General features: G+C 20.2%; 106 protein-coding genes across 106 annotated transcripts; 58 read left to right on the top strand and 48 right to left on the bottom strand.

The window, feature by feature from the left end:
- Nucleotides 1-2,693: 2,693 nt before the first annotated feature.
- SRAE_X000131400 (Protein ultraspiracle) lies at nt 2,694-4,553 on the bottom strand (the record flags this gene model as incomplete). The annotated part of the gene is made up of 4 exons (XM_024647552.1): nt 2,694-3,454; nt 3,500-3,624; nt 3,672-4,302; nt 4,352-4,553. The coding sequence occupies 4 exons, from the start codon at nt 4,551-4,553 to the stop codon at nt 2,694-2,696; spliced, it is 1,719 nt and encodes a 572-aa protein (XP_024498778.1).
- Nucleotides 4,554-5,847: 1,294 nt separating this feature from the next.
- Nucleotides 5,848-6,816, top strand: SRAE_X000131300 (Collagen alpha-5(IV) chain; the record flags this gene model as incomplete). The annotated part of the gene is made up of 2 exons (XM_024647541.1): nt 5,848-6,009; nt 6,055-6,816. 2 exons carry the CDS (start codon nt 5,848-5,850, stop codon nt 6,814-6,816), a joined length of 924 nt encoding a protein of 307 aa, XP_024498777.1.
- An 850-nt stretch (nt 6,817-7,666) lies between these two features.
- SRAE_X000131200 (Hypothetical protein) lies at nt 7,667-8,007 on the bottom strand (the record flags this gene model as incomplete). Its single annotated transcript, XM_024647530.1, has 2 exons — nt 7,667-7,921; nt 7,972-8,007. 2 exons carry the CDS (start codon nt 8,005-8,007, stop codon nt 7,667-7,669), a joined length of 291 nt encoding a protein of 96 aa, XP_024498776.1.
- Nucleotides 8,008-10,098: 2,091 nt separating this feature from the next.
- Nucleotides 10,099-11,128, top strand: SRAE_X000131100 (Collagen alpha-5(IV) chain; the record flags this gene model as incomplete). The annotated part of the gene is made up of 2 exons (XM_024647519.1): nt 10,099-10,260; nt 10,316-11,128. The coding sequence occupies 2 exons, from the start codon at nt 10,099-10,101 to the stop codon at nt 11,126-11,128; spliced, it is 975 nt and encodes a 324-aa protein (XP_024498775.1).
- Nucleotides 11,129-17,779: 6,651 nt separating this feature from the next.
- On the top strand, nt 17,780-34,227 carry SRAE_X000131000 (Nuclear hormone receptor HR78; the record flags this gene model as incomplete). Its single annotated transcript, XM_024647508.1, has 6 exons — nt 17,780-17,785; nt 27,251-27,922; nt 28,351-28,569; nt 32,180-32,606; nt 32,668-32,948; nt 32,995-34,227. The coding sequence occupies 6 exons, from the start codon at nt 17,780-17,782 to the stop codon at nt 34,225-34,227; spliced, it is 2,838 nt and encodes a 945-aa protein (XP_024498774.1).
- Nucleotides 34,228-35,456: 1,229 nt separating this feature from the next.
- SRAE_X000130900 (MD-2-related lipid-recognition domain-containing protein) lies at nt 35,457-36,043 on the bottom strand (the record flags this gene model as incomplete). The annotated part of the gene is made up of 2 exons (XM_024647497.1): nt 35,457-35,741; nt 35,789-36,043. The coding sequence occupies 2 exons, from the start codon at nt 36,041-36,043 to the stop codon at nt 35,457-35,459; spliced, it is 540 nt and encodes a 179-aa protein (XP_024498773.1).
- A 419-nt stretch (nt 36,044-36,462) lies between these two features.
- SRAE_X000130800 (LP14331p) lies at nt 36,463-40,717 on the bottom strand (the record flags this gene model as incomplete). The annotated part of the gene is made up of 4 exons (XM_024647486.1): nt 36,463-36,666; nt 36,710-38,017; nt 38,055-38,197; nt 38,248-40,717. 4 exons carry the CDS (start codon nt 40,715-40,717, stop codon nt 36,463-36,465), a joined length of 4,125 nt encoding a protein of 1,374 aa, XP_024498772.1.
- A 2,663-nt stretch (nt 40,718-43,380) lies between these two features.
- SRAE_X000130700 (Transposase, ISXO2-like domain-containing protein) lies at nt 43,381-44,109 on the bottom strand (the record flags this gene model as incomplete). Its single annotated transcript, XM_024647475.1, has 1 exon — nt 43,381-44,109. The coding sequence occupies one exon, from the start codon at nt 44,107-44,109 to the stop codon at nt 43,381-43,383; it is 729 nt and encodes a 242-aa protein (XP_024498771.1).
- Nucleotides 44,110-50,018: 5,909 nt separating this feature from the next.
- SRAE_X000130600 (Hypothetical protein) lies at nt 50,019-50,320 on the top strand (the record flags this gene model as incomplete). The annotated part of the gene is made up of 2 exons (XM_024647463.1): nt 50,019-50,090; nt 50,135-50,320. The coding sequence occupies 2 exons, from the start codon at nt 50,019-50,021 to the stop codon at nt 50,318-50,320; spliced, it is 258 nt and encodes an 85-aa protein (XP_024498770.1).
- A 3,209-nt stretch (nt 50,321-53,529) lies between these two features.
- On the bottom strand, nt 53,530-54,678 carry SRAE_X000130500 (Frag1/DRAM/Sfk1 family-containing protein; the record flags this gene model as incomplete). The annotated part of the gene is made up of 5 exons (XM_024647452.1): nt 53,530-53,684; nt 53,730-53,945; nt 54,014-54,164; nt 54,218-54,323; nt 54,431-54,678. 5 exons carry the CDS (start codon nt 54,676-54,678, stop codon nt 53,530-53,532), a joined length of 876 nt encoding a protein of 291 aa, XP_024498769.1.
- A 2,052-nt stretch (nt 54,679-56,730) lies between these two features.
- Nucleotides 56,731-58,891, bottom strand: SRAE_X000130400 (Kinesin-like protein KIFC3; the record flags this gene model as incomplete). Its single annotated transcript, XM_024647441.1, has 4 exons — nt 56,731-56,978; nt 57,037-57,715; nt 57,771-58,121; nt 58,238-58,891. The coding sequence occupies 4 exons, from the start codon at nt 58,889-58,891 to the stop codon at nt 56,731-56,733; spliced, it is 1,932 nt and encodes a 643-aa protein (XP_024498768.1).
- Nucleotides 58,892-65,901: 7,010 nt separating this feature from the next.
- SRAE_X000130300 (Ras-related protein Rab-7a) lies at nt 65,902-66,609 on the top strand (the record flags this gene model as incomplete). The annotated part of the gene is made up of 2 exons (XM_024647430.1): nt 65,902-66,087; nt 66,163-66,609. 2 exons carry the CDS (start codon nt 65,902-65,904, stop codon nt 66,607-66,609), a joined length of 633 nt encoding a protein of 210 aa, XP_024498767.1.
- An 11,421-nt stretch (nt 66,610-78,030) lies between these two features.
- Nucleotides 78,031-79,854, top strand: SRAE_X000130200 (Hypothetical protein; the record flags this gene model as incomplete). Its single annotated transcript, XM_024647419.1, has 4 exons — nt 78,031-78,158; nt 78,220-78,392; nt 78,456-78,650; nt 78,722-79,854. 4 exons carry the CDS (start codon nt 78,031-78,033, stop codon nt 79,852-79,854), a joined length of 1,629 nt encoding a protein of 542 aa, XP_024498766.1.
- A 4,036-nt stretch (nt 79,855-83,890) lies between these two features.
- Nucleotides 83,891-114,089, bottom strand: SRAE_X000130100 (C2 domain and PDZ domain-containing protein; the record flags this gene model as incomplete). The annotated part of the gene is made up of 9 exons (XM_024647408.1): nt 83,891-83,901; nt 83,950-84,275; nt 84,325-91,232; nt 91,644-91,951; nt 92,139-104,150; nt 104,214-113,402; nt 113,449-113,610; nt 113,663-114,015; nt 114,061-114,089. 9 exons carry the CDS (start codon nt 114,087-114,089, stop codon nt 83,891-83,893), a joined length of 29,298 nt encoding a protein of 9,765 aa, XP_024498765.1.
- Nucleotides 114,090-118,285: 4,196 nt separating this feature from the next.
- Nucleotides 118,286-118,489, top strand: SRAE_X000130000 (Hypothetical protein; the record flags this gene model as incomplete). Its single annotated transcript, XM_024647397.1, has 1 exon — nt 118,286-118,489. One exon carries the CDS (start codon nt 118,286-118,288, stop codon nt 118,487-118,489), a length of 204 nt encoding a protein of 67 aa, XP_024498764.1.
- Nucleotides 118,490-118,879: 390 nt separating this feature from the next.
- SRAE_X000129900 (Hypothetical protein) lies at nt 118,880-119,242 on the bottom strand (the record flags this gene model as incomplete). Its single annotated transcript, XM_024647386.1, has 2 exons — nt 118,880-119,156; nt 119,208-119,242. The coding sequence occupies 2 exons, from the start codon at nt 119,240-119,242 to the stop codon at nt 118,880-118,882; spliced, it is 312 nt and encodes a 103-aa protein (XP_024498763.1).
- A 482-nt stretch (nt 119,243-119,724) lies between these two features.
- On the bottom strand, nt 119,725-122,725 carry SRAE_X000129800 (Hypothetical protein; the record flags this gene model as incomplete). The annotated part of the gene is made up of 3 exons (XM_024647375.1): nt 119,725-120,071; nt 120,119-122,499; nt 122,556-122,725. 3 exons carry the CDS (start codon nt 122,723-122,725, stop codon nt 119,725-119,727), a joined length of 2,898 nt encoding a protein of 965 aa, XP_024498762.1.
- A 1,127-nt stretch (nt 122,726-123,852) lies between these two features.
- On the top strand, nt 123,853-124,432 carry SRAE_X000129700 (Gamma-glutamylcyclotransferase; the record flags this gene model as incomplete). The annotated part of the gene is made up of 2 exons (XM_024647364.1): nt 123,853-123,945; nt 123,992-124,432. 2 exons carry the CDS (start codon nt 123,853-123,855, stop codon nt 124,430-124,432), a joined length of 534 nt encoding a protein of 177 aa, XP_024498761.1.
- Nucleotides 124,433-124,652: 220 nt separating this feature from the next.
- On the bottom strand, nt 124,653-125,915 carry SRAE_X000129600 (Calsequestrin family and Thioredoxin-like fold domain-containing protein; the record flags this gene model as incomplete). Its single annotated transcript, XM_024647351.1, has 1 exon — nt 124,653-125,915. One exon carries the CDS (start codon nt 125,913-125,915, stop codon nt 124,653-124,655), a length of 1,263 nt encoding a protein of 420 aa, XP_024498760.1.
- Nucleotides 125,916-127,422: 1,507 nt separating this feature from the next.
- On the bottom strand, nt 127,423-128,745 carry SRAE_X000129500 (Initiation factor eIF-4 gamma, MA3 domain and MIF4-like, type 1/2/3 domain and Armadillo-type fold domain-containing protein; the record flags this gene model as incomplete). Its single annotated transcript, XM_024647340.1, has 2 exons — nt 127,423-128,513; nt 128,577-128,745. The coding sequence occupies 2 exons, from the start codon at nt 128,743-128,745 to the stop codon at nt 127,423-127,425; spliced, it is 1,260 nt and encodes a 419-aa protein (XP_024498759.1).
- Nucleotides 128,746-130,779: 2,034 nt separating this feature from the next.
- Nucleotides 130,780-132,340, top strand: SRAE_X000129400 (Serine/threonine-protein kinase tricorner; the record flags this gene model as incomplete). Its single annotated transcript, XM_024647329.1, has 2 exons — nt 130,780-130,987; nt 131,073-132,340. The coding sequence occupies 2 exons, from the start codon at nt 130,780-130,782 to the stop codon at nt 132,338-132,340; spliced, it is 1,476 nt and encodes a 491-aa protein (XP_024498758.1).
- Nucleotides 132,341-132,547: 207 nt separating this feature from the next.
- On the bottom strand, nt 132,548-134,508 carry SRAE_X000129300 (Astacin-like metalloendopeptidase; the record flags this gene model as incomplete). The annotated part of the gene is made up of 2 exons (XM_024647318.1): nt 132,548-134,401; nt 134,452-134,508. The coding sequence occupies 2 exons, from the start codon at nt 134,506-134,508 to the stop codon at nt 132,548-132,550; spliced, it is 1,911 nt and encodes a 636-aa protein (XP_024498757.1).
- A 1,516-nt stretch (nt 134,509-136,024) lies between these two features.
- SRAE_X000129200 (TPM domain-containing protein) lies at nt 136,025-137,951 on the top strand (the record flags this gene model as incomplete). The annotated part of the gene is made up of 2 exons (XM_024647307.1): nt 136,025-136,232; nt 136,312-137,951. 2 exons carry the CDS (start codon nt 136,025-136,027, stop codon nt 137,949-137,951), a joined length of 1,848 nt encoding a protein of 615 aa, XP_024498756.1.
- Nucleotides 137,952-141,169: 3,218 nt separating this feature from the next.
- Nucleotides 141,170-143,092, top strand: SRAE_X000129100 (Dual specificity phosphatase, catalytic domain and Protein-tyrosine/Dual specificity phosphatase domain and Protein-tyrosine phosphatase, catalytic domain and Dual specificity phosphatase, subgroup, catalytic domain-containing protein; the record flags this gene model as incomplete). Its single annotated transcript, XM_024647296.1, has 3 exons — nt 141,170-141,286; nt 141,359-141,636; nt 141,697-143,092. 3 exons carry the CDS (start codon nt 141,170-141,172, stop codon nt 143,090-143,092), a joined length of 1,791 nt encoding a protein of 596 aa, XP_024498755.1.
- Nucleotides 143,093-143,725: 633 nt separating this feature from the next.
- Nucleotides 143,726-144,808, bottom strand: SRAE_X000129000 (DnaJ homolog subfamily B member 11; the record flags this gene model as incomplete). The annotated part of the gene is made up of 1 exon (XM_024647285.1): nt 143,726-144,808. One exon carries the CDS (start codon nt 144,806-144,808, stop codon nt 143,726-143,728), a length of 1,083 nt encoding a protein of 360 aa, XP_024498754.1.
- Nucleotides 144,809-150,299: 5,491 nt separating this feature from the next.
- Nucleotides 150,300-157,040, bottom strand: SRAE_X000128900 (Small GTPase superfamily and Zinc finger,RING-type domain and Small GTPase superfamily, Rab type and Moulting cycle MLT-10-like protein family and Zinc finger, RING/FYVE/PHD-type domain and Zinc finger, C3HC4 RING-type domain and Small GTPase superfamily, Ras type and P-loop containing nucleoside triphosphate hydrolase domain-containing protein; the record flags this gene model as incomplete). The annotated part of the gene is made up of 5 exons (XM_024647274.1): nt 150,300-152,495; nt 152,559-152,644; nt 155,718-155,871; nt 155,973-156,863; nt 156,918-157,040. The coding sequence occupies 5 exons, from the start codon at nt 157,038-157,040 to the stop codon at nt 150,300-150,302; spliced, it is 3,450 nt and encodes a 1,149-aa protein (XP_024498753.1).
- Nucleotides 157,041-161,743: 4,703 nt separating this feature from the next.
- On the top strand, nt 161,744-163,567 carry SRAE_X000128800 (Sialin; the record flags this gene model as incomplete). The annotated part of the gene is made up of 3 exons (XM_024647263.1): nt 161,744-161,831; nt 161,900-162,729; nt 162,782-163,567. 3 exons carry the CDS (start codon nt 161,744-161,746, stop codon nt 163,565-163,567), a joined length of 1,704 nt encoding a protein of 567 aa, XP_024498752.1.
- An 844-nt stretch (nt 163,568-164,411) lies between these two features.
- Nucleotides 164,412-164,841, top strand: SRAE_X000128700 (Saposin B domain and Saposin-like domain-containing protein; the record flags this gene model as incomplete). Its single annotated transcript, XM_024647252.1, has 2 exons — nt 164,412-164,552; nt 164,659-164,841. 2 exons carry the CDS (start codon nt 164,412-164,414, stop codon nt 164,839-164,841), a joined length of 324 nt encoding a protein of 107 aa, XP_024498751.1.
- Nucleotides 164,842-169,298: 4,457 nt separating this feature from the next.
- Nucleotides 169,299-183,899, top strand: SRAE_X000128600 (Hypothetical protein; the record flags this gene model as incomplete). The annotated part of the gene is made up of 9 exons (XM_024647240.1): nt 169,299-169,410; nt 171,449-171,799; nt 171,845-171,877; nt 171,931-171,978; nt 173,239-173,610; nt 173,697-182,702; nt 182,816-183,115; nt 183,194-183,741; nt 183,789-183,899. The coding sequence occupies 9 exons, from the start codon at nt 169,299-169,301 to the stop codon at nt 183,897-183,899; spliced, it is 10,881 nt and encodes a 3,626-aa protein (XP_024498750.1).
- A 655-nt stretch (nt 183,900-184,554) lies between these two features.
- On the bottom strand, nt 184,555-185,247 carry SRAE_X000128500 (Hypothetical protein; the record flags this gene model as incomplete). Its single annotated transcript, XM_024647229.1, has 1 exon — nt 184,555-185,247. The coding sequence occupies one exon, from the start codon at nt 185,245-185,247 to the stop codon at nt 184,555-184,557; it is 693 nt and encodes a 230-aa protein (XP_024498749.1).
- A 1,047-nt stretch (nt 185,248-186,294) lies between these two features.
- On the top strand, nt 186,295-187,792 carry SRAE_X000128400 (Protein of unknown function DUF858,methyltransferase-like family-containing protein; the record flags this gene model as incomplete). The annotated part of the gene is made up of 2 exons (XM_024647218.1): nt 186,295-186,542; nt 186,583-187,792. The coding sequence occupies 2 exons, from the start codon at nt 186,295-186,297 to the stop codon at nt 187,790-187,792; spliced, it is 1,458 nt and encodes a 485-aa protein (XP_024498748.1).
- A 2,631-nt stretch (nt 187,793-190,423) lies between these two features.
- SRAE_X000128300 (BCL7-like) lies at nt 190,424-190,906 on the top strand (the record flags this gene model as incomplete). Its single annotated transcript, XM_024647207.1, has 1 exon — nt 190,424-190,906. The coding sequence occupies one exon, from the start codon at nt 190,424-190,426 to the stop codon at nt 190,904-190,906; it is 483 nt and encodes a 160-aa protein (XP_024498747.1).
- A 279-nt stretch (nt 190,907-191,185) lies between these two features.
- On the bottom strand, nt 191,186-196,759 carry SRAE_X000128200 (Proteasome-associated protein ECM29 homolog; the record flags this gene model as incomplete). Its single annotated transcript, XM_024647196.1, has 3 exons — nt 191,186-196,531; nt 196,576-196,700; nt 196,744-196,759. 3 exons carry the CDS (start codon nt 196,757-196,759, stop codon nt 191,186-191,188), a joined length of 5,487 nt encoding a protein of 1,828 aa, XP_024498746.1.
- Nucleotides 196,760-199,147: 2,388 nt separating this feature from the next.
- SRAE_X000128100 (Hypothetical protein) lies at nt 199,148-199,464 on the top strand (the record flags this gene model as incomplete). The annotated part of the gene is made up of 3 exons (XM_024647185.1): nt 199,148-199,174; nt 199,219-199,291; nt 199,334-199,464. 3 exons carry the CDS (start codon nt 199,148-199,150, stop codon nt 199,462-199,464), a joined length of 231 nt encoding a protein of 76 aa, XP_024498745.1.
- Nucleotides 199,465-201,214: 1,750 nt separating this feature from the next.
- On the top strand, nt 201,215-203,028 carry SRAE_X000128000 (Otopetrin family-containing protein; the record flags this gene model as incomplete). Its single annotated transcript, XM_024647174.1, has 3 exons — nt 201,215-201,276; nt 201,330-201,522; nt 201,577-203,028. The coding sequence occupies 3 exons, from the start codon at nt 201,215-201,217 to the stop codon at nt 203,026-203,028; spliced, it is 1,707 nt and encodes a 568-aa protein (XP_024498744.1).
- Nucleotides 203,029-208,480: 5,452 nt separating this feature from the next.
- Nucleotides 208,481-210,225, top strand: SRAE_X000127900 (MAP kinase-activated protein kinase 5; the record flags this gene model as incomplete). The annotated part of the gene is made up of 2 exons (XM_024647163.1): nt 208,481-208,520; nt 208,568-210,225. The coding sequence occupies 2 exons, from the start codon at nt 208,481-208,483 to the stop codon at nt 210,223-210,225; spliced, it is 1,698 nt and encodes a 565-aa protein (XP_024498743.1).
- A 2,256-nt stretch (nt 210,226-212,481) lies between these two features.
- On the bottom strand, nt 212,482-215,527 carry SRAE_X000127800 (Serine/threonine-protein kinase minibrain; the record flags this gene model as incomplete). Its single annotated transcript, XM_024647152.1, has 3 exons — nt 212,482-212,856; nt 213,118-214,923; nt 214,970-215,527. 3 exons carry the CDS (start codon nt 215,525-215,527, stop codon nt 212,482-212,484), a joined length of 2,739 nt encoding a protein of 912 aa, XP_024498742.1.
- Nucleotides 215,528-221,249: 5,722 nt separating this feature from the next.
- SRAE_X000127700 (Hypothetical protein) lies at nt 221,250-224,672 on the top strand (the record flags this gene model as incomplete). Its single annotated transcript, XM_024647141.1, has 4 exons — nt 221,250-221,405; nt 221,447-223,607; nt 224,073-224,459; nt 224,503-224,672. 4 exons carry the CDS (start codon nt 221,250-221,252, stop codon nt 224,670-224,672), a joined length of 2,874 nt encoding a protein of 957 aa, XP_024498741.1.
- A 1,233-nt stretch (nt 224,673-225,905) lies between these two features.
- SRAE_X000127600 (Serine/threonine-protein phosphatase 2A 55 kDa regulatory subunit B delta) lies at nt 225,906-227,497 on the bottom strand (the record flags this gene model as incomplete). The annotated part of the gene is made up of 4 exons (XM_024647129.1): nt 225,906-226,337; nt 226,376-226,500; nt 226,590-227,214; nt 227,297-227,497. 4 exons carry the CDS (start codon nt 227,495-227,497, stop codon nt 225,906-225,908), a joined length of 1,383 nt encoding a protein of 460 aa, XP_024498740.1.
- Nucleotides 227,498-236,874: 9,377 nt separating this feature from the next.
- On the top strand, nt 236,875-239,047 carry SRAE_X000127500 (Zinc finger, LIM-type domain and Villin headpiece domain-containing protein; the record flags this gene model as incomplete). Its single annotated transcript, XM_024647118.1, has 3 exons — nt 236,875-236,878; nt 236,926-237,021; nt 237,249-239,047. 3 exons carry the CDS (start codon nt 236,875-236,877, stop codon nt 239,045-239,047), a joined length of 1,899 nt encoding a protein of 632 aa, XP_024498739.1.
- Nucleotides 239,048-240,068: 1,021 nt separating this feature from the next.
- Nucleotides 240,069-241,336, bottom strand: SRAE_X000127400 (Malate/L-lactate dehydrogenase family-containing protein; the record flags this gene model as incomplete). Its single annotated transcript, XM_024647107.1, has 3 exons — nt 240,069-241,009; nt 241,065-241,191; nt 241,244-241,336. The coding sequence occupies 3 exons, from the start codon at nt 241,334-241,336 to the stop codon at nt 240,069-240,071; spliced, it is 1,161 nt and encodes a 386-aa protein (XP_024498738.1).
- Nucleotides 241,337-243,253: 1,917 nt separating this feature from the next.
- Nucleotides 243,254-243,716, top strand: SRAE_X000127300 (Hypothetical protein; the record flags this gene model as incomplete). The annotated part of the gene is made up of 2 exons (XM_024647096.1): nt 243,254-243,322; nt 243,372-243,716. The coding sequence occupies 2 exons, from the start codon at nt 243,254-243,256 to the stop codon at nt 243,714-243,716; spliced, it is 414 nt and encodes a 137-aa protein (XP_024498737.1).
- Nucleotides 243,717-251,443: 7,727 nt separating this feature from the next.
- Nucleotides 251,444-252,701, top strand: SRAE_X000127200 (Transcription factor, fork head domain and Winged helix-turn-helix DNA-binding domain-containing protein; the record flags this gene model as incomplete). The annotated part of the gene is made up of 3 exons (XM_024647085.1): nt 251,444-251,772; nt 251,847-252,622; nt 252,688-252,701. 3 exons carry the CDS (start codon nt 251,444-251,446, stop codon nt 252,699-252,701), a joined length of 1,119 nt encoding a protein of 372 aa, XP_024498736.1.
- Nucleotides 252,702-256,503: 3,802 nt separating this feature from the next.
- Nucleotides 256,504-258,298, top strand: SRAE_X000127100 (Hypothetical protein; the record flags this gene model as incomplete). The annotated part of the gene is made up of 4 exons (XM_024647074.1): nt 256,504-256,670; nt 256,725-256,912; nt 256,952-258,094; nt 258,144-258,298. The coding sequence occupies 4 exons, from the start codon at nt 256,504-256,506 to the stop codon at nt 258,296-258,298; spliced, it is 1,653 nt and encodes a 550-aa protein (XP_024498735.1).
- Nucleotides 258,299-258,514: 216 nt separating this feature from the next.
- SRAE_X000127000 (Immunoglobulin subtype domain and Immunoglobulin-like domain and Immunoglobulin-like fold domain-containing protein) lies at nt 258,515-261,646 on the bottom strand (the record flags this gene model as incomplete). Its single annotated transcript, XM_024647063.1, has 2 exons — nt 258,515-261,112; nt 261,170-261,646. The coding sequence occupies 2 exons, from the start codon at nt 261,644-261,646 to the stop codon at nt 258,515-258,517; spliced, it is 3,075 nt and encodes a 1,024-aa protein (XP_024498734.1).
- Nucleotides 261,647-262,764: 1,118 nt separating this feature from the next.
- On the bottom strand, nt 262,765-269,886 carry SRAE_X000126900 (Phosphatidylinositol phosphatase PTPRQ; the record flags this gene model as incomplete). Its single annotated transcript, XM_024647052.1, has 5 exons — nt 262,765-264,644; nt 265,396-267,432; nt 267,567-267,922; nt 268,053-268,408; nt 269,869-269,886. 5 exons carry the CDS (start codon nt 269,884-269,886, stop codon nt 262,765-262,767), a joined length of 4,647 nt encoding a protein of 1,548 aa, XP_024498733.1.
- A 4,900-nt stretch (nt 269,887-274,786) lies between these two features.
- On the bottom strand, nt 274,787-276,626 carry SRAE_X000126800 (Sodium/sulphate symporter family-containing protein; the record flags this gene model as incomplete). Its single annotated transcript, XM_024647041.1, has 4 exons — nt 274,787-275,741; nt 275,807-276,010; nt 276,059-276,447; nt 276,546-276,626. 4 exons carry the CDS (start codon nt 276,624-276,626, stop codon nt 274,787-274,789), a joined length of 1,629 nt encoding a protein of 542 aa, XP_024498732.1.
- Nucleotides 276,627-279,812: 3,186 nt separating this feature from the next.
- On the top strand, nt 279,813-281,778 carry SRAE_X000126700 (Chitin-binding, type 1 domain and Glycoside hydrolase, family 18, catalytic domain and Chitinase II domain and Glycoside hydrolase, catalytic domain and Glycoside hydrolase, superfamily domain-containing protein; the record flags this gene model as incomplete). The annotated part of the gene is made up of 2 exons (XM_024647030.1): nt 279,813-281,311; nt 281,355-281,778. 2 exons carry the CDS (start codon nt 279,813-279,815, stop codon nt 281,776-281,778), a joined length of 1,923 nt encoding a protein of 640 aa, XP_024498731.1.
- Nucleotides 281,779-289,522: 7,744 nt separating this feature from the next.
- Nucleotides 289,523-290,361, bottom strand: SRAE_X000126600 (Toll-interacting protein; the record flags this gene model as incomplete). Its single annotated transcript, XM_024647018.1, has 2 exons — nt 289,523-290,230; nt 290,275-290,361. The coding sequence occupies 2 exons, from the start codon at nt 290,359-290,361 to the stop codon at nt 289,523-289,525; spliced, it is 795 nt and encodes a 264-aa protein (XP_024498730.1).
- A 194-nt stretch (nt 290,362-290,555) lies between these two features.
- SRAE_X000126500 (Transmembrane protein 17) lies at nt 290,556-291,192 on the bottom strand (the record flags this gene model as incomplete). Its single annotated transcript, XM_024647007.1, has 4 exons — nt 290,556-290,798; nt 290,839-290,952; nt 290,995-291,092; nt 291,135-291,192. 4 exons carry the CDS (start codon nt 291,190-291,192, stop codon nt 290,556-290,558), a joined length of 513 nt encoding a protein of 170 aa, XP_024498729.1.
- A 2,023-nt stretch (nt 291,193-293,215) lies between these two features.
- On the bottom strand, nt 293,216-296,054 carry SRAE_X000126400 (Protein hu-li tai shao; the record flags this gene model as incomplete). The annotated part of the gene is made up of 4 exons (XM_024646996.1): nt 293,216-293,299; nt 293,354-293,388; nt 293,856-295,836; nt 295,884-296,054. The coding sequence occupies 4 exons, from the start codon at nt 296,052-296,054 to the stop codon at nt 293,216-293,218; spliced, it is 2,271 nt and encodes a 756-aa protein (XP_024498728.1).
- An 8,394-nt stretch (nt 296,055-304,448) lies between these two features.
- On the top strand, nt 304,449-310,168 carry SRAE_X000126300 (von Willebrand factor, type A domain and Cache domain and VWA N-terminal domain-containing protein; the record flags this gene model as incomplete). Its single annotated transcript, XM_024646985.1, has 8 exons — nt 304,449-304,543; nt 304,594-305,566; nt 305,866-306,006; nt 306,240-306,869; nt 307,195-308,473; nt 308,551-308,713; nt 308,854-309,244; nt 310,061-310,168. 8 exons carry the CDS (start codon nt 304,449-304,451, stop codon nt 310,166-310,168), a joined length of 3,780 nt encoding a protein of 1,259 aa, XP_024498727.1.
- Nucleotides 310,169-313,728: 3,560 nt separating this feature from the next.
- On the top strand, nt 313,729-314,401 carry SRAE_X000126200 (Hypothetical protein; the record flags this gene model as incomplete). The annotated part of the gene is made up of 5 exons (XM_024646974.1): nt 313,729-313,771; nt 313,827-313,934; nt 314,071-314,159; nt 314,218-314,291; nt 314,347-314,401. 5 exons carry the CDS (start codon nt 313,729-313,731, stop codon nt 314,399-314,401), a joined length of 369 nt encoding a protein of 122 aa, XP_024498726.1.
- A 1,036-nt stretch (nt 314,402-315,437) lies between these two features.
- On the bottom strand, nt 315,438-316,009 carry SRAE_X000126100 (Zinc finger, LIM-type domain-containing protein; the record flags this gene model as incomplete). Its single annotated transcript, XM_024646963.1, has 2 exons — nt 315,438-315,514; nt 315,559-316,009. The coding sequence occupies 2 exons, from the start codon at nt 316,007-316,009 to the stop codon at nt 315,438-315,440; spliced, it is 528 nt and encodes a 175-aa protein (XP_024498725.1).
- Nucleotides 316,010-322,693: 6,684 nt separating this feature from the next.
- SRAE_X000126000 (5-hydroxytryptamine receptor 1) lies at nt 322,694-325,819 on the top strand (the record flags this gene model as incomplete). Its single annotated transcript, XM_024646952.1, has 5 exons — nt 322,694-323,263; nt 324,119-324,424; nt 324,471-324,673; nt 324,730-324,867; nt 325,675-325,819. 5 exons carry the CDS (start codon nt 322,694-322,696, stop codon nt 325,817-325,819), a joined length of 1,362 nt encoding a protein of 453 aa, XP_024498724.1.
- Nucleotides 325,820-326,137: 318 nt separating this feature from the next.
- On the bottom strand, nt 326,138-327,893 carry SRAE_X000125900 (Male sterility, NAD-binding domain and NAD(P)-binding domain and Fatty acyl-CoA reductase family-containing protein; the record flags this gene model as incomplete). Its single annotated transcript, XM_024646941.1, has 4 exons — nt 326,138-326,276; nt 326,328-326,521; nt 326,561-327,049; nt 327,114-327,893. The coding sequence occupies 4 exons, from the start codon at nt 327,891-327,893 to the stop codon at nt 326,138-326,140; spliced, it is 1,602 nt and encodes a 533-aa protein (XP_024498723.1).
- A 1,138-nt stretch (nt 327,894-329,031) lies between these two features.
- Nucleotides 329,032-329,891, top strand: SRAE_X000125800 (Collagen triple helix repeat-containing protein; the record flags this gene model as incomplete). The annotated part of the gene is made up of 2 exons (XM_024646930.1): nt 329,032-329,186; nt 329,228-329,891. 2 exons carry the CDS (start codon nt 329,032-329,034, stop codon nt 329,889-329,891), a joined length of 819 nt encoding a protein of 272 aa, XP_024498722.1.
- Nucleotides 329,892-329,929: 38 nt separating this feature from the next.
- On the bottom strand, nt 329,930-336,298 carry SRAE_X000125700 (EPS15 homology (EH) domain and SH3 domain and Protein kinase-like domain and EF-hand domain pair-containing protein; the record flags this gene model as incomplete). The annotated part of the gene is made up of 6 exons (XM_024646919.1): nt 329,930-330,986; nt 331,041-331,256; nt 331,337-331,371; nt 333,119-333,366; nt 333,418-336,100; nt 336,152-336,298. 6 exons carry the CDS (start codon nt 336,296-336,298, stop codon nt 329,930-329,932), a joined length of 4,386 nt encoding a protein of 1,461 aa, XP_024498721.1.
- A 6,908-nt stretch (nt 336,299-343,206) lies between these two features.
- SRAE_X000125600 (C-terminal-binding protein) lies at nt 343,207-348,900 on the top strand (the record flags this gene model as incomplete). The annotated part of the gene is made up of 5 exons (XM_024646907.1): nt 343,207-343,365; nt 343,420-343,491; nt 343,768-344,098; nt 346,654-346,845; nt 346,889-348,900. The coding sequence occupies 5 exons, from the start codon at nt 343,207-343,209 to the stop codon at nt 348,898-348,900; spliced, it is 2,766 nt and encodes a 921-aa protein (XP_024498720.1).
- A 479-nt stretch (nt 348,901-349,379) lies between these two features.
- SRAE_X000125500 (Tyrosine-protein kinase Abl) lies at nt 349,380-352,417 on the bottom strand (the record flags this gene model as incomplete). Its single annotated transcript, XM_024646896.1, has 2 exons — nt 349,380-351,855; nt 351,897-352,417. The coding sequence occupies 2 exons, from the start codon at nt 352,415-352,417 to the stop codon at nt 349,380-349,382; spliced, it is 2,997 nt and encodes a 998-aa protein (XP_024498719.1).
- A 740-nt stretch (nt 352,418-353,157) lies between these two features.
- On the bottom strand, nt 353,158-353,931 carry SRAE_X000125400 (Hypothetical protein; the record flags this gene model as incomplete). Its single annotated transcript, XM_024646885.1, has 3 exons — nt 353,158-353,490; nt 353,534-353,659; nt 353,755-353,931. 3 exons carry the CDS (start codon nt 353,929-353,931, stop codon nt 353,158-353,160), a joined length of 636 nt encoding a protein of 211 aa, XP_024498718.1.
- Nucleotides 353,932-358,372: 4,441 nt separating this feature from the next.
- Nucleotides 358,373-359,875, bottom strand: SRAE_X000125300 (Hypothetical protein; the record flags this gene model as incomplete). The annotated part of the gene is made up of 2 exons (XM_024646874.1): nt 358,373-358,734; nt 359,818-359,875. The coding sequence occupies 2 exons, from the start codon at nt 359,873-359,875 to the stop codon at nt 358,373-358,375; spliced, it is 420 nt and encodes a 139-aa protein (XP_024498717.1).
- An 864-nt stretch (nt 359,876-360,739) lies between these two features.
- Nucleotides 360,740-361,059, bottom strand: SRAE_X000125200 (Hypothetical protein; the record flags this gene model as incomplete). The annotated part of the gene is made up of 2 exons (XM_024646863.1): nt 360,740-360,984; nt 361,047-361,059. 2 exons carry the CDS (start codon nt 361,057-361,059, stop codon nt 360,740-360,742), a joined length of 258 nt encoding a protein of 85 aa, XP_024498716.1.
- Nucleotides 361,060-361,083: 24 nt separating this feature from the next.
- On the bottom strand, nt 361,084-362,079 carry SRAE_X000125150 (Hypothetical protein; the record flags this gene model as incomplete). The annotated part of the gene is made up of 1 exon (XM_024646852.1): nt 361,084-362,079. The coding sequence occupies one exon, from the start codon at nt 362,077-362,079 to the stop codon at nt 361,084-361,086; it is 996 nt and encodes a 331-aa protein (XP_024498715.1).
- Nucleotides 362,080-364,834: 2,755 nt separating this feature from the next.
- On the top strand, nt 364,835-365,930 carry SRAE_X000125100 (Lipase, class 3 family-containing protein; the record flags this gene model as incomplete). The annotated part of the gene is made up of 2 exons (XM_024646841.1): nt 364,835-365,068; nt 365,121-365,930. 2 exons carry the CDS (start codon nt 364,835-364,837, stop codon nt 365,928-365,930), a joined length of 1,044 nt encoding a protein of 347 aa, XP_024498714.1.
- A 3,073-nt stretch (nt 365,931-369,003) lies between these two features.
- SRAE_X000125000 (Hypothetical protein) lies at nt 369,004-370,689 on the top strand (the record flags this gene model as incomplete). The annotated part of the gene is made up of 1 exon (XM_024646830.1): nt 369,004-370,689. One exon carries the CDS (start codon nt 369,004-369,006, stop codon nt 370,687-370,689), a length of 1,686 nt encoding a protein of 561 aa, XP_024498713.1.
- Nucleotides 370,690-374,434: 3,745 nt separating this feature from the next.
- On the bottom strand, nt 374,435-374,716 carry SRAE_X000124900 (Hypothetical protein; the record flags this gene model as incomplete). The annotated part of the gene is made up of 1 exon (XM_024646819.1): nt 374,435-374,716. The coding sequence occupies one exon, from the start codon at nt 374,714-374,716 to the stop codon at nt 374,435-374,437; it is 282 nt and encodes a 93-aa protein (XP_024498712.1).
- Nucleotides 374,717-381,537: 6,821 nt separating this feature from the next.
- SRAE_X000124800 (Hypothetical protein) lies at nt 381,538-381,819 on the bottom strand (the record flags this gene model as incomplete). Its single annotated transcript, XM_024646808.1, has 1 exon — nt 381,538-381,819. The coding sequence occupies one exon, from the start codon at nt 381,817-381,819 to the stop codon at nt 381,538-381,540; it is 282 nt and encodes a 93-aa protein (XP_024498711.1).
- Nucleotides 381,820-391,537: 9,718 nt separating this feature from the next.
- SRAE_X000124700 (D-2-hydroxyglutarate dehydrogenase,mitochondrial) lies at nt 391,538-393,955 on the top strand (the record flags this gene model as incomplete). Its single annotated transcript, XM_024646796.1, has 4 exons — nt 391,538-391,697; nt 392,572-392,769; nt 392,818-393,718; nt 393,766-393,955. 4 exons carry the CDS (start codon nt 391,538-391,540, stop codon nt 393,953-393,955), a joined length of 1,449 nt encoding a protein of 482 aa, XP_024498710.1.
- Nucleotides 393,956-394,922: 967 nt separating this feature from the next.
- On the top strand, nt 394,923-396,882 carry SRAE_X000124600 (Ricin B lectin domain and Glycosyltransferase 2-like domain-containing protein; the record flags this gene model as incomplete). The annotated part of the gene is made up of 3 exons (XM_024646785.1): nt 394,923-395,115; nt 395,168-395,657; nt 395,712-396,882. 3 exons carry the CDS (start codon nt 394,923-394,925, stop codon nt 396,880-396,882), a joined length of 1,854 nt encoding a protein of 617 aa, XP_024498709.1.
- A 3,034-nt stretch (nt 396,883-399,916) lies between these two features.
- Nucleotides 399,917-404,033, top strand: SRAE_X000124500 (RNA recognition motif domain and F-box domain and Glycosyl transferase, family 43 and Nucleotide-binding, alpha-beta plait domain-containing protein; the record flags this gene model as incomplete). The annotated part of the gene is made up of 6 exons (XM_024646774.1): nt 399,917-399,948; nt 400,103-400,219; nt 400,273-400,769; nt 400,863-401,082; nt 401,655-401,742; nt 401,781-404,033. 6 exons carry the CDS (start codon nt 399,917-399,919, stop codon nt 404,031-404,033), a joined length of 3,207 nt encoding a protein of 1,068 aa, XP_024498708.1.
- Nucleotides 404,034-407,933: 3,900 nt separating this feature from the next.
- Nucleotides 407,934-408,926, top strand: SRAE_X000124400 (Hypothetical protein; the record flags this gene model as incomplete). Its single annotated transcript, XM_024646763.1, has 1 exon — nt 407,934-408,926. One exon carries the CDS (start codon nt 407,934-407,936, stop codon nt 408,924-408,926), a length of 993 nt encoding a protein of 330 aa, XP_024498707.1.
- Nucleotides 408,927-411,174: 2,248 nt separating this feature from the next.
- Nucleotides 411,175-412,483, bottom strand: SRAE_X000124300 (GPCR, family 2, secretin-like-containing protein; the record flags this gene model as incomplete). The annotated part of the gene is made up of 5 exons (XM_024646752.1): nt 411,175-411,383; nt 411,432-411,666; nt 411,715-412,161; nt 412,217-412,293; nt 412,336-412,483. The coding sequence occupies 5 exons, from the start codon at nt 412,481-412,483 to the stop codon at nt 411,175-411,177; spliced, it is 1,116 nt and encodes a 371-aa protein (XP_024498706.1).
- An 11,021-nt stretch (nt 412,484-423,504) lies between these two features.
- Nucleotides 423,505-425,606, top strand: SRAE_X000124200 (Zinc finger, C2H2 domain and Zinc finger C2H2-type/integrase DNA-binding domain and Zinc finger,C2H2-like domain-containing protein; the record flags this gene model as incomplete). Its single annotated transcript, XM_024646741.1, has 3 exons — nt 423,505-423,544; nt 424,040-425,250; nt 425,310-425,606. 3 exons carry the CDS (start codon nt 423,505-423,507, stop codon nt 425,604-425,606), a joined length of 1,548 nt encoding a protein of 515 aa, XP_024498705.1.
- Nucleotides 425,607-427,463: 1,857 nt separating this feature from the next.
- On the bottom strand, nt 427,464-430,368 carry SRAE_X000124100 (Zinc finger protein 596; the record flags this gene model as incomplete). The annotated part of the gene is made up of 3 exons (XM_024646730.1): nt 427,464-428,709; nt 428,764-429,675; nt 429,725-430,368. 3 exons carry the CDS (start codon nt 430,366-430,368, stop codon nt 427,464-427,466), a joined length of 2,802 nt encoding a protein of 933 aa, XP_024498704.1.
- Nucleotides 430,369-436,839: 6,471 nt separating this feature from the next.
- SRAE_X000124000 (Hypothetical protein) lies at nt 436,840-437,178 on the bottom strand (the record flags this gene model as incomplete). The annotated part of the gene is made up of 2 exons (XM_024646719.1): nt 436,840-437,048; nt 437,100-437,178. 2 exons carry the CDS (start codon nt 437,176-437,178, stop codon nt 436,840-436,842), a joined length of 288 nt encoding a protein of 95 aa, XP_024498703.1.
- Nucleotides 437,179-438,801: 1,623 nt separating this feature from the next.
- Nucleotides 438,802-439,914, bottom strand: SRAE_X000123900 (WD40 repeat and WD40/YVTN repeat-like-containing domain and WD40-repeat-containing domain-containing protein; the record flags this gene model as incomplete). The annotated part of the gene is made up of 1 exon (XM_024646708.1): nt 438,802-439,914. The coding sequence occupies one exon, from the start codon at nt 439,912-439,914 to the stop codon at nt 438,802-438,804; it is 1,113 nt and encodes a 370-aa protein (XP_024498702.1).
- Nucleotides 439,915-439,960: 46 nt separating this feature from the next.
- On the bottom strand, nt 439,961-440,731 carry SRAE_X000123800 (WD40/YVTN repeat-like-containing domain and WD40-repeat-containing domain-containing protein; the record flags this gene model as incomplete). Its single annotated transcript, XM_024646697.1, has 4 exons — nt 439,961-439,978; nt 440,029-440,106; nt 440,165-440,351; nt 440,391-440,731. The coding sequence occupies 4 exons, from the start codon at nt 440,729-440,731 to the stop codon at nt 439,961-439,963; spliced, it is 624 nt and encodes a 207-aa protein (XP_024498701.1).
- An 844-nt stretch (nt 440,732-441,575) lies between these two features.
- On the top strand, nt 441,576-442,646 carry SRAE_X000123700 (Hypothetical protein; the record flags this gene model as incomplete). Its single annotated transcript, XM_024646685.1, has 2 exons — nt 441,576-441,743; nt 441,783-442,646. The coding sequence occupies 2 exons, from the start codon at nt 441,576-441,578 to the stop codon at nt 442,644-442,646; spliced, it is 1,032 nt and encodes a 343-aa protein (XP_024498700.1).
- A 689-nt stretch (nt 442,647-443,335) lies between these two features.
- SRAE_X000123600 (Hypothetical protein) lies at nt 443,336-444,049 on the top strand (the record flags this gene model as incomplete). The annotated part of the gene is made up of 2 exons (XM_024646674.1): nt 443,336-443,381; nt 443,436-444,049. 2 exons carry the CDS (start codon nt 443,336-443,338, stop codon nt 444,047-444,049), a joined length of 660 nt encoding a protein of 219 aa, XP_024498699.1.
- Nucleotides 444,050-444,636: 587 nt separating this feature from the next.
- Nucleotides 444,637-445,635, top strand: SRAE_X000123500 (Domain of unknown function DUF19 domain-containing protein; the record flags this gene model as incomplete). Its single annotated transcript, XM_024646663.1, has 5 exons — nt 444,637-444,667; nt 444,722-444,821; nt 444,872-445,249; nt 445,301-445,455; nt 445,502-445,635. The coding sequence occupies 5 exons, from the start codon at nt 444,637-444,639 to the stop codon at nt 445,633-445,635; spliced, it is 798 nt and encodes a 265-aa protein (XP_024498698.1).
- Nucleotides 445,636-446,352: 717 nt separating this feature from the next.
- On the top strand, nt 446,353-447,279 carry SRAE_X000123400 (Hypothetical protein; the record flags this gene model as incomplete). Its single annotated transcript, XM_024646652.1, has 3 exons — nt 446,353-446,389; nt 446,439-447,086; nt 447,128-447,279. The coding sequence occupies 3 exons, from the start codon at nt 446,353-446,355 to the stop codon at nt 447,277-447,279; spliced, it is 837 nt and encodes a 278-aa protein (XP_024498697.1).
- A 662-nt stretch (nt 447,280-447,941) lies between these two features.
- On the top strand, nt 447,942-449,068 carry SRAE_X000123300 (Zona pellucida domain-containing protein; the record flags this gene model as incomplete). Its single annotated transcript, XM_024646641.1, has 2 exons — nt 447,942-448,829; nt 448,877-449,068. The coding sequence occupies 2 exons, from the start codon at nt 447,942-447,944 to the stop codon at nt 449,066-449,068; spliced, it is 1,080 nt and encodes a 359-aa protein (XP_024498696.1).
- Nucleotides 449,069-449,442: 374 nt separating this feature from the next.
- On the bottom strand, nt 449,443-455,849 carry SRAE_X000123200 (Hypothetical protein; the record flags this gene model as incomplete). The annotated part of the gene is made up of 6 exons (XM_024646630.1): nt 449,443-450,073; nt 450,131-450,454; nt 450,495-451,950; nt 451,999-452,901; nt 452,944-453,101; nt 453,154-455,849. 6 exons carry the CDS (start codon nt 455,847-455,849, stop codon nt 449,443-449,445), a joined length of 6,168 nt encoding a protein of 2,055 aa, XP_024498695.1.
- A 589-nt stretch (nt 455,850-456,438) lies between these two features.
- On the bottom strand, nt 456,439-463,213 carry SRAE_X000123100 (PLAT/LH2 domain and DENN domain and RUN domain and Triose-phosphate transporter domain and dDENN domain and uDENN domain and Lipase/lipooxygenase, PLAT/LH2 domain-containing protein; the record flags this gene model as incomplete). The annotated part of the gene is made up of 12 exons (XM_024646619.1): nt 456,439-456,627; nt 456,687-457,176; nt 457,235-457,526; nt 457,822-458,163; nt 458,218-459,227; nt 459,291-459,534; nt 459,816-460,214; nt 460,342-460,377; nt 460,488-461,117; nt 461,177-461,339; nt 461,378-462,928; nt 462,998-463,213. The coding sequence occupies 12 exons, from the start codon at nt 463,211-463,213 to the stop codon at nt 456,439-456,441; spliced, it is 5,562 nt and encodes a 1,853-aa protein (XP_024498694.1).
- Nucleotides 463,214-465,050: 1,837 nt separating this feature from the next.
- On the top strand, nt 465,051-465,833 carry SRAE_X000123000 (Hypothetical protein; the record flags this gene model as incomplete). The annotated part of the gene is made up of 2 exons (XM_024646608.1): nt 465,051-465,500; nt 465,567-465,833. The coding sequence occupies 2 exons, from the start codon at nt 465,051-465,053 to the stop codon at nt 465,831-465,833; spliced, it is 717 nt and encodes a 238-aa protein (XP_024498693.1).
- A 793-nt stretch (nt 465,834-466,626) lies between these two features.
- On the top strand, nt 466,627-471,727 carry SRAE_X000122900 (TATA-binding protein-associated factor 172; the record flags this gene model as incomplete). Its single annotated transcript, XM_024646597.1, has 2 exons — nt 466,627-466,964; nt 467,026-471,727. 2 exons carry the CDS (start codon nt 466,627-466,629, stop codon nt 471,725-471,727), a joined length of 5,040 nt encoding a protein of 1,679 aa, XP_024498692.1.
- Nucleotides 471,728-473,077: 1,350 nt separating this feature from the next.
- SRAE_X000122800 (Innexin family-containing protein) lies at nt 473,078-475,869 on the top strand (the record flags this gene model as incomplete). The annotated part of the gene is made up of 6 exons (XM_024646586.1): nt 473,078-473,450; nt 473,493-474,272; nt 474,324-474,386; nt 474,640-474,969; nt 475,017-475,600; nt 475,657-475,869. The coding sequence occupies 6 exons, from the start codon at nt 473,078-473,080 to the stop codon at nt 475,867-475,869; spliced, it is 2,343 nt and encodes a 780-aa protein (XP_024498691.1).
- Nucleotides 475,870-476,365: 496 nt separating this feature from the next.
- SRAE_X000122700 (Transforming growth factor-beta, C-terminal domain-containing protein) lies at nt 476,366-476,843 on the bottom strand (the record flags this gene model as incomplete). Its single annotated transcript, XM_024646574.1, has 3 exons — nt 476,366-476,533; nt 476,584-476,763; nt 476,814-476,843. 3 exons carry the CDS (start codon nt 476,841-476,843, stop codon nt 476,366-476,368), a joined length of 378 nt encoding a protein of 125 aa, XP_024498690.1.
- Nucleotides 476,844-477,723: 880 nt separating this feature from the next.
- On the bottom strand, nt 477,724-479,033 carry SRAE_X000122600 (NUCB1; the record flags this gene model as incomplete). Its single annotated transcript, XM_024646563.1, has 3 exons — nt 477,724-478,075; nt 478,124-478,833; nt 478,887-479,033. 3 exons carry the CDS (start codon nt 479,031-479,033, stop codon nt 477,724-477,726), a joined length of 1,209 nt encoding a protein of 402 aa, XP_024498689.1.
- Nucleotides 479,034-480,011: 978 nt separating this feature from the next.
- On the bottom strand, nt 480,012-482,049 carry SRAE_X000122500 (Protein of unknown function DUF229 family and Alkaline phosphatase-like, alpha/beta/alpha domain and Alkaline-phosphatase-like, core domain-containing protein; the record flags this gene model as incomplete). The annotated part of the gene is made up of 3 exons (XM_024646552.1): nt 480,012-480,500; nt 480,545-481,547; nt 481,598-482,049. 3 exons carry the CDS (start codon nt 482,047-482,049, stop codon nt 480,012-480,014), a joined length of 1,944 nt encoding a protein of 647 aa, XP_024498688.1.
- A 2,380-nt stretch (nt 482,050-484,429) lies between these two features.
- Nucleotides 484,430-485,074, top strand: SRAE_X000122400 (Hypothetical protein; the record flags this gene model as incomplete). The annotated part of the gene is made up of 2 exons (XM_024646541.1): nt 484,430-484,526; nt 484,569-485,074. The coding sequence occupies 2 exons, from the start codon at nt 484,430-484,432 to the stop codon at nt 485,072-485,074; spliced, it is 603 nt and encodes a 200-aa protein (XP_024498687.1).
- Nucleotides 485,075-490,213: 5,139 nt separating this feature from the next.
- On the top strand, nt 490,214-491,712 carry SRAE_X000122300 (Tubulin-specific chaperone cofactor E-like protein; the record flags this gene model as incomplete). The annotated part of the gene is made up of 3 exons (XM_024646530.1): nt 490,214-490,366; nt 490,417-491,595; nt 491,659-491,712. 3 exons carry the CDS (start codon nt 490,214-490,216, stop codon nt 491,710-491,712), a joined length of 1,386 nt encoding a protein of 461 aa, XP_024498686.1.
- A 2,176-nt stretch (nt 491,713-493,888) lies between these two features.
- Nucleotides 493,889-495,639, top strand: SRAE_X000122200 (DENN domain and dDENN domain and uDENN domain-containing protein; the record flags this gene model as incomplete). Its single annotated transcript, XM_024646519.1, has 2 exons — nt 493,889-494,190; nt 494,247-495,639. 2 exons carry the CDS (start codon nt 493,889-493,891, stop codon nt 495,637-495,639), a joined length of 1,695 nt encoding a protein of 564 aa, XP_024498685.1.
- Nucleotides 495,640-496,470: 831 nt separating this feature from the next.
- Nucleotides 496,471-497,073, top strand: SRAE_X000122100 (Hypothetical protein; the record flags this gene model as incomplete). Its single annotated transcript, XM_024646508.1, has 1 exon — nt 496,471-497,073. One exon carries the CDS (start codon nt 496,471-496,473, stop codon nt 497,071-497,073), a length of 603 nt encoding a protein of 200 aa, XP_024498684.1.
- Nucleotides 497,074-497,967: 894 nt separating this feature from the next.
- On the top strand, nt 497,968-499,227 carry SRAE_X000122000 (ATP-grasp fold domain and ATP-grasp fold,RimK-type domain-containing protein; the record flags this gene model as incomplete). The annotated part of the gene is made up of 3 exons (XM_024646497.1): nt 497,968-497,988; nt 498,035-498,304; nt 498,352-499,227. 3 exons carry the CDS (start codon nt 497,968-497,970, stop codon nt 499,225-499,227), a joined length of 1,167 nt encoding a protein of 388 aa, XP_024498683.1.
- Nucleotides 499,228-502,867: 3,640 nt separating this feature from the next.
- Nucleotides 502,868-504,293, top strand: SRAE_X000121900 (Hypothetical protein; the record flags this gene model as incomplete). Its single annotated transcript, XM_024646486.1, has 4 exons — nt 502,868-502,920; nt 502,967-503,180; nt 503,219-503,566; nt 503,619-504,293. The coding sequence occupies 4 exons, from the start codon at nt 502,868-502,870 to the stop codon at nt 504,291-504,293; spliced, it is 1,290 nt and encodes a 429-aa protein (XP_024498682.1).
- Nucleotides 504,294-505,339: 1,046 nt separating this feature from the next.
- Nucleotides 505,340-506,852, top strand: SRAE_X000121800 (Hypothetical protein; the record flags this gene model as incomplete). The annotated part of the gene is made up of 5 exons (XM_024646475.1): nt 505,340-505,366; nt 505,893-505,903; nt 506,037-506,196; nt 506,268-506,391; nt 506,440-506,852. 5 exons carry the CDS (start codon nt 505,340-505,342, stop codon nt 506,850-506,852), a joined length of 735 nt encoding a protein of 244 aa, XP_024498681.1.
- Nucleotides 506,853-509,074: 2,222 nt separating this feature from the next.
- SRAE_X000121700 (Hypothetical protein) lies at nt 509,075-509,552 on the top strand (the record flags this gene model as incomplete). Its single annotated transcript, XM_024646463.1, has 3 exons — nt 509,075-509,197; nt 509,256-509,442; nt 509,500-509,552. 3 exons carry the CDS (start codon nt 509,075-509,077, stop codon nt 509,550-509,552), a joined length of 363 nt encoding a protein of 120 aa, XP_024498680.1.
- A 1,002-nt stretch (nt 509,553-510,554) lies between these two features.
- SRAE_X000121600 (Hypothetical protein) lies at nt 510,555-512,650 on the top strand (the record flags this gene model as incomplete). The annotated part of the gene is made up of 5 exons (XM_024646452.1): nt 510,555-510,674; nt 510,711-511,023; nt 511,076-511,509; nt 511,559-511,665; nt 511,711-512,650. The coding sequence occupies 5 exons, from the start codon at nt 510,555-510,557 to the stop codon at nt 512,648-512,650; spliced, it is 1,914 nt and encodes a 637-aa protein (XP_024498679.1).
- Nucleotides 512,651-515,791: 3,141 nt separating this feature from the next.
- Nucleotides 515,792-516,881, top strand: SRAE_X000121500 (Epidermal growth factor-like domain-containing protein; the record flags this gene model as incomplete). Its single annotated transcript, XM_024646441.1, has 6 exons — nt 515,792-515,852; nt 515,905-516,029; nt 516,084-516,177; nt 516,215-516,331; nt 516,382-516,588; nt 516,637-516,881. The coding sequence occupies 6 exons, from the start codon at nt 515,792-515,794 to the stop codon at nt 516,879-516,881; spliced, it is 849 nt and encodes a 282-aa protein (XP_024498678.1).
- A 204-nt stretch (nt 516,882-517,085) lies between these two features.
- On the bottom strand, nt 517,086-517,904 carry SRAE_X000121400 (Lipase, class 3 family-containing protein; the record flags this gene model as incomplete). Its single annotated transcript, XM_024646430.1, has 2 exons — nt 517,086-517,796; nt 517,836-517,904. 2 exons carry the CDS (start codon nt 517,902-517,904, stop codon nt 517,086-517,088), a joined length of 780 nt encoding a protein of 259 aa, XP_024498677.1.
- Nucleotides 517,905-525,267: 7,363 nt separating this feature from the next.
- Nucleotides 525,268-531,484, top strand: SRAE_X000121300 (von Willebrand factor, type A domain-containing protein; the record flags this gene model as incomplete). The annotated part of the gene is made up of 2 exons (XM_024646419.1): nt 525,268-525,609; nt 525,653-531,484. 2 exons carry the CDS (start codon nt 525,268-525,270, stop codon nt 531,482-531,484), a joined length of 6,174 nt encoding a protein of 2,057 aa, XP_024498676.1.
- Nucleotides 531,485-536,839: 5,355 nt separating this feature from the next.
- SRAE_X000121200 (Muscle-specific homeobox protein tinman) lies at nt 536,840-537,560 on the bottom strand (the record flags this gene model as incomplete). The annotated part of the gene is made up of 2 exons (XM_024646408.1): nt 536,840-537,228; nt 537,329-537,560. 2 exons carry the CDS (start codon nt 537,558-537,560, stop codon nt 536,840-536,842), a joined length of 621 nt encoding a protein of 206 aa, XP_024498675.1.
- A 1,942-nt stretch (nt 537,561-539,502) lies between these two features.
- SRAE_X000121100 (Delta-1-pyrroline-5-carboxylate synthase) lies at nt 539,503-541,897 on the top strand (the record flags this gene model as incomplete). Its single annotated transcript, XM_024646397.1, has 2 exons — nt 539,503-541,591; nt 541,638-541,897. The coding sequence occupies 2 exons, from the start codon at nt 539,503-539,505 to the stop codon at nt 541,895-541,897; spliced, it is 2,349 nt and encodes a 782-aa protein (XP_024498674.1).
- Nucleotides 541,898-542,934: 1,037 nt separating this feature from the next.
- Nucleotides 542,935-544,482, top strand: SRAE_X000121000 (V-type proton ATPase subunit B, kidney; the record flags this gene model as incomplete). The annotated part of the gene is made up of 2 exons (XM_024646386.1): nt 542,935-543,022; nt 543,080-544,482. The coding sequence occupies 2 exons, from the start codon at nt 542,935-542,937 to the stop codon at nt 544,480-544,482; spliced, it is 1,491 nt and encodes a 496-aa protein (XP_024498673.1).
- Between the last annotated feature and the right edge of the window lie 2,772 nt (nt 544,483-547,254).

Genomic DNA, 547,254 nt, shown 5'->3' with positions numbered 1-547,254 from the left:
AATAATTAAGTAAAGGTAGACTTGTCTTACTTAAGATATAAATTTTTCTTCTATTTTAACAAAAAAAATATTATTTTTATAAAAAGTAATTTAAACGCTAATTTGATTATGTACTTTTAATAAGAAAACAATTTCTAAATATGCATTTTATGAAATTAATAAAATATAGAAAATTGAATTTTTCTGTAAAATAATTTTGTTCTCACGTAAGTAATAAAAAAAAAGAAGTCTATATTTAATGTGAAATTACTCTGGTGTATCAAATTTTGCATCATTATTATTAAAAGTTTAATATGTATCATTTCAAGTGTACATATGTTACATTTTTTTTAAAATAGAATTATAAAAAAATATTTTAAGAAAAATGAATTTTAAAATATATTTTTTAGTTTCTTTTTTAATGATATTATGATATTATTTTTTTTTATAAAGTAATGAATAAATTTTTAAACATAATAATTTAATAAAGTTTGAACTATTTACTTTTTTATGTTATATTAAAAATTTTTTGCAAAAATAATTATTGAACAATTTATATTTTTATATTAGCTTTATTGTTATTTTGAAAAATAGATGTTTAAAAGTGTTTTATGATATAAAATTGAAATAAAATTTTTTTCATTTTTAGCAATAACTTTAAAGCAAAAATATATATTTTTATATAATATATTATAACATTAAAAATGTCAATATTATTTATTCTTTAGAAAGCATAGTAACCTTTTTTTACAATTATAAATAAAATTAATAATTGAATAATGATTTTCTACTTTTTAATTTATGACAATAAATTTGAAAAATTTTCTTCATAATAATAAGTAATTATCAAAAAAAATAAAATATGGAAACGTATCAGATAATTTTATTCTTGCAAAATATGCTAATAATATTATAATAATATGTTTTATAACTATAAATTTACTTTCTAAAATTATATCATTCTATAATGAATAATTTATATCATTTATTATTTTACTTTAAATTAATTTTTTATGGTATTAAAAAATTATAATTTATGATATAAAAAGATATTAAAATATATAATAAAATATGTAATTAATTTTTTTTTAAAAGTGTATAATTATTTGAAATTATTATTATCAAATTATAATTGGTATTTTTTTTTTAAATTTTTTAAAAAAACCAAAAAATTGTGTCATTTGTTTTATCAGTTGTATATTGATCATTTTTTATACAAAAACCTTAAAAAATGTTTTTTTTTATGATATTTAGTTATTTAAAATAAGTTTTGCAAGTAAACAGTTTGAAATAGGTTAATTATCAAAATAATATTTTTAAATTATTAATTGAGACAAAGATTTGATAAAATAACACAATGAGTCTTAAATTTTAGTTAACATAAAAAAACTTTTTAACTAATATATGGATAAAACATTAAGCTTACATATTTGTTAATTTTTAGAAGCTAAATTTTTATTGTTTACTTAAAAATTCTTAAAAAACACATTATTCATACATTATCTTTTTTAACAATAAAATGTTATTTAACAAATTTTTTAATTGTATGAAAAAGTAATCTTTTACTTGGATAAACAAAATATTATCAAAGAATGTTTATTGGTACAAAAAATTATATTGATTAAATATTTATTATATTTTAAGATTATATTTTTATAGATTTTATATTAACTCTTAATTACCATTTTTAAATAAGTTTTTTTTTCAATTTTAAAATAAAATTTATATTGAAAATTCTTTAAAATATAGTTGTAAACAAATTTAATTATATTACATCTTAAATGATTAAGATGTTAAAATAACAATTGAAAAAATTTATAAATATTTACTTAACGTTTATAAATAAGATAAAATAGGTTTTAAAAAATTTTTTTTATTCGGAAAAAAAATGATTGATTGATAATTACATAATAGACATATATTTTGACATATATTAATTTTAATATAATCCTAATATATCATTATTAAATTGGTTAAATTATAATATGCCAACTATATTTTTTTTAAATTGTTGGTTAAGTAATATAATTAATAATAAATGATTTATTACATTATTTTGATTTTATTAAAGTTCAAATTAAAAAAGAATCAAAAACCAATTATTATCCTGTTGAAACATATTAAAATATTTTTACAAAAAAGTTGAAATAATTCATTTATCTTATTAAAATTGAAGAGTCTATTAAAAATAAATATAAATAGAAAGAAGAAAAGAAAGAAAAATTTGAGGTTATTTTAATTTAATAGTGTCTATAAATATAATGTAACTTAATTGAATTTTTTTTACAAATATGTTTTATTTTGACATAAAATTTATTATTAATACTTTAAAATATTATCTTAAAATTTAGAAAATGTTTTTAATATTGATTTTTTTTAATAAATATTATTTATTATAATTATGTTTTGCTTGACAGTACGGAAAATTTTACTTGACAAAATGTTACATTACTAATTTTAAAATTAACTTTTTTTATAGTATTTCTTACTTAACTTTATATTCCTAATTTTTAAATTGGCAACAATAATTTTATTTTTACTTATAAATTTACTTGTTTCAAAAGTATTTATAATTGATTAAAGTTTTTTTTATTACATAAAAAATGTATTTTTTAAAAAAATGAATACAAATCCCTTAAAAGAAAAAAGTTAACAAACAAAAAAAAAACTATTCCATTACTATATTTGTTAAAAAATTAAAAATTTTATAAAAACTATTTTTTATTTACATTGTAATCTGGAAAAAATTTAGATACAATATCTCTATCAAAAGCTGGTGTACTCATACTAATATCTGCCCAACCAATATTATTTGAAGGATTTATAAGTGATTGATTAAATTCATTACAATTTGGAATACGTAACATTTCTTCTATTGATTTTGTTAGTGTTAATGGAAATTTATATATTTTTTTTTCCTCATTTTTATTATCTCTTCTTATAATATTTTCATTTTTTTCCATATTATATGGAGTTGAAAAAATTGTTGTTGGAATATCTAAAAATGTTGGTCTTTGTAAATTTATACTAGTATCAATTTGTGTATTGCTTATATTTATCTCTTTTTTTTTGTTAACGTTAATATAATTGTTAGTAGAATTTAATTTTTGCGAAGAATGATTATAATTGATGTCACAATCATTTGATTGTCCTATATTTGATGGTTCATCATCTGTTGGTGTATCAAAAAATAGAAAATTATTTTTATCTTCCATAATAATATCTTTAAAAACATCATAATATTGAATATTATAATAATTTAAAAATTGAGCATTCATTTGCAATTCTAGTTCTTTACGTAAACGTTTTGCATAAGCAATTATAGGTGCAATATAAAAAATAAGAGATAAAATGTTTGTTTTTTTAGTAATTTCAAAATTTTGAGTATTCATAAGATATTCATTTAATTCTTTAAATAACAATAAACGTAAATTTGAAATTGTTTTTGAGGCTAATGGTCTGATACCTATAATATCTAAAAAAATAACAATAAACAAATAATAAAAAAAATATTTATTACCTGGATCCATTAATGTTATAGATATAATAAAAAAGGCAATCTTTTCATCAGTAAAACATGATGGAAAATGCTTCATTAACGGATGAATTGATTCATTTTTTAAACAATCACACAAAGAAGTATCACTAAAGTTAAATAAATTTAAATGATTTTAAAAAAAAGTTTTACTTACTATTTTAAAAATTTAGATAATTCATTTTCATTTTGTTTTTTATTTAATAAAACTAATAATATTAAAATTCTTGGAAAACAAGTTTGTATAATAGCAATTTTATCTTCCATTGTAATTGATGATTCATAATCAGTTTTTGAACTTAAATTTACCAAATTATTTACTATATCAACAGTAAAAATAATTTTCCATAATGATAATACATCTGAAGAGAGGTTTTTTGTATCAAGGATTGAATAACTACTATAATTAAAAACTTCTTCTACTTTATCATTATTCACCTCATCATCTTTAATTTTAATTGTTAATAAACGATAACTTATTAAACCTTTTAATGATAAATCATTAAATTGTTGAATGGAATAATTATTGTGTAAATTTTTAAGTGACATTTTTATTAAAATTTCACATTCATTAATTGCTTCTTTTTGAATTGTATTTTCAGATAAACATGAACACTGTAGACATGAATTTGAATTATAATTTTTATTATTTAAACCATTTAATAAATTAATATGTTTTGCTTTATTTTCAAATAGTACCTGATCTTTATTTGGACGAACAGATTTAGGATCCATTCCAACAAAAAGACATTTTTTAAAACGACAATATTTACAACTATTTCTTACATCTATTAAAAAATAATATAATAAAAAATTAAATTATTTAATAAAACATACATTTATCAACATTACAATTCTTATTATATCTACAAACATATTTATTTCTACCATCTTTAACAGCTCTTCTAAAAAACCCTTTACAACCAAAACAAGCTAAAACACCATAATGAATTTTGGCTGGTGAATCACCACAAACAGCACAAGTTCTTTTTATTTTAATATTATTTCCATAATCATTATAAATATAATCGTTACTCATAGTAAGTAATAATAAAATATTTTAACTATAAATATAAAATTTTTACAATTTAATAAAAACTTTTAAAATTAAAAATGTGTTTTAGAAATTGTATAATTAATGAAAAAATTAAAACTTTTCTTTTCTATTTATCATTAAAGAAAGTTCAATCTTAGATCAAAAAATAAAATTTTTTTTTTAATTTCTTAGTAGCTTAAAAATTTTATACTGTTTAAACTATCCAAAATGTCTACCAATAAAGACTATTTACACTATACTAGTGGTTGAATTTTTATCAGTTATGTAAATAATGTCTTTTTTGTTTTTCATGGTTTTAATAAAAATTAATTTTTTAGTCCGATTTTGACGTAATATATATTTATATATATATGTTTTACCACATTTTTTATCTTTTAGATAGAAAGTTGCTAAAAAAAACTTTTTATTTTGATGTTTTAACATTTTATTATAAACTATTTTTAAATCTTGAATATTGTTGACTTTTATATATGAAAAAATACAAGTTTAGGTATAATTTTTTTTTATAAAAAAAAAAGAAAAATATATATATATAATTTTTAGAGTAAAAGTTAAATATTTAAGCTATTTAAGATATTTCAAATAAAACAATTTTAAATTGATCCTATTTTTATTACTTAAAATTATTAAAGTGTCACATATTATAAAGTCAACTTAATTTATGATTTCATTTACTAGAAAATTCCATTTTATAATCTTATTGTAATATTAAAAAAATATATATTTTACTCTATTTATATACTCAACACCCTGCGGCAGATTCAAAATAAAACCATAATATGAGGTTCTTTTCTTTCTCTCTGATTATTATGATGATTTTAACCACATTTAGTGAAAGATAAGATGATTAAATTGCCAGTTGAAGGATTTCTTTATAAAGGTATAAAAATATTTTTAAATAATTCTTAAATGATTCAACAGAAAATTGTTAAATAATCCACACATGCATTAAAAGAAAAAAAAAAAAATTTATCTATATCTTCAACCGGTTACACGGTAAGGTATTTGAAATTTTAAAAAGAAAAATAATATTATTATGATTATTGTAATGGATGGAACTATTTAGAAAAATTACTATATAAAGACTGAAAATATTTTGACTTTATATCATTTTGTTGAAAATATATATATTTAAATTTTGTCTTCTATCATATATAATATCATAAATTTTAGTTCCAAACATATTTTAAATATATAATTACTTTTTTAATATAAGTTATTTATTTTGAAAAATATTAATACTTATTGTGTGACTACTCTATCAAAAATTTATACCATGGATTTGGAATGTAGGATTAAAGCTTATCGTTTTGTAGCTTATTCTGCTGTAACATTTTCTGTCGTTGCTGTATTATCTGTTTGTATTACATTACCATTGGTTTATAATTATGTATATCATGTTAAAAAACAAATGAATGATGAGATACTTTTTTGCAAGGTATAAAAAATATGTATTATATTTTAATATAATAAATTTTTTTAGGGTTCAGCAAAAGATATTTGGGATGAAGTAAATCAATTGAAAGCTTTACCTGTTTTATCTAACAATCGTACATCAAGACAATCAGGATATTCAGATGCTGGAGTTCATGGTGGAACAAAAATTTCTTCAAATGTTGGAGGTCAATGTGATGGATGTTGTTTACCTGGACCGCCAGGACCACCAGGAACACCAGGAAAACCAGGAAAACCGGGAAAACCAGGAGCACCAGGTATGCCTGGAAATCCAGGAAAACCACCACTTCAACCATGTGAACCAGTTACACCACCACCATGTAAACCTTGTCCTCAAGGACCACCAGGACCTCCAGGCCAACCAGGTCCACCAGGTGAACCTGGAACATCAGGTCAACCAGGAAATCCAGGTACAGATGCACCACCAGGAGAACCAGGTCCAAAAGGACCACCTGGACCTCCTGGTGAACCGGGAACACCAGGAATTCCAGGAGAACCAGGAACTCCAGCACCAAATGAACCACTTATTCCAGGAGAACCAGGTCCACCAGGTGAATTAGGATCTCAAGGACCTCAAGGTCCTCCAGGACCACCAGGAGCACCAGGATCAGCAGGACAACCTGGGCCAAAGGGACCACCAGGTCCAGATGGTTTACCAGGACAAGATGGTCAACCTGGTAATCCAGGACAACCTGGACCACCAGGTCCTCCAGGTGAAAGAGGAATTTGTCCAAAATATTGTGCTATTGATGGAGGTGTATTCTTTGAAGATGGCACACGACGTCGCTAAAAAATTAATCGTCTTAATGGTTACCAATAATATTCATTATTTGAAAACGATATTATAATATATTAAATATTAAATATTTTTTTTCGTCCTCTTTTTTAAATTTATTATTTATATATATATATTTTTTTTTTTTAAAATGTTTCAAATATATGATGATTAAAATAAATTACCTTTATTAACCTACATTACAATCCAATTAATTCATATTTAAATATTTATTTATATATATAATTAAAATTTATAGATATATTAAATTGGACATATATAACTTTATTTATATGTAATATTAATGATATTTATTAGTAATATATATATAAAATTCAATCAAAATTAAGGTTAACATATGGGGGCAAAACTTTTATTTATAATATAGAAAAAAAAAAAAACATTATAAAAAAAGATAGAAAATTATATAATATATTTTATTTAAAAAAAATAAATGTTGACAGCAAAATAACACTATATTGGGATGTTGATAATGTTTTTTTTTCTGCATTTAAGAAAAATTAAAATAAAATGTATGGAAAAAAAAAAGAATAAAATGGAAACTAGAGATTATAAAACTAGCTCTAGAAATTTTTTTATAAATTTTTTTTCTACTTTGTACTGTAAAGCTAGATAATGATATTTTTTCTTTATAAAACATAAAAATATAAAACTAAAACTTAATATTAAAAAAGTTTTATCTCAACTTAAAAAATAGTTTTATAATAGGTTTTTGATAGATAGAAAAGAAGAAAAAAAAAAAATTTTTTTTTTCATTGTTATATGGAAATGTTGCGAAATATAGGACAATTTAGTACATAAATGTGATAGAAATTAAGATATATCAAAGCTTTACATATAATGATTAAAAGTAATAGAAAGTAATTGAAAGGTTAGTTATGAAACATGCAATTGAAACAATGATTATAGAAGGTAGTATAACACCAACTCCTTTAGTAGTTGTTGAAATTTGTTGTGTTGTAGCTGATGGAACAACTACTTTGGTAGTTAATGATCCAGAGCCACCTGCATTTGTACTACTGTTTTGATTATTATTATTTCCTCCATTATTTGGCATATTTGTAGTAGAAATAACACTAGTACGGGTAGTTGTTGATGTCTAAAATATATATATATATATTTATAATTAAAAAAATTTAGTTAACATACAGTCTGTGATGTTCCATAAGTAATAATCATTGACATAATAAAAAGTGAGAAAGTTACAGCCGAAATTTTATAGTTCATTTTTATGTATGCCTAAGTAAAATATGTCTGAATATACTAAAAGAAAACAATTTTATTAATTAAAATTATATTTTTTTTTATCTTTATACACATACAATTTCCACTATAAATAAAATGTTTTGAAAAAAAAAATTGTCTATGAAATACTGTTAAAAATGATATATAATACAATGAAAAATCAAAATTGGTATAGAATATTTCTGGAAAAAAAAACAATTTGATTAATAATACGATCAAAATAATACTATGTATATATTTAAAAATAAAAAATGATATATTGTTTAATAGAAGAAAGATTTATATATAAAATTTTTTTAAATAATAAACTTTATAAGCTATAACTTATCTACTATTTATCTCTATTTAATGAAAGTAATAATTATTAATATAATGAAAAATATCCATTAACTAAATTAAAACAAAATATGTTGCAAAAAAATACAAAAAAAATATATTTTAAGTATAAAAAAAAAAAAAACTTTTATTATTATTTATTATCTAATAAAATAAAACTATTAAAATGTTATGTTTTATTAAATATGATATTACTTTTTTTAATTATAACCAAATACATGGTATGCACTTTAATCTTTAAACTACAGGTAATATTTTGTCTAAAGCATATCAACTTATAGATATAACTCCAAGGCAACATATCTTTTAATATATAAAATATATTTTTTTATCGAATAATAATTTTACATTAACATTATGACATATTATTTGAATCTCAAAAGTTTTCTCTTATCATATACCTTCTTGTATAATAATAATTTTCACTCAAAAATGTGTGTATTTTTATCATATTTATGAAAGGTGATTATACATGCCTGTAATTTTTTTTTCATTTAATATAAAAATTTTAAAGTTACCAAGGCAACTTAAATTATATATATGTTGTAAAGTGTTTAGATATATTAATAAAGACTATAACCAACTTTTTTTTTTTACATATATGTTTATTTAATTTATATATTTATCAAGAAATTATTATTCAATGTGTTTGTTATTAATAAGGTACTTAATTTTATTTAAAAAGGTGAGAACTATTATCAGATGGTAAAAAATATATATTATAATTAATATCATAAAAAAAATTTTTTTTCAATAAGAAATTTTAATTAAACCAAATGAATTTATGAAAATTAATATAATATAATAAAATATTACATTTATCTTATTATAAAGTCTTATGACATTTAAATATTTTTAATATAATGATCTTTTTTAATTAAATGTTTAAAAAATAATAATAATGAATTTACTTATGAATTAAATAAATATATTAATGATGATAAAAAAAAAAATTTATTAAAGTTTAATATTCTTTTGTAAAGTACATACTTTTCATTGAAATATTCAAAATTTTTTCAAAATAAGAATTAATATTATATTTAATACTTTTAAATTTATCTCCCCATATTTATATTATTTTTTTCTCTTGATAATCAAAAAAAAATATTATACACAATTTTACGTCAAATGATTTAGTTAATCATTATTTTTCCATGCCTTTCTCCAATAAATAATATAATTATTATAGGGTAAAAACAATGGGATAATATATTACCAGAATAAATATTCAAAAGTAATGTTTGTTTCTTGGAGAGAGGACAAGATTACAGTAAAAACGGAATCTTGTTCGAATTAGAGAGATTTTTTCTAGATATACAAAAAAAAAATATATATGTGTATATATAATTATCATTAAAGAAAAATACATAACATCCTTATTGATAAATTAAATAAAAATTTAGAATAATAGTAAGAGAGATAAAAAGAAAAAAAATTAATAATGTTTCTCCAGATATAAGTTTTATCAAAAATACTTATTTTTTTTTCATTTTATCAACACTATATCTTATTACTGCTGTAGGGAGAACATAATGTTATGACATAGAGAAGAACAATAACTAGTTCAAACGACCCGGTTTTTTACGCCAAAAACAACAAAAATGGTTAGCTGTATAAAATGGTATATAAGGGTATCAAATATCTATCAAATCATCAAACACACTTTCATTCCTGGTGTTTTTTATATTTATTGTCATGGAATCTGAAAGTCGTATTAAAGCATACAGATTTGTTGCTTATACTGCTGTAACATTCTCATTTTTGGCAGTATTATTAGTATGTGTTACTCTTCCTATGGTTTACAATTTTGTAAGTCATGTCAAGAAACAAATGAATACAGAAATGACTTTCTGTAAGGTTAGTTTATATAATTAAATTTTAATATATATGTATATATATATTTCTTATTTAGGGATCAGCAAGAGACATTTGGTCTGAAGTTAATCAACTAAGAACATTTGCAATTGATCCTAAAAACAGAACTGCACGTAATGCTGAATATGATGGTGGAGATGGTGGTAGTCGTTATGATGCTGGAAAAGGTTCTCAATCATCAGCTCCTGCTCAAACAGTTATCTCATCTGCTTCATCATCAATAGATAATTCAGCTTGTGATGGTTGTTGTCTTCCAGGGCCTCCTGGACCAACAGGAGCACCAGGAAAAGCTGGAAAACCAGGTAAACCAGGAGCACCAGGATTACCAGGAAATTCTGGATTACCACCTGTTCAACCTTGTGAACCAGCAACACCACCACCATGCCATCCATGCCCACCAGGACCACCAGGACCACCAGGTCCACCAGGATTTCCAGGTGAGCCTGGAACACCAGGATTACCAGGAAAACCAGGTGAAGATGGAACACCAGGAGAAAATGGTCCAAGAGGACCTCCAGGACCAGTAGGAGAAGCAGGTCAACCAGGACCAAGCGGACCACCAGGAAATCCAGCTGCAAATGAACCACCAGTTATTGGTGAACAAGGACCACCAGGAGAACCAGGAAATCCAGGACCTCCAGGACCAACAGGACCACTAGGAAGTGATGGCTCAGATGGTCCACCAGGACCTAAAGGACCAACAGGACCAGAAGGAGATATCGGAGCACCAGGACCACAAGGACCTCCAGGAGAAGCAGGAGAAGTAGGAGTACCAGGAGAAAAAGGTATCTGTCCAAAATATTGTGCAATCGATGGAGGAATCTTTTTCGAAGATGGAACCAGACGTTAAGTACTATCTTTAAAAAAGAAGTACATATTGGAATAATCTATTGGTTAACTTTATTTACTTTCAATTTTCAATTGTATGCAAACTTTAATTTAAAACGTTAATTATTATATTATGAACTCGTTTGTTCGCAAATAGAGACTGAAACTCTAATTTTACATCTTTCTCTGTATCACATTCCATATCTTCTCATGGAATTTTTCTTATTAAAAAAAAAATATAATATTCGGTAGGGAAAAGGGTTATGTTTTTCTATTAAACATTATTTTCTTCAGAATTTCAAATATCTTTCTTTTTCCTCTTTTCTTTTACCTATCTTTTTTTTCCATATAATTTTTATAATTAAGAGAAAATATTCTTGATAAGGTTATGAAAATTGTCTATGTAACAAGACAAGAAAAAAAAATAATAATTAATTTACAAAATTATTATCTTTTACAATTTATGAATTATTTAATGATAAAGATAAGTAATTTAAATTACTTTGGTCATAAATAGTAATGTCTTATCATAATTTTTCTTTTTATAATTATGAAAATTTTTGGTATTATTGATAAATATAAAATGATTGAGTAATAGTATTTAGAAGTGTAGAAAAGTATAACAGTATAATAGACGTCAAATAAAAAAATATAATAAAAATAAAATGTTTGGGAATAATATTTGCAAATTAGTAATATACATTTTTCTCAATTTAATTAAAATATATACAAAAAAAATAACAAACAAATATATTATAACATACGTTATCAACAAAAAAAAAGGTGTCATTAGATAGAAACATCATATATCACTCATTCCCATCTTAGGATAAGTTTCCCTTGTGTCAGGAATTTGAAATAATTTTAATAGCTTTAGAATTTATATATAAAGTTCGAGACATATGTTAATTAGAAATTTATATTTCATGACAAAAAAAAAGGAAAACCTTTCTATATTTTATATATCTTTTTTATATTTTAAACAATTATTATATACATCAAAGTTGAGAAGTTAATTTTTTTTAACCATATGCCTTATTTATAATAATATTTTTAAACTTATAGATATATATTTATTTAATTTTTAATTTATCATATTTAAAATGAAAACTTTTAAATATATTTTCTTTATTTCTAATTACATTTTTTTCATATTAAATTTTATAACATTTATTACACAGATACACTATTTTTAACTTTTCTTTAAACATTTTTCTTACATTCTCATGATTAAACTTTTTATTATTATTTTTGATTATTATGAAAATTATTTCTCAAAATAATCTTTTAAATACAAATATTTATCTATAAAATAAAATATATAATATAATATTTTTGATAAAAAATTTTTTATATAAATTTTAATTAGTATGTTATTACATTAAATGTTATATTATCTTACATAATATTACAATTATTTATTAAAATTTTGTCTTTTATTTTGTGATCTCTTAAAAATCGTATCAATTACACATTTAATAATGTAATAATTATATGTTTGATATATAAAATATTAAAAATAAAAAGTTACCACCTCTTTTACTGATAACAATAATTTCGATGACCGTCAGCTGCTGGTGTAATCAAAGAAGAAAAGGAATAATAATAGGGATAAAGAAAAATTTTTATATATATTTATACGAAATATTAAGAAATTTTTGGCGGTGTATTATACAGATATTTTAAATAATATTAATTAACAACCTTAGGCGTTAATAATTTTCAAATAAAGTGCAACTATACTGGAACAATATGAGGAATTTATAAATCATTTAAAAGATTGCAAAAATTTTCATGGGTTATTATTTACCTGAAGTAATATTGTCTTTTTTAAAATTATTAACAAACAATAATGTGAAATATGTCATATATATATATATATATCTTTATCCAGACAGTAGTCTTTTTAATAAAATTCAATTAATTGAACAACTGACGTGATGTCACATTAAATTTTTACAACCGAACTTATTACGTATATAAAGATTTAATATAATACAATCCATCTATTAATATGAAAACAAATATACTAGGTCCAGAATAAATTGTTATTAGCAAAGGTAATAATAATAAAAATTTTAAAACAAAATTGAATAATATGATAGTAAAAATAAAAATATATAAATATCAATTTTCAAGAAATAAATTTTTCATAATTATTTAACATAACATACATTTATACTAACTTTATTTAATGCCATTTTCTTATTAATATTTCAATTAATTATATTCTTTCCTTTCATTAATAAGTTTACGAAAATATCATATATTTACCTTCTAATTATAAAAATCTTTTTTATTATGGTAAATTATAAAAAATTTTACCTAATATATATATATGTACATTTTATATATATTTTAATATTAAAATTATATATTATATGAATAATTTTTATCAAAAAATTATATTTAATCAAATACGAATTTTCTTTACTTTTCATATATCATAAAAATTAAAAATGACCATCACAAATTACTGATAAGGTAATTATACTTTATGTATTTAGCTTTTTATATATTTTTATAAAGATCCGGGTCACTTTTTGATACTCTATATTTTTATCATTAATTTTTACTTTTTATTTTATATAATATTATATTATTGAAATATTTATTTATATCCTCAAAACTATCTTTTTTTTCTTATCATCATTTACATAAAAATACATTTACTAATTTTATTCATTTATCTACAAAATTATCATTATATTTTCTTTCTATTTTTATCATTACATAATGGTCAAATAATTTACTTTACTATAAGAATAATTATTTTTGTCTATTAAATTTTGATTTAAAAAAACCTGCTGTAAATTTTAATTTAATTATATATTTTAATTTATTATTATAATGATATAATTACCTCATTGTCATATCCCTATAAAAGTGAGTTTAGGTGGGTGACATCACTAAAACAATTCCGCAACTATTCTTTTTGTAATATTTCTTTATTATTGAGATCTTTTTTCCTATTGAATCACACATTAATATATTCTATAGAAAAGCTGAAGTTGAAGAAACCTGTTTTCTGACCGGGTGGTAGCTCTATTAGTCTCCCCTATGACAAACCCAGTCAATGGGTGATTAATCTGGTTTTTGTTACATCCCTAACAGACCATACTAAAAAACTAGTTTTTTTCCTTTTTTTCCATCTCCCATTATTAATATATTATGTATTGTAAAAAGAGAAGATAATGCTTAGAAAAAAAAAGTTGTTAAAATAATTTAATTGTAGTAGCCAGGTTAATATACTTAAATTATATTTTATAATATAAAATAAAAAAATTAACAAATTGTATTACAACAGTTATTAAATTTTAAACTTTTATAAAAAAAAAAATGTTCATATAATTTAATAACAAATTTTACTAATAGTTTCTACAATAATTTTAATTGCCATCCATAACTAACATTCCATATTTTTTTTTAACCAATCAACATAAATATTAATACAAAAATAATCCTCTAAAATATATAAAAGTAGATATAGTTTTAGAGAGATTTAGGTTTTGATAAAGTTGTACTTTGTAAGGATGCATCATCCGATAGACGCAATTAACTACATTGTATCCTTTTTCACTTTCATTCTTTTGAACTGGAAAAAAGAATGTTGATGTATAAGGAGATTTTGATCAACAACCATTACTATAACTAAATCTTGGGATAAACTTTTATCACCAATAAAATTCAAAAGAATGGTGATGTCACTAAAATCCACAAATATTATGTACTATTATTAAAAAAAAAACCCACTATTACTATCTTTTTTATAGATATAAATATCATGAAACACTTAGAATGAAAAGTAAATGCATTATTTATTAAGTATAAAGTCGTCAAACTATTATAATTTTTTTTTTTTATTAATTCTTCTAAATAGTTTTTTATTCATGAGGAAATATAGTTTGAAAATAAACTAAATATTATTTTAGTACAAATGTTTTTAACTTTTTTTTACGTTAATATATTATAAAAAAAGGAGAAAATTAAAATTATATATTTTTTTTCATTAATTTATGACCATTTAAATCTTGCAACTTTTTATATTATGACATCAAAAATCACAAAGTTATACTTTTGTTTATTCTTTTATTATAATCAGATAATAATAATTTATGATAAAAAAAATAAATTTGTATGTAATTTTAATTAATTTTGTTAAAAAAAATAACTAAATGATAATATTGTGTTTTATAAGTTTTTTTTTTATGTTAAAGTTTAAGTTTGAAAAAAAAAGGTTGAAGCTTAAAAGTTTATTTGTCAAAGTGTATAAAAATAGTTGTAACTTTTTATTAGACTAGCTTTATGAAACATCAAAAACGTACAAGTGATTTTTAGAGTAGAAGCAACAAAAAGTTAGAAAGAGCATCAACTTTGTATTTGACCAATAAGACTGGTTTCTTGTAAAAATTTTGCTTCATGAATAATAATAATGATAAATATACTATTAAAATATACAAACATACATACATTCGAAAGAGCATAAAAATATTAAAAGTTACCTTTTAACAAATATCAAATAATAATTTTTCTTTGAAACTTATTTGCTTATTGGTCATTTTTATAAATATTTATCAATTGTATATCATTCATTATATTTATACAAATAATTTTTAAAATCATTCTTTTAATCAGACATATCTTTTTATATTTCCATTTTTAGAAAGGTGATAGATATATCATTTTTATTATGCTTCACTTTTTATTTATATATTTATATATTTTTTTATATGTTTATAATATTTATGCGCATGTTATGATTATATATATATTTTAACAATCTTGCTGGATTACGAATATAATATATAAATATATATATATATATTATTTACAGTGTATCTTTTTATCTTGTAATTATACAATAAAAAAAAGATAACAAGATAGAGCCTCTGGCAAACAAGAAGTTTTATAAATGAAGATGCGCTTTCCCGTGTCCTTGACTATTTGCTGATCCGGGAAATTATGTTCACTTGTTGTCCAGTTTTTTTATCCTCTACACCCATTACTACCAATAGCCTGATAATCTGGTAACTAAACATAGTTACGTTTAGCCTATTTTATCTATCAACAACAGGTTTCATTAGGTTTTCTATTTTAACACTTTCTCTGTAATGCTTATTGTTCATATACCAAAAGGAGAACGGATATTACGGGATTTTTGTCGGTTAAAATAATTATACTATCCAGAACTATCATTTTATACTTTTAATAAATAATCTAAATTTTTGTTTAAAAGTAAAATTAATTTTTATCTTTTTTTTTTTCTCTTTCAAATAATTTATTATTATTATTATATTTATTAATATTTTTTTATATTTATTATTACATTATATATATTAATAAAGATAAATGTAATAAATTATAATAAATATTAGTAAAAAAAAAGAACTTTTTTGCATTTATATAAAAAAGATTTAGGATCAAAAGGTGTATAATTTATTTATTTTTATAGTATTTTATAGTTATATTGTATCTAAACACAATTTTTATTTAATTCCATGACTTTTATATTCAAACATATATATATATATATATATATATTAAATTTTGCATCATTTTTTAAACTGGTCAACCAGCTTAACTATCATAATTCAAAAGGACTGTCTCGTCTTGTTTCTTCTTCTACTTATATTTTTCAACCCAACACATCCCTCATATTTCTAAAAATAACAACTTGATATTGTGTAATGTTAATAGAAAAGGGACAGACAAAAGATTTTTGATATATATATTTTTATTATTACAAAAATTTTTACTTTTACTTCTTTTTACAATTACCACACCTTTATGTATATATATATATATAAATATAAATATATCTTCTCGTCATCTTCAGTAAGAGCAATCTTTTTATAACAAAAAAATTTCTACTGTCCATTTTTATTTTTTTTTTATATTATATTCTTTTATTGGTAATATTATCTTAGGTCATATAAACATTTATATTTATTTAAATCTTTTTAATTTTTTTTTTATTCTTGAAATATACAATAAACTAAAACTAGCTTTACCTAAATGTATGAGCTTTCACTTTTCTAAAATTTCATGATTTTTATTAATATGTCACAGTTTGGAACATTTTATTATATATCAACTTTCATCCATCATTCTTATATGTTGCTATTATTTAATATATAAATTCCATTTCAATCATACGTTTACTATTTATATATATATACATATTTAGGATAAACATATTTGTAACTAAGGTATAATGATCACAATCATCATCATTATTCTCCTTGGCGATATCTTTCTTTAATCACCCCCTCCAGTCCTTATCTTCATCTCCCGCGTAAAAGGAAAAAGATAAGGAGCAGTTTCATTTTCAAAATTGTTGCAAATTTTATAATTTATTTAATTTTATATTTAAAAAGGAAAATTAAAATGTTTTAAACATCCTAGAAATACCGTTATTATACTTATACTAAATTTTTTTTTTACATTTGTCATATGTTTTCTAATTATTGTAATATTAATAATTTTTTATTTATATTATTTAGATTAATTTATCAAAAAAAGATACTGGGATTATTAAAAAAAAATTTTTAAAAATATAAATAAATTTAAATATTATTATAATTTCATTATTTTATTTTATTATTAAAATTAAAATTACTAGCAAAATATTCCTGTAACAATTATAATCTTTTAAAATCAAATAATTAAAAAAATGTTGGTAAGTTTAAAGATTAAAAAATTAAAAAAATTACCTTGATTTTTATATATAAATTATTTTTTTTTAAATCTTTAGTAATTAACATCTGGTGTCATTCATGATTTTTATTTATTAATTAAAAAATTTTATTGTTATCTTTAGAAAAAATCTTTTTTTTATCATTATTTTATCTCGTTTTTTTTTTTTAAATCAAAAACATGACATTATAATTTTTTTGTACTTTCACTGGTCAGTTGAATAAATAAATATTATATATTTATTTTATGACAGAAATTATTTTGTAAAATATTTATATAATGCAGTAATTATTGATAAAAATTCTAAAAGACTTTTACTAAAAATAACTTTATCATGAGAATACAATTTTTTTCTGTTAAAATTTTTATATTATTATATATTATATAATAGTAAGGTAATGTTTATTTTATAAAAGTTTTGTTTAATTATCATTTTCATTTTACATGAATAATAATGTCTTAAAGTAATAATATTTAAATATAACAGAAAAAAAATTTTTCATCAAACCATATGTATATATATATATTTATTTACATTTATATGTATATAAATATAATCATTTTGAACTGGACTTATAAAAATGATACATAAAAATTTTAATCATCTTAACTATGCTCCTGGAACTTTTTGTATTACCATTTTTGATATTTTTATATGATTATGTGATTTAATTCATATTATTATGAAACAATATTTGTTTGCTTTAATCACTTTTACTTTTTATTATTCATATATGTATATCTCAATATCACTAAAAGATAAGCACTTTTACAATATTATAATCTATTATTAATAAAAATATTATTATATATTCTTAAAAATGATATCTTTTTTATGATAGATAAACATATCTTTACATACATATAAATAGAGTACTAATAAGTATTATTTTATTATTAATAAAAATAAATAAAATATTCTTGTACTTTTTTGTAATTTTATATAATTTTTATTTATTTTTATTACTTTTTTACACCTAATAATTATATATAATAGTTTTCATAGTTAATGTAAGTATATATTTAATTAATTTTTTTAATTTAGTAAAAATTTTCAATTTATAATTTCTATTTTTATAAGAAATATTTTTAAATATATATATATATATATACATATATTTTTTTTTATCAAAATAATTTTAATATTTATATAACAATAATATGTTTCGAAAGGGTTTTTAAAATAAAAGTTCTTCAGAAATAGTATAATTTATAAAAATATAATGTTGTGAATGTCTAGGAGATATTTATATAATAATTAAATTTTAATATTTACCATCATCTTTATTCTTTTTTAATAATACAATAGACAAAAAAAAATTTTTTTTTCTATTGTTCTTTAAAACCACTTTAAATTTTATTGTATTGACTCCTGGAACGATGTAATAGCTTTCAACCTTTTACACCTACCAATATAACATATATAAATTCTAGTTTTATGATGTTATTTTAAACATAATAATCATGGATATATTTATTATTGTATAGTATAGTACAGCATAGATAAAAGATAGTAGATCCTTTATAAAAATTAAAAATTGTAAATAAAAGATATGTTCATTTATAGTAAAATAAATTTATAATGGGATGATTGAAGCAAGTCTTTCGAATATAAAAATATATCTTTGTATATAACAAATAAATGCATTTATATTTATTATACGTTCTTTCATTTTTTTTTTTGCCGTTTATATAACTTTAATTGTTTTCAATTTTTAACCAACTAGTTATATAAGCGAGATACAATTTAATAAACATAATATCTTTTTTCCCTTAAACATATGAAATACCTTTTTTTTTTATCAATGTTTTAATTCTACTAAAATAAATTTTTTTTTTATTATTATTATTGTTATTATATATATTATATATTTAATTAATTTAACAATTTTAATATTTCTATCTATTTTTTTAAAATGATTTTTTTTTTCTAATAAAATAGTTAAGTACATTTAGATTTGTTTATTCTCTTCATATTAGATATCATCTATATCTTTATATTTTATATATTTACATTTAAAAATACCTTGATTTTTAATTTATTTTTTATAATCTTGAAATATTTTAAACTTTATATATGTTATTAATATTGGTAAAAAGATTCATTTTCAAAAATTTTAAAACAAAATTTGTCTTATATATTAAAAACTTATTGTAATTTATATTTTTATTGTGAATCAACAATTTTTATAAAATTAAACTTTTCATAGTAAAAATTTTTATTGTATAATTTTTTTCATTAAAATGTTATTGTTCGTGTAAATGCTTAAAAATACAAATTTCTATTGATATTTTTACTTTTTAGAATAAAAACGAATTGTTCAATTATAGGTTGAATAATTTGTAATAAATTTTTAAAAAATTATTTTATATAAATATTTTATTATAAAAAAAAATTTAAATTACAATATCATTGGAAAGGTTATTTTTGAATGAAACTTTACTATTCATTCTTATTATTAATATATATATATATTTTTTTTATCATTTTCTTACTTTTCTTTTGATCTTTTTCTTTTACTATTATAAATGTTTAAATTTTAATCTTTTAAAAATGTTATTTAAATTTGTCTTCTACTATACACCTTCTTTTATTATTATAAATTATTAACTTTAATAATTTTTAAAATAAAAAGAAATAACTTTAAAGTATTAGAATATAAAATTTATATAAAATAATTTTTCTTATCACTTTATTAATATTTTTCTACTATTAAACATTTCAAATGACCATTACAATTATATAATATATATTTTATTATATTTGATTATTACGCTAAAATATAAAAGTATACTTTTAAAATAAATATATAATTTTATTTACAATTATCCTACAAATTAATATCACTCTTTTTTATTTTAAAAACTTAGTAAACAATAAAAATATATTTTTAGATCATAATTTTATAAAAATTCTTGTCTATGGTTATTGAGATATATTCCCTCTTTTTTAAAAATTTTATTGAAACTTTATATATAAATTTATCCTTTATTTTCTTTTTATTTTGTAGTAGCTAGTTATTGGTTATACAGGTGATTATGATTAAGGTATATTATGTCTATCTGAGTTCTCTCATAATATTTATTATAGATGGAAGACTAGAAGAATTAAAAAGTTGTTCAGATATGAAAAGGTTTTTATGAAAAACTTTTTGGAATCATAATGAAAAGTAGTAAATAACTGTTATATCTCTTTTTCTTTATATATATATATATATATATATATATATCTGTAAATTATTTTTGCTCTTAATGTACAATTAACTGGAGGGTAATAATAATATAATAGATCATTGAATAGTGACCAATGCAATTTAAAAAAAAAAAAAAAGTCAAGTATATGTACTCTTGAAGATCATTCTTTATTCTTTTATTGGGATACTATTTTTCTATATTTTTTAATTTCTTTTAACAAATAAAAATATATTTGTAGTTAAAAATAACTTTCTTTTAAGAAAAAAAAAAGTAATAAATAGTAACCATCTGTATCAAATGTAATCATACAAAAGGTACTTGTTTGATTTTTATCATATAATATATTACAAACTGGAAAGCACCTGAAAATGATAATTAATACAAATATATTGAAGTAGATTACTAATAATAGTGGACATTACTTATTTTTTTAAAAACATTCAACATCAACTTTTACTTTTTATTTATCTTTACTCGTAATTCATTCATATTTTGTTTTTCATGTATAATTTTTTTTTTTTGCAACAACATTTTTATTTTTATAATAAAAAATTATTTAAATTTGATATTCTTTATCAACATTACTAATTTTTTTATTATTTATTTATGTTTTATAGTTGTATGTAAAATTTCAAATTAATTATGACATAATGTTTAATTTTCAAATTTAATATACAATATCTTGTTTTGTAATAATAAATTTCCACATTTTGATTATCAGACGTTATCTTTATCTTCTTTAATATAACTTATGTACATCTTTATTATGGATGAAATCCTTTAAAAAGATAAAGGCATTCAATATGAATTATTATACATATATATTATATATATACATTTAAATGGATGATATTAAAATAATTTTAATTCAGTTCACTTTTGTCTTTAAAATGTTATTATTACTACTTTTATCATTATCACAGTATTCTTATAGTTTATTTTTCTTGTGCAATATAAAATTACATCAAAATCATGATAAAAGAATACATTTTTATCTTTACCTGTAAGAACTATTATTTTAATCTTTTTATTATAATTTTATATAATATTACATTTATATATATATCCAGTTGCGGTCATTCTCCTCTATTTATCTACATATATGTTATAAAATTTACTTGTAAGGTATTTTAAATAGTTAAAATATACATTCTTTTATTAAAAAATAAAAATCATAACTAAAATAATATTTTTTATTTAAATTTACCAAATCATCTTTAATGCCTTTTATCTTTTTAACGATCCAAATTATCTTTTAACCAATACTTATTATATATTTTTTTATTAAAAAAATTAATTAATATTTCTAAAACATTTTTATTTCTTTTTTTTTATATGATTATTCTTTTTTATTAAATAGTTAAAAAATTATCATATTATATACTTCTTTATTTTAAAGTTATTTAAAATAGTCCATTAAGTAGTTTAATTTTGTATCTTTTAACAATTAACTTTTCTTTTAAAATTCTTTTCCTCAATATAATGAATATTTTTTTTTCTTAAGATATTTATTTTGAAGTTAAAATATATATTATATATCTTATCAAACATTTAAAATATACTTTATTGTTTATACTTTAATTTATTTTACAATGATTATTATCTATACTTAATTGTCTTCTATTCTTTTTGTTATTTAACAACAACTTTTGCTTTAATACACTAGCATTTTCTAATGCATGTAAGAAATCCTCATTATCTTACGGCTAATTAGTTGTTGGTATTGGCGAAACATATTAACATTCTACATGCATCTTGTAACAAAAACACATCCTATGAATGACTCTTTAAAGATAAAGAAAAAAGATTACGGATGAATAAGTATTTTAATGTACCCGATTATCTTTATGTGTCTTTGACTTTTGTCAGTTTTGTTTTAATCGTATTCTAAATCGCTTCATTAACACCTTCTCTGTGGTACATGCCTTTATTATGATAATATGATAATAAGGGAAATATATAGAAAACATTTTATTTATATAATTATCTTATCATTATCCATTCTTTCTTCATCGTCAAATTCAATTTTTTTTTTCTAGTACTGTAGGAAATTTGGTAATTTTATATATGTGATTCATCAAAATATATATTTTTATTACATTACATCTTAAATTATATATATATTATATACCATGTATATCAACTATCATTTTTTACTCTTTTTAGATATAAGTAATATATAATATATATCATTATTGTTTAGTTATATAATTAAATTTAATCATGCTTTGTTTCCACCTTATATTTGAGTGGTGTTATCTTTTATATTACAAAATTTTTTTTTATTTCTAACTATATTTTTAAATAAAACTTGGTCATCTTTTTTTTTTCATAAATCTTTTATATTTATTAATATTAAAATAATTTTTACTGTACTAAAAGATAATAAAATTATTTACATAATATTATTTTATGATAAAAATTTTTATCATATTAAATATACAAATATCTTATATATATAATATAATTAATAAAATAACAAAAGATTTTTATAGATCATAATTAAAAAATTAAAAAATTTTTTCAAAGAAATTAATTTTACTTATTGTTAAATAATTTTTTTATAATAAGATGATATAAAAAATTAAAAAAAGAATTATAAATATAAAAGTTTAATAAATTTTTATTTTTTATCTATCTTTTTTAATGTATCATAATTTTTCAATCATACAGTATAAAGTTTTAATTTATAAAGCTGGTTTCTGAAAAAAAATTTTTTTTTTTCATTAATATTTGAAAATATATAATATTTATGTATTCAATTCTTTTTTCAAAAATCATTTTACATAACATTTTCTTTTAATTTTAACATTTTAATATTTAGAGGAATATAAAACTCTCTCTCTCTTTTCTATTAATTCAGCGTAACAAATCACATTCTCTAAAATATTATTATTATTATTATTATCCTTGGTCATCTTTTTTCTTTTCATAGAGGGATAACATCATAAATAATATTAATATATATAGCGTAATATAATTTATTAATACTCTTAACGTTCATATAAATATTAATAATCCTTGTTGTAGCTGAAGGTTTATCATAATTTTGAAACACATAGGTCATTTTAAAAATTTACCTTCTCTTTTTCTTTTAAATTGTTAAAATATCATTAAAAAGAGTATCATTTTATATCACTATATTTAGTATGATATATATAAATGTAATATAAAAATATAATAGGTTTCACTTTCATTTTCCTATTATCTACCTTTTTATAGTAATATTTTTTTTTTTTAAATAAATTTTAAATTATAGTCAAAGTTCACTTTTTTTTAAAAGAATTATATTTAGAGGTGTGTATGTACATTATTTTGAAACATGTTTTGGATATGGTCATTATTAAAGTACTACAATAAAAATAGCGATATCTTTTATAGAAATATAATATGATGATACATAAATAATCGCCATTGCCAATTTTATTTCATTTTCATACACAATCAAATCCACTTTTTCTTTCTAAAATTTTTTAAATTAAAATATTATCACAAAATCTAGTTTCTTCTACATTTTTATAATTGATGGTTCATCTTGTAGTCCAGTATTTTTATTTTATTAATATAGGTATATTTTGTCAAAGGCCACCATCTCTTACTCTTAATATATACCTAAATTTTTAAAAAGAAATTTTACCCTTTATACTTGTTTCATTAATAAAATTTTCTTTACATTTCTTTTGATGATCGTATTTAACGATATCCAGTAGTTATATGGTAGTCTCATTGTATGTATATCTATTATTATTATATATATTTATATATTTTTTTTTATTTCATCAACACTTTAACTTTATTGTTAAATATTATAATATTAGGAAAAAATTTTCTTTCATTATTTTAACATTCATATTGGTCATTTATTTATAAAAAATTAAAAAATTAACATTTAAAAAGTTTTTCCTATTTATTTTTAATGAAAAAAATTCTATTACCTAAGTATGAGTAATAAATTTTTTTTTTTTAAATTAAAATTTTTCAATACATGATATATTATTTATTTAACATACATGGCATATAAGGAATAAAAAAAAATTATTTTCTAATATTTTTATTATTAATTTTCCAAACAACATTTCCAAATAATATTATAATATATTTTTTTTTTACTAAGATCATCCTAATTTAACAAGAAATTGTACATATTAGGAAATGACTAAAATGACACATTTTCACAAGCTTCCTTTTAAAAAATTTATGTAAAAAATATTTTTACAATTTATTATGTACTATTTGAATGATTTTTATGGAACGTTATTTTCAACTATAATGAATCATTTTACCGAAACAATGAATAGTCTAAACTTTGTAAAAAAAAATTATTTCTATTATTATTGTAAAATAAGAAGTATAAAAGGAGGTTGTTTTTAGTTTAAAAAGATGAAATTTTCTCTTTAATAAACAATTTTTTTTTAATTATCTATGTTTTATAATTTTCTCTTTTAAATTATTAATATAATGCATATTAAAATAATTACTATTTTAAATTATTATATATTATTGTAATTTTTATCATAAATTATATTTTTTACAAAATTTATTAACTTTTGTTCACAAAATCTTATTTTAATTATTTCTAAAAATTTTTATTATATAATTTTCTAACATCTGCTATAAAATGAATAATCAAATATTATTAATTACAATTATTTTTCCTTTTATCAACGAATAACTTTTTTTAAATTAAAACTAATTATACAACCACCTGTTTCGAAAAAAAAAACATTATTTTGAAATTTAATATTTATTATAATATTCACTTATATTATTTTGTTTGGATGTAGTATTTTTTTTTTCTTGATTAATTTTTGCTAATTATTAAGAATTATTGTATTACTTTTTTTTTCATATTCTCTTTGTTAAATTTTATTAAATTATTTTGTTATGAAATTTAACTAACATTAAAATTATATTTTGTGTATCTTTTTAAAATATCTTTAAAATATTATATTTTGAATAAAGATAAATGACCAATAGACAGATATATTATTTTAAATTACTCAAAATTAAGTTCCTTCATATGTTTCACCTTTCATTTAAATTAATATATTTTTATATTATTTGCTTTATCATCTTTAATCATTCCATCAAATATTTCTTTGGAATGTATATAATATTTTTAAAATTGAAAGTGAATATATTTTTATAAATCATTCTTTACATTTGCCCACTGGTCATCGTAATATTATATATATATATATATATATATATATATATATATACATAATAATATATATAAATGCAATATAAAATATATATATATATAAAGATACCAGATATACATATCAACATATGATGTAATAAAAGAGAACAAAACTCAGGTTAAAAAGATATATTATATAATTATGTATCAAAAGCTAAAAGTAACATTTTATAATTATATTTTGTGTGGGTAATAATATTTAGAATGACATTATAATATGAAAAATAGTCTTAATATTTTATATAATATAATATATTAATATCAAGAAGGATTTCTTGAATAGCCACTACAATGTCTATCATCAACTTATCTCTGATCCTTTTTGTTATCAAAAGAAAATGTTACTTTATTTCTTTTCCTGGTTTTATTTAAATATTACATTCTATTATTATTATTATTATATTTTTGTTTGTTATCCTATAAAAATTTTTTTTATTTTTTATTTTATTTTTTTAAATATTTTTATAAACGAATACTGAAAAGTAGTAAATTATATTAAAATATTATAGTTAAAAAATATATCAATATGTGTCCTCTAATTTTTCATAAACATTTCATATATTTTTTTGCTCAATACTTCCAACATTCTTGTTTTCTTTTTTTTTATTATAATAAATACAAGTCAAGGGTTAAATAATTACAAAGTTTTAGAAGTATTATATTATTTGAATAAACTTTATCATACAGATATTTTTTTTGTAATTGTCTTATAACATCTTTTTCTTTACTTTATATTTATTCTTTTATGCCTTATTTCATTTATTAGATATTTTATGTTATCTAATATTAAAATAATTGTTTTAATAAAGATGTAATACAAATTTTTTCCGTATTTATAAGTATAATTTTTTATTTTTTTTTGACAGATAATCGTAAAAAAAGATGTTATTTATGTAACATTATTTTATTGTCTTTTACTCATATATAAAAATCATATGTCACCAGATAAAAATTACCCTCTTCTTAAATGGCATTTTTTTTTTCGCTACCATCAAAGAAATAAATTTTTAACATTCTTTAATTTTTTTTACTATTTAACCTATATTTTAGGCACTTGTAAATGCCGAAAGTCAACATAATCAAACAATACAAGATATTATCCATAATCAACATTCACCAACATCATCTATTCTGACTGCAACATCAACTTCTTCTGAAGATTCTATTTCACCAATAAATACTACTGATAAGAAGTTACTTCCGTCATCAACACCAAATATAAATTCATTTGGAATTCAAAAAAATTCTATCAATCAATTTTCATCACTTTCTGATACTATATCTTTAAGTCAATCAGCATTCAAAACATTTAAACAGTCAACAACATCTACTTCTACATCTTCTACTACTGGATCAGGTATAGGAATAACATCTTCTAATTCCAATATTAATTTAAATCAACATCATCTTCCAAACGCTACATTGTCGCAAATAAATCCTTTAAACTTGTCTACCCTTGATAGTAGACTTTTATCAATTTTAAGTGAAGAACATCAAAAACAAAGTAGCATTGGAATTTTTTCAACAAACCTTCAAAGTGCTTTTAAAACAACTACTCATCAACCACGAATTGGTTCATTTGGTATTAATCAACTGGATAAAACTAATTCATTCATTTCAACAGCACCACCAACACCATCAACTAATCTGGATCCATCTACTTTAATGGCTGCTCAGTTAGGACTTCTTAATAGCCCTAATGCATTACTTACTATGATGCAGGTAAGATAAACATTTCATCTTTTTAAATTTCAATTTTTTTTCCTTTCTCATTTTTTTTTTATAATTATATTAGACTATCATTTACAAAATTTTTAACTACATCTAATATATTAGTTTTATTTTATATAGAATTTTAATGGAATTTGTACTTAAAGAGTAATGGGAAATTTATATATATATATATATAAATTATAAATTTACAAATCAGGGTCAAATAAAATATAATGTCCTTTTTTTGACATTTAGTACTTTCCTATTACTCATACTATTATTTTTTAAGTTTCATTTTTCACAGACAGTCTAAATTTTATTATATATTTTTATATAAATAATATTCCTTTTGATAGATATATATTAACATTAATATACATATAATAATTCATTTATTATTACTATTTTTTTTATTAACATTATAATTTCTATTTTAGGCTGCAGCAGCACAAAATCTTTACATACACCAAAAACAAAGTGAAATGAACGGTGGATCAGGAACTGGTAATGGACAAATATCGGCTACATCACTTTTAACATCAGGTGGTGGAATAGTTAGGTCAAATCCAGGAAATTTATTGGGACAACCACAAAATACTATTCTTCAACAAGCAAATATATTAAAATCAATGTACCCATCTTTATATGGTTCACAGGTAAGATATTAAATTAAAATATTAATCAAAACAAACTTGTAATATAATATATAATAGTTTATAATTAACTATTTTATATACATTTTATATATATTTTATTTAACACTACAAATTTTTCATATATTTAATATTTATCACTATTTATTAAACCTTTTATATAATGTAAAAATCTAAATAATTTAACCTTTAAGTTTTTTTTATTTTTTTTAAGTAAAAGAATTTTTATTTTTTACAAATTAACTTACTGTTATTTATCATCATCATTTCACTTTCCTATAATTTATTTGATAAGTGCTTTTTCTTTTATATTACTTTTTTTTTATATTTTTTTTTCTGGTATCTGAACACACAAATGTTTGTCTCTTTGTAATTGATAATACTATTTATCATCAATTTTAAGTTAAAAGAGAAATTTAACAAAAAAAAATTGTGTTATATAAATAAAATCATTAAATATTGTCATTGTTTCTTTTAAAAATGATATTTTAAAAATATATATTTAGTTACTATTAAAAATACCTATAGTAATATTTATTTTTTTTTAATTGAATAGTTTTTAAGACGAAAGGAATCTTATAATAAAAATGCAACTGTTGTAATAAAGACAATATATTATTTAATGTTATCTTTTTTTTTATTTTATAAAAAAAAAAATAATTAAGTAAAGTATTATACCTTTAAAAGTTATTTTTTTTAATAAATTAATACAATTTTAAATATTTAATTAAAATTATATTTATTATAAAAAAAATTTAATTAGAAAAACTATTTAATAAGTTTGTTTCAAATATTTTACAATTTTATTAATGATAATTTGATATATTTTATTAAAACCAAGAATATATTTACAATAAGATTATTTAATTTCAATAAGAAATAATAAAAAGTATTTTTTTTTTACCATAAATTGTTTTTAAAATATATATAATAAACGTATATTAGTTTGATAAAGTATGATATCAACGTACATATTATGGATTATATTCTTTATTCTTAAAATAGTTACACCATTAAACTTTTATTTTAAAAAAGAAAATACTTTTATGTTGTGATAACCTCGACGAACATCTACAAATATAAATATATAACAAATATATTTATTCATATATATAATATCTTTCTTTAGATAGATATATTATAAAGCATATTATTTAAGTTTTACTTTCATATATCCATAATTTTATATAAAATAAATCTTCTTTTTATTTATAATATTTTCTAATATAATATGTTTTTATATTATTTATAGTTTTATCATTTATAAAATTATCAATAAAATAAAATGAAAGTTCATTTTTGTTATTAAAATTTATAGAAATATATATATTATTGTTAAATGAAGGTTATATAATATACTTTCAATCACCATCAAACTATTCTATCCTTGTATATTTATTATTGTTTGAAGGTAATTTATAATATATAATATTATTTGATACCATATTAAAAATATACATTCACAATTATATATTCTGATATTTGAGAATGAAATAGTTTATTTTATATTTTTTTAATAAATATATCAAATTTGATATAAATAGGGACTGAAATGGTAATATACCATAAAAAAATTACACTTTTTTTTGTATTTTATAATATTTCATTTTTGATATGACAATATTCTTAATATATCTTTAAATAAAGATATATACTATATATAAAATGTTATTAAATTGAAAAAAAAAATTAATCATAAATTTATTAGAGAGAATTAAAAGAGATTTTCATTTTCACTTATAATAATTATAAGATTTATTAAAGATATTTATTATTAATATATAATTTTTGTAAATCTTGAAGGTGTGATATACACATAAATATAAATATATTTATATATTTATGTGAGTCATGTTATTATGATTAAAGTATATAATAAATAATATTTCGTAATGGTTCTTATAATTAAAATTTCTACCTATATTTTATATATTTATAATTATCATTATAATATTTTATTTATTTAAATATATTTTTTTCATCTGTATATCTGAAATATTAAAAGATTTTTAATTATTAATTTTAATTAACAACAAATATTAATTTGTTATATTTATATATATATTAGATATTATCATGTTAATTATCATTGAGAAGAAAATTATTTATTATATTTTTTATTATATTATAATAATATATAAGCATTTTTACTTTTATTTTATTAGATTACACTATTAAATATATTATAAAAATCTATTATATTATATCAATTAAATTTTAATAACTTTTGCCAATATTTCTTTTGTTTTACCAACTATATATATATATAACTATTTGAAATAATCCATGTAAATTGTTAATTTATTATTATATAGTATAAAAATAAAATGAACTAATTATGATATTATTACATTATTATTTTTATCTTTTTTATTTACATTATATAATTTTAAATGATTAAAGAAAAGTTTAAAATATATATTAGGTAATTTTTATTTAGTAAAATATATTATAATATTAAAAATTTCATTTACATTATATATATATATTTTTTTTTAATTTACTATAACATAAAATGACAATAAATTGTATCTTTTCTTAATATTTATAATTCTAAGTCAAAGTCATCTATTTTTTACTTAATTTTATATTTTTCTTTTTCTTCATTGATACAAAAGTTGACGTAAAGGAAACAAAATTATATTTAAATATTTTATTATCATAATGCTATTTTTTTTTAGTACATTTCTTCTAAGGTAATTTTTTTTTATAAAGTACATTAATACTATTATATTTTATTTTGTTTTAAAATCCCATTTAACAATAAGGTGCTTGATCTTGATATGACCTGAAAAAGTAGGGTAGTCGGGTCAGAGGGCAGCAAATAAATTTATTTATATATATTTGTATATTTATAATATATATTTACTTAATGTTACAAAATTAAATTGTAACATTTTTGTAAAAAAGAAAAATAATATTTTTATGTTTATAAATATGTAAATTTGTATACTAATATTAATTTTATATTTGTTATTATATCATTTTTAATAGATAAAATAAAACAATATTTTTAAAATTCTTACAAATTTTACTTTATAAATAAAAAAAATTACCTATAATTATATTGTATAAATAATAATAAAATTTCACTTTTTGATTATATAATTTTTTATTTTGACATGTAAAGAAGGACAAGGTATACAACTCTTTCATTTTGTTTCATTTAATGTGTTTTTTTTTCTTTTTTGCATATATTTCTTGAGTATAATAAATAATTAACTTGACTTACATGTTGAAATTTATATGTATTTGCCCTTTTATATCACTTTAATAGGCTTTTCATTTAGTAATGTTTATGCCTATGATATTTTTTAATATTAAAATAGTGAACATTTAAGTATATGAAAGGATTTTCTTTTCAACATTAGATTAATGTTTTTAGTTCTTTTTTTTTTCTTATTTAATAATTCATTATTTATATTTTTACAAAAACATTATTTTTTTTCATATATTCTATATTTTAAAATATTTGATAATTGTAAAGTCAAAAAAAAATTTTTTTTTATTATTATAAAAATAAATTAATAGTACTTCTTTTTCATATATATATATATATCTTTTAAAAAAAATTTTTATTTAACATTTTATTAATAATTATTTATATTTTTAGTCATTTTTATTGAATGATCATTTGGAGAGTACCACTGGAGGAGGATCAAGTATACAAAGTAATTCTACTATATCATCACATCATTCGAATCCTTGTAACGTATTTAATAATTCATCATTAAATACATCAACCATCTCTTGTAATACTCCTAGAAATATAACTATATCTAATACTCAATCAACTGGTGGATCAATGCCTAGGGACATGTGTATAGAACCGTGTGTTGTCTGTGGTGACAAAGCCTCTGGGCGTCATTATGGGGCAGTATCATGTGAAGGTTGCAAAGGATTTTTCAAACGCAGTATTAGAAAACAAATAGGTTATGTTTGTCGAGGAAATAAAGATTGTCCGGTTACTAAATTTCATAGAAATAGATGTCAATTTTGTAGATTAAAAAAATGTCTTGCAATGGGAATGAGATCTGAATGTAAGTTAAGAGGTATTTTTAATATGATATACTAATAAAAATGTATTTTTTTTTTATTTAGCTGTTCAAGCAGAAAGGAGACCAATGAATATTAGCAATACAAATAATAATAATAATAATAATAATGGAAACGCAAATAATGCTATTCCTAATAATACTATAAATGTTCAAAATTTTAATGGATTACAAGGAAGTAATCAAAATGGAAGGTTAAATGTTTTATCTGAAAATTTAACATTATCAAATAATAATACTTCAAATAATGGTGTTAGTAATATTCTTCAAACATCAAATCAAAGAACATCATTAGGAAATGGTACTTTAGCATCTAATTTACTAGGAGTAAGTAAATAGTAATATTTTTAATTTTATTTAATTTTTTTTTTAGTTTAATCCAAAACCATCTAATCTATCATATATGCAAGGATTATTAGCTATAGCAAAAAGTGAAAATTCTATAACATCATGTAAAGAAAGTAATGGTAATAGAAAAGATTCTGGAACTTATGATTCATCATCTAGTAGTGGTATCTCATGTAATAGTCCCGATGAAAGTAAATTACAAATTAAACGTGAATCTATTGATGAAGATGAATCTGGTTTAGATATGACATCAGTTGGTTTAACTGCTTCTGCTTCACCATTATCATCTAATGGTGGTGGATGTTCTTTATCAGATGATGGATCTCTTATAATTGGTAATGTTATTGATTCTGAATCAGCTAAATTTGAACTTCTCATTGGTCAACCTATACCACAAGATCTCAACATTCAATTTTTCTGTGAAGCTGCATCAAGATTACTTTTTATGTCTATACATTGGCTCAAAAATATTAAAGTATTTAGTCAAAAAGATATTTATGTTGAGAATACTATGAAAATAAAATGGTGTGACATATTTGTTTTAGGTTTAATGCAATGTAATCAAGATTTTAATTTATCAGTAATGTTAACAGCTATGGGAAATCATCTTAGTACATGTGTTAAATTTGGTCAATTAAAACCAGAAAAATATGATGAAGTTTCTGAACAAATATCAAAACTTTTAACAATGATAAAAAGATTTGATGAATTAAAACTTTCTGGTATTGAATTTGCTTACCTTAAGACAATATCATTTACAGCTCAAGATTTACCAGAAGTAATAACATCTCATGTCTCAAGGCAAATTAATTCAGCAGCTTGTACAGAATTATATGAATACTTAAATAATAATCTTAATTCATCTTCTTCATCTGTAAATGGAACAATTGATGATTCTCATTCTGAGACTGATTGTGCTTCATCAAGTCCTGGTACAACATCTACTTCAATTACAAGTCATTCACAAGGATCTTGTAATATAATTGACAGATATAGCAAAATAATGATGCTTTTAAGTAGCTTAAGATGGCTTAAACAAAATGTACTTGTAGAATTATTTTTCAGTGGTTTAATTGGTAACTCATCCATTGAAACAGTTATTCCATATATCTTATCAATGGATTGGAACGGTATTATGGATAATCAAACATTAGATAATGGTATGTCTTCATCGCCATCCGAGAAAGTTGAATGCGATAATTCTAATAGTATAATTAATAACAACAATAATACAATTACTCAATTTGTTAAGACATAAAAAAAAAATAATTTAAATGTAGAAATACTTTTAATACGCAACAATATTGATGATATTATTGTTATTGAAATCAAAAATTTATTAATTACATTTTTTAACTACAACTTTATTAACATCCACAAACACATTCATAGATGATCTTTTATTATGAAGCTTTTTAATGTTTTTTTTTATAATTCTTAATTATTATATATATATATATATATATATATATATGCATATTGTTGCATCTTCCTACATTTTATTATTCTAAATTTTTTTTTGAATTTTTACAACGATAGATAAGATACAAAAATAGATTTTTTTAGTATATATACAATCATTATATAATTTAGTGCAATAGTTATAGGTAAATGATCATTCTACTTTTATTGTAACCAAATTTAAAACATTTTTTTTTATATAAAAATATATTTTATCTAGTTAATTTACTAGAAATGTATTTAAAAAAAAATGTAACAATCTTTATTGTCGCATTGATTTTTAATTTTTTTTTTTAATTTCTTTACTAAAATCATATATTATTAAATATGGTCTTTTTTAATTTTATAACAAAATATTTAATTTTGTTTTTATAATATTAGTAATTAATTTAATATATATATATATCCATACTACATTTTTATACACAAATATATATTTTTTTTACATAGTTTTTTATAAAAAATTTTTATATGTTATTATTATACATAAAAATATTTCATGAATGAAAGACTATCAATTTTATTTCCAATAAATATAATATAAAAGAAATTATCAAATTTATAGATATTATAACAATTAGTAAAATATTTAAAAAAAAAATTGCTACAAAATCTTTCATTCTTTTTACAATTTTTTTCTTTCTCTTTCTTGGTATTTTTTTTCTAATTTTATTATTATGTTAATTTTTATCACTCATATATATATATTGTAATGATTTTAAATTCTTCCTAATATGATAAATAAAAAAATTTATATAAATAACGTTTTTAATTTTTTAAAACATTTTTTTTTACTTAATATATAAAAGTACATTTTTGTTGAAAAATGTTGGACTGATAAGATAATAAATTTTACTAAAAGAATTTATTTTTTCAGCAAATGAAAATTATATATTATAGTATTTTAAAATCATTTTATGTATTATCAAAAATTTTATATTCAGTTAATGATATTGAAAAAATTTTTATTTATATTTGTTTATGAAAAAATATGAATACATTTAATTGCATTTAATATTAATACATTTATTGGTTGGTATATGTACGAGCTTGAACCATTGTGCATGATGTTTTTCCTGTAGATTTATCTGTTAATTTGTACATAAGCTGATATGGTGCATCATTTTTTAATAAAGAGATAATTGAATCATATCCAGAGAAATCCATTACAATTTTAAGATTTTGATTTTTTCCAGGATTAATTGGACATGGTATTCCATTTTTACAAGCATCTTGATTAGCTAAAAGTCCAAATGTAGGGACTTCATGCCATGAACATCCTTGCCATCCTCCCCATTGATATAAAGCAATCTAAAAGAATTTTAAATAATATATTTAAATAATTACATAAAACTAACATCAAGTCTAATTTCTGAAATTTTACCAGCATTATTATCAATATTGGCATTAATATAAAGTGGTTTCTTTAATTTAACTGGATATTCAGTTTTTCCACTAGCATCAACAGCTTGAAGAGTATGAAAAACAATATTTCCATCATCGGGACAGTTATACCAATGAAGTTGAGTATCAGTACCATTGGGCCATTGATCACATCCCATAGAAACTGCAACAAGTGCTAAGAAAGTAGCGATAATAAACTTTGTTGACATTATTTTTAAAAAATGGTATTAAAAAGGTAACTATTTAAAAATTTAGCATGATCATTATATAATTATACGAGACGGATCTTATAATTTTTATGTTAAATGATAAGGCAAAATTGATAAATACTTAATAAGTTATTGTTGAAAAATTTATTTTATGATAAAATAACGAAATGCAATGTAAATACACGTGGGAATAACTATTTATTATAAATGATAAAATGATAATTAAAAATCCGGCTTCTTTCACAATTTTTATCATACTTTTAAAAAAAAAAAGAAAATTATTTTCATAAAATGTTTTATTGAAAAAAGGAAAAGAAATAAATTTATCATTTATTTAATTACTTCTAATAAAACATTACTTTTAACATTTTTATCATTTTATGATCATGATAAAATAAAGTCATTTAAAAATTAATATTTTAAGTTTTTCCCAAATCTTGTTTTTGAATTAACTCAGCATATAATCCATTCATTGCAATTAATTGTTTATGATTTCCCATTTCTTTTATCTCACCATTATCCATACATATAATAAGATCACAATTTTGAATGGATGATATCCTATGAGCAACATGTATTGTTGTCCTTCCTCCACTAGCTTTTTCTAATGCTATTTGTACACTCTAATTTAAATATATATAAATTATAAATATTTATATAACATACCTTTTCTGAAGCTGAATCTAAAGCACTTGTTGCTTCATCTAACAATAATATTTTTGGATTTCTTATTAATGCTCTTGCTATTGCTATTCTTTGAGCTTGTCCTCCACTAAGACAAGATCCTTTTTCACCAACTTCTTGTTCATAACCATTTGGTAAGCTTTCAATAAATGTAGAAGCATTTGCCATTATAGCAGCATTTTTAACATCATCAATCGTGTAATCTTTATGATCAAGACCATATAAAATGTTTTCTCTTATTGTACCAGAAAATAATTTTGGCATCTGACCAACTAATCCCATTTGACTACGTAAATGAATTAAATTTAATTTTGTTGTATCATTTTTATCAATTGATATTATACCTGTACAAGGATCATAAAAACGTTCTATCAAACTAATTATAGTACTTTTTCCTGATCCTGAACAACCAACTAATGCTACTGATTGTCCTTTTTTAATAGATAAATTAAAATTTTTTAAAACAAGATAATTTTTTCTTTGTGGATAAGCAAAATAAACATCATTTATATTAATATCACCTTCAATGATATTTTTTTTACCTTCATTAGGATTTCCTGTTTTTGGTACAGCATTAATTAATTCCATCATTAATGATGCAGAAAGACGTGATTTAACAATTTCAGGGAATAATTCACTTGCTGATATAATTCCAGTACTTCCAAAATATAATAATTGTATAACTTGAAAAATAGAACTTTTTTGTGAAATATTGTATAAAACAAATATTAAACCAACAGAATAACATACTGCTTGAGTTAATTGTTGCATACCATGAGTACTAGCATAATTAATAGCTAGAAGAGGAGCTTTTTTTAATTCCATAGTTTGTTGAATTTTTGAATATTTTATATAACTTTCACATATAATATCTTCAGCTGTTAAAAGCTGAATTGTTTTTATTTTTTCTAATGATTCAACAGCAAGTTTTCCAGCTTCGTCTTTTTCAATCATTAAATGATTATGTTTATGTACTAAACGAGCAAGATATACTTGTAAAATACCTTGAATGCTAAACATAAATGCTCCACAAATACCAAGTTTCCAATCTATTAATACTGCAAATACAATTGAAGAAATTAATGATAAAATTCCACGAACAACTTTAGAAAATCTACTATCCATAGCAGCTTTAACATTAGGAGCATCTGTTGCAAGTCTTGTTATTAATTTACCTGGTGTATTTCTTGGATTATCAAAAAATGAACTATCTTGATATAAAATATTTGTAAAACTTTTAATTCTCATTTCTTTTGTGATATTTTCTCCAACTTTTGCAAATAAATAACTCTAAAATTTTTATATTAAATAAAAAAAATTAACATACCGCTAAACATGATAGTGATGATTCATATATTGCATATATTATATTGGCAAAACATAAATAAGTTGCATCAGTTACATGATCTCTATTTCCATCTTCATAAATAGAAAATGATAAACCATATAATAAACCAACAAATGGTGAAGCTAAAAAAAAATAATTGCTTTTAAAGTTATATAAGAATTTTTAAACATACTTGAAGAAAGAAGAGCTGAAATACCAGTAGCTATACCAAATGTTATCCATTGACTTCTTCCTATTTTAAGTACATCTAATAATGAAACCTGAATTGTTCCTCTACTTTTTATTTCTTCTTCTAATCTTTCCCCTTCTGCATCAATATCAGTATTTATTTTTTTAAATTCACGGTTATATTTTTGACGGATACTATTTTTAAATGTTTCATCAATATTATTATTATCTCCTTTATCAACAATTGTTTTTCTTTTAGATTTTCTATTTTTAATTGTTTTTTTATTTAAAAAACTATTTAACTCTTCATTATTATCAATAAATGGATTTAACGACTTTTTTATTGGTTCATTTTGATTTAAATTTATTGTTTCATTATTTTCTACATCATCAATATCGTTATCATCATTATAATCTTCTATTAATTGAGAATTAACATAATTTGTATAGGTACCATTTAATTCTAACAATTCATTATGTGTACCGGTTTCTAATACTTCACCCTTATCTAAAACATAAATTCTATCAGCTTTTCTTATTGTAGCTAATCTATGAGCAATAATTAACGTTGAGCGTCCTTTTGATGCTTTATTTAGTGCATCCTGAACTATTGATTCACTTTTACTATCTAATGCACTTGTTGCTTCATCAAGAATTAAAATTTTTGGATTTCTTGCTATTGCTCTAGCTATACATATACGTTGACATTGTCCACCTGATAATTGTACACCACCATCACCTATATAAGTATCGTATCCATTAGCTAATTTCATAATAAATTCATGTGCATTTGCAATTTTACATGCTTCAACCATTTGATCATGTGTTAATGTTGAATTACCAATTTTTAAATTTTCTTTAATTGTTCTATTTAAAATTACAGGAATTTGTTGTACAATACCAATACATGTTCTAAGCCATTTAATATTAAGTTGTTTTATATCAACATCATCTATTGTTACAATACCATCATTATAATCATATAATCTTGTTAATATTGATGCTATTGTACTTTTACCTGATCCAGAATGTCCTACTAATGCAACTGTTTCACCAGGATTTATTTTTATTGAAAGATTTTTTAATGTTTTAATATTTTCTGATGTTGGATAAGAAAAAGTAACATTTTTAAATTCAATTTTTCCTTTAACATCATAAAGTGTTTTTCCTACACTGCTACTACTATCAATATCTGGTTTTCTATCAATTGTTTTATAAATTGTTGCTGCAGCAACACGTGCTGTTAATATAACCATCATATGAGGTGATGCCAATCCTAAATGATATGCTCCTGATAGTAAACATAAAATAACAATAAAAATTTCACCTGGAGTATTAATGTATCCATATTTATATAAAAATGATCCATAAAAAATACTTGCACCAACAAAAGTTAAAATAATAAGATTTACTGTAGAAAATAATATACTATTTACAAGACCTTTTTTTATTCCTTTTTTTTTACCCTCATCTAATAATTTTTCATATTTTTTAACTTCTTCTTTTTGTCCATTTAAAGATGCAACTGTTGTTACATTACCAATTGCTTCTAATGCAATTTTACCAGCAGAAGAATAAATATTCATTTCTTCTTTTGTATAATACATCATTAATTTTCCTGTTAATCCAAAAAAAAATGCAACAGTTGGTGATAAAATACATAAAGGTAATGTCATCCTCCAACTTGTATAAAAAGCAACACATAATCCAGCAATAAATTGACATGAATTTCTTAATAATAATCCAAATTTATCTCCAATACCCTCACATATTCTTTCAATATTATCATTTAATTTGGTATTTAATGTACCACTATGATTTTTTTCAAACCATGCTGCATCTTGTTTAATAATTGAATTAAGAAAAGCACATCTAAGTTTACGAACAATCTTAACACATGCAATATTAAAAACTAAAAATTGTAAAAAAGCCATTGTTGATAACAATATTCCAGTGATAATAAAAAATATAATGCATTTTATACATTCCTTGATAAAAGTTTCACTATGAATATCATCTATTAATAGTGTATTAGCTAATTTTCCAGTTAAAATTGAAAAAATAGGTTGAAATATTCCACATATAAATGATAAAATACATCCAATAATAACTAATACTATATCTGAATAACTACCAAATTTAAAAAGTTTTAAAGTAGGTACTGGTTTTTCTTTAAATTTTAATGGTTGTTGATTACTACGACAAAATATAAAATCAAAAAATTTTTCTAAACAATTTTTCTCATACTCTATTTCTGCACTATCAGATGATGATTCATTCAAAACATTATCATTCTTTTTTTCATTTTCATTATCTTCATAAAAAAATTCTTTATCATTATTTTTTAAAATTTTTTGTAAATCACCAATTTTAATAGTTTCTTTTAAAGATTCTTCAACATTATTCATAATATCATCTGAATATTGTTTACCCAGAGTTTCAGACAACTTACTATTATTTTCGTTTTTTGCCATTATTTCGTTTTTTGAGATTAATACAGTAACTAATTCTTTTTGATTTCTATCTCAAATATTTTCAATTTAATCTAACAAAATATAATTTAAAAAATAAATAATGTATTGTTTTTAATAAAAAAAGAAATGACTTTTTATTATACGAAAAAATAATATGTAATTTTATTTAATTTATATAATTTACAATAAGTATCAATAAATAATGTTATATATAATAAATGGTCTGATATATTTATTACATTATTATAAGCTTCGTGTATTTAATTAGATTATATTTGATTTATTTATGAAAGCCTATTATTAACATAAACTTCCATTTTGAAATTGTAAAATGAAATAGGAATAGATGTTATATAAGTTTTATTTTATCAAGTGCATCAAAAGTTATAAAATATAAATTAATCATTTTTTTATTTCATTATTTTTTTTTTTGTTATCATTAAAAAAAATTTTTAACTTTTTTAATAATTAATTTAAGTTTAAATATTTTTTTTTTGACTGTTGGAAGATTTAGATTAAATTGAATAAAATAGTGGTAACAAATTGTACCAATCTTGATTTTTTTTGTTTTATAAGTATCATAAAATTATATAATTTGATGCAAATCTTTCTAATTTTTTTGAAAATATGAAATAATTTGTATAAAATAGTACTGAAATTGTTCAAAATATTCAAACAAAACATAATTTTGACTCAAGAGTTTTATAAACATACTTTTTTAATCGTTTTAATTTACGAATTTTAAACTATTTGTAACTTAATTTTTAAATGATAGTTTAAATTAATCTTTAAGATTAAATTTTATGGTAACAAAACAAAGAATGAAATTTAATCATTTATAAATATTCATTGTATAATTTTATTTATTAAAGTAATTTTAATATCAAAATAAAGAATTTAAATTATTTTTTTTTATAATTGAATCTGGTGTTTTTGTTTGAAACAATTTTTTTAATATGTATTTATAATAATTTTAATATTTTTTCAGAATTCAATTCAATTAATTTCATTCATTATATTAAAACCTCTTTGACACCAAATGATTGAACAGATATTGTAAAATTAGTAAATCAATTTAAATTTTAGATAACTTTTTTTTAATTCTATTTTTTCTTAAGTCATAAGTTAATAATATTGAAAAAAGATGTTTTAAAAATATATACTATGCTTTTTTCCCAAAAGATTAAAGTTTTTATTTTTTATTATTATTGCATAATTAGTTAATAATTTACGACATTGACATTATAAAAATTTTTTTTTCAATTATTTTATTTCATAGTACAATTATAAAATCATTAGTTCCAATTAGCAAATACAATATAATTAAACTCTTATAAAAATATAATTAACAATAATTATCAACAATCTATTTAAAAAACATCTTATTGCATTAAAAAATTTTTAAAACAACAAATATTTCAAAATTAAGTTTTTTTATATAAATTTCTACTGGGAGATTTTGTTTCTTTAGTATTTAAAACTTCCAAAAGATTAAAATTTATAATACTTTTTAGTACTAATATCAAATAAAAGTGCATTTTTTGAAAAGTAAATTATTTCAATATAAATTATTTTTATTATTAAAGCATTGTAAATTATCAAAGTTATTTTTTAGTGATGAACGAAGGTAAAACAATATTTTTGTTCCAAAAAAAATTAATCATTTTATCTATTAAAAAATTAATAGTTTGTTAAATATTTTTTTATTTATTTTTGTATTTTAAGTTGGCCTTTTTTAACGTTATAAATTAATTTATAAATATTTTAATTATATTTTCAAAATAAAATTTTATTTAACATTATTCATTTATTTAATATTGTTGCTTTTTCTACTACAATTGAAAAATTTTTCAATAGATTATCAATTTTTTTTTATATTTAGTCAAAAATATTAAAATTATGATTTTTTATTTAAATAATGTTTTATTAAAAATAATACATGAATATAGTGTAAATTTTTTTATGCAAATTTATCTCACACCAAATCTGTTCAACATTAATAATTTTTGTCAATAAAAATTGAGTTTTAATAATTAATTTAAATATTTTAAAATAAATTTTGTTTAATTAAACCAATAATTTTTTAAAATAACAAGAATAAGTATAAAAAGAGAAAATAGTTTAGATTTAGGAAAATTAAATATATACTGGAGAAATGATATTAAGCATAATACAGTTAATTACAAAATTGTAGTAGTATTAATTTAAAACAAAGTTTACCATATATATATTTTTCTAGGTTGAAATTTAGAATCGGCTCCCTTGATTTTATTGATTAAAAACTACGTTAAAATTATTTTTTTTATCAGATTGATATATTTATCATTTCTTTATACTTCTTGATAAAAAAATTAAAAAAAAATTTTTTTTTCAAGTTATTTCTTTTTACTTAAAATAAAAGTTTGTATTTTTTTGATTTAAACGACAAAATAAAAATAAACAAAAATTTTTTTAAATTTTATTAAATTAAATAAATAAAAAATTAATAAAATTATTAATAAATTAGTAAATTATTTATTAATATAAACGACTTCTCGTAAAACATCAAGAAAGCCAGTCCATAAATTATTTTTATTTGTCCGGCGCCAGGCAAATTCCCACAGACGCTCCTCCATGTCTTTTTTTGTCCGTGACCGTGCCGGAATCATTATTTTGAAGCCGTTCTACGTTCCTTCTATGGTATTCGTATGAATACCAGTTTCTGAATCCTTAAAACTTACACTATGGTTTACCGTATAGTACTTGAACCCCAATTTTTCCTTAATTCCTTCGTAACCTCGCCAACGATCAGTGTGAATGATGGAGCCAGGTTTGATGTGCTTCTTTATGACGTCAAGAAGCGTTTCACTATCCCGTTTTTCAAGAGAAACAGCGAAAACGCTTCTTTCCTCCGTTTTTTCCACACCACCTACAACCCAGACTTCATTTACAAGGTGCCTCTTATTGTACTTCCGTTTATCCATCTTGGTTTCGCTTAGTTCCACAACGATGTCTTCTCCACCGATAACACATTCTTCGGTTTCTAAGGCATCTACCACATGTAGACGAAAATAGCCCAAAAATGAGCAAACAGTCGCACTACTGACTTCACACTGACCTTTAATGGAGTTTACTGGATTTTTCCACAACCATAAGTAAGCCATGTGAAGAATCTTGCGAAGTGGAAAGCACTGGCCAGCGAAAAATGTTTTATTCTTAGCACTTATGCTCTTTCCGCAACTTTTTTTCGTGCATCTGAAGAGAAGTTTCGCTTTTCGAAAAGTAGTTAAGCTTTTACATGCAGAACAATCCATTTCCTTTTTAATTTTTTTCTCGTCTTGGAGAAACTTGAGAGCTGCCTTTTCGTCGAAGAAAATGTTTTTTAAAGAATCCTTTGATGGTATTGAAGCCATTTTAGAAGTGTTTTGAGTAAATAAGTGTGTTAAAGTTGTTAACAATTTAAATTTATAATCAAATATCAAATTCCAAATCATTTTACCTTTTTTTGGATTACTTTTTAAAAAAATACTTTTTTTGATGAAAATGCGTTGTTTTTTTTTGATGTTTTTACAAAAAGATTAAAAACGTTTCATTTATGTGATAAAAAATCTTTTTCTTCCCTTTTTCTTTTTTTTTTCCTATTTTTTTCTTATAATTTTTTTTTTCTGAATCGCCGTGTTTTTTATGCTAGAAAAATTCAAAAAAATTCAAAAAAAAGTTATTTGAGGGGAAACGAAGTTTAGAAGAAATTCAAATATATTCGATCATTAATAAAAAACTTTATAAAAATTTGTTTTTTTTGTTTCAAAATTTAAAAAAATAACATTTAGCATATAATAAGATGATTTTTTGATTATAGTCTTGGTTTTTGGTTAGAAATATTTAACAGTTTTCAAATATAATAAACTCCTTTTTTTATAAATTGAATTTAGATTAACTCTTAACTTATACAAATTAAAAAAGCACTCTAAAATTCGTACTTGAGTAAATTTCCAAAATATAAATAAAACTTAGTCATTATTAATACTATTATTTCTACAATATATAAAATAGAACTAATATATCTGCTTGTATATGAATCATATACTTAATACAATTAAATTTCTAAAATAATAATAACTTAAATAACAAAAGATTCTCTATACATACATAAAAATTACCAAATTTAGAAGCTAAAATTTTATACAAAATTTTTGCTTTATAAATTATCAAAATTATTACAAAATCAAAAGTATTGCATATTATAAGGTGAAATATTATATTAACTAACTGATATGATTCATGCTTCCTAATTAATGAAGTATGAAAAGGGAAAGACAATATTGTTTCAGAGAAAAAATGAGAGATGTAAGCAAATATTGAAATATTTTGCTTTGATTTTAAAAATGGAATTATGAAAAAGCAGAATATGCTTAGAATTGTTTCTAAACATATCATAAGAATATAATAAACGATTTTCATATAAACAAAATACGATGATTTCTTTTTTCTTTGTTTCTTATTAATAATTCCTTCGCTCTTTCCTTTAATTCAAAAAGTCTTGATGTTGTTACTGCAGTTTCTATTGACTCCGCAATTCGTTGATGTAAAGAAAAGAGGAAATCTATTTTGATCAACATTTGACCACTTTTTCATAATGTGAAACAGAGTTTCCTATAGTGTCTCGTTCCAGAACGTCACCTATTAAAATTCCTTCTGGAACATCACAGATTATTTTTTTTTCTTGGCAAATTCTTTGAAATGAGAAGACATAAAGGCATTTTTTTTTAATCTTTTAACCTCTCAAAATTCGCTTTCAACTAATTCAACGGGATATCTAGACAAAGCAAGATATATTCCGTTGTAGCTATGTAGTTTTCTTTGATTGTCACTGCATGTTTTGCTGCCTAATATAGCATAAGAGCTTTCTTTTGTAATAATTGACCTAAAAAAATGAATTTTAGGAATTGTTGTTGGTGTTTTGTTTTTGTAGCGTAAGCTATGTCGATGACTAGTTCAAATGTTCTTAATCATTCTATTTGATCCGCTAGAGTGTCTTCAGCAAATGGTTTCATAATCTCTAGTAAAGAGGTTATATTTCTTATAGTTTTTTGATTTGTTGTCATATTCCATTCGTGTTTTAAATGTGTGTCGTTGTGTACGTCTTCATTTCCAATACCTTCATTGGATATGAAGAGGATATGGGTACTATTCTGTTATACCCCCTCCCCCCAAATTAAAATGATAGAAAGTACTTGATAATTAATAAAATTTTTTCAAATAAAATCTTAATTACATAAAAGAAATAGAATGGACTTAAATAAAGCACAAATTATAAATAAACTTTTTTCTAAATATTAACTAATAATAATGGAAAACATGATGGAATTTGATATTTGAGTCATTTTTTTTTTCGTTTCATGATAAAAATTAACAACAATTTTTTAATTTTATGATAAAAATTAATGATGAATTTAATTTTTTTTTAAATTTTTTTTATTCTTCTTGTAGAAAAGAAGATGGAGAATCTGATAGGCTTGTTTTTTTCTCAAAAAAAAATAATTTTAAGGCAAGTTTTTATCATTTTAAATTGGGAGTTGGGTATAACAGAATAGTACCGATATTTATTTACTATTCTTTGTTCAATTTTATATATGATCGAATAATTTTAAAATTGATTGTTTTGAAATATTAATAATTAATAAACTAAGTAATCCATCAATTTGAGAGTTTATTTTCTACAATAGACAAATTTTTTCTTTAAAATAGACAATTTTGTTTTTACATTTTTTAATTGCTAGTGTTTAACATCAGACTCTGTCTTAATGACACTAACAAATTACTGATAACAATAATAACAGTAGTAAAGATAATTATTATAAAAAAGATTATCAATTTTTTTATCTAATAAAAAATGAATAAAAATAAAAATAATTAATAATAATTTTATTTTAAGTGTATAAAAACTAAAGAAAAAAAGAAAAAATTATAAAATATTAGTATTTGTAAAATTAACGCTTTATATATAAATTTTAACTATACAATCGTAGTAAACAAAGATTTATGTTTTTCAAATGGAAGTGCGCAAAGTGCTTGTTTTTTATAATATTGAATAATTCTTGAAAAATTTTTTAAATAATTTTTTTATTTTCTGAGGATTTTGGATGGGGTCATCCGAGTTATTTCTGACGTCAAAAAAATTGTCCAAAGTTGGAATGAACTAGAATATCATTTTCACTCCATTTTTAAAATTTTCTACATATAAAAAAACTTTAGTTTTTTGTTTTTTTTTTTGAATAATTAATTTAAAAAAATCACAGCATCATAAATTGCTTTATATTATGTATTTTTTTAATTTATTTGAAACATATTTTAATATTTACAATAATAAAAAAAATTGTACTGAAGCTAAAATATGAAAATTTAAAAAATTAATTGATAAATTTTATTTCAAAAAACATAAAAATGTGTTTTATTTGTGTGATAAAGAATTAAAACTTTGTTAATGAGTTAACCTAAAATTAACCACATGAATATATTTAATACAATATAATAATAATGTCATGAAGATAATCTTTCATATATTCACTCTATTATTACATATTAAATCATACTCTTTATAAGTTACACCAATTAACCAGAAGCAGATATAAATAAATTTTAATTTTAGCAATGGATTTATTATCTGTTTTTTCTTATATTTAAAAATCTTTTTAGTCAATGTTTCAGTTGGTAATTTATTTTTATAAAAGTAATTCAAAATAAGTGATAATTGATTAAAAACTAATTTATGTAATTGAGATTATTTATAATGTTTTAAAAATTTTATTATTTCAAAGTTAATGTTATTAATATAGTGTAAAAATACAATTAATGTAGTTTTGTTTAAAAACTTTTGTTTTTAGTTTATTTTAAATCTAATTGACCAATATGTTTGGCAAATAAGTGTAAATTAATCTTTAAAGAGCTTATAATTTTTAACATATTTTTAGCATATTTAAATAAATGTTTACTAGTTTTATGTAATCAACAGTTATGGAATAAAATAACATCAATTTTAAGGATATTTATAACTTTTAGAATACATTTTATTGTATTTTATAAAACCGTGTAGAAATTAAAATGTAATTTCTGGTTGTTATTAGATATAAATTAAGTCTTTAGATTTAGTTAAAGAATATTATTGGATGTCAATATTGGATTTAAAAAGAAAAATATAGTTAAGATGATAAAGTTTATTTGTTTATATAAAAATGATTTCAACTAAAAAATAATGATATTAACTTTAATTGAAATAACATAAATATATTAAAAATTTTCATGTATAAAATAGTGTTGGAATAAAAAGTAATTATAATAAAAAATAATTATGATTTGAACTGAAATGAAATGAAAAAAAAAATAATAGCAACTTTTTTTAATTGTATTATCATTTTTTAAATAAAAGAATATAAATAAAGATAATGTATTAGCATTTTTTTTTTATAATTTATGTATATGATGTACTTTTTTATTTTAGGTAAATCAACTTTTTTTAAAAAAATAAATATGTTTTTAAATCAAACTTACTGATTCCAATGTGCTTTTTATTTATATTGGAAGAATATTATACAAAATACAGAGATTAAATTTGGATGAATATTAAAAGATACAAATAAATTAATATCGGGCAGAGATGTCAGATACTAGAAAGCATATATGAAGAAGAGATGGCTTTTCGATCAGACACTCGTTTTATTTTATATTTTACAAATACTAATAAAAACTCTTTTATATATAATATTAATATTATTATTAACAAAGAAACATTTTGATGATTTTAAAAAACTCCTATTCGGGATTACAGAATGTATATAGTTTTATCTTAATATATTCAATTTTAAATGATTAAATAGTATTTTAAATAATTATTTATGTTTTTCTAAGCATTGAATGTAAGACTAACTATACATTATGGCTTCAAATAAGTATAAAAATTTTACAGTAAGTATTTTTATTTTAGCTAGCAAAATAATCTTTAAAATAAAAAAATAGTTATCCTGTAAAAATAATTTTTAGCCAATTTAATAAATATTTAACTTAAAATTTAATTATTTTTTTTATCAAGATTTTAAAACATTTTTTAATGTTACAAAATAAATTTCAATATAATTTTTATTTATTTAATGTTTTAAAGTAAATTGGATATATAACCTTTACTTGTATTAAATACAATTTAACAAAATGATATTGAAGTAAATATACTATTGTTTGAAATTATAGTTAAAATAAAATGATCTAATAATATTTTAATAAAAAAAATAAAAAAAATTGATAATATGAAAAAAAATAAAAAAAATTTTTGCTTTTTATCTAAATCAACATGTCGATCAAGGGAGAAACCATATCTCTTATCATATATCAATTTTTAAGAAATAAAGGATAAAAATTGGCATTACTAGACATGAGACACACTTACTCCTTACTTCTCTCGTGTTTATAAACATTGTTATTTAAATATCATATTGTAAAAGAAATTTGTACTCTACTATAAACATATTACTTTAATTATAATATTATTGAATGAGACTCTAACAAGCAAATATATGATTTTAGTAGTTTCTAATTAATTTTACAAAATTATGTGATATATCAATAGAATTATATTTGAAATCATAAAAATTAAAAAAAAAATTTTTTAACGTTATAAACCAATTTTTTTTATATATTTTTTTCATATTACTGTTTTATTACTTTGAAGGTGTAATAAATTCTCATAATATTATTGATATATTGTTTTATTTAATATTCAAATGTATTCTTAACTAATATATACGTTTAAATAATGTTGTTTTTTATTTATGAAGTTTAAATTAATTTATTTTGTATTACAAATAATTTCTTCTATATTAAATATTTTATTAAAGTAATTTAAATATCTACATTATTCCTTAAAACTTTTTTTTTATTTTTATATAAAATTATTTAGAAAAAAAAGTTATACATGTTTTTATTTTTATCAAAGTTTAAAAAATTATTTAGTTAATATAATTAAAATTTAGTGTTTTCAAAAAAGAATAGTACTTTTATGACAAATACATAAATACTTTAAAAATATTTATATTAATAGCTTATTAATTATGTTACTTTAAATTTTTTTCTAAGAATTTTTTTCTAATGATAATTTTTACAAGTTTTATTTTATAAAACAACTTTATAGTTAAATAAAGAAAGATAACTTATTTTTATTATGATTTATTGTAACATTATATGTATATATTTATTTTGTTGTTTTTTTTTTATAAATTTTTATAGTGATTTTGATATAAATATTTTATAATTTTATATTATTAATTTATATAAAATGGAGGAAACTTTTTTATCTGCTATAGTAAAATTGATTTTTTCTGTTATAATGTTAATATATACTTCTCAAGTAAGTTTTGATAATTTATCAAATATTAAATTATTTTTTTTTAGGAATGTTTAAATTTTATACAATTAACATATAATACTGGTGTTAGAGTAGATAGTAATGAAGCTATAAGAATGCTATTAATTGTTTTTGTAATGCATTATACCTGTTACAATTCATCATATCTTATTCATGATGTCATTTTAAAAATGTCAAAAGAACAAATTTTAAGAGAATTACGTTTAGCTTAATGTAATATTTTATGATTAAAAAATATTGAAACAAGAATAAATGGAAGAAACATTTATTATCATTATTTTTTAATTTAATTACCAATATTATAGTACTTGATTTTATAATTTATACATGACAATGGCAAACAAAAAAGAAAAATTATTATTTTCATACAAAAATACAATTTTTCTTATTTACTTTTTTAATTATAAAGTTTTTTTCACAAATAATAAGCGTACTTATTATATCACATAAGCTAATTTTTTTTTCCTTTTCAATACAATGTAAACTTTTTAATTTTATTCCATAAATTTAAAAAGAAAATAAAAATGATGTTTGTAAAATAAAATTAACAAAAATATCACTATATGGCAATTAAGAATCTTTCTTTTTAGCTCTGATTAAAAAGACTAGATTTTTATGTAATTGTCAAATTTTAAAAGTACGAAAATTTTATTATTATTTTACTAATGAATTTTTAAATTCAAATATTTTATATTTTCTAAATATAGTTAACTTATTAATATCTTGTTTTAAAGTACATTTTCAAGTTATAATACTATGAATCTTGTTCCTTTATTAAATTTTGTCTACGATATTATATAAATTAGTAAAAATAATAAATTGACAGTTTAATTTTAATAAATTATACATTTACTTGAAATAAAATTTAAAATTAGTTTAATTTATATGATATTAAAAATTCATATTTACGATATGATAATTATTAAAACAAAAATATATTATAAATTTATAATTGAAAATTCTGATAAAATAATATTGTTTTTTCATAAAAAAAAAACAATTTTAACAAAAACAAATACACAATCATATTTTTTTTTTTGTTGTATAATTATTATCATAAAGATGTTTTATGTAAATTAAAATTTAAGAGATCAAAAAACAAAACAAATAATTCAACAATTTTATTAATATTTTATGTCTATAATATAAAACTATAATTTGAAAAAAATATTTTAAGTTGTCAATATTCGATGTTCTTTAATACTTATCAAATTGCCTAATAAAAGTACACATTTAATAGTAATTTTTAATGATAACATTATAATATAAATGATAAAATCACTGAAATATTAAATAGACTTAATTTTTATTGCCTTTATATTGTTAATGTGATATTTAATTAAATTTAACAAATTATATATTTATTAAATTATTCTTATCTTTTTAAAATATCTAATAATAATAATTGTATCATTTATAAAAAGTTTAAAATTACTCTTTAAAACTTTTTCTAGATCATTATAATTATCAAAAAGAAGGTTATATTACTATTGTTATTTATATATATATATATATATTTATTAGAAGGGTTTTCTTCTTTTCTTACTAATAATTTACTCTTTTATTCTTATTAATTATAAAAATAAATGATGTCTTGTCTCTTTATATATTTGTATTTCTATTATATATATACTCATATCTCCAAAATGCCTACATTTGATATATAGTTTATATAGTAATATCACACTAATATTTAAACTAAAGAATTTGTCTCTTTTCTTCATTTTATTTTAACTATATCTATCTATATTATTATAAGGATTGCCACAATTACAATATATATTATTATAAAAATTATTTATTTTACATAAATATATTTATATATCATATTAATTAGAAATATTTTTATTTTTTAAATTTATTATAATTAAAAATAATAATAATAATAATATTACTATATATGATTTAATAAGTTTGAAATAATCATTATTGTTAAATTTCATGATTCGGTAGGAACTGAATAGAAAATGTTTCACCGAAGTCATGAAGTTTCAATAATTTTGATTAAACTTCATCTTAACAAAAATCATTATATTACAAATATTTTTTATTTCAAAATAAATTGTTATATTTTAAGAAATTTTTAATAGTAAATTTTTTTATTTTCTTATGGAAATATACTAGAAATGATAGAATTTTAACAAATTTATAAATTAATTATACAATTGTACTTTCTTTTTATTATTAAAATAATTATATTTAATTTCCCTCTGAAATTAGCCCTTTATTGTCTTGTATTTTTTTTTCCATTGTCTTATTTAAATAATATTTAAAAATCTTATCTAAATTTTAACCGTTTATGAGTGCCTCTTTTATTATAAAATATCTTTTTTAACCATAAAAAAATATATTATATCTTAGACATTCAATATATATTTTATGATTGTAATGACAGTATAAAAAAAAATTTAATGTCAATATTAGAATTCCATTAGTAAAAAGATACATTAATTTAAATATTTTTATTAAAGTTTCTATTCAAAGTAGGATTAGAATATATATATATAATAAATAATTTTACAATATTTTATTTTTTTTAATAATTTATATATATATTATTAATATATATTAAAAAAAATTTTTTTTTAATTCCTTTTACAATTTTTATTTTCCCATAGAAGAGGTTTTATTTAATGTAACATAGATATATTTTATTTAATGTTAAATACATAACAATTATGTTTTTTTTTTCTTATTATATTTGTGTGTTTGTACATATAATCAGCTACACTTTTTGTTATTAAAGCTTATCATTGTATAGATAAGAGAAAATAGATTGATAGAGTTCACATACACATTAATGTTATATAATAAAAATTTTCTAAGCAATAAAAGTTAACTGTTAAGAAAGAGGCGTTCCATATAAAGGTGCAGGGATATATTTATCAGATGAATTATCATAAAACAATCATTCTTCTTCAATATTTCATTATTTAGTTCACTAACGCAACATCTTCTTTTATAATTGATTAGAGCATCATCTTCTTTATTATCGAGTCAAGTAATCTTGGTTAAAAATATCAAATCTCTTTAACCGGATATATTTGACTACAGATAGTAAAGATTTTGTTTTGGTAAATTTGTTTTGATCTCTTTTTTTTTATTAATAATTTTAATTGTTATTAATTAACATTAAAAATTTTTTTTGTTGATAATTAATATTATAAAATTTTATTAATCAATTTACTTTAAATAAATTTTGTTGACAAATCAAAGAATATTAATGTAAGTAAAATTAATTAAATAAAACATTAATTTATTTTTAAAAAACCCGTAAACTTGCCATAATCCAAATTGGGTTTATATGACTTAAAAAAATTAATATTTGCTTCTTTTTTTTTTAAAAAATTGATGAGTTATAAAAAAATAATATGTATAAATTGTATATATGATTCTCTCTTATTGATATGTTTAAAAAAATTTACACTGCGCACATTTTATTTTTTGACTTTCCTGAAACTGATGGTACGACAGCAATATCAAGATTCATTTTGTCTGCATCAATATAACTAAGAAGGTAGAACAAACTGTTTATTCCAACTGTCGTGTATTCTGTTATAGCAAAAGTAACATAAGCTAAAAATATGGAATATATATTTTTTATTTTAATGCTTAACACACCTAAATCTTTACATGATTTTAAATAATAAATATAACTGGCAGAAGCTGTTAAAGAGATAGGACATCCGACAATATATATAAATGTTCTTATTTTAAATAATGTGTAATACTTTGAGACTGTTTCATTTATCCCAGATTGATATTGTAAGATTATACTAAATAACATATTAAAATTGAATGAAGCAAGCCAAAATCCAAAAAATGTTGCATGTATAACTAAAAAAAAAAATAAATAATAAAAGTACATTTTACTTATAATATCATTTAAAATGTATGTCACTTACGAAAATTATATTCAATATCAAAGATTGACACACCAACTAAAGCCCATATCTCAAGATGCATTAAAAAACGATGAATTGACAAAAGAATATGAAAATAATAGTTATCGGAATTTGAAGCATTTGGTCCACGTAAGAAAAATTTAATACATAACTAAAAATATATTAATAATAATATAATTGTATCATTGAAAAAAAAAAACCTACATCAACATAAATAATTCTTGGAGGAACATGTAGCATTAAAACTGATAACCAAAAAAATTTTTGCGGTTTCCAAACACCTATTGAATAACTTACAGGTGGAATGTATCTATAAAATTATATTTATATATATAAAAACATTAAAATTGACTTAGAATAAAAACAATTTTTGAATTATATTAATATATGATATTATTATCATTATTTTTAACTTACGACATAGTACCATTACAATGATCTGAAGCAAAGTTTACAATTTTATTAAACTGGAAAAGATATGTATAAGCAATACATGCATAACATCCAATACCAGGAAAAAGGGTTGCTGCAAGTATTACAAATTTAGAATTAAAATAAACCATCCAATCATTTGATGTAAATGGTGATGATATTTTTAATGTAGGTATAAAATATCTTGAGGTAAGAGATAAAGTGTTTGATATTGGTAAATTTTCATTACTCATTCTAAAAAAATTAAAAAAATTTGTAGTTTGGTAATTAACTATCTGGAAAATAATAATTGTTGATCAAACTGTTAACGTAAAATATATAAGATAATTATTTCTTACATTAATATAAGAGAGTTTGGAAAGTTTTTATTCTTATAATTATAAATGATGTACAGAAAATTACAATAAATATGTTTAAAAAAAAAAGTATTTTCAAGAAATTATATAAAATATATGTAATAAAAGATATTACGTAAAAATCATGGTCATGAATTGTAGAAAAAAAAATATAAAATAATAATTAATATAATTAGTAGGAAGTGTTAAACAATTACTTTTTTTTCATTTATACTTTTTACAGCTAACAATATATTTTTAAACAAAGCTTGTTTCACAAAAGTAGAAAACGAAAATAACAAAACATATATCTTGTTATAATTGTGGTAAACATAAAGATACTTTTTATTTGATTTTGTTTTCGTATTAAAATATTTAACAAGTTGAAATAATATGGAAAATTCTAAAAATTATTACTTAAATATAACTAATTTATTTAAAAGACATTTTATATATTTTTATCGTAATAAAGTATTAATTAATAGGCCTGTTTCTGGAGGTAAAATTATTTAAAAGAACAAAAGCTATCTGAGTATCCCATATTTATATTATTTTCTTGTTATGTTACTATATTAATATTTTAGCCATTCAAATGTATATATATATATATATAACTGTTTGATAATATATTTAAATATTATCTTAAAATCAAGTTTAAAGAAACTTGGTTTTTATTAATATGTTATTAAAAATGTTAAAGAAAATGAAACTAATACATTAGAAAAAGTTTTAAAAATAGGATATTAAAGCTAAATTTTTATAAATTAAAATAAATTAATAAACAAAAATTATTAATATATAATAATAATAATAATAATAAAATTTATATTATAAATGTTTTAATTTAGTAAATAATTCGAAAAATATTCTTTTTATTATCTAAAAATTTGGTGTATCAAAAATTTTACAATAACATTATATTATTAATAAATTATTTTTTTTTATTGGGTTATCATACGATAAAAAGTGAAATTATAACAGTAAAGTTTTATTTATTTGTTTATTTTTTTTTGTAAAAAAAAGCACCACTAAATATGTATATTTTTATCTATATTTTTTGTAATCTATTTAAAAAAAAGACAAAGTAGTATAAAAAACATTAGTATAATGAAAATTTAATTAAAAAAATGTTAGAGAATTAATCTAAATAAATGTATTCATCCAAAAAAAAAAGATAAAAACCAATTTATATATTAATATAATTATCTGTTTGCCAATACACTAGGATAAATATATTAGCAATTTCTAAACACGTTTTTAAAATATTAGTGTGTATTTTTAAAAAAATAAGACTTTTTTTTACACTAATAAAAGAGCAAAATAATTTTTATTATTTTTTTTTTGCTAGTTATAGTGACTGATCAAATAATCAAATGAACAAGGTAATATATATATATTATCTTATGATCATGATCATTTAAATGGAAAAAAATTTAATTTTTACACTTTGGTAATAAAACTTTTATAATATAATTAAAATATAATTTTATTTTTAAGTAAGTAAAATTTTTTTTAAAATAAATTGATACAACTTTTTTCAGTTTGGACAATTAAACATATTGATACATTATTACTTAAATTAAGTTAAAATTAAAAGTATTTGAAAAATTACTATTTCACTTATTTTTATATCTTTTATATATATTTAATTTAGTTGTACTATGCTTCTGAAACTAAATTTTACAAAAACGTCGTGTTGAATTGTCAAATTATTCACTAGTAAATTTATGATAAAATAAATTAAAGTGATCAATTATTACTTATAATTTAAAAGTGCATTAAAATTGTTTTATTTCATTATAAATATATTAAAAATAGAATTTATAAAATTTATTTTAAAAATTAAAAGAAAAAATAGAAGATTACTTTCACATTTATATATGAATAATTTTATACTTTCATTTTGTATATATTTTAAAAATTTATATACACCAAGATAAAAAAAAAAGATTAGGATGAATCTGTTTTAAAAGAAATGTCTGATTCTATTGTAACATCACTTATAGATTTTCTGTACTTCTTCCTTTCGGCATTTTCAATTAATGAAAGGGTTGAGGTATTTGTTCTACTTTTACTACTTGATCCTTTAATAGATACTTTACTGATTTTATCTGCAAACGTTAAACTACTAATTGCTTCCGATAAATATTTCTTATTCTTTGTAATCTGTACAATCATTAATGTTTTAGAATCACCTTCTGAAAAAATAAAAATTTAAAAACAATTTAACTATATGTTGTATAAAAAAAAACATACGTAAAGAATCTTCTAATAATCTTGTTAATAAACAATTTCTATATGGTACATGTGAAGCTTTGGCACGTAAAGCTAAAACAACATTTCCCAATTCAGATAATGATTTATTTATACATTGTGTTTCTTTTAATTGTTGTCCTACAACTTGAGACTTTGATACACGTTCAGAACCTGCTAAATCAATTAAATTTAACTTTCCTTTACATTCAACATTAGTTATTTTATTTTTAGTTATAACATTAACTAATGTTATTGAATGGGACCTAGAAGATGTTTCATTAGCTGCTGTTGATGCAACACATCTATTTTTTCTTCCCAATTTTATTAAATCCTCAACATTATTAACATTTGTAACTTCTTGTTCACTTAAACCTCTTATTTCTTGTTTACCATTTTCACCTAGTTTTAACATTAAATTATCACCTCCAGGAGAAAAAAGATCTCTTATTTTTTCATTATAAATTTCAATCATTGAAACTGTTATTTTACTTTCTAAAATTTCTTTTTGATCATCTAAAATTTTAAATAATTCAGATATTGCTCTTTTAACAATTCCTGGATTAGAATCAGGACCATCCATTGTATATGTTTTTCCACTTCCAGTATGTCCATAAGCAAAAATACATACATTTTTACCATCAATACAGCTTGTCACAACTGGACTAATTTCATTATATATCTGCAAAAAAAAAATTATTTTATATATGTATCTTTTTCAAAAAAAAAAGACTTACATTTTCTTGATCATCAATTTCTTTAAAAACTTTATCAACACTATATTTTTTATTTGAACCATTGTCATTTGTTATAGTAAGTTGATCAACATCATAAGGATCAGTTGTGATAAGATTTTTATCATACTCTTCACCAGTATTAAATGGTCTTATTCTACAAAAAACTCTAATATTTCCTTTTAATTTAACAATTTCATCATGTAATTTCTTCCTGCGCTCAATCTCTTTTTTGTAATTCTTTGATAGATTATTTAAAGTTGTCATAAAAAGTTCAATTATTTTATTGGTCTCTTGTCTCATTAAATTGTTTGTCTCTCTTAATAACTGGTTTTTTGCCTTTTCAAATTCATCCTAAATAAATATAAATAAATAAAATAAACTGATTAATTTGTTTTTTTTTTAAAAAAGTTTTACGTAAAAACTTGATGAATAAAATATTTTTTTTAATATTATAGAAAACAACATACTTTTTCATTTTTAAAATTTGTTATTTTTGATAATATATCTTTTTTATATATAGATAAATCAAATGGTAATTTGTTTTTTTCTTTAATATTTTTATACTCTCTATCATCTTGAACTTCTTTATCAACCATAATTGGTATTTGCGCAAATGTCATATTATTTGTAAGTTTTAATCTATCAAGTTCCTTCTCTGCTTTTTGTAAATTTTTTTTTAATTCCAAATTTTCATCACTTAATTTGGCAAAATCTAAAGATAAATATGAAATACCTTTAAGAACTTTTTGTTCACCATATTCTCCATGTTGTGAATCACCACCTAAAACTTGGTAACTTTTATCATATGTAATTGAATGTTTATTAAGAAATTTTTTAAGTGAAGCAATTTCTGTTTCTTGTTCATCTATTATATATTCAAGATTTTTAATAAGATTATTCTTTTCTTCAATATTTTCTAAAATAAAACGATATTTTTGACATAATCCATCAACATGACAACATTCTGTTGATATTGGTTGTGAAGAACTACTACAACCACTATCAGAAGATAATTCATGAATAGATGTATTAGAGGATGATAATGAATAAGCACTTAAATTTTGTAAACAATCTTTATCAGCTGATGGAGAATGTAACAATGTTGATGTTTTATATACCATTCTACAAAAAAAAAAGATAATGATAAAATATAATAATTTAATTCTAAAAAAAAAAAATGTTTAGTTCCATAATTGAAAAAAAATAATATAAACAGATATAAAAATCATATTAAAGAAACTATACTTTAGCATATATACATATGGTACATTATAATTTTATTATATAAAGAAACACTGGTACTTTCCAATGTATTCTTTTTTCTATATGTAAATATTTATTTTAACAGTTAAATATAAAAGATTATATTTCAAATAAAATACATATATCTTAAGATAGTAAAGAATAAATTTGTATGATTCAAATGTGTTCCTTCAATATATATTTATATTTTAAGAATGGTACCATTTTTATAATCATAAACCATGAAATAAAAAGAAAAAGAAAAAAAAAGGAAAAAAAACGATAATAGCTTAGTAATGAGTAAAATAAACAATTTATAAAAAAATAATAGATAAACTTTGTCACCTATAACAAATAAAATAATTTAAGAACAAAAAACTATTATTAAATAAATTAATAATTATTTTTTATGTTAATGATAATAAAAAAAATTACTTAATAAGATTTCATTTTTAAAATGTAACATAAATATTTATAACGTTCCTCATTTTATATTTATATTAATTTTAGAGAAAAAAAATTTCTCTTACAAAAATTGATAAAATTTAAGTATAAAATACATGAAAACAGCACTAAATAAAAAGTTGTTTTAATATACTTAATCATTACTATATACAAAAACTTTTTTTATGTATTTAAATTCAAAATCAAGCAATTAAAAAGTAGATAAATAAATTTAAAAAAAAAAAATGGAATATGAATATACATACAGTAAAGAAAAACTTTTTAAGGGCAAAGGTATTAATTGACACCGGTATGTATATTTTTCTAAATAAAATATATTAAAATTTTCTAGTTTTATTTAATCATTTAGTCAATTATATTGTTTTTCTTTAAATAAAGTAAAATATTTTGAATATGATATATATATATTCATATTTTATACAATAATATTGCAAAAATATTACAATAAAGATGATATATTTATAAAAAATGATATAAAAAAAATAGATAATTGTAGGCAAAATAGCTACATTAAAGATTTAAATTATTTGTGATATGTTAGAGATAATTATTGGTATATGATAATATGGTAAATATATAAAAAAAAAGTTTTGATTTTTTATTATATGAAATAAGTAAAACTATGTAGTGATAAGAATATTTATATAAAAACATTCCAATAATAAAATATATTAGAAATTTGTTTTTCGTATTATCAAAATAAATAAAGAAAATTTAGTTGTGAATTGAACAATAGATTTTAATAAAAATTTATCAATCTTATATAATATATGTATATATAATTAAAATACATTTGAAATAAGATTACAACTAAGAATGTTGTAAAAGTTGTTAATAAAAAAAAAACTATTTTTAATATTCATACTATTGTAGACAATTTTCTGTTCATTTTTTTTTTTGGTTTATCTTTTTTATAAATACAGGTATAGTTAATAAAAATATATATAATAATTAGAAAAATTAAAAAGAGAGAAGATTAAAATAAATAAGAATAAGCGAGATATTATTGTATAATATTATATATGAAAGTTAAAGTAACTACCTAAAAGTTATCAATCAACTATATTACTACCTACTTATCATTTTAAAAGTAAAGTTAAAAGATTATTACTTTATAATGATGTTTTACCCTTTTTAACAGAGAAAAATTTTTTGAAACATGATATATAAAACATTACTTATATCATTATTATAAATAAAAGATTTTTAAAATCTTTTCACGTCACATAATAATTATAAATAATAAAATGTTCTAATCATTCTTTGGGTTATAAAATATCAACCTTGAGATGATTGTAAAACAATATGAAGTATTTATATTGATAAATAATATATATTTACTTCAAACTATTTGATATATTTACATATTTACAAAGATTTGACAGTTTTTTTTTTTCTTTATTATAAAATAGTTATTTTGTTTAAATTTAAAAAAAATTTTTTTTTAAAGTTAAACATTTAAATCTCATATTACTGTGATAACAAATAGTAAATATTTAAGGATACTTTTGTATAATCTTTTTGACATATGATTCTTTTTTTTTATATTTTAAATATATTTAAACAAAATGTTACAATAAATTTTATCAAATGGCAAAAAAAAAAGATAGAAAGTTATTTGATCTTAAGAAAAAAGTATAAACAAGTTATAAAAGAAATTTTTAATATAAGTTTAGTATGATATATTTTATTAAGAATATAAAGATTTTTTAAAATAGAAAATAAAAATTTAGATATAAATAAGGATATTCTAATTTGAAATGATATAAATTTTTATGTACAAATATGTCAAAAAGAGTCATTATACAATTTAACAAAATATATATTATATTCATATTAATATTTAATTACAAAAGCAAATGAAAATAGTATAATTCACTTTTAATGATAAAAAGAGGTTAATGTTAAAATTTTATATTTCTAGTAAAGGATAAATATTTTTATATTAGAGGAAAATTTTATTTGATAACATGTATTATCATTTAATTTAAAAATGTAATAATAAAAATATGATAATAATATTTAATAATAACAAGAACTGTTTTTGTTTATCAATAAAACTATAATATTATAAAAGTATGTATACAAATTAATTCTATTCATCTAAATTACTACAATTTTTTTTGTTGTAAATTTATTATTAAAAAGTATGAATACATATAATATAAATCACACAAAAATAGTTAGAGGACACAATCGTTGTAGATAGTTATAGTAATTGTAATTTCTACGACATAATCTCTTGTAAATCAGCATGGTAATTTTAAAAATAATAATATTATTAAAATTATATTGAAATATAAAATATATTAATTCTCTAAGTAATAAAAGGATATTTAAAAAAGACCATTTATTCATTATTGTAAAATAATATTATATATAAAAATTTATGTATTTCTACTATATATATAAATATATTTGAAAAAATGTATTATAAAAATTTTCTTTATTTATAAAAAAAAGACACAAGATACATTAATATTGTAAAATGTGAAAGATAATTAATTTAGCTCTATGATTGGTCTTATTTATTTTAATTTTTATAAATAGATCCTTTTCAAATAATTTAAGATATATTAATTATATATATTTTATTATATAGTTTAGGATATATTATTAAGTATTAATAATTTTAACAAATAGATTGTCAAATTTATGGGTTAAGAAAATTATAAAATCTATTTTATAAATTTTTATTATTAAAAAAATGATAGGATTTTTATAGAAAGATTGTTTCTTTTTAATTACCTTTCGAATAAATCTATAATTTTGTAGAATAAGATAAAATTTAATAAATATTAACTTAAATAAATAAATATATATATATATATATATATGTTTATCAAAATATACATATTATAATGATGAGTCATAATGATATGATGTTTAATTAATCTTAAAAATAAAAGAGTAATTATATTAAAAAGTAATTTGTACTAAATAATCTATAAATACTTAAAAATAAGAGGAATTTAAATGTTTAACATTGAGAAATGGAACATTAAAACATTTAACTAAATATTACTACACTTTTATTAAAAGGTTTTTTGTTAAAGAAGTACCAAAAACTTTTTATTAAAATTTATTTGATTGAAAAAAGACAAATAGGAAGAAAAACTTTTTTTTTACAAAAATTTTAAATAGAAATCCTCAAAATATATTTGTTTAATAAAATATAAAACTACTTATCATTATTACAATAAAAATTCATGCTTTTGACAGTTAATTTTATTCTTTTTTTTTGTATTGATAAGATGATTATTTTTTTGCTATTATAACAAAACAAGTTAAAGAATATTATTTATTCATTTATAAAAAAGAAAGCTTATGGATGTACTGAAATTTTTAATACTATTACAAAAAATATTAAATGTTAAAAAATAATGTTTTTAAATTTATTACAAATTTTTAAAATAGTTGTTAATATATATAATAAAACAATGTAACTTTATATTATATTTAACTTATGTGTTGTTCTAAATACAAAGTTTAATCAGATACATATATTACAATAATATTAAAACAACATAATAATAAAAGTAAAATTAAAAATAAATAAAATTAAAAAAATATTATTATAAATAAAGTAATCATTATATTAAAAATTTTACGAATTTTCAATAAATAATATTATATATGATTCTTTATATATTATTTTTATAATATTTTATAACTTAATAAAATTAACTTATTATTACATCTATCTCAGGAGATGTTAAAGTGATTAAAAATTTTTATGATAAATGCTACTTTTTAATAATAATTATATTTAATTAACTAATATAATTTATCATTTACAATGCATGGATCAAGTTTATATTTAATTTGTTCTTTCTTTTTAACATTCTTATAATATTTTTATTTTTAAATTTTATGTCTGAGAAACATAATACTTTTATTTTAAAAATTTTAAATTATACCACATTTTTGGGACAATTAAAAATCATTTGCATTTTTTTAAAACTTTTTTTATTTATAATTAAATTACTTATTGATAAATTGTGGTAAAATAATACATTTTATATAAAATACCAAGTTTTTTTTTTAATGTCACTAAAATTATCTCACTCTATCTTAAAATAAAATTTTTTTATTTTTTAATTGTTTAGAAAAATAATAAAAAAAAAATTATAATTTAAAGTGTACTTCATCATAAATAATTTTATTGTGTAACATAGTTAAAAAAAATTAATTTTTGAAAAATATTTTCTTTACTACATAAATTCTTTCATCCATATAAAGTTGAAAGGTAATTTAAAGAAATTATATTAAAAACATTTGCTGAAAATGTTTTATTTATTGTGTGTATATGGAAAACTTTTATTTGAATATTTGCATTTTTAATTTTTCACATACCCACATTATTATTTTTAAGTAATTTAATTTATAATATATTTAATTTTTTTTATTTGAAGTTTAAAAATTACGATGATTTAATCAACAATCTTTATAACTTTATACATAATTACGTGTATTTTTTTTTATAAAAATAAAAATGTTACTATTGATTAATATATATAATCATAATTTGTTATAAATAATTAATTTTTGAATTAAAAAATTTTTAAAAACTATAAAGTAGTACAATATATAAAATGAAAAAACAAAAAAATTATTAAAAATTATTTTAGAAAATAAAAAAAGTACTTTTAAACGTTTAAAAAGCACTTTCTAGAAATATCAGCTTAATTTCTTTTTCATACTCATGTTTGAAATACTTTTTTTTTTCTTTTAAAAAGAATTACATAAAAAAGCTTGTTTTTTTAAAATAAAATTTTAAAATTTTATATTTTTGGATGAAAATAAATAAAACAATTATTATTAAAGTAAAAAGAGAAATAACGGAAAATACAACAATATAAATTATGATAAAGAAGACTAACAGACAGTTATGAAATGGCATTGTATATTTGATTGTTACTGTCATACAACTATCTACATGTTTTTTTTTTAATTTGTTTATAACAATTTATAAAATATATGTAGATAATTAATTATATTATATATTAATGTTTAAAACATGAATAATAACTTGTAATGTCTTATATTTAAAGAAAAAAAAATTTATTTAAAGGTAAATGCACCAAGTTATTACTCTCCATTTAAACAAATATTTATTTATTTAAAATTCGTGAACTTGTTTTAATTTATCAAATATGTGTTTTTTAAACTTATACATATATATGTATTTTTTTTTATCTCTTTTTATATTCTCTTTCAACATCTATATACTCTCTTTTTAGTATAAATATATTGGAAGAAATAAAATTTTACTAGTAGATATAGTTTTATTTTTATCTGTTTTTATTGAAATTAAAAAGATATTATTACACAATTAAAAATAGTAATAGTTAAATAAAATACTTAAATTTGTTTTTTTTATGTTATTTTAAATTTTTAAACTATTTTTAAGATTTATGTATTAATTTCTTAATTTTGCAATTCTTATTTAAATTTTCTTAATAATAAATTTTTTTTTATAAATAATTATTATTATTTTAATGATACTTATTATTTTGATTTAACATTTTCAAAAAAAAAATATTTGTTTACAAATATATTTAACATCTGCTTTCATTAAATTAAACTATCAGATATGGTATATTGATAAATATTCCCCACAAGTGAAGTCTTAAAAGTGTTAGAAAAGAAAAAAAAAAGTCAAATGATATTTTCAATAAAAATATCACTTGATATATTCTGTTTTATTTCACATGTCATTTTTATAAAATTATTGAATTTCTTTCATCTTATGATCATATGTTAAAAAGTATATTATTTTTCTTTTTAAGTAACATTTTTCCAATACTTTCTTCATAGTTTGTCTTATAACGGTATAATGTGTCATCACGTGAAGCTAAAACATGTGCATGTTAAATAGTCTCATTCTACAAACGTTTAATCAAAATTTTAAAAATATTTTATATTGAGATAAGCGATACACTTTATTATTTCTTACCTTTCTATTTAATTATAATATTTTTAATAATGAAATTACATATATATGTATACATATATTAAGAAAAGTTTTAATTATGTATAAAATATTGTAGTGATATATCTATTTAATTTTTATTATAAACACATTTGTCCACATGTACACATTTATCATTCCTGTACTATAGACTTTAATATCATTCGTTTTTTTTTTTTGTATGATGTTATCTTCTATCTAAATTACTTTATATATAGTTTTCTTATTCAATAAATATTTTATTGTATAATTTGTATTTCATTCCAATAATACCGATAAGTTTATAAACTTTTCTATTAAATATATGTATTTATTTTCATTTTAACTTATTTTATTTATAGTTTTTCGTAATTATTTGTATATTTATATATATATATATATATTTCGTTTTACTTTTAGTTTATAATTCAAACAACTTTATATTGTACAAAATTGTTTAAAAATTAAACGATGTCTGTTGGTGATCGTAGAAAAAGTTTATTAAAAATTGTCATTCTTGGCAATTCTGGTGTTGGTAAAACTTCTTTAATGAATCAATATGTAAAACAAAAATTTACCAATCAGTATAAAGCTACTATTGGAGCTGATTTCTTAACTAAAGACATCAGAATTGATGATAGACTTGTGACAATGCAGGTATGTATTTTTAATTTATTATTTAATATATAATATAATAACAACAAAAATTATTTACTTTTTATAAAATTTAAGATTTGGGATACAGCTGGTCAGGAAAGATTTCAATCACTAGGAGTTGCTTTTTATCGTGGAGCTGATTGTTGTGTTCTTGTCTATGATGTAACTGATACTGCCTCATTTAGACAACTTGATTCATGGAGAGATGAATTTTTAATTCAAGCAAATCCTAGAAATCCTGAAAGTTTTCCTTTTGTTTTAATTGGAAATAAAATTGATCTTCCAAATCATGCAGTAACAGAACAACGTGCTAGAAAATGGTGTGAATCAAAGAATGGAATACCATATTATCAGGTATCTGTTAAAGAAGGAACAAATATTGACGAGGCATTTAATGAAATTGTAAGAAACGCTCTCCAACGTGAAAATACAGATGTACATGATTTTCCAGAGTATGATGATCAAATTCGCCTTAGTGATAGAAGCAACAACAAAAATAATGGAGGAAGTTGCAACTGCTAAATGAACCATTTTTTACGTGTTACTTAAGTAAAAATCATATAAATTTTTATAAAAAAAAAAATTTAATCTTATGACATGTCATTTGATTGCAACTATATTATAACTCAAACATTTATTTTTTAATTGGTACCATTGATTTATAATATGGAGAAAAAAAAATACAATTATATAATTTAGAATGCAACATCCATTTATATAACTTAATCAATTTTATTATGATATTTTTATTCATCAACTCTAAAAAACTGTTTACCTATCATTTACTTGATATTCTTTATTGAAAAGAAAGTCGGAAAGCATATTCTTTTACTAATACAAGCATTCAGGATGTTTGGTATAAATATAAATTAATGCATGCCTTGTCTTTATAAGTATGTAATAAATTAATTATTTTTATAATATATTTTTTTTTACCTTGTCATTAATTATTATTTTCCAGCATCTAAAATCTTGTATTTTTTTTTTATTTTTAAAATAAAAAAAGATTAATACATATACATTAACATATATATTATTGATAATTATAATAATATAAATTTAAAAAAACTGAATAATGTTTAAAATAATAAAAATATTTATTTATCATTTGAGGTATCATAAATTAGAATTATTTTGAAAAATAAAAAACAAATATGCATGTATAAACATAATTTATCTTTAACTTTATCCCATAAACAACGTATGACAAGATAATGAGAATTCCATGTTTATTATTACTGATGTTTTTTAATTTTTGATATTTGATACTTTAAATTTAAAAAGTATACTATTTAATATTAAGTGATAAATAAATTTTTTTTTAAAAATTCATACATTAAAATAAATAAAAACAACGAACTTTAAGTCATTGTTATAATCTTTTTTTTTTCAATCCCTTGTTTTAATAAAAATGTATGTAAAAGCATGATTTTTATATTTTTAAAATATATTAAAGTTTATATTTTATATACCTATCTTCATCTTTTATTACTTTTGATTTTATCAATATTAAAAAGCAATATGCTAAATAATATATGTGCACTTTTCGTTATCTTTTAATACACATTATGCAATAGAAATATATATATATATATATATAACATAATAAACCTTTTTAATATTGTCTAGAAAAATCTTTAAAAGTTTATCAAGATTTGTATATATATATATAAATTACTTTATTAAAATTAGATATATTAATAAAAGTTGAAAAATTTATTTTAACAATTTGTTACTTTTTGAAATGTAAAGTGCATTGCAAGTTTAGTTATTAGAAAAAGTAATGGCATTAATAAAAATGATCAGTAAACTTTTGATAAATATTTTTAATTTAAAGGGGAAAAAGTTTATTATTGTTAAGATATAATATGTTATTATGAAGAATATTTTATATATTGTTTTTCATTTTTACATTTCGTAAATTAAAATGATAGATGAATATTAATCAAATTGCAATAAGATTTGTTATCAAAAATTAAAAAAGATTATAGTTTAAGTATTTTAAATTATATGAAATCTTCATGATCTTAAATAAGGATAATAACAATTTTTTTTATTAAATATTATAATATTTATAAATATGATTCATCTTCTTTTTGTTTTGTTTTGGTTAATATAATATTTTTATTTTAAATTGTAGTACTTTATATATATTTAAGAAAAAAATTATTTTGATAAAAAGTTTCAAATAATGATTATTTAATATCTTAAATTGAAATTTTAATTTTCAAATGTTCATTTATTATTTAATATTTTAATATTCTTTGTCAACATTTATTACATGTTATTATTTAAAGAAAAATTTATATATATATATATATTCATTCATAAACTTATTACTTAAAAATGAAACAATGACAAAAATGTAACATTTTTAATATGATGCATTTAACAAAATCAGCTGTTAATAACAGTTCCAATTGTATAAAAGCTTTTTCTTTTTACAATTTAACTATTATTTATCTTTAAATAATCTTCTTTCTTTTTCTATTATTTCTTTCTTAAAATCAAAAGAAGTAGAAAAGTGCATTGGTTGTAATATTATACGAAAAAGTCTGAAAATTTTTACGATACCAAACAATGAATTATTTGAATTTTACTATAAATTTATCTATCCATTTATTTTCATTTATTTGATTTATTTTTCTTTTTAAAATATATAAAATAAGCATAAAAATTTAGCATTATACACACATATATTTAAATATACATATATATGTCCCAAATATAGTTAATTTAAAATGTTAAATAAGACAAAACAACTAAAAAAGAATTTTAGAAAATTTTTTATCTTTTAAAATTTAAATATTACTATTTTTAAATCTCATAAGTCCTAGAAATTTTAAAAATAAAATATCATGTAATAGGAAAAGAGTAATAGTTAAAATTTTAAAGATATAAAGAATATTTAAATACCCTTAAAAATATTAGTCATATTTAAGTAACGCTAATTTTTTATTTTATATTTGTAAATAATGAAATAAAATAAATAAAAAAAAAAATACTTTTTTTTTATAAAACTTTATTTTAAAAAAAAAGATGATTAATTGGATTAGAGAACATTTTATTAAATATATTTATAGACGTATTTTAAATAAATTAAATTTAAAAAAAAATAAAAATTATTTTTTTACATTATTGTTAAAAATATATTATAAAATATATTTTTTTTTATTATGTATTTATACTATTATTAAATAGTAAAAGTTATGATGTAATTTTACTTAAATGAACAATAAAATTTTAAAAATCCCTTTTAAAATAAAGTTCATTTTGTTAAAATATCATATACAATTTTTCAGATTTCATGTTCCTTGTTAAATGGGTCTTTTTTCAAAAATTCTCATTAACAGTTTGTTATGTCATATGAGTTTGTGTGTAAAATATATATATATATATATATAATATACATATTGAAATAATGACAAAGTTTAAAATATTATATAATAAAGAGTAGTGGTATGGGGTACTCACTTTGCCGGCCATTACAATGTTTCAAAAATTCAAAAATTTAAAATATAGAGTTTGGTGTTTTATTATGTTATGTGTATGTTGTAGTTTAAATTTATATTGCTTTTTCTCGTTTGTTTCAAATTACATAATACTAGAAGATAAAAGAAAAGAACTGAATGAGGAGATGTATTATGTAATATATTTTAAAAATAGTTGATGAATGTATATTATTTGTATGTATGTATATATATATATAAAATATATATATATTTGTGTCCCAAAAGAGCCCTGATAAAAAGATATGGACCGTGCGAGAGTTGATTGCCGTCCCTTGGTTCGCCGTCCCCAAAAGAATGAATAATAAGAAAAAGGAAATTTCAATAGAGTCATCTGTTGGCATAAACAAAATGTTGCATCATAATGTTTTTATATTATTTATTTTTCTTAAAATATACATTATTTTTGAAAAATTTTATTCAAAATATTGTAATAAGATTCTTAAGTAAAGAAATACAATATTCTTACAATATGACATATATCATTCTAACTTTTTAAATGTTTAAACATTAACTTTTTCATATCGTTCGTAATATATATAAAATATTGTAATATTAAAAAAAAATTTTTTTTTACTTTTTTTTTTAAATATTAAAATTTAAATTTAAACCTTTACTTTTATAACAACTAATAAATATTTTCATAATAAACATAATTCCTTTTAATAATGTATGTATATAACAAAATTTACTTTAACTTTTTGTCCTTCAAAAGTTTTTCTGAATTATACATAATATTTTTATCAAACCTTTTTACACTTTATCATTGTTTATTCATTTATTATGTTTGTATAAAATCAAAAACCCATATCGTTATTCTTTCAATATTTGTACGAAAAAAATTGATTATACTGTAAAAATGAATAATTTTTTTTTTCCTTCCGTCATATGAATGAAAATTAAACCGCCCGGTTATAAGAACTTTTTTTGTTCTTTGTAAAGCAGCTGTTATAAAAATACATATTAAACAATTTATTCTATTTTTATAATGTATATTGTTCTTTTTTTTTTCTATGATATAAAATATTAATATTATAAAATAGATTTAAAAAAAATATTAGTTTTTATATATAATAAATTATTTATATATGTATATAAAGATAAATGACATTTATAATTATTATTTAAATTTTTATAAAAATATGATAAAATAATATAAAATTTTGTAAAAAAATTATAAATTTTAACGTTAATATTTTATGTCGTATATTATTTTATATATTTTTCAACAATTTTGATCCTCTCAATGATCACCGAACATTTGGATGTATTGAAATTTTTATGTACGTATGCATTTCTCAACGAATGGTGGTCATATTGCGTAGTGAACCAACTATTATGTATAAAATTTTATTACTTATCGCATATTCCTGAGTTCTATAAAATATAAAAAGAATACTGGGACAGCGCTCTAGAAGCTAGTTACTTAGTACTGACTTATATTTTTAAGTTAAAAATAAAATAAAAGCAGAAGTTCTTTTAGATGCTTCTCTATTCTTTTCTTTTATAATATTACGTTTGTATGTCTTATAAATATTAATTGTACTTACACATACATATACCCATTAAATTTTCCTTGATAATATAGCACGCAGTTGGTGGTATAAATTTAAATTTTATATATTTTTACATATCAAAACATGATAAGAATCTAAATTTCTTAAAATTTTTTATAATAATATAATTTAATAATATAACTATATATATATATATTTATATTTTTATCCATATATATATAATAAAAAAAATTTTTTTTTTCTTTACATACATGTATATTATATAATAATATATTAGTGATGTTATACTATTATAATTGAATTTGGACAACATTCACATATAACTTTTTAGTTGATCATGATTTGTAGAAGGCGCTTACGTCCCACACTCCATTCGTTAACGTTGTGTTCAATCATTTTGTTGTTCTTCCTTTATATTTAAAATTTTTATTCTCGACTACCAACCTTTTTTCTTATCCTGACATAATATATACATATTATATAAATATATATATATATACTTTAGTAAATTTTATCAAAAATAAATAACATATGAGATGATTTTACTACAATTTATTCATAAATATATTAATATTACTTATTTATAAGTTATTTTTCCATAATTAATTATATAAATAATAATTTTACATTATAATATTTTAAAAATTAAAAATATATTATAATTATATTTTAAATAGCTTTTACCATTACATATATATTATATTTCATTTAAACAAAAGAACATTATTTTAGATATATTTATTAATTATTTAAGGATATATATTATATTTATGTGTTCTATATGTAAATATTAGCCTTTATTATATAAAACAACTTTATAACATTTTAGACACACAAAAATTCTATTTTATTTTTAATTAATATATATTTATAAATATATTATCCAATAATAGCTTATAAATTTTGTAATAAAAATAAATATTATTAATGATAAATTTTAGAGGATTATATATATATAATATCCATCAAAAGACTCTAAATATTTATATCCTTTAAAATTTTTCATATTTATATACCTGTTATGTTCTTCTTCTTTTTTAATTTTCACATTTTACAAATATTAAATATCTTATAATATAAATAAGAAATCCAAAAAAAAAAAGATTCATTTAAAAGCTTATTGAGAATATACATTTTTAATTAAAATAATGTTACTTTAAAATATCAATAAAGAATTGTTGTAAAAAATAATGCTTTATTGTATAATAAATTTGATCTATTAAAAAAAAGAAGAAATTTGAGGAATATTGTATTGTGAAGTATACATACAAATAATAATATTATCAAATATAATCTTTTATTTATTATGTATTCTTATTATATTTTCAAACAGAAATATTGTATTTTAGCAGTTTAACGTATTCATAATTAATATAAATAATTACTAGACACTCAAATAATCTTTTTCTTTCATTTTAAACGTTTTGAGACAATACATTTTTAATAATATGTTAATGTGTTATGATATCATTTTATGGTATATATCATTTGACTCATTTCTTCTTTTTAATTGATAAACCTATTAATTTAAGTCATTATATATATATTATTTTTTTTTTGTTTCTTTATAAAAAAAAAAAATTTTTTTTTTATAATATAATTTATTTTATATCAAAATAAAAATCCTGTTTTTCGGTTAATTGTTAAACTATTAATATTTATTGTAATTAAAAAATTTATTTTTACATTGTGACACTAAGTTTAATTTTTAAAATTTTTATTGTACTATTTGAATATGACACTTTTGAGTAATCACATGTAACAATTGTAAGAAAAAATACTTTTTATTTTTAAGGTTCATATCTCAAACAAAAATTTTTATATATAAATAAAAGGATGGAGTCTTTTTTCATTGAAGGTTAAACCTATAAAAATGTCATTTATTTGTTACTCTTTTTATAAAAATTTCCTAATTAACTTTGTTTAACTAAAATTTATTTCTTTATTTTGTGAACTTAGTTCAAAGATTTATTTGCACTTTTATATTTTTAAAATTATTTAACGTATATATAAATAATCTTTTTTGTCTAAAAATATGTTACATTTATAAAGTAGTATATTTATAAGACATTATAAATGACACTTGCTATAATATTTATAAAAAGAAACAAAAAGTATATAATAAATATAGATTATTTAAATATTTTCTAATAATTATATTTAAATCCATATATAATAATTATGAATAAAAAAATTGATGGTTTTAAGTTAATATAATAATAGTATCCTTAAAATATTAAATCCCTATGTCTTAGTTTTTAGTGATATTCTTTTATAAATATTTTTGTTACATTTTTATCATAATCTTATTTAATACATCAAACATTCGTTTTAAATATTACATTTATTTTAAAACTTTTTATTTCTTTTTGTTAAAATATAATAACACCATTCTTATTAAAAATATTACCGCGTTAAAATTTAAATATTTTTACTATATATATTTTATATATTTGAAGATAAGAAATAACTGCTCATTTTAATTATATATATATATATAAAAATATTCATATAAACTTTTTTCTTCCTTACTTTTACTGGAACGACCTTGGTACATGATGTTGAATTTTACTATATTTTAAGTGAACTGGATTGAAATCCGCAGCCATCTGATTGATATATATATTTATACTTTATATAGAGGAGCATATGTAGATATTGCTCATAAAGTAAAAGCAACTCAGGTGGTAATATTTATTATTATACAAGGGGTATATTTATTAATAGTTTGGGGGTAAAAATAAATCAGATGTTTAAATGCATAGAAAATTTGAATTAAAATTTGTATGTGTATTAAAAATGAAAGGAATCATGTTCGTAGGGTTAACTAGAATATATCTATATATCTTTACAATCATGAAAGAAACCTATTGTAAAACCAGTTTTTGAGCTTTATATTTTTACTTGTTAATAAGTTGCTTTGTTAATAAAATACATATAGCTGATTTTAAAATATGTTCATGATTTATTAATATATAATATTTTAAAATAATACATAAATATTTAAAAATAATTATCAATAAAATAATTTATAAAAATTATTTATAATATATTAACAATATATTATCTTTAATATTTAGTCATTTTTTTTTAAAATACTAATAAAATTAATAATAATTTTAATCATAATATATAATTATATTTTGTTATATAATATTTTCAAAATTTTACAAATCCTTATCAGTAATTATTGTTAAAATTTAAATATTATAATTTTGAATGTCTATACTTTTACAATTCTCGTATCAAAATATATATATATATTTTAACCATCCAATAATGAGCTTTAAAATTTTAAAAAGAAAAATAATATTTGTAACAAAAATTATCCATTATTACTATTTTTCTTTAAAATCACTTTTAATTTTTAATGTCTTTTTAAAATTTACTTCTATTATTATTAATATTACAAGACATAATTATATATATTTTAACATTTCTTTAAATCTTTTTGTATATTTAATCTTATATATTATATAAAGTATCTTTATTTTTTTTACTGTACATCTTCATATAAATCTTTTACAATTTAAAAATATATATATATATATATATATATATTAAATAGTTTAATTATTTCCTTAATTTGTTTTTATATCTATATTTATTTACATTCATTTTTTTTAAAGCATTTTAAAAACAATATATCTATAACGTGATATTAGATTTTTTTTTAGTAAAATATTTAATCAACAATAATATATTTATTTTTTTTTAATTTTAGCTATTCTGTAAAAATTTTGGACCCAGCTTTTGCTGCTGCTGGATACTCACAACAATAAACTGTTGGCGCACATGAAGGAGGATACAAAAGCACATCTAAAACTATCGTTTGAGAGAAATGTGGCTTCAGCCATTTCTCAACCAACTTCAGTTACTAGTGCATGTAATGATTGCAAGGAACTCAGAAGGTTTGTTTACATACAGAAATTAAAAAAAAAATTAATAATTAGAAAACTTAATATTAAATATGAGATTAAATTTAACAAAGTCTATTTCAACAAACTTTCCTTTTTTTTTCTAGCTCTAATGATGTCATAATATATTTTGTGGATATATTATAGGTACTTTAAAAAATTAAACAATGTTTTAAGCGCATTTTTTAATTCTTCTTTATGTACTTTTATTATCAAATGTACTAATAAGGAGAGATAAAACAAAAATAAAATTAGTTTTTTTAATAATATTTTTACATATATTTTTTTTTATCTTTTTCTACACTTTTCATAGGATAATTATTTTGTCTTTTCTTTTTATCCTGTTCGTTTATCTCTTCTTTTCAGGCTAATATCTTACTTCGTCTCTCATTAGTATAATTTCAATCACTGTCATAGTATATTGCAATTTTTTAGTATAATATTTTCTAGGTTTCCCATTCATTTATATAAGGACAAGTTAACTAAAAATTTATTTTTGCAAAATATATAACTATCTATCTTCTTTTATTAAAAATATTCACAAAAATTATACTTTGAATGATAAATATTTAATGTTTTACTCATTCATACATCAATGAAACATTCTTTTTTATAATAAAATAATTTTGACCGTTCACATAAAAATTAGTTTCTATAACTTTTAGTATGATTTTTAAAGAGGATAAAATATTGCTTATCTTTTAAAATATAATTTTAAAAATAAAAATAAATATTTTTTAACATATATAAATTAATAATAAGGCAAAGAATTTTTATTATAGATTAATATTTTTTAAGAATTTAATATCTTCATATAACTACCCTTCCTGTTTGATATGGGTTTATATTACCTTATAATGTACCATTTTTTCTTTATCATAACCAATTTTCGTTTTATTATTTTTTTTTTATTTCTTTTATAAGGAACATTGTTCTTAATAATAACAAAAAATTAAATGTTCTGCTTAGGTTTTTCAAATAATTGATAACAATTATTATGATATTTAAATATATATAACATTTTTTTACTTTTTTTTCTATTAAAATATAAATATTTTATTCATTACTTTTCTTTTACAAATGACAACCTTTTTCTTATACATAGTCAAGACTTGTTAATTTAGGCTTTGGAACATAAGTTTTACTTATTTATCATATTCTTATCAAATTTTGCTCTTTTTTTTTATTGTAACAGTATTATAATCAGTCACAAAAAGAGAATGATATATTTGATAGATAATGGTGCCATCACTTTCTTTTTCTTGAATAAAATTTGAACATTATATTTTAGTTTTTTTTTTTTATAAATAGAGTACTTTAAAAAAATGTTTTTTGGTTTATTTCTTAGAATCAAACAAACAGCTAAGTCATTTTCAAATCAACATAAGGTTTAATTACATTTGAAACACGCATTTTTAGAACATCACAGTCATTTTCATTCAAAAAAAGATAATTTATTTGTTAACTATATATAAAATTAAAAATAGTTTTTCCCTTAAAATTATTTAAAAATGTTGTTCTTATTTAACATCTATCCATTTAAGGATATATATATATATATATATTTTTACTATATATATTTATTTATAATAATATATATATATATATATATATATATATATTATACATAGTTAAAAGTACATGAACATTTTTTAAATTATTTTATTTTTGACTAATTAGATAAAATAAGGTTTATCATTAATTTATAGAAAATTGTATATATGTTGCATAATTGTATATATATTTATTAGTCGAAAAAGAAAGAACGCTTAAAAGCTTCATTCTTTTTATTTTGCACTTTTAAAGAACAAAGAACGGTGTATGTTCTTTTTTTTAACAAATTTTTTACCATTATATATTAAAGTTCTCATAGGCTCATCTTTAATTACGCCTTCTTTTGCTATATGTTCTATTATATAGCGAACTTTAATAAAATAAGAACATTTTTTATTTAGTCAAACACATGACGCATTTAAAAATGGGTTTTATTTGTAGTTCTTTGTCGTCGTTCTTCATAAAATATATAAAAATATTGGATTTTTCTCATTTTCCAAGTACATATATTGTTATTATTTATTTGCTCTTTAATGTAACACAAATAATATTAAAACTGCAAATTTTAACTGAAAAATGGTACTTTTTTCATTTTATATTAGCTAACATTTTCTACATTTTTCCATGTTCCATTATCAATTTCCGTTAAATATATACATAAATATACATATTATACATATATATATTTAACATATAAATGTCTAGAAATATTTGCCTTTCAAGTAGTAATTATTTCTGCCCCTAATTTATGAGAAATAACTCTTGATGATAGCGGCAAGAGACATGTTTAGTCAAGATATTTTTTTGAACACCAAAAAAAAGTACTGCATGACAATTTCTATGTGTTGCACTTATTCAACATACAACTCCTCCTATTTTCTACTGACAATCTCTAAAAATTTTTAGATGATAGCGATAGACTGATTTTTTTACGCTTATGTGTGCTTTATAGCAGTTATTTTTGAGAAAAATTTTAATATAATATTGTTAAAATATATTAACTTGTCCTTTATAAATATATATATTTATACATTTAATACTTATTGTCGTGCCATCTAATATTATTTATTTTAAATAATATATATATATATATATACATATATATGTAATATTTTAAATTACTCAATTTCATTATACAATTTTTTTAAGAACACATACCCAGACAACTAAAAAGGAGTAACTTTTCTTTTAAAATAAATTTTTCATATCTTTAAACACACAAAAAGACACGCCCAAATATAATTAGACTTTCAAAAAATCATAAAAGATAAATTTTTTCAATTGCTTGTGGATTAATATCGTAAAGGTGCAAAATAAGCTTCTGTGCTATATAAACACCATCTTACAACATTTTTTAACTAATTGTTTTTTTCACTTTATCTTATATATACATATATATATATAATCTATCAAAACAAAAAAAAATTTATATATATAATTAATAAAATGGATTATTCATTAAATGACATACCTTCTACTAAAAGGAGAAGAAACTTTATCTCTAATGTGAATAATGATGTAAAGAGTAATGTTGAAACAAATTTAGATAGTGAACAACTACAAAAATTAATGAAGTAAATATAACTTTTTTTTTTTTTTTATTTTTTATATTTTATTAATAATTTTATTTTTTAGAGAGGTTCAAGAGTTAAAGACAATTGTACAATCACTTTTTGAATATAAAAAGAAACCTGATACCGAAAGTATACTTTCATCTCTTGGTATTTCAACTGAATCAAGGAAACGTACAGCGAACCAATCTTCATTTCATCCTGAATGTCCTCCACCTATTGCTCCTGTGCAAAATCGTCTGTTTATCTATAAATATTTATTTATAATATATATTTTATAATTTTTTTTTGTACTTTTAGATATTTCATCATCTTTATTACAATTCCCGTGGTCACTGTTACAAGGAACAATACCATGTGCTAGTCCAAATAATATAAATCTAGCCATGATTGATTCATTAACATTTGATGGAACAACATCATCAAATATTCCGGGAGCAAGATGGAATTCACCAAGTTTATTAGAGTCTGTTCGTAAATTAGAATCAAATTCAAGTAAGTTAATTTATAAATTAATTTTATTAATAAAAAAAATAATAATATTATTTATTATTATTATTTTATAGTAAATTCAGGAGACAATACAATGCCAGACTCTTTAAGCTATGATGGTACTGACATTACATCACCAACATCATCAACAAATACACATCAAATGCTTTTGATGATGAATAGAAATAATATTCAGAATCAAAATCTTTTAAATAGTATGTCAGTATCACAAGCTACAAGTGATCTTGCCAAGGTGGGAACAAGTGGGTCATTACAGCAACTGGTCCAGCAAATACAACAACATCAGGCTGTCGCTGCAGCAGCGGCAGCCGTTACAGCAGCAACACAATCACAGACATCACCAACATCTCAAGTGCAAACTGCTACACAACATCTCTCATCAATTGCTCCTGTCGTAACAGCAGCTTTATCAAATCCAAGTTTATTTTTTCCTTTATCAGTACAAAGTAACAATAATAATCATCTTATACAAAATAATGGACGATTATTAACAGCAACACCACATCAAAATAATTCATGTGGATCAAATTCATCATCATCTATATCATCAATTTCCTCAAATAATACAACACCTATTGTAGTACCTGAAAAGAAAAAACAAGTATCTGATGATTTTGTTAAAATTATTCGTCAAAATGATTTGTCTGAGGATCGTATAAGTAGAATAGAAATTCCAGTTAAAGAGGCACTTCTTGTTGACTCATCTTTTCGACCTTCTAGTGAACAACAAATAATACAAATTGTTTTAAAAAATAAAAAAGTTGAGGAACTTGAAATATCAGAAGTTATGACACAACTTTGCAAGAAACTTGCCGAAAAAAGAGTATTTGGTTCTAAATTAATGGCACAAACAACAGTAGCCGGACCAAATCATTCAACTTATAATAATTTACCAATAGAAGGAATTATTTACATACAGCATGTATGTCGCAAAGTTCTTGGAGCAAAAGTAAGGAGTGAAGATGAATTTTGGGATGTCTTTCGTGATGCTATGAGAAAATTGGCAGCGCGTTGCCGTCGTGTACGACATGCCCGAAAAACTAAATCAGTTTTAGAAAATAGCATTTCAATGAAAAAAGAAGCATCATCAGATTCTTCTGGTGACTCTGTCTCAGATAATCATCTCAATAGTTCCGGTGATAGCTCATCTACTTTATTATTACCGACATTAACACAAATATGCTAGACATCCTATCAATAATACTTTGTGAAAAAAAAAAAAATATAATACAATAGATAATGATGAAAGATAGACAGTTGAAAAAGAAAAATAGAAAGAGAGAGAGATGTTGATTAAAGTAGTTAAAATATAGAGATGTTGTTATACAAGAAAAAAAAACTTTACAATTTTACGATGCAAAAAAAAGCCAATTACTTATATATATATTTGCGAATAGTACTCAAAACTAAAATTTTTTCTAAAAATGCAACACCAAAATATATCAAAGTTTCTATTTAAAGGAACATACTATATATTTCTTGTACATTGTTGTTACCTTATTTTTTTTTTTAAAATATTACTTTACTCAAAAGTTTTGGTTGATAAGAAGCACCATCCGACAAAAAATACATATTTGGAATCGAAATAATTTTATCGGTTAGTCAATGGAATATAATGAAAAAGGAAGTTATTTTTTCAATATTAAATATTTTGAATAACATTAAACAATAAAAAGAACAAAAAAAAAGAATAGGAAATAAAAAAAAGAAATTAGAAAATAATATTTCAAAAGAAAGAAAAAATTGTCTATATGTAATAGGACAATTAAAATAATGAAGTTATTCATATGATAAACTTCAACTTTTCATTTTATAAAATATGTATAATAGGATAGAATTGCTTCTTTATCATCCAGCTTTTTGATTAATCTCAGGGCTGTGTGAATTTTTTAAAATCACATATACATTAACATGTCAATTCTTTCTATTTTAACCAAAATTTAAACTCAGGAACTTAGTCTTTTTTTTTTTAATGTATTTTATAAAAATCCTAAAAATTTTAACTACCTATATAATTAGAAAATCCCCTTATAGTTAAATATTTATTAAACATATATAATTTTTTTTTGTACCAAATACTCAATTCAGGAAGAGAAAGTTAGTTTTTTTTTTAGCAAAAAAAAAATAACTCGCTCAATACATTATCCATCTCAATTTATTAACTCAGGAACTCTTTTGTCTCAATTTTTGTAATCAGGATTTTTTTTTAATTATTATAATTTTATGTAAATTTAATTTTTTTTATAATTTTATATCTTTTTTTTTTATTATAATTATACCTTTTATCATACAAATATTTGCCAGCCACACCTCAGGGATATTAAAAGATAAAATATTTTTATTCTAATATACCTAAAAATTACCACAACCTAACAATTTGATCAACAAAAAAATGACTCAGGGAACAATAGTTAGAAAGAAATTTATATAACATATGTAATATCTATTCACATTTAGTTTTAGTTTTGTTTAACATAAAAAAAAAATTTAATTAATTTTTTTTGTATCATATAAAATTTATAAAATTAGTCATTTTAATCATTATGTATCTTGATCTTTTTTTATTTAATATTTACTATCATTTGTATTAAAAAAAAATAATCTTTAATATGCACTTTTTCTTTTTAATTTTTTTAATCTATATAATATTTACTCAGTAATAATATTCAATCTACTTTTTGTCTACAAAAACAATTAATATGTCTTGGGCACAGACAATATTTAAATAATATAATATGTGTATTTTTAATGTAATAGTAAAATGTCTCCTCATATTTAATGGTTTTAGATATCATTAAGATAACCTTTTAATAGGAAATGAGTTTATAAGAAAAATAAAAAATTTTTATAAGTATATATTTCTAATATTACAAATTTTCAAATGTATATTTATATGAAATTGGAGATAATATGGAAAAATTTACTTTTTATTTGGAAGAAAAGATAACAAAATACACATATATTTATTGGTGTACCAAATATTTTAATATTGTTTACATTTTAACTGTGCATGTGTATATATTTTATACTTTATTATTTACATTTTTTTGAATAAAATAAAATTTATTGTAGTATAAACTCTTTAAACTTTATATATATTATATTTTGTCTACACGCTTTTAAAATAAAAATTGTTAAAATATAAAGCATTACATTTATTTTGTCTTCCTCTGTTTTTAAAATTGTCTACAATTTTTCTTTTTTTTTTTTTTATATTCCAGTCTCTCTCTCTCTTACTCTTTCGTTCTTTACTTTTTCTTTCATGTTTTTAAAAGAAATTTATATCTGTATTTGTTTATGTCTATATAGTAAAGTTAAAAAGAGAAAAAAGAAGAATGAAATTAAAATAAATATGTCAAAGAAGAAAACGTTCTTTCTTCATCACTTTAATTATAAAAATGAACAAACATTTAATACCTAATTTTCATGGTAAAATTAATTTAACAATTTATTATGTTATCTTATCATATAATAATGAATGACAAAAAAGTACTTTCTTTTTTTATCTTATTTTCTTTTATTAAAGAAGATATATAATTTCTCAAGGACAAAATAAAAATTTTTAATTAGGTAACATTTATATAAAAAAAAAATAAAAAGATGAAGAACATTTAAAAATTTATGTTACATATATATACAAAACATTAATACTATAATTAATTATATTTTACCATATATAGTATTTCATTTATTTTTTTTTAATATGTATATATTTATTATATTATGAGATACCAGTAATGAGAGAAGTTCATATTTATAAATATATATATATATATATATATATATATATAAATATAATTAAGTGCAAATTAATTGAAGAATGACATATTAAAATGAGAAGAGTAATTTTTGGAGAGGAATAAAAATCGCATATTATAATATATTAACATAAAATGATAAAAAGATTAAATTAGTTCAGTGGTGAATGAATATTATATGTTAAATAAACACTAAAAAATTTTTTTTAAAAGAAAAGATCTTTGATAATTGTGTTTTGTTTAAAGGGAACATAAATCTTTGATGCTAATAATATAAATGAGATACAATTATATGTTAAAAAATTATTTAAATATTTATGAACATATTATTTTAAACTTTGATTTAAATTTACACTTTCTAAACAAAGCTTTTTTTTTACTTTTATTACATTACTTATTTATAGTTTATGTTTTAATAAATTAAAAATGAACAAAATATTTAAAGAAAAAATTTGTTCTGAGCAACATTTTTATTATATAAATAAATAATGTATACCTTTTTTTTATGATTATTAACCATTCCACTTACTCTAACGATTAAAGTCTAGTCATCATTGAGTTATCTTATTATAAACTAAAAGAATAATTTTCTTCATTTTTTTTTATGTTGTAAACAAAATATATGAAACATTGTATATATTATAATACTTTAATAAATATTTTGTATAAAATAAAACTTTATTGATACCAATCATGGATGTTATACAAAAAAATGTGCACTTCATAACTAAATCTTTTTTTCTTTTTTTTTTAATAAATATGAAATGAAATTAGATAGATAAAAGTTTTAACTTTTTTTTAATTATAATGCATATTAGATGCCTTTTAATATGTAGCAAAATGAAAGAAATATGTGCAAAGGTTTGTGTTAAATTCAGGGAACATCTAAAAAATTTTTTTTTTCTAGTTAACTATTATATATAATTTAAATAAAATGATCATAAATTAATCATTGTTACAATTGTTATTTATTATATAAGTAAAAAAAACATGATTCTAAAAAATGAATGTAAAAGATGGATATAATGATAAAAAAAGAAATAAAATTTAAGTTTACATTTATTATAATTTTTTGAAAAAAAAAATATAAATAATTAAAGCATAGAAAATATTCAAATTATATATATTTGTTTTAAAACTTGTAAAAAATATTTTGCATTTTAAAATTATTTTAATATATTTATATATATATATATATATGTGAGCTTGTTATTGAATATATAATAAAAAGATAATTCATTTAAAAAATAATTTCAAGTGAAGTTACATTTGAAAATTATTACTTTTCTTATTATAATAATAAAAATTGAATAAAATTTTTTTGATAATTGAAAAAAAAAACCATAATATTTCTTTTGAATTTTTAAAATGTATTAAACGAAGATTATCATTAAACAATTGATAATATGATAAAGATGTATATTTTTGTTCTTATCTTAACAATCCTTCCCCCCTTTTGTTGAACTAACAAATTGCTGAATAATTAATATCCAAGTAATTTGGGTTAAAATGATATGTATTACCTTTTATGAAAGAAGGTTTGCTAAGATTTTTTGAAAATGATGAATTGTAGGATGAAGTAGAAGTATTATTTAAAATTGATTCTGATTCTCCTCTAGTTGAGTGTAATGGATACCAACGTGGACGATTATCAAATATCTGTGAATCAGATAATGATATTATTACTTGTCCTAAAGACAAACTATCGCTATATTTATCATAATCCCAAACAGTAAATTCTAACCATTGTGAGGGTAATCTTTCATATGAAACATGATATTCAACCATCTGATTCCATACAGGATCTGATGTATTAGGAATATATTTTGTTCTACGTTTACTAGATACTCTAAAATAATAAAATATAAATTAACAATTTAAATAATAATCAGACATACTTTCTATTTGGTAATAAATAAATTTTGACAAATGGGTTTGGTAAAACGATAGAATCATATGTACTTTTCATTTTCAAATTTCTAGCAGCAATAACTGTAACAAAAAGTAAATTTTGTGATAAATCATAAGCTAATGCTATTTGTAGATAACCATTTGAATTATTTATTGATTTTGGTAATCGTTTAGGGCTATAATTATAATCATTATTTTTTCCACAATCATTTGTATTATAATTAGTATTTGTAAGTTCATGTCTATGTGCAGGTATTGGTGGAGCTTCTTTTATTCTTCCATCTGAAATACCATCAGGTGTAGAATCTTCGTAATAAACTTGTCTATTTATACTACGTGTAGATGATTTTTTTAATGTACTTTTTAATGGTTTTTTATAAATACCATTGTTATCTCCTGGGACATCATCATACATTCTATCATTATTTGTAGAAGATAAAATTCCTCCTGAATTATCATTTTTTTTACCTGGTTTTATAGCAATTTCAATTTCACCTTTACTACTATTTAATATTCTTTCAACTTCTTCATAACTTTTACCTGAAAGACTTATATCATTAATAGCTAATACTTGATCACCTTCTTGAATTTCACCTAATGTTTCATAACAATGATTTTTATTAATAGCTGTTATAAATGCACCTAAATCACCATCATCTAATTTTTTACCACCTGTTATTCTAATTCCAGTATCATTAAAAAAATTACTATTTTTATATTTTCTTGTTAATAAAATTCTTTTTATTGATGATTCACGTAATCTTCTTTTTATTGGTAAATCTTCTGGCATTGATATATTAAATAATGATAAATCTTTCTTTGAATTATTATATGGTGAATAATATTGTTCTTTTCTATCCATAAAATTTTTATAATTTCTATATAAATGATTATTATCATTATTTTGTAAATCAAAAATTGATGTTTTTTTCAAAACAGATGGTAATGGTCTAAACAATGATTTCTGATGATACATATTAGAATAATCATTTCTATTCAAATGTTCTCCTTCAATATTATTATAATTATTTAATAAATTTTTTCTATAATTATCTTGTTTAATAGTTGCATAAACTTTTGATAATGGATCTTCTTTTAAATGTGCATTTATTTCATCTGTTAAAGATGTATGATTATTATAAGGTGAAAATTTATTAATATTATATTGATAATCATTCAATTGATTTTTTCGAATATCAGAATATTGGTTTTGTTGTTGTAAATTATTATTATTACGAAAACCATTACCATATTCTCCAACACGAGTAAATGGCCTTGCACCATAATTAGCTTCTTTTCTACTATATACTTGACTTGGAAGTGTAGCACTTCTATAATAATTTTGAAATGAATCCATTGGGATATTTGTTTTCATATTACTCATATTATTATCAAAATACGGTATTAATGTGTTTTGATGATATTGATATTGGTTATCATAAACAAGATCTGTTTCAGGTATTTGTCCTTGACGTGATGATATAATATCATTTATTAAATTATTATCAACATCGTTACCTCCAGACATATAATGTTTATTTAGATAATTAGCATATTCTGTGAGCATATCATTTTGCATTTCTTCTTGTTTGTGTTGTAATAAATTATTAATGTGATTTGAATGTCTGTAAATATTACTATTATAGGGATCTAATAATCCATTATAAGAACGTGATAAATTTTTATCTAATAAATTTTTTCTTATTTCATATCCTTGTTGTTGATCATAAATATTTCCATAAATATTATCTTCTCTCATTTGGTATGGATTATTTAAATCATAAACACTTTTACTTAAATATGGTCTATTAATATTATCACGAGTAGATAATTGATTAGATAATGATTGTTGATATCCTAAAATATTTGATTCTACATTTCTTTGATTATCATATGATCTTGAAAGTCCATAATTTCTTGGTAATGATGAATGATAATTTAAATTATTATCAAAATATTTATAACGATTGGTATCTCTTGATAAATTTTGTTCTCTATAACGTCTTCCTAAAGTTGAATATGGATTTTTAATAGCATCTTGTAAAATACAATCATTAATATCATATATATTTGACTGTTCAGATAACATAGGCATTGAACTATAATGTGGAACAGTTGAGGAATAATCTGTTTCATATAATTGGTCTTGAGACTTATTTAAAATTAATTGTTGAAGGGGTCTATTTAAACCAAAATTGTTTCCTGTATTTATAGTTTCTTTTATTCTTCTTAAAGTATTTAATTTTTCTTTCCTTTTAGCAATTTCATTCATTGCATCCATTCTTTTATATTCTAAATCTTCTTCTCCTCCAAGTGTATTTAAAGCTTCTAAACTTGAATAAAATTGTTGTGAATCTATATTTTCACCTTTATTAGTATAACATTTTGGTGAATAAAAACTTCCTTCTAAATTATTTAAATGTGTCATTGATACATATTGCATATTTTGATTATAATTTTTTATAGTATCATTATTTATATCTTTAGAAATATTAGACCTTCTTAAAAATCCTGTTATAGGATTATAAATATTATATGAATTATATAAATTATTGTCATATTCTGACAAATTTGGAATAGAATTAAATATCTTTTGATCTTCTTTTTGTTTATTTTTTAATAATAATAAACTAACATCTGTCTGGCATTCAACATTGCTATTCTTATTATCAAATATTTGAGATGACTGGTTCTTTTTACCTGTAGTATTTACTAAATATGATTCATTATCTTTTATGTTGTCTTTTTCTTTTTTATTATCTAATATTTTATTAGTATTAGTTTGATATATAGGTAAAGTAAGAGTATCTAAAATATTTGTTTGTGTTTCAGCTTCAAAATAAATTTTTTTATCAGTTGTTTTATATATAGGAATTGATGATGGATCACATTGACAAGCAACAGATTTTAATGAAGAAACATTTATATTATCTAATGATAATTGTGGTTTATTTGAATTTGATATAGATGTTGATTTTTCATGATTTTGTGATAAATGATATAATGGTAAATTTTTAGAAGTTACTACAGGATAATTATATAATTTTTTCATTTTCATATCAAATTGATCAAAAGAATTTTTTAAATTTTCAAATGTATCAATACTATCAATTAAATCTTTTGTCTTTGTAATTCGTGCATTTTTGGTTATCTCTTCTGGTAAATCAGATTTAATTGTATCAGGAATAAGATTTAATTCTGGTGGTCTTATTTCAGTTACAATTCCTGTAGTATACATTTTATTAATTTTATAATTTCTTTGATTAGCTTCAATTTCTGTTTTATCATTTAACAATAAACGTTTAGCTAATTTTTCTTTTAATTCATTTTTAAATGCTACACGTGCCATTATATCACACATCTTTTGTTGTTTCTCTATTGGTTGTGTTAAAATAGATTGTTGAATCTTACCTTTTAATAAAGAAATATTTGATGGTATTGTTCCTGATGTTTTTATAAAATTATCATAATTATTATCAGATTGTCCTAATACTTGTGAATGTAAATTTGATGGTATAAAAAACATTTGTTGTTGTGGTAAAGAATTTGGTTTTCTAAATGAAGCTCCAGGATGAATAGATGGTTCATTAGTAAAAGCAATTTTACTGGCATTATTTAAACCAACTTTAGTTGAAAGTGTAAAATTATCTTGAGTTATTTTTGTCATTGAATCATTAATATCATTTGATAATTTAAATGTTCCTGATAATGTTTTTCTTTTTTCATCATCATTAGATATAGTTAAAGATGTTTGATTCCCAGGATTAAGAGAAAATTTAGTTAAATCATCATATGACAATGTAAAATCTTTTGGTAGTTCATTAGAAGAAGGTGTACCAAGAAGATTAGCAAGTGAATAAGAATAATATAATGATTGCGTAGAAAAACGTTGTTGAGGAATTGATTGATGCTGTATAGGAAGTGATGGTAACTTTCTTCTTCCAGTTTCAAATGTTACAATATTTTGACTAATTGTTTCATCATCATTTTTAATTGTATTAATCTGAGATTTTTCAATCATTTCATTTATTCTACTATTATTTATTGAATCTTCAGATGTTAATATCATTGCTGGAGAACGTTTTAATTTAGCAAAAGAATTATCATTGGTATTTGCAATTGATGCTTCAATAATATCTTTTTCTGTAGCATTATCTAATAATTTAGGAAACAAATTAGGATAATCATGTGATTGAATTATATCATTTGATTTACCATAATTCTCTTTGTATTTTTTATCATCAGATATTTTATATTTAAAACGACTATTATCGTATATAGATGCTCCATCTGTTATATCATTATTTAATCTTTTATCAGAATTTACATTATTTCCTTGTTGTAATAATTGATTAAGTTGCTTTTTGACAGTTTCCATATCTTTATTTGTTTTTGATTCAAGGCGTTCTTCTAATTCCTTTAAACGTCTGTTAGTTTGTTCAGTATATTCTGAAATACTTGAAATTGCTGATTGTTGTCCCGATGTAGATTGAGTAGATTGTCTTTTTATTAAATTGTTAGATAAATCTGACGATTGTTTATTATTACTTTTATCTTCTTTTAATGTTACAATATTATTTATTTTTCCATTATCAATAATTTCTTTATTTTCATTATAATTTTTTATTTGTCCTGAGTATATTTGATGATCATTATATGTTTTTTTATTAATTTGATTATTATTTTTTGCCAACTGATATTTATCTATTTCATTTAAAGATATAATTAAAGGTTTTCTTTCAATTTTGTGAGCAATATACTTTTCTTCAGTATTATTAGAAGAATCTTCTTCAATATTTTCTGGAATTGTATAAACAGGCCCTGGACGTAATACTTGAGAAGATGTTGAATTAATTTTATTTTTAGCATCTTCTTGATCTGATCTATTTTTCAATGATTTTACAATAACAGTAGATGACTCACCACTATTTGAAATGTCATCTTCGTATGCTGTTGAAGCATCATTTGCTGTAAAATCATTAAATTTAGAATTATCTATAAATGGATTAATACGATTATTTGATTGATTTTTATCTAAATTATCTTGTGATTGTTTTCCTTTTTCAATATCTTTTCTTTTTTCGTTATTTTGTTCATTTTCCGATTTCCATTGAACATCAAATTCATCGTTTGCAGCCTCACCAAATGATTGTATTTGCTGGATAATTTCCCTTTCTAATGCTAATTTTTTTTCATTATCTATTGTATCATCATAATTAATTGTTGGTGCCATTGTTGGTACTTCAATAACATGATCTGGATAATCGTCTTCATCAGAACTAGGACTTGTATCACCTTCAGATGAGTCTTCATATCTATTAACATGTTGGTCATCTTTATGAGAAGTGACTAGTATAACTGGAGTTTCATTTATTGAATGTCTATTTAATGATGTATTTTTTTTATTAGAATCTGAATGATGTTGTCCATATCCTGATGATGATACATTTTGTAAATTCGTAATAACCATTTCTTGTGATAATGGATCGTCCATTTCAACCTCATATCCTTCATCAGAATTTCCCATCATATTTAAAGCAGATATTCTGTTAGTTGTATCAGATACCATTGGTTGACAACTGCTATCTTCCATTAACCAATCATCATGTTTTTCCACTAAATTAACTGATGTTGAGACACCACCATTATCATTACAACCATCTTCTGAATCATTCTCATCTGTAAAAACCGTTGTCCACATTCTTGGTTTTTTCATTGTATAAACATTTTCAAGTTCAATATTATCAAGATCTTCTGTATCGTCATACGATGAATATAACATTTCTCCTGATAACTCAACACCATCTACTTTTCCAACATTACTATCATTTTCATTTGGTGATAAAATAAGATTTACCGAATTTCCTTTAGTTGATGATATATTATTATAAATATCTTTTTCAAGATTTTCATATTGTTTAATTTCTGAATCTTCATAGTACTCATATTGTGGTGAAACATTAGAAATAGCATCATTATCATAAATATAATTTGATGATACGTTATCAATTGTTAATGGGTATTGTTGAAGTGTGCCAGAATGTTTTATATCATTATTACCGTAATTATCAACAATATTATTATTTTTTATTTTATCGTCAGTTGAAGAAGTATTATTACTTCTATCTAAATATGTTTCATTGTCATTAAATTTTTCATTATTTTTATTATTATATTCTTTTTTGAAATTTAAATTATTAGGTGTCTCAAATGTATTTGAATACGATGAATCATTTACATTTTTGCCAACATTATAAGATATTTTATTATCATAATTTTCACTGTCTTCATTAGGAATATTTGTTATCAAGGATGCCTGTGAATATTCTTTTTCCTTTACCTCATTATACTTTGGTATGTCACTTTTTGTTTCTATTACATTTGGAGAATAATCTTTAAAGTGCATTTCATTTTTATTTAATTGATTGTCTCTAGAATAATTAATTGGATGACTATCTTTAATTTCTGATAATGAAGGCTTTTTCTCTTCATTAAAAATCCTTTCATTAGTAATATCATTTTTAATATTTTGATGAGTTATATTAACTTCTTGTTGTTGGTGTTGTTGTTGTTGTGCTTTTTCAATACATTCATTTTGTTTTATTGTTGGTTGGACATTATAATCTGCATTATTAATATTTTCAGCTTCTATTAATATAGCTAAAATCTTACGTCTTTCTTCATCTGATAACTCCTCTAAACCTGGAGGCAATTCAATAGGATTTGGGATGTTTGTTGGTATTGCACTTGAAATATAATTTGTCGACATACTTCCTTCTTTTGATTGATGTTGAATATTACCACCTTCAGATACATTAAAAGCACTTTGGGTTCTTTTATTTGAAGATGGAGATAAAGAATAAGAAAGATCTTTTGAGGATTGTTGTTGTGTATTCTAAAATATAATAAAATTGTTAATTAAAAAATAAATTAGATTACTTAAAAATAAATAAAAAGATTGGATAATTTAAACAAAAAAATTATCAAACATAAGTAATTATAAAGATGTAAATGTAGAATAAATCTAATTTTAAAGAAATAAAATTGTTTATCTATTAAGTTAGAAAAGAAATTTTTAAAAATTTAAAATATGCTTTAAATTATTTTTATAAACTTTTAACTTTTATTTTTTTTTATATTAAAATATACTAATATATATATATATATATATATAAATAGGAATAAACTAATAGAGAGTAACATTATAATATTAAAATATGAATAATTACAAAATGTAAATATTATTATAAAGTTTTAAGAAAAAAGAAATATGTATAAGATAAAGAAATAAAATATAGTAACAAACCTGTCCTAAAGAAGTAATATTATCCATACTGGTAGCTTGAGCAACTGCATTATTAGCAACTGCCGTAATTTGCTCTCCTGCTTTTTGGGCACTACTTATAGCGGCATTTGCTAGTTTTCCTAAACTTCCAAATCGTGAGAAACCACTATTTGATGACTTAAACATTTTAAAGTTTGCTTTTGAAAATAATGTTTTATCTACTATTTTTTGTGGTGATGATACTTCTCTTCCAAAATTTTCCGATCCAATATACCCGATTATATTATCATTACTAAATTTGGTATTTGTTAAATTATTTTCGTAAACTTCTAAAAAGCATAATATTTTAAAATAAAAAAAAAATATTTCATAAATAGCATGCAATGCATATATAATCGAAATTAAAAAAATATTAACATGATTTTTAAATCTTGTTTTTGTGATAAAAATAAATAAATAAATAAAATAATAAATAAATATTATAGAAAAAAAATTTATAGAAATAAAAAAACATACCATTTGTGATATTTGATACCTGGTTTTGAGAATTTAATGGAATTCCAATTGAAGAATTAAAGAATTCCTTATCTTGTAAAATAGATGTTAAAGAAGAAGGTGTTGTATTAAAAATATTAGTAGAATTATTTTCTTCAAAGGTAGTAGAAGATAAATTTTTACTTTCAATATTATTATTATGAATTTTGTTATTTATTAATTGAGGAAAAGAAAAGGAAGGAAGAAATGTTTGGTCAATGTTGCTGTTTTCCACAACAACGTTTTTGTCTTTGATGATATTACTATTTTCCTTATTTATCCTACTGTTCTCGTTGGTTAAATGATAATGTTTGTCCAAAAGAGAAATATTGTTGGGTGCAGAAGTTATTGGCAAAATATTATGTTTATATGTGCTTTCATTTGAATGATAAATATAGTCAGAACCAATAGAGGATGCCTGGTTACATGATGAGGAGGTCTGTCTTATTTGTTCTCTTACTTTATTCTCTTCTCCTGTACTATAAAAAGTGCTGATACTATTGCTTTTGCCAGAAATAAGAGATAAATTTTCACAATTTAACTGATGTAAGAGGTTACTACCATTAAAGTCTAAGTGTTGACTGAACAAAGAATGACTCTCGGCATCTACTCTTTTTTCTATTTGTTCATGTGTCTTTAATATATCTTGCTTACTAGACTTATCCTCATTTACCGATGTTAAGAATAAATTTGTAGATGCTTTGGTTCTTTCATTTCCATAAATATTATCATTTGAACTATCGATTTTAATTATATTTTCAATTTTTTTTCTTAATATTGGTGTTTTACAAAAATCTATATATTTTTTATCGTCATGGGACTCTTTTGAATAAATAATTTTAGTACCATTGTTTTCATTCCATTTTTCATATTGGTTGCCTTCTTCTTCCTCAATATCACAAATAGTTTTTGTTTCTTCATTTAATAAAATATTTTTTGGTTGATACTTCTCTTCAACATTCAAAATTTTATTAATATATTCTGGTTCATTAAATTGTTGAATCTGAGCAAAAATTTGTTCTGTCTCTTGAGTGTTTTTATAATATTCTTTTGTATCATTTGATATTAAATTTAATGGTAGTGAATAACGTATATGTAAAGCATAAGATAAATCTATATCCTCATCAGATTCAATCAATGATAAACATTCTAAACTTTTTGAACGTTTTAATTTTTGAATTTTTAATCTATCTTTAGATTGTTTAAATGGTTCATTAATTTCAATTTTATCATCAAAATTTTTATTGTATTTAATTGAATCATCTGAATAATCACTAAAGTTACCAGTATCAGTACTTGTATATTTTGATGAACATGATTTTTCTTTATTTTCGTTGTATAAATTAGAATCTTTTTTATTACTTATGCTACTACTAACACTTTCTAAAGTAGTTGATGAGTCTGTACTTTTATATGGTTGGAATTTTTTTGGCTCAATAAAATCAGATGGTAAAGAAATATTATATAAATTAGAAGAAGATATTTGAGTTGATGTTATATTATTTAAAAATTCATCTTCAGCTGTCATTATTTTATTACATTGAGTTAAATTTCTATCTGTACTTATCAATTTTTTATCTATCATTTCGTGAATATCATTATTTATATAATTACTAATTAATTCATTTTTTGACATATTTTCTTTTTTATATTTGCTATTTTTAGAGTTAGACAAAATTTCAAATTCTATACCCTTATTCTTTGATAAATGTGAATATGAAGCTAATTCATCCATTTCTATCATTTTTTGTATTTTATTTATATGTTCAATTTCTTCATTAGTTAGCTGGGAAACTTTTGATAAAATAGGTTTTTCTGGTGATTCATGATTTTTTAATGTTAAAATTGTTTTTTGTTCTTCTTGATCAATCATTGTTTCCACTTTTCGTATATGTTCTATTTCATCTTTTGTTAATTCATTATTGTCAGACTTTAATAGTGATGATTTTTCATGCAATTTTATATGAGTATTGGATGCATCAGTATCAGCCATATTTTGAATCATTTTTATGTGTTCTATTTCCTCATTTGTTAATGATAGTTCTTTTTTTATTGTAGTAATAGGTGTATTCTCTTGTATAAATGGAGTTTGGGTGTATGAAATTGAATTTTCTTGCTCTGCTAATTCTTGAATTTTTTTTATATAATTAATTTCTTCATCAGTTAATTGATATTCTTTTGTTGAAATTTTATCACATTTATTAGTATCATATAATTTGTCATTTAATAACATTTCATCTGAACTATCAGTTTTATCAACACTATTAATATAAGATTCGTTTCTATCTTCAGAATCGCTACTATATTCATCTGTCTCCATGTTGTAGAAAGTTTTAGTAATATTTTGTTTAGAATTAAGATTATTCATGTCAAACTCTGCTTCTTTAATAGCCATTTCATTAATTTTTCTTATGTGTTCTAATTCTTCTTCTGTCAATTCCTCGTTAAATCTATTTGGTTGATTTTCTTCTGACTTAACTCTTCCATAGAATACATCCATTGCAGTATCTTCTTCCGCCATTTGGTTGATTTTGGCAATGTGATTTAATTCTTCTTGCGTTAATTCGGAAGAATTGTCAAAACTACTTATTGTTGTTGACTTTAATCCATTGTGCATCTGAACTTTAACAGCAGAATGTTTCTTTTCTTCTATTTTCAAATTATTTGTAAAAGAAACATGTTCAGGTTCAACATTTAAATCCAAATTATTTTTAAAAATATCATTTTCAAATGTTTTTATAGTAAATTTATTGATAGCATCATCCATTTCTGCTAGTTTTGCAATTTTTTCTATGTGTTTAATTTCTTCAGATGTCAAAATATTATCATCAGTGTTGTAATTATCAAGATTACTATTATTTTCATTTTCAAATAGTGGTTTATTAAAATGTTTGGAATGAAATTCTGCTTCAATCAATGAAGCTTTTCTTAATACATTTTTGACATGTTTTTGTTCCTCCATGTTCAAATTTTCTATATTCAAATTTTCATACTGAACTGATGTTTTTGGAGATTTGGTGTGAAAACTATTTGCATTTTTAATAACAGAAGAAATATGATTAATTTCATCATCTGTTAGTCCTTTTAAGGCATTATCAGGAAGATAAATTGGTGGTTCTACAGTTAAAGAAGAATAACTTGCTTTTCTAAAAAGATTTAATATATCAGAATTTTTTCTTAATAAAGGCTTTTCATGTTTAATTAAATTTTTTGATAAATCAGAAGAAAATTTTCTTGAAAAGTTGGGTAGTTCAGGTTGTGATATGGGAAGATTTTGATTCTTTTTATTATTATATAAATAAGATTTTGTTGTATTTAAAAATCCTTTAATATTGATAGAGAATGGAGATGATTTAATATTTGTTTTTTTTGTGTCTGAATGTTTAGTCTCCAATACTTTAAAGTTTTGTAATAAATTTTCTTCCTCACTATTTTCCAATGATTCAACAAAATCTTCATGTTCAAATGGTACATTACGATTTTCAAAATACCTAACACGTGGATTATTTTGATTTTTAAGATAACAAATTAAATCTGCTCCTGCTTTTTCAGCAATTTCTCCACTTAATTTTAATGCATAAAAATTTAATCTCACCAAAAAATTAATATTTGTAAGATCAGCTGTTTCAACATTATAGCTTCTATGTTCGCATTTTTCAAAACTATTTATATTTTTCAAAAAAGCAATATTTTCTTTAAAATGTTGTCGTCTATTTCTATTCATTTTTCCACGACGATGGCATGCAAAATCAATTGATGAACTACGTTGTTTTAAAAAGTGATTATTAAAATTATCATTATTTAATATATTATTTTTAATATACTCACGATGAGTAAATATTCTTGACTCTAATGATTTTGGAATACCATTTTTATATTGTGCTTGCTTAACATAAAAAGATAAATTTTCATAATTTTGTTCTTTTTGAAGTAAAGATGAATCAAGTGAAGTTTGTGCACCATAATATTCTTGATTTGTATAATTTTTATTATTTGATGGATAAAAATTAACATTATCATTACTAGAAGAATTTGAAATTTCTTCATATATTGTATTATTGAAGACATCTGAAAATATGTTTCCTTCTGATTTTAATCTCATTTGAATAGATTTTTGAGTTGGTATTTTAGCAATATTCAAATTTTGTGATATTTTGCTTGCAAAATTATCAAAATGGTCAGCTGTTTTGGGAAATAAAGGAAAATTCTGTTTTGCAATAGAATTCTTTTCGTCCTTTTGTTCTAAATTACTTTCATGTTCACTGGATAATAAATTGTCAGTTTCAAAAAATTCATGATTTTGGGAAACATTGTTGTCACAAATTGTAGAAAGCATACTGTTTTCCGAAAATTCAACATCATCAAGGTTTCTTAAATTTTTTAAATTAGACAATTTTTCTTCTGTTGATTGATACACTTCTTTTTTATTGTCAAAATTGGTAAATGTTTCATCAATTGAAATTTCGTCAATTGGAAATTCTTTTTTAGTATAACATGAATGATCAATTGGATATGAATAATCAAAAGAAGAGTCAAATGAAGATTTAATATCATCTGCTTTAGAAGTTTCTGTTGAATTGGAATCTTCAAATGAAATATAATCTTTTAATGTATCATGTTTATGAGCTAAAAATGAATTTGGTAAATTCAAACCTTTTTCTGATTCTTCAGCCATTTTTTTTATATTTTCAATATGTGCTAATTCTTCTTCCGTTAATTCATATTCTTCTTGTTTGTTTTCTAAATTGGTAACAGTTTCATCAATTGAAATTTCTTCAATTGGAGATTCTTTTTTATTATAAGATGGAACATCAACTGTATGTGAATTATCAAAGGAAGAGTCAAATGAAGATTTTATATCATCAGCTCCAGAAGTTTCTGATGAATTAGAAATTTCAGATAAAATATTATCATTTGATGAATCTTGTTTCTGTGTTAAGAATGAATTAGGTAAATTTAAACCTAATTCCGATTCTTCAGCCATTTTCTTTATATATTCAATATGTGCTAATTCTTCTTCTGTTAATTCATATTCTTCTTGTTTATTTTCTAAATTGGCAACAGTTTCATCAATTAAAATTTCTTCAATTGGAGATTCTTTTTTAGTAAAACATGGAATATCATTTGGATGTGAATTATCAAAGGAAGAGTCAAATGAAGATTTTATATCATCTGCACCAGAAGTTTCTGATGAATTAAAACTTTCGGATGAAACATTATCATTTAATGAATCTTGTTTCTGTGTTAAGAATGAATTAGTTAAATTCAAACCTTTTTCTGATTCTTCAGCCATTTTTTTTATATTTTCAATATGTGCTAATTCTTCTTCCGTTAATTCATATTCTTCTTGTTTATTTTCTAAATTGGCAACAGTTTCATCAATTAAAATTTCTTCAATTGGAGATTCTTTTTTAATTAAACATGGAATATCAATTGGATGTGAATTATCAAAAGATGAGTCAAATGAAGATTTTATATCATCTGCACCAGAAGTTTCTGATGAATTAAAACTTTCAGATGAAATATTATCTTTTAATGAATCTTGTTTATGGAATAAAAATGAATTAGGTAAATTTAAACCTAATTCCGATTCTTCAGCCATTTTCTTTATATTTTCAATATGTGCTAATTTTTCTTCCGTTAATTCATATTCTTCTTGTTTATTTTCTAAATTGGTGACAGTTTCGTCAATTGAAATTTCTTCAATTGGAGATTCTTTTTTATTATAAGATGGAACATCAACTGTATGTGAATTATCAAAGGAAGAGTCAAATGAAGATTTTATATCATCAGCTCCAGAAGTTTCTGATGAATTAGAAATTTCAGAAAAAATATTATCATTTGATGAATCTTGTTTCTGTGTTAAGAATGAATTAAGTAAATTTAAACCTAATTCCGATTCTTCAGCCATTTTCTTTATATATTCAATATGTGCTAATTCTTCTTCTGTTAATTCATATTCTTCTTGTTTATTTTCTAAATTGGCAACTGTTTCATCAATTAAAATTTCTTCAATTGGAGATTCTTTTTTAGTAATACATGGAATATCATTTGGATGTGTATTATCAAAGGAAGAGTCAAATGAAGATTTTATATCATCTGCACCAGAAGTTTCTGATGAATTAAAACTTTCAGATGAAACATTATCATTTAATGAATCTTGTTTCTGTGTTAAGAATGAATTAGGTAAATTCAAACCTTTTTCTGATTCTTCAGCCATTTTCTTTATATATTCAATATGTGCTAATTCTTCTTCTGTTAATTCATATTCTTCTTGTTTATTTTCTAAATTGGCAACTGTTTTATCAATTAAAATTTCTTCAATTGGAGATTCTTTTTTAGTAATACATGGAATATCAATTGGATGTGAATGATCAAAAGATGAATCAAATGAAGATTTTATATCATCAGCTCCAGAAGTTTCTGTTGAATTAGAATTTTCAGATAAAACATTATCTTTTAATGTATCTTGTTTCTGTGTTAAAATAGAATTAGGTAAATTTTCACCTAATTCTGATTCTTCAGCCATTTTCTTTATATATTCTATATGTGCTAATTCTTCTTCTGTTAATTCATATTCTTCTTGTTTGTTTCCTAAATTGGTAACAGTTTCGTCAATTGAAATTTCTTCAATTGGGGAATCTTTTTTAGTATAGCATGGAATATCATTTGGATGTGAATTATCAAAAGAAGAGTCAAATGAAGATTTAATATCATCTGCTCCAGAAGTTTCTGATGAATTGGAATCTTCAAATGAAATATTATCTTTTAATGTATCTTGTTTATGAGCTAAAAATGAATTAGGTAAATTTAAACCTAATTCAGATTCTTCAGCCATTTTCTTTATATATTCTATATGTGCTAATTCTTCTTCCGTTAATTTATATTCTTCTTGTTTGTTTCCTAAATTGGTGACAGTTTCGTCAATTGAAATTTTTTCAATTGGAGATTCTTTTTTAGTATAATATGGAGTATCAATTGTATGTGAATTATCAAAAGATGAATCAAATGAAGATTTTATATCATCAGCTCCAGAAGTTTCTGTTGAATTAGAATTTTCAGATAAAACATTATCTTTTAATGTATCTTGTTTCTGTGTTAAAATAGAATTAGGTAAATTTTCACCTAATTCTGATTCTTCAGCCATTTTCTTTATATATTCTATATGTGCTAATTCTTCTTCCGTTAATTCATATTCTTCTTGTTTGTTTCCTAAATTGGTAACAGTTTCGTCAATTGAAATTTCTTCAATTGGGGAATCTTTTTTAGTATAGCATGAAATATCAATTGGATGTGAATGATCAAAAGATGAGTCAAATGAAGATTTTATATCATTTGCACCAGAAGTTTCTGATGAATTGGAATCGTAATTATCAGATACATTTTTACTTGAAAAACTTTCATGTTTTTTATGTATGGATATTTTATTTAAATTAATTTCTTTTTCATCTTCTTTTGATATTAAACTATTTTTTTTGGTATGTGTTAATTCAAAAAATGTTTCTTGTTCATCATTATTTTGTTCTTCAAATGAACTACAAAGAAGTGGTGAATCTTTTTTGTAGTATGACATAAAAGGAGTTTTTTCAGAAAAGTCAAATGAATAATCAAATGAAGAGTTAACATTTTCAGATTCTAATAGCATAGATATTTCATTTTCGTAAATGTCTGAATTTCTTTCTTCTGTTTGATTATCATTTTGCTGTTTTTCACAATGCAATTGAACATTATCATTTGAGCAAATATGATCAATTTCTTTTTTTGCTGATTCAAAATTATCTATTTTTTTATGCTTGTTTTCGATAGTAGTTTTTACATCAACTGATGAAGTGTTTGTTTGATGTAATGTATTTTTTGAAAAAGTACATGTTTCGAGTGTATATATTTGATCAAAAGAAGTTTCAAACAAAGATTTACATTTTTCACTTTTAAATGTTTCTAAGTATTGGTCATTTATATGTTTGAAACTATTTCCACTATTAAAAATATCTTGTTTTTGTTCAACAAAAGATTCAGGCAATTTAACATCTAATTTCTTTTTTTTTTCCACTTTATTGAAATTCTCTAAGCAATTTAATCTCATTTCATTTGATTGATTTTGTTCTTTTTTTCTTTCAAAATTATCAATTGTTTCTAAACTTGAATGATCCTTAGTAAAAACACTTTTTTTCTGTAACAAAGAATTTTCAACCAAATTTAACTGATCAAATAATAACTTAGAATTACTAGTATTTGAAGTTTCTAGTATATTAATATCAGAGTATTCAAATTTTTCTTTTTCATTTAGAATATCGTGTTCAACGGTTATAAATGGTCTAGATAACCCAACTTTATCTTCATAATCCTCTGATAATTTGTCTTCTTCATGCTTGTTTTCTAAATTGGTAACTGTTTCATCAATAGTAACTTCTTCAATAAGTGATTCTTTTTTAGTACAACATGGAATATCAATAGCGTGTGAACTATCAAAAGATTTTTCAAATAATAATTTTAAATCATCAGTAACAGAAGTTACTGTTGAATAAGAATAATCAGATGAAATATATTCATTTAATGTATCTTGTTTATGAGATGAAAATGAATTAGGTAAATTTACATCTTTTTCTGATTCTTCAGCCATTTTTTTTATATTTTCAATATGTGCTAATTTTTCTTCCGTTAATTCATATTCTTCTTGTTTGTTACCTAAATTGGTAACAGATTCATCAATTGAAATTTCTTCAATTGGAGATTCTTTTTTATTATAAGATGGAATATCAACTGGATGTGAATGATCAAAAGATGAGTCAAATGAAGATTTAATATCATCTGCTACAGAAGTTTCTGATGAATTAAAACTTTCAGATGAAACATTATCATTTAATGAATCTTGTTTCTGTGTTAAGAATGAATTAGGTAAATTCAAACCTTTTTCTGATTCTTCAGCCATTTTTTTTATATTTTCAATATGTGCTAATTCTTCTTCCGTTAATTCATATTCTTCTTGTTTATTTTCTAAATTGGCAACAGTTTCATCAATTAAAATTTCTTCAATTGGAGATTCTTTTTTAATTAAACATGGAATATCAATTGGATGTGAATTATCAAAGGAAGAGTCAAATGAAGATTTTATATCATCTGCACCAGAAGTTTCTGATGAATTGGATCTTTCAAATGAAATATTATCATTTAATGTATCTTGTTTCTGTGTTAAGAATGAATTAGGTAAATTTAAACCGAATTCTGATTCTTCAGCCATTTTTTTTATATATTCAATATGTGCTAATTCTTCTTCTGTTAATTCATATTCTTCTTGTTTATTTTCTAAATTGGCAACTGTTTCATCAATTAAAATTTCTTCAATTGGAGATTCTTTTTTAGTATAGCATGAAATATCAATTGGATGTGAATTATCATAAGATGAATTAAATGAAGATTTTATATCATCTGCACCAGAAGTTTCTGATGAATTAGAATTTTCAGATGAAACATTATCTTTTGATGTATCTTGTTTATTAGCTAAAAATGAATTAGGTAAATTCAAACCTAATTCCGATTCTTCAGCCATTTTCTTTATATATTCAATATGTGCTAATTCTTTTTCCGTTAATTCATATTCTTCTTGTTTCTTTTCTAAATTGGTAACAGTTTCGTCAATTGAAATTTCTTCAATTGGAGATTCTTTTTTATTATAAGATGGAACATCAACTGTATGTGAATGATCAAAAGATGAGTCAAATGAAGATTTTATATCATCTGCACCAGACGTTTCTGATGAATTGGATCTTTCAAATGAAATATTATCATTTGATGAATCTTGTTTCTGTGTTAAGAATGAATTAGGTAAATTTAAACCTAATTCCGATTCTTCAGCCATTTTCTTTATATATTTAATATGTGCTAATTCTTCTTGTTTATTTTCTAAATTGGCAACAGTTTCATCAATTAAAATTTCTTCAATTGAAGATTCTTTTTTAGTAAAACATGGAATATCAATTGGATGTGAATTATCAAAGGAAGAGTCAAATGAAGATTTTATATCATTAGCTCCAGAAGTTTCTGATGAATTAGAATTTTCAAATGAAACATTATCATTTAATGAATTTTGTTTCTGTGTTAAAATAGAATTAGGTAAATTTACATCTTTTTCTGATTCTTCAGCCATTTTCTTTACATATTCTATATGTGCTAATTCTTCTTCCGTTAATTCATATTCTTCTTGTTTGTTTCCTAAATTGGCAACAGATTCATCAAATGAAATTTCTTCAATTGGGGAATCTTTTTTAGTATAGCATGAAATATCAATTGGATGTGAATTATCAAAAGATGAATTAAATGAAGATTTTATATCATCTGCACCAGAAGTTTCTGATGAATTAGAATTTTCAGATGAAACATTATCTTTTGATGTATCTTGTTTATTAGCTAAAAATGAATTAGGTAAATTCAAACCTAATTCCGATTCTTCAGACATTTTCTTTATATATTCAATATGTTCTAATTCTTCTTCCGTTAATTCATATTCTTTCTGTTTGTTTCCTAGATTGGCAACAATATCGTCAACTGAAATTTCTTCAACTGGAGATTCTTTTTTAGTATAACATGGAATATCAATTGAATGTGAATTATCAAAGGAAGAGTCAAATGAAGATTTTATATCATCAGCTCCAGAAGTTTCTGATGAATTAGAATTTTCAAATGAAACATTATCATTTATTGTATCTTGTTTATGAGCTAAAAATGAATTAGGTAAATTCAAACCTAATTCCGATTCTTCAGCCATTTTTTTTATATATTCAATATGTGCTAATTCTTCTTCCGTTAATTTATATTCTTCTTGTTTGTTTCCTAAATTGGTGACAGTTGCGTCAATTGAAATTTTTTCAATTGGAGATTCTTTTTTAGTATAATATGGAGTATCAATTGTATGTGAATTATCAAAAGATGAGTCAAATGAAGATTTTATATCATCTGCACCAGAAGTTTCTGATGAATTAGAATTTTCAGATGAAATATTATCATTTATTGTATCTTGTTTATGAGCTAAAAATGAATTAGGTAAATTCAAACCTAATTCCGATTCTTCAGCCATTTTTTTTATATATTCAATATGTTCTAATTCTTCTTCCGTTAATTCATATTCTTCTTGTTTGTTTCCTAAATTGGTAACTGTTTCAATTATTGAAGGTTCTTTAAATTTTAAAGACATCTTCTTATTATGGCAGATTTCTGTTTGATAAGATTGATCTATAATTGTATCAAATATAGACTTTGTGTTATCACTATTAGAAGATTTTGTAAAAATATTTTTAGAATGTTCTGAAATACTTGTGCCACCTGATTTTACTAAATCTACAATGCTGTTGTTTATCTTGAATTTCTTTGTTATTTCTTTTATATTTTCTGTAGGTATATAGTCTTTTTTAATCTTTTTTTGTTTTTCTAAACTATTTTGAACATTATTATTATATATAGTTATAAAATCTTCTGCTTTATTATTTACATAATAAATATAACTAGCTTCATCTTTTACAATATCTTTTTTTAAAGAAATATAAATTGTTTTTGGAATTTCAAATATCGTATGCTCAACAACTGGTAATAAATAATTGCTAAAAACTATTATGTCATTTTCTATTAATCTTTGTTTATTATTATAAAACAAATTAATAGTTCTTTCTTCAGTGCAGTTTTGTGGTTCATAAGAAGAAGATACGACATATATTTTTTCTTTTTCTGTAGTTTCAATACAATTCACACTTTTTATTTTATTTATATTTTTTTCTTTTTGGCTATATTTTTTGTCATAATATGAATATAAATCGTTTTTGTAGTCGAAACCTTCAAAAAGTTTGTTATATTCAATATCAAAATTTTCTGATATTTCTTTAGCTATTGTCATATTCGATTTATTTATTTCATTTGCTTCTACCTCTTTTTTCGATTGAATGTTAAGCGATATTTTTTCTGTATAATCATTATTTGTAACAAGTACACATGGATTAGATTGTTCATCTATTAATTTAATGTTTTTAATATTTTTATATTCTTCATCAATAAGAGCATCTTCGTACGAACTTGTTTCAGATATTAGTGGAAAATCATAACTGTCTTGTGTCATAAATATTTTTGTTTTATCATATAAAGATACACTTTTACAATATATTAAATTTTTGTTAGTTTTTGATGGTAATAACTCTTTTTCACCAACCAATTTATTAGCTACACAAAAAGATTCTTTTGTTGGCATTTCACAACCAATCTCATTTTTAGCAGAATCATCAATGTATTCATGAATTACATTGTTAGAAAATCTGTTTTTAGTGTAATTGTTAGTAAAATAAACGTTTTTGTGTTTTTCACTCATTTCCTCTATTTGTTTATCAAAAATATTTGTAGAACATGTAGGTTCATCGTTAAAATTATCTTTGATTTCTTGATTATTATCAAAATTTAACGAAATTTCCAAATGATTAAATTGATTTAATTCATTATTAATATTAGAAATTGTATTAATGATATTTGATGAGTTTAATTGTTTACATTGATTGTTTTCAAATGTAAAATCAGCATTTAAATTGACAGTTTCTTGAATAGGAGTACAACTTTGATCATCTTGAATTAGATTAAAATCTTGAGTCAGATTTTTTAAACAATCAACTTTGGTAAGGCCTTCTTTTGCAGAATGAAAATTACAGTTTTCACCGCTAACTAGAACTTCTTCTGATAATATATCTTTAACTTGTGAACTCTTAACATAATAAGATGGTTTATCAATTGAAAAAGACTGATCAAAAGAAGAACCAAAAGATGATTTTATATCATCAGCTCCAGAAGTTTCCGATGAATTAAAACTTTTAGATAAACTATTTTCTTTAAATGTTTCTTGTTTATAGGCTAAAATTGAATTAAAGTTAAATTCTGATTCTTCAGCCATTTTTTTTATATTTTCAATATGTGCTAATTCTTCTTCCGTTAATTCATATTTTTCTTGTTTCTTTCCTAAATTGGTAACAGTTTCATCAATTGAAATTTCTTCAATTGGTGATTCTTTTTTAACATCACATGAAATATCAATTGGATATGAATTATCAAAAGATGAATCAATTGAGGATTTTTTATCATCAGCTCCAGAAGTTTCTGATGAAATAGTATATTCAGATGAAACATTATCTTTTAATGTATTTTGCTTATAAGCTAAAGATGAATTAGGTATATTAACACCTAATTCTGATTCTTCCTGTTTGTTTTCTAAATTAGTAACTGTTTGATCCAAAGATGAGTCAATAGATGATTTTATATCATCAGCTCCAAAAGTTTCTGTTGAGTTGGAATATTCAGATAGAACATTATCATTTAATGTATCTTTTTTCTGTGTTAAAAATAAATTAGGTAAATTCAAACCTTTTTCTGATTCTTCAGCCATTTTCTTTATATATTCTATATGTGCTAATTCTTCTTCTGTTAATTCATATTCTTCTTGTTTGTTTTCTAAATTGGCAACAGTTTCATCAATTAAAATTTCTTCAATTGGAGATTCTTTTTTAGTAAAACATGGAATATCATTTGGATGTGAATTATCAAAGGAAGAGTCAAATGAAGATTTTATATCATCTGCACCAGAAGTTTCTGATGAATTAAAACTTTCAGATGAAACATTATCATTTAATGAATCTTGTTTCTGTGTTAAGAATGAATTAGGTAAATTCAAACCTTTTTCTGATTCTTCAGCCATTTTTTTTATATTTTCAATATGTGCTAATTCTTCTTCCGTTAATTCATATTCTTCTTGTTTATTTTCTAAATTGGCAACAGTTTCATCAATTAAAATTTCTTCAATTGGAGATTCTTTTTTAATTAAACATGGAATATCAATTGGATGTGAATTATCAAAAGATGAATTAAATGAAGATTTTATATCATCTGCACCAGAAGTTTCTGATGAATTAAAACTTTCAGATGAAATATTATCTTTTAATGAATCTTGTTTATGGGATAAAAATGAATTAGGTAAATTAAAACCTAATTCCGATTCTTCAGCCATTTTCTTTATATATTCAATATGTGCTAACTCTTTTTCCGTTAATTCATATTCTTCTTGTTTCTTTTCTAAATTGGTGACAGTTTCGTCAATTGAAATTTCTTCAATTGGAGATTCTTTTTTAGTAAAACATGGAATATCATTTGGATGTGAATTATCAAAGGAAGAGTCAAATGAAGATTTTATATCATCTGCACCAGAAGTTTCTGATGAATTAAAACTTTCAGATGAAACATTATCATTTGATGAATCTTGTTTCTGTGTTAAGAATGAATTAGGTAAATTCAAACCTTTTTCTGATTCTTCAGCCATTTTTTTTATATTTTCAATATGTGCTAATTCTTCTTCTGTTAATTCATATTCTTCTTGTTTATTTTCTAAATTGGCAACTGTTTCATCATTTAAAATTTCTTCAATTGGAGATTCTTTTTTAGTAATACATGGAATATCAATTGGATGTGAATGATCAAAAGATGAATCAAATGAAAATTTAATATCATCAGCTCCAGAAGTTTCTGATGAATTAGAATTTTCAGATAAAACATTATCTTTTAATGTATCTTGTTTCTGTGTTAAAATAGAATTAGGTAAATTTTCACCTAATTCTGATTCTTTAGCCATTTTCTTTATATATTCTATATGTGCTAATTCTTCTTCCGTTAATTTATATTCTTCTTGTTTGTTTCCTAAATTGGTGACAGTTTCGTCAATTGAAATTTCTTCAATTGGAGATTCTTTTTTATTATAAGATGGAACATCAACTGTATGTGAATGATCAAAAGATGAGTCAAATGAAGATTTAATATCATCTGCTCCAGAAGTTTCTGATGAATTGGAATCTTCAGATGAAATATTATCATTTAATGTTTCTTGTTTATGAGATAAAAATAAATTAGGTAAATTTACATCTTTTTCTGATTCTTCAGCCATTTTTTTATTATTTTCAATATGTGCTAATTCTTCTTCCGTTAATTCATATTCTTCTTGTTTGTTTTCTAAATTGGTAACAGTTTCATCAATTGAAATTTCTTCAATTGGAGATTCTTTTTTATTATAAGATGGAACATCAACTGTATGTGAATGATCAAAAGATGAGACAAATGAAGATTTTATATCATCTGCACCAGAAGTTTCTGATGAATTAAAACTTTCAGATGAAATATTATCATTTAATGTATCTTGTTTATGAGATAAAAATGAATTAGGTAAATTTAAACCTAATTCCGATTCTTCAGCCATTTTCTTTATATATTCAATATGTGCTAATTCTTCTTCCGTTAATTCATATTCTTTTTGTTTATTTTCTAAATTGGCAACTGCTTCATCAATTAAAATTTCTTCAATTGGTGATTCTTTTTTAGTATAATATGGAGCATCAATTGTATGTGAATTATCAAAAGATGAGTCAAATGAAGATTTTATATCATCTGCACCAGAAGTTTCTGATGAATTTAAACTTTCAGATGAAATATTTTCATTTAATGTTTCTTGTTCATGAGATAAAAATGAATTAGGTAAATTCACATCTTTTTCTGATTCTCCAGCCATTTTCTTTATATTTTCAATATGTGCTAATTCTTCTTCCGTTAATTCATATTCTTCTTGTTTATTTTCTAAATTGGCAACAGTTTCATCATTTGAAATTTCTTCAATTGGAGATTCTTTTTTAGTATAACATGGAATATCATTTGGATGTGAATGATCAAAAGATGAGTCAAATGAAGATTTTATATCATCTGCACCAGAAGTTTCCGATGAATTAGATTTTTCGGATGAAATATTATCATTTAATGTATCTTGTTTATGAGATAAAAATGAATTAGGTAAATTTACATCTTTTTCTGATTCTTCAGCCATTTTTTTATTATTTTCAATATGTGCTAATTCTTCTTCCGTTAATTCATATTCTTCTTGTTTGTTTTCTAAATTGGCAACAGATTCATCAATTGAAATTTTTTCAATTGGAGATTCTTTTTTATTATAAGATGAAACATCAACTGTATGTGAATGATCAAAAGATGAGTCAAATGAAGATTTTATATCATCTGCACCAGAAGTTTCTGATGAATTAGAATATTCAGATGAAATATTTTCATTTAATGTATCTTGTTTCAGTGTTGAGAATGAATTAGGTAAATTTAAATCTTTTTCTGATTCTTCAGCCATTTTCTTTATATATTCAATATGTGCTAATTCTTCTTCCGTTAATTCATATTCTTGTTGTTTGTTACCTAAATTAGTAACAGTTTTATCAATTGAAATTTCTTCAATTGGAGATTCTTTTTTATTATAACATGGAATGTCAATTGGGTACGAATGATCAAAAGATGAATCAATTGAAAATTTTATATCATCAGCTCCCGAAGTTTCTGATGAATTAGAACTTTCAGATTTTTCTTTTATTTTTAAATTAACTTGTTTTTGATCGTAAAATAGTGTATCTAAAGCAACATTTGTTTCGAATTCACTTCTTTCTTTTTCTATATTTTCAATACTATCTAATTTATTTAAAATTTTCTTTTCTCCTTGGATATTTTGATTATTTACACTATTTTTTTTAACAAAATGTTTACTATTGTTTTTTATATTTTGAATTTTTTCTTGTATTCTTAAAGTACATATTTCATGAACGGTTTGTTGAATCTGATATTCTTCAGAATTTTTTTCCAAAATTTTTAAATATGAAATATTTTCTTCAACTAAATTAATATTATTTTTAGAATTCTGATTTGGAGTTATTCTATCAATTTTATCTTCATCATTTTTTGATAAAAATTGTTCGTTATTACTTATGTCATCTATTGGATTTATTTGGTTATAAGAAACATTAAATAATGAATCTGTGCTTTTGTCAGTTGATATTATATTATTGTCATTATTTGAATTATTTAAAAAGTTTGAATTTAAAAATGTTGTGCAATTATTTTTATCATATTTTTCAGTATCCTTTTTGTTATTTGGTTTAATTTTATACATTTTTTTTACATAATGAATATGATCTAGTTCTTCTTTTGTTAATACGTTTTCTTCTTTCTTTGGAAGTTTAACAAGGTTTGTATTTTTTTGCACATCAACAGAACATCTTTTTTGGTTATTTGTATTATATTCATATTTACCATAATCATTCAATGTAACGTTATCTTTTTTGTTGTCAACTAATTTAACTATACTTCCCAATGATTGTTGATTAAAATATTTAGAAGAAACAACTTCATCAGTTGGTGTTTCTTGCTTGCATGTAGTAAAGTATTTAAATATTGCTTTATCATATGCCCTTTCCCTTGCAACTTTTTCAATGTACTCATAATCTTGTAGTTGTGGATTATTTAACATGAAACTAGTATCATATAAATCTATTTTATTTTGATCATCTTTTATTTCGTCTATCAGTTCTTCAATCTTCTGATTATCAATTGAATTACTTTTATTCCTACCATTTATTGCATCATCAATACTATTTATGCTTTCGACTTCTGATACATTTTTTACGAATATCTTTGATATATTACAAGTTTTATTACTTATATCAGGATAATTTGTTATGTTATCTTTAATGTAATTATTTGATACTGTATTTTTATTGTCTTTTCTATCGATGTCATTTTCTGTTAACTGATTAAACAATATTTTTTCAACATTTGTTGTTAAATTTATATTAAATTTATTTTTTCGATAATTTTCAGATACAATTGAATCCATTATATTATTTAAAGGATTTTGCATGTCCAATTGTGATTTTAATAAATATGATTGATTATATATTTCGGATGTTGCTGAAGAAGTTGTAAATTGTTCATTATCTAGTAATGCGTCATTAACTATTGAATTGTTTGATAACTTATTGTTAATTTTAAACAGAGTCATTTCCTCAGTAGTATTAGGTTCAATATTTGTAAAATCAATTGATTTTTTATTTAAAAAATCATTTTTTATTTGAATATTATCTATTGTTTCTTCTACCGAAATTTTTTTATCTGCAAATGATTCAAATGATGATGTTGCAATATCGTCAGCTCCTGATGTTGATGTAGAAGATTTTCTTGTGTCAGCTCTAACAATATAACTTTGGAATCTTTTCACCTCTTCGTAGTCATCAGATAAATTTGATAATGATTTATCATCATAATTATCCTTTTCTTCTATATCACTATTTTCTGTTAATTCAGATTTGTCTTCCTTTTTTTCTTCGTTACTTTTATTATCTATGTTATATTCACTTGATACACTTTCTGCATCTGCGCCAGATGTTGTTGTTGATGATTCTATAATAGAAGATTCTTCATCATCTGAGTACAAACTTTTTGTTTCATCAGATATTTGATCTTCCGAAGCCATTTCATTTACAATTGAAAGTCTTTTTACTTTATCATATTTGTATTGATCAATTGAAATATTTAAACTTCCAAAAGCTTTATCAAGTTTTTTATGAAAATTTAATAACTCATTTTTACATGAATTTATATTATTAACTTCTGGATTTTCAAATTTATCTCCTTCTTTGTTTTTTTCACTATTAATATTATCGAAAGATTTCTTCGTTGTTTCAAACATATGTTTATTTTTCATTTCATCATTATCAATTGTTTTTTTTAAGTCAACAGATAATATTTTAAAATAATCTGATAATTTTTTTACAATTTTCTTATTAGCTAATTTAGTATCATCATCAATTTTAATATCATTAAATTTAGTTTCAATAGAATTGTCATCATCTTCTTTATAATTTAATTGATTATCATTGTCAAATAACATATTCTTAATAGTGCTTTTATTAATATTACTTTCAAGTTTATCAAATAAACTTAAATGATAATCTTTCATTTCTTTCATTGATTTTTGTACATTTTTGGTATTTTCACTAGTTAAAACATAATTTATTAATATATCATTGCTATCTTCACTTTTTTCTTCTTGATTAATACAATTAATTTTAGAATTTGTTAAGTCAGTTGTTTTTTCTGTATTTAAACTATCATTTAAATCATTAGATGTTTGATTTGGTAAATTTGATTCAATAGTACTTCTATCATAAGAAAGAACACTTGTATAACTGCTATAACTTCTGTCTAAATAACATAGTTCTCCAAAACCATCAGCACCAGATGTCTCTCCAGATGAAATACTTATTTTATTATTAAACTTTCCTTTAATTGAATTTAACGAATTAATGGATACATCATTTAAATTATATAAACTTTGAGTAATTTTTGAATTATGGTAAAAATTAAAATTATTTATATTTTGTTTCTTATTATTTCTACTAAAATTCTTTATTATACCAATATCGTCTATAAAATTTAAATCATAAGGCTCTGAGAAGGATAAAAATTTGATTGATGCGTCTCTATTTATTATATGTTGCGAAAATGAATTTAAAGAAATACCATTATTAAAACTAAATGGCTTCTTATTACCCGAAAAAAAACTAGTAGATTCTTCATTTTTAATATTTAAAATCTTTTCTTCATTTTCAGTTTTAGAAAAATTTTTCCTAATTGTACATGTTAATATAGGATCATTATAGATTTCATAATTACTAACATCATAATAATCTTCTTCTGAAGTATCCATAGATTTTTCAATTGTTTCTACATTTGATGTGAATGAAAATTCATTTAAAGAAAGAGAAGTTTTATTAGTAAATGATCTTTTACATATATCTTCTCCCTCATTTTTATTTTCCTCAATATTATAATTTATTTTTTCATCATTAAAACTACTTTTTTCACTATTTTGTTTAGTTGAACTATCATATTTTGTTGATTCATTTTCTGTTGAAGAATTAAATTTTTCTTCAAAACTATCTATTATCAATTTTTCTTCATATAAATAATCTTTACTGTCAAGACTTCTTGAATATAATGATGGTTTATTTTTAAATTGACTTAATGCAGCAAAGTAAGCTGGAATTTTATTATCTTTATTAAGAAATATTGGTAAATCTTTATTAAGATAAGGTATTGTTGTTGTCTCATTATTTATCTCTTTTTTATCACATTCAATTTTATCTAAATCAGGAGACTCAATAACATAGAGATCAGAAAGATTTTGATGTGACAATGAACAATTATTTTCTTCGCAACAAGTATGTGAGTAGCAATCAGAATATTCTTCAGATTTTTCTTCAATTATTGTGTCAAATTTTTGCAATTGACTTACAAAGGGTGACGATTTATTATAGAATGATTCATAGTAACTTAAATATGAAGAATCTTCTATCTTTTGTATTTCTTTATCTTCTCTTTCATCTAAATATATATTTAATTCTTCTTTTATATCAGAAATGTCATAAACTTTTACTTCGATAGAATCTGATAATGATGATAATGATGATGAAATGTTATCCAATTCAATATTATCATTTTCAAATTCATTCATTTTTATTTCTGAATTTATTTCTTTTATATCTTCACTTTTATTTACTAGAATTTTATTATTTATTGAATATTCTAAGCTTTTTATATTATTTTCATTTGTATATTTATCAATTATATAAGATTGATATAAATCTTCTTTTGATCCATCATTTGTTATCTCAACATTCGCATGTTTTATTTTATTAGTATTATCTGTCTTATCAATATATTCAAAATAATTTGTTAAATTTTCTTCAAATATTTTTTCTTTTGACACTTTCTTTATCATATTTTCATCTGATAAAGAAGTAATATTATTACTAGAATAAAAGGTTAAAACTTCATTATCTTTTTTAAATTTTTTGTTTCCAATTTCCATTACATTTATTACACTTGATAATATATTGTTTACTAAAGTTGTGCAAAATTTATCAATGTTATCATTAGTAATAGAATTTAATTCTAAACAATTTATACTCTCATATTTATATTTTTTCTTTAAGTTTAATTTATTATTTTGCACTTCTTTAAAAATCTCCTGACAAATATTGTTAACAAAATTGATAGAAAAAATATCTATTGGTGAAGGATAAATATATGATAAATTGTTTGTTAAATTTTTTGATTTACTTGATGTTGTTAAAATATTAATATCTTTTTCACCATTACTACTATTTTTGTGAGGATTAATATTTTCATATATTTCATTTGTAAAATTGGGATCATTATAGATTTTTTCATGAGATTTTTCACATGTTATTTCTTTTTTATCATTTTGTGTTTCTAAATTTTGTATCCAGTTATATATTGTTGATGTTACTGAAGCAATTTCTTTATAAATACTTTCATTATTTTCTTTTTTATCTGTATCTTAAAAAAGATATTTTAATTATGAAGGTAAGTTAAAAAAAAATACCTGAGGCATTAAAATAAATTCCTTTACTACTAGTTGTTTCTGAAATACTATCATTTAATCCTATATCCTCATTAGAATCAAGATAATCATTTGAAAGTGTATTTAAATGATCAGTAGAATTATTTAAAGACGAATAAGCTGTTCCCAAGCTTATACTTATAGCTTAAAGTGAATTAAATAAATAAAAATTTAATAAAAAATTATAATATCTTACCATCTGGAATATCTTCCATTTCAAGAAAATCATTTTTATTATCATTTGAAATACCTTCATTTTCTATAACATCATTATCATGTAATTTAATAGAACCTTTTCTAAGAAGTTCGGGTGTAATAACTATTCTAGCATCTTTAGCACTTTTTTGTGCTTTTTCAAGAACTAATTTTATATGTTCTTGTTGTTCAGGATCTAAATTTCCAACACATGTTTGAAAATTTTCTGATGTTAACCAAGAACTTGCTGACAAGTCATTTGGAAATGAAGAGCTATATTGAGTATTATTCTGAGATGAATTTTTTTTTTCATTATTTTTGCTATCATTCATTTCACTAACTTTTTTAGAGTAGCTAAAAAAAATTTATTTTTTTATTATTTTTTAAAAAAAGACTTACTTTAAATATGATGAAAACCATGAAGACATTTTTAAAAGTTATTAATATACAAAAATAATAGATTTTTAAAATTATATAAACATCTAAAGAAAAAAATAATTTTTTTTATTTATTAATTTGTAAAAGTAGATTGTATTAAAATATATTAAATAAATATTTATATACATATAAGATTAAGTTATTTTAATAATGTATAAACATTTGATATAAAATAATAAATTAACAATAAAAAAGATATGTGGACAAAAAAATTTAATATTTTATATTGTTTCAGGAAAAAAAAAATCTTATTTTATTTACTATTAGCTATTAGTGGTTTTGAAATAAAACAGTCTACCAAAGGCAAAAGTGTGCATCTGATAACTAAATGCCATTTGGTTGTTATGAATGTTATATGTGTATGTATGTATATAAAATAAACTATGCATTTACTAAATATCCCATATATAGAATATATACTAGAGAAGATAGAAATTTTAACAGTAGATGTAAAAATAATTTAGAAATTCTTAATATATAGCAGAGAAATATGTGCCATATCATCCAGTATCTCTACTTTTTTATCATAAAAGAATTACATTAATGTAATATGGCTAATCCTTCTATCTTTCTACCAAATAATGGATATATTAAAAATATAATTTCTATCTTTTTTCTTTATTCAAAAATAATTATTAAGTTATTTTTAAGAAATATTTAATAAAAAATTAATAAAAGAATATTTTATGTTTTAAAAAAATTTTATTTAATTATTCTTAGATTAATATATATATATATATAATATAAATTACTTTTTTTGTATGAAAATAAAACTTTAATTCAAAATATATGTTTATAAATAATAATAAGTTACATTATTCATCAAAATATTTATTTTTAAAATTTATACTTTCTCAAAAAAAAATTATATATTTTAAAATAAAAATACTAAAATAATAACATATTACTTTTTGTTTTATTTTTTAAAAAATTTCCATGTCTCTCTCATTATATATATCATCAATTTTTTTTTGTTTAATTTATCATTCAGTTTTATTTCAATTTAATGGTTTAATTAAAATTTAAAATTGATATCTAAAAGTTCTATCATTTAAAAAAATGTCCTTTTATGTGAATATTTTTATTTAAAATAAAAACTTTTAATGAAAATAATTATATTTATACAAAAAGATTTTAATAATAAAAATAAGTAAAATAATAAAATTTACATATATATATAAAAAATAAAATATCTGAAAGTTCATAAAAACATAATCTATAAAAATATTTGTTAAGACTCGTTTTTCTTAAATAGATAACTATAAGTAATATTACTTTTAACTCTCAAATATTTCTCAAGTATGATGATTTAAGAAATAAAAAAAAAAACAACATTATATTTTTATTATATAAAGTTTGTAATAAATATATATATGAAAATGGCAAAATCTTTCAAAATATAAAGAAAAAAAAACATTTATATTGACAGTAGGGAAAAAATAATATATCAAGGTTAAAAAATAAAAACAATTAGAAACTTTCTTAACAACTAAGTTTTTATTTACAACAAAATATATCTTAAAACTCATTTATCATTAAAAAGTATAATTTAAAAAAATATATAAATATGACCATATGTAGAAAAATAGCATATAATTTGAAAAAAAAAATATATATATATTATGAACAATTAAATAAAAAATCTTAGAAAAATAAAATAAAAAAAAATTTAAAATAGCATTTAAGATAAAAGTAACTTTTGTTATTATTATTACTATATTGAGATCTTTACAAGACCAATCACATGTTTTAGACAAAAAAAGAAAGACTCTGTCATTTGTTTTTTCTTTTTTAAAATGGCAAAAAAAAAATATAAGAAGATAGGGAAATGTAATAACTTAGCAAAAATAGTTCATATAAAATTTACCATTTCCAACAAAGTATATAAAGATTATGAAATATAATATATTTATATTTTAAAAGTTTAAACAAGAGAAAATGTGTTTGAACAAATAAATGATATCATTGTTTAACATCTTAATTGAAGAACAAAATAAAAATTATAGTTTTCTTTATTCTTTCATAGTAATAGTTTTTTTTTACATTATATTTTAAACCTTTCTTAAATAAAATTGTAATAAGGTAAAAAAAAATAATTTTAAATATACATTTTTTTAAGAAAACGAAAATATAAAGAGAAAAAAAAAGTTATTCTACTTTTTTTTTTAATAAAGTTTAAAAAAAATATTTTACATCTGGAAAAAGTTTTTGTTTATGTCATCAAAACACTATATACTTCATAATTATTGGAAACATTTTTAATAAAAAATTTAGATGATTAAATTTTTTCTTTTTTATTTAAGATATATTATTAATTATTAAATGATTTGCATTAATTATACATAAATTATATATTTTAAAAGATATCCAAAATAACTTTTATGTATGTAAAAATATTCTCTTTTTTGATTCTTTTCCTTCCTTTATATAAGATAATTTTTTTTTATTCCTAAAATTTTATTTTACTTTTATCTTTCTACTATATTATATCTGAATTGTGAAATTGTAAATGGAAAAGATAAATTTTTTTATTAAAAATAAGAAAACTATTAAAGAAAAATATAAAAAAAAATTATTAATAACAATACATAAATAATAATGTGTTATTTATTTGTTTGTTTAATTAAAAACTGTATATATATTCAATAAGCAATAACAGGTGAAATATAATGAAAAGAAAAAAAAATACTATTTTAAAAAAAAAATCATATATCATATGACAAAGTTTATTTGCACCTTAAATAAGCTTTAAAAAATATTTTTTTTAATTGGAACATATTCAGATTTTTCAAAGAAAAATCATGTTTAATAGATACACTATAAAAAAATTGTCTAATGTTCTATGATAATAATAAGTTGTCAATTATACGCATTATCAGTTGATGAATTATCAATGATTATGAAGAATTAAAAAATTTGTGAATAAGTAAAAAAAAATAAATATTTTAACATATGATTACAAATTTTAATTTACACGTCTTATCACATGTTTATAATAAATTTCTTATAAATATAAAGGCACTAACACAAAAAATTTAGATATGTTAAATCATTATGCAAAATATAACTTTTTTAAATTTTGTAAAACTATATCTTTTTCAAGTAATATAAATTTAAAAAACAATTGTTTCTAATTTTTAATTAATCTTTTCCCTTTTAATCTTTATGTATAAAACATTATATTACTTAATAAAACAATTAAAATATATTTTTAACGCAATAATTGTTATTTAACTCATTTCTTTACATTATGTTTATTATAAAAACAAACCTATTCTTTAATACTAACTTGTGTGTTAAAAACGTTGATTTGAAAAACAGTTAACTTACTTAATCTTAATTATTTATTATATAAATATATATTTTTTCTATTCAATTATAAACCATATTTTTTTTTAATGAAAAGTTTGAAAAAAAATGCTAGTTATCTTTTGTAATGTTTATTTTACAAAAAAAAATTAACTCTTACATAAAAAATAATTATTTTTTTTTAAATTAATTTATTTATATAATAAAAAAAATTCTCTGATTTTTTAATTTATAAAAAAAAATTTAAACCTGATATCTGTTTTAGCAAATCAAAAATTTATAATGAATGTTTGTAAAAAAAGGTACTAAAAAGTAAAGGCGTTATTTAACTGTAATAAGTTATCTTTCACTTTGTAAATAATTTTTCTTTCCTCGTATATAATTTATATTTTTATTTCACTCTTATCAAATATGTTTTAGTTGATCTGTGAAGCTTATAGGAAGTAAATTTTTATATATTATGTTCGTGCCATTAATCTTACTTTCTAACCAGGTTGAACATGTTGTGTTGTGATATCAGTATATTTAAAAATGATTTTGACGTGAAGTATTATATATATAAATATATATTCTGATAAAATGCCAATATATATAATATCGTTTGAAATATCTAGTATATTGGTAAATTTTTATCATTCATACTTTTTATTTTTAATAGAAAAGAAAGTATGAGCTTTCAACCATTTTTTAATAGTGTAATGATTATTTGAAATAAAAATATGTAATTTTACTAAAGTTTCATAGTTTAAGAGATATCAAATTATAAATTTTCACATTTAAATGTCTACACATAATCATTTCAAATCTTTTAAATTTATTTCTTTGTAATATATATATTTTTTTTTTAAAATATAAATTAAATTTTTAGATTAAAAAAATGGATGTTAAAAGAAATTCAGTTTCTGGACCTTCTAGACGTAGAGCATCGTTAGTTGAAGTTGCTGAAAAACATTTTGATACAAATACACTCATACTTATTGTCAATGTTCTTATTTTGGTTGTTGCTATGAGTCTTTTATACATGATCGCAACTTCTGCTGCTACTGTTGGAAAAAACTTTTTTGATAAGGATGAAAATTGAATATATATATATATATATTTTATAGCTTCTACTTTCTATAATTTTTTTTTTTTAATATCTTTATTTTAACGATAACAAAGTAATAAGAGAACGATAGTAACCTACAAATTTTTTATGCAAATCGTCATTTTTTTAAATATTTTATTTGATTTAAAATAAATCGAAATTGTCAGCAAATTTTTTTATTTTTTATTTATTTATTTTTTTATTTAAAAAAAAATATGACATAATAATGTTAAATAATAATTTTTCTTACGTAATACAAATGTTATAATTTATCTAATATGATTTTCAAATGTGAAAAAAAAATACTTAGTCAGCATTTTTGATATGTATTTATACTTTGACGTCATCACCAATTAGTTAATCACATATAATTCTTATCATAGTTTATACTGTATAAACTGTAAATTGTACTGAATCTTTCTTCTCAGAAATATCACTTTTTTTTTTCAAAAGTTTTGGTAAAACAAAATCTGTTGACATTGTAATATAATCTGATTCTTCATAAGGTGAAAATTTTACACAGTTTGATTGAGAGGATAATGTTGAAAATTGATTGTCATTTACTTTACCACGTTTATTGGCATTATCATTAATACTATCTATCATAAATATATCTTTTGAGTGTCCTAATGAAATTGTTTTAAAGTAATCATTTCTTTTACTAAATAAATATATTTGATATGTTAAAACTTATTAAATATAATAAACTTACCATGGTTTATTTAGATTTTTTGTTAATTTTGACATCTTATAACATGGTATTGTAATAAGTTTAATTGAAAATTTTAAACAATACCATAATAATATTAAAATATTTATAATTAAAATTGATAATAATATTAATATACCAATAATAATTATAACTATAAAACTTCCAACAAATGTGTCAATAACGTCATCAATTGTTAGTAGTATATTATTCATCTTAATATTTGTTTTTAGAAAATTAAAAAAAAAATGACTAAATTAGAAAGAATTTAAAAATATCGTTCTAATTTATGTTATTATATATTTATAATTGATCTTTTATCAGAACGTTTTTAAATCAAACAATACGTTTGCCTTGAAGAAATAATTTTTTGTAATCAAAATAATGATAGACTATGTTATATAATATTTATTTAAATTTATTTGTCGGAATAGTTTTTAAAATGATTATAATATAAAATATAAGTATAATCTATTCATTCGGTTATATGAAAAAGAATTCATTAATTTTAAACTTTTTTTTAAAACTTCCATGCGGGCCTCTTTTCATTTTTATTATCTTGATTACTTAAAGGTATCGTATCTTTCTTAACTCTAAATGAGCTTGTCTTATTAGGGGATAGCTTTTTTCTGTCATCGGTAGATGATTGAGTATCTGTTATATTAACAGAATTTGTTGACAATTTAAGATTTTTAATATTAGCTGGAGATTTACTTCTAACATCTGTTGATTTATCATTTCCTGGTTGGAGAGTTTTTTTTTCTTTCTTTTCTTTTGAAATTTTTTTCTCCGATGTTGATAACGTATCAGAACCATCAGATGAAGAACTACTTTTCCTTTCTTCTTTAACACAACTTTTTTGTGCACCTAAATATAAAAGTGTAAATAAAAAAAAAATCAATATGTTTTCTTACTATTTTTTAATAATTCTAACAACCTTTCAATTTCTTTGTCTTTCTCTTCAATAGTTGTTTTCATTATAGTAATTGTTTCACTTTCGTTATCAATTTCAGGACTATTTACTTTAACAAATTTAACAATCGAACTTTCACTTTTAGCATGTGATAATTCAGCTATATTACCAGCTAAAATATCATTTAATTGTTTTGAGTCAATTTTTATTCCTGTTGACGATGAAACTTGTATCCTTCTTGATTTTTCAAATTGAAGAGCACTTTCTATTTTTTTAACCTGCTCTTTAAGATTTTCTATTTCATTAAGTGCACAAGTTAAATCGTCATTTAAATGTTCTCTTTCGTTTTCATTTTTTAATAATTTTTCTTCCAATTTACTTATTTTTTCATCTTTTTCGTCATTAACCTTTTCATTGTCATTCTTTTCTTCATTTTCTATATGACAAATATCATACTGAACTTCTTGATCATGTTGTTCTGTATTTATTTTTTTTGGTTGTTTTATAATTTCTTTTTCTAATTTTTCAACTTTATTTACAAGCGTTTCGAGTCGTAAAAATAAAATATTAAAATTGTCATTATCACGTTCTTCATCATCACCAACATTAAAATCATCTGTTAATCGTAACATTGATGCTACAGCACATTCATATTTTATAAATTTATCACAATTGTTACATTCTTTTCCTTCAATTTGATCCTCCAAATTCATTATTTTTTCTCTTAATTTTCTATTTTCTAACATCATTGTTTCTAACTCAGCAACCATTTTTTGTTCCTTCTCAAGGCATTCATCATCACAATCATCCATCTTGTCACGTAAATTACTATATTGTTCCTCCAACTTATTTAATTTCATTGAAAATTCTTTTTTCATCAAAAATTCACGTTCTTGTGATGCCTCTTTTTCTTTTATTAATTCTTTTTCATAATTTTCTTTACATGCTTCTTTTTCTTTTGTTACAGATTCTAAAACAGCTTCCATTGCTTGTAATTGAGATTTTTGCATTTCAGCTTGACTTTCACTTTGACTTAAAAGATTGTTTCTTTCAATTTCAAGAAAATTATTTTTATCTTTCAAATTTTTTATTTCTTCATCTTGAACTTTTATTTTAGATTCAAGTTCATATTTTTCATTTTTTAAAAAGTTACAAATTTTTTGATTTTCATTTATTTCATTTTCTAACTTTTGTAAATGATTTTTTGTTAATGTTCCTAATTGATCTCTCTCTTTACAATTATTTATAAATGATAATTCCATTTGTTTAGCTTGTTCAACTTTAAATTTTAATTCCTCTATTAATTCATCTTTTTTTTTAATGCTACTAATTAATTCATCAATTTTTTTTATTGATATATTAAGTTTTTCTTTAATTTCTTTTGATTTTATTTCACCTTCTTTTATTCTATCTTGATATTCTTCTTGTCTAGCCAATAATTCTTCTTTTAATGCTTCTTCATGATCTCTTAAAGCTTCAAGCTCTCTTTTATATAACATTTTTGCAGCTGTTAATTCTGTTTCATACAATGTTTGTGCTCTTCTTAATTTTATTTCAAAGGTATTACCAAGACATTCTTTTTCTCTTTTAAGACATTTTCTTTCTTCTTCAAGTCTTTGAATTTCAATTATATATTTTTGTTCTAAATTTATTAATTGTGAATTTGAAAAACGTTGCTCTAATAATTGAATCTCTTTTTGATGTTCTTTTCTTAATTTTTCTAATGCACATTCTTTTTCTCTTTCAAATTTTTCTTGCAATGCTTGAAAATTTTTCATTCTTGTTTCAAAATCTTTTTTTGCAGATAGAACCTCTTCACTAAGTGCTATAATTTTTCTAGAATATTCTGCATCAAGTTTTCTTTCTCTTTCAGCTACCCTTTCTTGGTATTCACTAAAACTACCAATAACACTAAATTTTTGTCGTTCATATTCAACTAATGTCTCTTCTAAACTATCTATCTTTCGTTGTAATTCCGACTCTCTACCTTTAACAAGCCTACTATCAAAGCTTTTTTCATTGCCACCAGTACAAGCAGCAACTTTTAGTATAGAATACAATTGCGAACTCTCATTGCATAAATTGTTTGCCTCCGTTTTAACAGAATAAGATGTATTAAGCATTGGTGTTTTATCAATACTTCCTGGAGATGAGATTGCTGTAGTATTAGATAATGGTGATATCGCAGAATGTGGTGAAACCGGTTGTGGTATTTTCTTACTTAATATTTGAGGTTTTTGTGTTGATGATGATTGTGTTTTTATGACTGATCCTTTTTGTATAAATGATAAATTTAAATTATTATTTTGAGGTGGTGCAGGCCAAGCAGTAATTTCAGGTCGTGAATCTAAACGCGGAAGTATTGGTGATGGATCAACAATTCTAAAAATTATTTTAAATATTTTAATGTAAAATAAACAAGTCTTTTTTTTTCTTACGCTGTTTTATTTGATCGTGGTGATTTACTACTTTTTCGTAATTTATAATGATTATCTGTTAAATTACCATCATAACCATGATGTTGTAATGGGCTTATTGTTCGGAGAGATGTATGACTTAATGAAACATTTAAATGACAGTCTTCTTCATTTTCTGGTTCACTATACATATCGCTTCTATATTAAATCATTAATAAATAAAATAAAAATGTTTAATAAATTATAAAAATATAAAAAAAAAAAATTTTTATTAAAAATGTAGACTTAATATATATATAGATAAAATCGTTATATCAAAATATAATAAACCTTTTAAACTGATTCATTGATTTTAAATCATCAATATCCTTATTATTTCTCCATTAAGCAGCTGATCAAATCTTTTCAATTACATTCTGGCAGTGTGCAAAATTTGTTGTCTTTTCATCATTTAACTTATCCATTTATCTTATAGTAAAAATAATCAACTGTTAAAAGATAATATATATCTCACATTTCTATCTCTTGGCTATTATTAGTATTGTCAAGGTATAATTTTAAAGTATTAGTATATTACAGAAACTCTTCTTTTATTTTTTTTAAAAACCTAATAATTTTAATTTATTTTAATAGCATTATTCTCATACATTATATAATGAAAGTAAACATTTATTTATCTTTACAATTTTTATAAAACAATAAGAAACAAAATTTAATGTTATTATTTTTATTCATTCATTCATTCAAAAATAAAAAAAAAAATTAAATTAAATAACTAATAGTTAGATATATCTTATTTTGTTATTTACGTTAATATTATAGATATATATATATATATTTATGATAAGTCTTATAAATACAATAATATTAATGTATATATATATTTTATTATATAAAATATTTATTATAAGCTAACATTAATATTATAATTTTTATTTAATCAATGATAATGATATATCAAATAAAAATGTATTATATTTTTTTTATAACCTTTTAAAAGTACATTTGATATATAAATTAAAATTTCATCACATTTATAATTTTATATATATATATATAAATGAACGGCAACAATATATCAAATACATTTTATAAATATTGTATGAATATTTTATTTATATAAATATAAAAGAGAACGATACACACTTAAAAATACCTTCATTTTATTCAAGTGCATAAGAATGGACAAAGATAAAAAAATGTCATACAATGAAGGCCGCGACTGTATTTACATTTAAATGGAAAAGTCTCTTTTAATTTTATATTATTCTTTTGCATTTTTCTTTTGACTTGTGTCTTTAAATTTATTTTATTTAAAATGACTGGTACTGAAGATAAGGCTGTAAATGGAGATATCTTTTATTATTTTGCATATGGTTCAAATATGCTTGATGAACGTATGAAACTTATGGTATATTTAATATAATATTATTATTAATTTAATATTATTTTTATAGAATAAGACAGCAAAATATTTTGGTAATGGTGAAGTTTTAGGATACAAGTTGGCATTTTATGATCATAGTGATACATGGCACGGTGCTACTGCTTCAATTGAAGAAAATCCTGATTCAATTATTTATGGATGCATTTATAGTGTTTCCAGAGAAGAAGAAGCAATTTTAGATCAACAAGAAAAAGGTTATCATCGTATAACTATTCCTGTTAGAAATATCAAGACAAAACAAGTTCTTTATTGCCGTTCCTATCAAATTTCTAATCCAAATAAAAAAGAAAATCTTCCAAGTTCAGCATATAAAATTGTCTTTACTACTGGAGCTATTATGCACAAATTACCAGAAAAATATTTAGAATATCTTTTAGATATCAAGGATAATGGTGAATTGGACAAAATTAATGTTCCACTCAAATGTTTAATCGATATACAACTTCCATAATTTTTTTTTTCTAGTATTTTGTGTCGTTAATTAGCGTATGCTCTTGTTATATTGCTTTTTTTTTATTATATGAAATAAGATTATTACTAAAGTAAAATTTTATTGCGTATTATATATTTTGAAATAAGAAAATGAAGAACACTTAGAGAATTATATATGTTGAATAAAAAAAAAGTATATGATTTAATTGCAAATGAGATAGATACTACTACTCATCACATTACAACTCCTTCTTAGATCTTTTTTTTGTTGGAGGTGGTGGTGGTGGTTCATCATCATCATCATCATCATCGTCATCATCATCATCATCTAATGTTATACTACCATCCATAATTTGATCAATCCATGTTTGAAGAGCTTCAAGATTACTGTCTTGATGTTTCTTTGGATCATCTAAATTAAGTTGACTCATATCAAACCAGATACCTTCTTTTTCTGACACATCAACAAGACCAATTTGTGGTCCTTCTTCAATATCAATACCAAACATTTCTTCCCAAACATCAACCATTAATGGAAACTCATCTGGATCAACTAAAACAATTTCTAATGTACCAGAATGTTCACGATTCTCTTCAGCAAGTTTTTTAAGTAATTTAAACATTGCTCGTCCTTCTCTTGTTTCTTCATCACAAAATACCATAACTAATTTTTCATCCTCTTCTGGATCTTTCCAAACATTAAAGTAATTTTGAAGTGTAAGTTTTTGCATAACAGGTTCTTTATTTTTTTCAACCCATTCTTCAAATTCTTCTTCAGTATCAGTAGTTTGTGGTGCATATATAGGTTCATCCTCAAATGGACGATACATTTGTACCTCAGCTATGCGTTTTAATCCTAATTTACGAGCCCATTTACTAGTTACGACAGCAAAAAATTCAATTTCTCCCATAAAATCTTCAGCAGCTTCTTCAAATTCTCTTAAAGCAGCAGATCCTGGTTCAAAATATCCAATAACACGTACAACTTCATCATCTAAACTTTCAAATTCTTCTAAATCATGATTATCATTTATAATTGTTACTGGATCATCTGGAATATCCATTAACCATGAAACAAATGTTTCAGGATCACGTACACCATTATATTCAATTTTATATCCATCTTTATAAACATGAATGGTATCTTCACCTTTATCAACTTCTTCTTGTTTTCTTAATTTAATTTCTTTAGTTGTATTTACTGTATAAAAATTATAACCACGTTTAGTCATAATTTGAGCAGATAATTGTAAGAAACATTCAAATTGATCAAATTCATTATCATCTTCTTCAATATCATTAAAAAAGACAACAGATTTTGCATCATCAACAAACACAGTTTTGTTAAAAGTTTTTTCTATCAATACTTCTGTGCGATCAAAACCATCATATTCGAGATCAGGATAACCTAAGAACATACAGGATAAATCACTTTTTTGTTTGGTAGCGCCAAAAACGGCGCCAATTATTAGAAGGGTAATTAATACCAATCGAGGAAGCATTTTTCAACCTAAAAAAAAAAAAAAATAATAATGATAATATATATAATATTTTATTTATAAAAATATAATACAAATTAAAAATAGATGAAGTTTAAATAGAGGAACATTTCTTTGATTGACATAAAGTGTACGTATTGTCTGGCAACTCTTTTATTAATGTTTAAATGAAATAGCATTATATATTTGAAATATATCAAATATATTATTATTATCTCACACATCCTCCGCAGTTTTAAGAGACATTATTATTTTTCCTCATTTTCATAAGTATAGCGGTATATAAAATATACATGTTTAAAAGAATCTATAATATTAAATTTTTCTGGTGATTAGAGTAAAATCAATCTGGTGGCATAAATTCTGGAAATATAAAGTATTCAAAATCTTTTATAACTCTCTATATACAAAGAAAAGTAACTTTAATCATTACTACTTTAAAGACAAAAGGGTATAGCTAATAATATATTATATGTTATGTTAGTATTATTATTATAAGATAATTTTTTTTACAAGATATTCTAAATAAAATAAATGTTATAGGTGGGGTCTTTTTAGAAAAAGATAATAATGTTTAAAAGATGTATATTTTAAAAATTTATACATTCAAGTACCATAGTGTTGCCTTTCTTGAATACATATTAGAATGACTAAATTTTTACTAATATATAATAAATTAAATTAATAGTAAATAAAAAAAATTTTAAATTATACGGATAAATTGACTTTTAATTATAACATCTTAAAATATCAATCTTTGTTAGATTAAATTAAAAATTTAATTCAAATAACTGGCCACATTTGACGTTATATCAAATGATTTATTCCTCAAGTGTCGTTTTCTTATGAAAGTGCTATTAACTTTTCTACTGTTGATTAAATATATGAAATTATTTTGTGTGTCCTTTACTTTTTGACATTATATAATGACAAAATAATAATTTTCTATAAGAATATCTTATTTTTAATAACTAGCTTTTATTTATTTTTTGTTTTTGCAAAATTTCAAATCAAAACAAATGTCAGCACAAAATAAGAATAAAATTTCTAATATTTCATCACTTTAATAAATAGATAATAATATAAAAAATTTTTTATTCTTAAAAAATGATAAAAAAAAAGATCACAAGTTGCCAATATAAAATATGTTAATCATAAATTTTAGATGATTACAAAAATATAAATTTACTTTTTAAAAAAAAAGATAACAAATGTTTGAACGGATTTAAAATCAACTATAATTGTATTAAAAAAAATTAACAATAATATAAAAAAAGGGCAAGTCTATAAATGGAATCAAATTTAAGTTTCATTTATATGTTGAACAAGATAAAAAAAAAATCACTTTAAAATTGATCCAATTGATTACCTTGTTATAATATCATTTAATAAATAGCCATAAAATAATTTATATAAAACTATAATTCATGTCTTTTTCATTACAAAAATTAAAAGTTATTGATAAAATGAAATACCGTTCAAGATATGACAACTTGACTGTTCTAGAAAATTATTTACAATTTTTAATACAATCTTCTTCAATTTTAGAATTTTGGCGTAAAATATCTACAAAACCACCAACTTCATTTTTGCTAATTTTGATTATTTTATTATCTATGTCATTGAAGAAACGTCTTATTCCTATACCAATGTAGTATTGAGTTATTTCTTTGTTATCAAACATTGTTGTAATTAAATTACCAAGTAAACATGTTGTCGTCTTGTCATTTTCGTTGGCACTTAACAAAGCAGCTTGATAGACAATTTCATGTTTATACATTGGTGCATTCAAAGCAAGAAGCTTTTTACGACACTCATCAATTGTATTACCAGAAACAAAATCTTTAAGAATTTTACAAATATCTTCAGTTAAACTATCAATAGGTCTAAGACCTCCATCACATGGTAAAACTTTGCATATCATTTCAGGTTCTTCTGTTATTTCAATTGCTTTAACAGTACAATTTTCAGCATCATCAATCATACTAACTTTAGCTCTAATAGTTGTAAGGAATGACTTTTCAAAAAGACCATCTAAAACAAATTGAGCTAATAATGCAGCAAATACTTCAATTGCTTTTGGACAATCTAACATCCATTCTTTGATATTAAGAAGAACATCTTCGATAACACGAATAAGAACTTCAAGTCGTTCATTATGTTGAGATTGATCATTTTCTAATAAAGCAATTAAAAGTGATGAAACGGCACTATATAAACCATGATCACCAGATTCAAGTGGATGAATTACAATTTTGTTAAAGACAAAAAATATGTCTTGTTCATTAGTTAAGTATGAACTTAATTCTCCAACAGCAGGTTCTAATTCTAATGAAGTAAAGTAATCTGCTATAGCAGCAGTAATACAATGATTTTGACTATCTTTTCTATAATATTCATAATCATCATTACCATCAGAAAAATCATCTTCTGATGTCTCATTGTCAAAATCATCAGAACAATAAGAATCATACTCATCAGAAAAACTCTTACTCTTCTTAATAGAGCATCCACTTATACCACGAGCGCGTGCTTTTTTTTCAGCCTTAGAAGAACTTTTAGATAATTTAGGTTTAACCGGAGACTTGGTATTTGTTAGTTCTAAAATAAATAAATTAAAAAAAAATATATATATATATATAAATAATATAGTAGTTTTCTTACTTTCAGAAGAACGAACAGAATTATTGCGACTACGCTTACCGCCACCATTTGTTGTTTGTTCAATATCAAAAGTATACTCAAGGTTATTTTCTTTGGCAAATTGTAATTCTGCCAAAACTTCAGGATCGTCGAAACGTTCAGAATTGCAACGAGATCTTGAGTAATTCATCTTTACTTTTTAATATATTTTTTTTACTTTGATAAGCTAAAAATAAAATGTATATATAATATAAAATTTAAATATAAAAAAAAAATTATCATAATCGTTTGTTAATACTACTTATTTTAAATGTAAAACTATTACTAAATTTTTCTTTTTAATATTAATTTTATTAATAAAATGTAAAACATACAACTTTTAATATAAATATAATATGAGAAACTACAAAAAAAAATCATTCTATTTTTTTTTATTAAAAATTAATCATTTATGTAATGATGATGACATTTCATTGACAAAAAAATATATAAAAGTTTTGTAGACGTATTTAAAAAAGCCAATTGAGTGAGTTGGACTTCTTTGTTACAAATAGAGAGAGTGAAGAGAATACAGTTAATACGTCATGTGATAAAAATCGCGGATATAATCTCGCTTTAAAATAATCTTTGAACAGTAATTTGTTTTTACATTTTAAATGGTCAGTTATACTAAATCATCGATAATATTGCTTATTTATAATATATATATATATATATATAAATATATATATCAATTAATAATAATAATTAAGTTTCTTATTATGTATCACTATCTTTAAATGTCATCAATTTAAAGATAGGAATATTTAAATTGAAATATATTTTAATATGTCTCATTTGATAACAAAATAATATTTAAATAAAACAAGGCATGTATAAAATGTTTAAAATCAGACAATTAAAAGATACATTTTTAACATCATTTTATAATTTTTTATATATTAACAAATCGGCAAAAAGGAAGAAGCTGAAAACTTTAAACAATATATATAATATAAAAGAATTAAACATATATTTAATTTGTAAAACCTGACTTATAAAAATATTATTTATATTTTTATGTTTTCAAATGTTGATGTTTAATAAAAAATAAAATAATATAAATATACATATACATATGAATGCATGCTTCTCAATATGTTAAAATATTTCTTTAATATTTTTATAATAATAATATTTTTTATATAACCTTATTTTAACTTATATTATTTTAAATATCAAATTAAGTAACAATTAAATTTAATAATAAAAAAAAAGTTTTATTTTAATGTATATAAAATAAATGCCACTTTACAAAACTATAAAAAAAATTGAATAAGACTGTTAAATTATAGTAATAAGTTAAAATTCTACATTAACTTTTAAATTATCAAATTACTTTTTTTTTTAAATAAAAACAACATATGGGTGAAACACTGCAACTGACTCATAAGTCGCGTGATAATATGTATATGAATAGAGATACTAAAAAACAGATACTTTGCCCCACATTTAATACTACTACAAACATTCACGTAAAAATGGTAAATTTAAATGTTGAAAGGTTACAGATATATAAAAATTTATTGCATATATGAAAGGTTTAAAATTTTATTACTTTTTAAAAAAATTAAATAAAAAAACTTATAATATCAATATAATAAAAATAATAATTTAAAGCTTATCAATTAAAATTTTTGTATTTGTGAAAAAAAAGAACTAACATTAATAAAAAACTTTTTTATATTAATAATAAAATAATATAACATAGAATTTTAATATTTCATTTAAATCTAAACAATTCTTTCATTTCGATATTTAAAATTATATAAAACTCTCATTAATCATAGGATATCTAAACATTTTAGTCTTTGTTATTGGATAACAAAAAAAATAACATATATAAAAATAAATTAATATGTCTTTTTTTCTATAAATTTTTTTTTTATTATAGAAAATTTTGAATAGTAATTTTTTATATATAGATGCATTGAATTGATAGTCTTGTCACGATAAAATTATAAAATATTTTTAATCCATTTTGGAGTATAGTTTCTTTGGTATCAAACTATCTTGTTTATGTTAGATTTAATAAAATGGACACATCAATAGTAGGATTTATTATTACGTATAGAAATTTTTATCTAAATATTTCATCGTTTTTGTTTAATATTCTTTTTTTTTTAAAATTATACTTTATATTTTATTTCACTTTAGAATAACTCCCATTTTGTACTTTTGTATTATGGCTGGTAATAGATCTAATAATGATAACGGAATAACCAAAGAAAGTGAAGTTTTTATTGATGATACAGTTACAATTAGCCAATATACACAGGATAAAGCTAATAGATCACGCCTTGCTGTAGAAAGTTTTTATGCTCAGGCTCTCCTTCAATGCGCTGAAAGAGAGAATAGAAAAATTGAGAATGAACAAAAAATGATAAAAATGGGTATGTTATTTTTTTTTAAATAAATTATGTACTTTTGTCCATTAATGTCTATTTTATAATTATAAATATAAATTTTTTTTTATAGGATTATCAGAAGAAGAAAAAGAGATACGTCGCAGAAATCAAGCTGATAAGGAAAGTAATTTTTTAAGATTACGTAGAACAAGATTAACTGTTAGTGATTTTCAAAGTCTTAAAGTAATTGGACGTGGTGCATTTGGAGAAGTACGATTGGTACAAAAAATTGATACAGGACATATTTATGCAATGAAAATACTTAAAAAATTAGATATGCTTGAAAAAGAACAAACAGCTCATGTAAGAGCTGAAAGAGATATCTTATCAATGGCTGATTGTGAATGGGTCGTAACAATGTATTATTCATTTCAAGATCGTATTAATTTATATTTAGTAATGGAATTTTTGCCTGGTGGTGATATGATGACATTACTTATTAAAAGGGAAATATTAAGTGAAGAGGAGACAAGATTTTATATAGCAGAAACATCATTAGCAATACAAGCTATACATAATATGAATTTTATACATAGAGATGTTAAACCAGATAATTTACTTTTAGATGCTCGTGGTCATATAAAATTATCTGATTTTGGTTTATGTACAGGTCTTAAAAATATTCATCGTACAGAACATTATAAAAATTGGCCATCACGATTGCCTAAAGATTTTGTCTCAAAACCATTTGAATCAAAAAGAAAAGCAGAAACATGGAAAAAAAATAGGAGAGCATATGCTTATTCAACTGTTGGTACACCTGATTATATAGCTCCAGAAGTTTTCTCTTCAACAGGATATACAAAAACATGTGATTGGTGGTCTTTAGGTGTTATTATGTATGAAATGTTAATTGGATATCCACCATTTTGTTCAGAAACTCCTCAAGAAACTTATAGAAAAGTTGTTAATTTTCAACAAGCATTAACATTTCCACCAGAAATACCTATATCATCACATGCTAGAACAACAATAAAAAAATTATTGTGTGAATGTTCACGTAGACTTGGTAGTGAAAGAGGTATTGATGACATAAAAACACTTCCATTTTTCAATGGAATTGATTGGGAACATATTCGTAATACTCCTGCTCCTATAAGAGTAGAAGTTCGTGGTATAGCTGATACATCAAATTTTGATGACTTTCCTGATGTTGATATATCATTTCCTGAATGTCAAGAAGAGAGTGATATTCAAGCTTTGGCTCCACCTGATAAAGGTGAATTTTTACACTATACTTTTCAAAGATTTCAAAATTTAACATATAAAAACAATGAAACAGATATTAGACCAACTGTTGAAGATGTATTGTCATCATCACATAATGGTAATAAATAATATTAATAAAAAATAATCTATTTATCTCCTTTATTTTATTTGATTTTCTCTATTTACATTTTTTTTTGTTATATATACAAAAAATATTTTATTACAAATATTAATTTAAAAAAAAAAGTGAAAATACAAAACAATTTGCAAAATTTTTTTTTTTTTTTGATTAAATAAATGATATTATAATATGTTAGAATAATTAAGATTTGTGATTTATTTTACTGGTCTTCCTGATCCAAAAATAACTTTATCTGAGTGATAATTAAATCCAGGATAATATGGATATATTGGTTGATTAATATTTTCATTATCACTTTGTGGAATTTCAATTGAACCATATGTACTATCAGTAGTTTTTGCTTTACAAGAATATGGTGGAACAAATTTAAATGGATCACAACACCAATTACCAACACATGGCATAGTATTACAAAATTGACGTTGTACAGCTTGCCCATATCCTTGAATACGGAAACGAATACCACAACCACCACATTGAGATGAACAACTTGACCAATATCCCCATGGACCTGATGGTATTTGAGAAGTTTCTATTGTCTTTCTTGTTGTTGTAGATGTAGGTGTAGGTTTTGTAGTAGTGGTAGTTGTTGATTCTGTTCTAGTTGATTCATCAATAGAATTTGTTGTTGTTGTTGTAGTTTGAGTTGACGTAGATATGATTTCATCAGGTGGATCATGTCTATATTCTAGTGTAAATGATGTTGATGAACCACCTTTATATATAACCATGGCAAAAGAACTTTCACTTGTAAATTCTAATTTACTAGAATATTTACAAATTCTTGCACCAGTTTGACCAATATCTTGTTTATATTTAATTTCAACATAGTTATCTTGGCATGTTGTAGCTTGTGTAAAACGTGATTCAGCCAACGTCATATATACTTTATATTTAGAATTTGGTGCTTTAATTAAAAAGTAACATGTTTGACTTCCAGATTTTGTTAATGTTTTAAGAACATTTGTTGTTTGTAAAATACCTTCACCACAAGATGCATTTTTTATGTCAACTTCTGTACAAAGTTTACCACTTAGACCTGGTGGGCATCTACATTTACTACAATCTTTTGGATCAGTATATCCTTTGTTTTCACATGGTAATTGAACAGGGCATGTTGAATTGCAATAAGCAAAATTAATTTTTTTAATATCATAAAAAGATAAACCCATTCTTTGTCCAATTGTTGTTTGATAATTTTCATCAATTGTTTCAACAGTTATTCCACGATTTGAAGAAAATGAATATGCATCATAATGCATAGCTGATCCAAGATCATAGCCAACGCCAAAATCAATCATTGTTGCACGAGATTGTTTTGTAAATTGTGAAAGATATGAAAATTGAATATTATTTGTATCAATTGTAACATAATTATCTCTATCGAAACGAGCTTGTTCATGAAAAAGTCCAAGTGAATGACCAATTTCATGAGTAACAGTTCCTAATGATGTACAACCATATCCAATTGAAATTTGTTGTGGTCCACCACTATATTTTCCAATATTAGAATAACATCCATTACCAAGAATAAATTCTAAACCGTTTCCTCTTGGCAAAGAATAAGATTGTTTAAATGTAATACATGTATTATCTTCCCATGATTTTATTCCAGCTAAAACAGCAGCAGAGTCAATACCAGTTCCTGTATTAATATAAAATGGAATTGGAAAATTTGTCCATCTTGTTGTAAGAGAACTACTAAGTGTTCTTTTTTTTCTTTCTGTATTATCATTATCATTATTAGTATTGTTTTTATCATTTTCTTTTATATTTTCTTTAACAACTTCTAATATGACATCAAATTGTTCATTAGTTAAAATAATATCTCCTTCATACAAAAAAGGATTTTCATAAGGTTTTCTATCTTTTTCAGCTTCTTCAGGCTCAATACTATCTTCTTCATAAGAAATATCATCATTTGCTTCAAATTTTCCAAAATAACGTATTTGAAGACGTCTTAATTCATCCATTTTTTTTAAATGAGTTTCTAAAGAATCTTCTGTAAAAGTAGATTTTCCATTTAAAAATTTATCTCGATGAAATTTCTTTAAATATTTAAAAATTAATAAAAATTTTTATTAAATATAAAACTTACAAATTCATATAAATAAAAAAGTGAAATTAAAATCAAAACAGACAGGAATTTTTGCATATTTCTTTAACTTAATTTATTTTTTGAAATTAAACTTTATTTATACTGTTAATCTTGACCTCTCCTTTTTATATATAACCTTTTATTATGGCATTTTACATAATTTTTACCATCAATTAGATTTTTGTCTATTTGAAAAAAGTTTTATTATTATTACTTTACTAGTGTTGTCGGAATTTGATTGGCATATTACATAGTTTTGATCTTAAGATAAATGGTAATTAAAGAATTGAAGGTCAAGTTTATTGTTTTAATCATGATCAAAATATACTTTTATAGTTTAATTTGTTAATGTTAAAATGATAAATACTTTTGATTTACTGAATAAGCAACAAAGACATTATCTTTTTATACAACAAAAATTTTTATTCATATATCCTCTTCAAAATAAAGTGTTAAAAGAGTAATTCTTTAAAAGTTTTAAATAACAAAATTTAAGTTGATTTGTTGTATTGACAAATATTTTAAAAGTAGATAGTTTAAAAACGGTTTAATATTATAAAAGATATTCTAGGTATATATAAAACTGTTTAAATATAAGAAAAAAAAATTTCAAGATTTTTTGACAATTCAATGTCATTGATTTAAAAAAAAAAAAGAATAACTAAAATTAAAATTTTTGTCATTTGAATAAAAAGATTAAAATGATTAAGAAAAATATAAATTAAAATTACATAGGACCATTAATCATTCATCATTGTTCATAAAATTTTAGATTTTATTAAATTGGTTTTTTTTTTAATAATATAATATAACAAAGACAATTTTAAAATTATAACATATAGTAATTACCATTCCATGCTGTTAATTTGTATAAAAAAAATTAATTGTATCTGATTTCATTTTCTATAAAATTAAAAAGTAAAAATGCCGAATATCATAAATCTTTTCTTTTTATAAAAAAAATTTGAAAATATTTTACTGTTTAAGAAATATATTGAAAAAAAAAATAATATCTATATTTAAATTTGTTTTATTTTTAAACACATCATTTAGATCCTCTTGAATTTTATATTGTTATAAACAACGATGATTCTCTTGAAAATAAAGAGATAACTCTTATTGCGCGAATATCTAACTTGTAAGAAATTATAATTTATCTTTTAAAATTGACCGTCTCCTCAAAATATTATCTTTGAAGCTTGATATGACAGAGTACTGTTTAATATTTTTACATCAACATTTTAAGAATTACCGCGACTGGTAATAAAGCTTATTCCCACTAAATAAAATATCCCACTCTTATTTAAATTAAAATCTTACAAATATATATCTTTTCAAGTGATTCTTTAATTATTATAATGAAGAAAACTTTATTAAAAGTAGGTAGCCAAAATTAAGTTTATTACTAAAATTATTTAACATACCTCATTAGATAATTAATTTTATAATTATTTATCATTAATTACTTATACTAAAAATTTTTATTTATTTATTTTGACATTACATTATAATCAACCTTTTTTTACCATAAATTTTTTTTGATTATATGTAAGGTATTAAAAATTGTGATACTATGTTATCACTTATAAGTCTTATTTTGGCTTCTGGTAGTATCTTAAAAGGGGAAACAGAAGAATGGACTGCCGCAACATATCCAAATCCAAGTATTAATGCAGCTTTATGTAATACTTGGCAAAATGCAACATTATGTGATCCTGATCATATATTATCAGAACATTGGAGATCTGTTATCATTGAAAATATTGAAAGACAAAAAGGAAGTAAGTTTTTATTAGATATTTTTTTTTATAATTATTGTTATCTATTATTAAATATATATATTTTTTTTTATTTCTTAAGAAATATTATCATTAGACAAAATTTATACTGACTCAACTCCAAAAGAATGTTATACAAATAGTACTGTAGAAATATATGTAATATTAGCAAGAAAAATTAAAACAGCAAGTAATGAGTCAACAACAAATGATGAATTGGTAAAATTTGGTGATGATATTGTATCAAAGTATGGATTAAATGACAAAAAATGTAATAATTATGTAATGCTACTAGGTGTTGAAGCAGCTAAAATAGCATATGTTAGAGCTGGTACTTCATTAAAGTTGCCAAAAAATTTTTTTCATACTGTTTTTAATAGGACAACAAATTTATTTAGAGAAAAAAATTATATGGAAGGATTAAATAAAATTATTGATGAAATGGGTGATGAAATGGTTAATTTATTCAATGAAATTAAACAAACAACAAAAAGTTTTAATAATGAATCAATAGAAACAACTATCTTAGATACATTACCCAAAGACACCATTATTAATGCTACCTATTCTACATCCATTGATAATGAATATTCAAAAACCAATATACCAAAGTCTTTGAAATATAATATGTCTTTAAGGAAAAATTTTGAAAATGAAAATGAAATTTCATCTTATAATGGCATTAATACATACGAAGAAAATTTAATGAACGCTTTCTTTATAATTCTTATAATTTTATTTTTTATATTACTTATTTCTATTGTAGTATTGTTATTTTCACAATATTACAAAAAACATAATGATTCTGGATTAACAGATATTGTTATAGGACAATCCAAAAATACTGTTATTTCTCCACCAATTATAAATGAAGCAAAATTTAAAGATAGACATAATGATATTGAACCTGATCCAGAATTTTTAAATATGTTAAAAAGGCGTGAAAGTTCACGTTTTTCTGAAGTTATAATTCATGATTTATTAAATCAAACTAATTTAAATGAATGTAATATTGATAATGGTGTATTAAGAAGTGATAATGATATAATAACATCTACTGTCAATTCTATTACCAATACTATTCAACCAATGTTAAGTAATGAAGCTATGAAAACAGACCATTTTAATATTGAAGAGATTAAAAAAGAATTAACTGATAGTAAGCATAATTTAGATATTATTGAAGAAGTTGATGAACCATCTACATTATCATTAGATAATACAAAAAAAATAGAAAATGAAAATTTTGAAAATAAAAATATTCTTGACCAGTCATCTAATTTTGTGGAAAATGACGTAATAAATACCGATGAAAAAATAAAAATAGACACTTTAGACAATTATAATGAGGAAAGATGTGATTTATTAGTTCAAAAGAATGATGACCTAATTAAAAAAGAAAAATTAAATACTGTTTGTGATGATACTAATGATGATGACAAAAATAATATTTCTAATGGCAAAATAACTAATACAACAAATGACAATAATAAAGCAAATGGAAAAGAGGATATTGTTGAAGATATTAATATTAATAACGTTGAATCATCTAATATCAATAAAAATAATGGTAGTGATAATTTACACTTAAAAACTCATATAGATAAGAATAACAACACACAAGATGATGCAAAAAACACTTTAATACCCATAACTGCAATAAACTTAATTCCGGATGATGGAAGTATAAATATTAATGAAAATTTTCCACAAATAGAATAATACTTTAACATTATTATTTACTTTTTTTTATTTATAATTAAATATATTATATAATTCATATTTATTTATTATGTATATTTTCGATCTCTCTTATAAAAAAAGTTAGTAAATATTTTTAATTTTAATTGTTATTTCAAAGTTAAATTATTTTGTCCATTACTTTGTAATTATTTTTTTTTTTTTATAAAAAATATAATAATAAAAAAATAAAATTACTTTTTTTTAAAAAAAAATTGCTTGAATAAATTTATATAATGTTGACTTAAAAATGTAATCTCTTATTAGTTAAGTAATCATAAATATATGCATATATATATTTTTAATCTACTATTTAATTTATCATATTAAACGTTTTTTTTTTTATTTTGTAGGTATTGATAAATTTAAAATGCTTCTTAATAAATTTTTTTATACATTCCCTTGATAACTGTCATCAAAATAAAGTATTAGATGGGGATATATTTATTAGTTTGTATAACATATGACTATGCTTGGTTTTTAATGAAATGTAAATAAAATAGTTTGTATCATCAAAACTGATTATTGTCTGTTATGTAAACTAACAAACACATTAGAAGCCCCATTCGTGTACAAAAATGATTTGTCAAAAAAAGGTGAACTTAGTATAATGAGTCATTTTCTACTATGATTATATATATAAATTTTTTTTTTCATTATATATTTAGAAAAGTTAAGAAAAATTACAATTAACAATAGATTGACAAATTTTTGATTCATTATAAATTTTAATATATTTATACTTTTATATTTACTATTTAAAAATTTTTTAACTATTTTTTAATTTTAACATTAAAGATTTTTGATCAGTAAAAATTAAAATATTTTCAATCTATTTCTTATACATAATCTTCTTTATATTATATTTTAAAATTAAAAATTTATAATCTTAAATGTACAAAGATATTAGTATATAATAACATTAAGATTTTTGTTATACATTATATATTATTTTAAACTTATAATGAATATTTATATTTCTATTTCATATTTAATATTATTAAAAAAAAATTTAATATTTTAAGGTTCTTTTTTATATATAAATATTTCTATAATTATTATAATATAAAAATTTTAATAAAACTGTTAAAAATATTATTTTATAAAAAGTTATAAATAATCTAATTTTTAAAAAATTATTATTATTTAAGAAGTATCTCATTATATAGTAATATATCAATTTTACTATTAACTATCTTTTTTTTTATAAACAAAATTATTCTTTAAAATATTAATAAATGTTTCATTGAATTTATTCACCATATGTATGAGTAATAAGTTACCAGGTATATAAAATGAGCACAAATTACACATAGATGTTTAATTGAATAAAATTATATTTTATTTTTTAGTTAAAATTTTTATCGTATACATGTATATATATATATATATATATAATAATGATTTGGTCATTTAAAAATGAATGACTCATAGGGAGTGTTTAAATTGTATTATAAATATATTTAACAAAAAAATCACACGATTACTTATATATATAAATATATATACATATTTTTTTTTAACAGTCTACTAAAAAAGTGAAAGAAAATATTTTATTAATCATATTTTGAGTAATTAACAATTATATACTTAAAAATTTATATATATATATATTTAAGTTAAATCTTTTAGATATTTGCTAAATTTTATTTAAAATAATCATATTAATCATTAATTCATTGTCTACTATATTGATGGAAAGTATTAAAAAATAATTATATGATTATAAAATATAATAATGTTTAAATAGAGAAAAGTGATAAACTATAATTTATTATTAAATTGTTAAATGTAATTAAAAAAATTATCTATGACTAATGTTTTTATTTTAAAAAATTTCCACTAATATAAAAATATAATTTTGTTTATATTAAAATAAACTTATTTTATTATATATTCATATGTTTTTCATATTTTATTAACAGAAGTTTTCATTATATATCTTTTAGCATTCATATAGTTAAAATTTTTTATTAAAAAATAATAAACTATATAAATTTTTTATATTTATATTTTTCTAACATTACTTTTGTTTTTGTTTACTCTTTTATATTCTTATTATTATTTTTTTTTACTAATTTTAAAATTTAAAAATATTAAAATATCATATGAAATTGTTATTGCGTAATTAGTTCATTTTATATCAGCTGTTAAGAAAGTTATATATATATATATATATTTGTATTAAGACTTTGTTTTTTTTAATAAAAAAAAATGATGTAATATATATTCTTTTTAAGTTTTTTTATCACTTAAATATAATTCATTGTGCCTGAAAAGATGTAAAATGATATCATAGTTTCTTGAAATAACCATTCTTAAATGCTTTATATAAAATTCTACTTTTAAAGATTATTAATACTATTACTATATATCTTAAGTTTCTTCTTAAATATATGAATAAATTATTTCTTTAAATTTATAAATATGTATGTATATTCTTTTTTAGTATGTAAATTTTTTATTACTATTGACATACCATTAAAAATGTATATAGACAAATTTTTAGCATATCTTTGTGGAATAACCAAAAATGTTAACACTATAAGTAAAAATAAAGCTTTTTTAAAATGTAGTAATATCTTAAAAAAAAATTTTTTTATAATATTACGTAGTTATATTCAATATACTACTATGAACATGACAAAAATCTTTTAGCAAAAATTGTGTAATTTCTAATTTTTCTTATCATAAAACTTGATTCAAAAATAATATATAGCTTTTATTTTAATAATAATACATATTTCTATATATTTTATTTCGATTTTTTTATTATTCTTTCTCTATATTATATATATATATATATTATAAAATTTTATTGATAACATCATGGAACATGTGCAAAAGTCAATAGACGTTTTATAACAAATAATCATTATCACTGAATTTATATTTATATATATTTATATATATATATATATATATATATATATATATATAAATTCACTGCGCGTACACACACATTGTCAAATTATATTATTGATTTTTGTAGTAATAAATAGAAAGGATTTATTACTTTTAATAAAACTCATCTATTACTTTAAATTCTTATTCCTTGTATTGACAATATAACATGTTTAATATAATCAAATACGTTTTTAAAAATTGTTATCATTAAGATAAAGAAGACATTCCAACAATAAATATACAATCATATAAATATATCTATAATTATTTTTATTACAGATACTTTTGCATAAATGACAAGTGAAAGACAAACAGAAATATATGGTTCCAAAGAAAAAGGTCCAACAAAAATACTTAATTTCCTATATTTAGGAAGCCAAGCGGATGCTTTAAATAATGATATTTTAAAAGTAAGTAACGTTTTTTTTTCATTTCAATGCATTATCATTCTATACAATTGGTTAATTTTTTTTTTTTTTAAGAAATATGATATAAAAGCAATCCTTAATATTACTATTCCATGTATTCGCCCCGACAAAGAGTTAATAAAAGATTCCAATTTTCTTAATATTGAATTGAAAGATAATTTTACTGAAAAAATATTACCACATTTTGAAAGGGCATTTGAATTTATTGATAAACAAAAAGATCTCAAAAATAATGTTTTGATACATTGTTTAGCAGGTATATCAAGATCGGCAACATTTTGTATTGCCTATCTTATGAAACATTTAGCAATTGACCATAGCTGTGCCTATAGGTAAAATATTTTTTTAAAAAAAAAAAATTAATTATTAAAAAAAAAATATTCTTTTTATAGTTATGTTAAAAGTCTCCGTTCATCAATCTCACCAAATTTTAATTTTCTTGGACAATTATTTGAATATGAGACAAATTTAAAAAAAGTTATGTTATTGAAACATGAAATACCAAAAATAGATATTATTAATTACTCTTCCTCATCAAAATGCGCAAATGAATGTAAAAATACTTTTATTACATTAGATAATTTTAATATAAAAGAGATACAAAGTAATACAATTATTAATGATACTACTAAATTACAATTTTTCAAAAATAAAAATGGTAAAAGACATTTACAACAGGGAACAACAACAAATTCTATATCACAAGTACTTAGGCCATCGATATTATTATTTGATAAAAATTCATCAACTCTTAAAAATGAATTACATCATGCATCCTCATCTACAACAATATTAGGGACAGATAAATTTTCACCATCAACAGAATTTGCTAATATATCTTTAAGAACTTTTAAATTGGAACCACTACCTAAGATTCCTCTTACATTTAAGGAGGAAGATGAAGAAGAGAAGGAAGTTGATAGTAAATTAAAAAAATTTACCCAAGATTCATCTTCATCTCCTATATTAGCATGTGAAAATCCTACATTTAAATTTACCACAAATTGTATCGCTTTTCATGAAACTTTTAATGAAAGTAAAAGAAAAAATTATGGAAAGAATGGGCAAAAGTTTTCTATTGATGAATTTTTAAAAAAAAGTAATAAACGTCTACGAAGACGTCTTCCTATAAATGATTCATCAAAGATATCTTCAAATAATGAATTGCCATGTAAAAAACTTTCTCTTGACCATTCTTCTTCAACAAAATCATTTAAAAGTTCGACTTATTTTAGTAATAAATTTAATCATGATAATATAATGGAAGATGATGGAAAAAAGGATAAATATGAAAATAGAAAAAATTATATAAATTTACCTAATAAAATTAATAGTACACAAATAAAACAAAAAATCCCTGGCGATGTTGAAGTAAAAGTATTAATAAAAAGCAAATCATCAGCAAATGTCGACAAAGATGGAGAGAAAGTTAATTGTCATGTGTTAAGAAAAAGTTTAACATTAATATTTAATACAGATAAACGGGAAACTTTTTCAATGGATCAAAACATTAACAATAACAATATAAATATAAATAATAATTATGATAAAACACCGCAAACCCCAACATCACGACCAATGTATCTTTCGATTAGTCAATCTCATCACCTTCATCACCAACAATTATCACCAACTTTACAACAACAAACAACGACATCTTCAAATAAATCTACAACCACTTCAAATACTATTACATCTGAACTTCAAACATCAAATCATATAAACGGGCGTGATCCTGATAAAGATTCTATTGGATCTAATAGTAGCCATGAAATAACAGTAAATTAAATATATATATATAAATATATATTTTTAATTCTTTAAAACAATAAACTAAATCTATTTAATTTTTACTTATCTTTATTTTATTTATAAAGATAATTTAACTATTTAAAAAAATATTTTTTAGTTATTTAAATTTCAATTTTTTATGAAATTTTAAATAAAATTTTTTCAAACATTTTATCATACTGTTGTTGTTATATAAATTTAAAAAAAAAAAACAATCAAAAATATATGTGAATAATTTATTAATTTTTTAATGGAAAAAAAAATAAAATACACACTCCCAGTTGGCAAGACAATATTTCAACAATAATAATAAAAAAAAAGTTATTGCGAAAAATGAGTAAAGATAGTGTCAATAATAATTGGATTGGTGAGGATTTTAAAGCAGTATGACATTTAATTTATTTGAGATAAAAAATTTTTAGTGTCATAAATATTTTCTTAAAATAAGTAGGAAATTTTTGTTCTTAATAAACAACTATATTTTAAATAATATTAATTATTTAAAACTTTCTAATTTCTTTTTTATTATTTGTCTTGAGTATTTATAAAATTCAATTATTAAAAGATTATCTTCATGTTACTGGCATTAATAGAAAAATATAGTAAATGAATTCTAATAATTTTTTACTTTTAATATCCTTGCAACCCGTTATATTCTTTAGCTACAAAAGATTGTTGCTTTAGGATTTCTGAAATTTGCTTTTTCTCCTCTTCTGATAAAGCTCCTTTTGGGAAGTCAACGTCAAATGTTATGTATAAAATTCCATATTTAGTATGATCTGTTGGATCTGGCATACCTTCATCCTTCTTACGAATACGTGCTCCTGGCCATGTTATTTTTTCTCTTGATATAGTTATTTTGTGACCATCCATATGTTTAATATCAAAAGTAAAACCAACTAAAGCTTGTTCTAATGATATCGTTACATTTGTATACAAATCCATTCCTTTTCTCTCAAATATGGGATGTTTTTCTATCTTTACTTTAAATGTTAAATCACCAGCCTCTCCTTCAATATGTGGTTCACCATCACCAGAATGTAATATTTCTGTTCCTTCTTCAACACCTCTTTCAATTTCAATATTATAATCAACATCTTCTTGTATTAATTTAACATTAGGACATTGATCACAAACTTTTACTTGATACATTTGAAATCTTCCACCACCCATATTTTGTGTTTTCATTTCATATCTACAATTACATTGTCTATGACCTGATGTCTCTTTGTATAATGATTTAACTCTCTTAATATTTAAAATGGCACCATTATAAACTTCATCTAATGTAACCCATAAATCAACATTAACATCAGCACCCTTATTTACTGTTTCCTCTTGTTCATTACCACCAAAAAAGTCACCAAAGAAACTTGAAAATGGATCATGTCCTCCACCACCTTGTTGTTGTCTATTAAGACCTTCTTCACCACTTCTATCATAAATTTTTCTTAATTTTGGATCAGATAAAACTTCATAAGCAGCACCTAAATCTTGAAACTTTTCATTAGAACTTTCATCACCTTGATTCCTATCTGGATGGAGTTCCTTAGCCAATTTTCTATATGCTTTTTTTATTTGATTTTGATTAGCATTTTTGGGTACACCAAGTATTTTGTAAAAATCTCTACCACTTTCAATTAATGTAAATAATATAAAAAGTAAAAGGATTATAAATATACAAATGTTTGACAATTTTGGTAAACCAAACATTTTTTTTTCTTCCTACAAATATAAAATAAAAATGAGTAAATGATAAAAATTTTTATTTAATAAAAGACAAATTTATATTAAACATAACTAAATATATATAATATTTTTAATAACAAAAATGAAATAAAATTTTTTTTAATTTTTAACATATAAATGTCTATATATATAATACATTAATCAAAAAGCATCTAAGAACACGTATACAAGGATGATATTACCACAATTATTTAAATTTTTCGTTTCAAGAGATGATTATACATTTTAAAAATTTCTTTTTTATAATATTCCTTTTTATAATATTTTATTATTAAGATTGTTTAACTTAAAAAGTATCATAAAAAATATTGTATAAAACATTAATTATATATAAAAAAAAAATAACTTTTTAATAATCATATAAACATTTAAAAATATATGTGACATAATCTTTAATAAAATATGATATTATTTATAAAGATTACACTATTAAAGGTAAAATATAGATAATTATTTACAATCTCAACTTTAAATAAACATAAAGTTATATTAATCAACTTTTATCATTATTTAAAAATTTATTTAATTAAAACATTTTTTTATTAAAAATATTTACTTGTACTACAAAAGTTGTATTAATCTTTAAATTAGCTGTTATCACTTAATACATGTTAAAATAATTGAAAATGTTATGTTGATGTATTAATCTTATAGTTCTTAATAAGGCCTCATAAATATAGATATAAAACACAAAGTCATAATGAATTATTAAAATTTGCATTAAAAAAATATTCTCCTAAGAAAAATAAAATTTTAATATTTTTTATTTGACATCAATATTCTTTTTAATATATCATAACAATTTGTGCTATAATGTTATTCCATAAACAAGTTTAAACAAGAGAAATATAATTGTAAACTAATAATCTGTATAATGTAGAAATTTTTTCAAAATAAAATAATAGTCAAAGTGATGATTTTTATGCTTAAAATTAATAAAAAAAATTTTTAAATAAATGCTAATAAATTTTTTAATATTCTTTGATTTCACAGAAATAAAATCATCTATAGAAATTTAATAAAAAAAATACTTTAAAGCTAAAATTTTATCTTCAATACTTTTATACAGTAGCTATATAAATAAAAGTTATCAAGTTAAAAGGTTAAATAAAAGTAAATAAATATAGTTTAGAAATCATTAAAAAACATTAAATATTATAAAAATAAAATAAATAAAATCAGGAAATAAATAACATTGTTTTGTTTAATATTTTTAGCAAAATATATACTGAGATATTTGAATTGATCTCAATATATTTTATATATTTGATTAAATTATTCCATCTTTAGAAGCTTTTTTTAGAACTATTTATTGATATATAGGTTTGTGTTTTATATATCGCAAAAACAATATTTAAATTATTTTTTTAAAAATATGCAAAATTTAAATTCTCATATTATTACAAATCATGTCATTATATTAAAAGCTAGTGGACAAAAATAATTAAGTATGTACTATTAAGTTTAAAATATAAATAATGATCCATAATATGATTTGGGTGTTGTTAATTTATAAAATAATTTTTTTCATAAGACATCTGACTTTCTACTGATACATAGTAATTGAAGAAAATTATAATTACATAATTTAAAATTAGTAAGAAAAATCCGTATTTATTAATTATATGACCGATATTTTATATTAAAAACTATAAAGAAATAATTTTTAATGTATAAATCTAAAATATTTGAAAATAAAATAACTTAATTTTATTAAAATATAAAGATATTTGTTAAATAGTTTTTGTATGTAATATATTTAACATATCAATTAAAAGAATCTATATGTGTAATTATTTTAACAATAGATAATAATTAGCGAAAATGAAAAAATTTTGCGATTTATACTTTTCTAATTTACTATATGAAAAGTGTATATATGATATAGTTATTATGACGAATAAAAAAATTGGTTCTATAAAGGTTACAAAATTTTAATAAATCAAAAAAAAAATTTATCTAATTTCTTTTTTTTATCTCTCTTTTTATTAACCATAAGTTTTAAATTTTCACAAATAGTGAAGATTCTTGGTATTTTTATAAAAATGAATTTTTTTTAATCAAAGAATCAAGAAAAAATGACTAAAAAAATATTTATTAAAAATTTTTAAAAGCATAAAATAATTCATTATAGACATAATTATGTTTAGCATTAATAACAGAAAAATCAGAGAAATAGAAACAATAAGATTAATAAAATATTTTATTCATTAAATTACACATTACAACATAAAATATAGAAAATCGACTGTGTTGGTGAAGTTTCATTATCTGTAATCTTTTTTATTGAAAATCAATCTATTAACCTTATTTCTTAACAAAATTTTTAAAAACTTAAATATATTTTTAATACTATTTTTTCATTAAGCTAAAAAATAACTTACGCATAGGTTATTATGTCTACAATAACATTAATTATTAACAATAGAAGTATAATTTTGTTATCCATAGAAGAAGTTTCTTCATGTGGCATCGGATATTCTTCTGATAAATGATTCATTTTAAAAAAAATAAAAGAATAATATAAAATTAGATAAAAAAAAACTCATATTTATAGAAATGTATACAATGATATTTTACATATATCAATATAATAAAATAATTTTCAATATATATTTATACAATATACAAAAAATGTATAATATAATTTTTTTTTTATATGGATACGTTCATATATAGTATAAAAACCTCAAGTTTAGTTACAATGATCAGTCTTGATCATAGTTGAATAATTAAAAGGTACCAATTATTGTATCTCTTTCCATATTTATGTTTCCTGAATAACAGTATTTAAAAAAGAAATAATATTTGCATAATAGTTTTTGTATATAATAAGGATAACTCTCTAATTTCATGAATACATATTTTAAATTGTCTAATTTATAGATGATAACTGTTAAATCAGAAAATAAATAGTAACAAGTATTTAGCAATTAAATTTTTAAAATAGCTTTGTATGATTAAGATTTTAAAAAATTAAACATATAATACAATTAAAAAAAAATGAAACTTCACATTATCAATTTCCTATTTCATACTATTTTTTTTGTTTAAAAATAAGTCTTTATTTCTTATACAATGATTATATGTTCGTTTTTTTTTATGGGCAACATTGTTTTTAAACAGTTATATAAGTAATAAAATTAATAGAAAAATGATAAAAGATAAATTGTTAAAATAGTATTTTTTTACAAATAAGAACATAATGACATTTAACATAAAGAAATGAAAGTCAAGAAAATAAGTCAAAAAGTTTATAAAAATATTCATTTCTACAATTATTAAATGGAAAAAAATTTATATAAATATGTATTTTCGTATTTATTTTTTTTTCACAAGTTGAATGTAAAAAATAAAATAAAACAACATAAAATTTTTTTATATTGAAAATCTATTAATTTGATTGTTTTGTAGAAATTTAAAACTTTTTAACATTTAACATTATATCAATACAACTTTTTTTTGTTGTTAAAGAAAAAATTAAATAAAAAAATGTAATAAAATCTAATCAAAATAGCATAAAAGATGATTATTATTTAAAAGCATAAAAGACGAGTGTTATCAATTCATAAAAAAAAAATTATTTTAAAAGATATAAAACATCTTATTAATACATATGAATTCTAAAATGTTAGAAATAACAAAGTGTAAATTTAACTTCAAATGTTACAATTTTCGCAATAATCAAACTTCAAACATTAGTTTTTAAATTTTTAGAAAAGAAAATTTTGTAATATTTGCAAAGTTTCCGCTAGTTTTTTTAATATTATGATATTTATTAGAAAGCTTTTTTTTTAATTACTATAATTGTTTAAAATTTTTTTTTTGCAAATTAAATACGATAGTTTTTAAATCTTTTAAAAAATTCTTATTCCTATCTTTATATGTTTTAAAAAAAATGTCAAAAATAATTTGCAAGCAAAAGAAATAACCTTGTTGATAACATTTAAAATTACACAATTTAATTTAAATTTAATATATTTTAAAGACAATTAAATTCAAAGAAAAAAAATAACTTTTTTTGTTTTATTATTTTATTGTTGATTCTGATAATCTTGTGTTATTTTTTATTTATTACTTTATTAAATTTATTATTTAAGATTATTAATTTTTACAACTTTAAATATGATTTTTTAAGCTTAAACAATAATTTATAGCAATGATACATTAATAAACTTATATTATGCTTTAATGTTTTTTCTATTTTTTAGTGAAATTTACATGTTAATTGTTTCAATTTTAAGTAATATTATATTAGCAAACATTTTTTATCATTAACAATTAGAAAAATTTGTAATATATTATATAATTTGATTAACATAAAGTTTTATTATCAAATTTTGAAATTTTTCATTTAAAATTATTAAAAAAACAAAACTTTTAAATCACCAATAGAAATATTTGAATCTAATAAATCATTTTAAGAAAGCAAAATGATACAAAACTATTATATATTACTAAAAATTGGAATAAAAATTAATGTTGCGTGATTCTTTTAAGAGATTTATATTTTTTCAGTTATAAAAATTAAATGATTTTAAATATTAGAACAAAAGATAATCTTTCTAAAAATAAAAATGAGCTTTTTAGCTTTATGTTTATATATTAAACATAGTTAATTAAATTATTCAATATATTTATATTTTTAAATATCAAGGAATATGGTATATTTATTAAAGTAAAATATTTTTTTAATAGTATATAAAAAAGTTTTAAATGTATAAACAACTAGTACTATTATGTACTTTTTTTTATAGTATTTTTAAATAATTTTAAACATATTAAAATATATAAAAACTATTAAATCATGTTAAACAAATACTGTAATATAACATTAATAACATTGTAATAGAGGATATTAATATGAATAAAATATTTTATTATTTTTAGAGCTATGTCTATATAAGATAAAATATAATAACAATAATTATAACAATTAATTACCTTTTAAAATTATTAAACTCCTAGTTTCCAAAACTAGTCCAAAAATAAGCTTACAATTTAAACTTCTAAAAATAATTAAGACAATTAATTTCACAAAAATACAATACATTAAGAAAAATATCATGATACATAAAATTAACAATGACAAAATTCTTCAAAATACTCATCTTTATATACTTTTAGAAGTATTTTGTTTCTTAGTATTGTAATTCCAAGATTCTTTCTCATCACAAAAACAATATAATCATCAAACATCATTAAAATACAAAAAATTACATTAGTATATTTCTCAACTAAAGGTAATCTTTAAAAAAACAAAATTAAAAATATAAATAATATTTATAACTAAATAAATTTTTAATTTTATTTAATATTTGTTTATATTATAAATTTTTTTTTGTAATTTAAAATTATTGTTTAAATAATATTTTAAAAATAGTTTTTATTTTAAAATCTTACAATGTGAGATCTATACATTTAATTATAAATGTTGGAAACTGAAAAAATTAATTTAATCACCAACATGAATTGTATGGGGAATTTGAAGATGTGTAAATGGATATGTGTGAATATGAACAGGATGAAATTCAGAATGATGTTCATGACCTTCTTTATGCTTCGAATTATGTTCACCACCAATTTCACCTTCAGAAGACTCTCCTGATTCTGTTATTTCTTGTCCACCGAGTAAATGTGGTGATAGTACCTCAACAACTAAACTTTCTCGAGAGTATATATTTGGTGATAGAATGTTTGGTGATAATACAAGAACTGCTAAACCTTCTTGTGATAAAACACGTGGTGAAACAAGTGTTGGTGATAAAACAACTATTTTAAGATACTCGGGTGATAAAACTTTTGGATCAATTATATGTGGTGATAGGACTTCAACAAGAAATATTTCAGGTGATAATACCCATGCTGTAAGTATCCTAGGAGAAATAATTTCCAATCTAAAAGCACCAGGTTGGAGTATTCTAGCTACTAAAATATTCGGAGTTAAGATTGTTGCAATAAAAGCACGTGGAGATAAGGTGGTTGCAACAATTATTTCTGGTGACAAAAACTCATTAATAAATGCATGTGGTGAAAGTGTTTGAATTTCAAGGATAACAGGTTCACCTATACGATTAAAAAAGGCAAATGGTTGAAGTGTATTAAAAATTTCATGATCCTCTGCGTCCTCAGCAGCAGGATCTTCATTTTGTTCTTCTACATTTTTTTTTGCTTTTTTTTTTAAATTACGTTTTTTATTTTTAATTATTCCTCTTTTTTTTCTAAACCATGGTCTTTTATGTTTATTAATTCTAATAATTTCATTATATTTATCAATATATTCATCTTTTTTTTCCTCATCTTTTTTTATCATAGCTAATTGTCTTATATCATTTTCTATTCTTTCTTCAAGTTCTAATCTTGTTATATTTTTTAATTCATCAATAGAAAAATTTAATTTATCATTTTTTGAATTATTATACATCATTTTTAATTGATCTTCATACAAAAATGTGTAACCATTTTTTTCAATTTCTTCTAATTGTTTGTCATCATACATTTCTAATATCTTATTATATTGATTTTCTATTTTTTCAAATTCATGAAAAGCAGGATATATTTTTGTTTCCATTTCATCAATAATTGGACCTAGAAAATTCATAGCATTATCTAATACTTTTTTTGCACCTGTAATATCAAAAATAAAATTTAACCAATTGTTTTCTTCTTCACTATTATAAAGTATATTTTTAAGAAGTTTTGGTAAAGATAAAAAACCATCATCGTTATGAAAACTAAATAAAGTTGGTGAAAATAATTTTCGTTTTTTGTTACAATTACTTTGAGAACAAGATGGAAAAATATTAAATAAATTTGGTGAAAAAAAAGAAATTTTATAATTTTTTAAAATCACATCTTCAAGAGTTGAAGTTAATTTTTCTAATATTGTAAAAATATTATTTTCATTTGTAGGAGAATAGTAGTCTGTAGAACGATAAATAAGAGGATTATTAAATTGTGACAATGTATCTTCATTATGTTTATTAACATTATCAACATATTTTTTAATTTGTTGTGACATCCACTGATAACGTTCTAATCTCTTTAAATTTTTTAAATTTAAAGGTAATTTATTAATTTTTTGATTTTCTTCCTCTAATTTTCTTTGTTCTATAATTTTTTTTATATTTATTTCAGCATCAAATAAATTTGAATTGTCAATACCTCTTTTTCGTCTAATACGATGCTTTCTAAAAAAATTAAGATTAACATTTTGGTAATTTTTATTTTCTTCTTTTTTTTCTGTTGATTTTTTATGTATAAATTTTCTTTTTCTTTTAATTACATGAAATTTTTTTTTACTGATTGATTTTTTATATGATTTTGGTACTTGATCTTTTTTAGTAATTAAAACGTTCACATTTTTTGAATCAAACAATGTTTCAATATTTGATAAAGTTAAATTAATTGATGATGTATTGTATTTCATTTTTAAAGATGATATTTTTTTTTCATCTTTTTTTCTTATTAATGGTTTTTCCATATAATATTTTAAATCAAATATACCTTCTTTTATTAATTTTCTTCTTATATCATATAAAGGAATAATACATTTTGCTAATATATTTAATTTTTTGGCATTTTTAATACATATTTTATAATCTAATTTATTATTTATTGGAAGTTCTTTTAGTAATTGATTTGCTCGCGACTAAAAAAATATAGTTTTATTATAATCTTTTTATTTTTAACAATATAAAAAATATTAAATTACCTTAATTAATATACTAATAGCTGCTTTATGATACAATGAATTGGTCGTTTTTGTATTAAATTTATAGTAAGCTTTATTTTCTTCTGCTATATTTTTATCTTGATGAAAAAAATTGTCTTTGTTATCAGATAAATATGAAAATGATTTATATAAACTAATTAAAATAATAAATATGGTAATTAATTTATTCTTAAACATACTAAAATTTAATTAATCAAAATTTATAGTAAAATAGAAGAAAATAATATTTAAAACAATTTATTTGTTATTTATATATATAATTAATATATTACTATTTTGTTTTTATTTTTTTGTATGTCATAAATAAAAAAATTTTAATATTTAGAACAATAAAAATAAAGTTTACAAGAAAAGTATAATAACAAAAATAGATGATTTTTTTTATCAATTTTGAACGATTACATCACTTTTAATTTTGTTTATTATATAAATATTTATGAATGTTAGTATAAAAATTGACATATATACATGATATTATTTTATACTATTTTATTTTTTTATTTTTATTATATATATATATATTCTTCTCCACTAATTGTATACAAACACTTTTACTTATTTTGTTAATATGAAATTTTTTATATATAAAAATAAAAATATTTTTAAATTAGTATTTATAAATATGAATTATTTGAATTACTCTTTTAATTAAATTTCTAATATCTGTTTCTTGTTATATCGCTTACTTTTTTTTGTATTTTCAAGTACCATTTTAACTGTATGATTTATGAAAAATGAATATATATATCTATATATCTATATCTATATATATATATATATTACTTATTAGCCACTTAAAATACCACTTGATTAAAAAGGTAATTATAATTTATAGATGGTATTTTGATTAAGTGGTACTTAGGTAGATATAAATGTGTAAATTAGTGGCAAATTCATATTGTTTAACATATTATCCATATTAATATTTCTGGCCAAAAGACTTTTTAAAATTATTAAATATGATGACAAAAGACAAAACACCTGACGACTGTCGACTTGTCTGTCAGGAGCTGTTGGAGATCACACATCTGCATTTACTATTTTTACCATCATATTTTCTATTGTCTACCTTATCCACTACTTGAACTTTCAATTTTGGTATCCTGCCGTCACAAAAAATAAGTTAATTAAAAAATTAATAATACTCATTAGGTTAATTCACCAGAGGTACTTATTAAATTGTCTTTATCTGAAACTGTAATCTTGACAATAAACATGTAATATTGCGTGAATGATGATAAATATAGATGTTTTCATACTTAAAATGATTGATTTAACTTTATTAATTAATATAGGTCTATATTTATTTCTTATCTCATCAAGGTAAAGGTAACTCATACTTACAACAGCTGCTTAAAATATATTTCCAGGTTTTTTTAATGAATTATATATTTATATAATGTAATAAGCACATCAAATAATCTAAATAACTTTTACAAAAGGTAAAATAAAATCCTTTTCACCTGTCATAACAATAAAATACCGATTCATATTACAATTTATCTTACCTTTTTTTTTTTTGATTGTTATTTTTTTGATTTAAGAAGATTATTAAGCTTTTAATCTTCATATGTATATATATTATAAAATAACATAACATAAGAAAAATAATTATAAAAAGAAATGTTACAAGTGGTTTAAAGATAATTTATCTTTGTATTTATTTTTACCTAATAAAATTAATTTTTGGTAAACATCTGACAGAGATAATTAATTGATATGTTTTTAAATATCTGTTAAACTAACTTTTAAAACAACTTTTATAAACGGTTTCATCAAAAAGATTGGATATTATTTATTTCATTTCTTTACCAATTAGATGTTGTTGTAAAAGTTGTCAAATTTTGGCACTTGTCTAAATGGTGTGTTTTTATGGAAAACGGAAATGCTTAAAAGTGTAAAGTAAGTGTAACCAGATGTGGCGGCATAATATATAAATATATCTTCTTTCCGACAAAACAATTCTTATATGATGACATAAACTGTTATTCATTTAAGAAAGTTCTATATTAATGAATAACTGTTAATTCTTTAATCAAACAATTACAATTTAAACAAATTTTGATTATCTAAGGACAATATTTATATATTATTTTAAAAGAATTTTTTAAAAAAAAATCAATATTTAAATAAATAATTATAATTATTTTAAATAAAATTAATTAATATTTTTAACAATAAAATAATTATATTACCTTACATCATATTCAATCATAAAAATCGGATTATATTAGTTTTAATAGAATGTTTATAAGGTAAAATTATATCAATTAAATGTATGATTTTTTAATTTATCTTTAATCTTCTAATTATATACACATATTATATCATATATAAATATAAATAGTTGTTAAATATAATTTTAATAGATTTAACATTTACTATGTTAAGACATTTAAATTAATAACAAATTAATTTTATTATAATAAAATTTCTCACAACAGAATGTTTTTATTAAAGATAATCTCTTGTAACAATTAAAGTACTTTTCAATTATTATACAATTTTCTTTTTAAAAAGTTATTTTACCTTACATTGTTTTAACAGGAAACATCAAAAAACTTTAACACATTACTTTTATAATTCTTACAAGGTAGGTAAATATAAATAACTATGTAATTCATGTAAGTCAAGTATTAATGACACAATCAACTCTTCTCTTTTTTTTTTTCTTTTATCAAATATATTATATATGTATATATAAACATCCATTAAAATAACTACTATACATTATATCTTCAACAACTGCTAAACATTAATTAAAGAACATTTAAATTTGATTTACTGCAACTTTTTTTTTTTTACTATAATTAAACACATAAAATAACCAAATTAATTTTTTTTTCTTTATTTAAATAAACAAAAAAAAAGACAAAAATTAGAATAATTGAAATATTACTACAATTACATTAGAAAAAAAAGAAGATACTAAAGCACTGGGTTCAAAATTTAGGGATAAATTATAATATAAATAAAAAAATATATTTACATATATAAAATTACGACAGCCATCTTTTTCAATTCATCCCATAAATTTTATCCTGTTATACAAAAATTAATTGATCTTATTTATTTTCAAAAATCAAAAATTTAGTATTTATTTTTTTAATTTTTGTTTATCAATAGTCTTTATCAAACCTTCAAATGCTTCATTGACACCTTTATTGTATCTTCCACTTATTTCATAAAATTGACATTTTAATTCTTTTGATCTTCTAAAACCTTCATTGTATGAAATTTTTCTCCTACTTCCAATAACATCAGATTTAAGTCCTATTAAACATAAAGGAATCTATAATAAAAAAAAGATTTAAAGTTATTATAAACAATTTTTTTATCATTAACAAAAAAAAATATATAAATATATAAAAAATAGTAAAAAAAAAAACTTACATTATCATAATTTGTCTCTTGAAGCATATAATAAAAATGTGTTACCTCAACAAGTGAAAATCTATCAGTAACACTATAAACAAGTGCAATACCATCAATTTTATTTAAATCCATATCAAAATTATTACATTCATCTAATTGAAGCATATACATATTTTTTAATACATCATTTTCTTTTTTATCTTTTTTATTTTTATAATTTAATTCTTTTGTTTTTATATATGATGATAAAGTATAATCAACATCATCTTCATTTCCAAAAAATGCATCATTAAGAAGTTGAGTTTTTATTAATGTTGATTTTCCTACTTTTTCTCCACCAACAATTAATATTTTACATTCTTTTATACGGTATGATTCAGGTAAGTTAAATTTATCTTTACTTGAATTTTTTGTAATTCTACAATATTTGTAATAGTCATCTTCACTATGTCCATATCCACTAGAAGATGAAGATGGTGTTGGACTTATTGATTTATAAATATTTTCATCTCCATATTCTAATGATTTATTTTTCATAATATTTTTAAATTGTTTATTAATATTTTTAAGTATTTCTATTTCATTAATAAGTGTTGTTAATGCTAAATTTTTATATGGTGGTATAAGTGATGGTTTAACACCACATGTAGGACATGGTGGACTTGTAAAATCATTTTTTGTTATTCTTGTTACCATATTATTTTGTATCTTATCATCTATATTATTTTCATTAATAGTTATTCCAACTGATTTTAATGTATTAACTTTACTATATGTTCCAAGACCCATTCTTATTTTAGGTCTATGTTGCGATTCTATTGGCATTGTTATAATAGAATTTTTTAAAGTATATAAAAGTTGTTTACAACAACCATCACATAATGAATGACCACATGGAAGTGTTACAGGCTAAAAAATAAAATAAAATAAGTTTATTAAAAATTAATATAAAAAAAAAATTACCTCTTTATAAGTTTTACTACAAACTTTACATATACTTCCATTTATATTATAATTATTTGTTGAATGATTTATTGTAGAATATAAATTCATAGATGTTTTGCTACTTCGTACAGAATATGACATTATAAACTTTATTTATTTATTTTTTTTTATTAATAATTTAAAAAAAAATTATTATTAATTATTCTATAATTAGAATTAAAAACAGTATATTTTAAATAATGATTATAATTTTAACATTTATAGATATATATATAAGTATTGAGGAGTGATCAAAATAGAAAAAAGTAGGAGGAGTTAAATAAAAAGGCATATATTTAAGTTTTAATATAGTATTGTATATTAACAACCTTTATAATGAATTATTGAAGAAATCAAATGTTTTGTATATATTTATGTCTTTTTATTGACAGTATATAAATGATGAATTGCCGTTTAGATTATTCTTATCAGACATACATACCTTAAGGTATACAATTATGTTATAAAGGGTCATTCAGGAAGAGTAAGTGGCATTTGTAATCCCTTTAGCATGTATCATTTATATTAGGCTAAAAAGGATAGTAGCATTTGACAGAATTGTGATGATATACCTTGTAAAAGGAAATTTTTTAATAAATATACCCTTAAAAATTTAAGTATTTTGACAGTCTTTTGTTAAAAGCAAAATTTATTATTAATCTTTTTTAATTGTATAATAATTCTTGAATGAATATATAGTAATAAAAATTAATAGTAATAATTTTAATTCATTAAAAATATTATCAATGAATTATTAAATAATATCTTTTTTTTTTAATAAAAGAATAATTATAATAAATATATTACAAAATATAAATAGAAAAATTAAGTTATTTCATTTAAATAGAAAAGAAAAAAAAAAGACTTTTATTTAAAAATTTTTACCTTTTAAATAAAATATTATTAAAAAATATACCTCAATATATTACGATAAAAGAAATATATTTTCATTGTTTCCTTTTAATTTACAGACAGAAATAATTATATATAGTGTTTTATTTAAAATAAAATATTACAGTTTGGCCAAAAAGTGACACAATTCTTTAATGACACAGGGCAAAATGTAATCATTTTTATTTATATATATACATATATATCATTTTACATAAACAAAACTTTGAAAATTTGATTAAATAATGGTTAATTTTTAAAAAGACTAATGTTATAAAGACAATAATTATTTTCTTTTTTTTTTTCGTTAAATTTAAAATTAAAATAAGTAAAAAAATTTATATTAAAAGTGACAGATAGTTAGATAAGTAAATTAAAATTTATTTATCTATTTTATAATTTAAAAGTTTTGATAATATAAATCACTATTGACAAAAACAGTATATCTTTATAATTTTATTATATGATGATATATCTGATTTAATAATAATAATGTACTCTCTTTTTTTTTTTTATTGTCGGTAATTTGATTAACACAATCAAGAATTTTAAATGATTGTCCTTATATAAATATTAATATGAGGTATAATGATATTAACAACAGGTGAAAGGTATTTTATTACTTTTCTATATTTCTAGATATATATATATCTTACCGCTATTTATGATATGTAAACAAATTTTTTTTACAAATAACATCTGTTACACCTTTAGATAATCATATTTAATAAAAATTAAAATATGATTATTTAACAAGTATATATATTAAGATTTAATCATAAGATATATTAAGTGAATAAGGACAATTATATAATTATTAAAAGATGATTGCTAAGGTGTAATAACCAACCATGAAGATAAAATAATATAAACATTAATAAAATTAGCAAATAGATTTAAAAAAAAAGTATATTTATAAATTCATTAAATATGTGAGAATAATGAACAGTTAACGAGTAGAAATTTTAACACATTTATTATGTTTTAATTGAGATTTAAAATTAGATAAGGTAAAAATTTTATTGTTTTTTCCTTGTTAATTCTATCAATTGACGCCATAATGAATCATGTTAATTTTTCGAGGTGACAATTGGTATTACTTTTTATTTACCTTCATTATTTTATTTATATGTAGTTTAAGGTAAATTAAGCAATTATAAATTTATTTTTAAATACATTTTTATTACCTCAATTTAAATTTAAATAGTTTCAAATAAAATTATTTCTGTTTTATTTAAAATTTTTTATTTTTTAATAAGAAAAGTGTTTTTTTTTTCTTTTGTTTTTAAAAGTGAAAAAAGATAAATATCAGATATCAGTAGTTGTGAAATAGGGTACTTGACCCATTCTGGTTTAATATGAAATTTATATAAATGAACAGATATATAAATCATTACAAGTGTCTCATCTTAAACGTTGTTTTTTTTTTTAAAAAGTCTGTTATGCAATATTTTTATTATTTATAAACTATGTAAAATAAGTTGGAATTTGATATTATTAATATTGTATTAATATCAATTTTATCCTGTTAATAAGGCCATCCAAATTAAAGAACCATATTTAAAAGTTTAAGTAAAATAAATTGAAGTAAAACAAAATATATATAGTCTTTAATTATAAACAATAAACATTAAAAAAATTTTTATAGTAGGTATTAAGTAATAAAATTAAACATAATACAAGGTCAGGTATATGATAATAAAATTTAATTTAAGGTGTTAAAAAGTTTTTGACTTATTATATTTTTTAAACTAATTATAAATAGATAATGAAAGAATCACCACATGCTGAGAATTGTTTGTAAGCTAACACCTAATTCAGTAGACAAAAAATAACTGTAGGCATGTTAACATATATTCAATCATTTTATTGTTTATATCTTTCGTCGGTAAACAAAAACAATTCTAATCCGATTAAATGTAGGTACAATTTTTTGATTAGAACAAAAAAAATAAATAAAAAATAAATAAATGATGTATTAAAATGTCCTAATTCTTCATTTAATTATTTTACCTTTTTAAATTGATTGTCTTTGTTTGGTAAAAATTATCTTTGATGGATAATTAAGAAACAGTTATATAAAAAAGAAGGTAACCTTAATGGATTTATAAAAATTATATTGTAAAGTTTAAAATTTTATAAAAAAAAAAATTACTTTTAAAAGTTATATAATTAAGTAAATTTGACCTTACAATTGATTTTAAAATAAAAATGATTTAATAAATTGAGGCAATTCAATTTATTACTTCATTAATTTCTTTTTACATACTAATGTTACATAAGAAAATTATATATATTGAAAGAAATAAGATAAATATAAATGCTTGATGTGTGAAAAAGAATGAAACATTTTTTTTTAATTTTTTAAATCAAATATACTTTAGTTACTTTTATTTTTTTTTTTTATACAATACCGGAAATGTTAAATGTAATAAGATATATGATTAATTTATTATGTAATAAAGTGATAGTTTGTATAATAGTAGTAAAAGCAAAAATAAATGGATACTACATTTCTTGATTGTGGTGTTTATTATTTAAATATTAAGATAAAAAGAAAATATAAATTAATGACAATTTAGAAAAATATTATAGCAATACAATGTTAATCAATGTGTATAATTAAATATATTTTTAATTTTTAACAAGCATAATATATATATACTTTTTTTTTGAATAAAGTATAAAAAGGTAAAAAAAATAACCATATAATAATTATATTATTTATAAGCATATTAAATATCACCGTCATTATTATTATTATCAATGAAATAAGTTCAAAAAGTAATTGATTAAAAATATTACATTTATTTAGTAATATCCTTTTGTTAACTATATATATATAATTATCGTTTGTTCTAATAATCCTTGATATCAACTAAAGAAGAAGATTAAATTTTAATACAATCTTTGAAAGTGTAATTTTCTTATCAATAATATAAACTGATCATTGTTTTACACAAATTAAATCTTTTAAAAGTATTTTTATGTATATATGTAAAAATATTTCTTCAAAATTTAGGTGTAGGAAAAAGATTTATTTATTTTTATACATATTACTTGAGAATTGAAATTATTATTTTACGAGTTTAAAAGAAAAATGTGGGAAAATTATAATATTCAATTACAATTTTTAATTTTACTACTTTTTATCAAAAAAAAAAATAAAAATATTTTCTATTAAAAATACAGAAATTTATTTTACATTCATTTAGTATATTGTCAATATATCTACATCTACAATTGAGTAATAATAATCTCATTTTTATTTGTCATCCTCTTTTTTTTTTAATATTAATATATCAATTGTAAAGTGTGAAAAACTAACTTATACTATTATTGTTTATTGTCTATAATAATATTATTTTTATTCACATATTTAAATTAACAGTATTACCAATGATCTTTTATAAGATTTTGTTTTATTTTTTTTTTATTATATATAATTCATTTAATCAAAGAAAAATAGCATTATATTGTAAAAGTTATTGTTTTTATTTGATTATACTACATCAAAATATTTTCAAAATTATGTTATTTTGTCTTTTATATTTAATTTTTTTTTTGTCTCATTCATATTTCTTCTAATTTATTGTCCATTTTTCTCTAATGTATAAATTTTCTTTTTTCATTCCGTTTAAACATACCTCTTTTTATAAATTTTTTCAATAATTAGATATTATAAACGTTTATTATGTCTATACATTTAATATAAACAAAAGAGAAATATTTCTTCAAATTTTGTAGTATGTTATATTTGAGTAAAACATTTTTTTTTTTAAATCATCTTAATACTTATACATTTTTATGTTTTATTATTTTATAAGTTTAAAAAAATATATTTATTTAATCAGAACGATTTAGTTTATAAGTTTAAGGTTTTATAAAATATATGTTTAAATCATTAATATAACATGAAAGAAGTTAAGAATAATCATTTAGATCATCATTTAACATCATTAATAATGGAAGAACAAGAAACTAAATCTATTAATAGAATGTGTGAGTTTTTTTTTTAATAAAATTAAATGATTAACAAAATAAATTTGCATAATATATTTTTTTTTTAGCTTTTTTTAATTTATTATCAAGACGTTTTCATGTTATGATATTTATAATGCTTGGATATTCCATAATGGTGTTTGCTAAAATAAATTTAAGTATAACTATGACATGTATGGTTAATAGTACAAGTGTTATCTTAAAATCACTTGGTAATAATAGTATTGATAGTGAATTAACAAATATTCCCACTCAATGTTTAACTAGGGACCATTTATTGGTGAATAATACTATTACTCATACAGATACATCAATAAATTTATCAAAAATTGTAAATGATTATGGAGGAACACTTGAATGGAATACATATATACAAAGTATTATTATATCTGGTACTTTTTGGGGTGCATTACTTACTGTACTTCCATCAGGATTTTTAGTTGAACATTTTTCACCAAAAATAATATTTCTTCTTGCTGGTTTAACTTATGCCGCAACATCTGCCATATTTCCATTTTTGGCAGAAAATTTTACCTATCAATATGCATTTTTTGATCGTTTATTTATGGGTCTTGGTGAAGGTTTTCTTCTACCTGCAGCAAATACATTAATATCAAGATGGATACCAAAAGTTGAACGAGGAACAGCAGCAACAATGTTAACAGCAGGTAATCAAATAGCTGGAGCTGCAGGTAATCCTATATCAGGATTTTTATGTTCTAGTTCATTTGGATGGCAAGCTGTTTTTTATTTATGTTCTATTATTCTAACATTATGGGCTATATTATTTGGTTTAGCTATTCAATCACGTCCCTGTAAAGATAAATGGATGACAGAAAAAGAAAGAAAATGGCTTGAAAAAGAATTAAATCATCAGGGTGCTTTTAAAAGAAAATTAGTAAATTTATATTTTAATATAATATTTTATTACTTTTAATATATTTATTTAGGCATTGTCAAAAATTCCATTTATGTCAATATTTACATCATTACCTTTTTTAGCAGTTATTTTAAATCAATTTGCAGCAAATGTTGTTATAATTATTATACAATTTTATATACCAACATTTTTTAAAGAAGCATTATATTTAAAAGTTAGTGATAATGGAATTATTAGTGCTAGTCCACATATAATACAATTTTTTGCAAAATTTGCCTGGTCAACATTGTTAGAAAAATTGCAAAAAAATAATAAAATTACTTCAACAACAGCATCAAAAATGTCACAATTATTTTCTGGTATATTTGTTTTTATAAGTTTTATATCAATACCATTAACACTTGATTGCACCAAACCATTTATAACAATTATTTTATTTATTTTTGCGGCTAGTGGTTTTGGTTTTTCTGTATGTGGATATTATACAAGTCTTCTTAACTTAGCACCACATTACACAGGTGTCCTAACATCTATATCAATGGTTGTCGCATTTTTAGGAAGATTATGTGGACCTAAATTAGTATCATATTTTAGAGTCAATGGTATTGTAGAAGAATGGAATTCTATTTTTTATACATCATCAATATTATATCTTATAACATCAATCTTTTTTTTTATTTTTGGGTCTTCTGAAGCTCAGTATTGGGGTGAAATTTGTGAAGAAAATAGTATGGTAGAACAAAACAAAATATTTACAAATATCTTAAATGAAGAAATTGATACTTGTGAAGATATTGAAGAAATTGGAATTATTAATAAATCAACATTAGATATATCATCACTTAACAATATTTAAAAAAAAAAAAAACTTATTTATTTTTTAAAATTGTTAATTTAAAAAATGAATAACAATACTTTATTAACACATTTTATTGATACTCAAAAATAAAAAATAAATTAGTGCAGAAAGATTAACTTTTGATATAAAATAATTATTATCTTTTTAAAATCATACGATTTTATTATTTTAGTAATTAATAACACAAATTTTTTTAATATATTTTAAATTATAATTGTAATATTTTACTGTTTAAATATAAAATTTAATAAAAAAAAAATATAAAAATTTTATTATACTTTTAAAAATAAAAATGTTACCTTTAATTTTAAAAAAATCAAGATTAATGAGATAATTTTTAATTATTTTATGACCTGATCATTCATATTAGCATATGGTTTTTGTTATCTTATCAATAATAATTGTAATGTCAAAGATGTATGCTATAATTTTTTTTTGTATACATTAATAATGTGAGTAAACCTTTTCTTTTCAAAACAAAATTTTAATTATAACTTTATTTCTTTATCTTTAAAAGGACTTTTTTTATTATTGTTACCAATTATTTATAAAATTGTCATGAGTATTTGATAATATGCATTTTCTTTAAATAAAACATAAAGTACCGACTTATAATGATAAAAAAAATCATATTTCTTATCCATCCTTATCAATGGTAGTTGTTTTATGATATGGTGAAAATTGTATAAATATAGCAGATTGAAAATACAAAAGAAAATAAACATTTTTCATTATTTCCTACTAATTTTTTTACATATTTAATCTTTTCCTATCAAAAAGTTAAAAATTTAAAAATTGTATAATGATAAAAAAAAATCAATATATTATATTCTTATTTTATATGATTCTTTTTCCATGTATATTAAAAGTTTCTCATGCTAAAAACGATGATGGTGGTTCAATTGAGTCAATACAATCATTTGCCTGTGATGTTTGCACTTATTCTGTTATGTTGTGTGAGAAAAATTACAATGAATCTTACGTAAGTATATTTGAAAAATTTCTTAAAATTATTTTTTTTTTTAAATCAACCATAAAAATAAAATTTTTTATAAAAATAGTGTTTTCTTTTTTTTTTGAATTTTTAGACATCAATAAATTATCAAATGTTACAATATTGTCAAAATCTTGGAAGATATGCATCTAATTGTAAAGAAATATCTCGAAAATATTTACTTAAAATTTATTCTGCTGTACATAATCCAAGTATAAATAATGGACAAATTTGTCTTTTAGACGATCTTTGTTCGGACGATTATGAATTCAACTGATATCATAATTACTAAAAGTCGCGAAAATTTTTAACAAAAAGTACATTCTTTTATATATATACATATATTGTCTAATTTTTATTTTATCATCTTCTGTGCAAAATTAGTAAATTTATAGCATTAATGATGAGTAATTGTTTTAATAATTAATATTATATTTATAAATAAAAAAAAAAGTTTATAAAATTTTATAAAAAGCAAATAATGTTTCACCTAAAACTGTAAATTTTTAGATAATCTTGATTTTTTTTTGTTGATAAAATTAAAAATGATTTGAAAGATTACAATCATTCTATTAAATATTTTATTTTATTTTTTTTTCATTTTTAATATAATAAAGTTCTTCATTCTATATTTATACTTTTATAAATTTAAAAATAAATAATCAAAGTTTAAAATTTATGTTTTACTATCATTAAGATGATTAATTTTGTTTTTTATATTATTTGTACAAATTAAGACAAAAAAATACAAAATGTCATGGACAAAGATTAAAAAAAATGTTTATTTATTATAATTTTTTTTTTGGTATTTGATTATTTTACTAATGATTTATAAACTTTATAAAAATAAATAACTTTTAAAACAAAAAAGCATGAATAAATTTTTAATTGACATCCGTTTCATTTTTTTTTCTTATCATTTGTTAAAAGAAATTATATGTCTATAATAAACTACCATTATCACATATTATAAAACTTATTATTAAATACATGATATTAAATTAATGTTTTTCATCCGAATTTGATAAATTGTTCTTTTTTTTCATTTAAACATTAAAAACTTAAAAAAGGAAATGATTTTAAATTTAATATTACTAGAATAAATATGATATTGTAACGCATACATATAATCTTATTAATAAAAAATTTACAAATTTATTTTTAAAGAAAATTTTATTATACCACATTTTAAAGTTAAAACATATTAAAAGGTAACAAGAAATAAACTAGTTAGTTTTAAAAGATAATAATTATTATACACTATATTAATTTCATTTAACATTTTTACAGGATACTTATATAACAAAAAGACTTTATTGTAAAAAGAATAATAATGATGGACCGTTCATAATTAATTTTACTTTTTATTCTTAACTAATAATTTGCAAATTTTTTGTCTATGTCACTCTCTTTTACTCTTTAATAAGTGATTTCTTTTATTAAAACATCTTTTACATAAATTATATTCTATAAATTGATATTAAATGAATGATAATAATAATAAGGAGGAAAAAAAATAATATGATTTTGAATTTTAATAATATAATTAGTTATTATCAAAATTATAAGATATAATGACCTATAAAGATTTATTAAATCAGGCATACAAATATTATCATATAATTTTTATGATGAAAATTTTTTATAATATAAAAAAGAAATTAATTAATTTTGACACTTTATAATGTAAAAAAAAAAGACAATGTCAAAAATATATATAAAAATTATATAATAACGCTTTAATGTTAAACTTTTTGATATAATCTATCTTAATTTTGAAGGATTTTATTAAAATTGGTATTAAATAAATTTGGGGTACGTGATATATATTATTCATAATTTTTAAATATCATTGAAATTTTTAAAATTAAATTAATTTATTAGTAATCTAATTAAAGTTTTATCAATAATAAATCTTTTAAATAACTGAAACTCTGACTTATCTCTGTAATGAATAACTAAGAAAAATATAAATAAAAAAAATTTTATATAAATAAAATACTATTTAACGATGATATATTAAAAAAATTATTAAAAAAATTGGTATATCCTCAGTTTTGTTTCATTATTAGCAAAAACAAGTTTTTTTTTTAATTAATGAATGATGCATATAAATTTATTTATAAGATTGATATAAATACATACATATATATAACCAATTTACCGTATATATAAGTAATTTCTTTTAATTGTTAAAAAAAAGAGATGACTAATGAATATTGCTTAATTTTTCTTTTCTAAAAATTTTTATCACTTAATAAATATTATTTTCTTTTTTACCAGTAACAGTATACAAAATATCATTTTTTTTATTAATATCAAAATTTACACCACTCTTCTATTATAAATCATTCTTTTTCATGAGGTCGTTCATAGCTTGCGGGAATTTTTGTATCATATTATATTTAACTTTTACTTTTTTTTTGGTTATTATATTAAAATAATTTACTTTTACTTATAGTAATATATAGATAACTTTTAATTTACACTTAAAAATTTATTTATTTTTGTATCATTTAATATATGAATATATGAATATTTATTTAAAACTTTTAAATATTAACAAAAAAATAAAAAAAAATCAACTTTGTCTTTAAGTGTGTCTTAAAATAGTGTATAAATATATATCTACAGATCAAAAATATCAAATTAAAAAGTAAAACATAAGAAAAACAAAAAAAAGATTGTCTATTAATTAACCATTAACATGATAGTGTATCATCAAAACATTTGAAAACAATACAACTTGTACAAAGTTATAGAAATACCTCAAAAAAAAAAATAACATAAAAAATCATTTTTACAAAAATGATTAATTATTTTTACTCATTTATTTTTATTTAAACATTATTACTATATCTAAATATATATTTATCTTAAAAAAACATCAAAACTATTGTCAATTTTATGAGGTATATATAGTTTTTTTTTTTTGTTTTGTTTTTATAAATTTACAAACAATATATATATATATATTGATGAATAAAAAAGTAGTCGCCTAATTGTTCATCTCCTTAGACATCCTTAAATTTTTTTTTTTTTATATTTTATTTAATAGGTACCATTACCGGTAAATCTCCTGCTTTTTTTTACGGATTGTTAAGCTTTTAATTCAAGGATCTCATTAAGAGGAGACAAAATGATTTGAATGTATAGTTAAAGTTGCCGTTCAAAATTTACAAAATCAAAATAATTTTACACTATAATTTATTTTATATATTAAATCACAATAAATATATTGTCATCGAGCTTTTACTTATAGTATTTATGATAATAAAAAAAAATATATCAAATCAACATTTAAGTGTGCCCTTGGTTTTGTATTGAGTTATCAAATAAAACTTCTCATTTTTTTGGATAAAATTATTATAATATTTTATTGTTAATAAATTTTTAAGCATCTTTTAGAAATGTAACAGTCATTTAGATATTTTATATTCTTATATTATACATATATAAATCCAATAATTTATAAATAGTATACATAATCATAAAATCATCTTTATATTATATGTTTTTATTTAATTTATATTGACTTTTTATTAATTTATATGTTCATATTATTTTATATATATTACATTCCTTAAAAATGTAGTTGGTATGTAAAAATTTTTAAGCTATTATAAAGATTGAACATATATTTAATTAGAAATAAGGAAGATCATTCTTAATGTGATCCTTTATGTTAGTTTATATACATACATATATATTTATATATATTTCCGGTATCTTAAATTCAATGCCATTTAAATGTTATTATTTAATAAGATAAAACACGCTTTTAAAATTTCTTTTATTAAGATAAAATTTTCTTAGATATAAATCACCAATATGTTTTGTTGATACTTTATTAAACATTTAATACCTTTTATAATATTGCTCAAAATAACATTTTAATTAAATTTATCAAAACAATTCATTTTATTTTTTTTTTATTTACATATATTATGTTTTAAAAATGATATTGTAAAAAAAAAAGTTATTTTTTTTATATATATACATATAAATATATATATTTTTCTGACATAAAATTATCTTATATATTATAATGTTTTCAATATTACAATAAAAGGTTACAAAATAGAAAATTTTATTGCTAACGAATCATTAATGTGCGCGTACGCTTTTGTTTCACCATACCATTACACCAAAGGCGTGGTTCCTTATTTTTTTTTTCTAATATTTTTACTTTTACGTACTACAAAATAAAGAAAAGAATGTTTCACTCCTAATTGTCCTCGACAAAATTTTTGAAGAGAGTAGTAGGCTTTACTTAAAATTTATTCATGAACCAATATCACTCTCATCTTCTTCATGTAATATTCGTTAAATCAAAAAAGTAAAGGGTGTGGTATTAATATGATTATGAAGTTGTTAAATTATTGTATATTGCTTAGAACTAGATGTTTGTTAAAATCTTTAATCTTATTTGGAAGTTTCTATAATTTATAACATTATTGTCTTTATAATATATATCACCTTTTTAATATTATTATTTATTATATTAATAATATAATATATATATATAATATAATTTTTTTTTAATCTTATTTTTTTAGTTTCATCAATTTTTATTCTACCTTTTACAAACGTGTACCGTTCTAAAGAGAGAAAAAAATAATTTAACATATTTAATAATTATAAATATAAACTATTAAAAAAAAAAAAAAGTTATTCAACAAAATTTTTAAAAGATAATTTTTTTTTATAATCATCTATACAAATTATTTAAAAATGGTGCCTGATTGGCAACCTAGAAATATTATATTGGCTTTATTAAGTATTATTTCATTCCTAAATTTTACCATACCAGCTCCATTATCGGGAAATGCTCCACAACAAATTGGTAAGTATTATAAATTAATAAAAAATATAATTTATATGATTGATTTATTCAAATAATGTTTTTATTATGAAAAAATAATATTCAAAATATTTCAACCATTACTTATAGTTAGGTAAACTAACAAATAGACATCCAATTAAGATAACTATAAATTATTTATAGTTAGTAAGAATTTAACAAAAGTGATAGGGCTCTTTTTAACTTTTTGTAATAAAGAAATATTAAAACACGTTTAGATTAAATGCTTTAATTGTTTACTTAGCACCATATTTGTATGATAACTACTACTATTTAATATATAAAATTATGAAACTTTTCTTCAACAGGTTCTTTTCTTAAGACAATAACTTTTTTATTGTTAAACATTATCCAAAATTTAAAGATATATTTAAATTAAACATTCATTTTGATTAAATTTTATTAATTGACCATAAAATATGAATAAAAATTAAATTTACTTTTTCAATAAAAAGATATATAATATTTGAATTGAAAAATAATCTTTTAATTTATAAAATATTAAAAAAAAATTTAATATATAATTTGATTTTTAAAGATAAATTATAATATGTTGCAATTAAAAATGAAAATTATTTAATAATTAAAATTTTCTTAATTAATCTTTTATAACATAATGCCACTTAAAAAAGTGTTACATTAAAATGATATATTATAAAGGCATTTTTACATAAATTTTTTGATAATAAAAACATTATAAATTTATTAAAAATTTTTTCTATCAATGTAATGTATAACAATAATATTGTTATAATTTGATTTATAGTATTATTAAATAAATATCTTTTAATTTATTAGTTATAAATTTATTATTTATCTTGGAATAGATAACAAATATAATATGTTTCAAAAGAATAAAAATAGATATCCCTTTATTCATATATAGGTATCATAAAATGAAGAATGTATTAAATTCTTCAATGAAAGGTAAACTACAAAAAAAGACTCGTTAACCTTGTATAGATATCAACAAATTAAAAATATGATAATATTTCTTATTAAATTTTTTTTTTTTTAATTTAACTTTTTAGTTATAAAACTATCTAGCATACTTAAATATATTTTTTATTTATTTATTTATCTTAGGCACTTCCACATAATTAGATAGATATTACTTGTTATATATATATATATAATTAAAATTTAGTTTCTTTCTTCCTTATTATAAATGTTGAAATAAAAATTTAAATTTTTAATCAGGTTTAATTATGTGTAGTAAAGTGATTTCATCAAATAATTGTAAAATTTAATGAGCGATCACTATTATGATGTTTGAATAAATTTATACTAGGTGACGGTGATTCCTTTATTTATTATTATAATATAATATACATATAAAATAATAGGTATAAGAAAGTAAAACCACAACTTAAGATGGTATTTTTTTAAATTTTACGGCTAATATCACAACTTTGTTACATATATTACACCTTTTAATAATAACCTTGATATCAAATAATAAATTTCTTTTTTTACTTTCTATTTATTTAAAGAATGCCGTCAATTTACAATATTTTTATATTAAAATAAAGTCAAAAGAGAACATTATTTTTAAATATAATGATTACTAGAAAAAAAAAAAGATCAAAGTAAGAAAAATTATAGAGCCTTGATATGTAATGAAAAAAAAAAGTTTTTAATTAGACACTTTTTTTTAACATACATTAATGTATAAATAGATACTTAAATTTTTTTTTATTAAAAAAAAAGCCATACAATACATTTTTTTACTAGTTACAACATTACTCATCATATAATAATACTTTTTTTATTTTTATTTTTTTACAAAAGAAATAGTAAATTTGCAAAAAGTTTTTTTTTTTTTTGTCAATTACCATTATCTTTTTGAAATATTTTTATGATAAGTTATGATTACCTTTATACAAATATCAGTGTATTATCAAAAGTCATTAAAATATGTAGATATTGAAAAAAAATTTAAAAATATATATATATTAAATAAATATAACAAGATAATAAAAAAAAAAGATATTTAATGGCTCATTATTTTTTTTTTTAGCTCAATGTCCAGGAAATGAAATTTACGGTTATGTGAATGGTACACAAATAGGAAAAAGACAAGACTATATCCATCTAGAAATGGAAGATCTAGATTTAGAAGAATGTATTAAACAGTGTTATGGAAATCATTTTTGCTATTCAATTTACTATGATGAAACATTAAAAAATCGTTGTGTCTTTTATTATTTTGCAGGATACAATTGTACCGGTAGACCATTAATTCTATCTTCAAATCTTAAATATGAGGGTAAACCAATAACATTCGATTGTATCAGATGCCCGGGAAAAGGTGATATTATATCAACAACTGAAATATCAACAGTTGGGAACATAAATGTTAATAGTATAGGTAAAATTAATTCGGTAGATGATAATAAAATCAAATCTATTAAAGGGGCTAATATTAATCAACAAATATCAAATACTGGTATGTTTTTATATTTTTATTTTATTATAAAATTAATAAATAAATATTTTTAGGTGATTCATCTTCTAATGATATGATTAATCAAATCCCAAATAGTTCAGGTAGGTTTTTTTTGTTTTTATAATTTATAACAAGTATCAAAAATTAATATACTTTTTTTTTATATTATAAATCAAATTTGATTATATTAATATAATGAAAGAGAAAATATGTAAGAAAAGTAAATATAACAATGTATTGAGTATGATAATTTAGAACTACTTATAATTTTTAACATGATAAACCAATCAACCTTGTATACTTACTTAAAATTAAACAATAATATATTATATTATTATTATTATTATTATGTCTAACATCTATACATTATACATAATAATAGAAGTATACTAAAGATAAAAAATTGATATCTCTTTTTCCGGTTAAATTTTATACAAAGTGTATATTAATTATCAACCCGCGTCACTCTTCTTTATTCAAAACAACTTTTTTTACTAGATATAACATGAATTTTAAGAGCGTAACAGAAAAATAAAAATATGATAATTTTACATATCTTTCAAAAACACCAATTAATAAAAGAAGTAATTTTAAATTTATATTAATTACAATAATTTTTATTATTTTAAAATTTTACATTCCATCAATTGGAAAGATAATAATTTAATTATATTACTTTATGAAGTAATATATTTATTTACATAACATATGCTTTTTAAAATTTTGTAAACAAATTTTTAGTATCAAAAAAGTACAATATTTTATAATTGTAGTAACTTAATCAAATGTCATATAAGAGTGAATTAATCACAAATATCACTTAAAAATAATACTATTTTGTTGTATTTGTATTCAAAAAAAAATTGCAAATAAAAATATGTAATTGTAGCTTTGTGTAATGTTAAGAAAATCATAACTGTATGACCTTCGAATTTTTCTGTAACATTATAGAAAAAAAAATTAGAAAAATTACTCATAGGTATTTAGATCATTTCAATTATAAAATGACGAAGATTTTTTTTTTTTAAATAAGTTTTTATATTTTAAAATAAATGTATTAAAAATAAAATGAGGAATTTTTTAAACGATTTATCCTTGGTGTTCCAATAATTGGCAAATTTTTAAATGTTTTTTTGAATACCATTTTAAAATTATAAAAATAGTAATAAAACTTTTATTAAAATTCTAACATAATAACAAATAAATAATAACTATAAAAAAAAACACACTTCTAACTGTTAAAAATTATAGGGGTTTACAATAACTAATATTAGTATAATGTATATATAATATTATGAATAATAATAAGTTACTTACACCAATAAAAAAATATATATTTATATATTTTTTAACTCTTTTAGATAATTCATCTTGCATTCTTGAATTTATTCCTAATTTTGAGGATGTTGGAGATGAGATTGGTGAACTTTTTACTAATGTTATCAATGATATAAAGGATGAAAGAGAATGCGCAAAATTATGCCATAAATCTAATTGTGATTATGCTGTATATAAACCTTTAACAAAAACGTGTTCCTTTATCTCAGATTATTTTGGATTTATTAAAAATTGTTCAAGCAGGCCCTTACAAAATTTTATTATTGGTGTTATGGAATCTAAAATTATTGAAACTATCCAAATTGAGTGTATAAGATGTAGACAAAATCATATTGAAGATGTTAAAAATATCTTTAATAACCAGATTAAACATTCTAGTCACAATAATAATGAGGGTAAATACATTTTTTTGTTTAAAAATAAAATTGGGGATTAAAGTTTATTTTTTAATTTAAAATATTTATCTTTTTTTTATTTATAGGTGAATGGCATTCTATGACTGTTGATCCAGGTGATGCTGTTACATGGCCAACTAATTTACAATTATCAGGACATTGTATTGTTGTATTCCAAATTGATGAATCACAAGAAACATTAAAAAATATAGAATTTTCAAATACAACAGAGCTTCAAACTGTTGAACAATGTGCTGCTTATTGCTATAAATCATCATGTAGTAATGCTGTTTTTGAATTTTTAGAACATGGAAAAGGACTATGCAAAATTAGTACTAAAACAGCTGATACATGTAGCGGAAATCTTCAACATCATTATAGATTTTATACAACTAAATCTGTTTTAATTCAATGTATAAGATGTTTAGCAAAAAAACCAACAACTCATTCTCCACATGCATTAATGCCAGGAAGTATTGAGATAACAACAACATCTATTCCAGAGTTAAAAACATCTAGTTTATCACCAGAACAACAATATGAATCTAATGAAGGTGGAGGAACAGAAACAAAAACGATTACATCTTCAGATGGCATTGTTGATAAAGGTGGTGAAGTTGATGATGATATTATAATGGAAAGTTCTCATAAAAAAACAGCAGGTCCTCCATCATCAGCTCCAGTTGATGAAATTGAAATAAAATCTGGCGCTACTTTATCAACAAACAATGGTAATACTGATGAAAAAGAATCAGTACCCTTATCAACAACAGAAATATCAATGACAGATTCTTCCAATAGTAAAGAAAAAATAACGATTGAAAGTGTTACAACAACGACTTTATTACCCTTAACAACAATAGAAACATTAGTTGAAAATAAAACAATATCTCAACAAACAAAAGAAAAAGAAGATGCTTATCTCCGAAGTTGTATCGTAACATTCCAAGTAAAACCATTTTCACTAATTGATGAACCAAGGGAAGATGAACCATTAATGGAATTTGAATTTATAACAGATTCTGTAACTATTTGTGCATCAAAATGTTACAATAATGGTTGTACAGGTGCTATATATAATTCAGAAACAAAAAAATGTGTGTTACAATTAGGAAAAGTACTTAAATGTATTGGAGGTGATACATATAATAATTATTTTCCTGAAAAAAATGAAAAAATTAGAATATTTTGCCTATCTTGTACACCAAGTAATTTAAAAGGTATTGAAGGTCAAATTAAAAGTAATAAAAATGCTGAAGAATCAATAGCTGTTACAAGTACTACTGAATTAAATAAAGAAATTTTAGAAGTTGAAGATAATCATAGTGTAACATCAAGTCCATCTATCAAACCTGGGTCAGTATTTGATAAAATGACAACAAAACCAAATGAAGAAAATAAAAAAACATCAATAATTGTTAACAAAAAAGATAAAGAAGAAGATCAATCATCAAAATCACATACGGTTGACCAGTCAATTGAGACAACTACATTATCCATAAAAAATCACACATCAAATGAAACGTTAGAAAATAAAGAAATGGCTACTAGTTTACCAAAAAGTATAAATGAAAACGAGTCAACAACATCTATTCCTTTAGAAGAAAAAAAAGAAAATATTGAGACAAGTACAAAAATTTCCGATTTAGAAGAAAAAGAGGAAGATACCATGACAACAGCTTCATCAAAAAGTTTGGAAAATAATGAACAAACTACTATCTCTTCAGATATAAATAAAAAATCTGAAACTTCTAATATTGATTCTGATGTTGAAGGTAGTGGAATTTCAAGTACTTTATCAGAAAATGAAGACAAACAAACTACACTTATTTCTCAAAATAGAGAAAACAATAATGCTAGAACTGATGCTCCAGAAGTTACAAAAGAAGAAAGAAAAACCACAGTAAGTCTAGAAAAAGAAGAAACACAAACAAGTGATATTGAAGAAATTAAAGAAACAACAATAATGCCGATTACCGAAAATGATAAATCAACTGTATCTTCTAAAGTTAATGAAAATGAAGATTTAACTACATCTACTTTTGTTACAAAAGAAGGAGTAGAAACAACTATCGTTCCAGAAAGTGAAAATAGTAAAAAAATAACAACTATAACCAATAAAGATGGAGAAGACAATGAAGCTAAGATTTCTTCAACAAAAATAAACAATGAAGAAGTAGAAACAACTACTTCCCAGGAAATTGAAAGTTCAAAAACAACTAATATCAAAGATATAGAAGAAATTAACATTACACAAACCACTTTTGTAGATTCTCAAGATAAAATGAAAACCACGTCTGTCCCTGAAACTGATATATCAACAGTATCTTCTAAAAATGGAATTAATGTAGAAGAGACAAACGTTACAACACCTGTTTCTGAAGGTTCCCAAAGTAAAATAGACACTACTATGACATCAATTGTAGATTCTAAAGAAGATGAAAATGACAGGGTAACAACGTCTGTCCAAGGAAGTGTTAACGAAAACATAGACACAACTACAATTCCACAATCTCAAAAGGAAGACAATGAAATAAAGACTACCCATTTGGAAAATATGGAGAATTTTAAAACAACAACAATTGCTCAAGAATTACCAACAAAATCTTCAAATGTTGAAAATACTTTTGAGACTACCACTATAAATCCAGAACTTGGTTTAGAAATAAGTAAAGACAATAAGTCTAGTGAATTAAAAAAACCATCAGAATCAGAGTCTGTCTTATCTACAACAATAAGTTCAGAAAACATCGAGCAGACACCTGAGATAACAACTATTTTACCAGAGAGTGAGACGGAATCTAGTATTAACAAAAATAAGGAAGAAACTGCTACAACATTATTAATACCTGTTGATTTTGAAACTACAACTGACAAAGGATTGGATAATAACAAAAATAATGAAGAAGCATCAACATTAAAACCTATTTTCAAAGATAAATCTGAAACAGATGAACCACTAGAAGGAAGTGGAATAGATGAGATTGAAGGTAAAGCTTCTACTATAATAAATATTACTGATGAACCAACCGAAAAAGAAATTTCTACGACTGAGGGAACAAAAACTACAATTATACCTATCATTGATAGTGAACAAAATACAGAGAACCTCTTCCCAGAAGAAAAAAAATTAACTACTGGAAATCCAATTGATATTGCATCTACAACAATCTCCACAATAGCTAAAGAATCACCATCTTCAAATGCAGAAGACAAATTTGAAAGGACTACAATTTCTTCAGAAACAGAAAAAACTGAATTAGAAACTGTTCAATTAACAGAGCAAAATACTACATCAACGATAGAATCAGATAAATTTGAAACAACAACATTTTCTTTACCAGAAATGGGATTAGAAATATCCAGAAGTAAAGGATTACAAACAACAATTGAAAAAAATATAAATAAAACCGATGACAAGATTGATAATGATTTCACTACAAAATTACCTGATGAATTACATTTGAATCCTAAAGATGAAATAAATGTGAAAGAATTTGAAAGAGAAGATGAGTCATCAACAACATTAGTAGCAAAAGTTGAAGAAAACAATAAGAAATTATCTGTAGAAGGACTAGATACTACAACAGCTATTATTGAATTCGAGAAAGGGGATGAAGATAAACCAATAAACTCGGAAGATAAAAATAGTGAGTTAGAAACTACAATTGTTTTTAATTCTGACAAACAAAGTATTTTAACTACTACTCTTCCGGAGGAATTAGCAAAAAAAGAAGAAGTTCAAATTAATAATGAACAAACAAACAAATCTTCAACCAAAGTTAGTGAAGAAAATCTCAACAATGAAAGCAAAACAACCGTTATCTCAGATACTGAAGAAATGACAACAACTATAATTATACAAACAGAATCAAAAAAAAAAGAAAATGATGTCACTAGTATTGCTCCAAATGTTTCAGAAGATAATGGAAAAACAACAGTTAGATTTACTGATGAAGAAAAGATAATAACAACTACAACAACATCTATTGAAAAAGAAACAACTGATGTTACCACTGTTGCTTCAAAATCTAATGAAGCAAGTAAATCAGGAATAAATCGTGAAGACGATGATTTAGTTGAAAAAATAAATTCCGAATCAGAAACAACTATTGAAGCGGTTGATTTTGAAAACAAACAAACAACGATGACTCTTCCACATACAGTAAATGAATTTTCTACAAGTAATCCAGAAATCAAGGAATCAAAAGGTGAAACTGAAAATAATAAAGAATTCGATACATTAACAACGGTCTCTCCAGAAAATGAAAAAGACTTAACAAAAAACCCATCGGAAGTGACAATTCAGACCGAAAAATCAAAAACAAAAAATATTCCTGAGAGTGAACACACTGTAGAAGAAGGATCAGGAGAGGGCGAGGAAGAAGAAAGTGGCGAACCGACAAGTATTACTGGTGAAATTGATAATGAAAATGATAAAACAACAACTGTATCTGCTATTGGTGAAGAAAAACTCACAGAAACATCAAAAGCTTTGATAGAAAATGAGACTATCGAACCATCGACTATCTCTTTAGGCAATGAATTTATCGCAACAACTCCAAACGATTTGAATGAATTTAAAACTGATATTGACACGACAACACCTAATTCTTTAAACAAAACTGAAAAAAAAGAGGAAGAAATTACTACAACATTAAACACAAATGAAAAGAATGGTGAATCAAAATCTTCTACTATACTTACAACTGTTGACTTTGAAAGTTCTGGAAAACCTTTACAAGGAAATGCTTTTGGCGAAAAAGGAATGGTACTTCAAACAACTATTTCTCCAGAAAAAGAAGAAGGATCTACTGACAAACAAACAACATTTTTACCAGAGAATAAAGTAATTTCAGGTGAAAATCATGCAACACATTTTCCAGAAAATGAAGAAGGATCTACTGATATACAAACAACATCTCTACCAGTGAATAAAATAATTTCAGGTGATAATCATGCAACACATTTCCCAGAAGATGAAGAAGAATCTACAGACACTCAAACAACATTTTCATCAGAACATAAAGTAAATATTGGTGAATCTCAAACAACACCTTTACCAGAAAGTGAAGAAGGATCAACAGAAAGTCAAACACAACCTACAAAAGAACATAAAAATGATTCGGACATTAATAAAGAAGTAATTGTAAATGAAAAAGAAAAAGAGTCTATGGAAAATCAATCAACATCTATACCTGAACTCAAAGAAGATTTTGATATAACCAAAACAACACAATCACAAGAAAAAGAAACTGTTGACAAAGAAAAATTAACAGAAGGTAATGATAAAGAAGAATTTGAATCAAGTGGAAAGGAATTGGTTGATAATCAAGAATTTTCTTCAAATAATACAAACGGTCTTCCAGAAATGGGCTTAGAAATTTCACGATTTAGAGGGCTATCGGGAAGTCTACCAAACAAAACAGAAGAAACAAATGTTTTTCCTAAAACAAGTCATAATGAAGATGAAAATTTCTCCGTTACTATTTCAACTGAAATAAATAAAGGAGATGAATCAACGTCACCTATTGATTTAGATAAAAAGTTAGAATCAACAACAATTCAATCAATAAAGATTGATTCAACTGACAACTTTGAAAGTAGCGGTATCAATGATTCAACCGAGCCCACAGTTATCAGTTCTAAAACGACGACAACAAATGTAGAAACAACTGGAAAAGAATCTGAAGAAGGAAATAATACAACTAAAGAAATATCATTAGATTCTATTACAACTGTTCTTCCAGAAGCTGAAAGTAGTGGAATAGAAGAAGAAAGCAAAACTATTGTAACTGAAATACCGACTATAAAAAGTGAAGTTGAATTGAAGAATGCTGAAGAATTGTTTCCCGATGACGAGCAAATAGAACGTATACGTACTCAATCTTCTACTACTAAATCAATTTCTGAAACAGTTATAACAACAACAGAACCTTCTGGTTCTGCTTTTGTTACTGAAAACAGTGAACAATCAGAAGAAAAAGAGACTCCAATAAAAACTACTGTAAAATATAATTTTAGTACTGACTTGAGTACAGTTGAAACAACATTTGATGATACAAAAAGTAAAGTAATTTCAACACAAGTTTCTGAAGTAATAATTACAACAACAGCTATACCAATTGATGAACAATTATTTACAATTCAACCTTTTAAAGGTTTGGATAACCAATTACCAAAGAAAAATCAAACCGCTAATAATTTAACAATAATTCCAGTTGATACTAAAGAAAATGAGCAAAATAATCAATTTACAACAGAATCAACTTTTAAAACAGATAATCAAGAATTATCAAAAGAAAAAAATATTATTCAAACAACTATAATACCAGAAATAAAAGCAGATAATAATAATGAGGAAGTAGAAGTGTCTACCATGCCTTCAGGTGAAGGAAGTGGTGAAGAAATAGCAACCACTTTAATTAATGATTCAAATCTAAGCGGAGTTTCCCAAACAACAGTGCCAACAACAAAAACTAATGAAGATAGTTTAACAATAGTTTCTTCTACTGAAAAAGAAAAACAAAGTAGCGATGTAAACAGTTTTAAAACAACTGAAACATTAATAGATGACAACGATAACATTAAAACAACAGTTAGTGTAAATAAAGATAAAAATGATAATGAAGAACATATAGAAACTACTATTCCAACGATTCATGAAGAAAAATCTAATGAGGCTACCACAAAAACAGATAAAGAAACTATTATTGATAGTGAACAAGAAGATTCAAATGTTACTGTAGAACCTTTGTTAAAATCAACTGACTTTGATTTAGGTAAAAAAATTTCTACGACAACAGAAGAAAAGGTTCATTCAACTAAAGTTCCATCTGTATCAAATGAAGAAACGACAAACTTCGAAGGTTCAGGTGAAGAAGTAGAAACTACAACACAAGAAAATCAAAAAAGTGATAAGTTTGTTACAAAACAAAAAATAGAAGATGAATCATTATTCACAACTATTTTACCAATAACTAAAATAGCTATAATTAAGGATGAAGATAAAACGACAATTTTAACACCATTGAAAAGTGGTGTAGAAGGAGAACAAAACGACAAATCAGATAAGGAAATTTTTGTTAAAAATGATAATGCAACAACATTGAACAAATCTTCATCTAAAAATGAGGATGAAAAAGTAATTATCACAGCTTCCACTGTCAAAACAATATTAAATGAAACTAATTCAAGCAATGAAGATACAAATGATGAAAATAAAAAACCTGAAATTCAAGAATCATTCAAACAAGATAATAGTCAAACAACAGAAGGTTCTTTACAGACAACACAGAAACCAACCACAGTAGAAATTAAAAAAGAACATACGACTACAAAAGAAATAGAATCAGAAGGACCAGCCTTTGTAACTGAATCACCTGAAATTTCAGAAACAAAAGAAGATCATTTTTCAGTAACAATACTATCACCTACTGAAGATATAAATAAATCTAAACCAACCGAAATGGAAACATTTGACAAAACTACAGAATCATTGTCAACATCAACAGGTACAGTTGATATTGAAAAAGTAACTTCGGAACAAATAGATGACAAAGTCGAAGAGTTGATACCGCAAGAAAAGAAAAAAGAAGATGAGCTTGATGCAAGCAAAATTGATTTTGGACCAACAACAACATTAAAAATGGGTAAAATCGATGGAGAAATAACAACTATTGAACCAGCACAAGTTTCAGATAACGATAAAGAATTACAATCAACTACTTCTACTATTATAACAGAAGATGATGGTTCAATTATAGATACATCAATACTAAAAACAGGCACTATTGATACATCTAATCCAAAAGAAACCGATGTTACATTAATATCTGGAGATTCAATTGCTACAACATTAAATGTAAAAAATGAAGAAGATTCTGAAGTTACTACAGTTAAAACAAATTTAAATGACAAAATCGAAACAATAATTACTAATATACCATTTACTACAGAATCTATTGATTTAACTAAAACAACAATTGAAAGTGATGAAATCCAAAGTAGTAAAAACGATATTAATAAAAATGAAATGTCTACAATTTCTCAAGAAGCTTTTGTTACAGATAAAACAGAAATTTCAACACATAAAGTTAAAACAGACAGTGAAATTAATGTTGAAACAACAACATTTTATGATGACACAGCTAAAAAGATATCTATAAAACCGAATAGCAATATTGATATTTCATCTTCCAATACAGAAACAACAGTTTTACCAGAATCTGAAGGAATAACGCTTCAATCTAATGAAAATATTAAACATTCTTCACAAGAAACAACTACTTCTACAATTATTGAAACAACAAATAATGAAGAAAAAGACAAAAATGAACAACCAGTAGCAATAACAATGTCTGTTGAAAATTTAACAACTCAACAACCTTCAGAAAGTGAAGATAGAAAATCTGAGTTCACTAAAGTTAATGAAGAAACAACAGTTCATACTGATAATGAAGAAATTAATAGTACAATTTCTCCTGAAGAAAAAACAAATATAGATAATATTGAAAATGAATCTAAAGTAAAAACCGATGAAACTACACCAACTTTAGATGAAATTCAAACTACAATAATCCCAGAAACAAAAATATCAAGTGATCTAATTACAACTCAATCAACAGAAGAGTCAACTGAAAGACCTATTAAAGCAGAAACAATAGATTTTGTTAGTGTAACAACAACAGTTTCATCTCATCAAAATGAATCAACATCTAGTGATTTAACTACAACGGAAGCAACATCTGCTGAAACAAAATTAGTGGGAACTGCTGAATCAATTGATGCTGTATCTATTGATAAACACATAAATTTACCAAAAACAGTTGGAAAAGTTGACTCTAAGCTTTCAAGTAATGAAAAACCATCAAAAGATAGTGATTCTGAAGAAAAATTATCAGATAAAGATGATTATGAAGATAAAATATTAACAGAAAATAATGATTCAGAGTCTCAAAATAAAGTATATACAACTACAGAACCACCTGTTGAAGCAGTTGCTGATTTAGTACATACATTAACAAGAACAAATGATCTTGATTTATTATTAAGGGGTGCCACAAAACAATTGGTAGATATTCGAAAAAATGGTAAGTCTTAAAATTTATTTTTATGTATACAAATTTATAATAAAGTAACATATTTAACTAAAAAAAAAATAAGTCATTTTGCTTTTAAACTAACTTTTTTTTCTAACATTTAGCTAAATGTGGAGTTAATACTCTTCGTTTTGCTGCTCGTCCAATGAAAGACTTCAGTCAAGAATATGAAGTTATTGAGTCAGTAACATCATTGTATGCATGTCTTGAAACATGTTATATAACAGGGTGTAAAAAAGCTGCTTTTGTTCCATATCCACAACCAAAATGTTTAATGCATTATGAGCTTGGATCAAAATTAACTAATTCATGTACTACATCCTCGGTTTATCAATTAACAACTCATTGGCATTTTTCTAATCCAAGTGAAGTTATTGAGATATTATGTCTTGTCTGTGATAACGGTATGTTATGTAACTAAAATTGAGATTGCTTTTTTGATTTTTTTTTATGTTTATTTTAAATTAACTTTTTCTGTTTAGATAATGAAAATTCAAATGAAAAATTACAAATAGAGAATGTTTTTAATATTCTTATTGATGATAAACGCAAAGGAATGGAACAACAAGCATTTATTACAGAAATATGTAATGGTGCAGGAAGATTAGAATTCCAAGTTAAACCTGTATCAAAATTCCCAAGACTTAATATTACTCATGATGTACCAGCAAATTCACCAGCTGAATGTGCTATGAAATGTAAAGAAAATAATCATTGCGATTTGGCTGGTTTTGTTCCATCACCACATGCAAAATCATCTGGACTTTGCCTTTTGACATCAGATACACATTATTGTGATCATGATGATGAAACATATAAACATGTTCCACAACATCAATCAGAAGTACCATTCCTTCTTCATTGTATCAGATGTTCAAAATGTAGGTATAATATGAATCCTGTTATTCCAGGAATAACAGAAGTTATACCATTTGAAACAACAAAAACAGTTAACAATATTGAGGAATGTGCTTTACAATGTAGCAATTCTAAATGTACAGTAGCTCAATTTAATCCAAAATCATCAACAGTAAGTTTAATTTAATTTATTTAATATAATATCAAATATAATTATAGTGTTCAACAACTATAAATCCATCTTTCAAAAATACTTGTCCAACAGAGAAAGCACTTCAAGTTGATGGAAGTCTTCAAATTCGTCTTCATTGTGTCAGTTGTACTAACTAAAAAGGCAAATAAAAAGACAATAATTATGAAACAACGACAAAAAAAATGAAATAATCTCTTACTTTACGTGAATTTGATCTTTATTTTATAATTTCAAAAGATGAGAAAAATATTATATATTTTTAATGAGCGCAACTATTTTAAATAGTAACATTATAATTTTAAATTTTAAAAAATACTTTTTACAAATCAACCTTTATAAACAAAGAAAAAAAAAACTACTGTTTTTTTTTAATATTGGTTTGATTATAAAATAATTTCATTTATATGGTAATATTTTAATTGAATATATATATATAAAAATTTTTTGTTAAGAATGATAAATATTTCTTTTAATTATCAAAATTTTTTTATCATATTATTTTGTACTTATCAAAAAAGAATATATATATCAAAAGAAAATATACATTACATTTTGAATTGATGTAAAAAGTCAATTAAAGAGCGACAACGAAAACTATTTTTGATATGTTGTGCCATCTCTTCCTCTTTTTTTCTATCAATATTTTATTTTTAATTTTTTGTACAATTTAGTATCATCATTTTACTTAAAAATCTAATTTTTTTTTTATTATTGTTTAAATAATGTTTTGATGCAATAAAATAATTAAATGTTTTATTTAAAAAAGTGTTATATAAAAAAAATTCCTTAAAATCAATTCTTTTTTTTCTTAATTTTAATTTCATTATCATTTTTTGTTGATTTCTTTCTAAAAATTGGTACTTCCCATGTTTTTGGAGGATAAATATAATAAAGTGTAAAATATAATCCAATAGTTGCTAATCCAACAATTTGTGTATACATTTTATAATAATTGCCTGTCATAAATGAATGAATAAAGAATTGTGAAAGTATAAAAGCAAATGCACATGTTTGTTGAAATGGTATATATTCAGTTGTTTTAATCTTAAAAACATTATACACATCAGCAATTGCTGGAACAAATCTTAATGAATTTGAAAATGAAGCCATTCTACCGATAAATACAGTTCCTTCTTCGAATATCAATGAATCGGTATAATGTAAAACAAGATATGTACAAATTAACATTACAATATTTTTTCCAATAAATGTTACCTTATTTGATGAATAAAATAAATAAATTAAAGTATATATTCCATTTAAAATTAACATAATAACTAAAAATGTATTTTGATTATCAATTTGACTCATTAATCCATATTTTAACCAAACAGCATTAATATATGTTGACGTAATATAACCAATTGAAGGAAATCCATCTGAAGATTTTTTTTTATACCATTCTTTTATAGTTATTAATGGTAAAAAACAAAGAGAAATACCTAATAAACCAACATAAATACCAAATATATCAGTAAGATTCATAATATTTTATTTTAATAAAAGATAAATATCTTTTAAAAAAATATTTCTTAATAATAATTTAACAAGAAATATATTTTATTAATAAACTTCTAAATATATATTTAAAAAATGATAAGATAAGGAGAATTATTAATAAAATTGTTCTAAGATTACAATTTGATCATATTTTGTCAATATTGTAGCATAAAATGTCACAAAAATTAAGATTATATTAAATATTTCAAAATAATTTTCTTTGTTTAATAATATGATAATTATATTTTAAAAGATATTTTTTAAATATTAGTATACATCTAGTTCAAAAAAATCTTAAAATTATAAAATAGTTTTTAATAAAAAAAACTTTTTGTATAAACAAAACTGCAAATAATAACATTTTTTTAAACAAAATATAATTTTTTTAATATACATATTAATTCATTTTGATTTATATATATGTATAATACAATAAATCACTTAATTTTTCCATCAAAATATTATTTATACAAAATTAATATTGTTATATAAAACTTTTTTCATGAGAAATAAATTATTTTGATAAACATAATAAATTTCTATATCATTTTTTATGATATCAATCATATTAATATATTAACAATATTTCTCAACATTTTTCAATATTTGTTTAAATTTAATTTTCCTCAATTTTTTAATGTTTATTTTTAAAATAATTTTTTTCGACGTATATTTTTTTAAGTTAAAAAGTTAAAAAAATTATATTAAAAGACTTTGTAATTTTAAATACATTTATAAAATAGTTATGACACTAAAAAAAATAAATTATTTTAATTTTATATCTGGAAAAAAAAAATTTTCCTGTTAAATTATTTTAAATTATTATATGATGACTAATATGCTTATATATTAATTAGTTCATATTTAGAATTTTCTAATCAATGTAAATTGAATATATTTAACATTTTTAGTTTTCTGTTTTATTTAAAAATTATAATTTTAAATATATTTAGTTAATTTAAATAAATTTTTTTTTTTTGATATTTCTTTTTATTAAAACATTTATGTTATTCAAATATATCTAATAATACTATGATAAAAAATGAAAATAAAATTGATATTACTGTACCTGTTAGATCAATTATTGATGATAAAAATATACATTTAAATGAACTTTTTTTAAATATTAAAAAAACCACAAATAATAATACTTTAAAAGAAAAAGTAAACTATGAAAAAGATATTGAAAAAATTCGAATAAAATCAAATAATGATAGCTTTTCTTTTATACCAATTCAATTGAAAAATAAGACTATATTAAATATTAATACTGAATTAAAGTAAGTAAAAATTATGGTTTTTACATATTTAAAATTTTAGTTATCTTTTGTTAAAATCAAATAATTTACAAAAAAAAGAAAATCATCACGAATATTTGAAACACTTTCAAGTTCACGATGATAATGAAAAAATTGACATTATTAATCATGATCAAGATTATTTTTCTTATGACACTGAATCTTTTCATGTTATATTTACTAACAGATTTTTTACATATTTAAATGATAATGATGTTATTAATTTCTTTTCCTCTTGCTTAACTTGGATAAAAGAAGATGGTTTTTTAATCATTAATGAACCATGTATACCACTGATTTCAGAAATTACATCTGTTGAAAATTATTTACTTCCTCAAAAATACTCAAGAAGTGCTTTAAATTATATAAATACTATTGAATCTATAAGAATAATTGATAAATTTGGAAATGTTTGGAAATTTTATATAGATGTTTTAACTTCTAATCAAACATACATTAATTATGAAAAAGAGTGGAGATATCTTATGTTAAGGGCAAAAAAGTGTAGAACAAATTTAAATAATATAGAAGTATCAAAGATTAATTCTGTAAAACATTTATTAGAAAAACTTACTATACATGTTCCTTTGCCAAATTATTGTTATCAATATGCCTGTAAATCATTTGCTGACAATATTTTTTTAAATGAAATTGAAAATTATAATAATATATTTAAAAATCAAAAAAATTCAGAAGAATTAAAATTTGCATACTTTATTTTTCAAAATCCAAAGACTGTTTGGTATAATAGAATATGTCCATTTAGAATTTCAGCAAAAAATGATACTGTAATCTGGTGTAGTGAATCATCATCTGATTTTTATGAATATTCAATTAATAAAGCTAATTATTTCAAGAATAAAAAAATGTTATTTACATATAACAATTCTCATCCAATTGATGCACTAAATGCTCCATCTCAAACAAATTTTGTTTTAAAAGTTTTTATGAGCATTGACATTTTAAATAATTACACTTTAGGATTTAATCATTTTATTAATACACATTATTTTCATACTTCCCGAATTATTCTCCTTGAGTCATATAAAACAAAAGAAGAAAAAAATGAAAAGATAAAAAAAGTATGGGAATTTGTAAAAAAATATAAAATAAAAAATGTAACTAAAATGGTACATAATGAAGTAAAAGATACTTCTTTACCAGACTTATGGAAAACAAAAATTTATTTATTAAAATGGATGATTATTATTATGGATTCTCAAGATTTTTAATAATATAAATTACATTATATTTGAAAACCAGTACATATTTATTCAAACTACAATTTTTTTTTATTAATTTTAAATAATTGATAATTAACAGTTTTTTTATAGATAAAATTATAATTGATAACAAGTTTATTAGATTGAATTTTTATTACAACAATTATAATTTTAAAAATAACTATTTTAATGTTTTTAAATGTTATACTACAAAACAATTTAATTTTTTTTGAATTAGATAAATATATACAAATAAAAACTTTTTTTCATCTCTATATCAAAAATGTATCTTCCATTAAAATTAAATATAGCATAATTTTTATCACATATACCATCTTTAATAATTCCATATTAGAATTTTTAACCTACAACATTTTTTTAAAATACTTTTAATTTTTACACTTTATTATCAAAAATATAGTAGTAAATTATTACAAAACTACAATTTACATTAAAGATAATATAATCTCAAATTTGTAAGAAAACTGAATAATCTAGTATGTCTTTATTTCTTTTTTCTTATCACTACAAAGTTTGAATTTATTTTTATCAAATAAAATGTATATATCATGATCATTTTTTTTAATCATTTTGACTTTATTTTTAATTTTATTCTTATTTTAACTAATCGAGAATATAATTAACTCTTTCGCAAAAAAAAGTTTTATCTTTATGTTCATTCAAACAAAAATAAAATAAAATTTCTTTTTAATTGATAAAAATTACTAATAAACGTTATTACATAAAAAAAATACAAAAAAAAATAACACAAACTTATAAATAAAAAATAAATAAATTTTAACGAAAACAATTTAAATAACAATAATCGAAATAAAGCATGCAAATATTATTAAACTTTTTTTGAATTGAAACAAAGTAATTATTATTTTAAGCTATTTATTATAATTATATTTTAATTATATTTGAAAAAATACAACAAATAAACGATAAATTATAACTACTATTTCTATTGATAAAATATATGTTGGAGTATAATTAAAGTTCTTCTTATAATTTAATTAATTGTACTAATAGTATAAAACATCAAAATAAAAATATTAAATAAAAATTACTCTTAAAAGAAATATATTTTTAAATTAATATATGTTGAATTTAAATATCAACAATACAAAGTTTTTTATATTCTAATAATTTATTTGTCTTGTCAATAGTAAGTCTCCAATCTATTAACTGTTGCAAATATTTAAATATTTTTTAATTACAATAATATGTGTTTCTAAAAAATGACAAAATAATTCTAAAAAAAATATAAAAAAAGATTTTTAAAAAAGAAAAATATTTGTTGAAACAATAAGTTAATGCTATTAGATACAGATAAATTTAAATACATGAATATCTTACTTGTTTAAGTTCTTTTTTAAGTGTTATTTGATTCAAACAATTTATTAATCTATTAGCATTAAAATGAAATAAAATTAATGATATGAAATGTTGATAGAGTCTATTTGAAGATTTATACTAAGAAAAACATTTATTTATTCTTTTCTTCTGATGTCAAAGAAATTTTTATTCTTTTTTTTTACAAGACAATTGTAAATTACAAAAATATTTTTTTGTTATATTTACTTATTCAGAAATGAGAAAAAATTTTCAGATCAATAATTACAAGGATATTAGATAAACTAAGGCATTTTAAATTGAATGGTTTGTTGTTATGACGACTTTTTAATTTGGTTTAAACTTAAACAAATTTTTAGTTCTTAAATATTAAATTAATATGTTTACGATTATAGAAAAAAAAAATATTTTAAATTACTTTTTAAATTTGTTTCTAATTTTTTTATACTTTTTTGGTAAATTTTTTAAATTACAAAAATGGGTATACAAATAAATTGTTTACTTTAATAAATATTTTATCAAAAAATAAGACAAAATAAATTTATATTAGTTCATATGTTCGAAACGAATTATTTTTTATATAAATTAAAAAATTTAATTTTGTTATTACTTTTTAAAATTATGTAAAATCATTTTTTATTAACAATAAAATATCTTATGATTTATTTAATAATATTTTTTTATAACTTAGTTTTAAAAAGTAATAAAATCATGTAGATAAATAAAATTATGTTTAAAAACCAATTTTTAAAGCATTCTAACTATAGTTGTAGAATTACAATTTTATGTTTTTCATTTTATAAAATTGCTTCTCTACAATATTAGTTTTCATTATCCTCTATTTAAAAATATAAATACATTTTTTTTAGTTTAAAATAATAATATATGTTTTTAATAAAAAAAAAAATTTAAATTAGTTATTGATAAATTGTTTTATATAATGTAAATGGAAACTAAATCTACTCTTTAAAAGAATGTGGAATGGAGTTTTTAAAAGTTAATAGATACTTTTAAAACGAAATTAAAGGAAAACCTTTACAAACATAAATAAATGGCATTTTTATTATATCATACAATTTTTATTTTAACATTATAAATAGTACTTATCATTAATTTATTCTTACACTATGCAATCATTTTTTCTTTTGCACTTTCATTTTCTCTAACGAGATGTTATATCTTACTCTTAATAATATGCACATATTTCTATTATTTATTTTTTTTTTTTATATAATCTGATTAATATACATTTTAAATATTTATACATTCTAGTTATAAAAAATGTTCAGTCGTAATCAAAGAGCTGAAACAAGAAATAGGGCAAAAGATGAATTAAAAAAAGTAATAAGTGCTATTGATAAAGTAAGGAAATGGGAAAAGAAATGGATAAATTATAAAGATTCATCTATATCTGTATATAAATGGGTTCCAGTATCTGGACCATCATCCTTTTCAACAGTTAAAAGTATTATAAAAACATCAACACATGATACAGAAGATAGTAATGCCTTACCATCAGTAGAAAATTCTATGAATGGTACAAATAGTAAAACATTTCAAACTATAAATGAAGATTCTAATACAGGATTTTTAGAATCTAATTATGATAGTGATTCTAATCAGACATTTGATCGTGTTAATTATAGAAATATTTCAAATGGTCAAATGACAGGAAATACAGATTTTTCATCATTAAGAGCAGAAGAAAAAGGTATAGAAGAAGATTCTGGTGAGCCACCAGTTAAAAAAGAAAAACATGAATAAACAATTAAATTATTATTTATTATTAAATAATTAAAAATATCTGTCTTAATGGATCATATAATTTAACATTTAATTCAAACTTGTTTTTTGAAATCACTTTTGTAACTTTTTTAACTATGATTTTTTTTTAATTTACAATGATAATAACTTTTAAGAAATAACATTGTGAAGTAATTTCTTATAATAAAATCTAACTTTAATTTTTTGTATAATTTAAAGTAGAAGTAATGAAATGTTTTACAAATTAAATATTATATTGATAAAATGACTAGAAACATATTATATTAATACCATAGCGTTATTTGGTACACTTGTCCAATTATCAATATTTTTCAATGTTCTTTCTACTTTTTGTCCAGTAAATTCTTTTGTCATTTTTTTGTTCATTAACATATTATCTTTCCATAATTTAACATTATCATTATTTTTATCTATGTAAAGCATATTACCATCAAATAAAGCACACATGGACCGACGTAAATCTGATGAGAAAGATTCTGTTATATTACCTCCATTATCTTCATCAGACAATTTAGATATTGTAATAAAAAGTTTTGTTACATCTAAAGCACCAGAATATCTAACATTTCTATGTAACAGGAAATAACATAAATTATTTAAAGCACTTTGTTTAATTTTTACATATATAGTGGAACTTTGAAGAGTATTGGTAAAAATTAACATACCTTTTAATAGAATATCTCCAGAAACTACACAAAGACCATGAGATAAACCAACAAACAATTGAGTTGTAAATTGAATATCTTCATCATATTTTTTTCTTTTGTCTTCTACTGTTTCATCATCACTTGTTTCTTTATTTTGTGAAGTAAAAAGTTCATTAAAATAATTAACTAATTTTTCTGCATAATCCTCACGATCTAATTTTTCAACATATATTCCACATAATTCAATAGCCTTAGCTTTATAAAGTTTATTTTTCTTATTACATTCTTTCCAAATTAATTCAAATTGTTGTGTTATTTTCTCTTCATTCCAATATCTTTTTAAATCTTCACCTTTATTTTGAATAATTCCAATTAATGGTTTAAACATTTTTATTTTTCCATCCCATATACGTCCAGCAAAAAGTAATGTTATTGTTTCAAATAATTCTCCAGCTGCTGAAATATCTAATTTATCTTGTATAACATCAACAACTTTAGCTAGCATTTCTGCAGCACATGCTTTAACACTCCAAACAGAACTATTTTTTAATGTTTCTAGTGCTACTGTAAGAATATCCTTAAAATATGCTTTACAAGCTAAATCAGTTGTTGCAACTAATTCTTCCCATACTGATAACCAAAATTCTTTAATTGTCTTTCCTTCTAAATCTTCTTTAGGATAATCTTTACATATAATTAAAAATACATATGGAACAATATTTGGTAAATGAGGTTTTAATTCTTCACAACTATGTTCATTAATATTTTTTAATAATTGTCCAACACTTTTTAATTTACTTTCATCATGATCTTCTGTTTCACCATGACGTTTCAAAGGATTTATTATATAATTATTAATCATTTTTAAACATTGAGAATCAGATGAATACTTTAAAATATATGAAATAGCTTGTCCAAATTCATTTCTTATTGTAGGATTTCTATCATTTAATCCAGATATAGCAAGAGAATTAACTAATTTATCAGTCATATTTATATTTTTTGTAAAACATATTGGTCTTCTAATGGATAAATTAATTATAACATTGCAAGCAGCACTTCTTGTTACAAAACCAATAGAATTTTTCATTCTATCCATTAATAATGGATAAATATCAATTATAATATTTTCATCAATCATTGGTATACAATCATGTAATGCTGACATCATTGGTGAAGTTCTAGCTGTACTAGCTCTAACATTATCTAAAATTTCTAATTCATCAGCATTACTTCTTGTTGCTATATAATTTATTACAGATGGTTCTGTTTCACTCATAGCATCAAGTAAACATGACATAACTATAGGAAGATATGGTATAATTTTATCTTTAATTTCTTTAGTCATTTCCATTACCATAGATAATGAAAATCCACGATTTGCTTTAACATTTGATTGCATACCTTTATCAATAAGAACTGGTAAAACTTTTGAAATAATTTTTTCACCTCCTTTTTTAGTACATGTTTTAATAACAGCTCTTTTATATTGTTTTAAACATCTTTCAGCAGAAATTCTAACAGATTCTTTGATATCATCTTGAACTCTTAATAATATATAAAGTATTTCACCAAATTCTTCATACATTTTAGGAGTACAATGTGATGACAATAAATCACCAAGTGCAAAACATGAAGCTTCTCTCATTCTCCATTCTTTATCTGTTAATGTTGGAACTATTTCTTTAAGAATATTGTAAGCATATTTATCAATAACACCTTGTTGATTAGAAGTTAAACTTATCCAAATAGATTTCATAGATAATTGAACTTTTGGATCTGGATCATATGTGTATCGATAAAGTTTTGGAATTAAACCACCTAATGCATTTAATGCATTATCACCTAATTGATCTAAAATAGCTGAAACACCAAATGCAGCACCTTTTCTAGAATTCCAAAGAGCGTTGTGTGAAGCTAGTGCCATAAATTTATATACTAAATCAGGTTGATTCATATCAGTAGCTAATGAACAAATTTCTTTGTAAGTTGTTAAATTACTACCATCTGGAGTTTTTCCTAATGCATTATTTTCAAATATTGGTTCATCATCTTCTATTTTAATTATTGAAGTTTTTCCAGAAGCTAAAGATTCAGTTAATTCACTAAGTAATTTATCTTTTTGCTCTTTATCAGCAATTCCAAAAATATGACTAAGACCTTTAGAACAAATATCTTGAACTAAATCATTATTCTCATTTAAACCATTGATAAAAGTTTGTTGAATTACTGATAAATATTTTTTCAATTCATTTTTAATATCATTTTGACGATTTTTTGCATTATCATCAGTAATTAGTTGTGAAAATATTACTAACCATATGTAAGATGAGCTACGCATATGACGATTTTTATCACCTCCAGCCAAAACAATAACTTCCTTAAAAAATCTTTTAACTAAACGACGCTTAGTTTCTTCAATATTTGGATTAATTTCATTAAATTTTCTTTTACAATCAAAAATATTAGAACGTGATGGTGCAACATCTCCGAAAATCCAATCAAATAATGAATCTCCAACAGAAAATTGTAATTCTGGTTGCGCTGCAACTTTTCCAATTTCTCTTAAACCATCAAAGCAATCGTCTACTATTTTTATTGGCATATCTGAAGTTGATAGATAACCTAAACAACGAGCTACAGCAGCTTTAGAAGTATATGTTATTGTATCTTTCATTGATATTGAAATTGGAGTTAACAATTTAACAAATTCAGCATACAATTCTTCATATTCTTTTAATGTTTCAATAAATATTTTTTTTTGAACAAGTGGATAGTATCTTAAAAGGTCAGATAGAGCGCAAAAACAAGATTCTAGTTGAATTGATGGAGATACTAAACATGATCTAAGTATTTTAATAAAGTAGTTTAATGTTAAACAATACTCATCTTTTCCTAATGAAAAAGTTAAATGTATTAAAATCCAATTGTGTCCTTCAGAAGGTGAATTACCATTCTTTAATTCATTAAGTGTACTTTGATAAACCTTCTTTTTTTCATTAATTGGTAATAAATATGTGTAAATATAGGAACAAATATTATTAAAACTATGTTTATTTGTTGTCAAAGCATTATTTCTTAATAATGTTTGACAATTTTTTATATATTTTTCATCTAAATTCTCTACTTTTACAAATCCTAAAATCATACCAAGAATTGTAAGAAGACGAAGATCTTTAAAGTTTTCTCTATTAATTGCATGAAATCCAATTTTCCACAACTTCGTAAAACAATCTTTATCATTAAGTTTTAATTGATTTTTTTCTAAAAACATTTTTACAGGTAAAATAACTGAATCTAACTTCTCATCTGGTTCAGAATTTTTTAAAAATAATGTACTATGATTTGGATCATTAGTCTCAGATAGAACAATTAAACCTAATATGTAATTAATAGTCATTAAATATGTTTCTGGTGATATCTCTTTTTTCAAATGTTCCTGTTGATTGGTAATTGTTTTAGTTTCAAAATTTTCGATTTTATTGTAAAAGAATTCGATTGACTCAATGATATCAGGAATAACATTAGTATTATCTAAAGACATAGCTAAAAGTCTCTGACATTCATGTTTAATCTCCAATCTGTCACTTCCAAATGCCTTAATTAATTTCCATCTAAGATTGACTTTTGGAAATTTAAGAAGAACTTTGAAAAATTTAATAGAAGTTAAAACACATATTGGATTTTTGTGAGTTAAATATTCACCAACAATAGCTTCAATAAGATTAATATTTACGTCAGTTGAGTTATCTTTAATAACTTCAAGCCAAGAAAGAAGGCAATCAGATATTGCTGATTCAACATCAGATGGGGCAGTTGATAATGCATCAAAAGTATCTTGAATAAATGGGATATCATTTGCGACTAAAGTTGGAACTCTTTTTCCTATGATACCCATACATTGATAAGCAATTGCGACAACATTTGAATAGTAACATTCAGTTATTAATTTCTTAAGTTTTAATAAAAATATTTTTCCAAAGTTTGGAATAAAAGCATCTGGAGCACTTTCAATAATATTTTTCAAAAATTGTATAGAAAGAAATTGTAATTTTTGAGGGATGTCGGTATTTTCTTTAAAAAGGCTTTCAAAAGCTACAGAAACATTTGTTGGGAAACTAATTGCAGCTAATGATGAGCGTAATAAGTTTGTCAATATAATTACCTTCATTTCATATGTTGCACCACCAATACGTTTCTCTACTGGTGTTTTGGAGTTCATATCACCAAGATAAAGTAAAAATAGTTTTGAAATACATTCTTTATCCTCTATACAACTTTTAACATCTAAAGTTTTAAATGCTAAGTCTGCTATACTTGATACTACATCTGATTGATAAGCTTTTCCCATTATTAATAAATGAAATATTTCTTTCTCCTCAAATACATGATAAGATAATGTTTTAACAATTCCAACTTTAATGTTTAAATTTCCAACACCAGTATTTTTGATAAAAGTAGCTAATTTTACATACATAGAGTTTGTTGAACCTGATGGTGGATATATCTGTTCTCCTTCTTCTATTAAATGAATTCTTCTATTACCTGTGTCCTCTGATTCGTTTGGAAAAGCAAGACAATGTTGAAAAAAAGTTAAAAGTTCATTCTTCAAAATTGGATCATTTTCTATAAAATCTTTTACTGTTTTTGGGTATTCAGTTCGTTTTACTTGTGTTGCAATGGTATGAAATAGTTTTATTGAAAAAAATAACAATTCGTCACAACATTTTCTATTTGATTGATGAGATAATATAGCATTAAAAAGGTATGGAAATATATTGATAGCTTCGGATACATCATTAACTGACTTTATTGTGGTACGTAAGAAGAATAATGACAAATTGACAATGTATGGATTTTTTTGATCTTTTAACAATTCAAATAATTTCACAATAGGAAGCTTTATATCGCCTTCATAACTAATTCTTTTTTTAAGATGTGTTATCAATTCAGAAGCCTAAAAATATATGTAAATAAAGTTTTATAATAGTTTTTACTTACACTTTTGATGATAGTAGTATCAGTTGTGTCAAAAAATCTCAATATTTCAACAAGATTATCGAATACAAACTTCTCCAACCGATCCTTTTCTTCTATTGAAGCAAGGCGGAAAAAATAATTGTCAACTTAAAAAAATAGGAATATTAATAAATTTTATGAACAACTTACGTTTTTGGGCAGTCATTTTTAAAGCAAATGTTGCAACTGGTACAATTGGTAAAGACAAAATATGTGTCTGGTCACTTCTAATTATTTTGCTTTTTCTTATATGGAAAATACAAATTTTTTTGGAACAGATAATATTTGCAAGTATTTTGCATATTAACGTGTTCTGATAGAGTGCATATTTTAAATATATAATTTATAATCTGTCTTTAGAAAATATTCAAATTTCTTTTCATGTAAATTAAATTTCTGAATATTTTGTACAAAATAATATACAAATTTTACAAATGATGGTTTCAAGAAATTTATTTGAATATACTACTTTTTTTTACCTTTTCATGATTCAATTTGCAAAATTATTATTATCAAACATGATTTTTAAACCTTGTAATTTTTTAATATTACATTAGAAGAAATAGTAATTTAAATATTTTGAAACTTTGGTTAAAAATGATATAGAATAATCATATAATTAATATTTATTAACAAATATAAAAAATTCAACAATTAAATCAAATAATTATTTTTTCGCATGTAGTTTTTTGTATTTAATGAGTTCAAAATATTTAGATTACCCACAAAATTAGATAAAAAAAAGACAAGATAAAAAGAAAATTTAATTTTTTTATAACTTTTTATTTTCTATTTAACATTAATAAAGTATTTTAATTATAAATTGCTATGTTTTTGTACTAATTTTTATTAATAAATACTCTGACAATATGATAGTTTTTAAAATTATAAATAATATTTTACATGGTGTGTTTACTAATTATTATTACCACTAAAAATTAAAGTTTTTTTTAATAGCTTCATTTTCATTTTTTGTAAAGATTCTTTCAAAATATTTGGATAGTTTTTGAAATCATTTTCATTAAAACAAATTTAAATTTTTTTTTTACAAAGAATTTATAAAATATATGTTAACGGAATTTGAAAAAAAATAGAATTACGTAAACTATTTAAATTTTTTTTAGAAATTTTTACTTTTTAATTAATAGTTGAATCATATAAGTTTTTAATATAGTGTTCTTAACAATATTTTTTCAAAAATTACTAAACATAAAATTTTTATTTAAGAAAAAAAATCTACTGATACAAACTATCAAAATTTAATAAAATTAATATTTTATAAGTCAAAAAAAATTTTCTAAATTTTTTGTTTCTAGTATTTTAAAACTTCATAAAATGTCTTTTTAAATATAATTTTAAAAAAATTTTTATGAACGTATTTGTTTAATTGACATAGAAAAAAAGTAATACAAGTTAAAAACATAATATTATATCTATTAGTTTTTAAAATTTTTATTTTTCTGATATATAAATAATTACTACACAAATGGATATATTTTTAGAGTTGAATGAGATGAAATAAACTAAGATAAAATTATTTAACTATATTAACATGTTATACCATTTAAATAAATATTTTTTAACTTTTAAACATTTTAAATAATATATTATTTATTTTTATTAAAAAAACCACCAAAGATAATATACTATTTTAACAATAAATATAATAATAAAAAAGCACAAATTTAAGTAAACTTTCTTTTCGAATATACATAAAAAATTTTAATTTTAAAATTGCGGGTTGTTAATATCTAGTTAAATATAACTTTTATAATGTATGTGTTATAGAGTAGGGAAAAAGAAAAAAAATTTTATAATATAATATTTATTAATGCAATTCCAAATTAATTCATTTTATTTTCAATTATAATTTACATATTGTATTTTATTTTTAATAATTTTAAATAACATTTATTAAATTTATAAAATGTACAAAAATTCTTATATAAATTATGATAATTTACTTTGAAAAACAAAATAACTGTCTATCATTTTAAATTTTTTTTGTAAAACAATTAAACTTTTCTCTAAATTTACTAAGTGTTTTATTAATTTTTGTTAAATCAACTTTTATAATAATAAAAAATGAAAAACAAATTTAAAAGTATAAATAATAAAAAGTATTAAATTAAAAATTTTTAAGTTTATAAAATTTGTGTACTTTTTAAAAAATAAATATAAATTAATATTTAATATCAATTACTTTTATTAATTTGCAATTATTATTTTTTACAATACTTTTTTCACATAAATTTTTATATATTGAATTAAACTATATATTAACTATATTTAACAAATGAATTTTATCAAATATCATTTTTTTGTTTTTATTTTTATTTTAACATTTTTATGTAGTAATGGTTACAAATTTAGTTGTGAGTTCCGTTTTTTGAGAAAACCTAGATGTTATCTTTTAATTTCTGTAACTGAAGTTTCCTATCAAAGTTTATTTTTACCTGCTGTTCCAAGAAACATATATTCTTACATAAAAAGAAAGGCTAAAGAAGAAATGTTTAACACAATAGGTTTCTTAACAACCTGCAATAAAGTACTAATGCGTAATTTATGTAGTAGAGATCTGGTAAGATAAAAATGTTGAAAAATATTTTATCTAATATTTCCTAGTATTTATTCGCAAAACGTTTCAATTTTGCATGTGGAAAACTATATGGTGTTTTTCTTCTTCAAAATAAAAATGGTAATTATTATATTTAAAATTTTTTTAAAAACATTCTTTTAGTAGTAAGCAATTTTAACAGAAGAAATGATGCATTGTGTACTGGAGGAAAAGTTAGAAGAATAGCTGATTTATATAAAGAAAATAAAAATAAAAAAACTGTTAATGTTAAAAAATTAGCTACATCTGAATAAGTTAAAATATAAAATTTGATAACATTTTCTATTATTATCATACAAATTTAATTAGATTAAAGTAATACTTTCTATTAATTTAATTAAATTGTGAAAAAAATATAATAGATATTAAAAGATTTATAAAGATAATTCAAATTTAATCAATACAATTTGTTTTAATTTTTTATTGGTTTTCAACTTAAATTTTATTCTAATAGTGATATTAAAAGTGAAAATTATACACAAAAAAAAAACTAAATAATTAAATATTTTTTGATCGTTTAATATATGAAAAAAAATATTTTATTAATAATTTATATTTTGTATAAAGATTTTTAATTATTTTTAAATATTTTTAAAGAAAAAATTTTTAAAAATTATATAAAGATGATCAATAATTAAATTTTAAACACCAACTTTTCTTAAATAATTATTTTAAAAAAATTGTTTATTTTATAATTTTTATTTATATATTTTTTTTTAATTATATTAAGTTTATTTATAAAATAAAAAGTTTAGACTTTTTTAAAGTGTTAAAGTCCCGATTTTAACAGATTATACGATTTAAAAATTTATAAAAATAAATAAAAATTATTCTTTAACTTTTAACATATATTTATATAAAAAAAAACTTTGTCTATATAGTGTATCCAATTTATTAAAGAAAAAAAAAATCTTGTTTAATTCAATTAAAAATTGCCCTTTTCTCTTCTTAATATGTGAAAATTTTAAATATTGTTTAAAAAAGATATAAAGAAACTAATCTCCTACAATCGTGAAAGAAAATTATGTCTGTAAATATAAAACTATTATCTTGAGTTTTTTCTTAGTAAAAAGGTTATCGTGATTTAAAAATGTTTACAGATTAAAAAATAATATTGACCACTAGAAATATATACTAAAACATAAATATAATTCTTTTGAATTTTATACTCTTTGAAGTTACTAACAATATTATGTTCTTAGTATATTATGTCAAAATTAAAAAGTTAACTTTATGTATAGCATGATTTAAATTGCTTAAATATTTGTCTATAAAGAGTTTTTAAAAGTTTTTTTTTTACTTTGAATATAGTTATTTTTAATGAAGATAAAGTCAATATTTTTTTAAATGACATAAAATTTATTAATCTACATATATATATGTATATAATATTTATTTATTAAAAATGAGTCATATAAAATTTAAGGAAAGTTAAACTATTAAAGAATAATATAAATTATATTCTGATAATCAACATTTGAGATCATTGGACATAATATGTAAACAATTCTTTCTAATGGTAGGCGGAATTAGGTGAAGTAATTCCAATTAAAAGAAATTCACTCAACCGGATAAGCTATAAAACTTTGAATCCTTTCATAGTAGAACTTTCTTAATTTATTTTATATAATAAACTTTGCACCATTTTATAAAAGCTCTTTTTAAACTTAAGTAAAGATCATATATACGAAACATTTTTATACTTATAAAAACTATATAAACTATTTTTAATGAAAGTAATAAAAAATTAAATAATTTTTTAATTAATTTTATATTATACAAAAAAAAGTATAAACATTAATGAATTCAAAAAAATATTTTAAAATATTTTTTATTTACTTAGTCATTTTTTTTATTTAATTATAAACACTTAAAGATAAATATAAAGGTAATATATTTCTTATAAAAATAATATTCTTCAAATTTTTGTTGATTCTTGAAGATCATAGTATAAATAAATTTAACACTATAATCTTATTATTTACTATATTATTTATTATAAAAATGAACGAGGAAGATTCTAGTGATATTATGATGAATGCATGGATTTATAATAATAAAGCAAAGTAAGTTAATTAATTTTTTTAATTATTATTTTTAATATTAATTATATTTTTAGAAATATGCTAATAACTTCTTTCTCAGCATTTTATGCGTTTATAGTTATTCTTTTTGCACTTGTTTTAGAATTAGCACAAATATATGATGTTGAAAATGATGATAAAAAATATAAAGAAGATAATTATAATCATACAATACATAATAATTATTCAGATACTACAGAAGGTCAATTTAATAATTATAAAAATATTGTAAGTTTTGATTATTAAATTTTTATTATATTATAAAATACTTTTTTTTTAAAGCTTTTTGGTATTTATATGTATGGTGGATCACTAGCAATTTTTATTTTTTTTTATATATATTTGTTATTTAAAAAGAAACCAAGTATGAAAAAATGTCTTAATTCTGTGTCATCAGAAGTTTCTATTGAAAGTGTTATTACAGATTCAGGAAGTTTAACATTACCATTTAGAAATGTTACTCATGATCGTCCCTCATCAGGGAGTTTATTTGAAAGATTAGGAATGGTTATATTTGGTATTATTGGTGTTGTTTATTATGCTTTTCCATTATTTATTTATGTTGGAGACCATGAATATAAAGTACTAAAACTTGTCCAAGATATTTTATCAATAATATTCTTTTTTATTCAAATGCATTTCTTATTTTGTAATTCAAGTCTTAATATTAATTCATATCATTGTTTGGCAAAATTTGGATATATGCATTTAATATCAACAAATATCTGGACATGGATAAGATATATATTAATTGAAGAAACACATATGAAACATGAAATAAAAGATATAATTTTAGCTGATGAAGAATTATTAAATATGTATCATAATACAACATCATTATTTCCTTATTCACAAAAAGGAAATCATACTTGTAGTGGAGCAAGTTGTGTTATGGAACATTTTGGTGCAATTATGTATACTTGTATTGTTGAATATTCATTAATATGTGCTGGTATAACATTTAGTTTATGGAGAAATATGAGTGTATGTAAAAATAAAGATTTAACATATGTTAGTAGAAAGAAACATATTAGAATTGACTGTTCAAATACAACAACAGGATTATTTAGTGGTCTTGCTTTCCTTACAACAACTTTAACATGTACAGCTTTATTTTATAGTTTTCAAATGGTACATGAAGGACAAAAAGCTATTGTTTTATTTAATACAACTGATTTGTTACAATATTCAATAACAATATTTGTTTGTTGTTTTGCAGCATGGAAAATGAGATTTTTTCAATATAATGATATAAAAAATGTTTCATTAAGAAATCAACAATATCTTGATAGTTTATTATTACTTCTTGGTGTTATGGGTGAATTATTATATTCTATAACAGGCGTTGTTGGATTATTAGGAGCAAAAGAATTTAATAGTTTTAATATTCTTTTAATAATTACACACCTTGTAAGATTATGTCAAGTTGCAACACAAAGTTGTTTAATATATATAGCAATGCATTTAAAAGCATGTACTGAAGGATTAATTAATGATAAAAAAAAACCTGGAAAAGAAATAATAACATTTTTAATAATTTGTAATATGTCAATGTTTATAATGAATATGCTTGAAACTGGGCATGTTGGTGCATCAGAAGAAATTATTAATTTTTATGGAAAATATTCATGGATTGTTCTTGTTAGAAGTTTTTCACCATTAACTATATTTTATAGATTTCATTCTGCTGTTTGTTTTGTTGAAATATGGAAGAATGTTTATTCAAATAAATGATTTTAATGATGAAAAATTCTTAATAATATTATAGCCGGTTTAAGAGTACTTATTTATGTATTTACTAGAAATATTGTTAGATAATGATATCCTAGTTTTCATCAATAGAACTCATTTTTATGTTCACAAACAAATAATTTTTTTTAATATAAAGTTTATTGTAATAAATTTATACAATATTTAAATGAACTAATTTTTAATCATCTTAAAAGGAGAATATATAATACAACAATTTTTAATATATTAAATTTAATTATTTTTAAATATAAAAACAATTAAGTGACATATATTTTAATACAACTTTTCATTTAATTTTCGTATATATAAAAATAAGTTATATTTTAATTTTTACTAGATTTATATAAAATTATTAAAAATCTAGTTTCAATAATATTTTTCAAAAATGTTTTGTAGACAAATTTATTTTATTCTTAATCATATTCTAAAAAATATATAAGAAATAAAAAGGAAGACAAAAGATTATAATATAAATTTTATAATAGCTAAAAAACAGAATGCTAGTTTATTTCTATTTTATTAAATATTCTTATCTGTAAATAATATACTTAAGTAATCATAGTCCAATTTAAGTCTACATTAAATTTTAAGATAACTAGTTATTTATTTTTATCAAGTTACTAGATTTTAGATTATACTTTTATTTTTTTTCCAATTCATCTTAAAATTTAAAAATTAAGTTTTTAATTTCCTTACTATTGCTAAAAAATAAAAAAAATATCATTTTACCTTTTAAATTTATATTTTTTAATCCAAAATAAATCTAAATAAAATGTTAAAAGATAAATATAATTTCTTTTTTTTTTTCTCTTTACTAAATGTATTTTCCTAATTTTTAAAAGTTTTATTTTAACAATTTTTAAAGAAACATTAGACATTACACATATTGACTAGTACTAAGATAACATGATTAATGTACTTTTTTTCACAAATAAAATTTGTAGTTTGTTTTAGTCTGAAATTATATTCTTGTAAAAATATCACTTTTTTAATAATTTATGTTTTAATTTTTGTTATTTGATGGTATAAAATATATCATAATGAGAAAAATTTTTGTGTAAATAATAGAGAAGATGAAAGTAAATTTGTTTAAACATTATGGTTATGATTAAGTTACTAGATAATTAATTATTTATTCTACAAATGAAAATTTTATATAGCTTAATTAAACATTTTTTTTTTTATTTATATTTAGTTTTGAAAATATAAATAAAAAAAAAAGAATTATACTATAAAAATAAACTAAAATTGACGTCATTTTTTAATATTCTTTTTGTGTTAATAAAAAATCCTTTAATAGCTTATCAATATATGAGAATATATTCATTTGTTAATGTTATTTCATTTACTTCTTTATCATTCTTCTTTATAACATTTTAAAAGTGACGTCAAATAAAACTCCTATTCTTATTATAAATACATAGACTTTAAAATAAACTACATCAACTATTATTGATTAACATGGTGAAGAAAACTCTCAAATAATATATTTGTTATTTTATTTTTTTTATTTCTATAACATATAATAGATTTTATGTTATTAAAAATTTTAATTTTAAATTAATATAATATTCCTTAATTTATATTTTCTTATCACTTAAAATGATAAATATTGTAAAATCTTGAAAAGAAAATTCGTATATACTTTCAAACTTCAATGATCTATCTCTCAAAACAAATGTCATCATTTTTAATATAACATCATTGATCTTATTATATTTATATTTTTTATTATTTGATATTTTCCTTTTATATTTTAAAATTGTTTAAATATATACATATATAAATAGTATTTGAAACCATCTATTAATCATTTTATATTATTATATAAATAATATTTGTTGGCAAAACTTTTAGCAAATCATAAGACTTACATTAATTATTTATATTGATTATGATAATATTTTTATCTCATCATAAAATGTTTACTAATTTTATTTTTTCTACAATATAAAGTTATATTACAAAGGCTTTTCTCATAATTATATATATATATATATATTTTTTTTGTGAGGTATCTAAAAATTTCCTTAACATTTTATGACATTTATTTAAAATATATGTTTTATACATAAATTATTATACATCCTATTTTAGTCATAAAATTATGACATACAGAGCTTATCTAATATTTTGTTATGAAAATAGGAATATATATATATATATATATATATATTAGTTATATTTGTTTTTTAATATATAAGTTGTTTAAGTTCTTATTTCTAATCAAACACCTTCGTTTTTTATTAATCATTAAATTATACACATAACATTAGATATGATATAGTTATATAATATATATAAATAAATTAAAAAAGAATTTTTTTTTTCTTTATTGAATTTTATGTTATTAATAAATTTCTAACAATTAATCAATAATATTTAATTGTAAATAATATATAATTATTATTACTAAAAATATACTATTCATATAAAATTTTACGATGTTGATCAGTAATATAATATACTATTAATACATCAATTAATCAAATAATAATGAAAATATTTATGAAATATTGAGTGGATTTATTTTCATGCAACACGTATTTCAAAGCAATAAATATATATAATATGTTTTTAAAACTTTATATGTCATATTTATTTGTAGAAGAAAGAAATTTTAATCTAATAATATTTCACTATTGTTGTTAGATGCAATATTATTATGTAAAAAAAAAATTTATTTATCTTAAAAATATACATAATATAAAATTATATATACTGTAAATTTGTATATTAATAGATATGAAAGTTGTCAATTAATTAATTGCTATTTTAAGAAATAGTAAATATAAAAATTTATATTTTATTTTATAAATATTTTTATACTTCTATCATTCAAAATATAATTACTTTTTTGTATAGTATAAAATTATTATAATTATGATTTTTTTTTAATTTATATAAAATAGTTTTAGTAGCAAATTTTCATCTTTTAAATTTCTCTTTTTATTTAATAAAAATGTATATCTTTTGTGTAAATCTATTTTACTATATTTGGCGTATCAAAGGTATATATAATTATTTGTTTCTATTATAATTTATCATGGTTTTTATTACATTTTATTTGTATAAATGTTTATATTTATTTGATCAATAACCAATAATATATACATTTTACACAAAATTGTTTTGTTTGATATAAGTTTTCTTTTTTTGATAAAATGTTATAATTTTATATTAAAAGATTAAATGACAACAGGTGAATAATTAATATTTTATTTAATTTATATCTATTCTTTTTAAAATATTTTTGAGTTTATAATATATTTATTCAATGTTTAAATTTGTGTTAAAACTTTAATTTAATCTGAATTGAAAGTTATAATATTGTTTAAATTCAAGATTTATATAAATGTTTATTAAATATCATTTAACATTTTTAGATAGATTATAAAATATATTTTTATAAAGGTTTACCTTATCATAGCTTTTAATCTTTTATCAATAAAAATATTATTATAAGCAATCGTGTAAATAGCAAATATTATTTTTTTTTCTAGTTATTCTATAACCTTTGTTTTTGACCTTCTTTTTCAATAAAATAAAAAATCTTTCTGGATAATTCTTTATGCTTATATATCTCAATATTATAATAAATAAAGCAACGCAATAAAATTTTCTTCTTATCATATGGCCATTTTGTTTACTACTACATTTTAAACGAATATAACTAGTTATTATTCTTTCTTCCCTCTTATGTCATTTACGTCTCGTGCTTTTCTATAGAATTAAAGCTCTTATACTTCTTTTTATATAAACATATCTATAAACTTTTAAATATTTACTGTTTTATTATTTAATTTAATTAACCTTTTATTTATTTTTAAATTATATATTATATAATGAAAAAAAAAATGTTTTTTAATTAAATTAATAATGACATTTTTTAAAAAATAATAGAAATACATAAAAAATAAAATAAAAATTAATTTTATTAAAAGATCATATAATTATTTCTTTTAACATTATTTACTTGTCTGTCAACGACTATCTTTATCAATTACTAAAATTATAGTATTATATAAAAATTGTAAATAAAAGTTAACCTTTTAGTAATAAAATAAAATTTACCACCAATTATTATTTATTGTACCCTTTAAATGTTTTTAAAGATAAAAATGCGCTTTTTCAATGAAAAGAAAACTTATGATTGTATCTTAATATAAAAAGTAATGTGAAAATTTTAAATCAACATCACATGGTTAAGTGCTATATGATTGTGTCTGAAATATAAAATATGAGTTTATAAATATCCAAACATGTTAAATTATTCTTTATTTTTTAAAGTCACATGTTACATAAAAATGGGTGTATATTATTTATTTGATAAATTTAATTTTTATTAAATATTTAAATTTTTCCCATAATATGTTTTAATAATTACATGATACTATTATTTTTATTGTGTATAAAAACGTATACAAAAATTTTTTATTAATAATATAATGTTAAAAATTAATTTATATTGATAGGAATAAATAAGTGTTTCATAGGTATACATTAATAGAAGGCACTTATATGATTTTAAATTTTATTTCTTTTGTATTATTTCTTTTAAACACACACATATATATATGTCTAGATGGCTAACACTTAACCTTTTTAATCATATCGACTATGTTGTTTTCTCTTAAAGTCCAAATGTTTTTCCTAAATACACGTAACTCTCTTTACCATATACAGCATTTTTATTTATTTATACCAAAGTATATTAATTATAGTGTATATATAATTTAACCTATATACGTATATATATAGTTTTAATAAGTTTTATATTAAACTATATTTTTATAATAGCTTTATTATATGTATATATATATTATTTAAATTATTTTTGTTATACTTAATTTTTATATCATTATTAATTGTATGATTAATTTAATAATAATACGTGCAATTTTAGATATTGCGTTAAATTTAACTAAGGTGTTGTAAGGAAGTTTGTGCTGAAGTCAAGAGTTTTGATCTCTTGCTTTTAACATCGGTTTATTTGGAAACCTGCACTCCAACAGTATCCAGCAACGTCGGCAATCATTTTTCTTTTACTTCAAAATTACACCTTTAATTGGTTTCCCCATTTTCACAGACGCTTCTGAATTTCAAGAAGTGTTTGGCGAAGAGGGCCATTTGGCATCAGAACATTAACATCTTGTACTCAAAACTACAACTACGTAGTTTTGATTATTTGCCATTACCAATATTGTAAAAATTGATATATCAAAATTTTATCAAATATAAAAAAAAAAAACTGATTTTATTGGGTAATCCAAGATATACCTTTAACAAAATTGTCCAAATTCCTTTTTACAAAAGCATACACTTTATCAAAGCTTTTTATAGAATATTCTTTCCTCTTTTAATACTACTTATTATTAATTGATTTGACGAAATTGATTTTCTAATAATAATAATTCATTAATTAAATATTAGAATGTTTTATTTTGACGAAGATAATAGCCGTCAAATTTATGGTAAATTTAAATATTTAAAATAATTTAAATAATAAATATTATTAAAGGTTTATCACCATATGGTGAAATAAATATAAAAAAGAAAACAAATGTTTTAGAAAATTCAAATTTAATAAAAGGAAATAATCAACCATCTTCATTTATTGAAAAACTTTGTCAAAATTTATATTGTGATGATGATGAAATAGTATTTCCAAATGAATTTTATGAAAATTATGAATTTTGTAGTGGTAGAAATTTAGGAAGAGGAGCTTATGGCACTGTTGAAACAGTTATATCATACCATGATGGTAAAGAGTACGCCGTTAAATTAATTGATAAAATTACTCAATCACATACAAGATCACGTGTCATTAATGAAGTTAAACTTTTTTGTCTCTCAAAGAATGAACCTAATATAGTGCAATTAGTTGATGTCTTTGAAGATTGTGATTATTATTATCTTGTTTTTGAAAAAATGAATGGCGGACCTCTTTTAGACCATATTACAGACAAAAATTGTTTTACTGAACAAGAAGCTAGTATGGTTACTAGTAAAATTGCTAAAGGTATCAAATTTCTCCATGATCAAGGTGTTGCTCATCGTGACATAAAACCAGAAAATATACTTTGTTCATCTATTGATGGTTTAGAATGTGTCAAATTATGTGATTTAGATTTGGCAACTAAATTATCACCCATCAAAAGAAGTCCATCTGTTGATTCCCTGAGTGATGGTGATTTTGAATCCCCTGTTGGAAGTGCAGAATTCATGGCTCCCGAAGTTGTTGAGAGATTTATGGATGAAACATTAAAATATGATAAAAAAGCCGATACATGGTCATTAGGTGTTCTTATTTACATAATGTTGTGTGGATATCCACCATTTTATGGACAATGTGACAGTGAAGATTGTGGGTGGACAAAAGGAGAAATTTGTGATGAATGTCAAGATAGTTTATTTGAAAATATTAAACGTGGTTATTTTGATTTTCCCGATGATGATTGGAGAAATATATCAGATGAGGCAAAAGATTTAATTTGTCATCTTTTGGTACGTAATGCTCGTTATCGTTATTCAATAGATGATGTTTTAAATCATCCATGGATTACTAAACAATCACCAAATATACCATTAGTTACACCAAGCAATCTTGAAAGAATCGAAAGTGCTCGTGATATCAATCAAATTAATCAAAATTTTAATGCTATTAAACACATTAATTCAGATCTCGATGGGACAAATTATGTGAATAGTCAAGTTAAATTAAATTTGAATATTAGCAAAAATCTTATACCATTACAAAATGGTTTTTATAATACAATTCCAAAAAGAGGGCACGCTTTGTCGGAAGACTTTTTTAAAAATATGGAAAATTTTGAAAACAATGATGAAATTATACCAAAATCTCTGTTAACTGTAAATTGCCGTGATAACAATTGCATATATCAGACAATAAAAGAACCACATGAAATTTCACCAGCTGGTACTGTTGACTCAGGGGTAAGCGATATGTCCTTACCAAAAAGACGCCATCGTCTTTATTCAAATTCTTTTTCACCAACAAAAACTAAGAAATTTGATCCAATATATTATAAAAATTTCTGGATAACATTACCGAAATCTAAAAAAAATGAAAACTGTGATGAATCATTGACTATTATTCAATGCACTACCAATATGTCACATTTAAATTTATGCTCTCAAAAAGTTAATGAAAATTGAAAAGACATATTATATTTTATAATATGATAGCAAAAAAAAAAAAAAAAAAGTGAAATAAAAAATATACATATACCGGCGGACGGGCATTTATTTAGTTTATACTACTTGTATTTAGCTTTGTTAGCCTTAAGCTTTTGCGCAATTTACCATCTATTGAAGGTTACGTGACAATCTATATAATTCCATAGAACGGTTAAATTTTTGATGAAATCAAATGATTATGATTTTTTTTTTTATCAATATTAGTTATTCCCTTTAATGGTACAATTATTTATAGAATAGTTATTTAAATTATTAGTATTATTTTATGTATATTATATAATTATATATTAGTTTGTTTTTATTACAAGTAACCGTAGTGCCTAGTTATAATCCAATTAAGAATATTTTAAATTTTATCCCTTTTTTCTATTCTTTAGATCTTTTTCTTATCATTTATATCATCTTTGGTTACCTATTCAATTTTTTTAGTCCAAATACATAAAACATTCTTTAATATGTTATAATATTACTCAATAATTTTATAATATAATAAAAAAAAAAAAAGGTATTTTTATAAAAGTTGTCTATCTATAAATATTTTTTTAAGATAGATAACTTCGCAACTTTTATTGTTCAATGTTTTTTTTTACAATACTAAGTCTTAATATATGTTTTTAATTTTATTTGCATTGTAAAAAAATACTTTTAAAAATGTCTATTGTTTTTATGTATTTTCATTATTACATTTGATTTCCTTAAAAAGAGATTGTATTTGATGAATAAAATACAATTGGACAATGATAATTAGAATATTTTAAGATATATATTGTCCTTTTTTTTAAATAGTAAAAGTTATTGTATGAGTTGTTTACGACATTGTAAAATGACAAATATTTTATTATAACATTGTTTGTAACAAAAGAAATTTTATAAAATAAACATTTGCCAACTCATCTATATACTTTTATTATTCTTTAGAAATGGTCATTGAACGTCAAAAGAATATTTGTCTTGTGACATAAAACAAAATATTACATAAATAAACATATTTTATATAATTTCAATATATTTAAAATATGTAATTTAAAAAAAAAATAAAATTTCAAAGCTGTCTTTTAAAAATAGGGACTAGAAATTTTCATTAAAAGAAGAAATTAATTATAAAATATTAACTTTAATCTTTAAACATAACAAAAAAAAAAAGATAATTTTTTTTAATTTACATACTTATAATATTTTGAATTATTAAAAACACAACATATATTTAAAAAAAATGTCAGCTGACTAAATGATTATATTATTCTTGAATGAATAATATAAAATTTAACAATAACCTTTTTAAACACATTTAAAATACTGAATCAATTTTTAAAAAAATCATAAATGCAGAATTTTTTTTAATATTAAAATGTTAATATGACAAATATACAAAAAAATAATTTTATTTTTACTAATTAAATATTTTATTATAAAGATGGACAAAAATAGTGATAACAATCACATTATTCATTTGTATATAAATAAAAGTTTATCAGCATAAAGATGAAACAAATTATAACATGGTAAGAAAATAACTATTTTAAAAAACAAAAAAAAAATTAAGAGAAATTTATGTCCAAGTTATAATGCTAAAAGATATATATGATGTCGTATGATTTTTTTTTCCTTTTTTGAAAAACCGCAACAATAATGGTTTCTTTACAGTTAAAGCTGTAAAAAAATTTTTTAATTATTTTTTTTTTTTTGTAATAAAAAATATCCTGTATAATATATCCATCTTTAAGTTCATAGTTTATAAAACAGGCTTACTTAAATTAGATATTTTGTAATATTTTTCTTTTAAACAAAATTGTTTTATTAGAAGTAAAATTACTATAAATAGTTAATTTTGTTTTCTTTTGAAACGCTTCTACCAATTTCTTTTTTTTTTGTCCTAGAAGTCTTGAAATGCTTTTTTTCAATTCAAAAATTTATTTTGCATTTTTTTATGTTGATGCCTGAAATTGGCAAATTATTAAAAATTAAAAAATAAAATTATGTATTTTTATCAAACAAATATTAACATGCGTAATTTTTGAAGGTCAATGATAATATTAATTTAATTTTGTATTTATTTAAACATTATCATTAAAAAAAAAAAGATAAGTAATAACAAATTTACAAATAAACATACAAAATTTTCAAACCACAAAAAATTGGTTTTGAGTATATCAAGACAAAGTGTAGCACCATTCTTTTTATAGATACAAATCAAATATGTCAAAAAAAAAATCGTTATTTGTCTCTAAAATTACATTTATATTGGAAAGAGTTAGCTTTATTGAAATTATCATTATTCAATTCTTCTCTCTCATTACTAATTGACAATTTATTTTCATAGATATTTTGAAAATGTTCATTAATAGATAACTTATCCATATTATATGTACCATATAAATCATTTTCTAAATTATTAGAAACATCTTTTTTTAAAATTGGATTGTTATTTTTTGAACTACTAAAAGGCATCTCATCTTGGGTGAATGAAAAGTTATTTTGGGAATCATTTAAAGTTGTAAATTGAGTAATATTTGCATTCGCATGCTTTGTATATGAATTAACAAAATTATTCGAATTGTCAAAATTTTTAAATTCTTGTGATCCTAATACCTAAAAATTTGTTAAGTGTAATTATTAATAATAATATTATTAAAAGCAACAAAAAAATACTCACAATGTAACAGAGAATCATTATTATTAAAGTAAGCATTTCATAATTTTTTTTTAGTAAAATAAGGTAAAATAGTAAAGACAATTACATAAAAATTACATTACATGCTAAACTAAAAAAAAATAATGTTAAATTTAAAATAACGTAGAAAAATACTATTATTTTAATTTATTATAATAATTTTTATAAAAATTTCTTACCTGATTTGATTGTTGTTGATCATGAACTGTAGTAGGTGATGAATTTTGATAAATTGAATTATTATGCTGATCTTGTTGTTTAAATTGTTGACCTTGCGACGCACCTAATGAATTTGATGAAGGATTATTTGATTGAGAAGTATATGATTGTTGTGTTGAACCTTGATTAGAGGAATAAGAATCTTCTGATTTTCTTAAAAATGGATGTCGTACAGCATAATAAGGACTAATTCTAACATTAGGATCAAATTGTAACATTTTTGAGACCAGATCACAAAATTTTTTATAATCATCTATTGTATGACCAGGTTCACCGAGTCTTCTACCATATGGTCCACCAATATTAATACCCAAAATATCTGCTAATTTTCGAGATCCAGGTGGTTTATATACTCTACTTTTTGATAATTTTCTTTTATAATTACCATGTTCATCTTTTTCAAAATAACGTTTTGTTTTAGGTGCAATATCTAACATTTCTTTTGGTGGCATACCAATTACTTCAACAATTTTCATAACTTGATCATACTCAGAATGTCCAGGAAATAGAGGCTCCCCTGTATGCATTTCAACTAATATACACCCAAGTGACCACATATCTATTTGTGTTCCGTATGAAATACCCAATAAAATTTCTGGAGACCTATAAAATCTACTTTGAATATATTGATAAATTCTTCCATCAGTTGTACAAGAACTTCCAAAATCAATAATTTTAATTGTTGAACGTTTTGGATTACAAAGTAATATATTTTCTGGTTTCAAATCACAATGAATAATATTTAATTCTGGTGATGATAAAAATAATAAAGTACTTGCAAGTTGATGTCCAAATTTTCTAGTTAAATTTAATGATACTCCTCTAAAAGCAGTATTACGAAGAAGATCATATAAGTTATATGATAATAATTCAAAAACAAGACAAAGATGATTTCGCCACATAAAATGATTCTTCAATTTTACGACATAATATTTACCATTTGAATTATGAGAATTCATTAATTCAAGTAATTTTATTTCTATCCATGCTTGATCTAAAAATGGTTTTTTATTTTTAATTATTTTAATGGCAACATCTTCATTTGCTATCATATCAAATGCTCTAGCTACTTGACCAAATGATCCTTTTCCAATATGATTATCTATTCTATAACGATAATTAAAAACTTCTCCAATTTTTATTATATAATCATGATTCTCATCATCATAACCACATAACATATTATCTATTTCTTTACTTTTATCTGAATGTCCATTTCTTGTTACTGAATGAGATGATGTATGTTTACTAGTTGTTCTATTTTTATATTCTTTATTTGTTGTATTTTTATTGTCATTTGTGACTGTTGAGGCTAATGAAACATGATTTGATTGTGGAATTTGATTTTGTTGTTCCAATGGTCTTGGATTATTTAAGGCAACTTTTTGGGACTGATTTAAAAGATTATTAGCATTTGGTATAGCCATTTGACTATTGTTACTATTTAGCCCGTTATTTGTAGAAATATTTGTCTTATTAGCTACAGTTGTTGTTGTTGATATAATAGATGGAGCCACCACCCATCCTTGTTGTGTATTTGGATTTTGATTTGATATATTACTTAACATATCATATGATGATTCTGTTGTTTGACGTAAAATTGGATGATGAGAAACATTTGTTGATTTATTATCATTTGATATAATAGTTTGGTCAATATTTTTAACACCTAGTGATGGTATTGATTGAATTCCACTATTTCCTTGAGATTTATTAGTTGTTTGTTGTTTTTCTTGTTTTCTTTTATTTCTTTTAGCATAGTATGTCTATAAAAAAAAAATTAAAATAATAAATAAATATAAAAAAATTTACTTCATTAATATTTTTATATGTTCTAATAAGATCAATGGTTAATTTTTGCAATGGTGAATCTTTAGGATCTCTATATATTGATTTATAAAAATTCCCTTCATTTTTATTTGTTTTTGGAAGTGAACCTTGACCAGTTAATTGATTGTTGTTTTCAAATGATTGTTCATAAATAGAATTATCATTAAATCCTTTTTTTTGTATGGATGCATGTACATTATTTGTAAAAAAAAGATTATTTTGTGGTTGTTGTTGTTGTTGTGTTGTTGCTGTTGTAGACATCCAATTATTTCCTAATGAAGTACTATTAAAATTACTTTCACCCAAATCATTTTTTGAATTTATTGTTTTTATTTGTGATGATTGATTTAACTGATTAGTCATTGGATTTGGACGGTAAATTTTATTATTAAATGTGCCTTCAGAATTGGTATTTGATGTTATCTGTGGTACATCAACTGCCATAAAAGGATCCATAGTGTTTTGAAGATTTGAATTAGTATTATCAGATGGTGTATTTTGACTTATATGGTAGACATTTGAATGACTATTACTTATCATAGCAATCAATTTACCTTAAAGAAAAAGATTATATTATTAAATCAATAAATATATAAAGAAATTTTAATAGTTTTAAAGTAAAATAAAACGAATATATAAATATATATTTACATTTTAAATATGTTAACTATTAAATAAAAGTAGATTAAATAATTATATGATTACTAAACAAATTTTTCAAATATTATCTTTATTACAAAATGAAAAAATATTTATTTTATTAAAATTAAACTATTTTGCTTATAAAAGTATGGTGTTTTGTCAAAAAAATTTTTTATTTAACTATATACCTTGTAAATGTTATATAATTCAATTTGAAACATTATTTATATACGATCATAACATTAAAAGTAGAAAAATCAATTAAAATTAATTTGTATAAGTTTTTAGTAAATATATAATAACTAGAATAAGTTTAAGAAATCATTTAAAACCTAATAAACGTTATACCTGATTGTAAATAAGCAATAAAAACATATGTTGAAGGATAGAAGAATTTTTAATATATATTTTTAAAGATAATAATACTTTTAAAGTTTTAAATAATTTTTTTTTTTATATATTATATAATATATAATCATTTTTTTAAAATAAAATTTTGATATTACAAATAATAGTATTTAAAAAAAAAAGTAAACATGTTAAAAATATAACAATAAATATAAGTAAAAAAAAAATAACACGTTAAAAATTAAAGTCTAAATTTTTTAAAATAAAATAATAATTAATATTATAAACAAGTTATTGTATAATGTATACATAATAAATATATACAAACTAATTAGTATAACATTTTTGTAAAAATAGTTTATAAAAGCAAAAGCGGGATAACTTATATGACCTGACAAATAACATTTAATATGTCATATTTATTAAATTTTAAATAAGTTATCAATAATAATATTTAATTAAATATATTTACATAATACATTATTACATTTTTTTTTAAAAACTATTTAAAAAGTATAGAAAAAAAAATAGGTTTGTCGTTTAAAAAAAAATTAATACATGAAAAACAAAACTCCATTAACGTCTATCTTTTTACCAAATATAAAAATCGTTAGATAAATTTAATAACAACAATATAAGAATTTTTTTTTTTAACTTTTTGTTATTATATTAGTTATATAAATAAAAAAAATAACTATTTTTTAATATTTAATAAATATTATTGTTAGAAAGTAAAGTTTATATGATCTTCTGATATAATAAATTAATACCTATATATAAAATATATATTATAAACAATTAGAGAATGTAAAGTATAAAAAAAAAAAAAAAATCTTGATATACTAAATTGTATATTTAACATAGCATTACAAGAAATATGTCTATCGAAAAAGGGATAAAAGGAAGTTAGAGTCATTTTTCAAAGTAAGCATTTACGAGACTGCATATTATTATTTACACATACATACACAGATAAAAATTGTTACTCCTCCTAAATTAATGCTTTATAGTTACATAGCTATATATATTCCATATATAAGAGTTACTATGTTGAAAACATTATCATTTAACGTCATTTTTTTTTTATTGTTATATTATATATTTAATAGATATTAAATTATCTAAAAGGTATTTTTTAATGGTATTTAGAATTAAATAAATAATCTAAATTTATAAGATATCTATCTTTATGTGAGGTCATTTGGTCTTTCATTATATATATATATATATATATTATATATATATGTATAAAAAGTTGTCTTGTATAAATGTTTGCCTATACAGCACCAATATATATATATATATATATATCTAGCTTCTTTTATTGATAAAAGATCAAGATTTTTAAAAGTTGGTTAGAGAAATAGTGTCATTTTAATGGACGTATGTAGAGTAATTCTACTAGCTCTTATATAAAAATATTCCTTGTTATAGGTGATACAAAAAGTTGAGATGATGATAGTAATGATGCGCTCAACAACAATGCATTATAAATATAATTTTTAATTATTCTTCTGATGGTAATATATACACACATACCATTCGAAATGAAACATTTAAAACAAAAGTAAATATTTAAAATTATATTTTGACACATCATATAATAAAGCTTCAATGTTCATAATAATAATTATTATTAAAAATACTAATATTAAATAATAAAATTTTAAAATTATAAAAAAAAAAGTTTTAAAATATTTTGTTACTTAATTAATCATTTGTTTAAACTATTCAAATAAATATTATCATTTTTTTATTATTATTAGAGGTTACAATAGATGTAAGTAAAAAAAAAAATAAAACTATTGTAATAATTTATATTTTTAAAAAATTAAAAAAAAGGAAGTAAACAATATCTAAAATAATTTTTTTTTAATTATAATAATCGTCCTACCCAAATATAATTATACCAATCATATTTAATAAAATGGACTAATATTTATTATAAAAAAGCTAATGTGCTTATAAATTTTTATATTTGATTAATAAAATCATATCATATTTATTTTAAAACTATATAAAAAAAATACTTGAAACGTTATATTATAAAATTATGAATTTTTTTTAATAGAAAAAAAAAATTGATTTTACGTCAGTTTACATTTAAAATTTAAAAAGTTATACTCTTTAAATTAAAGAAAAAAAGTGTTGTTACAATATAATATATTTATAAAATGATTAATAAAACTATTAATCGTTATGTTATAAATAAAAATGTTAGACAATTGATTTAATATTACCCGTAAATAATGAATTTTGTAATACAATAAATGGGAATTGTGAAGATAATATTAAAACATGAACGTAAACGTATATATATTATTAATAGAAAAAAAAATATATATATATATATTTATATATATAATATCATTAGTTTTATATTGATATATAATATTTATGTTAAAAAAGGACAATATTAAAATTACTATAATTGATAAATAAATATTATAAGATTTTATATATTATTAAACTTTAAAAAGATATAATATTATAAAAGATAGTTAAAAAAAAAGTGTAATTATATTTTGTAATATTAATAAAATGGCATGTTCTTATTACTTGGTAACAAAAAGAAGTTATTTTAAGAGTAATATAAAGACTTTAAATATATTTAGATTTTAAGAAGTGTGGTAAAATAATTAGAAAAGAGATATATCTCTTTATAATATTGAACGTCAGTAATTTAAAATTTTAAAACGTTTTTATTTACAAATATATATGTGTAGGTACATAATATTATTTGTTATTATAAAAATATACTTTTAACATCTTACAGAATAAATTCTATGATGTAACAATATTAAAAATACATTAAAAATAAACTCATTCTAAGTTATATATATATATATATATTATTTAATAATAAATATTTAAAATTTTTAAAGAATATAAAAGAAAAAAAATTATATAAAATTAAAAATAAGATTATTACATTATACTAAAATCAATTAAAGAACATTGTGATATATATCATAAGACTGTTTAAATTATATTTCAAGTGACCTTAAATATGATATTAGCATTCGTTTCTCCTACAAGCTCATTTATTTTTATAAAAAAAAATTTTTAAGAGGAAATTAAAATTCTTTTTTATACAGTTTTTCATATTTTAATATTTTTTTTATTAAAGATATTAAAGTATAAGAATATATTTAAAGTAACAACTGTTTTATATACTTTAAAACTTTTTTTTTTTAAATTTTAAAATAAATGTCTATAGGTATAATATAAAGTATTAATAAAATAAAAGTATTATTTTTATTTAAGAGATATTTATAAAGACAAAAAAGAATAAATTTATGTGATAAAAAATAATCTAACAAATTCTTATATATTTATTAAGTAATTAAATATAAAAGATAATTTATAATAAAACTTTTTTTTTTTTGTCATTTATTAAGAAAATAATAAATAAATAATAATGTAGCAATTTATTTTTAAATTATTTAAAAATATAATAATAAAAATATAAAACGATAAATAATGTTTTAAAAAGAAAGAAAAAAACTTAAATTCGATGAAAATATAAATTTAGATTTATTAAATAGCTTTATCCACCAAATCATTTCTATATATTTAATCTTTTAGTAATATATGTATACTAATAAGCTGTACGGTGATTATACTTTTCCTCTAGATAAAATTACGCATAGCGACATATACAAATTATTATAATAGGCGATTTAATCAGCATTAAGCGATTATCATTAATATACCCATTTCATTAAAATTGATATATATATATTTATTCGTATATGTAATTTTTGATTCTAGGTAACAGAACACTAAATTATATAGCAAAGATAATTTTAGTTAATGGATCTTGTTAACAGCAACTAGTAGCTGTTCAAATGTTGTAAGTTAAATGACAATATATTTTAAATAAATAGTTCGTCGGCCATAGTTTCAAATCAAAATTATTTTTTTAAATAATAATAAACAAAAAGTAAAAACAAATGACATATCTAGTGATATAATAATTTTGGTATATATATACCGATGATTATTATCCACACATATGATAGTTAAAAAAAGGTACTTCAAGTGTATCTTATTATAATGATAATAAGCAACAATTGTAGAGTACATATAATCATTGATATTTTGGTGAAATGTCTTTTGAATAAATAAGATTATTATTTAAGTGTCATTGTATATTTATAACTATATATAAATATATATTAAAAAAATATATATATAATTTTTATACATTTTAAATAAAATAAAAAAATAAATACAATTTCGATAAATATATTTAAAAGAATTTTTTTTTTTTGATTATATAACAATTGATATTTTTAATTCATTACATTTCAGTAAATTTTGTGTTGAAATTTATGCAAATATTTTGAAATAATATTATTATTTATTTGAAAAATAATCTTTGTTTTATTATCATTAAATAAATATTTAAAAGTATTTTTTCTTAATTATATTTTTTAAACCTGATCATGAAAAGTATATGTATACAAAAAAAAAACAATAAAAAGAAAAAAAAAACTTATTAATTTTTAATTTAGTAAGATAAAGTTTATTTAATTTTATAAAATAATTTATATATATTATTTATTATAAAAGTTATTTTCAATAGTTAACTTAGTAAAAATTGATAAAAGATATTTCATTTAATATAAATATGGAAAAAAAAGAGAACAAATATTATTTATACATTTATTTTATATACATAGACATGTTTATTTGTATGTAAAAGTTTTATACAGCATATAGAAGCACTTTCAAATTCATTTCCAATAAGGTTATCAGAGAAAAATATACTAATGTCAAGGTATATGCAAATAAATTTTAAGTGTCCTAGAAGTTTACAAATGTATGTGATAATTTAATATTTTTAAAATAAAATTAGGTAAAAGAAATATAGATATATATATAAGATTTTTTACATATTACATTATACAATAATAAATCTTATCTAACAGTCACTTTTTATTTGGAATTAGAGCAAATTTACTTTATTCAATGTAAAGAAATATCTTGTACTAGATAAATTGTGCGATATTTACTATCTTAAAAAAGAAAAAATATAGTAAGGTTAATTAATTTATGGTATCTTTAAATAATATATTTATAATTTTGGGTTATTTTCATTAGATTTTTCAAATGAATATATAGAAAAATTTTTAGATTAGTTAAATTTAATATTATTTAAACTTTATTAATTTCTATTAATATTTTGCATTTGTAATTTTTAGAGATCATAATCATGATTAAATTTCAATATTATTTGTTTATATTATTACAATTACCCTTAGCTATGACAGTTGTTCTTGTTTCTACACCATTTGACAACTTTAGAATTGAATGCCCTCAAAGGCATGGTGTACAAAGATTAAATATACGAATGGCTGAGTCGCAAGGATACAAAAGAACAGATGCTGTCTTTTCTATTAGTTGTGGAAATATTCAGGATGTAATTTTTATTTTTAATATATTAATACTAAATATTTTAAGTTATCACCATGGGATACAATTCCTGATAGTATAGCAGATATGGAATATGAAGATTGTCATTATACTGAAAGTTTTGATCCTATTTTAGAAAAAAATAAAAATGTTACATGTGGAACACGAAAATATTTATCTGGTATTACACGTATTTCAGGAACAAAAACAAGTTTAATGTGTTGTAAACTTAGAACAAGAGATGTATCCAAATGTATTGAAAAACAATTTGAAAAACCATTAGATAATGTTGGATTTGTTGAAATTCAACATGAAGGAATGCTTATTAATGGTATTAATATAATGGACAATTCATATTCAATTAAATTTTGTAACTTTATGCCAAGAGCTGTTGGTTTTATTTATGATGAAGTTGCTACATTAACACCACGACCTACAACAACAATACCAACTTCAACAACTGAAATGGTAACTCAAACTATTTCACCTATAGAAAATCATTCTCAATCAATGTTTCCTAGATTAATTTCTAGTAATGAATTAAAATCAATTACAAATCAAAATGTTGATTTTACATTAAGAAATAATTTTCAATATTTACCAAATATTAAAGAACAAATCATAAAATCAGATGAAAATAATAGTAGAGATATGATAAAACAAGAATTTGTTCCAATGATGATTGATTTTGAGGAAGGAAACAATAATCAAGCAGCAAAAAATGAATTAAATTTTAATGATGATAACAGTAAATTAATTAATTTTATAAATAGTAGTAATTCAAACAATTACAATGATGAACATATAGAAAAAAATTTGAATATACCGTCAGAATCAATAAATTCAAAATTATCTAAAGTTGAAGAATTTCAAGATTACAATCAAAAGGAGGAATTAATAAATGATGGAAGACAAACCGAAATAACTACATCAGAATTAAAGAAAGAAAATTCAATTGGTAATATAACTACAATTGAAACTAATAGTAATGAAAATATATTACCCCAAATTGAACCAATAAATAATTTACCAACAATTAACTCATCTTCAAAATTATCATATAATACACAATATAGACATATTCAAACCAATCCAATTATCATTGAGGAAGAAATAATTAGTAACCATTCTAGTCAATTGAAAGCATTAAAATCATCAGAAAAGAAAGAATTACATTCAAATAGTTATGAAAATAATATCAATATACTAAATTCTCTTAAAAGTGCAGAAGAACTTCCTCGTCCAAGCCCTTTCCCAACAATTTCTATGAGTACATTTCAATCATTATCATCAACAAATACACCTTCAAATGAAAAAATTGATATTGCTAAAGCAACAGTTGCTAAACTTCATTATTCATTAAAATATAATAAGAAATATAATCATAGTAGAAGTGCTTTTGGAAGTAAAATTTTTAAAGCATCAGAAGATAATGAAGTAAAACAAGAAAATGAGACAACTACAAATCAACTTTTGTTAACTACTACAACAAAATACAGTACAACGCCATACATCCCAAGAATGAGCAGAAAACTTAAAAATAAATTTGCACAAAATAATGTTGAAACTTTTACTAAAGATCCAATAACATATGAAACAACTACACAAAAATCATCAACAACAAATAATTTTAAAAATATAGAAATATCTTCTATGGAAATTAAACCTAAATATACAAATAAAGAATTAAATGAAATGGAAAAAAATACCAATATTATGATAAGTAAAGTTGATGAATTTGCTCAAATTCCATTTGATGAAACATTTGTTCCAAAAGATTCTTATTCTAATTCAGAAAAGAAGTATGAAAGTATTAGAGAACCAATACAAGAAGCAATTAATGAACAATATCATTTTAATGGATATCCATCAAACGATTTCAGTACAAAAGTTACACATTATCAACCTCCTGTTAACCATAAAAGACTTAATAAACCTCAACCTTCATCAACATATTATGGTAAAAATATTGGTGAAGATGACTTAGAAGAATCAAATAACTATAATAAAGGACCAACGGTAGATGAAGATACAGATAATTCTCCATTTGATGAACCAATAGATGTATCATTACTTCAATCTCAACAAGAGATGAAATCATCAAATTTAAAACATACTGAAGAATTGGAACCACCTAAAGGGATAGATAGAGATATTATACCACAAAATTATTTAACTTCTCATGACATAAGACGAGCTCCACAAAAAAGTAAGTTAGTAGATTCTTTTACTTTAATATAACCTATTAGTGTTTATATTTTTTCACATTACACTGATTATATATGTATACACTATTTATAATTTCTAACAATAACTGTAATTTATAATAATGTGTTACATATTTTAATAGATGTCACTTGAAATCATTTTTATCTAATAATAATCACATATTTCTTATGTATGATTGAAGAAGAAAATGTATATATCTGAATATCGCAAAAGACCAAAATTGATATTTGATAATACTATTTTTTTTTTAATATTAAATTTTATATTACACATATTTATATACATAAATTATGCACAATTTTATCTTTTTATTATTCATTTATTTTAATGAAATATTAATGTATTTGTTTATTAATAACTTTTACATTGAAATAAAATTTTTCACTTTCACTTTTTACTAAAAAGAATATTATTGAATATTTTATGAATTTTATATTTTTTTTAGCCCATATAGATAATCTTTATCATCCAAATGTATTAGAAAGAATTAGAAATATTCCATCAACATTACCACCTTTGACAATTTTTAAACATGAACATAAAGAAACTCTTATGCCATTACAACCGTTAACAGTTATTAAAGAAGACATTGATACAACAAAAAGAAATTATAACAATGATGATAGTCTAACAACAACAATAGCAAATAGTGAATATTTACTTAAGGAGAATAATTCAAATAATGAAAAAATAGAAAATAATTTAAATACCTTATCAAAAATTGAAGAAACAAAAACATCATTATTAACAACAACAGAAATTACAACAACATATAATGCTAGTGTCTTTTATAAAGTACCTAGAATAAAAATTCCAAGAAAAAAAGAAAGATGTAAGTATTTTTGAAGTTTTATTAAATTAATATTATTTTTTAGATTTAACTTTTTGTACAAAAGAAGAAGCAATAAGAGATGAAAATAATCTTGTTATAGCATGTGGTGGTGATTATGATATATGGATACCACCACGTTGTCCACAAGGTTCTAGTTGTTTTTTGACTAGTGATTCTACTTATAGAATTTGTTGTCCAGTATCCTCAGGATAATTATAACTATTTGTTGCAAAAAGAAACAAGAAAAAAAAAAAGTTTACCTTTTTTTTTGTAAATAACTTAATAATATTTATAATTTAATAATTTTATTTACAATATTTTTTGAGTAAATATATTTTAAATACATTAATAAAAAAAACATTTTAATAATAAAACTACTTTTGATCACTGGTATTGTATTTCAAAATTGTTAATATTCATAACAATAACAAAAAGTATTATGACATATATATTAATCATTTAAAAATAACAAATGAATAATAAAAAGAAATATTACTATCAAAATTTATAAATATTATTCTTTTAACGGTAACTATAGTGAAATATTATTAGATAAAAAAAATAATAAAAAGAAGATATTTATTTAAGTTTTGAATTTTGTAAGTTTATTGTAAATTCAAATGATTTGTGATAACTTCCAAAAAAATTTTTACAGCTTTTCACAACAGTAAAAAAAGATTGGTTAATGTTAGTATACATATATATAAATATAAATATATATATATTAATTTGTTGATATCTAACAGCTGTGTTTGATACCGGCAATGAAAAAAAAATTTGACAAAATGTATGGTGTTTTTAAAGTTATATAAATCATTTTGATAATGTCTAAAAAATGATTATTTAAAATAGGAAAGATAATTACAAAAACATTCTTTAATCTTCATAATTTAAGATAGTGACAGTTGATGGAGTAAAATTAAAAATTTTGATACGATCTAGTGGTTAAATTGATTTTTAAGAGAAAAAGGTATTAAATTTAAAAAAAAAATATTGTCTTCTCCATTATTTTTTTGTTTGTTCAATAAAATTTCTTTTAAATATAGAAAGTATATGAAAATACCGGCAATTTGGTTAATATAATTAAAAAAACACATTTTATATATATATATAATATTGTCCCTTAAATTTTATATTCATCTTTGCCATACAATAAAAATATAAGTTTTTCATTTTAATGGATTATAAATAATTTGTTAATTATTGACTTTAGATAATGATTAAAATATGTTTATTGTATTTGATTAATATTAGATTCTTTTTTCAAACTGTATCACTTAACAGTGTTCATTTAAATTTATATATATATATATAAAAGTGTTAGTTATTATAGTACACCAAATTGATATCATAACTTTAGTTGGAAATACATATTAAAAAATATTAGAGTTATAATTGATAACTTTACTATTATTTTTTTTTTGTTTGTTTGTTTATTTAATTATATTATCTTGAGAATATTCCTTGCATGCCTTGGAAAATATATAAATTATTGGCAGCCGCCATTGCTATAATATTTTCATTAACATGCCAATCTAAGTGTAAAATTTTTTTGTTAAAATTAATACTATTTGCTTCTGCATCAGACAAGTAACGGAATATACCACCATTTGATATATGACGCGATGTCATTGATAGTCTTGGTCTATCTGAAGTATTGGCAACAGCATATGTACATTCCAGTCCACTAGTACGAAGGAATGTTCTAAAAACATTACCATAAGAACCAGTAATAATATGATTATCACATCCACTCCAAGCAACTTCAAATTTATCAAAAATATGGTCATTTTCATATAAATTACACAACTTAGAACGTAAATGATCATGGATATGATAAGTCTCAACTGGTCTTCTTTCCATTCTAATGTCCCATATCTTAAAAAATTAATAAAAATAAATAAATTAATAAATACCTTTGTCGTTAAATAGTCACGAGTCATAAGAAATTGTCCATTGTGAGAAAATTTTGCGTCAGATATAGATGAAATTATTTCAGAAAAAAATGATTTTCCTTGATGTCCTTCTGGTTCCTCAAAGACTAAAAATAAATAATAATAATAATAATAATAATAATAAATTTATTATAATAATATTAAAAAAAAAGAAAGATAAATTATTAAAACTTACTTTTAGCATGCCCATCACATAATGCTCTATCTCTCATATCACATAAACGTATAGTACCTTTAGATGATGTATAAGCAAATTCACTATCATTTTTTGGATGAAATTCAGCAACTGTAATAACTTCTGTCAATTCTTCCATATTAGTTGGTTTCAAGTCAACAATATTAAATGTTTCTTTAGTGAATTCATGATGCCAATGATTAATCCTTAAATCATCAGCACTTATAAAAGATATTTGATCTGCACTAACACTTATAGAATTGATATGGTATGTATGAGAATTTGCATAAACTCTTCTGGGACTTGCTTCAATAACAAGTTCCATTTGTTCTAATTTTGGAACCATCAAACCATTGCGTAAGTAATCTTTATTTCCATTAAATGGTGAAATATTCCAATTTACATCTTTAACTCTTTTTTCCCGTTCCGAAAGTTTCCATAATTTGATTGTTTTATCATTGGTTGCTAATAAAAAATTAGCAGCATTCCGACGTTTCATCCATTTTATTTGATTAATTTTTTCTTCAATTTCTAATGATTTTAAATAGTCAAATTCTGGTTCGTGTGATTGAAATGTTGAATATACATTATATTCACTACTTCTTATACCTTTTACGTACATATTCTAAAAATATTAATTTTAAAATTATAATTTTAAAAAATATTTAAATTAATCATTAATTAATGTTTTTTTTTAAATTACATACCCTTTGACCACGTTGAAAAACAACTAATCGTCCCCCTTTGTCACCCGTAGCTAATAATTCACCATCCTCAGAAAATTGCACTGCAGATATTATATCAGCTTCTGGGGACTCAGTTTCATTTGATGTACCTTTAATTTGAGAAAATGTCCAATGTATTTCATTATCATCCATAGGAATGCCAATATCATCGTAATTGGCCATTATAAAATACCTTATTTAAGTGGTTAACTTTTTCTATAAAATAATTAATTTATACTTAAAGTTTACCAATTATAATAAATTTTTAATAGATCAAGATAAAAAATAATAATAATAATAATAAAAGTAAAATACTAGTTTTTGATAATTTCTTTTTTCCCTTTTTTTTTTTTTTTAAAAAAGATTTATATTTATTTTTATATATAAATATGTCTATTTTACCATAAGCAATAGTAGTGTATTTTACAAGGCATCTTTTAACGAGGTCATATTTTTAAAAAAATTCAACACATAGGACGCGCAAAAAGTGTTCAAATCGATTAACAAATGTATAAAGTAGAAGCTTGCGAATGTATTTTAAAGAGTCTAAAATAACAAGCCAATTAAAAATGCTAACACAAAATACATTATACCCATGTCTATTTTATAAGTATAGGATAAGAAAAAATTTGAATAAACTTAATTCAACATTTTATAATTTTATAGTAAAATAATATTTAAAACATCAAATTTTTTAATAGGCTTTTTGATGATTGAGTAAACTCTCTCAATAGATCAATATATATATAAATTACATTTTAAGGTACAGTCTAACAAACGTTATTCCCTCTATTATATAAGTTAAATTTCTATTTATATATTTAATAAACTATTTTAAATACTTTTGATTAAATTATATTATTTTGTTGTAAGAATAAAATTAAAAAAAAAAAATTATATATATATGTATATACGTATATATATATAGTACTTTTCTTTTCATATAACATAATTTATTATAAAAAGATAAAGCAATCATAAAATTGATAGAAGATGAAAAATAATTAATATAAACTATTAAAAGTTATTAAAAATTTTGCCATTATATAAGATGTAGAATGTTATAATATATATTAAATATATACGATTGTACAGAGATTTAGCTCAGAGGTCGCTACATATAGTATACAAACTGTTTGAATGAACACGATAGTGAAAGAAATGACATATCAACTATATATTTCAAGCTCATGTCGACATCATGCTGGCATGCTTGTTCTCATTTTATATGAAGTTGACATTGTAACGAGGTAAAAAGGAACATAAATGTAGCATCAAAATGAACAGCTGTAAACTTAGAAGTTAGAATAACAATACACAAATTGTCTTTTTATATTAAAATTATTAAATTTTTGGTTATTCAAATGAAAATAATACTCATAAAGTGTTAATAAACATTAAAAAAAATGTGTTAAAGTTTTTAAATAGTATATAAAATGAATAAATTAAATTTTCTTCTTTATAGTAAGAAAAAAAGAAGAAGTTAATTAAATAATTCGACTTTATTAATAATAAAAAAATATTTACATACATTAACTGTTAACATAAAATCAATTAATCTCTAGTAATGTCATTGTAATAAAAAATATCAAAAAGAAAAAAAATAAAATTTTTAACTTTATTTTAATGTTGAAATTTTATGTTTTTATTTTACTAAAAACATACATAACCATATAAAGATTATTTTAAGATAAAAATAAAGAAATATAATAAATAGCTATAACTAAAAAATTTTTGTCTTAAAATGATTCTAATAATAAGAAATACATTATCACACTGACTGTAAAAGTTAAAAATGACAAGTAGTTATAAATACTTGAAAGGCATTGAAAAATTTATATTATATTTAAAAATAAATTTTGCAACATTCATTTATATGTTTTAAAATATATTTAAAATACAATAAATCTATAAGAAATAATTAATTAAAGTATAGAAAAATAATACATGTGTTGTGAAAATATGTTGATCTATTGATGCAATCATTAAATATACCAATAATATATATTGATAATTAAATATATAAAAAAAAATCTACTGTTATTATTATTTTCGTTATAAGAAAATTGGTTCTTTTTTTTATACAAATGTGTCATTTTTAAAATATTCTATAAGGTTGATAACAATAACAAAAAAAAAAATGAACAACATTAACAAAAGCATCAAACAACGTGTATCAAAATCAATATGATTTTATAATATAAATAGTCTTTTTTTTTAAAATATATATTTATAATAATATAATATTTAACATTATACAAAAAAAAAATTGATAACATAAAGATTTTCAAAAGAAAATACATATATTTTAATGCCATTGAAAAAATTATTACATAATATTGTCATCATAAAATAGTTTTAACCTTTTTCATCTCATGTTTTTGTATCAAATAACGAAAAACATTTATTATAACAATTTTCTAACAACTTTTTTTTTTTTTGCTATAGTTGATGTTGTCCAAATGTACATATACATATATTACATGGACACTAGAAATTTAATAAATATAATAAAAATAAACTTTGAACTAAAAGTATTTTAATTTTACACAATAAAAAAAGATAAAAATTAAAAATAAATTACTAAAAAATGTTATATAAAGTGTCATTTAGCATCTTTGTTATAAAGTGTTAAAATTATTGTTATAAAAAGGAAATTAAAATAATAAGAAATAAGATAGATAGAAGAGACAGCAATATAATTAATGGAACGGATAGAAAACTGTATTATTACTTATATTGTCATTATTTTGTTTACATTATAAAGATAATATATTTAATTTATTTTGGTGATTCACATTTAATTTCTCTAATTAATATTAATAGATGTCTTGTTGTAACTGAATCAACGGAATAAAAAAAAAAGAAAAGAAAGGTAGTGTGAAAATAAATAAAATATTTGTAATAAATGATATTTCTATTTTTGATAAAAGGTACAAAATGAGTAATAAATATAATAATTAAAATATATAACCTATTTTTTAAAAAAATAAATTTCTAAGTATATATAAAACATTATTAATAAAACTTTTGCATGAAATTGTTTAATGATATAGATGAGCGAAACAAGAAAAAACATATGATTCCAAAATATTTATACATAAGATACTTATATTTGGACAATAAGTTACTATTTTTTTTTTCTTGTTGAAACATTTACATTATAGATATATCATTATTATAGTATAAAAATATAACAAATAAAATTACATGAAAATGTTTAAAATATATTTAAAAAGATATAAAAAAATTAAAATAAGGAAATAATATTTCTTTAAAAATTACTTATTTTTTTGTTTTAAAACATGTATGCATAAAATAAATGGTATATTGAAATTAAAAAATATTTAATTTATACCAAATATAATAATATATATTATTGGTAAAAATAATCTATATAAATAAAAAAGTAAAAAATTAATAATTTATTTTTTTAAAACGTATAATATTTTTTTTTTAAAGCTAATGAATAATATTTATTTTAATGAATTATTTTTGTCGTTCTATTGTTTTAAAAGAAGAAAAAAAAATTAATATATAAAATATTTCTAATTATAAATGTTGATTTTAAAATAAGATTATTTTTTTTTTTACATTTTATAATAATAATGTCTATATAAATTTATGTTATATATCTTAATTTATTGATATGAAAATTTTTTTTTTCTTGTCTAACCAAAAGATTATATTATAAACTATTTAATTAAATTTTTTTTAGTAAATAATATGTAACAAGATAACTTATGAGATTTATTATATCTGAATATTAAGTAATAACATTAAATTTAATATAATTTTTGCTTGTTTATAAAAAATAAAGCAAAAATTAAGTAAAAAAAAAAATTTAGAAATATAGAATGTAGAAATATAAAATTATATAAATCTTAAATATATTATGTAATAGTAAATATAAGAAAAATTTTAATAGAAGAAAGATTGATATTACCTACAATAATGGTATGTAAAAATGTAGAGATATAGAGACCTGATAAAAGTTTATAATAATTTCTTAAATACAAAATTATGTGTAGCTATGTCTATTAATTTTTTCTTTACATATAATATTTAAAAAAAAATGATTTTTAAAAGTATACCTATTTTTAAAATATTGCAATACATAAATGACACATAACTTTTCCACCATATATATATATATGTTAAATATTTTGTAAACAAATTGTATGTTGAAAATATAAATGCAACATTTTTTTTTTTTTAAATTTAATGGATATTTTAAAAGTTATATTACTTGGTACATAAATTTAAATATTTTTTGTTAAATAAATAGGATATTATAATTTTTTTTTCCAACTATATTTTGAAATTAGATAGAAAAAGAAAAAAAAATTGCATGAAAATTGTAAAAAATTTATATTTTAATTAAAAATGTTTCAATATTATAACTAAAAATATATATAGATTATTAATAAATAAATTATATTTTTATCCCCATCTACATTAAAAATTTTTTAACAATTAATTTTTTTTCTCTATAAAAGTAGATAATTACATTCTCGGATTAAAAATCTGTTTATAAATTTATATATGCATGTAAGGTTATCATATTTTAGCTTTAAAAATTAATTATAGTAGAGATGATATATAATAAAATGTATAATTAAATGACGTAACTTGAAGACACATAATTTTATCATTTAATGAAATTTATTTATTAATTAATTTTAACATTTATATGACAAAAAAAATATTATAATAAAATCTTTTTAATACATTTAATTTGAAATTTGTAAAAAAGATTATATTAGTTAAAAACAATATTGAACTAAATAGAATTAAAGGAAATAAAATAAGTAAATTTAAAAAAAAAAAATATATATATATATATATGAATAATAATATTTATAAATTGTTGAATTTATATTGTTTACATTCATATTTTTTCCTACGTAAAGAAAATTCGTTTTTAAATGTAATTATTTAAAAAAAAGTGCATCTAACAAAACTTTATAAAAATTAATTTTTTTTCCTATAAAATATGCGATATTTAGTAATAACATACCTTAATTATGTTATGTATAATAATATAATAAATTTATAAATGTAAAATAAATAAAATATAAAAATAAATATAAAAAAAGACATTTTTTTTTTAAATAAAGCCTTACAAAATAACTAAAATTATAAGCTGTTTTTAATTGCTAACATCGTATATACTATTTAAAAAAAATATAAATTTTTTTTATTTATACATCTGTTAACAATAAATTTTTTTACACATTAACTATCATTTCTTTTTTTTTATTGTAATTTTATTTGTAATATCATTATAAATCTACTTATAATTTCCATTCTTGTTAAGGAAAAAATAATTTGTATTAAAAAAAAAAAAATTTTTTTTTTTGTTGATAGAATTGAACTGAGTAGTCAATAAATAATATACCATTTCTATTCTATGATTCCAATATAATTTTGTCCATAAAAATTATTGTATATTTTATAAAGCTTTATTTAATGTGTAAATATATAATTAACATACAACTATATATTTATATGTATATAATATTAAATACTTAATTTTTTGTTTTATTTAATCAGTCCAATATATAAAACAACAAGTTTTTAAAATTACTCAAGGTTGAGGATTTTTATAATAGTACTTTTCTATTAAATAAAGCTAGTTTATATTATTTTAAAATTAAAAAATAGTAAACTACTCAACTTATTATTAATATTTGTGTTTAATGGTAATTTAATCATTAAAAAGAGAGATAAAAAATAAAAAAAAAAAAAATTTTTTTTAATGTAATTAAAATAGACATTTTAACATTAATATATATATATTTTATTAAATTAATAGTTTATTTACCACGTTATAAATAAATAATTTTCATTAGTATAGTAAAAATTTCTAAGTTAAATAATTATTTTTTTTATCACACATATTTTGTTATTTTATGTGCGTAAGTATAAAAATGCAATTAACCATTAAATTATAAGTAACATTCATCATCTTTAAATAGCATTTTTCAATATTAAAATAGTATTTAAAAAAATTTTTATTATATTTTAAATTTATCAAATAGTATTCCAATTACATATATATATATACACATATACATTTAGATATATTTTATCAATATAATTCTAGTTTTTAAATAAATAATTTACAATCACCTAAACATTAAATGTACTTTTAAAATAAAAATATATATTTTTTCTTTATACTTTTATAGGAATGCTTTCAAATTTTATCTTATCTTCAATAATTAATGTAAAAATACAAACTTATATATATTTATATACATATGATAATAATTTGTAATATAAAAATTTTTATATCTGGTTTTATCAATTATATATACAACATTATACTCTTGATCGAACAAAGTAAAAATTTTCTTATTTACATATCTTTCTTTTTAATTTTTGCAACAAAAATATAAATTGATTTTTAAGCGTTTTCAACGTTTACCTTGCAGTAATGTAGATTGCCCCATTCATTGTAATACAGAAAAATTTTTATAATGTGGTTAAAAGTATATTATGAATAGAATAAATTATATGTTATAAGCCTAACACATCTTTTCTATACTTTATAAAATTTTATCAACGATAAAACATATTTTTATCAATTCCCTAAATATTTATTAAAATTATCATTGCCTCTCATTTTTCCCTGCGCTTTATCATAACAAACAATTGAAAATATAATTTTTTTTTTTATCAATTGATAATATTCAGTTTTTTCTCCTCAAATTTCAATTGTAATTTGAATTTAATTTAAATAATATATTAACTTTTTGAAACTATATATTTTATCAATAGTTTTTTTTTTCTCTTTAATCTTCTTTAATTTCTTTTTGTTTAATATTATTTTTACTATTTTCTACAAAATGAATATATATTTTGTATATTTAAAATTATATTAAATGTTAAAGAAAGCAAAACATTATAAATAGCATAAAAATTGCCAAAAGCATTAAATAAATTTCAATTATCTTATTACTAAATTATTTTATCCAGCTGCGCACATATTATATAAAATTTAATTGTTCCAAAATATATTATTTCTTTTGAACTTAATAAATAAAAACTATATATCTATAAATTTTTTTTTTCCTTCAAATATGTTACTATCAGTTTAAATTGTTTAGTCTTATATTTTATACAAATTTTTATTATTATAAAAGCAATGTTACTATAATACTAATAGAGGAAAAGAGTTAAATCAGATAAATTGTTAAGATAATAGGGACATATATACATGCCACCATCTAACAATTCATTTTTCATTATTATATTCTATCTTTTTTGAAAACTTTCTATTTTCAATTCTTAAAGATATATATATATATATATGTGTATAAGAATAGAAGAACCCCTTCTGGCTAATGTTACACTTGACCAGTACTCATCTTAATATATTTAAAAGTGTCTTTAAACTACTAAAAGTAATATTGAAATAACTAATCGTACAAACTCTAAAATATTTCCCTCTCTATTGCCATTCATTCTAACATTATCCTTTCTATGCCATTGCACTGGATTGTATATAACTTACTGTTTGAAGCAGGGAGTGATGTGTTTGTTCCAATATATGTATAGATATAAATATGTATATGCAAGTTTTACGCGAAAAATAGATATGTATTGTGTGCCAAGACAAGAAACAGTGCTACACGTTCTCCCTCTAAAATACAGATAGATATGAGAAGGCTTTAGTAGTGTTTATAAGAAAATGACAACATCAATTTTACTTTACCATTTAATCTTTTTATAATACTTATTTATATTTTCATTATTTATTTTATTTTCTTAATTTATTTATTAACCAAAAATTATTTTTTTTTTTTTTAAATATAATAATAATAATATATAAAATTAAAAAGCTATTTAATAATTAAATAAAAATTTCTTATTTTTAATGTATAGTTAAACAAAAATTTTATTTATATTATTTAAATATTTATAAACAGTTTTTCTTTGAAGACGCAATATTTGCTTGTGTACTTATTTAAGCTTTTTCAACATACTTGTACTTATGTATCATATAACAATTTTATGTAAAAGTTTGATCATATAGACTGTTTAAATAGATGGCGTCGGCCACTTTTTAATGTCTATATTGATTGTTAGAATCCTCTAAAATCTAATGAAATATTGTATCTTAAAAGCTATATGCCAATATATATATTTTTTTAAAAATTTTTATAAATATAAATATAATAAATAAAATAAAAACCATACATTTTATTTTATCATTATCATTTAATGTGTTAAAAATTTTTTTTTTTATTAAAATAATTATTTTATACTTTTATTTATTATTTTAAATATTTATATATATATATATATATATATATATATTTTAAAAAATTATTTTTTAAAATGTATTGGATAGAGAAAACAAAAAAAAATTTATTGATATTTATAAGACAAATGTTATTTTAATAATACTACTCTATTTTATTGCTTTTTAAAGAAAAGGACAAAAAATAAGAAAAGAAGATTATAAGTGATAAAATTTAAAAATTCTTTTTATATTATTTTATTTTTTCCATAGTATAAATTTATTTTGGATAATCAGATGACGATAATAATTTTTTTTTAAGAATTATAATGATAAATATTTATGTTTAAAGTTAAGTGATGTTAATTTGATTGTATAATTGTTGAAACATAATTTAAATATGCAGATAAATGTGTATATATTTTAACACTAGGTATTTCATATTTGTCGATTATATTTTAATATATGTAGAAACTCTAATAAATATTTTTATAATCTTAAGAATTTTGTCTTCAAATTTTTGTTTCAAAAATCATTTTCTATTATATTGATTTTTTTTATAATTTAAATAATAATAATTTTAATATTTTCAAAAAATTATAATATAAAATTAATAATTTCTCATGAATAAAAATTACTTGTATATATATACATTGACCGAATTAACAATTAAATATTACTCTTTTCTTCGTAATCCTTTAATTTAAACATTATCGTTACAATCTTTACATATAAATATAATGTAAAGTCATATAAATACTATGAACCTATACACAATAAAATCCATTCAATTTTAATGTAGTATATATTAAACTGATCAATTTTATGATTTTTATTACAATAAAAATTTAGCAATGTATATTTTATTTTTCTATTCATAGATATACTTCTACCAATAAATATTATATTAGTTATTTATGCAATTTTATATATCTATTATCTTTTAATCTTTTTTTTTAATGTTTCACGTTAACATAATAAAAATTTATTTTCTTTATTATAAAAAAAAATCATTTTTAGGTTTCCAATATTTTTCTTTTGATAGAAAAAGAAAAAGAGAAAAAAAAGAATTACATTTGAGTTTATATTTTTATTTATAAGCTAGTTTTCATTTTCATTTTCATTTTCATTGTCATTTTAATTTTATAAATAATTATGTATATATACATAAAAAAAACTAAAAAAAAATTTTTTTTATATATTATATTATCTTGAAACTCTTTTATAACATTTTGTTAATTAACTTTTTATTTTCAGTGTCCTAATTTAGATTTAATTTCGAAATAATAATACTTCTAATAAAATCATCATGGGTAAGAATTTTATATTAAATTGAATTTTATTAATTTTTTTAAATTAGGAAAAAGATGTCAAATTTGTGACAAAAAATGTTCTGGGGATATTTTAAAAGCTGATGGTGATAAATATTTTCATATTGCTTGTTTTTCATGTAAAAGTAAGTTAATATCTTAATTTTTTTTTTTACTTTTCATTTAATATTAATATATTTATAAATAAATATAAAATATTTTATGTTGTATAAAATTATGTATAAAATTACACACATAAAAAGTGTTTGTTTAAAATAATTATGAAAGAAAAAGAATAAAATTATAACATTAAAAATTCTAAAAGAAATTTTTAAAATATAATATTATTTAACTTATCATATTATATTTTTAGATTGTAATAGACCATTAACTGATACTGGATTTTATACTACAAATGATGGAAAATATCTTTGTCCAGATGATTTTAGGGCTCTTGCAACAGGACATCATAGTAAAAATGAAAAATCACAGATGATTATTGATACAACATTAATTAATACTAAAAATAAAAATGGAACTACACCATCAATTCAATCTCCTATACCATCTCCAATTCCAAATGCTACATGTGCGGCTTGTTCAGAATCCCTAGCTACGGGTCAAGTATTGTTAGCTTTAGAAAAACAATGGCACGTTTGGTGTTTTAAATGTACTGAATGTGATGCTGTATTACAAGGTGAATATATGGCTTATGAAGGAAAACCATTATGTATAAGAGATTATCATAAAGTTCATGGTGTAAAATGTTATGAATGTGAAAAATTTATTGCTGGACGTGTTTTACAAGCAGGAGGTTACAAATTCCATCCAACATGCGCAAAATGTACAAGATGTGATAGACATTTTGGTGAGGGTGAAGAAATGTATATGCAAGGTAATGAAATTTGGCATCCAGCATGTGAAATTTCCCAAAAAACAGAAAATTTAGCTTTAGTTACTGCTGGATCAAAAACAAGTTCTATTAGTAAAAGTACAAAAGGTCCTAAATATCAGAGTACATTAAGTCAACATTTAATTTATATGTATTCATTACCGGATGCCGAAGATTCAGCATATCTTAAACAACCAATTTCACCTCATCCGCCTAAACCACCACAATTTCATACACCTATTGCTCCAATCAAAATACGTAAATCAAGATATTCTATGCTTAAAACTGGTATGCAAAGACTTACCGAAGATTTAGAAAGAAATATACCAAGAGCAAAATCACCACATATGGATAATGAAGAACCAATTGAAATGTCACATTTTCCTGCTGGACATGCACCAGAACCAGGTGCACCACCACCAATAGAAAGAGAAGATTTTCCAGCTCCACCATATCCATATGCTGTGGAAGAACTTAAACGTCGTTTATCATCATCATCTATAGAAAACGATGATGAAGATGATGATTTTGTTGATAATGACAGAATAGATGAAGAAAAATTAAAAAGTGCTGTTGAACAGTTAGATAAATTTGAAAAAGATTCTGGAATAGCATATGTTATTAAACAGAATCTTCAAGAAAGTAAAAATAAACAAAGATTACCATTACATTGGGATCCAAGAAACGCTTCAAGAACACCATCAGCTAAAAAAATGCCACATTTAAAGTTTCGTTATGATACACCAATTAATGCATCACCATCGAGGCATTTAAATAGACCAAAACCATGGGTATTTTGGAAAGAAGGTGGTGTAACAGAAAAACATACATTAAATACATTACCAAATTTTCATGTACCAAATTGTGAAACAATGAGTAAAGCTGCAACACTTCCTGATGGATACGGATATGATGGTTATGGAATGTCAATGGACCATCTTGATACAACAATATCATCACATTTTTCAGAACACTCACTAAATAGTGTTACATTATCATCTCACGGATATCCTACAAAAGGTACAATGATGAATGGTGGTGATATTCGTACAAATTTACGTTCATCATTACCAGATATGTCAAAACCCGTTAAAAACTATAAATTATCAGAGCTTCAAACGACAAATAAAGAGTTACCTGAAAATGTTGACAGAATGCATTTAGAAAGACATTTGTGTAGAGAAGAATTTGAAGATACTTTTGGAATGACACCTATTGAATTTTATAAATTACCAGAATGGAAAAGAATTAATTTAAAAAGGAAAGTTAAACTTTTTTAAATTTTACTTTTGTTTTTCTATCAATCTTTCATACAATGATTACAATAAAAAAAAAACGAAAACTATTCCAAGGACAAACAATTTCAAAACCTTATAAAATAAACAAATTTAAATAAGTAATTATCATTATTTGATCAAAAAAAAATGAATGAAAAAATTATATAAATTAAATTAATATTTACCAATATATTTAAATAATGATGTTATTTTTTAAAGTACTAACACTGCTTCTGCTATCCTTATTTTGCTTTCAAAAAAAAAACAAATGATCAAGAAAAAGAAATTTTCAAAGAAAAAAAAAAACCAAATATAAACTAACCATTCAAAAAAATACGAGAAATATTTCGTTTTTTTTTAATAGCTATAATTATATATTTACTAAACTAAACCTATTATAATATATTATACAAATCCTGAAGCATTGCATGATAAAAATAATGGTTTTGTTAAATAGTCACAAATATAAACAAAGAAGATGATAAAAATTTGAATGGTGCTTGCTTTGCTGATGATACTATAACTATATTCAAATATATAATATCAATTAAACTTTGTTAAAAGTTTCAATATAAATATAACTTTTATTTTTGATAAAGGCCTTTTAAAATGTATGATGACGTGACTACTTTTTATGTATTTTTATAATATTTAAAATGCGTCAGAAAAACATTATACTACCAAATTTTGTTCTTCTGTCACAGCAATGCTCCATTCCTTATTGCTTGATAATTTAATTTCTTTTTCCTATACTAGAATAAATACTTTTTTTTAATAAATTAATTTCTTTTGTTTTTAAATTTAGAATGTAAATAGTATAATCAACAAAATTAATATTTTGATGACAACTTGTCATAAAATATAACTCCTAATAATGATATGTCTTACCATCATCACGATAATATTATATCTTTTGTCGTGTTGGGGTAAATTTTATCATTTTGTAGTAATTTTTTTATATTTAATTATAATGTTTAGAGTATTTATTTATCCTTTTATTACTAAATAAAGTGATTTAATAATCCTAGTTTAAAATATCTGAAACTTTTCCAAGTAATGTCATTGACTTTACATTGTATTTTTCTGATAATTGTTTCATATTTTCTATTTGATTTGGATGATATGGAATACCACCTAGTTTATCGACAAATTTCTCATGAAATCTTTCTTGGTCACCAGCTATCTGAATTGCTGGACCATCTTCTTTAGCTTTTGGTAATGTTCTTATTGTATCAATAAAATCTTGAACTCTGGTATTAAAATCTGGAGTAAAACATTGTGGGTTTATGGCAATAAAACATTGTCCAAGATCAGCTTCAGCAGTTGTAGACATCCATCTTCTAACATTTGGACCCCAATGTCCACCTGAAAGAATACCACAAAATAATTCAACCATAGCACCTAGTCCACTTCCTTTGTAACCACCTGATTCTTCTGTGCCACCAAGTGGTAATAAACCACCACCATCTAAAATTTTTGAAGGATCTGTTGTGACATTTCCTGTTTTATCAGCACCCCAAGAATTTGGAACCTCAATACCTTTCCTTTTTGCATATTCAACTTTTCCAATTGCAACTGTTGTTGTAGCCATATCTAAAACAAAATTGTCATTGTCATTACCACTAGCAGCAACAGAAATTGGATTACTTCCTAAAGCTGGTTTACCACCTCGTGTTGGAAACATTAATGGTGAAGAATTTGTCATTGATATTCCAATTAAACCTTCTTCAAGACATCTTAAAGTATAATATCCAGCAATTCCATAATGATTTGATCCTTTAACACAAACCCATCCAACACCAAATGATTTAGCTTTTTCAATAGCTAATTTAATGGAATAATCACCTACAACTGGTCCTAAAAGATTATTTCCATCAACCCATCCTGTTGCTCCAAAATTATTAAGAAGTATTGGATTTCCAGTTCCTTTACAAACTCCTGACTTTATGTCCTTCATATACATTTCTAAAAGAAAATTGAACATTTAAAAAAATTAATTAGATGTTTTATTTTGACATACCAAGACGATTAAACCCATGACTATAATGACCTCGGTTATCACCTTTCAACAAAACATCAGCCAATAATTTAGAATGTTCTTCATCTGTTCCAACTTTTATCATACAATCAACAATAAATCTATAAGCCTAAAAAAATATATATTAAAAAAAACATTTAATAAATATAATATAATTTTACATCTTTTTTATCAACAACAATATAATCCTTAAATTCATTCTTTTTAGAATTCATTGATTCTTCAAGTGTTACTTCTTTTAAAGTTTTTGCCATATTGATATATCAAAAAAAAATTCTTAAAATAAGTAAAATAAATTATTGTAAAAAAAATTAAAATTAAAAAAAGTTTTTAAAGACAAAATAAAATATTATTATATATTAATAAATTTATAATATATTCTTTTGAAAAATATTTTAATTTATAACTTGTGTTAATGTAATAAATTAAATATTAAATATTCAAAAAAGGAATGATATTTTAGTAATTTAAAAATTAAAATTTACATTTTTAAAATACTTAAAATCAAACTGATAATTAAGATTATTTTAATATTTTATCAAAAAATGAATTTGTTAAAAAGGTAAAAATAATCTTTTAAAAAAGACAAAATTATATAATTATACACTAATTAAATTGTTAAAAAATGTCATTAAAATTAAGTTTTAATATGATACATTTTATAAAACATATAATTTAATTACTTTTTGAATGTCCTTGTATAAATTGCTTATTTTAAAGTTATTACAAAATTTGATTAAAGAAAATAAATATATTTTAAGCATATAAATTCTTATACTCATAAAAAGTTGTCAACATTAATTTAAAAATGTATATATAATTGTTCTGTTATTTAAAAATGATTTTAATTAATAGTTGATAAGTTTTGATAATACAAAAAAGAGTTTATCACTAACAACTATTTTTGGATTGATAATAAATTTTGATCATACTACCTTTTTAAGCTTATAAACAAAAATATTTCATTAATTGGAATGTATCTTTTATACTATTACACACACTAAATTATTTTTATTAAAAATAATAACATTACACATTAGAAAAAAAAAATATTTTTTTGTTAATTTATTTTTTTAAATACAAATAAAAATAATTTGTATCAACACTTATTTTTAATAACTAATTATGAAAAAAAAAATTAATTTAGAACTAATATCATAATTGTTTTATCTTTTATATAAAATATAATTATTTTTTGATTAAATTAAATTTATTTACATGTATTTTGAATCAAGGTTTTTGATTAATAAATAAATTACCTTTATTAACATAATTTTAATATTGTGTTAAACAAAGAAAATTCATTTAAATATTTTTTTTTAAAAGTCAAAGATTTAAAAAATATATTATTTGAAGATATTTTTATTTTTTTTTGGTAACAATAAACTAATAATTCAATTTTATACTACAAAATAATAAAAAAAAAATATTTTTTAATTTAGTGTAGTATTAATAATATTTAGTTTGTAACATAAACCTTTTTTATAAAACTAAAAAAAGTATTTAATGACAAAGTTTTATTTTTATTTACTTTAAATTTAAATATAATAAAAGATGACAAAATGTGTTATCAAAATAGATAATTTGGTAGTATTTTAGTCTATCGCACTCTTCCATTCTTATCTTATTATACTGACACCTTTAAGTTTGTTTTGTCATTTTATAAATACTTTAACTTTAATATATACTTTAGATCATCCTCAATTGTTAATCTCATAAGAATGAGTAAAAATATTCTTTTTACTACTATTATTGTTGAGTACAAAATATTTAAGAAAATTTGTTAATTTGAGAACTATTTCAACATTTTATAACAATTGATTATAATTATATATTTATATACCTTTATTTTCACAATTAACTTATAATAGTAAAACCATTCTACTTGAGGGGTTTAAAAATACAGTTTTTTGAAGTCACGAAGGTTGTTTATTGATAAATATTTTTTCTCCATTACATCTAAAAACTTGATCATTCTTTTGGATATTTTTATCACAAAGAATTTTAATCTTTTCTATTTTAACTAAAATTTTAAACCACCACATTTTAAATTTTATATTTCTGTCTATTTTAAAAAAAAAAATTCTATAACAAAAATATATAAATATATTTTTTTTACCTATATAATATAAAATTTTAAAAAACTAAAAAGAAAAATTTTACTTTTTATAATGAAATTTATACTTATAAAAAGTGTATTAATATTAATATTCTTTATTCAATTAGTCCACACATTTCCGGTAAATAAATATTTAATTAATTAAATAATAAAATTTTTTTATTTTTTAGCCTGTATCACCAGAAGAAGAAAGTAATTGGAGATTAATTGATGCTGTTTCTGAAACAACAAAATTTGCTGCTCAAGAATTATCTGATAAAGCTCTCGATACATGGAAATCATTAAGTTCTTCTATTGGAGAATGGGTAGGCAATGCAAAAAATAATGTTCAAGTTGGTTTAAATTATATAGCAAATGATATTAATGAAACAAAAGAAAAAATTGTTTCAAAAGTAAACAATTTTTCAAATGTTGCTGAAGAAAAGTATGGTGAGGTTAAGAATTCTTTAAAAGATATTGCAGTAAAAGCAGAAAAAATAAAAGATAATGCAAAATATAAGTTAGAAAAGATTTAAATATATATAATATTTCTTACAAAAAAAATTTAATTTATTATTAAAAATATCTTTTTACTTATTTATATATGGATATTTAAAAAAAAAATACTTTATCTAAAAATTATTGTTATAAAAATTTTTAAATATCAATATTACTAAAATTTTTGTTATTTCAAAAAAAATATCACAACAATGTCATAATATTTCAAATTTTTAAATATCACTCTGTAATATATAATTAATATAAAGTTAAAAAAAACCTTTTAAAAAGAAAGTTTAATAAATTATTTATCTTTCTTTTATGATAAAAAATTTTATGATAAATTTGAAAAAAAAATATAAATGAAATAAAAAATTATTTCTTTTTTATTAAATTAATTACTCATCATCTTAGATATAATTATTCATCACACTAATCAAATTTCAAAAACTATATATAAAACGATAAAGAAAATTATATATTAATAAATTATAAATATTTGTCTTTAATTATGATTTCAGAAGACTATTTTAATAATTATCAAACTCAAGATAATAATGGTGGTTGTGATTAATTGAATTCGGATGATATATACAAATTGGTTGACAATACACACAAAAAAATATTTCAAAATTGAAGTATAATTTTTTTTTACTCAAAAAATTATATGTTCCATCTATGAAACAATCAAAATCTAATAAATTTAATTTTAAAAAATTCATGAAATTTTGTTAATCATTATACCATTATTTTCAAATAAAAATATTGATTTATTATAAGTTTTTTTTTTATTAAATAATTTTATAACAAAATTTTTATTTAAAACAAATTAAACATCATATCAAAGACTATTCTATATTTTTTTTTCTATATATAATTGTTTCAATTTTAAAGTTGAATTTAGACAAATTGGCGTTCAATTAAGCCTTTCTCTTTATTTTAAAACTTTTGTTGCGCAGACTTAATGGCTCCAACAACTGTTTTGAAGATTAAAATAAATCAAATTTTTATTCATTCTCCTAAATTTTGGGACATTAATAAATCTTTCATAAAATGAAAATTAAAACATATTTCACACTTTTGAGCATAAATATTATACTTTTTCAAAGAAAAATCCCAACCACTGGTAGTAGTTTAATTGACATTTTTTTTCCTTATTACTTTTTATGATTTCTGGTAAAATAATACAACTTTTATTTTATTTTCTTCATTTTATAATTATATTAAAATTTATATAAACAAATTTTAGGTTATAAAATTTTATGTATTTTACTACTTTATATTATATATCTTTTACCAATAAATAAAAATTATTAATTTAATTTTTTTGTTAAAAATATGAAAAAAATATATTAAACTATAAAAATATTTATTTTTTATTTATTAAAATGTTTTAGAATAAGATAATCAAATAATTAGCTTATTAATCTTATATCTATTTTAATTACTATATTATGAAAAAATTGATTAAGCTTATAGTTAATGTCAAAGATAATTATTTTCTTTTTTTATAATAAATCTCTTATCCACCTAAAACTGATAATATCATTTAGTCGGTAAAAAAAAGTTTTTTTTGTAACATATTATATATTAAAAGATGAAGATTGACAAATTAAGTAGTTGTGAAGTACTAAAATGACTTTTATATAGTGTTAGAATGATTGGCATAGTATAATTATAGGATTAATAATAACAGGAAAGTGATGATCAGGTGTGAACATGATTCTTTAGTATAGTTAAAAGATATTCACTGATTATTAAATATGATAACTTTTTTCTTTTAAAGTCTCTATAATCTTGAAATGACAATTGAATAATTTTTTCTTAAATAGATAGATAAAAACTTTTTCAACTACTGTAATTGTGATGAATGATAAATATTTTGATTGTGTAATATAGAAAGAGGAAGAAAAGAATTTTAACTGGTTACGTATAATGTCATTTTCCGGAAATATAGTTTAAAGGCAGATTTTATATTTATTTTATACATAAAAATTTTGATTGTTAAGATAAAATATTTTGATAACAATTAATTTATTTAATGCTTCAACAACTTTACAAAAAGAATTAGCGTGACATTTTTTTTTTGTTTTTTGATTATTATCCAACAATCAAATTGCTAATTTGTAAATTAATGTACAATATATTTTTTAATTTGATAAAAATTTTAATATATATATATTTATATTTAAAAGGTTTTACAAAATTATTTTACAAAAATTACGGTGCATTATTTTTAAAATATATGTATATATTTATATTTTTTTCATAATCTTCCTCACTTTTAAAAAAATTATATATTGTTTTAGAAATAAAAATTATATAATTTTTTTGATTAATTTATTTTTGCAAATTTTCTAATTATTAGTACAATTATAAATAATATTTAAAAAAATATGTTATTTATATATTTTATTTACTGTATAAAATAATATATATAAATACGAAGAATAAAAATTATATTATCAGCTATTTTTAAATAGATCAAAGATTGTATATATATAAATATATTTTATTGTAAAAATAAAAATAATTTTTTTTTTACAAAAATAACATTACTTTCTATTTAGGTTGATTTGAAATTATAGAATAATATTTGTTTATTGTCCTAACATTATTATAAAATGGTTATTAATCCTAATTAATTGATAAATTAAATTAGACAATATTAGGATAATTAATTTTTTCAATTTGAAAAAATTATCCAATTAACAATATATATCCTTATAGATTCAATGTTTATACTTAGGTGTTTCAGGTTTATACATTCTCTGCTTATACGGTTATAGTTATAATACGATAAAATATATTTATATATATTTTTAAGGCAGTTAAAACATGAAAGATAATTAAATTAAGAACCAATTAATTTTAGACAAATTATTTATATAAAACAGAAGTTTTATATTTTTTGTTTTTATTAAGTTTTGTATCTATTTTATATTATTTATATATATAAATAGACATATATATTAATATTTTATATTTTTTTAAAATAAAAAAATATTTTTTTTAAACATATAAATCTAGATTTTAATATATTTAAAAAGTACTACTATTTTAATGTTAAATAATATATATATAAATAAATATATATATATATATATATATAAATATTTTTTTTTGTATATCTATAATTATATATAAATTAAAAGACATACTTTTATTATTTTTGTATAGTACTAAAAATATTTTTATTGAAAATCCCTTTAATGTCATCAATAAACAATTCGACCCTTTTTAAAGATTATACAACTTTAAGTATTTGACAATCTTTAACATCCTTATAATTAAAAATGCTACTTTATGAGAATTTAGGTGCTCCTGAGAATATGCCTATTCATAAACATAAAATCAAATATATTTATCTTAATGTTGGTTTTGAAAAATTAATAAGTTAATTTATTTAATTTTAATAATAATGAATTATAATATTGCCTTTAATTTTGTAATCTTTATTTATATATATATTTTTTTTAATAAAATTTTTATTTTCTCTTTTTTATATAGAATAAAAAAGATTTGAGATTGAATAATTTATAGTTTAACATTAATAAAAATGTAATTATTTTATAAATTAATGTAATATTATTTGCTTTAAAGTTATAAAATATATATCCTGTAAACATGATTATTTAATAATTTTTTTTTATAAATCTTAAATTTTTATAAATTGTTATATTTATATATATATATATATATTTCATTTTGACAATAATAAAAAGATTTAATCAGGTTAGAAATATTGTAACATACATTTGAATTGATAAAATATTTTAAAGATAATTTACACTACTATATTATTGTAAAAATGTAGTTTAATGATATGATACAATTTTTAATGTTATTAAAATATGTTACGTATACAATATATGTATATATTTATCATAATTTAAAAAAAAAAAAAAACTTAACTAGCTTTATCCTTTGATCTTATAACCTATTATAATACATTCCAACTTTTACCGATAATTTCTTTTTACAAGATCTACTTACAATTATAATCTCTTTTACAATTAAACAGTAATTAGTAATATGGTTCACTTAATATTTATAACCTTACTATTGAAGCTTCCTTATTACGCAAGATATTTTATTTTTAATAGATTTAACTCATATTGTTCACAGTATCATTTTATATTCAATTATTTGAAGTATTATTAGATGTTTCCGTTTACATAATCAAAAAAACATTTGTTAAATTATTTAATGGTACTTGAATTAGGTATAACAATTCATTAATCCACATCTTTGCCATACTATATTTTTAAAATAATTTTTAAAATAAAAAAAAAAGAAAAAAAAAAAAGAAAAAAAAAATTTTAGTATTCATTAATTATGTGTAGAATCTTTTTAACTTAAATGATTAATATATCATCATTCATCAAAAAGTTATTTTCATTTATATTAAAGAAATTTCAAATAACATTATGAGTAAAAAAAAAATTTTTTTTATATAACTTTTTATTATTTCTTTCTTTTAAATATATATATATAAACAGATATTATATAGATTTATTAAAGAAAAAGGATGTATAGTTGGTTAGTATGAAGAAAACATGTTGTGGTATTTTAACGATAAAATACAAAAAAAAATAACAAACATGATTATAAAATTACTGTAATTTTATTATAAAACACATAACATTTTGATATTATTAGCTTCTAAATTTATATAAAATTATAATATATTCCAAACAACCGTATCAATAAAAATTACTTTCTTTTAATAAATTAAAAATATCTTTATTAGCTATTTAAAATACTGTCATTTATAATGACAGTATATTTTATTTATTTATAAATATCCGCACTTTTATATATACTGTCTCTTTATAATATTAATATTCTCCTTAAAATTATGGTCATAAAAGTTCTTATTAACAAATATAATTTTATATTAAATAATACCTCTTAATATTAATATGTATGTGAGAATACATGAAATATTATTAGAAAAGACATTTATCTAAACTTCAAAAGTAAGATATTATTTAAAAATAATTATATTTCAAATGTTTATATGAGTAATCAAATTTTAATTATCAAAAGTATGTAATGACGTAGTTTAATCTATTTATTCTTTTGAATACACTTGCTTACAAGTTCTAAATTAATTTTATTACCTTAAATTAAATTTTAATTTTGTAAATTTTTACTTTTCTTAATTACTTTTGAGGTAAAATTTTATAGTAGTAAACATGTCTAATATTACTTTAAAAAATATAAAACAAAAATTATCATAAACTATTTAATACTTAATATTTTTTTTTATGATTCTTTTAATTTTACATTCCGAAAGCACATTGTTACATGTTGTCCTTAAAATATTACATAATGAAAAGTACATAAAACTTTCTACTACATTTGCGCATCTTTTGTTTAACAAAAAAGTTCATTAATTTTAAAATATAATATCTTTTCATACTATACCGCTTAGCATAATATATCTATATAAGTATATATATAAATTACCTTGTGAATTTTTAACTGTATCATCATAATTTTAATGATGAGAGATTACAATCATTTAAAAATATAATTCTTAAATGTTACATAAAGATAATTTAATTTCATTATAATATAAACTAAAATAATTTTAGAAAAAAAAATGTATATATATATATATTTAAAAACAAATTAATAAAATATTATATTATGAATGCAATTATAATACTTACCTTTTTATATTTATTATATTTATGTTATCCTATAAAAAAGTGATAATTTAAAGTTCATTGTTAGCTTAAGATTTATATAGATCAAGTAACACCAATTTGTCAATACCAATTAACTATCAATTAATTAATGATATAAATACAGCCAACAATTGAAGAGATAACACAAAGACAAGTGACAAATAATGGTAGGCCAGAAAACATTAAAATTTAATAAATGTTTATACTTCTGTTGGCATCACGATATGACTCTCGTAATATTCATTATCACAATAGACACTGCTTTATTATATAGTTGTGATAAATTACTATATATTAATTGCACTTTGATAACTTTTTATTCAATCCTTTTTTTTAAAGAAATATCATTTTGAAATTGTTATAACAAATTCATTTCATTAAAACTATTTTTATCTTATATTTCACTAAAAAATTTTTTAAATAGTATATGTTTCTTCTTCTCTTCTTTTTTTTATAAATTAGACTTTTTTTTCATAAATAAACATATAAAAAATGCTACATAAAAGTAATAAAGTAATTAATATTTTATTAATTAATATAATTAATATTCATTTTTTTTATCTAATACTAAAAAGTATCATCATCAGGTTAAACCAATTTATCACTTTCTAAACATAATAATTATTCTTATCTATAATAACAATGCATATTTAAACATCATTGAAGTTGTTAACTGTGATAAGAAAAATTTATTTTTTATCATTTATCAAGGTTTGTGTAAAAATAATATTTTAAATTTTTTATTTTAAAAAAAAAACTTTCTATATTTATTCCCAACATATATACATATATCAATTCATATTTTTTTTTTACTTTAAATATTTATTCAAATTAAATATAGAATTTGTTTTGATTATTTTATTGTTTGCAAAAGACCAATTACAATTTCAAGGTGGAGTTTTTAACTTTGTTAAGTTCCGCCTACAAATGAATTATACTAACAAAATAAATATGTATTCTACTAATTGTATAAATTTATCTTTCATTCCCTCCCAATTTCGTCACTTGAACCTCTTTATTAAAAATTTTTCTATAGTTATGTTATTCTTATTCATACAATAGTTAATCTTTTTTTTTAAATATTACACTTTATCTTTTAAAATTATAAAATATTTAAATATAATAATAATAATATTTTTATGGATAAATATTTAATATGTTTATATAATTAAAAAACATTTTTTAAATAATGTTTTACAGTAATTACATGATTTATTTATCATACCTTTAAGAAAAATAGTTTTATTTATTTTTTTAAAATTTATTATAAAAATTTTATTAATATAATATATTCAAAAATTATGTACTTTTTTTTTAATATCAAATATATAACATTTTTAAAAAGATTTCAACATTTTTAGATAGTAAAATAATTGATAAGAAAATATTTAATAAAATAAAAGTTATAAATTTGTTAGATCAACAGTTAACAGATATAAATATCCCTTTTTAAGTATAATTTTTATCATTAAACTATCTTATTCTTTTAAAAAGATACATTTATTTTCTATTCTGATACTTTTTAACTACTTATATGATACTTTTTATCAAATTTGATTTCATATCAAAATAATAAACTTATTATAAGTAGTATGTTTATTTTATATTACTATTTTATTTCACTTATTCATAATAATAAAAAAATTATTTTTAGTAGTTAAATTTACAAATAAAAGTAATAAAATTACATTAAATTAATTTTATAATTAAAAATAAAAAAAAAAAGATCACAAAAATAAGAACAAAAATTTTTTTTATTATATTTTAATATTTTCCCTACCTTTATAATAAAAACAATAATTGCAGTAATATATATTTTCTTATAAACGTTTCATACCACATGGGAGCTTTAATACAATTAATATGTACTTTTATCACTTTATCTTTATTATAGTTGTTTTCTGTTGTCATTCTCTTATATTTTATCCAATACTAGAGTTAATTTACATTTCTCATCAAAAAACGAGAATATTATTTTAAAGTATTTTTGCATTTTTATTCTAATATATATATATATATATATAGATATATATAAATATATATATATATAATATACATTCGAAAAAATGCGTTTTTCTATGGATTCAATTTTATGTCATGAAGTTAAAAGTAGTTCAATACAAAAATGTTCCAGTACATCATTACAACAACTTACAACATGTAAAGATGATAAATCTAAAGGTGAAAAAGGTACAGTAATTAAAAATATGTCGTCATTATCTATGGATGAATCAGATAATTTGTTAAAGCATGAAAATGAGGAATCAACAATTCAAATAAATACAACAAATACATCTTCTAGACATAATAATGATTCTCCATCATCTGGTTCATCAAAATCACCTGTAAATGATGTGTATACTGATGGTGAAGATGAAAAACAAAATTGTGAAATGTAAGTTTAAAATAAAATATTTTATCTATAATATATTTTTCTTATCAATATATATATATTTATCTAATTTTTAGCAATAATTATAAAACTTCAAATGATTGTAATTTACCACGATCTCGTCATATATCTTCTTCAAAACCTGCATATTCTTATATTGCTCTTATATCAATGGCTATATTAAATAGCCCAGAGAAAAAGATGACTCTTTCACAGATATGTGACTTTATCATGAATCATTTTCCATATTATAAAGATAAATTTCCAGCTTGGCAAAATTCTATAAGACATAATTTATCTTTAAATGATTGTTTTGTTAAAATACCAAGAGAACCCGGTAACCCAGGAAAAGGAAATTATTGGTCATTAGATCCAAAAGCAGAAGATATGTTTGATAATGGTTCATTTTTAAGGAGAAGAAAAAGATTTAAAAGAAATTCATCAAATGAATATAATGATTTAACAAATTTTAATACAACAAATTCATTTATACAAAATAGTCTTAATCAGGCATCATTCATAGGTAATCCATTTATATCAATAACAGGAAATTCAAAGCATATACCATTAAATATTAATTATGATGGTACAATAAATAATCCATTACTTCGTCAACAACATATGGGAATTTTAACACCACCAAATATAAATGGATATCCACCATTTTTAAATCCAACAATACTTGCAGCAGTTAATCAAGTAAATACCACACCATCTAACATTTCTCTCTCAAGTCATTTTCCTATGCTTAATAATAGCTCACTAAATACACCGGTATCATTGACAAATATTCCATCCTTCTTTAACTCAAATGATCAAAATTCAAAAAAATTAGTATCTCCATCACATAAAGGTAAGATTTTAAACGACAAATGAATGTTTATAACCAATAATTTTTGATAATTTTTCTTCTTTCAGACACTTCAACATAAAATTTTATCTTTTTCAGCTAATAAAAAATTTATTCATCCACTATAATAGAATAATATCTTATACACTCATTTTTTTATGAACATTTTAAAAGCATATCTCTAAAAAAATCAATTAATTTTTGATACTGTAGCTATATATGTAAAAACAAAAAAGTCGCAATTGGAATAATAAAAAGAACACAATATATATATATATATATAAATATATATTATATAAATTCAAAATCAAATGGAAAAAATGTATTTTGATATAAAATATTCCATGTTCTTATGATTAACTGCAAATAACATTTTTTTTACCATTCCATAATTATATAGCAATATAAGAGATAAAAATGTTGATATCAAGAGATTATGACAAAAAAAAACAATAAATTTTAAAATGTTTTATTGGATGAAAAGAACTTCTTTTTGTATTATAATACTACTGTTATTAATTATGGTAACAGTGGTAACATTTACTATCAAAATCCCAAATATTTGTTTTTTAAAAGGTAAACTATGATAAGAGGTCGTAAATGTAAAGTATGATCAGAATGTAAAAGAAATGTATATTTGTTGTTTATTTGCATTTACGATAACACTGCACCTTTCAATTAAGTATTGATTGGATAAGAATGTTTTTAGAAAAAGAAAAATTACAAATAACTTTTGATATTGGCATTAAAAAAAAATTGGATGATGGCAACATATTTACCTGGTGGTACATTATTTGTATACTAAAAAAGGAAAAGAAAAATGTAAATGAAATAAATTTAAGAAAACTTTTGTCATGTAATTATGTACCATTTATTTAATACTGTCTGAAAATGTTACTATAATTTATTTTTTTCAAAATATTTTACATTTAATCTAACTAAAGATTTATATCTCTCTTTTCTACGTGTACCATATTAATTTTTTTTTTTTACAACTTTTAATATTTTTTTCTATAAAAAAAAAGTTTATTACTGTTTATTTTTAAATTTTATTTTTACGTTTTATCATATAAATTAAAAGTTTTATTACATTTGTTTAACAAAGTATAGCATAATAATTTTAAGTTTATCATATGTTTTTAATACCATTTACGTTATGATATTAAATAAATTTCATAACTTCCTTATTTTTTTAAAATATATTTTTTAAAATAATAATTAAATTAGGTGTTATATTTAAAAAAAAAATTACTTTTAATTAATAGTAGTACGATGATTAAAGTTAAAATAAATCTTTAAATTATTTATTTTAAAAAAAAGGTTAATTATGTTATACAAATTAAACCATACTTCATAAGCATTTTTTTAAAACGACGTTATTAAGAACAAAAATGACGTTTTTACAATTTCAACCTTTTGATAAAGAGAATTCAAAAGACATAAACTTTTAACAAATTGTTTTACACAATCTAATAAGTTGTCATTAGGTGACAGCAATTACTAATTGGATATATTAATAAATATGAATTTGCCGCTACCTTACAACAAGAAGTTTGTAGGTTGTTTTATGTTTTAACAACTATTACGATGTCATCTTTTGATTAACAATGATATAGGCTTTTTAACAAAGAGACTATTTATTTTTATATGGGCCACCACATTTTTGTGATATATATTTATATATGTTTGTGTGTCTATCTTAGCACTAAATATTCTGTTTAGCGGTATTTTGTTAAAAAGAAGATAATAATTAAATAAATTTTATCGTATCTTCGTTTATTGGTTTTTATTCAATTAAAAATCTACAAATTAAAATATGTGTGATTTTTATTATAATTGTTAAAATAAAAAATAATATAATTGGAAGTTGGCGTTTATGAATGTTTGTATATGTATGCCTACTCATTTAATATAAAATAATTACTAAAGTATATTAACGTGATATTAGGATGAAATATTAAACTAAAAAGTCTTTTGTTTAAGCATAATTAATTATGTGGTTGTAATTTTGATATAAAAAGGTAAAAAATATTATTATTTGTAATAAAAAAAAATATTTTTTTATAATAATTAGTTTAAAAGTTATTGCACTTTATCAGAAATAATTACCAAATATTAATGAAAATAATTTAATTTTTATTTATTATTAAAGAATAATATTATAGTAAATTATTTTTACAAAAAAAAAAAAATATTTTAAATATTGTTTTTATATAAAATTTATTTTCACAAATATATAATTATTAAAATTAAATGATTAATATAATTTTCAAAATGAATCTATTAAAGTTAATCAATTATTAAAATATTTCATATAAAAATAAATCTTTTATTTGTATATTATTTATAAAATATGACATAAGAAAGTACTTTGAACTTTAAGTAATCTTCTTAAAACTATAAAGAATATATAATTTTGTTTTCATCTAAATATAGTATTTCTTAATTTATGTTTCATAATTTTTGTTCGTTAAGTTATATAAATAATCATTCATAATTATATTATATTCACAAAGATTTATAATAATTATATTATATTTTTAAAATTTTTAACTGTTTCAAATATAATTTATTTAATACTGATTGTTTTTATATTATTATATGAGAAAATTTTACCGAAAAAAAAAATAAAAATAAAGTATATTATTTTAAAATAGATTTTGTAAAGCAAAGTAATGTCATTCAATTATTTTTTAACTGAAATAAAATAGTAATATTTCCGAGAAGAATAATACGTAATTTAAGTTAGAAAAAAATATTAAATAGTAAGTAAAAAAGTACTATGACTTCATAGTGAAAAAAAATGTTAAGATATAAATTTAAATATATGTACTTTATTCATAAAAAATAACTAAAAAATAAATATATTTAGAATTTTTTTTGACATATTTGATCTTAATTTAGTAAATAATAATCAATTGAATGAATCAAAAATCATTTGAATTAGATTGAATTTTTAAAAAGTTATCTCTTTCATTGTTATTTTATTTTATTTTTATAAATAATCTATTATTTCAAATAAAATATTTTTAAATTGTGTCAAGAAACAAAAAAAAAAAATTAAGTGTATTTGTTATAAAAGAAAAAAAAATTAGATAAATTATAAATCACCAATTGTAAAATATTTCTCGCCAATAAATCATTCTTTGTCATTTTTTTTTATCTTTTATATGTTAAAAAAAACAAAGAATAAAGATTATTTATTATATATAAAATAATATTAATTTTATTACTTTTAATAAGATAGTGTTATTTTTTTAGTTTTATAAAATAAACTAAACAATTTTTTTTTTGTTATTTTTGTTAAATTGATAATGTCAAAAGTATTTATAGATAAAGTATACTTTGCCTAATTAACATTTAAAATTAAATGTGCCCGAAGACAATGACCTTATTTTAACTGTTTAATATTATATACTATTTTAAAAATGTCCTATTTTTATATATTATATATTATACAATATTTAATATCTTATAATATCCACAAAAGAAAAGAAATAGAAATTAGATAAATTAAAGAATCAAGTTGTATATTATATTATAAAATTAATAATGCTTTTATCTTACATTATTTCACATAATTTTAATTTTCGGTAATTTTTAAATTTATATTTCAAAGAAAAGAAAAAGATTTCTTTAGGTGGGTTGTAATGAAAGATCTTTCATATTGATAGATTATATATGTATATATAGATATAAAATAAAATAAAATTATGTATCTGTCTGTATCTATAAAAAATTTGAAACAGAAAAGATATTATTATAAATATTCAAATTTTAGTCTCTCTTCTTTCCTGACCTTTGGCTACTTTTCTTAATTTTTCATTTTGTACTTCTATTATAATATTATATACATTTTTGTACATTTTATTAAATTTTATTAAATGAAATCCTATTCAATTTTTTTAATATTTTTTTGTTTTGTGACTTCTTTTATCACATATACTAATGCACAAGATAATCAAGAATTAGTTAATTTTGCTCAAAAAGTTTTTAATAATGTTAATAATTTAACATCTATATTACAAGAAGGGAAACAAACAGATATTAGGTAAAATTCATTTTTTTTATAAATAATATTTTTATTTTTTTAAAAATTATTTAGTACATTAAGAAGATCAATTTCAAGTATATTGGGAGGAGGTTTACTTGGACAAATTGCAGAAAATCCAATACGATTAGCTGATCATTTTGGAATTGATATTGATAATTTTGGTTTTAACAGAACAATCCTTGAACAAACTATTGGAATTGAAAATCTTAAAAATAAAGAAAATTATGAAACATCTAAAGGTGATCAAATATTTAATTTAAAAAATAATAAACATATAGATGTAACTACAACGCCATTTCCAACTACAACTACAATTACAACCATGCCTACAACAACAAATGTAAAAACAGGTAATTCATTTGATTCTGTTCTTCTTGATGATTTTGGTAATGTTTTACCAATGACTTCATTTGTTCAAGATAATCAAAATGAAATTCCAAAATCTGCTATAAATATTCAAGTTCCATCAATGCCATTTACAAAACCAAATGTAAATTTTGAACCATCATCAATTCCTGTATCATCAACAATAACTGCTAAAATTGATGAGATTCAAGAAATAAAAGAACAATTAAAAAAACTTGAACAACTTTTGATTCTTAAAGAATTTACACAAAAGTATCCTGATCTAGCAGAAAAACTTGTTTCAAATAATACTCCTAAAACACAACAATCAATTCAATATGTTCCACAAAACCAACAAAATATTTATAAAAAAAGTCAATCATATTTACCTCAATCAACAGAACCAACCATTACATCATCATTTATAGAAATAAATAAACCATATCCTATCACTCGTTCTGAAAGTATACCAATTCAATATAAATCTAAAGAAAATTTACCACAACAATCTTATAATATTTTGAATACTCAAACATCCATTCAACGACCATCAAGAATAAGTCTTCTTCAAAATCAACCAAGATATGCTTATAAAAATAATGACAATCTTGAACCAATAGTTAGTTTTAACAATGATGATAATAATATTCAAAAATCTTCATATCCTATATCTGATGTCAAATGTGAATGCCTTGAAATTGAGATTGATCAATTAACAGGTAGTTGGACAAAGGCTATGTCAAGTAATATTATGATAACAAAGTTTAAAAAAATTGTTGGTAAAATGTTTGGTTTAGAAGGAAAAATGGAACTAACATGTAGTGCTTTTACTATTATACCATATGAAAATGATGATTTAAGTGCTAAAATTCAATGGATATTTAGAACACCAAATTCAAAAAGACCTTTTAAAATAAACGGTGTATTAAACTTGACTAATGATAAAAGAATTGCTCATGTAACATTCACTGATTTTAATGGATTTGTTACAGAAATTCCTTTGTGTATATTAAAAAATTCTGATTCAACTACATCAAGAAAGATGAATGATTACATTGTAGTTGTTGAAAATAATAGTAAGTTTTGTTCTAATTAATTATTTAAAGTAACAATAAATTATTTCAGAATGTTCTGAACCTGTTTTAATGATAAGTAATCCACAAAATTTTTTTGATCAAGTTGATCATGAATTAATTAAATACCTTAAACATATGATTCAAAGTGGACAATTTTCAACTATGGATATAGTATCTTCAGGAGAGACATGCGCCGAAATGTAATAAACTAATATTTTTAATGATCTTTTTTTTCTAATGCAAATTTAAGAAAGAAAATAATAATAATAATCTTTTTAATAATTAATAATAAAAAAAATAAATTTTATATTTTTATAAATAATAATTAAGATATTTTTTTTATTTTTGTAATAAATACAATACACGTATTTAATAAATATAAATAATTTAATATTTAGACAAATATTTTAGTAATTTATACTAAAAATTTGAATCATTACCATTATTATCTGAAAATTTGCCAATATTTGCATAATTATTACCATTAGGATTATTAATATTTTCAATATTTGTATAATTTGGAAACTCTGAATTATTACTTAAACTAATAATATCTTCTGGTTCATTAAAAATTTCTTGATAATTTATAGTATTTCTTTCACCACTATACCAACTTTCTGATAATGTATCTCTACCATCAATACTTAAATAATTTATTGGACTTGATTCAGTATCAGCTTTTTCTATAATAATCTCTTCTTCTTTCATTGGTATTAATGTACCTTCATCACTACTACTATTATCAACAATATTATTTTCCTCATGATCTGTTGATATATCATCATCCGTAAAGTTTGATATTGTATTTATTGATAATCCTTTTATATTAACATCATTTAATGCATTTCTCATAACTTCATGATAAACTTTAGATTTTTCAATATTTTGTTGATTATAAATATATGCTGAAGTATCCATAAATTTTCCAGTTGGTGTTTGACGTAAAATGATACGTATTAAAAAACGACATGTTAAATATTCACAATAAGGAAATTGACAAAAGAAACCACATAAAAAAACTGTAGCAAAAAATAATGGTAAAAAAATATGAATATTATATTTAATTACAATTTTTTTTACTTCACATGATAAACATAATTTTGGTTTACCATTAACTATTGTTATATTTGTTTTAATTTTTATTTCTGGTGATATAATATCAACAAATTCTGTAAAAATTATTAAACGTATACGGTATGTTGTATTTGAAAGTAAATTTCCTAAAATTAATTGTGTTGAGTTACTTTCAAAGTAATCTTCTTGTAATGTTGATTTATAATCTTTTGGTATATTATCTAATTTTTGATACATTAATTGATGTTTTAAATTATCACCAATAATATAATTATCAGTAAATATCCAAACTAATTGTATTTCACTATCATTTATTGGTTTTACACCAAAATATGTTAATCCATACATAATATTTTTACGTGAATATAAATATTCATTTGGTGAATCACCAAAATTAATCCATTTACTTTCAGGACTATTTAGTAATGATCTATCATTTTTAATTGCTTGCATTTTTATTTTAAATATACCATTTTTTCTATTAAGAATAACAGATGTCTCATTAATTGGTACAACACAATCAACTTCCCATTTAGAACGTTCTCCAAAACTTTTTGTTAAAATAGCTATACTTGTAAAATTTTGAATTATATTTTCATTTATAGTATTTATATCCCAAAATAATCTAATATCATCAAAATCATAATCAATAAATGGTACTTCAAGATATGATGTTTTTAAATATGTTTCAAAAAATAATTGTTGTTCTTCTCTTAATTTTAATCTTTTATTTATTTCCATATGTATTTTTCTTTGTGAAATATCATAAACAGTTAAATAAAATCTATTTACTTTTTCAAAACGTGTTGAAAAACTTCTTGTTCTACATGAATACCAACCTTGATCTTTTTCATTTAAATTTGTTATAATTGTATATTCACGATTCCATTTATCTCTACCACCAAAATGATTTCTTAAATTTGATAATGATTCACCATTAAATGTAAATGTATATCTATCACCACCAGTGTAACAATATATTTCAACAGACTCTCCTGTATATCTTGTCTGATTAACATTATATATAGATAATGGATAATTTCGAATATTTTTAGGTACAAGTAAATAATTAATTGTTTTACCAACATTTAAATTTTGTCCATAAACTTCACCTTCTTCCATACTTGGTCGTGACATACATTGTATACTACCTTTAAATTCTTCTGTTGTACCATTAAATGTTATTGGATTACTATAAAATAATGGTATATATTTTTTATTTCTAGTCATTGTTTGACTTAAATCAACTGATTCTAAATACATTAATGGTACTTCATAAATTAAATTTCTTGATAAACAATGAAATATCCACATATTACCATTTGATATTGATGATATATCAAATGAAACAAATGATGGTTTATGAACAATAATTGAATAATATACTTTTTCTGTTACACCAGGATTAATAGATTCACATGTATAATTACCACTATATTTTTCAATAATTCTTTTAAATTTTAAATTACTTCCTATCATTTCTGTTTCAGGTGGTAAACTTCCATGTTTTTCCCATATCCATCTTGTTTCTAAACCAAGAAGATAACATTCAAGTAATATTGAACTATTTATAGATGTATGAATTTTAATATATTTTGGTTCCATATATTTACGTTCAGCATAATCTTCATATTTTTTAGTTATAGTATATTCTGGTTGAATACCTGGATTAACTTTTAAAATAACTGGTTTATAATTCTTCCGTGTTTGATTAGTATATAAATTTTTAACCTTACAACTATATTTTCCACCATCACTTATAGAAACATTATAAATTTGTAATCCTGATTGTGTTGCAACATGCCTTTTATTATATGGTGGTATACCATATTTAATTCTAGGATTGTCATCTTTTTCAAACCATAATAAATAAGGATTTGGAACAATATGAGGAAGTCCTTCACATGGAATTCTTGTATTACTTCTTTGAAAACAATGAATTAACTAAAAAATAAATTTTATTTTATTATTATAATTTAACTATTTATAAATAAAACATACAGTTTTTTTTTTAGTTTTATAAAAAAATTTTGATGTTCTTGTTCTAATAAGTTTTAATGGTGGTGAAACTAAATCAGTTCCTACATAACCAACATTTAATTTAATATTTTCTACATGTCCAGCACATTGATAATTTCCTTCTTTTAATTTTAAATTTGTAATATTTAATTTTCCATCATATGCATAATAACCATCTTTTTTTTCAACTCTAAAACCATCTTTAAACCAAAATACAGGCCAAATAATTGGATCATCAAGTTTATATGATGGTGAATATTTATTTGCAGAATAAAGATTACATTCTAATGTTATAGGTAAAACTTCTTTAAATAAATAATGTGATGTAGCATCTATTCTTAATTCTGGTAATCTTAAAATACCTGTTGATGGATGATATGAACTATTTAATTTTATATATATATAAATTAATAATATTTTATACAAATTTGGTAATGTAGAAAATAACAATATTTTCATTTTTATAATCAAATGATATTTTATTCAATTAGGAATAATAAAATAGAAATTTTTTTTTTATATTAATAAAAATAAAAATATTGGTAAAATTTAATTTTGCGATTTTTTTAGTAAATAAATGTTTTGATAAAAATCTAAAAAAATTTTCTTATTATAATTTTTATTATTATATTACTAAATTTTTAGTACAATTAATTAAAGTTTTTAGTAAACTAATAAAAAATATAAATATAATTTTATGTGAAATAAAAAAGTATTACTAGTGTCGTAAATTTTATTTTACAAGTTTCTTTTTTTTTTTTAATAAATTAATATAATTAAAAGTATAAATAAAGACAAAAAATATGTATTAATTGATTTTATTTTACTAATAAATTACATGTTAAAGTTTTATTTTGAACTTTTATTAACTCTTTAGTGTATGATAATTAATATTTAACTTTATCATATACTAAATGACAAGTTATATAAAATTAACTGATAAACATTAATGGAAATAGAATATGCTACCATTTATTTGTATGTTAATAACCTTGGAATTGTGGGTAGTGATTTGAAAATTTTAAAATAAAATCTTAAATCTATGAATACAACTAACAATAATGTATAGAAGAAATTTAAGAAAAAATTAATTACACTTATAATTTTTAAATATTTTATTTTAAATATATAATTTTTTTAAAAATATTATTAATATAAGTTTTTGTTTAAATTAAATTATAATAATTTTACAATTCGTTGTTTTTTTTTTCTATATATATATATATATATTAAAAAATAATTTTTAGGAACAAAATGAACAACATATAATATGTAAGGTAGTTGAAAATATTAATATAACAAAAATAAAAATTTCTTTTGGATACCCGAAATACAAACATTATAAAATTAATAGTATATATAATTATATAATATTTTTAATTAATTCAAAAAAAAATGCTTCATTATGCATGATGGCAATAAACGGGTTAAAGGCGTTTAGAGAAACGCTTTCGCGACATTCCGAAAAATGTTATTATTTTTGTTCTATATAGTGTTACATGTTTTTGTGAAATGAGAGTCTCATATTTTGCATAAGAGCATTTTTGTTTTTTTTTTTCATTCTTATAAATTTTTTTTTATAATCCTGATTCAGCTATTCCTTCATCCTCTTCAATAAATATTGGATTTTGATGAAAATCACGTATATCTATTGTATGATATCCTTCTATTAATTGATTTTGTTGGCATGGATTAATCCAAACATTTGATGATCCCTGAATAGAAGAGTTAATTTGACGAGGTGAAGTATATAATATATGTTGATGATCTAATAACATACCATTATAACATTGAGGTGAATATTGAGAATCATGTTCATGAGAATGTGGTATGTTTGTACCTTGAATACCTTTTAATATTTGATTTTGATTAATATTTTGTGATGTTGATTGATTTATTGACATCATATTTATAAAATTTTGTTTTTTTAACATTTCTTGTTCAATTGCATGTGCAATACATAAATGAATAAATACATATTGTTGTTCATTTTGAACCATTTGACACCGTTCTAATCTCATTTCATATACAATACCATAAGTATCTAATGGTTGATTAATAGCCATACACTGTAATAAACGATCAATTGCAATAAATGTCCCTGATCTTCCAACACCAGCACTACAATGAATTATTGATGGTCTACAATTTTTGGAAGGTGGAACTTTACTACGAAATAGACGTACTATATGAAGAATACCACCTGGATGATTTGGGACACCAAAATCTGGCCATGCTTTATAATGTAAGTGATAAACAATTTTTTTAGGTGAATTATCATATGACATATGTGTTAAATGTAATTCTCTTAAAACATAATCATCATATACTGTTTCTTTTGCTAATGTAACTTCAATATCATTATATAAAACACTTAATTGATCTTGATCTGGCCAATATTGATGACATTTATCTCTACCTTTTTCAACACATTTTGTTAATGCAACAATAAATGGAACTTGTTGTTCCCAAACCATTTTCCAAAAATGATCTCTTGTTGATGGTAATGGTCCTTGAGCTGCAATAAATTCTCTACGTGAATTAAAACCAGGAATATAATTTGCATTTATATAATCACTTCCTTCATCATCATCAGTAGAGATTAATTTTACTCTTGAATGATCATATGGTAAAATATTGGTAAAACGATTTTTTGATCTATTAATTGGTAATTCAGATGCAATACATGTTTGATTAATACCAATATTTCTTAATTCTTCATATTCTTCACTGAATCTAAAATCTGAATCAGCAGACATTAATCGTACATGTTCAAGAAAATTTTCTATTTTAACAGGTCTATTACGTGAAGGATTATCTGTTTTGATAACAGTATTTAAAATAATTTTTTGTGGTACAGTACCAAGATTTTCTAATCTTTTATCAAATCCAGTTCGTTGTTTTAATGTCTTTGTACTTTTAATAGGTCCTACCATAGGTGAATTAACCAACTGTCCATTAGTATGACTTATCATAATAGGTGAACTAATTGGTGTTTTATTATTATTATCTTCGGTATTGTCAAACATTGAAATTCTACTTGAATTTTGTAATCTTTGAGTATTAGTATTAATACAATTTGATGTAGTGTTAATATCTTTTGAAGTATGATGATTAGAGAATGATGATTGATCTAAACTAAATTTATTGACAATTTCAGCAGTCCTATTTCTTATTAACATTTTAAAAGCTGCCCATTGATTTTGTTTATGATTTGGTGTGGTCTCACTTGAAAAACTACTACTTTTTGATGAGGACCCATAATTTCTATCCATTCCAATAGAAGAGGATCCATTACTACTTCCACCAAATAATACTGGTCTTTTTTTTTCACTATTTTTCTTTGACATTCTGCAATTATTAATACAAATAAGAAATATAATTGCAATTGCGATACACAAAGCCAATAATATGAATAATAATATAGTTCTAAACATAAATCCAGATTTGAGGAGATCTAAAAAAAACAAAAAAAAATAATAATGTTTATAAAAAATAATATAAAATAATATTTTACAATTCATTTTTTATTTTGAGAAATTTTACTTATTTAAAATTAATATTTACACATATAAGTATTAATAAATAAAGCATCAACTAATCAATGTATATTTACTACTACTATGTCATTCACGATTATCAAAATGTGGAAGTATAATGTTTATGGAATGATAGTCAAAAATATGGCAAATTTAAATATTATTTGTAGGAAAAAGTTTTAATAAAACAACCTAAAAAACATGTATTTTTGGAATAAAAAAAAATTATTATAAAATATTTGTATTATTAAAAACTTTTAAAAATACACCTACAAACACATTTAATTTGAAAAAGCAATAACATATTATATATTATTTGACAATTGTAAAGATAACAATATATACAAGCACTCCTTTACTACAAAAGTACATATTATTAATATTATTAGTTAACATAACATTAATTAACATATAAATAATTATAATTAAAATATTACTAATTAATTTATAAATATATTTTAATGTAAAATTAATATTTAATTAAAATAAAAAAAAAAATTTTTTTTTATTATAAAAACAATATATGTATATATACTTTTTATGAAATAAGAAAAAGTTTTTAAAATAAGTAATATACATTGTTAGTATAATTGTTAAATGTATATTAAAATAAGTAAAATAATGTTAATGTTAAATATACTAAAATAATATTTATAGAAAAAAACTTACCAGTTTTAGCAATCTCTGAATAATTTGTGTCTGTCCATAAATTATCAGCTGTATATATTCTTAATTTAAATCGGTACATTGTATTAGCTTTCAATGGACCATTACATATAACATCAGGATCTTTTGATTCACAATTTGGTTCAATTCCAATAACTTCTGAAATTGATTTTGTACCCCAATTTTTTTGTGGTTTTAAATTAGTTATACTTGTTATATATGGTGGTGATATTTCATAATTTTGAACTTTATACCATGTATATTGTGATATTGATGTCATTAAATTATGTGATGGTGGTTCTCTTGGAAGTTCTGTTTTTGGATCTATCTCAGCAACAATAATACCAATTTTAGTAATTGGTCCATTTTTTGATGATAACATTCGCATATTATATCTTATTGATAAATCTGTACTACGAACAGTATTTTGTATAACTTCTATACTTGTTGTTGGTTTTGGTGGTGGTCCTAAAGGCATTTGAATATTAATTGTATTATCAGTATTGGAAATAGATGATGTTCCAGCAACTGTTACAGCTAAAACTGTAATACTATATTTTTGACCTCCAACAAGATTATCAACAATTGAATCAATCTTTTTATTATTACTATCAAAATTTCCATTAACAGTTAATGTCCATGGTGCTTCTTCAATTAAATTATTTTTATCAGGATTAATTATAATTAAATATCTAGTAATAAAACCATTTGGTTCTGTTGGTGGTTTCCATGAAACATGACATGAATAAGAATTTAGTGGTTTTACAATTAAATTTTTAATATATCCTGGTATATCTTGTTCTGTTTCAAATGTTATCATATTCATTGTTCTTGTACTTTGTGAACACATTTTATCATTTTCTTTTCCACATGTTATTTGTGAATTAACAGCATATTTTGTATAAGATTTTAAATTATTTAAAACTATTTTTGAAAATAATTTTTCATCATTTTTTTGCATATTAAAAACTTTATCATAAACATTATTTCCATGAATATCATTAATAAGAATAGCTATTTTACAATCAACACTATTATCATGTATTTCTCCAAATTTACCAGTATCATTAAATGTTACAATGGTGGAAGTTTTTGAAATATTTTCTGTATTAATATCAAATGTAGTCATACTAATTCTAATATTTTTCTCAAATTTATCATTTGATACAATTCCATTTTGTGTTAAAGTATATATTTCAATATTATAACAAGCACCACGTATTAAATTAGGGATTATAATATCTTTTCTAGAATATGGATTGGTTGAATAATTTTTTACTATTTTACCATCACTTGAACTTTCTATTTTTATTTGTAATGTACTTCCATTACCAATAATTTTTGACCAAATGTCAATTAATTTTCGTAACTTGACCTCATTTCTTGGCCATTTAATAGTTATTATCCCATTATTTTCATTTAAAGTTAAGTCAAAATTTTTCATATCAAAACCAGGTGGTAAAGCCATATTACGTAATATTTTAATACTACCTTTCTTATTACTAATAGTATTAGCTGATACCTCATATCGTTTTCCAGGAATTAAATTTAAATATGTATTACATGACAATACACCATCAATCATTTCAGCATTAATTTCTCCTTCCATCTTAATTGATTTATCATCAATAATTGAATATTTACATGATTCTGCTTTTGATTTTGTTGAATTATTTAGATAAATTGTTAGTTTATATAAATTTTTATCCATGTTTGGGAGAATTGACAAATTTACTGGAGGTAATGGTTTAATTGTTAATGTTACTTTTTGAGGATCACTAAGTTGATTACTTTTTTCAGCAGATACAATAAAAAGAAAATCCATACCAGGAATAATATATTTACATATTTTAACTGTTTTTTGTGTATGATCAACTTCTATTTTATGCATACCATTTTCAGCAGCAGTTGTTGGTCCATATAATATTTTAAATTTATCAGCACCTGATTGTATTGGTAATATCCATGATAATATAATACAACCTGATTCATTTGAATCTATAACATCATCAACTGTAACATTTGTTACTTGAAGTGGTTCTAAAATATATTATTAATTTTTTTAGGACAATAAAAAAAAATTATAAATATAATAGATTTAAAAGATATTTAAAAAAATTATGATTGTTTAAATATATTGTAGTTAATAATTTTAAAAATAAAAAATAACATACTTGTTGTAATGACACCTTGCCAAGGTTGTGATGGAATATCACCTCTTATTGATGTTACTTTGACATCATAATCACGTCCTGGATTAAGGTTTCCTAGATAAAAATCAACATATTTTTGTTCAGGTATATCGTGAACATCCAATATTGGGTATCGTTTAGGTGGATTTAATTGAATATACTCAACTCTAAATGTATCTTGAAGTGCTCTTTCAGGTTTTAATGCTCTCATTGTAATATTTGTATGCATAACAGTTATTGATGCATTATCATGAAAATTAAGAGGAACTGGATCCATAAAAATAATTTCTTTTTTAATTAAATGTGTTTCATTTATAATTCTTCCATATATAGCTATGCTAAAAAAAAAACATTAAAATTAAAATTAAAAAAAAAATTATTTTTTTTAATAATAATCAATATTTAAATTATAATAAAAAAAAATATGTAAAATTTAACATTAATAGTAATAAATTTGTATTTACTTACTCATATTTATGACCAGCATGTAAACCATGAATATTTATAATAGAACTATCTGATGGAAAAGCCAAAAATGTTCTGTTAACATCACGTATAGGAAAATCCACAGATGGTGAGACATCAGTTACCTTTGCAATAAATTGTCGGTAGTTTAAAAAATTTGCTGGTAAGATAACATTTAATAACCTTGAAGGATCTGAATCATCTTTTTTTATAATAAATTGTTTACTAAAATCATCAGTTCTTGATGAAATAATATTATGATTTATAAAATTGTCAGATGTTCTTTCATTTTTTAATAAATGAGAAATATTATCATTTGGATTATTTACATTTATGTTTGTTTGTTCAATCTCATTACACTTTGATATAAAGAACAGATGAGTGATTATAAAAAACAACAATAATTTTATCCTTGTAAACAATAAATAGCTTTTCATATTTTATCGTCTAGCATCATTTACTTTTCAATTTATTTGTTAATGTAAATTAAATATTCAATATACAAATTTAGAAAATAAGTAATCAGTTCAGTTTCTTTTAACTAATTATAATTTTCAAGTGGTCAAAAAAATAATAATAGATAATATGAAAATAAATAAATAGTATTTTCCTCCAATAAATATAATTAATATATTTAGTGTTAATATTTTTTCTCTGAAATTAAAATAAAATTATTTTGCCACAAATATTAAAAATATTAAAAAAATTAAAAATAAATATGACAGTAATAATATTTAAAAAAAAAATAAATACATTAAAAATAGATAAGTAATTTTATTTATACAATAATAATTTTAAGATTAACTTTATTATTTAATTTGTATTATCATTTAACGTTACACCTGTTTTCTAAATATAGGAAATATTCTTAAATATAAAACATGAAAAATGTCAACTTTAGACAGCATAATCTTTTAACTTTAACAAACTAATAAAATGTCTGCTTTATGGAAAATAGAATAAAAAAAATACATTATTTTAAAAGTAATGAATTGGCGGATCAAATTATATTATAAAATATATTTAAAAGATTAACAAAATAATTTATAACAACTAAAAATACATTGTCATATAGTGATTGTCTTTTTTTTTAATAAATAAAAATTTATTACATAAATAGTATCATTATAGTGAACATTTAAAAATGAAAAAAGTATCGTCTTTTTAAAATGATGTACAACTTTTGATAAGATAAAATTTTACTATAACATATGAAAAATTTAAATTAAAAAATTTGTTTATGGTTTTTATTTATATATACAAAATATAACTGACATATATTAATTTAAATAATATACATTTATATATATATTATCTATATTATATCTTAAATTAATTATTTATTGTTTATTGTAATATAAACTGTGACTTATAAAAGTGTTTAATTAAAACATTTTATAATATCATAAATTTAAAAACAGTGTTTTTAAAAAAAAAATACAAATTTATTTTGAAAAAGATAAAATTTATCAAAATTTTTATATGACTAATTTATATATTCTACAAACATTTATGATGGTATATAAATATATACCCTAAATTATATTTCTAAATAAATATTAATATAATAATATAAAAATAGGCATTTATATTGAACTTTATAGATGTAGACGATTATAATAAAGAAACTTTTCCTCTTTCAATTAATGTCCACTAAGTAATATATAACAATGTAAGTGTAAAATGAAACATAAACATCGGAATTTATAAAAATAATCTTTACTATATATGAATATAAATATATATATGCATTTATATATATATATATATATCTGCATTGTATAAATTGTGGTTTAACTCTTTTATTTTTAAAACTGACCTTGCTATATGGTAACATTGTTTCAACCTTTATATCTACCTAACTGAAGAAAGGAATTAATATATAAAAGAGATGAACTGCGAGGAGTTATTATTATTATTGTTGTTATTATAATAAAAGTACTAACATTAAATTAACAATAAGTATCAATTATATATATAAAAAAAAAGAGATGAAAGGTTTCTGATCAAATGAAATATTATATTTAGGATAAATATTTCGTCAATCTAATTCTATCTCTATATCTTTTTTTTTTTAAAAATATTATATTTAAAGATAATTTACTTATATAAAAGAGTTAAAATAAAAAAGTAATAAATTTTATTTATATAATTTTTTAATTATAAAATAAAAAAAATTGATGTAATAAAAATTAATATAAATTTTGACATGAAACAGAATTTTTTTTACCTTCTTATTTATCATTCACAACCAGACAAGATAGTAATAAATTTATGTAAAGTAGTTTTACAAAAAAAAAATTTATTAATTAGAAAAATTTAATTTGTTTAAAAAAAAAAGAAATATATAACTATAGAATTATAAAGATAATTTTTATCCTAATAGTTTCTTTCTTTAAATTACATATTATAAAATACTTATAATGCTCTTTACTCAATTATTATTATTATTATTATTAGATATTAGTATTAATAAAGCACAATTAAGTATATCTTTTTAAGATGATTGTTGATGTTAGTTATAATAAATTATAACTTAAAGGTGAAAGAAGTAGATAGAGTTAAAATGTATCTTAATCAACTTTTTTTTTTGTCAATGTATCTTATATATAAATTAGTAATAAGAAAATTTGATTGATATGATTAGCCTAGTGACAAGATAACAAATCGGTCAGTATACATAATTAGAGGTCATTAATGATTACAAAGTTAATTAAAAAATAATAAATTATTTAAATAAGTTATATGTAAAGGTATATATATATATATATATATATATATTTTTTTATTTATTCTTAATTATAACGCAAATGAGAACCTAAAAAATCAAGTCAAGGATAATAAATAATTTAGAATATGAATGATGAAAAATTTATAAATAAATATATTAAAATATATTGGCATTGAAACAAAAATTTTAACTTTTAAATTAAACATATTTATCCCTTCCACCTAATTAAAAGGTCGAAAAATTATAGAAAAAATCATATAGAAAATTTTATAACATAATTATTTTGTAATAATTACATATTTAAAAAAGAAATTTTTAAATACGAAATTTATCTCTCAAAATATTAATTATAATATATCTATTTAAACCAAAATATCACGCTTTTACGTTATTTCATCAAATTTTAAATGATAATAAAAATGCTTTCTGAATATAATAGTATACAGTATACAAAAAATTAGTAATAAAGAATTAGAAAAAAAATAATATTTATTTTATTATGAATAATAAAAGTTGAAATAATATATATTTCTATCATATAATTTAAAATTTTTAGAAATTTAAAAGATATATTTACATATAAAAATATATATTTGTCACTATAAAGTAAACTTTTTTATGTCATCCAATTATATATATATATATAAACATAAAGTCACCAAAATTAAACATATAAATCATATCAAGAAAAAATTTTTTTTCTATCCTAAAAAGTTAATACATGAATGATGTTTATTCTTTTTTTTATATATTTCTTTAGTTAAATTTATAGGTATAAAATATTTTTAACAATAATATTAAAGTATTTTTAACTTATTTACATAAGTATAAAGATTTAATAGATTAATGTAAAAAAATGAATAGGATATTTAAATTAAGAGTAACAAAAGAAGGGTATAAATTTTATTTATAATAGTTTAAAAAAGTTGTTTTTTTTTACATCTGTTTTCAAAATATTTACATCATATTTTTAAATAACTATTATAAAAGTAAATGTAATATTGTGAGAAAAAAATTTTTTTTAACACATAAATTGATTATAGTAATTACTAAATCCCCTTGATATTCAATAACAGTTTTATTTAATAAAATTGTAGTAAGCATAGAATTTTTATATATGTTAAGATCGTGAATTTAAAGTAACTAATTTGAAGTGGCTATAAAACAAGATCCTACTGTTCATATAGTTTTTATCAACAAAAATTATTTGTTAAACATTATTTTTTTTCAATATTAAGACATAAAGTTATCTCATTAAAATAAGATTAACTGTTTAGTGATATATATATATATATTTTTTTTATTTTACAAATAAAAAATTAATATTCTTTGACAATATTTAACTTAAGGAAATATTTTAAACCCACATACTCTTCTTATTATCATTTTTGCACTTTTTAAAATGTCATTGTATATTTGATATTAGCACAATTAATATAATAATTTACAATCTTACTTAAGGGTCAATTCATTAATGTTTATTGTAGGTAATTAAGAAGTTAAAAAAAAATTATTAACTATACTAACAATTTAAATTAAATAAACAAAAAATTTTTTTGTGTATAATAAGAAAATGTCATAGTACAAAATTTTTAATGATAAAAAAATTGCCTTGATCTAATTATTATTTATTTTAGTTATTTTAAACATTTTATTGTTAAATAGTAAATAATGTATTAAATATATTAAAATAACTTTTTAATAGTATTAAAAATTTGATGATATAATATAAAATGGTAATAGAAATTTTTTTTTTATATTATAAATATATTTTCATAATCTTTATCTAGATAAAATTATTATGAAGTGACAATTCATAAGAAGTTAGATTTAGTAAAAGTACGAACATATGATGGCATAAGTACCAATTGTACATAAGAATTGAGTTACCTACCCGGTCATACAATAAACTGAAGCAAGGTCAGTTTCCCTTATATAATACTAGTATTATAATACAAATTATGATAATAAAGATCTTTACTTCATTGAAATATAAAATACTTTACTTTTAACAAAAACTTAAGTTAGTTTAGTTACAAAAAATATAATGTTTAGAAATTTAAAAGGTTATTGAGTTTAAAAAGCTTCTAAGTAGAATTATCATATTTATTTGTTATTATAAATATTTTATTTTTTTTTTGCTATATTTTTAATATAAATAATTTTAAAAAGAAAAAATTTTTAAGACAATCATAAAAACTTTAAAATATAATTTATTTATCCAAAGAAAAAACAAATATAAAATCAGAATATTTGTTTCTGGTTACAAAAAAAAATTGCTTTTTTCTGATAACACACTATTAAATGTCATCTTTTTACATATTATAATTCAAAAAATCTGGTAATATATGTTATTGTACATAATAAACAACAAATTAAAAGAAAGTGCTTTTGCGAAAATTTGTTTTAAAGTAATTGAATTTTAGAACTCTATTTTTCATTATCAAAAGAAGTATGAGATCTTTAGAAATTATACAAAATGATAAGTTGTTGTGTATCTCTTTTTTGAAGTAAAAGAAGCTAAGAATCAATGATATTATACAAGTTTTTTGAAGGTTGGTTGTATATTATATTTCATTTTTGTGTTAATTATTTTTATTGAAAATATTTTTTGATATATTACAAATGTTTTGTTTACTTATTATACAAATTTATATTCTTTTTGTTACATAACTGATAGTAAAAATTATTTTAAAATGTTAATTGATTTCATTGAATATACTTAAGAAATAATAAAAAAAAAAACAAGTAAATTTATTAAAAATATATTGATTATAAAATAATCATAATAAAAATATATAAATTTTTCCAATTAAAGTTTATGTATAAAATAAATAACAATATATATTATGATTTTCTCATTATTTTCAATTATTTTTTGATTAACTAAATCACTGAAAATATAATATTATAAATAAAATTAATTATTAAAAAAATAATAGTAAATTAATACAAATCTTTAATGAATCTTCATAATCTCATGAATCTCTTGTACATGAGACATACAAAGATCCATTAAAGAAGTGTATAATAAAAGTAAAAAAAAAAAATAAAATTTACATATATATACATATATATATATATATATATATATATAAATTTTTTAATTATAGTATAATATAATTGTGTTTAAACATTTATTCTTCCAAATCATCAATATATAAAACAGCATTACGAAATATATAATAATGTAAAAATTATATATCTTTATAAATATAAATATATATATGACGAGTCTTAAATATGTAAAACGCCTCTTCTAATAAAATGATTGTCTTTCCATTAACAAAGCATTTTTATATGGAAATATGGACGAAAATTTTGATAAGATGTAAAGTATTAACATTTACAAACAATTAATTTTATTCAACAATTTTAATATTTACAATAACATTTTTATAAAACACTTTTTAACATTAATATAACATTATTATATAAAGAATTAATATTAATATAACGATATAAAATTTTGTTTAATTCAAGAAAAAAATTTATGTACATTTATATGATAAGATTAAATCTAAAAAAAAAAAATTTTAAAATAATAAAAATTATTTTAATTTAGAAAGTATATAATATTATCAAATTAATTTTATCATTTTATTAATATAACTAAATTATTAAAGGATCTAAAAATAAAAAAGTTATCAACGAAATTAAAAGAAAATATTTTATTTCAAATATAATTTAAAATATAGTATGATATATAAATTATATTATCTAAAAGAAATATTATTAAAGATTAATTTTTTTAATAATATTGTTAGATGTTTCAAAAATTATAAATTAATGATATAATTTAAGTATAAATAAACTTAATTTTTTATAAATGTTTATTTAAAAACTGATTTATGATATATTTATTAATTGTATTAAAGTAAAAAAAATATTGAAAATATTAGTATGAAACAATTATATATATATATATATTTTATTATTGCGGTTGATGTAATTATAGTGTAATTATGATTATTTTTTATTATCAATAAAAATTGATTAATTTAGTTTAATGATTGTTATTGTATTGCATATAATTGATAGTTTTATTATAATTTGCCCATCCAGGTTTATCATCAAAATCAAAGATAAACTTTGCCCAGGTATTTGCTAAAATATTTGTTAAAATAAAACCACTAAAATTTAAAAAAAATCCAGCTTTAGCCATGTCAAAAACTTTTAATGCTTTAACACTAAAAACAATTGCATTAGGTGGTGTTCCAGCTGGAAACATAAAAGCAAGTGAACTTGACACTGCTACTGGTATTATATATGATAATGGATTTTTTTTTTGTTTTTGAGCAATTGCAGCAACAAGAGGAATAAAAATTGATGCTGTTGCTACATTACTACTTATTTCAGTTAAAGCTGTTACAAGAATACATGACATTGCTACAAATCCCCAATCTGGTAAACTAGTAAATGATGATAATTTTGATCCTATTAATTCTGATAATCCACTATCTTCAACACCTTTTGCCATTGCATAACCTCCACCAAGAAGAAGTAATGTACTCCATGAAAATTTATTTTTCATAAAATCCCATGTCATTAATGTTTCTACATTTTTAATTCTTTTACTTTCTTTTGTAAATGGATTATTTTTTGGAAGAATAAATAATAATAATGCTATTGCCATTGCAACTGTACCATCAGTTACATAAGCATTTTTAAAAAAAACAGACCATCCTGTCATAAATTTAGGTCTTCGGAAAAACCATAATGCAACTAATAAAAGAAATAATACAATAATACATTTTTCACCATAATTAACTGGTCCAAGTTTTTTATATTTTTCTCTTAATGCTTCTTTAACACGCTTATCATCATTTTTATTATGTGTATTAAATCCAACAAATAAAACAACAAGAACAATCCAACAAATTGTTAATAAACATATTAATTGTGGAATAGCAAATATCATCCAACTTGCAAATGTAACAGGTGTATTTTGTCCATAATTTCTAAAAAAAAAAAAATACAAATTATTAATATTTTTTTTTATTATACAAATAAAAAATATTTTTACCTTTCAATATAACCACTTAAAACAATATTTGAACCAGTACCAATTAAAGTACCCGTTCCACCAATCGATGCTGAAAATGAAATTGATAAAAGAAGTCCCTTGTATAAATTTAATTGATCAGATGATAATTTTCTAATATCTAAATAATCATTTTTTGCTTCACTATTATGTTCATTATCTTTGACAAATTCAATTTCAACTTCCCTATGATCAGACATTGTGATATTATTATTTTTATTATTATCAACAAACTCATTACTTATGCTTAACTCCTTCATTACTGCCATACAAATAGGTAACATCATGGCAGTTGTAGCAGTATTAGATATCCACATAGAAAGGAAAGCAGTAGCAAGTTGAAAACCAAGAATTAATAATCTTGGATTAGGTCCAGCAAAAAGACAAATTTTTAATGCAATTCTTTCATGTAATCTACATGACTCAATGGCCATAGCCATAACTAATGAACCAAAAAAAACAAAATTTGAATCAGAAAGGTAAACTTCAGAAATTGCTGAGGCTGTTGTGACACCGAGAAGAGGATAAAGAACAATAGGTATTAAAGATGTAACTGCTAATGGTAGTGCTTCTGTTACCCATAATACACTCATTAAAAGTACTACATATGCACTTGCAGCTTCCTATAGAATAATTTATTAAATTTTTTAATAAACAAAATAATTATATAACTTTTTTTTTTTTTAAATTTAATATCTTAAGAAAACAAATTAGACATTACCTCTTCTTTCCATACTATTGGAATCCACGCAAGTATTATAGGTGATAAATAAACAATTAATTGTTTTCTAGACCAAATCATTTTTTATTTTAAAAATAATGTAAAAATAAAAAATCTTAATTTAAGAAAAAAAAATATTCTCAATAATTATTTGGAAGATTTGTTTTAAAAAAATGAATACCTATAAAATATTTTTATTATTAATAATATATTATTTGTTTAAAAAAATCAGTTTAAAATAGTGAATTAAAAGTGATTAAACCATTAATAAGTTTATGTCTTAAAAATTTTAAATAATAATAAAAGGACGGTAAAATGAATAGAATATCTTTTTTATCGATGGTCATCTTCATCATTTGTCGATGATTATAACAGTAGAAAGATAATATAGATAAATACTAAAAGGGTAATGTATCTTAAAAATGTCAAGAAAATGTAGTATTTTCTTTAAGATCAAAAAAAGATTGTTTTATGATAACTTTTTTTTTTATAAATCTATTATAAAACATTGATTTGATATTTAAAATATAATTAAAAGTATTAAAATACCTAAAGTATAGTTGTCTTTTAAAAGAATTTTTTGATAAGAAAGAATTTTTATTTTAAATCAAAAAGTGACTAATTTTTAAATAAAAATATTTATGTAATTAGTCACTAAAAAATTTACAAAATTGTATTAAAAAATTTGTATTAATTTTTTTAATTTATAATTATGTAATTAATAAATAAATATTTACGTTTCTAACATAGTACTAAATTTATTTTCTAATAAAGTTAACATTTAGTAACTGTATATTAAAAAATTATCAATTCAATTTAAAGGTTAATTAAAAGTACATTCAATAAACATAATATTATTGAAAAATTAAAAAAAAAAAAGTTTTTATACCTTGATAGTTTCTACTACCTTATAGAAATCAAAAATTATCATGTTTACAACTTTAAGATTATTTACTTTATCAGAAATTTTTTAAAGTTAATATAAACTATTTATAGAATTTATAGAATTAATGATAAAAAATTTTACTTTGATAGGAAAAACAGATAAACTAAAAATTACCGGTAACATAATTATAAATAATCTTTTAATAAAAATTATTAAATTAGTCAAAAATTAATCTTTTTCTAATTTTTAACAATTTAATTTGATAGGAACTGCGTCAATTGATAGAAACTGTATCATTTTATATACTATTTTAACAATGATAGTATATTGTTATGACTGTCATATCAAATAATATCTCATTTAAATAGATTTTAATTTAAAATATTTTTATAGAATAAAAAAAATATTTATGTTTTAAAAAATGAAAAAATATTTATATATATAATCAAATTTTTATAGATTTTTTTCATTTAAATTTATTATAATTACTTTAAATTTAAAGCTGTTAAAAAATATAATTAAAAAGCATATTAAAATTCTGTTATAATTTTTATAAATAAACATTTAATATATGTTTATATAATTTATGTAACTAATAGCTATAACTTTAGAATTATCTTAAAAAGTATTACAATCATAGATTGTATTCTAATTAACAATCACCTTGACAACAGCTAATAAGTAAAAATTTAAGATACACTTTAATTAAGTATTGTAATATTGTACAATCATGTTATGTAATAAAATTTGAAATATATAAATGGTAAGTAAAAAAATAATATTTACATAAGTTAACGAATAACTAGATATACTTTAATTTTAAAAAAAAAAAAGTTTAAGTAATAATATTTAAAAATTAAGATAAAAGATTATAAAAGAAATATAATTATTTCAATAAGATATTACCAAGATTTTAATTAATTAGTTATTTTAAAAGAAAAGTAAGAATTATCTAAGAAAAGACAATAGAGATTTATAATTATGTGGAAAAACTATAACACTGCTACTAACTACATTGATGTTTCCAAATAGATAAATGATAGAAAATATTTAAAGAATAATAGAAGTGTTGATTTGACAAATGAATATTATATAATGAACATTCATTTGCGTGAAACCTGAATTATAATATTTTTATCATAGATATTCATATATATATTTTCAAAAGCAGTCTCTAAATTACAAGTTTAAGATAGAGCAAAATAATTAATCATTATTTGAAAATTTTTAAAAATCGACTTGATTTTAACATATACTATATCATTTGTGTAAATTTTTTTTGTTTATTCTAGTTACATATATATAATTATAATAAAATGAAATAATTTTTTACATTTTTGTTTTTTTTTTTACATTGATAGTAAAAGGTATTGGATTAAATAATTTTATATTTAATAAAGTTATTATAAAGTAATGGATGAATAATTTTACCATGAATTTATTTGTAATTTGTTGTTAACAGATAATTATTTAATTTCATATTAATTGTAAATTATAGAAAATGATTTGAATATACTATTATTACTATTATCATTTTTTTTAAAAAGAATATAAATAAGATAAAAGAGTAAATGTTTAATGACATGAAGAAGCCAGTTTTGGTAAAATCTGTGTTAACCTATATTTATTAAAATAATTTTGTTTATATAATATTTTACATAACTAAAAGTTTTGATTATCAAATTAACAATCTTATAAAATGGTTTTTTTGCCTTTATTTTGATTTTGTTTTATAAATTCTCTTTTTAATTGAAAAAAATTTTTTATTTGAAAAGGAAAATAATATGTTGATTTAAAAAAAAATTAAAATTCATAAAAATAAAGAAAAGTACAAGTGGTAAATTTTCTTTTTAATATGGGTATCAATGAAAAGATACTTAAAATAAATAAAATGGACTGCAAATAATCTTTTGATTTTAAAAACAAACAATCAATTTCCCATTTATAAATGACTTGTTAGAAGTAAATAACAAAAATTATAAGCTTTTAAATTTATTTTAAATGCTATAAGTATTTAAGTTTAACTGTATTACTTTTTCATCATTTATTCAAGCAAGTAGTTTAATATTACCATTACAAAACGGTATAACAAATATATAAAAATATAAAGAATTTTAAACTTATTAAATGTTATTATTTTCTTATAAATACAATGAAACATTTATATATTATTTTAATGTTAATTTTTGTTGCATTTATAAGTATTTTTTTAATTTTTTCTTAAAAAAATTTTATTATGAGTAACCAATAAATATTTTTGTTAGATAAAATTTGTGTGACTTTTTTTTTTCAATTAAATTCTAAATATAAAGTATATATTTTAATGTTAACATTTCTTGATATTAACTATATTTTATTGCAGATAAAAATTGATAAAAATTATGAAATGTATAAAATATTTTAAATATCTTTTATTTTATATATTTTTTATTATTACATTGAAAAAAACAGTAACACTAGCAGATTCAAATAAATGTTCAAGAAGAGTTATTGGTTATTACACATCATGGTTAGAAAAATTTATTACAGAATCACAAGCTAGAAGTTTAACTCATGTAATTTATTCATTTGTTCATTTAAATAGTAATGGATCATTATATATTGGTGATATAAAAGATTCAAAATTAAATAAATTAGCTCAAGATAAATTAATTCACCTGTTTTCTATGCGTAAAGTTAATCCTAATCTTAAAATAATGTTTGCTATTGGTGGATGGGAAAACTCTGAACATTTTAGTAAAATTTCTTCAACACCTCAAGGACGAATAGCATTTATTTTAGAAATTGTTAAGATGATTGACAAGTATGACTTTGATGGAGTTGATATTGATTGGGAGTACCCAACAACGGGTGGAGCTATTGAAGGTGTACCAGAAGATAAATTTAATTATGTTCTCCTTATGAAAGAATTGAGAGAAGCATTTAATTATTATGAAAAAAAGATTGGGAGATATCAAAAATTAATTATATCTTTCGCAGGAGCTGCCGGTGAATGGACATTAAATCCAGGATTTGATCTTACTAATTTAATTCGTTATGTTGATTTTGTTAATATAATGAGTTATGACTATTTTGGAGCATGGGATTCAAAATGGGGTGCATTTACTGGTCCACCAGCACCATTATATCATGGATCATTAAGATCAATGTCAGGTAAAATGAATGTTGATTGGACAATAAAATATTATTATTGTAATTCAAATGATCTTTCAAAACTTAATATGGGTATTCCTCTTTATGGAAGATATTGGAATAATGTAGGAGAACCTATTGATAAAGAAGATGATATGTGGAGAATGGCTATTAAAAATAAAAAAGGTAAATATGATGGTGGACATATTACTTGGAGATCATTAAAACATAAAATTAATTGTACATGGAATATTGAAAATTATAAATATCATGAAAAATCTAAAGTACCATATATAATTGAAAAAAAGAAATTTTTATCATTTGAAAATCCAAGATCAATAAAAGAAAAAATGAAATATATTGAGAAAAAAAATCTTGGAGGAGTAATGATGTGGGCAATTGAATATGATGATGATAGTAACACATTACTTGATACAATTACTTCTTATAATTTATGTAATAATAAAAATGATAATGAACCATTTAAATGTTCTCCATTAAATGAAAAAAGATGGTGGACGGCTGATGAGAATGAGACAATTGCTGGAATGTGTGGTAAATCAGCTCCACTTTATAATGGATATTATCCTGTTTGTGATCCAGAAGATAGTGCATTTAGTTGTTGCGGAAAATATGGTTATTGTGGTAATGGACCTGAATATTGTGATTGTCCAGAATGTGTTGATTATGGTAAATATCCAGAATTGGTTCTTAAAGAACCAACAAAACCTTCTTCAAGTGTTAAATGGTAAGATAAATATTTTAATTTTAATAAAAAAATTGTTTTATAGGTATACAATGGATGCTGAAGAAGGAAAACGTGGAAGATGTGGAAGAAATGTACCTTTAATGGAAAATGGAGAATATGCAATATGTAACCCGGATGATGATGCCGCATTTTGTTGTTCAGCAGCTGGATATTGTGGTTCATCAAGTGAACATTGTTCATGTGATGGATGTATCAACTTTAAAGAGAGACCAGACTATAAATATAGTCACATTGCTTGGTGGACATACTCTCAGTCACCTCAAAACTCAGGAAAATGTGGCAAAAATGCTCCCAAACTATTAAACAATGCTACACCTATTTGTAATCCTGAAAGTGAAAATGCTCATTGTTGTAGTGTTAATGGTTGGTGTGGAACTGGTGTTGAATATTGTGAATGTAATGGATGTGTAGATTTTAGAAAAAATCCAGATTTTAGATTTGATTAATTTCTTACACAAATTTATTCTAATCTTACTATTTTAAATATATTATATATTGATAATTTAAAAATAATTATTTTTGAAATTTCTATAGTTTAATGAGTTGAAAAATTATTTTACTATATAAAATTTGCATAATTTATACGATAAATAATTTTTTAAATCTTATTTATTGGTTAATTTATAATAATTAGTTTATAAAAAAAAATTTTTTTTATAAATCAAACTATTAAATTAAATATTAATTTTACCGTTGAAAAATTTATTATTTTCATTTAGAAATAATTTAAGAAAATGTTGTCTAAAATTTCTTTTATCTTAAATTAAAGTTATGATCTATTTAATACATTTTTTTTAATGATAAAGCATATAACTTGTGAAACAAAAACAATTTTTTTAAGTGTTCCAATCATCTTTTAATATGATGTTTTTCAAAAAAAAGCTAATCATATAAAATTTTGAAATGTATATTACAATAAACTAAACTTATTATTTAAATTGCTAAAAAAAAGCAATTCTAATCTTTTCTAGTCGTTAACTACAGTAGATTGTTTCATGAAAATAATTATAAAATTACGTAATTTTTTTTTGATGCTTCTCGTTTTTGTACTTTTCAATTTGTATTACTTTATTTTAAATATGTATATTTATTTTCATAAATCAATAAGCATACTTCTATAATATCAAGATAAAAAAATTATTTGATTGTATTCAAAGATTTTTAAAATTTAAAATCATATTTAGATGTGTCTTAGCAACAACATTCTTGAAAATTTGTTTGAATAATGTCACATTTATCAATAAAAAAAACCATGTATGTCATTTATTTTTAGTTGTATTAAAATTATCAAAATTTATAAAAAAAAAATTAAAAAAATTTTTTTAAACTAATGTCATACATATTATCAATTGTTTTTTATAATAGTTGTAATGTTAAAAGTAGATATAACTTAGTAGACAAAACCAAAAAAGCAAGTACGTCAGAAGGAAAGAAGAATAAAAGATATGTAGTTAGAATGTCTCAAAATAAAATCCAACTAAATATAATTTATTTTTACTATTATTTGTAACAAAACTGTTACATAATAAATGTTATTTTTTTAATTATAAATTTATGGAACTAATTATATTCATTTAAAAATGACTAAAAAGTAATTATAAACTGCTGTAACCATAAGAATATAAAACTAAAGAAAATATAAGGTAGTCTTCAATAACACTAATTATATTTTTACCTGTAAATAATATGATTTTTATATTGATAAAGCATTTTTGACTTAATACTTTTTTTCTTTTTTACTATTATTATAAATTATTTCACTAATATTTTTCAAGTAACTAATTTTTACAATAATTGAGTTTTTCTCTACATCTAATAACTAAAACCAATTTTTTTTTGCTTAACTAGGATATATTTATTAAGATAAACTTCTTCGAAATATATATATCTAAAACTGTTTTCTTGATAATTGTTTTAAAAAAAATAAAAAAAAATGATTAATATTTTTTAATTTTTATATCTTATTAACAATTTTTAAAATTAAAAGAAAATAATATTTTTCATATTACTAATACGTATACAATGTCATTCTTATGATTATTCTTAAGTTTTAATAAACCAATTTTTTTCTAAAATTTATTATAAATTTTTTAACATTTGTTTAAAATTTATAAATTTGGTAACATTTATATCTTTTTTAATGATAAAAATTAAAAATCTACTTCTTATCATAACTATTGAATATATTGTATATGTATCTGTTAGTGGTTCATAGATATATTTAAATTTAGCTCATTTTCAATCTAATTTTTTGACTAAAATGAATTTTAAACAGCAAATTAGACTATGTTGTTTTTTACCATTATTCTACATTATAAAAATTAATATTATTGTACAATATTAAATTGATTTTAGATACTCAAAAGTACTTCTATTAATATTACAAATGAGATGTTCTTTAATTTCATTTTAATAATATTTTATAATTCCCAAAAGAGTTATATAATCTTTAACTGGTCTAAAAAATTAAATATTATCATATTTTAAACACTTATTGTTTGATAAAAGTATAAAAATTCTATAAATTTATAATCTTTTTATTTTAAATGCTGATAATATTTTAAATCCTCTATTTCAAATTTCTAGATTATAAATTTTTAAATACTTCATTTTTGTCGTTAGTATTTTTTCAATCTGATAAACATTTCTAGTTTTTTAATTGAATTTTATTTTAAAATTGCACTGTCTGAGTTTCTTTAGCTGAAATAAATATCATGTTTTGTGAAATATTTTAAAAGAATTATAGTTTTCTATTATTTTATCAAAATTTCCATTTTATGGTAGATAGAAATTAAAATTACACATGAAGTTATTATTTCTGCTCTATTATTTTGCTTGGAATTAGAAACATGATAATAAAACTTGTTAACATAGAAAGGGATTATATTTTTATATAGTCAATCTATCATACAATTTTTATTTTTAACATATCTTAAAATTTTTTTGTGAAATTTAATACAATTTAAAAATTATGAAAAAATCTGAAATATTGTTCCAACATTATTTAGCTATTTTATTATACTCTTTTAAATCCAAAATTTTTTAATAAAAATTCTTCCGTTTTCAAGCAAGAAAAAAAAATCATTTTCCGTTCAAAAAGTGTAGTATATAAAAAAACTTTTGTCATATAATAAACAGAAAATACAAATATTGTCTTGATAAAATAATTAATTATATTTTTTTTCTTGAAGTATAATTTTTATAATTTTATAAAAAGTTTTGAAATGTATTAAAAAAAAGAATATTAAAAATAATATATAAATTTCAATTTCGAAAAAATTTAGTTATTACAAACAGAATAAAAGATGAAGAAAAATTTAATCATTACATTCATATTAAACTAATAAATATGCAATTAAATTCTATTTTTATTTTATTATAATTTTTATATTAATTATAGTTCTTACAATTTAATTAAAAATTCATTTTAGAACAATAATTTTTTAAAAAGAAAATTTGTATGTTAAAATAAATAATATCACAATTTATGTTATTCATAAATATTAGTTGAAAAAGTTATAGTTAAATTTTTAATAAAGAATTATTATATTCTGGATTATCTAAATTAAATTATTTGACAATTTCATTTAAAAAAATTAAACTAAAACATTTAAAAATAAATTTCTCAATGTTTTGTTTTTTTTTTGCTTTTGTATTCTTTTAAATGCTAAAAAGCTGCACACATTTTGTAGTAATTTAAGAATTCAATCTTTCTTTTTCCTTTTCTTATTTTTTTTTAATGAATTTGGTAAGCTAGCTGTTTAGCATATTTCTAAAAATGCTTCACTATTATTTTTTACTATTTTGCGTTTCCTCACATCTGTTCTATCCATTTAGTGTTGCTTCAGACTTAGGATTCTCAATTGGTATTTTTAATTTACATTGAAATATGTGAATTCTTAAGTTTCGTGATTACTGGTTCTTTTAGTTTTCCAATCATCTGGATAGATAGTAGTTTCCATAGCCACATTTTCCTAAATGATTCTCAGTGGTGTTACTATTTCAAGATCATAAACAATTAACAAAAACAAATTTTTTAAAAAATTCATACATGTGTTTACATCTAGCTTTCATTGTTTTTGCGCTTTGAAAATTTCGATTCATCCACTTTCACTATTTCTTCTTCTTTCCCAATTTTAACATAAACTTTTATAGGAAGAATTTCATATTTAATAAAAAACTTTATGACATTTTGTTCAGCTACATATAAGTTAAAAATATTTATTTTAAAAAAAATAATTTTTGCTTAAAAAATATTTCTTATCATATACTTGTAGCCATTTTATTATCAATTATAAAATACCTTTCTTATTGTTTGATTGTTTTTTTTGTATATTTTTTATCGTTCTTTATCTGATCCTACCGAAGCAGACAAGTACCATTTAATTTGTTCTTTACATATGACATGTTTTTATCCATTATGTTATTTTCAAAATGGATGTCTTATCACACATATTAAACAATTATTCCAAATAATACATCAAATTTGTTGGTAAATATTTGTATTATGACATTTTATTATTTAATTAAAAGATAGCTTAAAAATTACTTTTGCATTAATTAATTCTTATAGATTATATAAAAATGTTTTTGTATTTTGTATTTTAATTGTAAATAACTTTAGCTTGTAAACTATATAATTATATTAGAATTTTATTTAAAAATATTAAAATTTTTTTCATGTAGTTAAAATTTATCTTATTTATTAAAATGTTTACCGTAGTAACAATATCATTAAAAAAATTTATCAGCTCTGTTTAATAAGTACTTCAATTTTTTTTTTATTCAATAAATATTACTTAAATTTAGATTAATCTAGTACTTATTAAGGGAAGAGAAATAACTAAATTTAAACAAAAAAAGACTTACGTCAGTAATGATTTCTAATAGGTTTCTTATCAAAATACAAAGATAACTCGCAAATAATTCATTTTGAAGTTTAGACAGGATTTGGTTTATTTGACATAATATTAGCGTTAAACATTATAATTGCTTTATATATTTTCATTAAAAGTTATATTTCATATTCTACATTGTATTATCAAGTATAGTAGTTATTCTATCAATTTACAAACACATGTTTTATAAAAATGTATAAATAATGCATCAGTAATAATAATTAAAAATTTTCATATATTTTGAAAAAAATAATTATACATAAAAGATAATTTTATATAATATATTAAATTTTTATTTTACGATGCTTTCTCTTTATGAAAACCATTTTGTAACAAATTAATAACGTTTTATAAACAACACTTTTTATTGTAATTATATGTTACTTTAAAAGTTTTTTTAGAAAAAAATTTGACAATGATAAATTAACAAAGTATTTGGTTTGATTTACAATCACTTTTTTATGTTTTAATATGTATTTATTTCGATCAGAAAATTTTATTGAATAAATTACATTTTTCGCTACTTTCACATTTCAAAAAAAACTTTTTTTAAACTAAAAAAAGAAAAATTAATCATGTCATATGAAAATAAAATAAATTGTTTTTGGAATCGTCAAAACACAAGCCATTAGAGTAAGACTAAAAATTATTAAAGTATATTTTTTTAATTTTACTGGTAAGATTAAAATTATTTTTAAATCAAATAATATACTTGAAATGTGTAAAAAAATATTAGTAAACATGAAATTTAAATCAATTACTATAAACATTTGAAACAAAGTATTTTATATTTAAAAAAACTTTTTGTTTATAATATCTATTAAAAAAAAGTGTTATTAATGATTTTTTTATCATTTTATCTAAAAAATATTTTTAAAATAAAATAAATTTTTAAAGTCTTTTTAAAAATGAATAAGGTGCCATTGATTTTTTGATGTTGCACTGCACTATTTCAAATGAAGGAATCTATTCACAATATCATAAAAAAAAATTTTATTTGAACAAAAGATTTTAGTATAGCAGCAAAAAAAGAATTGTCCTATAAAAAAGCTATAAAAATTGGTACATGTTTTAGTAATGTATTAATAGACTCCATGACAGCAATATGATTCATGTAATGTCGGAACAAAGAATTAGTTTTATTTAAATTCATGAAAAAGAATTGAAAATAAGCTACAACACCGATATTAATTAGTCGAATATCATAAGAAAGATGAGCGTAACTTCGTCGAATATTAATGTTTTTGAGAAGATAAGAAGACCGGAAAAAACTTTGAAAATTGGTGAATCCCCCTTACACAGATAAAGAATAACTTTGGTAAAAATTTTTTTATGTGTAGATTTTTTGTAAAATTTGCAGAGAAATGAAAGAATGTTTTTCCATCACAGTTCCAGATCAAATAATTGAAAATCTTCTGAAGGCAACAAAAGATAAGATAGAAAAAGAAAATACTATTATTGTAGATATTTAAAGGTTTTAAAAGATCAGTAAGCTTCTGGTTATAGATTTTACTTATTTCAGAATGAATCATTAATAAAATTTTTTATCCTGTGTTTAAAGCCCAAATTTAAAAAAGTAAGTATTGTGGGAATGTGTAAAATTGAAAGAAAAGAGGCACCAAAGTATTTTTTTAGAAATCTTGAAAAGTAACCTCGCAGAAGTTATAAGGAGACAGAAAAAAAATGAAGGATGTTTTCCGTAAACTTTTGCAGAATTTAGTAGTTTATTATAAATCGGAGTTAAAATTTAAGGATTCTAAAGACGGGTAAAATATAAATTAAAAGAAATTATTTGTTTTTTGTTATCGTTTTTTATTATTTTAATATTTGGTTATATATATTAGTTTGTCCAAAAAAGAAATAAATACTTTTTGATAATATGTTTAAAAGCGTAATTCAAAACAAAAAATTAATATTTTTTTAAATGACAATAGCCATTAGAAACAATACATTGTTCCTTACAAAGAATAAGTTTTATATTTTTGTAACATAAAAACTAACTTTTCTAAAAAGCGATAAAAATTTTAAAAACAGAATTGACTGCCACTTCGTTTTTTATGATTCTGTTTTGGAGAATTAATCAAAATGCTTAAAAAATAAAAATCTGTCAGTACAAAATCTTGATAATATTGACGATGAGAGAGAGATTCCTTGTTCTACTTGTTCAGCTTGTAGAGCATCATTCTTAAAGCATAAGCAGGAGTATTTTTATGAAGAAAAAAAAAACATTTTTATCAACTAAAGAAAATCATTCTTGAGCCATTTTTTTTGTAAATTTTTTAATTGAACATATCATAATTCAGAATCAATTTTAACCAGGTTTTATGAATTCAAAATACAAAAGTTATTCAAAAATGCACCAAACGGTAGAAATAAATTTATTAGATATTTATCAAAGTTTTGGATGCTGTTTTAGGTTTTCATCTTTGTTTAACTACTATTCAGTACACTCCTCATTGTCGTAGAAAATCTATTTTTTATTACACAATACAACACAATCTAAAAATAAGTTGTTTTTATTACTCTAAAAAAAAAATAACGAAACTTCAAAACAATGGCTTTTTTAGTTATTGGTCAAAAAATTGTTTTCCTATTTATATCCTTTTATGTCTTAAATAGGATTAAATAACACTTTTAAACTCTTCGTTTTTAAGACTTTTAATTGCTTTTTTGACATTTTAATCTCTTTTTAAAAGTAGTAGCAATCATAAATTTTTGCAAGAAATTTTATTTATATTTTCTGCTTTTTTAAAAGTGGTTGTCTGTCTTTTGCACTTAAAAGAGAAAATACTACGAATATCGAGTTTGGATAGCATTTTATTATTATTTAAGAATAAAAATGATAAACTTTTTTTTTGGCATATATTCTATGCTTTTTTGTAGAAGTAATTTTAGAAACTAAACAAAATGGTTAGGTTTATTGAAAAGTATCTAGCTATTAGTTAAAGCTAACTGCAAGCGACACACATCTAAAAATATGCATTTTATTTTGAAGAGCTTAATATTTTCCATATCCAACACAATTTTATAAAAAAAATTTAAAATATTAAATGACAGACTTTTTTTGTTCTATCTCAAAAAATTTTATGTTAATCATATATTTTTTCAACTTTTAACAAATTTTATTTCCAATAGATTTTATATTTTGAACAATTTACATAAATAAATTTACAAACAAAATATTATATATTTTTTTTACTTATTGAGTTTTTTTTTTATCTTCTTCTATATAAGAAAGGAAAACTGACAGAAAAATACCATATATTTTGTTGAAAAATAAAAAAAAATATATTTAACTATCATTAAGTTCAAGCAAAATAGTTACTGTATCGTCTTTATTTCCCCTTTTTTCTTCTAAAACACTTTTAATAACTTCTCTTTCTATATTTGGGAACATTGAAGATAACTCATCAATTTCTGCTTCATCATAATAAGTATTATTTGGTGTTGAAATTTGTAACTCGCTTAATGAAATAGATCTTCGATAATTATCTAATGGTAAAAATGATATTTGAAGATTAATTATTCCTTCACGACCATCTCCTTGTGCTCCAGATAATGGATACCATTCATCAAATTTCTCTCCATGAAAAATTCCTTCTTTTAATATAACATGAACCCATGCAATACACTCATCTTTAGTAAACTGTTTTTCATCATAAATTTGAAGAAAAAATGAATCAACACCATTTGGTAAGTATGCATTAATTGTTTTATCCCATTTTGGATTTTTACCGCCATTAGTATGAGTAGGAGTTTGAAATGTTACATTTCCTACACGAATTTTACAATAAGGATCCATACGAACAAGACTATAACTTTTTGTTAATTTTGCTTCCATAACACTAATAATAAGCCTTCCACGTGTATTTGGTGGTACAAAACGATAAAATGCTTCTTCAGGATCAATATTAGATATTGATGAGATATGTTCCCTACTAAGATTAATAGATTCAGAGAAACGTAAAAAATGTTCAGGCATATCTTTTAAAAGTAAAACCTTTATTTACATAATAATATAAATAAAAAATTTATATTACTTACTCTTTTTTTTAATTCTGGAATATTAATTAATCGTTGTTCCTGGAATAATATTCCAGATGATGATGGAAGAACATCATCAGAAGACATTTTTAAAAATAATATAATTTCAATTAAATAGATTTAATAATTAAAAAAATTTGTGCAGTTTTTTCTTATAAATACAAATTGAAAAGATTGTTATCACGAGTGATATATGGACTAACGCTTCTTTCTCGGTTAAGCTTCCCAAAGCGAACATTAAAGGTCAATCTATAATATTATTTTGAAAAATAAAGTTATTGTTAATTGTTTTTTTTGTTATCATCCATAAGAATTTTATTTTTAAATATTTTAACTTGATAATCAGCTATAATATGAATTGTAAAAAATCCTGTAACTATTTCTATTATAAGTAAAATAAAATGAATTGATTGAGTAAAAAGTTCCAATGGTAATGGTATTATATCTGGATTGAATAATAAAAAACATGTTACTGGTAATTGAAGTATCAATCCAGTTATCCAAGCACCAGACAAATTTGGAATCTAAAATAATTATTTTATATAATTAAAAATAAAGTATTACATTTTCTCCCTTGTTTCCAGCATATGCTAAATATAATCGAATAATTTCTATTGTGTAATGTACAATAAATATAGCTATTAAAATATCACAATAAATTGATGATAGATACTTGTACTAAAAATTATAATTAATTATTTTTTAAGTAATTTTACTAACCTTTAAAATAAAACATATTATTTGAGAAGTTAATAATGGAAGATATAAAGCAATATGGCATGATATAGATATTTGAAGTGGTAAACTTGCCAATGGTTCTAAAATAAAAATAAATTTTTATCATAAAAGATAAAAATTACCTGATTTATGATAATTCATTTGATTATCAAATTTTAAAACTATATTTGCCTTATCCATTTTTAAAATTAAAAAAAATTTATTTAATTCGTTTCCATGGTGCCTAATTACTTAGAAGTATCATTATACCAATATTTAAAATAAATGTGTTCATCCTCAATTTTTGTGATTATTCTTTTATTTTAATTTATCTATTATAGTAAATAAAGGCACTTTTAATATAATTAAACATATTTTGATATTTAAACAAAAATTAATATCTTTTAAAAGCCAAGAGATAATATAGTTTATAAAATTAAAAAAATTTATTAAATTAAAAAAAAGCAATTATTATAGAATATTTCTTAACTATATAAACAATTAAAAAAAAATTCAAAATGAAGGTTTTTATTTTAAATTTAAGTATAATTTAATCATATTGTAAACAAGGACATTGTTTATTTTAAAATAAAACAAAGTTATAATATTATTACTAAAAATAAACAAATTAGAAGTAAAATTAATGAAAGTAAACGATAGATTAAATAATATTTAATAAAGTCCAGTTAAATTGATATTTCAAAATAAAACTTCTTATATCCTCCAACCTTAAGTTTATATTTTTTAGAAAATATATTGTAATTTGATGTCAAATGATAAAATTTTTCAAATATTGTTATATTAATAAAATCCTTAAAATTAATTTTAAAAGTTAATGATAAAACAAGAACTTAAAGAATAATAATGATATATCTTATCATTGGAATATAATTTTTCTATATTTTTAAATTCTTGTTAGTTTCACCGCTTTTTTAATTACATTGTTTTAATTTTTTTAATAAACAGCAAAGCATTTATTTCAGGTTAATTAAATAAATAAAAATATTTTTTAGATAGCAAAATTTTAAAACAAACAGTTTGACATCTTTTATATTGTTTCTATGTGAATTCCAGAATCAGTGATTTACAAAAATAAAACGCTTGTAATTTCCCTTTAAATGTACAAAGCTTTGAGTCTCAAGTTCATTAGTTTCGTATGAGCTAAAATATTATTTATATTACAAAGAAACAATTTTTTTTTATTTTTGCTTCTAAATCTATAACATTCAAAATAATTACTTATGAAAAATGTTTTTATTGGAATTTTATGAAATACATCTTACCATAAATTTTAAATAAGAACTTTGAAATCATTATTTTTAAGTAAATAAAAAAAATTTTTAAAAAAAAAAATATTATTTTCTTTTACCACAAGTATTAAAAAAATTTTAAACTTTTTATTTTGTTTGCATCTTCATTAATGCATTTAGAATATGATTCTATTTTCAAATATTAAGTACGACAGGCTTCATAGTCTTCTTTATCATTTGAAAAATTTTGTGTACTAATAATTTTTTTGTGAAAGTTATATAAATTAACAAAAATTGAAAAGAATGAAATAAGATATTATAATTTATGCTTTGAAAAAAAATTTTTATTAAAAATTGAATTATGACTAAAGTTTTCAAAAATAAATTACTTTTATAAAAAATATTTTTTACTTTTTTTCCAAATAAACTTATAAAAATAACATATTTGATAGAAGATAAAAAAAACTTTGAGACAAATACTTAATATTCAGGAGCAATGTTAGCGTTTTTAAATTCACTATCTTTTTAACAAATAAACTAAACAAATATTGAGTTAAAAGTTCTATTAAGATAAATAAATGACAACAAATACATTTTAATAAATGATATTTATGAAGTTTCAGAAGTCTTTAAAAAGCTGTCTTTCAAAATGAAAAAAATAAATAGTTTAAGAAAAATTGTTAATTCTTTTAATTAATTTACAGTATTTTCATAACAAAAAGTCTATTTTTTTCAATAAATTTAAAAAAATATTTATTTTACTAATTATATTATTAAAATATAATTTCGTGTTAATTTAAATGATAATCTTAAATGTATATTATAATTATTTATTAGTTAAATAAAAAATGTCATAATTATATAAAAAAAAATTTTATAAAACTCAACAATATTTAATTAACATTATAACATTAATAAATTTATTATAATAATTAAAAATCTATAAGAAATATAAAATATTATTATAATATATATTAATCTTTTTTCTTTCCAAAAGAAAAAATACTAAGTCTTTTTTTCTTTGTTTTTTTCTCTTTCTTTGAAGATTGATTTTTTTCCTATAAAATTTTATAATAAAAATTAAAAAATTACTAATAATAAATAAAACTTACAGATTTTGTAATATTTGAAGAATTTGAAAATATTCCTGAATTAAAATTATTAATAATATATTATAATTAATATAAACCATATTTTTTTTGTACTACAATGTGATTAAAATAAAAATATTTAATTACTACAAATATAAAAATCATTACTTTCAATATTATCTCAATAAAAAAGAAAAAAATTATTTTACATTGAATTTGTCAAATGCTAAATGTATGTTTCAATTACATTTGAATAACTTCGAATTTCTTTCCTATTATCTGTAAAAAATTATATTGTTACTACAATGTCAAATAAAATAGCAAACACATTAAAATGTTATGAAGCAATTAATTGTGTGCATTTATATAATATTATTGAATCATTATTTTTAAATAACTATTATTATTAATAATTATATTTTAAGCTAAAAAACTATAGTACTATTTAGGTATAAAGCAAGTAAATTAGTTCATTGTAGTGTTTTAGTTAGAAATGTGTTATTAATTTTTTTTTAAAGCTTACTTGAAAAATTGTTATTTTTTTCAACATTATTTATAGATAAAATATTACTTGTATCTTGTAAACTATACTTTGTCTTATTTTTTTTTAAATTTTCGTTTTTTGAACTATCTTCTTCTGACTGTGGAGAAGTTAATGATCTTCGATACTCTTGTACGGCTTCCATTAAAGAAGCTTCATCACAATCACTACAACTATCTGACAATTCTCTATTTAATATTTTTTTGTCAACATGTTTACGTATTATTTCTGATTTTTTATTACAAAAATCAATGTATTCTTGAAGACTTTTGTCAGTTTCAATAGCAAATGGATTTTGTGAGTAAACTTGATTATATATCTGTCCATGATTTTGATATTTTTTATCAATAATTCCTTTAGATGCAGATCCTACATTTATTGGTTTTTGAAATTTATTGTATTTTTCACTATCATTTGTATTAATATTATTACAAATTTCATTATGTCTTAAATTATCTAATATTTGCGATTTTGGTCCAGCATTTTTAAATCCTTGTAATCTACTTTCTTTCATTTCTTTTTGCTTAGTTTTAAATTCTTTGTAACCATTATTTATAGTTATAAACTGATTACTTTGATTTAATGATATTGGTGTTTCATATACACCTGATTCATGATTCACATCTTGTATCCATTTAGTTATAACTTTAGGATTATCAACACCTTTTTCTAGTACTTTTATTTTTTGATATACATTTGGTGAATTTAACCATCTAATTTTTTCTTGTTCTTTTTTCATTAAACTTATTTTATATGCTGTTAATGCTTGAGAATCATTCTCATTAACTTTTCCATATGATACTGAAGCTGGTGGTATAGTAATATCATCATCATTATCATTATTATTACTTATGGATATTTTATTTATTTTATTTTGATCATTTTTATATATATGACCTGTTTTATGACCAATACAATCTAAAACTCTCATCCATGCATTCCATTCAAATTCACCTATTTTATAAATATTTTTTGGTATATTTATCAATTGACCATTTAATTGTTTAGTTAATACTCGATGTTTATATCTTGCTTCATCATAAATTCTTCTAACTACCTTTTCATCTGGTAATATTATATTATCAGTACCAACACGAAGAGTTTTTAACATTGATTCACATGCTATAACAGTATTATAAACTAAGAACATTGTTTCTTCAACTGTTCCACCACAAACAATAAAACCATTATTTCTTAGTATTAAAACATTATTTTTCCCTAAATCTATTGCTATTTGTTTTTTAAATTTTTCTGGTTCTAGATAACTTATATAGTCATGATAGGATACTTCTCCTATTATCATTGCTTCTTGACAAATTGGTAATAATCCAAATTTTGTTGATGAGACAGCTGTTACAACTGGGATTTGAAGATGAATTATACAGTTTATATCTTCTCTTGCTTCATATATAGCAGCTTGTATAGCATATTTTGGTAGATTAATACCACAAAGAGATGTACCACCATCAATAATATAATTTTTTGTATTTATTTTTATTAATGATGATGCTGTAACTTCATGAAACATAAGATCTATTGAATTCATCAATAAACATATTTCTTTTTCTTTATCAGAATCAGTTTCTGATGATACTGTATTAAGTTTTAAAGATATATGATTATCTAAACTAGTATTCCATTTAAAATAATCAATTAACCGGCATAATGATGCTAATTTGTTTCGGACACTTATTTCATATTTATCATATTGTTTGTTGGGACATAAATCAGCTACTGGTAAAAATATTTTTTGATCTGTATTTAATAAACTTCCAGGCACATGAAAATATGATGCTTTTGCAAGGTATGCATAATGATTACATTTATTATATTCTTTTAATTCACCATCACTTATATTACTGAAAGCATCAAATTTTATAACAGATTCTAATTGTGAACAAAATCTTTTGGAATTTAAAATTTGATGAACACGCTTACGACGTTCCATATCAGAAAGATCTTGCTTAAAATTATTTAAATATAACAAATTATTATTGTAAAAAAACATACTTTTATTGTTGCTGGTCTTTGCATTTCTTTAATGTATTCTGGATCATCATTATCCATTTTTAGAAGTCGTTGAATATCAGAACTAACAGATTTTTTTAATGGAAATGTTATATCTGGTATTTTTGAAAGTTTATTTTCTTTTTTTTTACTTAAATTTTCTAATGTCGTCATTTTTTTTAAATATATAATCTATAATTACTTTTTTAACTTTAAATATAAAAGCAAGAAAAAAAAATAAATTAGGTAAAAAAAAAGACTCAAATTATAAATAATATAAAAAAAAATTTTATTAACAAAATTAAAAAGTTATCAAAATATTGTAGAAAATTAGAAAGGGTTTTAGTATTACAAAATAGCATTAGAATTAAAGGAATCAAAATATTCTTCATAAAGAAAGTAATGAAAAATTTTGTGTAATTATCAATGAAAGTAAATTACCGTTAAACTAGGTAGTAATAATATTTGTCATTTACATTGCACTTCTACAGCTTAAGAATTTTGTAGTAACAATGAAAATCTTCTTATCTTAATATCTTTTAAACTATATAACAATATTTGATGATAAATAAATAGCCATAACCAAAAATTGTTGGGTATTTTTAAAAGAATTATAATTAATTTATATTTACAAGTACTTGTTATTATGAATTAAAAATTACATAAGATAGACACGAAAGAAAAATTTTTAATAAATTATTTTGATAACCTTTTATCTTTTTATTTTTAATGAATATATAATTTTATTAATCTTGATTTTCTCAAGGGTACAAGATAATTCACATTTAATGTAATTGGTAGTATAATAAAATTACAAAAGTACTGTTTTATAGATTGTAAATATGACATATCTTATAATAATTAAAAATACATATTTTGAAGATATCTTGAAATATTTTTATTATAACTTAAAATATAAAATGACATTAATATAATATATCTAAATAATATATATTTTTTTAACCTTTCTTCATAATTTACATTCTATAAAAAGTAATAGAGTTAAATAATATTTTAAAAATCGATTTTAAACAATTGTGTAATATATAAAAATATATTATTTGAAGCAAAAAAATTATCCATTGATTTAAAAATTTTTATAAAATATTATATATCAACAATAATTATTAATAATTACCGTTAAATAAATTTATAGGTAACATAAAAATTTTTTTTTTTTTCAAAAAATTTTAATTGATATTAAAAAATAATTATATATTCATTATTTTAGAAAATTTAATATAATTATTTTAAACAAAGGAATTATTCAGTTTTATCATATACAATTATCTTCAAAAATAATATTTTTTATTTTTTATTGAATAGTCTTAAAAGTATTTTCTATTTATAAAAAATTATTTTTAATTTTAAATGGATAAATAAAATTATTCATACTAATAATGTTAAAAAATTATGATTATATATGACATCAACATTAAAATGAATGATGATTGACAAAAATATTATTAAATTTATCAGTTAGTTTAAATTCTAACATATACATAAATATATTTATCTAAATATATATATATAAAAGAAACATTTAAAACAAAAAAAAAATGTTTTTTAATTCAATTTGTCTTTATTTTAATATATATATATATAGTCTTTATATAATTATAATATATTAAAAAAAAATAATATAGAATATAATTATAATTGGTAAAATATAAAAAAAATAGTTATAATAATATTATTTCTTATACATTAAGTAAAAAATGCAAATATAATAGCTGGACATATAATATAAAATGTATATGCAGGTGAAAAAATATATTCAAATGTTTTTGATTATACATGAAAAACATTTATATATTAGAAAAAAAGGACAATAAATTTTAAATTTATTTTATATACAAAAAATTAAAATTATTATTTATTTAATCAATATATATATATATATAAATGACAGAATTTTCTTATTGATAATTTTTTTGTAATGATGATTCTTAATTGATAATGTAATAAAAAAATATATATATATTTCTGATTTAATAATACAATAACCATAAAAGTATCATTTATTTACTTTTAATGAAATTTTTAAAGCTATGTTATAAGTTAATAAATTATATCTTATTATATTTTTATTTCTTTTATCATAAAATTATCCAATATAATATACTAAAAAAAATTATAAATATATAACAACTTTTGACTTTGTAATTTTAGAAAATAATTTAAAATGGTCATCAAAAGTGATTAAGAATAATTTTAGAAAAATGTATAATTTAATGTGTTTTAGAAGAAAAATAATAACATATTTTTAATATAAATAAAGTCTTCTTAAAAAAATTTTTTTTTTTTAAATTTAAAAAATATATATTAAAAAAATTTTAATAATATATGAATGTTTAAAAGTTGTTTATTACTATTATATATTTAAAAAAAATGTAATAAAAAAAATATACATTATTTATTCTAATTACATAAATTGTGATGCGTAAAAATTTTTTAAAGAAAAAAAAGTAAGTTTAATTGTAAAAGATTTTTCTAAAAGAATCTACCAAAAATGTACTCACAACAATAAAAAAATTATAAAAACAATTGAATTTATTTGTAAATATTTTTCTTTTTTAAAATAACTTCATAAATATTGGTTTTGTAGAAACATTTAAAACTTACCAAACATAAAGTGAAAAAAGTATTCTCAGTTGACAAAAAAATTTTAATTAAATATTTTTTATTTGTTTTTAGAATTTAACTATGAGTTATCAAGAATAAATATCTTACATATTTTTTTTATTAAAGTTGAAAAAAAAGATTAGAATATCATTAAATAATACGTTTTGTCCAATAAAACATGATTTGTTTAAATAAACTTAAACAGTATTATTGTTTCTTTAAGACTATTTTTTGGTTTTACCAAAAAAAAAAACTAACTTAACTTTGAATATAAACTAATTATAAAAAAAAATAAATATTTAAAAGAGGAAATATCTTTGAATTCATAAAAAAAATTATCTTTTTATGTAATAATTTAAAAGATACTAAAAAGATTAAATTTCGTTTTTCCCTTAAAATAAAAGATTATAACTGGAGACAAGTAACATGAAGCACACATTCAAAAATGACTTAAAATATATTTTATTAAAAAAAAAGTTAAGTGTAAATTGTTAAATGTCACATCAAATAAATAAATAATTTCAAAAACATAACTTGTTGAAAAAATTTCATTAATCTTCTATACAATTTAAACTTAGTTCAATGTATAATAAATGACAAAATAAAAATAAGAAAAATTTTAAATCAATTTCAATCAACAAACTATTATTATAATAACTACTAAAAGATGGAAAAATAAAATTTTGTCAAATTTCAATTTTAAGAGTTAGAAAAAAAAAATGAATATATTTATAGGTTGAACTAATTATCATACATTATTTTAAAAATATATTAAATACAAATATTTATTTTAAAATAGAAATAATGTTCTTTTTCTACACTTTTAATAAAAATATTAAACTATAAAGTGGGAGCCTCTATCTTTTGAATAAACAACTTCATAATCTAAAAGGCATCAAAAGTCAATTTCATTCTTTTTCAATTCAATTCAAATAATTTAATATTAAATCTTTTCAAATAATTTAATAAAACTCTAATCTTTTTTGCAATTTTTCTAAATACTCTTCGTAAAATTTGAATATTTATATAAGTTCTCTTCTAACTTATATAAGTTCAAACTTATTAATATATATTTAGAAAATAATTTAGTTCTAGGTACCGGAAAAATAAAACCAAATAAATAAAATAAAATATTTTAAAAAGTTTAATATATATATAATATACACAAAAAAAAAGTATCAAAAAAGCTTAAAATTTCAAATAATATAAATTACCAATACTTAAGTAAAATGTTTAAAAATGTTAAAATTTAATTTCACAGAGATATTTAAAATATATAAAAAGTAATAATTTTAAAATATCTTTAATAGTATAAAAGGAATGAAAAAAAAAGATATTTATTTAAGACTTCTTTAAATTAAAAATTTCAATTACATTTTATAATATCATAAAATATTAAAGAAATATTTTATATGATTTTTTAACAATAATTTGCTTCATCATTTTAGCACATAAATAGATATTTACTATATTTATGCAAAAAAAAAACTTTATTTACAATAATAAAAAGGAATGCTGGAATGCTATATATTAATGGTCTACAATATTATTTAATATTAGATAAACAAATTCTTTATTAATATAAAAATTATCTATTGTATAAAGAATTAAATAAAAGGTGATACTTTCTTTTTTTAATAGAATTTTTCTAGTATTTCATTTTGTCAATTATAAAATAATTAATTTGAAATATTATAAATTTATTTATCAATAATATAAAAATAAATATCTCAATTTACAAATATTTAAAAATTTTATTTAAATCTTATATAATATATAATCTTTTTTATTATTAGTTTAAACTACCTAAATACCAATTTTTTTTTTACTCATCAAATTATTCATTTTTTTAAAATATTTTTAATTACAGCTGTATTTGATATTTTTAAGGTTTATATTATTTTCATTATTCACTTCTGTACATATAAATATATATACAATGTATTACAAATTATTTCAACAACCAATTTGAGATGTCTTGTTTGTTTAACTAAAACATCAGATTTTTGGAAAAAATTTTTTTTTAAATAATGTTTTGAGGGACAAAATTATTGTAAATATTGAAATATATAAATGCTAATTTCTCACTTTGAGGATGGACAACACTTTATCTGATGACTGTTTTGTTTATTTTAATAATACACATATTTAAAATAGTGGCAAAAGAAAATTTTTTAAAAGATAAGAAGATATTTGTTAAAAATTTATTCATTATATGTTAAATTCAATTATTTAATGTAATTTTAAAATATTATAGTAATTACATCTTTAATCACTAAATTTAGTTTAAATTTTTTTTCTATATAAATTTTAAATAAAAAAAAATTTTTTTTTTATAATATAATATATTCTTTTCAATTTTTATCTCATTATATTTTTAATAAGGAAGTGAAAAAAGTACATTTTTTTTATTATATCATTTAAAAGTTTTATGCTTTTATTAACTGATATGTTAAGATTATTAAAAACAAGTAAACTATAATTATCTTTGATTAACTTTTTTCTATAAATGTATATATTTAAAAGGACAGTGTAATAGAATATCATTTGATAAAACGGATATTGTTGATTCTACTCTATAATGTTTTAATGTTTATTAAAATATTCATATATAAATGTAAAAAAAAATTATTAGAATAAAATATTATTTATTAATATTTAAAAAAAAATTTTTTAAACAATAATATATATTTTTTTACTTTCATTTTTTAATAATTTTTTTTTATATACCTATTTATATTACAAGAAAAAAAATATTTTTTTAAATTTTAAATGTTTACAGTTAACTAAGATGAATATTTTCTTTTAAATATTTAAGTAAATAAGTATACTAATTTTTTTTAACATTAACAAGAATAATTTTCAATTGAAGCATCTTTTATTTATAATATCATAAAATATTTTTAATTTTAAAATGTAATTGTAATTACCAATTTTGTTAAATATAATTATAGTACTAGGTAATAAAAAAGTTACAAGAAATGTGACAAGGAATAATTATATTTTTAACATTTAATTAACTAATATTATATAAAAAATTTAAAATTTTCTTTTTTTATATAAGTTTTCAAAATTTATGTCAACTTAAATTTGGAGTCCTGAATTTAAATATTATACAACCTTCTTTTCATATATGGCAACTTTGGCTTTTTACAAATTACTATGCATTTATGATTTTAAATTAAAGACACAAATTTTAAAATATATCTTTGATATAATATTTTAAAAATTTTTGCTTTAAAGGTTTATTAATGAAAAATATAAATATTTGTTATTTTATCAATTGTATTATATAGTATATATTTATTAAAAAATTTAATTTCTTTTTTTTTATAAAAAAATATAGAAAAATTTTTACATAAAAATCTAAATAAATTATTTAATATTGAATAATTTAATATATATATTAATTTTTTTTTTAATTTAAAATGATTTACGGAATAGATAACTATATTTCATTATATTGTTGCATCATATATACCTTTATTTAGTTATATAAAATATGATGATGTTTGAATAAAAAAAAAATTATTTTATCTTAGTATTCAAATTTCTTATTTTAAAATATTAATATTTTGTTACATAGGCTACTTATATATATATATATATAATATATATAATATACTATTTCTTTTTTATTTAATTTAAAAATTTTATCTAATAATTTATTTGTTTTCCAAAAAAGAAATATTATTATTACTTTTTGGATGAATTGAAATAAATTGTTTTTTTTTTTTAATTTTATTTTATATTTCCATGTATATCACTTACATATTTATTTTTTTTTTACTAAATATGGTTATAACATATAAAAAAATATTTTTTTTTTCTCATTATAATAGTATTTTATTTTAATATTATCTTTTTTTTTTATAATAAAATAACAATAAAAACATATGTTAGTGGTAAAATAATTTAAGCATTTAGATTTGGAATGCTATACCAATGAGAAAAGAGGTTAAAATTGGGTTCTAATTAAACAACTTATATCAAAATGAATTGTTTAAATGATGAAGTATGAGAAAAATAAAAGAAAAATATTTATAGAAAAATAGTAATATTGTAAAAAGTTTAACATTGTGCTTTTTAGTAATTTCTTATCACTATCAACTTATACTTTTCTTCAGACCTCCTATATATTTTGGCGATAGCAAGCTATTGGTAATATATTATATATACAAGAAGGGTTTGTCATCTTACTCCGCCATCGTAACACTCTCCTTCCAATCTGTCGATATTTGCCGTACTTCTTTTATTCTGTTATCTATAAGCTTCTGGTCAATATTGTAAAAATTATTCTGGCCAATTGTTAAAATATTCAGATTGTTTTCTATCTATATATATTAAACAAATATGGACTTTAAATTATTTTTGTAATTTTATAATTCTATTTTTAGTTTTCTCTAATATTTTACGTATAAAAATAAAAGTTATAGAAAAAAAAAATAAAACTAGTAATATATTTTTTTTATTATTATTATCGTAATATAAAGTTTATATATAATAATTAATATTACACTTTTTTTAAAATATTTTCATTTAAAATAAGATTTAATATTTATATTATTTTAATATATTAGTAAAATACTTATAATATATTTTGTTATGATTCTTTGATATTTTATTTTAATATTATTTTTCTTTATTGCTAGTTATTTATATTTTTGATATGTTTACTTTAAGAAAAATAATAACTTTATTTATTTTTATTGATAAAAGTAAAAATACATTGTCATTTTTATTGAAAAATTTTATTGTCATTTTTTACTACAATAATTTATTTCAAAAAATTTTATTTTTACAATGACATTAGTAATTTAATACTTATAAAAATCTTTTTGTTTTGTATAAAATAAAATATTTATTTATTTAATTAAATATTTTAAAACAATTAAAAATATATAAAAAATTTTTGGTACTTTTTTTTTATAAACAGTAACAAATATTTAATGATAAACTATTAAAGTATGTTTACCATTTTAAAGTGTTGCTTATCGGTAAGGATATGTTAGTATAACTATGTACTTCAAATACGCTTATTTATAATTTACAAATTCTTATACTTATAATAACTTTTCTTTAAATCCATTCACGTACAGTTAAATATAACGATACAATTATTTAAAATGTTATCAGACATTTCTAATAATGATACTTCTTTTATCTTTATCAAATTTCACTTTACTCAAACAACACCATATCATTCTATAAATTGTATCTTTTTTAAAAATTTTCCCTCGTCTTTATTTAATGTTTTCTCGTATGGTCAATTTTTAAATGTTAACATTTTACATATTTCTATGTCGTGTTTGTTTTATTAAGAATTGGTATAAAAAAAAATATATTCTTTTTTGAAGACAAAAGTTTTATTTTTCACCAAGATTGAATGCTATTTTTATTTTTAATCTTGATAAACATTATTGGTCTCACAAAAAAAAAACATATTATATTGATCTTTATTAAATTGATAATTGCAATTTTTACTTTAAATATTTGTTAGTAACAAATTATAGATAACATATATTATATATTAATATATTAACTTTTTTTATTTTTTAAAAATCTTTTATTATTTAATTATTTTAATATAATATTTATTATTTTAAAATATATATATATATTTATAACAAAAAGAAAATATTAAAATTAATTAAATTAATATATTAATTCAATCAAAGTTAAATATTTAATTTTAACACAAAATATTTCTTATATCTTTTTTTCGATGTTTATATTATATATGTTGAGATTTGATAAGATTATTCATCTAAAAGTCTCTTTAGTTTTATAAATTGCTACCTACTATATCTATAACGACACTTTTCAACTTATAATAACTATATTTTAAACTTTACACTTTTATAAAAATTTAAATTTTAAGGGTGTCGTTATATAAAGCGCCAGCTTCAGATGTGATTTCTAGACTATTATTTAAAATAGGCAATGAAGATTAATTTATATAAAAATTGTTTATCAATACTACTATTTTATATATTGCAATATATATTATTAATAAATGGAACACCAAGTGCCTCAAGGTAAGAAAAAAATATATATATATAAACAAATAATAATTTTTATTTTTAAGTGTCTCAAATTGGTCTACACAATTAGAAAATGCCTTTCAAAAATTTTTTTCAGAAATTGGTCAACCAGATTCTATAATTGAAAGGTACCAAAAATATGCTGAATCAAAAATTTTTGATCCACGTTCTGAATTAAAAAAGATAAAAAAAGAAATAGAAAAATATATGGGTCATCGTGCAAAATTAGCATGGCAAGCAAAATCTAGTCTTCAAGCAAAAGCATTACCACAACTTAATGCAACTAGAGTAAATGATCCTTCAGATTCACAATTTATTAGATATATGAATGCAAAATTAGATTCTGATGGTACAGTAGTATATAAAGATGGTGCTGAAAGAGTCGCAATACATATAAATAGCACAAGACGTTTCCAGTACCATGTTAATACAAATTTTTATGGTTTAAAAACAAGTTTTGAAGCTAGTGCTGTTCATTTTCCTACACCTGTATATAATAGACAACCAGATTTATTAATGCAAGTTTTATGGTCAGATATTGATCAATTTTATCAAAAAAATAAAGAAAGAGTTAAAGATTTATTTTTTCAAAGTTTTTGTTCAGAAAGTGGTTTTTTAAGGTATTTTCCAGCATCACCATGGAAATTTGATAATGAACCATCAAGATTAGATCTTTATGATTGTCGTAATACAGAGTGGTTTTTAGCATCAGCAACAATGCCAAAAAGTATTATTATAATGTTAGATTTATCAGGTTCAATGTTAGGACAAAGATTTGAAATAGCTAAACAAACTGTAGAAACAATATTAGAAACATTAAGTGATAATGATTATTTTAATATTATTCCATTTTCTAAAACAGCTAATCTTTTAGGAACATGTGATGACGATAATTTATTATTACAAGCTACATTAAGAAATAAAAAAATATTACGATCTAAATTATCTGCAGTTGTTTCTGAAGGCAAAGCAGATTATGAGGTAGCTTTAGCTAAAGCTTTCTCAACAATATTAAATGTAAGTTATATATTATTAAAATATTTGTTTATTATTATTTTTTAATTTACAATACGCTACATTTAATTTATATAAAAAAAAAATATGCTTCAAAGTTATATAAATATGTAGTTAATAATAATTTTTATATATTACCTAGCTTAGCATAAATGTTACAAAAATGCATTGTAAAACGCTTTTTTAGTTATTATTTATTTATATTAATAAAAAAAAAATAAGTATAGAAGAAAAATAAAAATTATGTTATAATCTATTAAAAAGTTTTATTAGTTTAATTTTTAATTAAAATTAATATATAGCTTACAAATGAGTTAACATGGAAAACAAAAGAAGAATATGGAAATGAATTGCTTTTGGGTAAAGGAAATGTTAGCTTACGTGAAAAATGCTTTACTCTTGAGGATCACGTTGTATGTGGTGATCCAGCTTATTTTGAACATGTGAGTGTTCTCTTCTTTTCTTTTTTTATTTTTACATATATTGTTATATTATATATTGTGGCAAAAAATATTTTTTAGTTATATTAAAGTTATATATAATAGTTGTTAAGTATTAAATATTTGCACTGTTATTAATATTTTAAAAATGTATTATTGTGTATTGTTATTGTTAAATATTATATTTTATAGTTGTTTTTATTTTAAATAATTTCTATATTATATTTTTTTTTAAGATAACTAATATGAATGATCCATCAAAAAATAAAAATATTGGTTGCAATAATGCAATAATGTTAATTACTGATGGTGCACCTGGTTATTATAAAGAAATTTTTGAATTATACAATAAAGATAGGCGGGTTAGATTTTTTTCATTTTTAATAGGTGAAGAAGCTGTTGATTTTGATCAAGTAAAATGGATGGCTTGTATAAATAGAGGTTTTATGGTACATATTAATAATATGGCAGATGTTCATGAAAAAGTACAACATTATATAAAAGTTATGTCAAGATCTGTAGGGTATATAGCATCAAATATTAAAGAAGAAGATGCTATTTGGAGTGGAATACAATTAGAACGTGTAAGTAATAAATTTGTTACAACAGTTGGTTATCCTGTTATATTAAATGATGATGTTATGGGTGTATCATCAGTTAGTATTCCTTTAACGGAATTAAATCAATTTGCTACACCATCAATGATTGGTGCTAAAAGTCATTTTTTTATGTTAGATAATAATGGATATGTTGTGATACATCCACAATTAACACCTTTTGAACCAGATACAGAAAAATTAAAATCTGGATATAATAATATGGATTTAGTTGAAATTGAAGTTTTATCACAAGATAAAATTGATTTAGTAAGTTTTTAAAAATAATATATATTAAAAAAAAAAAATTATCATTTTTCTAACAGTCTTGGTTACATATAACTGACCCATCATATATACCTTCATGTCCAGCAGGTCCATTATTTGATATTTGTTGGGAACATCGTATTAAAGAAGTAGGTTAAGATTTAGATTTTTCTGAATCTGTACTATTATTGTATTATATATCTATATCTATATATATATATATATTGTAATACTATTATTTATATAAATATTAATAATATTTTTAAAATTATCGTAAATATAATATAGTTAAAATTTTAATATTATTTTCATTAAAATTTTTTTATAGGATGAAACACATATTTTTACATGTGATAATACTGAAACACCAACATGGAGTGTTTTATATGCTGTTGAAAATATGAAACGTGTATATCCTCAAGTAAATAAATATTATACAGAATGTATAAATAATACTGAATTTATAATTGGTTTTGCAATTGGTGAAGGTGATGAAAAAAGAATTGAACATAAAAATAATAAAATAGATTATTCTAATGTTGATATATCATGGTTTGTTAATACAAATTTTGTTATTCATCCAGAATGGAGATATTGTTTACTTAATGATTCTGATTATGATATAACACCAGAAGATGCATTAAAAAATTATGCTTTAGAAATGAAAAGATCTGGTAAATTACCAGAATTATGTAAAAGTAGAGAATATTTAGTTAATCAAGTATTATTAGATGCTCAAGCAACAAAAGATTTAAAAGAAATATGGCAACAAAAATGGGCTGAACATCTTGAAGATAGAATAAATTTAGTTTTTTTTGCTACACCATCAGGTTTAATAAGATATTATGATGAAAATGTTGAAGGTTTTAAATATTTATCTGATATTGATAATACTACAGAAAGACAAAATTATCTTCATAAACATTTTATTAAAGATTTTCATAGAAAATCAACAGAAGAAGCATGGTATAAAAGAGCTGTTAGAATGAAAGAAAGAATTGTTATTGATATTAATCCAAAATATCAAATACAATATGATGGTACAAAAGAAACTGCTTATAAAATGTATGAAAATAGTACAATTTTAGCTCATGCATATAAAGCAATTTATTATGATGGTGCTGTTGTTGGTGTTTTAGGAATTGAATTTGATTATGATTATATTGTAGGAACAATAGATAAAATAGGTTGTGGTCCTAATTCACGAAATAATTGGTGTTTCTTATTAGATGAACATGGTTATATTATATACAGTAGTAAAGGAAATACTACATTTTCCTCATATCTAAAACCAGGATCATTAGATTCACGCAATAAAGATAATGTTCTTGGAAAATGGTTTGGTAGAGTAAATAGAGTTACTGAGGCAGCAATGAAAAAATTAACAGACCCAAAATATAATTATTATAGTGTAAATAAATTTGTTGATTACCAAGCAGTATGTATAAAAGAAAAACCAGTAGTTGCTCATGCAAGTATTTTACCAGTATCACCACTTAAAAATTTTATAAATATAATTACATGGTTTGTTAAAAGTATTGTCAAATTGGCTAAAACAATTAATCTTCCATTTATTTTAAATATGTTTGATGCCGCTAAAGCTAATGGTATGTTTTATTATTTAAAAATATTTAATTTTATTTTATAAATATTTAAATTATATACTAATTTATATCTATTTTAGGATATACACCATCATTTCAAAAAACAGAAAATAATTCATATGCATGTGAAAAAGAGTCACCATTTTTTATAGCAAATTTTGATAAAAAACATGAGACATATCCAAGTTTAAATGAAAAGAATACTTATGACAGACCATGCACAAATCATGGTAACTGTGCTATGTAAGTTAATTAATTATTTAAATTATCTTACGAAAATGCGTAATTATTTTTTAAAGCAAAAAAAAAAATTAGAAATAATAATATTAAATTTAAGATATATATATTTAAATAAATTATTTATAATTTAATTATATTTTTAGTAAATTATATGCATCATGGGTACATGGAACTAATTTACTTCTTGTTTCAATTGTAAATACACCAGAATCTAATTGTTATGATGAGACACAATGTGCTATACAGGATGACAAAGATTTAAAATTTGAATTTAAAGTTAAAACAGATCCAGGTGATTTAGGTGTAACAACCCCTTTACCAACCTCAACAACAGAAGGTGATAGTGGTATAAAACCAAAAAAGATAGATATAATTGCGAGTAATTTAAATAACATCTTGTCAGCCAAAACAACACCAATGCCAAATCTTGCACTTTCAACTCCAATTGATAAAAAATTTTTCAAATGTAAAAAGTCACCAAGTAAAAGGAGAATAAAAGCCATTGAAACATGTAGTGCTTTTAATGTATCATTTGTAAGTTATTAATAATAAAAAAAAAATTATAAATATATATATATATAAAACTAAAAACATATATTATAATTAATGAGTTTAAGTTCATTTTTTAAACCAATATTACAGTATACTTTTTTGTTTTTGACATTCATTAGAAATTTATTCAAAAGATATAAAAAAATAACAACAACATTTTATATTTTTTTTAGAACATTGAGAAATTTCTATTATTTCAAAGTTTAAATTTTACTGAATAAAGTTTAAAAAACAATGCTTTTGTATTGTAAAAATAAAACATAAGTACATTTGTAACTAATTTAATAATCTAGACTTTTCTTTAACATTATATTATTTTAAAATTTGTTTAAAATATAACAAAAAGAGATAAGTATTATAAAACAAAATAAATTTAGTATTTTGGTTATTTAAAGAAAATTTACAAAAATTTTCAATAGTAAAGAAAAAAAATAACAATTCAAAAATCTTTTCTTATAATAAGCATTTTAATAATTTATGTTAGATAAAAAAAAAATTTTTTTTAAAAGAAAGGAGATATTAAAATTATATTAATGTATATATATACCTTTTTATAATAAGATAAATAAATATAATAATATAATATTTGTTATTTAAAAATATAAATTAAATTATTTTTCCTTTTTCAATTATTAAAATTGATAACCCTATTAAAGAATATATGATTCTATTAAATATAATAACAGATATATTTCAATATTTATTTTAATTTATTGAAATTGTATTTATTTTTATCTTTTCTTGAAGTTTTAAAAAAAACAACTTATTTTTACATAAATTTTATTATTTTTTTTTTAGTTTGAAGCAGCGCAACCGTGTTCTGGTGAGATAAAGGTACCGGTTTACGGAAGTAATTTAATCTTAACAATATTTTTATACTGGATACTTACAACATTTTACTGGTAGAGGGAAAAAATGTAAATCAAATTTAAAAATAAAATTGATATACTCTTTATAAACTACAGAAACAAAGTTACTTGAATGTACATTTATTATGTCTATGAATCAATCAACCATCAAAAACGTAAAAATTCAACAAAACGCCTTCAATTATCATTGCCTGGTAGCCTTAAATAGTTTTTAACAAAAACAAAAAGATTTAGGTTTTCATTTTTAATTCCCTAAAAGTCAAACTTTTAAAAAAATAAGAATCTTTCTTTTTAAATTGGCCTTCAAAAAAAATATTTCATTTATTATTGTTATTAACTCATTTCTTTTTTTTTTTTTTAAATACATTTTGTTTACTTAAAAAAATTTTACCTATTTTAGTTTATCTTATTATTTTATATAGTATAAAAAAAATACTTCTTATAATATCACTTTTTATAACAAAATAATTGTTTCATTTAATTGTTTTTCATTATCTATAAAAATATCTATATTTTTTTTTATTAAAAATATTTTTTTATTAAATTTAATAAATAAATAAAGTTTTATTTTAAAATGTTATTTATTAAGTCATCGTGTATTATACTACTTAAATGTAGAAGAATAAAGTTTTTCTTAAATTTAAATATAAAAAGTTAAACATATTATACATATATAATTTTATTCAATTGATGAGAATAAATTTTTTTTATTTTAAAAATCTTCTTTTTTTTTTCTTCTGTATTATGCTGAAAAGAAAGGAATGGCTTAATAAACAGCAATTCTGAACAAAAAAAAAAATAGAGACGACACTTTAAATATTTTTCAAATTTAAATATGTTAAAATATATGTTTTTAAGTTTGGAAATTAAAAAATTGAATATTTATCACTATTATAAAGATCGTATAAAGATAAAAAGTTTTTTTTCTATTTTTATTACTTACTATTTTAACAGAAATTATAAACATTATTAGTATTATTTTACGTAAATTGTAATTCTTTTATCTAATAATTTTTTTAATTTATTTCTTTATCATTGTATCATTTAATTTTTTCTATTTAAACATAGTAACCAATTTTTGTTCTCTTTTTGAATGACATTTTAAGTTAATCCTCAATAACTAAAATATAATTTAACAAACTTTCATTTTGATTTACTAATAAACGTCAATTGTTTTTCTTGAGTTCAAAGAAAATGAAACAATTGTTAAGATAATAAATAAATACACATATTTTCTATCTATATCCAAACACCAAATATATTCTTATAGAACTTATATATATATACAATTGTAATTGAGAAAGGATTTGGAGCATGAATAGATAATTCCTTTATGGTCATGCTTTGCCATTGTCAATTTTAAGAAAATATTAAAGAAATGATGCGTTATTGTATATTATTAAAGTACTGCTACAATTAATGTTTTACCATGTAAAATATGTTTTTACATAATCATAAACTTTTCATCAAAAATTAATTTACAATTATTAAAAATAGATTTTAAAAACAAAAAAATATATTTTTTTTTTTCAAAAATTTTCATTTTATCTACTAAATTTTTATATATTTTTTTTTTTCTACAAAAATAAATATTATATTTTTCTTTTGTACTTAGAAAATTTTTTTTTATTATTCTTACTTCTTTTTTACATACGTTCCCAAAAATTTATATTTATCCAAGATTGTTTTCTTTCCATGAAAATGATAGGAAGAAAAAATTTACCAACTTCTTTTATTTCAATATAAATTATTATGTGAAAAACATAAAAATAGATATCATAATTTAATTTTTTTTTTTGTAAATTTTTTATATGTTTATCAAGAATTGCGAAATATACAATTGAAGTAAACAAAAATATTAAAAATTTTTTATACTAAATAATTTAAATTTTCTTTTTATAATATATAATTTTCTATATTAATTTTAAAAAATAATTTTTTTTAACCATATTCTTATTTTTCTTTCTTTATTTAGATCTTATAAATATACAAATTTTTTTTAATTTTATAAATATTAGAATACTCAATATCTTGATGATACTATTAAAAAAGTCAAAAAAAAAGGCACAATTCATTATTTATCATAGAATAATAGATAATTGCAATTGTAACAATTATTTATTTCTTGATTAAAAAGAAAATTGTAAATTACTTTAAGAAAAATATGTTGTTGTACAAATATATATATTTATATTGTTTATAAATATCAACATATATATTTTAAATATATATATGTATTTAAAAAGTATTTGTTTAGATGACCAATTTAACGAAGACTTTTGACTTTCCATCTACTTTATCTTAAGCTTTATTTAACTTACTTCAAGATTTGTCCCAATATAAAGAAAACTGAAATAAAGAAAAATAATATTCAAATAATTTATACCAGGTTATTTTTATTTGCTTAAGTGCATAAATATCATGTATTTTTAAATTGGTTTTTTTTTGCTTCATTTGATTTAGTATATTATTTTTTTTCGTTATATTTTTAATTTATTGAAAAAATTTTTATCATAAGAACATGTATAAATATCTTTCTTGTATATATCTTTAATTAATTTTTTTAAAGTAAATATCAAAAATCATTTTATTCTATTATTTTATAATTTAATAGTTATTTTAAATAACATTAATGACCATTATAATATAAAAAAAAAATTTTTTTATAGAATAATTATGATTAAAATGATATTCAAATTAAAATTCTATAGTAATAAATGTCTTTTATGATGATTATTTTTTTTGCGAGTAATTAAGAAAATGCTTTTAACTTTGTTGATATTTTATAATTAGTTTGATATAAAAGTATACATCATATTTCTATAACAACTGTCATTTATTTGGAAAAAAAAATTCCATTATTCCAAGCCATCAAAAAAAATATAATTTTTAAAAGTATATATATACTTAATTTTTATGAGAAAAAAAAAACTTAATTATATATTGATATTCTGTCATTTTAATCTTTATTTAACGATTAACCAGGAACATCTGCATATAATAATTTATTTACTTAAAAATTTATAGTATCATCTTGAATTTATCCTTTTTTATTTAAGAAAAGATGTCACAACTACTAATAATAATGGAATAATTTTTTAGTAATAGTAGATTTCAAACATAAAATATATGTATATATATATATATTTTATTATGTTGTAAATCAGATGATCTTAATAAAAGTGGCATATAATATATATGATAAATTTATCATCTTCCTTACTATTTAAACATTATAGTTGTCTTTTTCTACTGTATCAAGATGACGTTTATCTGTTAACAAAAAAAAAAATTAATTTATATGCCAGGTTAATATTTTTATCACTAATCATTTTTTAAAATATAAAAAACAAATGCATATTTATTGATAAATTAGTAATATTTTTATAAAATTTTATAAATTTTACCAAAAAGTATGTTACTTTTTATTGATAACATTTTATTCTACGATTACTAACAACGAAAATATTATTTTTAATTATAGAATCATTTTGTATATACATTAATACATAGATATATACTTTTAATAAACGGAATTATCTTATTTGTCTATTGGGATTTATTTTCTTTTGAAATATAAATATTTATTATTAAAAAATGATTGTATATATTTTACATTATTTTATATTACTTATACTTGGCAAGTTTAATTTATAATTTTTCCCTTTTATAAAAAAAAAATTGATTTATTACAGTTTTTTATAAAAATATTGAATCTATTAAATGTTTTTGTAAAAATGCAGATTGTGATGATTCAATAACATGTAACGGAGATTATTGTATAGTCGGATTAGGTGGAAAACGTAAGTAATATACATTTTTTTAGAAGTAAAAATAAAATTGTCAAATATAAAAAACAACAAAGTTATTATATTTTGATATCAACATTTTGTTCTAAAATAATGAAAAAAAAATTATTTTTATCATTTTTATTTTTAGCTGGACAAAGCACATTAGACCAAAAATGTATTTATCATGATGAAGATAGACCTGAAGGATGTTCACAAAATTGGAATGGATTTACAGAGGTATGTATATGCAAAGAAGATTTTTGTAATACATTTGCCTTTTTTCGTGCCTCAATAGATAGCCGACAACAAGAGGAAATGGAACATTTTCAATCATCCGGTGGAAAGAAAACACTTTCAAATTATAAATCAGTAAGAAGATATATTAACTGTTTATTTTTATAATAATTATTTTTTTTTTTTGTAGACAGGAAGTAATCAATATCATAAAAAGAAACATTCAACACAAAGCAATAGTTTAATCCTTCTTCTTGTTATCGTCCCATTGGCAGTTGGAGGAAGCACAATATGTTTAATATTTCTTAACTATCATTGCAAAATGCGATAATGATGTTTTAAAAAAAATCATGTAAATAGAACATTGTATTTTAATCAAAAAAAAAATATAGAAAATATCATTGAAATTTACTGTATATCATATATATATCATATAATGTATTAGAATATCTCCCAAAATCATAAATAACAAAAAAATTTGATTTTTATTTATGTAATAAGACAAACCATTTTTAATATATAGTATTAAAAATATATTTTTGATACTACTATAAATAAACATTGATTAATACATTTTTATTTTATTTTTTTATTATTACTACACTGTATTTAAAAAAATATTATTTATTTTACTTTTAACTATAAATTTTATAATATTTTAAATATATTTAGACACATTTGTTAATCTTTACAAAGCTATTATTTTTAAAATTATTATAATCAATTAATATAAAAATATTAACAAACATATTTTTTAATTTATCAAAAGATAAAATATATATTTTATTTTAGTAATTATATTAAAAATTCTTAGAAAATAAAATGCTTGTTAAATTTAATGTGTTATAATGAAGTTGACTCAACTAAACTTATTTTTACTTAAGATATTTTTTTTTATCATAAACAACTTATTTTAAAAGAATATATTTGTATAGAGATTAAAAGAAAAAAAAATTTTGATCCTGTATATCATTTTTTTTACTATCATTTATATTTATATTTCAATAGCTTTAATTCAAGTTTGTGAAGCGTTAAAATCGCTTTGCAATTATAATCTTTAAACTAATAATATAATTGTTTTTAACTTTTTTTTTTTTATTTTTTTTCAATAAATAAAAAAGAATTAATAAAAATATATTTTTAAAATAAAAAAAAAAATAAATTATAAGTTAATTTTTTTTAAACTAAAAATCAAAATTTTTCTTTAAATACAAATATATTTTAATATTCTTAAAAGATAATAACTTATTTTTGTTGTTTGCATTGAAAAAGAAAAATATTTTATTTAGTAGGAGATAAGGTACCAACATTAACACCATGTCCATATCCTTTAGGACCATAGTCTTTAGCATAACAACCTTTTTAAAAATAAAAATAATTATAATTAATAAAATTAACTTACTGTTACAATAAATTTCATTATTCCTTTCTGATATCTGTCCTAATTGTAATGATTTTAAACAGGTATAACATCTAAAACATGTTTTATGCCATACAGATCCAGCAGTTGATACTTTTTCTGCTTCATAAACAACGTTATTACATCTTTTACAATGTTTAGATTTAACTGAAAAGTCAATATTTGATAAGTTACTTATTTTATTAAACATTTTACTTGTTGATGTTACTTTTTTTAAATTTTCTTCATTATAATGAATATTATCTTTTTTTGGTTCTTCAACAAAAGTGGATATATCTTTTACTTTATAATTTTTTTTAAAATCCTTATTGTCATTTGATTTATTATAGGTACGTACTGTATAAAATATATTACTTCTAGAATTGTATGGTCCTTTTAATGATTCTTTATCCATAATAGGTGGTAAATTATTATTGTCAAGATAATTTGTCATTATTCTTTTTCTTTAAAAAAAAATACAAATTTTAATAAATTAATAAATGGATATATTAATAAATATTTAATAATTTAATAAAATATAAAAATATTATATATACATAAATAATGTTAAAAAAATATTTACAAACAAAAATTAACATAAATTTTTAAAATATTTACTTGAAAATAATTTATTAGAAAAATTTTATGTATTAATAATTTATATTAAAAATAACAACTTTAAAAGAATTGTATCTTAAAAATGATCTTCATGTATATTTTATAAATAACATAAAGGTAGATGAAAATGATTAAATAATTTGGAGGAATAGTTATAAAATTTAATAACAAAACAAGATTATTTTTATAATAAAATTTTAAATAATATTAAACATGTAATGAAAATTGAGAGAGAGAGAGAAATATAAATAATAAAGAATATAAAAGTTAATCAAAATAAATTGAAAGGAGTACATTTAACTGACATAATATTGTATGGAACAGTTAAAAACAATTTATTTCTTTATATTGTGAAATGACCTAAATTTAATAAAGATAAAATTATAAGTTTAAAATATTATTAATTATATTATCAATAATATAAAACAAGTTGGTGAATATTTTATGAAAATACTAAGAATCAAATGTAAATTATTTCTATTTTTATATTGCAAATATATTTTATCAAATTAAAATTATAAAGGTAAAATTAAATAATAATAATTTAAATATCATTTTTTTTATCATAAAAAATAAATGAAAATTTTTTTGAAAATATTTTCTTATTTTAATTTTCGATAAAATGATTATAATAAACAAATTAAATAAATAATTAAGTTTAAGTTCAATTAAGATTTTATATAAATGAATGTTAAAACATGTACAATTCCAGTTTCTATTAAAAGTATTTTCTTAACCTTTATTATTTATAATATTTATTCTCATACTTATAAATATTCATATAAAATATTATAGAAATTTTTTTTAATATATTATAATAATTTTTGTTAATTTTATAAATATGATAGTGATTATTTATAAAATAGTATTTATTACTATAAATAATCATTCATCCAAAACTAAGAAAATCATTTTAAATAAAATGTCAACAAAAAATTGATATGAACTTTAAATATATAACTGGTATTTATTTTCACCTTTAATTTTATTTTTAAGCTTGTTGTTAATTGAAAAAAAAATGTACATTAATAAAATGTTAATATTATAAAATCTAATAATTAAAAAATAAGTTGAAACATATATATTTAAAGTACATTTATTTATTTATTTATTATTAATATCATAAAAAATCTTTAGTACATTTTTTATAATACCCATCTTTATGTTTGGGTATTTTTTAATTAAAAATTTCTGCTTCCATTTTTAAAACAAAAGAAAATTACAAAGAAATATTTATAGAAAAAAAAAATAAAAAGTATTAAGAATATACAACTAAAGCCTTTTTTAAGAATTCATTTTAATATATTAGTGTGATTGCTAAAAATGTATTTAATTATAATATAAATCTATTAAAAGTCCAACAGTTATTTTTTTAAATCTTCTTTTACATATAAGGAATTACATTATAATTTTGATAAAAAAAAGTGTATATATTAAGAATAAATAAAACTAATAATGATTACAAGTTTCAAGTATACTTTGAAACAATAACTATATGGCTATTTTTCTAAGAGAAAAGAATTGATATATAATGATGACTAATATATTTTTTCCTTTTAACATATATGTGTTAATTTTATTGATAAATTTTATGTACATTTTCATGATTTTAGTACAGTTAAAAAAATTGTCATAATATTACTTTTTTTTTTTTGTAAATTAATATCTCTTGATTTTTCTTTTAAAAAATTATTCTTAATATTATTAAATAATAAAATAAAAAAAAATAAAAAAATAGAAAATTATACACTTCATTTATATAATATTTTCAATGTTTTGTCGTTGAATAATTTATATAAAATAAAAGCATGCCAAATTTATTATCCTTCCTAGAAAATTTTGTCTAATAAATAACAAAGCAAAAAAATTTGTCTTTACTTTCCTTTTTTTAATATATACATACATATATATATAATATATATTTAGTTAAAAAAAATTTATTTTTAATTTTTTGATTTAGTAATTTAATAATCTTAAAATTGTAAATATAATGTTTATTAATTATTGATATTTTTAGTTCATAAAACTTTATTATATCATTTTATTTCATTTAAAAAACAATTAAAAAATATTTTTTTTCTTTTATCTAACTTATTAAACATTTTATTATAGTTATTAATTAAATTAGCTATTTTATATATTCTATATATATATATATATCAACAATACTACAAATTTAAGTTGTTTTCATTAACTACAGAAAAAAAAATTTTATTTTCTTTTCTTTGGAATAAAGAAAAATATTTAAATGCCCCAGCTATATTGCATTATAATGTAAGAAAATAAAAAAAAATATTCTTCCATAAAATAAAAAAACAATTTAATTATATAAGTTATGATATTAGTTTGTCGAAGAATATCAACTTTTGAAAGCAATCAAAATAACAAAACTTTATTTACAAACCATAAATAAATGAAAAGACTTTTCATAAAAATGATTGAAGATGTTTTTACTTTTTTATAATATATGGCAATTTATCAGTTATATTTATGATACAATTTTGCCATATAACCTTTTAATATTTTTTTTTGTTTTGATGAGTAAATAACTAAAATATTTGAATATTTTTACTATCATAAAAGATAATATATTTTTTTTAACCCTCTCTATCAGTTTGTTATTTTTTTTTATATTATTTTACGACTAAATATTTAGTATTTTAAAAAGAAATGATACAATATTTTAAATAAATTGGTATAATCTATCATATCAGATAGTAAAAGTTAAATTAATTTTTAGTAAAAACATTTTTTTTTTTCTAATTAGATTTTTGTTCAGTGATTTATTAAAAGTCTTCATTTATAACATATGCCTTTATTTAATAACATTTTTCATATTATATAAATGCTTTTGATTATATTATCAACATATTTTTATCATTATATTAAATATTATAAAATTATACATTACTTGTTTGATCTTCATGAGGCAATTAATATGAAAAGATGTTATAATTTTTGTTTCATATAAAATTCTTCAAATAAAAAATAAAAACTATAATTATAAAACATCAAGTGACTGTTATTTTTTTAATGGAATTGTGTAACAAAAAAAAAAAAGAAAAAGTTGAATTGTTTAATGAATATGCATAGAAATAAATATATTGAAAAATTTTTGATATAATTAAAATGTAAGTTTCAAAAACAAACTTTTAATTAGTTGTTTGTTTTGATGAAACAATATATACCTATGTTTTTTTAAAATATTTTTATAATAATATGTTATAAAAGTAGGTATTTTATATACTACCACACATTTATATTATTTTACATCATCATAATATCAAATGATAAAAAATTTCTTAATAAGTTTACTATTTTAATTTCCCATTCTTATATATCATATATTTATTTTTTTTTTTTAATAATTTAAAGATCTTAAGATTTCCTATTAAATAAGAAATAAAAATGTGAAATAAAAGTATATTATACTTATTGTTCTTTTTAAAAAATTTTCTCATGACTATTTGGTTTTATTTAATAATGGCCAAATGAATATTTTTTTTTTACGATTGTCATAGGTTAAATTTATACTGTCTCATTATGATTAATTTTTATTTCATGTTATGTATATATATATATATATATATGTATATCTTTATGTATATGTTAGAGAGTAATTTTTTTGATAGAAAATAGTATAATCTTTAAAAAACATTTCAAACATTTTTTACTTCAATTCAAATAAATCTCTTTTTACAAATCAATATCATTATTTTTGATTTATTTTAATTTAATTATTATTTTCTCATAATTACATTGTATATTGATGATCGAATTATATTTTAAGAATATATTTAAAAATGCACATCTTAACTATTGCTTATTTAAAATAAAAGTTTTTGCTTTTAAATACATTCTTACATATAACTTTTTTAAATCTATTTATTTTTAGATCTTCAAAAATAAATAATATATAAAATATATATTTAAACAGTAAAAATTACTTTGAAAATTAAAAAAAAAATATATAATAAATTATTTTTTTTTCTAGTTTCAAAGAAAGTATATTAAATAAAATTGATAGAAGGTTTAAAAATAAATTTTTTTTTTTTTTCAATATCTATTAGTTATATAAATGTTTTGATAACATATTTACTAAATGCCCCTAACAATTTTAAACTACATTATTTATTTATTTTTTTTTATATGTATTTTTTTTTTTTTTAAATATTGATACATTATTATTAAAATTTATTTTATTACAATAATTATTGGTAGTATATTAAAAGAATGTACTTTATGAAGCTATATTATTTATATAAATAAATATTCTTGAATCAACTTCAATAATTCAAAAAGCAATGTTTATCATACGTTAAATGTAAATTCATCATTTTTTATAATTTAAATAATAATTTTGAAAGTAACATTTTTAAAATATAACATATATTTATATAATATATAAATATCAAATGTTAAAGAAAATTCTATATGTTGACTAATTCTTTTATCATTTTATTTTTCATTACAAAGATTTTGATAAAATATTTTCTTCAAATGTCATTCATAAAAAATAACTATAAAACAATACTTGAAATTTTCAATGGTAACTTTACCCTTTTAATAACAGTTGTTAAGGTAATAAAAAATTTTTTGAACATTTATAAATTTAAAAAAGATATAAAATTAACATTTTAGTATATTTATTCTTTCACTAGATCTAGAGAAATTTATATACATATCAAAATAAATTGTTTTCCCAATACCAATAAATGTAGTGTTGGGTGTATTGAGAAAAAAATTTTTTTTTAGAAGTCATTTTATATTAAACATTACATATATCTACATATATATATATATTTTTTTTTTTTAAATGATATGTAGATGGAAAATTATTAGGACTTCGAAGATGTTATTAATACTAATTCTACAGAAAAAAAACATTACTAACTAGCAAATTTTATTTATAAATATATATCAATAATGTTATATATATATATTGATAAATCTCCTTTTCTTGAAGATTAACATTTTACTAACATAATTTATTAAAATTCTTTTAAAAATATTTAATTGTCTTAATTTTTAAGTCATGTACTTCCTGTTTAATTGAACAAAACAAAAATTCACCATTTAAATTAGACTAAATATTTTTTATTTTAAAATTTTTGATTAATTTTTAAGAAAAAAAAGAAAATTTATATTTTATCATTTATTTTATTTTTTGCTAAAAAATACAATAGAATAAATAAATTATAAATTAAAGAAAAAAAAATAGTAGAACTATAGTATTTTAGAAGTTTAAATATATTTTTATGTCAATACATCCCTCATTTTTTTTATTAAAACCATATGAGAAAATAATTTTTATAAATGCTTTTTAAAAATTAAAAGGTTAGTATGAAAATTGAATTTATTCTTTAAAAGTAAACTTAAAACTGATTTCCTATTGTCTTGCACAACTACCACTATAAGAAAATGGTTCCTCTTTAAAGATACCTTTTTAAAATGTTAATATTTAAAATCAAACTTATAATTATATATCCTTATAAAAATGTACATTTTTTATAAATATAAAAATTTTTATAAAAATATAAAAAAAAAAAACTATTTTTTAAATACGATTAATGTCATTCAATTTACTACCTAAATATTTTATTTTAATTTTTATGTTGAATGATTGATGTTATAGTTTAATATAAATATATTTGAATAATAAAAAATTTAACAATATTATATTTTTGCAAAATAAATTTATAGTAAATTTATTATTTTTTATTATCCTTTTATTTATAAATAGATATTAATATTATATAATATTCTCATTGTTATTTTGTGACTATCACGTTATTATAATTATTTTTACTTTATCCATTAAATATATTAATAAAATTCATTTATAAAAAAAAATATTACCATTATTTTTTTTATATATATAATATTATCTTTAGGAATTTTCTATAATCTGTTATATAAAGAAAAATTAAAGGTTAACATGTATATTTGTGAAATATGACACTATAATCTTTTTGATATATTATATTGTTGATCCAACTACAAGATGAGTCTTAATTACTTTCCGGCATATGTCATTCTTCCATGAATTTTATTTATTTAAATTAAACCTCCTATCCATATTTATCTAATGTGTCTTCATTTTTAAAATTTTACTTTCTTTTGTTTGTTAATCGTGGACAGAGCTATCAAGTTATGTCATCAAATTTCACACTAGCTCTTTTGGCATTTTTATGTCCTTCCTACATTTTATTCAAAAAATTTTTCTTATTCTACAACAATTAATATCTAATTTTTGGAAATAAACATTATTAAACATTTTTCCCTTTATAATTAATGTTTATATATATTAATATTGTTAGAAAAAAAAAAAACATATTACAAATATATCCCATTATTGTTTGATTTGTTTTTAATCGCTTATTGTATATTAAAAATATAGGAAAGATTAGTAGTATTTTATATTTTCAGGTGATCATTCAACTTTATTGTTAAAATATTTTTATGTGAATTTATATATTTATAATTCATTTTGTTATTTAACAATTGTTAAAAGCAGACAATGTCAGAAACTTTTGAGACATATTCTGATTATGACTTTTTACCAAACAATGAAGATGTAATTATTGAGAACGATCTTTTTTTGAATGTATCTCATAATATTCCAATAAAACCATTTATTGCAGCAATTATGTGCATAGTAGTATCCATCATTATAGTTGTTACATTAATAGGAAATTTGATGGTGTGTTTAGCTGTATTTATGGTTAGAAAATTAAAACAACCACCTAATTTTTTACTAGTTAATTTGGCTGTAGCAGATTTTTCTGTTGGTTTTTTTGTTATGCCAATAGCATTTTTATCACTTTTTGAAAATAGATGGATATTAGGAGAAACTGTATGTAGGTTATGGACATCAGCTGATCTCACATTATGTACCGCTTCAATATTGAATTTATGTTTTATTACTGTTGACCGATATTTAATCATTACAAAACCATTACGTTATTGTGCTCAAAGAACTTCAAAAAGAATATTTATTTATATTTTGTTAGTATGGTGTGGAGCATTTCTTGTCTCAGTGACACCTTTAATATTTTTACCATGGAAAATGGATAGCAATGTTTGTCAAGTAAGTTTTTGTTTTTTTATTTACCTCAAAAATGTAAACAAATTATATTTTTATTATATATGAATAAAAAAAGAGTAAATTATAAATATTTAAAAATTTATTAAAAATTAACAAAAAATTATTAACTATTTTTTTTAAATCAATGTCAATTATCTTACTTACACTTAAACATTATTTTATATATTAAGTATCATTTTTTTTAGGATAAAAACAAAGTATTTAATTTTTTTCTTATCTTAAAAATGTTGTAAATTTTTTTTGTTTTTTTTTTTAAATAGTTCCAAAATAGTTAATTGTTAGGAAAATGACTTATTTAAAAATTATTTTTCTTTGTTTTTATGAAGTGAAACTTTTGTTAATTTTTAGTTAACTTTTTTTTTGAGAAAGTGTAATTATTAATGTAGAAGTCATTTTTTTTTTGTACAAATAATTTTATTGAAGTAAAAAAAAAATATTAAGATATAATATTAAAATTTTTTTTCTTAAACTTAAAAATGTTGGACATAAAATTGTGATTTAATGTGTATTTTTAAACTTTATATTAATCAAAATTTATTTTTAATGATTACATATATTTTGAAAAATTTAATTGCTTTTTAAATGATAAAGTAAATTGAAGATTGTTGAGATGAATTGAAATTGAAATAAGATGATATTGACAAAAGGATAAGTTTAAAATTTATAATGTCATTTCAAAAAGATTAATAGCATTCAAAAATAAAATATTAAATATCATATGTATGCTGTGGTTACATCAATCATACTTTAGTATGAAATTCATTAAAAGAATTTCCCAAATTTTATTTAAAATTTTTTTTAATAAACTTACGATAATTTAAAGTATATTTTTCATAGGTCCCTCAAAACCAATTTTATCAAATTTACGCAACATTTTTTACATTTTATGGACCTACTGCAGTGATGGTAATATTGTATTGGAAAATGTTAAAAGCTGCTAAAAGATTAGCTGAAAAAGAAGAGAGAAGCACAAGTTTATATTTAGAAGATTATGATAAAAAAAATTTGCCAACAAAAAAATTGCAAAAAACAAATTCGTATCTAATTACAAGTGATAATGATTTGTCATCTTCTGAATCAGGATCAAAATTTTTTTATAATAGACGATCAAGTGCATTTTTGAATGTTGTTAGAATGCCATTGGTATGTTAAAAAAAAAATTATTTTTATTATATATATATTATTATAGATTTCTCATACAAGAAGAAATAGTCAACAAAACCATCATGCTGTTAAAGAAAATAAAGCCAGAATAACTTTAGGTGTTATAATGAGTACCTTTATAGTTTGTTGGTTACCATTTTTTATAATGGCATTATTAAAATCTTTCAAATTGATAGATGCACCAATATGGCTTGATAATTTAATTTTATGGTTAGGATACTCAAATAGGTATGTAAAAAAAAATATTAATAAAATATGTAAGATAAATGTTGTAATTCTTTCAGTATGCTAAATCCATTAATTTATTGCAAATATAATTCAGAATTTCGTGTACCATTTCGTGAGATGTTATGTTGTCGTTTTCGAACACTTAAATCTGTTGTGAGACACGAAAGTTTCACTAAAAAGTATGGGCCTTTAAAGTAAGTTTAATTATAACATTCATAATATATTAACCAAGTCAAATTAAATGATTTATTATTATTTAAAAATATTTTTTCCTTTCAAAAATATCTGGGGTGAAAAATTTTGTTTTAACATTAAATTTTAAAAAATATTAACAAGTAACTTTAAATATTTTACCCTTAAAATGACAAATAATATAGCTATTTTTAATTTACTAATGTTATCCACATATGCTTATTCATATTTCATTGATGATTATAATATATATATAGTAACATTTTCATTCATAATATTTTTTTTCACTTGAAGAAATGTTAAGACAATGTAAAATTTTTTCTCATAAAAATAATGTTAAAAAAATTTAAATTATTTATTATACCTTACCTATGTAATTACGTTATTAGTAATTTTAACATTAAATGTTAAACAAAAACAAAAAGTAAACTCTAAACCACCCACCAATAAAAATTTTTAAAATATATTTCTTACTTTAAATGAAAAGTTATAAAAAAGATTACAAATATCAGGAAGTAAAATTTTAATGTATAATCCAGAAAGATAATCGAAAATCGTTGTTCCTTGTAATTGTTTCTTTGCATATATAAATAAAATAGATAACTTTCTTTGACCTTAACATAAAGTTAAATTGATGACAAATAAAATATTTAAAAATTAAATACATATTGATGAAAATTTTAACAACAATTTTTATTTTACCATAAATAGGGATAATAATTTTTATATAAAATAATAAAAAATTTATTATTAATATGTATTATTTTTTCAAAATAATATAAAAAAACATATATATTATTTATTTTTAGACCGCAAAAAATTAAAGAAAATGAAGTAGAAGAAAAAACTTATACAAAATCAATAAAAAAATCTTCAATTAAGGAGACACCAATTACACCAACACTTTCAAAAAAAAATAGTACCATTGAATCGCAAAACAATGCTCTGGTATAAGAATCCATTTTCTTTTTATTATTTCAAAAATAATTTGCTTTTTTCAAATTTTTTAACGTGTATTTATTTATATATAAATAGTGTAAATTTTTGTTTTTTTAAATTAACAATGCCAAAATTATTTCAAAACAAGTAGAATTAAAATGTTTTATTTTTAAAAACAAACATTCAATTTAACAATAAAATGATTATATTCGTTATAAGGGATCAAAATTGCCACAACCAAAATCAAAGTTAAATTCGAGTTATATATAATCGCTTATATAATTTTGTAATTTTAAAATAAAAATTTTTTTTTTTTATATTTAAAATATACATTTATGTTTTTGAAGCTCGTTTCATATATTGATCAATTGTTGAAATTCTATGTTTTGTGGTGATAAAATATTTTCTTCCAATAACATGTGCAATAATTCCAAATAGCCAAAGGAACATTTTTATTTTTGGTGTTGTTTTTCTTAAAAAAAAAATTTTTATAAAAAAAGAAGTTATAGTATTAAAAACTTACGAAGCAGTTAATCTAACAATGAATCCCCAAAAAATAAATGAATAAAATAGATTTCTTTTCCATAGACTATTAACTCTAAATTTTGATTGATTTAAATCAGAAATAGTTTCTTTCAGTAAATATAAACGAATTCCAATGATATAGTCAAAAAGATAATTGCCCCAATTTACTTGACGAATGTCAAAATTAAATTTCTAAAAAAAAATGTTTTAATAATTATGAAATAATCTTACTTCTTGATCATTTTTAGATAATGTATTCCATAAATTTACTAATCCTTCAGATTTAAAATTCCAATCATTTGTTGTAAAAAATTCTAATGTTTTAATCATTTTATAAACTCTATTATAATTGTTAACATTATTTTGCTTCTTTCCAATAAAACCACCGATAAAATCATGTATTTTTGCTGGTGTATAACATCTTAAATAGAAATCAAATAAGAACATTAAGTGATTTGTTGTCATTATGCAATATGGTATTCTAATTGGATCTTTCATTGGATATGTTGTTAAACATTGATTACAATACTCATTTATAAATTTCCATTTCAGTGGATTTAACTCACCAGAGGTACAATGAAAAACTGGTATTTCATTTGATGTCATATTCATTCTATAATGAGCAGAAACAATTAACATATTTGATACTATATCAACAGGAATAATATCAGCTTTACAATTTACATCACCAGGCATAACTCTAATAGCTCCTTTACCAACCTAAAATATATATATATTTTATTAATTGATAATGATAAAAGATAATTTATATAATTATACTTACAGCAAATATTATTCCTGTAGCACCATTATAATTATCAGTCCAACCAGGATGTGGTTCTTTCCAACATGCTCCTATAATTGATGGTCTAACAATAATTGCGGGTAAATTTTTAGCATCTCTTATAAATTGAGTTTCGGCTAATGCTTTAGTAAAAGTATATGTATTTGGACGTTGATTTAATAATTTAGGTGTTACCATTTCTAACATATCATCATCCATCCAACTTAAGGCATTAATTAATTGTTGTGGATCAACAGGTGATGGATATACTTCTTCTGTTGTTTCATTTAAATGACAATTAGCATATGCAGTTGAAACATGAACAAGACTTTTTAAATTTTTCATATTTCTACATATTTCAACAAGTTTATGTGTTCCAATAAGATTCATTGTTAATGAGACACGTAAAATATCATCAAATTTAACTGTTGCAGCACAATGAAAAACAATTGATATTTTTTCTTGTAATAATTGTATTGATTCATTACTCATTCCAAGATTTGGCTGTAAAAGATCTCCCTCAATAACATGAATTTTATTTAAAATTGATGGATTTTTAGCTTTAATACGTGTAAATAATGTTCCATTAATTAATTCTTCTAATCTTTCACTTGGTTTTTGTCCTCTTTTAACACGAATAAGACAATAAATACCTTCAATACCATCACATTCATATAATAATTTTTCAACAAGTACTTTTCCTAAAAACCCAGAAATTCCTGTAATAAAGATATTAGAGCCATTAAATGATTTTTCAACTGAATTTTCTTTATCCATCATAAAATGACAAATTTATCCTAAAATGTTTATATTATATACTAGAATTAAATAAAAAAAAATTTTTATTAATATACAAAAAATATTTTGATAAAAATCAATAATAAATATATTAATAGTAATCTTTAGAAATCACACCATATTAAAATAAAAATGATACTTGATTAATATTTTTAATTATATATTAAAATTATAAATAAAATAATTTTTTTATAAGACAAAATTGATTACTTAAAAAAAAGATGCAATTTAGATATTAATATAAATTAATAAAAATACTTTTAAATTATATCTATTTGCAATTTTGTAAAATAATTAATAATTTATTTTATGATATTCAAAAGTATAATGTTTTTCTGTCTAACATATTTAAACATATCTATTTGATAGATTGCTCAATAACTTAAATTTTATATACAATAAGCTTAATTTTATAAAGATAAGAATTTTGATTAAAAATTAGTTTATTAATATATGTATATATAGTTAATAAGAAAACATATATATTTATTAATACTTTTAGTATTTTAAAATATTTATCTTATCAAAATTAAATAAATTAGATTTTTATATAATATTTTGTTTGGGAATTTGTATAGGTACATGAAAGTAATGCTTGTTATAAGTGGAAGAAATCAAGAAAAATTTTCATGATATAAAGAATGATAATCATTTTTGGAGAAAATCATTTTTTATATGAATTTTTAACTAATATGTAGTTATTAATTTTTATCATTAATCATAAAAGTCACCCCATTTTTTTGATTTTCTTTATAGTTAAAATTAACTATTTTTTTTTCATTAAAAATATTATCAATTATTTTTATTTATACAATATTAATTTATTTATTATAGTTTGTATCTTATCAAACGAAGAAATTATTTTTTTACCATTTTTTAATTTTATTATAATAATAATACATTATAAAATATTTTTTTATTTTATTATTATGTTTAAAAATTTTTCTTATTACAATATGATATATATAACTATTCTTATATCTTTGAACAAAGTACTAGAACATGGAACGGATTTCAGGGTAATCTTTTAATTATAGGTATGTATTCTATATTTTTATTATCATGTAATTTTATAAATAATAAATTTCTACCTACTAAAACATAATTTTTATAAACTAAAATGAAAGAAATTTTTAAAATTGGTTTTTTATTTTCTTTTTTATCTATTATCTTATCATTGTTTTCTGTAATTAAGATATCTAAAAAAATCTTATCATTTACAAAAACTCTCCAAGAATATCATTATTTTTTTAATTTATATGATAAAGAATTTACGTAAATTTTAAATGATAATATTTCTATTAATAATATTTTAGTTTTAAAAAAAATAAATACAAACGATTCAAAAGACAAGAAAGTTTTTTTATGGAATTTAATGAAAAATGTTTTTGTAATACATTAAATAAATGTCCTGTTGGAAGACCAGGTCTACCAGGCAAGAGAGGACTTGATGGAGAAAGAGGACTTCCTGGATTACCAGGAATGAAAGGTCTTCCTGGTAATTTTTTACCCATAAACTATGATTTTATTAATCAATGTAGAATTTGTCCTATGGGTGTTACTGGAGAACGAGGATTGCCTGGAAAAAAAGGGGAACCAGGAATAAATGGTTTACATGGTATTAAGGGACAACCTGGTAAACGTGGTCTTTCTGGGTATCCAGGATTAAAAGGTGATTCTGGATCTTATGGAATTCCAGGTCTTCCTGGAACTAAAGGCCAAAGAGGAATTGACGGAATTTATTATCCAATTGGTCAAAAAGGAATGAAAGGAAGAATAGGATTTATGGGTTTTAAAGGTGAAAAAGGAAGAAATGGAAGACATGGAATTTCTGGTAAAGATGGTGAAAGAGGTTTATCAGGTATATCTGGTCCAAAAGGATTTCCAGGACTTAATCAAACTAAAGGTTCCAAAGGATATCCAGGAATTCCTGGATCAGATGGTAGATATTGCCCTTGTCCAAGACGTTCTAAACAATAAAAATACAAAAAAAAAATTAGATACAAATCAATTTTATTTTAATTGTCATTTAAATTCTCTAATAGGTTGCGATTTTTAAAATATAATCCAATTCTATCTCTTCCATATTCATTAAAACCAAATCCAACTGGTGATACATGAACTTGTAATAATCCCCATATTCCCCAAAAAAGATGAGATATAGCAATAAATGGTATTGTTTCTTTTAACATTTTTTCAGCCTCTTCTTCTAAATCATTTTCATAAAGATTTCGATTTAATTCAATACAATAACTTCTAAAAAATTCTTTCATTTTTTGTTGAGTTGGTAAGTCTTCTTCTGTTATGACATAATATGGATAACTATCAACATCATAATTAATTGAATATTCAACAAAATGATTTGCAAAATCGAAACCTCTGTAATTATAACTTGCGTATTCAAAATCTATTAAAACTAATTTTGGATCAAATGGATTAAAAGCACGTAATTGATTTGTATTACATGGTGTATCATCACCAGAAAATGATTCTTGTCTTATATTACCAGATGATGCTTTTGGAAGTAAAATATTACCTTCTTGTAAATCATTATGACAAAAAACTACAGCACTTTTACAATTTTGTAATAATAAACGTAATTTTTCAACTTCATTCCAAATATCATGGTAAGTAAGATTATTTGGAGTATATGAATTATAATTGTCAGAAATTAATATAATTTCATTATCCTTACTATTTTGTAATAATTGTGTTAACCATCTTTCCATTGCATCACAAAGATAATCAGGTTCTTTCCATATAGGAATATCTAATTGATGTACTCTAGCAAGTCTTTTAGCTATTTTATTTGATATTGTTGAAAATGCAATTTCTTTAGTAGATAATGGCCTTGACGGGATATATTCTTCTAATCTTCCACCACTAAATATACCATATAACATTGGTCCAAGATGTCTCTCTGAAAGTAAAGTAAAAATAACAGACTCAGCAACAAGATGACTTTCTGTCTCAGGATTAAAGTAAACTCTTAATAATACTTTATCAGGTTCAGCTTTTATCTTTGGTCTAAATTCAGTTAAGTAACATAAAAATAACATATTAGACATTCCACCTCTATAAAAAAAAATTAATAAAATATTAAAAAAAAAATATAAACTTTAAATATACTTTATTCTATCAATTTTAATTTCATCAAGTGAAGCAATTTTCCATGCACCACCTAAAAATCTTGCACAAAGTTGATGAGTTTTTTGTTTAAATTCTAAAACACTATTTGGATCTTCATCATGTTTCATTGTGGATAATATTTCTTTCATACATTTTAAATGACTGTCATCAGAAACAAGGGATTTATCATGCCTTTTACCATGGTACAATGATTGACTAAAAACATTATATATATATATATATAAATGTATTAAATATATATATTATATACATATAAATATATTTATAAAACTTACTTGATAATTGTTAGATTAGACATATTACAATTTGTCTAAAAATATATATATATATATATGTATTTTAAAAAAAATATTAATTATTTATATTATTAAAAATTAAATAAATATTTTATAATATTAATAAAAAATAATTCTTTGAAAAATGACTTTATAAATATATTATGTATACATTAAAAATATGAAAATAAAAATTAAATAAAAAAAAAATTAATTTAAAAAGAAAATAAGAACATAAATTTATGTGCAATTTTTATAAAATTGAATTATACAAGTACATTTGGAAAAATTAACATAATGTTAAGCGCAATCGTATACCATATTATTATCAAGCTTATTTTGTTATAGTTACCCAATCTATTTTTCTTTTACTCTTTTTAATTTTATCTATCAACTGGATATATATATATATATATGTATATATATATTAAATATATAAGTACAATGATGCTAATTTTTCTCAGATAAAAATATATAACAATATAATTTTTTTTAAATACTGATAAAAAAAAAACAATTTAAATATAAAATATTAAATAATTATAGTAAATAAAAAACATTTTTTTAAAAAAAAGTATAAATAAAAAATTTTTATAATATCTTTTATTAAAATATATGGATACTTAATAATAAAAGCTATTTAAATTGCAAAAATTTCTATGAATAATTTATAGTTATTATTTATATTTTTATCAATTATTAAATAGAGAAATAAATTAACATTTTTTAAACAAATACGTGACATTTGTTTGAAATTAAAACTAATATTTTAAAAAAGGTTTGTATTTTATTTCTTGTATAGATTATATTTTAAAAATTTATAAAAGAAAGATTACTATAATTTAAATTTATTTAATATATCTACTATATAGTATAACAAAAGTTTGAGTAACTTATTTTGTTAGAATTTCTATTAAAAAAAGAAGTAATACAAAAGATTGTAAAAATAAAAATATATAAAAGTTATTTGGCATTTCAAATAAAGTTATATTTTTATAAAAGAATAAAAATGTTATGTATAAAATGATGTAGATAAAATAAAAATAAGATATTTTAACAAATAATTTTTAACATCTTTTTATATCTATTTTGTTGTCAAAAAAACAAAAGAAAGCATCCTTTTTTTTTACAATAGATCATAAGAGGAAGAAAAAAACAACTATAAGAATATCTTTTTTTTTATATATTTTTCTTTTTATAATTATTATTCTTTTAAGGACATATATATCTTATATAAATTATAACATGCAAAAATTTTATAAAACAATAACATTTATTTTTACATTTATATTTTTTTATCCAATAATACTAAAAATAGGGATTAACTAAAATTTTTTTTATTACTCAGCTGAATTTTATTATCAAATTAGAGTTATTTATTAACTTTTTGTTTTTTTTATTGATAAACAAAAACATCTTTTTTTTATTTTATTGACAGTTAAAAATATTTATAGAAAAAATATATATGTTTATAAAATTAAAATTATCAAAAAACATATGAATAAAAAGATTTATAAAAAAAATATATATCTAATATTATAAATTTGCTAATACCGTTACATTCAACAGTAAAATTGTTCTATTTTTAAGTAAACAAATACATAAAAAGTGAAATTTAAATGGTAATAACTTTTAAGATTATAATGCTTTTTGTTATTCTTTTGGAAAATATTTTTTTGTTTCTTGCATAAAATTAATTATCATGCTGTTAAAATTAATATATATATAAATCATTTATTTTAGACAATACCAAAAAATAAAGTGTTTTTAGCCATATCTTACAAAATTCATTGGAAAATACATTGGTGTAGTATCAGCACTATTTACTAAATATCCACGACCCCAACTTCCATCTGTTGTATCAATAACTATAATCTTCTCACCTTTCTTAAATCTTAATTCATCATCACTTCTTGGTTCAAAATCATATTCTGCTATGGCAATTTTTGATGTTACATCAAATTTATTTTCACTTGATCTTGGAGAATGTAATCTAGCTAAATGTTCTTCTGTTCTTGATGCTTTAGTATCTATAGAAAAAAAAAATATTATAAATAAAAAATTTTTTAATTAATACATACCACTAAATGTCAAATCTGTTCTAATTTTCTCTTGTAATTCTTGTAGACTTCTTGTTTCTCCTATTCCTTGTTTAACATAACTATTTTGAACACTATTTGATGATATACTATTTTTAATTGAATTACTATTAATTTTATTTAATGAACCACCATCAATAGTTGATAACAATGCTTTAGGAATAAGAATTTCTCTTCCATTATGAAGAATTTTTGTTTGAACATCTAATTGTTCTAGTACAGGTAATATTTCTCCCTGTTTAATAAAACAACTTTCTCCATTAAATTCATATTTCCATCCTGTTATCATTCTAGCTTCACAATAAATTGGTTCTTTAAAATTATCTTGAATAGAAATTTTATTTTCATTTTCGGAATAAATTTGTACATGTCCAGAAGTATCATTAGTCTCAAATGGATTTTCATTATTTTGTTTTTTTAATCCATCTTCAATAATTTTTACAATTTTTTTAATTGTTTCAGTATCAGTGGTAAAATCATCTACTAATTTAAAATAGCTTGTTGGTACATAACCAACTTTATCACCAATAACACCATAAACCCATTCTCCATTTTCTGGTTGATTTGTTATACACATGTCATCAATATTAAAGGATAATGCTTCAGTGTCATCTTTTGGAGCTTCAAAATCATGAATAGCTACATAACATTTCATTCCATTATTTGTTCCAATAAATTTATCTGACGTTGAGGATATATTTGCGTTACTAAAGGGATTTTCTATTTGATTTTGTGGTGTTTGAATATGATTAAAATTATCAAAAGATTTGTTAAATATAGAATTATCTTTTGTTATGTTACCATTTGTTAAACATTTATCATTTTCTTGTAGTGTGTTAAATGGATCATCGATACTATTTTTCAAATTATTATTTTTATTATTATCTTCTCCTTCTTTAATATCTATATTGTTTTTCTTATCATTAGTAATATTGTTACTAAAAGAATTACTTTCTTTTATCTCCGACCATGGTTCATTAAATGTATTATCATCTGTTGTTTGATTACAATTAAATGGATCATTCTTAAAAAAGTCATCATTATCTTGACTTTTATCATTCCCTCCAAATGGATCATCAAAATTATTATCTATTTTTTCAACATTAGCAAATGGGTCAATATTTTCTTCATTTTTACTTTCAGCAAATGGATTTGGATAAGTTGATGATGAATAATTGTTATCTTCATTTAAAGTATTATTACTAAATGTTTCAGACATATTTGGAAAAGCTATAATTGGTTTTCCTTCTTTAGCTAGATTATATAATTTATCTAAATTAATCATTCCTTTAGCTGTACCTTTTGTATTTAATTCATTATACTTTTCCATATAATTTTCTGCAGCAACCATTAAGGTACTATTTAATGTTGAAAATTTTTGAGCATTCTCTTTTTCTAAATGTTGAGCTTTTGCTTCAAAAATTTCTTCATTTGTAGCAACTTCTTTTAATGCTTCTATTTCATTTTTTAAATGTTCAATATCTTGAGATAATTCATTTTTTGTTTCTTCTAATTGAACGAGTTCTGGATTTGAAGCAAAACGAGATTTTAATTGAAGCATTTCATGAGAATTTTGGGCAATTTCTTGTGCTAATAAATGAATTTCTTTAGTATATTTATCAATTTCAGTTATACATTTTTCAAAATTTGCCTTAGCTTCTGTATGAGCTTGTGTCATATTACGAAATATTTCAACATCTTTTTGAAATTCAGAAGATAACTCTTTAGTATTCTCTTCAATTCCTTGTAGGGTAAATTCAGCTTTCTCAATATCATGTTGAATATTTAAATTTTCTTCATTTAACCTCTCAACAAGACGTGTTAAGTCTTTCTTTTTACCATCTAATTCTTTTACTTCATATTTTAATGTTTCAATTAATTTTTGTTTTGCTAATTCTTGTTGTTCTTGTTCTCTTCTTATTCTTTCCTCTTCTTGTTTGCGCATAAGTAGTGCTTTTTGGGCTTGTTCTTGTTCTAATAATGCTTCTCTACGTGGTTGTAAAACAGCTTCACTTCTTTTTAAATTATCCATCCTTTTTTCTTCAAATGTCATACCTCCATGACAATGATTCATTGTTTGAATTGTTGTAGGACTGTATGTTATTGGCATTCCAGTAATAACAGATACCAATTCTTCAGGTAATCTTGATGGTAATGTATAACCTTCAGCCAATTTTTCTGCCATAAATACAGCAGCTATAAATCTTCCTCTTGAAATTGGACCACTACCACAACAAAATTCCCATACTTTTGCTAAAACATGATTCGGCAAGTTTGATTCTCTTAATACTCTTGTAACTACATTTTGATCTAAATAATCTTTACGTTGACTGTCTAATTGATTAAATCTTTGAGCATATTTTGCTTTTAAATTTGCTGACAAATTCCAATTTTCACCAGATTTTCTTTCATCAAATGGTGTTGGTGTTGAAGATTGATATACTCCAACATTTTGTTTATTAATGGGTCCAAAAGTTATACCCATAGAATGTAATTGAAGTTTTATTGTTTCAAGATTAGGTATTGGTACCTGTCTCCATTTTAAATCTAATGGTGTTGTTAAAATATATCCTTGTTTTATAGCTCTACAAAGATAGGCAAATGTACAAAATCTTTTCCAATCATAAACACTACCACCATTAAAAAAATCTGATAAGAGAGCAGCCTTTATCAAAATAAAATTATTATTATTTTTATTAATAAATGTAATACATACCTGTTCAATTATCATTATATTTAAACCTAATCTTAATGCAAATTGTACGGCATCCTGGTAACTTATAACATTACCACCATTGGCTGCTGTTAAAAAAAATATAGCATGTTCTCGATCATGTACTTCATTAAAAAAATTTGAAGCCATATCAAAAAAAAAAAAATTTTAATATTCTTAAATTGAGATAATATGCTAACTAAAAAATAATAATATTAATTTATATTAGTGCCATAGAAAAGTTTATTATATATATAAATATACAAGTATATGTTGTCGATAGACATACACATCGGGTTAAGAGTTATTTATCCATTGGAAAAATATATACATAAAGACATACAATAATCATATTAAAATTGGATATCAATGATATAGGCATACTACAAATTTTATTGAGATATTGAAAATTACTTTTTCAAGAAGTTTATTTATAAAATAATTGGTATTTTAATATTTAAAGAAAGTAGAAAAAATCTTCTTTTGACATTTAATATAATTGCTTTTTATAAAATATATAAAAATAATTATAACTATGCTTATTATAATTAAAAATTTCACTTAAAATAAATTTAAATTTTTGAAGTATAAAAAGTTAAATTAATATATAATATATATATAATTAAAAATAAATATCATAATTTAATATAACATTGAAGATTTAATAAACAAAATACGATATATACAAATTATAAAGAAAAAATAATTATCATAGTTTGTTGGGAAGTTATATCTTATAAATGATATATAATATTTTACCATTTAAAAATTATTTGTATTTTTTTTCATTATTTTTTATTTAAACTATAAAAGTAAATGGTTTAATATTACATATATTTGTCTATAATTGTAGCAAATATATACATATATATGTATATATATACATATATATAATATAGAAGTTTGATAAATTTTGACAATATTATAAAATGTAATACCAAATAAATTTATATTTCTAATATTGGTATAAAAATATATTTCAAAATATGTAAAAAAAAATTAACATAAAATGCCATGGAAATAAATTAAAAAAAGCACTATTGTATATTGTTAGAATATAAAGCAATAATTCTTTTGTATATGAAAAATTTTCTTTTTATTATTTAAATAAACTTGATAGTATAATTTATTTATAAATTTTTCTATTCATTTGTAATAAATTTGATCATTTTTACATAAAAACTTAATTACTATCACTTAATCTTATTAATTTTTTTCTTACACTTTTTCTTTTATTTAGTAAAAAAAAGTCTTAAAAAGTACAACAAATATTTATTAATAAATGTATAAAATGATCTTTAAAAAAAATAATACAAATATTATATCCAATGAACTTAATTTACAAGTAAGTAAAAAGCTCAAACATAAACTTTATATCAAAGTTTATATGAAGTACATTTTTTATAGTAAGCATATTTTATGTTAAAATAAGAATGACACGAAGAATTACCATGTAAATTTTTTGATAAAAAAAAATTAATTTTAAACACTCAAATGGAATAAATTTAATAATTTATTAAAATATATTAATAATTAATATTATCTTTACTATTAAATTTTTTAAATAACAAATCAAATTAGTAATATTATTTTAATAACTTTTTTTTATTTAATAAAATTGAAGAATACTGGTGTCATCCATTAAAGAAAAAAATAAAACAAGAAAATTGTTAAAAACATTTTAAAGCTTTAAAATTTCTTTTTTAAGTGTCCTTAAAAACTTATTGTATAATAGAAAAATACTTTTTAACTACAATAGAATATAAAATTATGTATATATTATAATATATAAATAAATAGAAAACAACATAATTTCTCATTTTCTAATTATTTCTATTTTTTTTTGTTGACTTTAATTTTATCAAAATACTTAACTTTAAATGAACTTTAATTATAAGGAAAAATGATTTGTTAAATAATTAATTAACAATATACAATTATTTATGAAACGTTTTTTTATAAAAAATTTTTTAAGAAGATTAACATATTAAAATATTTTTCTATCAATTAAATTATCCTCCATACATTATAATATATATATTAATTGTTTTAAAAAAAAAAAATATATATATATATAAATGTTATGTATATTTTTTAACCTACCTCAAAGAATTCTTTTATAAATTGACATTTAATATTTTTATTATTATTGTTATAAAAAAAATAGACAATAGAAATCATTTATTAAATATATTTTTCCTTATTAAAAACAGGTTATTATAATAAATTAAAAGGAAAAAGATTAGTTATCTTGTTTTAAGTATATTAATTACATAAGTTATACAATTAATATAATCTTTTGCCAAACTAAAATTATTATTTGCATTCATAAACTATGTTAGTTTGTAAAAGTACCATTTTTAAAAGCATAAATTATTTGTATATCTATTTTTTTTTAATATTATTTTAAAAAGTTTATGTATTTATATTATATTTATTATAAAGTACTTCTTTATTGTTTTATTAATTGGGATATTTTTATTTTTTTAGCAAAAAAAAATATATAACACACCTAATGATATCTTTTCAAATTTATAAATATTTATTAAATAAAATTATATAGTTTTTAAATAAATTAAAACATCTAATTATAGATTTCAATGTACTTTAATTTTCTACCTTATATTTTAAAGCAAAAAAAAAACATATCTTTACAAAGTACTGATAAATATTTTATTTTTAATTTTTTTCAGAAATATAAACAATTAATTAAAAAAAACTTTATCAAAATAAATAGATCAGTTTAATAGTTAAAAAACATATTATTTATATACTTTTTTATTCTTATTTTTTATAAAAATTTTATATAATATAAATTTTTAACAATAAAATAAAAATCTTTTTATTTTTATTTATTTTATTAAATTTAAAAAAACTTACTATTACTGTAGATTTAAGTAGTTATTATTATATCGTCCAACCCAAAAAAAAAATACACCAATTTTTAGACTTCAAGAGTAACAGTAAACTGAAAAATATATCTATATAAATAATTCCTACTATTTGTGTTAAAAAGAATAATGATACCTAGAAGAACTAATTAAAATTAAAACATAAAAGCATACTTTATTATAACTTATGATTTTATGTGTTATTATCTTTTTAAAGAATTTTTTTTTAAATTATTTATAAAAAAAAATAATATTTTCTAACAGTTAATTTTTTTTTTAAATTGTTTACATATATCTAAATTATAATTCTAATATTTTTTATACAAACATTATATTTACTTTTATCTGCTTACATTTTATTATGATATTTACATTATCATGTTAAATATCAAAAATGTGTGGTAATTTAAAGATAAAATAAGCAAAATTATTCTTATTTTTCCAATTAAAGAAAAAAAATTTTAATAATCTATATTTATAAAGTTCATGACACAAAGATTTAAATAGTTATGGATAGACTTTTTTTATACACCTTTTTCTTATCATTATCTTTGAAAGATTAATCAACCTTAACTAGACTTTATAATTAAGCAAAAACGCACTATATCAACATATGTAGTGCATTTTTAAAATCAAACAAATATTTAAATTTATTGTTATCAAGAAATATAATAAAATAATGTTATATGTTTTTTAAAAAGATAATTTTTATAAAATCATATTCATTCTTTATTTTTCTTTACTATTTTATTTAAAAAAAAATAAAATATTAATTAAAGGTGTTTGAAAAATATTTGTTAAAATTACTATTTCACTGGCCTTATAATTATCCTAATATTATATAAAACCTAAGTTAGTAAAATATTATTAATGAGACTATAAAATATTTTTAGTAATCATCTCAATACCAACTAATAGTGGATAAAAAAAAATTTTTATATAAAAGTTATAATTAAATTGTTTTATAATATATTTCTAAAAATGATATATTTTTTAAAATAAAATATATTAAATTAATAAAAATAACAAATCAATATTTATTAATTTTATAAATTTTATTATTTCATGAATTAAAAAAATTATATCTAACAAGATGATAATAATAATAATATATATATATATATATTTTTTTTAAATATTTTTTTATAAGATCGTTGAAGAAAACAATTTCATTGGTTATATTTATAAATAATTATAAAAAAAAAATCATTTTCAATTGTACCTTTTTAGTTTTTTTTTCGTTTACATAAACATATTTTATTATTTCGTAAATAGACATAACATTTCTGTAATTTTTATATATATACAAATTTATTGAAAAGTAACGTCTTTCAAAGATTTTTTGAATAGACTTATTACTACTCCTTATAAAAACATCCCTTTTACAATAAATAACTTATCATCACATTTTATGTAATTATTAGAATATCTTTTAATGCTTCTATTATTATAAATGAAGTTTAAAGTTAAACATTTCTTATAAATTTGATGTAAATCAGAAAATGGTTAAATATTTTAAAAAGATACTTTATTCATATCTTATTACCGCTAACCAAAATCCTTGTTACAAAGCCATCTTTCTCTCTTTTACCCCAATAATCTACTATTATTTAAAACCACAAACTTCTTCTTATTACCACAAATTTCAAACGTCACCACACTTATTTCAAAGCTTGTTATGACTTTTATTTAACAATTGGACACTGATAAGAAACTCATCTCATATTTATACCTCCTCCTATATCAAATTATCTCATATTTATCAAACATTCTCAGCAACCCATCTTCTTATTACTGGCAATAGAAGATGGTCCAGAGTATGAAGATGAGGATGTGGAGTTAAAACCTACACGTATATTGATATTATATATATATATATATATACATATAAATGCCTCATATCAACAGTAATAAGATGGAAATAATATTTAAGTTTATAATTTCTTTCCAAAGAAAGGAAGAAACCCAATAGACAGGTTGTCAATCTAATGCCAAACTTTTTATCATTATTAAAATATACCGTTACATAAGAAAAAGATGAGTAAATATTGAAAGAAAATATAGGATAGAAAAAGTTTTATTTTGAGAAAAAGCTGCCAGTTTGAGGTTGGTAAGTTGATAAATAGTTACAAGTTCTTTAAGATTGATGAACAAATGTTAATGAAGTAAGATGAAACGAATATTGGGTTGGGTTTTTGTTAACTTGGGATAGGTGTTTAGTTAACATACAATTATTACTGATTATGTAATAATAGAGTCATCAATATGTCATATTCCACCAGAAAAAAAAAGAAAAGAAAGATTACAGTAGTATGATATAATAAACAAAAAGCTTTATTATTTTTATCTATCATTTTTTGATAAATTTTTATTAAAAAAAAAAGAATCATATTCTTATATTACGTATCATACTTTTTTACACCCATTAAAAGAATTTTATATATGTAAACATACCGTTTCTTATTACCAGTTAACTAATAGTACCATTTAAATTATATTAAAAACCATTTATCTTATAACTTTTTAGTTTTATATTCAATATATATATGTATTCTTTGTTTGAATCTTGATACACTTCCCCTCATTTACTTTATACTGCCAAGTACTCTTTGCTGTAATGACTTCCGACATTTCATTTATGTTCCAATATCCATACACAGTAGTATTTTAGATTATCAAGTTTAGCCTGTTAACTTTGTCTTCCAACAAACCTTGTTAATTTGAATGATAGACAAATAGTTTATCTCTTAAACTATATAAAAGATGTCTTTTGAATGTAAAAATTAAATTTTTTTTTTTATAATTTTTACGGAAACGGCATCTTTAATAATATTTATATTTCATACAATTTATCTTATCACCATCACAAATTATGATTACAAATTATATTGTATTTACTTAATCTATATGTACCATTATTTTTGATAGATATAAAATAAATTGTTATTTCAGTTCAATTTGAACCTACTACCAAACATCATTAAGAGCGGAACTTCCCACTTTTCATTGTTTTAATGGATTTGATCAAATTTAACTTTCCAAATAAAAGTTTTTGGTAATCAAGGATAATTAAATTTACTACTTTTGATTGTTTACTAAATTTTTAGCTAATACTTAAGAAAGGCGTTTATATATATTTAAAGTATTTTAAAAATTTTTGTTGAATAGGAATATAACAAAAAGTTAAATATGATCTGATAAGTAAAAATTTATGCACTATTATTTCTACAAATATCTTTATATTTATAAAAATTTATCTACATATTCATATTATAAATTATGTTTATTGTTATTTAAATAGAAGGATATATAAGCCGATTACTGAATTCCTTCCAATACACAATAGTTTATTAATTTCTTTTTCCAATTTTTTTTATTTTCCGAAACCTGTAGATAATTTTTATATTTTTAATAAGTAAAATAAATATATATTTATACCTAAGATTCACTATTATTAATCTATTATATTCCTTTTTCACACATGATAAGTAATATTTACTCAAGTATCATGGTACACATATTCTAATTATGCAAGCTCCACATCATCCAACAAAACTTAAAAATGCTAAATATAATTGGCTTCAAGACCCCTGAAGCTATTCCCTCCAGCAGAGTGTTATCAGAACCAAATATGTTAAAATTTATATATATATATTTTTAACTAAGGCCCTATATTTATTATGAAAGATACCAAAAATATGAATAAAAAAAAAATAAAGTTATATAAATTACTATAAAGATGAGTTGAATTTCATAATTTTCTTGCAAACATGAAAAACCATCATTTATTTTTATTTATAATTAATAATAACTATAGAAAGTATCTTTATGGATAATACTTGTAATTAGTATATAACTATGACTTTTGATTTAATATAATTATTTTTTTTTTTCATTTCCACTAGAGAAAATTGGTATATCTTTTAAAATTAAGGTAAAATATATGTTACACAAAAAAAAAATATATAGAAATATTCTTAAAAACATTTTTAATATTTTCTAATTATTTAAGCATAAAAGTATAATGATAATTATTTATTTATTAGTCATTTTAAATATTAAAAGAAATTTTTGTTTTCTTTTTATTTTATTTATATTTTATTTTATTAATTTTTATGATAAAAAAAAACATTTAAAATAAAGAGAATATTTTTTAGATTAAAAATCATGCCAACAACTTGTGGATTTCCTAATTGTAAATTTCGTTCAAGATACCGTGGACAAGAGGATAATAGACATTTTTATCGTATTCCAAAAAGACCACAAGTATTGAGGCAAAGATGGCTTAATGCTATTGGAAGAACAGAAGAGACTGTTGTTAGTCAAGTAAGTTTTTGCAAAAAAGACATTTATCCTAGTAATGGTGGTGTTTATTTATAGTTGAGGATTTGTTCAGCACATTTTGAAGGAGGTGAAAAGAAAGAAGGGGACATACCAGTACCAGATCCATTAGTAAGTCTTGTTATTCATTTATTTCAAAATAATATGATACTAAATAATGTTAACTAATTATCAAGTTTTTTTTTTCATTTTTTTTTTAAAATAAGATGTAGTTTTTATAATAGTTATAATTTTTATATATTTATTTTTTTTTTAATAATTAAAAAAGTTTGTTATATATGTTTATTAAAAAAAAAAATATAATTTTTATTTAAATATAGTTAAAATGTTGTTGTAAAGTTAATTAATATGTTTTAAAAAATTTTTTTATGGGTAATTTTTTTTTAGCTTGATAAACCATTATCAATTAAGTTGCCACCAAAAGAATCTAAATCAATTGGAGAAAAAAGAAGGAGGATAAATACAACATTAAATAACAATAATAATAGTAATAATAATAACAATAATAATAATGATAGTATTAATAATAATAATCAAAACACAAATTCACCTAAAAATAATATATTAGACACTCATACAAATGGATCTCAACAAAGAAACAATTCTTCAAAACAAAAAGGAAATGACATAATAAACTATACAGATTATAAAAGGAAGTGTATAAATCAGGATACTGATTCACGACCTTCAAGTTGTAATCCTTTAATTAAAAAAGAAAGTAAGTTAAATTTATACATAAAAATGTCAATTGTTCATAAAATATAAAATAATAATTGAAATTTCTTATTAAAAAGATTTTATACACATAATATGATTTTATTAATAATTTTTAAATAAAATTTTTATGTGTTAAAAAAATTTAATTATATAATTATTACTTATTAATTATTTATATAAATAAATTAATAATTCATAATCTTTTTATTCCTCTATATATTTTTAAGGTATTATGAATAAAAATTTTAATTGGTATATATATATATATATATATATATATATATATATATATATATATATATATATATACATATATATTAATAAAATATACCCTAACAACACTATTCAATTTCTTTTATTTTTACTGATCATCATCTCCAAATAGTTTTGCGCAAAATTTTTAACTTTTAAAATCAATTTTAATGTGTCATAGTACTTTAAATATTTTTATATATTTAACGTTCCTATTATATAAAAAATAGGTACATTACTAGTTATGTTAATTATCTTTTTATAAAAATTAGATTAATTTAAAAAAAAAAATGTAATATTAACTATGTAATTTATTCTTATAATAATGAAAATACTTACTTATATAAGTAATGTCCTTTCAAATAGAAAAATTTAAAAAAAGAAAGTACATTCCTTGATTGTTTATATGTTGCCATGACACCATAGTAATAAATTTTTACTAAATACTTTAGAAAAGATTAATTTATTTACCTTTCTATAGGATATATATTAATATAAATATATATATATATTTTTTTTTAATTTTAACATTGTATAACACTTCTTCTTTTTCATTTTTTTTTTTAAAATATTTTTCATGAATCTTTTATATTGATAAATAAAGATAACTATTATTAAATTGATTGTTAATAGTAGTATTATAAATGACTGATCAAAAATATTTTAACAACCTATTAAATAATACTATTCTTTATAATAAATATTTGTACAACGATTTTTTATACATATAATTATTTAATAAAAAAAAAAAGTAAAAAATTGTGTCGTCTTTAATAATAGAACAAAAAGAAAAGATATTGTTAAAAAAAAAGTTTCTTTATATATTATTTGACACAATAAAATATGTATGTTAAAATATTTTTTCAATCTTCCACTTATATACCATATAAAAATAAGTATAATCCTTTTCCTTATATTATATATATTATAGTTGATTATTAAATAAAGCATATTAAAAAGAATTTATTTTTATTACTTTGTTGAAATTAATAACTTAGTAATGAGTTGAATTTTTGTACTTATATTATGCCATTTGAGAATAAATAATATTACATATAAGTTATAAAAAGAGCAGATGTATTTATTAATATCATTATTCTACTCATCATACTATAAATAAAAAAAAAAATTTTTTTTTTTATTCTTTATTTTAAAAGAAAAAAAATTTTTTTTTAAACATAAAAATAATCTTTAAATGTATACATATAGTTGTTAATAGGGCATTCTTTTATTTCTTTTACCCGCTAACCAATATTTTAAATTTGGATGTTAAATAGATGTGACTTTTTAAAAATGGTTCACGGCATGATATTTAATACTACAAAATGTTTATATATCCATACAAAATTGATTATTTAACAAATTAAAAAATAAATAAATTTTAATTTAGTAGTTATAATATTTATAAATAATAATTAAATTAAAAAATATTTTTTAATTATATATAAAATATAAATTTATTTTTATTTTAATGAATTAATAATATATATATATATATTTTTTTTTTGATCATTCATATGTTTATGATAGCCATAAAAAAAAATATATATATATATTACTTATATTTAATTTGTTTTTAAAAAGAACTTAATATAGTGTAAAAAGTATGTCATATAAATTTACTAGTCTATTCCTTCAAATGTATATTTCATTAGAAGATATACATTGAAGAATATATAATTTTTAATATATCTCTTTATAACTTTAATATTATCAAATATGTCATGTTTTCTATTTTGTTTAATCCGCTTCATAAATCTTTAAAAGATACTTTATATTTACATTATAAAAAGATACATGATGAGAAACAATTAATGATCTATTGATGTTAACTAATTAGAGGAACTGATAATAATATTAACATAATATTAAATTAGGCCTCTATGAATTGCTTTAAATAACCCTTTATCAGTAGTACTCTTTTTATAGATTGACAGTTATAGATATAAAATATAAGATAAATGTTAAGGATAAATATGAAGTAGTTTAGATGTTATATATGAATGAACATAAACATATATATATATATATAGATATATATTATGTTCTTTATTAAAACTGTTAGCATAGCTTCATTTGTATCTTTATGGCACTTGGGTATTTTTATAGTAATGTTTAAAATTTTTGTTAAATGCGTCCTGTGTTTATTCAATAATTATTTATCTACTATTAAATTGATAAATAATATTTATATTTATAATTTTTATATATATATTTAATTTTTAATTAAATAATTATAAAATATATTTAATTATATATATATATATATATATTAAAAAAAAATTAATTGATGATTATTTATAGATTCAATCGTAAGTGATTCTAATTGTCAAGATTCAGATATTTTAAAAAATAATAATCTTGCATTATTAAATAACAATTCATCAATTTTCGGAACACCGAATTCATCAATTTTTGGTAATCAAAATTCTTCTAATTTTGGGCAAATTTTTCCAAATTTAAAATTTTTGCAATATCCATATTTTTTACCAAACAGTAAGTTTAAATATTTAATATATTAAAAAATATACATATATAGTGGCAACGACTCGTACTAGTCTGCCTCATAGACCATTAGTTGCATTATTAGATGGTCGTGATTGTAGTGTTGAAATGCCTATTTTAAAAGAAGTAGCTACAGTTGCTTTTTGTGATGCACAAACAATATCTGAAGTGCATGCTAAAGTTTTTAATGAAGCAGTAGCTGCTTTAATATGGCAAAATATGAAATTAGGAAGAGAAGAATTAGAAAAGTTTAAGTCGTTAAAAATTATTGTTAGAATAGGAACAGTTTCATCAAATATTGATGTTAATGCAGCAACAGAGTTGGGAATTGCTGTTTGTAGTATAGGTCAAGATTGTATTGAAGAGATTGCCGACTCAACATTATCAATGATATTAAATTTATATAGAAGAACATATTTTGTTGCAAAGTATGCTCATGAAACAAGTAGAGCAATTACAATGGAACAGCTTAAAAGTGCATGTGAAGGAGCAACAAAAATTAATGGATCTACTTTAGGTCTTGTTGGTTTAGGACGTGTTGCAATTGCTGTTGTCCAAAGAGCTAAAGCATTTGGTTTTAAAATAAAATATTATGATCCAATAGTTCCACCTGGTTTAGATAAAGCATTGGGAATAAAAAAAGCTGATACATTAGAAGAATTATTTAAAACATCAGATTGTATATCATTACATTGTCCATATAACGAAAATACACGTTATCTTATTAATGAAAATACTTTAAAAATTATGAAAAAAGGTGTTTTTATTGTTAATACAAGTTCAGGATCCCTTATACATGAACGTTCATTAGCTGAAGCATTAGCTAGAGGTGATGTTAAAGCAGCAGCATTAGATTGTCATGAAATTGAACCATTTGATTCATCAACAAATATTTTATCAAAACTTCCTAATGTTATAAACACTCCAAATACATGTTGGTATTCATCTGAATCATGTAAAGAATTAAGAATAGCTGCGGCGAATGAAATTAAATTAGCTATTATTGGTAGATTTCCAGGAGATCTTGAAAATTGTATAAATAAAAATGAATTACTTTTAAATACACAAAAATCAAATATATCTAATTCAACAAATCTTCTTCGTCGCAATATCCAACCAATTGTTAATAATTTTACACCTAAAGCGCCTATGTCCCCAATGCATACAACAATAAATAGTAGTACAGAAAGTTGTCCATTAGGAAATATTTCTGATCCTATTTCTGTTAGTCATGCTATTGCTTTAAGTCAAAGAGTTCAAGAAAAAATAAGAAATTCAGTACCAGTACCAAATGTTTCTATTAATGCTGGATTTAGATTTCCAACACCATTAATGATGGGACTTAATCCAGGTGTTAGTAATAATAATAATATTAATTTGTTAATGAGAAATGGTTTTAATAATTTTCAACATTTAATATCTGGTGTACAACAAAGTACCACAAATAATAGTGTCCCAAATTTATCTGGAACACCAAGTCCAAATCCTGGAATTGCATCAGTTTTAAATTCATTATCTGTATTTAAAAAAGAACAAATAGATGATAATATTGATGAAGATAAGAAAAAAAATATATCACCTAAATTATCACCAATTTCACATGAAATTGACAATAAAAAATGTGATAATTTATTAGATTCTTCTTCAGAGAACACTCCAATGGAGCAACAAGATTGTGAAGAAGAATTATTAAAAGAAGAAGACAATATAAATGACAAAAAATTGTCTAATAATGATAATATGACTGATGATGATAAAGTAAAAATATATTCTGAGGATAATATAAAAATTGAAAGTCCTGATAATATTTTAAATAATGAGAAAGTTTCTAATAATACAAATGATGAGACAATACCAATATCAACAATTGAAAATGAAGAAACAACAAATAATGAAGAATCAACAGAAGCTCCATTAGACGTTGAAATGCAAAAAAATAATTGGTCACAGGAAAATGAAGAAAACATATCAAAATACGATGAAAAAATAAAAAATTGTGATAACGTTAGTAATGATGAAATCTCTTATACAAATGACTCTCAATAAGTATCAATTTATACAATATGAATACTTGAAAAAATAATAATAAATAATAAACAAGCTTATTCCAGTAACTAAATTTCACCTTTAATTGTAACAAAAATGAACGAAAAATATTTGGTATCTAATTTGAAAAAAAAAGAATAAAACTAATTTTAGATGCCACTTTTTTTTTTGCAAAATTCATTTTTTTTTTCTAAATGTTTGTCAATTATCATATTAAAATGTTTATTTTTTTAATGTTGTTTAAAACATAGTAATATCAAACAAAAAAAAATTAAATATGTATATATTATATATTTTATGATATATTATTTTCTTAATAATATATCTTATAATCATTTTTATATATGATGAATTAATTTTAACTATTCAAAAAAAAAACCCTGTATTATAACATACCATTAAATTAAACATTGAGGAATGATTGATTACCGGTAGAATAAAAAAAAATTAGAAGAGAGATCTTATATATTTTTTTTTCTTTACATTTTAATAATTAACTCTCCTTGTATTGTTTTATTTGCAATTTCTGTAACAATTTCTTTAATTTTAATAAATGTTGGCCTATTTTGAGGTTCTAAATTTCTACAATCACTTGTTAATTGTATCCAATCATTAATATTATTATATTCTAATAAACCAAATGGTAATGGTTCAGTTAGACAAATTCTTTTATATTCATCAAAAGGTGTGTTTGGATAAGGACAATATTTTCTTGTAAACATTTCCCATATAACAACACTAAATGCCCATATATCATTGGCACGTGAAAATGTATATTCGTCTTTACCCGTAAAACATTCAGGAGCAGTCCATTGTAATGGTAATTGTACAGGATAATTTTTATCTCCTATATATAATCCATTATTATTTAATTGTCGACTTAAACCAAAATCTGATAATTTTGCTTCTAACATTTCTGTTAAAAGTATATTTCTACATGATAAATCACGATGAGTAAAATCTTTGTCATGAAGATATATCATAGCATCAATAATATTTAATGCCCAACGAATAATATTAAATGATGTTACTTGATTACTAGTATCCATTAAATATTTCTTTAAATCACCTTTTTTCATAAATTCCATAACCATTATATAACCTTTTTTAATATCATATGTCATACCTTTAAATTCAACTATATTTGGATGTTTACATTCAGTTAATACAATTATTTCACGTTTCCATACAGTCCAATTTGAATCATTTTTTTTTAATTCTTTAAAAGCAACTGTTTCATTTAAACCACTATAACATTTTTTTAAAATTCCCGAATATATAAGACCAAAATTTCCTGATCCAATAAATTCATTTATTTCATATTCATTTGGTTGAATTATATATTCAATAGGCATATCACCAAATAAATTTCTTGAAATAGTTGGTGAAACATATCCATTTTTATCAATTTGCATTTCTGATAATGTATAACTATTTTTTGCTCGTTGATTATTTAAATTATCAGATGCTATGACATTTAATGATTCTAATCTTTTTGCACAATGATATTTTAAATAAATTAAAATAATAAGTAGTAGTACAAAAAGAAATATAATTATTGAAGAAATAATCCATTTAAATGTTCTTGATTTTTTAGATTCTGGTGATACATCATATAAATGAGAATTTTTATAATTATTTGAACATTCATGAATATATTGATAAAATGTATTTTTTTTATCAATCATTTCTTCTATTTTAAATGGGCAATCTTTTAAATCTTGTGGTATAAAACATGTTGTTGTTGTATTAATAATATTACAATTAATTTTAACATTACAAGCACTAAATTTTGTTCTTTTATTAAAAGAATTATCCATAATAGTGATTGTATTATTACCACATTTTAAATTTTTTATTTTAAATGGACATTTATCTTCTTTATTAAAAATCCATCCTTTATTTAAATTATCACCACATTTTTCTTTCTCAATATTTATTGACATTTGTTTACCATTTTCTAAAGCACACCATTTACATTTTAATTCACCCATCTCTGCAGTATTTATATCATTACATGTTTTATAAATATTTGAACAATTTAATATTTCAATATTCATTTCTTTTTCTTCATCTAAATTATAAAAATCATCTGTATCATATGATAAAGTAAATGGATATTTAACTTTAAATATAGATGATAATTTCTTTATTAATTTTAATTTTTTTTTATCAATTGGATAAAATAATTCACCATTTCCATGGTTATCACTAAAAAATAACATTTTTGATCTTTTTGAATAATGAAGATTTGTTGAAAGTAAAGATGAATTAAATGAAGCTTCAAATGTTCCATCAAATGGATAATAACAATCAAGCCATCCATGTCGACCAAGGATTACTTTACTATATTCATTATTACCAGCATCACAATTAGAAATTCTTTCTGGTTGTTGACCAAATTTTGTACATATTACATCACTATGACGACTACCACTTCTAGATAATATACTACATACCTCGTAATCTTTTTTATAACTTGTTAAATTTATTTCATCACACATAGTAGTTGTATCTATATTATTTACTTGGCATATATCCCAATACTCATTAAAACGGTTATTTACATCATTTAAATTATAACTACATAATTGATTCTTGTTATTATTAGTACTTTTAAATGATACAAGTAATTTTCCATTATCTTCAATTAAAAATGCACCAGTTGTCAAAAAAGAATTATTAATATCAAAATCATTACAAGTTAAAGTAATATCCATTCTAGTAATAATATCTTTACTATTATCTTTGCTACATACTCTTATTAATTTTGCAATTGATACATTTCCTTCAAAAAATTTTTCATATTGTTTATGATCATAAATTTTTTCTAAATCTTTCCTACGATTATGATAACCAAGAAAATATGTATAATTTTTATATGAAAAAGAATATATAACTTCCTGATTTATACTTAAATCAAAATCATTACTACTTCCAATCTCTGATAAAATACTATAATAATAATAAATAAATAAATAATTATTCATACTTACTAGTCATTACTATAATCAATAAATAATTTGTCTGGTTTATAACTTATGATATGATTTAAATTTCCTCTAAAATTAATCTCTGAATTAGTTCTTCTTAAAAAAATATTTGATTCTTTATCACCATCCCAAGACAATGTAATACTGGTACATTTTGATTTTTTTATCAATATAACGGAACAATTTTTTTTTTTACGTATAGAACATATGACACATTTTTTACAAGCAACACAATAAGATATATAATCATTTGTAAGAAATTTAAATTCACTTATTTTTCTTTCATATGGTCCAATTGTGATATCAATTTGCGATATTAATCTATTAAAACTACCATCATTAAAAGGTGTTTGATTAAAAACTTTAATCTCTTTGCTATTTAAAATGGCAACTTTGTCTTTGTATGTAATAATAGCAACAAGATCATCATAATTAGAATGCAAATTATTTTGATTAATAATAGAAGATGTTGAAATAGTATTAATATACCATAAAAAATAAAAAATATAAATAAATCTTTTCATGATAATTTTTTTATTAATCAAATAAAAACTATTACTTTAACCAACATAAAAAAAAACTATAAATGAAAGATTAACAAAATAGTTTGAAAAAAAAAAATAATAAATTTAAATAATATAAAAGATAAACGTAAAATACAAATAAATATTGTTTTGTTTTAATAACAAAATATATATACAAATCAATTGTATTAAAATTATTATTATTTGCTCACATTATATAACTATAGAATATTGTCAATTTTATGTGTTTAGAAGCGCAATCACTCAATATTGATTAAATATTTATGTATATATATATGTTTACCAGGTAGGCATAAAACATATATTTCACAATAACTTTTTTAATGTTAAAAGTTATATATATTAATAAAAATAAACAAAGAATATAATATATATTTATATATATAAATATTTACAATATAAAAAAAAACTGATTATTTGTTTTTTAAAATATAAAAATGATCACTTTTATCTATAATTTTTTAATTGATTAATATTAAAAAAAAGGAATAAAATATATTTTAAAATATATATACATATATATATGTATTCTAGACTAGGTTGGTACTTTTGTTTGATTTAGTGTTGTTCTGATAACAAACATATATATATATGACATTTGATTTTTTTTTTTTTGACAAAGATCATCCTGCCCATTTGAGAATATTTATATAACATAAAAGGAAAGTGTTTAATATATTACAAACATTGAGAAAATTATTTTTAACATAAAATAGTGTTTAGAGTTCATCTTGATTACGTAAACTATTATAGGAAGGTGGTAATGATGATAATAATTGGTGTGTTCTATTCCTTGAATTATTATTATGTTGTCTAGTTGTTGATTGCGATGTATTATTTTCAATATGATAATTATGTGTATGTTGATTATCTTTCTCCTCAACATCTATTCTTTGCGTTGTTGTATGAAGTGTTTCTGTAACCGTATTAGATGCTTCATTAACACTACTTAAATTAATATTACCAATAGAATTTATTCTTTCTGCTCCATTTGGTGATGGTAATTGTAATGCTTCTTGATATGACGGTAACTCAGTAGGATTATAGTCATACTAAAAATATTTATTAAATTTATATTATTTTAAATGTTATTACTTGTTGTGAATGTGCAAAAATTGCTGGATCTAATTGTGACAATTCTGATAACATTCTATTTGGTGAGATACCTTGTAAATGAGGAAATTCTTGAGCTGTTAAAGCAAATGCAGATGAAATAATTTGCTAAAAATAAATTACGATATATACATATATATAAATAATTATGAAAAAAAAATTATTTTTAATATATTGTATAATTTGTTTTAATAATATATTACCTGTCTTCTTTGCTGTCTTTTAAATTCTGCCATCTTATAAACTGTTCTATGAAGAACAACACAAAATGCCACCCAAACAATACTTGTTAATAAAATTAATAATATAGCTATTAAACAAAAAACGGCATCTGGAAGTCCTGTTTCTTTTCTTAAATCATCAAATATAGAAAATACCATGCTCTAATGACATTAAGAAATGGTAAATGGTTGAAAGTAATTATAATTGTTTTTAACAAATAGTGTGTAGAAGGTTGTAATTATTCATAAAATAAAAAAGTGTAATAAATTCCAAGGAACAATATTTTTAAAAAATATTCAACAACTAAAAATGGTAATTGTAAATAGTTAATTTAAAAAAAAAAAAAATTCTTTTATCAATATATATAGATATCTATTTAGACTGTAAAAAGAAAATAGTACATTAATTATAAAATTTAAAATAACTTACAAAAGATAAATTTTTATCTTTTGTCAATTGAAACCAAGAAAATAGGAAGAGGAACTGTCTTCAAGATACTCAAAAACTAGTAACTGTTAAGTCATATAGTAATTATTTGTTTCTAAGACTTGTTTTCTTATGTTTGCTCACAAAGTATAAAATAGTGTAAAGACCTGAAGAATAGACTTTTGTAATTTTAAATTAAATATATTCACATGAAAGTGTTTAAAGCACAGTGATAAAGCGATCATATGTATATAGATAAGTATATATATATATACACATATGTAGACATGTATTTATAAGAAAAATTCTAAGATATAAAAACTAATCAAAAAAAAAATGCATTTTTTTTTTATTTTATTGTCAAATATATATGTATCTTAGTCGTCTTGAAATGTTAAAAATAATAAAACAAAAATAATATAACATTACTAATATTTATATTCATTACTTTATTATATTTACTAAGGAAAACATATAATATCCTGGTTTATATTAAAATTTCTATCTTTCTTAAATAAACAAATAAAAAAAAAAGTTTATAATTTAGGTGTTTCTGAAATAATATTTTAATAAAATTATAATTTTTCATTCAATCGAGTTTTTAACAATATTTGAGATAAATGTTTATTCTAATAAAATTATATATTTTATAGGAACACTTATGATAATATTGTGTAAAAGTGTATTATTGTTTGTATCAATCAACTCAAAGTGTTTATTGTAACATTAAAAAAATTACAAAAATTTATTTGTTTATTAATTACAAAACATTTTTTATTAAAATATTTGTAATTTTAAAAATATATTTCAATTGATATTTAGTATATTATCTATAATGTTAAAAGAGAGTTATTTACTTTCTTTGATAATATAATTTTAAGTATTACTATATAATAAATATATATTTAATGTAACATGTAAACATGTATAACAATATTCATTTAAAAGTTAATAATAAATTGTTATCAAAAAATATTTAATTAGGCTTTAGTAAAGTTATGATTTTATTTAAAAACTTTTAATAATTTATTATATATTATTATAATGTATTATTTATATAATAAAATACTTTTATTGTTTTAATTTTTTACAATAAAATAAATTTAAAATAAACAAAAAAAATTACTAGTAATATCTCAAAATTCTTCATTAAAACCAACTTTATTTATTAATTTGCTTCAAACTTTTTAAATTTTATTTAAAAAAATTTATTTAACATTAATTATATTTTAGAATTATTGTAAAGAATATTTTTATTGTATAAAATATTAAATTTATTCCAAATACACTATCTTTAAAAATATATTTTTTGAATTTTTAATATTCAAGTTAATTATAAAATTTTAATCTTATTGCAAATAATATATTTTTTTTTAATAAATATATTAACACTAATAAAAAAAAATATTATAAAGCTTAAAACAAAATCATCCAAATCATAAATTTAAAGACCCTTATCAATTTATCTTTTATATGGTACTTATAAAAATAAAAAGCTTTTGATATTTATTTTTGAAAATTTATAGATGATAGGTATTTGTAAAGTAGTTTATGCAAACGTTTCTACTATTGATACAACTGTCATTTCTTTATAGAATTTTAAAGATAAAATTCAATTAATATGATAATACTCATGAGAAAATAAATTTAATTAAATATGATTGTATAATAAAAAAATATTTTAATAATATAAGGTATTATTGATAAAAATTTATAAAATTTTATAAAATACTTTTAAATATATTACTATAATAAAGTTAAATAAATAAATAATAGATTAATGTTATATAAAAAAATTAATGCAGAAAAATAAAATAAAATTATAATGAGTAGTAACGTTTTAGCTATAAAAAAATCAAATAATATTCTCCTAATTTATTTAGAAAAATATATTTTATAAAAATAAATATATCACTATTTATTTCCAATATATTTTCCTATTAAATTTAAATTGAAGATCGATTATACTTATAATAATTTTCAAGAAATTAAATAAAATAATGATTAAATAATGACGCAATGAGATTATGTAGCTTGTAATTGAATAATAATGAAGCTTATAAATGAAAAATCTAAATTTAAATTATTTTTAATGCAACTTTCATATTTATAAAGTATATGAATATTTCTTTTCCATGAAAATTATATTTTTTTTTTTCAAATTCATTATTTCTTCTTTATAATTTGTTTCTTCAAATTTATCTCTTTGTAAACTATTAATTTTTAATATTCGAAAGAAAATTTTTTATGTATAAAATTTTTATTATTAAATAAAATCACACGTATATTATGTTCAATGGTAAATAAACTGGGAGAAGAAGATTAAGTCAATTAAAATAAACAAATGATGTAATTTTTTTTAAAATTTAATAATTATGACAAAAACACAATAAATAAAGTGTAAGAAAATATATTTTTTTTAACTGACAATTAATTTACATTTATTTGAAATATAAAGAGGTATATGTTAAAAAATTATTTAAAATTTTAAAATGTGTTGTGAATATATAATTTATCAATTAGAAGTTTTATCTTTATTTTGTTTCATTAATTTTTCGAAATTTCTCAAATTTAGTAACAATAATTTTGTTTATTTTGTATAATAATTCAAATTAAAAATAATTTTTTCAAATAAAAATATATTTTAAAACTAATTTAATATTTTTTAACTATTATATATTAAAGAAATGAAATAAAGAATATATTACATTATACCATTAAATAATCTTTAAAATTTAGATGTTAATTTATGTTAATATAGCTAAATGCCTCATGTAAATTAAACTAATTTATAATTGTACTAAAGGTAGTAAACATAAAATAAGATTATCATATTATACTGTATCTGTTTTATCTTACTAACATTTAATACTATTTTAAAAATGTCCAATAAAATATATATTTTTTATAATTAAACTAAAAAATTTACTTTATATTTTAAAAATAAATAATGTTATTTTAAAAAATAAAAAAAAAAATTTTTTAAATCAAAATTTTATTGTTATATAATCAAAAGTAGTTAAAATATTTTTTCTATACATATAGTTTATAAGTTACTTTTTATACCCAACAATATTATATGCTATTTTTGTATTGTTAAAACAATAAAAAAATATATCTGATCTTATTATTGTTATAAAAAAAAGTTCATAAATAATGATATGTGTTAGGATTTCAATTATTTAATATATTTTTAAAATGAAATAGTTTTAAAATATTAAAAGATTTTTTAAAAGAGGATACGAGAAATATCTACACAAGTTATTCAATTGTAAATATTTTTACGAAATGAATAAAAAAAAATCTTTATTATATATAAATATGTTATATAAATGAGATGAAAAAAAAAATTGCTACAACACTAAAAGAAACTGAAAAAATTTTTAAAATGCAATGGCATTTTTTTTTTTTAATTTTACCTTTTTATATTTATAAAACTTTAATTTCATGAAACATAATTTTTTTAAAGTGTTTTATATGTCGATTAAATTTTTTATGATAATATTTTCTGATTTATTAAAAATAATTAAACAATTTATAAACGGTAAAGAAGAACGGGAAATTGCTATATGTCAAGAAAAAATATGATATATATTCTAATAAAATATATTTTTTATATAATTATGGATAATTAAAAAAAACAACTGATAACATGTATGATATGATATTTAAAAAAATATTGAAATTATTTTTATCTTTCTAAATTTAGTACAACAAAAATAAAAAGTTATCATTATTTTTTTTAAATAACAAATATAATATTATATTGACAAGTATATCAATTATAAGACAAATTTTAAAAAATATATCTATTATAGCATATCATAATATAATTTTTTACTAGTAAACTCTTTAGAACAATTACATAATTTTAAATTACTTCATATTTATTTAAAATACGATAAAAGTATGCTTATTGGAAAATAAAAATAACATTACATATTTTTAGATAAATTTATTAAAGCTGAAAGTACAGGCAAATTGAGTAATAACATTATACAATTTTATGACTACCTTTACATACACAATTCATTGTAATTTAGATTTATAAAAAATTGGTATTTTTAATTAGAAATATACATAATAAAAAAAGTTTATAAAAATATTAGGTCATTTGAAATGTTTTGAGCCTCACTATGATGGAATTAATATTTTTCCCTAACAATACTGCCATTATTCGACGTTATCCTCTTCAGGCTTAATGCATTTTTTCCATCTAGATTCCATAGCTTCTATACCCTTTTTAAAGTGATTTTCTTCAAAGCTTTCAGAATAGTCATCTACGGTCTTTTGAAGCTTTTCAATTGATGAAAATCGCCTTCGACTTAAAAATATTTCAAATCTAGAAAACAAATAAAAGTCAGATAAAGCTAAATCTGAAGAATAGGATGGATTTGGCAATAATTCATATCTCAAACTTGAAATTTTTGATAAAGAAGTCAAGCACGTATGAGCATGTGCATTGTCCTGGTGAAAAATGATTTTTTTTTTGTTCAATCCAGGTCTTTTTTCACGAATCTTTTGATCCAACTGGTCTAAAAGATTAGAATAATATTCTCCAGTTATAGTTTAATCATTTGGAAAAAAATCTATTAGCAGAATCCCTTTGGAATGTAACAAAATTGAAACTATAACTTTTTTTGCTTAGAAACATTGACTTAATCTTCTTTAAAGGTGGAAAATTGGAGTGTTTCCATTCTTTTGACTGTTTTTTTGATTCAGAATTGTTGTGGAGAATCCACGTTTTATCTATGGTTATAAATCTTCTCATAAAATCCTTTTTATCTTTCAAAAAAGCTTCGAAAATTTCTTTGAAATTTGAACTCTGGTGTGGTTTTGATCAATTGTCATTGAATACGACATCCATATTGCGAACATTTTCTTCATCTTTAATTCTTCAGTTATTATATGTTATGTTCGTTCTTCAGAAATTTCCATCTTCTCAGCTATCTCTGAGACTGTTAATCTTACATCATTCATTATCATTTTGTGGACTTTTTCAATGATTTCTTTGATCGTTGCAGTTTTAGACCGACTCTGCGTGGATCATTTTCTAAATTTGTTTGTCTATGTTTTAATTCAGATACCTATATTTTTATAGTGGCGAAAAAAAGGTAAACTTTTCCTAATACGTTTTGCATAACTTCGAAGATTTCTGTGGTTATTAACCCCTTTCTTACAAAGTATTTGATAACAGCTTTTTTTTCAGATTTGTCCATGGTTGAAAATATTTCAAAATCGAATGGTTTTAAATATCACTAACGGATAAAAATAATTGACTTATCAGTTTGGTATTTATTTTCTACTGATAAAAAAAATTTTTCCTTAAAATAGACTATATAGTGGTTTCATTTTTCAATGACTAATGTCTTAGGCTTAAAACTTTTCAAATGCTCTAGTAAATTTATTAAACGAAATTTTTCATTTGTTTTTTTAAAAATTTTTATAATGTTTTTATTAAATTTTGTAACTGATTTACTTGATCTATTTTTTTCCAAATAATTTTGTAAATTTTTATATTCTAATTTATCCAAAATTATGGAAATACATTTGGAAAACTTTATCTATGCCTTCAATCATTTTAATTATGTCCGAATTTTTAATAAATATTCTTTTACTAATTTCTTTTCCATCATTTTCTTTTGAAACAAATTTGTTTAATTTATTAGAAGCCATTGTAAAATAAGTTTTCTAATAGAATTAAATAAAAATAAAATTTTTAATAAGAATAAGTTATATTATAATAAGATAAAATGAATAATGATTTATTGTATATATATACATTTTGTAAATCTAAAAGTTATTAAAAAAATGTACTTTTTGTTTTGATATCATTACATTAACAGATATTATATTTTTATTTCAATCAACAATATTTATAATCAAAAACCACTTTATGTTTTAACATGTTTATTAAACTGTACAAAAATATATATTATTTTAACTTTCGTTTATAAATAAAAATATGACTTAGAAATGTATCATTAACATTTTTAAAACTAATAGTTTAATGATAATATAATTTAAATAAAATAAATCTAAAAATAAAAAAATAACTTTTATTATCAATTACATTTTTATAATTATTGCAAGTTAATCAACGATATGAAATAAATTAAAATTATTTCTTACAATTGTTTCCTTATTCTTTTTCTTTTATTTATCTTCTTTATATTTTTCATACTTTTATTTTTATATAATTTTTTCATTTTGTTTTTATTTCTTTCATTTCTATACCGTTGTTTCCTTCTTCTGTTAATCTTTTTCTTATCAGAAGTTTGTAAATTCTGTGAAAACAATTAAAAATTGATTTGAAGAGTGGCTTAAATATGAAATTGTACATGTAATAACTGGCTTCATACATCATTGTTTAACAAAAACATAAATAACGGATTATTAAAAAATTAAGTTAGCACAGATGCAAGCATAAATTATTTTAATTAATGTAGCTATAGTAAAAATTATTATAATGAATGAAAATATGGCTATTATGTATTTGATTATACTTATTCTTAACATAGTTATCAATTTTACACTCCATCATCCAATTTTTAACGACTTGTCAGATAAATGTAATTTTTCTAATATCCAATTCAATATTTTATCATATATATCTTTATCATCCTCATGAAAAGAAAAATCTGCCACCTGAATTTCCAATAGTAATGTTTTATGATTATTACATAATTTATAATTTGAATAATGGTGTATAAATCCATAACTATCAGCAAACATTATATTTCCTTTATTATCTTCAATAGGTAAATGTTCAAAACATATTTCATCTATAATATGATTATAGTGTATAACATTTGGTTTAAAAGGTTTGCAAACTTTTATTACATACATATTAAAATCATATTCTCTTTCAAAGTTTTTTAAGATCACATCTTTTCTGTTAAATATAATTGTACTCTTTCTTCTTCAAAATTTAATTTATCCTCAATTACATGCATATAAAAGTCATATTTTCTTTCTAATGATTTTGCTATGTTACTTAATTTTAAATTTCTTTCTTCACATAAAAATTTAAATTTCTCATTTGCAAAATTATTAATTAAATTATCAACAATGTTTCTATATATTTTAATTAAATAATTTTCATACGTTGTTTTGTTTATGTATTCAAAATTCATAAAGTTTTTGTGGAACAATATTAAATATTTTTCATATTCTTCATCTATATCAACTATTAACTTTTTTCCTGTTAATAGTTCAAAATTTTCTAGCATTTTATTGTAGTAAGTTGTTGATTCAAAATCATAAAAGTTTTCTTTTGAATGTAAGTAGTATGCTTCAATTCCTAATCTTAAAAAATATTCAGATATATTTTTGTAATCAAACATATCCCAAATAGTATCAACAAAATATTCTTTGTTATTATCTTCATTTGTATAATAATAATTATTTATTCTTTCTGATGTGATAACTACAATAAAATAATTACCATCATATTTCTTATACAAATATTTCTTGAATAAACAATCAGGTTTTTTTAATATTTTGTTGTTATATTGGAATAATAATTGATAACCTTCCAATTTGTCATTAAATATGACATAATTTTCACTAACGAAAAGAACTTTTAAAATGCTACGACATTTGTTTGTACCAATTTTGTTATAAATGACATTTTTTATTTCCATATGCCATTTAATCTGCATCTCATTGCAATCAAGAAAGTTTGGTATTTCAATGCCAGTTTCAGTGGCTTCATCTTCATAACAGTTATAAAAAATTGGTTTATTTTTATTAGTAACAATTTTTTCCAGTTGTTCAATTTCTTGACAAAAATATGAAGGAATTAAAGTTTGTAAAAATAATAAAATAATGGAAAATGATTTGGAAATAAAAGTATTTGTAAAAAATATTTTCAACATTTTTTATACTTTTTTAATAATAATTTCAAAAAAAATTAATCTGAAATTTTTTTCAAAAATTATTTAATTAATATATTTCTTTCTATTATTTCGTTTTATTATATAATTATTAATAAAAAAAATAAAAAATTATCACCATAAATTTTTAAATGAAATCAAAATTGTTTTAAGAAATAAGTAATAATTTTATACAATATATATTACTTAAACTACACTTTAATTTTTTCTCTATTTATATATAATTAGATTAAAAAATAATAAATCTATATTATACTAATATGTTAACATATATGCAATTAACTTAAACAGAATTGGTAATAATTTAATATAAATTTTAAAAAGTAAGTATAATTTTTTATTTCATTAACTCTTTTTATATTGGAGTAAAAAGAAAACAAAATTTTAAGTCACAAAATAAATTATTTTTTTTATGTTTCATTATAACATTTTATTTTAAAAAATACATTTATTTTATGCATGAAAATTTTGATTTTTTTCAACATTTAATTAAATATTCAAAACATTTTATTGAGTTGAAACAAATCTGTTTATTTTGAAATTATTTAAATATTTATATTTTAGAAATAATTTTCTAATATTTTTAACATTCTATTTTTTTAGTATAATTTCTTTATAAAAACATCTACTTAACACTTTAAAACTTTTAAAATATTTAAAAAACATCTAATGTAGTTTAAAGTAAATAAAATAATTTTTTGATTTTTTCTTTAATTGATATTATCCTTAATTTTTTGATTTCAATGAAATTTTGTTATATATAAAACACTTTAATTTTTTTTAACTTTTAACTTATGTTTAATGTAGTTTAAAGTATATAAAATAATTTTTGATTTTAACTTTAATTTTTTAATTACAATGTAATTTTGTTATATATATATAACACATATTAACTTTTTTTTTAATTTTAAGAGTATATAAAATTTATATTTTAAAGAATTAAAATTCAAAGACTTAAAATATTTAAAAAATATTTAATGTAGTTTAAAGTATATAAAAATAATTTTTGATTGCAATGAAATTTTGTTATTTTTAAAGTATATATAATGTGATTTAAGGTATATAAATTTTTTTTGAAAATTTTTCTATATACAAATTTATAAATTGAAAGATAAAATATAATTAAAATATTAGATAATAAATCTTTAATTTTATACATTGACATTTATCCTTTACATATATAGCTATAAAAAAATATATTATTTTCTTTCAAATTTATTATATAAATTATAAAATAAAAAAATTAAATAAAATTAATTATTTCAACATGAACTGTTAGATTCTCATTATATTTTGATAAATATCTTTTCTTTTTTTAAAGAATACAATAGATTTTCTTGTCAATTGTTAATAAGTGGAAAAAAAACATCTGATTTGCAACTAAAAATTGAAAATTTATATATTTATGTTGATATTTGTGTTGAATAAAAGTTTTAAAATTTTGATTGTTCAATGAGAAAAAAAAATTCTTTTAAAAAGTTATAGTTAAGCAAAATAAAAATAAAATACAAAATTGGTAAAAATGTTAAAAAAATTTTTTTACACTTTTCCAAGGATATCTCAAGACCGAAAAATGATAAAAAAATATGTTATAGTAGTCAAAATGTAGATAAAAAAATTTTTTTTTTCAAAAGTTATAGATTTTTAAAAATTTAAAATTTTATACTCAACTTTAAATTATCATATTGCACTTAAAACTTTATCTTTTTAAAAAAAATAAAGCCGGGAAACATTGTCCCCGATCTTTTTTTACTTTAGGGTTAAATTTTGCTAAAGAAACTCTTGAAATTGTAATGTTGCAGCAAATGAAACATGTACTCTTTTTGCTGCAATATCTATATGAAGACGCAATTTTTTCAAGAAATTATTAAATTCTTCGTGATTAGCTCATTATTTTAGCTTAAGAAAAGTTTTAAAATATTAAAAATTCTAAAAAAATTTTTCTTACTCAATTCTCGCCTATATACATTTAAGATTCTGCTAAAATTGCTAAGTTTATACATTATACTTCAATATTTGTGAAAAAAATTAGCGTTTTTATAAAAAGTGATTTTTCTTTTTATTATAATTATTTAAATCTGTTTTAAAAATTTTTCTAAATAATTGTAAAATGAAAAATAATTTAAAAAAAAATTTTTTTTTAATATAAAGCAAATACATCATAATTGATATTAGAAATTGTTATATTTTATCATTCTAATAAAGAAATAATTATAGTATTGATGCAATTTTTTAAAACAATGGTTATTGTACTAATTACTTTGACACATAAAAATATGATTGAGGTATTTAATTATGAGTCATAAGATATAAGTAAACGTTTAAAAAGAAATTTAATCTGTCTTTTAAGTCAAACAATTAATATGAAATATTATACAAATATATTATAATATTAAAGTGTGTAAAAATAATTTTATTTAAACATACATTGTTGATACATTATAAAAAAAAATTATTCATATATGAAATATGATAGTATTATTGATATAATTAATAATTTTTTTGATTACAATCAACAACATTTTACTTTGATAAACGAAAAAGATATTAAAAATTTCTTATAACAGTTTATTATAATTTTTCTTTTTAATTTATCATTTATAATTATGAATAATGCTATCAAATAAAATAATATTTTACGATAAAATATACCTATAAAAGTATTTATACCATTTGTATGTGTCATAAGATATTTTAATAATTTAATCATAACTCAATAAAATAAAAATTTTTTTTAATGTCTATTATGTCTAAAAAAATAATTTTGCCATTCTTGTTTTTAATATTTCTAAAAATTTTTCAAGTTAAATCTGGAGTTTATAATGAAACACTAAGTTTAATTGCATATAATCTTTCTGCCAGTGCATATGCCGATGACAATGAAGAAAAAATTACACAATGTTTTCAAAAAAGTTTTCCAAATCAAACATATAATAATCTTCATCATTCTACATTTCAATGTGATGATAGTGTAAAAAATAATACTTAAAATTTTTTATCTTTATTTTTAAATTTATTTATAGAGCGATGATACTTGTGGAGGAGTTTATGCAAACTTTCCTGACATTGATACAACTATCATTGCATTTAGAGGTACTAAACAATCATTAGAATTAATAAAAGAAGCAATTCAGTCTTTAGAAAATTTTATTCCTTATAATTTTAATCAAAATAATGTTGAGATTAATTATGGATATGTTAATAAATATTATTTGAAAGCTTCAGAAATGGCATATAAACAATTTATCCTTCAAACTATTAATGAAAATTCTTTACATAAAAATATTATTATAACGGGTCATTCATTAGGTGGTGCCTTAGCAGCATTATTAGCATTAAAATTAACACTTAATGGAATACATGGTGATAGAATTACTGTGATTACATTTGGTGAACCAAGAATAGGTGATCATAATTTAGCTTCTGTAATACATACTAATGTTCCTAATTTATATAGAGTAACACATTATCAAGATATAGTTAGTCATTATCCTCCATGTTCATCTGATGATAAAAATGGATGTTTGATGAAGGATAAAAAACCTTACCATCATCCACAAGAAATTTGGTATAATAAATATGAGAAAATGACAAAAGGAGTTTATGTCAAATGTAATTCAAATGATGGTGAAGATAATAATTGTAGTGATAAATATTTTAGTGTATTTCAATCCCTTTTTAATGGTGGATGGGAAAGTGAACATATGGATTATTTTGGATATAATATTCGTTCATATGGAGTACAAGGATGTAATTCTTCATTCATAATAAAAACATCGTTCTTTCAAATATTAATATTTTTAATATTATTTTTTTTTATTTTATCAAATTAATATATTTTCAATAAAATAAAATAATATTTGAAATATAAATACTTATTTTATCATTAATTAATGTCATTAAAAATAAATAATTATATATCAATGTTAATAATCTATATTACTGACAAAATAATACATATTTTTTAATTTAATTTTAATATTGAAGATTGGTAAGAACTACTCTTATACATTTTATTAAAGAATATAATATTATTAATACAAATAAATAACTTTTTTTTTATGTTTTAAAAAAAATTGTACATAATTATTAATAAATTATACAACAAAACATAAACAATAGATGTTAGTAAAAAAAATATCAAAAATAAAATAGATCATTATTCAACATATATTTGTTCAAAATACTTTTATTGAAAAAATAATTTAAATATAAAGTTTTTTTTATATTATTTGACTAAATTTTTTAAATTCAATGACTGATTTTTTTTTATATTATTATATTTTCTGTTATAAATATAGTTTGCAAATATTTTTTATTAAGTTTAATAGGTAAATTTAGTTTTACAATTTTTTTTAAATTAAGATCTACTTAATTATTGCTTCCTTCAAGAAAATTAACAATAAAATTTTTTATTATATAAAAAAAATGACATTTTTTGTAAATTTAAATAGGTGGTTTATAAGACTACTGTAGATTTCATTTATTATAATTTTTGCATTTAAATATGACACTAGAAAATAAAAGTATAAAAAAATATTGAATTTTGTTAGCTACGGCTTTAATATTTTTAATGACTAACCAATTTGTCATTATTTTAATATTCACTTATTTTTATAATATATAATAATTTAATGTCAAATATTATGATGTATATATTAATTATATTTAATATAATATTTACCAGATATTTTATTTTTTACAGCAATTAATTTATTAATTAAAATTATTTGTTTTTTTTTTAATTTCGTTATATACAAAAAAAAACATAAACACTTTTTATAATTAAGTAATTTTTAACATTTATTAAAATTCAGGAATTAAATTCAAACTTTATAAGTTATTATAATTTTTATTTAAAGGTAACATTTAATTTTAATATTAACACTAAATTTGTGACAATAAATGTATAAAGCTATCATTTTCAACTATGAAAAATATTCAAATTTTTTTTTGTTCCTTATTAAGAAAAATTATATCATTATATACAACTCATTATTATAATTATTTAAATAATGTAATAAGTAATCAAAGACATTATTAATTAAAGGATTTTCAATAATACTCAAGAGAAAAAATTTTTATATAAATATTCTTAATAATCTTGTCAAACATTTAATAAAACATGTCTTTTTAAAATTTTTTATCATCTAAATATACAATAAAATTATAATATTTTTATGATAATGTTTTAATATCGTTGAATAGATTTTAATATTTAATATTAAAATTATAATCATTTTATTAATAGAAACAAAATCTTGAGAATAAAAAAACATTGAATTATACAATATTTTTTTTGACTATATTAAATATACTATTTTGACTTTGCAATTAATAATAATTTTTTTTTAAAAAATTTTGTTTAAAATTATTAAGTTATAATATAGTTATTAACATATATAAAATATATTTCTCTAACATTTTGCCATAATCTTTTGACTAATTGTAAAGACAATGTTTAATGTTATTATTTTAAAATTCTGCATAAATGTCATATATCCATCCTATTTATAGACGTATATATTAAACATTGCATTTACATTTGCAATTGTAAATATATATTTGTATATTTGAAATAAAATTATAATTATGCTTTATAATAATTTATTTCAAAATTTATTAGTTATGTAAAAAAAAATTTAACATTAATTATATTACTACCTTTTTTTATTTTAAAAAGTTTTTATTTTGTAAGAATAAATTTGTTATATATCTTATAGATAAATTATTATTAATATAATAATGTAAAAAATAATTTTACTTTTTCATTTTTAACAAATAATATTAAAAATTATATTTAATTTTAACATTTAGTGTATTAAATATTTATTACTTAAATTTTTTTTTTAAATTATAAAATAAAATTATTATATAATATTTTATTAATTATTGTTAAAAATTAGTGTGATAGAAAAGTTATTAAAAATTATGTTTTTCATGAAGTGCATAATAAATGTTGAAAATAGTTAATATGACATAAGTTTGTATGATTAGATAAAGTTAAGCTTATTTCCTTAATACTTTAGTAACATTTTTTTCATAGATATACAAAATGATTATTACAGACATATACTTCACCATTACTTAAACTAATTTTAGGTTAGAATTTGTCATTCATATACAACTAAAAATTTATAAATATATGTCTAGAATTTAGTTCTGTTTTATCTAATATTACTATTAAAGTTTTAGATTTAAAATGACTAATTTAGATATAAAATATTATTTTAAGAGAAAATACTATACATTATGCACATATAACCAATAAATATTAATTAATTTATTAAAATATTTAATATATAAAATAATATAATAATTCTTCAATAATATAACAATTTGTTTCATCAAAAAATTTTTTAAAAAATTGTTTTTGAAGCATAAAATAAATATTTTTTTTTTTAAATAATGTTTTATGTAACCAAATTAAAATGATTTTGTTTATTTTACTTCTTGCCCAATTTTTGTCATTATAATTATAATTTTTTTCTTGTCTTATTAATAATATTTTATTAAAAATGGTATATTTGAAATAATTTGAAATTATACTTCAAAATAGTATATATTAATTTATAATTTTTTTATTATTTTTAATAACATTTAACAAAGACTATTAAATGAAAACATTTATAAGATTTTATTATTACTTGACATATAATGTATAAGTTTACATTATGATGACAAGCAAACAAATTCAATATGAATATAATAATATTGTATAATATTAAATAATATAAATGTTAAAAGTATAATTTAAATACTTAAGATTCTAGTAGTTGTTTTATGCCAATAAAATAACCGCGTAATATTTCATTAAAATTTTTAACGTCATAGATAAATGATTTGCATTATACATAAAAACAATTAGTATTACTAATTATAATATAAATATTTTATTTGCAGAATATGTCGCTTGATTCATTAGTTAAAACATTTTTAATTACTCCTGAATTAACTAGAAACGCTTTCATTGAAAATTTGTCTTTGGTTGATCTTAACAATACCTGTAAAGCTTTTCCTCATATGTTTTCTCATTTTAAAGCAAGAAATCGTACATTAAGCTTGCCTCTTATGGATTATACTTTTACTATTATTATTAGTAATTCTAATGATTCTCAACAATATGGTTATGATGGTCATAGTAGAATTATTTTTTTTAATGAAGTTTCAATGGAGAAAGAAATAAGTTATTTTAAAAATATAAGAGATACAACACCTTTAATGCATGATGTACTTTCAATATGTATTGAGGATCGAAGATCTACTAAATTATTTCATGATGATATTGCTTATGGAGAAATTATTGGAAGATTTATAAATGAATTACTTGAAATATTTGATAATGCTTCAACAATAAATTTTAAAATATACAACAAACAATTTTCTTCTTCATTACCATTATATGCTATTGATAATATAACAAATATACGAATTAAGACAATAACAAATTTAAATTTTTCAAAAGCAATTGATTATGTCAATAACAATGATTTAGAAAATAGAATTATGTTTTCAAATCTTTCTTCATTAGAACAAATTACTATAACAGCTTTGGAAGATCATGAATATCAAGCTATCTTAACATTAGAAGCATTTTTAGACAAAGCAAATATCAAAAAAAATTTGTGCATCAATATTAGTAATATAAAATTTGGTAATTCATTACAAAAATTAAGTCATATCCTTTATCAATTATACACTAAAGGATCATGGATAAAATTAAAATTTAACAATCAAGTTTTTCAACATCAATTGCTTGGTTATGATGTATTTAGACAAATACCAATAGTTTATGTTTTTAAAAAAATAACTGAAATAAAGTTAAAAATTAATGATTTTCAAAAACTTTCTTGGATAGTCAATTATGGTGTTAATGTAAAAAGTTTAGCATTATATATTGATACAAATTCATCTCTTTTTTATTTACTTAGTGATAAATATCTTTCAAATATACAACTTTTAAAAAGTTACTATCCATTAATTAATTTAACTGGATCAAAATCACTTGTTGAGGTTGCATTTATAACACAACAATCAATTATTGATGATAAACTTTTTAAACCATTAACTACTTGTTTTAAATACATTGTAGATTATTTTATTGATGCTTTACCAAAAAGAATAAGAAGATTAACATTATCAGGAGACGACTATTTAAATGAAAGTTTACTCAACAAAATAAATTATCAATTTCCTAATCTTGAAGTTATGATTCTTCGTAAGATGATTATTAAAGAAACTTTAAATTTGAAAAAATTTTTATCAATGAAATTTTTATACTTATCTTATGTTAATTGTTTTAAAATAGTTGGAAAACTTAATACTGTTGTAATAGAACATGGTGGAAAATTTGAAATGGAAAAACCAGAAAATATTTCTACAGAATGGAATATGATTGAAACAGAGTGGGAATGTGATTCTACAAGATTGGGACCATGTTATGATTACTTTCATTTAGAAATTAATTTTGATAGATACTTCCAAATATATTCTAAAAATGTTTCAACGTTAGTTTTCTCTTCAAATGTATTTAAGAAACATAGAGAAAATATTAAATGGATTGACGAGAGTGGAAATTACTATTTACTATAATTTTACTTTCTTGTGTTACTTTATGTTTTCGTAATTTTTATACTTTGAATTATTATAATTTCATAATTTTACTGTCGCCACATGAGAATATCGCAACATTTTTTTTATCAATTACATGTATTGTGTTAAATTTTTTTCATTTTGTTGCATTAAAGCTCGGAGACACGATAATAAATTTTTTTTTAATTTTTTTTAATTATAACTTTTAAATATTTGAATATCTAAAAATATTTTATATTTCATAGACACAAAACTAATTTCTGACATTTTTTAATGTGTACCAAAAAAAAGATTTTGGAATGTAATTTTAAAAATGGCTTTTTTTGTAAGAACTTTAAAAAACTATTGTAAAAAAATTAATAAAATAAAAATAATTGATTTTTGTTAAAAGGCTGGCTGGTGGAAATTTAATTACAAGAGGTATAATAAGTTGTTTTATTAATTTAGAATTTTAATATATAGAAAAAAAATAGATCCTAGGTTTCTATACACAAGCAAATCCCTATTACAAAATTTCGAAACAATCGATAACACAACCTCAGGAATAACTATATCATTATAGAAGTATTACACCAAAACTAACTAAACAAACTAAAAAACAATTCTTATATATTATTTAAATCCTTAAATACTATAAACTATCTCTTTTTAAAGTTCAAAGAGAAGAAATTCTCTTAATCATTATTTAAAATTGTATTACATTAATAGCTATTTTTATTTTACATTTACAATTTTATAACCTTGCAATTTTACAAAAAAAAGATTTTTATATTTAAAAAATGAAGCAATTAATTAGAATTTAAAAAAAAGTAAAAATACCATTTATTAAATTTAACTACATCAAATATATTATTTTTTTTACCTATAGTAAAAAATATAATTATCACATTAATATGAGCAGTTACATAAAGTAATGTTATTAGCAAAATATCAAAAGATTTAAAAATAATTCCGATCTAATTGCAAGGGCATGGCAGATTAGTTGTTAACACTTAAATGACTTACAAAAATTAATAAAATTATATAAAATTCTAAATAGAAAAATTTTTATAACTTTTAAACATTTAATAATTTAAATTCCCTATTTAGTATTATTATTATAGATGTATTAAAATAGTTAATTATAATTTATCTAACAATAAAATTGACCATTACTTTAATTATTGTAAAAAATTAAATTTACAAATCCAAAGCGCAATGTTCATTAATCCTTATTTTGTTGTAGTAAAAAAAAATTTTCTAAGATAAAATTTACAACGGTTTAAATAATTTAGTCTATTTTAACGATATAAAATTTCTTATCGAAAAAATTTCATAGATGTATAAAAAAACCAAATTATCATTTTTTAATTGTGATAAATTTGTAGTAATAACAAATAAAAGTTTTTAAAAACTGATTAAAATAGTCTAATTTAAAGTTGGTGACACTGTTTTTTTTATCATAAGAATTAAGTTAAGCTATTTTTAATTCTATAGTAAGATTACTTTTAAATAAAGATAACAAATATCGTAAAAATTTTTCAATATTTTGTTGATATTTATTTTTGTCTTTTTAATTTTCTTTATTTTAACCTTTTTTTTATTTGTTATGTAAATTTAAAAAATAGACCAAATTACATATTGTTCCGAGTTTTTTTTAAGACAAAATGTAATTGTAATAAAGCAAATAAATATAATTTAAAAAGAATCTCAAAAATCGAAATTACATTAACAAAATATAATTAATTAATATTTCTAAATTATTATTTCTTTATATTTTTAAAATAAAAACCAATTTTAACATCAAGTCATTTATGTGAAAATCAAAATCATATAAAATATTGTATATATATACTTTTTAATAAAATATTTTGAATAGTGTATTTAAATTTCAAGATATTTTTTTGTAATTTTTTTTGTACATTTTTTTAAATAAATATTTTTAAATGTTATACACAATTACGAAAAAAATTTATATAATCTTCATAACATAAAAATTTAAAGTTTTTATACTTAAAATATATATTGCAGAGTAGTTAAGTTTGTAAGCACTTTTATTATCACAAAATAAACATAGTAACATACAAAAAACTGGTAGTTGAGGAAAAGATGAGGGCTTTTATATGCCTACGGGAAGGCGGTGCTTACAAGTGATACGTATGCATTGTTTTTCTGAGTAATTAAAAATTTAATTTTAAAATTAAAATTTCTGTTTAAAATTATAATTTGTAATAAAGTTACTTTAATTAATAAAATATAATAAGTTTATTTTATAATTTTTTTTGCTGAATTTTATGTTTTAGTGGTAAAAAAACTATTTCTTAGCATACTTCAAATAAATTACTTACTTTAAATATACAGTTTTAAAAGAAATTTAAATATTTCAATGCTTTAAATATAAATATTAATATTTTTTTAGAATCATAGTCAACAAAAATTACAAAAAGTTTGTTTTTCCTAAAAAGTTATTTTCAAGATACTTATTGTCAATTTAGAAAAAAGAAATTCAATCATTTTTGGCTTTTATTTTAAGAAATGAATATTTATTTATATTGATACTTATCTCATTCGAAATAGTATTAATTAATACATAATTCATATCTGATTACCATTTTAAAAATTTAAAGTTTAATTGTCAAATTTTTTAATTTTTAAAAAAAATTACATTTTAAAACGCCACATATGTTATATGTCAATATTATTTTTATAATTATTTAAAAGTTGAAGATGATAACATTTGCACCAAGACTATTTTTATTTTCCTTAAAAAGTTAATTGAAAAGCGTTTTTTGACTGTATTATAAAAAAGATGTTTGTTTCTAGCAAGATTTATTTCTTCCAAATGAAAATCAAACAATAAATAATTTTTAAGCCGATTATAACATTGGAAAAATAACTTTATGAAGATATACAACTAATTAAAAACTTTAATTATATTAAAATAACTTAAAAAAATTCTTTTTATTTTTTCAGGATTTAAAAAAGATATGAAAAGTTTTAATAATTAAAGTGTAAAATTATCAATTCTCTAAAAATATTTTTTTTAACTTTATTGATGGTTTTTATTTTAAAAATTAGGAAATTAAAAGACTAACTTAAAATATTTTAATTTTTTTAGTTGAAAGTGTTAATATTAAACCAATTTTTACAATTATTTTAATCATTTTAATTTATTTTTATTGAAAAATTATTTAAATCAACCCTTTTGTAGAAGCTGCTGTTGTTCACATTTTTTTGTATATTCTTTTCTTTTTTATCTATGAAAAAAATATTTTTTAAAAAAATGATTACATTTTTTGCTATCAACAAGTATTTTTATGTGTAAAAAATTTATTAATTATTGAATTATAAAAATAATTTCTCACAATTTGTTTGTTCTTTATATATTTGTAAAATTCTCTTCTAAATATATATGAGGAATTTAATGTTTTTATATTAAAAAAGTTACTTACATTAATAAATTTTATATTTATAACAATCATTCATATTACTTGTTTATTTAAAAACATATTTTTATATTTTATATTTCAGATCGAAGTGAAATATTTCGTATTATATTAAGAATACAATTATAATATGATAATCTTTATTTAATGCTACTTTATTGAGTAAATAATTTTTTTAAGATAAAAGATAATAAAATTTAAATGATTTTTTTAATATGTTTTTAATTGCAAAAAAATTTCTAGTTTTTCTATCTTTCTAAAATGTTAAAGAAAGTGTTATAATAGTGTGTTCTTCTGACATTTCCTTCTTTATTTCTTTATTAAAAATATGGAATTGTAGGTGTTGCTCTTGCAAACATTCTTGTTCTTCCTCCAGGACCACGTCTTGGTCCACCTCCAGAACCACGACCTCTTGCAAAACCACCTCCATATGGGCCACCCATTCCTCTAGGACCGCGCCCCATCAAACCACGACTAAGTGTCATCTCCGTTGCAAACCAGAAAACAATTAAAATTAGAAAATATAGTGAAACAGAATATTTTATTAAAGTAAGTTTCATTTTTAAAATGAAAGTGACACGATATTGTGTTAAAACTTCCATTTTTATACAAAAAATTGTGGTAACTATGTTTACATTTTATAAAAATCGTTGCTAATCATTTATTTTTTACAAAAAAAAATGTTATTTATATTTACAAATTTTAATGTTAATTAATTTAAATATTTTTTTTATTGTCAGATATTAATTTTTGATTCTATATTACACTTTTAATTTAGAATAAATCAGAAAATTATTTTTTTTTGTGCCTATATATAAGCAGATAAAAAAAAAGTAATGATAAGAAAAAGTATTCAAATTACATTTAGTTACAAATGATTAAATATTGTATATAATAAGAAATTGTAATAATTTACATGAAGTTTTATCTTATTAAAAATAAATATTTATACTATTATTTTTTAAATTTTCTACTTATACTATTTTTCAATTAAAAATTATTACATGCAATTGAAAATATATACAAAACAGAGAGTCGAAACAAATTTAAGTATTCTAATGGGGTTAATAGTTTTTATCTCGGTTAAGGGATGATGTAGCGGTATTTAGAATTTCACTCATTTAGCATTATAATAACAACATTGATAACATAAATAATTATTTTTATTTAGTGTAATAATCATACAATACAATATTTAATATTTAATACAATTATGTCTTCTCTGGCATATTAATTAATATGTTCTTAAGTTGTCATTTTAAGTATGAAGATGGAAGTAAGATTAGTTTGTTTTACTTCTCCTTTTGTATTTATTTTGCATTCTTCTATCTGCTTCTTTTTCATAATACCATAATTTTGATGGCAATACTGTGTACTATTAAATGTTAATATATTAAGATATAAACAATATATTTTGTATTTTAGTTTATTTTTTAAAAATTAAAATAATTTAGTCGTTTTTTTTATTCAAAAGAATTTATTTATGCTAAAATTTTTCATTTCAAATATGAATTTTAACAAAAAACATATGTTTCAACTGTTATAATGATTAAATTTTGCAGCATGATTTGAGAAAAGAATATTTAAAAATTATATATAGTAAAGTAAATTAAAAAAAAAAACAATTAGTTTTTAATTTATACCTAAATATAAAGTTTAAATAAATTAATCTAGTACTATTAAAGACTCTTTATCAAAAGTAACACCATAATTTAATGATTAAAAATTAACATTTAAAAAAATCCTAATTTTAAAATTTCTATTTAAGATGTAACGTACTTGAAACAAATTTAGTTTTACTTTTTATAATTTATTAGCAAGGTAAAAATTTTATACTGTTTAAGTTATATTTTTATTACTGGTTATTAATTTCTAAAGCATAATAATAAATATAACAATATTTTATATTAATACAAAGAGTACGTATATAAAATATATTTATAAAAAAACTAAATAAGTTGAAAAAATATTGTAATGGAATATAATATTTACTTTATGATATTGTCTTAATTTATGTTATTAAATATAAATTTTATCACTTAATTTGGTAGAATAATTAATTTTAAATCTTATACTATATATGTAAAAAATTATAAATAGTCAAATTATCTATTTTAAAAATAAATTTGATAAGCTAATTTTCTAGACAATTTAATACTTTTTAATACGATTGATTTTAACAATTATTTCTTGAATCACCTTTTACAATAAATATGTAACTATTTGTTATTTAATTGTACTCAACAACTTTTCAATTATATAGAAATTCATTTTTATATTTAATTTTTAATAATATAAATAAAAATATTTCATTTTAATAATGTTAAATATTTCCTTCTATTAGTAGTGTTATTAAAATATAATTTTTTTTTAAGTCTAGAAACTTATTTAAAAAAAATAACAGAAGTGAAAATTATTAAGTTATATTCCAAAAAATTACTTTTTTTTTAAAAATTTTTTTATATAAATTTGAAGAATTAAAAAAGTTTGTTTTTCTTCATGTTTCTTATTGTTTAAAAAGTTTAAACGATAAATTATTTAAACACCTAGTAATATAACATAAAAGTTATATTAACGATACTCTCCTTTAATTATGTTTTGAATACTATGATCCTTTTAATTTAAGTCTTTAAACTTTTTTTTTAAAAAATAATATATAAATGTGAAAAATTATGAAATTGTTATTCCATATCCTACGTTAGTGCATCCGTAAAATAGTTTTCTATTGTATAAATTTTTTGTAATTTTAGTGATTAAAATTATTGTGAATCCCAAATAAGGGTAAATTTATAGTTCTTTTAGTTAAGATTGAGTGAAGTAAAAAAAGTAAATTATAATATAATATTAGTAGCGTTACGGATTTAGGAAACGTTTCTTTCTTTATCATAATTATTGTCCAATTAAAATTTATATAGTTATTTGATTTTGTAATAAAAGTTAATAAAAAGGAGTGTTACGTTTTGATTTGGAGTAATTCTGGACTATTGGCCATGTCAAGACTACTGGTCTCTAAAATATTATTTTATTCACTCTAATTTTTTATCTTTATTAATAAGAGAACTCATGTTTATTTAAGGAAAAAATAGCATTAAAGTTAAAATTTTATTTAATTGATTGTTTTTTTATAAAAAACAATTTATTGACTAATTTTTACATATAAAGTATATAGTCTAATAAATGGGATTTTTAAAAGACAGTTAATAATAAATTTAATTAATAAAAATTTTTCTTATTATAATAGTGAAAGATTAAGGAGTTTTTGATGACTATTGTGTTGGTAGAATGATATTAAATAAGTATATAAGTAATAATGTTATAAATTTATGGTTATTGTTTTTTTTATATATCGTTTGGTGTGTATACCAGAATAAATTTTTTTCTAATAAAAAAAAGTTTTATTAAATTATATAATAATTTTGATATTATCTATAAAAAAATCAATTTTAATATTTTTTTAATATATTAGCAAACGTGTGCTTCGCACACGCTTGCCCGCAGGGCTGGACTTTGTAAGCTATATTTTTTTTTTTATTATATTAATAGAATAAATTTAAGTTTTGTAAAAAAAATTCAAAAACCTTTTAATATTTTTTAAACATATTTTTTACATTTTTTAAAAAGGTATATATAAAGCAACATTATCACTCAAGTAAATTATTTATTTTTTTTGAAATAGAGGTAAAAATCTTCCTTTTTTATAAAATAATGCAAATATAAAATTTTTGATAAAAAAAGTAGAATAAATTTATTTTTTTAAAAAGAATGCGTCTTTTTTGATTTAACTTGTGGTTTCATTCACGCTTTTTAAGTGATGAAGTAATGTGAATTAATAATTATAACAATTTTAAAGAAAGGAATTTTTTAAAAATGATTAAATAAATTTTACTTTTTTAAAATTATTTCTAATACACAGAAAATATTTTAAAATAAATGATTTTTTTTTAATATAAATAACAATTTAAATTAAGAATTTTTATGCTTTTGTTAGGTTTTTTAATTACGAAACATTTAGAATAGTAATTTTATTATTATTTTTTTATTATTAGAAATATTTCTGTATTTTTTTATATTTTTGTAAATGTTTTGATTAAAAAAAGATAAAATTTTTGTATAGATTTTTAAAAATTCATTTTTTTATATTTTTCAAAAAATAAATACATTTAGAAATAATTTTCTTTTAAATATCTTTTTTTAAATTTTTTTTTATATAAATTAATCTATTATTATTTTTATAATTTATAATAATTCACTTATTATTGAAATTATAAAACATTTTTGTAGAAAGTTTGTACATATTATAATAATTTTTTTAAAATGTATTACAAACTCACAAAATAAAAAAATAAATTATTTCATATTTAAAAAAATGTAAAGTATTGTAATAAAAATATATATTATAATGAAGTGTAGTAATATTATTGTATTATTTTTTTATATGGTAATAAAGTAATATTATAACAATAACTAATATTTTAAATTGCATTTTAAAATAAATTTATCTGAATAATTAAAATTAATACGTTTATCTTTATTATTTATTCTAAAATTTTGAGTATTTTTAAAAAAAATTAATTTTTAGTATAGTACTAATAAATAGTTTTTTTTTAATTTCTTTAACATTTTTTTTTAATTTTTAAGTTTTTTTTGGTCATATCTAAAAACCTTAAATTAGTTTCAAACAATACTAATTTTAACTAAAAGATCTTTAAAAATTACATAATTTTTCACCTATCATCTTTCTTAAAAAATTAATTTATAAAAAGTTATGGCTTATTAACAATTTTTTTGATTATCTCAAGAACGAACAAAGCTACAAAGCTTTATGGTATTTAAAATGTAGCACTTAAAATTCTCTATGAGTACTTTTTTTTTGATAAATTGTTTTTTAAAAAAGTTATGAGACATTAAAAGTTAAAAAAATTCAGAAAATTTTTAGCCTAATTTCAGAGACTTATATCTTATTTGAAAATTATTTTTTTTAACTTGTTAATATGAAAAATAGTTTTCTGACTTTTTTTTAGCTATACCTTAATTGTTACCTCAAAATTACTTGAAACAACAACTTTACAGCAAATATTATTGATGCTACTTTTTTCTTTATGCTTTAATATCTCATTGAAAAAATATTTTTTTAAAAAATTAATATATTTATCATTTTCAACGTGTTTTTTTACGTTAGAAACTTATATTAAAAATTTAATTTTTAAAGATAATTTTTTGAAAGTTATTTCTCTTCTTTTTATATATAGGATAATTGTATTTACTTAACACTTTTAAGTTTTAAAATATTTGAAAAATATTTAATATAGTTTAAAGTATGTAAAATAATCTTTGATATTATCATTAATTTTTTGTTTTTTTTTAAAGTATATATAATGTGATTTAAGGTATATAAAATTTTTGGAAAATTCTTTAGAAATTTTTTTATATACAAATTTATAAATATATTAATAAAATATAATTAAAATATGTGATAAATATTATTAATTTTATACATTGACATTTATCTTTTACATATATAGTTATAAAAAAACAATTAGTGTAAAAAATAATTTTTTTTCTTTTAAATATACTATAAATATCTTTCCTTTTTTTAAGAATACAATTGATTTTCTTATCAATTGTTAATAAGTGAGAAAAATACTTCTGATTTTCAACTAAAAATTTAAAAAAATATATATTTAATTTATTTATGTTCATATTTGTGTCGAATAAAAGTTTTAAAACTTTGATTCTCCAAAGAGAAAAAAAATTTTTTAAAAAAATAACAATTTTACATTTGCAAATAAAACTTTTTGTATCTAATATTCATATTGATATCTTTTTGTTAAATATTTATTGTTTAATATCTCAAGAATGGAACGTCCGTTTTTAGTAAACGTAATCTCATTCGAAAGAGCATCAAATAATCTATCAATCGTATTTTTATTGTTATTTTAAAAAATTGCGTATTAAAAAGTTATGAGCAAGTAATAGAAAAAGGACAAAAATTGTTAAAATTGTTAAATAAATTTTAAATTTTACACTTTTTCAAAGAAATCTCAAGAACGGAAAATGATAAAGATATAGTATTGTAGTCAAAATGTAAAGAAAAAAATTCTCTAGGTTACCTTTTTTTTTTAAAAAAAAAATTTTTTTTTAAAAGTTATAAAGCTTTAAAATTTTAAAAAATTTTAAAATTTTCTTAAATTGACGATGTGTTTTTGCTTATATCTTAAGAACAAATAATTTGTCCGGAATAAAACTTATACCATTTTATAAAGCACAAAAAATGTATAATTTTTATTTCTGTCATTATATTATAAAAATAAGTTTTTAAAAAGTTATGACTGATACAATTTAAAAAGAAAATTTAAAATTTTGATATTTAAAAAATGTGCAAAAATTATTCCAAGAATATCTCAAAAACGAAAAATGATATAAATATGTTACAGTAGTCAGAATGTAGAGAACAAAATTCTCCAGAGGTACTTTTTTATTTTTTTGAAATTTTTTTTTTTCAAAAGTTATAGAGCTATAAAAAGTTATAATTTTATACCAAACTTTAGATTATCGTATCTTACGTAAAACTTTATCTTTTTGAAAAATATGGCCAGAAACGTTTTCACCGACCTTTATTTACCCTAGGCTCAAATTTTGCTAAAGAAACTCTTGAAATTGTAATGTTACAGCAAATGAAACATGTGCTGTTTTTGCTGCAATATCTGTATGAAGACGCAATTTTTTCAAAAAATCATTAAACTTTTCGTGATCAACGCATTTTTTTACCCTAGGATAAGTTAAAAAATATTAAAAATTCTAAAAAAATTTTTTCTACTCAATTTTCGCCTATATAATATTTAGGATTACTTGAAACAACCCTTTTGTAGAAGCTGCTATTATTCACATCTTTTTGTATATTCTTTTCTTTTTTATCTATGAAAAAAATATTTTTTGAAAAAGTGATTACACTTTTTGCTATCAACAATTTTTTTTATATGTAAAAAATTTATTAATTATTGAATTATAAAAATAATTTCTCACAATTTGTTTGTTCTTTATATATTTGTAAAATTCTCTTCTAAATATATATGAGGAATTTAATGTTTTTATATTAAAAAAGTTACTTACATAATAAATTTTATATTTATAACAATCATTCATATTACTTGTTTATTTAAAAAAATATTTTAATATTTTATATTATAGATCAAAGTGAAATATTTCGTATTATATTATGAATAAAATTATAATATGATAATCTTTATTTAATGCTACTTTATTGAGTAAATAATTTTTTTAAGATAAAAGATAATAAAATTTAAATGATTTTTTTAATATGTTTTAAATTGCAAAAAAATTTCTAGTTTTTCTATCTTTCTAAAATGTTAAAGGAAGTGTTATAATAGTGTGTTCTTCTGACATTTCCTTCTTCATTTCTTTTTTAAAAATATGGAATTGTAGGTGTTGCCCTTGCAAACATTCTTGTTCTTCCTCCAGGACCACGTCTTGGTCCACCTCCAGAACCACGACCTCTTGCAAAACCACCTCCATATGGGCCACCCATTCCTCTAGGACCGCGCCCCATCAAACCACGACTAAGTGTCATCTCCGTTGCAAACCAGAAAACAATTAAAATTAGAAAATATAGTGAAACAGAATATTTTATTAAAGTAAGTTTCATTTTTAAAATGAAAGTGACACGATATTGTGTTAAAACTTCCATTTTTATACAAAAAATTGTGGTAACTATGTTTACATTTTATAAAAATCGTTGCTAATCATTTATTTTTTACAAAAAAAAATGTTATTTATATTTACAAATTTTAATGTTAATTAATTTAAATATTTTTTTTTTAGTCAGATATTAATTTTTGATTCTATATTACACTTTTAATTTAGAATAAATCAGAAAATTATTTCTTTTGTGCCTATATATAAGTAGATAAAAAAAAGTAATGATAAGAAAAAGTATTCAAATTACATTTAGTTACAAAAGATTAAATATTGTATATAATAAGAAATTGTAATAATTTACATGAAGTTTTATCTTATTAAAAATAAATATTTATACTATTATTTTTTAAATTTTCTACTTATACTATTTTTCAATTAAAAATTATTACATGCAATTGAAAATATATACAAAACAGAGAGTCGAAACAAATTTAAGTATTCTAATGGGGTTAATAGTTTTTATCTCGGTTAAGGGATGATGTAGCGGTATTTAGAATTTCACTCATTTAGCATTATAATAACAACATTGATAACATAAATAATTATTTTTATTTAGTGTAATAATCATACAATACAATATTTAATATTTAATACAATTATGTCTTCTCTGGCATATTAATTAATATGTTCTTAAGTTGTCATTTTAAGTATGAAGATGGAAGTAAGATTAGTTTGTTTTACTTCTCCTTTTGTATTTATTTTGCATTCTTCTATCTGCTTCTTTTTCATAATACCATAATTTTGATGGCAATACTGTGTACTATTAAATGTTAATATATTAAGATATAAACAATATATTTTGTATTTTAGTTTATTTTTTAAAAATTAAAATAATTTAGTCGTTTTTTTTATTCAAAAGAATTTATTTATGCTAAAATTTTTCATTTCAAATATGAATTTTAACAAAAAACATATGTTTCAACTGTTATAATGATTAAATTTTGCAGCATGATTTGAGAAAAGAATATTTAAAAATTATATATAGTAAAGTAAATTAAAAAAAAAAACAATTAGTTTTTAATTTATACCTAAATATAAAGTTTAAATAAATTAATCTAGTACTATTAAAGACTCTTTATCAAAAGTAACACCATAATTTAATGATTAAAAATTAACATTTAAAAAAATCCTAATTTTAAAATTTCTATTTAAGATGTAACGTACTTGAAACAAATTTAGTTTTACTTTTTATAATTTATTAGCAAGGTAAAAATTTTATACTGTTTAAGTTATATTTTTATTACTGGTTATTAATTTCTAAAGCATAATAATAAATATAACAATATTTTATATTAATACAAAGAGTACGTATATAAAATATATTTATAAAAAAACTAAATAAGTTGAAAAAATATTGTAATGGAATATAATATTTACTTTATGATATTGTCTTAATTTATGTTATTAAATATAAATTTTATCACTTAATTTGGTAGAATAATTAATTTTAAATCTTATACTATATATGTAAAAAATTATAAATAGTCAAATTATCTATTTTAAAAATAAATTTAATGAGATGATTTAGTCTGACAATTAAATACTTTTTAATACGATTGATTTTAATAACTAAGTGAAATTTTATTAATAAAAACTAGCGATTACCCCTAAAATACAATAATTATAATATAAATTATTATAAAATTATATTTAAGAATTATTATTAACGATTAATATGAGCGAAAATATCTCTGTTAATAAATTTCAAAAACATGACTTTTAAATTCATCATAGAGATTTTTCCCTATATATATATTAGAAATTCGAGCGCTCTTATAAACTTAAAGCTTTACCCCATATATATTTCAAACACTTTCATAAAACTAAAAGTTTTATCATTACTATTATTTCTTGAATCACCTTTTACAATAAATATGTAACTAATTGTTATTTAATTGTACTCAACAACTTTTCTATTATATAGAAATTCATTTTTATATTTAATTTTTAATAATTTAAATAAAAATGTTTCATTTTAATAATGTTAAATATTTCCTCCTATTAATAGTTTTAATAAGATATAATTTTTTTTTATGTCTAGAAAATTATTTTAAAAAAATAACGGAAAAATAGATTATTAAGTTATATTCCAAAGAATTACTTTTTTTTTACAAATATTTTTTTATATAAATTAGAAGAATTAAAAAGTTTGTTTTTTTTTATATTTATTATTGTTTAAAAAATTTAAATAATTAATTATTTTTAACCACTCTAATTTTTTATTTTTATTAATAAGAGAACTAATGTTTATTAAAGAAAAAAAAACTTTAAAGTTAGAATTTTATTAAATTGATTGTTTTTTATAAGAAACAATTTATTGACTACTTTTCACATATAAAAGTATATTGTCTAATAAATGGGATTTTTAAAAGACAGTAAATAATCAATTTATTTAATAAAAATTTTTCTTGTTATAATAAAAAAATGTTTTATTAAATTATTTTATAATTTTGATATTATCTATAAAAAAAATTAATTTTAATATTCCTTTAATATATAAACAATTAATTTGATACGATTTTTGGTACTATTCTGTTATACCCCTCCCCCCAAATTAAAATGATAGAAAGTACTTGATAATTAATAAAATTTTTTCAAAATAAAATCTTTATTACATAAAAGAAATAGAATGGACTTAAATAAAGCACAAATCATAAATAAACTTTTTTTTTTAAATATTAACTAATAATAATGGGAAACATGATGAGATTTGATATTTGAGTCATTTTTTTTTTCGTTTCATGATAAAAATTAATGATGACTTTAATTTTAAAAAAAAATTTTTTTTCCATCTTGTAGAAAAGAAGATAGAGAATCTGATATGCTTTTTTTTTCAAAAAAAATAATTTTAAGGCAAGTTTTTATCATTTTAATTTGGGGGGGGGGGTGGTATAACAGAATAGTACCCAAATTTTTTTATTTTTTAATTAATAGCATACCATAAAAAATTTAAAAAAATAACTGTATTAAATCCAAATTATCTCTTTAAAATAGAAAACAATGAAGTAAAAATAGAATTAAATTTTCAAAAATTTAAAATTATATTTTCTTGATTATTTTTAAACAAAAATAAGTAAAAGAAAGATTAATAATAGTACAAAAAAATAAATAAAATATAGTCAAGTTTTATTAAATTTGAGTAAAAATATTTTAAAAATTATTTCTATAAAACAAAATCAAGATGTTGACAAATTGATACACTTTAATGACTATATTATACCATGTTTCTTAATTTAAAAAACAATATTACCTTGTGCAATAATTTTTGAAATATTCTTTCTAGAAAAATGTTATTTATAAAATCTGTTAGTCTTATCTAATTGATCTCATTAATATGGAAATACCTTTTTTTACAACAAAAATGATAAAAAAATCACTTTTACTTATATGTTGAATTCAAATATAGCAAAATATTGAAAAATTCAATTAATAAATTTTTTATTCATATTATATCATCTATTATTATACAATAAAATAAATATAAGCACGTGAAAAAAGGTATAATTAAATGTTTTTTAATCAGATTGAAAATTTAAAAATGTAAATAATAAACATATGATAAAAAGTATTTTTTTGTGAATGCACGTTTCGCGTGAATTTACTTATATTAAAATAATATTTAGGTGGCTCATGGTCCTAATATAGTCAAAGCTCAAGAATCCCAAATAAAAAACTTTATATTTAATCTTTATATTTAAAAACCACTCTTTTTACAAATTAAAGACTTATTACCACTGATGCCAGTTCACAATTATAAAAAAGTAGATTTCACAGAGGTAAAGTGCTAAGACAAGAATTTTAGGAAAATAATATAATTATTGTAAAGGAATCGCTCCTTTTCTAGAATCTAGTATTTTATTACAATGAATTTATGACTTACACTAATTTTTTGGCTAATTAGTTAATAACAGAACAATTAATTCCTTCTTATGAAATTTAACTATATATTTACCTATTAAATTAAATAATAATAAGTACAATGAAATTATAGGTGACTAGTGATTCTAGAAAATGGTGTCCAAAAATAACAATAGAATAAATATATATTTTAATAAAATTTCTAAGTATATTTATTGAATTCTAGTTGAGAAAGAGATTAAAAAACTTAACTTAAGAGAATAAAAGTTACGTTTGTAACATTATCATTCAATCAATTAACAATAACATATTCCTAATATAACATTTTATTTAACTCTATAAAACATTGTAAATTAGTTATGAACAATTAAATTACCTACAGTAATCTATAAAATTATATAAAATTTTTAATGAAATATATTTGTATTTTTTTTGATTTTATAAAATTTTATAACTTCATATAATTTTAATATACTTATAATATAATAAAATTTTTACTATTTTAATTGGTTATTAAATTTTTTTGAATCTTTTAAAAAATTTTATTTAATAGAATAAAAAAAAAGAATAGTTTTAAATAAAAAAATATTTATATATCTTTTTCCTAATTGTGATTACAGTTGTTTTTAAAAAATATCGCTAAACTTTATTAATAAGTAAATCTGAATAATGTGTTTTATCTTCCTGGTATTCAATATCTGAATTCTATCAAAAAAAAAAAAGAGTATTATGATTTAAAAAGGAATCAATTTCAAAACTTATTAATATTTAATAAAACTGATTATAAAATTTAGTATTATTTTTTTGTTGCTTTGAAAAGGTAAATTATAAATTGTCTGAATATAAAATTGAACACTATTTTAATTATTTTTAAAATAATATATTCACACATCAAAAGCTTAATGTTTATTATTACTTATTTTGTTGTATTTAAAAAAAAATATCTAAAATGAAATTGATAAAATTTTTAATAATGTAGGATATTTTATTGGTAGAATTTCTTATCAAAACAATTTATAGATGTATAAAATAAACTTTGATAAATCAAATTATCATTTTTTAATTGTGATAAATTTTTAAAATTAAAAAATAAATCTTTCAAAAACTGATTAAAATAGTCTAATTTAAAGTTGGTGACATTGTTTTTTTTATCATAAGAATTAAGTTAAGTTATTTTTAATTCTATAGTAAGATTACTTTTAAACAAAGATAACAAATATTGTAAAAATTTTTCAATATTTTGTTGATATTTATTTTTGTCTTTTTAATTTTTTTAATTTTTACCTTTTTATTATTTATTATATAAATATAAAAAATAGACCAAATCACATATTGTTCCGAGTTTTTTTTAAGACAAAATGTAATTGTAGTAAAACATGTAAATATAATTTCAAAAGATTTTTAAAAATTAAAAGTACATTTACAAAATAAAATTAATCAATATTTCTAAATTATTATTTTTTTACATTTTTAAAATAAAAACCGTTTTTAACGTCAAGTGATTTATGTAAAAACTAAAATCATATATAATATTGTATATATATACTTTTTAATAAAATATTTTGAATAGTGTATTTAAATTTCAAGATATTTTTTTGTAATTTTTTTTGTACATTTTTTTAAATAAATATTTTTAAATGTTATACACAATTACGAAAAAAATTTATATAATCTTCATAACATAAAAATTTAAAGTTTTTATACTTAAAATATATATTGCAGAGTAGTTAAGTGGAACGTATGTTTTGTTTTTTTATGTAGTAATAAATTAATCTTAAAAATAAAATTTTCTCTATATGACTTTTGCTAAATTTTGTGTTTTAATAAGAAAAAAAAATAAATTTTTTAAGATAGAACAAATAAATTGCATTCTTAAAATATACACTTTTTAAAAGAAATTTAATTATTTCAATGTCTTATATATTAAATATCAATTTTTTCTTTAACATTTTTAAAAATGTAGTCAACAAAAATTGTTAAAAGTGTTTATTTATTCTTAAAAAGTTATTTTCAAGATAATTTTTGTCAATTTAGAAAAAGAAATTCAATCATTTTTAGTTTTTATTTTAAGAAATGAATATTTATTTTTATTGATACTTATCTCATTCGAAATAGTATTAATTAATACATAATTCATATCTGGTTATCATTTTCAAATTTTTTAGTTTAATTGTCAAACTTTTCAATTTTTAAAAAAATTACATTTTGAAACATCTCATATGTTATATGATAATAATATTTTTATGATTTATCTAAAAGTTGAAGCTGATAATATTTGCCCCATGACAATTTTTATTTTCATTAGAAAATTAATTAAAAAGTGCTTTTTTTTAAATTTGAAAAACATATTTTAATATTACAGCTAATTTTTATTTGATTGTATTTTAAAAGAGATGTTTATTTCTAGCGAGATTTATTCCTTCCAAAAGAGAATCAAACAATAAATATTTTATAATCTGATTATGACATTAGAAAAATAACTTTATGAAAATATACAACTAATTAAACTTTAATTATATTAAAATAATTTGAAAAAATTGTTTTTTTTTTTCAGGATTTAAAAAAGGTATGAAAAATTTATAAATATTAAAATGTAAAATTATCAGTTCTCTAAAAATATTTTTTTAAATTTTCTTGATAGGTTTTTTTTTTAAATTTTAAAAAATTGGAAAATTTAAAGACTAAATTTTAAATGTTTATATCTTTATTTAAAATTATTATTTACAAACGTTAACATTAAAACAGTTACTTCAATATATTTTTGTTACTACTGAGGCAATTTCCTTTTAAATTACTTCAAGTAATAATTATTCACCTGTTGATAATTTTGATTTATTTAAAACTTTATCCTTCAATATTATTATTTAAAAATTATTAAAATTTTATTATCAGTTTGTTTTTTATGTTGGAAAAGTTTATTAAATATAAGAGTTTAGAGTTTAGTAAAAAAAAATATTTTACTAGCCAGTATTCTTGATATGTCCAGAAGCGCAAGTTGCTCTAAACAATAAACTCTTCATTTAATATCGTTATTATATAAATTTCTTTATACAAAAAAAAGAACGTTCTTTGCTAGAATCCATTTTAGTAATAAAACAAAAAGTCACTTTTTTGCTGTATCCCCCCAAATTAAAGTGATAGAAACGTATCTCAAAAATATTTTTTTTAAAAAATAATAAGTCTATCAGATTCTTCATCTTCTTTTCTACAAGATGGATAAAAAAACTTTGAAAAAATAATCAAAAAAAATTATTTTTTATTCATTTAAAAAGGAATTAAACGATGCAATATCTCTCAATATTGCATCGAATTCTTTGTTTTTATTCTTTTTTCTCCATGTACCCATTTAGCATGCTACGGTGGGTTCCGTTGTGGCGTCGGTTTCTTTCTTTCACCGATCTCCAGACCCGCTCAATGCTTTGAGTATAAGCTATTGTAAGTGGATCTACAAAATAATATTTGTGGTTCACTTGCAAATGCTCAAACCCAGAATCCCCTACTTGGGAATACCCCTTCCACATATCAGCTATAATAAGGGTTTCTGGAGCCACTCTTCTTTTCAGCACCTCCAGAAGTGTAGTCGAGCTTCCATCCGGAACGGCCTCCACGAAGCAAGTGCTTCGTTTCCCTGCAGATGCCTCCAAAACACCACTGTTGCTAAAGCATGCGGCTACAGAGGTTCTTTCGCCTGACGAATAAAGTTTCGTCAACTTCCACGATTTTCCTTTTGCCCCCAATGAAATTCTTTTCTCGGGTCTCTATAAACAAGCATACCTCTCGGAGGTAGTTGTTCCAATCCACAGTCGTAGAAGGATTCATTTAAAGCTCTTTTTCACAAAAATTTACAAAAGTACGTTCATCCCCTTAGCAATAAATGAATAAAGCTCTTGTCCGGATTGGGAGCTTGGTATCTTGAAACCAAGTACCAATTCTTACTCCTGATTCTGCTCTACATTCTTTTATGTAGCATTTCCAGTAAGATTGTTTTTCAAACTGCAATTTCATTTAATGTCTATTGCAGCATTCTTTTTTTTCAGGAATTATTCCATAATTCTGGAAGAACTTGATGGCACCTTTTTCATCAGCAAATGAAGCAGATAATTTTAAAAAATTTTTCATTAATTTTTATCATAAAAAAAATAAAACTCAAATATCAAATTACATCATGTTTCCCATTATTATCAGTTAATTTGTATTCCCATCATTTCAGTTATTATGTAAAAAAGTTTATTTATGATTTGTACTTTATTTAAGTTCGTTCTATTTCCTTTATGTAATAAAGATTTTATTTGGGAAAATTTTATCAAATATTAAGTACATTCTATCAATTTAATTTGGCTGGGGATATAACAAAAAATACCCAAAAAAAATATTTAACTTATCAAATATAACTATTTAAATTACAGTTAAGATGATTAAATATTCCTTATATGAAAATAACTAACAATAATCTCTTAAATAAAAAACAGCAAGTGCAATAAAGAGAGGATTCTGGATAAGGTTAGAACAACAAATCACAATGAAATTATCATTAATTTTCTATGATCTTTTTAAAAATTTAGAAAAAAAGGTACATCGTATTCCTTATTGTGGTCAAAGATTATCCACTATCTAACGGAAAAACGCTCATAATATAACAACGTTATATTACTGTATTTTTTAGAAAAAAAAATTTTTTTTAAGATTAATTATTATTTATTCTTTTAAAATTATAATTTATTGAAGCTTTCCTTTTAATCAAAAAGATTTTATTGATTTTTTAACGAAACATCATATTTTTAAAACAAAAGAATATATCCAGAAATGATTAATTAAAGTATTAATTAAAGAAAAGAAAAAAATAATAAATAAAAAATGTTAACATATAAATAATTAAGAAAAAGGTTTTTTTACTATTAATTTATTTAATAGATAATTTCTTTTCCTTAGGAGACATTTTTTGCTAAATGTTAATTCCAAAATTAGATTTAATTGTTTTTTAATCCTTGAGTTTATTATAAATTTACAACGTTTTTTGCATTCTAATAATCAAAATAATTTTTTTTCATTTATATCACTCTTACCAAAAATCAAATATACCAAATAATATTTAATCTATATAATAAATGAATTTGTGTGTAAATTCAAAACGAAAATAATTAGAAAAGTGTCTATTCATTTAAAAAACGTTTTTTACTATATTAATAAACGGAAATATATATTATACTTATCTGTACCTATTATCTTTAATATTCTTTAAAAATTTTAATTTTACTAATTTTTATCAGTTTAAAAATAATTGTTAAAGTAAGAAACATACGTTTAACACTATAAACTGTCTTTTTTTAACAATTATAAAATTGTAAGTTTTTTTTATATAATATCTAACGAAATATATGATAAGAATAATCTATTTATCACTTTTGTAAGTCTTTATAATTTCCTTAAAAGAAAGCTAATAAATTATTATTTTTATTAACTGTTAAATATATAGCTAGCTTTTTGTCATAATTTTAAACAACCTTTTATTTTATATTATTAAATAATTTAGTAGTAACAAACTATTAAAATAATTTTTTTTTAATATTATGTTATATATTTTTTTTCTCCACTTGATTCAAGTTTGAAAATTCTATCTCTTTAGAATTCTAATTTTTTATTATTTGTTTCTTCTTTTATACTAAAGAAGGTGGAGTTTTGATTATAATTATTGACTATTATTATAAAGTAAACAAAAATTTATAATAAATTATCGTGATTATCTTTATAATAATAGATTATATATAATCTAATTATAATTTACAGATTATTTGAAAATAACACATAGTTTATAGAAAAAATTTAAAATGATCTTGAATAGATTGAAATTGATGTTATATAAAAGAAATTGTCATTCTTTATTAAATAGAAAACCTTTTAAAAAACTTACTAATAATGATGTAAGTTATTTTAAAAGTATTGTAGGTAACAGTTATGTAAAAGAAGATGACATTGAATCTTACAATGAAGATTGGATGAAATGGTACAAAGGTATGAAGTTAGTAAAAATATAAATTTTATTTACTAGTTATTTGAATATATTACTAAAATACGATAAAAATGATGTATTGGTATAAATTCTACACAAGTAATATTATATCTGTATACAGCTAAGAAAGAATTTAAAAAATATGTATATATAAAGTTAAATAATTAATTATAATAATGTTTAAAAATTTTAAAACATTTTATTAATTTTTAAAATATTTAAAGTTTAAATACAATTAGTTAAGAATTAGGGTGAATAGAACGAAGGTACAATTTACAATATGCTAATTAAAAAATCTATTAGGTTGAAAATGGTAAAAAAATTTAATTTAATGAAAATAATTTGTTAAACACTTTTTTAAAAAAATTTTATTTAATTGTATAGAAACTACAGACTTTTAAATTAAATGTATACATTTTTTTTATCTGTTTAATTGTTAAAACAAACTAATAACATTTTTATTAATCAAGCTCTTTTGTTAAGTGAAAAAAAAATTCTTAAACTTTAAATGTATATATTTCATTAATTTTATTGTGATTTAAAAAATATTTAAAAATGAATAATGTATAGTAGACTAACTTTTATTTGATGAAGTAATCTTTCAATTTTTATGTTTTATTTTTTTACTAATAAGAGATCTCTAAACTAACACTAATTTATTTTATTAAGAGGGGTTTTATTATATACATTTTTTACTAAATATATAAAAACTAACTATAAATTAAGGTTGCATTAATTAATATTACTTTACTTTTTTTTGGATGTAGATTTTTCTATTCTTAACTACATAATGTTTTTATAGCTAAAATATTGATTATATAATGTGTCATAACTTCCACTGGTAACTAAAATTTTTATAACTTGAATTTTCTTTAGGAAATTCAAAATGTGTCCTATTTCCTAATTCATTAGAAGAAATTTCTGATATTGTAAAATATTGTTACAAAGAAAATATTGCTATTGTTCCTCAAAGTGGTAATACTGGACTTGTTGGAGGCAGTATACCTGTTTTCGATGAAATTATTTTATCACTTAAGCGAATGAGAAATAATTTTTCTTTTGATCCATCTTCAGGTATGTTAAATTAAAAAAAATTTTTTTTTAATAGAAAAATATTTTTAGGAATTGTTCAATGTGATGCTGGATTTATTCTTGAAGAAATAAATGAAAAACTTATGAATCATGGATACATGATGCCCATAGATTTAGGAGCAAAAGGATCATGTTTTATAGGTGGTAATGTAGCAACATGTGCTGGTGGTATCCAATTAATTAAGTATGGAAATATTCATGCAAATATACTTGGATTAGATGCAATTATTGCTGATGAGAAAGGTTCAATTTTAAGAATGGGTAGTTCGTTACGCAAAGATAATACAGATTTACATTTAACTCATTTATTTGTTGGCTCTGAAGGACATTTAGGTATTATTGGAAATGTTAAAATGCTTGCTGTACCATGTCCTAAGGGTATATCAACATCGTTATTGGCAATGAAAACATTTGATGATTGTAAAAAAGTTCTTCATCTAGCTAAATCTCAATTATGTGAAAATTTATCAAGTTTTGAATTTTTAGATCATGATATACTTCAATGTATTAAACAATTTTCAAATGTACCAATACCATTTGAAAAAATTCCTCAATTTGCATTAGTTATTGAATGTTCAGGTTCTGATGAAGAAATTTGTTCAAAAAAAATGGAAAATTTTTTGTCATTTTGTTATGATGAAAATCTTGTTGATGATGGTATTGTAACTAATGGATTTAATGAATCAAAAGGTATATGGAATATACGTGAAGGTGCTCCACTTTCTGTTGGAAAAGAAGGATATGTATATAAATATGACATGTCTTTACCGATTGAACACTTTTATATGTTAAATAATGAAATAAAAAATCTTCTTCAAAAAGACAAAGAAAAACTGGGAATTTTAAGAATTTGTAGTTATGGACATTTAGGTGATGGAAATATTCATTTCAATTTAATATCAAAACAACCTACAAATGACATTTATAATATGTAAGAAAAACAGAGTTGTTATTTAAATAATATATTCCATATTTTAGTGTTCATCCATATATATATAATTGGGTTGTAAATCATAACGGTAGCATTTCAGCAGAACATGGAATTGGACAATTAAAACGAAATTACATGTCAATTGGAAAAGATACTACACAAACTGCTATCAGTAGATCAATAAAAAAATTATTTGACCCAAAAGGAATACTTAATCCATACAAATTTGTTAATTAATTATTAATAATTTACATTATTAATTATTTCTTATAATAATTATTTTTTCAATTATTTAAATTTTATATTTATAGTTGTAATAATAAAAAAAAACGAAGAAGTCATATTATTTCACGGCCATTTGTGATAAATATTTATAAAAACTTTTATTTTGTTAATGTTTTTTAACATACCAATACAATTTTTATAATATAAAATCAAGAAAATATAATAATTTTTGATATTTTCATTTGAAAATTTAATATATTTTGTTAAAAAAAAATATTAATATGTCAAAATATTTTAATAATTCTCTTTTTAAATAAAATTTTATAAATCTGTTTAAATAAAAATATTTTTTCATCTATTTGTATTAAATTTAATATTTCAATTTATAATATATTAATTTATCGAAATATTATTTATATATCAAAAGTACGCTAAAAAGATTTTTTTTTATAAATAATTTTATTACTTTAAATTAATGATAATATTTTTAAATATTAAAAAATTAATTTTTATTACAATATATTTGGTTTTTAATTAAAATTTTTTTTTTCTATAATTACGATTACATTAACTTAGTAAGCTACCACTTTTTAGTATATGATAAGATAATATTGTTTAATTGATAGAGGATAATAGCATAAATTTTCAATATAATGATTTTATAAAACAAATAAAAATATTTAGTCCTATATTCACATTCACTATGATTTTTATATGTGTACCTAAATGCTATTTAGTTAATAAACCACCACTTATATGTAAAAAGCAGAAGATATGTGTCGATAGATTATTTTAACACGTGTATTAACAATATAAATTATTTTATCAGAACTTTTATATCATTAATAATCATTTATTACTAAATATCATTTAAACTTTTTTGATTGTTTTTATTTTGCTAAAATGATCTTTGATATCTTTTTTTTTTCCTATAAATAATTTTAATATTACATATTTAGAAGCTTTTTTTTAGTAAATTATGCCAAAGCTTACTAGATATGTTCCAAAAAAGAAATTAATTACATTTTTTATTTATGGTTTTATTATTATAATCATATTTTTTATTGGATATAAATCACAAAAATCAAATGTTGATATTAGAAGTGTAATTACAAACTATGAAATTGAATTAATGGCTAAATATGTTAGAGATGAAGCATTAGCAGGAAGGCGTAAGTATATTTTTTAAAAAAATAATACTTATTTATTAAACATTTATTTTAGATATTGGTGAAAATCCTTTTGAAGAATATATTGGATTACCAAAAAAAGATTGGCATGATTATAAAGCAATGGAAGAAGATTTAAAACGTATAGGTAATGGTGAACAAGGAAAAGCATATGTTGTTCCAAATGAAACTCCAGATATTAAAAAAGCTCAGGATGAACTTTTTCGTATAAATGGTTATAATGCTTATATTAGTGATATGATAGCACTTAATAGATCAGTAAAAGATATTAGACATCCTAAATGTAAAGATGTTAAATATATTTCAAAACTTCCTACAGTTTCAGTAATTTTTCCATTTTTTAATGAACATAAATCTACAATTCTAAGAAGTATTTATTCAATTTTGAATCGTTCACCTCCAAATACAATTATTCAAGTAATTCTTGTTAATGATGCAAGTACAAAAAATGAATTAAATGAACCATTTATTGAAGATTTAAAAAAAAGAGGTTTATCTCATATTGTAAAAATGATTATTAATAAGTATGTTTATATTACTTTTTATTTTTTTTTAAATTTTAAATATTTTTTTTTAAGAAAAAGAGAAGGATTAATACGTGCAAGACAAGTAGGTGCATATCAAGCAATTGGAGAAATCTTAGTATTTCTAGATGCTCATAGTGAAGCTAATTATAATTGGTTACCACCATTAATAGAACCAATTGTATTTAATTATAAAACAGTTGTATGTCCATTTGTTGATGTTATTAATTGTAATACATTTGAATATCGATCTCAAGATGAAGGTGCAAGAGGTTCTTTTGATTGGAATTTTAATTATAAAAGATTACCTCTTACAAAAGAAGATGAAAAAAATCCTACAAAACCTTTTTATTCACCTGTAATGGCTGGAGGTTATTTTGCTATAAGTGCTAAATGGTTTTGGGAATTAGGTGGATATGATGATGGTTTATATATTTGGGGTGGTGAACAATATGAATTAAGTTTTAAAGTTTGGCAATGTCATGGAAATATGGTTGATGCACCATGTTCAAGAATAGCTCATATTTATCGTTGTAAATATACACCATTTCCAAATCCTGGTATTGGTGATTTTGTATCTAAAAATTATAAAAGAGTAGCTGTTGTATGGATGGATGAGTATGCAAAATATTTGTATGATAGAAGACCATCAATTAAAAATATTGATCCAGGAAATCTTGAAAAACAATTAGAAATTAGAAAAAGACATAAATGTGAATCATTTGATTGGTTTATGAAAAATGTTGCATTTGATCAGGATAAATTTTATCCAGCAGTAGAACCTGAAGACTCTGCAAATGGCACAATATCTAATCGTGATAGTGAATTATGTTTAGATGCAACAAATTTAGAAGGTAATGATCAATTACGTGTTCGAGAATGTGGAAAAGGTATACAATATTTTGAATTATACTATGCAAATGCTATTCGTATCAAAGGTGGTCAACATTGTTTAGATGCTTCATCATCAAATGATGGAACCCCAGTTATATTATTTGCTTGTCATGGATTAGGTGGTAATCAAAGATTTGAATATAATACAGATACACAACAACTAATACATAAAATATCAGGAAATTGTCTTGAAGCATCATATGATGGTGTAGATAGAGGAGTTGTTTTTACAAGTAAATGTAAAAAAAATAAACTTTCACAAAAATGGGAATTTACTTATGTTAACAAAAAATTAGTTGATGAAAGAAAAAAATTACCTGATGGCAGTTAAATGAATATATATTGAAATTTTTTTTTGTATATATTATTGTTGGTGCTTTTTATTTATTTTGTACTTTTTTGACATATTTATCAAAAAATATTTAACGTATTAAATTATAAAGAACTTGTAAAATTATTTTATAAAAGTACAATTTTAAAATATATTTATTTTATAAAATAACACCATAGTTATTTATATAATCTTTGTTTATTCACAATTATAAAAATACACTAATTTAAATATGTTATAATTTTGATTTCTAATATTAACATAAATTCAATATATTTATATTTAAACTTTTTTGTTATATTAAAATTACATATTAATAAATTTAAAATATATTTAATCTTTATAAAATTACTTATTATATATTTCTATTAAAGTATTTTATTAAAAATGTTAATTTTAAATTTATATTTATATTTTTTTTCTCAAAAAAAAAAACTTATATTTTTATTCAATACTTAATTAAATTCAAATAATAAAATATTTAATCTCTTTAAATATAATACCCCAAAATAATTTTACTTAATATATTATTTAATTGTGAATTAACTATAAAATATGAAAATTAATACTTTTAAATTATATTTATTAAACGGTAACATACATTTTATTACATTTTTTATACTAACAATACAGTTAGTTTAATTTTAATACATGCAAATAATTATAATAAATTAAAAATTTGATAAGTGAAATAAAATTAATTCAAAGAATAAAAATATTTAATCTATTTTTTGAAAAATTAAAATTTTAGAAAATTATTTAATACAACGATAAGAAGGATTTTATAAAGATTATCTTATTAAAATATTATATTATTATTATTAAACTTTTTTTTATAAATAGTTATATTTTGTCAATTACAATAAAATCAAGGAATTATATATATTAATTAATTTGTTGATTTAAAAAAAATATACTTGTTAAAATTTGACGATAAATATAAAAAATAAATAATTTTTTTTATAAAATTTCTACTTTATTTATTTTTTACTTATTTAAAATGTTTATTTAATAATTTTTTTTATAAAATATTAATAACTAATAAATTTTATTTAGTAATTTTTCTAGTAAAATTTAAAAAAAAAATAAACAATATCAGATAAAAGTTTATTTTATTTTATGTAAATATAGAATATTTTAATAAAATTTTTCTTTAAATTAAACTTTAAAAGTGATATTTTATAATAAAATATTTTGTAAAGTATATGAATAAGTTAAAATTGTTAAACAAATATTACAAAAATTTTATTTTATTAATATTATCAATAAACTTTTCCTTTTCTAATAAATAAATATATATAAATTAATTATAAATATCATTCTTTAAGCATCATATTTTTAAATATTATTTATAAACAAAAATTGAAACAATACTATATTTCAATAAATTGTTGATATTATTATATAATATTTTAATTATATAGAATATTTTAAAGTATAAATATTAACTTTTATACAATTGTTTACAAACTATTTATCCCATCATATATGATTTTATATTTTGTGTATATTTTATGTTAAATCACTTTTTATACATTGATACAATACATTTATAAATAATTTGTCATACAATTAAATGGTTGTCTTCTAGTTAATGTTCTTACTATTTGTTTTTATAAAAGTTAAATAAACTTTAAAAATTATTTCACTTCTACAATATATATTAAAAATTAATATATATATAATTATAAAAAAAAATAAATATAAAGTTGAAATTTTTTTTTACATATAATCTACTTTTCTATGAAATATGTTTAATATTAATAGTGATATTGTTTATTAATTTTATTTATAACAATTATATCTTTTATACTTTTGAATCATAAAAATTTACACTAATAAATAAAATAAATTTTATTTCTTCTTATAATTTTTATCTTTAATTCTTAATATGAAACAATCTTCATATGTTATTATTTACTTTTATTAATACAACTCAAAAATTTTATGTTAATTTTTATAATACTATACTAATCTTTTGATACATTAGTTTATACTTTTTTTCTCCAGCTTTTTATATAATCAAATCTAACGTTTTTTTTGTTACATATTATAGTGAAATTTATGATTTACATGCATTTTTTATTATTAATGTTTTTAAATATTAAAAATATATTATAAATTTATAATTTTAATAACAGTATTTATTTTATTTTTTCATTTTAAAGTTTTAAAAATTATACATTTATTCAAATTATTTTTATTGATAAAAATAAATTACTTTTTTTTTCAATAAAATAATGAAATCTTTAATATTTTATTTAAGACAAAAATTTGTATAAATATTTTATAAAATAAACTATAAAATGTTTGTTTAACTCTGTAATTGTCAACAATAGTTTAAATATTTAAAAAAAAATTGTTTAATTTATTCCTTTGTTTCATATATAATTATTGAACATCTTTCTTAACATTAATGTATTTAATTTCTTTATTTTGAATTTCTTAATTTATTGGCATTATTCTGTTTAGTGTATTTTAAAGAAAAGTAATTGATAACTATTGTTTTTATATGTTACTGTTTATTATATGTAAATGTATCCTTTTTTTTAAAAAAATAATAAATAATAGATTATGTATAGTTAACTTAAAAAATATATATTCATATGATAATATATATAATACCTAGTATAAAATTTTTATTAAAATTTTAAATGATAAGTTATCACGATTTTTATATTTAATGAAAAAATAAACAACTTCAACAGTAATTGATATGATGATGATAGCTATATTTTTGATTATGATTAAATGACAGTTTAATACTTAGTGAATAATCTATATTTATATTACTTTTCTTATTTTCTATAATATATAACCTTCTTATCTCGTTCTTGAAATATAAGGCACTAATAATAGTTCCATATTTTTAATATAATATTTATTTTTAAAATTTATTAAAATTTACTATTTTATTATACAGCTTTTTATAGCAAATCATTAAAAGTTTATCACTATATCACACTATCATATTATTGAATACAAATAAAGACATTTATTAATTATTATATTATTTATATTATAACAAGTTATTATGACTATGATAAAGTATAGAAGATTAAAAAGGTAATAAAAAAGAAAAAGATTTAATTTAAAAACCAAAAGTGTTTTCCGTTAAACTTATTTTTTTAATAATTATTTTTGTTATTAAATATTTTTTTTTTATTTTTTTTAGTTGTTTATATGAAAAATCTTGTAAATTTAATAATTAAAATTATAGCAACATGGTAAGGAATGCTGCTAGAATATTTTTAAAAAAAAATGTAAAATTAACCATATTTTCAATACTAATAATTGGATCATCAGTTCTTTTATTACTTCAAATTTTTGATAACAGGTATCATCATATTAATACATTATAATATATATTATATTTTTTTTTATATTTAGAGTATATGTTAATATAGATCAAAAACAACATAAATATAATATGAATGATTTCAAAAATTATAGTACGCAAATTATTATTATCACACCAACATATAAAAGATATACAAGAATTGCTGATATGACAAGAATGTCAAACACTTTAAGATTAATACCAAATGTATATTGGCTTTTAATAGAAGATGGTTTAGAAAAAAGTAAATTATTAGAAAATCTTCTTAAACGAAGTGAAATACCTTATACATATTTGGTTCATAAAACAGAAGCAGGATATCCCAAAAGAGGATGGTATCAAAGAGATATGGCATTAACATTTTTAAGAAATAATCATAAACAAGTAACTCATGGTTTTAATCATTCTGTTGTTTATTTTGGTGATGATGATAATTCATATGATACTAGACTTTTTACTAATTATATTGCTAATGTTAAAAAAGTTGGAATATGGGCAGTTGGTCATGTTGGTGGTGCAGTTTTTGAAAGTCCTAAAGTTGAAAAAGGTAAAGTTATTGGTTGGCATGTTAGGTGGATGCCTTCAAGAAAATTTGCCACAGATATGGCAGGATTTGCTGTTTCATTAAAATGTTTTTTAGATAATCCTAAAGCCTTATTTGGTAAAAGTTGCAAACGTGGAGGTGGTGCTCCAGAACCATGTTTATTAGAAAGTCTTGGTTTTACAAAAGATGATTTAGAACCATTTGGTTTTGATAAACCACCTGGTGAAAGTAGAGAAATTTTAGTTTATCATACAAAAACAACAAAACCTAAAAGTTTTCCCCAACAAGATTTATACGGATATGATGTTGAATTAATGTAAAGTTATCTTTTTTTTCATTTAGAATATATATAAGTATATATAATTTATTATATGATAATTATTTTTACTAGTTATACTAAAAAATTATTTGATATATTAAATCAAATAAATTTTTTTTTATTTAATAATATTTTATTTTTTATAAATTTATATTATATATCTTCTAAAAGAAATTCAATAGTATAAAAATAAATTAATAATATTTTAATATTGACTTATATTACTCTTATTACGAATACAAAATTATAATATTGGAGTATAGTTACCAATGTTGGTTTTGATAAGCAAATATTTTACCTATTGTTTTATAGTTATAGTTACATATAATTTGTAATAAACTATATAATTATAAATCAAATAATGTGAAAACAAACTAATACTTTTTATAATTTTTTTTAATATATATTTTTTAAATAATTAATCATTCTTAAATTACAACAATTTTTTTTTATTTTTTTGTCATTAATTATATTATCTAATTGATAGTAGTTAATTTTTTTTTTTGAACTATATATATTTTGCTATAAATTTATTAAAAATATTTGTTAATATTAATTTTTTTTTATAGTTTTTTTTTTATAAAACTTATCTGGAATTTAGAAGAAATGTTATATGAAAATAATGAAACAGAATTTAATAGTTTTTATAAGCCAAAAGTAAATTTTAATTATTATATATTAAATGTTATTTGTAGGGTCTTATGAAAACTCTTAATCGAATTAATGCACAAAATTTAGAAAGTGGGGGATTAAATAATTTTTCTGAAGCATTTCAAAGTTTTATGACAAGAGTTAAATTTTTTTCTGTTGGAAGATTACGAAGAACATATTCATCATCAGCTCTTGAATTTATGAAATATAGAACTCTTTTACCAATGATTGTTGGAAATGAATGTGATAATGGAAGTTCATTTGATAATTTTGATTCTGATATATATAGTAAGAAATGTGATGATCTAGATAATGGTTATGAAAAAGTTATTGTATCAAATATACCATTAAAAGTTAGTACTACACAATGTAAAGCATTTTTTTCAAAATATGGTAAAATAATAAGTTGTGATTTGTCATTTGATGATAGATCAAATACTACGGGAACTTCATCAAAAAGTGGTTTTAAAGTTACTAGTACAGCTGTTATTACATTTGCTTCAAAAGAAGATGTAGAAAAATTATTGATTGCTGAACCAGAAGATTTGAAGTTATATGGACACATAATGAAAGTTGATAAAGCTGATTTATCATTAAAAAAATCAGTATCAATTATAAAATCTCCTAATACAAATCATGGTATATTATCATTTGATAATTCTTTTACAAATATTGATAATGGTATAATAAATCGTTTTAGTAGAACACCATCATCAAATTCATTATCAACTTCAAATTCATTAAATGAAAAAATTGTTTCATGGAATGGTCTACCTAATAAAGCTATACAAAAAATTTTAAGTTATTTAACACATATAGAATGTTTAAAATTAGAAAGAGTTAATAAAAAATGGTTAGAAGCTGGTATAAAAGTTTGGACACAAACTACAACTATATCATTTAAAGATCACAAAAAAATTGGACGCATATTTACAAAAGAAAAACCATTAACATTAGAAATATTAAAACAATTTTTACAACGTGGTGGTATAAATTTAAAAAAACTTGATTTATCATCAGTACCTAATACATTAGATGAAAGTGCATTTATTGTAATAGGTAAATATTGCAAATTATTAGAAACATTAGATATATCTGGAATTCATAGTACAATAAAAAATATTATTTTTTTGGGTGAATATCTTAATATAAAATATTTATCTTACAGAAATATGACAAATATTGATGAAAAATGTTTTTGGTATTTAATTAAAGGATTTTTTGACACCTTAGTTTCTGTTGATTTTCGTGGTTGTAAAATGTTAAGAGGACAATGTTTTATTTCATTAACAAATTCTTTAGAAAAATTATATCTAGATGGTTGTTATGCATTAGAAGCAAGAGCTATTGAAGATGTTTGTATGCAAGCTCAAGGATTAAAAGTACTAAAATTAAATGGATGTTTTAATATAACAGATGAATATATTTCATTAATAGGTAGAACTTTACTTGACTTAGAAGTTTTTTCATTACATGGAGATGGATATAAATATTTATCACCTTCTAGTTTAACATGTTTAACATTATTGAAAAATTTAGTTGAATTATCATTTGATTACAATAGTTTGGTAAATGATGACTTTATTATAGCTTTATGTAAATCTAATAGAAATATTAAAAAATTATCTTTTGCATATAGTGGTGATGAAAATTCAATTACATCTGATGGATTATCTACAATAAGAAATTTAAATCAATTAATGTATCTTGACTTAAGTGGTTTATTAGGAATTGATATTAATTGTTTATCTAATATTATTAATGAATGTAAAAAATTATCTGAATGTTATTTAAGAAATTGTCCCAACTTAAATGATTTAGCATTAGAATGTTTTATTAACGCTTCTGAATGTATAAGTAAAATTGATGTTAGTGCATGTTTAGGTATTTCAAATAAATCAATTCAAAAAATTCTTAAGCATTTTACATTAGAGAACAAAAAATCAAAAATAATCGTCTTAGTAGTAGGTTCTACTGCAGTTCAAATTGAATTATTAAGAATAAGAAATAGTAGAGTAATATTAGATTTAAATGATTCAAGTTCATTACCATTGGATATTTTTACTAATCCATCAATAAAAGAATTTGAAGGAATTGAAAAAATAATAAATAATGAAATGGAAAATAAAAAGAATGATATTGATGAGAATGATGGACATTGTAATATTATGGATGTTAAAAAATCTTATATTGTTGGAGCATTAACTGGTATAGATGAATCACCTGTTTTTAATAGTCATGAAGAAATGGTAGAATGGGCAAAGAAGGAAGCTGCTAATTTAAATATACAGTTATAAAAAAAAATTTTTTTATTAAGAATATTTTAAATATATTTTAATATTTTTTTTTTATTTAAATTTATTAACCGTTCAATTGTTAAAATTTTTAACAATAGGATTATTTTAATACATAATATTATCTACTTAGTCTATTTTTATAAAGTATTAACTAAATATTTTTAAGCGAACCATATTTTACTGATAAATTTCGATAAATATTTAATCATATTTAATTATTTTAGTTCAATAGATATTATTTAAAATTAGTTGAACTAATTTTTATTTTCGCTCATCATAAGTGTTTTAAATATATTATAAACAAAAGAAGTTTTAATTATTCTGGGAAATAGAAGAATAAATGTTTTTAAATATTGAAATGTAAATTTTCTTTTCTTGTTACAAAATGCTATTGTTTGTATAACATGGTACACATTGAGTTTTAATGACATTTCTTTGTATTTTTTTTTATATTATCATAAAACAAAAAAAAATTATATTCTTTATATTTTTTAATGAGTATAATAATTATATGAATGAAATATATTTAAAAGACAAAAGAATTGTTATATTCAATTATATTTAATAAATATTAAAAACATAATAAAAATATATCTTTATACTTTTTTATTTTAATGATTATAAAATTTTTGTTTAATAGTATTTAAATAATAATATATGCAAATAAATTTATTGAAATACAAAATTTTTATATATGAATTTTAAATTACCATTATCTATTAATAATTTCTTAATTAATTTATATATAGTATTTTCTAAACAAATAAAATAAAACTTTGTATTTAATTAAAATCAAGTAAAATCTAAATTTTTTTTAACTATTTTATATAATATATAGAAATTAATCAAAATAACTAATTTTTTTATTTGAGAAAATATTTAATATTTTATTAGAACAAGATTTTTTGTACTTTATTGATATTACATTACATTATTATAAAAAATATTCTTTTTAATTATCTTACTATCATTTTTAATTGATATAAAACTTTATCATCTAATTATATTTTTTATTTTATTTAATACTGAGAAAATAATTTATTTATTATTTTACTTAATTTAATTAATGTAAAATAATATAACTTTATAAAAAAAAATTTTTTTTTTAATAAATACAATATTAAATATTTACATTTAGTTGTAAAGTAACACTATGACGTTTACTTTTTAACACAATAAGCAATATATAAATTTACTTATTTTAATGTTTGATTCATTTTTTTTTCATTCAAAAAATTATCTTTTTTGTTAACTGTTTAATTTTGACAAAATCTTATACTATCACAAAATGTGGGAGGAAGGAAATGATATGGATTGTAAATAAATTTTCTAAGAGAGTAACAATCCAAAAATTAGTACTTTGTAAATAATTACTTAATATACTATTTACTTATGTCAATGTATATTTTCAGTGAAAAAAAGGTCGGATGCGTTGTAATCAAAAAATGATCTGATCTAGACAATAAAATTTTTAATTTTTGCATTTCTACTATTTTCTTATATAATAATACCTTTTAAATTTTATTTAATATTAAAATATTTTTTTTATAAAAAAAAAATTATTTCTAAATAAAAAACAAAGATTAGAAAATGTTAAAAATTGTTTTTTTTTTATTAGAAACATAAATATATTTTATTTTTTTTTATATTTCAACTTGTATTTATATTATTTTTATATCAAGATATCTGGTTAATTATAACCATTTAAAGTATATTTATAAAATTTATCTTATAATCTAATGAACTAAAAAGTTATTTAAAGTCGTCAACAAGATTTGATTATATACGTTAAAAGTTGATTTGCTTATCATATAAAACCCAAAAATCGCTTCTTTTGCAAACAATATAGCAGTGGTTGATTGATGACATCTCTTTTTCATATGGAATTTCTATATATAATAAATAAATTTATTAAAATTACCATTTAATAAAGTTTATTAAATATAAAATTTTTATTACTCTCTTATTTATTATTAAAATGTTTTTTAACTTATCACTTAATGAAATATACTATTATAAATGTCAGTCATATTATAATAACTTTATTAATACATATTTAATGTTATTTTCATTAGTCAGTTAAAATTCTTATATTTTATAATTTTTAATATTAACTAAATAAAATAGTCTTTTCTAACTTTAATTTAACATTTCAATTAAAAAATTCTTTTCATTATTCTTTTATTTTATTTTTGTTATACTCAAACATCAATTAATTTCATTTTTATTCTTTAATTTTTCAAAAAAAGAACCATTGAAATTATTTATAAGATTTTTTTAATAGACAGGTGCCCTTGTTTTATTGAAGAAACATTTTTGATAAATAGTTAAATAAAAATTTTAAAAATTACTTACACTTAAAATTTTTTCTTTATATAAATAAAAACTTTATATAAAAATAAATTTTTTTTTTACATTGCAGTAGATTAATTTTTTGACTACATTATTTGAGTAAACTTTCTGTGATAAGATATTTTACTTTTTAAATATAACGTTAAGTTAGTTAATTCAAGTTGTTTTTCTTTTGTTTATATATATACATCAACTTTTTAAAATTTTTTTCGCAAATCTAAGATATCTTTACGATTTAAATAGTTAAAAGGTAAAAATTGACACTCTTATAGATAATATCCATTGTTATAATTTTAGTTAAATAAAAATTTCTAATAACTATTGATCTAAAATATTGTAATTAAAATAAAAATACATTTTTCTCATACATATTTATCTTTTTTTTAATTAACCAAACAAATAAATATAAAAAGAATAAATATAATAGTAAAATGTTATTAAATTATAATTATATTATATATGTATATATATGTATTACATTGATTAATTATCTATTTTATATTAAAATTTATCTTTTTTTAATTTTTTATTCGTTACAATTATTTTATATAAAAATACTACAATTAATTTAAGATATTTATTTTAAATGTATAATTTATATATAAAGCTATACTTATTATTCAAAAGTTTTTTTTTAATGCTTTTTATATTTAATAAAATAATTTTGTTATATGTAAAAATTTAAACAAATATTTTTTTTTGTTATATAATATTTACAATGTTTCATGTAAATAATAACTTGACATATCAATATTTTTCTTTGTTTAAAAAATTTTACTACTAAAATTTCATTTATTTAAGAAGAAGTATGTAATACGTATATATAAGCTCTAAAAATTTGCTTGTGAGTAATATTTTTCTTTTTAAGAATTAATTAATAATCACTCAGTGGTTTTATGTGATTATGTGTAGATCGTATTAGTTATTACAGTAATTAAAAACTTTACTAGATTTTAAAAATTATATTGAAAATAGTTAAGAGGTATATTTTATATATATAAGTTTAACGCTAATGAATAATACTATCTAAAATACCACGTTTTTAACTTCAGTTAAAACAACAAACAGGTATTAATGAATTTATACTATTTTATATTTAAACATTAGATAAAATTAAATATTCTATATATTTTTATTATTATCTTTTTTATTAAAAAAAATATATAAATTTATTATAATTTTTTTTTCAATCATAAAATTACTATCACACTATTTTAACTACACAAAAATTATATGCTACTTTATAATCAAAGTATTTTTTACCAATATATAACCACTAGAAGTTCAATAAATGTATTCAAATTATTGTTATTTAAGTAGCAAACAAATAATATAATTGTCATTTATAATATTATATAATTATTACTTATTACATTATATTTTAATATATATATATTCACGAAAAACTTGTAAAATAATTATAATAGTGTATCCTAAGTTGAAAAGCCATAATTTATTTACTATTTCTTAGATATTATTTTACATTTTTTTTATTATATTTATTCTTAATTTATTTATTTAATATTTAAAATTCTTTTTTTTTAGAATATGACTGATATTCCATATTCGAGACCAAGTTTTGTTTTTAATAATCATAGAACATATTATATACCTAATCATTCATATAATACATTTGGAAATGCATCAAATTTTACTAGTAGTGATTATTTAAATTATACAAAAAAATCAAATGATATAAAAAATTCAAAACATTCAATAGAAAATGAAAAAATTCATTCTAATTATAATAATGATATAAATGGATTTAAAAATTATTATGAAAAATCTTATGACAAAACAATTCAAAATGATTCAAAAAAAAATACATTGGTAGAAAATACGTTAAATTATCAAAAAAATATAATCAAACCATTGTCATATAATTCTCCTATAAGTAAACATTATTTACAACTTAATTATAGAAAACCCATATTTTCATCCGAAAATTTATTAATAAAAAAAAATGACTATATAAGAAAACCAGCTGTACCTCCAAGGCCTTCATTGTATGAAAGAAATAACTATGAAAAACCTTTCATAGTACCAGAAATAAAGAATAAATTAAAAAAACAATATATTAATGAAGAAAAAAAGGATAGTAGTGACAGTATTGATAATGATTTTGAAATTAAAAATGAATTAAATTGTCAACAAAATGAATCAATTTGTACATTAAGGCATTGTGGGGAGTATTCTGATAATAATACATCACAAAAAAATACAAAATCAACTAATACTCATGATTCAGATTGTAAAAAAGAAGATATTAATGGTATTACGGAACATTTGAGTGAATTAAATTTTACATCAATATCTTGCCAAGAAGATAACGATACTAGCACAAATGATGAATCAAATATTTTGTTATCATTTGAATTAGCAAATTTAAAACCTGTCTCAACCATTGAAAGACACGCAAGAATAATACAATGGATTCATGCATCATCTGATTTTTCACATTTTCCACCAACAGATGAGTTATCAACAGATTTTAATGATGAAATAAATGATAAATTTACAATAAGATCATTATGTGTTTAAGAATTGTCAAAAAATTCGCAAGACAATTATTGTTTATAGTTTATATTAGAATTATTTTCTGATTTATCCATTTATTATTTTGTTTATATAAATTTTTTATTTTTTGAATATATTAACGATATATTAAAAAATAAACAAATAAAAATTATTTTAAATTTTGCAGTTATATACATTTATCAATATTATTTCATATTGACAACTATAGTTTATACACCATCAAAACGCGATCCTTATTTAATTTAATTTTCTTATTTTCAAAGATCAATCATAATTTATTAAAATTAATAGTTTATTCTTATATCAATTTTTAAACATTTTCAAAATTTAATGAAATATTACTAAAAATGATAAATCCAGAATTTTTAAAAAAAAAATTAACATTTGCATTATTAATAAAAAATAAATTTATTTGCTTATAGCTACATAAAAAAATTGTAATACTATCTTAAACAATTAAATTAACTTTTTTTTGTTTAATTATATATTAAAAAAAAGATTTTTTTTGTTTAAGTAAAGATAAAAAAATCTTTTTAGTATGTTATTGAATTTCATATGATAAAAAAAAATATTTTATTTTTATATTTATAGTTATTTCCCATTTGAAATTTTTTTTTTCATAGCACAACAAAATAAGATTTAAAAATAAAAATATAGTTAACAAAAGTTTTGTTTGTTATATCTCACCAAAAATTTATTTAATGTTAATATTTAAAATGTTATTAAAAAAATTTTTTCAATAGTAAAAAAATTTTGAATATCAATAAATTTTTTTTTTAATATTAATTTTTAAAAAGTTTATAATTAAAAAATATGTTTTTTTGTAAAGTAAAAGTTATAAACTAGAAAAAACTTAAGTAATATAAATGCAATTTTTTTTAAACAATTTTTTGAATACCTTTCTATTAAAATGTTTTTTTTTAATTTTTTAAGATTTTTAGTTAAAATTAGATTTTTTTAATCAATATTTTGTTAATACAAAATTTCTTATTTTAAAAATGAAATGTTAACTACAAGGTTTTAGTTTTAAAATTTCTTCATGATTTTTACATTTATTTGAAGATTTTAGAAAATATTTTGAATATTTATTAAAATAATATTAAGTTAATGTTTGAATTTTTAAAAAAAAATATAAATATTTCTAAATTATACTAAAAGAATTAAATGTCTGAAGCGATAATCATATATATGCATATATATTATCTTTATTTTAATAATATTTTAAAATTACACTTATTTACAATAAAAACTTAAAATGTACACATTAATCACAAAAAGTATACTTATTTCAAACTTTTCAATTGAAAATTTATATTAAAAGTTAAATGAATGGTAAATTAATTATGATGTATATCATATTTTCTTAAATTGGTTGTTTTATTTACATAATAAAAGGTAAGGTTAAAAGTGCATTAAATTTATATCAATTTATTACTATTTTTATCATATCTATAGACTAATTTTAACCTAGAAGATATTTATTAGTATAACAGTAAAAAGTTTCTTATTAAATCATTTAATAATATTATAAATTAAATTTGTTAAGACAAAAACAAATATTGTTAACTGTTAAAATTGTTATCTTTCTTAATATAATTTTATGTAATAAATTTAATTGAAATTATTAATAAAAATGTTATAAAGTATATGAATACTTATATGGTATTCTAATAATCTTTATGATATGATTTTCATAATAAAAAAGATTTATAAATAATTATATTTAACATAAAAATGATTTTTCAAAATATATTTTTCTAGATATTTTCAATAAATACATACTAGTTATAATAATAAAAAGTATAATAACAAAAATTATTTTTTAAGGAATAAAAACAAACTATAAATTAAAAATTGTTTTTTATGATAAGAAGATATAAATATTTGTTGTTTTTTTGAATTTATTTTAATAATATAAATTTTTAAAATAACTAGCTGTTCATTGTTAACGATCAAGATAATTCTTTTTCTATTTATATTGTTTATATTTTTTTTTTAAAAATTAGTTATTGTTTTTTATAGAGATAAATTTTAAAGATAATTATTTAAAATATATTAATTTTTAAATTAATATTAATAATTGCTTAATTTCCTTTTTATTTATGTCAAAAAAATTAAAAATATATTTTTATTAAATTTTTGAAAACAAATTTAAATTTTTATACATCTATGTGATTACTATAAAAAAAATATACAAATAAACATTTACTAATAAAAATACAATTACTATAGATGATAAATATGTTATCTATCAAAATCTTTCATACCCTAAATCTTTTTTATCCTCAAAAACAACTACATCCTCTTCACAATAAAATGATATACTAATATTTTTGTGATATTCATCAACCTTTGGTACACCAGCTTCACCAATAATATTTCCAGTTGTTGAATACCAACTTCCAAACATTGAAGAAAAACTATTGCGGCTTTTGTTCATAAAATTAATTGGTGGATCATCTAAAAAAAATTTTCAATTTTTTTTAATTATTAAGTTTAAAAGTATACCTGCACTTTGCCATGTTCTTGTATTATCCTTGATATATTTTTGAAATGTTTTAGTAAAAGCTTTTTTATATTTTTCTAACCAAAAATAATTATAAAAAAAATGAAATATAATGAAAACAAAACATTGTGTACATCTAAAAAAATAATCATTCATTAAAGAAGATGGTATAATTAAGGTAAATATTCCATATATCATAATTTGAAATAAAGTTCTAAGTGTTATCATTAAAGTTATCTAAAAATTAATTATGTTAAATAAAATTAATATTAAAAATTATTTTACCAAATTTGTATCTTTATCAAAAGCTGTATTGGCAAAATTTAGTTCTTTTATATTCATTCTTACAATATGAATAATTAGTACAAAAAATATTACTAAAAGATTTAATATTGGACCATAAAAACGAAAACCAGATAAAATGTCAAAATATTTCTTACCAAATACATCTTTTTCATGACAATTTATTGAAATAGTAAAAGAATTGTTTGCGCTTATTTCTATTGGATATTGAATTAAAGGAATTAAAGGTAATATTGATAAAAATAAACAAAAAATAAATGACCACTTAGTCATAATATAATTTTGATATTTTTCATGCCAAATAGATGTAATTGAATGAACTAAACGATCAATTGATTGAAAAAATAGAATTAAAAATGTTCCTATATCATATATTATCCAAATTAATAAAAATAATGCTGTATAAAGACATTCTTCCGGTAACAGTAACTAAAATAAAATTAAAGAAAATATTAATTTTTTAATTTTATATATCAATACTTACATCACCACTATTATTATATGTTGCTACCAACAAACCATAAAATCCTGTATATATAAGACTAAATGATAACAAACAATCTAAAAAAAATATTAATTTAATTTAATAAATATTACAATAACCTAAGTAAGTAAGACCAAGAATAAATACATAAATTCCCTGAAATTTTTGAAATGAGACAGAAATTATGACAATTGCAACCAAAATAGTAATAATACCAATTCCAAGTACAATTTTATATACAAACTCATAAATACCATCATAAAACATTTTTGCTGTATATTAATAAATGTAATATTAAAAAATTTTTGAGATCTATCTTTTTATAATATAATATAAGTAAGATATAAATTATTCTTTTTATAACAAAATTTAAAAAATCTGTTTTCAAATTTAATCAACTAATAGCAAATATGTATCCAGATTATCACCTATACGACAAAATACTTTTTTAATCATTCAATATTTTATCCATTTTTCTTTTCTATTATCATTAGAGATTAACTTAATAAGAATTATTTCTTTATTTTTTCATTAACACAAAACTACTATTGCTTTTATTTCAATCTTTTTTTTTAATTATTTTTATTCTTTTGAAATTTTATTTTACAAAAATTAATAATCCTACTCAAAGAATTAACAAAAATCATCTCTAAATATTATTACTAAACAATAAGTATGAATTTGACGTAAACATCAATTATAATTAAAAGAATATTTTTTTTATATTCACAATAAAATAAAATAAAATAAATGTTTTTTTTTACAATATAATAAAAATGTTGCAAATTATAACAATCTTTTAAAATAGTAAACATTGTTCTAATAATGAAATAAAATTTTTCAATATAATAATTAAATGTAATAAATCTATAAGAATGTTTCATTCTATTGTTAATTTGAATACATTATTTATCCTTCTTAAACATCTTTTCTATAAAATATCTGCTTAATTTAAATAAGAAGAAAAAAAAAACTAATAATAAGCAATATTTAAATATTTCTTTATTAATAAAAATTAATAATTTCTTTTTATTTTTTACTTAATATAATAAATTTTTATATATAATTTTTATATAAATTTTATTTATTTTCTTACTTCTTTTATTTATACAGTACAATAATTTTAATTCAAGATATAACTATTTATTTTTATAATATATATTTTTCTTACATTTTTATTATACATGACATATATTTATTCCAGGTTAAATGTTAATTATTCTTTTTATCAACCTATAAGCTGAATAGGTTATCTCTATCTATATAATACTTTTAAAAGGAATCAGCTAAAAGTTTGGTTAAAAAAATATAATAAAATAAAATAGCATTGTCCTTGACATATATGTTTCTACAGCTTAAAATTATTAAGCTATTTTAACTCTTTTTTAGTAGATAAATAACATTACATTATATAAGAAAGTATTAATGACAATTGAAATGGTAAAAAGACAAATGGTTAGATAAATAATTATAAAATGAACTTTTTATTCTATTAACAGCTAATATTTTTATAACAATAAAACATAAATAAAAAGAGATGATATATAAATACTATTATAATAGTATTAACTTTTCTTTAAAAGAGAAAAAAAAAAACTTTTAAATTTTATTTTAAGAAATATATAATAAATTTTCATATTTTTTTTTTCATCAAAATACTTTCTTTTTTTTAAAATAAAGTTTGTTAAAATTTATTTATTATAATATTTTAACTAAAATAAAAAAAATTATTTTTATCACTTTAACTAATCATAAAATATCTTTTTGATCCCTTAAATTTAATTCTAAAGCCATTTATATTATCTTTCTTCTATCTCTCTCCCTACTTCTAATTCATCATCAAAATTTACATGTCCTATTGACTGAACAATCTTTGTCATATCAAACAGTCCATATTGTATATCATCAAATTGTAGACATCAATTTATAAATGACCTTGTTTTGAAGCGCTAAAGTATGTTATGAAGCTCAGCAAGAAAGCACTAACGCTTACTTTTGTGTGTCTCTCTCTTTAAAGTATGTAATTGAATGTTGAATGATTTTTATTATACATACACAAAAGACGTTTATCAAAAGATAAATGTATTTAATAGATAGATTGTTCTCATTTTCAATTCCCACATTTAATGATGGCAAGTTTGTTTTACTTAATTATATATTCTCAATAACCGTTCATCAACAGGTAGCTATGTGAAAAGAAATCATAAAATATAATTTTTATTGATAATATTTTGTAAAAAAAAAAATTTTTTTTTTTAAATAAAATATATAAATCACAAATGACGAAAATGTTAAACTAAAGTACCGTTCAGGCATAAAAATTTAATTTTTCTATACTCTCTTATTATCAATAAAATTTTACATGATATTATGTGTAAAGATGCTTTGTTAAAAGGTTTACCTATTAAAATAACATAACAAAAATAATATTCTATAACATGCGTCATTAACAATAATTATGCTTCATTTAAATAAAATGTATTTTAATTAACAAAAAAAAAAAGTTTAGTAAAGTAAATTATTGGAATTATTCTAAAAATGATACAATATAATTTTTTTAATCAATCTTTTTAAATTTTTTATTATATGTTATTTAAATAAATTTTGAAGAAGTACTGTAATAATAAAAAATAAAAAAAATAGTTATTTTGTATTATTAAAATGTCAATGGAATGGTCGCTACATATATAACAACATTTTACAAAAATTTTATATAACATATAAATTAAAAATAATAATTATTAACTTTTTTTTTTGTATTTTAATATAAGTTAATTATTTATATTATATGTGTTAAATTACTTTTATTTATCAAATTATCTTTTGAAACACTATATATTTCTTTTGTTTTAAATAAATAATTTATATTATTATGCCATTATAATATATACTTAATATAAATATACATATATATATATATATGTATTCATTGTTTTGATTAGTCAAGCTCTATCTCATATAAGATGTATCAGTAACTACCTATCATTTAACTGTTTATATTATATCACTTCTAATTTTCAAAAAGATAGTTAAAACGACATTTAAATACAAAATTACTATTAATAAATCTGTAATAAAATACCATTAATATCTTTTGTTTCTTTATTTCTTAATTACTTTTGTTTTCATAAAAATTATCATATAAAAAGTAGATACTTGTAAAAGTAATTCCATATTTTGTTACATTTAATGCTATTTTATGTTTAGCGCTACTCAATCATTATACTATAAATTTTATATATATATTATATAAAATATAAATGTATTAATTTACATAAGATAATAATAAAAAAAAAAAAGGTGCCAAATAAAATGTTACATACATATAATAATATAAGTTCAACCCCTTTATGCTAAAATATAAAATTTAGGGTATTTAAATTTAAATTTGAATGAATGTCTTTATTGTAAGCTATTGTTTGATGGGTTAAAAAAATTGTACAATGTGATTGATATAGCATTTTATTGTCAACAACTGTGAGTTAGTGTCGTTTATTGTTACTAGAAAAATAATTTATTTTTGATTTTTATTGCTAGCACTATTTATAAGCTTAAATTTTATTTTCTTACTATTAAAATAGTTATTAAAACCCATGCTGTCATTTGTTCCTTAATTTATAAAAAAAAAAAATCAAAGAATGAAGAAACATTTTATAATTGATTGGTAATTTAAATATTTAAAATAAAATTAGTATTTACTTTTAAATATTAAAATATTATTTATATCTAATATATATGTCATTTTTTTTTTATTTTTGTTAATTTATATCTACTACTATTATTCCTATTTTTAAGCTATCTATAATATATTCTTAAGAAAGTACAATTAATCATACGATATTTTTCATTTGCACTTTTCTACAAATAGTTTCTACAAGAATATTTTATTATATGACAAAAATTTTTATTCAAATATTCTTTGTTAGTTGGCGGCGCGTGATTCTTCTTTTTGAAAATTACTTACAAATTCCATTTTTAAATTCTTTTACAAAAATTATATATATATATATATAGTTAGAGTAACTATTAATAATGTTAATATTCCTGTTAAGCATTTAATGATTGCGCAAACTTTCCTATTTTTCTCCTTCATAGTTCAGTTAGCTTCATTGATAATATAACCTACAAAAGGTTAAAAAGCTTTTAACATTTTAGGTAACATTATATATATATATATTTTTTATTTTTAAATTTTATTTTACAATTTTTTTTAACAACAATTTATTTTTTTTCTTTGACAAATTTAAAACAAAATTTATTATTATACAATATTATTTTCTTTTATTGTATCAATTATAAATTGTTTCCCATATTTTATCTTACTATTTTAATATCATTGCTTGATAATTCCCTATAATTTACGTTGAATTCTCGGTCACGAAGCATAAAGCAACAATTGTATCACTTTATATATATTATTTTTATATTGCGCGCATACCATTTACTAATCATTTTACATATAGCGTAAAAGATATATACGTGTATTGTTTGAATATGTATCTATATATCTAATTTTTAATTGAATGAAACTAAAGAATATCTTAAAAAAATAAGTCAGCTTATCATAAAATACCAAACATTTCTTTTTGGGTCAATGAGGATATAAAATGTAAAGGTGAATGACTAGATAACTAGAATAAAAATTTTAAATATATTTTGATCTCATTTTTTTTTTCCTATAATACTCGAGCAAAAATGTATGTTATATTAAATTTATATATTATTATATTTTTTAAGCTAGTCTTTTTTTTTTTTAAATTATAATTTTACCAAGAAACGCTAATAGTACAGATTACTGTGTCTTTATTTGTTTTTTTTTTTTAACTCTATTATATATAAATATATATGTGTACATATAATTTTATCAGCTTTTTCTAATTGGCTATCTCTGGACTATGTGTATATGTACATATATTTATTTAATGACAGAGCTTGTATTATTTTAACAAATAAATATACTGTAAATGCAGCTAATATTACTATTGCTTCTGTTAATAACTTTTAAGCTGCTAATATGATCTAAATATATGTATTAATTAACTAAGCTTTTGTTTACATTTGACACTTTTTATCAATTAGTATTATTTGTTTTTATGATTTTATAGATATTAAAAAATCTTAAAATTACTATTTTTGTATAATTTTATAAAATTATTTATTTATATTAATTTTTTTTTATATAATCATATAATCATTTTTGTCATTTTTTTTTAATATATTTTTCTTTTATTATAAATAAAAAAGAGGTAGATAAAAATATAGTCGGCATTAAAACTATTATTATAAAACTTTTATATATAATTTTTTTTTGATCTTTAATGTTTAGATATATCTTATAAAAACAATTTCCTAATAATGTTTAAACATTTTATGAAAACGTTATTTCAAATTGTAATTATCTATAAGCTACTATTATTATATTAACCTTTCGAACTTTTCTATTCAATTAATATTATATATCCTTTTAGGTAGCCCTCTTTCCATTAATAAAAAGATGTTTGTCACATACATTAGCTTTACAAATGTCATGGTCATATCGTTTATCTTATTCAATATATCTTTTAAAATTCCATCTTATATACTAAAAAAGGTGAGGCAGAAGACTTTTTATTAAGAAGTTTAATGACGGTACCAAAAAGAGAGTTACTTAGATAATATATTTATATGTGTGACATAAAAAAGAATATGACAAGCTTTTGACAAGTTCTTTTCCGATCCTCCTATATTTAAGAATAAATTAAAGATAAGAATTATTTTATATAATAAGATCAATGTGTTAACATTTTAATGATTTTAATAAACAAAATATTTTTTTTTTTTTAAAAGTTCATAGTATATTAAATAGTTTTTTTTCTTTTTTTTAACTCTTTTTAAAGGTTATTATTAAATCAACTTGTTTTATCATTTTAAACTGTTTCTTATTTAATTTACCTTCATTAATTAACTATATATAATTTTTTTTTAAAAATCTATATTTATACATCTAATAACGTTTCATTTATTTTATTATATATAAAAATGCAAAATTACCATGTTACCCTTGATAATAATGTTGTAGAGAAAAGATAATAAGTTTAGCTTGTCGCTATATTTATTTTAAACAACTTTTAAGCAATTCATTTTATGCCATTACAATGTCATTATAATTATGCCTTTTGAATAATGAAGTTTTTTTTTTCTATTTTTTCATTAAAAACTATTTTGGTTTGTTTGCGCATAATTTATGCAAAGTAAATTGAAAAAAAAAAAAAATTTTCAGGTTAATTGTAACAAATGACACATACCATTACTAAAACCCATATTTTAGAATATTTTTTATCTTACTAATTGTAGCATAGGAGACTCAATTTAAGCATAAATCATTTTTAATTGTAGCAATATTAAAAACTTGACCCACATTTCAAACATTGCTTAACCTCGGCAAACCCTTTATAATCAAAGTCAATTTTGATATCTGTGTACAAGATATTACAATCTATTGACAAAAATTTTAATATATATATATTATAAGTATCTCATTCTCCATTAATATAATGTATATATATGTAAAAATTTTTCCGAACACCTATTTATGCTTTGTACCACATTTTGATGTCACAAAGGCAAGCATCAGTCAAGTGGTAGATCGGTAGAGTGCACCTTGTTGTTTGAATGATATAATTAAACGAAATAATGATTTTCGGTGTTATTTGTTATAGGCATTACAATACATTGATGTTATATAAAGGAATTACCAGATAAATAATATTGACCTGCTTCTAATAATCAAGCTAATTAAAATAATTTTAATAATAATATTACTAATAAATAAATTTTAAAATATTATTTTAAAAAATATTTTTTAGTTGATTATAACAAAAATTTTAAAGATTTAGTATATTATTATTATTATTTTTTTATTATATGTTTTTGATTTATTATTTGTAGAAAAAAAAAAGAAAATATATTATTTAATAATAAAAATATAATAGATATATTTTAATTATAATAGTGATAAGATCAAACAATGTAACATTTTATTTTTTTACTATATAGTATTTAATTAAGAAATGATTATGAATTAGATTTATATTTATTTAATTTATCTCATTAATAAATCACATACTTAAAATTATTTAGTTTACCAAAAGTGTTAACAGTAGCCGATTGGTAATACTTATATATTATAAAAATATGTATTGGCTCTTGTATATATTCCATTTAATAATAAACAACAAAACTTAATACTTGTTCACCTTTTAAATATCTTGATAATTGTATATTCACCTATTAAATAAGTACTAATTCTTACTCTCACCTTATACTACATGCCCTTTTAGGAGCTTTATTATTCTTCATGTATAATAAGTAATGTCTATTATTAAAATAAAAAGGATAAGTATGGTAATATTTGTTTTCTTTTAAAACAGGAAATTTATATTAATATAATAAAAAGAATTTTGACTATATAAGTTTATATTCTTGATCATCTAAAATAATCAACTATTTTTATATATATATTATTTAGGTAAATTTATTTACTTATTAAAAGTATATAACTTTTGTTATCCCTTTTTATAACTATTTTCAATTAAATATACTAAAATTTCTTTTTATAATATATAGCATTTATTCAATGCCGTCATCAGCTTTTTACTTTATAAAATCTTTTTTAACTTTTTACAATCCAATCACAAAAATTTTGTAAACATCTACCTTTTATTATGAAAGTATTATTATAATATATATAACAGTACTGCACTTATTCTCAACTTCAAACTTTATAACAAAAGAAGCTACGGAGAGAGCATTAAAAGATCCCACCTACTATCCTCAATGACACAGTAATTATAGTTGCTTGATCCATTTCAATGCTACATACATTTAATTCCTTTTCATGTCGTTGCCCCTATTTCTTCATTGAAAGCCATCACATATTTATATATATATATAATATATATAAATATATTATTTATATACTTTTCTGTATCACAAAGCTACAAAGCACTCCCGGGCGTCGACATAAAAATATAATCTTTAATTGTTATTTTAAAACTTTTTCCCTATTTACTGTAAAAGATATAAGATATAGGTGAACTAAAGATAAATATTATCTATCTATTTCACATTCATTTAAAATGCTTTTTTTTTTAATATAATTTTTAATTTCTTAAAATTAGATCAAAGTATGTTAACATACAAATTTGTATTCATTTTAGCATTTTCTAATCATTTTTTTTGTCAAATTAAAAATTTTATAGCTATACATTTGTATTGATAAATTGTTATTACTTAAAAAATTATTTTTACTTTAAATGATTAATTTGATTGGAAAAAAAATTTGTTACAGTACTATATATAATATTGATAGAAAAATGTTGTTTAAGTTAAATTAATATTTTATATACTTATCTTTATAAAAGGCTATTTCTTATAATAAATAATAATTACATTTTTAACTTAACATACATTCTTTATGTTTTTGTATATATATATATAATACTATTTTATATTATTATAAAAATATATAAAAAAAATTTTTTTTTTATTATCTATTCATATTAAAAACAATCATGTTTATAAAAAAGTAAATACTTAATGCCCTTATGATGTACCTTGTCTTATATAAGCATCATTTTTTTTTTTAAAATATTTTCCTTCCAACAAATACCATCATTACTATTTCTTTACAGATTCTATCAGTCAAAGTGTGATACTATAAAATACTTTAAATATATATATATATATATATAGACTTACCTATCAGCTTATAAAAGAATAGCAGAGGGTGTATTGCGCAGAACTTTGACAGCTAAAGTGTGTATATTTCAAATTTGATTGCATAAATTTTGAATGCTATTATATATGTTTTAAAGAATAACTAGTAATTTTTGAAGTCGAGAGAGAGAGAGAAATAACATAAAAATTATTTATGTCATTCTTAAATAATTTAATACAATTGGCTTCATCTTTCCCAAATATTTTATTGCTTATTCTAAATATTTTTTTTTGTTGTCTCCTCTCTAATATTAACCTTTTTGTACGGTAGTTTAAAAAGAAAAAATGACATGAGTATTTAATGTTACATATCATTTAAAATAAATGTTTCTTAAAATTTTTTATATTTCATTTATTGGTGACCTCCTGAATAAATCAATTTTAAATTTAATTAACATCATTTGTTTAATGTATATGTAAGATGCCTTAATAATATGATGCAGCAAAAATGTCTTGGTGGCTTTTTAGCTCTATTGTTCTTTAGTCCCTTAATAGGCTAAACAAAAAAAATTTTTTTTTTTGCCATTACATTTTAAAATTATTATTATATTACTTAATATATATATATATGTGTATATATAAGCAAGAAAAATTAAATACAACTACTTTATTATATTTAATTAAAAAAGGTGGAACTTTTTTATTTTCTTGTAGCTTCCAGAAGCATTATACTATGGTAGTTGGTAGCATTGAAATAGAAAATTTGTCTAATCATTTATTATATTTATTTCTCTACCATCATTTTTATCATTTTTATATTATTTTCATCATTCATTAATGATACAATCAGAGTTCAGTAAGCTTTACATTAAAAGCATACAAATTTTAATTACTAACTATTCTATCACGAAGTTCGGTAAAAAAAAAAAAAGTTTATCTGTCGCATGATATGTTTAAAATAAAAATATTATTTGACAAATTATTATATATCAAGAACAATATTTTTATATCTTTTTGTTTTTTAATATCTCATATAATTTAAATTTATCTAATAAAAATTTTTAAAATTAATTTAAAATTATTTTTATATTAATAATACTTTTTTTTAAAAAAATATTTTTTTTAAATTTAATTAAAATTAATTTTATATATTTTAAAAATTTGATACATTTTAAGAGTTTATATAAATATAAGTACTAATTTTATTATATATCATAACTTTTAAAATGTTCTTAATATATTCTTTACCTTTGGTACTTTTTCTATTATAATTAGCTTTGTTAAAGATTTTTAATTATAAGAAGATGTAATTGATGTGACCGGCCTTCAAAAAGGGCACTTATAATCAGTGATACACCTTCACACATTAAGTATTTAGACATTTTATTTCTTTTTATTTCTAAAGACAATCCAACTTTATCCTTAATTGTAGCTTTTTATGTTCCTTTTCTCTTCCTCTATATATCTGCTTCTATAATGCACTTTTAACACAGTATCACATAAAAATTACATTTTTATACCTCTTAACGACCCTTTTCTAGAACATCACTTTTCCTACTGACCATCTCTTATTTTAACCTTCAGCTTTTGTTGCAATTTACCATAAATGACCATTAATATGGTGTTTGTATTTGATTTAATACAAAAGATATCAAATTATGCTGGATGCGCAAAAGGTTGACGCACCCAATAGTCTTCATATACCGTCAAACTTCTACAAATTACAATTCTTTTTTCATAGAGATAGTGTTGTGTCTTGATTATATATGCATGATGAAAACTGTTTGTAATGAATAATACATTAAAATTAAAATAGCGACAGCCTCCTCCTATAAATAGTAGTAAAAGAAATAGTAGGCAGCCGCTATATACCCGTACCTGCCAAAATGGGCACAGAGTAGGAGTGATACACATTATATAATCATAAATATATATTCGTAAACAGCTAAATTAAAATGCCCTTGGATTTCAGTTTATTACACTATCGCGACTTTTTTTTTTCTACTTTCTTATTACCCAGCTAAAATTCCAATTATCACTTTACTCTTTAACATTTTTTTTTTTAAAAAAACAATAAATTTAGTTACCTTCTTTTTTAATACTTTTACTCATCTAACTTTAAAATGATTAATATATATATAATGAAACTTTTAAAAAGATTATTAAAAAGTTATGGCATATTATTTTGTAACATATTAAACCCTCCTTTATAATAATCTTTTTATCGGTCAATTTATAATTATATCTATATACGTCTATATCATTTTTCTTATCCATATGATCTTAAAATGTATTATTAAAGTTTATTATACTTTTATGCTTCATTTAATTATTCTTCTTTTCAGGTTATGCTATAAGACTTGTCCTTCAACTCAATAGATCAAGGAAAAAAAAAGCTACTATAGTATTTCATTATAATAATATTACAAAAATACCAAAATTTATCTTACAATTCATAGATTACCTATTATTATATCTATCTTAGTGTGATCTATTTTTTGTTATTATTTTTTTTTTTTATTTTTAAACAAAAGAAAAAATTAATTTTATTTACAAAACAAATAAATATTAAAAGAAAAAGTATTTTCAAGATGCCTTATCGTAGTGAATTGAAGCGTCCAGATTTAAAAGGTAAGATTATATAAATAAATAAATAAAATATAATAATAGATATTTTATAAAAATATAAATAATCTTACCCTACTTTTATATTTAGTAATATATGTATATCTATTTAAAATTACTTTTAAACCAATTATGATTTGCTTTTAATTTTATAGTAAAGATAAAGTAAATTCAATGATTATTCATTCTATCATTTAAAAATATCTTGATATATATTATCTTTTCTTGTCTCACCTTTTATAATTATAAGGTTTATAGTTTATATGACTCTTTTATATATATATATATATAGTTAATCAACTAAATGACGAGGGACATTAAATTGTCTATTAAATATCTTTACTTTAATTAAAACTAATTTATTATCTATATATAGTATTCAGATATAACATTATTACAAAAATTTTTAATTTGTATTATCTTTTCTAATTTGAGTTATCCATTTAATAAATTACTATATATATATATTTATATATAAATTAAAATATATTTTATTTTCAGGTCAATTCCCATGCTCAGTTTGCGGAAAAGTTTTTTGTCATTCTTCTTCACTTAGTCGGCACCGTATGCAAGCTCATTTTAAAAGTTATACATGTTCACAATGTAATCAAGAAATTTCTAGTAGTGAAACATTACGTTCACATATGTTTAGGATTCATCAAATATCACGAATGTTCATGTGTAGATGTTGTAATTGGGCATTTGCTGATAAAACATCATTACATATTCATATGCAATCAATGAATAAAGATGGTAATCCTGGGGATGTTTATGTTTTAGCACGTAGTTCAACAGAAGCTGGAACATTTAGAAATGAAATGTCATCAGATGGTGAATCAAGAACATCAAATGCTTCTAGTCCTCTTAATATGAGAACACAATCACCAGCTGAAGCATCAGAAGCAAAAAGTGCTTTATCATTTGCTGCAGAAAATTTAGGTTTAGATTTTGGAAAAAATTTTCTTGGTGGTGATAAAATAACTAATAATATAAAATCATCAATCTTTCCACAATTTAATGAAGGAATAGATATGCTTATGAAACTTAAAAGTCAACAACAACCACAAATTGGTAAAACACCAACTGTTCAAGATTTATTTGGGCAAAATTCACTTTTAAATTGTTGGCTTGCTACTAATCCATTATGTCAAAATAATATTTTTGATTTAACAAATCCAAATTTACTTAATTTAGGAAAATTATCATCTCTTCCTGTTAGTGGTAAACGTCCTGAAGCTTCAGTAACAGCGGAAATTGTGAATAATGGAAACAATCGCAAAGATGAAATATCTGTTAAAACTGAAGAATGCAATTCAGATAGTGGAAAAAGCGATGTTCATGACAATAGTATATACAAAAGTAATCCATCATTTCTTGACAATCTATTTAATAAAAAACTTGCTGCATTAAATGGAAATGATGATACACCACAATCAATTTCTAAAACAAATAAAAGAAAAGCTCGTAAACCACAACAATTAAAAGATTCTTCATTTAGTTCATCAAATGGTGATGAGGAATCTGAACCAAAAGCAAAGATTTCTAATCTTTCATATCTTGTTCAACATTTAAATTCAAATGGAAGAAATGATATTAAATTAAATGAAAATGAAGAACAACATTCACCAGCAATAAGTGATTCACATACATGTGAAAGTGGTCAAAATAATTCAACAAATAGTTGTTCATCTGATAAATGCGATAACTGTAAGGTAAGATATTTTATTTTAAAAATATATAAATATATATATATATATATTTTTTTTTATAGAGTGTTCAAAAACAAAATATTGTTCTTCAGGAAGAAAATAATAAAGTTAGAAGACGAATGAGTAAAATAGAGAATGCTGTATATAAATTTGAGAAAGCAATTAAAGAGTATAGTGATAAAACATTACCAGAAAATATGAAATCAGAAATGATTAATTTAGTTGATACTTGTTTTAAAACTTGTACTGATGATGAAACAATTATTGATAATTTTAATTCTTCAGAATCCAAAGAATTAGTTGGATCAGGAATTATTGGAGCATCATTATTTACACCTTTAAATAAAATATCATCATAATTTTTAATGTTTAATGATATATATATATTAGAAAATTTTTTACGAAACAGTTTTCAATCTATTTACAGTAATCATTTATTTGAAAAAAAGAATTGTGTATATACATTGTCTTTCAAGAATGTTGAAAAATTGTTTCGAATTATTTTTTTTTTTTGATAATTGTAAAATTACCAATATTCTCAATCAACATTCTTTTTTTTATTTTAGTTTTCACAAATATAATTAATAAAAAAAAATTAAAAGAACATCCCAGAAAGAAATAAAAAAATTGATAAGATAATGTATGGCAATGATTATTAAAAAGTCAAAATGATTAGTAACCTCTTTATTTTTCAATATTCAAATCAACAATAAAATGCTATTTCTCAAGTTTTATTTTCAAAAATTCCCTGTATTGTCGCATTAAAATAAAAAAAGAATTTAATAGAACTTCATTGTTTCTCTATCTGCCAAATGTTGTGCCTTTTTATTATGAGGAAGCATGAATATATTTAATGTTATAGTAAAATATGACGAAAAAATTATTATGTATACTTAACAAATATGAATTTTTTTTATATAATAATTTTGGTAGCAAAATTATTTTTTTTTAATTCAAGATAAAATTAATAATTATCAGAAGAATAAAACCAATTTAAACTTTATTGAAATATTTAATTTATTAATATGTCTTATCCAGTAGTCAACACAAAATTATTAATAATAATTTGATTTATCTTTATTTCATTTTTTTTTTGTTCCTAGTAGATATTTTTTTTTTTACAATTTATAAAATAAGTATATTTAAATTATCCATTTAATGTATGTTTTTATTACTAAGAAAATGAATTTTTTTTTCACTTTAAATAAACCATTTATTTTTATTTACACATTTAAGTAATCAAACAAAAAAAATTTTTTTTTTAAATATGTTTTTAAAATTTATTTTTTAAAAATAAATCTTAAATAAATAACACAAAAAAAAACAATTTTTGTAAAAAAAATTTTTTTATTAAGTATTGAAATAGACAATGATAAAAAAAAATATGTATTCATCTAAATAAAAGTATATAATTAAGATTACAAAGACAGGTCTTTTTTTTCAATTAATTAAATTTTACTATAAGAGAAAATATATTTATTCATAATATTAAAACAGAAAAAATTCAAAATATAAAAACATTAAAACATTTTAAAAATTATTTTTATTATATAATAATATTTAAAATGAATGTAACACAATTGTATTTTTTAATATGAAATTTGTAATAAATGTTGTAAATATGATTTTAACTCTTTAAAACCGTTTTATAAATACTAAAAAAATGAATAACTTTAATAAATTTGTACAAAAAAAGTAGTTATTTTTGACAATTGAGATAAAGAAAATAGTTTTTTGTTTTAATATCATTAAATAAAATTAAAAAAAATATAGAATCTTATATTTAAACATATCATTAGAAATTTATTTTTCCACCTATATTAAAAAAGATAAGTAAAAGAAAAAAATAGCTATAATTTACAAGTACTATTTTTAAGGTACCGGCATTTAAAAATTTTATAAAATTTTTTTTTTCCATAAATCATTTTTTTGTTGTTTAAAGTTTTTATATATATATTAACATAATTTAATTTTATATTTCATGTGGAAATTAAACTTAAAAAGACACTATTCATATTATATTTAACTGATAATAAATCAAAGTCATAATCAGTCTTTTGCGACTTAGAAAGACTTTTTTGTATTTTCAGTTGACAAAAACCACATTTATTATATTGAGTCTCTTTTTTTTTCAATTTTACTTTTCTATCATATTGTATTTTATTTTTTGACCACCTTAATATTATTAAATATAAATTTATATAAAGGAATATTTTTTAAAAACTTCCATTAGGAATAAAGCTAGATGAATTAATGAAAGGACTTTTAACTTGTATATTTTGTGGTTGATTATTTGAAGAAATCTGACGATAGTTGTTAATATTTTGTTGTAGTTGTGAAATATTTATGTTTTGATTACTACTATCAAGTGATAAATTTGAATTAGACTGTCCATTTAATAATTGATATTGTGATAACAATAATTGTAACTGTTGGGATGTTAATTGATTTTGTACAATTGATGGACTTTGATTTTGATTGACATTTTGTGGTAAAACTGAAAGTTGGTTAATTCTTGAATTTAGGACAGCCTTTGTAATATCAGATATTGAATTAAAGGAAGTAATTTGATTGTAAAGAGACATATTACTATTAGATGGGTTAATTGATGATTGGTAAACAGATGACACCGGAACTTGATTATGAGTAACATTATGAAGATTATTCAATTGATCTTTAATTTTTAATACGTCAATTATTGATTGAGCATTTTTTGATGATAAGATATTATTAATATCAACATTTTGAGTTAAATTATTAAATTGATTATTATTTTCTGTTAAAGGTGTAATTGATGATGAAATAAAATTGTTCGAAGTATTAGAATTATAAATTGATGAAATGCCATTATTAGAAAATACATTATTAGAAACAACGGAATTGTTAATTGCACTTAAAGGATTTGAATTCTGTAAAGAAAATAATGAAGATAAATTTGATGTTTGTTGTTGTGAGATCACTGATGAACTTGAAGCAGGCATAGATGGACGTAATATAGATGATTGTGGATAATTTAATTGTTGAATGGCAGCAACTGCTGCAGCAGCAGTTGAAGGATTAGATGAATTTAAACAAGAAAGCATAATCTCTGTTGCTTGTTTCAATTGGTCATCAATTTTTTCTATAACAGGTGAAACAGTAATTGGAGTAACATTAATTGTTGGTGTAAAAATATTTGATACACTCTGAGACTCATTACTACGTATATCTGATATATCAACAAAAGAATTTTTTGTTTGGTCATTTTCTGTCTTTAAAATAGATTGATCAATTGATAAAATACTAGAAAACATTTCTTCTGATCCATTTTCTTGTGGTGAAATACTTTTTAATGATGTCATTGAATTTATTTCATAATTTTCATTTTTTATTTCATTACCTTTAGTTGTTTGACATTGTTCCATATGTATTTTAAGTCCAACTTTTTGTGCATAGCATTTTCCACATAAATCACATTTATATCTAAAATTAAATAAAATATATATACATATTAAATAAATAACAAATATTTCTTACGGTTTTTCTCCTGTATGTACTCTTTGATGAACCTGCATATTCCCCTGATTTGTAAATGATTTTTCACAATATTTACATTGAAAAGGTCTTTCACCGGTGTGGAGTCGAGTATGAACATACAATGATGATGCATAACCATATTTTTTTCCGCAATATTTACAAGTATATTCAGTTACTTTTTTTGGGGATATAGTTGTATCTGGTACTGTTATAGGTTCATTTGCCATTATATTTGTTGATAAATCATTATTCTCAATAACTGGAAATTTAGAAATTTCTTGTGATTGTAATAATAGTACACCAGAAGATGATTTGTTTGTATAACTTGATGATGGACTACATGAATTTGGAGATCGTGAACTTGCTGTAGATGTATTAGAAGAAATATTTTGTGGTGATGAAATAATATTGCATTGATGAGTTGCTTCATGAGCTGTTAATTGGGACTTTTGAATGAAAGATCTTGAACATGTTGTACATGAATAAGGTCGTTCTCCAGTATGAGTTCTTTCATGTGATTGTAAATTTCCTTGTGAAGCAAATGCTTTTGGACAATATTTACATACATATGGTCTTTCACCAGTATGTGTTCTAACATGTACTTGAAGACTTCCTGCATATGAAAATGATTTCATACAAAAACGACAAACATGTTTTTTTTCATTTTGTTCATGAACTTGTTTTACATGCAATTTAAGATAATTTTTCAATGTAAAAGTCTTGGGACATAAATGGCATTTAAATGCTTTTGCACCATGAGTTTTTTTATGTGTATATAAAGCAGAGGGTGATGATAAATTTTTACTACATTTTGGACATTTATAATTTCTTATACCTAAATGTGCACTTTTTTCATGAACAGTTTTTGTACCATATTGTGCAAAAGTTTTTTCACAATATCGACATTTATATCTATAAAAAAAAAATAATAAGTTTTTAAAAATAAATTATTAATACATACGGTCGTTCTCCAGTATGTGTTCTTTCATGAACTTGAAGTGTTGCTTTTTGAGCAAATTTTTTGTCACAAAAATGGCATTGGAAAGGTTTTTCACCAGTATGGCAACGACGATGTGATTCAAGTATAGAAAGATATGGAAATGCTTTACCACATATATCACATACATGTCGTTTTTCAATGCAATTTATATCTCCAGATTTATCTTTATCATTGTTAATATTATCATCATCTTTGCCATTTTTACCTTCTTCATTCTCTAGATCATCTAATTCTTCATCCTCTTCTAATAAGTATTCTTCCATTTCTTCATCAACAATATCCTCGTCTTCTTCTTCTTCATCATCAACATCATCTTCATCAAAAATTTCATTTTCATATGACACTTCATTATAATCTGATAAAGATTCATTAGGTGATGAATTTTGTTGATTTGGAGATTCACTCATATTATTTAATCGTACAGGTGATCCATCTGATTCACTACTAGATGTATTACAATTATTTTGATTATTATATGAACCAGAAGAATCATTAACATTATATTTATCACCATTAATATCAGCCATATCATTCATTGTTAATGATTTTTTTTTATATACCATTGAATGGTGTACAGGTACATTATCATGTACCATTTTGACCATTATATATATTACCAAAAAAGATAACGATATAAAAAACTAATAAATAACAAAATAATACCTAAAAAAATTGTAGTTTGATATTTTATCTAAAAAAAATTATGTAATCAAAAAAAAAAAATAAAAAAATATATTTTTTATTTTTAGCACGGTAAAAGTACCAAGCGCAGAACGGCACAAATAATTTAAAAATAAAAATATATAAGCACATACGTATGTATATATATATATATATACATATATATCATTAAATAGAAAAAAAATAATAAATAAAAATGATGAGGTTCTAAGAGTGTCTTGTACTTAAAAACCAAATATATCAAAAATTATATATAATGTATAATTGTTTTAATGATAAAATAGTTTAATTTATTATAACATTTTTTAAAGTATCTTAATAAAAAAGAAAAAGAAAAGAGATATCTTTTATAGTGAAAATAAAATTGTTTAAAAAAAACATTAAGGAGAATGTCCAATTTATAGATGGGAACTTTAAAAAGAGTGCTTCTCTATTTTTTTTTTTACTATTATGATACGAAATATTTAAAAATTTGTTTTTGTTTTTATATTAAACAATCCCTTATATTTTTGATATATCGGGAAATTCATTTGGTCGTTGATCAAGAAGCTTGGGACTGCCTGGTACCAATCGGCGGGTTGTATAATATAAATATTTAAAAATATATATATATATACATATTTATATATATATGTATATGTATATATCTCTAACATAACGATAAAAATAACATTGCTTCTTGTTTTTTATTTTTAAGTAGCCGCTGGTCAGTTACATTTTATTATCACCTATCAATTTTAATCTCTTGCCTGACCTCAAATAAAAATATATATATTATTATCATAATCTTACTTTTAAGCGGGGTTTCCGTTATAATTTTATATATATATATATATATATTTATATATTATATATATATATATATATATATATATATATATATATTTATAAGTGATAAAAAATTTAAATATATAGTTATCGCATGAAGATGATACCAATGACAGGTTAATTTTTATATATAAAATCATATTTTAATAATAGCAGTATTCAAGAGAATATAAAAAGAAAATGTACAAACAAAAACTTTAAACTGGTGTCAGGGTATCAGGCAGGCACCATGTAACTATAATCACTAAATATGAATAATAATACTATACGCTAACATTAAAAAATAGAAATATGATAATATAAAAAAAAGAAAAATATATATAAATATATATACATACAATTATAAAAGGTACTTATTAAAAGTTAAAAGGAAAAAAAAATTTTTTTAACAGCTTTTTTATTTATTTATATATATATATATATATATATATATATATATATATATATATAATTCATTTGAAATCTCAAGGATAATCATCAATATAAATGATTTTAGGATCATGTTTTAATATAAAATGTCTTATTTTACATACCATACATAAAAATATTATTCGATTAGATGAAGGTGAAAGTTGTTTTAAAAATTAAAAAGAAAAGGATATAAATATAAAAACAGTGTAAAAAGATAATAAATAATCAAGTTTTACATAATATTTAAAAATAAAAAACATTTAATAAAATATAATTATTTTTAAATAAATATTATTATTTAGAAAATAGAAAAAAAAAAAGTTAATCTTGAGAATGAGACTAATGAAAATAATTTATGTTTCTGGAGCTAGGAGGTGCCCGACACCAAATGGCTAGTTGGTCAATGATATGATAAGCAAAGAAATAAAAAAAATGATAAAGAGAAAATATTAGACAATATCTACAATAAATATACCATTAATGATAAAAAAAATTAATTAAATAATATATATATAATAATAAAAAAAAGACATTTATGATCATTTAATATTATAAAAATGATTTTTTCAAATTGAGGATTTAAGAAATGAAAGATAATAATTTTTAATATAATGTTAAATAATAGTAAAATATGGCTTGCAAATGTGCAAACAAACACAACCTGGTACATTATTGAAATGTGTAAGATAAACTATTTGTAATTTTTACGAAACAGTTAAAAGTGCATAATAAAAGAGCAGAGATATTAGCTATTGCTTCTTAGATCAAATAAATGGATAACAAATAATGTTGCAAAAAAGATGATTTTTTTAAAAAAAAAAAAATGAAATCGCGGTAGATGTCTTTATAGTTGGTACAATATAATTTTTATTAAAATATTCATTGTGTCATCTAGAGATAGTGTTTAATAATTAATTTTTGAAACTATAATTAAATATAAATAAAATATAAAAAATAAATAAATTTTTATAAATTTATTACATATATATGTATATATTACATATATACAATTCTGATTTATTATATATTTATCATTTATGTATATAAAAAATAATATATAAAATTATGGTTACCTAATAAAGGTCAACCTTGTTTTCTCTTTTATCATTATTATATATATATATATATATATATATATATATATATATATATATATATATATATATATATATATATATCATAGTTGTAAAAGAAAGTATTAATTATTATTAAAAATGTACTTGAATAGTTATTATCTTATATTCTTTATAATTATGACTAATTCTATATATAAATGTTTCAAAAGTTTTGATAAAAAATAAGTTACAATAAATTGTATATTAGAAATATTATTTTTATCATTATTATTTAAAACAAAATTATAATAATATTTAATTTAAGGAAATATAACAACATATAATAATAAAAAAAAAAATAAAATAGTGTTTAAAAAAGTATTATGTTCAATTAAAGTACGTAAGAAAAAAAGATTTATCACCCTCATTTACTTATTCCCTCCATAAAAATCACGTAATAATATATTTTATAATGAAATAATATATCATACTCTAATTTGTCATAGTTTAAAGTAAAATTTAAATAAAAAAAGTAAAGTGTAAATGATTATAAATATTAATACGTTATCAATTGTGGATTTTATTCTTTTTTTTGAAAAAATAGTTAATCATTAGTAAACAATACAACTTAAATATTTAAATAAATTATACTTTAACATAAAAAAAAATTCTTTTAAATTATCAGGTGTTATTATACTTAAAATTACAATAAATTTTTTTTAATTTACTATATTTTTATATATAAAATATAAAAAAATTTTTAACGTATCTGAAGATTTGAAGAAATAAATAGTGAAGCCAGAGAAACATATCCATTTTATAAAATGAAAGCTTCACCATCCTTATTCCTACCTACAGCAAGTATATTTTCACTTTGTTTACTTTTATTTTTCAAAATGGACAAAAAGGCTAGTGCAGCCTGGTACAATAAAAAATAAATCAGTCAAAGACGGAACAAACATATACTATTAGTAGAATTAAATTAATTGTTAACAAAGGTATTCGTTATGCTTTTTAACAAAACAACACTTGCCGGGAGGTTAATATATAATATTAAAATATATATTATGTAAAAAAAGAGAGAGATAAATATATATATATATAAAGTCCAAAGTTTTTCTATTATAAAAAAAAACGATAATTACTATAGATATCACTTTTTTTGCTACTATGGTATATAAATAATATTGAATGAAAAAAAAAAAATTTTTTTTTTATATTAGACATCTTAGAAAATAAGAAATTATAATAATTTTTTTTCCTGAATAAATATAACGTAAAATTAAATAAATTTTTTATTTTTACTATCTTATATATATTATATATTATATATATATATTATATATATATATATATGTTTTACATAACAAGGAAATATAAATATATATATACTAATAAATCAGCTGATTTGGAAAAAAATTTATAATAAAAAAATTAAATTATAATTTGTATAAAAAAGAAGGTGGGTAGTTTAGTAAAAGAAACTTTAAATAAGAAATAAAAAGATAAAAGTATGACAGGCATTTTTTTTATTAATATTATATCATCTGTAAAAATTGAAACAAGGCGTATTACATAACTTTTATATTTTTAAATATAGTGATATGATGAGTACATAATTCCTTAGGCAATAGCCTGAGCTAGGGATGTTTGTATCTGGTTTGTTGGTGGAAGTATGTGCCGGCCACCACTGCCGTTATCTAAAATTATTTTAGAATCTTTTCTTTTATATCATCAAGTTATGATACAGTTTTTATATAAAAACAAAACAAAAAAGATTTAATAAGTTAATATAGCATCATTGTTTTTTTATAAAATATTTTTAACTTTGGTACATTAATTTTTTTATATATTAAAATAATGTTCTTTTTTGAAAAAAAAAATGACATAATGAAATAATATGTAGATTAATTTTATGTATTTCAAGAATATATTTGTACTCTTAAAATGGTAAATGACTACTATAATGATAGTTATAAAACGGTTGATTTAAATATTTATTATAAAAATTAAGAACAGTAAATATTTTATAATCATTCTTCAAGTTTATTACTTAAATGTTTGGTTTAATAAAAGAAAAAACAATAATAATATTATCATTGTTTTCTTATTTTTTTTATTCTCCTCAAATTTTTTCTTTTCTCAATAAAATAAAAAGTGATCATATATATAATTATGCATAGAAAGAATAAGATGATTTTTATATGTAAAATAATACAAATTACAATTTTTTAATTTTTTTTTTGTTTTTACATAACAATTATATTTGATAATTTTATTTTAGTGCCTTTGTAAATATATATATATATATTCTAAAAATGAAAAACTGTTTTTAAAAAGTTAAACGTAATAATAAATTTTCTATGAATATTCATACATACTTTTACATGCTTAAAATACATGTTAAAGTCTTTTTTTTAACAACATTTATCAGCGTGCCAGTTGGTACGAGACATTTTTATGTTCTACTTGTTTTTGTGCTATATGTAATTGTGTTTTGTAGTATTAACATTATCTTTTCAATATTTTTTGGTCATTATAATATTGTTATATATAAATAATAAAACTAAACTTTGTCGGAAAATGACATTATGATCATTTTCATTTAATAAGAAGAAGCTGGATTAGAAAAAAGATCCTGTTAAAAAATATTTCTTTTATTCATTTATTTATATATATTTATATTTATATATATATATATATATATATATATATATATTTTCTTGATACCTTTTTAGATCATTTAAAAGATATCAATAGTAAATAAAAAAAAAGAGATATTTGACCATTAATGACAGAATATATAAAAGAAGATTGTTTTCAAGTTTCTTTTTTTATATTGTATTTACATAAGGGACTATTAAATGTATTTTATAGTGTATTATACTCTAAAAATCAACAAACAAACATTTTAAAATATAGAATAAGAGAACAGAAATATAAAAAAAAACATTTTTATTACATAAAATTGATAAAAAAAAAAGAGACATTGTCATTCGGTACCAGCTACTACTGGTCAATAAAGCTTTTTAATGTCGTCATTTACTTATTTTCTTAACATTTTTTTTTATTCTGCTTTATGTAATAATAAGTTTGTAAATGTATTTAAAAAAAATTTAGATGCATTGATATTATATTTATATACAACTTTTTAGCTTGGGATTGTGTGTTACACTGTGCCATTCAAAAACAATAAAAAAAAAAAATTTAAATATTATAAATAAATGTTATAGGTTATAAGTTATTTTTATATCATTTAAATTCTCTCCTTCTTCCAGTAATTTTATTTAAGATAATCTTATCTTATAAACGAGGGATTTTTTTTTACAGTATATATATTGTATCATTAATTGTATATTAAATATAAATAAAAAAAAATATTATATTTCTTATAACATTTAAATAAACAAAAAATGATTAGTTTTTATTCAACATATTACAATAATATAAAAGTATGTAATTTTTTTTTATTAAACAAAAAGAAACATGAAACAAATTTAATATTATAATATTTTTAGTATTAAAATAAAATTTAAAAGAAATTACATAAAAATTTTTATTTATATTATTTTCATGAATTAATTTTTTTTAATGACAAAATGTTAGTAGTAATACAATTTTAAAAAAAAAATTTAGTAATATTTAATTATTTTATAAAAAGAATTACAATATTGGACAAAAGAAGTACAATTAGAAATAATATTATCATTAATCTTTTTATTAAAATAAAACATTCATTCCAAAGCCAAAAGATATATTATTATTTAAATATACTACAAAGGTTTCATTTTTTTTAAATTTGTTTGTAAATTTTGCACTGATTTGTAAATTAGTATATGTAAATTGAATTGCTATTGATATAAAAAAAAGGTTAAATATAATTATAAAAAATTTATTACCGTCAAATGAAAGGTGTCGATTCGACAACCAATCATGGTATTTATTGTTATTTTGATTGTTGGTCAAAATATAAGATAATAAAATTAAATAATGTTTCTCAACAAAAAAAAAAGATGTAAAAGATTTGTTTTTAAGCCAAAGGAATGTAAATTTATGAGTTTTTTCAAAAAAAAAAACATAATATCAAAAGATTGTGAATTCTTAAGGTTTTCGGTAACGATTATCACTTTCAAAATTCCACCATTGTGACATACTCATAATTGGCTGTCTAAGTAGATGAGAAAAATGATGCTCTTTTTTTACAACAATATTTTGATTTTGATTTTTTATATAATTAGGAATCGAAACATCATCATTTGTAGGTGCATTTGCTATAAAAGGTATTGATACGCCTGGACGATAAAGAAAATCTAAAAAACAAAAAAAAAAAGTTTTAAAAATAAAATTTTAACAAAGCTTACAAATACGTCTTCCATTAGGTAAAATTTTGTATTTTTTATTGTTAAAATTTCTACCTTCTGATAATGATGATGTTATCATAATGATATCAAAAGAAATAAAAATGATTAGAAAAATAGAAACAAAATTTTTGAACTTCATTCTAAAATAAAATTTATCATATTTTGTATATTTTATATTTTTATATAAATTATTGTTTGTTTGTTAAAAAAAAAGTTACTTAAATGATTACAATAAGACAAGAAAGCATATTATACATCTTTGTATAGTAAATTTTTTATTAAAAAAAAATGTAAAAATAGTTATCTATATTTAATTAAATATTACAAAAAAAAACATAAAGATTTTGACGTTTTTAAAGAAGCTATGATTTATTAATATCATATTATAAAATATATATTATATTAAAAATAACTTTGAATATTAATTTTTATAAAAGAAATAGTTTGTTATCGTATTTCTTATGATGATAAAAATAATTACAATTATTTTAAAAGGAACCATAAACATTTATATAACTTTTATAAAAATAATATTTATAGATAGAATTTTAATATAAAAATTAAAATTAAGAAATATGACAGACAAATTAGAAAATTAATATTCTGCAAGATATTCTTACATGAATAAATACAGTATTTTTAGTAATGAAGAAGCACTAAGAATAGAGATAAATGATTAATTACACTCACGTGTTTGTACAAGAGGATATAATTAATTTTTTAAAAAATGAATATTTATATGATAAATCTTTTAAAAGAAATATAATTAGTTAGAGTTTTTGTAATTATTATGTAAAAGAAATAATAAATGATTAATGATAAGATTTCCTTTTTAATATAATAATAGTTCATTAATTGTCTTTTTTTTTTAAGTTTCAATCGACAAGATAATTGAATAATGCTAAATTTTAGTAAGAAAAAAAAATTTTTCTTAAATAACCTTAAACATATAATATAAAGTTATAAATAGATTATTCATAAATAAAGTATTTGTTACAAAATTTAAGAAATATAAAAAATTTTAAATACCAAACAAAAAAAAAGTAATTATGTTTTTTTATAGTTTACTTCCTATTATAGATTAAAAAAACAACATTTTTCAAAATTTTTCAAGGTATGCATTAAAAGAATTGCTTTTACAATAATTGTTATATATTAAAACAGTAAATAAAACCTACAATTTAAAAATAATAAAATAAAAATAACCATAAAATTAAAACATTGTAGAAAAATTTATATTTTGAATAATATTTTATAATTTTTCATTTATTCAAACTAACAGTATACTATTTTTTTATATTTATTATCAAATTACGGTACATTTGTTTAAAACAAAGAAAAAAAACTAACAAGTAAAGATAATTTTTAGTTCAATACATAATTTAAAATTACATCATTTCACCATACTCATTATATAATTTTTATTTTTAATTTTATTCACCTAACAAATATTAAAGAAATATTTGTATAAAAAAGAAAAAGACAAATGATAATTAAAAAAAAAATTTTTTTTATTGAAATTTTTTAAATTAAGGTTTATTTAAAATTTATATAATTCATGTACTTATGAATAATAGAAAATGATTTAAAAAATATGTATGAATTGTTAGAAATGGATGATATAAAAATAATTTTGTAATAAACTGGTAATATAAAATTTAAGCATTAAAATGCATATTTCATAATAAAAAAAAACATGAAATTAACTTATTACCGTAATTGAATTATTTTCTTCCATACATTCATACTCATCTACTTCCTCTTCACATTCAACTTCCTCAAATTCTTCTTCTTCATCATCAGATACCATATCAACATCTTCAAATATTTTTTGTTCTTCCTTTTTAACCTTAATTTTGCGAATTACTTTTTTGATTTTTCTGCTTCTATTTTTCTGTTCTTCTTCTATATTCATATTATTTTGAATATTTTTAATTTCATTTATATCATCTTCATTACAAACTTCATTTCCTTTTTCATTAAAAGTTGTTACTTCTTCTTCTTCCTCTACCTCTTCCTTTATTTGAATATTTGTTTCGTTATTATTGTAAAAATATTCTATAGATTGATAGGCTTTTTCAGTGTTTATATATAAAGGTTCAAACATATTATAAATTCCATTTATATTTCCAATCTTTGATTTATCTCTTTTTTTTGCGCTCTCCTTTAGATGATTTACAAAATTATTATATTTTATTTCATCTCTTTTTCTTTCCTCACTTTTAAACTTTTCAATTTTTGCGTAATCAGGTGTCCATAATGAAACACCATCTCCACTAGTTGCCAACATCATTGCGTTATTAAAAAATTTCATTTGCGAAATATTACGACGATGTTGCGAAATTAACGTTTTGTGTAAAAATCCACTATTTACATTATAAATATTTACCTCATTATCACATGAGACAAATAATACAGAACCACATGGAGAAAATTCAACAGGATAATTTGAATATCCCCAATTATTTATATTTTCATAACTTATTATTTTTTCTCCAGTTATAACATCATACGATGAAAATGAACATCCACTTGTTGGTAATATAAATATTTTACCATTTGGTGAAAATTTAATGTCTCTAATATAATTATTTTTACTTAAAATTTCATCATTAATAAAAAATGTTTTTAATGTTCCACGATTATAGGTTCTGATATCAAAAAACTTTACGACATATGTTTCATCAACAACACCAATATAATTTCCTGTTGCGTCATATGATATCTTAGGATTTGCGAATCCGCTTATAGTACTACATGAATTTGGAACTCTATTATCCCATAATTTTATAGTTCCATCTATACTACTAGTCATAAACAATATCCCAGCTGGTGATAAAGATAGTTTTGTTATTTTATTTTCATGTCCATGGTAAAATCTTATATATTTATTATATTCCAATGAATATTGTCTTAATGAAAAATTTACCTTATATGAAGGATGAATTATATCATAATTATGTTGTAAAAATTGTCCATCATATATTCCATATTTGTTAAATGATACCTATAAAAAAAAAATATTATTAAAATAATAATTTACATCTAATTATTAATGAACTTACAATTCGTCTTGTTTTCCAAGAATGAACATCAATAACTCTTCCTATATTACTATCATCAGATGTAAAAATATATCTTCCATCAATTGAAAAACATAAAGAATTTGTTAATCCATTATATAAAGAAAATTTTCTACATTCATGGAAACTTTTTAATATATTAATTCTCATTTTTAAACGTATAAAATTCCTAGAATAAAAAAATTAATGAGTATTTATTTAAACTTACTCCATACTTGGACAAACACCATAATTTAATGGAAATTGTGTTCCCATAAGTAATTCAGGTTCCCCATAAACTATTGAGCTAAGAATTGCTGGTTTTTCTTTTGTTTCACATTCAATAATTTCATCATCCTTTGTAATATCTATAACTTCACTATTCTCAGATGAAGGTTCAAGGATATCAGGAGTGTCTATTTTTCTGGGACTTAAGTTTTTTTCTTTGTCACCTAATACTAATTCACCTTTATCAAATGTATTACTTTCTTCTTCATCATCAGAAATAGCTTGACACTCCATCTTGGACATGAATCTTTGTAATTGTTCATTGCTTGCTGGATTCTTCATCTAAAAAAAAGATAAAATTAAAATAATTTAATTATCCATTAAATTTTCTAAGTGAAGTGATATAAATTTAATATATTTTTTAACGAAAATAAAATAACAAAAACTTTTTATAAATAATTTTATTGAATTGCTAAATTAATATTTTTTTTTAATATATATTATATTAAATGTTAATATACATGTATAAAATATATCATATGACATGTATTATTTACTTCTCTTACACTTTAAACTTAAAAATGATATATCCCAAAATATGGATAAATATTTTTAGCAGCAAAGTCAATATAATATTACTAAAGTACATTATTTTATAAAAAAAAATAACAGAAATATGGATATAGTTAATTAAAATAGATTATATTGCCATTTACAATGTTATATCATTTGTTTTATTATGTATACATAATTAAATATGACAAAATGTAGAATATTAAAATATTATAAGTCATTTTCTATGTTAATTTTAATAAAAAATATTAATTATATTATAAATTAACATTTATAAATAAATAATAATTTATATTTTATTAATAATTAAATAAAATAAGATAGGATTATCTTATTTTATAATAAAAAAAATATCCAAAACTTTTAAATTTATATAACATTTTTCTTTATTAAGAGGAATGCAACAATGGAATAATGCAAACTCTTGGAAAGATGTCACTATATCGCTTTTAAAGTATAGCATCTTTAAGCAAAATATATTAATTAAATACATTAATTAAATAAATTACTTAAAAATTATTTATTTAATATTTTTTTGTAAATAAATATTTTTTTTTTCATTTTTTTTACTAAATACTAATATTAAAATTACTTTATTGGCATTGTAATTATAATGGAATTTCCTCAAAGACAACGTCAAATTATTCCATCCCAACCTGGACCTAGTGGTTATCAATATCAACAAGTTCATGGACAATATGGACAATTAATTAATCTTAGATTAAGAAGAATTAATTTAAATGGTTTTTCTTTTAACGTACCTGAAATTCTTCTTGAAAATGTATGTTATAATTTTTTCTTAATAATTTTTTATTTTTAGGAAACCATTTTTCGTGGTATTTTTTCACGTCGTGTATTTGATGCGTTACCACCATTAACAAAACAATACTTATATCAATTTTTACCTCATGTAGATGATATCCCTGTTGATAGTTTTGTTGATGCTGCATTTACAAGTGATCCTGGTTTTAATTTTGTAAATCCATTAACAAAATTACGCAAAAAACTTCAACATAATTGGTTTAGTACTGAAAAAAGTAGCGAAATTCTTCAACTACGTGATAGTAGAAAAGTTATTTATGATCATTTTATTCGCCAATATTATATTGATTTAATGGGAAAATTATTACGTTCAAGACATGAAATTCTTGAAAAAGCTTATCAATCAACATCACAAGATGATTTTGAAAGTCGTATGAAACATCAATCATACAAAAAAAGTGTTAAAGTAAATCAAAAACGTAATAATGATATAGTTGCAAGAGCCTCAAGACGTACTAAAGCTTTACTTAGTAATGTTAAACATCAAGCAAAAGATCCAAATCCATTGTCATCTGATGATGAGATTATTGATAGTAAAGATATCATTCCAGTAACAAAAACAACTTCTGCTAAAAGCACATTACATAACACTCAATTAAGTGATTATGATATGCATCAACCAGCAATTCCAAAAACAATTAAAGAGATGCTTAAAGAACATCGTCGTCTTAGACAACGTGATCCACATGCTCCAGCATTAGATACAGAAGGTATAACATTGAAAGATGTTTATACAAGAGCTGGTTTAGGTTTTCAATCTGAACGCAATTTTGCTCAACAAAATAGAGAAAAACTAGCAGCAAGAATTGAAAGAAAAAGACAATTAGCTAAAGAGCAAAAACAAATTTTGGCAAAAAAATAGCGCAATACTAATGACCATTTTTTTAACTTGATTTTAATATTATTTTTAAAATAATTATACTGCCGACTAATTTTAATTTTTTTTTAACAACAATAATTTTTTTTTACGAATTTTTAAATTCCGAAGATATAAGGAACTTTTGTTCTATTACATAACATACCTTTATGTTAAATTGTTTTGCTTTGATTTTTCCCTTTTTTTTAAAATTAAATTGACTTAAATTTTTTTTCTCGTTTAAATTTTTTAAATTAATTGATAAAAAAATAAATTTTTCCATTTTGTTGCTGTAGTTTTTTAAATAAAAATATTTTATATTTTATATCTATTTTTTTTTTTGCATTATACTTTACTTTTGTCAATATAGATTTTAAAAAATAAAAATTCTTTTTTTATAATTATTAAAATAATTTTTGATATGTAACATGTAAAAATGATACAATAAGAAAAAAAAAACTATTAATTTTAATTAATCAAAATATAGTGATTATAAAATATAAAATATTATAAACTGTTTAATCAGTAAAATTTTATTATAAATGTCATAATTTTTCAAATCACTTGACAAGTGTATAATTATGTTTTATAAAAATAAGTGCAATATATAAATTTAAGAAGTTTTCCTTAATAATGATAATTGATATTTTGAGAAGAAAAATAATTGATAAATACTAAAAGAAGTTGTCTTTATCATGTTAAAATACCCACTTTCATTGATTTCTTTTTTCTTCATACAATGTAGGTTTAAAGTATCAATATAATTATAATTAGTAAAATAAATATTTTTTTTAGTAAATACATGTAAAGAATGTAATGTAGAAGATTTTTTAGAATCACAAAAAATTTTTCAAAAACAATTAAATTTAAGTGAATTAGCTAATTGGAATAATCCTACAATTTTATCACATGAATTAAATAAAATTTATATAAATGGTTACAATGGAAGTAATGGTTTAGTTGAAACATGTAATGCTTATGCTAAAATGGGATCATATTTAAATAAAAAAGATATTTCATTATCAGATTGTATTTCAACATTATTTATTTTAAAAAATGTTAAAGAACCATCAAATGCACTTCTTTATGTATCAATTATAAATACAATGGAATACCAATGTAGTGCCGGATTTTATAACGGTATTGCTCAATGGAAATGTTTAAAAAGAATTTTTAAATATAAATATGATGATTTAATGAAATGTGTAACTACAATGCTTAATGATTATATGGTAGATTCAATAAATATTTGTGAATTAGTTAAAACTTCTATAGATTGTCAGACAAAAATATTTCGCGATATTTGTGGAAATAATCAAGCTACATATTATGGTTGTGAATCTTTCCATCAATTTACTGATCATTTGTGGCCTATGTGTGAAAATACGTGCAATATTTTTGATTATTAATATTTATTTATATGTTAAAAAATAACATTACTATTTATTACTTTTTTTTTTAACTAAAAAAGTTGCAAAAAAAAATAGTTAACTTTTATGCGTTAAAACAAAAAATCTTTAATTTTTTTAACATTATTAAATTGTTATAAAGATTGTAACAAAATTTTGAATAAATTTTAAAAATAAAATATTAAAATTTTGATACAAATATCTTCTTATCAAAAAATAATAATTATCAATATTATATGTCTCATAATATTTCTCATTTTCTTTAAAGCATTCTTCAAATATATAAATTTTATCATTCTTTTTTATTATAAGATTAATTATATAAGTTAATAAAAGAGATAAGTATATTGTTTAAAATGGTTGATTATTTTTGTATCTGATCACTATATAACTAGACAATTACGTTGAGTTATATATTTTATTAGATGATGAATATAAATGTAATACACATTAATTGGGTAATAATATATTATCATTTATTGATATCTTAAGGACATTAAATGTTTGTTATATAATATGATAATGAAGCTCTTAATATTTATAAAACATTCTTTTTTAAATTTATCAAATTATACTTTTTTTAGAGCATGTTTAAATTTATAACTCTTTTTGTAATCTGTAAGTATTTTAACTTTTTTTATATGTTTTTTTTTATAAAATATTCTTTTGTAGTTATTGGATTTACTTCTGCTCAAAATCAAATTGACAATTATTGTGATCAAGTTCAATTTTTACATTGTTCAAATCAATTTGCTAACACACTTGGATTAAGGTAAGTTTTTTTTTTTGTTTATTTAATTAATAATACTTTTATTTATTAAGTCCTGATCTTGTTTTTAAAAATGCTACCGATTTTCGCATTCAATTAGCCACACTTTTTTATATGGGAAAAAATAATGTTAACAATTGGGTTAATTTATGTAATTCTTTCAATGCTTTCTATCAATGTCTTGGTCAATTCAACTATGCTGAATGTTTATCTCCAGTTGGATTAATTGTTAATGGTGCAACACCAGATGATGCTTTTGATTATGATGGAACATTTAGACAATATAACTTTGAATGTTCTGTTGGATTTACTGCATATGGTGATAGTTATAATTGTCTTGCTAGCACCTGGGCAAATGCTGCTTCTCAACTTATTACTTTATCTTCTACTTATAGAAAAAATGTTAATCACGATCCAACTAATGCTTGCAAGTAAGAAAAAAATTATTGTTTTTTGTTTTTTTTATAAATTTTTTTTTTTAGATATGCTAAAGATCTTCAAGATGGATATGGTCAAGTTTTTGGATCATTAAACTGTAAAACAAATAAAAAATGGGCTACATGGTGGGGATGTAGTATTGCTAATGAATATGTTTCTGCTCAATTCCATCATTGTAATCACGTCAATAAATGTATATGTAAGTTATATACTTTTATTTCTTTTTTACTAATATTTTTTTTTAGTTGATCAAATTTTAACTTCAACTAGCATGGTTAAGTTTGACAAAAATGGTAAATTTTTAGTTAAAATCCCAAAAACATGGGAAAAAAATGAAATTACAGGAGAATACTATCAAGAAGAAGAAAAGTGGCTATAAACTTATTAGTTTGTAAATCGTCACAAATTGTTAAAATATAAAAAAATGGACGAAATAGTTCCTTTAATATCATTTTTTTGTAATAAAGTTTCTTCTTAATAATTTCTTTTTTTTTTAATTCTTTAAATTTTAATATTTTTAAGAATATATTTAAGTTGTTAAAACAATAAAAAATTTATCAAAATAATTTAATCATTAATCTTTCATTAAAACGATAATACAATTTTAAAAGTATCAAATAATAAGAACTAGATAATTTTGCACATTACAAAATGATAAAGATAACAATAAATAAAAATATTAATTAAAATTTATGTAAATTTGATAGAAAAAAAAATCCAATTAAGTTTTCTTATCAATGGCTGATATTTCTTTTTATTAAATTATTTATATCCTAATAATTTTTATAAAAATTTTTATGATAACAAATATTTGCCATAATTTTAAAAATTTTAAAGTAAATGTCGATGTATATTATAACATTTTTTACTTCATATTAACTAATAAAATGTAAAAATAATAAATATACATAATTATAAAGAATATTTTTATGTATATTGATATTGAATCTATTGATAAGAATTATAAAATTATAATTATATTTATCATTACAATAAATGATATTTCTTATTAAAATACAATCTTACATATTGAATTTTTTATTTAATCCAATCAATCTTTTTTTTTTTTAAATTATAGTTATAATTTTAGTTTGAAATGATGCTGAACAATTTGACAAAAATTTTTTTATTAGGTATGCTATTTTTTTGTCAAAATTAAAAAATAAAAAAAAAATATTATAGTCTTTGTCGTTTTAATTGTCGCAAAAAATGGAGAAGGACAATTAAGCGTTACTTGTGATTCATCTGCTTTACAACATTGTTTGTATGGATTTATTCAATTTACTGGATGGAATGTTTCCTCTCAAAATGGTTTAAATGATTATACTAGTTTATATAATTATCTTCAAAAAACTGTTGGGAATGTAGTTGGATATGATGATGGTTTATTGCTAGTTTGTAATGGAATTGAACAATTTGTTAATTGTTTAGGAAAACAAAATATTGGATGTATCACAGTTCCTGGAAGACTTAGAGCTGGTGATTCACCAACAAATGCTTATGGAATTGCTGGAACATTTAATCAATATCAATTTGAATGTGGTCCTGGACTTTTTACTGTTGAAAGAGATAGTGCTCTTACATGTATACAAAGAGTTCTTACATCAAATGCAAATGTATTAGCTAATTGTCGTTCTATATATTTTGCTAACATACAACATGATCCATCAAATGCTAATCTTTATATAGGAAATTTACTTAAATGTTACATTGCTCCATTTTCAGTAGCAAGATGTAGAAGAGAAACAAGATCAAATGAATGGTGGGCTTGTGAATCTCAGTACCAATTTGTAAAAGCTCAATTCCCATTAGCAAATGACGTTTGTGATTGTATGTTTAAATTTTAAAAACATTTTAATATTATATTATAGCTGCACATTCACCATTATTAACAATTGCTGATTATGTCAAATCAAATCATAAAATTGAAAATAATAAACATTATTTTAAAATGCCTAATATATGGCAACAAAATGAATCTGGTGAATGGGAATATACTGAACAAGGATGGTTAAGTGATTAAAAATTAAATTGACAATTATTTTTTATAAAGTAAAAAAATTTCAATTTATAGTTAGTATGTCGATACAATTGTTTAATATAGTTTAAATAAAATTTAACATATTTAAAAAAAAAACTTGTCATATTATAAAACAGTATATTTACTATTAAAATATATTTATATATCTAACAAGAAAACAATAAAAATTTAAAAAAAAAACTTATAAAAGGATAAAAATAATTAAATTTAAATTAGTCATTAAAAAATAAAGTAATTTTAAGATAAATCACAATATTCGCTCTATTCTTTTGAGCACAGCAAGTGGCATGATATAAAAATTTAAACTACCTCATTTGTCTGATCCTATTTTGTAAGATTATTCAAAACCTTTCAAAGAAATTATACTTTGTTAAATGATTTATTGGATATTTATCTGTTTTAATAGACATTCATAAATGTATTATAAATAGAACATTTCATTTGATTAAAAATATTTTTACTTATTTTACTAAAAATATTTGTTGATATAATATTTTTTTAATATAAAAAAAATGATTTTATTAAAAATATACTATATAATAATTTTTTTATGTTTTTGTAAGATAAACTTATTTTACTGTAATTTTCTGGAAAATGGTGTTGATGGTGAACCACAAATAATTTGTGGACCCTTATCAATAGCAATGAATTTTAATACAATTAATAATTTTGAAGGACATGTTTTTGTTAAAGGAATGTATAATGAAAAAAATTGTAGAAATGATGATATTGGTAAGAAAAATGCTTTTATTGAGATTCCATTTGATATGTGTAATGTATTAAAAACAAGGTCATTAAATCCTAAGGGAATTTTTATATCAACAACTATTGTTATATCATTTCATTCTAAATTTATTACAAAAATGGATAAAGCATATAGAGTACAGTGTTTTTATATGGAAACTGAAAAAACTGTTACAGCAAATATTGAAGTTAGTGATATGACAACAATTGTACAAAATTATGACTTACCATTACCTGTATGTAAATATGAAATATTAAATGGTGGACCATCTGGTGAGATTGTTACTATTTCAACAATAGGAAACCTTGTATATCATAAATGGACTTGTGAAACAGAAAATGTTGATCTTTTTTGTATGCTTATTCATTCATGTTCTGTTGACGATGGTAATGGTAACAAAATTGAAATTATTAATAAAAATGGTTGTTCAGTTGATAAAACATTAATTAATAATATTGAATATACAAGTGATTTTGTTGGTGGACAATTATCAAATGTTTATAAATATGCAGATCGTCCTCAAATGTATTATCAATGTCAAATTTCTATTAATATTAAAGAATTATATCAATCATGTCCAAGACCTAATTGTACAACTGATAGTAATTATATTCCACAAATTGTTGATATTGTTACACAGGAAGACGATGAAAATATTTTTAATAGTACCATATTTAGTGATCCTGAAATGGAAGAATCTAAAATTTTTCATAAACGTTCTTTAATAAATAATGATAATACATTAGATGTTAGAACTGAATTAACTACTGTTGATATTACTAAAGAGGTTTGTTTATATATATACTTTTTTTTTATAAGATATTTTTATTTCAGGAAAAAGAAAAATTTTGTAAATTAAATGATGACGAAATTTATACAAATAATATAGATTTTATCAAGATAATAAGTGATAAAAATATTGTATGTTTTTCAACGACATTTTTTTCAATTCTTGGTGCTGGAATGATTATAAATTTTTTAGTATTAGGTGTCATACTAATATTTCTTATAAAAATTCGTTGTTAAAAATTAAATATTATTTTAATACAAAATAAAAAAAAAAGTACAATGATTTTTTTTTATATTTATTAATTAGTAAAGTTATGTATAATAAAAACTACAATATTAAGGTTAAAAAAATTAGTTTAAAAAAAAAAATAGTTAACACGTTAAACGTGAAATGTACAGAAAAGAATTTTGCGATCATCAATCAAATGCAAAAAAAGTAAAAAAAATGTTGCGATAAATTTGCAATTTTTTTTTGTATATTAAGATCATTTTATTGCAAAATTCACTTAATAGTGAGATTCCTTTTCTGTAAGTACATTAAAAGCAAAGGTTGAATACAATATTAACACATAAAATATACATTTTTGTTAGTAATAAGTATAAATATGTATTTATCTTCTACCACCACGATTACCTCGTCCACCACGAGATCGACTTGCCCCTCGTCTACCTCGTGCACCACGTCCTCCTCTAGAAGTTCGTCCACCACGTTTGGCACGTGATTTTACAGGACTTGGTTCATTTGGATCTTTTGGAGTTTTCTTTTGCGATGCTTTCCTTTTAAATACAACTCTACCAGTTTCTAAATCTTTTTTAGAAACACAAAATATTCTTGTATCACCAAGTAATCTTGATCTTAAAAAGCATTCATCTTTATTAATTAAAAACATATAACACATCATTTGACCAATATGTCTAAATTCACAAAAAACATTTTGATGGATATAAAACATTTTGCCATCACGAATAACACGATTTTCCTCATATATTACAGTTATAGTATTAGGTTTCTTATTTCTACTATTTGTTTTAACAACTGGTTCCTCATCAACTTTTAAAGTAGCTTGTTTATCTTGCCATTCTTTTTCCATTAACTCTACATCTTCATCAATTCTAACTGAACTACATGGTAACATATAATGAGGTATTGGATCCTCAATAACAACTTTCTTTTTTGCACCTCTTCTTGTTGTTTCAATAATATTTTTTGAATCAACTAAATTGCGTCTTAAATAAGTTGAACTAAAAAAAAAATTATTTTAAATATCGTATATTAATAAAGCAAAAAAAAAAACTTACTGTCTCGGAGGAGCACATTTTGCAACTAAATTACGATTTAAAGACCATTCTTTAAGCTCATTATACTGATATTGCTCTTCTAAATCTAATTTTTCAAGCATCTTTTTCATTGAAACATCTTTTTCAGTTTCATATTCATTTAAAATTTTGTCACTCATAAATTTTTTCATGTAATCAATATCAATCTTAATTTCTTTATTTTCACGATTATGTTTACGTGTTTGGAGGTCTCTCTCATATTCATGTTTCTTATGTAACTCTTCAAGACGTTGATGGTGACCCTCCAATATCTTTATTCTTCTTTTAGAAATTGAATATAATTTACTAAAAATAATGTTACAAGAAATATTATCATTAAACTTACGATAATATGTATCTTTTTAGAAATACTTTACAAATATAAATGTCTCTTTTTGACTTGAATATAGGTACACCTAATTCATTGAATTTAACAGATTTCAACAACATATCTATCTTTTTTGGTAATTTAATTTCACAAATAGTTTTAAATGAAGGATTGTTTTTAATGTAGTCCATTTTTATATCATCATAAACTGATGAACTACTATCATTTAAAATTTTTTTAACACCAGATGGTATTGTTCTAACAAACTTGTAAATATAAATAGCTTGCTTTTTTGTAATATATTTTAAATTATCACATGCAATTTCTTTTGGTATTATTACATTTTCTAACTCAATATTTTTTTTCTCAGTTGTTGATTCACTATCTTCCATAGTAACATCTTTTCCATCTATTAATTCATGACATTGAAGATCTTCCTTTCTTAAATCAACATCATCAGGAATATCAGGTAGTGTACTTTTATTTTCAGTGCCATCAACAACTTTTAAATCATCTTTGCAAACATTTCCAGAATTAAGTTTATCAATTTTTTTTGATTTTAATCTATCGTATGTATTTCTTTTTCTTTCTTCGTCAAGTTTTAAAAGTTCGTTCTTAATTATCAGTTTAAATTTATGTTTAAGTTTTTCACTATCTGAAAATGTTGGTAATTTTTCCATTTCTTCATTAACTTCTTCTGTCAATTTATCTAAAAGAGTTAATTTTTTCTTAAATTGAATAACAGAAGAAACTAATTCTGTAATAAAATTATCTTTTAAAATATCATTTTCATCAACACCCTTTAAATTAATATATTGTTTATCTTCTAATCTACTATTCAATCTTACTAAAGCTTCATTTTTTTGCTTTTGACTAGTGTTTTGATTAAAAATTACTTTTTTAATTAACTCTTCAACATAAATAACTTGATCCGTAACAGGAATTGGTGGTTCAACATACTCATCCTCACTACAAATAGGTGTAAATAAATGTACTCCAACATTTTCTTCAAATTTTATTGTTCTTTTTCTTCTTTTACTATTTTTTTTACTTATTTTTTTATCTTTTTTGTGTTTCTTTTTTTTTGAAAAACCATTCCGAAAATTAGGATTATTTGTTTCAGTTTTTCCATTTTCAAAAGTAATTTTACTATTTTTACCACCAACAACTTTTTCTACTTTTACTAATTCAACATTAAAATCACCCAAATATTCTTTTTCAAATTTATTTTTTATTTTAGTAACCATCTCAAGACCACTCGTTTTTTGACGTGGTTTACCTTTATTTATTAATGTTTCAATATCTTTATCACTTAACTTTATTTTTACACCAGATGGTCCAGGTTTATTAGAATCACTTTCAGTAGAATCATTTTTTGTAGAATTACCATCTATTTTAGGAGTAGTAGCAGCTACATTTGCGGCAGCTCTAAATGCTTTTAATCGCTCTTCTATTTGTGACCGCGTCATAGAAACTACAGACTTTGGTACTAAACTAGGTAGACAATTTTTTTTAGACTTACTGGTTTTGCTTTTACATTTTGTTGTATTTTCCGTAGATTTATCTCCATTTTTAAAATTGCAAACGGAAGTTTTTTTGACAATAACTGGAGGAGTAACTTTACTAATTTCCTTTTTACTAGTAACAAGAATTGGTTTTAATACTTTTGTTGGTAATACAATAGGTGTTGTTTTTCTAACTGATACCCTTTTCTCAATTTTTGGAACAATTATAGTAGAAGGATCTTGAATTTGTTGTAATTGACCACATGAAGTTTTTTGAACTAGTATCATTTTTGGTGGAACCACATCTCTTTTGACTATTGAATTTGTTGCAATAGGTTTTAAAACAGTAGAATGTTGAATTGAAGTTTTAAATGATGATGGTGGAAGAAAAGTACTTGGGCATGGTGCAATTTTTGGTTTACTTAAATGATTTGTTTTTAAAACAATTGGGGAATTATTGACTTTTTCTAAACAAGGTTTTTTATAGGGTGTATTATTAGAATTAGGACCACCAGTACGTTTTATTCCTTGTTCATTATTTTTTATTGATATTGTTTCAACTATTGGATATCGTTTACAATCAATATTAAGGCGTTTAGCTTCTTCTTCTAATTCTTTACATACTCGTCTATGTTCAGCAGATAGATCTTCTAGAAAAACTTTTGGTGGTATTTTTAAAAGATCTTCTCTTTTGAAAAGTGACTTTTCTCCACATATTTTCTCCTCAATATTCGTTGAAGGATCCAAACATATACAAAGTTTTAAAAATTCGTCCATATTACAATTTTTATTTAATTGATAAATTTGATTAGCTTGAAGAATAAATGCACCTATTTTTTCTTTTTCTAATACTCTTTCTTTATGAAGAACAATAACATCTTTACGATTTTCTTCATTTTTATGTTCTTCATTATTTTTAACTATAAAATTTTCTTTTTTTTTCTCTTTAAGTTGTTCCTTACCTTGTTTTTTACTTTTATTATTTACAACTTGTTGACGAACTTCTTGTCTTATTTTATTATGTACATCTTCGACCACTTTTTTTTGTTTTTCTTCAACAGTAAGAACTTTTTTAGTTTCAATAACTATATTTTTTGTTTTCTCTAATTTTTGTGGTACTCTTAAAAAGAAAATATATTAATATTAAAAAAAAATGACTAAAATAAAATTACCTGTTACATATTATATCATTTACTTTATAAACTTTTTTATTATCATCATATTTTGGTTTTTTGTTTTCAAATAATTTTTTCATTTCGTCTTCAGCTTTAATTCTAGCTTCCATTTCTATTTTTTCATTTAAAAGTCTTTTCCTTTCCTCTTCAACTCTTTTTTCCTCCTCTTTACGTTTATTTTCTTCTTCAACAATTCTCATTCTTTCAATTTCTATTTGTTTCATTTGCTCTAATTCAGCTTGCCTTTTTTCAGCCTCCTGACGTTTCCATAACTCTTCAGCTTGAAGACGTTGTTTTTCAGCTTCCTTTTTTAATAATTCATTCTCCTGTTGTTTTTTTAACAATTCTTCTAATCTTTTTTTATCCTCTTCAGCTTTTTGTTTCTTACTTTCTTCCTCTTGGAAGGATCTAATAACAGAAGCATATTCTTGTTGAAGACGAAGACGATTTTCATCTGTAATACCAGCAGCAGCTAAATTATTTAGTGCTGTATTATATGCAATTTGTTGTTGATGATGTTCAGAATTTGTATTTGACATATTAACATTTGTATTATCTTTAATATTTTGATTTTGTTGAGTAGATTGTACCTGTTGTTGTGTTAAAATTTGACTATTAGGACTAATATTTTGATTTAGCAATAAATGCAATTGATTAACAAGATGTTGTATAAGCATTCGTTGAAAAGTTTGGTCTGATTTTCCATGTAGGAGTTGTTGCAAAGTATCATGATTTATAGGGAATTGATTGAATAATTGAGGATTAATAGTTGCAAATTGATTTAACAAATAATTGAGCAATTCACTATTATTTACAGTCTGTGTGTTTTGCCATGGTTGATTTAAATTATTTGCAGCAATCATCCTTCCCATATGTTCCCTTACCATGTCAGTTTCTTGTTGAAAACGTTGTTGTTCAAGTAAACGTTCTTGATTTTGTTGATTTGTAACATTTTGTAATGTTACTTGATTAATAAAATCTTGTAAATTTTGTTGGTTTGAAATATTTGATATATTTTGTTGAGAAATGTTACTTCCAACAGTTCCTAAATTTTGTAATCCACTTTGTGCTGTTGTATATATAACAGACGTATGACCATCTGTTTGTTGGTCAATAATATTTTTTTGTTCTAAAATATACTTTTGTTGGTTTTTTAGCCGAGTTTCCTCTTCAATTCTCATTTTTTCAGCATTTTCTAAATTAATTCTTTTTTGATCTAATAAAAGTTTTTCTTTAATTTTTTGCTGTTCTTGTAATTTTTTTATTGTTTCTTGGAATTGAATATTTGTAGTTAAAATTGTATTTTGATTTTGTTGTTGAAGCTGTTGTTGAAATTGTTGACTTTGAAGATGTTGAAGCTGTTGGTTAATTTGTTGTTGTTGTTGAAACTGATGATGTTGGATTTGTTGTTTCTGAATTTCTCTTTTAACATGTTGTTGTTGCTGAGCTTGTTCTTGTTGTATTTTTTGATGTTGTGTTTGTTGTTGTTGTTGAATTTTTTGTATCTGTTTTGGTGTCTGTACACGAATTTGGGAAGGTTGTTGCTGTGTTTGTTTTATTTTTTGATTTTGTTGATGAAGACGTTGTTGTAAAAGTTGTTGTTGAATATAACTTTGTTGCTGTGGAGAAACCTGAATATTAGATGGTGGTAAAGAATGACCTGCTGCTGCAACATTACTTTGTGTGGATTGTTGGGTATTTTGTTTATTAACTAAATTTATTGGTGGTGGAGAGATTGTTAATGTATTAGTATTATTATCTTGTTGGTTATTAGTGGTTATTTTTAATGAATTTTGATATTCGGGTGATTTAATTGGTCTCATAGGTTGTATTCTTTGCATTGGTGTGTTAACAGTTCTTTTAGGTGGTGGAGTAATAACTAAATGTGTTGGGGCAATTGGGGTTGTTTGTGAATTAGTAGTAACAAGTTTAGGAATTGTTCTAATAATTTCAGGTTCAATTTTAGGTGTTGAAATACGTCCAGTAGATTTATTACGTTGTGGAGCAAGTTGTGGAACAAAATCAACATCACTTTTTGTTATATTACTTTTTATATTAGGTGTAATATTAGGGGTCAACTCGAGACTTGCTTTAGAAATTGCTGAAACATTTTGAGGATGTCCAGCAGTTCGTGGAATTATTGTTTTATGAGGAGAATTATTTTTAGATTGTTCGTTTGTTATTCCTTTTATATTTTGTTGTGTTAATTGTTTTTTTTCTGGTACAATTTTAGCAGTGTTAATATTTGTTTGTGAACGTTGTATAGTAATTGGTGGTACTTTTTGGTTTCCTAATTCTTGAGCATTTGCAGCTAGAATTTTAAGTACATTTTGCTCAGTAGCTGATAAACCAACACCACCATCGCGTTTTTTTGTTCTTTGAGTTGATTTAGGTTTAGTGGTTAAATTATTTTGTGATGCTGTCTTTTGATTATTAGTTATTGGAACACGTCCAGTTAATGATTCATTAGATTGTGGTGTATTTGTTAATGAATCATCTGAAACTCTTTTCCTTCCTTTACGAGAAGGTGGTCCTTTTAAAGGTGTTTCAGGTATTGGTTCCAAACTTTCAATAGAAAAATGTTGTTGTTCTTCACTTTCAACTTTTTTTATTAAATCTTCTGGATAATATTTTAAAGCAGCTTTAGATAAAACTTTCATTTTAGAGCCAGGAGGGTTAGTATTTTGATTCATTGTTGCTAAAAAAAATAAAAAAATTGGGAACCTAAAATAAAAAGTTATATAGTATATATATTTATATATATATATATTGTATATATTTTATTTATAAACGCAAAGTATAATAAATTAAAATAAAAGTAAGACAGCGTAATACCAATTGCAATGCGGTGCGCTTGGCATATAAAAATCGTTATGAGACAACACTATTTATTATTGTCTAAACATTAAATTAGATAGTCATATTCTTGTTGGATAGACATGGCTGGCGGTATGATACAATCACTATTCCGTCTAAATGTTGTATGAGAAAAAAAGTGCAAGGTTGCGACTAGAAGAACGATATAATTGAATATATATTAAAAAAATAGCGGGAAGACAGTAAAATGTCAGAGAAGTGAATATAATTTATTAGTATAGTTTTAATGTAGAAATAAATATATAAAACTCTATGTATTATTTAAATTTAAAAAATTACATCAACAAATTGTATTCATTATAATTTAAAAAATTGTATAATGAGCAAAAAACTTGAAGAGTAAAATATAATTGAGAACATTGATGATATGTTATTATAAAAATTATTGCACATATAAAAATAAATTTAAGGACTTAACAATTTCTGTTTTTCTGGTGGTATTTGAAGTTGCCTGTTTTTAGTTTCTTTAGTTTTAAATGTAACATATGTATACAAGAGAGATCCTGTAACACTTATATTTACACCAATAAAATTAGCCAGTGAAAATACATAATCACCACTAGAAAACATTCCAACATATGTTACAAATAAATTCTAAAAAAAAAAAAAAATTAAAAGACAAATATAATAAATGTTATACTGACTACACTTACCTTAAGCGTCCCAACACAACATGTTGTTAATGCAGAATTATAGTGAGTGCAAAGAACTAACGAATAATTTAGTATAAAGCCACAGACGCAGGAAATTAAAAAGCAAATTATTATAGACATAGTTATATCATCAGTGGTGTAATGTTCTACAAGTTTCTGTGTATCATTTGTTAAATATGCAAAGACAACTGTTGGTAGTATCATGAAAAGTGCATTAAAATATAATAATCCATTTTGTCCTAACTCTTTTGCATCTAATTTTTTCTTCATATAAACTCCATTTGCCGCTGTACATAAGTCATTGACAAAAATTAATATGTATCCGTATGTGTCGAAGGCAAGATCATTAATAGCAGCCACAATAGAACCAAGTATCATTAAGAAAACACTTACTTTAACGGCAAATGTTGGTCTAACTTTAAGTAGCATAAATTCTAAAATCATTGTAATAAGAATGGAGAAACGGCGAAGAACAGTGAACATAGGCAAACTAAAAATAATATTACAATACAAATATTAAATTATAAAAATAAATAAATAAAACATACTTAATTTTTTGCGTACCACCAAGACCAGTAATAAGATTTACGAGATATATTAAAGGCAGTGGAAAAATTTTGCGAACAATACTACTATCACATTTTGGTAATGTATATGTTCCTTTGAAACTTCCTATATAAAGTATAAGAATTGTAGCTGCCATTTGTCCTATTCCAACCCATATAAATGATGGAAATTTTAAATTTGTTAATAATATCTTGTTAACAAAAACAATTGCAATAGATGTCAAAGCATAAAAAATTGCTGACCCAGCTCTTAAGTATAAAGGGTGTTCCATATCTAAAGAATAATATATATATGTATATAATAAAAAAATATTAATTATTAAAAAGATATAAGGAATATACCAATTTTATAAAAAAAATTAAACAATATAAATGGTAATTATTTTTAAATAAAAACAATTATTTTTTTCTCAAATAAAAAAAAAAATAAAATAAATAGAGGTTAATATTGATATAACAAAAAAAAAATCATCAAAACGATAAAAAATAAAAAAAAAAAGTTATTTTAAGTTTTTAAATTTTGTTGAAAAAAACATTTAGTTCGCTTAAAGCAAAAATCTATTGAATACCATAAACAAGAGATTTTTCTAAATTAAATTGGAATTGTTTGAGTGACTCAACTAATTGCGTTATTGATGATAATAATGTTTTATTACGTAAAAATGAATTGTCATCATACATTTGGGGTGTAACAGGTGTCCACGCCATTATAACTAATAAACCTGGTAGAATATGATCCCTGAGTGCAAAAAGAATAAAAACGCTAAATTTTCCTTCCTTCCCAATTACATTATTTGAAGATATTTTATTAAACAATCTAACAGTATGTGCAAGTAATGCTATTCGATCTTTAGTTAATTTTTTTGACTCGCCTGATTTTAATAAATCATAAAACCAGCTGCACACTCTTTCTATAAATATTAATTTTATGTTATTAATAAATTTTATAATTTATTATTTCTTACCAATAAAATCCCATGCATATAATTGTTTAAAAAATCTATTATAAAATACTGAATCACGTCTTCCAATAAGAAAAACTTGTTCAAAGCAAAAAACGAAACCTAATTCACCACAAAGAAGATGAGTAAGCTTTGATACATTATCCCCATTCTCACTACAGAAATATTTTGTAATACTATTAACAACTGTTCTTAATAAATGTTGAACTTCTGTGGTAGATAAAATATTTTTACTACCAAATGTTTCATTACTTTTTCCAACACTAGAAGAACGTTTTCTTTTACCAATTAAATTAGCTGGATTAATACTCATTGAACCAACATTTATGGGACTTTCAGGGATATTTAAATTACTAAATGATGAATAATGATTTCTAGTTGTAAAATTATAATTTGTATCTTCATCAATTACAGGTGTTTTTAAAATTTCTGATACTAATAATCTTTCTAAACTACCATCATCAACACCTTTTCCAAACCATCTTCCTGAATTAAATAAAAATGTTTGCCCTGTAATATTATTTCTAACAACAACATTATTTAAAAACCATTTTGATGGATATCCACTTTTAGAAGTAATATTATATCCTATTCTTAAAGTAGATAATATACCTAAATTTTTGTGACTAAATGTGAATTGCAATGTATTATCTGGTAAAGTAATTATATTTGTTGATCCAAAACTTCCTGTTAGCATAAGCCACAATCCGGAACTATACGTTTTATCAATACCAGCATCTATTAAAACTTCATATTGCATTTTTGATGTTATATATGTACTGGTAAAACAAGAAAAATCTACGGCATTTAATGATAAAATATGATAAAGAAATTGTTCTCTTTCATCTTCACATAATAAAAATGCATATTGTTTGTATAATTTTTTTAGTAAATAAGTATCTTCAATAATTGTTTTAATGTGTTTATGAAGAAGTTTGCGCTCTAAAGCTAATCTAACAAATGCTCTAGCAAACCCGGAATCTGATTTTATTTCTGTCATTTTTAAAATATTTCTGAAAAAAAAATTAAAAAATTTGTATAATAAAAAATTATAGTAATAAATTAATTAAACATACTTTAAATCATATGTAATATCAGTTGATAGAGGTGTGAGACGTGTAATAGAAGAAAGATATGAAGAATCTGGACTAATTGATCGTGATATTGAGCGATTACGGCTTCCATGTGTCGATAATGATCTACTACATGCAGGACTATTTTGTTTTCTATTTTCATAATGACTATTTAATAAATTTGTATATGATTCTGACAATCCAAATGAATGTCCATTATCAATATTTGACCAATTTGAGGCAAAACCTACAAATAAAATAATATATTATATTACGTAATTTAAAAAAATATTGCAAATATAAGCTAAATTATATTCATAACTACTTTTTAAAAATGAAATAGTAGTACAATATAAATGTTATATATATATTATATATATATACAAAAACTACAATAAAAGTACAATATATAAAAAAAAAAACTATCTTCATCTTTGCCTCTTAAAAGAAATTTATAATGATTAATTTCGTAAAGATATATATCTTATATTGTATAAATTGTAATATGTATGCATGTATGTGCCTTACCACTCATCATATTATTTCTTGGTAGCCGGAAGTTGTTAAATACTCTTGTCAAGGACTTTGAACGTGGTAATCCAATTTTTTGTGGTTTTTTATCACTTTCAATAACCTCCATCGTCTTTGTTTCATTATTTAAGGTGTCTACATTTGGTGATTTTAATAAATCATTATATACCCCAGTACTATTATTAATTTTATCACAAATAAAATTTGCTGCTTTTAAAAATTTTTTAGACCAAGCTGTATCATCTTCTTCTTCTACTTGTGTAATATTTTTATTAAAATCTTCGTCATTATTTCTTATCTTTTCTTTTACATTATTATCTTTTAATTCATATGATAATAATTCATTTTTCATTGACTTTATCAATTCACCTATCTCTTCGGTAGATTTTGGGACATCTATACAAACACAATTATAACAAAATTACAAAATTAATAATTTTTACAAACACAAAAAAAAAAAAAAACTATATATAATATAATAATAAATATAAAAGCAAAGCAAATATATTTAATCTTTGCTTACATTCAAATTGTCTTCGAAAAATTACCCACATAAATGCTAAATAAAATATTAAATTTTTTTTTAATATTAATTATAATAAATATAAAGGTATTACATATATTTGTTTTTATTAAATATAAATATTACTATTTAAAATTTTTACTTACCTGGTGAAAGTGCATTTTTATTATATTCATTTATTGATGGTATAAAATTATTATCTTTTTGTTGTTGATTTAAAACATGATTCCAGAAAGCTGATTTACCATGTTTTTTTATTAATCCATGTGCCCATACACGTTCTAAAAGATCACAAAAACCTGCTACTAAAGTATTTTCTTCAACTCCTGTTATATTAACATCAGAATGTCCCAAATCAAGAGCTTCTTTACCCATTTTATCAACTAACATTCTTTTTGTTTTACTTTTTGTTTCTCTTAATAATTGTTCAACAAATTTCCAATTTTGTTGAGCTATTTGACCAGGAGTTTCTGATCCATTTTTTATTTTTCCACTTTTTGAATTATTTTCTAATTGTGAAATTTTAACTATATTTTTTTTATCAGATGAATATGATATTTTAAAATCACCATCATAATCTAACTCAGAAATATTTATTTTTTTATTTCTTTGTTTCCATGGTGAATTAACAGTATCATAATTTATTGATGAATTTAAAAATGTTTCATCTAATTGAGGAAATACTCCATTATAACATTTTAATACAGGTGTACCTTGAATATAATGTGGATCTGATACAATATAATCAAATGAATTAAACTCTAATTTTTCAACTTCTAAAAAAAAAAAATAAAAGAATATTTATAATAGAATAAAAATATATATAAAACTATACCAGATGTGTCAAAATGTATGTTTGATGTTTCATTTGGTCCATTTTTATTAATATTTAAAGCTTTTTTTTTAAGCTTCATAATCTTCTTATCAAAAAGATTTAATGTATCATCCTTTCCTCGCAAATGGCTCATAATTTTATTGTCAACAAATGATGTGAACATCTGAATAAAATTTTATATAATATATTATTTTTAACTACCTGCGTTTCAAGAAAAGCTGCTAAAAACATTAAATGGCTATTAGGTTGTTCAGACAGAAAAGAAGCTTTATCAAATGAAACAAAAGAATCACGATTATTTGCGTTATTAAATGTATCTTCATGAATATCAGATAGAAGAAATTGTTCATAATTTATAAACATATTTGCTAAATGATGACAAAATAATTCCCTAATAACATTATTAATACGCAATTGATGTAAATAATTTTTTGAAGCCTCTGAAATTTGTTGCATTTCATCTTCATTTTTATTAACCTCTTTTTGTGGTGTTTTTGCATTAATTGTTTTATTAGATAAATGATTTTGATATTCATTGTCAGAACCATCTTTATCTAATTGAATAAATTTTGACATTCCATCAGATAAATAATTTCCACATTGTAATGAAGTATTAAAATCATCAAAAGAACGAGACATACGTTTTAAATTCCATTCTTCTTTTTTTTGATCAACTATATCTTTTTTATTTTTATCTTTGTTAATTTTAAAATTATTACTTCTCATTTTAACATTCATATTAGAAGATGAAACATTTTTTGAATCAATAGAAATATTATAATCACTATCATATGTTGTTAATATATCATTTATATAATTTGATAATATTTTAGATTGTGGAAAATCAGGAATATCTTCAGGATGTTCTAATCTACCAGAATCAATATCAAGAATACATACATTTGATTGAAATATTTGTTCAGGTAATCTTCCTTCATAATATAATCCCATAACATATGGTACTGGAGCTTCAATAAATTTTAATTGTGATTGTGGTAAAATTGGAACATATGTTAACTGCCATTTAAATGGAAATGCCAAGGCACATAAACTTTCAGCAACTAACATAAGATTATAAAGATTTTGTGAACAAAGTAATATTTGATGTTCTAACATAAAACATGTAAACAATTTAACAAATTTTTCTACTGTTATTAATTCAAAAAGAACACTTAAAGGGTAATCAAAAAATGGTAATTCATTTTTTGAAGGACGTCTAACAATAATTTCTATTGATTGACAACGAACTTTTAATACTGATTCATCAACTGGAAGAGGTACCTCATTTGTTATCCAATAAATGAAAGATTCTACAGGTAAGACACATGGTTGTGATGATCTTACTAAATTATAAAGACTAAATAAAAATTTTCTTGCACCATCTACAATTGGTATTTTAGTAATTAAACATATGCATTTGGAGACATAAAGTTGATTGTGACTTGAAAAATATAATCTATTTGATGTTTGTTTACGATAAACTGCACGTGGTAAACTTTGTGTACCATTAGATGACATAGAATATGCAAATCTTTGCTTTTTTGCTTCCATTACAGCAAGACATTGGACATGCTCTTTTGTTAATTTTGCCATTTCTTCACATAATTTTATATCATTTACAATTTCAAAAAATGTTAAAACTACACCATTTACATAACTTCCATCTTCTTTAACATTAACAAAAGTATGAAAAATAGGATCTTTTGGAACATTTTTTTCTGTATAAAATTTAAGACCATTTGGCATACATAACTAAAAAAAAAATATATACATATATATTTATATATAAAAGGCTTTATTTAAATATATTAACAAACAAACCGAAATTATTTCATGACTAAAATTATCATTTTTTCTTTTCTTTGGATAGTGTGCAATAATTTTACAAGAATAAGACCTTTCTAGAGGAGGTTTAATATAATTTTCATTTGTAGATATATCACTACTACATAATGTTGAAATTAAGCCTTGTTCATTATCAAAACCAATAATAACAAAATAATTTGCAAATGGTAATTCATTCTCCACAACAGCCATTGAAAATAATTTTTTTTTCTTTTTTTCAATTTAATAAAATATTATTACTATTTATTAAAAATAATAAAAAAAAAATTTTTTGATTACACTAAAAATGTTTAGTTTAAAAAAATTTAATATAGTAATTTTATTTTTAATAAGATATGCAAAGTAATATTATTTAAACTACTTCTAATAAATATAAATGATCAGTGAGAAAGGCGTTACTATAAAAATTTATCATTTTAACTAATTAAATTTTTATTATACCCTTTTTATACAATTTATAATATAAAATAGTGTATATATATACATAACAATTTTTATTATAGATTTTTAAAATATTTAAATATAATATAGACAACAAAAAAAAGATTTATTACAATTTTAATAATAATGTATAAAGATGTTAAAAAAAAAACAAATTATATAAATGATATCTAGAAATAAAAAATAATAAATATAAATAAACAGTTAAATATTATACAAGCTTTGTATGAGACATTTAATATTTTCTAAATATATATATAAACTAAACAAAGAATTTATAAATAAAATAATGATTAAAGAAAGTTAGTGAAACTGATAATAATAGTAAAAACTGGCCAAAATTTATTTGAAATAACCAGCAATTAAGTCTAGGATATTATCTATTTAATTTGTCAATAAATAAACTTTGCCAGTTCTAGAGATTTCCCTTTAGGATATGATATATAAATAGTGGAGCAACGCTCTTCACATAAAGTATGTTCGTCAACCATATGCTTAGAAATATATATTATAAATGTTGAGATATTAAAATGCGCAAACAACTATTGTGTACTAAACTTATATAATAAGCATTATAAAATGGCATAAAAATATTAGACAATTTATTTAAAACCAATTCTAATAAAATTTAAACAAAACCATTTTTAAAACAAAACCAAAAGTCAATTTTCTTAATTTGAAATTTTAGGATATAAATATTAGAATTAAATGATAAAATATCAGAAAGAAAAAAAAAAGAAAAGAAAAAGAACATAAAATTTAAGTTTTGATATATTCTTATATATTATATTAAAGAGTATTTTTGAAAAATATAAACAATAAAGGGAATATAAGATAGGTATCAATGTAACAATTTGAAAATACATATAATAAATGGTGTTATAACAAATGTTTAAATTATCAAACAAATTCTAATAATAAGTTACATATCATACAATTACAATTTTGATAATATCTGTTATTATTTAATTATATATTTATAAAATTTTGGAAATTACTGTTATGACTAACTATAGATATATATAATTAATATTTATAAATATATAGTTTAATAATTTTATAACTAAGTAAAGGTATTTTTGTGTATTATTTTTTATTATTTATAAAAAAAAAATTAAATTAAATGTTTTTACTTTTATTATTTTTTTTTTATAATTTTTTTATTTAATCATTATTTTTAAAAAATTGTATTATAAAAATATAAATGTAACAAATTAAATAATATATTATTTGAATTTCTTAAGTTCAATTTTTATTCTCATACAAATAACTAATCAACCTTAATTAAATAATAGTACTTTTTTTTTAAGCTCATAAATATTAAGGATAATCATATTTTTATCCCTGTTTATATATATATCAAAATAGATAAATTGTAATAAAATATAGTATAACTTTTTATATAAATATATTTATATATAAAATTATTATTTATCAATTTTTTACATTTTCACATTATATGACTTTTTATTAATATATGATTACAAATTTATACTTTTGTAATCGTTTATCAATTTTAAATAGAAATAAAATACTATTATTATATTACTAAAAATTTATCAGATTCTTAAAATTTTTATTTTTAGAAATGACATCAAATGACATTTCTACAATACCTTTATGTGAAAAAAAAATTTTAATATGTCAAATATGTAAAAATAAAGGAATAATCCTTAAAGATTACCAGTATGAACCATCGAATGGAATGGCTCTATTTCAACCATGTAAATGTAATTCATATATTCATTGGAAATGTTGGTTAAGATATTGGTATAATCATCAACAAAATTATTTTAGATTTTGTAAAATTTGTGGTGATTTTTATAATTTTGATTTTGATAAAAAAATTAATTTAAAAGAAGAATGTTATATTTGTAAAGATAAATATTTTATGAATTCACAACGTTATCCACTACATGATACACGATGGATTAAACCATGTTCCTGTGAGATAAAAGTTCACCATGCTTGTATAATTTCTATCTATGATTTATATAAAAAATGTCCAAAATGTTGCTCTAAACCTGTTTTAAAAACTGTATGTTTGCTTTTTTTTTATTATGTATAAAGGACAACATATATTGATACTATTAATTTTTTTTAGTATGGTAGTATATGGGATATGATGCGCCGTTATTTCTGTTCAACAACATTATTTGCTATCATTTTATTATGTGGTTTACTATTATTGTACCTAATTTCTTACCATTTTTTTCCTCATCGTCAAATTCATTATTGCAATATTATATTTTTTATAGGAATTGCTGTGTATATATCTATTTTTTTAACTATTACAATAAGATTTTATTACTCACGATATCCAAAATTTCGTAAGAGATATGCTAACAAAGTTGTTATTGGTTACGAATAAGATTAATATTTAATAATATTTAAAAAAAAAATATTTAAAAAAATTTTTTCTACTAATTATATTTAAATTTACATACATCGATAAACAAGCTAATTTCATTAAATATATTTTTTTAATCTTTGGCCACAAAAAATAAAGTACTTAATAACAGAATAAAAAAATAAAATTGCCAATATTATTTTAAAATCAAACTAAATTTTCACTTTTTTTTTATAAAATATTTCTTTTATACATTAAACATTTTTTTTTAACATTAATAAGAATGAGAGAAAATTAAAACAATTTATTTAATCTTTTATGTTTACCTTTTCAATTTAGTGTAACATACTTATCTTTAAACTATTTTATAACATAAAATTAAATATTTTTTATTATTATTATTTATTATTAATTTTATGGATATTTATGAAACATTTTCAATATATTTATTTTATGTAAAAAATGGTAATTTTTTATCTAATTATTATTCAATTGTAAAATATATTTTTTTTTATTGATATATTATACATAATATTAAAAAAAAAGAAGTTATATTATATATATATCTTATTTTTTTTTTTATTTTATACTTTTTCATCATTTAAAATATGCATTTTTCCACTTTTTGTTACTGTATCTTAAATTTATCTTCAGATCAAGCGTAGCCACATATCATAGTATACAATTGGTGAAGTGTTTCTTTCATTGTATTTTATTGAAGTTTACTAATATATTAACAATTACAACACCATATATGTATATAATTTTTTATATAAAAAATAATAAATTTTAATTATTTATCGTTAATCTAAATATGGCCAATGAGTCACGAGTTCATAAACTCGCAAATTTGTTAGATTCAAAAAATGCTGTTATTAGAAAAGAAGCTGTTAAAGCCCTAGGGACGTTTCCACTTCGCAAAGATCCACTTTTAGATAGCATTCATTTGTACTTAATTAACCCAAATTGGTCAACACGGGTTGCAGCTTCTGGAGCATTTGGAGAAATTTTACAAAATTTTGTGAAAAATTATAAAAATGATGACTTAAAGTATAAAACAGATTTTAAAATAATTAAAAATGATAATCAAAATGTTTTTGAATTAACCATTGATAGAATACTAATAAAAAACCAATATCTTCCACTTTTAAGGTAATTTTAAATATATTTATATATATACATATATATACATATATTTTGTTTATTATTATAGTTCAACAACTGAAATATATTCACCTAAAGAAATTAATGAAAAAGATCAATTTACATTTATAAAAAGAGAATGTGGAATAGAAGATGCTGTAAACTTTGATATAAAACGATTAGTAAATGAAAATGATTTTATACTAAATGAAAAAATTCATGACAATACTTTAAATACAAATATAAATAATAAAATTCAACTTTCAACAGATGTATTAAATAATGAAATTTGTAATTGTAATGAGAATACCTATCCAGATTCTGAATTATTAACAATAATGAATTTTGGTATAGTGTTATTAAATGATTTAGCTAATGAATGTTGGCATGTAAGACATGGTGCTGCATTAGCATTACATAAATTAATAATACATTGTTTTAATGAAATAAAAAAAGAAATGTTAAAAATTATTTTAGAAAGATTATTTTATGTTTTGATATTAGATGAGTTTAATGATTTTGCAACGGGTAGTAATGCTACAGCACCTGTTAGAGAAACTGTTGCACAATGTTTTGTTAAAACTGCTGTAAATTGCAGAGAAAAATTTGGCATAAAAAATTTTATTTTAAGTATAAAAGAGATGTTTAATAGTGATGAAGATGATTGGATATGTAAACAAACATGTTTAATAATATTAAAATATTATTTTGTAATTGCTCAACCTGATAATGATTATGAAGAACTTTTTAAAGCAGCATTACAACAATTAGAAAATGGTGTTGATGAAGTTATGTCCGCTGCAATGGCTGCATTATCAGCAGTATTTTCTTCAATTCATGATCCTTCAACAATTGATCATTTAAAAGAAAGTTTAATTAATACAATATGGACAATATTATGTAATCCAATAAGATATGATAAAATGAAAGAAGGAATTGATTCATTATTATTAGATAATATAAAATTACTTGAAATTTGGGCAATCAAATATTCAAATATTGAAATTGAAGAAGAAAAATTATTATTACTTGTTGATATGATTGATCCCGGTTTTATTGAAAGAACAAGGAGGTGTTTAAATATTATGCAAATTTTTTTAAAAAATCCAAATACAAATTGTAGTAAATGTGATTATGCATTAATACAAAAACTTTACCGTTGTATACTTTTTTCATCATTTGAAAATTGTAATGAATTAATTGAATCAACATTTGGATGTTTATTAGCATTATTAGCTAAATCTGAAACTAGTCCATTATTTCAAACATCAACAAGTATATTAATATCTAATGTTGGTTTATGGATATCATGTTTATGTCAAGATTCTAAAGATTGTGCAATAAATGTTGATGAATATCATTTAGAAGGTGAATATTTAGCAGAAAAATCAAAAATACAATATTTATGTGGTGCTGAAATATCAGGATTAGACTTAATTAAAAGAAGTGAAACAATATTAGAAAGAAAAATTGTTGCTGCAAGATTTCTTGCCCCAATTTTGGAAGCTATTTATTTGTCTAATGGAAGTATTGGAAATCAAACAATAAAAGAAGCACTTCAATATGTCTTTCTTCCATTACTTCAAAGTAAATATTTATTTCAAAAATTAAGTGCTACAATTGTTTTAAATGCATGGGCAAGATTTCAAAGAAGACATCGTTATGAATTAGCCTATAGGCAAGGTATAGAACTTCCTTATCCACAAATTGTAATTAATGCTATTGAACAACATTTTATAACAACAATGTTAGATTATGAAGATTGTAGAGCACATATTGATATTTTACAAAAAGAATCAGCTGAATATACAAAATATCTTTATAGCTTAGGAGTTCCTAAAAATTCATTACCAACACCATCATCTGAAATTACTTATCATAAATTTTTATCCATGTGTAAAGAAGTAGCTTCTAAATATTTTAATGAAACTAAAATGAACTTAATTGAGGTACGTAGTAATTATATGCTTATGAAATTTGAACAAGTACAAAATGTTGTTAATTCAAATCAAAATAGATTAGATGGTTATTGTAGTTCAACATTATTATATTTTGGAATTAATCCACCTAAACTAACACCATTAATAAAACCATTATTTTCATGTTTAGCAACTGAAACTAACAAAAAATTAGCTGAAGATTATATTAGAGATGCATTTGCACTTGTTGTAGCAGCATCAAGAAACCGCGAACCATCACCACAAGATAAAATTTTATCTAATCTTATTAAACCTATACGTACATGTGAAGAATCTATATTATATTTAAATCATAAAAAAACATTACTACAATCAGAAATGCATGATATTTTATCACTTTATATTGAACAACCTCAAGGTAGTATAAAAGCAAATAATGCTAAAGCAATATTACAATGGTTTATAATAGATGTATCAAAAAATTTACAAGCTACATTTCCTAGTTTATATGAAACATTAGAATTATATATAAACAATAATAAAGATATTCCTAATGAAGATGAATTTGTTTCACAATTAGAAGTTATAAAATCAGTAACACCATATTATACATGGAATATTTCACCAATACTAAAAAAATCACTAACAATGTATATGATTAATGAAAATCCATATTTGCGTTATCAAATTGTAACATTTTTAGCTGATGTAGCTAAATATAAAATTTCTGAAATTGCAAATACTTTGTATGATGATTTAATTAATTATCTTTCTCATGATAGTTCACCTAATGAAGCAGCTGGTGCTATTGAATTATTATTATTAATAAGTAAATTAGAAAATGAATGTTTAGGACTTGCTACATTATTAGCACCACATGCATTACGTTTAATGAGTAGTAGAAATAAAGATATTCGTACAGCTGCAGCAAATTGTTTTAGAAATTTTGTTCCAATGATAACATTAGAAGAATCATCAAATAAACATTATGAATGGTTTAATGATAAATTAAAAAAAGATTTAAATGAAAATAAAAATTTTATGAAAATGTTAAGTTGTCCGGGTGAATTACCAATTATAAAACAAAATGAAATTAAAGATTTAAATAATGAAATTGTTCTTCGTCCATATCAATTAGAAGGTATTACTTGGCTTCTTTTTCTTAATAAATATGGTCTCAATGGAATATTAGCTGATGATATGGGTTTAGGAAAAACTCTTCAAACATTATGTCTTTTAAATTTAACAATAAATAAAGAAAAAAATGTTAAATGTTTAATTATATGTCCTGTAACATTAATTGATCATTGGTGTTCTGAATGGCGTAAATATTTTCCAAATAAAAAACCATGTATAAAAACAAATACATTAGAACAAATTAAATCATCAATGTCTGGTGGTATATATGTTGGTGCATATGAAGAAATAAAAAATGGTAAATATAAAGGAACACAATGGGAATACTTAATTCTTGATGAGGGTCATATTATACGTCGAAGTAATACAATACTTTTTGAAAATGTTATATCATTACGTTCAAAACATAGATTAATTTTATCAGGTACACCTGTACAAAATTCACCTGCTGATTTATGGAGTTTATTTACATTTTTAATGCCTGATTACTTACCTGATAAATGTTCATTTAATTCATCATTTGTTAAACCAATACAAGGATGTAGATCTAGTAAAGCAAATGAAAAAACAATGAAAGAAGGTGAAGATGCATTACAAAAATTACATAAAATTGTTTTACCATTTATATTAAGAAGAATGAAAACAAATGTACTTGATGATCTTCCAGATAAAACAGTATCAGATTATTATTGTGAATTAACAGATATTCAAAGAAAAGCATATGAATTAATAGTTAATAGTTGTGCTTTTCCAAGTAAAAATAAAAAAAGTTGTTCTGAAGTAACATTTAGTCCATTACATGTTTGTGTTTTATTACGTAAATTAGTTGACCATCCAATTTTTGTAGTAGATGAACTAAAATTATTAAAATTTGATGAAACAATTAAAGGAAAAATTTATGAATCAGGAAAAATAATGGCACTAAAAGAATTATTAAATGAATGCGAAGTTGGTATACCTATTGAAACAGATAGTGATAATGGTGAATTAAGTCCAAGTTCTTTTTCTGGAGCTTCTAGTCCTGATTTTAATTTTATTCCAAAAGAAACACAACATCGTGTTCTTATATTTTGTCAATGGGCATCATCTATTAATTATTTAAGTAATGCATTTCAATCAAAAATTTTTGATAGAGATATTAATTTTCTTATATTAGATTCATCTGTACCAATAAATCAAAGATTTTCAATAGCAGAAAAATTTAATGGTGATCCAACATATGATGTATTAATATTATCAACACATATAGGTGGAGTTGGTTTAAATCTTACAGGCGCAGATGTTGTAATATTTTTTGATCATGATTGGAATCCTGTTAAAGATCTCCAAGCAATAGATAGAGCTCATCGTATTGGACAAAAGAAAAATGTTATGGTATATCGTTTAATAACTAAAGAAACAATTGAAGAAAAAGTAATGAATTTACAACTTTTTAAAAAAAATACAGCTAATGTTATAGTTGGGGCAGATAATAGTTCACTTAAATCAATGGATACCACTGAATTAATTGATTTATTTTCATTAGGTAATAAAAAAAATACAAAAAAACGCCATATGGAAGATGATGAAGTTGTTGCTACTAAAAAAAGTAAACATACATCAGTAATTGATGATGGTAATAAGGTTATTGAAAAGAAATGGAATTTGGATGTATTATGGAGTGAGGATGATTATATTCAAAATAATGATTTAAATCAATTTGCAAATAACAAATAAATTAAAAAATATTTTTATAACACAAAAAAAAACTTTTTTTTTTTTAAATATGTTACATTACCAAGCTTTAATATTAATTTTTTAATTTTTTTTATTATGATTTTAAAATCTACTATTATCATTTTTATATTCGAGAATATTTTTCAATAATTAATAAAATGAATTCATTGTAATATTTGTTTTTAAAAATAATTATTATTTATAAGTATATAATATACTTTCTTAAAATAGTTTATAAAAGATGTCATAAGATTTCCATTATAAAATAATTTAATTATAAAGATGAATATATTAAATTGAAAGGAAACAGTTTATAAACAGTAATATATAAAAAAAAATTATCAATAAATAAAATATTCACAGTCATACATTTATTTTAAAATAGAAAAAAAAATGAATATGAAAGATAAGTTATTTAATATTTTAAATATTATTGTTAAATAAAATATAATCTTTTGTAAAAGCATCAATTATAATAAAAAGATTATTTAAAATAATAATATGTTAGTTTTAATTATATTATAATATATAATATCAATTAACTAACAGCAAAAATTTTCTTATTAATGGATTTTTGTATATATAAAATTAAATTTTTTATACAAATTTTTAAAATTTTTCTTTAATGATTATTTTTATAAAATATTCTTTCTATATATAAAAATTATATATTATTTTCTTCAAATAGAATGTTTTATCTTTATCTAGAGTATGGTTTAATCATTTTTGTTGTACTATTATTTTATAACTTTTATAGTTTGTTTTTTTTTTATTTTGTTCTATTACATCTTTTGTTTCAAAGATGTATTATAACACATATCTATTAATTCTAATTTTTGATTTCTGCAGTATAAATTATCTTTTTTATATAATGTTTATACAAAAATTAGATAAATCTTTATAAATATCTTTTTTCAAAACATATTAAATGTCACTTTAAGATTATCCTTTATATATTATATTATTGTTACAAAATGTTTAATTTTAAGTTTGATCAGATAAATGATAATGTCTGGGTAATGATTGTTTTTTATTTATATTAATTTCTTAAAATAAGATATGAATGTAGTACAAGATATCATATTATATTATTTAAATCATATTTATATTGTAATATATTTTAACAGTTTTCTTCTCCAGACTAAAATAATCCTTTGACCAGTTAAATGTAATATAATTTATAATAAATCATTTTGTGTTGTAAATGTTTATATATATTATAATATACTTTAAGTTTTTATAGTATAATTTGTCGTCAATATAATTCATATCACATTTGTAGCTATCTAAATAAATAAATTATTTTTTTAATCATATTTTTGTAATTTTTTAAAAATTTATTTTTAGATCATGATACATGGTGTTGATAAATTTTTAAAACGTATTCGTGAAAGTGAAATAACAAATGGTGTTGATAAGATGAATTATCTTTATACAGTTTTATGGCTTCTTCTTATATCATCAATTGGAATTTCTAGAAATATGGTAGGTGAACCAATGCAATGTTGGATAGCTAATCAAGTAACACGTTGGGAATCATATATTGAAAATAATTGTTATCTTCGTGGTGGTTATAGATATCATAATAAATCAATAAATAATATTGAAGAAATTGAAAAAATACCTGTTAATTATTATGCATGGGTTCAACCTTTTAATATTTTTCAAGCTATATGTTTTGCTTTACCATTTTTAGCTTGGAATTTTATATCAATTCAATCTGGTAAGAATTTTTTTTTTTTAAATAAATTATTTTATATTTAAGATTTTAATCCAAAAACAATTGTTAAAAGAGCAACAATTATTAAAAAAAATATGAAATTTTTAGAATTTGTTCAAGGAAATACAATGGTTATTGCTCAAGAAACAGTTGAAAATCTTTTTAAAGGTTTAAAAAAAAAATCATTTTATCTTGAGAATAAAAAAAATAATTTTTTTTCTCAATTTATACATCGTTCATATTTAACAAATTGTTATATATTTTTTAAATTTTCTAATATTCTTAATATTATTTTGCAAATATATCTTTTATGTTCTTTTTATTCAATTCCTAATTTTTATAATGCTGGTATCAATGTAATGTTTGGAAATAGTGATAATAGTGGAATAAAAATTGGTAATTCACCTTATTTTCCAAGAATTATAACATGTAATGTAACATTACATGATGTTGCATACTCTACACCAACAATTGTAAATGATTGTGTTATAAGAGTTAATTTATATAATGAAGCTTTTTTTATTATTACATGGATATGGTATGTTACATTATTTATAACAACAATAACAGATTTCCAAGCATGGATTGTTAATTCATATGTAACAAAAGTTAGAAATTCATTTATTAAAAGTCATCTTATGTGTAGAAATGTTACATTAAATGACAAAGAAATAAATAAGTTTATTGATAGTACTTTTTTTACTGATGGTGTTACGATATTAAGATGGATTGCTGCTAAATCTGGTAGTAACTTTACGAGCGATATTATTCATGTCGCATTTCAAAAATATATTAGTGATAAAAAAAGTGATATAACACTTTTAGGTAATTAATTTTTATTAAAATATTTATTATTAATTAATTAAATATTTTTAGATGATAATGATCCAAAACATCATAAAGATGAATTAAAATTAATTAGTGGTGCTATGAATGGTAGTAATTACTAATAATAATATTAAAATATTACAAAATATTTTTTTAAAAAAAAAAAAATAATCGTTTTGTATCTATCATTTTAATTCATTATTTTGTAAAGAAAAATTAATTGATTAAATAATAATTTTTTTTTCTATAAAAATGGTTAATACCTATTAATATTTATTTTTTTAAAAATTATTAATTTTTTTTTACAAAATAATTTTTTTTAGATTTAATATAATGAGTATTAAATTGATAAATCAATTTGTAGGAAAAGTTCAAAACAGAAAATATCATTCTATGGTTGATAATTTTTTGACAATTGGCAATATAACATTCTTTATTATTCTTGCAACTGTCATTGGTTCATTTACCTCTTCATTCAAAGGTGTCTATTGTCATACGCCATTAGAAATATTAAGGGGTGGTTGGGAAAGATATACTAGTGCACAATGTTTTCTTAATGGTAAGTATGGTAATCCTATTGAAAAAAAAAAATTTTCAATGTATTATTATATTTGGACAACATATCTTATTATACTTCCAATTGTTTTTTTTACTATACCAAGATTTTATTGGAGTTATGTTAGTAAAGATTACGGTAGGTAAATAATGTGTAATTTATTTTAAACTAAATATTACATATAGAAAATGGAATTAAAAATCTTTTAATGTCGAGTAAAAATTCAGCAAATGAATTTCAAAAAACTATTAAAGAATATTTTAAAAAACGTGAAGCATTTGAGGAAAGAAAAAAAATTGTTCAAATGAATATTGAAGATATAGATAATGAAAAATATTTAGCTTTTTCAAGATTTAGAAGTAATTTAGAAAAAAATTCTATTGCACAAAAGTATCTTTATTATAAATTGATGCTATTTATTGCTTCATTAATATTATTTTGGTATGTTAAACATGTATTTCAAATAAAAAGTAATTATGAAGCTATTAATTATATAAGTAAAAAATTGAATGATACAAAATATGATGATCCACAACTTTTTCCAACAAAAGTATGGTGTGAAGTAATTGTTAATGATATTAAATATTCAAGAAAACAATTATCAAGATTTTATTGTTCAATGCCATATAATTATATTTATCAAATTATTTTTTGTATACTTTTTATTTATACACCTTTTATAATTATAATAAGTGGCTGTTCATTTTTATCCTGGTTATATGCATTATACAATAAACCTTATAGAACAAACTATTTTAAAAATCTTTTAGTAAGTTTCATTTTTTCTTTTTCTAGTAATATTTTATATATGTAATAAATTTTTAGATTTTAATAAATAATGAATACATCAAAGATAACTATTTTTATTCATTCATTTCGCATTTTTCAAAGACAGATTACGTCTTTTTTGAGTTAATAAGTGAGAAAATTAGTTATGCAGAGACGGCATTAGCAATAGAAAATGTTTTTCATAATTATAAGAAACAATATAAAATTACTAATAATGAAATTAACAAGGAAAATCAAAGTTTAATTTAACATTAAAAAAGTGCATACTCATATAACCAATATTTTATATTAAATACTATGTGTATTTCAAAATTATTTGTACTTATAAATATACTTTGCTTCTTTATAATTTACTAGTACATATCTGAAATCAAAGAATAAAATGTTATTAAAATTGTGCACTATTTGTTCTCTCATAATTATTACTCTGTTTTTCTAAAAGAAACACACTGAAAAAGTTTATATCAAAATAAATTATTTAAAAGTCTAGACATTGATGTATTGGATTTGTTTTACAAATAAATTCACGTTATTAAAATTTTATTATATATATTAAAAAAATACACATATATGTGTTCAAAATTAATATTTTTAAAACTTTTTTCAACTAATATAATTTATTAATATTTATCAATTTTCAATTAAATTTATATTTTTTTTTTTTGCATAACAAAAAAACATAAAAAAAAATTGAGAATAAAAGAGAAATTCTTTTTATATATTTTTGCAACAATTCCAAATAATATTAACCACAACGACAATTATAAGTATATAAATTTGCATGGTATTCAAGTGTGATTCCAAATTTATCTCTTTTAAGTATTTCAAAAGGAAGAAAAGTTTTTGGATGACAACAACCAACAAAAAGATCTTTTAATGCTGCGAATCTAATAAGACCATTATTTGTTATATTCTAAAAAAAAAATATTTACAAAAATAATAATAAAAAAATTTTTAACATACATCTCTAAGACTACAATTACCACCACAATAACCAATATTTATATTATGAGGTGCAATAATATTGGGATCAATTTTGTGAAGATTAACAAAATGACTGAATCGACAACATGATTTTCCATCTTTTTTTGCATCACAACCATTGCCATTTTCTAATGAAAAAGCAAACTTTAATAAGTTTAACTATAATATATATAATGTTATTTTTTAAAAATATTTTTTTAAAAACTTACAAAAATAAAAAATATATAATAATTTGCCATTGTAATACAATTAAATATGTTTTGTGATATATTATAATGCGTTTGATAAAAAATTGACTTAAAAAATCTCTTAAAATATGTTTTCTTTATATAATAATATAAATTTTATAGGTAGGCGTTAACATATATAAAATGATAAGATGAAAAAGTTAATTTATCTTAATGTATAGACAATGTCTCTTCTTTATTATATACATTTATTTTGAACTTAGACTCAAATTGTACTTGAATCATAATATAGTTTTATGTTGTAATAAACTCCTCTCTTATTCTTGGATAAATTTAAAAGGTTGGCCATTAAAACAGCTTTTGCACTTTCTTTTTTGATCATTTTATCTATCAACCTCTTATCAAGTATACTTTCATTAAATTGAACATATATTTATAGTTTAATATTTGAACTAGTGCATTATTCTGTGCCATTTGATAATCATTTTAAAAAATAACAATACTTTATAAAAAATATATATATATATAATGATATTAAATAAATTTGTTTAAAGAACATTATACATTTTATATTTATAATTTATAAAAAAAAATTTTTATGTTAAAGAATATTTTTATACAATTATCAAAAGTATAATAGAGATATTTTTAAAATAATTTTAAGATAATAACTGTGGTTAATGGAATGATTTTCTTAAATATAAAATTTAGAAGTAATTAATATAAAATATTTGTCTTTATTTTAATTAAATCATGTTTATTTTGCATATAAATAATACTTTAAATATATAAATTGATATATCCAAAAAAAAATGCTATACAAAACTTAATTATTTAGTTATTTTTATGGTATTAATAAATACATATAAAAAATACTTAATATTGACATTATCTAAGTTTTTCTTCATTGTTATTGGTCAAAAATATTTATTTAAATACCCATTACAGGATCAATTTTGTGATTTTGTTCAGGAATATGCTGTTGTTGTTGTTGTGAACCATGAACAATTGTTAGTGGTGTTGTTGTTGGTGGAGCTATAGTTGATTCAATTTTATAAGCATCAGGTCCCCAATTATTTTCTTTTGCTAGTTGTTCTTCAAATACTTGTAATTCTTCTTCACTATATATTTTAGTTTCATCAAGTGCTTTCCAACCTTCTGGTGATGGTGTAGAAGCTTGAGCTTCACTATCAGCTAAAAATTCTTCCATTGATATCATTTTATCTTTATTTGTATCCATTTGATTTAAAACATGTTCACGCATTCTATGCATCTCTTCCATTCTAAAATTTTTTTTATTTTATTTTTTAAATAATAAAATAATAACTTACTTTTCTTTTGGATCATCATCAGGATTACTTTCATTGTACATTTTACCTAATTCTAATTGAAACAAAGCATCTAATTCTTGAATATTCCAATATCCATCACCATTTAAATCATGAAGAGCAAAAAATGTTTTGGGATCATAATTCTCTTTATCCATATGATCTTTTTCTTCCCAAACTTCTTCTAATTGACGACGTTCTCCAGGATGATTTAATTTTTCATGATCTTGATGTCTTTTTTTTGCTGCTTCATGTTCTTCTTGTAATTTTTTACGTTCCTCTTCAGGTAATTTAGCTAATTCATGATCATACTTAGCTCGTTTTTCCATTTCATATTTTTTAAATTTTTCTTTACGTTGCCTATCAATTTCATCCATATCTTCAAAAGTTTTTTTAACTAGTTTTCTTAAATCTTCAGCATGAAATTTATCTAATTGATCAATATCAATATGTTCTGGTGCTTTTATATTATGAGGTTTTTTACCTTCTTCAACTTCTTTTAATATAGCTTGTCTTAATCTTTCTACTTCCTGAAGTTTAGCTTTTGTTAATTCTTCAGCAACATCCTTTGAAATAACATCAAAATGATCAGCAATTTTTCCAGATCTTATGTCTTCTTCACTAAGTGTTTTTAATTTTTCATTAAATCTTGGATCATTTTCTAATATTTGAACAATTTTTTCTAAATATTTTGAGTAATGAAATTCATATTTCTTTAAAAAGATTATTTTATATTTTGTTAGTTAAAAAATATTAAAAAACATACCGGTAAGTCATCTTCGTCAAATTCTTTTTCTTCTATTATTTTTTCTTCTACTTTTTCTTCAATTTTTCTTGGTGGAGGTGGTGCAATAACATTAACTACTAATATTAGTAATAAGAAAAAGTTAATAGAGAAATATAGAAATTTCATTCTAAAAAAATAAATTTATATATACTTATATATATATAAATAATATAATATTAAAGATTGATAAATATAACCATTTATTGATAATATTTCAATATTATTAAATGAATCATGATAAATAAAAAATTTTAAAAATTGTTATTTTAAACAATGTCATTAAAATCGATTATGTATATAGAATAAGACACATATAATAGAATTTTTGATGAAAATGTTTTATTTATATTAAAGTAGAAAATAAGAATAAACAAATTAATATTTTAATATTAATATTTAAAATGATAATATAATAAATATAAATATTTTATAATCATACAAATAATAATATTAAAAAAAAAAGTTAATTATTTAAATATTTATATGTTTTAAAGAACAAAAATATTTATTTATAGAATTTAAAAATATAATTTTAATATCTTTAAGATGGAACATCGTGTATTTAGGAAAATGTCAAAATTGTGTACTTTAATAATTTTATAAATTCTAACAAAATTTAATTTAAATTTAACAAATTTAATATATATTTAATTATATAAATTATATATATAAATGATAGTATTGTAAAAACAAATAGCAAAAATTGAGGACAATAATATTAAAAATGGAAAATGTTTTATTATCATAAGCAAATATTATTGATCAATTAAATGAGTTAAGCATAAATATAAATTATTTATAACAATAATATAAGAAATCATTAACAATATTTATAACTGTTTTTAATATTAAAAAAAAGTAATTAATAAAAAGGTAAAATTAAAGAAGAAGTCAAAAGTTTAAAAGTGGAAATATTTCATTAATATATAATATATAAAAGATAACCTTCAATGATAAATAATAAAAATATATATGCGATTATATTAATAATATAATGTCCTAATTTCTACAAACACACAAGTGTAAAATTAAGTTAAATTTTTTTTTATATTTCTTCTTATTAAAATATTTAATTAAAGTATCAAATTTAAATATATATAAATTTTAATTCTTATCATTATGTTTATCATAGCATACACAATAATTTAGTAATTTGTCTACTTTATCCCTCATACAATGACTAAAGTCATATTGCGAGTTAAGACTAGTGAGATTCCACATATTGACATACATTTTTGTGTCTAAAAAGTTCAAATGCGTAGTAATCTCATAATTTGTTCCACCTGGTTGTGTAATAAATTTTATTTTATATGTTGATTCACTAATTTCTATTAAATCGTTATCATTTGACTTAAAATCATTTTTATTTAACAAATTATTGTTACTTAATATTTCCTTATTTGGAACTAACCATTTTGCACTAACAATTTTATCTAATTTTAATTGAGAACAATATTTTGATTCAGTCAATAAAAGTTTATTTATTTCTGTTATATATTTTTTAACTAATACAATTATAGCATCAGTATATTTTGTGTTATTTGGAATATTTTTCCATTCCATACAAGTACACCAATGTAATTCAATATCAGCCTTATATAAAAGTAATAAAATATAATAAATAAAAAAAAACTTACATTTAAACAATTTCTATTTTTATGAATAGGTTTTATAATTGATAAACCTCTTTTATCCATCTTTTGTTCTATATCAAGTTTATAATCATTAGGAAGTGATAAAATATCAAGTAATGTTGTATAAATATCAAATGGTGTTGTTAATGTATTTCTATTAAAATTTAAATTTCTTAATAATTTTTTTTTATATTCTTTATTATTAATATTTTTTGGTAAACGAATACCAAGAAAAGGTAATCGTTCTTCAAGACGTCCTTGTTGAGTATTTCTAAACTCATTTGATATAAATCCATTATCAGATATTAAAATAATAAAATCATTTTTAAAATTTCCGTTGTTGTAATTATATTTTAAATACTCATACAAATCATCATCTATATTTTCAACATTTTTTAAATAATTTTTTGTTAATGAAGAATGATGTAAAAAACTAAATCTTGGAATATTAAAATGATTGTATGCTTCAATAAAACTTGTAGAATAATCTAACCATTCTTTGTGTTGCATTGTATCTCTAAAACAATAATCACCAAAAACATTTTCAGTATATTTAAAAGATGTACCTAAAATATGATCAGTTGGTTGATTTTTAAAATAATCATAAAATGTTGAATTTTTAAATTTATCTTCCCCAAAAAGTGTAACATAACCAATATCAGAAAAATTACTCCAAACAAATGAATAAACATCATTTACAGTTAAATTTTCATTATATAAATTTTTAATTTTTAATAATTCTAATTCACTTTTTCCAGTAAAATAAGGAATAAATGATTGTAATGTTTGATTTCCTAAAGTATTGTAACCTTCCATAATAAATCCTTCTAAATTTTTTTCAAAAAATTTTAATGATTTTGACAAAAAACGTTTATATGACATCTGTGAAAGGGAGCCATAACTAATTATATGTACATTCCAACCAGTCCAATTATCAGGCTTTTTTAATTTTCTTAATTTTTCAACTTTCTCACTATTCAAAATAGCTCTCATGAAATATTTAGACCTAAAAATAAATAATGTATAAATAATAGTTATATAATAATTTTAACATACCATTCATTGTCTGTTCCATTAATATTACATTTAACATCAAAAAAATCACTTTTTAAATCTTTTATTGGAAACTTATTATATGTTATATTTGAATGTGTATTATTAAGGCTATTAATATATTTAATTGTACATTTTAAATTATTTTCATATTTTTTCATATCATCAGATATCTTTAATTGTTGTTCTTTACTATCAAAAAATAACCAATCATCAATTTTTTCAATTGTACAATATATTTTATTATTTTTTTTAATAAATGATCCAATAAATAAATTCCAAATATCAAGTTTAGGTAAAATACAATTTCTTTCTTTCATTTCATGTAATGAATGCTTAACATGAACAACTTTTAAAGAATCTTCTCTTATAAAATTATCTGTTTTTAATTCATGTTTAAAGTATAAAGAAAGTATAAGAAGTCCCAAAATTAAGGATACAATAAATATAGCCATAAACATACTAAAAAACATATTGTTTCTATATATGTTTCTTAAAAAATAAACCATTTTATAAAATTGTTGTTTGAAAATATTCTAAAAATTTTAGAATATTTATAAATTTAAAATTAAAAATATTTTTGAAATAAATAGATAAGAAATATAAAAAAAAATGATTCATAAGAAAGATTAAGAAGCATAAAGAGAATTAAAATTATTTCTCTTTTCTTGGAATTAATTTGTAAATACATCTGTTTATCATTTTTTTAATTAATATTTGCCAAAAAAAATTTCCAAGAAAACTTTCATAAAAAAAATTTTTAAATGTAATTTATATCAAGAAAAAAATTAATATCATTTTATGATGGAGATTTATAAAATAATTTAAAAAAGTTATTTATATTCAGTTTTTTTTAGAAGAAGGAAGTATGATATATATATATTAATTAAATAGAAAAGTAACATCATAAAGATATAATATTCTATTATAAAAATGTAAATTAAAAAAGATTTATAAATATATTAAAAATTTTCAAATATTTATTTTAAAGTTAATGTTTTATATATTAATAATAAATATATTTTGTTACTATATATATATATCACTTAATAGATATAGTTACAGTACTTTTAATCAAAGAGTTATGTTTAATATTAACACATTACAGTTAAAGACATATTAAATAGTATAAAATTTTTTAAGATATAAAATATTATCTTTATAAAAGATCAAAAAAAACTCATATATATACTTTTTAACTTAAAGGCAAATATTTTACTGATAATGTTCCTCTTAAATTGTATTTAAATATTTGTGTGAAAAATATATTTCTTAGGGTTTTTTTTTTTTGTAAATTACTTTAATTTAAAATATTAAAAAGAGAGTAATAAAATAAAATAAATTCATTATGTATTCAATATCTTTTTAAGTGCAAAAATATTATGTCAATCGAAATATTTTATCTTTTTTAATATTTTAAAATCCATTTAATAATAATAAATCAAATGTTTGGTTTTTATTTTTAAAAATAATAATTATCCATTTTTACATTTTTAATAAACGATATTTAAGAATTTTTTTTTAAATATACAACTTAATTAATCACAATTATATATAAAAAACAAAAAAAAAATAATTTTATTATTTAATACAATAAGTATTTTATTTAAATCATTTATATATTACGTTCAAATAATATTACTACTTTATATTAAAGTAACTTATAAATGAATAGAAGTTAACAACCCGCAAACATAAAATTTATTTTTATATAGAATTTTAACATAAAGTGATGTACATACATTCAAAATAAAGAATATTATAAATGTCATGATAAAACATAAAAATGTAACTAAAAATAATTTTTCTATCTTAAATAGAATATATTATAATTAATTTTTAGAATAAAAAATTAAAAGATAAGTAATATTATATAAATTTTTTTCTAAAGAAAAAAATGTATAAGTTATTTATACAAAAAAGTTATTATATCTTCTAAGATAATTTTTTTTTTAAATATATTAAACTATGGTTCAAAATTAATAATTGCATATGTATAATTTTTTTTTAAAAAACTCTTTTCTTATAATATTCTTCAATAAAATATTAAATGAAAATTAAAAGTTTATAATAATACAATATTTTATAACAAAGTACATTAATCAGAAAAGTCTTTCTTAATTTAATTAATTTAATAATTGTATTTGATTGTTCTTTAAAAATAAGACAAGATATTTAAAATAAATATATATTTATAAAAACTAAAATATTTTGTTATAAAAAAAACAATATTTAATATATTTTGCTCACGTTTTAACATATATATCAGTAAATTATTAGAAATAATTTAATATTATTTTTTCTAAAAAAAATTTTTTTCATGTTATTTAGTTGATATATCTTATTCTATTCTAAAAATTATTAATTACAATATATAAATATTTTGTTATTTTGAAATATTCTTTTACAAATTAATGTTAAAATTTTTTTTTAATTTACTATTAATAAATAAAAATAGATTTAATTATGTTAAAAATTAATTTGTTTAAATAAGTTTTTTTTCTAACTTAATCTTGGTTTGAGATATAATAAAAATTCTATATTTCTGAAGACATAATTATTTTTATAACTATCAGGAATTAAATTATAACAAATTTTTCAACTCCATATTAAACTTTTTTTATTTTATCTGTATCTATGAGAAATTTATACATAATGATAAATTTGTCATTTTATTTTAAATTTCAGAAAAATGAAAAGAAATATTTCGATGAAATGCTACTTTTCAAACGAATTGACAACAATAAAATGATGATTTTGTAAGATATATTGGGCAATTTTCATTTTTTTCTTCATTATTTTTTTCTTTTCTATTTACATTACATTATTAACATTATGGCCGTTAAAACCCGCAATTCATCAAAAAATGCATCTAAGTCAAATAATACTAACAAAGTATTAAAAAAATCAAAAGCTATTAAAAAAAATAAAGGTAAGTTATATATTACTAAGAAAATTATTTATTCAAATTTAGAGAACCATGATAATGATTCTAAATCAACATCTCAAGAAAAGAAAGTAGAATCTAATAAAATAAAAAAAAGTATAAGCTTTGGTGATACAACAATAACTTCAATAACTGAAAGCTGTGCAGGCACTGGAAATAACAACAGTGTCTGCAATGAAATTATAAATGCTTTCGAAAAGAAGTACCAAAGGGAACAAAAACCAACATTCAATTATCCTCTAAAAGGAATTTTGAAAAATAAAAAAAAGAGTTCTGAAGAAAGTGGTGCTAATTTTATCGACGAAAATCTAACTCGTTGTTTAAGTGATGTTTCAAAAATATTAGACACCATAAATTCAAGATCTGAAGAGGAAAAGGAAAAATATGAAGTTGTATTGATGAAAATCAAAGCATTTGTGAATGATCAATTTACAACATTACTCATGGACTGTAACAATGAAAAATCAATGGAAAGTCTATGTAATATTTTATCTTCTTTCTGTGTATTTGCGTTGAAAAATTATTCTTATTAATTAGAAAATTTTTCTCTATATAATTTTAAATTGGCTTATATTTTTACTTACAATTCTATTAAATACTAAATAAATTATAATTTTAAATACACTTTCTAAGTATTTTAATATAGTTATAATATTTTTTTTATTAAAAATTTATATATTTAAAAAAACATTGTAAAATAGGAAAACTTTTTGAAATGACTCATTTTTTATAAATATATAAAACAAGATAATTAAATAATCGTGGCTATTTAAAAAACGACTTAAAATTGATACAATTTTTTTAAGAAACTTTTAATTTAGAGAAAAAAAAAATGTTAAATTTAATTTTTTTTTAAATTACTTAGTTTAATTTAAAATTTAAATAAAAAAGATATAATATTATCAAATTAATATTTTCAAAATTTTATGTATTTTATTGAGGTAAATATTTTATATTTATAATTAAAAATTAAGTGTTACTTTAAAAATAAATCGCAATTATTTTGTGATATTTTGTATTTATTGTATATTTTATTTGAAGTCTTTTACATTATAAAAAAAAAAACAACAAATTTAACAAAAATAACATAAATATTTTAATTGTTTTTTCTTTAAACGATTCTTTCAAAGTATTTATTTACAATATCTTGTAGTTTATTTGACAATATACCATTAAACAATAAATTTTTATTATTAGCTTTTTCTTTAAAAACAAATGTTGAAAAATATCATCTGTAGTTAAAATATAATACTTATAATTCAAAATACTTTTTTTTTGTATTCGTTGATTTATAATATAATTCCATAATTTAAAATAATACTCCAATCTTTTAAAATTAAACATTAACAAATAATTGTTGTCTATGTTAAATGGCTTTTCAATTTATTAAGCACAAATATAATACAGGTTGTTTATTCAAACAAAAATAAAAGGATATGACATAGTACAATAAAAATTTATTACCTATTATAACTAATAAACTATCACTTTTTTTTTGTGACACAACATAACTTTTAATGATTTTTTTAACTTGTTTACTGAAGCATCAAAGATATAGTAAACAATTAATTTTTAAAAAAGATTTTTAAAATATATATATATATATATAGTTTTTTTTAACAAAAAATCAACATTTCTTGTCAAATATGTCAATGATCTATCGTAATATATAATTATTAAAATTATATAGTATTAAAAGATTTACTAAAATTTAGTGGATTAGTTTTTTTTTAAAAAAAAAAAATTAAACTATTAAAAAAGCAATTAAAATGCATTGTTAAAATTATACTCATCAAATATTAAATAAAGAATAACATTTTTATTTATCATATATTAGTTCATAGAAATTTCAAACTCATTAAAATAAAAAAAAATATAAATATAATAATTTAATAATCATAAAAAATAATTATATATTTATTCTTATTTACACTTTTAAAAGTATGTTGATTTTAACAATCTGAAGCAATTTATATTATTATAAGCTATCATGTGACGATATTAAATCTTTTAATAAAAATTTCATTTCTTTTTAAATGTTTAAAAATATTTTTTTTTTAGCATTATTGTATATAAAAATAATTTAAAATCGTTTTTAAATTGTTTTTTTTTTTAATATTAACACATTATTTTGTTCATGATAGTGTAAAATTTATGTTTTTCAACACAATTTTTACAAAGAGATTTCTTATTACATATAATTTAAATATTAAAATTTATTTAATATTTAAAAATATAAGTAAAAAAAGCAAATAATATATATATTGTTTAATATCATTATATACGCACATAACTAAATAGTATTAACATTACAAGTTCCTTTTTATTTATATTATATGTTATATATATATAAGATTTTTATATAATATTTTAAATTTTATTCTTTTTCTTTCTTTGTATCATATAAAAGTAATTTTAAAAATAAACCTCAAATATTTTAATCAGTCATTTTAATTGTCAATTAAAAAAGAATAGTATTGATAAATAAAGAGTAAACATATAATCAGCTGATCGTGTATATTTCCTTTACATATACAACATCATTTTATATATCAAAATATATATATATAATTCTTCTTCACCTAATTTGCTTCTCATAAAAATCTAATTATAAAATCTTTGTCTTTTTCTTTTTGTTAAAATTCATCTCTTTTACCAAATAATTTATTGATAATAATTTTTAAATAATGTATACTTTTATTTTAAATTTATATTCTCTTCATTATAATATTATTTTTCATTATTATTTATTTTATTTATAAAATCACCATATGACAGTTCACCTTATTATTCAAAATAAATAACAGGTAAACATGTTTTCTTTTAACTCTTTAACAAATAATGCTTTATCAATTGAATACTTTTTAACTTCAGACATATTGTCTCTTCTAAAAAGAAGTTATTGTCACGTGAAATTTTAAATATACTTTTATAAAATGTCTTCTATACTTTTATAAAACTTTTTGGCCATATATGTTTCATAACATATTCTTGATTCACTAAACTTTACAAATTATCAAATATTTTATTTATATTACACCTTATCTTTTAAGTTTTAAATATATATATATATTTTTTTCAATATTAAAAAAATTAATTTTAATAAATTATTAATAAATGTAGGATATAATTTTATATACAAAAAATTATATTATAAATATAATTTTATTCAAATATATGAGGTAAAATACATTTTATTTTTATTATTTTATAATAGTAAATTATAATTACACTAAATGTACCTGTCATTAAAAGGAAATACAAATTAATTTGAATGATATCCTTTTTACAACATATAAGATAATATCATTAATTTGACTTAATCAATGTTCAGTTTTAAAAATAAAATCGTACTATTTATTACTCAAATATATATTTTTTATCGAATAAAAATCTTTCTTTTAGATATTCAATGTAACAAAAATTAAAGAGTATTTATTTTTAAAAATTATTTACAAAATATGTATTTATTAATAAATTTTTTTTTTTCAGAACAATTAGTTATTTTAATTAATGTTTTAAACTAAATTAATATATAATTAACAAATATAATTTATATATGTATATATATATTTTAAAGCAGTATTGTTTATCAAATTTTATTACTTCTCTACTTTATAATTGTATAAAATTTTAAGCTAATTTAATCTGTAAACTTTAAGAAGCTTCAATTTTGATATTTTTATAATATAGTAAATAAAGAGTTTAACAAGCTACAAAGTATTAATAAATCTTATCAAATTATATTGTTGTTATTTTTATTATTTATTTTAATATTAACTTTTATCTTTTAGTTTTCAAGAATTTACATCTATTAAATATTTATTTATACTTTTTTTTTTCTTAAATATCATTTTTTTTAATAATTTACTATAAATTTTAAATTCATAGTTAAAAAAGTTTATGGATATGTTTTTTATTTTATTTTTTTTGTTTTAATCTACCATTCTTCACCCATTATTATTTACTGAATATCTTTTTTTTTTCATTCTTTTTTAATGCTTCCTTGTTATCATTACATTTAGTTTCTCTGATAAAATTTTATATCTATATTTTTTTTCTCTAAATTTGAAGATATTTTCAATTGATGAAATTTGTATTTTAGCGTAAACAAGTAATGACTATGCGTATAATGTAACTTTTCATATATTAAATAAGCTGTTAGAATGTAAAATTTGAATTTAAATATTATTCTTATTATAGAGGGCACGAATGTTAACTTTAATGTTATTTAAGTCTCTCATCTTTCCACAAAGATACATATTCAAATAATATTTGAAAAATATTTAATCAAAAATTACTCACAATACCATAGTACATTTATCACAAGCTTTATTTATCAATTTTATTTTCCTTTAAGTGAATAAACTTTTAATAATTATTTTTAAAAAAAAACAACAATTTATATTTATTTTCAAAAGTATCTTTGATAAAAATATTTTTCTATTTTGAAGATATTCTTGTAAAAAAAAAAACTATGTTTCTAAATTTTAATGTTTAAAATAAATACATTCAGACAAAAAAACATGATCAAAGATTATATGCTTAGATATTTTCTTTTCTTTTTTTTTTCTATAAATATTCAAACATTTCAAAAAAAGGAATACTATGTATGTGAGAAAATAATTGTTTAAATACATATATTATTTTCATCTTATGGATAATCATTTATCTTTTGATAGTGTGTGAAAAGAACTTATAAATTTATAATTATTAAAAGAAAATACTTATCATTAGACATCTTCTGTGTACTTCAATTAATGGTTTTTAAATAATACACATAATTTGATACATCTTCTACCTTCTTTATCCTTCATTTATCAAATTTTATTCTTATTTTGGTTATTATATTAACATAATATTTAAAAATACTAATTTATGATTCTTCTTTACAAGTCATATAACATTTTTAAAAAATATAATATTTTATTTAATTATTAAATATTTTAAAATTCTCATAAAAATACTTAATATTTTTTAATCCTTTTTATATAAATAAATAAAAAAATTTTTTCTCTTAAATTCAATATTTTCTTTATATCATGGTTTTCCAACTAAATAATATTTCAACAATTTTAAAACAATATTATATTCTTTCTCTTTATCTTATAAATAACTTTTGTTTACTTAATAGTAAGATAAACTTTGTTACCTTTATAATAGTTTATATCATGTTGTTTTTGTCTCTTACTATTTGTTATGTTATCAAAAGCTTTAAAATATAATAATTATTTATGTTTATTGATTTTTAATTATATGTCATTAAATTCATGATTTTATTAAAAATTTTAAATGAATTGACAGGGAAAATGTTAACTACATTTTTAATTTTCATTATCAAGTAAAATTTTATGTGACTTTTATTAATTTATTTATAAAATCCATCTCTATATTTATATAATGATAATAATATTTCTTTTAATATATATATATATATATATATATATATATATTAGTTTACATTTTACTTAAATCAGTTGATTATTTAATAATAATAATAATATTTATTAGACTTTGATTTGCTTAAAAATATTAAAAAAAAATAATAATAGAATGATAATTAAGTAATAATAAAGAAATTTTTTCTACTATTTTTTTTAATATATTTTTATTTTTAGAAAGAAATTATATAATTATAATTTTTTTTAACGTAAAATAAACGTAACGTAATAATGTCATCTAGTAGTTCTGGTATCATTTCTGATGAAGATCTTCAGTATTATGATGAGTGTGATTCTGATGGTCACCTCAATGATGAAAGTCTTGTCTTTCAAATGGAAAAAAAATATTTAGATAATAATCATGATTTAGATTTTATAGATATGGTATGTTATATTTTAATTAATATTTATTAATTAAATTTTTTATTTTTTAGTTTGGAATGAGCCCTTGTCATTTGGCTGTTAAACAATGTTTAGAACTTGTAGTACTTAATAGAACAAATATTAGTTGTATTGGTGATGAGGAAAGATTTGCTTCAATGGTTAAAAATGTTACTGAATTAGATTTAGCATGGAATAATATTAAAGATTGGAAATTTATAGACATACTTTTTCAAAATATGTCACTTCTTAAAATATTAAATATTAGTTATAATCCAATACAAAAAGTATTAAATACTATACTGCCAAAATCATTTACGCTTCATATACTTATATTAAATGGGATTAATTTACCTTTAGAAACATTAAAAATTTTATTGAGTTATTTCCCAAATTTAAATGAACTTCATTTATCAGATAATAATTTTGACAGTCTTGATGTTAATATTAATTATAATGATATTTTTTCAACACGTATATCAATTTTTCATCTTAATTACTGTCATATTAAAACTTGGTCTACTGTTCTCAAAATTATGTGCCACTTTCAAAATGTTCAATCTTTCTATTTATCGGGTAATGATTTTGAAACAATACACTTAGAATGTAATGAATCTGGATTAAAAACAGAAAATGTTTTAAAATCTCTTCATTCATTCTGTTGTACAAATGGTAAAATAAATTCATGGAAATCTATTGATAATTTATCAATACTTCCATCATTAGCAAATTTAAAATTTACGCATCATCCTGTTCTTAAACAACATACATTAACAGAACGCAATTTTTTACTTATACCAAGAATTATATCTCTTACTAGTTTAAATGGATCTACATTAGATATTGATCAAAGAATTACTGCTGAAAGATTTTTAATACGTTATTATAAAAATAAACCAGTAGAAGAAAGACCAGAAGTATATTATAAATTAATTAAAAAACATGGAAAATTAAATGATTTAGCTTTAGTTGATTTGTCACCTAAAATAGCAGCTAATGTTATATTAATATGTGAAGAAAATGATTATCATAGTAATATACATATTAATTTAAATAAAACAGTTTATGCATTAATGAGATACTCAGAAAAAGTTACTGGAATAAGTATTAATAAAATGCGTTTATTTCATTTTAATGTTGCTGTAGAAGAATTAGGACCATTAGAATTAAGATTCCCAAATCAAGAATTAAAACTACTTAAAATTGAGGATGGTGATAAATTTATTGTACAGGTAAAAGAAAAAAACTATAAAAATTTTTTAATTTTAATATTAATTTTTATTATATTATTTTAGTCAAAATTATCAACATCTCCAAAAAAAAGAAATAAAATAATGGAAGGTATATAATTAAACTACGAAATAAAGAAATTAATATCATATTATTATAAATTTAATAAAATAAATTGATTTACTTAATTACTATACTATCATATTATATATATATGTACATATATAAAAGAATGTTGATCATTTATTAACATGTGCACAATATTGGAAAAGAAAATTAAATATAAATCATTTTATATTATAATTTTTATCAATTTAAAAAATTTATAAAAAAAAAGTGATGTTATATAATAAATATGATTGTAAGTATTTTGTTCATTTTAAAATAAATTTTAAAATAATTTTTTCTTTTTGTGGCTTATCTTATTTTAAACTATATATTCCATAAAAGGTTAAAAAATTATTATTTATTCAAATATTATTATAACAAAGTACAAAGCAATATATATTATCATCTGACATGTCTCTTTATATTTACTTCGTCTTTCTTAAATTTTTCTAAATAATTTATGTTTGTATATTATTTCAATAAAAAAAAAATACCGTTCTTATGATATATTCTAATTTTTTTCTTAAATATAAAACTATTTTTATTTTTACTTTTATATTTTAATCACAAAATATTAAAACAAAATTTATCTATTTTTAACTCTCTTTTTTATTCAACAATATTTTTACCATAATTTACTTATATTTTTAATTCTACTTAATGTTCTTTTCTGTTTATATAATAAAGTATTTACTCTTTACAAATATATTTTCTTATTTTACATATTTTAAAAATTTATGTTTCCTATTTCTTTTCATTTATTTTTAATTTATATTTTTGATTAAATATCAAAATAATTTTTTTTTTATTTCTATAACAATTCTAATAAAATTTGCATTATAAATGAAAAAAAAAGTAATCATAGGTTTCTATGAGAATGATTAGTCATTTTTTCAACCAAATTTATAACATTAAAATCAAACAAAATCATCATTTTTTCATATTAAGATTTTTATAAAATGGATCATAATGTAATGATTTTTTAATATTGTGACAAAAAGAATTTTGATACTATTATATTGTATAAAATTAACCTCATTTATTCTTTCTAATTATTCACAAATAAATTTATATAATTATAAATTTAAACTTTATTATTACATTTTAAAATCATACAAGTTTATAATCTTATGAAATACTTTTTATATTGATAATGTTTTATATAATATTATTAATTATACTTTATTCCAGATATCAATTTTATTGAAAATAGATAAATTATTTTATGAAAATTATTTTATCATTAACAAACTTCATTTAAACAATCTATATTCATATCGATAAACATTTTTAAACTTTCTCATATTATTTTATATACAAAATTATAAAGTTGACATATATAAATATATATATATATATATTGTCCAAATCACATTCTCTTTCTTAACACTAATATCTATCCAAATACTTGTATTATTATACTTTACCAAACTAAATTGTATATGTCTTTTGTATAATATTTACTACTTTAGAATTACTTTAATAAAACATTAAAAAGATATTTGTATATAAAAATATATAAAAATTTTTTTATTATATTTATTTCATACCTTTTAATAGCAATGTTTATATTTATCAATTATATTGCTAGATACAATTAATATGTTATATGTTATTTAACAATAATATCTTTTTATTATTACTAATTATATTAAATTATCTTTTTTTTTTATAATATTTTTACACTTTTTTTTTTATTTTATGATAATATAATTTTGGTAAAAAAAAAATAATGTATTAAAAACAAAAGTTATGATTAATTGTTTTGTTATATAGTCTACTTTTTATAAATTTAATACAAAATAAAATACATTTTTACACGTCATTTGCACATTATATATATTATTCGTGATAACAGAATAAGAACAACTTTTAAATATTAAAAAAAAATATTATCCATTTTTATGATTATTATAGAAATTCTTGAAACGAATAATATTTTATTCTTAGTATATAAATTTTCATTTATTTATATTAATATTTTTTTTTATAATATTAATATTAATTAATATTTACTATTTTTTTTTGTTCTATGATTATATAATTATATATAGGGATTTTTTAACTTAAATTTTAATATAACAAAATTATATTTTAAACAAATATATAACTTGTAAAAAATATAATTTGGTTAAACTATATTATATATTTTGGTATAAAAAGAAAAATATTTATCTATTACTTAAGATGTCTTCAAGATTAGTAAAAAATCCTACAACATTATTTGAAGTTTTCTTGGAATTTCGTGTATCACAATTGGATAATAATGATATAATAATTAAAGATGAAATTACAAAATTTCCTGAAGATTACAATGATCAAGATAAATTAAGATCAATAAAAGATTTTGCTTTTCCATGGAAAACTATACCAAATATTGAAAATGCCATACAACTTTTTACATTTGCTTTAACTGATGGTAAAGGAGAATTTACATTTGGACATAGTCGTTATAGTCCAAGAACATCAACATGTATGTGTTTTTTAAGGTATATATATAATAATATTAATAATAAAAATTATATAAATAAATATATTTTTATAGTACATTACCTTGGCAAGCATTTTTTGTTAAAATTTTAAATTATATCTCAAAAGTTACAAATGATATTGGTAATGCTAGAGAAAGTTTATCAGTTATAAAAAATTTTGGTGTCCCAATTCCTGATACTGTTTTATATACTGTTACTGGTCCTTATCAATTAGCAATACCAATTCCAGGTAAAGTTTTAATGCCATCAATAAAAGATTCTCAAATATTATTGGATTTTTATAATGCTATGCCAGAAAATAATATGGAAATATATTATATTAGTCTCCTTAAAGAACGTCGTATAATTTTTACAGGTACTAAAATAAGTCAAGTATCATCATGTTGTTTTGCTGCTGATCATTTACTTTTTCCTTTTAATTGGCAGGGTATATTTATTCCAATATTACCTCCTAAACTTGTAGATACTCTTATGGCACCAATGCCATATATTATTGGTCTTCATAAAGAAATTTTTGACACAGTTAATATGGATACTTTAGGTGATGTTGTTATTTTTGATATTGATGAAAAAACAATTATCTCACCACACCATGATGATACATTACCATTTCCTATTCATGAATTTTTAAAAAATAAACTCAAATATTTACATGATAATTTTTTAACAGAAAGTTTAACAAAAATATTTTTAAGTTGTAATGTTTTATTATTTGGTAAATATATGGAAGGATTTTTAAAAGAATTAAATGGTAAAAAATGTTTATGGAATAAAAAACTTTTTATTGATAAGCAACATCCTGTTTTAAAAGATTTTATAAGAGAATTAATGGGAAAAGATGGTGTTCAGTATTTTGAAAGATTTATAGTTGAAAGAATTGAAAAAATTAATGATGGAAAATTACGTGAAGATGTTTTTGAAAGAGAATGTGGTACTATAATTCCACAACTTGATAAAATTTTATCATCAAAAAATACAAAAATTAATGTTGAAAATGCAATATCATCAATAAAAAATAAATTTACTAAAATAAATTTAAAAGATTTAACTAAACCATCTAAACAAGAGTCGTCAAAAAAACGTTTTTCAAAATTTAATAAAACACCATCAATTATTTCTTCTATTATATATTTAGAGAATGACAATGATTATATCTCAAAAATAGAGACATCTCCTAACGTTAATCTCCCAAATTTAGTTACAAATTCATTCCCTACGAAAAATATTTATAACGATGATAATAAATTAGATAATGATAGTATAAAATCTAAAATTGAGGAAGATCTTATTACATTTGATGATGACACAATTGATTCTATTTCATCAAAAGAAGAAAAAACTAATGAAATTCAAAGGGATGAAATTACTTTAGAATCAATTCTTAATAAAGAATCATTAATATCAGATGAAAAGATGCAAGAAATTCTTAAAGACGTGTTTAAATAAACATACTATTAACTATTATTTATTACTTAAGATTTATTTTACTAAATATAGACAGTATTTTTATTATAAAAGTAATATTTTATATTTCAAGTTTTTAATGTTTTTTTTTAAAAATAATATATACTTTCGACTTACGCCAAAATTTATTTCTAAAAAATGCATATAAATTTTGTAAAATATTCTTTTTTTTTATTACATTTGTAAAGTATTTAAAAGTATTATATTCAAGGAATAAATAATTAATTAACCATACAATACTTTATTGTTAATTATTTTTTTTTTTTAAATAAAATTAAATCTTATTTATTTAAATTGAAAATGAATGATTTTAACAATATAATTAATGTAATTTAAAAGTAATCTTTCTGTTTTTTTAAATAATCTTATAAACCAACTCCCAGTTTGATTAAAAAATAAACATGTATATAAATGTTTTATTAAAGTTTATATATATACACAAAGATATTTAAAAAATTACACTGAATGTAATAACCTTAATTTTAGATGAAAATTGATGAATGATTCTTATAAAGTATTGTTTAATTTGTTTTTTTTATATCAATTCTAAATGGTAATTATCTATATGAATTCATTGTAAGGGCAATATCATTATGTTTACTCCTCCCAAGATTAATTAAATATAATTTTTTAACTAAACTTTTCTATTACCAATTCATTTGCGTTAATTTATTTTGTTAAATAAATATATAAAATTAATTAATATGTTGTTAAAAATTTTAAACGTTCATATTTTCTTTTTATATTTATATATTTTCTTACTAAAATTTTATATTTATTTTAGAGACTAAATATTATTATTTTTTTAACAATATGTATTTACCAAGTAATAATAATAAAAAAGAAAATCATTATTATAATTTTTATATTGTTAAAAAAAAGAAATTTTTTACAATATATCCACCAAAAAAAGAAAAAATTATTGATACATTATCATATAAAGATTATGACAAGTTACAATTATGTGATCATTGTAAAGAATTTATTAAACTGGAAAAAAACAATATTAATAGCTGTGAAAAAAAAAACAATTTATCTTTTATTTTGAAAGATTTTAATATACCAGGAAGTAATGATAAGCATTATATAAATATAAATGCTACACTACCCTTTCGTCCAAATAATATTAATATAGAAGAACCAATATATGAAAATATAGAAGTTTTTAATCAAGCAAAACTTAATGTTATTAATTCTGCTAAAGCAAAATGTAAAAAATTATCAAATTATACTACATCTATACCATCAAAAGGTGTTTCAAATCAATATCTTCGATCATATAATCCTTATATGCCAATGTGTACTCCAATAATTATTCCATCATCAAATACCACAAATGAAGCAAATAAAAACGCAAAAAATTTAAAACAATGGAAGAGAGAAGAAAGAATTAAAAGACGTAACAGGTATAATTAAAATTATCAATTTTATTAGAAATATAATTTTTTGATTTTTTTTATGATTAAATAAAATTTTTACTTCATCAATCAATTTCATTAATAAATAACTTTTTTTTTAAGTAATTATTACATTAATTAATGATTTAAAAAAATGATTTTAATCGAAAGTAAATTATTTGACATAAAACTTTTTAAATAATAATTATTAATTATACTAAATTTGATCGGAAGTTTATTTACCATTACATTACAAATGTTTCATTTTTTTTTTGACGCAACTCTTTCTTATCAACATAATGACATAGTAATATTGATATTATTTTAAGATATACCAAAATTATCATGCGTCTGAGGAGAAAATTTTCATTGACAAAAGATTAAAAATAAAAAAAAAAATTTTTTTTGATTACTTTTTTGTGATAATTAGTATTTATAGATAATGAAAAAGAATGAATTATACAATTTTGTATAGTAATTAAAATATAAATTTATTTTACCTAAATTAGATCATAACATAAATTTTGCTAGTAATTATTAAATAATTTTTATAAAAGTAATATGAATAAAACATGAAAAAAATGATAAGACACTAATATTATAATATCTATACAATAAGCAATAAAAGTCTTTTAACATCAGTCTATTTTAGAAATATCAAATTGTACTTAAAAATATAATTATATATAAAAGATTTATAATAATAGATTATTTATTTTTATTTTAAAGTTTTAATCATTTTATCATCAACAATATATTCACATAAATACTTTTCTTTTTTGATATTTATTTATTATTTACTTAATATATTTTATTAATATACCGTTTAAAATTATATAAATACCATAAAATTATTACTATTATTTTTTAATATTTGTTAATAATTATAGAGTTATAAAAGGTTATTATAATAATGGAATTAAAAGATAAAAAGGTAATCAAAATAAAAAGTTTATTTTTATTTATAATAAAATTTTTAGATACTTGTTGGTGTATGTGCAATGAGTAAAAAAACAATGAGAGTACCAATGATATCAATATTAGAAAATATGATGAAAAATTATGGATCTTATTTAGATATTATTTATTTTAGTGATAATACAATATTATTAAAATCAATTGATGAATGGCCTATTGTTGATGCTTTAATAACTTTCTATTCTACTGGGTTTCCAATTGAAAAGGCCATAAAATATGTTACTAAATATCAACCATTTGTTATTAATGATTTAGAAAAACAAATTAAAATTGTATGTTTTGTTTTTTATTGATAAATTATCATAATCATACTATATAGATGGATAGAGATTGTGTTTTGTCAATATTAAATGATGCTGGTATTAGTCATCCTGAATATGGTATTGTTAAAAGAAATGATAATGGTGAAGTTTTAAATAACTTTGAGGAATATAATGATTATATTATTATTGATGGAAAAAAATTTATGAAACCATTTGTTGAAAAACCTATATCAGGTGAAGATCATAATGTTTATATTTATTATCATTCATCACAAGGAAGTGGTTGTAGAATGTTATTTAGAAAAAAAAATAATATGAGTTCAATGTTTAGTAAAACATCAAATGTAAGAAGAGATAAAAGTTATTTATATGAAAAATTTATTGAAACATCAAATATTGATGTTAAATGTTATGCTGTTGGTAGTAAATATTGTTATGCAGAATCAAGAAAAGCTCCAGCAGTTGATGGTGTAATTGAAAGAGACATTAATGGTAAAGAAAGAAGAGAAGAAGTTATATTAACAAAAGAAGAAATGGAAATATCTTCAAAATTGGTTAAAGCATTCAATCATACAGTATGTGGGTTTGATATTTTAAGAGATGGTGAAAAAAGTTATGTTTGTGATGTAAATGGTTTTTCTTTTGTAAAAGGAGTTAAAAAATACTATGAAGAAGCTGGTAATATAATAGGTGAAATAATTTATAATAATTTTTATAATAATAAAGAAACAAATAATAATAATGTTGTTAATGAAAACATTATTTTATCAGAAGATTTTCAAAATATTCCATTAGAGAAATATAAATATAGTATTCAACAAAAAGAAGATAATATAACTGATTTTATAAAAGAAGAATATAGTAAAAATAAAAAAATACATAAAGAAATAATAGAATTATCAAAAATAAAAGTTTTACAAAGAAATTTTTAAAGAAGACATATTTACATCTATAGGTAACACTATTTTTTACATAATTAAAAATCAATGTACATTTTTATTATAATGTCATTTTTCTTTTATATCATAAACAACTTTTTTTTTTTTTAAAATATATATATATACATTTTTTATTTTAATATTTCTTAAGAACAATATTAAGTATTAAAATTTTTTTTTATATTATTAAATCATTTTTTCATTCTTCTTTATTCACTACCATTACAAAATCATTCAACTTTTTTTTAGTAAAAAAAAAAGGTTGTTTTTATATTCATAAGATTATTATTACAAATAAATTAGTCATTTTCAAAGAAAATAAGAAAATTATTTACTGAAACAAAATTGAGCATTTTAAAAAGGTTTATTTATATGTATAAATAAAACAAATTTTTGATATAAATATACTTCTTTTTTTGTGAAGTTATTTTATCAAAAAGTATTATTTCGTAAAATAAAAAGATATTATTTATGATATTGAATTTTTTTTTTTTATGAAAACAGTATAATGTTTTATTGAGTATGGCCAATTTTATTTTGTTAACTCTATTGTTTTATATATACATAATCATAAAAAAAACAAAAAAGTATTTATAATAATAAAGAAAAAAAAATCTAAATTATATTATGTATTGAAAAATTATATCAAAATAATCACATCATTATTATTTACATTTTATTCTGTATTCATACTGTTTTATGAACCTTCTTTTTTATCAAATATATTATTAAATATATTTGTATAAATATATATTTTTTCTTTATGGTATATTAAAAATAGAATTAGAGCTTTGAAGTTTTATATGTAACAATACATTTATTTTACTTATTAACTTATCTTTACATCCAATAATTCTTTCATAAATGATGATAAAAAATTCTTTTAACTTTTTAAATTTTATAATAGCAAGGAAAGTTCATTAAAGAAGAAAAAAAATATTAGTATTAACATAACTTTATATGTAAAAATTACAAATTATTTCATATAATGCTACAATTTAAAAATTTTATTTACAAAATATGATGACAAAAAAGGCAAAAATGATAACAAGTAAGCATATTATATTTGAATTTTCTTTTGTCTCTTTTTAACATTATGATAAATTTTTAGTCTCATTTTATTAAATAATATCCTTTTTTGATTATTACTATTCTTAAATTATATATGTCTTATCTTTTTACTATCAATTATTGGTTGTTTAAAACGGACAAAACTTTTCACCAAAAATTTTTTTATTTATTAAATGATGATACAAAATTAAAAAAAAAAAATTTTTTTTTTGTATATATATATCAATATCTTTTATTATAAATCTTTATTTCTTACATTAATTTTTTTTTTTTTTATTTTATAAAAATAATTTTTATATAATTGCGATATATATAATGTGTATATATATATACATAACTGTAATTTAAAATATTTCTAATGTTATTATATTTTATTATTATTTTAAATATGATATCATGATAGTATTATTATATTACTTCACTTTATTTTAAATTCTCAAAGAATCATTTCAAAAAACCTTCTCAATTGAACTACCTTTATAAATGATAAATATTAAAGAGTTTTTAAATATTTTTATTAACTTTGAATTTTTGGTCATCATGGAATATGAGTAGAGGATATAGATAACTTACCATTAAGAATGTGAAATAGTACATATTAAAGGTTTTCAAAATTTTTAAATGAATATATTTATTTATTTTGTTAAAATAACCAATAATATTAAATTAAAACAAAGAGAACATTAAAAATAACGCTCCATTAACTCAATATTTTTATGTTTTAATTTTTGGTTTTTCTATCGTTTTGTAACAACTTATTTTTCGTTTTGTTTTAAAGAAGATATTATATATTTATATACGTGTATGAATATCAAAGTATTATACTTAAAATATTTTTTTTTTTTTTTTTAAATTTATATATGAAATTTTATCACAATGACCGGAAGTTAATCAAATAATACGGAATGTTAAAGCATATTTTAAATTTAGTTTAACATTTAAAAAGTTTCCTTCCGTAACTTAGAATTGATATCAAATATAACATACCTCCATGATAAAATATTAAATATCAAAGAAATTTTATTTTGTTGGTAATATAAACCTTTCTTTTTATAAAATAATTAATGTTACTAAAAGTTAATTTTTTTAAAATAGTTATAATTTAATAAATATTTTTATTATATTACTATTGAGAATAATAATTTAATTTTTTGTTCTATATTTTTTTCTCATTTTATATAAAATAATAATTTTTTTCCTTATTATTATTATTTTATACCATACAACTAAACCAATATCAGTGTATGTTTCACATCTGTAAATAATTTTAATTGTATATGTAGTTATAAACTTCTCCATACATATATATCTTAAAAAATTAGAAATTTTTTTTTAAAAATAAAAATAAGTATATAATTAAAAAGAGGGTAGTTTTAATTTTTTTTTTAAATATATCAAATTATATAATTATAAGGTGGTAAAAATTTAATTTATTTTTTTGATTCTTTTATAATTGTATTGCACTTTTTATGTTCCAAAATTGACAAAGTAATTATTTATTGTCACCATAAATATATCTATATACACATATTAACATATTTTACTACGGTCATCACATTAAAAATATTTTTATATAAGTTATCTATTTAAAATATATTATTTAATTATTCAATTTACATTTCTTAAACATAAACTTATTACCATAAAGGCTTTTTTATTTATTTGTTCTTTAAGTGTTTCATCTTTTAATTTTTCTTTTTGCTTTATTAAACCCTTATTCTAATCTCATTATCTATTATTCTATCAATTTTATTATCTTATTATTTTATTTTATAATATTGGGCGTCTCAAAAGTTGCTGAAGTAAAACTTAATTTTAATAACTTTCTTTAAAACTTAACATATATATATAATTTTTTTTATTTTGCTGTTATTAGATAACTAACAATTAACTCCATTATTTGACTATAATTTTTTTTAAATTAAAAAATTACAAATAACATTTAAAATATTTTAATCAAAAATTTCAATTTTTTTTTAATTTATTGGTAAACAATATAAATTGTACCAAAGTCTTGAAAAATTTGTTTAATTTATTGCAATCCAATATCTGTGTTATGCTATATTATTCTATAAAAAAAAAAACAATATAATAATCTATTTTTAAATGATTTTTTTTATATTATATATTGACATTATAAAATACCATTTTCTCAATTATTAAAATAGTTGCTTTTTTTAAAAAACTGTATTCATTGTTAAAAAATAAATATATTTTTTGTATTATGTACTTTTTATTTATAAATAAAAGATTAATTCTTATTTAAATAATTTAAAATATGAAAACAATAAATAACATTACTAGAAATTTAAAAAACTTAATGACTCGTTGTAAATAATATGTTATTATTAATTTATAAAAAAAAAAGAATATTTTTAGATTTTGTTAAACAATAATTGTATTTTTTTTTAAAGTAACTTACATACAAAATATTTTTTATTTTAACTATAATTTTATCTATTTAATTTATAAAAAATATAAACCAAAAAAATTTTGATATAATTTTTTTTTTATTTTAAGTATTAAAGGAGTGATTTAAAGTTCGCTCTAATCACTTCATTACATGTGCTGTTGCTGTCCTTGCAATATACATAGACATCAAATACATTTGATTAGGTAATAAATTAATTTTTTTAATCATTTAATTTTTTAATAATTATAGTTATGGATTTGTAGCATTAATACTTATTATAACTGGTTTAGTTTTTACTATATTTGCAATTTTTCAAAAAGATTCTCAAATTGGAAAAATATGGTTAGCAGGACCAACAACAATGGTAGTTGGATTAGTTTTATGTGGGAAAGTTATTATAGATTGGGCACCTGCTATGTATAGAGGTCGTCATAACTCTATAGATTCAATTTTTGAAGAACAGGTAAACTAATAAATTATTATATATTTATTTATTTATAGATGGCTTTAATGACACCAAGAAATAATAAAAGATATGTGCCTTTAACACCACAAATTTCTGGACCTGGATCATTTTCACCATATATCAAATGTCAAAATATCAATTGTAGTTGTCCACATCATATTAGAAGAAGTCCAGCATCATATGTAAATACAGAATTTACCAATTCAACACCTATATCTATTTATTCACATAGAAATAATATTCAAGATTCACCATCATCAAATTCTACTGTTGGAAAAAAAAGTAATCATAATAAGTTTAATTTTAATCACATTCCACCAATTATTGGATATCAAGAAAATGATGAATTTTATAAAAAATATAATCATGAAACACTATCTAATGTAATTTTAATAATATTTTTAAAAAATTATTTATTATTCTTTTTATCTACAGAAATCATCAAATATTCCATTAGAATTGGGAAATAATTCAAATTTATCACACCAACAACCAATATCAAATTATAGAAGATTTTCTGGTTCATTAACAAAATTACCTAATTTATATACTACAACACCATCAAAATTATCACTTAATATATATGGGAATAATAAATTAACTAATAATATTAATAGTAATAATACAAAATATAATAATTTTTGTAACATGTCATTTTTAAAAAATAATGAATGTCGCAAAACTAAAAAATGTTATCATAATAATAAAATTAATGAAGAATATGATAATTGTCAAAATTTTGAAATATATACAAATAAACAACATAAAGTTGGATTATCTAAAAATGGAAATCATCAACAAATTCTTTCTACAATTAAGCCAGTATCTCCAACACTTAATTGTATAAATTCTCCATATGTCGTGACACCGGAACCATCAACAATAGAAGAGGAATCATTATGTAATAGCACATTCTCACATAATTGTTTATGTACTCAAGAATATAGAAGTAATAGTCAAAATTCAGTATTAGATTTAAAGAAAGAAGGCACTTCATCACTATACTCTTTACCATCAGTTGTCTCCGGAAATGAAATAGTTAATTATAAAAACCATTCTTGTTATCAAGGAGAAACGTTTATAATTAATGAACATAAATATTTAATATAGTTAAAATATTTATACTATTTTAAACTTTATAATTTATCTATTTTTACTATTAGCATTTGTTTTAAGATGTTATAAAAATATTTTTATTAAATTATTTTATCTATTAAAAAAAATATCTTTTTATATATAGTTTTTTATTACAAATTTAGTTAAATAAATATTATATGATATCTATGTATAATAATAAAATATGATAGTATTAAATCTAATATAAAAAATAATAATAAGTGCTTTTAAAGTATGTTTTTATAGAGATTAAATATTGTCGTAAAAAAAAAAGAATTTTAAAATTAGTTTAATCATTAACCAGTAAATATTTACTTCTTTAAATGGCAATTTGTCTTTTCTATACCTAAATATAATAATAATTTCCTCAATATAATCTTAATCTTCAATCTCTATGGTTACATTTTTAGCTTCTCCTCATCTGTTTTCAATTTAAGATTTGTGTCTTATGTTAAAATGTATATTTATTCATAAATAAATGTAAGAATAATGATTATAATAAAAGTATATGTACTCACTTGTCATATTGAAATTTTACTATTACACATTTACCATTTATTGCTTAACCAATATTCAGTACATAGATTTTTATTTTAAAGATTTATTACAAAATTATTAATTTTTTTTTTATAAGGAAATAAAATTTAATAAAATAAAAAAGTTCAAAAAAGATAAAAATATCATTTAATATGATATTTTAACTTGATAAGAATAATGTATTTAAAAAAATCTATAGTTAAAAAACTTTTTTAAAAATTAAAAAGTTGGAAAATTATTACTATATGTATTTGTCATTAATTATATTTGTTAGCAAATCATCTTAACTAATTAAATAGCAATAAAATCCCAATTTTAGATCATTTTTCTTTCTTTTTTTTTATTCATTTTTTTATTACTAAAATGTTTTCTTCAAGTTCATACTTATCCAATTAATTTTATTTCTGTCAATTTTTATATATTTCCTATTATCAGAACAAATGTTGCATCATAATAAACTTTTTAGATGTAATCAGTGGACTATTCTCTAAGGGATCATTTAAATGAAAGTTACTACAAATGATGGTATTGTTAGTTAAATAAACATTGTTTCATTAAAATACTTTTCCTCCACTTCATTCACAATTTTGTAATCTTAATGTATCTATATAAATATATATATATATATAATAAAATATCTTTGTTTTGATATAAAAATATATATATTTTTTTGTATTATTATACAAGGGATATTTCAAATCAAGTTTTAATATAATTAACTTTTAATTTGTTTTATATAATCTTTTAGTTAAAGTTAAATTATTGATTCTAAGTTACTATAAAATATTTGATGATATCAAAATTATTGTAAACAAAATCTTTTTTATAGATATTAAGAATATATTATTTAGTGTTTAATATTTAAATTATTGTAATTATTGACTGAAATATTTATTGTATATATTTTTCATTATATATATATATATACATACATATTACTCATAGACTTTTACCTTTATGACCTTATCTGTAACTTTTTTTTTTTTAAATCTTATTTCTAATAAAATATTGATGTTTCTGAAGGAATGACCTTCCATTGACACATAATGGCTAGAGTACTATCCAAGGTAACTTATTTTAATTCGAAAAACAATATTATTAAGAAATAAGTCCTATTGCATGAGTAATACAAATATATTTTACATTATTCTTTAATAAATGTTTTACCTTTTTATTAAATATTAATTTTTTATTTTTAAGATTAATAATGGATAATAGAAAAATAACAGTTTATTGGACATTATCGGGTTGTTTTACTCTTTTAGTTGTATCATTTTTTATTTTTACGGTACATTATTTTTCAAAAGATTGGATTTCAAATAATATTAAATTGCCAAATGGTACAATTATTGAAATTCAAGTAAGTTTAAATAATTATTAAGAAAAAAAAATATATATATATAAATGTTATTATTATTATTTCTTTTTTAGAAAGGATTTTTTGACAATTGTGCTAAATTACAACATGAGACTCGTTATCATTGTATACCAGCAGATGAGACACCAGAATTTTTAAATGGAACTGGTATTGAATTTTCAAAAAATTCTAATTATGGTAATATTAAACATTTATTTTAAATAAATTTAAAATATTTATTTTTAGCTTTATATATGGGACATTATTTGGGAAAATCTATTATATCATTAACATTCCTTTGCATTATATGTATGATATTTTTATGTAGAGAAAGTGATTTTAATCAAATATCAATAAGTCAAAGAATATATTCATATTCAATTATAGGAATATTATTTATGTTTATTTTAATGTATTTTTTACTCCTTATATCATTATTATATGATATAGCTTATGTTGATGATAAAAAATATTCAGTACCTGGAAAAATTGGTTTTGCTGTTAAAATAAATTTTATATCATTTATTATTACATTATTAGTATCATTCATTATGCGTCACCTTATAATAGCTGCTTATCAAGAGATTTATAATAAATTTATTCACAAAACAAGCCAACAAAATGATTACACATTAACTGAAGTTCAACCACATACTTAAAATATTGAAAATATATTTATGCTAGTTTTTCACAAAATTTGTAATAATTATGTATTATAATCGCAATCTTTAACTTTATTTAATTATCTCAATATATTTTTCATATAAATTTTTTTTTTAATAAATAAATATCTTATTGATTTAAACATATAATTAAAACTATATTTTTTCTCACCCATATGTTTTATTTTTACATAAAAATCATTGTTTTTTTTTTTCTTGTATAAAATAAGTTATATGTAACAATTTTAATGAAATTGTATAGGTATAATTTTTATCATTTTAGAAAATTATTATAATTTTATAAATATATAAAAGGTAAATATTATTTTAATATTGTGAAAAGTTTTGATAACCTTTGCAAACAAAAGTTTATTACATACTATTTAATTTTTACAAGTATTTTTAAATTTTTTTTTTTAAATTTTTATTAATTTAATGTTTTAAATAAAAAAATATTTATGATTTAATTAAAATGGTTAATTTTATAATCATAAAATATTTATTATATTTTTTTTTTAATTTTATTATTTTTATATCTCGATTGTAATAGTATTTTTATACATTTTATGTACAAACACTATATCACTTTTAATCTAAGAAATATAATTTATGAATTGATAAAGTATTAGTAAAATACAATTTTTATTTAAATATATTATTAATTAAACTAATGTGGTGATCTTTTAAACTTAATTTTTTATTTATTTTATTTTATATTATATAGATTGTGATAAAAAGTTATAATAATTAATAAGTATATACATCTTTTTTTTTAAATTTTTATTATATTATTCATGACACCTGTCAATTTTACATAAGCTTATAATATTTTGTTTTTAATAAATTACCCCTTTTTTAAATTATCATTTTTTGAGAAATTTTTTTACTAATTTTTTTATATGTCAAAATCGACATCATTTTATTTAAAAAGAAAAAATTTGATATCATAAAAATACTTTAACCATACTAATAATTTCAATTTTATATAAGATAAATTTTTTTATTTATTATTTCTGTTCTATTAAATTTACCTCTACTTAGAAAAATTTAAATAATTTGTCTATTAATTAATTCTTAATTTTCTTTATTCAACTTGTTGATAATTAATTTTAACGAATATACTTTTCATACTGTTTATTATCAAGTTAGTATATAATTACATGATAAATTTGGTACTTATTTTTAAATTATATTGGGAATTGTCTTTTTGCAAATTTTAGTTATTATTGGTAAAAAATTTTTAAATGTTTTAATTATGTATATCATTATAATTAAAATTACAATCATTATATATTAATATATATATATTAATACATTTATCCTTTATTTTTTATATTAAATTATATTCATATTTAATTTAAATTATAAAAAAAAAAATTTTTTTTTTTATTAATTTTATTGGTAAGCTATGTTTCTCCTACCCTTTTCTCTTTTATACATTCCACCAAATCTTCTTTTAAAATCAAGGGTGATAATTTTGCTTTAAAAATATTATAAAATAGTTGATATTTTGTTGAAGCTATTTCTGTTCCTTCTATCCAATATTATATATTATAGACTGGAATGTATATTTGAATGGATATATGTATGTTTCCCAGTATAATATAAAGACTATTTAGTTTATTATATACATATGTATTGTTAAACCTGAATAGAAAAACCTATCATAATATATTTAAAATATATATAATAGTATTGTAAAAAGAAATAGCTTTAATTTTTTCATAATATAATCTTTTTTTTTAAAGACTAATAAACTTATGATAACATCTTTAACAAGCTTTTTTACCTAACAAAGATAAAGTTTATTTTTTTTTTATTAAAATATATAATTATTACAATCATAATACTTTTATCTTAACTTTACTACTAATTATAATTTAAGAAGACATAGCATATTAATAATGATATATTTTCAATATACATTTATGATTACAAATTGACAAAACATCTATTCTCTCTCCTCTCGTCATCCACTAATGTCTCATTTATTTTTTTTTTTTTTAGTCTTTTATTTTTATTCTATAGATAGATGACATACTATTCTTGTTTGCACTCCTTTCTCATATAATGAAATACATGTGCATAATTATGCTGTTCATTTTTATTAAAATACATTTCTCCTTTATTAGCATCATCATTTTATTATTTTTTTTTTTAACAATATATATTAATTTTCAGGTTACTTTTTTTTTTGTTAAAAAGACAAAAATTCAACTATGGTTAATAACGAGATTGTATCTGCTATGTCACCATCTGTAAGACCATATTATGACAAGAAAAGAATCAGCCATGCTTTGAGTCTTCTATCTGATGTTTTAAGATCTCAAAGACAATCAAAAGTAAATTATAATTTTTTTTTTTAATTTTTAATATTTTTCTTTTTAAATTTTTTTTTAGAGAAAGATAAGTTTTATTGTACTTCTTTTCATTTATTGTGAGGTTCATCCTAAAAGATTAATTAAAACTGGAGCTTTTGGTATGTTAAGATTGTACATGAAAACATTTAAAAAGAAGGCTGATTCACGTGCAAAATACATTTATAAATGTTGGAAACCAGGTTGTAAGGAATATATGAAAGAAAACAGTAAGTTTTTTTTTTCTTAATTAATTTTAATAATATTATTATTATAAACAATTGTAGGTGTTGATTATTATGGAAAACCAATTAAAGATTATAATGTAAATGAAGAATAAGAAGCGTTTAAATTAAAATCACAAAGGAAATATAATAATTTCTCAATTTTTTTTTCGCACATTCTTCATTGTTCCCAATGAATTTATTCATTCTTTTATATACGTTATTCTTTTTAGAACGGAATATTTAATTTTTTTTTTTTAAATATTTGAACGAAAAAGTATATATTAGATTCTTTTTTTAATAGAATTTTTTATTTACAATTCGTATTATGCTATATTTTTTAATAAATTATGCAATAATAAATAGCAAAAAATTTATCATATTAAGAATATTTTGTATATCATTGATTTAAATATTCCTATTTAATTTTTGTAATTTATGATTTATAGTTTTAAATATATAAAAAAATTAATTGTATTTTATATCTTAAAACATAAATTTGTCATAATTTACTTTAATCATTTTAATTTTATTGTCATTAATAAATATTCTTTTATCATTTTTAAATTTTTTTTATAAATTTTTAATAAATTGTCTATTACATTATTTAAATATTAAAATAAAATTAATAATGTATCGGTTTTTAAATTACACCAAAAAAAAAGACTTTAATTTTACAAACATTATTATACATATATAATGTCTTAAATTTATAGTTATTTCTTTATTATAAAAAAATTTATAACAATTTTACGTATGATTGCTTAGTTTATGACATAATGATTTATTAATCATTGGAGTGAACATATATTATAAACATTATTTGAAGTGAAAATTTTACAAGTATACTTAATAGACATTAAATGTTTTAGAAAATCTTATTTAAGTTTAATAATAAGTTAATGTATATTAAGGCAAAATAAATAGTTTGTAATATAATTTGTTTGGTAAATAGTAATTCAAATGTGGTAAAAAGACAAAATATTATTTAAAAAAAAGTAATATTTTATAAAAAATTTTGTTTTATTATGAAAATTTTTTCCAAATTTTTTTATTACTTATAATTTCTATTTTTTTTTTTTTATTTTCAATTTATTTCATTTTAATTTCACAATAACATGGAGGGATTGGATGAATTTTTAGCAAAAAATTTGTTATTATTAAAAATTTTGGAGGCAGAAAATGAGTATGATATCAATTTTTATAATGATGAAGAGATTAGTTGTTATATGAAGAAGGTTTGTTATCTTTTAATTAATGTATTTTATTTATAGATAAACAAAAAAATTGGTGATTTAAAAAGATTATGTGATGAGATAATTAAGATTAAAAATGAAAGAGATCTAGAAACAATAGAATATTATAAAAATGAAGAAGAAATTGAAAGACTCTCAAAATTAAAGGTAAAAAATGATGAATATGATAAATTAGATAAAGAATTAAAAAAATTAGAAAGAGAAAATGTTTGTACTTCTAGAGATATTGAAAGTAAAAAATTTGAATTAAAAAAAATTCAAGATGCGATAGAAAAAGAAAAATTAAGAATTGATAAAAGTAGAAAAGAAGAACAAGAATTTCGTAATAAATGTAAGTTTTATAATTTCTTTGTTATATAAATTGAATCATAAAACTAATTTAGCAATTGAAAAATGTCGTGAAATAACTAGTTTAGAAGATAATGTTAAAAAAATCAAAGAAAAAGAAAAACAAGTTGCTAATAGTATTTTAGATGATGAAAAAAATATTATTATGTTAGAAAAACATTTAAAAAATATTTTAAAAATATTACTTAAATGTCAACGTTCATATGAAGTCTGGATTACTGATCATAATGAGGATAATGAAAAATTTTGGCATTCACTTAATTTAGAATTAAAAAATTTAAAAGAAATTGAAAACAAAATAACAATGCCAGAAAAACAAAACGATTATGAAAATATGGTAAATGATATTGATTCTGAAATGCAAATAAAAATTTTAGATCATGAACTTGAAAATATTTATAAAAATATTAATGATGGCGTTAACCAATTAAATGATATAGAGAAAGAGATTTATCAACATCAATTAAAAGTTAGTCTTTTATTTTAAAAAAAAAAATAAACAACCAAATTTATTTTAGATATTAGATAAACAGCTTTTATATGGAGAAGTAAAGGCTTGCTTAGATATACAAAACATAAAAGAAAAACGTCAACAACAAATAGCTATAATTGAAAAAATATTACCGTAAGTCATTTTTATAACAAATAAAATTTAGTTATAATATTATAGTAAACCAACAATTTATGAAATTTATAAAAATAATCAGGTAAAAAAAATTGTTCCAATGATATATACAGATGATAAAAAAGATGATAATTCCGGTAATTCTAAAGGTAATAGTAAGAAAAGTGAATTAGAAAAAATTAAGGAAGAAATAGAAGACAATAATATTGTAATTAGTAATATGGAACAAGAATTTAATAATAATTTAGAACTACGAATGGCAAAATTATTAGCAGAAAATGATAAAGATCTTTTACCGTTAGTTGAGGAACTCTCAGAATGTAGTACAAATTTTGAAACTAAAATACCACAGTCTGTTTTAATGCAAAGAATCAAATTTCTGAAAGATATTTTAGTAGATGGTATCACATTATTACAGGATGAAAAAGCAATTTTGCAAAGAAAATTATCACTTATTACTAATGATGTTAATGATCACCATTCATCAATTAATCGTTTGCAAAATAATATATCACTAAAAGAAAAAAATCTAAGCAAATGTTTAAAAAATAAATCAATTAATGAAGAGAAATATAAAAATATTATTGGAAAAATAATTAGCAATAATAATGAGGAATATCAAAATCAATTAGAGGAAATTGAAAAACAAAAACAAGAAATTAATAGGCTAAACAAATTTTATGAATATCTAACAAAACAACGTAATATAAAAAAAGTTGAATTAAATCAAATGAAGGTAGATAATAGTAATTTATCAAATAAATTAAAGGTAGCAAAAAAAAAGTATGAAGAAAATATTGCACAACGTCGTCAAGAAGAAATGATGGAAGAAATGGTTACTCAATTAAATAATGATATATCATTATTAAAAAATGAAATAAATGAAAAGGAAAATATGTTAAAAAAATTGGAGGAAGCAAATGATAAATTAAAAAAAGAAATAAAAGAAATAGAATTGGATAGAGAATTCAATATTTTTTCTTAAAAAGTTAATGTAGAAAAAAGAAAATTTACATTCATTGAAGGTTTTTAATTTGTTAGAAATGTTAATGAAGATTGTTATTTATACTTTTTATATTTCCACACATTTCATTTTATTCTTCATATATAAAAGAAATAAATAAGAACTTTTGTAAACAATAGACTTTAAATAATTACTATTTAATTTACCTTATTTTACATAAAAATAAACTGACATGTTTTGAAATACTTTCTTTTGATTTTTAATTACCTCATTATAATTACTTTTAACTTTTAAACTATTTTCTTTTGCAATTTTTTTTTTAAACTTTTATCCTACTTATGCATTTTTATATCAACATGACATTTTTTTTTTGATATTAATAATAAAATTTTTTTTTATAAAAAAAAATATAATAGCGTGTTATATTTGAATTAAAAATATATTTTCTGAAATCCTTTAATATAGTTACTTTATGTGATTTACTATTGTTATATTTTAAAATTAAAAACAAAAGAAAAATTTTTATTTTATGTATCTTTCTGTTGACATATAACCATTTATTATTTTTTTTTTCTCCTTTAACTATAAAGATATTTTGTATTTAAATTTTTGCTAAATAAAATTTATAATGTAAATTTAAAAATATTACTTTATATTTTTTTCATATTATTTAAGGTAATTTTATACAATTTAAAGAATTTATATATTTATATATATTTAAAATGATATTAGAAGTTAATTCTAGCTTGTTAAAATTAATATACGTACATGTAAATATACATGTATTTAAATATATATTTCGCACATTATATAATATTATCTTGAGATTCAATTAAATAATATTAATCTTATCATTGTCTTAATATAAGTATATAAATTAACTATTTCTTTTCTCATAATTTTATTAAAACAAAACTGTAAGTACGAAATAAATATGTTTATGACATATATATATATATATATATATATATATATATAGGTATATTATAAATAATAAAAAAGCTTATATTTTTAAATAACCCTTTAATTTTATTTTAAGAAAATTTAATTACTAAAACGGAAATAAATTACTTGATTGAAAATTTACTTTTATTTAAATGATTTCCTTACTTTCTTACTTTTTTTTTATTTAATAAAATAAAATATGCCTTTTTTTTAAATCTTTATAATCAGTAGTATGTACTTTTCTAAAACAAATAATTAATTTTGTGAAATAATATAAAAATAAGAAAGATTATTTAAATAAACATATAATTAACTTATTTATCTAAATTATACATAATAAATGCTCTTTTAATTAAAAATTATTTTTTTGCTATTTCACAGTATGAAATATTTAAAAAAAAACATTTAAACATTTATTATTTTCATTACTAAAATACTTTTATATTCAATCTTTACCATAAATAAAGGTTTAAATTAGCATTTTAAAAAATGAGTTTGCTTTTCTAGAAGTTAATGAGTATGTAAGTAGGTCAATTAACATAAATACTATCAAAAAAGTATTTTTATAAAAATTCTTATCCTCTAATTTATCTTTTATATCATATAATGAGGCTTTTTATAAATTGTACTCCAACTTTAAATGATAAAATTTTGTATTTAAAATTTTATAACTATCTCTTGAACATCAACTAAATACTACAACTTTAAATATATTATATCTTAAATGAATAACTTGTAGATTAGATATATAATATATATCTAAGTGAAAAGAAATATTCTTATGTCTAAATTACATGAAAATAACTTATAAAATATATTCTTTAAAACGTTTCTTAATTCTGACAAATTTTGTTTACCCAAATGAAGAATATTATATTGTTATATATTTTTTTTCTAATATATTCATTTAATAAATATATGTCAATCTAAAAAATTATTGTCACTAATAGTTATAAAAATTAATAATTAGAAAACAAAATATTATAAAAAAAATAAATATCTTAATCTTTTAATAATATTAGGTATTTGTACAAATTACTTTTATTTATTATATTTATATAATCAAATAATAAAAAAAACAAAAAATTAATCTTTTTTTTTTATTAGTTTCCATTTTTCATCTATTGTCTTAGTATATTTTTAAACTCCATAGAGGAATATTCAATATAAAGCTATTTTTTAAACTAACTTTTTTTTAATAAATAAAAAATTTTGAAATAAAATTATGGTCAGTGGTTAACTTTAATAAACTATTTTTACAGTCATCTCCCTATTTATAAATTATCATATGGGAATTGTAATTTTTATGACAATTTAAATCTATTTTTCTTCCTTAATATTTCTTATCATCCATTTGGTTTTAAAGTTTAAAAGTTTATATATTGTATAAAAAAATGTTTACAAGATTTACTGTTTATGTTTGATGATGCTTTTTTAACATATGATTTTTTTATTATTTTTTTTTCGTTTTGAATTTTTCATTATTATTATATATTTTTTATTTTCTATATTTTTTTTTTGTTTTAACATTGAATAAACTTAAATTTTTAAAATTATATATAATACCTATTCAAAATAAATAATAATCAATGTTTTTTTTTTATTATTATAGTTTTTATATTCTTTTTATAATATATTTTGTCATTTTTTTTATTTTAAAATAACTTTAAATCTTACATTTTTTTAAATTTTTTAAAAAAAGTTATTAAAAAAAATAATTTATAAAAAAAAGCCCGTAAAATAATGTTTTGAATGATTTTTGATAAAACTTATCTTTATCTGACAAACTAAAGATGATGGATTGTATATGTGTAATAAACATTTTATGCCATTTAAAATGGGTAACACATACTTAAGAATTTCTTTATATATCCTTAATAGTATCAAATATTCTAATAATGTTTTTATATATTTTCTATCAATTTAAGAATAACATTACTATAAATAATAATAAACAAAAAGATATTAACATGTTAAATAGATATGTATGATGAGGTACATATAAACTTTATAAAAATTTTTCTCATATTATTATAACATCTTAAATATTTTATTGTTTTTGACAGTTTTTTTTTATCCTTTTTTAAAATAGACAAATTTTTTATTCATTTAAATTTTTATTTATAAAATGTGTTTTTAAATTTTTAAATATTTAATATTTACAGAAAAAAGATTTTTTTTTTTAAATATTAAATACTTCAAATTTTGAGCTAAACAATGATTCCAAATGTCATGGATGAGATGTGGAACGCTGGTGTTAGTTCAAAAATTGTACGTGGTATGTTTTTTTTTTATAAATAAATATATATTAATAAAAAATATTTTTTAAGTTGGTACACCTTGTGATACATATCCATGTTGGAATAATGGATTTTGCTTACCAAATAATAATACTCAGGTTGGATATGAATGTTTATGTAATGATTTTTACAATGGTACACATTGTGAAAAAAGAGTATGTTGTGTTAAACACAAAATATTTTTTTTAAATATATATATATATTTTAAGATTGTTAAAACGTTAAGTAAAAATTGTGAACATCTTGATAATAATGTTGAATGTATTTGGAAAAGTATTCTTGAAAAATTAAATACAACAAAAAGTAAGTTTATTATACATTGTTTTTTTAATTTAAAAAGGTTATATTTATCATTGTCAAACAAATATTTGTTATAATGGAGGAATTTGTATAACATCAGAAGGTGCACATTCTCAATGTTTATGTCCACCTGATTTTAGTGGAAATCTTTGCTCAGGTAACAATAAAATCTTATTTAATAAAAAAACTACTGATTTTTTTTTCTAGAAAAAACTTCTTCTGGTCTTGATATTGATTCACTTAAAATTTTTTGTTATCTTATTGGACTATTTATTATTTTTAAAATTATCCTTTTCTTTTGTTATTCAAGTAATTTTGAATGTTGTGTATTATCAACAAATAAAGATTACAAATATAGTCGTTGGTATCTACCTGAAGATTTTGTAAATTCTTATAAAAATCAAGATAATAATGGTATTTTTGATATTATTGATTCTAGAGTTAATGATAATATGACTTTAGATGATGAATTAGCTTATATTCGTTTACAAAATTTTGGATTTATTCCTGAGTCTGAAAGAAATGTAGTAACAAAAGATGATAAAGTAGAAAAAAACAAAGAATTGAAAAAATTAAATCATTGTAACATAAATGAATATTATGAAATGAATTTAAAATCTTCCGCAACTATTGATACTTTTTTAGATGTTGAAAATGTTAATGAAGAAGAAACAAATATTGATCTTTTAGTAGAAAAAAAAAGTTGATTTAAAGAAATAAATCATGTAATATTAAATTTAATATAGAAAATACTAATAATATATTAAATTTATTTTACATAATAGTAATAATTAATTATTATTTTAAGTGAAAACATAATGATTTTTTTAACAATTGTTAATTTTTAAAACTATTGTCACAAATACTAGATATTTTTATTAAAAATTGTCAATTTTTTAATAAATAAACTATTAAGGATAAAGATTTGAACAATTTGCATTTAAAATACTTCCAATATTTTTAAAATAATGACTGTGATCAGAAACATCAAAATTAAGATATTTGTTACTACAAGATTTTTCATCATCTTTAATAGAACAATTTTTATAGGAACTTCCTGGGCTCATATCATTATCATAAAATATCTCTTCTTTAGTATGTTGATAATTAAACATATTTCTAAGTGGTAAATGTGGAACAGGATCTCTATGATGAATAACTCTATATGAATATCCTACAACATTATCAAATCCTTTAGCATACTCAACATCACCAACTCTTGGTTCACCAAAAGTTATAATTTTTAATTTTTCTTTTAAAACATATTTTTGATATCCAATATTTGCTGCAGTTAATGAAGCCATTGCACCACCTAAAGAATGTCCAGTTACCCATACATCATAGTCAGCATATTTATTTTTAGCAGTTAAAAATGCATCTCTTAAACCACCATTCCATACTAAACTCCAAGCATCATAAAAATATCTTGAAACACCACCACCAGATGGAAATGATTCTTTTTTATCAAAAAGTGTTTCAATGACTTCCATTCCAATTTGAACACCACTAATTGATCCTCGATGTGATATAATAATTGCCTTGTCTTTTGTGTCGACAGCAATAAAAGCTGAACATGTATCATCATTTAAGAAATCACAACCAATTGTTATTTGTTTTGTAAACTAAAATATTTATAAAATTTTATTAATAGTTTAACATACATTTGTTTTTAAATTATTTGTACAAAGATAAGGATTATCAGAATAGGCAGCAGCAGCAAATCCAACCATTTTATATCTTGCAAAAGTATCATTATAATTACCTGTTTCAACAGGAATACTATTTACAATATTGAAACATATTAAAAAAATATAAACAAACTTGGAAATCATACTTTTTTACTAAACACAGTATGATAATAGAATCACATTAATATTAAATTAATTATCTTTTTATATACAAAGGCGGATTTTGTTATCAATCATAAATATTTTTAAAAAACCTTACATAACAGATCTTATCAAAATGTACACAAAAATTATAATAAACTTTATGGAAATAAAATAAAAATTATCAAGTTAACTAATTCAATTATACATTATTATTAATGATAATATAACAATAGTTAATAAAGTTTAATTTTTAGTGATATTTATACCGGATTTTTAGTGATAAGAATGTAAATTACTGAAAGGTTATAAAATTAGAAAAAAACTTTCACATGATAAATTTGTCTATAAAGTAATTAAAATGTTTTTATAAATTATATATATTTTAATATTCATTACATTTATTTAACAATATATATTCAAAAAAATAACTAACACCTTAAAAATATTATAATATATTTAGATGTGTGTTATTTTTGCCATTTTTTTAATAGTTAAATATATCACATTTAACTATGATTTTTTTAAGGTGCAACACATATAAAAAATAAAAAAATATTTTTTTTAAATATCAAATATTAAAATTTTTCAGTAAACTGATAAAAACCACGGTATAATTTAAAAAAATTTCTCTTATTAAATTTTGTGTTTTCAGAATTATACACATGAAAAACAAAATAAAAATAATTTTAGAATGACCATGAAAATAATTTTATTCTTTTAATAATTACAAAGTACTAAATCCAACAGAAAAAAATTTTAAAAATCAAACAAATCATTTATTTTCATATTTTAAAGTTATATTGTTTTATTCGTAAAAAAAAAATAAAAATTTAATTTTGTTTAATTAAGAAAAATTATAATGTTATAGTTTTTACATGCAAAAATTCTTCATAAACTTTAACATATTTTTTTTAAATTTCTGAAAGTTTGTTTCAAATTAACTAACATTCATTATAATTTATTGAAAAAAGTACAAATATTATAAAATTCTTGAAATAATAGTCAATTATCAAAATTTCAAAACCTGTATACATATGATAATAAATGGTCTTTACGATACAATGTGTTAAATATTTTATTGTCCGAAATGAGATGTATTATTTTTTTATAAATTTTTTAAAAACGCATAACTTAATTACAAATTAAAATTTTTTTTGTAATAAACACTAATAATTTATAGCATTATTTTAAATGTATGTCTATCTTATTTTTTGTTTAAAATAAAGATTGAATTACTGGAAGTGATAGAATCTTCAAAAGCAGTTTCTTGAAGTCTATTGTTCTTAAAAAATTTTTACTTAAAAATTATCCAAGTTTTTAGAAAATTTGGGGTATGTTTAATCAAGGTTGATGTAATAGATTGAGTAAAAAAAGAATTCATATTTTGACTCCTTCAGGTTTTGGAGAATAATTTTTAAATATTATAAATAAAGTTTTTTTTTTAAAAAAGTCAATTATTTGTTTATTTTTGTTATAAAATATTTCTCGAATTATTTTTATTAAATTTTTAATTGTACACCATTTGATTTAGTATTTTTTGTTTCACCATGTTTTATAAAGTTCATGAATACCTAGTGTAAAATTTTAACAAAAAATTATTATATTTTTATCTTTGAATTTATTGTATCTTTAAAGCATTATTTTTATCAAACCAATATTTTAAATAAAATATTTTTTTATGGAAGCTAATTATTTTTTTTAACTATGTTTTATTCTTAAAATAAATTGTTTTTCTATCAAATGTTTATAAAAGCAAACTTCAAAACGATAAATTGTTTGTTTTTCGTTTAATTTTTGCAATAATCTTTGATCTATTTTTTTGAGATTTTATTTAGATTCAAATCGTTAAAAACATCAAGATGTTTACTTAACCATTTTTCAAAAAAAGGGACTAAAACCTTACTTCAAAATACTTTTATCGAAGACTGAATTTGTCTTCTAAACTGCGCATTCTTAATTTTTTCAACTCACATTTTTTATCTTTCAATTTTTTTAAGTAAAAATGCTGAAAAAATTTATTTTCAAAATATTATCAGAAGTTTTTGCGATACTTTTCTGTTATATCCTCTCCCCCAACTTAAAATAATATAAAGTACTTGATATTTGATAACATTTTCCCAATTAAAATGAACTTAGAATAAAGTACAAATCATAAATAAACTTTTTTACACAATAACTGTTAATAATTGGAAACATGGCGGGATTTGATATTTGTGTCATTTTTTTTGTCATTCATGATAAAAATTTATGATAAATTTAATTTTTTTCTTTTTAGATAAAAATAATGAATTATTGTAAAAAAGAGCTGGAAATGAACCACAATACACTTGTGGATTTCAACAACTACCTCCGAGAGGTATGTTTTTATATGGAAAGCAGGGATCAGAATCCCATTGGAAGGAAGGGGAAAACTGTAGAAGTGGACGAAACATTATTCGTCAGGCGGAAAAACCACTGTAGCCGCATGCTTCAGCAACAGTGGTGTTTTGGAGGCATTTGCAAGTGAACCACAAATATCATTTTGTGGATCCACTTACAAATGCTTATACTCAGAGCATCGAACGGGTCTGGAGATCGGTGAAAGAAAGAAACCGACGCCACAACGGAACCCACCGTAACATGCTAAATGGGTACATGAAGAAAAAAGAATAAAAACAAAGAATTCGATGCAATATTGAGAGATATTGCATCGTTTAATTCCTTTTTAAATGAATAAAAAATTCTTTTTTTTGTTAAATTTTTTATTTTTAATTTTAATAAATTTTTTAATTTTTTTATCAATCTTGTAGAAAAGAAGATGGAGAATATGATAGGCTGATTATTTTTTTAAAAAAAGAATTTTTAAGATACGTTTCTATCATTTTTATTTGGAGGGGGGATATAACGGAATAGTATCAAAACATTTTTATTTTGACACATATAATAATTATTAAACTGTTTTTTTTTCTACCAATCAAAAACATTTCTCAATATGTTAATGGTGTCAAATTCTTTGCAATTTCTGATATTAAAGAAGGATATAAAATTTTTGCTACTACTCATTGTATTTATAGCAAACAGTTTCTTTCAAATTTTAATATAGAAAATTGTTGATTTTCTGATACCATTCACAATACTTATAGTTAAAAATTTGCAATGACAATGATGATATTATCATTATAAACAAAACTCCGCCCTAAGTTTAGATATATAAAGAAGCAGATTAGAGAAAAGAGAAACAATCTACATCATATCTATAAGATATCATAATGAAGTTGAAACATATAAAATATTAATTATATTGTATATGTTGTATATTGTTGAGTGAAAATAAAATGTTATCTTTTAAGTTAAACAAACTAAAGTTATATAAAAAGTTAAATAGGAAAATGGCTAACAACTCAAAAAAATTTAGTAGTTGATTAAAACTACATTAAAATTATAAGTTGAAAATTATTTGTAATTTCTTGCAACTTTAAATATATAAGATTATGAATTTTTTACTACTATTTATTATTAAGTGTATAGATAATTTCTAATTATAATATTAGATTATTTTATATAATATCAGTTTTTTTCATTTTCTCAAAAATATTTAGGAAAAACTAATTTTTATTAATTTTTCAATAGACAACATGAATTTAAAAATTGGTGGAAGAGATAATTATAAAGTATTAAAAAAGTTCATTTAATATGTTTTGGGAGATTATTGTTTTAAAGCTTTTTTTTCTGGAAAAATTTATCAAAATATATTTTATTGTTGTATAAAAGTTAATTTTTATCATGAATTATGTTTAATTTTAAAAATGAGTTTTTTTTACTTTCAAAATCTGAGAAAAAGAAATTTCAAAACGATAAAATTTTTTGTTTTCGGTCAACATTTGTGATAATCTTTGACTTAATTTTTTTAAAAGTCTATTTAGCTGCAAATCGTTAAAATATCTAGATTTTAAAATTTACTGGAACTTCAGATGTTTCCTAACTATTTGTTATAAAATAGGCTCTAAAATCATACTTCAAGTTGCATTTAATGAAAACTAAATTTGTCTCTCACACTGCACATTCTTTAGCTATTCTTTTTTCACCATAAATCTTTTAAAATATTTTTTTACGGTATAATTACTAACGATGTTTACCTAAAGCTAATATTATAAATTATAACTCTTTTGCTTCACTTACTCAATTTTTTTACTTCATAAAATAAAATGTTGTGAAATTCAAATTGAAAAAGCAAATAAACTATTTTTTTTGTATATTTTATACTTTATTATATAAATGAGATTCAGTGGAATCTAATAAATTGATTAATTTTATTGAAGTATTATTATTTTTAAAAAGCTAACTTAAATAATCATCATTTAAAAAATGCATAAATATGAGGCAATTTATATATAAAATGAGAATTTAAATGATAAAATGGTTCAAATATTATTTTTAAAAAAAAATGTGTATATTACTTTTTTTGTGATATTTTTGTTTATGATTGACAAGATGTTAAAAGTTAAAAAGTTTGTGCATTATTGCATTGAGTATTTTTTGTTTACGTAAAAAAATTTGTAAAAAAAATGCAAAAAATATATTTCTTTATAAATTAAAACTTTTTTATAGTTAATTCTTTTATTTCCGTATAAAATTTTCAAGATTTTACTGAAGAATTTGCCTACTAAAAATAAATAAAGTTTTTACGAAATAATAATAAAGTTATTTTTTAATATGAGTTGAGGATTTTAATATAATGCAATTTTGAAAAACCTCTTTCTAATTCAGACGACCTTTCGATCTATGCATTTATAGTTAAAATTCAAATTCAAATTACAATTTTAAACAAAAAGCAAAATGTGTTGTTACACTAGAAAAGTAAAGTGCAGAATTTGCATACTTAATTAAGTGCAGAAAATATATACTTATATTCAAAAAGAAAAAATGTTTTTAGAGATTTATAATAAAAGCCATAAAAATTAATAAAATAAGGAAAAATTTGTATCAAAATAAAATTGTTGATTATAAGATATTAATTATTAAATTTTTTCTTTTTTTTGATCAATCAATTTTTTATTTTACAATAATAGCACTTAAAATATGTGCAAAAAAAGGCATATAACGGTTTAAAGTGCAAGTTTTTCTTCAAATATGACATATTTTGTATATTTTTCTACTTTTAAATTTTTCAATGGAAAGAAAATAACTTAACTTTTTCTAATACCTTCCATTCATATGTTACATGAGGCAAAAGGAGGGCTCAACCGGTGATCGAAACCGGGACCTCTCGCACCCAAAGCGAGAATCATACCACTAGACCATTGAGCCGCATCTCCTTTGTTATTCTAAAAAAATTTTTTTTTATTACTTCCTCTTATTATTTTTAAAATAAATATGTGTTATTTTATCTAAATAATTAAATTAGAAAAGTTTTTTTTTTGTTAAAATGTCTTTTTTATTTATTTAATTCATACATGCCATTATTATGCTTTTATACTAACACAATTTTGTAAACACTATAATAATAAAAGTTATTATTGTGCTATTTCTTTTTTTTATTTGTATGCTTAATTTATTTTAATGGCTTTTTCTATTTTTTAAAATACCATTATATCCTATAATGTAATATTAATAATTAAATATTGTTAATAGTTTTCCAAAATATTTCTTCTTGTTTTCATCTTTTTAAAATATCAACTTTGCGGGTTGTTAACATCTAGTCATTTTATAAAATAAATTTTAACCATACATTATAGTATAAATTTTCAAATTAAAAAATGTAGAAATAATGGTTAAATAAAGTATTTTAAACGTTGCTAATGATATTTAATAAAATTTTAAATTATAATAAGTTACTTTTTAAATTCGTTTATTAAAAAAATAACAATATAAAAATAAATTAGCAACATTTTCTAAAAGTACTAATATTAAAAATAATAAATTGACTTTAGATAAATTTAAAATGGTAAAAATAAGGATTAATGTTAGCATTAAAATTATTTTTTTTTATTGATAAAAACCTTAAAAAATAAATTTTATCAATGTTTAGTTACACCTCCTTTTATTAAATTCAAAAAATTATTAGATGGATATAAAATTATATATTTTGTTTTATAAAAGTTTTATATCAAATATTTATTAAATTTGTTTTTTTTAGATCATGAATTATTTATAAAATGATTGTTAAAATTTTTCATGTAGACTATTAAAACATAATTAAGAGATCAATTTTTTCAATTAAAACATTATTACCAAATTTGATTCATCTGAGTAATAAAAAGGCAAATAATTAAAAAATAACAATCATTTTTTATGGTCGAAATTTAAATTTTTATAAATCTTTTAATTAAATATATTGAAGAATACTATAAAATATGAACATTTAATCATGGATATTTTTTTTTATTTGTTCATAATCATTACAATTTATGAATTATATTAAAATGTTGAAAATATAACTTTTAAGTACAAGTATTGTAAATGATTACAAATAAGTAATTAATAAATTTTATTTATATTTAAAGTATAGCTTATTTTCTAAAATTCGTAATAGATATGTAAAGTTCTATAATAATTAATATACCATAATCATTAATTTCAATATTAGTTGCTGCACCTAATTATTATAAAAATTATGTTATATGATAAGATAACTTTAGTGTTTGTAAAGCTTAATATCAATTATAGCATAATAATTATGAAATTAAGCTTATAAATAAAGATATAAACAATTTTTTTAAATTTCTTTTTTAACTTATCTTTATTTTTAAATGTTTTTGATTTAAAAATATTTATTTAATTGACGAGATTTTTAAATAAATTATTGATCATAAATAATTGTTTTTCATATTTAAAAGAAGTATAATCATATCAAATTTTATATTCAAAATATTTATATATTTATAACATTGAAATCATAAATATAATTTTATAATATTTAATTTTTAAAATCATCATATTAAAAAGTTCCACTATTCTTTTAAACACATTTTAATGAACATCATATTAATTTTAATAAACTATATATAAATTGATAACAAATGAACATTTATTAAAGTTTTTATCAGAACTTTTAGAACTTTCATGAAAATATAAGAACTTTATTAAATGATAACATAAATAAATAATAAAATTATTAGCTAAAACCATAAAAATTGTACAAAATTTCTAATCACAAAATTTATTAGTAATCGGATAACATTTAAGAATAGGTGTAACATATTTTCATTTAAATAACCATATTCTGCTGTCCCAAAATCATTTTTCAAACTTTATTTTATATGTTCACTTTGCTTATTGCAAAATGAAGTACCATATTAGTTTGCGAACACATATATTAGTTTTTGGAATTTCTGCAATATGCTTCATAACTGGTGTCTTTCTTATTATTTATGGAACAATAAGTTTAAGAGATGCCAATGATAAATTAAAAAGAGTTGATTCTCTTTCTTCTTTAAATGTTCTAGATGACACTGATATTTCTATCCATAGCAAAAATGATTTATTTCAAAAATCAAATATTTTACATGATCAAAATTTGACACAATCTTCACCATTATTAATTAACTATTTAATGACACTTGTATTAACAAATACTAATTATTATGCAGATTACAATTCAATGGCACAGAATGCTTTTTATACGGTTTGTTAACTTAAAACAATAATAATATTTTTATTTATTTTAGTTAGAAAATTCATTAACAGGAAGTAATTCACCATCAATATTACAAGTAATATCATTAAATCAAATAATAAACAATTCAAGTCTTGTTTCAACTAAAGCTGATGTATATATGCTTACAGTTTTAACTTATATTCAAAGTTCTCCATCATTAAATGATCTTACTAATTCTTTACAAAAAAATTCAATTGATGTATTAAGTTTTGTTAATATGTCAAAAAATTATTATCCATCACAAGAATCAAATCAAAATTGCGGATGTTTTAATAAACAGTCATGTCCTCGAATGCCAACAATAATTACTACAACAACAATTGCACCAACAACATCTACACCTTGTACTACAGAAGTATGTAAACCAAATGTTTTAATAGCTGTTGATACTTCATCAGATAAATTAATACATCAATTTTTTGAAAAACAAATAACTTTTCTTCAATACAATTTGTCATCAGGTTTAAATTTTGCTTCTAATGGTTATTGTCATGTTGCTTTAGTATCATATAATGAAAATGTTTCTGCAAAATATAATTTTGGAACTATTACAACTACAGAAGAATATTTACAAGATCTTTATTCAATGACTCAATATCCAGGATCAAATTTAACAAATTTATTTACCAATCTTGCAACAATTACACCCAATTGTTCTTCTGATCCTATTTCTACTTTTGTTATGATATCAGAATTTAATAAATTAGATGTTATTAATGCAGTAGAAGAAGCAAAAAAAGTTGCAGAAAAAGGAAGTTTGAACTTTATTATTCTTGGAACTGCTGTTAAACAAAGTGATTTAAGTCCATTTTATTTTGCTAATATTCAAACATGGGAATTAGGTGTATGTGACGAAGATTCAGTTATAACATTTTTCAATAACAATTTAGCTTGTCCTAATAAATGTACTTCACCATGTACTCCAGGAACAGTTGAATGTAATACAATTATTGCAATAGACACTTCTTCAGATATTTTATCATCAAATCTTTATAATGTTACAATTCAAACAATACAACAAAATATTTCAACACAAATACAAGATATTAAAAAAATTGGTTTACTTTCTTATGATTTTAATGTAGGTAATTATCATAATATTGGTTCAATACAATCTAAATCAGACTTTAATACAATAATTGGTAATTTCAAAAGAAATTATGGCTCAGATCTTAAAAAATTACTTCAATTTTATATATCATTATTAAACAATGCAAATGAGCCATTATCCTTTATCACATTTATTTCTGAAAAACCAACCATAGATATGGAAATGATTAATTATGCAAATCAAATTAAATCAAAAGCTAAACTTAATTTTATAATTCTTGGTACTGATTTGAAAATGTCTGATCTTCAACCACTTGCTGCTTCTTCAGTATATTATTTTGAATTTGGTGAATGTAATATTGATGGTTTAGTTGGAGCATTTAACAATTTTACTACATGTAATACTTTATGTTCTTCAACAACAACTACAACAACAACATCAACAACAACAACAACTAAAAAAATAACTAAAACAACCGTAACAACAATTCCACCAACTACAACAACTCAATGTATACCCCATACTGTACCATGTAATCCAAATCTTATTTTTGCTGTTGATTCATCTAATGATGTATTAGAATATTCTTTTTTCCAAAAACAAATAAATTATCTTCAGAACGATTTATCAACACTACTTTCAAATTATGATTTCAATCGTGTTACTTTAGCATCATATAGTTCAAATGTTATACAAGAATATCCTTTTGGAAATATTAGTAATTATTTGGAATATTTAGAAGATTTACAAAATATGTTAAGTAGAAATCAAAGTAAAGGATCTAGTTTAACTAATTTAATGAAAAATCTTAACAATCTTAAACCATTAAATCCAGATTCTATATCAACATATATTTTTGTTTCAGAAATCAATGATAATGATGTTCAAAATGCTGTTGGTGAAGCAAAAAAGTTAAAATCAAAAGGAGAATTAAATTTTATTTTACTTGGTACTGCTCCACATGCAAGTCAATTAGGTCCATTACAACCAGATAATATCATTAATTGGCTTTTGTCAGATTGTGAAGAAAATAATGTTACTGATTTAATACATAATGGATTTGTATGTCATATAGATTGTGGAATAACTACTACAACTTTACCACCACCTACAACAACATGTCAAGAAATGGTTAAAGTATGTTATTCAAATATTCGTATATATGTTGATTCATCAAATGATATATTATATCCAAAATTATTTGATCAAGAAATATCATTCCTTACAAATAATCTTACAAAAATTATTCCTTATAATTTAAATCAACTTGCAATATCATCAATTAATAAAAATAATCAATATCAAGAACAAGGATTTGGTTATTTTTATGATAAAAATCAATTAAATAATTATTTATTATCAATTAAACAAGGTCCAGGATATAATTTAAGTAATATTCTTTATAATTTATTTACAACTACACCAAACAATAATTATCCAACATCAACATTTGTCTTTCTTTCTGATAGTACAAAAATTGATTTAACAGAATCACAAATATGGGCTGAAAAACTTTCAACTAATAATAATTCACTTTATTTTATTCTTCTTGGTACAGCAATAAAATTAAGTGATATTAAAGAATTGACAAAAACTGATAGTATTATTTGGCAATTTAGTGAATGTAGTGAAGAAATTATTTTGGAATTTTTCAATGATAATTTTATTTGTGATTACAAATGTAAAGCAGGTATTACAACTACTACTACAACAACTCCAGAACCATGTGTAGATGGACCAACACAATGTTATATTGTTATAGCTATGGATACATCAAGTGATATTTTGATTCCAAATTTATATCAATCAACTTTAAATATAATTCAACATAATGTATCACAATATATTTATGATTTTTCAAAAGTAGCATTAGTTGGTTATGATTCACAACCACATCAATTCCAAAATTTTAATTCTATTAAAAATCGTGAACATTTTAATAGTATAGTTGCTAGTTTTCTTCAACATTCTGGTTCAAATTTAGCATCACTTTTACAATTCTTTATTAATGCATTCCCTGAAAATAAACATATGTCTTATGTTGTTTTTATATCTGAAAATCAAAAAATTGATAGTGAAATAAGAATGTTAGCTCAACAAATAATGAATAAAGGAAGACTTGAATTTATTATTCTTGGAACTGATATTAATCCATCAAATTTAATATCAATAAGTTCTTCACAACCATTATTTTATAATTTTGGTGATTGTGATATTAAAAATTTAACTACTACTTTCCAAGAATATATTAATTGCAATAATATATGTTCTACAACACCGCTATCACTACCATCAACAATACCACCAAAAACAATACCACCAAAAACTTTACCACCAAAAACAATTCCACCAATAACATTACCACCAACAACAACTTGTAGACCAATAACAAAACCATGTAATTCAAATTTGATGTTTGCTTTTGATGCATCTTCTGTAGTAATTGATGATCATTACTTTAATTATGAAAAATTATTCTTTTCACAAAATTTATCAGCATACCTTCAAAGCGATAATTTTTATAAAAATAATTATGATCATATTGCATTAATACCATACGATAATTTTGTTGATACGAGTTTTACATTTGGTAAAATTTATGATAATATAGGATTTATTAATGATGTTAATAGTATTAAACAAGGACAAGGAAATGGTTTAACAAATTTGTTAACAATATTAAATAAACAAGTACCAAATAATAATGATCCAATATCAACATATATCTTCTTATCTAATGTTACTGATGATGACATTCAAAATTCTATTTTACTATCTAAAACATTACTTGAAAAAGGTAACTTAAATTTTATTATTTTTGGAAGTACTATTCAAGTTCAACAATTGGATCCATTATATAAAACAAATGTTACTGTATGGCTTGGTGCTGATTGTCAAATTACTGATTTACTACATTTTATTGATAAAGGAAGAATATGTAACGATTATTGTTTATCACCAACAATTACTCCAACACAACCAATACCAACATGTCCACAATCAGAAATGAATTGTGATTCTAAATTGATAGTTGGTGTTGATGTATCAAATGATAAATTATCAAAAGATTTATTTGATATTCAAATATCATTCCTTGACAATAATCTTACTACTATTATTGATAATTTTGCAACAGTTGATCTTGCTTATTGGAGTAGTAATGCTGTTAATTATAAAGAATTTGGATTAATTAATAATGTTTATGAATGGGACATGGATTTACATGTAATCAGTAAAAATTTTAGACAAAGTGGATCAAATTTAAGTTTACTTTTGTCAACATTATCAGGATATCTTAAAAATTATAATCCACCTGGAGATTTAAAGCCTATATCAACTTATATTTTTATATCTAATAATGATACAACAATACCATTATCTGTACAAGATGCTCATTATATTAGTAGTAGAGGATCACTTAATTTTATTATTCTTGGAACAGCAATTAAACCTCAAGTTCTTCAACAACTTGTTCCATCATCAAATATTTTTGAATGGGAAATTGCAACATGTACCGCTGAACAACTTTTAAATTTTATTAAGTTAACACGTTCATGTTACTGTCCACCAGCTACAGTAACACCTACTGTAATACCAACTACTACAGCAAGTGTTACACCAAAACCAAATCTTTGTGATCTTATAATTTCAATTGATAACTCAAATGATACATTATTTATAGATGAATTTAATTATGAAAAAAATGTTATCATAAATAATATTACTACTATGATTAGTGATTATAGTCGTGTTGCACTTAGTTTATATTCATCCTCTTTGACAGTACAAAATTTTGGAACATTAAAAGATTCAACACAATTTAATGATTTTATCAAACAATCAACACAACAACCAGGAACAAATTTGACAAATAATTTATATAACTTAAATTTAGTTGCTTCCTCAACTTCAAATAAAATTTCAACATTTGTATTTATTGGAACAAAAGATCAAAATGATCTTCAAAATGCAGTCACAAATGCAAAAAGTTTAAATGATAAAGGAAATCTTTACTTTATTATTGTAGGAACATATGTAACTAAAAGAGATCTTATTAATTTAACACCATTAAAAAATATTTATGTTTGGGACTTTGCTAATTGCCCAATTTCACAATTAATGAAATTTATTAATCAAAATAGTATATGTGATCCTGAAATTGTATCAACAACAAAAACACCACCAATTGTTAAACCATCTTATTATGTACCATGTAAAAGTTCTTTAATATTTGCTGTCACAACATCTAGTGATATGTTAGATGATGATTTATATCAAAAACAATTAGATTTATTTACAAAAAATTATATTATTGATGAAGATTTTAATCATTTTGAAAGAATAGCTGTTGCAACATATAATCAATATCCAGAAGTTGGTGTTAATTTTAATGAAGCAACAAATTCAGATAACTTTAATTTAAAATTATCTTCTAAAATGCAAAAAAATTATGGCAATGGAAATAATTTAACTAATTTGTTGGAACAATTAACATCTGAATACTTCTTTAATTACGATACAAATTTGATAAAAAATTACTTCATTTTTATATCAAATTTAACATCTACTGACATTACAACAGCAAAATATTATGCTGATATTATTAATCATAATAATGATTATCTTAACTTTATTATTCTTGATAATACAGATCCATTACTATTAAAACAATTAAATGGAAAAAATATTCTTACTTGGTCAAATGACAATAATGATGTAGTTAGTGACTTTTTAATTAACTATATCTATTGTAATAAAAAAAGAAAACGCTCATTAACCATTGGTCATTGAAATTTTCATTAATTTAAAGCAAAAAAAAAATTAAAATGCAAGAATTAGTCTTTTTTTTTGTCGTCTTTTTTAATTAATTAATCTTTAATTATCTTATTTTATTTAATATTTATATTAAGTTATTTCAAATTATTTTTATCATAAATTAATTATTATCTTTTTTATTATATTTATAAAGAATAAAATTATTTTTTAAAAATATTTATATATGATATTTGTTTTTATAAAAAAAATTTTTTTTTTAATATTTTGATAAGTTAAGTATGGTTTGATATACATTTTTATCAAATACACGTCCGTTTTTATTAAATTAGTATTATTTAAATAACTTTTAAAAAAAAATTTTTTTTTTACCTGTTATAGAAAAACATTCTATAATAATAAGAAAAAATTTTAAAAAAATTTGTAACTTAATGATAACTTAAAGAAAATATATATATTTGATATCATTTTTAAATGTAGAAAACTTTTTGTATATTATTATAAAAAAAGTGAAAAAAAAGACATTCATTTTTTTTTTACTTTCTTTTTGTTAGATATAAATAAGTATTTTCGTTTTATATATGTATCAATTTATAATTTCTTTGACACATTTTCTAAATGAAACAAAAAAAAAATTTTTATAACACGCAACATAAGGATTATAGACTACTTAAAGTATCTTTTTATACTTAATTTTCACTTAATTAATAAAGAAGTCTTTTTAATTACTTTTCCTTCTTTTGTATTATTAATTTATTAAAATGATATCTTTTCGTTTTTGATTATTTATAGATTTAAATTATATATCATATACATTAACAACTTTTGGATAATCTTCTCACTATTTCTTAAATTAACAAAGAATGTATTTTATTTTTAAAATAATATATATATATATATACAAATATATATATATACATATAAAGTAAGACATTTCTTTTTTTTATGTTACTATGGTATTTAAAATATAAAGTTTTAGAAAAAAAAGAAAACTTTAAAAGGTAAATATATAAAAAGAAAATAATTTCTATATTTAAATGATTGACGTCGTCAAAAGATTATTTTCTTAACAAAAATAAACGAATTTTTTTTTTTAGTTATAATGGATAAAAAAGTTTAAAATTTTATAAAAAGATTTCATTTTTATAAATAAGATATTTTATCATAATAACAATACTTTTCTTTTATGAATTTTTCATTTATTTTTGTATAAAAATAAATTATTATATATTTAAAAAAGAGATAATTAAAATATCATGATTGGTCATAGTTTACTTTATGAAGAGAATGTATAAGTAGTCTTCATTTAAAAAGTTAATTACATATGATTAAAATATGTAAGAAGATGGAAAATTTATATCATTTAAGCGTTACTTTTATATTCATATACTTTTAAAATTAAGTAATTTTATTTTTTAATTAAAAAATATAATATCTTTTTTTAATTAACATTACAGTTGAAGTTAATGATAACTATTAATTAATCTTTTATTACAAGATAACAAATAAATAATTTTATGTTTATTAAATTTCTTCATGTCTTTTTTAATGATTTTATTTGGTTATATTTCATTTATATATTAAAAAAAAATATATATATATATATATATTAATGTAATGAATTTTTTACCTACAAAATATATAGTAAGATTAATGAGATAATTTAATCTATAGATAATAATATTATATATTAAAAAATAAAGAAGATCTATACAGATGAAAATGTTATAATGCATGTCTATTATTCTCTCTTTGTACATAAAGATGATTAAAATCTTGACCACCTGCTTGGAACATTTTTAGAAAATATGTTAAGAGATGCCGTCAAATTTTTGCCAACATCTGCCATTTCAGTTTGTCTATGTGTCTTTTTTTCTTTTGAATTAAATATAAATAGACATCCATATACATATATTCATGTTCACATTATAGGACAATTTTTGTCATGCACATTGGATACATTTTATACAATATATACATCTTATATTCAAAACATAGTTCTCTATTTAGAAAAAGTTTATGAGACTTAAATATACATCCAAACATCATCCATATTCTATTCCTCTTTAAAACAACTTTTAATTAAGTTTTGGAGAGTCAGGAAGAAGTGTTTTCATTAAATTTATATATTTTCTTTTTATCAATTTAATGTATAAGTAAATATATATTCATACAAATTATGCCTTTTTATAGTTCTTCATTATCAACATCTGTCCAAAGTTTGTTTAATATTTAAATAATATATAGAAACATAGTGTTTTACAAGTTCTTTTCTTATTTTTTTTTTTTTGTTATCAAATATACATCTTTTTCTTTATATATATATTAGTAAAGTAGACATATATAAATTCTCCATTTTAATCTCATTTCTCCTGTTTTAAAAATCTCTGTTGTTAGTCTCTTCCTTACTCCATCTAACGATTATATATTCCTTTAAAAATCATATATAAATTATATATAAAGGATGTATATATATATATATATATATATATTTATACTTATTTTATATATGTACTTTTTCTTTCCCTTGTTTACCATCTCTACATCATGCTTTTCTATATTTCTCCTAGTACTATGACATAGATAAAGGATAATTTAAAGGCGTAACAAGGAGGGGTTTTTATGAAGACTAATGCTATATAAGGTTTCAGAATAACTTGAAAATGTACATTGAATTTTGTGCCATTTTATAGAACCGTAAAATGAATAATAAATCGTTCAACAATATATATATATATATATATTATTATTCTTAAAATTATTTATTTATTTGGTTATTAAAATATAAACTTTAGTTTGCCGTTATCGACATATATAAATATATCACCACAACATTTTCTATCAGTAAGTTTAACAAAAAATAAATAAAAAAAAAATAATAGAAATTTTTAATATTTTATATAAATATTAAAATTTTATACTACTTTTAATTTTTTTTAATAAATACCATAATTATTTTTTTTTTTTAAAAAGCTACCATAAGCATTTTGTCATTTTCATATATAAAATTTTATAAAAAAAACTAAAAAAATGTTAAAATAAAATAAATTATCATAAATTGATGTTATATTTGTCAAAATTTATATAATTTTAAAATGAAATTTATTTTATTATCATTTATATCCATCTTTTGTCACAAATTATCATTATCACCATCACAAAAAAGAAGAAAATAATATTTATTCTCTTCACATTTTTTTCCCACACAAATGCATGTTTAAATAATTTTTTTGGCAAATTATTATCAACAACTATTTACACATGTCAGTTGAGGGGGTAAAAAAGATGAGAAAAATTTCATTTTTCTTTTTTTTTTATTATAATATTTTGAATCCATTTTCTTAAAATATATATATATATATTTGGTATTCTTTTATACTTATATGTAACATTTTGTCATCATTTAACTACTACATTTTGTGGATTCTTTCTCATATATATAAACATATATCAGCATTACTCTTTTTTCATATTTGTCTTCTTTTTTATCTGATATATCTATATCTATATATATATATATTTGAGAGAACTTTTATAAATACATTAATATAAATAATGTACATACATATTCATGTTTAATATAAACCCAGAAGCGGTAACTAAAAGTGGATAGTTTAAAATTTTTATTTTACTCTTATCATATAATCACAAATAAAAACATGCTTACTAACATGCCATTTTTAATATTTTTATGGTAAGTTTAACGTCATTATATAAAAAGTTTTATATGTGTAGTGAGTTTTATATAATTTACTAAATTATTCTTTTAAAAAAAAAAAAAAGAAATAAAAAATTTTTTTTGAATATTTTTATTATAAAAAAAAAATATTAAAGATACCTAAAAAGAATATTCTACTGAGAAATAAGAAAAAGGGAATAAAGCTAATAAAATTTGTGTATGATAACAAAATGTTACAATCAAACTTGCAATTCGCTTTCATCCGTGACTTTAGAAGAGTCTTATATCACTAAGGCACGCGGTGAATGCCAATTGCTTTTTGTAAAGAATATTTTTGTTATCAACTAAAATATGATAAAAATATCTTTTTTCTTTTTTTTTTCCTGATTAAAGAATTATATAAAATTAGACTTTGTTTTTTTTTTTTCAAAATATTAAATAGATATAATTATAGTACTTATATTTTAAAACTCACCAAAATAAAAGATAATACTTGTTGATGAAAGTCTAATTACAAACATTATATGATATAATTTTTCTTCAAAAATAAAACTAATTATATGTTGTATAAAATTAACAACCATTTAAAAAGACCTCTTCTTCATCAACATCATAATTCTCTTTTTCCTCACTAAAATACCGTAGTTTATTAATTAATAATAACATTAACTGTTTAAAAAATAATTATAACCAAAGGATTAATTAACATATAATCTTGAAAAGCCATTTATTCATAATTTATTATAAAAACCTTAAATATCAAACAATTTTCTAATGAATATAATATGGAATAATTAAATGTCAAGGTTCTTATATATATAAATATTTTATCTTTTTTAATTTTAAATATTATAAAATAACAGGACAATTATTAATAATTCTTTTAAACAAAAATAGCATTAAATTAAAATTAATAAATAAAGAACTTTCTTACAATTATAAATAATAATTTATTTCATAATTTTAAATAATATTTTTGCATAAATTACTCTATGAATTGATGTTTCCATATAAACATAAAATAAATTAAAAAATTTAGCTCCATCGTTACTTTTATCTAAAAAAAAATATTATTAGTAACAAAAAATAAATATATTAATTTTACAAATAAAATTATTTTTTTTAATAATACAAAAAAAAATTATATAATTTAAAAAAATAATAAGAAAAATTATTTTATTTAAATAATGTATAATACAAAAGAAATTAATAATTATAATTTGTTTACGTGTTTATTTTATTAATTGGTATTAACAAAGGATAATTTATTTTGTAAAATTATAAACATAATTTATTATAATATATATAATAGAAATATATGTGAAAATACATCATTTAACAATTGTACTTATATTTTCATTGTGTTTTACTTAAAAATTATTTTAAATAAAATGTATTTTGAATAAAATCTAGTATAATTAATAAGAATTAAAATTAAAAGTAAATTTAACTTTTAATATAAATGTTGTTATTAGATTTTTTATCAAAAAATTATAATTAAATTTTATTGTAATAATTATCTGTCTTTATAAACAATTTTTTTTCTCAAATAAATGTTATCATTTAACAATTAGAAACTTTTTTTTTATCCTTTTTTATTTTCACGACTTAATCAGGTATAATGTAAAAAATGATAAAATAAGCGACAACAATAATAATTAATATTTAAATAAGATTTTATCTTTATTTCTTTCTTATCTATAAAAACTGTTTAAACCAAATAACCTTATATCATATAAAGAATTTGTTGGCATTTGCATTTGACTTGTTATCATTAAAGCCTGATCCTGGTCAACTCTTTTACATTTATATCTACGATTTTGAAACCATATTTTTATTTGTGTTGGTGTTAATCCAAGTGCAATTGCAAGTTCCTCTCTTTCAGATGAATTAACATATTTTTGTTGCTTAAATTTTTCCTCTAAACGCATTACCTGAGTATGCGTAAATAAAACTCTGGGTTTCCTTTTGCTTTGTTGAGATCGTAAATGAATCTTTGAATCGTTACTTTGTGTTTTGTTGTCATCATTTAATGATATTCCTTTTGTAGGTAAAATATAATTTTTTTTAGATTGCCATTGATCTTAAAATAAAAATTTTAATATTAGGTAAAAAAACATAACATTTATGTAATAATAAAATTTTTCTTTTTATTATTTTAAAAAAAAAAAGAAAAAACTTACTATTAGATGTAGATGTTATTGGTTTAAAAAAATTTCCCTCCCAAAGATTAGGTGGATATGATTTTTTTTCATTACATTCTTTTATATTATTATTATTATTAGTATGTTCTTTTGATGAGATATTTGAAGATATAATATTTGATGATATTTGTTTATCAAGTAATGATTGATCAACAACAAAAGCTTGTGACAAGAATCTTTGTATATTAAATGGACAACTAATAGTTTCCATATTACTATATTATTAACTAATTAAAATATATAAAAATAAATTGGTTATGTAATAGTAATATTTATATGAATAAAATATTTATTGTGATTTATATGAATTAATAAAATAAAAATGCTATGAAAAATCTTTTAAACTTATTCATTTTCTAGGAGGAGACATTTAAAAACTTTAAAAGTCATATTAAATAACAGTATAAAATCTTTAAACATTTATTATATATATATATATATATATATTAGTGGGACCATTAAGGGCACTTCAATTATCTCTTGTTTATCTTTTTGTAATCCTTAAGTCTTTTTATTACAAAAAGATTTGATGATGTTTCCATGAATAAGTATGAATAAAAATAGAGAAAAATTAAAGAAATATATATATATAAGCTATATATATAATTTTGATAAATTAGGGATATTGACAATGTGATAACTTTTTAATTGAAAATTCATACTTTTTAATGTGATAGAAACTAAATATACTTATGTAAATAATTGGATAAATTTCTACTGTTAGTTTATATAACAATTAAAGACTGTGAAAACAGATATGATGATACGGCATTAATTTATCTATCAATAGATATCTAAATATTTTATAAAATTTATTTTTTATATTTTGATTATATATTCTTTATTATGTAAACAACATCATATTTAATTGATGCTTTTTCTTTTAAAAAAATTTTTTTATAATTTTTAATAGATAATAAAACAGTTGCCGAAATCGGTGAAGTATCATGATATATAATTACAAAACATCTTAATTACTTTATAATTACATAAAATGTTCTTGAATTAGTAAAGCGTTTTTTACTTTAAACATCTGCTTTAAGCAAATATTAATTTTATAAAACAATTTAAATAAAAAAAGTGTAGCTGGTTTATAACACAAAAATGAAATTAATAATTTTTATTTGGTAATGTTATCTATGATAAGATAATAAGTAAAATTTTAACATTTAATAAACATGATATAAAAATATTATTAGAAAAAATTTAAAATAATTTTTACCTATTCACGTGTATTATAAATTATGGAAAGAAAATCTTTTTTGATTAATTAATATTAATAATTTATGTCAATTACCAACAATTGTTCACATGAAAAAGTTCTTTTACTATTTATAGAATAATATTACAGTTATCAAACTTCAATTATTATTAATTTTATACATTTTTTGATATACTACAAAGATACATTTTACATTTATATATGTTATAATTTAATTTATTAAATGTTCTATGATAAGAACAAAAGTACAATGTATTTAGGTAAAGATATAATAATTTACTTATAAGTAACGATAATGTAACAAAATTTTTATATTAATATTATATTACGCATATCGTTTTTATTTATATAAGCATCATATTTTTATCAATATATTTCTAAAAGGCCATTTTTCAAATTATCTATTTTACCTTTCATTTATTACGATTTAAAACAGTTTGTTGACACTATCTTGCTTGAAAACATTGACATATTGATAAGAGAATCTTATAATTGACCATATAGGGCATTGTTTTGACGAAACATGTTGATTGTAAATTTTTTGATAGCATATAAATTTTATTATAAAAGTAAAGATATTACCATTTATAAAAACATTATATCTTAATTTATATTTAAATTTTCTTTTTTTTTAAATACAACTATTAAGGATATTTATGAATATACTTAATATTCTAAAACAAGTATTTATCTAATTTTTATATAAATTACTTTCTTGTTTTGAGAAGTAAACAATTAATTATATAAGAATTTCGAAATTACTTTCAATAATAAAAAAATAGGAATGATATATGTATATATATACTTATATAATATCCAATTATCATTATAATTATACTATTTTCTTCTAAATTTTCATATATATATATATATTGGTTATTTTTATTAAATTGATCATTTTCTTTAATTTGTTTAAGATTAAAAATATATAATGTTTCGCTTTACATTCAAACAAGCGGCTAAATTACCTTCTATAAGAGGCATTAAAACTAAAACTGATCGACTTCTTGTTCAAACTGCTGTACCTGCTGTTGTTAGTGATGAAGCTGGTCATTTAATGGGACTTTCTGAACTTGGTTTACGTTCTGCTGATGGAATTTTTGATACTACTGAAATGAAACATCAACATAGAAATATTAATAATAGATCTGATCTTATAAAAGCTAAAAGAATTGTTGTTAAACTTGGAAGTGCTGTAATAACTCGTGAAGATGAAAGTGGTTTAGCATTAGGAAGATTAGCTTCAATTGTTGAACAAGTTGCTGAATTACAATTATCTGGTAGACAAATGTTATTTGTATCCTCCGGTGCTGTTGCTTTTGGTCGTCAAAAACTTAGACATGAATTAGTTATGTCAATGTCAATGAGACAAACATTACGTGGACCTGCAGGTATTAATGCTGATAAAAGAGCTTGTGCTGCTTCTGGAATGCCTGGTTTAATGTCATTATATGAACAACTTTTTCAACAATATGGTATTACTGTTGCGCAAGTTTTATTAACTAAACCAGATATTGATGATCCACAAAGAAGAAAAAATCTTAGAGCAACTATTGAATCACTTCTTAATCTTAATATTATTCCAATTATTAATGCTAATGATGCTGTAGCTCCTGATCCAAAACTTAATATGCATATAAGTGATAATGATTCACTTGCTTCTGCTCTTAGTTCTGAAATTAGTGCTGATCTTATGATTATATTGTCAAATGTTAATGGTGTTTATACTGGACCACCAGATATGGAAGGTTCAAGATTATTAAGTACATATCATCTTCAAGCATCTGGTGATGTTGTTTTTGGTGAAAATTCTAAATTTGGTACTGGTGGTATGGAAGCAAAAGTATCTGCTTGTGTTAACGCAATGAAAAATGGTGTATCAACAATAATTACTAATGGAAGTTTAAATAATGCTATAACATCTGCTGTTTATGGTAAAAAAGTTGGAACATTATTTTGCCGTGGTGGAAACGATGAAGGTCCACCAATAGAAGAGGTTGCTTCTGTAACCAAAGAAAGTGGACGTGTTTTACAAGGATTATCTAATGAAGAAAGAAGTGAACTTGTTAGAAAATTATCTGATTCATTAATTGAAAATGAAAATCTTATTCTTGAAGCTAATAGACTTGATATTCATAATGCTCAACAAAATGAATTAGAACCAGCATTATTAAATAGATTAAGATTAAATCATGCTAAGATAGCTGATCTTAATGCTGGTTTAAATATGATTGCTGATTCAGCTAAAACACTTATTGGAAAAGTTTTAAAAAGAACTGAATTGACAAATGGTCTTATATTAGAACAAAAAACAGTTCCAATTGGTAGTTTATTAGTTATTTTTGAATCACGTCCTGATTGCCTTCCACAAGTTGCTGCTTTAGCTATGGCTTCTGGTAATTCATTATTATTAAAAGGTGGAAAAGAAGCTGATGAATCTAATCGTTTCCTTCATTCATTAGTTCAAGATGTTCTTGGAAAACATAGTTTTGAATTACGTGATGCTGTAACACTTATCAGATCAAGGGAAGATGTTGCTGATCTTTTACAATTAAATGAATTTGTTGATCTTGTTATTCCACGTGGATCATCCGAAATGGTTAGAAAAATGCAAGAACAAAGTAAAGGTATACCAGTTCTTGGACATGCTGAAGGAATTTGTCACATTTATGTTGACAAAGAATGTGATGAAAATATGGCATTGAATATTGTTAAAGATTCCAAATGTGACTATCCAGCTGCTTGTAATGCTGTTGAAACAATTCTTATCCATAGAGATCATATTACTGGTAAACTATTTGATCAACTTTGTGGAATGCTTAAAAGTGAAGGTGTAAAATTACATGCTGGACCAAAATTACAATCACTTCTCAAATTTGGTCCACCAGCAGCAGAATCACTTAAATTTGAATATGGTAAATTAGAATGTACTCTTGAAGTTGTTGATAGTTTAGATGAAGCAATATCACATATTCATAGATATGGTAGTGGTCATACTGATTCAATTGTAACTAATAATGGTAAGTAATATTGTAATAATTTATAAAAAAATTTACTATTTTTTAGCTAAAACTGCAAAACAATTTTTAAATGGTGTTGATTCTGCATGTGCCTTTTTCAATGCTTCAACACGTTTTGCTGATGGATATAGATTTGGATTAGGTGCTGAAGTTGGTATAAGTACAGGAAAAATACATGCACGAGGACCAGTTGGTGTTGAAGGATTATTAACAACAAAATGGACATTATCAGGTAATGGACATACTGTTGGTGATTTTAAAACAGGAAAATATTCTTATACTCATAAATCTTTACCAATAAACTAAAAAGTTATTTCAAATTAACTTTTTTTTTTATGCTAATTTAACAGAATTAATATTTTTTTAATTTATTTTTGTCATTTAATCTTGTCGTAATAAAGATTTAAATTAATTATAATTTTTCTTTCTTTATATCACATTTAATAAAAATAATTGCATAACAAAATAAAATAATATAATATATTTTAATATCAATATATTGAACAACTACTTTTTTTTTTTTTATTTTCAACTAGTTTCTCATTTTATATAAATGTTATTATATATAACATTTTAAAATGTTAACTTTTATTAAATTACAAGAAAAATTGTCCTATAAAAATATTTCAATAATATATTTGTTATTTTTATTAAATATCATGTTTCTTTTACTTTATACAATTTATTATTATTTATCAAGTAATCATATGATATTATTATAATATATTATTATCATATTTTATCATTATCAATAATTAAAGATATACAATTTTCTTGATCTATAATATAAAATTATTTTAAAGGTACATATATATATATATATTTCTCAACACGATTTTATTTTAACAAAGATAAAAGACCAAATATTAGTTTTGATGAGAGAATGAACATTTTGGAAAAGAGAGAAGGATCGACCAACTTTTGTTCGATGACTGAAAATTGGTTGTAATATAAAAATTAACAATCTACTATCATAGTATAATAAAAGCCTTAACAAGGAAATATTTTCATACCTCATTTTTATTATTTAACTTTTATTTATATATATATATATTATATTATATTTATATTAATATAATATATGATAGATAGTTTATATAAGTCATTATAAACTAATAGTTTACTTTTTTAGAATATATGATTAACATATATACTATTGATAATCATCATCAATAATTTTTTTTTCTTTCCCTACTATTTAATATATTTTTAATTCTTTTTTAATAATATTTCTGATGACAAAATAAATATATATAAGTTACTTTATATGTCACATAATATGACGCTATAATAATTAATTATTTCCGACAAAATTTATTAATCTTATTTTGTAGAAATAAAAAATGGCAACCGCTATTGACGTCAACAAGGATATCATTCCAGGAGTTAAATCTTCTACTATTCAAAATTATAATACAAGACCAAGATTAAGTAAATTTTTTTTTTTTTATCATAAATAATTACTAATGATATCTTTTTTTTTTATAGCATATAAGACCGTTACTGGTGTAAATGGACCATTAGTTATTTTAGGTGATGTTAAATTTCCACAATATGCTGAGGTCGTCCAACTTACCCTTCCAGATGGTACTAAAAGATCTGGTAAAGTTCTTGAAGTTTCCAAGAACAAAGCTGTTGTACAGGTATTTGAAGGTACAGCTGGTATTGACGCAAAAAATACAACTTGTGAATTTACTGGTGATATTCTTAGAGCACCTGTCTCTGAAGATATGTTAGGACGTATTTTTAATGGTTCAGGTAAACCAATTGATAAAGGACCACCAGTCCAAGCTGAAGACTACCTTGATATTGAAGGACAACCAATTAATCCACAATGTCGTACTTATCCAGAAGAAATGATTCAAACTGGTATTTCAGCTATTGATGTCATGAATAGTATTGCTCGTGGACAAAAAATTCCAATTTTCTCTGCTGCTGGTCTTCCACATAATGAAATTGCTGCACAAATTGTAAGACAAAGTGGTCTTGTAAAACTTCCAGGACGTGAACAAAAAGATGGTGATGATAATTTTGCTATTGTTTTTGCTGCTATGGGAGTAAATATGGAAAATGCTCGTTTCTTTAAACAAGATTTTGAAGAAAATGGTTCTATGGAAAATGTATGTCTTTTCCTTAATTTAGCTAATGATCCAACTATTGAAAGAATTATTACTCCAAAGATTGCATTAACAACAGCTGAATTTTTAGCATATCAATGTGATAAACATGTACTTGTTGTTTTAACAGATATGTCTTCATATGCTGAAGCTCTTCGTGAGGTTTCTGCTGCTCGTGAAGAAGTTCCTGGTAGACGTGGTTTCCCTGGTTACATGTACACTGATTTAGCTACTATCTATGAACGTGCTGGTCGTGTTGAGGGACGTGCTGGTTCTATTACACAAATTCCAATCTTATCTATGCCTAACGATGATATTACCCATCCAATTCCTGATTTAACTGGATATATTACAGAAGGACAAATTTATGTTGATCGTCAACTTCATAATAGACAAATTTATCCACCAATTAATGTATTACCATCACTTTCACGTCTTATGAAATCTGCTATTGGTGAAGGTATGACACGTGAAGATCATTCTGATGTATCAAATCAACTTTATGCTTGTTATGCTATTGGTAAAGATGTTCAAGCTATGAAAGCTGTCGTCGGAGAAGAAGCTTTATCAAGTGATGATTTGTTATATCTTGAATTTTTAGGTAAATTTGAGAAAAACTTTATATCACAAGGTAATTATGATAATCGTACAATTTTCCAATCTCTTGATATTGGTTGGCAATTACTTAGAATTTTCCCAGCTGAAATGTTAAAACGTATCCCACAATCAACAATTCAAAAATACTATGAAAGAAAAGCATCAGTTGTCAATTAAAAAAAATGACTGTGGCTGGATGATATAATGTCGTATATATATAATGTCTAAATGAACATGAAAAAAAAAATTTTTTCTATTAATTTTTATATAGTAGAAGTTATATTTAAATCCAAAAAAAAATAATACATAATTACATTATTGCATGTGTGTTATAGATAGTAGTTGTAATGTTAAAGCAAAAAAAAAATTCTTTCTTTTTATTTCACTTATCACGAATATTTTTTTTATGATAAAAGTTTATCAATAAAAAAAATTTGACACCATTATTATTTCAATAGATGAAATATTTTTTAACAATTTTGAAATACTTTTAATATACATTTTTGTTCGTTTTAATTTTATAAAATATCATTTTTTTTATGTCGACAAATAGAAAAAAATTGAACATAAAATATTTTTTTTACAAAAAAATTCATTATTCTTTTATTTATTTATATTTATGAAAGAAAAAACTTTATATTGAATGAGATATTGCGTCATTATTATTAGTTTGTGAGAAGATTATAATTTTTTTTTTTTTTGATATTAAACTTATAAAATAATAATTTTACTTTAAAAATAAACTAAAATTATATCTATTATATTTAAAAAAAAAATTAGATACATACAATTTTATTATTCTTTAACATATATCTATTTTCCTTTTGTTATTGTAGTAATTTATAGCATGACATTTAAGATGTTAAAAAGAAACAACATTAAAAAAAATTATACAAAAAATTATTTTTATTGGTATAAAACTGATCATTACATAAAATAATTTTATATCATAATGAAAAATATTCATTTGTAACAAAATATGTTATTATTTTTTTGTTTAATATAAATATATATATACAAAATGATGTAAATTCTTTCTTGATGAAGCTAGTTAATTTTCTTTCTTAATGTGATATATATATAAAATTAAAAAATATAAAATTAATCTCTTTTTTTCATTGTGGATTGAAAAAAAAATTACTGTTAAATGAAGCTAATATTATTTCTGTTATTAAAATGATATATCTCTTTCATAACGATTATCTAAATTTTAACAGAAAGAAAAATTTTTATATGTGGACTATCTATTATTACAATGCTAGGATCAATTGAAAAAAAAAATTTTTTTAATATTTCTTTTTTGATTTAATTAAAATATCTATAAATAGATTTAATTTTTTAATTATAAAAAAAAAATGTCTGATTTGGGTGGTCTTCCCTTTATCCCAAATGAATACCATTTTTGTTGTTAATTAAAAAGCACATATTTTCTATAAAAAAGAAGAGGGAGAGTTTTAGATGTAGGAAGGGTAAACCAAAATAGAATTCTTCCATAACTTTCCACCAACCGTTTTCTATATTTTTATTTTAATGAATTTTATAAAAAGGCACAAAAGATAAAAATAGTTATTTATTTCTATAGTATAAATTTATAATATATTTCATATAAAGAGTTTCTTCATTTCTATATGAAGGATTGTCTCTTTTGTTTTCTGAAGATATATATATATATATATATATATATATACATATATATACACATAGAGAGAGAGATAATTATTTCTTCTCGTTTCCTTGGATACTTTAAGTTCTTCATTTTTTTTATTACTTAAAGATATTACACTATAATTATTTTTTTTTATATTCTTTTTAAATATTTATTAATTATAGTAATTTTTTAACTATCTTTTTACATTATAAATTAGATACTTTTTATGAAAATAGTAAACTTTTAAGCTAGTAAAAACATATAAGTTAATAGACCAATGATAAATGTTTCTATTATTTAATCTTCTTTTTAAAAAAAAAGAAATAAAAAATAACGGTGATTAAAAAAAGGAAAATTTTTTAAAAATTCTTTTTATAAATAAACATTTTTTTAATCATAATATATTTTATTAAGTTCTTTATTATAAAAATTCACCACTTGTACTTCTTAATATTAAATTTGAATACAAACCTGTATGATTATGACATTACATAAGATTAATATTTTTATAAGTAAACTAATAAAAGTTAAGAAAATCATATGTTATAAATATATATATTATATATATAAGGGTAATAAACTTATTTAATTCCTTATTTAAAAAAAAAATTATCTTCTCGATTATGATTTAAAAAGAATTATTTTTTACATTTATTTTTAGTAATCTTTATAACAAAATTTAAAGTACTACAACAAACTATTATTATTACAATACTATATTATACTTCATTTTTTGAAATTTTTATATTTTTTACCTTTAAAAATAAGAAATGCCTAAAATAATTGGTTTTTTTAGAAGTAAGTTTCAATAAAAAATCATTTTAATTTTCAATAAAGTAGGATATATATTGTGACGTTATCATTTATTCAGGTAACAAATATATATCTTGATATAAATGGTATTTATAAAAATATTTTATAATATTTTATTTATATTTTTTTAAAATAATTATATATATTTGTAATGTTGTAAATTTTGTTATTTTAAGTTTTAGCTACTTACAATAATCTTTATTTTTTAAAATGTTTCATTCTTTTTTATATTTAAATTTACATATATAAATATATCCAATATTTTAATTTGAGATATTAAAAAGTTTTGAGTATATGATAAATTTATTTATTTTAAAATAACAAAAAAATATGTAAATATAAGAAAAAAAAAATGTGTATTTAATTAAAAAATTAATGAGATTATTATACATCTCATTTTGTGACTGTGGAGAGGAATAGTATTTTAAATTCTTATAAAAAGCTACTACTTCTTTTTCTTTTTTAAATTTACAAATATATTTATATTT

Source organism: Strongyloides ratti, scaffold srae_chrx_scaffold0000002, assembly GCF_001040885.1.
Source record: "Strongyloides ratti genome assembly S_ratti_ED321, scaffold srae_chrx_scaffold0000002".
Taxonomy (NCBI): domain Eukaryota; kingdom Metazoa; phylum Nematoda; class Chromadorea; order Rhabditida; family Strongyloididae; genus Strongyloides; species Strongyloides ratti.
The sequence above is the reverse complement of the archived record's forward strand: the minus strand, read 5'-3'. Positions and strand labels throughout refer to the sequence as shown.